Here is a 417,609-nt window from a genome sequence, read left to right on the forward strand (position 1 = left end):
GTATCCACAGGGCTTTGGCTTTCTCTCTGTATCTCTCTCCTTCTCTCTGTCTCTGTCCCCCTCTCTCTGTCTCTTCTCTCTCTTCCTCCCTCCTCTCCTTCTCCCCCCACCTTTGATCTCTCCTCTTTCCTCTCTCTGTCTCTCTCCCTCCCCCACCTCTCTTTCTCCCACCTCTGCCCCCCCAAAAACCTTTTGGTGATCTTATCAGTTCCCACAGATCTAAGGATTATCTTTGGTCAGATGATTTCCTGATATTTAGAATCTCCATTCCAATCCTATATCACCAACTCTACATTGGACATTTCTGCCTGGATGTCCCATGGACACCTAAAGTCACCTGTCCAAGAGAGAACGTATCTGTCCCTCAAAACATTCTTCCTAACTTCTCCTTTTCTATTGAGGGTGTGCACCATCCTCCTGGTCGTTCAGGTTGGAAATAATCCATGATATTCCATTTCCCTGCACCCCTTTCTCCCCACATCTAACCAGTCACCAACCTTATTTCTTATTCTATCTTCCTATTTTTTCTTATCTTTCTCTCTTATCATTCCAAAATCCCTCTAGAACTGGTCTTTATCCCCTTTCACCTGGACTTTATAAAAGCTTCCTTGCCCTCAGTCTCTGCCCTGAACAGTCCATTCTTGTACTAAAGCTGCCAAGAACGGAGCTCGCAACTCCCCACATGTTTTAACTTGTCTCTGAGTCTTTATTCTGGCGTTTCTTCGGCTATCTATAATCTATTCATCCATATTCCTCCAGCCTCCATTCTCCTTCTCAGGTCACCAGCCACAGGTTCATTATATAGGAACTGCAGGTAGTTCCTATACAACCCCTCTCTGACATATCTGTGCTGTGTGTGTGTGTGGTGGTGGTGGTAGTAGTAGTGGTGGTGGTAGTACTAGTAGTAGGTACACAGTTATTTGCATATTGCCTTCCCCATTAGAATTTGAAGACAGGGATCTTGTTTTTCTTTATATTCCTCATCTTAGCACAGTGCTTGGCACCTAGGAAGCAGTTAATAAATGCTTGTTGACTGATGGGTAAGTAGCTCAAGTAACTTTCTTAATTTCTCTGTAAATGACAAAGATGCTGGTCCTGACACATCTGGAAATACAGGTCTGATCAAAGAAAGCAAGAATCCCACGTCCTCCCTTCCCTCCCTCTAGGCCTCCTTAACCAGAAGGTGCTAGAGAGAAAAAGGAGGCTCATCTTGGGGCTGATCCTTCTCAGAGGATCTCTCCAATTCCTACATTTCTTTCTGAATCTTTCTGAATTCAAAAAGTCTCAGGTACAAACACTGAGATGTGAAGTGTGTCTACAGCATCTTCTCCCTCCTGCATGTCAGCATCTTCTCTCTTCTAACGCTCTCCTGGCCAGTGTGGCATTCGGTACCCTCAGAGAATCAGAGCATGATACAGCCGGAAAGGACATCCCAGACCCTTTCTTCTGTCCCCTCCTCACGAGGAGGACCCTAAAGCTGGAGAGTGGCAGGTCACAGAGTGGAGGGAGGACTCTGAACTCAAGCCCAGGCAAGCTGACTTCCAATCAGATGCTCTTTCTCAGATGCAGCGCTTGGATCGGGAGAGGACATCCTCTTACACACAAATGCAATTATTGAGACTCAGCCTAGAGCGCTACAGATTTAGGAGGAATATGATCGTTATCAGAGGGCTGCCATGTGGAAAAGAGATTAGATTTATTCTTCCTGGCTCCCATTTAATTCAGCAGATATTAATTCTGTCTTCTCCCTCTGGGGAACTAGGTGGTAAGTTGCCTTCTCCTCCCCCTGTTTGTTTGGTACCTGCGATTGGATCAATTCTCGGAAATGATCTGTTACTCATAATCTTTGTTGGCTGGGAGCAGAGAGGGCGTGACTTGCCAATGTCTATACTGTTGGTACCAGAGGCAGGATTTTAATCTAGGTCTTTGACTAAAGTCAGCTGTCTATATGCTCTGCCGCATGTGGTCTCATGTGGATGGGAGTTATAGGAAGGCAGTTGGGCTTAAATATAGATGTGCCCCTGGATAGGTCATTTAACCGTTTGCCTCAGTTTCCTAATCTGTAAAATGAGCTGGAGGACATGACAAACTACTCTAGTGTCTTTGGTAAGAAAACCCCAGATGGTGTCACAAAGTCAGACACAACTATTATTAACCACAATTAATCTAAAAGCTTCATTAAGGGTAGGAATTAATAGTTTATTTATTAAGTGCTTAGAAATAACCAAATAATGGGTGTTTAACGCGAGCTTCTCAAAACTAGAGGAGGGTAAGTGGAGGCTGGATAATTCTATCAGGGAAGTTTGCGAGGGACATTCTGGCCGAGGAAATAGTAGATGCTTAATATATAGTTATTGATTGGTTGTTGATGGATGACTTCCAAGATACCTTTCAATGCTATTAATTTCCCTTGTTTGCTATGCCCAAAAGGCTTTAAAAGACTGCCTGATTTTGATCCAGGTATACCACTGCTGGGTTTGTACCCCAAAGAGACCATAAGGAAAAAGACTTGTACCAAAATATTCATGGCTGTGCTCTTTGTGGTAGCAAAAAGATTGGAAAATGAGGGGACACCTTCAATTGGGGAATAGCTGAACAAATTGTGGTATCTGATGGTGATGGAATACTATTGTGCACAAAGGAATAATGAACTGGAGGGATTCCATCCAGGAATTGATGCAGAGTGAAAGGAGCAGAACCAGGAGAACATTTTACACAGAGATAGATACAATGTGGTATAATCAAATGTAATAGACTTCTCTACTAGCAGCAATGCCATTGATCCAGGACAATTTTGAGCGACTTATGAGAAAGATGATATTCACATCCAGAGGAAGAACTGTGGGGGCAGAAACCCAGAAGAAAAACAACTGCTTGATCACATGGTTTGATGGAGATATGATTGGGGATGTAGACTCTAAACAATCACCTTGGTGCAAATATTAATAATATGGAAATAGGTCTTGATCAATGACACACAGTGGAATTGTGTGCTGGCTACAGAGGTGGCAAGAGGGGAGGGAAAGAACATGAATCATGTAACCATGGGAAAATATTCTAAATTAATGAAATAAATTTAAAAAATTTCCCCTGTTCACTCTGATGGCAAGATTGGGTAGGGGCAGTTATTGTAATAACTGGTGTCCATTTGGACTCTAATAGGAAAAGACCAGAAAAAATCTCAGTGTGAGCCAACAGAAGGATGGACAATGTGAGAAAGTCAGTAACATCAGAGACACGGGAACAGTGAACCATGGGAACCATTAAAAGGTCAAGTGGAGAGATTTTAACTTGGTTTAGACTTGATTTTCATCTACTAAGCATTCTCCACTACAAAACAGAGCAAATGGGGATACATTGGTTGGTTTTCCACTAAGGAAGAGAAACAAAGCTAATCATATGGCAAAATTGACAAATATCACTATAAATTGGGAACTAAGGTGACTCACATCTCCGTGAGAATAATGATGTAGACATAGAGGCATGTAGAGACATAGGGCAGTTGTTTCATTTTCCTATACATTAGCCTCATGTATTGGATTAAGCATTAGATTTGGGAGTTTGAGGACAGGGGCTCAAATTTTGGTGCTGTATGACTGACTGGGCATAGTACAGTACTATATTGTTCCAATCTGGTCTCAGACACATTAGCTGTGGGACTCTGGGCAAATCACTTCTGTTTGCCTCAGTTTCCTCATCCATAAAAAGGAGCTGGAGAAGGAAATGGCAAATCCCAAGAAAATCCCAAATGGGATCATTAAGTCGGATAAGACTGAAAAACAGAACAGTATGACTGGAAAAGTAACTTAGACTCTTGGGACTTTAGTCACATGAATTTAAGCATGTACTATAGTTCTGTTGTCAAGAAGCTAATGGGAGAAGACAACTTGCAAGCAACTCTATACAAACAAGATAGAGACAAATACATTGGGGATAACCAAAGAGGAAAGGCACCAGGATATCAAGGAGGATCAAGAAAGACTTCTTGCAGAAGTGGGAATTTTAGTTGAGACTTGAATGCAACTAGGGAAGCCAGGAGGCAGAGATGAAGAGGGAGAGTCTTCTGGGAATGGGGGAAGAGCCAGGAAAACCTCACAAGCAGGAGCAGTTACTTCATTTGGGGTTTTCTTGGCTAAGATACTGGAGTGGTTTGCCATTTCCTTCTCCAGATCATTTTTACAGATGAAGAAAATGAGGCAAACAAGGTTCAATGACTTGCCCAGCCATAAAGCTAGTGCCAGAGACTGGATTTGAACTCAGCTCTTCCTGACACTCCATGCACTTCCCCATCTAGCTGCCCATCAGGAAGAGTACCATGAGATAAAAGAGTAGGATGCTGGCCATGTGGTAGTGAATGACCCTTTACTAAGGTGAGGAAGGGTTACAATCTTTCTTGGTGGAGACTTAACTGTCTGATCTTATTTCACATTTTTTTGCCTTCAGACGCTCCCTATCCCATATGCCAATTCCAGATATATACCCTTTCAATCCCTGCCTTTGTGCCATCAGTGGTTTTCCATGCCTGGAATGCACTTTCTCACCAGCCTCAGTCCCTGGCTTCCTTTAAGTCTACTGCTATCTTCTACACAAGGCAAAAGCCTGATTTGCCCTTTTGAAATTACTTTGTATTTACTGGTATCTGAGTGCTATCGTTGCGGACATTCAAATTCTTTGAAGTTTAATTGCACAGAGTAGGTGCTTCGTGAATATTTGGTGACTGAACTTGAACACAAAGTTTACTCATGACACACTTGCTTCTTTCAGGAGATACGGTCGTATTCTAAGATAAGTTAAATAAGAAGGTCGCTCTATCGCTCAGATTCCAGTAGGCTTTTCTATTACTGCTAAGATCGGATAGGCACTGTTTTGGCATTTAAAGCTCTTTACAATATGGCCCCTTCTAACTTTCTAGTCTTCTACAATACTCTTCTCTATACACTGTGTGGCCCGGCTAGTCCTCATGCTTGATTTTCTCTGACTCTTATTTCTGGGTCTCTAAGTAAACATTCTCCCTTCTCATCACCAGATCTAACTCTTCTCAGGTCAAGGCACCTTCTGCAAGAGAGGTTTCTTGGTCCTCCAAGCCACAAGGACAACATTGCCTCTAGGATTAATGGGTGCATCTTGTGTATATCTGGATATGTTTATGCTGCTTCCACTATTGGAATGTAAGCTCATGGAGGGGCAGGGGCTGTTTTTGTCTTTCTTTTTAATTACAGCACATAGAAAAATGCTTCACAAATGCTAGTTGATTTGTGGATTGACTTTGGGTACTTTCTAATGTTTCCAAGAAAAAAAAATCTTTATGGATAAAATTACTAAAAGTTGTTTGTATTTAAAGCCCCAATCTCTAGTTAAATTGGATTCTATTAAATGTGCTTGCATGCCGCAATAAAGTTTTCAAATTGCACCAATCATAGATTTGACCACAGATGTCTTTATTTGAGCCTCTTCTGACCCCCATTTTTCTGCTGTACAGATCACCAAGCTTTTATGACTATTGGGGGCACAGCGCCCAGCGCTGAGGTGCGTTTGACAAATTAACACGGTTTAGATTTGGCACATTTCCACACAGTAGTCATTTTGTACAAGATTCTGAAATGGTCCAAGACAATTCATTGTATGTACACTCAAATCTGGCATGGAACATATTCTCAACCAAAGCAGAGTTCCACTGCATCTGAAAATTCTAGCCTGTTAAATAAGCCCAGAGATCAGGTCAAAACTCACTGAGCTCAGTTAGTTCTAGGTGTCATCACACTTAGAAGAGAGCTAAAACTAGAGTGACAACTGAATAAATACAAACCAATATAACTTTACTTACACACCACTCGTATTTGTAAAATAATAACAGCAACAAATCTAAAGGAATACGAAAATAGCAGCGGGGGAGGGGTGGGAATTACCTATAAAGTGCTTTTTAATATCGAGCATTTTTTAAAATTCCAAAGTCATATAGGAACCACAACAAACTTTTGGGCTTTAGGTAAGCCTGTGTGCATGCAATTTCCAACAATAATCTTCATTTGTAAATAGGAAAAGTTAATAGCATTTTTTTCACCAAGTTCATTAGTACTTGGGGCCATATAAGTGCCTGTGGTACAGAATTGACACACCAAATTAACACACACTTCTAAATGTAATGTTACAGCCAGCCTGGCGAAGAAGTCGAACCTAGGGTAATAGGAAAGGTGTCATCTAGTTAGACTCAATGCCCTCCCCCACACACTGGATAGCTGCCACCCAATCAAGTTGCTGATAAGAAGGGGGAGAAGAAGAAATCAAATGCAAACTTAATGGCCCCATGCACGGTGCTCCTCCAGTCATGCTCGATCTTCACGTGTCTTTTTGCAGGAGTAAGCTGGGCCATGCAGTTGAGACAGCTGATTGCCTTCAGTTCAAAGACCGGCCACTTGCTGCCGAGTCGCCCTTCGAGGATCGTGCTGAACTCGATAACACTTCCCTGTCTCAGGTTCAGTAAGACGCTTTTGAACTCGCTGCTGGCCCTCAGGACGATGTCTTTGGTGATATCGTCTTCCTCGATGGTCTTGTTTCCAATGTTGCTGTAGGGCATGCCCACCGTTATTTCAAACTTGTACCTATCAAACTTTTTAATATGGCACTCGTGTTTGGCGAGATATTTGAGCCGGCAGAGCTCTTCTTCTGCGGTGCTGATGTTGCCAGGGAGGCAGCTGGGGTAGGCTTCGCCATACAGGCACCTCATCCAGTCTCCAATGAAGAATGGGAGCATGTTGATGGCGGACTCGGCACTGTTGTCGATATCTGTAACTCGGACGTACTTGAACCGCCCAGTCCACGTGACCCTGTGTCCCTCCAGGTGGCTGCACAAAATCTGGGTGCGTGCCATGTTAGTTTCCTTCCAGGCGCGGGGTCCACACAGGAAGCCATACTGTGGCCACGTCAAAGTGGAGTTGTAGACTTTCATGCCCTCTGAGCGGTACACATAGAACCAGCAGAAGAGCACGATGGCTGTGATCCACACGAGGATGAGCTTGACGATGGAGCTCTTGGTCAAAGACTTCACCATCTCCACCACAGAGAAGTTGTTTTTTGTCCACCAGCGTAGGAGCAAGGGGATGCTGCACAACACCGTGGTGACCACGATTTTGGTGAGCTCCAGGGAGACAAACCATCTAGAAAACTGGACGATGCACATCAAGACAATGCCAACGACCAGAATTGGGAGGGCAAAGAGGAAGAGAAAATAGCCGATGGAGGCTCGGATAAGACCAAGACCGGAGGACTCGAGCAGAATGACAACAGAAAGCTCACACCACATGAAACATACCAAGTACGGGACCAAGTAGCAGTAAGTGCCTTTGAAATTCCTCAGCTGTGCCATCCTGAAGAAGAGGTAAAAGAGGTACATAAACAGGAAACACGGGACACTCACATTCAGTGTGATGAAGTGACCTATGGGCACGGTATAAAACGTCTGGCCCAGGAACTTCAGGAAGTGCCAGTCGACAGGTAAAGTCCGCAGGACGGAGAGCAAGCCGGCCGTGACCTCGACCACCAGCGCCCGCCGCGTGTACGGCTCTGCCGAGGTGCTCAAGCTCATGTAACTGGTCACGGTGAAGAAGATGGAGATGACGGCCAGCTCCGAGCAAGGGATCCACTCTTTGCTGGCTATGGGGAAAGAGAAAATGACAAAGAACACGGACAAGAGGAAGTGGATGTAGGGCTCTAAGTGGTTCCAGCCGAAGTTCACCTCAGCCTGCTCGACGTCCAGGTTGGGTTCAAAGTGCAGCAGTAAGTCCGTGAGTGTCCGGAAGTTCTCCCAGGCCTTACTGTCTTGGAACACCTTCAACGTACAGATCACCATGGAAATGAAAGACAGGTAGAAGATGACTAACGGGATGAAGAACGCAAAGAAGTCGATAGTCAGGTTGCTGATGATAAAGAAAAAGATGAGGGCGTTGATGTGGTGGGTTGGGATGATGGTGGAGAGCCAGTGCATGCCCGCCTTAGAGGCCATGTCGATCAGGTACTCTTTGATTTCCATGATGGCATGAAGCGGGTATTTCACCACCTGGGGAGGAAGGGAATGAATGTTAAAGAGGATGGGGAGGCAACCAGCGTCTGAGGTGGGAAGAAGGTCACGAGAGCCGTCTCCTCCTCTTCCGCCTCTAAAGAAAAGCCAACATATCAAAACACGTTCAGACGTGTCAACAGGCAGACCCCAACCCACTGTGCTGGACTTTGCCAGGATTTCCAAAGCTTTCTGGAAAGTCAGACTGCTTGTCATCTCCTGAAAGCACGTCTGTGAAAGAGGGATCTACTTCCAGGCACCTGGAGGCCTTCCTTCCAGGTCCCCGGGCTTTGCCACTTGACCGGCTACTGCATCTAAAGGATGCTGGGGACGCTTCACGGGTCTGCCCCAAATGCTCAGGATCTCTACATCTTCCCCCTTGCCCGACGGGTGTTTTCTGGGTCTATTAGAATGTAAACTCTTTGGGGGGAGCGGAAAGGGGGTATCTCTGCACGTGTCTCTTTCTATTCCCAAAATCTAGTACAAGGCTTGGCACAGTAAACACTTAAAATCTTTGTGATGAAAGCACCAGAAGCCAGCTAGTCATCCCAAACCTTCTTAACAGGCAAAGAATGGGCCTGCAATGGTAGAATGGGCAAATGAATTCCTTCCAGAGACCCTGGTGGGGAGCAAGTCCCAAACTTGCATGGAAGATGTTCAGGGAGAAGGAGGCAGCCGGGCGCTTTTGTTATCTCTGTGACCCCAGACAGGTCATGGCTGCCTGCCTCAGTTTCATCTGTAAGAGGGGCATCATCCTAGTACCTGGATCTCAGGGTGGCTGTGAGGAGACAGAGAACACGAACAGCGTTTCGCCCCTTTTAGAGGCTGAGGTGTCCACGACTACTACTACTACTATTATTATTTTTGAGGTCAAGAGGGAAGAGGATGTGCCAGAGGAGCAAGCTGGGGTAGAGGAGATCAGCATTAGTTGAGGCCCTTAAAAGTTAGAGGCTCGCCCCAGCTGGAGAGGGGGCAGAACTGGTAGACTTCGGACAGTCCGATCACTGGGTATTGCTGAATGACACCTTAGACTAAACTCTGGCTGCAGCGTACAATGTTGAGGTAAAGGAGAATGTCCTTATCCAACAGGATGGGCGGCACTCCCGTGTTAAAGCATGTCCTCCGAGGGCCGGGATCTCATGAGCCTGGTGGGGCCCCTGCAAGCACCAGCCCACCCGGACCTCGGCCGGGAGAGGCCAGGCACACAGCGTGTTCCCCACACCCCGTCCTCCCCGCCTTCCTGACGAGGCCCAAGCTCCCAGGCACCTGGGGATCCAAAGGGCCCTGGAGTTGTGGAGCTCCCCAGGATCTGGATCGTTTGTGGATCGCTACGTCCTGCCCTGTGCCCACCCCAGCCCCTAGGCAGTGCCAGGCTGGCACCAGGGCCCCACGCGCCCAAGGGGCTGTGGGTGAGGGAGAGCAGAGGGGAACGAGGGACAAAGGGCAGCCCTGGACGAAGGACCCCGTCCTCCCCCCTCACCCACCTTGAGGCGCAAGGGCAGGTCCTCGGGGCTCTTCCCCGCCAGCTCTTCGTCGTCGTCGTCGTCCTGCAGCAGGAGGCTGCTCGGGATGATGCCTTTGGCGTACTTCTTGGTGATCTCCACAAAGTCGTCCAGGGCGATGTAGTTCTTAGCTGGGGGAGAGAAGCACATGCCGCTAAGTCCCTGGGGGACAGGCGAGGCTCTGAGTGACCGTCTGTGCCTGGGGCACGCTCCCCCCACCCTCATGTCCTTCTGGGATCCGGCAACAGTAAAGCAACGACATGAAGTATGGAAGGAGCGAATGGGTTTATTAAGCACGCAGGGCTGGGCAGGGCACTAAGCGCTCCTCATACAAATACCATCAGAGGGGACGTCTTCTGCCCTCAGAGAGGATGGCATTCTACCCTTCTGTCCTGGATTCAGTCCAAATGGCTGTCCCAAGGCAGAGGGTGGAGAGGGCTCGGCGGGGGGGGGAGAGGTTAAGGGACTTGTCCAGGGTCACTCAGTGGGTTAGGCTGCCCATGACTCCACACCAGTGACAGTATGGAGCACCAAAGCTGAATGGAACAACAGGAATTATCCATCTTCATGTCCACCGTCTCTCTCCAATTCTCTTGTCAGGGAAGACTCTTCCTTCCCTAAATGGCGTAGAGAAAGTATTCTCTCCTGAATGCCATTAGGAACCCGACACCAAAAAGGTTGGGGCTTTTTGTTTGCTATTTAAAATTCAATTTGAAATTGCTATCCAAAATATTCTCTAGCTTCTAGTCTTCCTAGGGTTTTTTTTCTTTCAATTTTTTTTTACAAAATCCCCTCCTCCTCCCCCCGGTCCTCCCTGTTTTGTAACAGGTGTTCAAGGCAAGGCCTGCCCACAGGAATGTCACAATTCATTTACTACTCTGTGACTTCAGTGGTTATTAAACATGCAAAGACAAATCCTGGCCAGTTCCTTCTGCCTCCTAAGAAGCTGGGCTACAGGGCCCCATCACACGCGTCCTGAAGAGCCAGTGCCTGGGAGAGAAAAGGTTTTCTGGGGCGAGGGGGTGGGGGGACCAAGACCAGGAGCGTCGTGGCCGGTGGAGGGCTCTGGAGAGGGAGCCTCGGGGCAAAGGTGCGGAGGGCATGTGGGGAGGCAGCCCGAGCTGGGGGGATCAGGGAGATCATCTGGCTGCTCAAGGAGACTTTTCATCCCTGACAGACTCTTTCTCCCCTTGCCAATAGTGCCCTCTGAAAAGAATGAAGTAGCATGGTATTCCTCGACATGGATTTAATTAATCCTCACTAATACTAATTAATCATGAGGATAAACGAATCAGACTAGTTAATCATGCCATTAATCATACTAATTAACCATTAGTATAAACCGAAGCATTTTTGTGCTGAGCTCCAATCAATGGCTCCTTTTCTGGGGGTTTCTGAACGTGTTGGAGGGCGACGACACTCTTCAAATAGGAACTTCACAGGGACGGCGTGGAGCTCCCATCGCAGGCCTGATTATCCATTGAGAGCCTCCAGGTCATTCAGTGCCATCCCCTGATTTTTTATTTGGTTTTTTAAAACTCTCACCTCCTGTCTTAGAAGACAGTTTAAGTCCTGGTTCCCAGGCAGAGAGCGGGGAGGCCTCCCACTGGACCCCGGCCCTCCTGCTCTATCCTCTGTGCTTCCTAACAAAACCTCCTCACTGCCCTCATTTTGTGAATGAAGAAACGGAGGCAGAGAATGGTTAATGGAAGGTCACAAAGCGCTGAAGTCTTGGAGGCAGGATTTGAACCCTGATATTCCTGATCATTAAGTCTACCACTCTGTGGTGCAGGAGTCAGAGCCACGGCCCCAGGGCTGAGGAGACTTCAAAGCCAGCCTCCCACACTTGCTATGTGACTTTGGCTAAATCAGTGACCCACTGCCTGCCTCAGTCTCCTCATCTGTAAAATAAGGATAACAGTAGCACCTCCCTCCCTCTCAGGGCCATTGTGAGGACCGAATGGGATCCTATTTGTAAAGCACTCTACCACCTCTAATGGGCTGAGAGTTCCTTCTATATCTTGAGGTTCCTTGTCATCGTGGCTCGGCCCCCAGCAGAGGCAGGGAATCTGGCCGTTACTGGCGAGGCCCTTTAGAGAATGCCAAAGGAGCGAGCGCCCTGAGGACCTCTTTCCCGTCTAAGTCCATAAGCATTAATGAAGCCCCTCCTGTGTGCCAGGACCTCACGACAACGGCGGCTCTTTCTACAGTCTCCTCTTTCTTATCTAGTTACAAAGATCATGAAAGCAGATGGGTTTTCATAAAAAATAATAGCTGGTCCTATTTCTTGAGGGCTTTGAGAGTGAGAAAGCACTCCCCTGATGACAGACTGCTGAGCAGTATTTTCTATAGATCTTCACCGATCAGATCTCATTTGACAGAGGCCAGAGAGATGCCGCCAGCTGCCCTGGGACACCCACAACTCCAGCCTAGGCAGCCTGGGCAGCATTCCCCATCGGCCAAAGGGGGACAGAAAGCTGAGTGTTTGCTCGGAGGCCTCTGCTCTCTCCTGGCCGGCTCAGACTGCACAGGGATACGGCACTCCGTTCTGGGAAGGTGAACGCTCTCGAGGTACCCACACGATAAGGACTTGGTCCAAGAATGGAGGCTCCGATGGGTCAAGAAGATTCCTCGGAAGGCCACAACACCTGCCGGTCTGTGGGGTGTCCTATGGAAGAGGGGTTTCCCTCGCCTGGCTTACCCAGGAGGGAAGGAGGAGGTGTGCCGGGCATAAGTCAGGATGGATGGGTGCAATGGGAACACGAAAAGCAGAGGACGAGGCGCTGACTGGGGAGGTTGGGTGCCTCTCAATGAGGGTTTTCGAGCATGTTGCACAGAGTACGGCTCGATCTGAGGTCCCTGCCCACGCTGGACTTGGGGGTCACATTTCCTGAGCTAGAATTCTCTCTCTAACCCTTCCTGGGCTTTGGGCTCCTGAGCAGTCGGGTTCATCTCTCTGGCCCTTAATTTCTTTATCTTTAAGATGAGAATAATCATACTGCCCATGTGTGACAGGGAAGAGTGTGATAGAATTAGGATTGGTTATTATTTTTATGAAAAATCCGTCGTAGCTTGAGAGGGTGACCTTTTTTTCCAGACCAGGCTCTAGCTCATGAATGCCATTTTTCTTTTAAATCACTCAAATGGGCCTCTATTCCAAAGGGCTTTAGGATTGCGGAATACCTCTTTTTAAAGGGAAGCATAACGTAAAGTGCCTTCATCAGTTTCAGGGACAAAAGACCTGACTTTGAGCTGGAAAAGGTTTTAGAATATGGAATGTCCCTGCTGGAAGGGACTTTAGACTGTCAGGGCAGAAGGAGCCTTTGAATTTTAGCCTTTTTCAAAGGAGTCAGATAATCCAAACAAGCTGGACGACTCCAAGTAGACAACACTAGGGATGCTGCAGTCATCTCTGGAGATAATTGGCATGGCTGAAGGGCCAAGGCCTTCCTCACAGGCACATAGATAAGAGAAGTCGGGTGGGAGGCGGGAAAGAGGTGCTTGAATTAAATGAGGGAGTATAAATGAGAAGCCTGTGCTTACATTCGCTGCTGACTAGCCGCTCCAGCATTCTCCTCTGCTTCTGGATTGATTTTGGAATGGGGCCAGGCTGCTTTCCTCCATCTGTAGGACACCAGTTGGATCAAAAATCAAAGTCAAGTCATGTAGTGAACACATATCTGCAATAGGAAGCAAAAATACTAGGGGCAAGCCTCAAATTCCCCACCTCAATGACCATGAAAATCTCCTTTATTCAAGGTCCAGCTAAATTCTTCACCTCCATGAAGACTTCCCTAAGCACCCACTTTGATTTTTTGTAAGCTCCTCTAACACTTAGAGAGGAAAAGTGAACCTCAGAGCTTTGGTGTTTTTAGAAGAATGGGGCTGATTCCACTTCCTTCAAAGTGAGGGCCAAATAAGATGATATAATGGAAGGTGCTCTATAGCTGTTAAAGTATTAGACAGATGTAATTAATTATCAATACCATAACACAGGAATACTTCTTGTTTAACCTCTTGCATTGTGGGATCCTGAGCATGCATTCTGTTGCAGAGGATTTATTGATCAGATATATTTAAGATTAGATAAATGTCTTATTCAACTCTATGCTTTAAGATTTCTCTCAGCTCCCAAATTCTATGTTCTAAGGAACCTTTGAGACCTGAAATCCATATTTTAAGGACAATCTCAACTCCAACATTCTATATTCTAAGGTCCTTCTTGGATCTGATATTCTATATTCTAAGATCCCATTCACTTTTAATATTATGTGGTCTAACATCCCTCCCAGCTCTGAAATTCTCATTCTAAGGACTCTCCTTATATTGATCTTCTATGATCTAATGGCCTCTTTTATCTCTGAATCCTGTGTTCTAAGGTTCCTCCCCAGCTACAGGGAAGTCTCCCTCAATCTATCTTAGAATATTCTTTGTTCTAAGATCCTTCCCAGCCCTGACATTCTATTCTATACAATTTAACCAAGCATTTCCCCATCAGTCATCCTATTTACATCCTATTCTAGAAAAATTCCCTGAAATAGGTAGTACAATCACCTCTATTTTATGCATGAGGAAATGGCTATCAAAAAGTCAACTCACTTGCCCAAAGCTGGAACTGAAATTCAGGTGTTTCTGCCTCAAAACTAGTACTTTTACCACTACTCTATACCATGCCAGTCTTTCTTAGGAAATCTTTTCCAGAACCGATTTACCTTGTTCATTGACTTGGCCAACGTTTTCTAGAAGCTCTGAAACAGCCACCTGTTTTTTCTTCTTTGGGTTGAGTTTCCAATACATGACTAATGCAGCTTTGCGCACAGCCCTCTCTAAGTCAGTCTCTGAGGACAACTTTTTTACTTCCTGCTCATTTTCCGAAGTGATACCTAAAAAAAGACAATGGAGAACATTAACCACCATTATCCCACATTGCCACATATGATTAGACAAGAGCTGACAATTTAATACTCTGTCAATTTAGTTTCAAGGTCCTTGGAAAGGGTGCTTCTGAGCAATGAGCTCCATCTCTCCCCCGACTCCAATACTTCACTCCCCTCCCACAAACCAGATGAACACTATTAAGAGACCATCCATGTTTTTGTTTAGCTTCAATAAGTATCAGGAAATACTGGGGAAAAAGAACTTCAACAAATCACGGACATCTGGTTGAAGTTTCTTTTCTAAAATTCAACAAAAAAAAATTGTCCAAGTCTCTATAATGCTGTTTAAATAAAATGCCCCAACATTTACCTCTTCTGTCTGCTAGGCAGCGACGCAGCAGCTTGACGGCCTCTCTCCGGCCTTGCTTCGCAGCAAGAATTAGCCAGTCAACAGCACTACAGTTGTTGAGCTCTTCATCAGCATCATCTGCTAATTTCAAGTAGTGTTTCCCCACCTGGAACCAAACCCAGGATAATGCACAATCCTCAAGTTAACATAATCTTCAATTGGCTTCTACCCCAAAATCATCATCTTCCATGATCTTTCTGGCCCACCACCTTCCCTTTCTTATACTTGATCGCCTTCCAAATCCTTGTCCCCATTCCTACTCCACCTATTCTAATCTCTTGTTCCTTCCCTCCTGCCCCTATTTCCCACTCAATCTCCTTTTAGCACACTGGATTCCCTACCCAAGTGTCCCTAGGCATTCTCCCATGCTTTCTTCCTGAAATGTCCAAATATCTATCTTGGCACTGGCTGAAAATTCAGGTAGTTCAGTTTGTCTATCTCCTGAAATCTTAAGGTCAGAGTCAGAGAAAGTTAGGAGAATCTCACAGAGTGAAAGGAACTTTGGAAACCATACATTGTTTGGAAACCATTGAGTCTCTTCATTTCAGGAAGAAGGAAATAAAGAAAGAAAAAAAGGAAAGATTCCGTTATAGCTTGCAGGAGAACCCCTTATTTCTTTAGAACATATAATTTTTAAGTTGAAAATTTCTAGGAACTTGAATTTTGACAAAATAAGATATACATTAAGGGTAAACAAATCTAATTTTATAAAATAGATGTTTCTCTATACAAACTATAAAGGAAATTTCTGATGCTGAATCCCTAATGACTTGAAAATGGGAATGTGTTTGTCTGGAAACATTTGGGTCACAAGGCTTTAAAAGCATGAAAAATGATCCTTGGAGAATTCCATACATGTAAGGAAAATTACAGTTTTAAAATTAAGACAATACAAATGCAAAATATCTAGACACAGAATCAGAGAATCAATAATCACAGGATCATATAAAGCTGGACAGAACCTTGTTAAATTTTTCACTTAACAGATAAGGAAACTAAGGACCAGAGAGAGCAAGTGATTTGCCAAAGATCATGCAATCACTATGTGTCAGAGGCAAGATTCAAACACAAATCTTCCTGTCCTTAAGGCCAAATCTCCATCCACTTTGCCATGCTATCATGGAAATATGACCTGATGTTGTTATAATAATAACATGATAATTAATATAAACATTAAAACTATATAAGTATGATAGAGTTTTACATTCTATTTTACATATTACAATCAAATATTTCACAAAAAAATGGGAACTCTGTTTATTTAATTCCCCTTTAAAGCTAAAAGTAAGTCCAGGCTTACAAAGTTGTGCTTTTGTTCTCATCAGCCTACCCCAAGTCACTACATTATATTCTCCCTTATGCAACATTTGCTTGTGCCCTATGAAAATAAGTAATGAAAGTCAGAGTGTGGGAGCTATTCTCTAAGTATTTATGCTTTCTTATAAGCAGGTTAACATCTTTCTTTCTTTTTTTTTTAATGATCAATCCCACCATCTGCTTTCATATAGTCCAGCTTGCTAGCCTACTCAAAATGTGTTTCTTGGACTTTTAAGGAGCCAAGCATGGCTTTTAATGAAGGTTTTGCAGTATTCTCACCACTGCTTCTCAGTACTGGGCCACTTATTACCCAGGTGCCTGATTTTAAATAAGTTTGCATCACCTTTGAAGGCAAGGTATGGTAAAAAGCACCAACTGTTTTAAATGACAGTCATTTATCTTGAAGGGCCCCCAGATCATGGGATTTAGAAGTGGAGAGGACCTTATGGACCAGCTTTCTAATCTAATCTGCTCATTTCATAGGCCCAGGCAAGAGAACTGACTGGTGTCCAAAGCCACAAGAGCAGGAAGTAGTAAGTTAGGAATGTGAAGCTTTCACATTTCACATTTCACCTTTCAACTCAATACTATAAATCCTTGTTATACAAATGAAATTAGAAAAAACAAACAACTGATTGCCTTTTGGTTACCTGGAAAATGGAGAAGAATCTACATGGGCAGAAACTATGTTTCATTTCATAAAGAATTCAGAATACCTCGTTCCTCTCCTTAAATGGAGTTTGTTTTCCCATTACTACCATTTCCTTTTCTTCTACCAGCAAATCATCTATGTCAATGACAGAGCCATAACTCCATCAAGGAAAAGAGATGGACGATGAGAACTGGGAGCCAGGATGGTATTACTACTCAGAAATGTCTGTGGTTACCCATCACAGGGGCCACGTACCAACACCAGTCTACAACTAAATGTAGATCACACAAATAAAAAGGAAAGTAGCTATGTTTACTGAAACTGTTTAGTGTCGAGGCAGCTAAATAGCACATTGGATTGAGAGCAAGGCCTAGAGATGGGAGTTCCTAGGTTCAAATCTGGCCTCAGACACTTCCTAGGTGTGTGACCCTGGACATGTCACTACCAATTGCCTACCTTTTGCTGCTTGTCTGACTTAGAATTGATATTAAGACAGAAAATAAGGGTTTAAAAAAAAAGAAAATGAAAGATAGCTTAGTCTGAAAGTATGCAACAGAAATGAACACAGTTCTATTAAAAAGATAATAAAACTGTTCCACAAACAAACAAAAAAATCCTTTATGCAAGTTCTAGGGTAGTGATGGCAAACCTTTTAGAGACCTTTAAGTGCCCAAACTGCAACCTTCATGCTGCATGCTAGTCATCCCCTTATCCCAGACGGGGAAGGAGGAAGCACTCCCATGAGGCTCAGGGGCACAGCCTCCTCTACCATGCATGCTATAGGTTCACCAACATGGTTCTAGGGCATTCTATTCTTGCTTTCCACAAAAACAAAACAAAACAAAAATCAACCAGGAAGGGGAAAAACAAATTTGAAAAATACTTCTTCACTTTATTGATAAATAAAGTAAATGAGGGGGCAGCTGGGTAGCTTAGTGGATTGACAGCCAGGCCTAGAGACGGGAGGTCCTAGGTTCAAATCTGGCCTCAGACACTTCCCAGCTGTGTGACCCTGAGCAAGTCACTTAACTCCCATTGCCTAGCCCTTACCACTCTTCTGCCTAGGAACCAATACACCGTATTGATTCCAAGACGGAAGGCAAGGGTTTTTAAAATAAACAAATAAATTAATTAATTAAAAAATAAAGTAAATGAAAACCATAAAACTAATCCCTAAAAAAATTCACAGCAGGGATTATCAGCTGGAAATGGTCTTAAGGTATCAAGACCATCCAGACCCCTGATACCACAAATGAGCAAACCAAGGCTTAGAGAGGGGGAATAGCTTACACAATGGCACAGCTTCTTGTAGGATTGCAGATAAAGAGCTAGAAGGGGCTTCAGAGGCCAGTCTCTACTGTCCTCGTTTTATAGCTGTGGAAATTGAGACTAAAAGGGTTAAAATGATTTGCCCAAGGTCATACAGGTAACAGGAATCAGGTAGGATTTGAAGTCAGGTCCTCTGACCCTCAGATTCAGTGCTCTTTCCACCTTATCCTGCTGTTGGAACCAGCACTAGAGCCCAGGCCATCTGACCCATAGTTTAGTGGTCTTTCATTATGATTCACTTTAAATCTCTCTGCAAAGTTCAGGGAACACTGGAAAAGAACAAGATGCTCAAAATTCAGTACCAGTCAAATAGCAGTGCCAGTCAATTAACATTCAGCCAATTTACAAAGAAACTTTAAGACTTGAGTTACTTGAAGTCAATGTGTCTTCTCTAGTTCTGCATTCCCCCCAAACCTAAGACAGTGTGCTATTGCATAGGGTAGGTGCTTAATAAATATTTGGTGAATGAATGAATGATATATAAGAAAAATGCCCCAAAGGTTGGTGGGCAGTTCACCAAACCACAGTTGAGAGTTAAGTAAAGCTTAGAAATCTCTGGTATACCTTTGACCCAGCCATAGCACTGCTGGGTCTGTACCCCAAAGAGATAATGGACACAAAGACTTGTACAAAAATATTCATAGCTGCGCTCTTTGTGGTGGCCCAAAACTGGAAAACGAGGGGATGCCCATCAATTGGGGAATGGCTGAACAAACTGTGGTATATGTTGGTGATGGAATACTATTGTGCTAAAAGGAATAATAAAGTGGAGAAGTTCCATGGAGACTGGAACAACCTCCAGGAAGTGATGCAGAGCGAGAGGAGCAGAACCAGGAGAACATTGTACACAGAGACTAATACACTGTGGTATAATCGAATGTAATGGACTTCTCCATTAGTGGCGGTGTAATGTCCCTGAACAACTTGCAGGGATCCAGGAGAAAAAAACACCATTCATAAGCAAAGGATAAACTATGGGAGTGGAAACACCGAGAAAAAGCAACTGCCTGAATACAGAGGTTGAGGGGACATGACAGAGGATAGACTCTAAATGAACACTCTAATGCAAATACTATCAACAAAGCAATGGGTTCAAATCAAGAAAACATCTAATGCCCAGTGGACTTACGCGTCGGCTATGGGGGGTGGAGGGGGGAGGAAAAGAAAATGATCTATGTCTTTAACGAATAATGCTTGGAAATGATCAAATAAAATATATTTAAAAAAAAAAATAAAGGGCTTAATATATGCCAAAAAAAAAAAAAGAAATCTCTGGTATACTCTAAGTTAAGAGTATAAACAGTGTAATTTACCTAATTCTAAATTAATCTGAGATAGCAATTTAGCTTCAATTCTATTACAGGTCGCGATTTTTGATGGCCAACATCTGTGGTCACCAATACCTAGTCTTACTCTGTTGGGACAATAGCATCACAAAGTGATAAGCTCTTGCCTACTTCAGGTGCCTTCTCTTCAAGATTCCCAAATCCTTATTCATCTTTCAACATGCTAGTCTCTTGTCTTTTCATCAACGTGGCAACATTGATGATTTAGCTTTTTATCTATGACCACTCTAATGGAATAATGAGATTCTCTCCCATATCTGGTATTGAGAGGAAAAATAGATTTATAAAAAAGAAGCTAGTGAAAATTTGTTATTAAAATTTTTTAAATAATTAAATTAAAAATAAGAAGTAAAAGGAACATTAGAAATGAATAAATTTTCTTTGTGTTGACATCACTTCAGATGGCATGTTTATGTCCATAAAATCACCAAACTTACTGCAAGAAGGGTAGCAAGCACCATCCTCCCAAAATAACAGAGTAAAGAGGGGGCCAACCCTTCCTGTACACAGAGGTGGGAAAGGGGCCCTTTGATTGGAAACTTGTGGTTTCTGATGGTGGGTTAAAAAAGTTAATTTTCTGAAAAACAGCTAAGCTCCCAGGGAAAATTAAACTGAGGCTGAATGTGATGGGCCCAACTGCAAGTCTAAGAGAATCCTGCTCATTCAGAGGGAAGCATTTTTAACTGGGAGAAGGAGAGAAAAGACCAAGTGATCTTGTTCTAAGTTTCATCCTTTTCTTTCTTTAAAGACAATTAAAATGTGAAAGATATAAACAAAATAGCACAAAACAACAACAACAGTTACCTCTGTCTGTGCCTTAGGGTCTCCTGCCTTGGCCTTTTCCAGAACATCTTCAAAGGATAGTTCAATATCTTCTTTCCTCATCTCTTCAAAAGGAAAAACCAGACACAAAGCATGGGTCAGAACTTTAGAAGTAAAACCAGTTTCTACTCAATGATTCATTCAACTAACATTTACCAAGGAATATACTGTTTATGTGGTAAAATTACTATTTTTGAAGCCCTGTGGTGGGGACTGTGGGTGGATGCTTTAAAGATGAAGGGGGATGTAGTCTTGCCCTCAGGAAGCTTATAGTCTAGTACAGCAGGATGAGATTTAAGCAAATAAACAAACTACAAAGTATAGAGTGAGAGTTATTATAAAGGCTACAAGAGTGAGCTGATCAAAGCATCTTCTAAAGAGATAAAAATCCTACTTTTTTTCTTTTCTTTCATAAAACCAGGCGGGATATTACAAGTACAGATACAATGGAAGCAAAAAAGTCAACTCATGGGGAGATAAGGTATATTATGTATGTGTATATGAATATGTATAATTATATGAATATATATTTGTTATTGCACATATGTATACAATTATAACAAAATGTTATAAATACATATATATGCATACATATATTTTTTTACTAAAGAAATATCTATACATACACATTTTTCTTCCTTATAAGCAGGTCTTTTTTTTTTAAGTTTTTACCTTCCATCTTAAAATGACTACTGTGGATTGGTTCCAAGGCAGAAGAGTAGTAAGGGCTAGGCAATGGAGGTTAAGTGACCTACCAAGGGTCACACAGCTAGAAAGTGTCTGAGGCCCGATTTGAACTTAGGACCTTCTGTCTCTGGGCCTGGCCCTCAATCCACTGAGCCACTAAGCTGTTCCCTTCAGCAAATCTTTAAGCCCTTGTTTTGTAACTAGGCTCCTTTCATGGGCCTGAGCCTGCCAGAGAAATGAGCAGAATCCCAAATATAAGTTACCAAGATTAAGAAACTGTAATGTAAAGGTCATTTCATCAGACTACGAGAATGACCTTTGGGAGTCTGGTCCATATTCATCTGGTTGGAAGCTTTGTTCCCAATAGAGGAAATACATAATGTGGAAGATTATAGCTGTTTACTACAAGGCCAATTAAAAATTTTTAACACTGAATAAAATGTCCAGAATGGAAAATAAATGTGGCACCATGGAAAGCATGCTGGATTTGGAGTTAGAGGACTTAATTTCAAATCCCTCTTCTGCTCCTTACTAACTGTGTGACCTTGGGGAAGACAAACAAAACAAACCCCAAACTCCTGGCCTCAGTTTCCTCACCTGTAAAATGAGAGTGCTGGCCTATATCAACATATATTAGATACTAAAAATACAGAGATGAAAGTGACACAGTTCATACCACCAAGAAAATGACAAAATTCTTTCATTTTATATAGGATGAAACTAAGACCCAGAGATGAGAAATGACAAAATGTTGCCAGAGAGAAGACTAGAATTCTATTTTGCATCCCATTCCCATCCTCCCCTGCCCCAGTTTCACTTAAATCATGGATGATGGACCCAAAGTGGCATAACAGAAAGAATCCTGGAGCTGGAGTCAGGAAAGACCTGGTTTCCTCTAGTGATAACAAGCTACATGCCAATGGACAAGTCCTAGGCTTGAAATTCAGGTTCTTCCTCTGTAAAATGGGGACAGTACCTAGCATGTCTGCCTCAAGAGGCTGTTGTGAGGATCAAAGAAGATAAGGTGTACTTCCTTACACATTGGAAGACAGAACTGGCCCCAGATATGATTTCACATTCTTGTCTTTTTTTTTTTAAAGGCATTAGATGATTTTTAAAAAGATCTAATAGCTGAAATAATGGTTTTAGCTCAAAATTTAAAAAGAAAAACAAATATTTCATTCCTTTAGTCTTAAAATTGATACCAAAAATCTATTACAAAATATAAGAGCAGTTAAGGCTAGGCTTTATTGGGGTAAAGTGACTTGCCCAGGTGACACAGGTAGGAAGTGTCTGGGGTCATATCTCTCATTTCCAGACTGGTATGATTAATTTTTAACAATTATTCATAGCACTGCAAAAACAAAACAAAACACATTTAAAATTATTTTGGCTTCAATCTGACAAGTTATAATGTTTCAGCAAATACACAAATGCCAAACTAATATTTGAGATCAATTCCAACTTTTTCCACTGAGGGAAAAGTTGTCTGAATTTACTGCTTTTCAACAAAAACAGGAATTTAGAACCACCGAATGTCATAGCAGAAAGAGAGTTTAAAGACGATCAGAACCAATTTCCTCTTTTTACAGTGGAGGTTAACTAAGGGACTTGTGGACAATATGGTTAAGTAATAAGGATACAAGCTGTGATATGGAAGTGGCACAGATTTAGAGCTACAAGGATCTTAAAAGGTCCTCTAGTCCTGTCCCTCTCATTTTAAAGATGAGGAAACTGAGGCATCCAGAGAAAAATATCTTGAGTTCATGGCCATACAAGTTAAAGTATGGCTGTGTTAGAATTAGAACCCTGGTCCATTGACCCTCAATGCAAAGATGGTCATTGCTAAACAGGAGGGTAAAAATAAATCAGGTTACTAGAAGAAATGACAACCAGTTAACACAAGTTTTAATTTCCAAATATTACATCAGGAAGGCTGGAAGGGATCACTTAGAAATTCAGCCAGAGCCATGGCATTCACTGACTTGAGAGCAGGAATGTCTTATGGGGTGGGAGATGTATTTAGGAGTGTCCCAGGAAAAACACAAGCACCAATCATGCAATGTTAGCAACTGGGCAAACCCAGCTGCAGTTAGAACAGCATCAAGAAACACGCTTAGGAAGATGACAGAATCAAGGGTTATAAGGGTCACCCAGGCAAAGTCAGAGCATTTGCTAACATGTTGGCTTTTGGTTAGGAAAAATCTTTTCTCTTTAAGTCTTCTCTAAGTTAAACATTCCCAATTTCTTTGACCAATCTTTTTATGAAGAAGTTCTGAGTCACTGTAACATCTTAATGCCAAGTACAGTACAGAAACTCACAAAAGCACCTATTGAATTCAATGGAAGATGGTGTTGATGTACTTTTTTAAAAATGGAGTTCAAAGAAAAAATTCATGGAATGGCTTTTTCCTTTAAACAGCATCATTGTTGGAATGGACCCTTGTGTTCCTAATAAGGGTCCCTTGATTTACAATCCATGACAACAGAGAGAGAAAGGGAGAGAGAGGGGAGAAGGGGAGAGAGAGAGAGAGAGAGAGACAGAGAGACAGAGACAGAGACAGAAAGCATGAAAACACATCTCTTAGGAGGGAATCTTACCTTTGGTACTTCTGACAAGCCTAATCTGGTGGCATTCTCACTGATCTGTTTTTAGTGCATTATTCAAATTCCAGTGCAGATGGCCAGGATACAGTAAGACATATTTTTTGTGTTGTTTCTTCATTAACATTATTGCTGCTGTCAATACATTTAAATTTCTTAATGTGTCGCTGGCCTCATGCCAAAGGCTTACAGCAAAAGCATGCAATTTTAAACTTCTAATAAACATGAAATGGTAGGCATTTCAAATTTCATCAGGAAGAAAAAAAGAACACAAACTTAGGTGTTAGGAGACCTGGGATCTCACTGTAGCTCTGCTACTTACTAGCTAACATACTATCTAGGGCTATAGCTCCTGGTCCCCAGGTTCCACATCTGTCAGCATGCCCCAGGCAGCTTTAATCTATTAGGGCTAGAGACAAAACAAGTTAAATGATTTCTTACATTATTATTTCCATGAGCTCAAAATTCCAAAGACCTAGTATAGTTCACAATGCTTTGTAATCTTCCTAGAAGCCTTTCTGACTGTCCCTCCTGGGTCTCTTAGGCTAGATTTTTATCCAGGTCACATCTAATCATAGTACCCCAAGGCTCTGTGCCCATTTCTCTTATGCCTCTATATTTCATCTGAAGATCTCATTAAGTGAATTCAACTGTCATCTCTATGTAGATAATTCTCACATCTACCTGTCCAGCCCAAATCTTTCCCTTGACCTCTAGTCTTACATCTCCAACTGGTTACTGGACATCTCAAACCAGATGTCCTCAAAACTCAACAAGCCCCAAATTCTATGCATTTGTCTTGCCACCAAATCCTTCCATCTTCCTAACTTCCCTATTACTGTACTAAAAGGGTACAAGCATTGTCCCTAGTTGCCCAAACTCAAAATTCAGGTGTCATCCTCGACTTATCACTCACTCTCCTACAGCCAATCATTTGCCAAGATCTGTCAATGTTACCTTTGTTACACCTCTCATTCATGCCACTTCTCTCCTCTAACATTGCCATCACATTGTTGCAGACTCTCCTCACCTCATACCTGGTCTATTGCCATACCCTGCCAGCAAGCCTCTCTCCATTCTAGACTATCTTCTACTTGGCTGTCAAAGTTATTTTCCTCAAGTACAGTCTAACTATGTTAACTCCTATCCTATTCAATCAACTTAAAGTTACCAGCAGGCTTCCAGGCACCCAGACTCACACACCAGGTGCCACCCTCGACTTCACACTCTTTCATCCATTCCCTGTTGTCCAACCTACATGACTATTGATTGCTGCCAAATCATGTTGATTCTACCCCTTTCATCCGCTTTCAGATATACCTCCTTCTCTTCTCTGGTTCAGGTTATCATCTCACTCCTGGACCACTACATAGCTTTCTGGCTGATTCCTTTACTTGATCTCAAGGACTTGAGTTAAAGCAAAATACCTCAGTTCAGGTTTTCTAGAAAAAGGATATTCAAGAAATGACATGATTATGAGCTTTATTGTTTGTTATGTGACTCAGTAAGCAGGCAAACAAAGCATATATTCATCCATTTATTCATTCATCCATCCATCTGCACATGTGCATATACACATTATATAGAAATATAATTAAAGTTTTTTCCCATATACAAGAAACTCACCCCAGTCTGAGAAGTAGAGAGATATGTTGGGAAGGGAAAATCTCTTAAGGTGGGATTCACATGGCAAGATGTATCTTAAAAATGGGCTTGGTTGAGAACAGGTAAATCAGTGCCAGATTCAGAAAGAGGGCATCTCAAATCAGACCCAGATCTAGTGGAAAGTTCTTGGGGTTCTTTATTAATATCAGGCTTGGGTGAAGCTCAGGAAGAAACACTTTCTTTATCAGGCCCACAGACCAATGGAAGGGGTTAATGCTAACTAAGGGAGAAGGAGGAAAATGACTCAAGGACCCTGCAGTAGGTCAAGAATTCATTTCATGAAAAACTGCAGGCCTTATCCACCTGACTCAGAGTTACTGGAAAAGTACAAACTCTCTGTTTTGACTCTATGCTTCTATGGGCATTAGGATCACTTAAGTGATTCAGTCTTGGCATTCTAACATTAAATATGACATCACATCATAATCCAATAATATAAAGTTTGAAATTATCACACTGGTCTCCCTGCCTTAGGTCTGTTCCCCCTCTAGTCCATTCAGCTATCAAAGTGATCTTTCTAAAATGCAGGTCTGACCACATCATCCCCCTATTCAGCAAATTTCAGTGATGCCATATTACCTCCAGGATCAAAGAGAAAAATACTCTAGCTTTTAAAGCCCTTCCTTCCCAGTTTCCTCCACCTTCCACTTCTCCATATGCTCTATAACCCAGTTATGAGGGTCCCTTAATGTTCCTTGGATAAGAACTTTCTCACTTGGCATTTTTACTGGCTATCCCTCATGCCCTGCTCTCCTTCCTCATTTCCTCCCGGCTTCCTTGGTTTCCTTCAAGTCACAGCTAAAGTCCCATTTTCTGTAAGTAGCATTTTCCCAGTTCTCTTAAATCTCTAAGCCTTCCTTCTGAGAAGATCTCCAAGTTATCCAATATCTATTTTGTTTGCACATTGTTGTTTGCATGTTTACTCTCTCATTAAACTGAAAGCTCCTTGAGGGCAGGGTGCTTTTTGGGCTTTCCTGATATCCCCAGGATTTAGCACAGAATGCTAGTAGGTATTTCATAGTAGGTATTTAAAAAAGCTTATGGACTTGTACATAATGCCATTTGCTAAAATACTTAGGATGCTAAACTCTCCAATCTGGCAATCTATACTGCTCAAATAGTCATTTTCAGGCTGGAATTACTTTTCTACGTTGAGATTCATTGAGTTGATTCTAGAAGCAAAATTGCTGAAGTTAGTTTCGACACTTTTAGGCAAAGAAGAAAGGGAATGTTTGAGTCCTGTACTCAAAGATGTCACTTAAAATTGCCATAATCATTACTTGAGTCATGCCAGAATGGAATAATGATTCTCTCAGGATAGGTAAAAGTTTGGCTTAAAAGTCTTTAATGAAGCTGGGTTCTCAGAAATAGGTAGTGGCTCCATCCTACAGAATTCCTGAGGTATCTTTTGGTATCTTTCTCATAGAAACAATAGGGAAAAGGTTACGGCTGAGTCTTAAATGTAAATTTAAATTCAGCCTTTATTAAGCACTAGACATAGCACTAGGAACTACAGGAATCAAATATGATCCAGTGCTTGCCCTCAAAGAATTCATAATCTAAGAAGGGTATGAAAGAGATATATACATGCAAGTAAAGCTGGTAAGCTTCAGTGAAGAAGGTGACACCTGATTTTGTTCTTAAAGAAGAAAGTGGCCCTCATAGAAGGAGGGGATGGGACCAAAGCATAGATAGTATGGTGGAGAGAGAAAGATTGAGTCCAATTTTTCTCCCCCAGAAGATGATCCTGACTGAGCAATCAACATTACACAAGTGTGATTCATATCAGTTTGCTTACAGATTAAACAGATTTCAACTGTGTATTCTTGGGCAAGTAAGTTATTTTTTCTCTATGGTCCTCAGTTTCTTTATAAGATGAAGGGGTTGAACTGCTTGACCTTTAAGGCTTCTTCTGTTCCATATCTCCTGATTTTATGATTCCTGGCTGCTCTCTCTTTCCTGTTTTATTTGTGAAGCCTTAAATTTGCTTACATACCATTCACTGCTAAGAATAGGGGTACTGAAGGCGAATGACTATTTTTTAAAAATTTTAATTAGTCAATTTAGAACATTATTCCTTGGTTACAAGAATCATATTATTTCCCTCACCTCCCTCACCCCTTCCCATAACCAACGCACAATCCCACTGTGTTTTACATGTGTCCTTGATCAGAACCTATTTCCATGTTGTTGATGTTTCCACTAGGATGATCATTTAGAGTCTACATCCCCAATCATATCCCCTTGACCCATGTAATCAAGCAGTTATTTTTCTACTTCCAATTTTTCCTCTGAATGTGGATAGTTTTTTCTCATAGATACCTCCAAGTTGTTCAGGATCACTGCATTGCCATTAATGGAGAAGTCCATTACATTTGATTGTACCACAGTGTATCAGTCTCTGTGTACAATGTTTTCCCGGTTCTGCTCCTCTCACTCTGCATCACTTCCTGCAGGTTGTTCCAGTTCCCATTGAATTCCTCCACTTTATTATTCCTTTGAGCACAATAGTATTCCATCACCAACATATACCACAATTTGGTCAGCCATTCCCCAATTGAAGGGCAACCCCTCATTTTCCAATTTTTTGCCACCACAAAGAGTGCAGCTATGAATATTCTTATACAAGTCTTTTTCCTTATTATCTCTTTGGGGTATAAACCCAGCAGTGCTATGGCTGGATCAAAGGGCAGACAGTCTTTTATTGCCCTTTGGGCATAGTTCCAAATTGCTCTCCAGAATGGCTAGATCAATTCACAACTCCACCAGCAATGCATTAATGTCCCAACTTTGCCACATCCCCTCCAACGTTCATTACTTTCCTTTGCTATCATGTTACCAATCTGCTAGGTGTGAAGTGATATCTCAGAATTGCTTTGATTTGCATCACTCTGATTATTAGAGATTTAGAACACTTTTTCATGTGCTTATTAATAGTTTTGATTTCTTCATCTGAAAATTGCCTATTCATGTCCCTTGCCCATTTATCAAGTGGCGAATAGCTTAATTTTTTGTACAATTGATTTAGCTCTTTATAAATTTAAGTAATTAGATCTTTCCCAGAGGTCTTTGTTATGAAGATTTTTTTCCCAATTTGTTGGTTCCCTTCTAATTTTGGTTACATTGGTTTTGTTTGTACAAAACCTTTTTAATTTAATGTAATCAAAATTATTTATTTTACATTTTGTGATTTTTTTGTAACTATTGCTTGGTCTTAAAATCTTTCCTTTCCCAAAGATCTGACATGTATACTCTTCTGTGCTCACCTAATTTACTTATAGTTTCCTTCTTTATATTCAGGTCATTCATCCATTCTGAGTTTATCTTGGTTTAGGGTGTGAGATGTTAATCCAACAATCTCTCCCATATTGTCTTCCAATTTTCCTAGAAGATTTTATTAGTGTATTTTTGTCCAAAAAGTGGGGATCTTTGGGTTTATCATAGACTGTCTTGCTGAGGTCATTTACCCCAAAGTCTATTCCACTGATCCTCCTTTCTCTTAGCCAGTATCAAATTGTTTTGATGACCACTGCTTTATAGTATAGTTTGAGATCTGAGACTGCAAGTCCTCCTTCCTTTGCATTTTTTTCATGATTTCCCTGCATATCCTTGACCTTTTGTTCTTCCAAATGAACTTTGTTATGGTTTTTTCTAATTCAGTAAAAAAGTTTTTGGTAGTTCAATGGATATGGCATTAAATAAGTAAATAAGTTTGGGTAGGATGGTCATTTTTATTATGTTAGCTCGTTCCACCCATGAGCAGTTAATGTTTTTCCAGTTGTTTAGATCTAGTTTTAATTGTGTGGAAAGTGTTTTGTAGTTGTATTCATATAGTTCCTGTTTGTCTTGGCAGATCGATTCCTAAGTATTTTATATTGTCTAGGGTGATTTTAAATGAAATTTCTCTTTCTAATTCTTGTTGCTGAGATGTGTTGGAGATATATAGAAATGCTGATGACTTAATGTGGGATTATTTTGTATCCTGCAACTTTCCTAAAGTTGTTGATTACTTCCACTAGCTTTTTAGTTGATTCTCTAGGATTCTTTAAATAGACCATCATATCATCGGCAAAGAGTGATAGCTTGGTCTCCTCATTGCCAATTTTAATACCTTCAATTTCTTTTTCTTCTCTAATTGCTACTGCTAGTGTTTCTAGTACAATGTTAAATAATAGAGGTGATAATGGGCATCCTTGTTTCACTCCTGATCTTATTGAGAAGGCTTCTAGTTTATCCCCATTGCAGATGATGTCTGTTGATGGTTTTATATAAATACTGTTTATTATTTTTAGGAAAGGCCCTTCTATTCCTATGGTTTCTCGTGTTTTCAATAGGAATTAGTGTTCTATTTTGTCAAAGGCTTTTTCTGCATCTATTGATATAATCACGTTATTTTTGTTGGTTTGCTTGTTGATATGGTCAGTTATGTGGATGGTTTTCCTAATATTGAACCATCCTTGCATTCCTGGTATAAATCCCACCTGATCATTATGAATAACCCTCATGATCACTTTCTTTAAGATTTTTGCATCTATGTTCATTAAGGAGATTGGTCTATAGTTTTCTTTTTCTGTTTTTGACCTGCCTGGCTTTGGAATCAGTACCATATTTGTGTCATAAAAGGAATTTGGTAGAACTCCTTCTTTGCTTATTATGTCAAATAGTTTATATAGCATTGGGATTAGTTGTTCTCTGAATGTTTGATAGAATTTACTTGTGAATCCATCAGGCCCTGGGGATTTTTTCTTAGGGAGTTCTTTGATGGTTTATTTAATTTCTTTTTCTGATATGGGATTATTTAAGAATTCTATTTCTTCTTCTGTTAAACTAGGCAATTTATATTTTTGTAAATATTCATCCATATCACCTAGATTGCCATATTTGTTGCCATATAATTGGGCAAAATAGTTTTTAATGAATGCCTTAATGTCCTCTTCATTAGAGGTAAGGTCTCCCTTTTAATCTATGATACTATCGATTTGGTTCTCTTCTTTCCTTTTTTAAATTAGATTGACCAGTACTTTGTTTATTTTATTTGTGTTTTCAAAGTACCAGCTTCTAGTCTTATCTATTACTTCAGTAGTTCTTTCACTTTCAATTTTGTTAATTTCTCCCTTAATTTTCAGGATCTCTATTTTAGTTTTCATCTGGAGGTTTTTAATTTGTTTGCTTTCAAGTTTCTTGATTTGCCCTCCTTCATTTGTTAATATATGAACTCAAGGACATACATTTTCCCCTTAGTACTGCTTTGGCTGCATCACATAGATTTTGAAAGGAGGTCTCATTATTGTCATTTTCTTCAATGAAATCACTGTTTCTATAATTTGTTCTTTAACCGATTTTGTAAAATCATATTATGTAATTTTCAAATAATTTTTTATTTTGCTTTCCATGTACCCTTACTGATTATTATTTCTTATTGCATTATGATCTGAAAAGTTTGCATTTATTATTTCTGCTTTTCTGCATTTGTTTGCCATGTTTTTATGCCCTAGTACATGGTCAATCTTTGTGAATATACCATGTGCTGCTGAAAAGGTATATTCCTTTTTGTCGCTATTTATTTTTCTCCACGTATCTACTAACTCTAATTTTTCTAAGATTTCATTCACATCTCTTACCTCTTTCTTATTTACTTTTTGGTTTGATTTATCTAGATTTGATAGTGCTAAATTCAGGTCTCCCACTAGTATTGTTTTACTATCTATTGCCTCCTTCAACTCCACTAGTTTCTACTTTATAAATTTGGATGCTATACCATTTGGTGCATATATGTTTTATTACTCATTGTCTGTTTTTCCTCATTGTCTATACTGCTTTTTATCAGGATGTAGTTAACTTCCCTATCACTTTTAATCAGATCTATTTTTACTTTGGTTTTGTCAGATATCATGATTGAAATTCCTGCCTTCTTTCTCTCAGTTGAGGCCCAATAGGTTTTGCTCCAACCTTTAATTCTCACCTTTTTAGTGTCTATCTGCCTCATGTGTTTTTCTTGTAGACAACATATGGTAGGATTTTGCTTTCTAATCCACTCTGCTATTTGTTTTCATTTTATGGGTGGATTCATCCCATTTACATTCAAAGTTATGATTGCTCCTTGTGCATTCCCCAGCATTTTGATATCCTCTCCTACTTCTGTCCTTTCTTCTTTTGCTACATCCTTTTAAAATAGTTGTTTGCTTTTATTCAGTCCCCCTAATCCCCACCCTTAATATGCTTCCCTTTCTGTCCCCTCCATTTTTGTTCCCTTCTTATTTTTTATTGGGTCTTTTAAGTTCCTCCCCCCTTCTCTTTCCCTCCCTTTTTGTACTCCCCGCTCCCCTCTCCCCCTTAATTTTCCCTACTCACTTTCCCTGTACGGTAAGATAGAATTCAATACCCCAATGGATCTAGATGTTCTTCCCTCTCCAAACTGATTTCACTGAAAGTAAGATTTAAATATTACCTGTTAGCATTCTCTTCCTCTCCTTCTTATAATAGTATTCTTCCCCTTCCCTTCCCTTCCCTTCCCATGTGTCTCTTTGTATAATAAAGATTCTCCTATTTATCTTATTTCTTCAAGTTTCTCTTGGTGCCATCTTCAATTCCCCCCTCCCTTTTTCTTTTTTTTTGCATATCATCTTATACCACTTATTATGCCAATATCCTACTGTGAATGATTCTTCTAATTACTATAATAGTGAATATAACTTCTGTGAGTTACAAATGCCATTTCCCCTATATATTACTATAAACAATTTGATCTTATTGAAGTCCTTAAAGAAGGACTCTCTCTTTCTTATTTACCTTTTCATGTTTCTCTTGATTTTTGTGTTTGGATATCAAACTTTCCACTTAGTTCTGGTCTTTTCTTTACAAATACTTGGAAGTCTTCTATTTTGTTGGATGCCCATACTTTCCCCTAAAAGTATATAGTCAGTTTTGATGGGTACGTAATCCTTGGTTGAAGACCCAATTCTCTTGCCTTTCTGAATATCATATTCCAAGCCTTGTGGTCCTTTATGGTGGAAGCTGCTAGATCTTGTGTAATCCTGATTGGTGCTCCTTGATACTGTCTCTTTTTGGCTTCTTGTGAAATTTTCTCCTTAGCTTGGAAGCTCTTGAATTTGGCAATTACATTCCTGGGAGTTGCCTTTTGAGCATTTAGTGTAGAAGGTGTTCTATGAACTCTTTCAATGTCCATTTTGCCTCCTTGTTCAAGAACATCAGGGCAGTTTTCTTGGATAATTTCTTGTATTATGATGTCAAGATTTCTGTTTATTTCTGGGTTTTCAGGTAGACCAATGATTCTCAAATTGTCTCTTTGTGATCGGTTTTCCTGATGTCATCTTGTCAGTGAGATATTTTATGTTTTCTTCTATTTTATCAGTCTTTTGACTTTGCTCTATTAATTCTTGCTGTTTTGCAAGATCATTGGCTTCCAATTGCCTAATTCTGATCTTTAAGGAGTGGTTTTCCTTTTCAGTTTGGTCTATCCTGCTTTTTTGGCTTCCAGCTGTTTCTCCAATTGGGAGTTCTTGTCCTTTAAACTATTATTTTCCTTTTGAAATATTTACCACTTTTCTTGCCAGAAGGCTTCCATCTTTTTGGTAAGCTCCAATTTAAATTCTTCAAGAGCTTGTGGCCAATTTCCATTTTTTGGGAAGGTTTTGGTGCATTTATTTGTATTTCCTCTTCTATTTCCTCTGTAGCCTGGGTTTTTCCTCCATAAAAATTACCCTAGGTCAACCCCTTCTTGTTTTTCTTGGTATTGGGAAGTTGTTCCTGGGCACTGTTTGCCATCACTATGGTGGTTTTTCCTTCCCTTTCCAATCAGAAATCTGAGATGGGCAGGCTCTGTGATCGGGGCTAAAGAGCAAGGATTTTTCCTGAGGCCAGCTCTTGAGTCTCTGCAGCTTCTGCTGTTTGCTGCCCTTCTCTCTGCTATCTCCCCACAGGAGCCCACGGTCTGCACTCTTCAGTCTGCTGGGGTGTCAGGGGTAGGTTTTTGGTGGTCATAGTCAGCTGCCAAGGACCTAGAGGTGCCCCTCACTCACTCACTTATTCTGGTGCACGATGGCTCTGGCTCTGGCTCTGTAGGTGGGATGGGGGAGGGTAGATCAGCTCATGTTTGGTGGAATCTTTTTCACCCCCTTATGGTGTGGAAATGCCCAAATCCCACATACCTTCAATGCTGTTCCATACTGTAGAGTCCCTTCGTTCACATGAATTTTTTTGGCCTTTTGAGGTAGTCAATATTGGTAGGGGCTGAGAAGAGGAAGAGTCCTGCATCTAGACTGCCACTATGTTTACCCAGAAGTCTTGACTATTGCTTTTTAGGACTTTTGAAACAAATTTTGTAGGTATATCCTGCAAGCTTCCTCAACTGCTGGTGATAATTTAGGGGAATATTTCTGAAAAAAAAAAAGAGAATTCTATGGTGTTGGCATGGTGTAGGACCTCACAGGAGCAAAGGTCTCCTTCAGCCATAATCCACTATCAATTTCCACATCAACTGCTGCAGAGAACTGTTGTGTTGATTGATAAATAGTCCATAGAGGAAAAGAGATGGAGAGATTCTTTTTTGGACTGAAAATATGTGTTTCATGTAGATCAGCAGGGGCTGTATTTCCAATTAAACAAGATACAGATAGTCTGACCCAGATAGAGGAGAGTAAGATTACTGTCTCTCTAGTCTTGGACATTATAATTCTCTCAATGTAGCCTAAGGTTGCACTAGCTACTATTTTGGCTACCATATCACAAACTTGATTCCTGAATTTGAAGCATATTAAATATTCTCAATCCATTTTTACAAGCTTTTATCCTAGTGTAAATTATGAGGCACAGCATCTGTGATTTCATATCAGTGCCACATTTCAGGAGAGATATTGACAAACAGTAGTACTTCCAAAGGAGTGCAACTGGGCAAGAGGTGGAAGATGTGCATCCCATGACATAAGAGCATCTACTGGCAGCCCTAGGAATATTTAATCTTGAGAAGAGAAGAGAGAGAAGACAGGATCGATGTAGTCAAGCATTTGGAGGGCCTTCATAATATTAGACTTAACCCCTTAAGGCCAGGGGTGGGGTGGGGGTGGGCAGAAATGAATAGCATCAGTGGGCAGAATTCAGCACAAAATGAGGGAGGTCTTTTCTAACACAAGAAGCTCCATAGTGGAATTAGCTGTTTCACTAAATGACAGACTCTCTATCACTGGAAGTTCTTTCAGAAATACTGAAAGTATTCAAGCAGAAAATGGTTAACTGTCTGGTAAGGCATTCTTGTACTGAGTGGAAAGTTTCTATATGACTAATGAGGTTCTATTATTATTTCCTACTTAATCTGGTTAAGCAACTGATCTGAACTACTTTAGCTGAACTGCTTTCATGGACTAATAGAGATTACAGATCATAACACAGGAGCACACAATGATAATCCATTTCATCCTGTGAGATTTAAAATGGTTGAGGTCTTAAACTGTAGTGATTAAAATAGTGGAAGATATAAATTGTGATAGATATAAGAGAGGGTGAGTAAATTTGACCACAGAAATATGTTTCACCACAGTGTCTTGGGTTTAAAATCAAATATAAGGTGGTCGCCAGGGAAATATTCCCAATTATTCAAATACCCAAGTCAATTGGGTTTTATAGAGATTTTAATTAACAATACAATGAGTAATCAAAGAAAGAGAGAGAGAGAGTAAGAAAGGAATAAGTATGAAGAGCCTCAAGCCAATATGGCCTAGACCTGAGTCTTAAAAGAGAAATCAGTCAGTTTTTTTAGCACTCACCACAAGGTCTGACTAAACAAGGATACTAGTGACACCAGGCCAGCGTCCTTCCTCAAAGAGTCTTCCAGCCAGAGATTGTTTCAAAGGGCCTCTCTCAAGAGCCTCCAGAGCTCCTACCCCAGAGGGACAGAGCCCCTCAGAGGAGCTCCTCAAGGAGCTCTCCTTCAGAATGAGAGTCAGAAATCAAGCCCCTTGCTCTTCTCTGAGCTCTTATTTTTAAGGGCAAAATCTCCTCTGTCACCTCCCCTAAGTCCTTACATCTACCAATCACTGTAGATGTTTCTAAAGGACTGCCCATTTTGAATACACAGCTGAGTAGTTTTAATCTCTTTAGTAAGTGAGGAAAAAATGCTTCTGTGTCGACAAATTTCATTAAGAAAAAACCTCCGAAAAAGTTATCACCCTTTTAGGTTTAAGTAGTTTACAAGTTGCCCCACCTTTATAGGTACTTAGTATCCCATTGTATCAATTCTAAAACAGTCATGACTCAAAGAACTTCCTGTCCCTTCCATAAGCATGGATCAAAGTACTTTCATTGTTTAGCAAGCAGTTTTCTGTCCTAAAGCAGTCTTAAGTAGGGTGGAGCAGGGACACTCCCATAGCTAGGAGCCCCCACACTCAAGTAGAGTTCTCACCATCTTCTAGGGAATTTTTTTAAGTAGAAGATTCCTCAAAATGGGCGAAATCCCTAACATTCATAAGTCTGAGAAATTTTGAGGTTTACAATCCAGAATCACTGGTGAGAGAGAGAGCTTCTTAAATTTCAGAAGATTAAAAGTTCGAATGGTCCTTGGGGGTCATTTTATCAATGAGGAAAGAGAGACCCTGACAAGGTAAAAATGACTTTCCCTGGGTCATACACTTAGTAGGAGGGCCAGACATTTAACAAAATGATTTTTAAAAGCATTTACAAAGAACTTTAATGATGAGAAAATGTTTCACATATGTTATCTTACCTGATCTACAATAACCCAAAGAGGTAGGTGCTATTATTATCTCCATTTTACAGATAAGGAAACTGAGGCTGGGACAGGTTAAGTGACAAGCCCAGGGCCACAGGGCTATAAAGTAGGGGAGCCAGAACTAGAATCCAGAGCTTCTAATCCCAAGTCTAGTGATTTTCTACTCTATTAAATTATGTGGTAGATTTTAGGACTAGATGAACAAAGGAAATTTTTTTGCATTGAATCTCAGAATTAGAAGGGTTAAAAAATGATTTCCTCTCTACAGGGCTGCTGACATGTAGTTGTCTAGCCTTTGCTTGAAATGTTCCTGTCAGGAGGAACCCATCATCTCCCAGGCCACCTATTCCAGGTTTGGACTGTTTTTATATGCTTTTGAAATTATTCTTTTCATTAAATCTAAAGTCTGCTTCTGGGCATTTGCCTCTGATTTTTCCCAGTTCTTTTTGTCTGCCTGCACCAAGCAGAACGATTCTAATCCCTTTGCCACAATGACAGCTCTTTGAGTACTCAAAGACAGCTATTTCACCTTTTTCCAAGTTTTCTATTCTATAGGTTTAGAGGCCCCCATTTCTCCCAGTCAATACATGTAACACATGGCTTCCATTTCTCTTGCCAATACCCTCTGGATATGGTCCAGTTGTAAATATTCTTTCTAAAAGTGACACCCAGAGCTCCATACTCTACTCTAGATGTTGGCTGACCAAAGCAAAGTATGGTAGGGCCTTCAGCTTCTGCTTCTGGACGCCACACTTCTCAATGCCATGTTGTTGATTCATTGGACCAGTAGTTTTCAAAAACAAAACAAAATGAAATCATAAACTGCTAGCCACACCGCCTCCATCTTGTACTTGTGAAGTTTATTTTTTGAATATTAAGTGCAAGACTTTATATTTATCTTCCATGGATTTCATCTTCTTAAATTTGATCCATCATTCTAGTCTGCTGAGATAATTTTTAAATTTGACAGCCAATGTACTGGCTAGTCCTCTTAGGCTTGTATCATCTGTACACATAATAAATATTTTATCTATGCCTTTGTCCAAGCCATTGATAAAAGTGTTGAAGATTACAGCAGCAAAGGCAGATTTCTAGGGCCACTTCATCCAAGCTGACATCAATGACTATCTTTGGGTCTAGTCATTCAATCTTTTCCAAATCCACCTAAATGTATTACTGTCTAGATCAAAGGTCCCAATGATTGCATGTGGCCCCCAACACTCCTGGGTGGACTAAACCAGATTACTTACTAAACCAAATACTTATTTGTTGTTGTTGCTGTTCAGTCATTCTGACATTTGATGACCACTTTTTGAGGTTTTCTTGGCAATGATATTGGAATGGTTTGCTTCTCCAGCTCAATTTATAGATGAGGAAACTGAGGCCCAAAGTCATACAGTTAGTAAGTGTCTAAGGATAGATTTGAACTAAGGAATATGAGTCTTCTTGACTCCAGGCACTTCATAACCTTCATCATAAAAATGAAACACAAACAGAAACTAACCCAGAGCCCATTCAATCAGTTATATAATATTACCTGGATCTGGAGTCATAGGAACTAGATTTGAATCTTAATTCTGTCCTATTTGTATGACCTTGGCCAAATTACTCAATCCCTTTAGGGGATTTGAGTACTCAAAGACAGCTATTTCACCTTTTTCCAAGTTTTCTATTCTATAGGTTTAGAGGCCCCCATTTCTCCCAGTCAATACATGTAACACATGGCTTCCATTTCTCTTGCCAATACCCTCTGGATATGGTCCAGTTGTAAATATTTGTTACAAAGTAACAGAACTGTGTTAAATGGCTTTCAAGATTTCTTCAAGCTATGAATCTAAACACCAATCAACTATAAAATTCTGCATTGATCTGAATAATATTCATCACTGGCTCCAGATGAAGAATACTGCAAATCACTTAGAAAGGAGGGGCATTTATTTTTATACTTGCAGTTAAGATGGCCCCCTTCCTTCCCCTCCTTTTAAAGTCACTCAAGTTTTCAAAACTTGAAGAAAAACAAGTCTTTAAAAAGCATGAAAGGAAAAGTGAGGCTTTCTCAGGAAAGATTTCAGGGTACAACATTAGAAAAAGGAACACCCACAGGTATTAGGAATCTGCTAGAAGCCTGGGTGGCATGTCCAAGCTCTGTGATCACGACTGTTGCTTCACGTGGGTAATGAAAAGGAGATGCTTAGGGGAAGGGAGGGGGAGGGGATAGTAGAAAGTAGGAGAGAAACTGAGAAGCTAAGGGAAAAGAATCATGAACATCCACAGTCGACAAAATAAAATGGAAAACTTCAATGAAGAAAAATTCCCAAGAGTTAAAAGCATGAGCCCGGGGATGGATAAAATTTAGAATCCGACTAGAATGGCCTGTTTTAAAGAAGGGGCATCTTAACTATAGCAACAGCACTACTCAGGAGTCAGATGATTTCGGTGCAAGGACTAGCCCTGCCCCTTTTACTTGGGGGAAGCCACACCAACTGGATCTTAGTTTTCTCATCTGTAAAATGGAGATGTTCAACCATATGACATCTGGTCCTTTCTGGCTGAGACCTACTATTCTGCTCCAGGTAGCAGGTTCTTTATCTATAAAATGGGGATAAATCTGATTTCCTGATTCATCTCCTGGAAAAAAGGTCTGTATAAACTGAAAAGTGCTAGGAAATTATGAATTGTTCTCATGGCAAGGTAGCTTGATAGTGGATAAGGAGTTGGCTTTAAAGCAAGGGAAGCCTGGATTCAAATCATGCTTCCACAAGTTAATACATTCTTTCCCCTTAGCAAGTCTAAACATTCTATATAAATGCTAGCTACTATTATTATTATTACATATTATTTTACATTATGTATTCCATAGGTTACTTTGTATAGCAATAATAATATCAGTAACAATACTGGTTTGTGATCCTGGGCAAATACCATAAGCTCTCAAGGTACTGAGGTAGGTACAGCCAGCCTTCATAGATCTTTAATTCTGCTAGGATACAACATATTCAGAGATAAAGCAAACATAGGATACATAATAAACGCATGAAGATTTAGGGGAGTGGTTATCGACAACTAAAGTCATCTGAAAAGATCTCTTGGAGGAGACAGCCTAGGAGCTTAACCTAGACCCTAAAAGGGACAGTTCCAAAAGGCAAAGGGGAGGTGATAACATTCCAAGCATGAAAAAAGCAACCCAGCTGGAGCAACATGGCAGGAGCATCTCGTTTGGCTGGAAGAAGAGTTTTTGATCTTCTGTCAGGGTCACTCAAGAGAAGAAAGATGTGCTGCCCACAGTCATGGAACTAAGAACTGGCCAAAGCAGGTCTCTGGGGAATGACTCTAATGCTGTGACATAACACAAACCCAGGCTCTAGCACAAGGTCACACCATAATGATTTCATTGAAACTCCAGGTCCAATTGCCATCAATGAACTCCTGCAATCGGGCACACTGACGTCCTGCTCATGGAGGGCAGAGGTCACTTTAGATGACTGAAGGGAATCAGAAACAAAAAAAGACAATAATGGACAAAATTGGAGCTGATGACAGCCTCTGCCCCTGAAGTCGATCGAGCTCTGTGAATGGAAGTACTTTTGGTTTTGAGTAAAAGGATAGCATCTGGGCACCTACTTTATATAAGGCAACTACAAATGGCAATACTACATGATAAATGCATTAGAGAGCTGCAAAATAGAAGTGCTGGATGAGGTCTCGGGGAGAAGGACCTGGGTGGGGATCAGAGCAGGCTTAAAGAAAAGGCAGTCTCTGAGCTTGCCTTTAAAAGATGGGTAGGGTCTCAAGAGGAATCAGTTTGATCAAGATGGTGAGGTGTGAGAAAACATAGGCTGTGATCTGGGGCACAGAAAACAGTCCAATTTGGCTAGCCAGTAACAAGATGGGCATGGAGAAGAGAAATGGGCAAGGAGTCCCGAAAGACAAGGGAGCATTGGGTTAAAGAAGGCCTTGAATGCCAGGCAGAAGAATTTGCATGTTCTTCAGAAAGCAATAGGAAAGCACTTGGGGTTTTTTGAGCAGAGAAAAGCCATGCTTGGATATAGCATATACTCAAATTTTTTAGACAGAGAAAGTTAGTTCCAGAAAGGACTTGAGGTCATATGCTCAAAAGAGCATTAAGAGAAATCCATTTTCTCTTTGTAGAACTCATAGCAGGAGAGGGAAACAGAGGATGAGAGTGGGATGGGGACAGAAAATAGAACAAAGCCAAGTGCCAAAGTCATCAGGGACTAGATTTGCTCCTGAGGAAGAGAGAAGAATTACTCAGAATTGATTCACAACATTTACCGTGGGACAACCTGAGCTGCCACACTAATGTACTTTAAAAAAAAAGAAAGAAAGGAACGCCTGATTATAGTCATTGTATAACAAAAAGAAATAGCATTCTAATAGCTTTAAAATGTCATTAGATTGTATTATTTTGCATTTGATTTTCTAAGGAACCAGTTTCAGCCTCCCAAGAGGAGCTCTCCTACTCTCATTCCAGAAGTTTCATAAATTCCATACCAGCAAAGTCCTGATTGGTATGAACAATGAATCCCCTAAAATGGTTGTATTTGAATTCACAATTTATAATTATGCCAGATATGGTGGATGGTTACAGTATAATGGAAATACGGACCCAAAACTCAAATAATGCGACCCCTTTAGGGTTTCACCTTTTGAAATAATCTGGGCCTAGCTGTAATTAGGCAAACATGTTTTATATGACTTTACTTGTGTATAATGGGTATTATACTGCTTGCCTTCTCAAGGAGTATGGTAGGGGTTTAAGGGATGGAGAGAACTTGGAACTCATCATTAAAAAAAAATAAATGTGAAAAATCAATTAATTTTTAAAAAGAACAACAGATCTTACAGCTAGAAGGGACATCAGAACCCATCTATTTCAACCCCTTCATTTTACAGAGAGGTAGCTAGATAGTAAAGTGGATAGTGGGTTAGACTTAGAATCAAGGAGACCTCAGTTCAAATCCTTCAGACAGGTACTACCTGTGTGATCCTGGGCAAATCACCTGACCTCTTGGTGCCTCAGTTTCCTCATCAGTAACATAAGGATATATATAATAGTATATATAATAATAATATCTATGTGAAATAGGGATATACTAAATCTCCCAAGGCTGTTTGGAGCATCAAATGAAAGAGTATAGGTAAGAAAAGCCCCTTGTAATTCATAAAGCACTGTACAAACACTACCAGGAGGACACCAAGACCCAGGAAGGGGAATCACAATGTGAGTCACAGACTAAAGTGGTGAAGGGGAACAGGAATGGGAAAACACCTAGGAAATGTCTTGATGCTCATTTGTAAAATGAGGGGGTTGGACAAGATCACTAAGGTTCCTTCCAGCTTTGCTGTTCTCTGCTCTAAGAACTGTTCCATCCTTTACATTTTCTGTCTCAGGGGCCTTTCCAGCTCTAACATGGGCTGGTTAAAGGATTCTAAGCAAACTCGATGATCTCAGGCCCATTCAAGGCTTTGCCACTCATGGCAACCTGGCTGTCGCTGGGTGCACATACTGAAGCGTATGAAATCCCTCCTCTCCCAAAGAGGAGGCTAAGTCATTACAGTGTAGGTGGGATGAGACTTGTGGAATTGCATCGACTGTTTAATAATGCTTTTTCTACACGTCCCAAGAAAGAATGGAGGAGGAATTTTTTAAAATGAGCATTTTGGCAGCAATCTGGACTTGGTCCCCATTGTGCTCAGTGCTACACAATGAGCATTTAAAAAGGCACCTGGGAGGTGGCAGCTGTCTTTCTGAAAACACGTTCACTGCGGTGGATTCTCAGAGCAGAGTCCTTTAGAGACTCCAGTGAAGCTCAGCACTGCCCTGCAGAGAGAGAAGCAGCCTGGCGTATTGGAAGGAGCAACCCATGAGCAATCAGGAGGCCTGGCTTCACAAGGTAGCCTCTGCAGAGGAAATTCAAAGTGAAGTGGGCAAGTCACACCCTACACGGAAGTGGGTTTTCTTGGCTTTAAAATGGGAGGGCTAGACTTGATGGTCTCTCAGGTCCCTTCTTACTCTGAAGTTCTTAAAGAAGGTTCATAGTTGACTGCGGTCTAACTCCTAGGTCATTTACCAATATGATTTGCCCTGTGGCTGGCAAAAAGGGTATTCATTATTCTGGGAGGCAGCCAACTGGCTCAATGGATAGGGCAACAGGCCTGAAGTCAGGAAGATCTGAGTTCAAATCTGACCTCAGCCACTTACTAGCTGTGTAACACTCGACAAGTCACTTAACCCTGTTTTTCCCAGTTTTCTCATCTGCAAAATTAGTTAAAGAAGAAAATGGCAAATCATTTTACTACCTTTGCCAAGAGAACTCCATGGACAGTATGGTCTGTGAGGTCCCAAGGAGTTGGACATGACTGAACTAGTGAACAACAGTTATTGTAGAGAAGTGAGAGCACTCTCTAGGGTCCTCCCTTCCCTTTGACACTACATTGCTCTGTGATTTTGTCCAAATTCCTGGGCCTCCATTTTCTCCTCTGTAAAATGAAGGGGATGGAAATTCCCACTAGATATAAAAATCAGTGACCAGGACTAGGAAGTTGATCCTCTGAGCTGGTCAGAACACACCTAGAATTCACTTGTGGATGCCATCAGCTTGGAGAACCAGGGGAGGGCAACAAGATTGCTGAAAGATCTGAATATGAAAAGTGGCTAAAGGAACTAGGGGTTATTTTTCCTAGAGAAAATAAACTCCTGAAAGGCAGGGGATGCTTTACTTTGGATCTCCATACATTGCCTCCTCTCCCTTGGCACAATGTCTTGTACACGAGAGACTCATAAATGTCCAGAGAGCAGAATGGCTAGACTTGAGATGTGGAGCAGTGAGCTTCTGGTGCAGAAATTCTACCAACACAAGATGACACTTCTGCTGCAATCAGGGTGTTAGAGAGTTCTCCAAGGGAGAATTAAGTGATTTGCCCAGGATCACAGAGGAAGTATGTCAGAGTTGAGACCCGAACCCAAGTCTTCTTAGCCTTGAGTTCAGCTCAATGCCAATCTGTGACTTGGTTCAATACATGTCAGTGCTGATCAAATTGCCTTGAAGGGAATGGGGTTCTGTCTTTAGTTCTTTGAAAGGTTATTGTATGGAATAAGGATTATATTTGTTCCTGGTTCCACAGGGCAGAAATAGGAGCACTGGGTAAGAGTTGAAAAAAAGCAAATTTAGATTTGAACAAAGGAAAAGCTTCCCAAAAATTAGTTATCAAAAGGAAGGGACGTCCCTGGAAGATTACAGGGGATCCCCCTTCCATGGAGCTAACTTCACACAAAGGGTGATGAGCACATCTCAGGTAGGTTGTAGAAAAGTGTTGTTCAAGTATAAGTTGGATGATATGGACTCAGAAGTTCCAACATTTCTGGCAGGAAAACTTTTCAACAATCCCTCTAAGCTGCTTCCTCTCTGATCTGTATGCATCTTGTACACAAATACCTCCTTATTTACAGGACTCTGTTTAGAATGTGATCTCCTTATGGGCAGGGTCCAATCTGTCCCTAATGCTTAGTGCCTGACACAAAGGAAGCTGATAATAAATGTTCGTTGTCTAACTTGCCTGTCACTTCCATCTGAGGCTCTATGAGTCTAATAAAGACCCACACCAAAGGGAAAGGAATTATAATTTATCTGGGCAATCTCATGAGTCTCTGACCACCAAGCCTATGTTGAGAAAATAGAAAATGGTCAAAAAAAATTTGAAGGCATGCTTGACTGTGGTCTAACTCCTAGGTCAATCAGCAATATGATTTGTCCTATGGCTGCCAAAAAGGGTACTAGTTGTATTGTGAAGTAGATAAATGACTTGGTAGATTGAGTAGGCTTGAAGTCAGGAAGACCTGAGTTCAAATCTGGCCTCAGTCATGTACTAGGTATGACTGGGCAAGTCACTTAACCTTGTTTGCCTCAATTTTCTCATCTGCAATATGAGTTAGAGAAGAAAATGGCAGTCTCCAATCTCAATCTCTCTCTCTTCCCCCTCCCCCAGCAGTTTGCCTAAGTTCTCTTGGATGTTCAATTTTTTTTTAATTGAATTCAGCAAAAAAGACTTCATTATATAGACAGCCTGTGTCAAAAACTCTATCTCAGAGAAGGGACAGCAAATAAATTTTGTATGCTATGAAGCTCTGTGATGGTAATTATAATAATTATAGCAGCAGAAGTAGTTCATCTTTTTGTAGCGTGGGCCTGTTTTTGCATGGAGTGCTGTGCTGTGGGGGCTCCAGAAAAGGTTAAGATTGACCAGGTAAAATGAACTACTATGATTACTTTTAATTATCCCACACCATCTGGAGAAGTCTGTCCCTAAAGTTGTCATGCTACCAGACAATGAAGTATCAGTTCCATCTGTTATATTTCAAAGAAGGTACTTTTTATTTCTCCTTCTATCTGTGCCCCACAAATACTTAGCACAGCTTATAACTGTTCTGTAGGAGGTTCAGAGAAAGAAATGGGGAGCCTAGCTGGAAGGGCCATAGAGACCCCTCTACCAGTCCATCTCATCATACAGAGGGGCAAAACAGGGAGTGAGGAAGGAGCACAAGTGATCTGTTTAAGAGCTCAGATCAAACACTAAGGCTTTAACCTTGGAAATGAAGTTATACATTTATTCAACAGGTCAACTCAAAAAGCATTTAGGGACCTGCTCTATACAAAGCCCTGTTCGTACACAGTAAGAGGCCATGTTGGTGGCTAGTGCTCTGAAATGCTATAAAACCCTGCCTTACACTTCAAGTCATCTGGCCGTACTGTCTGAGACTCTTCTGGGGCTTGGGAATCAGATGGCCAGGCCTCAAGTCTCAGTTCTCGTCCTCACTAGCTGCGTGACTGGGGGTCACTCCTTTCATCTCTCTGACTCTCAGTTTTCCTACTTGCCAGGATGGATGATTGCAAAGAAGGCACTGATGAAATGAAAAAAGAAAATTTCAACATTTTCTATCTTCCTCTACACCAAAGTACAAGTAGGCACTGAATAAAGAGAAGTTAATGATGATGATGATAAAATTGCTTCATAAACCTTAACGATTATATTAAATTACATATTAAATTACTGCCTTGGGTAGCTCTTTAGAGGTTTACAAAGCACCTTCATTTCTGTTATCAACATTAGCTAACGGGTCAAGATGCCACATTAACAACTCACGTGTACATGACACATTGACCATGTGCACACCTGGCTTCTATTCTTGGGTCACCAGTCTGCAGATGTTGTTAGCTCTGTTGGTGAATCAATAAATGGGGTCTAGCACCCATCTTCCTACCTGCTCCATAATCCCCTATAGGATAAACAGATGAGCATATTTTACTTTAACACATTCATCCATTTGAGTGGAAGCTTCTACATGATATTATAGGCATGCATTTATGTGTGTATACGTGTGTATGTGTGCATATATTTTTTTATTTTGCATATACATATTTCTCATGTATATGTTTAGTGTAAGGGCAAATAGTCCTACAATATATAACTAGCATTTCTTTACAGGATTTTAAGATTTACAAGATACTTTACTATATTATCTTATTTGATTTTCACAGTTGTATAATATTAGTGTCATGATGACCCTGATCTAACATTTGTGAAAACAGAGAATTTCATTTGATCTTCACAGCTCTGCAAGGTAGATGCTGCTCTTATCATTCTGATTTTACAGATGAGGAAATGGAGGCAGAGAGAACTTAAATGACTGACCCAGGGTTACACATTCAGTATGAGTCAGTGGTAGGACCTACATCAGAAGAGAAGCTCTTGCCTCACAAGCAGAAGGTCAATAATCAACTATGAAAGATTATTTATTTAGGAATTAACAAGAGGAGAATGTTTATCAGCTTCATCCAATAAAGTCAAAATTACTGGAGGGTGGAAGGCATTGTATGAGTCATCCAGGTCCCAAAGATCCTAAACCAGAAGGAAATTAATGGCTCCACACTGTTGAAATCTAAAGCTGGAGGTTATAATTGGACTTGTCAGAGATGTAGTCATACAACAGGAGGAAATAGGGCTTTCAGAGGCCAGAATTCTCAGTAAAATGGCAGTTGTAACAGATGTAGATCATGCCTACCGGCTTGCTCAATCACCATAATGTACACACTGAGGAATGAAATGCAAAGGGATTGACTGGATCCCCTCAAAAGGGCACTGCAAATAAAATGGGAAGACAGAAGTGATACCCACCCAGATTCCTATTTTAGGAAATTCAAAAAGTACTTTTACCATGTGGTCTAAAAAGAAAATTTCATTTCCCCCCTTAAAGTATCACTTTAGGATTTCAATGTAACCAGTTCATTCTTTTGCGAAAGAGAGTTACGTTTTTTGTTAGTGCTCCCTGAACAGAATACTCTTTTGATTACATTGTGGTTTATAAGGATGTGTTTATTATTTCTGCCATGTACCATTTATTTGCAATATCTCTTTGTCCTAAAACATGGACAATTTTTGGGAAAAATTCTACATGGTTCTAAGAAATATGTAGTTTTAAAGGCTGAGGTAGCTGATAAAAATAAAGGCTCATTTCCCAACCTTTCAGTATGAGGTATAAACATATCCCTTACAAACTGATGGGAGAGGGGCAGCTAGGTAGCACAGTGAATAAAACATCAGGCCTGAAGTTAGGAGGACTTGAGTTCAAATCTGTGAACTTCTTAGACATGCAACCCTGGGCAAGTCACTTTTCTCCATTTGCTTAGCCTTTGTCCTTCTGTCTTAGAATTGTTACTAAGCCAGAAAATAAGGGTTTAAAAAAAACAAATTGGTGGGGAATGATATAGAAGGTAAGGAAAGACCAAGGATTTGAATGTGTAAGGCTGACCACACAGCAATGAAAGATTTCCTTCCACAAACCACAAAGGAAACTAGTCTTATTACTTCACATTCAAAACAGAAACACGATGTTCCCTCTTCAATGGTTTACTTCTATTACATTTTTCTAGAGATTAAGGTGTCAGACATTGGTTCAGAGAGGTTCTGTCCTCAGAAAGAAATTTATTAGATAAACATTTTGATTCTAAAATCTTCCTTCATTGTGTCCTTTGATGACTATGAGCCTCTGTGAGTACACAAGCCTCTGCTTACCCTCTTCCAGAGTTCAACTGCCATGCCCATCCTTCTTCCTCCATTGCCTATTCTACCAGCTGAAGTCCTCTTATTTACCCTTTAAAAACCAAACAGGATGCTATCTCCTCCCAGAAGGCATTTTCAGTGTCCTTCCCCTACTCTCTGTTCCTGCTGTCACCACGCTGGTCCAGGTGCTCATTATGCCACCTCTGTAGATGACTACAATTGCCTCCCAACAGGTCTTCCCACCTCCACTCTCCCTGTTCCATCCCTCCTTGGCAGAAGAGTCTCTAATGCATATGTCTGCTCACATCACTTCTCTGCTCAACAATTTGTTTATCATTCCTGATTATGGCGCTCGCTGGATTTTGAGTCAAGAAGACCCTACTTCAAAATCTGTCTCAGAAACTTATTAGTTGTGTGACCCTGGGCAAGATACTTCACCTCGGTCAGCTTCAATTTCCTCATCTGTACAATGGGGATAATAGTAGCACCTGTAGCACAAGGTTGTTGTACATCTCAAATGAGTGAAAGGGTTTTGCAATTATTATCATTACCAAATAAAATTCCAAACTTCTTAGGCTGACATACAAAGGCTCCCTATCATCTAGCAGGAAGCTGAGGCCCAGAGAGGAAAAGGGAAGAGAGCACTGAATTTTAATTTTAAAGGTCTGAGGTCAAGCTCCAGCCCTGCTTTCTACCTACCTGTGTAAACCTGTATAAGAAGTCACATAACTGCTCTGACTTTGGTTTTATCATTTAAAAAAATGAAGACAATGGACTGTATGATCTCCAAGCTCTCTTATCTCATTCTAATTTCTTTGAGTCTACATCAAATGATCATCCTTTTCCAGTTGGGCTAACTTGTTTACCACATTTCAACACTGTGTTCCTCAAAGGCTCATCTCTAATCCATCAATAATGTCCTCTTGTCCCTGAAGAGTTCTGTCCCTTCTCTGAAACTGAAATAAAAAAAAAACTCACTGAAAATTACTGATGCAATAATGGGTAACGGAAGGGATCCAGTATCTCTTGTTCAGGGTTTCTGCCATAAAGCTTTTTCGGGTGAAGGAAGGAAAAAATATTCTCCAAGGTTCCTTTAAACTCTAAAAAATTTGATTCCCTGGTCTTGATCACAGTACACAGCTAGTTAAGAACAGAAGAATTTGCTTATGCAACTGCCAACAACATTGACTGAGGCTACAGAACTAAGCAGGATTTTAGGTATCTACATGAGTGCAAGAATTTTTAAAGGGGCACAACTGAATTCAATTGGCCAAGGCTTGCTTGAATCATTTTGATTTCAATCAATAAGAAGAGGTTACCATGACCAGAGGCTTTTAGCATCAAAGGATATGGCCTTCTTTTACCAAAATAAAAAGGTTCTTTTCCACATAACAACCCTGAGACAACAATTCATGAGAACCAGATGATAAAAAAAAGATACATAAAGAAGAATGGCCAAAATTCAATCTGATAATCTCCTTCCGAGAAAACCAAAATTTGAATTCATCTCAAAGGGAAAGAGACTATCTTTGGTGAGATTCTCATGCTAAAACCAGAGTGTTAGTTTCTTCTTATAGATAGTGGGCCCAAAGAGGAGGGAATTAATATGACCTTACTTTTTTTGCATAATGTTTACAAAGCTTTTTTTATTGATCATAAGTATATGAGGTGCTAGTGATACAAGTACAAAGATTAAAACAAACTGCTGATAATAAGTTTACAAAGGACTCTAATGAGGGAGACAACAAGTACATACCAAAATATATGCCATATAAATATAAAATTAATAAATATGAACTCAGTAGCTAAATACAAGGTAGCTCAGGAGGAAAGGTACTAGCAGTTGGGGGTGATGGTGGGGAGGGTCATGAAGAAGAAAGGGCTTAACTTGCATCAAAAAGGAAAAGAAGGGGGGCAGCTGGGTGGCTCAGTGGATTGAGAGCCAGGCCTACAGATGGGAGGTCCTAGGTTCAAATCTGGCCTCAGACACTTCCCAGCTGTGTGACCCTGGGCAAGTCACTTGACCCCCATTGCCTAGCCCTTACTACTCTTCTGCCTTGGAGCCAATACACAGTATTGACTCCAAGATGGAAGGTAAGGGTTTAAAAAAAAAGAAGGGGAGTCACATGGTCATTTCTGCATTTAAGGGAAATCCTTTGGCCAGCAGTGTAGAGGACAGACTGGCTTGGTGAGAGGACTCAAGGCAGGGAGGCCAGTTAGGAAAGTTCTGGAAAAATCAGGGAAATCACTAATGAGGACCTGATCTAAGCTATGTGAGTGGAAAGGAATTGGGTGCAAGAGCTGTTATTCATATTATCTAATTCCAGCCTCATGGTAACACAGAGAGGGAGGCAAACCATTTATTCTCACCATTAGATCACAGGTTTTAGACCTTAGGGATTTAACTGTGTGCCCAATAGGAAAGTCTGTTAAATTCTGATCTTCAGTTTCTCTATAAAATAGAACAGAGATCTGCAATAGCTCCTTACCAAAGTTGTGTGGCTCAGATAAAATCATGTATATGAGGTATTTTTCAAGTCTCTAAGTCCTTTGGAACTGTGGGTTATCACTATCATTCTCATCTAATCCACCCTTCATCAAATGGAAAAATGTTTTGCCCAAGGTAGCCTTGCTGGCAGAGAGACAGGTAGGATTCAGACTTGGCTCGCAGACTCCAAATTCAATATGCTTTCCATTTTTACAGATCATATCATGCCTCCCATAACTTAAGGCCATACAAGGCTCCCTTTCAATCATGCTCCACTAACATTCAGTGTATCTCAGAAGTAAGCTCACGTATCACAATTACTCTTCCAGAGAAAAGTAGGTCTTAAGTGCAAGGCAGTATGATCTGAAAGTTCCATAGCCTAAAAATCTCTATCTTCCAGCTCAAGTCAGCCCACCAGAGTCCTTGAACTTAACCACTCAAAGGGTTACTCCTTTGAATTAGAAGTAGATTTTCTGAGGCTCAAAGTCCATATTACAGAAGGTAAAGTTATCTTGCTGGCTTTGAAAGAGTACTTTCAAATATGTCAGCAGATCTGGGTCTGAATCCTAACCGCTATTTGTTACCTGTGGAACCTAAGACAAATCCCTGTCCTCCTGTAAGCCTCAGTTTTCCCATCTGTAAGATCATTTCTGTACTTCGTAATACTAGCATGGGCTAATTTATCAAATTAGCTAGCTATCACCTTACCACACAGAGAGGAGGGTTCATAAAATATATTTTCATAAAAGAAGGTTGGAAGAGAAAATTTCAAAGTAAAGGAACAAGCTTAAGAATTTAAGAAATAGCATAAAAGTTGTCTTTTTTTCTATCTCTTCTTACCATTTTTCACCACTCTCTCTTGGCTAGTTGGACGCTTAGCAGTAGCTGAAGGTGGTGAGGATGGGCCATCTCCTGACAGAGGTCCCTGCCTCTGATCTTTAGCCTCTTCACCTGGCTCTGAAGAGGCAGCTGCATTGAGCTGGGACCGTCCATGTTGTGGATGGAGGTGGGATGGACTTGGTGGAGAAGGGTCTGGCTCCATCCTACCTGAAACAAACAAACAGGTTTGTCAAGGCAGGACAAAACTACAGTCTTCCAATTCCCTATTCTATCCCCCTTTCTTAAAAAAAAAATACACATAAAGTATTTATGACAGTCAAATTAACTCATTTGTAAAAAAAGAAAGGCAACTGAATTTAGAATCACAGAATCTCAGAGTAAGTCAGTGAATCAGCAAGATTTTATTAAACATTTACTATGTGCTTAGCACTGTGCTAGGTGCTCGGGGTTCAAAGAAAAGCAAAACCATTCTCTAACCTCATGGATCTCCTATTTTAATGGAACAAACAAACAACCTTGTGTAGACAAGATAGGGACAGCTAGGTGGTTCAGTGGATAGAGTGCTAGGTCTGGAGTCAGAAAGACTCATATTCCTGAGCTGAAGACTGGCCTCAGACACTTATTAGCTGGGTAACCCTGGGCAAGTCACTTAACCCTGTTTGCCTCAGTTTCCTCATTTGTAAGATGAGCTAGAGAAAGAAACGGCAACCTCAAATGAGTTCACAAAGCTTGGACTTAACTAAAAAAACCAACTGAACAACAACTAAAAACAGATGGGCATCTCGGAAGGAAGACACTAAAGGAGAAAAGAGACTAAAACGGCTTCCTGAAGAAGGTGGAATTTGAGCTGAGTCTTGGTCTTGAAGGAAGACAAGAGGAAGAACATTCTAGAGAGGAGGGACAGACTGTGAAAAGACATGAAGTCTTGAGATAAGAAGGTCACGAACAAGAAGGCCAATATTGCTAGACTGTCAAATATATGAAGAGAAGTAAATGCTAAAGAGACTGGAAAGAGAGGAAGGATGCAGGTTGTGAAGCACTTGGAAAGACAAAGAGTGGATTTTATATTTAATTAGAGATTCGCTAGAGTTTATTGAATTGGAGTGGGGATCGGGATGACATGTATGCTTAACAAAGCTTTTTTCACTTTGGAAATTGAGTGGGAGGCAGGGTGAAGGGGAGATTTAAGGCAGGAAAATCAACTAGAAGGTGACTACAATAAATCAGAAGAGAGATGATGAGGATCTACACCAGGGTGGCTGGCAAGTGGGAGTAAAAAGGAGAGGACCCATGAGATATGTACTGACGAGAAATGACAAGATTCCACAGCAGATTGGAAATATGGGGTTGGCACAAGTGAGAGCAGAGGATGCCAACAAACTGCTCACTTATAGACAAGGAAGATGGTGGTACTCTCAACAGGGGACGGTTTGGGGGGGGGGGAATGAATTGCTTTAGATGCTATCCCTTTAATAACAGTAGCCTTCCTTAGGTTGATTTTTCTCCATTTTACCCATGTGACCCTATATGCTGTTTGCATGTTATCTTCCCCAGTAGACTGTGAGCTCCTTGAGGGCAGAGGATGGTTTTTTTGCTTTTTTTTTTTTAATCTTGAGGGTTTAGCACACTGTCTGCCAAGCACATAGTAGGTGCTTATTAAATTGCTTATTGACTGACTGGCATGTTGAGTTGGAAATGACTGCAGAGGACATCCAATTTGAGACATGCAAGAATCAAACCGAGGTCTTCTAAATCTAAAGTCAGTGCCCTTTATATCACAGCCTAATATAAAATCACACAGAAGGTAAGAACTCAAGCTAAGACTGGACACCAGGTCCTCTCTCTGATTCTAAGTCAATGGCACATTCTTCCACTCTATCAGCCATGATGTTCAGTCACCCAATAAGTTTCTACCACAATACAGGACTTTGATCTACTTCAATCAGTCTTTGAAACTTCCAAAAGGAATTACTCCCATTCAAATTTATTCCATTTTATGGAACCACCATGCAAATTAAATCATTTAAAGTTAGAAAATATTTCTACCACTATTACCACTACCTCTATCAACAACTATGGAAATAACTCATAGGGACAAAGTAATTTATTTTTATTTTTACCTTCTTCTTAGAATGGATACTAGATCTCAGTTCCAAAACAGAAGAGTGATAAAGGCTAGGCAATTGGGGTTAAGTGACTTGCTCAGGTTCACACTGCTAGAAAGTATCTAAGGCCAAATTTGAACAGGCCCAAAATTGAACAGGGTCTCCCATCTCCAGGTCTGGCTCTCAATCCACCAAACCACCTCACTGCCCCCTTTTTATTAATTCTAAGACACAAGAGCAATATGGGTTAGGCAACCAGAGTTAAGTGACTTGCTGAGGGTAAAACAGCTAGGAAGATGTCTGAGGTTGAATTTGAATGCAGGTCTTCCCAGCTCCAGGCTTGATGCTTTATCCACTGTACTGTGTATCTTGCCTCCATAATATTTTTTAAAAGAACCATTTGTAACATCAACCTTGAAGGTCAAACCTGGATGCTGAGGGAAGAAGCTATTCACAACCTTTAAATGGATTCAAATCCTGAAAGAATGTTGGCCACAAACAGAAGCAATTTCTGCAGAAACTGATGTTAAACTATATTTACTAACCAGAGGAATTCAGAAAACACGCACCCAGCTGTTTAGAAGATAAAAATAAGCAATGAGAATGCCTCAGTGGTATACTGTCACTGCCCACCCAGGCAAAGACAACTGGTGATGTTCATAAGAAATAGATCGTATCTGATTCCACATGAAATCAGAAGACATGGATCTCTCTGTTCCCTTCTCTTAATTGTGTGAACTTGTAGAACTGATTTCATCCCTCTCCATTGTAAAAGTAATAGTGCCATGGGTACAAGATTATCTTTGGAGGAAAGAAGATGCAAATCATTTCACATCAGTGTTGCATCCAACTCCAAGACTACAGTGGTGTATAAATTTCTTGTGTGACCCAGGAATTGAACCCAAGACCTCTGTTTCCAAATCCAACACTCTTTCCAGTGAAATACACTGTCTCTTGGGGATAGGAGATGGGCTGGGTAAATAGGAAGGGTGGAGACAGTGTTTCAAGTACAGGGAACAGTCTAATCTGGCTGAGATATTATTATGATGTTAAACAGTACATAACAGTCAGAAGAAACCGCTCAAAAATTATTTTTCTAAAGAGGCAGGAATCCTCAGAATGTTAATTTCACAAATAAAGAAGAATATTAAAGTTTTTAAATACCCCCAAGAATCTGGCATTCCTTAAATATATGCTCTAGGAAGGTTACGACTATGGTTTATTTTTGATATCTCCCTTGGCACATAACATGGCACAATACCATGTATTTTGTATTTTTAAAGAAATATATTTTGTATTTTGTTTAGAAATTTAAAAACCTAATTCTAAGAAGGGGTCACCAGTCTACCTTAAAGAGATCCATAACACACAGAAAATTAAGAATCCTTGGACTAATGGAATGGACTTTGCTACTAGAAGCAATGCAACAAGCCAGGACACTCCTGAAGGACTTATGAGAAAGAATGCTATCCATAAGAGAAAGAACTATGGGAGTAGAAATGCAAAAGCAAAATATATGATATCACCACATGTATATATGGGTATGTGATTTGGGGTTTAAGCTTTAAAAGATCTCTCTATAGCAAAAATGAATAATATGGGAATAGGTATCAAGTGACAACATTTGTACAACCCAATGGAATTGCTTGTCAGCTCTGGGAGGGGGGAGGGAAGAAGGGAGAGAAAGAAAATGAATCATGGAAGCATGGAAAACTATTTTAAAAATAAATAGTTATATTTTAAATTTTTTATTTTAAAATAAAAAAAAAAAGAATCTGTGGACTAAGTGACTTTCTGGTCTCTTTCAACTTTAAAATATCACAAACTTAAACCATTTACGGATAATTTTCCTAGTACCATGCTCTTACTCAGGCCAATTATATCAGACCCTTCTCTCAAGGAGGGTAAAGGGAATTACACACAGCAAAAGCTAGTGACTAATGGACATCCATAAGCATAATTCTTGACTCCAAAGGAATCTTAACAACCCCTGTATTTATGTTTTTTGACCTATTTGCATTCTAAGATTGTTTGAGTTTGGTCAACCTAAGCTGGAACACCCAGCTCTCTTTGTGTTTTCAGTATAACCGCACCTCAGCACCCACCCCCCACCCCCTAACATCTATGGGCCAACTGATACCACCTGGAAAACTGCAAATCATCCATACTCATGTGGGCTTCATTCTCCTGGAGGAGGTCAAAGGAGAGACTCAGGCTTGCCATAAGGCAGGAATGCATATAATCCTATATTAGTGAACATGTTTACATAGTCACACTAAAGATTTTTAAAAATCTCCCCAAAACACTAAACCTATTATAGTCCCGTACTCAAAAACCATGCAAAGTCCTTTTAATGACTAATGACTAAAAAGAAAACTCCTTAACCCTTCCAAAATCTGGCTCCAATCCATTTTTCTAAACTTACTGCATGTTTGTTATCTTAATAAATCTACTTCTGGTATAGTTAAGAACTTCTGATTTGGTCTAAACCCCTTATTTTACAAATGAAGAAAATGAGTCCAATAGAGGAACTACAACTTATTCAAGGTGTCAAAGAAGAACTAGAGAGGATCGAGAACAATAGTGCAAACAAAATAATAATGATGATAACTGATAATGATAATTAACATTTCCATATAGCTCTTATTCTGTGCCAGGCACAGTGCTAATTTTATTTTGTTATATTTTTACTTATAGAAATATAGAAGTAATATATATGCATAATATAATTAAGTATATTTTACATTATAATTTACAAAATTATGTTATTTGATTCTCACAATAACCCTGGGAAATTGATGCTATTACTATCCCTGTCTTACAAATGCGGAAAATGAAGCAAACAGAAGTTAAAGAACTTGTCCCAGATAGGCAAACTCAGAAGAAAAAAAGTGTGTTTATGTTAACCCTGAGTAAAGTAGAATACATTATCAGAGGTTTCTTATTATGCATCTTATTTATATTTTTATTACCATAAGACTTAGTATAATGTTTTAGATACATGGCATATACTTAAGTTTGTTTTCTTTTTAAATTGTTGAGTCATTGTGATACAGTGGAAAAAGCACAGGACTTGGAGTCTTAGTTGAGAGAAGTACCACATGTATACTTAAGTATGTTATTAGGTACAGTATGATGGGACAAAGAAGAGATCTGGCCCAATTCCTCTAGAAAATTCTGGAAAGAATAACATGACCTTCATTTAAGGTATCTGGGAAAAAAGAAGTGCTGGCACCCCAGTTAAGCCTTGAAAGAAATAACACATGTTCCTTTGGAAAGTGCCTTGGAGTCAGAAGGACCAGGTTCAAATCCTGCCTCTGACACTGACCAATTGTATGATCCCTGATAAATCATTTTTCCTGGGTTAAAGTTTCCTTATCTGCAAAAAAGAAGGAACTGGACTATAAGTTTCTAACTTCCCTTCCAATTCTAGAATTCTCTCAGAACAGGCAAGGAATATATTCCCAACATGGAGGCAAGTAGGTAGCTCAGAACATAGTACGGTGGATTCAGAGACTAGAAGACATGAGTACAAATACCACATCAAATACTTACTAATTGTATGATCCTAGCTGAGTCACTTAAACTCTCTCAAACAGCTTTCTCATCTATAAAGTGGAGATAATAATAGCACCTACATTTCAGGGTTACTGTGAGGATGAAGAGAAATATTTTGCTCTATTTTTATCTGATTCAGGAATATAAATATAGGAGTAGGAAACTGGGTTCAATGAATAAACATTTATGAAGCACCAATTATATACCAGGTACCATGCTAAGCTCTAGAGATATGAAAGTAGCAAGAGAAAGGCTCTGCCCTCTAAGTTGCTCAGAGGGAGAATGGCCACTTGCTTTCCCTTCAACTTGATTTTCTTTAAGTTCTGGTTTATGGTTAATTTCCTTGTGTTTAGTCTCTCTTAAAATAAGGAACATGAACAAAAAAAGTGAGTGAGGCTAACCACAGATTCAGGTGCTATGGGCAATTTATTCAGTCTAGAATATAATCTAGCAAGAGAGTTTATCTGAACACTTGGAAGATCTGTGATTTGGTTGGTGCTTGTATCCTCTCAATCAATGAAGTGTACCTCTCACCCTGCTTGCCTTACTAGATAAGACTTGAATTACCACAGAAATCTTGGCTGAAGATATATCCATGAGCCAACCTGGTGAGAAAGCTCTGTAAATTCACTGTCCTCAGAAGACAGAAATGCTGTCTATAACCTGGTCAGTATTAGAGATGCAAAGGAGTAAACATTTTTCTAGGAAACCAACAGATATACTTTCATCTGAATATGAAGAATAGCATTCCCCAGGATACTAGCTAAAGAAATTCATATATTCTCTAAGATTAAGTCTAGAATTTTATGTCCCCTTTTCCTTAGGGAGATATCACCTTGCTTTCAAATGTTTTTATGCAATTATCAGTTTCTCTGTTCTTTCAACATAGGGAATGCTCACAGACACAAATCTCATCATTAAGGGTCATGAAACAAGAAGGTTCATTTAGGAGAATCACTTGTATTAGCCCATTTTGTAAGTTCAGAGGGTCCTTCCAATTAATAGGACACTGGACTTGTATTCTGATCTCTGACTTGTTTCTCTATAAGAAAAGGTTACCCTGTCCTTCGTTGATCTGAGTACTTATTTTTGCCAAGTATTAAGAGCTTAGGCAAAGGACAAGACAGTAGTTACAGCAAATAGAACTCACTCACAGGGAACCAAAAATGAGACCCTTAGAATGCAAGAAAAGGAAAAAGTTTTCAAGGCCATCTAGTTCAATCTCTTCATTTTGCACAGGGTGAAACTATCTACCCTAACTTGGTAAAAGGCCAAGAATGCATGATGAAATAAGGGAGAGGTAGTGCAGAAGAAAGGACAAAATCTTACTGATTTGCAGTCCAAGGACCTGGTTTTAAACCCTGGCTCTGCTATGTAATAATTCTGTGGCTTTAGACAAGGTCCTTAAATTCTTCAGGTCTTGGTTTCCTCTTCTGTAAAGTTTATGATTCCATGAACTGCAGAAATAGTCTAAAAGGGGGGCATGTATTGACAAGAGGGTTTTCGGATCATAGAAACAGGTATTTATAGCTAGAAGGTACTGTGAGGATCATCTGAGAAACTGAGTCCCAAGGAGAGGTTACCCAAGGTAACATAGGTAGCCAGTGGCAGCAATTGGATATGAACCCAGTAAATCCTAAAACAGGGCTTTCCACTGCATCATGATGCCCTGTCACTCTCCCTCCCCCACCAAAGCAGAAGCTTTATCATGGAAAAAATCAACCCAATGAAACCCTAAACCATCACTGACAAAGCAGGAATAGACCAACTTGAGCATGTTTCTAACCCACATTTCTGTTGAGGTCCAATATATTAGTTTAGGTAGTAACACAAAACAGTTTAGCTTCAGGACAAAAAGAACATCCAGGAAAAAAAAATCTGAAAAGGAGACACAGACTGGGCAGGGGAGAAAGCTCTGGTAACACTTTATTTATTTGGTTAAGTTTAATGCTGGAGGAAAGGATAACTTAAAAACAAGGAGACTGAAGAGAAAATACAATATAACTTCCTCTGGTACGGTTTATAGGATTCAGAGCTGGTTAAATTTTGGTCACTGGGTCCCTCATTTTACAGATTCAGAAACTAACAATTTTTCTATTATTCTCCATTCTGGATAATTCAGCATCAATTTTCAATAACAATTTTTTGTGTTTACTATATGTCAGGTTCTGTGCTAAATGCTAGAGATACAAAAAGAGACAAAAGACAGTTCCCTCATGGAACTTACAACCTAAGAGGATAATAAATGCAAATAAAAACATATGAAGCAAGCTATATTTCAAGATAAATTGGAAATAATGAATAGAGGGGCCATCCCGGAATTAAGTTAATTTCTAAGAAGCTTGGTGAGGGGCAGGGAGATTATGTCTTTTGCCCAGAAGAGTTCTCTTGGGTCCCCTAAGGATCCACTGCGGTGATTTCCAGGCTCTAAATCAAAATTAAGATAGCTACTAGTTTTCTAAACCGGTTTCCCCCTTGTCCTTTACTAGGGCCAGCATTACTTACAAGACAAGGAGCAATCCCCTCCAGGACACTCTCTCATTTACTGAAAAGGGTGTGGAGGTCAAAGGGCTGAGAGACTCAAGGAAGGTATGGGAGAAAGCCCTTCCAACTTAAGTCTGCAAAAAATATGTCCTAAGGCTAACTTCACAGCTCTTACAACTGGAAAGAAATAAAGACTCAGGAATGTCCTGAGCACTAGAGACAGATAACTAGCGTGGAGAGAAGCAGCTTTGGTTTTGGAGAGGGGATGCACAGACCTGGGAGAAATTCCTGCTCCCTCTCCCACCCCATTAGCTGCCAGGAACACAAACGTGCATACCTTTGGCTTAGACACAGGCCAGAAACATTGGCGGGCTTTACCCGCAGAAAATGCCCTTAGTAGGAAAGGGTTACCCTGGCAGAACATCTGCAAGGGGTGCGATTCAAAAAGCATTTTATTAAGCACCTATTAGGTGTCAGGAAGGCACTGTGCTGGGTCCTGGGGATACAAAGTGATCTTTAATGTCGCTTCCAAATCTAATTCTAGGACCCTGGAAACATTCCTGGAAGGGGGCCGGGCTTGAGTCAAACTGTGCTGGACAGCCCAGGGTGAGTTCGAATTCTGGTCCCCGTACTTAACCAGCTGTGGCTGCCCGCACCTCTCCGAGCCTCAGTTTCCTCAACTGTAAAGCGCAAACATTAGTCCACTTCCTACCTTATGGGGTTATTGGGAGGAAAGAACCTTGTAAGTCATGAAAGCATTATCGAATTAGTAGTAACTGGTGCTACCTCAATAAGCCTGTACTACGAAGTGGTCCTCACGACCATTTTCTTCTTTTCTAGTGGGACGAAACTTACCCAACCCTGCAGGAGGAGTCAGTTCCCTAGCGAAACCCCGCTATCCTGCCGGCTGCGAGGATTTGGCCCTGGAGAGCTCCCGAGCTTGTACTGCGTGCGTCCGTTCGTCCGGTCGCACGCAGTCCGGGCCCGGGCCCACGGGAGTAGCAGGATCTGCAACTGGAGTAAAAGACGCGACAGCAGAATGCAGACTGGCTGGTGGACAGGCTGGCTGTACAATCTACCCTGGCGGTCCCGAGACCCCGCCCCTGCTCAGCTCAAAGCTCCATTCAGAGTTGGTCATTGGAACGCTGCAACAAGTGCCGCGTGCCGAGAGGCCCGATCCGTCCGTCCGTCACTGAAAGCCCCGCCCCCCGCCCACTGCCTCCACCACTCATCTGCCAGCGTTCCAGAAAGCTCAAGAAGCCGGCAGCGTTGTACAAAAGTTTCTGATTCGTTGCCCAGGTTCCTTTGTGGCTCCTCCCTCCACTTTGCTTCAGTGGCAGGGGTTGGCTGAGAGTTGGAGCTAGAAGATATCTTAGAGATTGTCTAGTCCTGCCTTATCAGTACCCAGAGGTCCAGTGGGCAAACTGGTGTCTTAATGACTTGCTCTGCCACGAGGTACCTAGGTTCTGTCTCCTTTACGTCTCCGGGTGCCATTTTTCTCTTCCGTAAGATAGGGGGTTTGAACAGCTGACTGCTAAGATCCCTTGCTGAAGCAGCTTGCTCTTGTACTCTAAATTTTATTGAACCGACGTTATTAACCTAGACTAAAGAATAGATGAAGGCTTCTTAATAGCTAGTCATTTCTTATTCATTGCAAAAATAGCTATAAGTCTTATGCTATTCCGTGAATCTCTCCTGTTTTCTTCTTATTAAACTCCTGAAAAGTACATAATCCTAGTCAGTTTAATTATTCAGAACTATGGACCCATCTCTGGCCACTCTGGTATTCTCTACCTAATGCCTCTCTTTCGTTGCCAGTATTTTCTGGATTCTTCCCCTTTATTCCCTTATCAGTTTATTGAGCCCTTCTTCCTCACTGTCTCAATCCCTTCCTTTTCACTCTTTATCCAACCTCTCCTTTCTTTCTCACATTCCTTCTTTTCCACTCCTTTATTATCCTTTCCATCTCTTCTTCCTCATTTTCCTCTCACTATCAGTCACAAACTGGATTTAAGTGAAGTAGAGTTACACAAAGTCATCAGTCACTCTCTCTCGGAGTTGTTGAAGTTCAATAGCAAATCAGAATAACTGACAATGACCCAGGATACTATGGATAACCTTGACATCTTCATCAAGTTTGGGTATCTTCTGAGGGGCAGCTGAGAGGCTCTGTGTGTGTTTAGAAAGTTAAGCTTGATTCCTTTGAGTTATTTGTTGTTTGTTTAGTCATGTCAAACTTTTTCTGACCCCTTTTGGGATTTTCTTGCCAAGGACACTGGAGTTGTTTGACATTTCATTTGCCAACTCATTTTACAGATGAGAAAATCAAGGCAAGAAGGATTAAGTAAGTTGCCCAAGCTGTCACACAGCTAAGTGTTTGAAACCAGTTTGAACTCAAATCTTTCTGACTCCAGGCCTGGTGCTCTATCCACTGGACCATATAGCTGTTCTTTATTGTTTAATGATTAGGGATTCTATATAGAAGATCCTGGAGGGTTCTAAAATTTATGCAGTCAACAGAGTTTGCTCTGAAAATATGAATTTTTATTTTCCATTTGGATTCTGTGTTGGACATCTCCCTGGCAGTGGCAAATACCTTTGATAAGCATTATCCTCCTCATATTATATCTCATTTGATATTAATAATCAATTGGTTATTAAAAGGAGTTATCTATTTTTACATTTGTCAAACATTATTGATTGATTTTGACACAGGAATAGTGGACACCTACACAAAGAACAAACAGATGGGGATTTCTAGTGAATTGACTGGTGAATTATTATCTCATTTGGATTTCTTTCACGAAATCTGAGACAGGTGTTGAAAGCAAGTTTAGTGCTGTCTTCATGATAGTTGTGGATAGTACCCGTAGAGTAAGTATCCATAAACTGATTAGCACAGTAGGAGGAGATTATGGCTGTCTCCCACCTGTGCTGGAATCCACAACATCTGTCCCCAGAATAAGCTGTGCTAGTTGAACTCTGGAATGTAGAGACAAATATGGCCTGATGCCTTTTACATATTATACTCAGGTGGATTTTTGTCTTTGTTACCTGAGGACACACAGGAAGAATAACATGTATCATAGACACTGGTAGAACTAGGGAAAGCACTCCAGCACTCTCCAAATTCCATCTGGGACCATTATGAGAAAGGAAGAAGATATAGTGCAGACTTAAGGCAATTTGGGGGTTCTCTTTGCCCATAGCTGGATTGATCTGGGACTCAGCTAGACCCAGCTCTTTTGGCAAGAAGGATACAAAAAGCAGTTTTCAGGGCTTTAGCAAAAGGAGATTTCCTTTTCCAACCACTTTTAATCTCTTTGTCAGTTATTTTTCCTGTGCTTTTATCTCTCTTAACTACTTTTAACTTGGGATGTTAGAATATGTTTTTTGTAAAAAGATCATTTATCTGAATCCTGAAATTCTGTTCCATTACCCCATAATAGGCAAAATATGATATGTTATCTTCTTCCTTCTTATAAATACATCAAGGATATTCTCAATACATATATATATATATATATATATATATATATATATATATATATATATATGGATTTGTGATCAGTCTTGTGGGTACTCCAGTAATGTGTCCATATTTGGCCATCCTGTGGGGCTCTTGCATATGATCCTTATAAAGATTTTGTATAAATGGGAAAATTGACACATGGATCAGTATTAATTGATAACTCCTGGTTGATTGTGTGTGCATGTGTGTGTGTAACACGTATTTGTGTATAAAGGTGATAATTTCAGAGATTTTTTCTCATGCCATCAATATCTTATCTTCTTTCCAATACCTTGAAAACTGATACTCCACTGCCCTTGTCTTCAGCATATAACAAACATATATTTGTTCTAGCTTATCACTTTGCCAATCTTCGTTTTCTTCAGTGTCATTCGTATATATTTCTGTGAACATCTAGGATTGTGAGATCATAGTCCAAATGTAGAAGCTTAACTGTTTTCAACAGTGTAAAGTTTTTGTTATGAAACTCTTTGTAGATCTTTTCCATTTTTGATATATATGTTGGCTTTCCAATTTCATCTTTAAATGAGCTTGAGAAATTTTTAATTATTTGGGTATCTTCTCAAGTTTTCTTCCTTCTCTGTTAGATTTTATAAATGAATTTATATTCTATATCAGTGTTGCCCTTGGCTACCATATTGCATTACTTGTCAAAGAAGTTAAGTCTTTGCTGTCTGTTAATTTGGTCTTTTGAGTTTGTAATAGTTATAATCCATGTTGTTATGTGTTCTTCCACCCATCTCCCATTTTTGGCTTCAACATCTAATTTAAATAGGTCACTTGGAATTGTCTCAATTATATACCATATTTTTTCACTTTTTCTCTTTATTATTGTTTGAAATTGATTTTGATAGTTGATCTAACAAGTCACTGGGCTAATTCATTTATAGAGTTGATTCATGAATGACTTCCATATTAATAATCATTTATTTCTTATAAAAATTGAATAAATTTTCAATTTTGTAGGTTATTTGCTGCTTGCTATGTCCAACCAACATCTTTTCATAAATAAAAGCTCTCCCTCTGTGTCTCTCCCTCTCTTTATCCTTCAATCTCTCCCCATTGATAAATTGATATGTTTAAGACTTCTCTTTAAGCTTCAGCAGTTTGGCCTCTCTTTTTTTTACATCTAAACTTTTTAAGCATTTATCATCACACTCCATTTTGCAATGAAGTCACCAAGTATCAAAATATACCTTGATTTAATTTGCAGAGTGTTCAAATTCTTCACAGAATTTCTCAATTTCTTCATCTTCTACAATAGATGTTGACATATAAATCTCAGTTATTTTTGCAAAAATACATCATAAATACTATAATGCAAACTATCCAAATAGCCAATGAAATATACCTCTTTTGCCTTTGATTTCATGATTAAATTAATTCTGTCAACTTCTTTATTTGCTTCTTCATTGAGAACCTATGAACATCCTTCTATTTAGCTGCAATTTTTTTTCTGGTTTCATTTATGGTGAGAATGTGAAGTGTCATGCAGCTTCCTTCCTTTGATAGTAAGCCTGTTTAAGGATCTTACAGTTGCAGTGTTGATTTTTTAATGTGATTATCCACATTCTGTCCCTTTATTTCCTCATCAATCTGCTACTCTCACTTAGAGGAGTGGAAATCACATAGGACTGAAGTCCATTCTATATTTTGTTTTAGAGACAAAGTCAAAGAATTTCCAAGTGATCAGTCTACTGGTGATGTGATCTTTTCTGCTTTCTTATGCTAGACCTTGGGAAACAGACTTTATTATTTCCAGGACAGTGCTTCAACTCCTTTCCAGTGTGGCAAACCTGAATTCCACTCCCATAGCCTTTGAGACCCCTAGGTTTCATGCTCATAGCATGATGAGTCATGGTAGGACTTTTTGTAGGGAAAAGGTAGGTATGATGAAATCATGAATTCTTGAAGTGTTTATTTAAAGTATTATCAAAATTCAACTAGATTGTAAGCTTTTGAGGCCAATATCATCATTACTTCTATTCGTTTATGTTTCCTATAATGGAATCTTTCACATAGCAGAAGCTCAATAAATGTCTTTTTTTATCAATGGACTACATTTTTTTAATTTATTTTTTCAACATTAGAAACTGGCATTGTTGACTTTACTCCCCCCATTATTTAAATTTTTTTAGAATATTTTCCATGGTTCCATGATTCATGTTGTCTCTATTCCCTCTTCCCTCCCCCTCCCAGAGCTGTTAAGCAATTCCACTGGTTTACACACACCTTATTACTCAAAACCTATTTCCATATTATTCATATTTATAATAGAGTAATATTTTTAAAACCACAACCCTAAATCATATACCCATATAACCAACTGATAAATCATATGTTTTCCTTCTGCATTTCTACTCCCACAGTTCTTTTTCATTGTTTAGCATTCTTTTTCATAAGTTCCATGGGATTGTTCTTGATCATTGCATTGCTTTTGGTAGCAGAGTCTATTACATTCAATCATCCCACAGTGTTTCAATTATTGTGTACAATGTTCTCCTGGTTCTTCTCATTTCATTCCATATCAATTCATGGAGGTCTTTTCAGTTCATATAGAAATCAAGCAGTTCAGCATTCCTTTCAGCATAATAGTATTATATCACCATCATATGCCACAATATGGTCAGCCATTCCCCAATTGAGATGCATCCCCTAATTGAGAGGCATCCCCTTGTTCTCCAATTTCTTGCCACCAAAAAAAAGCACAGCTATAAATATTTTTGTAAAAACATTTTTATCTCTTTGGGGTACAGACCCAGTAGTGGTATTGCTGGATCAAAAGGCAGACAATCTTTTAAAGCTCTTTGCACATAATTCCAAATTGCCTTCCAGAATGCTTGGATCAATTCACAACTCCACCAGCAGAGTATTAGTGTCCCAATTTTGCCACATCCCCTCCAACATTTATTATTTTCCTTTACTGTCATATTGGCCAGATTGACTACATTTAAAAGATAATCTCCCTGGATTAAGAATGATAATAATAATACCATCATCAGAAGAATTAGCATTTTATGGGATGTAAGAGATCAGCTCTCCTGGGTTCAAACCCAACTCTGTCACTATGTGTATAATCTTGACCAGACAAATTTCCTTGGAACTCTGATTTGTCTCTTTATAAAATGAGAGAATTGGATAGATTCTGAAGTTTCTTTCAACTTTGAATATATTATCCTAAGAGATATTTTCTAGTCCAGGACCCTCATTTTACAGATAAGTAAATGAAGATCTAAAGAGGAAGCATACTGTTTTGAGAAGAGTTGGGAGATCTTGGTTCTAATCCCAGTCCCAGCTCTGACTAGCTGTGTGACCAGAGGCAAGTCACTAAATTTATCTAAACCTCAATTTCCTCTTTCACTAACAGGACTAATAATTACCATTTACTTTCTAGATTTGTGGTGAGGAAAGTTCTTTATAAACCTTGAGGTTACAGAAATGTGAGTTATTAGTATTCTGTGAAGTGCCTAAAGCTGTTTAGCTAATCAGAGGCAGAGTTGGGAATTAAATCTAGGCCTTTATATACTTTAGCAACTGGTGCCATTTCATGGTAACAGGTTTGTAAGGTTATAGAGTATTGGGTTTTTATTCTTATTTCACTGCTAAGAAAACTATGACCTAGAGAAATTAAATTACTTGGTTTATGTCTCTTAGCTAGTGAGTCATAGACTTATGTGCAGAACTTTTGAAACCAAAGGCTTGATGATGAATGGTCACAGCTCATGGGACTGTGTATCAGCTTGGCTGGCTGCTATTTCAGGTATCCTTCTTCCCCAAATCAGATTTTTTTTCTGGATAATGTGAGGATGTCTTCATTTACTCATCAGTGTAGGCAGGAATGATGACATTTACCTGCCTAGAAAGATGATTCATTAAGTACTTACTAAGCTTTCAGTTGGGGGAAAAAAACCCTATAATTTGTACTAATGGAACTTGGGGTTGGCAAAAACAGAACCACATCCATAGAATAAAGGAGATTCTCCATAGAACCCTAATCATTTCCTAGACTGACTCTTAGCTTCTCATTGCTAGAATCTATGTGGATGGGTAGTTCCCTGAATAATATTTTACATTTTTCCATATATTATATTAAACCATATACATCCTATATTACCATATATAATATATATTCATTTGCATCCATTTATCTATCATCCTTCCATCTATCATCTATCTATCTATCTATCTATCTATCTATCTATCTATCTATCAAATATAAGGTTTCTGAAACTCAGTCCTCATCACAATCTTGTTTTAAAGCAGGTAGTACTTCTTTCATTATTCCTGTTTTGCCACTGTGGGCACTGAGGATCTGAAAGATTAAGTGATTTGTTCACTAAACATCTGAAAAAGAATTTGAACCTAGGTCTCCATACCCTTAGTCCAGAATGCTTTTCTGCTAGACCACAACTACTTCTTTAATGCTTAAATTATTCCTACTATTGTACATCTGAAAGTGGTCATTTGTCCTCTGCTTAAATATATTAATCAATTAAACAATCCACAAACATTTATTAAGCAGCCACCACTGTGTAACAGGTACTTTGCTAAGCCCTAATGACACAAAAAAAGAAGCAAAAATCATCTCTGTTCTTAAGAAGAGAGAATTTACTGCACAAAAATACCTTAGGTGGTACAGTTGATAGAATGCTAGGCCTGAAGCCAGGAAGACTCATCTTCTTGAGTTCAAATCTAGCCTCAGACACTTACTAGCTGTGCTAACCTGGGCATGTCAATTAACTTTCTTTGCATCAGGAAATGGTAAACCATGCTAGTATTCTAGTATGTTAGCCAAGGAAAACCCCAGAGAAGTTCATGAAAAATCAGACATGACTGAAATGACTGAAAAACAAATAATCTTCTTGGCATTTGGTCTGGTGATAGGGACCTAAAGTCAGCACTAAATTTCCCACCCCTACCCAATCTCCAACTTATTTGGGGAGAGATGTTATCAATTATTACCAATTATAGCTAGGCCTTCATTAGTGCAAATAATTCCCATGAAGTGGTCTCACAATTTGAAATCAAACTATCTATTTTCCTTTGGCTGGAACCAATCATTTTCTATATGTTATAACTTTGAATAGCATTATTTGGAATAATGTAGTCTTTTCTTTTCTTTTCTTTCTTTTTTTTTTATAAAACCTTACCTTCCGTCTTAGAATCAATACTGGGTATTGGTTCTAAGGCAGAAGAGTGGTAAGGGCTAGGCAATGGGTTAAGTGACTTGCCCAAGGTCACACAGCTGGAAAGTATCTGAGGCCAGATTTGAACCCAGGACCTCCTATCTCTGGGCCAGGTTCTCAATTCACTGAGCCACCCAGCTGCCCCTTAATGTAGTCTTTTCAAGAGATTCAGTGTTCACAGTAGTCACGATCTAATTATAAAAGTTTTGCATTCATTTTAGGATTGAAATGCTTTTAAGCACTGATAATTTAGTACATATAAATATTAATGATCATTTGACATTCCTATTAAGAAGTATTTGTTGAAGATACTATCAAAGTGGGTATATGATTTAGACATAAAGGGTGATATTATAAGTAAATCAGAGAAACATAGAACAGTTTAACCTATTAGATCCATGAAAACGTAAAAATTTATAACCAAACAAGAGATAGAGGACATTACAAGATATAAAATAAATAGTTTTGATTACATTACATTTAAAAGGTTTTGTATAAACAAAACCAATACAACCAAGAAGAGAGACAACAAACTTGGAAAATTTTTATAATAAATTTCTCTGATAAAGGTCTCATTTCTCAAATGTCTAAAGAATTAAATCAAATTTATAAGAATACACATCATTTTCCAATTGACAAATGGTCAAAGGATATGAAGAGGTAGTTTTCAGATAAAGAAATCAAAGCTATCAATAATCACATGAAAAAATGTTCTAAATCCCTCTTAAAGAGCAGAGAAATGCAAATTAAAACAACTCTGAGGTACCACCTCATACCTATCAGATCGGTCAATATGCCAATAAAAGAAAATGATAAATCTTGGAGGGGATGTGACAAAATTGGGACACCAATACATTGCTGGTAGAGCTATGAACTGAGTCCATTAAACTTTATTAGAGATAATAAAGATTAGAGTATTTGAATAGAATGAGAAGTCAACATGGACTAAAGTGAACAATGTTCATGGAGAAAATAGCTCTTGCAAATCAGAGAACTGAATACATTGTATAATGCATACATACATACACACATATATGTATATTTGTGATTGTGGTTTAGTCATGTCCTCATGGATCATAGCACACCAAGTGCTTCTAACCTCTTCTACCTCTCAAAGCATATTTAAGTACATGTTTGTCATTTCCATAACATCATCTATCCATCTCAGCCTCTAAGGATCCCTTTTCCTTTTGTCTTGCAACTTTCCCAACATCAGGGTCTTTCCCAACGAGTACTTCTTCTCATTATATGGCCAGATTATTTAAGATTCATGTGTAGTATTTGACCTTCCAGTAAATAGTTTGAATTCATTTATTTAAATACTTCCTAAAGTACATAAGATCAGCTTGATGTAGTAAAAAGTGTACTGGAATAGGAATCATACAGCCTGGGTTTTCATTTGAACTCAGCAAAAAAAAAAAAATCACAAACTTTCCTTGAGCTTCAGTTTCTTCATCACTAGAACAAGAAGTTGGTGATTCCTAGGGTATCTCCCAGCTTTAACATTATGTGTTCTGGGACCTGAGATCTTTTCCAGAACTAACATCCTTTATTCTATGATCTATAGTTCCTTGCAGCTAGAATCTAGCATTGTAAATACTCAGGTTTCTTCCCTTTCTATATAATTTTATTTTCTTATGTTCTAAGATCTCTTCCAGTTTTCACCTATATTCTATGTTCTTTGGTTGCTTTCAGCTCCAACACTCTATAGTCTAAGTGCATATAAAAGTTATTATAATGAATATTCAGAAAGCAAGAGGCTGACATTTCAGAATTGCAAAGTGGGTTTCATTTGTCCCCTAATGAAAATAATAAACACTTGTAATTGAAAGCCTGGTTTATGAAAGCTCCTAGAGTGTACAGTATCTTTATTATAAGGCTTGCAATTTTCTTAATGTTTTGTTTTTTTTCTGAAGTGGATCAAAATGACATGTGCCCCATGTCTTTTCAAAACTAAAAGAATAGGGGGAGGAAAAGGGAACTTGATGTTCAAACTAAAAAAAAAAAGACAATGGCATTAAATGTTACTCATTGTGAAACACTTGAAAAATGCCAAAAGGAACCCAAATTACCAAATTCAACATCCTCCCTAGAACTTCATGGACTTCATCTTGCTTTTATGTCTGAGATTAAAAATGACATAACTGTGTTTTGCTGCTGGAGACTGGCAGAAGCAATCTGATTTTTGTAGGTGCAATTTAGACTCTGAAGTATGTGATACTGTTTTTGACACAATCTGGGAATGTAAATTAGCCTGAAAGCTTAAATTGGTGATGCTGAATAATTGTTTTCTTGAAATTCAGATACAATTGAATATGTCAACTGCAATCTCAAATGTCTTTGCAAACTGTCACAGACTCCTTTTTTCTTTTCTTAACTTTCTTTTTTCTTCTTTAGTTTAGGTTAGTTTTCCCTTCATTGTTTCTTTCCTTTTCCTTCCTTCCTTCCTTCCTTCCTTCCTTCCTTCCTTCCTTCCTTCCTTCCTTCCTTCCTTCCTTCCTTCCTTCCTTCCTTCCTTCCTTCCTTCCTTCCTTCCTTCCTTCCTTCCTTCCTTCCTTCCTTCCCTCCCTACCTCCCTCCCTCCCTCCCTCCCTCCCTCCCTCTCTCTCTCTCTCTCTGTCTTCCTTCCTTCCTTCCTTCCTTCCTTCCTTCCTTCCTTCCTTCCTTCCTTCCTTCCTTCCTTCCTTCCTTCCCTTCCTTCCTTTCTTTCTTCTTTCTTCTCTTTCTTCTTCTTCTTTCTTTCTTTCTTTCTTTCTTTCTTTCTTTCTTCTTCTTTCTTTCTTTCTTTCTTTCTTTCTTTCTTTCTTTCTTTCTTTCTTCTTTCCTTTCCTTTCTTTCTTTCTTTCTTTCTTTCTTTCTTTCTCTCTCTTTCTTTTCCTTTATCCTACCTTCCTCTTTCTCTCCCTCCCATTCCTCTCTCTCTCTTCTTCCTTCCTTCCTTCCTTCCTTCTTCCTTCCTTCCTTCCTTCCTTCCTTCCTTCCTTCCTTCCTTCCTTCCTTCCTTCCTTCCTTCCTTCCTTCCTTCCCTTCTTCCTCCTTCCTTCCTTCCTTTCTCCCTCCTTCCTTCCTTCCTTCCTTCCTTCCTTCCTTCCTTCCTTCCTTCCTTCCTTCCTTCCTTCCTTCCTTCCTTCCTTCCTTCCTTCCCTTCTTCCCTCCTTCCTTCCTTCCTTTCTTCCCTCCTTCCTTCCTTCCTTCCTTCCTTCCTTCCTTCCTTCCTTCCTTCCTTCCTTCCTTCCTTCCTTCCTTCCTTCCTTCCTTCCTTCCTTCCTTCCTTCCTTCCTTCCTTCCTCCCTCCCTCCCTCCTCCCTCCCTCCCTCCCCTCCCTCCCTCCCTCCCTCCTTCCTTCCTTCCTTCCTTCCTTCCCTTCCTTCCTTCCTTCCTTCCTTCCTTCCTTCCTTCCTTCCTTCCTTCCTTCCTTCCTTCCTTCCTCCTTCCTTCCTTCCTTCTTCATAGAACCTCTCGTCAGGGATTCTTAATCTGGGGTTTATGAACCCTAAACCCCCATGGACATGTTTTTAGATTCAAGGAAATTTGTAAATTTGGATGTGAAAACATTATCTTTAATTTAAATTTAACGTTTATTAAAGATATGATTCTGAGAAGGGGCCTATAAGCTTCACTAGGCTCCCAAAGGAGCACATGCATTAAAAAATTGAGAACCCTTGATCTTCTCTAAGTCATTAATAAACAGAGAAATGCACATTAAAGCAAGTACCTTGCCTCAACCATCTGCGATACCACCTCATACCCATCAGACTGACTAATATGATAGAATAGGTAAATGGCAAATGCTGAAGGGGATGTGGAAAAATAGGTTAACCATTCTCAAGAGCCATATATACAAACATATTTATCATAGTTCTTTTGAAGTGGTAAGAAATTGTAAACTGAGGGAATGCATATCAATTATAGAATGGCTGAACAAGTTTTGGTATAGGATTGTGATGGTATACTACTGTGTTGTAAAAAAATGATAAGCAGGATAATTTCAGGAAAACCTGGGAAGATTTGTGTGGACTAAAGTAAAGTGAAATGAGCAGAACCAGGAGAACAATGCATATAGCAGTAGCAATGATTAACTATAAAAGACTTCTAATCAATACGATGAGCCACCAGAATTCTATAGTACTTATGAAAATATTATCCACCTTTTAATAGAAAAATGATGAACTTAGAATAAAGATTGAATCATATTTTCCTCTACTTCATTTTAGTTTTCAGATCATTGCTAATTCAGAAAAGTTTCCCATGACTTAAGATGTATAATAGATATATTTCTTGCCTTCTCAGTGGGAGGTGGAAAAGTTAGAAAAAAGGAGAGAATTTCTAATTGAAAATTAAAAAAAAAAGAATTCCTCCACTAATCAAACACTTATTTTACAGATGAGAAAAATGTGGTCCAGAGAGGGAAAATTGCCTTGCCTGAAGTTATGCAAGTAGCAAATGGATGTTGTGGGTTTTGAATACAGGTCTTCTAATCCAATGCTCTCTCTCCAGCATCATGTTGCATTTCATAGTCATTGAGAAGGATCAAGTGAACACTCAAAAAAGCACAGAGACTTGGAGTTGGACAGGGCCTAAAAAATTATCTAGTCTCATCAGGGGTACCCAAGAATTTCTTTTATGAATGTCCCTAATAAGTAGCTATCCAGCTTTTGCTTGGAGTCCCCTAAAGGCAGCCCGTGGCATTTTAAAACAGTTCTAATTATTATGAAGTTGTTTTTTTCTTTGTACTAATCTGAAATCTTTTTTTTTTAAACCCTTCCCTACTGGCTTGGAGTCAATACTATGCATTGGCTCCAAAGCAGAAGAGTGGTAAGGGCTAGGCAATGGGGGTCAAGTGACTTGCCCAGGGTCACCCAGCTGGGAAGTGTCTGAAGCCAAATTTGATCCTAGGACCTCCCGTCTCTAGACCTGGCTCTCAATCCACTGAGCTACCCAGCTGTCCCCTCTGAAATCTTTCTGTACAGATTACTCAAAATACAGGGTCCTTAACAAACCAGTGTGAGATAGAGGAAGGAGAACTAGACTTAGGCTCTAATTCTGCTTCTACATCTTAATAGATGCATGGATTTGGGCAAATGGACTTCAGTTTCTTTTTTTTTTTCATAAAATGAAGATTTAGATGAATAATAATAGCTAGGATGCATATAAATAGTAACATTTTCAGGTTTTTGAAGTGTTTTATGTGTAATATCTCATTTGATCCTCACAACGATCCTGTAAGAGGTGCTCTGATTGCCCACATTTTCCAGATGAGGAAACCAAGGCAACAAAGTGCTTTCATGACTTATCCAGGATCATATAGCCAATAAATATCTGAAACAGGAGTTGAAACCAGGTTTTCATGACCCAAGTCCATAGGGCTGCTCTAAAATATTTTGATATGGTGAAAAGAGCCATTCAGAGTTAAAAGACTTGAGTTCAAGTCCAGATTCTGTTGTTTACTAGCTTTGTGCCTGTGGGCAAGCTTCTGAGCTTCTGATTACTTAATAAATAATTCATGTCTTGAGCTTCACTTTATTTTACTGTAACATTGTGATAATAAATATTATTTGCAGTAGCTCCCTCACATGACTGTTACAAAATGCTATATAAATGTGAGTTGCATTATTATTATTATTCTAGTCTATGATATCTATTAGTCTAATATTTCTGAGGATGACGTTCATGTGAATTTCCTTAATTATCCCTTCTTGCTTCAACCTTAATTGGTGATTCTCCCTTTTATTGCAATGTTAAATGTTTTCTTTTCTTTCTTATTAATTTTACATTTCTTTCCTTTCCACTTCTAGCTTTTAACAGGTTGTGTTACTGTGATCTTCATGGTAATGGCTAAATTTCATCAGGGTAGTCTATAATCATAACAGTAGCTGACATTTAGATAGTACTTTAAAATTTACCCTGTACTTTCCCCACAACAACAATGTGATACAGACAGTGCCAGTATTATGATCTCCCATTTTACCGATGAAAAAAATGAGGCACAAAGCTAGTAAGTTTCACAGCCAAGATTAATTAGGTAATGCTTCCCCTCTGTTACAGGACAATGATAATGGGTGGTGACTGTTGTAGTCATGAAGTCCTCCAAGTGCCTTTTGAGTCATCAAAGAAAATTTGTAAATCATTCTTCATGATGGAGAGGAAATGTGGAGAACATATTCATCTCTTGTTTTACAAATATGGAAACTGAGGTCCAGAGAGATAAGGTAACTTGCCTAAAGTTATGATATAAGCAAGTGTTTTTGGCAGAACCAGGACCAGAATCCACATGCCCTAACCCCCAGCCCAGGGTACATTCTATTAAATATATCATACTACCTCTATTTAGTATGGTTTGAATACATTTTATTATATTCTAAGGCTTTGAAATTTGGTCACTCCTATAAGGGGTACATATTAGCTCCATAAAAAGAAAATTCCTCTGTCAAGTTAGATATTAAACTATGACTTGATTTGATTTTTCAAAGAACTAGAGTTCATAGATTCAATGAAACCTTTTGTAACAATAACTGGTCTTAAATAGTTATCAAAAGGCCCCCAAACAAAAACAAAAAGTAAAAAAAAAACCACAGTGGACATCAATCTTTGCCTGACCTGAAGATAGCCTCTCCAAACTTAGCTTGGTTGGCCCTTGGACAGCAAGTTACAACTATACTTGAAGTCTTTCCAGTTCGGTATGTTCTTCTAGAAGTTGTCCACTGTTAGCCTAGCCTGGAATAACCAATAAGTATATAACAATGAGGTATCAGAATGACTTTTGTGGGCATATACTCAGTGCACTTAACACAATGCCTGATATACCATAGGTGCTTAATAAATGTGTATTGACTGGAAAGTTCCTTATTCCAACATGATAATGTGATTGGAATGAGTAAACCTATATAATAACTGATAATTTGTTGCAGAGCAATATAAATTAACTAGATAAACATTGTAATCCTACTGGTTCCTGTTCCCCATTACGCGTATTTAGTTGTATCTATGGACAAAAGCATAGCATTAGGACAATCTACTAGCTTCTGAAATAACTATTTTCAACTACACCACTTTGATTAGATCATAGACCCATTAAAGTTTAAAGTATGTTCCAAATATACACATAGTAGTTACAAAATTGTTTATTTCTTGGGAGAGAGAGAGAGACAGAGACAGAGACAGAGAGAAACTTTTATCTAGGGAGACGGACAGACTTTCTATGGGAGATGACAATTGAGTAGTGTGTTCTGAAGGAAGCTAGACACTGTAAATGGTAGAGGCGAGAAAGGAAAACAACCCTGGCATGGGGAGCAAAGGAGAGTAAAAATTCCACATAATCCCAAGGTTGTGAACCTGGGAGACCCAAAGGATGGATCATAGAGACCTCTACCAAAATAAAGAAGATAGAAAAAAGGGATGTTTTAGAGGGAGATAGTGAATTGTTTCAGATATAATAGATTAGGGATGTTTGTGGAAAATCCAGGTAGACATCTCCAGGAGGCAATTGGTAATGTGGGTTTGGAGCTCTGGCGTATTGAAGTCTAGGTATTCTTTATACTTGAATCAGTGGTATCTGGCACAGTGGCTGGCATGATAGAAATACTTATTGATTGATTGAAGGGTCATTTTGCAGTAGGGCAACTCATAATGAGTGCTGTGATTGGGAAACTGTCTATATACCTATTTTGGACTTTCCTGTGTAGTTTGAAAAAAACAAGTGCTCTTTTTAACTGCCTCTCATTATTCCCCATCCCCAACTTTTAAAATAATGACAGAATCAATATAGGCAGATTAACTCATTTGCTACTTCTTTTCCTCCTTCATCCAGTGATTGCTAAAGTAATTAGATGAATATTCTCCCTTAGACATCTATTCTGGTGTAATGAAAGTGACAACTTAAAAGCATGTTCAAATAATTCTCCTTAGAGGTGGGGTGGTGGTGGTGGAAACTAGGCATAGCTCAGGTAACATACTGTTTAGAGTCTCTTTTACAGATGCTTTGTGTAAGCAGTAATGGGGAGAACTAGATAGAAATAAAATGAGGGGTAGGAAAGGTAGGCAGCCACCTATAGTGCAACATTCACAAGAATCAGATCAAGGGAGAAATTTTTTAAAAAAATATTTTCATGAACATGGTGAATATCAACAAACAGGAAAAAAAAAAACAAGAATTTGGACTGATACAATGTGAAATGAGTAGAACTAGGAGAATGATTATACATAACAACATCATATAGAAAAACAATATTGGGAATTCCATTTAAAATCTCCGTAGATAATATAAAATATTTAGGAATCTATCTGCCAAGAGAAACAGAGGAACTATATGAATATGAACAAAACACTTACCACATAATTAAAACTAGATTTAAATAATTGGAAAAACATTAATTGCTCATGTGTAAGACAAGCTAACATAATAAAAATGATAATCCTACCCAAAATAATTTGCTTATTCAGTGCTATACCTATCAAACTACAAAGAAACTTTTTTACTGAATTAGAAAAAATTATAACAAAGTTTATTTGGAAGAACAAAAGGTCAAGAATATCAAGGGAAATAATGAAAAAAAAGGAAGGATGGGGGCCTAGTACCAGATCTTAAACTGGTCATCAAAACAATATGGTAATGGCTAAGAGACAGAAGGGAGGATCAGTGGAATAGACTTGGGGTAAATGACCTCAGCAAGATAGTGTATGATAAACCCAGTGATCCCAGCTTTTGGGACAAAAACTCACTATTTGATAAAAACTGCTGGGAAAACTGGAAAACAGTATGGGAGAGATTAGGTTTAGATCAACATTTCATATCCTACACCAAGATAAATTCAAAATGGGTGAATGGATTAAACATAAAGAAGGAAACTATAAGTAAATTAGGTGAACATAGAATACTTTACCTGTCATATCCATGGGAAAGGAAAAATTTTAAGACTAAGCAAGAGATTATTCATTTTACATTCTGTAATATTCTCTATCCCTTTAATGTTGATAACATTAAATTAAAGAAATTTTGTACAAACAAAACCAATACAGCCAAAATTAGAAGGGAAGTAACAAATTGGAATTTTATAACAAAAACCTCTGACAAAGGTCTAATTATTCAAATTTATAAGGAGCTAAATCAATTATACAAAAAATCAAGCCATTCACCAATTGCTGGTGGGCAAGGGACATGAACAGGCAATTTTCAGATAAAGAAATCAAAACTATCAATAAGCACATGAAAAAGTGTTCTAAATCTCTTATAATTAGAAAAATGCAAATCAAAACAACTCTAAGATACCACCTCACACATAGAAGATTGGCTAACATGAAAGCAAAGGAAAATAATAAATGTTGAAGGGAATGTGGCAAAATTGGAACATTGATGCATTGCTGGTGTTGTGAACTGATTCAACCATTCTGGAAGGCAATTTGGAACTATGGCCAAAGGACGTTAAAAGACTGCCTGCCCTTTGATCCAGCCATACCACTGCTGGGCTTATACCCCAAGGAGATAATAAGGGAAAAGACTTGTACAAAAATATTTATAGCCCTACTCTTTGTGGTGCCAAAAAACTGGAAAATGAAAGGGTGTCTTTTGATTGGTGAATGGTTGAACAAATTGTGTTCAAATGGTGATGGCATACTATTGTGCTAAAAAGAATAATGAACTGGAGGAAGTCCATGTGAACTGGAATGACCTCCAGGAATTGATGCAGAGTGAACAGAACAGAACCAGGAGAACATTATACACAGAGACTGATTGATACACTGTGGCACACAATTGAATGTAATGGACTTCTCTACTAGCAGCAATGCAATGATCTAGGACAATTCTGAGGGACTTATGAGAAAGAATGTTGACCACATCCAGAGAAATAGCTGTGGGAGTAGAAACACAGATGAAAAACAACTGCTTGATCACTTGGTTCAATGGGAATATGACTGGGGAAATAGACTCCAAACCATCACTCTAGTGCAAATATCAATAACATGGAAATAGGTCTTGATCAATGATATGTGTAAAACCCAGTGGAATTGTTCATAGGCTATGGGAAGGGGGTCAGAATAGGGGAGGGAAGAACATGAATCATGTAACCATGGAAAAATATCCTTAATTAATCAATTAAATAAAATTTTAAAAAGAAAAACAATCTTGAAAGACTTAAACATTCTGATCAATGCAGTGACCTACTCCATTTCCACATGATTAGGGATAAAGCATGCCATCCACCTCTTGACAGAAGAATGATGGACCCAGGGTACGGAATTAGAGATACATTTTTGGATTTGGCAAATGGATTGATTTTACTTGAATATGCTTATCTGTTCCTCTTTTCATGGTGGTAGTGGTGAATTTGGGAGAAAAAAAAAGGAGTTAGAAATAATAATACAAAAAAAAGAAAGAAAAGGTCATTGAAGCACTTTAAAAAATACACAGAAGGGAACATAAGAAGGTTCAGAGAAATATAAATAAGCAAGACATTTTGAGTTTGGTCACTCAATTTATATGTGTGTATATGCACATGTGTATATATGAAAGCTGTATATAATAGACATTTGTGTTTTAACATAAAATAAATTTTTACTACTGTAGGGATTAAATTTATGGTTGGACTAAATATAAGAGAATGTGGTCACCAATTAAAAAAATAATATAGTTAATGTCAAAATTACTCTTTAGCAGCTTTATTTTCAAAAAAGTGAGGAAGAATGCAAGTAGGGAAATGTGAAAGAGGGTAGAGTAACCTAACATACTAAATATTTGCTCTGACCCCTGGCTCAACCCAGGCAAGGCTAATTAGCCCTCAGCTGAGTGTGAATACCCATGCAGCCTCCTCCAAGATGGGGAGGCCTCTCTGGAAACTAATCTCTCCAGAAGACAGGAAAGGAGTCAGCTTTTCACTCATGCAAGCAGTGGCACCAAAGGGGGAGGATCCAAGAGCAGTCTTACCAGAGTCTCTGATCCTCCTTGCTCCAGATTTAGCCTGAAGACCTGCTGACAGGAAGTTTTGACCTCTTTTAAAGATCTTTCTGCAGGTCACTTCCTGTCCCTTCCTCCACTTTACAGGGACCAATTGCAGTCCTTCAATTTGCTTAGCACTGCCCAGGAGGGCACTCAGTGGCCTCTTGAGTTGTAAACCACTTTAGTGGGTGGTTTGTGGACCTCCCCTACTTAATTTAAGTATGGGTGTCTTGCTTTTGGTTGAATGAATTTAAAAGTAAGAAGGGGAGAGTTAATCCTATCTTCACACTACTTTGAATATGGAAAGAATTTTTGGTATTTGTTAAGTTCAGAATTAAAATAATTTTAAAAATGAGATGACTATAAAGCCATGAATCTCTACCATATATAGCTTGGATTTGGGGGGGAGTGATACTTCAAACTTAATATGATATCTCCAACACTGCTTATCTTATCTTACCCTTTTTAAATTTCCTTATGCTCTTTTTGTATATTTTTGATCATTTATCAATGTTCTTTTCTTACCCCCTCTTTTTTTAGTATCACTACTAATAACCACCAATACCTCAACTTCCTCAAAAAATAAAAAAAAAATCCCTCTCTTGTAACAAATAAGTATAGTTAAGTTAAATACCAGGCTGGAAAATGCATATCTCATTTGGCACCTCTAGTCCATCATTTCCCTGCCAAGAGATGGGAAATATGATTATTATCAATTTTCTGAATTCCTGATTGGTCATTGTGTTTATTATAGCTCTTAAATCTTTCATGATTTTTTATCCTTCAAGGGACATTTGCAAATGACTTTTGGTGTCAATATTCCTATTGCCAGATAATTTCTGCTTGCCTTGGCCTACAGGGATTTATTTTATTTTATGTCAAACCACTTGTTTCATAGCAAGGTCTCATGGAGGGCATAATATTCAAACCTTTATAGGGCACAAAAATGCCTCATCATGATGCTGGAACAGATTTTACTTGGTTTGAGAATTTCTCTATCTTTTCATTACTCTGAAAGAGAAATTGGCATATAAACTGGGATTATTTTCATGGGAATCATTTTTGTAAATGCTTGTCAGGAACACTACAAAGTGAGATGCAAGGTAAGATGACTATGTGGCCTATGAAATGATACTTTTTATGGTCTTTAAACATTTGCCATTTCCTTTATCATGACTTTCTTGATTATCATTAGATCCTGGTGTTTTCCAGAAATTATAAAATAATGATTTGGGGTGTGTGTGAGATAATCTCTTCAATTTTATTTATCTCTGAAAGTATTAGGCATTCTCTTGCCCTACCAAGTAGAATCTAAGCTTTAGATAATAACATTTAGAATACACCTAGTTAGAATAATATTTGAAGATGTTTAAAAAATTATGGAATTCTTAACACTCCCTGTTCCCTTTTTAACTACTTTGCCATTATGACTGTGCAAGTAAAAAATAAAATAAAATAAAATAAACTGTACTTGGCTTGGGCCCATTTGGAATTTTTACCATTTTATGAGTTGCTGTAGATAAAAAAATTTATCACCAAATGGCCAGCCTAGTGCCCCATTTTCAGAGAAGATAACAATATTATTAGAAATATATTCAAAGTGTTTCCAGATTGATGAAGCTGTGTCCAATCTTTTACTCAATACTGATAGTATCTTTGAGAATCCAGGATCAGTTCCTTGCTACAATAAAGCAAAGAATGAGAACTTCTGTGTAGATTAACATATAAAACTCCTCCTCCCTATCAAAATTCTCCATTTAGGTATGTTATTATCCATTTTGATAGAATTTAGAACAAGCATGAAGATAACCCCACCATTAAAAAAAATTTAGTCAGGTTTCACCTTAAGTGTTGGGGCTTGGTTCCCGATACCACCTTTAAGGAAAGACATCGATAAGTTGGAGTTTGCTTCAAGAAGTATTCTAGAATGGTGAGAATTTTGTAGGAGTTGGGGGTTTGTTTGATGTGATTCCATAGAGCAGAATTAAATTTTGGTTTACTGTTGGAAGAACATTTTTACCAAGCTTTTCTAAAAAGGAAAAAGAATTTTTCACAAGGAATTTTTCAATTCCCTCAGGTGTTCATATGAAAGCTTACAACCACTTATTGGAGATATTGTAAAGAAGGTTCATGTTTCCACTAGAGAGTGGGACTAGTTGATTCTCTTGTTTATATCCTCCTCTGGTTCTTCTTTAAGTTATTATTATTATTACATACATAGCTGTGCTCTCTAATGTACTTACTGATTCTATCTAACCTATTTGCTTGAATCTTAAGGCTTGGAAAGATTTGAGGAAACTGGGAGCTAGAAAGGTAAATTGTTCTTTTCATACATAAACTTCTGATGCTGTCACATTTATTTCTCTCTTCCATGTATTTGTACCAGATAGGGGGCAGCTGGTATGGTATGTGTGTGTGTGCGTGCGTGTGCACGTGTGTACACGTGTGCGCACACGCGCGCATGTGTGTGTTGTCTCCTCAAGATGACAAGAAGCTTCTTGTGGGCATGGTATTTTGGGTACCATTTCCACAGAGCTGAGGACATAGGAGATATTCAAAAAACATTTGCTGAGTGAATTGAGCTGATTTGTATTGAATTATCTCTAACTGCCATTGATAGTTCTGATCATGGACAGGATGCAGTCACCTTGCCTATTGCCAGCTATTATAGAGAAGGTTTGAATACCTTCAAATATTAATCTAACAAGGCATATTCTAAATGTGAGGTCTTTGTCTTGGAACTAAGGAATTGATATAGTACTGGAGGAATTCAATCACACCAGTATTGGTTTTCTTGCAACAAATAGAAATAGAATATATAAAAAGTCAAAGCTAAATGAAAGAATGGCCCATCAGTTCTTCTTAAAGAGTCAACCATTTATCCACTCATTCGTTTGACAAACATTTATTCAGTACCTATTACCTATGGTAGGAAGAGGAAAGAGTGGAAAAAGGAACAAAAATTAACAGAAGTAGAGTGTTAAAGTGTTCCTCATTGGTGTTTGTCCCAAAAGAAGAGAACTCCCATATGTTTGCTCAGAATAACCAACAGAAGGAGAAAGAAGAGAAAGGGAAGCCAAGACTATAGGGGGTTAAATGTCTGTGAGTGGATTTCCATTAGAGCAAGGTGGAAAATTGGCTAGGTCATAATTGCCAGAGGCAGCAGGATTGTCTAGTTTTGACTTATATCACCTAATAGATTTTTCTACTCTCTCACTGACCTAAAACAAACAAACAAAAAACCCACTTGACTATTTATACAGGATGTAGAAGTAAGTTAACATGTTCAAGGATAACTTAGTGCCCTTCAGGGCAGGGTGCTATTCCACTGAATAATAGTTGAAAACCACAGCTTTCTTTGATGAGATTTAAGGCTACAAGACACTGACTGTAGACAGTAAACATATGTGTAACCAGAAGGAAGCTATCTAGCTTCAGGTCTTCTGCAGGGCAGAGGAAGTGAAGAAAGTTGAAATCTTTGGTCCTGGGAGGCTTCATTCCACATCCTCATGGGAACGGATGAAAGAAAAATGGTCTCTGATGCTTCTCTTGTCCTGTTTTAAACTTTGTAATAGTAGAGGTGTAGTGGGAAGAACTTTCTTTTACCATTGTAATTAGAGAAGCCTTAAGGAAATATAAGAAACACTTCAATTTGTTTGCCTCAGTTTCTTCATCTATAAAATGAACTGGATAAAGAAATGGCAAATCACTTCAGTATTTTTGCCAAGAAAACCTCAAATGAGGTCACAAAGAATCAGACACAACTAAAAACAACTGAACAACAGTAATTTGTTTTTTTATTGGCATTATATTTTTAATCATTATTGGCATTATAGGCAAAGACAATAATAATTATTATTATCTTTCTAAAGATGAGGAAACCAAGGCAAAGAGAAGTTATGTGACTTGCCTGAGTATCTGAGGCTGAATTGGAACTCAGGTCTTCTTGACTCTGGGCTTAGTGTTCTATTCACTGTACCACCTAGCAGCCAAGAGGAATAAGGGCTGATACAGTTTCTAGTTTATAATTGGACTGGCTGAAATCATTTGTAATTTAGAAAATGATAACCTCAGTGTGGGTTTCCTGGAAAATATCCTTGATAATGGAATGAATGTCTGTTTAGGTGTTTTTCCTGTATTGCCTAGAGGGAAACCATAATGGTGAGTGAGGTTTTTGTTTATGCTTTTTCCTGGGTGGTAAAACTTTTGATTTCATTCTTGACTTATCAGCATAGTGTTGTGTTCCAATAAGGACCAAACCTCTATTAAATGGGATGTTTTGACAAAACTATGATGGTACATTTCTCATATTGAGAGTGGCTTTTGAGGCTTTGCCCCATTTAAAGTGCTTGAGAGTCTCATGCTGGAGTTTGAATTTTGAGGTTTGGGTTTAAAAATCTAACTTTGCCACTTATCAGTAGAGAGGGTTACCCGCTGCATGACCATGGAAGCAAGGACATTCTCTCTCTGTACCTCAGTTTTCCAGTTTGTAAAATGGATATAAAGATGCCTGTAGTACCTATCTTATAGTGTTATTGTGGGGGAAAACTTTGCAAATGATGCAATTACATAAACATGTTATTATTATTGCTTTCTAGGTGAGATCAAGATTAATAGAGCATCTATGTAGTGCAGTGGATAGATTACTGGACTTGGAGTCAGGAAGACTCATCTTCCTGAACTCGAATCTGGCTTAGACACTTACTATCTGGTTGACCCTGGTCAAGTCACTTTACCCTTTTGGCCTCAGTTCCTCATCTGTAAAAAGTGTTGGAGAAGGAAATTATAAAGTACTCAAGTATCTTTGCAAACAAAACTCCAAACATGGTCCTAAAGAATTAGACACAATTAACACAACTGAACAACAAGGTGAGTAGAGATCAGAATCAAGCCCAGGGATAGCTTCTAATATCTGTAGTAGAGTTAAAATGATATTTTTCTTTTTTGTATCATTCTCCTTTCCAAAAATTTCCCTCTCTTTTCCCAATCTTGAAAAACCTATCTCTTATAAAAAAATAATAAAATTGAGGAAAAATGGATTTGGCAAAACCAATGCCTGTATTAACTACTAAGGGCAGTACCTCCCAACCCCCAAGAAGGGAAGTTGGTACATTAAAAAAAAAACAAAAAACATCTCTTCTCTAGGGTCAAAGTGTGCTAATTTACATAGTTCCATTTCTTTTTAAGTTTTCAATTTATGTTATTAAAATGCATACATCCTTTCTTGATTGTTTACTTCACAAAGCATCAGTTCCTATAAGTCTTCCTCATTTTCTCTGAATTCACCATTTTTAATAATACAGTAATATTCCCTAAAGTCTTTGTACTACAATTTGTTTAGCCAGTCAGTAAATCGTTGTTTCCAATTATTTTCTACCACAGAAGGTGCCATCAGTCATCCTTAAACTCAGAGATTCAGTCCTTAATTGCATTTTTATCCCCAGTTGAAGCATGTCCTAAGAACTGACCCCAGTCTAGCTCTGAGTTGACCCTTTGTATAATAAACTAACCTGAAAGGAGAGTTATTCAGGTCATCTGAATTCTCTTGGGAGGTCTTTGAAAACCATGCAATAAATAAAATAAATATTTATTGAGAGCTCAGCTCTTGCGGCAAGACTCTGTAGTGGGGAGAAAAATATAAGACTACCTTGAGTAGTTAATGGTCTGGTAAGGGAGAAGACAGTTAGTATGCAATAGATCAGAGGTATGGACTCGCTGACCCTGATGGTGAACCTATGGCATACATGCCAAAGATGGCACACAGAGACATCTCTGTAGGCACAGGCACCATTGCCCTCCAGAATTAGTTACTGGAAAGGCAGAGGGACTCAGGCAGAGATGCTTCCTTACCCCTCTCCACTGAGCCTCCCTGCCCAGCAGCCCAATGGAAACACTTCCTCCTTCTTCTGAGCAGAGTGCCTGGGCTACTCCCTCCCTTTCTCCTACCCCTGATTGGGATAAAGTGGTAGCAGGGGCACTTGGTCTTTAGGGGGGGCAGGATATGGCACATGGTAACTAAAAGGTTTGACATCACTGCTCTATGAGCTATAGATGTCATAGAAAGGGGACACCATTGTGGCCAGTGAACTGAGAAAACCTCATTGAGAGGGTAGAGTTCAAACTGGGGCTTGACATCAGCAGGGAAGAGTAGAGGATTTCAGGCTAAGGGCATGAGGATCAAAATTTAGAGAGAATTATGATCCATTCTAAATCCAGCAACTCACAGTTGGCAGATCTTCAGAATATCAGTTTGGGTATGGTTCCATCTAGTGGCAATCTTTGCAATAGTTACATTCAGTCTTCATCATCTCCATGGTCCTTTCCTCCAAGCTAGAAAAAGCTTACCTGGAGTTACAAGTGTTTGAAGAGTGCCGAATAATCTTAAAGATCTAGTTTAGTCAGATTTATCTCCTTTACATTGAAATTTAAGCTGGAAGAGAATTTAGGGAATAATTAGCCTAACTCCTTCATTTTGCAAATGAGAAAACTGAGGAAACAGGGCAACTAGGTGGCACAGTGGATAGAACTAATGACCCTGGAGTTAGGAAGACTTGAGTTTACACCTAGCCTCAGATTCTTAGTAGCTGTGTGATCCCAGGCAAGTTACTTAACCCTCCTTGCCTCTGAGCCTTATTTGGAAAATGAGCTGGAGAAGGAAATGGTAAATCAAATGGGGTCATGAAGAATCAGACGTGGCTGAAATAATTAAACAACAACAAACTGAGGTCCAGAGAGGGTTAGGGATTAGTTCTTCATTGCTTACCACAATGTTTTGAAAGAATCAAGTACTCAGAATGAGGCATGGAAAAAAGCCTTGGATTTGGAGCCAGGATGCTTGGACCCTAGTCCTGGCTCTGACATTTCCTGTTTAGGTGAGAGAGGGCAAATCAATAATTTTATTTCTTTGAAGTCTAAGTTTCCTCATTCATAAAATAGGGTTAAAGATTCTTACACCATCTATTTCATCAGTACTGTTTAGAGGAAAGCATTCTAAAAAATCTTAAAATGATACAGAAATGTGACTTATCATTAATAAATATTTTAATTGAAAATGGTAGTTTATATATATGTATGTATATATATATATATTCCTTACTACAAGAAACTAATATTCTAATAGAGAAAGTATTTATATACTTTCAAGGTTTTCAAATCTCCTGGCCTATTTTATTTTATATGGGTTTGGCCCTGTGAACTATTTGCTATTATTATCTTCAGATATTATAGAAAGGAAATGAAGGCTGGTTATTAAAAGAAGATAAGTGACTTTGCTTAGGGCTATATAAATTGTATTTGAGGCAGGATTTAAGCACAGGTGTTTCTGAATTCAAGGCCATCATGATATGTCACCTAGCTGCCTCATTTGAACTGACCAATGTTACAGAAGGAGTCATGACTAGAACCTAGGTCTTGTATTGGTCATCTCCTACTTTTCTTGGTCATCTCCTCTGGGCTATGCTGCCAACACTATAATCTAGCTATCAGCTTTACCTCCTCCTCACCAGAAAATTGGACTCTGGTTCTAGACCCCTAGGGCAGCTAGGTGGCATAGTAGTGGATAAAGTGTCTGGCAGGAAAATCTGAGTTCAAATCCCGCCTCAGATACCAGCTGTGTGACCCTAGTGAAGTCACTTCACTCTATTTGCTTCAGTTTCATTCTCTGTAAAATGATCAGGAGAAGGCAAACCACTCCAGTATCTTTGCCAAGAAAACTAAATGGGGTCATGACTGAAATGACTGAACAACAAATCCAGAAACTTGGAATCTTCATGGACTTTGAAAGGACAGCTTTGGCCTTATCTTGGCAAATTTGGGGCTTCCATAGCACTTCTCTGCCTCTTCCTTTATTTAATAAATTCTCCCTCTGCCTCTTTCTGTCTCCCTCTCCCTCCCTCCCCCTTTCTCTCTCTCTTTATCCATCTATCTCTGTCTCCCTCCCTTCCTCCTCCTCCTCCTCCTCCTCCTCCTCCTCCTCCTCCTCCTCCTCCTCCTCCTCCTCCTCCTCCTCCTCCTCCTCCTCCTCCTCCTCCTCCTCCTCCTTCTTCTTCTTCTTCTTCTTCTTCTTCTTCTTCTTCTTCTTCTTCTTCTTCTTCTTCTTCTCCTTCTCCTTCTCCTTCTCCTTCTCCTTCTCCTTCTCCTTCTCCTTCTCCTTCTCCTTCTCCTTCTCCTTCTCCTTCTCCTTCTCCTTCTCCTTCTCCTTCTCCTTCTCCTTCTCCTTCTCCTTCTCCTTCTCCTTCTCCTTCTCCTTCTCCTTCTCCTTCTCCTCCTCCTCCTTCTCCTCCTCCTCCTCCTCCTCCTCCTTCTCCTCCTCCTCCTTCTCCTTCTCCTCCTTCTTCTTCTCTTTCTCTCTGTCTCTTTCTCTCTCTCCTCCTTCCTGTCTGTCTGTCTCTTCCCTTTCTCTCTCCCAACTATCTATATCCATGTCTGTCTATCTCATTTATAAATACAGTACCTGTTCCAGTTGACCTCACCAAAATCAATGGAACTGCCGAAAAAGCATTTATTAAGAACTTGGGATATGCCAGGATACTATGCTAAGTATCGGGTTTACAAGAAAAGGCAAAAACAGTCCCTTATTACAAGGAACTAACATTCTAATGCAGAAAACAACATATAACTAACAAGATATATGCAAGATATATGCAGAGTAGGTGAGAGGTAATCTCAGAGAGGGAAGGCCTTTGCAGATAGAGAGAGAAGGAAAGGTCTGCAAAATGTAGGCTTTGAGCCGAGATCTGAAAGAATTGAAACCTTATTCAATGTTGGCTAATATGCCTGTTTGGGGAGACTTTGTTCTCTGTGGGTTGCTATAACTTTGCCAGAATCCCATTTGAAACATCCTAAAAGGAGATGACATTGACAGAATAGCAACCAACAGCTTTTAAATGTCATTGTTCCATAGAAAGGCCCTGGCTTATTTGCTGAAGACAGCGGCAAAGGGCAATAACTGCACCTGTTGGGTGTCCAGTTTCAGAGAAGGCTGTAATGGGTAAGGCAATATTTAATAACACTCCAGAAGGCACCATGTTAACAAGTTTTCCTTCCACAAATTATTACAATATCTACTTCATTCTAAGCAATTGCCAGTCTGATCAATTAAAATTATTTGAACATTAAATTATGCCCAGCAGATGGCGCCTGATTTTGTGTTGAAGGCGAAATGTCTTCTCATGGAATAAGAATTAAAGACAGGACAAAAAACTATTATTTCTATAGTCCCTTAAAGTTTACAACTGGTGTACATTGCTGTGGTTCCGACCTGGCATTCTCCTAACTCCATTCCTGTGGGTTTAAAAAAATTTTTCTCCGTGTTTTATTTTTTCCCAATTACAAGATAATTTTTTAACAGTTTTCTAAAATGTTTCAGATTTTCTCTCCTCTCCTCTAAGATTATTAGCAATTTTACATATGTCATATGTAGTATATATGTAATATAATTCAAGACACATCTCCATGTTGAACATATTGTGGAAGGAGACACATTAAAAAAAAGGAAAGAAAAACAAAAGCATGAAGAAAATGTAGTAGAAACCAGTAACCTTCAATATGCATTCACACTCCATTAATTCTTTCTCTGGAGGTATAAAGCATTTTTCATAAGTCCTTCAGAATTGTCTTGGATCATTGTATTGCTGAGAATAGCTGTCATTCACAATTGATCATTGTTCTGTATTACCCTAACTATGTACAATGTTCTCCTGTGTAAGGGGTAAATTTAGGGTTTTTTTGACTGAAATATAAATTTAGTTGGTCACCAGGGAATAATTCAAATCCCAATGAAAATACTCAAGTCAGTTGGGACATTTATGGTGATTTAATTAATATAGAGGGAAGGAATTAAGAAGAAGAGAGAGGGAAAAGGGTATAGGATTTCTCCAGCCTCGCCTGAGCCAAGGGGAGTTCAGAGACCTTCCAGCCACAAGGCCTCCTCTGAGATGAGGGGCCTCCTAGAAGGATGGCGTTTTTAGGAAAGGCAAAGGAAAAAAAAGGAATCTCAGCCAAAACTCTGAGAGAGCTCAGGGAAGACGCCTCACCTTAACTACACTACTAATCTCCCAGTATTTTATCAAGGATGCTCACCACCAAACCTGGACAATAGCTGCAGCCACGCCAAGATGCCAAGATGCCCAGCATGCAGCCACCTCTCCACAAAAAGAGCTTGGAGAGAGGAAGTGACTCAAAACATATAGACCGTTTTTTACATCACTTCCTGTGTCTCACATGTACCAGTGGTAGCTTAAGCTTGACTTAAGACAGCCCAGGGGTCTGTTCTTTCTGATTTGTCATTTGCTAGCACATGCCTGTCACAGGCCATCCTCCTAAATACTTAATCATTAAGTGGGGTGTAGACATTCCTGTTTTGTTAGACTAAGCAGGGTGGAGTAAATGTAAAATTCACACCTAGTTCTACTCACTTCACTTTGCATCAGTCCATACAAGTCTTTCCAGGTTTCTCCTAAATCCTCCTGCTCATCATTTCTTATAGTAGCTTCCTACCTTTGAACACTGCCCCCTTATCCAATGATTCCTGGAATCCTTAATTTCCTTCAATGCTCATACCTTCTGCTAGGGAAAGCATTTCTTGATCTCACTATCAAGTGATGTCCCTTCCCTCTTCAAATTACCTCAGATTTACTTATCTTTATATATTATATACTTCAGTAGAATGTAAGTTCCTGGAAGGCAGGAAATGTTCTCATTTTTGTCTGTACCTCTGGGATATAGAATTGCACCTAGCATATAGTAGGAGTTTAATAATTCTTTGTTGAATTGAATTGAACAGCTCTGTGAGGAAGATGATGAAAATATTCTGGTTCCTGGTTTACAGATGAGGAACTGAGATGCAGAGAGGTAAAACAGACTTGATTAGGGCCATGTAGCTATTAGGTTATGGAGGCAGGATTCAAATTGAGCTCTTTGTGACTCTGTATCTAGTGTTCCTTCCATAACATAATGTTGCCTTTAGGAGCATAGCTTTTAGAGCTGAAAAGGACTGTAGAAATATTTTAATTAAATCTATTTCTTTTAGAGGACATAGAAATTGAAGCCCAGAGTAGTAAAGTCGTTAGCCTGAATTTTCACAGGTGGTAAGTAGCAGAGCTAAAACCAATGTCTTTTGATTCCAATTCCAGTGCTTTTTCTACTATACCTATTTGTAAAAGAGGCTAACTTTGGTTGGAGATGAAGAAGGGAAGGGTATTATGGAGGGATTAAAATTCTTAACAATATTTTTATGCACAGATGGATCCATACCCTCATTAATCTGGACATTATCTTTCCTGGTACAGATGATAACCCACACATTCCTTTTTATCTCATATCTTTCTTATCTATGTCTTTATGTCAATTTTCCATATAGGATTCCATCCAAAGCACTGGAATTCTTTTTCTGGTAATTTAAGTAACTTAGAGCTACCAAAGCAACTTAATATAACTTGAAGCTACCAGCAGTAACTGAAGAATAGGACAGACTCAGTCATGTTAATAGTAGGACTGACTGCCATTATTATTAGTACAAAAGCTAACTTAATAGGACAAAAAAGGTAGTCTCTCCTCCCAAGTCAGTTGAGCAAATACATATAAAACACTGAGTAAGCTCTGTGGAAGGAGCTGAACTCTGAGGAAGGAAGAAAACAAGCATTCATGAAGTACTTTTATGTGTTAGCCATTGTACTAAGCACTTGATCCTCATTAAAGCTCTGTGAGGTAAATGTAATTATTCTCATTTTTCAGTTGTGACAATTTGTTTTTTTTCATATATTAATTCTAATATATTAGAGATAATTACTGTATATTGCTTCATCTGGGATCTGGGTTAGAGATGCCATCTAGTCTGCTACTTTCAGCATTTACTTTGTCCTTGGGGATGGTGTCTTCCTTTTTAACAGAATTTTGTTAATAAATAAAGGATACAGGAGTTCTTTTCCTTTCCTGGGGATGTGTAAAACCTCACCTGTCAGTTTGGGGAAGATCTGAGGGTGTGATGGAACACTTCTTAATTAACTCTCACCAATTAAAGATTTTTGAGATATTCAAGGGAGGGGCTGAATAATGAGCTCCCCAAAATGTATATATGTCCCTGGGTCAGGAGTTTCTGTTTTCTTATGAGGGTCAAGAGAGTCATTTGACCACAATTAGGTTATCTTGACTCATGATCATTTTAATCATAGCACAATTGAAGAAACTAGGACAAATAGTTAAGTCATTTGTCCAGAATTATACAGTAAGTGTCTAAGACTGGATATTGATCTCAAGTCTTCCTGACTCATGCCCAGTGTTTATCCATTGGGCCACTTGGTTGAAAAGAGTATATTGACTCAGATATAACAATTCACATTTTATAGCATTTAAGATTTACAAATTTATTTTCTTATAATGGTACTATGAGACAAGTGTTATGAAATATTATCATATTTATTTTATAGAGGAAGAAACTGAAGTTCATGTAGGTGAAGTAATTTGCCAGGGATCATGTAGCTTGTGATTAGCAGAATCAGTATTCAAACTTAAAACTTCTTCCTGAAAGACCAATATTACCCTTTTGACTACTCCATACTCTCACTGCATGATGGGAAGGGATGAGGTAACTTTTGTAGTTTGACCATGGAACATAAAATGCCAGACCTATATAGAAACTTAGAATAAAAAGTGGCACATAATCAGAAATTGAAGGGTCTCCAAAGACCATTTGTTCCATACTTTCATTTTGTAGAGGATGAAACTGAGCTGAGAAAAGCTAACTTGCTCAAATTCAAGGGAAGGATCAGCGCTAAAATCTAGGTCTTCTAACTCTAAACTTAGTGTTTTTTCCCTTCCACTAATCTATGTATATGAACTTCGAGTTTACAAATTTTCATGGTTGAATAAACATGAGATCTTTTCAAACACAGCAAGAATAAATAACTCCTTTGGCAATAAAAGGACCACAAAAGAGTGCAAAGTGGTGGCAAAGAATTGGAGACTAAAGGGATGTCCCTCAATTGGAGAATGGCAGAAAAATTGTGATATATGATGGTGATGAAATACTGTTAGGAATGATGAACAGGATAATTTCAGAAAGAATTGGAAAGACCTACTTGAAATGATACAGGGTGAAATAAGCAGAACCAGGAGATCATTATCACAGTAACTGCAATGTTATAGAATGATCAAATGTGATAGTCTTTGCCACTAATAGCAATACAATGATCTAGGACAATTATTAGAATCTTATGAAAAAGAATGCTATCCACCTTAAAAGAACAGTTGGAGTAAAAATGCAAATGAAAACATATGAATTATCATTTGTTTATTTGGGTATAAGTTTGGGGGTTTGGGTTCTATAAAATTATTTGTTTACAAAAATGGATAATATGGAAATATGTTTTGCATGATAATACATGTATAATCCAGATTAAGTTGATTTTCAGCTTTGGGAAGGGGAAGGGAAGAAAGGAGAGACAATATGAATCATATGACTGGAAAACTTATATGGAAACCTTTTATTGGAACCAAGATTTAATCAAAAAGAAAGAAAATTTTTTTAAAAAGAATAACTCCTTTGTAAAATCCAAATTCTAGTAGTACTGATAGAGATTGACTTAGAGGTTTCATAGTATGGAGGACTTGGAAATCACAGGATCACATATTTATATCTGGAAGGGATCTTAGAGGTCATTTAATCCAGTCCCCTTATTTTGATGTTTTTAACATCACATTTATTTTTTTAATTACCTTAAAGTTCCTAGGTCTCCCCCTCCCTCCCTTCTCTCCATGCACCAGAGAAGGAATCATTTGACCAAAAAATATACATGTAAAACTATGTCTTGCTTGTTTCTGTCAGTTTTCTCTGGAGGCGGACATACATAAGTCATTCTTCAAACAATATATCTATATCTGTTGCTATATATAATGTTCTCTGGCTTCTGCTTGGTTTGTTCTTATAATTTCATGTAGGTTTTTCCATGTTTCTTTTTAAAAAAATTAACCTACTTTCCATTTCTTATCAGGAAAGTGATGTTCATAAGATTCATAAAAATTACCTAGAATCACAAGTTGATAATGAAAATAGTGAATATTTTGATTTAAAGCTTGCTAAGCCCTTTATATCTTAAGTATTTGATTTTCACAACAAGCCTGTGAGATAAGGTAAGTGAGCTGAGAGTGGTTAATTAAGTTGCCCAGGGACCACAAAGCCAAAGGCAGGATTTAAATCTAGTCTTCTTGATTCCAGGTCAGACTTTTTCCCTGTCCCCTTTCCTTACCTTTCTCCCTTTCCTTTCTCTCACCTTCCCTCAGCAACAATGACTTGCCTTTTAAAGATTTGTTTACAAAATCTTTTTCTCACAACAACCTTGGGAAGTAGGTTGGATATTGTTATCCACATTTGAAAGATGAAAGTAAGAAACAAAAGGATTAAATGTCTTAACCTTAGTCACACAGCCCAAGGGTCATCTGAGAATCCCATGGGCCAGTCTTCTGGCCCTAAGACCTGAACACTCTCTTTTGCTCCATGATACTCCACTTTTCCTGGAATAGCTTCTCTTAAGTGTGCTGCACTACTTTTGTTTGGGCAAGTTTTCTTTGGTGTCTGAGGTCATTGCAATTTTTTGGCACTCCTTCAATATTGCTATCACCGTATGCTGCCATATTAACAAGAGCTGTGTCTTCAGGGCAATGTGATCTTTGTCCTTGTCGACATATTTGAAATATCATGTTCTGTTCTGAGTATCCCATTTGAAGATGGACACTGATCGAGTGTGACACATCTAGAGGAAGATATTAGGATGGTGTGAAGAGCTAGGATTGTTCAATAGAGAGAAGAAAAGATTTGGGGAATACCTGAATCCATGTGGAAGAGGGATTAGACTTGTTCTGTTTTTCCACAGAGACTTGAGCTAGGAGCATTGATGGAAGTTGCAGAAAGGAAGATGGCCACTTGATAGATGGATAGACTTCCTAATAATTAGAGCTATCCAGAATTAGGATCAGTGAGTTTGGGAGGTAATGGGTTCTTTATCTTTAGAGGTCTTCAAAATAGAGACTGAATGACCACTGGAGTGTCAAGTGCTTGGGAGCTTCAGGGCTGATAGGAAAGCAAAGATGGAGGGAGGAAATGTGGCACAGTAGGAAGAACATTAGAGTTAGAGGACTTAAGTTTGAAGTCTATCTCTGACCCTTAATACTTGCATGATCTTAGATAGGTCACATAATATCTCCAATTTCTCAATTTACTCATCTGTAAAATGGGAGGGTCAAACCTAGATATGAGATCATGTGGGAAGATTTCCTCCCTATCTTCTGCAGTTTGGGGGCTTATTTAAATGGAGAACAGTAATGGCAGTGAAGGGATTCAGATAATGTGTGACATACCTGGATCATATATCTTAAGATTAAGATAGATAATGATATACTGAAAAGACCAGTAGAGATACTCTATGACCAGATATGTGTTGTCCAGTTGTGTCAATTGTGTCTGACTCTTTGTGACCTCATTTGGTATTTTCTTGGTAGAGGTACTGATGTGGTTTGCCATTTCCTTCCCCAGCTCCTTTTACCGATGAGGAAACAGAGGCAAACAAGGTTAAGTGACTTGCCTAGAGTCACACAACTAGGGAATATTTGAAATCAGATTTGAACACAGGATGGGCACTCCTGACTTCAGACCTGGCATTCTGAGCCACCTAACTGATGTATGACTTTAAGCAAATAATTTCCCTTTCTGAGCCTCAGTTGCCTATTGTATAAAATAACCATAACCATTGCACTACCTACCCCACAGGGTGTTGGTAGCAATAACGTATCTTTGCCCTAAAGCATCATTTTAAAATATGATCAATTTTATGACAATGCTGAGGACTAGAATTCTAGTCTCCTAAATTTCAACTAAGCCTTCTTCCCACCATGCCCATTGTGTGGACTTCTTTTCTCCTCAATTGAATGTTGGATATAGACAGAGTCAATATGGAAGCAGCTATGTGGTATAGTAGATGGAGTGCTGAGCTATAGTCAGGAACACCTGAGTTCAAATCCAGCCTCAGACACTAACTATGGGACCCTGGACAAGTCACTTAACCTCTATTTGCTTTAATCTACTAGAGGAGGAAATGGAAAATGGCAAACCACTCCAATATCTTTGCCAAGAAAGCTTCATGGACAGCATGATCCACAGGGACTCACAAAGAATGATTGAACAATTGAGTTGATGTAGAGTCCCATACTGCTCTGTACTCCCCTCTCTTCCTAAAACTTGGGCAGGTACAATGTAGATGGTTAATATATACTTCTGGATAGAGGAAAGGAAAACAGTAGATGTGCAGCTTGGCTAAAATCAATAGGAATAAAAATGTAATGAGATATATATGTATATATATCTATAGTATAAAGGTGAAAGTTTATTTTGACTTTCAAGGTCTTCAAAAATCTGCTTCAACAAACCTTTTAGATTATTTATGAATAAATCTAAAAATTACATTTCAAGAAGTCATCTCTTTCTGTAATAAAATTGTAATGCCTATAAAATAATGGTGGCAGTGGCCATAAGCCTGTTCAAAAACAGAAATGTGAAAATAAAAATATTTGCCTAGGTAATAAGAAACCATAGAATGGCATTGTTTGAAAAACCCTATTCAGATTTTAACAGGATTCACAGAAAAACAAAATATTAAAGAAAAAAGCAAAAATAGTACTGACAGAAAAATGAAAATGTGTTCATTTAAGAATCTTTGGGAAGGGGGTGATGAAACCATTGGCTGGAGAAATTTTGACCATCCCTAAAAAGTTCTGCAATAGATGCAAAAAAGGTTTTTTTCCTTAACTGTATTTTCGGGGCATTTTTTTCTCAAAATAAGATTATAAATTATGAATTCAGAACTGAAAAGGCCTGAATTAGCCTTCTTAGAAAAATTCATACTTTTCCTCTCTGTTAGGCAGCTATGCCATCCAAAGTAGGCTTTAAAGTGGTATAAAAAATTATTCTGGGTTTTCATTATCATTGGATAATCATTGATTATCATTGGAACATAAGCTCTGGCAGGGTTCAACCAAGGTCCAAGGATATATTTTGAAGACTGGCTAGAATAACCTCTCTAAAAGAAACAAACTAACTAACATCTAGTTTGAACCTAAAGTTTAAGTCTGACCATGTTACTCTCCTACTCAATAAACTCAATGGCTCCCATTGCTTCCAGAGTCAAATAGAAAACCCTCTATTTGGACTTTTAAAGACCTTCAAAGCCTGGGTCTTCTTACATGTTACTACTTTCCTTGTTAATTGTAGGATTCAGCAACTCTGGACTCCTTGGTCTTCACACATAACACTGACTTTGTCTCCAGATTTTGTCTTTCTCCATTCCTGAAACACTCTTCCTTCTGCCTCCTCTACCCCACTCACTGCTAGTGCCTTTCTTCAGGGATTATCTCCAATTTATCTTGTATGTTCATAGTTGTTTATATAGTGTTCCCTTTAGAATGTAAGTTCCTTGAGGTTGGGCATCATGCTTTTGCCTTTCTTTCTGTTTTCAACCCTTAGCACAGGTCTTGGCATGTAATAAGTACCTAATAAATATCTGTTGACTAATTAACTTGCTAAATACAGAGAGTGCCATTACCTCTAGGTTAATCAAAAACTGATTAATTAAGGTAAGCAGTGTGGTATAGGGTAAATGAAGAGTGTAGGAGTTGGAATCAAGGGACCTGGGTTTGAGTTTTAACTTTTTCCACTTGATGACAATATCATTGTGGGTAAATCACTTAACTGCAATTTAGGACTCAGTTTCTTCATCCATTAAATTTGCAGGTTGAGTTAGATGGTCTCCAGGATCTCTTCCAATTCCAAATCTATATTTGTTTGAATCAAAACAGAATTCAAGAGGCCTTCAACTCAGTTGGTCCTTTTTTGCCTACTGTGGCAGGGGTAAAGGGGCAGAAAAGGAGTCAGGATTTGCCATGAATCACTGTTTTTTACACCATCTATTTAAATTCATTCACCTGGGTACCTCAAATATAAGATCTTTGCCCAGAGATTTTCTGCAGCATATTGTCTTCACAAAACTGACACGCTGATAACTGGCATTTGACTTTGTAGAGCAAACTTTCATGGCACTTCCAACAAGGGATTTCCCATGCACATATCAAGATCAGAAAAAGTTTCCTTGAGCTGTGTAGCCACAGACATCTGGATAACTGCAATTCCCCATCATTACAATTCTCATGCTCCTTTGACATATGTGGAATTTTTCCTTTTCCAGACTTCATTGAATTCCTGGCTTCTGCTCAGGTGGTCATGGGGGATTGTCCCTACAACCACAGTGTCTACCCTTTATTGTCCCACTCCCAAGGGCTCTTTACAACGTCTCTGAAGTTCTATTCCAACTTCTCTAAAGCTACTCCAATATTCCTACCCTAACAACTTTCTTTGATTCTTCTTTTACCATGGACATCCTGAATCCCTAATATATTTGCTTCTTTTTCATATTTAAATGTTTTCCTTGGTTCTTTTTGAATAAAATATATCCTTCTCTAAACAAATGTCAGTCGTTGGCCATATCCAATGGCCATATTGAACCTCAATAATATTAGAATAGGATATAGAATAGAAAATAAAATTTGTCTCCTTTCTAGACCTCTGGTGAAATCAGCTGTCTCCACAAAAAATCAGGAGTGTCCAGTGCTCACCTGGTGTGACAGTTCTCAAGAGAAGTGCTGAATTTAGAGTCGGAGATTCTGGGTTCAAATCTATACCCTGGTACCTCTGGGTAAACTTTAGCAAGTCATTTATCTTGCTGTATATATCTCAGTTTCTGATCTATAACCATATTGAACCTCAGTTTCCTCACTTGTAAAGTTACAGTTATGAGTTGTAAGGATAAAATAAGTTATTTATAAAGGGTTATATAAATGCTAGCTTTTATTTCATTATGAGGATTCTTGAAGCAGATCCAGCTTTTGCTGCTACTAAGCCATCATCTTTATTATTTCAGCCCTTATTATTTCATTTTTATGAAGAAACTAGAGACCAAAAAAATGTTTAATGGCAGATTAATATCACTCATGCTAGCCAGAGATAACTGGACAAATGTTGGGATGATGGGGTACACGTAGGACTTGGAGGAATGGATCAGGTAATGTTGTTAATACAAAGTAGACTGAATCCACAGAAGAAGCATTTCAGAGGGTGGCAAATCCTAACTCATCTTTTTCCTTTATTGTATTTAATCTATAAAAAGAAGAAAAATAGATAAAGTTCATATATTCTTTGCCCCTTTACTGTCCAGGCAAGTGTCTGAAGTCCTTGGAAGTGCCTAAATTCCACTGAAGTTTGGGTAATGATGGAAATAAGCTTGCTAATAGGCAATTCTATTATTTGCATCATCCATGCTGAATCCGAGTCATGTGATATGTAGATTAAATGAGCATTCAACTTGGAGTCAAATGGCTTGGATTTGAATCTGGGTTCATTGTGGTACAGTGAAAGGAATGCTTGATCTGGAATCTGACTTAGTTTAGGCTCTGACTGGCATTTCATTACTGTGTGACTTTATGCAAATTACTTAATCTGTGGGACTTAATGTAAAATATATAGAGTTGGGCTAGATCATCAATCCCTGAATATGGAATGCTACAAAACTTCTCTGAGCTCTAATTTCTTATCTGAAAAATGAAAATTGTAAAACATACTTTTTCTACTTTGTGTCCATGTATGTAGTTTCTGATGTATGATACTGGCCACTAGACTGACTTGCTAATTGTTTGGTAGATGCTGAATTTTTGTCACCTGCAGAGATATAATTGCACAATTTCTATTATTCCCTTTAATAATATTCATTTGATCAATTATGTGGCCTTCACAAGGATATATTTTCTCCAATTTCTAGCTGTGACGATTTCATCTTGAATAACCATTAATTCCAATTCTATAAACAAATGGGTACAGTAGCCATCATTTGAAATTTCTTTGTTGATATCTTATTGCTTGAGTTCAGTTTATTTTCATTCATGGAGGAAGAGTGGGCTTTTGATTACACTTGTGGAACCTAGCCATTTTGAAGACTCCCTCTAAAGGTAAACTAATAAATCACCAACCTTTACTTTAGCTCTGTGAAATGCTATTTGTTCTAGAAGTCTTTCTGCAAGTACTTAACCTTTCAAAAATTGCTGCATCCTATAACTGAATTTTTCTTTGTGTCCTTGTCCCCATTGTATATTTTATCATATTTCATATTTCAACAAAATTAGAGAAGCTGACAGTAAGAGATAGTAAATGGGATCATGAATTTAGAGATGGAGGGGACTTTAGAAGCCATCAGGCTCAGTTTCCTCATTATACAAAAGAGGAAATGGATGTCAAAAGAGGGGAAGAGACTTGCCTAAGGTCACACAGGTCGTAAGTAGTAGAGCTGACTTTCAAAATTGGGTCATTCTCTAATTCCAAATCTAACATTCTGTCCCTTATATCATGTTGCCCAACTTAGGTCATCTAGTTGAAGCGTAATGCTCCCTCACGATAGCTCTAACAAATGGTTATGTGGTCTCTTCTTAAATGGTCCCAGGACAACTCTGCCAAAATACCCTTTGCACTTGGTATTTCTGGTTTGGATTTAGATATGTAATAATTACCAGTGAGGCAGCTCAATGACAGAGCAGATGTAGCTCTGGATCTGGAATGAAGAAGACTTGGACTCAGACATTTGCTAGCTAGTGTGACTTTGGGCAAGTGACAGCCTTCCTATACTTCAATTTCCTCATTTATAAAATGGAGATAATAGTTCCTACCTCCTAGGGCTAGTGTGAGAACAAAATGAGATATATTTAAATTTGTAAATTTGTAAAAACCTTGAGGCATTATAAAATGATATAATTATCATTCCGCTCTAGCTGAACAGGGCTTCTGCTAATAAAGATTTTCCTCAGGGAGCCAATTCCTGTTCTTTTCTCAGTAGCCCAATTATTTTATCTCTTCCCTCATGTCAAAGTGGGGCTCTGTATTTCAGGGAGAGGGAGTCCATATTCCTGAGTCTAAATTGAATGGGAAGGACAAACTCAGTGATTCTAGGGCTATGTTTACAGCTGGATCCATCCACAAGGCAGAGATGCTAAAAGTTCATAGGAATCAAGGCATGAAGGAGATAGGAGGTTGGCTGGGTAAAATAATCTTTTCTTAACCATCAAATCAAGTTTCTATGTTTTTCTTTTTTAAAACCTTTACCTTCTGTTTTATAACTGATACTAAGTATTGGTTCCAAGGAAGAAGAATGGTAAAGGGTAGTCAATCAGGATTGAGGGACTTTCCCAGGGTCACAACAGCTAAGAAATTATTGAGACTACCAGATTTGAATCCAGAACTTCCCCTCACTAGGCCTGCTTCTGTATCCACTTAGACACCTAGCTGCCCTTTCTTTGTTTTTCTGTCAAACTCCTTTACCTACCAAATTAGCTCACCATGTCTCTGGTCAACTCTTGTCATTAAGCAGAAATCTCCCTTCCTGTAACTTTCACTCATGGATCCTATTTTTGTCACCTTGGAGCTATGAAAAATTAGTCTAATTTTTTCTTTTAATCAACACCATTTTCTTTGAACCTCTAGCACTTAGCATGGTGCCTGGCTCAAAGTAAGCATTTAATAAATGCTTGTTGATTTGATTTGACAACTATTATGAAGTGTCAGCATGGTCTAGTGGAATGAACATCAGAGTCAGATTTGTTTCTTTGCTACATATTAGTTCTGTGAACTTGTAGTCAAGTTACTTTACCTGTATAGAAGGAAAGAAACAAACATTTATAAAGTGACTGCTATTTGCCAGTCACTGTGCTAAGTACTTTACAAATATGATCTCATTTGATCTTCACACAATAGGTGCTTTTATTACTCTCATTTTACAGTTGAGGAAACTGAGGCAGGCAGAAGTGAAGTGACTTGCCCTGGGTCATCCAGCTAGTAAATGTCTGAGGTCACATTTGAATTCAGATCTTCTTGATTCCAGGCACATTCCTTTTCCCACTGACCCACCCAGCTGCCTCACAATGGGGCCAGTTTTTTTCATTTGTAAAAACAAATAGAAGAGGCATTTAGGTTGTTCAGTGGATTGAGAGCCAGGCCAGGAGTCAGGAGGACCTGTTTAAATCTGACCTCAAACATTTCTTAGCTATGTTATTCTGGGCAAGTCACTTAACCCCCATTGCCTAGCCCTTACCTCTCTTCTGTCTCAGAATTGATTCTAAGACAGAAGGTAAAAGTTTAAAAAAATAAATAGGAAGAGATGGAGAAGAAAAATTCTATGGTCCCTCGCAGCTTTTTATTCGATGTCCCCCTTATATTATGTCTCTTCCAGTCTAAGCATCCTCCATTCCTTTTATAGACTTTCATTCAGCATGTTTTCCATTCCTTTATCATCCTGGTCACCCTCCTTTGGTTGTATTCCAGTTTGTTGATGTCCTGTCTAAAAAACAAATATGACACACAAGAGAAAATAAAATTTCAACATAAGTTCAGACAATAATGCATAATTGAAAACCATGGAGTCTTCTACATTTAAAAGATTAGATGGTTTACCTTTCATCCCAAAGTATGAATTGCCAAAGATCAACTATGCCATTCAGTTTAGATAGCTGGCTACTCCAATACTGTATAACACAGATTTTTAGAAGCCATCTTTTGTCTGAAAATAAGGCTGAACCACACAACACCAAAGATATCAACCACACCACCTACAGGCTGCTTTCAAGCACAGACAGAAGATTAAAATGTAATTGGGAAATCTTTAGCAAGTTAAATAGAAATACCTTGGAACATAATGTTAATATGTGGTTTTGTAAGACCATATATGGCCCACAAGGACCCTTATGTATGATTTAGTGCTCCCTGTTCTAAATGAGTTCTGACACCATTGCTCTGCAAAACAGATACTTCAAAAGTTATGGAAGTTTATTGGTATTTTTCAATGGAGAATAATCCATCCTTGAAGTTACAGCTTTAATGTGTCTATTTTTGTTTTGTGCTTCAAATGTTATTAAAACAGCACAAAAGAAAACAAAAAAACTGCATCATCCTTTTCTATAGAAATGTTGCCCCCTCTTGGCCACTGGGTTCAACTTGTAACATTTACTTTCTTTTGATGTCAAGATATGGAAAAACTAAAGTGGCTACTAGTTGAATCAATTTGCTCATACAAAGGAAATCCTTCAAATCCATAAGTCTATATTTCAAAACACAGATATAAAACACATTCCTGGGAGTGTGTAACTATAGGCAAATTGGCACCTTTCAGAGATATTTTAAAGGGGATTTCCATTCAGGTATTGGTTTGGATTAGATTAGTATAAGGTATTATCCAATTCTTTTTTTTTGTGTGTGTGTGTTTTTAAAGAACTTATAATTTAATGAAGAAGACAATATGAAAGTAAGTAGGTACAAGCAAGGTATATACAGGGTAGACAGAAAGTAATCTTACAGGGGAAGGATTGAAGGTCACACTACTCATTGCATTACTCAGAAATACTCATCACTTAAAGAAGGAAACTTACTGTCTTACCATAGACTCAGTATCAGAGGAGAACAAGAAAGGAGATGATGCCTTAGTTACCTCAATCAGGAGACTGAATTCCACTAAAACATTACTTTGGTGTTCAGGGAAAACATGACAGAATGGACCAGAGGAGAGCCAACTTATATCACATATTTGAAATGCTGGGTAATCTGCCGAGCTACAAAATAGCCCCAAGGTCAGTTAAGATGTAAATATTATGTATCATAACCATCTATTGCCCACTGATATTCAAGAAGACAGGAGTGCTGGAAGAAGTGGGCTATGAGAAGGGCCCACAAGTTGCAGATCAATAACTGTCAACAAACAATGTCTCATGTAGAGACTCTATACCATTTTTTTTAATAATAAGGATATTACATGTTGATCCCCTTCTGAGTCAGAGATATCTATCACAACTGCCTGAAGAATTTGGACCGAAGAGGAAGACTGTATCCAGAAGTCACCCCTTTTAGCCAATTTGCATTTTAAAACACCTACTATATGCCAGGCAATGTACATCAACTGTGGATATCCCAGAGGAAATTAAGCCATTTATAGAATCTGCCTTACTTGAAGCTGGAGACAATGGTTTTCATCCTGGTCATGCAAAGGATACTTCAGGCCAGTGAATTTGGAGATAGTGACTCACAGAATACTGACTTCATACTAGGGGTGAAGTGGGTCACCTCAGATACAATAGGATTATCTGACCAGACTGACATACTGGGCATATACTTCATATTGATTGAGTTTTATGTCTGAGATTTTTCTTTACAGTTACTAATTCTACTCTCCAAGACCAAGCATAAGACGTTGGCTCTGCTATGATAGACCAGGGGTCACAAAATCCTGAACTTCTCAGAGACCAGGCTGGCAAGCCGGAGTCTCTCAACTTTAGAGGGAGGGGAAAAGATATTTTAGAAAGACAGGGATTTCCTTTACCCTCTTTCCTATAGATCAATCTTTCTTATCTTACCCCTAACAACAATTTGTTAAAGTTTTCAGTTATCCTAAATTGACTTCTTTGTCATATTGGAAGTGGGAGATATATGATTTCTCTCTTTCTTCAAGGGAAGAGGTTCACCCATTAAATCAGTTATTAAAGGGGAGTAAAGGCAGGGTTAGTGGAGAGACATATTTAAAGAAGACAGAAGGGGGAAATCCATCTCACTGTCCTTCTACCTTCTGAGCATTTATCATTAAGTCTTTTTCCATTATATCCAAACCAACCCTCTAATACAATTGGCACCCCAGGAAAAATATCCACCATTTTCAACTGTCACAAACTGACAGTTGGAACTCAAAGGGGAAGATAGCCATCTTAAGGAGCAGGACAAGAACAAACCCTCTAAGACAAGCCCAGAAGTCTGACAGCAGACATTTTCAACTGTCAACTGTCAACAGTTAGAACCCCTGGGTAGAGTAGCCATTGTCAATAAACATCTATAAAGAAATAAGCACTTAATATCTGACATATTGATAACTAAGTGAGGCCCAACAAGTAGAAACAACAGAAGGGATTACATGGAAAAGATGTTGCAGTTGTTATTCTGGGCAACTTTAATGGGGGTTTTGATGGTTTACTGGGGATATTGTGTAACATATAACACAATATCAGGAATAATTGACAATACTATAGGTACTGGGGTAAACATGACAAGTTCTTGGACCCATATACCTTTGGATATGTCCTTTCTCTGGAACACTCTCCCTCAATTATATGTAGTTTTTATGGCAGTGGTACAGGCAATGAATTACATCTCTGTTGGAGCTAATATCATCATGAAGAAGAAAGCTGTTTTAAAACAATGTCCTTGACAATAGATTGGAGGCATTATTTGAACAGATACCCATTCTAACTGAAATTTGTCAGGAATATATGATTAAAAAACAAGAAAACATGGGAAAGGGGAAGGACATGGTGATTGGGGAAGTGACTAAAGAAGATGTGACTGGGAATACTGACATGGACAACTAAAGGTACAGCATTAGGGGCAGTAGGGGTGAATACCACAGCAGGCACAACTGAAATTCAAGGCAATAATACATCTGATATCTGTGATTGGGGGCACACATGATCATGCCTCTCCAAGATGTGGCAAAGCTGACTGATAACTCTGGCATCTTACATAAAAAGATCCACAAGTCTTTTACTACCCAAGACTTGGATTCACTGTGTAAGAGAATGTCAAAATTCATTTCTGAACTCCATAAAACACTAAAAAACTAAAAAGAGTGTTTAGATTGTATGAGCCTGATTTTAGGAATGTTGAGATTTTTGGGGGGAGCTTTTTACCCCCCATGAAAACAAGAATTTTATTGCTAGGCCAAGACAGGATTCCTCTCTTACTAGCTGGCCTGAATCATATGAGGATTTTGGTTTTGCAACCCCCCTAACCCCAAGCATGAGTTATCTAAAGAAATGCCAGGAAGACTTGTTGCAAGCAATCAAACAGCTGTCTGAATGACCCAATGCCTGGGGGAAGTTTGACAGGCTGCAACAAGAAAAAAGAGAATATCCTTCAAGCTTATTGACAGATTATTAGAAAATTTCGAGGGATTAATGAGCTTTAATCCTGACTCCCAGGAGTCTTTGGCATTTGTTGGGAGACAATTTTACAGGGTTGTGATAAATGGTTGAAGGACTTCTTTCAGAATTACTTCCTGAAATATGATTCAATTTCTCTTAATGAACTAAGAGACATGGCCACATATCTGTATGAGAACCAATTGGAACAGGAAAGGGGAAAAGATGAGCTAAAAAGAAATTGCAGGATACCACTGAAATGCTCAAACAAAAAGAGATAGAGGAGGTGAAGAACTTGGCCACAATAAAAACATTTAACAGGCAGACCCCACAATACCAACAAAGGGGACAGAGGGACAGTAGGGAATGTGTTTAGTGCTTGAGAATAGGTCACATAATCAGAAACTGCCAACAAAAACAAAGATATGAACAAGGACAAAACAAAGGAGGGAGATACCAGAATACCTACTCACAGGGTAGAGTATATAATAACAGATCATATGGAAGGCAACAGACCAATGAGAAAGCATGTTGTAGTCACTGCAGGCTTAGGGAAGAAGAGACCCCAAATTTAAAATCTATACAAAATGCAATTTACCAAGGGGCTAAACTTCATTACTCTGACTTAGTATCAAAGGGCACTTACTCAGCATGAAGCCAGATAATTGCTATGATTAGCACACAGAGAGGAAAACAATGGGAAACTTTGGGAGGTACCTAAAAGAGGGAAACATGGAAACATAACTAAAGAATGGAGAAAAGGGGATGGAAAAGAGAGGGAGAAAAATTTAATGATGGGAGGACTATACATGAAGCAGAGTATGGGAAACAACATTAGTGCAAAGCAGAGGTCTATAATTGAAATGCAAGAAGAAATGAGAAACAGCATTGCAGAAATAAAACATGACATTTTTGATTCACAAGATGGCATACTAAACCGCATAGATAAAAAGCAAGGAAGAAATCAGATCACATTTAGAGAACTTTCTAGCATGCAGAATGGTTCTGGAGATTACAAAATCAAATAGGGATAGCAAATCCTTAAAACAGCATCATAACATAATTCATACAAAGGAAAAGCAACATCATAATTCTCGAGACTACTCTGACAAGGCAGAAGGAATGAACACTTTAGTAAGCAAACTGAAAGCTGACAAAGCTTGACAAGGACAAAGAAGCAACTTAGGGAATTCCTGTGCAGAACAGGTTCTCACCTCAATACATCTCAGGGTATTCACATATCTCCAAATTCCTCACAGATCTAATCAAGAATGAGGTTGAAGAGCCATTGAAGCTCACAAAAGAATATCTAAATGCTCTGTCCACCTTAAAGCAAGCTATCCTCACAGCCCCAGCCCTTGGCATACCAAATTACAACAAAGATTTTCATTTGTATGTCCATGAGGCACAAAGAATAGCTTTTGGAGTGTTAGCCCAATATCTAGGATTGAATTTAAGATCTATTGCATATTTCAGTGTAATTCTAGATCATGTCAAAAGAGACATGATGCATTGTTTGCATAGCATTGCTGCTACTGCCCTCATGGTTAAAAAAGCTAATGAATTAGGGCTGAGATGCAAGCTACATGTTTACTTGTACACCAGCTAGAAAAACAATTGAAGTCCCAGAGTAGACATGCATTTACATTGGCAAGGTTGTATGAAATCATTTTGCTGGCAAATGACAACTTGATTTTATATAGATATGCACCATTAAATCCAGATACATTAATCCATGATCTACCATTGGGAGAAAAGCCTCTACATGATTGTACCCAAATGGTAGAGACAGTACATAAAACCAGAGAAGATGTGAGGGATATACCACTCAATGATCCTGACCTTCAAATATTTTCAGATGGTTCTTCGTATATTTTCAAAGGGAAGAGGGTGACCGGGTCAGCGGCAGTGACACTTGACAAAACTCTCTGGCATGCTTCTCTGCCAAGTCATGTCATGCCATTTTTACATTTTTACATGCCAAGGTGCAGAGTTTAAAGGGCTTATAAAAGCACTCGAGCTGTCAAAAAGGCAAAATGGTTAATATATATAAAGATTCTGCTTAAGCATTTGGAATTTTATTTGCTAATGGACAAACATGGAAGAACAGGGGATTTGTCACAACAGCTGGAAGAAAGATAGCATATGAAAATCTCATATCACAATTCTTAGAAGCAGTAGACTTACCAAAGGAAGTTGCAGTGATCCAATGCAAGGCTCATTCCTTTGACAAGAATGAGATATCCCTAGGGAATTACAGGGCAGATGTGACAGCAAGATTTGCTGCCAGATTTGGTTCTATCCATGTTCTGAATTTCTCTCTGGTTGACAAGCATGATATCAAACAAGCTTACAGCCAAGAGGAAGTTGTCATAGAAAGAAAACCTAGGAGCCAGACTAGTCAAAGGAATCTGGATAGCAGAGGGAGGAAAGCCCATTTTGCCCAAGAATCTGTACCAATATCTTTGCAATGTGATTCACTCCAGATGATGGGTGGATGTGGAGATAAGTTCATGACTGTTCAGAAAGAGGAATTCACTTCACCCCATAGTCTCTCTTTAAAAAAAATTTAAACCCTTACCTTCCATCTTAGAATTAATACTGGGTATTGGTTCTAAGGCAGAAGAGCAGTAAGGGCTAGGCAATGGGGGTTAAGTGACTTGCCCAGGATCACACAGCTAGGAAGTGTCTGAACCCAGGACCTCCAGTCTCTGGGCCTGACTCTCAATCCACTGAGTCACCCAGCTGCCCCCCACCCCATAGTCTCTTGACTGTATAAGAGTCAGATGAATCCAATAGTTTTGTTAAAAGGAAATAACCCTCTTTGGGGAAATGTTCCAGACCAGTATTCCATGGAATGAGGCCTCTGTTGCTCCAGTATTGAGGACAAAAGCACTAAAGTACATAGAAAATGGCTCATTCTTAGGAATGATGAAAACTGAAGGTTGAGGTGGCTATTATCTACTTTTGGAGTAGAATAAGAGCAAATCATTTAATCTTAAAATAATAGTTTGATTGAGAATCTTTAGTGTTCAGATTTTTTAAATTAAATAAAAATATCCATTTCCCTATCCCTTGCTAGAAGTGATTCTGTTAAACATACTTCCCAATACTATCCCTTTGTAGTTTGCCTCCCAGATTTCCTGACTTCAAACTTGCTAAGAATCCTTTTCCAGCTCCTATGTAGCTTCTTTACATTTGATTACCCATGATCTCTAGTGTGACCCTACAAGACTTTTGGCTTAATGTTTTCTACCCTCTCTTCTGCAAGAGGTTTCTTTCTCTAACTCTGTTACATGCCATAATAATCCCTCATTCTCCTAGATGGGAGTGGTCTAAGGGACTACAAAAAACATTCTTCTCTACCTCCCTACTATGGTAATGAAATAAATGTATGATAATGCATTTGTGAAGTGTATCAATTATTATCCTACGCATGAGGATTACAAATAGAATAAGGGAGTGGTCTAGCTCTATTTGGCCCAAGGGAGCAGAACCTGGAGAAGGGGTTAGAAGATGCAATGCGGCATAATTAAGTTTGATATCAGGAAAAACAACAATTAGAGTTGTCTAAAAGTAGAGGGAGCTGACTTGAGAGGTTCCCTTTTGCAGATTTTGAGGAACAAACTGGACATCCATTTGTTGGGCTCATGATAGTAAGAATTCCTGTTTTTTAGGGGCCAAGCTAGATTCTAGGCTGTTGAGGATGCTTTCATCTCTCAGATTTGGTGATTCTGACTAGAATATCTCTTAGGTTCTTTCCAGTTATAAATCCTATGGACTTAATTTTATAGATGAAGAAAATGAGAAACACAGAGGATTTAATGAGGTGTCCATGACTGGGAATGCCATGTTTGTGGTAGACATAGGTATTCATCTTCTTGAATATACCAAGATGAATGATAGCAGGGCAAGATTTGGAATAACTAGTAATATACTTGCCTCAGTTTCTTCATCTATAAAATGATCTGGAGAAGGAAATGGCACACCATTCTAGTATCTTTGCTAAGAAAACCCCAAATGAGGGCATAAAAAGTCAGACATAACATAACAACTAAACAAAAATAGCATGAAATAAGGCTAGAAAGTTAAGTTGAAACCAGTGTATTGAGATTTTTAAATAGCAAGCTAAGGAGGTTTACTATATATACTATAGGGTAGTATGAAACCAATGGATTTTTTTTTTTTTTGCAGAAGAGGGAAATTATCAGACTTAAACATTAGCAAGGCTATAAGGCAACTGGAATTCCACAAGCAATTTAAGGATAAGATGATGCATAGTTTGTATAAGTATTATATTTACTGGATTTTCTTTTTTATAGAAATTAAGCATTTTATAGTAGCTAAAATATTTCTTTTTTTAAGAAAACTCATTTATTCCCTTTTATAGAAGTTAATATTAATCTTGCAAACTCCATTTCCCAGGTTTTCCTGCCCTGAAACCATCTAAATTATGACATCTTTATATTTTAAAAATATTGAGTAACCTATATGGCAATTAAGAGAACATTAATATTTTTTAACAAGCAAAATCATGTGAGATTTTTTTAAAGCAAAAAAAAACCCCAAAAAACATCGCTATCACAGAACATTGTAAGTGGGAAGATTCATTACAAGAAACTTGCTAGTATACATTACTTGAACATCAAAGTGGCAAAGCATGGACATTATGTTTAAGCTACCAGATTCATTTTTCGACCATTCTTCCATAGACCTTCAGTCCCACCAGATCTGTTTGTAGTTTTTCTGTCTGGATCTGGAAATCATACCTAAATATTTGAACCCTTGCTCCTGCTCAGAGTAATGTTATATGGATATGGAAAAGTAGGATTGTGATCATTTTAATAGTAAAATAATTAGTGGGGTTCAGTTCAGTAAGGAGAAGGGTCACTTCTTTATGTGAGACAGAAGTGAAAGAAGATATTGTGGGAGATGATATCTAGGTTATGTGAGAAGAAGGAGCTCTTGGAAAACCATAAACAATGGAAACAAGTTATTGGGAGCTTCCTCCTTTTCAGTTACTTACATTTCACCAGTAAAGAAAAAAAATTCCAAAGAAAAAAACCAGAGGTCAAGCAATGCAAAATTCTTTTGAAGATTTAGACCCTAAAAATGAAGCAAGTCAGATTTTATTTCTTCATATGATTCTTCTTTGTTCAAATTTTGATCTTCCTTTTTCTCTTGGGATAATTGGTGCTTGGAGGATGCTGCAGTATCTTTTTTGAATTCTCCTAAAAATAAATAGCACAAGAAAATACTCTATTTATTGCTCATATGAAACTTTTATACTTGGGTCTATAGCAAACAACTGACATCTTTTGACAGCACATTTTAGAAATAATTGATAATTCATGGTGCAAACAAAATTTGATCTTTTTAAAATTTTACTTTCCTGACATATATGAGTGTTGTTTGCATTGCCTGATGAGACAACCAATCAGTATTTAAATTCTAAGATGCTAGGAAAGATTTATTTACAGGAGAGTCCTAGAAGACTAGAGATATTTCATGAAGGATAAATAAAACCAAGTAGAAATCAGCAACCCTATGGTTCATTCTGATTTGTATTGAATTGGGAATTCAATTCAACATATCTAGGTCTGAGATTCAGTTTTCTGCCTCTGAGAAATACTTTTGGGCACTACTGATATCATATTGTATATTGGTATGGAGAAAGCTGAAACTCACTATGGAACTGACCTAACTAACTTTTCCTCTTTTAGAGGCTTTTATACCCCAAAGGAAGGCTGAATGGGAAAATTCTTTTTTAAAATAGATTTTTATTTCTTTCATTCAATATTTCTAAGTTATAAATAGAAATTTTTTAAAACATTGAGTTTCAAGTTCTCTGACTCCCACCCCTCCTGCATCCCTCGAGAAGGCAAGCAATATGACATCAATTATACATGTGAAGTAATGCAAAACATATTTCTGAATTAGCCACATTGCAAAGAAAACACACACAGACACACACATTCCAAGAAAAAGAATAAAGTAAGAAAAGTATGCTTCAAGTTGCACTCAGAGTATATTATTTTTTCCTCTGGAGGAAGATTTCATTTTCATCATGGGTCCCTTAGATTACTGTTTTGATCAGTCACTTAGTTTTTCACAGATGTGGACAGGAAACCTTAACCGTAACTTCATGAATTCTCCTGGAACAATTTTGTGCAAGAAACCTTAGGTGGAAAGCAAGGGACTAAGAGAAACTTGTGATATAAAGATTGTGATTTATCTTACCTCTGGAATGGGTTTGCAGGAGCTGAGTTTGCATAATATGTGCCTGTCACACCAGAGACTATGGACTCAAGCCTTTCAAATCTGTCCATTTGTTACTGATCTTCTGTAGTCCTCTACCATGTTCACTAGAATTGGTGAGTGGACAAAGGATTACAGGATTATCAAATATTTCACACCTGTATCTCTAAGATTAGAATCACCACTGAAGTGAATCAGAATATAAGAGCTAGAGGGAACCTTGGAACACAGAAGAAAAAAGACCAGAACTAGAAGAAACCTGGCAACATGGTAAAACAAAAGAAGCAACAGATATAGACTCAAAGGTTTTGGGTTTGAATCTTGACTCTGGTACTTACTACTAGCTTCTGTGATCTTGGTTAGGTTCCTTCACTTCTCTGCTTCTTGAGCTCCTCCTCTGTAAAACAAGAGGGTTGAACTGGATGCTCTGCCTAAGATCCCATCCAGTTCTGAATCCTTTGATCCTATGAATGTAGATCATAGAATGTCAGAGCTGGAAGGGACCTTAGAATATGGTGCGTTAGAGCTTCTTTCTCTTCTTATTTTACTGTAGATTAACTAATTGTACACATGATATATACCTGAGCTTCTCCTAACATCCTCCCCATCCCCTCTTTCCTCAGCTGTAGGATGTAAGCTCTTTGAGGGCAGCAACTGTTTCATCTTTGCTTCTATCTCCAGCATGTAGCACAGTGCCCTAGAGAACAAAGAGGTTTAATAAATGTTGAAACTAATTGAACCAGGATGCATTTTATACCTATCTCACTGGTACTATACACAACCAGTAATAACAGCAAAGAATGATTTTGTGTTGAGTTGAATAAGCAGAAACAAATATTTTCCAACTGTAAAATTCTATTATCAAATGTATTTTAGATGGAATTTGAGAAAGGAATGTTTGTAGAATTTGAATCTGAAATTTAAACTAATTTTAAAGAAAGTTGACTGAATTCAGATGACAGGTGTATATTTACAAGTATACCCCTCACAAGTCTACAAGGCATCAAAAATATTCAAAACAAACAATCTAGAAGTCATAGATTATGAAAATTAGGCTCCCTCCCACCGCAGTACTGCCATGCTTCAAAAGATCAATAACTTTGCCATTGTAGATGTAGTCTGAAGCAAATGGCAAACCTTCTAAGAAGGGGATCTTGGAAAACTAGAAATGCCTGAAAACAAGTTATTGGGAGCACCCTTCTATTTTGTTACTTATATTTCATCAGGATAAAGATAAGATCTTACAAAAAAGACAGAGATCAAACAATGGAAATTTCTTTTGAAGATTTAGACCCTAAAACTGAAGCAAGTCAGGGGATTATGTTTCTTCATTTGATTCTTTGTTCAAATTTTGATCTTCTTTCTCTTGGAATTATCAATATTTGGAGGATGCCACAATAACATTTTCAAATGCTCAAAAAAGAAAAAGCCTCTAAGCCAACCCACAATGCTAGTTTAAGTCACATAAACCCATATCAATCACATTTATTTTATGTGGACACTTCATAAAATATATTTAGCATCCATTGTTGAATAATCTATATAATATACTAGAAAAAAGAGTTGATTTTTCTTTGAATGAGTAATTAGAACAAAAAGTTAAAACCATGGTCAAATTTAGAAAGCAAATCTAGTACTACAATGGATTTTGAATATCATCTTTTTAAAAAAAATGATATGCTATTGGATGGGCTGCCCATGGAGTTAGTTTATTAGTTACAAATCTTAGAAAGGCACTTTAGATAGATAATAAATTGAGCATAGAGTTGAAAAGGAGGAGATAAGATTGGATCTCACTTGGTTGATTATGCAGGGCTTTCAGTGATGCTAAGCTGCTCTAAAACTTCTCTTCTTTAACATTAATATTCTGAAAGAATGGTGTGATGGTAGTGACCTGGATTCAGGTTCAGGAAGACTAGGTTTAAGTCCCATCTCTGACACTGATTGGCTGTAAAACCTTAAGTGAGTCACTTAGCCAGGTAGTCTCTATACTATAGAGTCTCTATAGAGCCAGGAAGCTCTATACAACTACCTGTTAAAAATGTAATGGAAGTTGCCTTCCATAGAGCATGCACTGAGTTGTGTTGGGATGACATAGCAAATCCTGATGGTTCTTTGTTGTAGTCGAGGAGGTGTTGAGAGTTGGTCTGTCAAAGCTTCATCAGATAGAATTGGCTGCCAAGCCCATTGATTGGGCTTAAAAAGAGACTTTCTCTTCACTCAGTCTCTCTATTTCTTTACCTCATTAGTGTGACATTAGACAAGGGAATGAAGGAGGAGCACCATTTGCTCCCGTGTGGTAGGTAGAAAAAGAGACCCAGCCAGGTAAGCTTGAACCTGGCTTCCTTTTATGTTCAATTCTTTACTGGTTGTAGGTGACAGAATATTAATCCCCAAATAGAAATATCCACTCTGAGTGACCCTCTTGACTTCCAAAGATCCTCAGTCCTCAGTTGGTACCATCTACACCACACGAAGTGCCTTCAACATCTATGGTAGTGCTTGTAGGAGGAGAGGCCCACCAGCCAGGAGGTAAGTCCCAGTCTTAGACTTGTTTGCCAGAAAATATGATCCTAGAGGAAATTGTTTGGATAGTGCAGAGCTGAGGAGAAATGTATCATGAAGATGTCATAGGTCTGAAAACTATGCCATATCTAATGCTTTACGTATCAGTCTCCCAGGAGAGGATAACAATAATTACATTATTGCAGCCTCTCATTAAATTTTCTGTCAACATTCAGGGTTGTGTGTGTGTGTGTGTGTGTGTGTGTGTGTGTGTGTGTGCGCGCGCGTGCGTGTGCTAGGTATTTCTTTTGGTTAAAGACAATGAATAGCTGTACTCTACATCATCTTTACATTTAGTGCCTTTCTATTTCCTGCTTTGGGAAGACTCCAGAAAGAAGCCCTAAAACTTTGCTCCTTTGTTGAGGTATGGTTGCAAAGGGCCCAAGACTGAGATAAGGACCTAATTCCTTTCTTCAGGGCCAGGCTCCCCCAAGACTGAATATGGTCTGCCTAGTTGTTTCTGTAAAATGCTGAATGGGCTATCTCTAAAAAGGAAGCGATATGGTGAAGTGTTCTAGTACCAACCCCACTCCCTCCCCAGGACCTAGTAGCAATAGTTTATTGTTCCACATAAATGGTGCCAATTAAAACTCATGGACTAGATGATATTAGAGGTAAAGGGAGTATTTATTTACCCATTTGGAAAGGGAATAAAAAAGATGGCCATTAATCAGTCTGCTTAAACACTATTAACCTCTTTTAAATGTTCTATAGGTGTCTGAATGAACTTTAAAAAGGTGAAGCCAAATAGGCCCTAGAGAAAAGAAGACAACCAAATATCTCCTTTTAAAAAGTTCCTTGATATTTCAAAAGTATATGCACATTTTTTATGACACAATGTGACAAGGAATGAAATAGGAAAAAGTCAATCTCAGTGCCAAAAGACACAGTTTTGAATCTGGGCATTCTGTTTTTGGGAAGTTGGGCAGCTAGGTGGCAAAGATAGAGTACTAGGCCTGGAGTCAGGAAGACTCATCTTCCTGAATTCAAATTTGGCCTCAAACACTTAGTAGCTGTGTGACCCTGGGCAAGTTTCTTGATCCTCTTTGTTTCAGTTTCCTCATCTGTAAAATGAGCTGGAGAAGGAAAGGGCAAACCACTTTAGTATCTCTGCCAAGAAAAATCCAAATGCAAACATGAAACATTGTATATGACTGAAAAAACTAAATAAAACCTTCCCATTTTTTTGTGCCATGATGCACTTTTGTTGTAAGGCCTCAAGCAAGTCACTCTGTGAGCCTTAGTTCTCTTATCTGTAAAATGGAGATAATAACTACCTCAATAAAGTTGTTATGAAAATCAAATGAAATATTATGTATGAGAGCTCTTAGGACACTGTAATGACTCTTTTAAACAGGAGCTGCTATTACTTATTTTTAGGTCATAGATTATAGAATTTAGACTTTTCCAAACCTTTCCATTTTATGGATGAGTTCAAGGTATAAAAGCATTAGGTGATTTATCTCCTCAAGGATATTTCACAATGAGCTGGCAATAGTCAGAACTAGAACCTTCATTGTTTGATTTAATGTTCTTAATGTCTCAATGATGCCATAGAATATTTCTGGATCACTGCCTGTCAAATCAGAGAATCTGGGTTCAAATCTCAGTTCTGTTACTTATTACCTGTGTGACCTTGGTCAAGTCATTTCACTCTTTGGAGTCTCTGATTTCTCCTTTGTAACATCAATGGGTAGAACTTGATTATTCCTGAGGTTCCTTCCAGCTCTAGATCCTGTGACACGCGAGGAAGGGCAAAGACTGAGAGTTCATTTCAAGCCCTTATTCTAGAAAGGATTTCATCATCACAAAACACAGTTTCTCTTTCATAAGAAACAACATCTCCAGAATTAAGATTTTATGACTCTGAAGTCAATTCAATTCACTCTTCATTTTCCAGTCATCTTTAAATGCTATTTTAAAGAGCTCAGTGCTTAGCTCGGATCCTGATATCATTTCTATAGATTATTACCTGTGTATTCATTCATCTTTGGACTAAGAGAAAAACTGACCAATTTTGGGCAACAGGCAAAGAATGATTCTGACTTCAGTACCTTTTAGATTCTGCAAATGCTACAGCTCCATCAACTGTCCTCTTGCTGTGAAGAGAACTGAAAAACTGTCTCCATATCCCACAGTATGGGTCATCATTTTGATCACACTGTTGCAAGAGAAGAATTTAATTAATACAATTTAATTTAATTAATATAATTACTAAGAATATTTAGTCTCTGATTAAACATGTATATATATATTATGCACATCTCTATGTATTTCAATATGTTCATTTATATAATAATCATAACTAGCATTTATAAAGTGTTTTAAAGTTTGAAGAGAACTTTAGAAATATCTCAATTTATTGTCACAGCAATCCTGGAACCAAGGTGCCATAGATATTCATTTTTTTATGAGGAATCTGAGGAATCAGAACATTAAATGACTTTTCCCAGGGTGATCTAGCAAGTATCTGAAGCCAGACTTGAACACAGATTTTTCTGCTTCTAAGACCAACATGCTAAACATTGTGTTCTCTCTCTCTCTCTCTCTCTCTCTCTCTCTCTCTCTCTCTCTCTCTCTCTCTCTCTCTCTCTCTCTCTCTCTCTCTCTCTCCCTCCTTTCCTTTCTTCCTTCCTTCTTTCCTCCCTCTCCTTACCCTTCCTCTCCCTCCTCTCCATTTCTTTCCTTTCTCTCTCTCCCACTTTTATCTTTCCCTATAACCAGACTTAGAGAAGCAGCCATGACTTTATGGATAGAGTTGACCTCAATTCAAGTCTCTCTTCTGACCTATTTGTATGCATGATCTTGAGTAAGTCACTCAACTTCTTAGTGGTCCAGGAGTGAACATTCTTCTCACAGTGTTAGCTCATTGGAGACACCAAAGAAGCAGGATTAATTGTACCCTTTTTTACCTTTTTTAACCCAACTGTCCCTGGATCCTTTGAGTTCAGTGAGAGATCACAACAAATTCTGTTCCTAAACTTGGAGTTTGCCATCGAGCTATTCCATCACAAACCTTCCATAGATCCTTGCCCTAGACTGTTGATTCCAACTCTATCTTGGGTCCTGTTGTTTCGCAAGACTGAACAATACTTAGAGGCACACCTTTTCTGCCCCTTGGCCTTTATACACACACATACACACACACACAAACACACACACATACATCATATATATATATATATATATATATATAGGAACTGAAATAGGGAAATAGTGTGTGTATATATATTATATATACTTAAATGAGGAAACAGGATCTATATCTATGTATAGATATATGTCCTATTTAATATAAATAATATAATTACACATTATATATTCATATAATAATTTCCAATAATAAATAAATATAAATTATATAAATATATATATTCTATGTCCTCATTTTAGTTACTAACCACATTTCTAGACCTTAATCCAGAGTGTCAAGCTCTCCAAGTTGTTGCCCAAGGAAGACTGGCTCCTTGTATCCTACTTAAACAGAGCTAAGTCAAATAGGATATAATCACACCCTTACCTCCTCTTAGTCTGTCAGCACATTTTCACATTCTTCCTAGCATGAATTGAGATACAATTTCCTTCTAGTAGTCTCTTCAGTGTTAGTTATATTTCCTAAGGTAAAGAAAGGCCCATGGGGGCAGCTAGGTGGCTCAGTGAATTGAAAGCCAGGCCTAGAGATGGGAGATCCTGGGTTCAAATACGGTCTTAGATACTTCCTAGCTGTGTGACCCTGGGCAAATTATTTAATCCCCATTGCGTAGCCCTTATGGATCTCCTGCCTTGGAACCAATACTCAGTATTGATTATAAGATGGAAGATAAAGGTTAAAAATAAAGGCCTCATTAATTTAATTAGATTGTAAATTATCTCAAATGGTGACTATTCATTTCAAATCTTCATTTTAGCCAAACTTTTACATGGATCACTAAAAAAGCAAGTATCTCACTTCTAAGATCAGAGAGCAATTAGAGCTAGACTTTAAAGACTGTGGTTGAAGCAGATAGATTTCTAGGTTCAAGGAAGAGATAAAGCAGAGGCATGAGTTAGGAATGAGATGATCATGTTTGTGGCACAGTGAATGAATGACTGGCTGGAGTAGAGTCAGGACATAGTAAAAGGAAAATCAAAAAGGATGTTAATGGTTAAATTGCAGAAGGTCTTAAATGCCCAGCAAAGGAGTACTTATACTTAGAAATAATGGGGAGTCACTAAAGTTTTCTCAACAGAAGAGTAACATAATGAAATGTGGCAGAAGTATGTGGGATGGATAACTAAGATTCCAGAGGAAAGTAAGCTATTTAGGACATTATTTCAATGACCAAAGTATGAGACCCAAGCCAAGGACTCAACTCTACCTTGACCATCTGTGTTTGTACATTCATGTGTACTTGTATATGTTTGTATGTACATGTATGTATTATATGTATATGAAATGAAAATGGATATTTCCGTAATTCCTTAAATAAGACAGGAAAATGTGGTAAACTCAATAAAAAATTCCAAGATTTTCCCTCAAAGAAGATTTTTAGTTTATTATTAAGAAATAAACTCTAATTCTAATTGGTGTATATTTATTTTAAATCTATATTTTCTCCAAATACTTACATCATTCACTGAAAAACCAAAGGTCTCACTCTCTAATTCACTTCCCAGGAACTCAGTTCCTGATGGAAAAATCAAATAGGCATTATTTCTTAATGGAGGTTATGGTAGAGCAAAATGATCATATCATTTTCAATTTTCACATAATTTATAGGTTCCAAGGTGATTTTTGAAGCTACAGAGTTATTCTAGATACCCCTACTCATGGTGTCTCTGTGATTTCTACAAAACTATATTCATTTAGATTGTTACTTAATTGACTTATATAATTTATTTTATCATTAGTGTTAATTATCTTATATTATTCTTTAGTTTAGCATATTATGCTTATATTAACAATTTGATTGGAAAAATCTCAATATATAGTACCTTTTTTTCTAGGAGAAAAAAATGTCCTTTCAAGATACACATTAGACTATCTAAAAATCAAAACAGTGACAACCTTATTGAGTAAAGTATCTATAAGTAGCATAATCTTTTGACTTGATTTTATTATTAGAAATAATTCAGTTCTTCCTCCACAAAGTCACTGATCATAGAATCCCAGAACAAAGAATCCTTGAGTAAGAAAGAACTTTGAAGTTCCATCTAGTTCAATCATTCCCTAAAATGTTATCTTTCTTTTGCTAGACTCACTTCCTTAGTCCTGGGGAACTCAACAAAAAATGTAATTGAAGCAACTATTTGTGAGGTCCTTACTATGTGAAATCATTAGATAGAGATGAGGAGACAAAGATTGAAAATTACATAGTTTCTTCCTTGAAGGTGCTTATGGTTTAACAAGGAAAGATAAAAGAGAAAATGTACAGTTATTATAGTAAAATGGAGAATTTTAAAGAGGAAAGGTGAAAATCTTTTTCATCAATTAGTGTATCTGGTATGAGGAATATTGTTCCTTCTACCAGGGGATACATGGTGGAAGTGGCATATTCCACAGACAAAGAACAAGAAGGGACTTGATTCTCAACACAAGGGACAGTATGAGCAACGACATGGAGTCAGGAAAGGGAAAGATAGAAAAAAGGATAAAAAATAAATCAATTTGGCTTCAACTGGGATGTAAAGGGAGATGGCATTTGAAGAGTCTCAATAATGAAATGCCAATAATGGCCAGAAACAAAGATTTTTTTCTAGCCCATTAAGTATGATGAGGGAATATCAATTTTGCTTTATTGAACAATGACATTTGAGGGAGAAGACAAAAAATAAGAACTGAATTTCAGGGTCTCTGGAAAATGATGATGGTGATGATGATGATGATGATGATGATGATAACCTTTTACACTTAAAATGACGCACCCTATCTGGAGACAGAAGACCCAAGTTTGAGTCTTGGTTCTATCATTTACTAGATGAGTAACTATGGGCAAAGCACAATATAGGATCCAATTTTGAATTTTGTGTCTGCCACTTACTGGCTTGTTTGGCTTTAGGTGAGTCACCATAACTTTCTGGACCTCAATTTCCTCATTTGTGTAAAGAATTAGATTTGATGACCTCTAATGACCCTTCCAAATACAGACATTCCATGTTCCATGTTTTAGACTCCTTCCAGTGCTGATATCCTATATTAGATGGTCTAAGGTTCTGTCTAGCTCTAATATTCTCTCTGTGTCCCTCTATAAACAATCTATATGTATATGAATATAGCTACATCAATAGATACCTACATATACATATAGGGTATTCCCAAAGACTCAATGCAAGTTTAGCCTATAATAGCTCTACACACATATACACATATACATATATACACATATGCTGAATGCAGAGTCCCTGGTATGGATTTATTCTTACTCTATATAAGTAATATACATGTAATAAACACATTATATACATAGATGTATGCATGCACATATATCCCACACACATACCCCAACATTTCAATTAACTATAGCACTGGAGAGAATGAGGATTCTAGTCAACTGAACTTTCTAGTAAAAAGATTAAACAGAAAACCCTTTTGCTTTCAACTGTCGGGAAAATTATTTGAAAACATCCACATCTAATTTGCTAGATCTGTGGGTATCCTCTAATGACTTCATAACCATTCTGAAGACCTTGCAATGTGACCACCATATCAGAATCTCAGAGTAAGGTTAGCTAGCCTTGCTTCCACCTGACTTATGATAACCCTTGTACTAGAGATGAAAACTTGGTGAACTATAGTGGGGGGAAATTTAGAGAAGTTGCACCAGGAAGTAAGCAAAATAAAGAGACTGAATCTTGAGCCCATCCCCTATACTACTTCCTATTTCTTCCTTCCCAACTGTTTAAATGAAGATTTTCTCACAGATGGTAAGTTGTAAAATTTCCGACTAATAACCAATCCTACAACTAGTACTTTAACTAAAGGATCTTTTATTCTTTGGGGAGAAGGGGGTAAGATGAGGTTGGGGAAAGATGGAAGTTAGGGTATCCCTACTTCTAAGTTATATTGTTGATTGAAGGCTTTGAAATAAAGTCAATTCAAAAAACAAAAAAAAAATATATCATCTCCCCCTAAGGGTAGATATTAACAGCATTGCTAACAAGTCTCTTCTGGGCAAGATCAAATATCTCTTCAGCTCACAGTATAAGTAGAAGGCAATGGCCAGAGAGGAGATGAAGGAGGTCTGTCCTCCATGTTCAGGCAGAAGCAGCCAAGTCAATTCCCAAACCCCTGGAGTCCTAACTGCCTTTCCTCCAAGCTTCAATTGGAACAATCTCTCCCCTCCTCTAATGATTTGAGTGTTCCAAAAGTTGAGCTCTCATTGCTTTTGCAGATCCAACTTTGTCTTTACCCATGCTTATTCACTCACACATCCTTTATCTTATTTCTGATAAGTGGCCATCTAACACCTACCTGCAGATCATCAGGGACAGGGAACATGCTATTCTCTGTGGTTGCCGGTGGCACTATTGAATACTTTAGAGATAATTGCTAGGAAGTTGTTCCTTATGTCCAGCCAAAATCTACGTCTCTCTAACTTCCACTCATTGCTTAGTTCTACCCTCTGGAGTCAAACAGAACAAGATAATTATCTTTCTACTTTATAGCAGTCTTCAAGTCTTTTTCCAGGCTACCCCTCCAGTTGTTTCAATGGCCTCTTTTATTTGGCAGGATCTCCAAATTATCTCATCAGTCTAGACCCTATGCTTTGCATATAATCCAGTAGGCCAATCTCTTTCTTAAAACATAGTGGCCTTGTACCTTGGCCTCTGTACAATACTCTGGATTTGGTCTGACCAGAGAAAAGACCAGTGAAAATATTAGTTGATATTGACTTCCTTGCTTTGGAGCAAGGTCCTATTGCCAAAACTCACTTTTAACTTTTTTTTTTTTGGTTGCTGCATAATAATTGTGGTTGCTAATATCAGATATTATTCCATGCAAGGATATGAACACTGAAAAGTAGGAGATTTTGATAAATATGTGCTAATCCTGGGGCATTATTACCTTTTCAAATGAAATATAAATGTGTACATATGTATACATACATACATGCAAACATATATTGGACTTGCCTCTTTGATGTGGAATGAAGAAGGAAAAGTTCAATTAATTGAGAGTTGGGTTTGTTTAACTGAGACTCATAGATTTTTAAAAGTTGGAAGGGACCTGAGACAACATCTGGTCCTTCTCTTCATATCACAGATGAGAAACATGAATGACCCAGGCAGTTTCAAACATTCAGTTACTTAATGCCTACTCTGTGCCAAATAGCAAAATTCTGCCAGAACTGGAACCCTAGATTTACTCTTCTGGTCCTCATCCTATTCTCCTTTTGGGTTTGACTGGTAGGATCCCGGTACAGGAAATATCTTTCTTGCTTTTCTTCTTGAGAGAGCTGAGCCCACGGAGCAGCCCAAATTCTTGTAATTTCCGTAAAAAGACAAATCGGGGTATTTAGACTTTACATCAATTCTTTGTTCATCTAAAAAAACACATACCTCTTCTGATAAAAAAAAAATCATGGTTTTCAGTAACAAATAATTACCCTATTTGTTAAGGTTGACAATGCAGTAGATATGAAAAACTAATTTAACTTTGATATCATAATAAAAATGAAGGATGTAAAGGTTATTTCATTCCCAAATAAACAAATTTGAACTGAGCATTTTTTCTTCGGTTTTAAATTCCCTGCCCTTATCCTTTTTCCTACACAATAAGAAAGCAAGAAAAACAAAGCCCATTATAAATATGTATAGTCAGGCAAAATAAAGTTTCACATTAGCTATATTAAAAATGCAAGAAAATGCTTCATTTTGTCTCTGCCTGAAAGTGCATTTTTCATCATGAGTCCTTTGGAAATGTGATAGGTCATTGTGTTGACCAGAGTTACTAAGACTTTCAGAGGTGATTATCTTTATAATATATATTTTTGTTAGTGTGTAGCCTCTTCACCCAAGAGTATGGATTGCAAAGAAGGTTGATCTGAAGTTTAAAAACAAGGGGCAGCTGGGTGACTCAGTGGATTGAGAGCCAGGTTTAGAGATGGGAGGTCCTGGGTTCAAATTTGACCTCAGATACTTCCTAGCTGTGTGACCCTTGGGCAAGTCACTTAACACCCATTGCCAAGCCCTTGCCACTCTTGAAACTAATACATAGTATTGATTCTAAGACAGAATGTAAGGGTTTAAAAAATTAAGTTTAAAAACAAATTCAATTCAATTCCTTGATCACTCTTTGCCTTTATCCCTATTATCTCTCATACTCAAATTTCCCAATCTCCCTTCCATTATATCTACTAAAATCTTGCCTTACCCTCAAGAATATACTCTCTAGAGTGCCACCTCATCCATTAATATTACCTGATTTCTTAGCCAACAGTAATCTTTCTTTACTGGAAACTTTAATGTCCATTTGTGCTTCTTTTACTATATAATACAAAGTAGTTTAAAAGTGTTAAAAGTTACTAAACTGTAAGCTTGATGAAGATGAGTACTCTGTTTTATATATCTTTGTTCATCTCCCACAGAAATTAGACTTGAATATAATGGGTACTTAATAAATTGAAATGAACATAAACCCACTCATCATTTTAATCTTACCCTGTTGTAGGTACTCAATGGACAGAAAAATACTTTGGTGGTTTCTTTTTCTTGCCTTTAGGTCAACCATCTTTCTTTTTTCTGAAATATAAGCATCAACAGTTCAGCAAATGAGAACCATATTCTCATTGGGAAATCCCATCATAATAATTTATGGCTCAACATATTCAAAAAAGTTCCATAATAGTATCTGAATTGGGGTCAGAGCTCTGGAACTCAAATCTGAGCTCTACTGCAATCTCTTAGTGTGTCTTTGAGTCCACATCCCCATCTCTTGTTTAGGCCTACATTTATTTTTCCCTTCATAAAAAGTAAGCAGCTGGGCTACATGATCTTGGAGGTCTCTTCCAGCTCTAATTCCTATAATGTTATGAAATTACTTTTTAAAAATAAGATAACAAGTTAGAGTTTGATCATTTCTACATGAATAACAAATCCTAAAATACTCTAGGAGCATGGAATGGCCTTAATCACTATTCTCTATTCTACAGACATGCAAGAACAAACCACTAATCACTGATATAAATGAATTTTGTCTTTCTGTTATGTATGTCTAGCTCTGTGAGTAGAACATTAAACTTTCCTACAACTACTTTGTAATTATCCATGTGGTTTTGCAATTCAGATAACTTTTTCTTTATGATTTGACATGGTATGTCATTTAATCGACATATGCTTAGTATTGTTATTGGTTCATTTCCTGTGGTTGCTTTAAGTAGATTGTAAACTTTATATTTATATCTCTTGATAGTGACATTTTTCATTTTTTTATTTTTCTGATATTAGAGTTTTAATTTCCACTTTTAGGGATTTAGTTGGTGTTACTTACTTGGTAAATTGTATTTCAACTTCTCATTTTAATTCTGTAAATGGTGTCTTTTTTCAAAGATATGTTTCTTATTATATATTATTTTTTAGATATACTGTATTTTGTTTTCTCATCTATTGCTACTTTAAAATTTTTTTAATTATTCAGTTTACCAACATTTAATATTATGATTATCAAGACTATATTCCCCATTTATTTTTTATTGTTTTTTAATGCCCTTCTTCTATTAAACCACTATGTATGTCATCCCCATGATTATTGCATAATTAGTTTTACTAATTATACTTTGATACAAATCTATTTTCCATAGGTTCTCTGCTATCCCAATTGCCTGCCCTATTTCAAAATGTTCTAATTCATGTACATAATCAGTTTTTCCTCTTAGTCTTTCTTTCATTTATCTACTCTCCTTTTCCTTTCTCTATTCACTTTGTTCATCAAGTCCAATAAATAGTTCAATTGCCTTTCTTCCCTTCAACCTTTTATTCTTAGTAACTGTCTTTTAATATGATTTTATCCAAGAAGTTTTCTTTTGCTTTGTTCCTTCATTATTTCTTTTTGCTTCCAATATATTCTGAATTTTATTTTCTAATTAATAGGTTGTATTCCTACTTATTCCTTATTTATTCTTTGTTCCTTATTGGAAGCAAATCTTCTGAAGTCAATAGTTTGAATTCTCTCTGTGCACATATTTTATGTCAATTTTGTATTATTCTCTTTGAAGACAATGCCCTGTTTCCTTTGTTCCAGTTGGTGTGTCAATCTCAGAAATATCAATTCACAAGAAAAGCAATGTTAGATAGAAATAGTGTTGTGTAGTAGAAGTCCTTATTACTCTTTGGAACTTACACTGAAGATGGAATGCTTTGGAGGGAAGGTACCATAGTTTTTCAAGAAGACATAGCCTTCTTTAATATAAAAAAATTAAAAAAAAATTAAAAAAACAATCCTTGTCTTCCATCATACAATCAATTCTGTGTATTGGTTCCAAGGCAGAAGAGTGGTAAGGGCTAGGCAAGGGGAGTTAATTGTCCAGGATTGTACAGGTAGGAAGTATCTGAGGTCAGTTCTGAATCCAGAACCTCCCATCTCTAGGTCTGGTCTCAATCTACTGAGCCACCTAGCTGCCCCAAAAATAGCTTACTTTATTTTTCCTGCTTTTTAAAAAAATTACTTCAATTAATTAATTAATTAATTTCTAGTTAATTAATTAATTTAGAATATTTTCCATGGTTACAGGATTTATGTTCTTTCCCTCCCTTCCTCCCTTCCCCCCTCCCGTACCCAACATGCAATTCAGCTAGATATTACAAGTATCATTGATCAAGGCCCATTTCCATATTGTTAATATTTGCAATAGAGTGATCATTTAGAGTCTACATCCCCAATCATATCCCCTTCCAACCATTTGATAAAGGAAATGTCTTCCTTTTTGGTTTCTACTCCCACAGTTTTTCCTCTGAATGTGGATAGTGTTCTTTCTCATAGATCCCTCCAAGTTGTTCAGGGTCATTGCATTGCCACTAATGGAGAAGTCCATTACATTCAATTGTACCATAGTGTGTCAGTCTCTGTGTACAATGTTCTCCTGGTTCTGCTCCTTTCACTCTGCATCAATTCCTGGAGGTGTTTCTTGTTTACATGGGATTCCTCCAGTTCATTATTCCTTTGAGCACAATAGTATTCCATCACCAACATATACCACAATTTGTTCAGCCATTCCCTAATCGAAGGACATCTCCTCATTTTCTGATTTCTTGCCATCACAAAAAGCGTGGCTATGAATATTTTTGTACAAGTCTTTTCCCTTATTATCTCTTTGGGGTATAAAACCAGCAGTGGTATGGCTGGATCAAAGGTCAGACAGTCATTTAAAGTCCTTTGGGCATAATTCCAAATTGCCTTACAGCATGTCAACCAAAGCTTTCTAATGAACACATTTTTCCCAGAACAAATCCATTATAAGAGCTCTTTCTACAGGAATTCTATACCTCTTCTATCATAGGAATGTTGCTATGCAATGGAAAACTTTCCTTATCCCTACTTGAATAGCTCCTTCTGCTTCCACTGTCTCATTCCCTCCACTTCATTGCTTCTCTTCCAGTACTACTTTGTTGAGAGTCTATAGGTATTCTTATTCTTTCTCAGTTCACCTATGGACTTATTAGGGATACATCATCTTTCTGGTTTTTTGCCCTTTACTTCATACATCCCATTCACACAATTTCCCATTTTGTTATCCCTTCCCATAAATGATACTTAATTTGGTTGATTTTTATATCAACTCTTTCACCTTCCATTTTCCTGATTCTAACATTTTTCCTTAAATACTTAGCCCTTTATATTCCTTTTAAACCTTGATGCTCCTTTTTTATTCTTTTAATTGATAGATCAATCTTTCTCTTAGGAAATAATTTATATACATAAGATAATTGTTTTATAATTCTGCTCATTTATTTTTCTTGTGCATTTGTTTGTATTTTAGAATTTAAAAATCTGTTCATCTATGGGCCTTTTGTCTTTTATAGAAATACTTTTATTTTGAAAATTTTACCATTGTTAAAAAACTGATAATTAGGATCAGGCTTTTTGAATATATATTATTTACAATGGATCATGCCCTTCCCCTTTTAGAATACACTATTCTATTTCCTTCAGTGTTTTTTTTGTGAGAGTGAAATAATCTTGTGCGATTTGAATTGCCTTTCATGACTGAAGGTATTTCTCTTTCCTCCTTGTGAAATTTTTTATTAAATAATTCAATTTAATCCCTATATACCTTTGAGTTTGAAGTATGTTGTTGTTTTTAATGATGGAACTCTCTGGACACTTTCAGAATCAAGATTTTGTACTCACAAGTCCTTAATAGTATTCTTGCAGTATGTCTTGAATTCTGATATCCAGGTTTTTTATTTTATTTGTTGTGTTCCTCTGGGAGACCTATAATCCTTAAACTATTGGTTTTTTTCTCTTCTGAAAAATTTTCCTCCAGTTTTATATTTTTGCATTTCAAATCTGTTATTCTCTATGAGACTCTACTTCTTTAGAAATATTCTCCATTATGTATTGAAATTTTATTGCTCTGCTCTTTGTTTTTAAATTTTGTATCGATAGCTCTGACATCTAGTTTATGATTGTTTTTCATTGATTCTTCAAATATTTTATTTTTTAAACAATTCTGAAATTTCTTACATGGCCCCATGATCTGTGCAGAGTTCACAGGATTCTCTTTTGCATGAGGTCATATAGTTTCATTTTTCTTCATATTATACCATTTGTTTAATGTACTTTTTTCTTTTGAAGTTGCATTAATTCTTCCTTTTGCCTTCATAATACTCTCTGTGGGTTAATCTGCTTGTGGCCTGAGTTTTTATTCAGGCTCATTCCTGATATTTTGGCTTTTCATCTTTTCTGATGATTCCCATATAATTAGTATTTGAGGATCCCCTACTTTTTCCAGTACCTCCCCCTTTCCCCAAGGCTGGTCTACTTGGCAGCTTCCCAAATGTAAGTGACCTGGAATGCAAGAGAAAAAGCCAAAAGAATGAAAGGTCATCAGAGAACCTGCATTTAAAAAAAGTCTACAGTAGATAAACTAATTGGGAAAATCATACAGATAAAAGGAAGACTAAAAAAGAAAACCAAGGCATACTCAATATATAATATGAAAGGAAATGAACCAGTATAACCAAATTAAAGATAAGATAATACTGTGGTCTTGACAGAGATCATAGATTAATAGCAAGAACATCTGCAATTGTTAGAAATAAACATAAAATCTCTTTAAAATAAGAAATTAGTGATTAATATGCACTTGTCTTTTTATGGGCAAAGAGATTGAACAGGCTTGGGTCCTTTTCTTGAGTGTCATCTGGCTTTCCATTCTCTTTTCTTAGTCCTAATTTATTTTCCTCAGGTCCAATGCTCTGCTTCTATTTAGCTTGTGGTGTATCTTCTGCTCTGCCCAATTCTTATTTCTCTCCTCCTCCTTTATATCACATGACTGGACTCAGAGTCAAGATTGGGAGGTTTGAGTACACTTATTATCCTGGAGGATCTCCATAGTCAGACCTTGAGTCACAAAGTTGTTTGTACTACATGCCATGGGTGCAAGAAATTGTCTCTGTACTCCATCATTTGAGATATGAAGGATATCAGACCCTGAATTAGTAAGTGACTTGCCTGAAGTCACAGAAGTAAGGAAGTAGTAATAGTAAAGCCACAATCTAAACACTTGTCTCCTAACACCAGATTTATTGTATTTTCCTCTACCTCATGCTTCCTCCTCTAGTGAACAAAGTTCAAAGAGGGCAGAAACAATAATAAGAATGAGATGTGGATCAGAGAGAACTTCAGTCAAAGCCAATCAGTACCTGGGATAGTTCCCTGGTAAAGTCCTGTTGATCAAACTCTACTAAGATCTGCTAAGGCCTTTTATATTCCAGTCCTAAGTCTACACAATTGCAGTTTTCCTTTAGAGGAACTCATCGATTCATGAAATTTTCAGCTAGAAGGAACAAGATCATCTAGTTGGTTTTTATTATCGTTTTATAGATGAAGAAATTTGAAGTAATCTAATACAAGTGGAAAATCAGGGTAATCTGCTTTGTCAAAAGGCATTGGTAAACTCTTAGTCGGATCCAGCTTTGTCCTGATCCATTTCTCTCGTCTTCTCTCTAATACAACTAAAGCCTAGAAAATAAGAATATTTGGAAAGAGCTTAAATGACAAATTCATTCAAATTCAACAAATATTCTAATCTATTTTTTTTGTTGTTGAGCACATTAGGTACTCAGCTTATATAAATATAGATTAGATAGGGACACCCTCTAATGAAGTTTAGGTATAATATGGGAAGAAAATGCCTATGTTATAAGGCTAAGCATGATAAACATTACACGAGGAAGCACGAACTATTTTAAGATCATGGGCTTTTGAGTTAGCAAGGGAGCTTATAGAATATCTAGCCCAATCCCTTTCTTTTGTAAATAAAGAAAATATAATATCTTTTCTTCTTTCTAAATATGAAGAATATTTTTTGTCAAATCACAAGCCAAAATAAATATCTTGATCCTGGCCCTTAAAATATTATTTAAAATAAATAAACCTCAATGTTGTCTTCAATTCTCTTAGTCTTATATAAGTCTCTTTGTTAACCAAAAAAAAAAAAGGAAAAAAACTCCACCCTCATTTTGTCTGTGTTTTTAACTTGCACAGAAACCATAGTTACTGAGACAAAGGGAGAGGAGAAGGCTACAGGGACATTTTTTCGCTGAGCCTTTTTGTTCTCAGTGAATTCCACAAGCTTGTAAGTATACATTAGGTTGTGTAAAGCACAAATTGCCCCCTAAATAGATCCACTTGTACAGTGAATTAATAATTGCCTTTTTTTTCTATTCACTCTATACTATACAGTACTTCAAAAAAAATCCACGTCAACAAAAGACTGTAGGCAGCCACAAGGAGAGGCAAAAACCTGGCTGAGTGGCAATTTTCTGCTCATAAATCAACTCAATTAGGATTCTCAGCTGCCATAATACTGTTATGCACAAGTTACAAGTGACATTTTTTTCAGTAATGTCCTTTTAAAAATCCATGGTGCTTCCTTCAAACAGCACTGAAGAAAATAAAATTCCAATTCATAAAGATGCTGAGCCATCAGTGAAATGACATTAAAATGATATAATAAATTTCACAAGAAATAAGATTTTAATAGCTGCATCTTGTCAGTATTTTATTCAAATAGTAATAGGACCAAAGCACCAATAAAAAAGATGATGATGATGAAGAAGGGAAGAAGAGAAGTTAATGGCTTCTGATCTCTATGACATTTTACAGTTATAAAAACCCACTCTACTAAACTAATTTTCCTGTGTATTTGAAAATTGCAGAAATAGTCTTTATTAAATTCCCATATATGGTACAGGGCAGGACATTGTATACATTAAAAAAAACAGCAAGAAATGTCTCTACTAACTAGACAATACAGTATAGACAGACATTTATATAGGGCATATTAGGGCATTTTAATTAATTTCCTTGAACAAAAAACAAAGAGTTAAACCACTGCCCCCTCTCCCCCATCTTCTTTCTTGGGTAAAGAGCCAGTGAAGGGAACTGGAATTCATTGTTAGTCTCTATCATTAGGTTGTATCCCTCATCTCTCAATTTTGACCAGCAAATCTGGGTATGGATAAAAAGCTGTCTAGTGAACAACATACAAATCTATGTGGCAAGGTGTCGGGGGGGGGGTCAAGGCTTTTGAATATGACTTATCAAAAAATGAATGTACATTCTGACTCCCCATGACACATAATGATTGATTTTGGAATAAAGTCAATTTCATGTGTTTTAGTGAAGACTCAGAATCTTCACTGGATAGTCATACACAAGAGGGACAATTTTCAAATCTTGTCTAAGAAACATCAGTGCTCTGCTGTAGTTCTGGATATGAATTCCTAATAAATTCTGTAAAGCAAAATTTCACCTATCGTTAATTATTTTTCCCATAAACAACAAATATTGGGTGAATAAATTCACAGCATAGAAAGGACCATTTTGACACACCTCTCACATGATTCATCTCTCTTCAGTAGATGCGATTGTGCCCAGACCTCAATCCACCTGCCTCCATCTCATTGTGGTGCTCTTGTTCCTCACAATGGAGTTTTCCCAATCACTATGGGTACCTTTCCTCAGTTCTTAGCATACTGAAAACAAATGTGGAAAAATGAATTCATTTGTGGTGCAGGGATATTGCCAGCAGCTAAAGGATGATGACTAGCTTCATCATCAGTTACAAAGATTTTGAATAAACATTCATTTTGGCCTTTGGTACCTCACTGTCTTGTACCTTTACGGCTAATTGTGCTTTCACTATAATATGATGCATAGATAGAGTGGCAAGTCTGACAGTGGATGGATTTTCCATGATGCACTCTCTAATGCCATATGGAGGACGGAGGAATTGGGTTAATAGTAAAATAACAAGAAATGTCACAAACAAGTTTAACCATTTCTCTGTCATAGAGGTTAGTAATCCTCTTCTATCAATACAGAAGAGTATGATTTCATCTACACAAATCATTCCTCCATCAAAAGTAGATGTCAGTCCTTCTGTGCCCTCATGAATTTTTGTGGCTAAAAATAAAATCATTTGTGGCCAACCCTTTATTGATGATTTTCTGTTCTCAGGACCCCCCCCACTGCATTATATAGGATATACATATATAATGCAATTATATATATATATGTATGATGCAATATGTAGTATGATGTAGACAATGACTTAAGTGACCCGATTATGTATTTCCTAAGATGCACATGGAGATGTAATCTAATGAAAGTACTTATCATGAAATGCCCAAATCATAAAACATGTCTAATATATTTCTTCCCTCCTATCCCTAAACTGTTGTAAACCGCTACTTGCCTGAGAGTAAGCAACAATTTATGTCAAGAACATAAAAGAGAATGATGGTTTCATTTTGTCTAAATGCTATGTGCCCCTGAAGGCAAGAATGGCTAGATGGCCTATGGCTAGAATCTGACTTTTGTGAGGTTTTGTCCCAAAGAACAGTTTAAGAAATATAACATCTGTTTAAAAAAATAAAGAAAAACATCTCATTCCAATATGTTTTGAGAAAGATTGTCTCCAGCATTGTCTGATCCTCTTGGCCCCCACTAAAGTTTCAATGTTTGTTTCATATTGTGTTGTGAAGGTGAGCTCTGTTCTTGAAAGGTGAGCCAGTCATTTTATAGGGTCTGCAGGTCATATCAGGTTGTCTATGTGTCTGTCCCCTGAAAGCTTAGCAAAATGGTGAAAGGCTCAAGTCCAGAAGGTTAACCACCAGGGAATTAATTTTCTTTTCTGACCACACAACTCATAAATGTCTACCTGCATGTGGGATGGCTTTCATCTCCATTAGTGGAATGAGTACCACCAAGATGAAATCATAGAAACTATTAGTTAGTATTTATATAATGCATTAATATTTGTAAAGTGCTTTACATATGTTATGTTATCTACTTAGATTATCAGGAAAACCTTAGGAGATAAGTACAATCATTAACCCCATTTTTCAGATAAGGAGTTAAATCTGACAGAGGTTAAGCAATTTGCCAAGCCAGTAAGTGTTGGCAGGATTCAAACTCAGGTCTTCCTGACTCTACATCTAACATACAATCCACTCTACTAACTAGGTTCTAAAGAACTGGAAAAAAATGCCTGATCTCTGATTTTGCTTGATTGTTAAAGGGGTTTGGAATAAAAAAAGAGGGTTTGGGTTGGGGAAGAGGATGGAAGCAATGAATATCTAGGGAAATAATTGTGACATAAAAGACACCAAAAACAATAACATAACTCTAAAAAGAAGGGCATTTGACCTTGTTTTCATAAGACATGATATTATGCAAATTAATTAATCTGAAATTGAAATTTTTGTTGCAGGTAAAGCATTTTTATTTTTTACTCTTTTGTTAGTGTATTTATTTTGATTTCAAAATGTGATTTCATCAGGGTGGGAAGCTCCCTGTTTAGAAATTTGCACACAAAATCATAACTCTAGGGTAGCAAGGAGCCTAAGAAGCTATCTCATCCATGCTGGATGAAATTGAATTGTGACTTGTCCAAAGCAAACATTTAGTAATTCCAGAACTGTACCATGATGTCCCCTTTTAAAACTCTTTTAGAACTAATGGCCTAAGGCACAGAGTTGGAAAACAACTTGGCCATGTTTGAAAAGCCAGATATTCTATATTAGAAGCAGCCCTAGAATCAAGGTCTTCCTGACTTCAAAGCCTGGTCATCAATCTACTTAGGCCAACTTTCCTGTTCTATGTGAAATCAAATTGCTTTTAAAAACAAAACAAGGGGCAGCTGGGTAGCTCAGTGGATTGAGAGCCAGGCACAGAGATGGGAAATCCTGGGTTCAAATATGACCTCAGACATTTCCCAGCTTTGTGACCCTGGGCAAGTAACTTAACCCCCATTCCCTAGCCCTTGCCACTCTTCTGCCTTGGAACTAATACACAGTATTGATTCTAAGATGGAAGGTAATGATTTAAAAAATTTCATAGAGGCTATGTATAATTTTCTCAAAAATAACAGATCTACTCAATAAACATTTTTAGTAGGCACTATGTTTATCAGTGAAGAAAAAAATATGTTGAATATCATTGTGTTTGATAAAATTCATTTTAAGGAAATTTACTTCTTATAATTATACACAAGAGACTTTTCCAAAACTTAGGGTGAGGTGGACGAGAAGGAATTTCATCTTTAAATTTGATAATATTTATTTGTAGATGGAAAAGTCAGGTCTCCCAATATGTAGATTACCTGTTTATTGCTACCATCACTCTCCAGGGGTATTTAATCCCCTTCCAATTTTCTCTCCCTCCAACCTACTTCCCTATTAAAAAGAGAAATATATATAACATATAATTAGTATATGTTATATATATAAAAGCTTGAGGTATTTTAATTTTAATCACTGTTTATTAGTGCTGTGTTGTGGGTATAGTAGGGAAAGTGAAAAGATGATTCATTTTATCCAATAGCCAAAATAGTTTTTGTCTGAAAAGAGTTTGTGAATCCTTATTATTATTAATTATAAAAACCCTAATTTCATTTTGCTACTACACAGTGGTAGTTTTGCTTCTCCATTTTATTCCCTTTTTGTGGTTGTTGTAAATTCAGCAAAGTAATTTTAGGTCATATGTCTGAGTGTAAAAACTGCCAGTAGATGCTAGCGTATATGGATTCCTGATTGAAAATAATTCTAACAAGAAAAAAAGAAAACAATGCTAGCCTCCCTGAAGCAAACTGTTATTAAAAAAGGTAGAGACTTTTAGAGCCAGATGTGCCAATAGAGACAATGTGTATACTTGAAATAGCCCTGGATTTGGCACCAGTAATCTTGCATTAAAATCATGCCTGGACCACTTACACCTGTTTGACTTTGTTAGCCTCACTTCCTTAATCTACAAAAGACCATGGAGAATGATTACCTTTAATATTCCTTCAGGATATAAATCACAAAAACTTAGTCTAATGTCCCCATCATACAAAAGGGAAGTTATTTATCCTAGGTTATACATGAGTAGTAAGTGGCAAAACTTAGATTCAAATCCAGGACTTTTTGACTAAATTCTGTGTCTTCTCTATTCTTGAACAGAAATCTCTTCTATAATATTTACCACAAGTAGCCTTTTGGCTTATAGTTGAAGGAAAAGTAGTAGTACTTCATAGAACTAATGATTCTTCCACATGACAACCCCCTGAATTCTTGAAATTAGGTATATTCTCTTAAAACTTGTCTTCTCTACACTAAACAAGCCTGTTCTTTCAATTGACCCTTGTTATTTAACATGACTTTGAATTGTCTTTCCATCCTTCTTTATATGTGCTCTTCCTTATCAATACCTCTTCTAAAAATATGGTACCCAGAAATGAACATGATGCTCTGGTTTTAATCTGACCAGGGAAGAGGAGAGATGGAAAAACTGCATGGTATAATAGAAAAGGTATGAGATTGGGGAGGAGGTGAGCTGAGTCCAACTCCAACTTCAGTATAACTGGCTTTGGCTAAGTCAAATAAGCTCTTTGGGTCTTAGTTTCTTCATAGGTTAAAAAAAAAAAGAGGATTGCATTTAATGACTATCAGGGTCCTTGGTCAGCTTTAAATTATGAGTCTATGAGACTTGATCTGACCTGGGAAGAAGAGAAGGTAAAGTGAGCAATAAGGTACAGAGGAAAGAGACTTGCATTTATAGCTAAAGGATCTAGGTTTGAGATTCAGCTAGCTCTTTTGCTTACCAAATATGTTAATCTACAACTAACCTCTTCTGGACTCAGTGTCCTTTTCTATAAAATAAGAAGGTTCCACAAGACTAATGATGAAGCCAATTCCCCACCTCCTGATGGGGAGGTCATGATTCAGGTGGCGAAATACACTTTTTGGACATGAACAATGTAGTAATTTGTTTTACTTGACTACATATTTGTTGCAAGGGTTTTGGTTTTCTTTTTTCTTGTTTTTTTTTTCTTTTTAATGGGGAAGTTGGGTGGAAGGAGAGAAAACTGCTTCTTTTTGATTTAAAGAATTTAATAAAAATAAGGGGGTTAGACTAAATCACCATTAAATCCATAATCTAATTTCCATCTTTTTTTTCTGGACAATTGGTTCCTCTCAATGCAGTTTAGGGGAGAATTAGCATTTTTGACTGCCACGTCACACCTTTGACTCATCTGCCACTTAACATCTACCATAATTTCCAGATTTTTTTTCCATACAAGGTGTTCTATGTCCTCTCCTTCCCCATATGAAAGACATTATATTTATCCTCATTATATTTGAATAAATTTCAGTCATAATTCTGTTATAATCTTTTAGGGCCTTCACTGACCAGAAATAACATGGAAAATGGCATGGTACTGGATACATATGATGATGAGGAAGCAATCCATCAGTTGAAGTAAACCCCTTACTGTTTCCCTTGGCTTAGAAAGCTAAAGTCCTCAGTGCCATAATAAAGAGAATGGTTCAACTTCCATTCATAACAAGTCAGTTATATATAAAAAACTCAAATCTAGTTATTCTTAGTATTGCTTGTATCTAAATTTAAGATGTCAAGGTTTTTATTAACCACTGAATCCAGCTAAAAGAATATTGCATTTGAAGTCAGATGACTGAGTTCAAATCTTGCCACTGATCTTGCGTGTGTGACCTTGGACAAATTGCTTACTACCTCTCAGCTAATTTCTTCATCTGTAAAAATGAGAAGAGTTGCACTAAATGACCTCTGAAGTCCCTTTCATCTCTAAATCGATGTTGATCATATAAGAATGATTCTCGAACCATAATTAGATTCCTGTATCATTGGGGCTGGAAGGTTTTTTGGAGATAATCAAATTGAACTCTCCTTTTACTCCCTACCATTTTTTTCCTCCAAAATTAATACCGATGTGGAAACTGAGGCCTGTAAAGGTAAATTGGCTTGGTTAGAACTAGGTCTCAACTCCCAGTTAGGTTTTTCTCCAATGATACCAACCAAACACTTGCCTCCTTTCATACACAGTAACTATAAACATAATTCCTAGATCTTATTTTCCATCAGCATATCATGTGCCAAGAAGGAAAAGAAACCAAATAGGAGAAAGATGTTACATTATTCATGTTGCCTGGAGGAGGACAAGGATGAGAAGGAATCCTCATCATCACAGACACAGAAAATACAGCTCCAAAGGGGCATAACAAGCAGGAAAAGGGCAAAGCCAAGCCCTAGACAAACACTTAAAAATAACTACCATGTCACTAGAGTCAGGAACTGGAAAGGTCAAAACCCAGTAACACCTATGGGGGTTGGATATTTACACCAAGTCATCACAAGGTCGATTCTTAAACCTGAAAGCAAAGCAAGAAACAACAGGACCTCCTCCTTCTCCTTTTCCTGTCTTCAACAGGGTTCCCCCCCTCCTTCCCCCAAGGCTCCCAAAGCTGCCTGGAATGTCTGCGGGGGTCCCTGGAGCCACCCAAGGCTAACGTCACTTCCCAAACCCAAGCCCACCCTGTCCCAGTGTCGCCCCCTCCCCTTCCTACTTTGCCCAAGTCCCAGAACCTGTCACCGGTGTGAAAGCGCAGAGGGAGAGGGAGCCGAGAAGGCCAACCACTGAAGCAGCAGAAGCGAGGGCAGGATTGTCGGAAGAGACGACACACAGAGCAGCTCTACCCACTGACCTACGCACTGTCCACTGTCACGCTGCATATCTACTGCACTGGCCCAGCAAAGTCCCGAGGTGGTGATGGCAGCTGCAGGGGTTCCTTCCTGCGACAGCCCGCCCACTGCAGCAGATGCGGCTCTCCGCCCACTCGGGCTTCTTCCCCAGATGTGCGTGCCCCTAGCTCTGCACACCCACGTCCTGCGTGCTCTTGGGGAGCAAGGAGAAAAACCCCAGATTCCTTTGGCAGAGAAGGCTAGAGGGGACTGGTTCTATTTTGGCCACTGACGTTGGCCCCCTACCTCAGCCGCAAAGCAATTTCCAGGGGCCTGGGAAGAGATTCCATGCTCCTTGCTCTTAGTAGTAGCAAGCAGGTGGATGGAAGGAGAGTGAGAATGAGAGTAGGAAGATAGCTCTGGGGCATCATTACCTTGTAAGGATCTGGAAGTCTTTCTTGCTCCTCCAGGCTGCAGACATATTCTAGAGGCAATTCTCCCCCAAGTGCCCAGGAAGGAGTTGATTCAGCGAATCCCCATTGATGACGCTGGCTTTACCGCTGAAGGGTCACAGTCTGCTCTGACGGAGTCTGACTTCAATGAAGCTTTGTAGAGTGACAACTATTAATGAGGCACTGCAGTTTTGCAGGAAGATACATTTTTAAAAGCATCTCCTTGTTTTTTTATGTTTCTCTTAAAATAACAACAAAAACTTCCCTTTTCCTCTAAGATGTGATGAAACACCTTCTGAATCATCATAGCGTTAATGTGTTTAAAGCTGGAAGATACCTTGGGGACAGCCTGCTCCCTCCAATACTCTTTATTTTAAAGATGATGAAACTGAGGGACATGAAATAACATGGAAAAGGCCACACAGGTAATGTCAGGGATATGAAATTAAACTGTACAAAATCAATTATTAAACATTTTACTGAGTAAGCTGGTACTGAGTGTTACTGTATTAAACATTTACCTGGCACTGTGCTAAGTGCTAGGGATACAGATACAAAGCATGAGACAATCTCTTCTTTCAAGGAACTTAAATTCTAAACATATGAAGACATTTTTCTCCCTGGTGGAGTGTGGAAGGTGGGGTAGGGTAGACATGTCATTTCATTGGTGTAGGGAACATTTCTTTGGTGAAATAAGGAACTCCAGTTGAGGAAATTCTTTCTACCAATACTGATAGCAACTCTGCAACTTTGAGTTCTGGAAAGCTGGGTGGGAGGCACTTGAGAGATTAATTTACCTAAAGTCAAAATATGTACCAGGGATAGGAAATGAAACCAGAACTTGTTTTTAAATTCAAAGATATTTTATTTTCCCAATTTAATGTAATAATTTTCAATATACATTTTCCAAATATAAGATACAAACCATCTCCCTTCCTCTTCTCTCCTCCCACTCAGAGATAGATGGTAAGCAATTTGATCTGGGCCATATATGAATTCTCATGCACAATATATTTCCATATTGGTCATTTTTATAAGAGTACCCATATAAAACCAAAATTCACAAATAAAACTGAATATACACTGATGTGAAATATAGTATACTTTAATCCATAGCCATTTGACTCCATCAGTTCTTTCTCTAGTGGTGGATAGTATTCCCCATCATAAGTCCTTTGTCCCAGATCATTGCATTACTGAAAGTTGTCAAGTTTTCGCAGTTGATCATTGTACAATGTTGCTGTTCATTTGTACAGTGTTCTCCAGGTTCTGCTTATTTCACTCTGCATAAGTTCATGTAGATCTTTTTAGATTTTTCTGGAATCATTTTGCTTATCACTTCTTATAGCACAACAGTATTTCATCACTAACATATTTAATTTGTTCAGCCATTCCTCAATTGATGGAGATTCCTTCAATTTCCAATTCTTTGCCAGCACAAAAAGAGCTTCTATAAATATTTTTGTACAGGTTGGTCTTTTTCCCTTTTTAACAATCTCTTTGGGATATAGACCCAGTAGTGGTATTAAGGATCAAAGGGTATGTACAATTTTATGGCCCTTTAGGCATAGTTCCAAATGACCTTCCAGGATTGTAGGATCAGTTCACACAATACTGTCCTAATTTTGCCACATGAGAGCAGTCAGTGTATATATATATATATATATATATATATATATATATATATATATATATATATAATCCCAAGCTCAGACTTGAGGTGAGTAATCTGATTCTAAGGCTAGTTGTCTTTCTATTTCACATTGTTAGGTAAGAATCTACTCACATCAGAAAAGGCAAGCAATAGTAAAGTCATCCATTTGGCCTCCCCATTCCTGACCTTGAGGTAATGCCATTCAACTCCAGGAAGAACAAAGTAAATAAGAATTTACTTAATGTCTTTGCCTTAACTTCAGATTTCTGGGGGTAGAATCTATAAAACTCAACATAAAAGTGATCATTACCATCAAGATCACAATCATAACTAATCAATCAATCATCATTGTCAGCACCATATTGGTTGTATTGGAAAGACTACAAAACTCCTAAGTTCCAGTTTTGACAGTCTAGCTGAGTAATCATGGGCAAACCATTTCATCTCTCTGAGCTTTTCTCCTTTATTCAATGGAAATAATAATACTTGCATTGTTTACCTCATAGAGTTGTTAGCAGCTGGTAAACTATAATGTCCTATATGAATGTTAGCAGTTATTACAATGAAATTGGGTTCAGTGAGCCCTGAAGTTCAAGGAATTATGTTAGGTACTTGGCCAGTGTCAAACAAAATACTTTGAAAAGTAAGTTCTTGGATATTACATTTGTGGGAAGTTAGACAATAATATTAATAATATATTATATTTACATGGAAGTTTGTTGTATAAACATTTCATAAAATAACTTGTCTTCAAATCCCAGCTTTGCCACTTGTCTGTAGTAGGTCATAAAACAAATCACTTAGGTTGAAGGGCCCTCAGTTTTCTCACCAGTACAATTAGGAGTCTGGTCTAGATATCTAGGTCCCTTCTAGCTCTGAATTTATGATCTTTTATTTCATTCAAGACTCAACAAATCCCATGAGGCATATGTGTGTTATTATCCCTATTCCAAAACAAAGGCAGGAATCGTGTGGGGGTTATGAGCTTATTGTCAACTTGAGTTCACTCAGTGCCTAATAGGAATATAGTGTGGCATTAGGTGACACTGGCACTTGACAAAATAGGAATCTTCTCCAGGAATTGGTCTTAAGATCTGAGAGGTGATAGAAAGACATAACTAAGAGCCAGAAAGGATGAAGTATTTGTACAATACCACAGATATCTTGCTATTTAGAATGATATTTTATATTTACATAGTACTTTATATGGTACAAAGTAACTTGTCCAAGATCATAGATCTCATGAGTGGTAGCTAGTTAGAGTTTGCATGTGGAACAGCACCATGGTGTAATGAACAGAGTGTTGGACCAGGAGTTAAGTTGCAAAATCTCTAATCAACTGTTTGATATTTGGCCATTCATAGGATTAGTTCATCAGGTTACTCTAGCCCTCCTTTTATTCTTGTCTGAAAGAAGAGAATTATAATATTCCTGAAATCCTTCAATGGTTAGTTTAGATGTTATTTTCTCCAAATCATGTTCCATTGTCTCCCAGGCAGAAATAGCTTTCCTTCTTCATATCTCTAATGGTAATTTGTACCCCTTCTGAGCCTCCTCACTTCTTCCCTCACTAGACCCATGATTTCATTGATATAGGGAACTCTAAATGAGGAAACTTAATCCATGCAGATCAGAACCTGCTGTGCACCTATAGTCTTAGAGAGTTGACTGAAGGCATTAAGAAGTAAAATAACTTACCCAGGGTCACTTAACAAGTATGTCTCAGAGGCAAGACTTGAACTTGAGTCTCTTCCTGACCAGCTCTCTATTTGCTATGCAGCAATTCCTTTCTTCTAGAATGTACCATATTCTGATTTTGTCATTATTTTTGTTGTTCAGGCATTTCAGTCATGGCTGTGACCCCATTTGGAGTTTTTTGTGACCCCATTCGGAGTTTTCTTGGCAAAGATACCAGAGTGTTTTGCCATTTCCTTCAGAAACTGAGGCAAACAGGACTAAATGATTTGCTCAGTGTCACAAAGCTAGTAAGTGCCTGAAGCTGGAGTTGAACTCAGGTCTTCCTAACTTCAAGCCTGTCATTCTATTCACAACATCACCTGGCTGCCCTTTATTCTAATTTATATAACAGTTATTTTGTATCCCTGTCTTATCTACCACAACATATTTTAAGCTCCTTGAGGACAGGTACTATGTCCTTTATACATCATTTTATCCATTTATTTTTCAGATACAATAGAGAATATTTGGATTATCTATTGGCAGGGTTGTTCTAAGCTTCAAACAATATAATATGTACAAAACACATCATAAACCATATAGTGCCATAACAATTTGAGCTAATATTCTTAGTGATAGAGTAGGGACTAGAGCCCAGGTGTTCTGGCTCCCTGAATAATGTATTTTCTCTGGATGCTGCTTCTCTAAATACAGCATTAGCATAGAAATTTCTTTTGAAAGGCTATATGCAAGAGCCAAAAATATGATCTATATACTCCCACATTGTTAGAAGACCAAAAGCAAAAAGTGCCTAAAATGCTTGGCTTACACAAATGGTACCATTTCAAGGCAGAGATAACATTACAGGGGAGAGTCACAATCCCAGGGAAAGAAATCTAGAATAGAGAACTATAAAGATGGTAAACATTTTCAGACCAGGTTGAATGGGGACTAGGAATAAGATACTTATATGGGATGTGACTAAGGGAAGGTTTCACAGCATGATTTCGTGGGGGAAAGGTTCAAGATCTAGCTTTCTTATTTACTAGGTGTTCAACTTATGGAAAAGTACTTTCACTTTCTGGGCCTCAGTTTCCTATTCATAAAATATACCAGAACTATATACCTTATAAGTTAGTCATGAGGAAGGTGCTTTAGTGAATCACAAAGCCTTATAAAAATGTGAGCTATTTTTATTAATAAAATGTCTTCTCATCTATCACCCTTCAGCAATGATGCTTTTTTTAAGGTAAAATTTACCTTAATTTCTCTTCAACTCCCTGGGTATAGATACTGTGTTTTTGACATCAGGGCCAAAAGTGAAATAGAGTTATATCATCTTGGAACTGGAAGGAGGCTTAAAGACCCAACATTTTACAGAGGAAGAATTTAATGTCCAGAAAATCAAAGTGACAGATCTCCCAAAATACACTATTACTAAACAGCAGTTAGGACTAGAACTTGAATCTCTTGACTTTCAGTCCATATATAATGGTTTAAAATCTCATTTGAAGGTAGACAGCTTTATGAAAATGACAAATTATTTGATGAATCTCAGTATATTCCTTTGATGCTCATGATCAAACAATATTGGCATAGCTATGATCTCTCAACCAACTGTCATGTTTTAGGTTCCTATTGTGTGTGTGCAAAGGACTGTTCTATGCAGAAACTCTTTTCTTTGGGTGCACTTGTGGCTGAGATGTGAATTAGCTTTTCATTACGAGGGATGGAAGGCAGTTAGGTGACACAGTGGATAGATGGACCAGGAGTCAGGAAAACTCATCTTTATGAGTCCAAATCTGGCCTCAGACACATACCAGCTGTGTAATCCTGGCCAAATCACTTAACCCTGTTTGCCTCAATTTTCTCATCTGTAAAATGAGCTAGAGAAAGAACTGTCAAAACCAATCTAGTATCTTTGCCAAGAAACCCCCAAATAAAGAGTCAGACACAAACGAAATGCCTAAACAACAATAACAAAAGAGCAATGGAGGGGATCTAGTAGACAGATTACTAGATAGAGTCAGGAAGCCCTGGTTTCAAATCCCATCTCCAAGGACACCAGCTAGGGGACCTTGAGCAATTCATTTAATCTCTCTGGGTTTCAGTTTTCTCATTTATTAAATGAGGGAGTTGGTCTAGACAATTTCTAAATTTCCTTCTAAGTATAAATCTATGATACTTTAATAGATAAAATAGAATCTGATTAAGTTCACGAGAAATATAGGAAACTTTATTTGAGTGATGTAGAACATGTGCAAAAGAATGAGAAAAAACAGTGTGGAATAGTTATAAGTATCAAGTAAGTGGTAACCATGTAGGACTCTGAAGTGTGCCAATCAGATAAATTTATCAACCCTAGCTTTGTCATTATAGCCTGTAAGAAGCTGATATTGCTCTGAGGGAATCAGCACTGGAACACTTAGTACACACATTTAGTCTTGAGATGGTCCCCAGCTAGCCACAGTATCCTTTCTTTCTATGTTTCTGGGGATTCACACATGCAACATACCCATAAATTCTCTGACAGACATATACACTATTTACACAGTTCTGGAGGGCTGACTGTTAAAATTTTCAGCCACAGTGTTTATGTCAGCAATCACTACCAATCAGAGCTTAATTTATTGTTTTGTTGATTTCCTAGGATTAAAAGCAGTGATGGAGAAAATGTCAATAGTGTAGATTTGTAGATTAAACTTAAAAGTGTGTCATGTGTACATCTTTTGTATTTTTCTTGGACAGTTGGTTGTTAAATATTCACTAGTATAGTTCTTGCTTAACACCTTACTAACACTATTTACAAATATCCAGGTGTCAACTTCAATCACAATTACAGAACCACAATTATCAGTAAAGAGGAAAGAATCTTTATGCTCTTAGAGCCCAAGGGAGTTATCAACCACTTTGGATAGCTATGACTGTTCTTTTAACTGACAGGCAGCTGCTACCTCTATCAACATTCTTCTTTCTACTACACCCCAAACTGTAATGGCCTCTGTGTTGTAATTCAAAGCATGATTTACAGTTTTTCCTTCATCCTGCCATAGTATTCTCTTTTACCTGGCCTGAAATTCATACCTTTGGGTGACAACAAAGGAGTTGTCTCCAGATGGCTCCTTTGCAAAAATACAAGGCATGTAAGTGTGACAGAAGGCTCCTGAAGATCTCTTCTAAACTTCTCTTGAGATTACATTCTTCCATTTAGCCACCCATCTTCTCAGTACCCTTGTACAAATCACATTAATTTCCATTTTTGCTACTTTATTCATTCTGCTTTCATTCTCTATAACACTATTTTCTGACCTCTTCATCCATAAAAAGTGTCTTTCCTATAAGTTCCATTTCAAGTCCCTCCTCTTCCATTGGGACTTCCCCAACTATTCTACCCCATACAGATTTTTCTGTTCTTGACCTTTCACTAACATTGAACACTCCAATCTTTGATTAAGACATAGTACATACTGTTTTTTAGTGTACTTTGGTACTTTCACACCCAGCAAAAGCTGTAATGTTAGGGAGAGAACAGTGAAAGGATTAGTGAAAAAACATTCTTTCTTCTTCTCAGTGGACAGATAGTTAGTAGATTGTAGGTAAAGACAGAATATAGATTTTAAAATGTCACATAGATGGATTCCTTTGTTTTAATTTCTTTAATAATATTTCTTTGTCAAAAAAAGGAAAAATTATGGGAGTCATTGAGGACAACAACAGTTTAAAAGGCATTTTTTTTATTATTAAAAGAACAATGACCTGAAGCTGAAGTTCTGAATCTTATTTCTAGCTTTGATATGAACTAAAATGAACCATGTCACTGGGAAGTGATAGTAACTTTTAAAAATCAGTTATATAAATGTATGTACATATTTGTGTATTAGAGAATTTTGACCTGGATCTGAAAGACCTGGATTCTACTTTTGGTTTTGGTGCAAACTCATCTTGAGCCTCAGTTTCCCTTTCTGTTCTAAGGAGAAGGTTGACCTAGATAATTTCTAAAGTCCCTTGCAGCTCTAATATTTTATGATACTCTTATTGAGAGACCATAAACTCTTTGATAGCAAGAACCATGAGCTTTGTGTTCCCCTGAAGCCCGGGTTTAGGGGCCTAATTTAATTGAATTAAATTGAAGGCTATGCGTGTGGTGGCTATTATGCTTGTGCTCCCAATAAATTTCAAAGACCTCAAAGGGATTTTTGATAATTTCCCCTGCTGAGAAGCTATGAAAGGCTTGAATCCCTTTAAAAGAGGAGAGGAGGATGGGGATTCTGAGAAATCCCGGACAAGTGGATTTCTTTCATTAAGGACAGCCTACCTACCTGGGTCACCAGCAGCTTCAACTGCGCACGCTCAAGGCTTATTTCTGCAAGTCGCTTCCAATTTAATGTCTGAGCCTGGGTTGCGGGTGGGGAGATGTGGAGGCGACACCGCCTACTCTCCGGTGACCGGCAGGGGAGTGGGCCAATGGGAGAGAGGCTTCGCATCTCCTGGTTCTGGTCCCCATCAAGAGCTGGAGAGAATGGGCGGTGTCCTGGGAGCCTAGAGCCTGGGCGACAGGCAGGCCGGCCGGTCTGAGGAGCTGGCGTGATGCACTAGCTGTGCCGAGGCTCCCAGGGAAAGCGCTGCTGCGGCAACTTTAATGGGAGTCTTCTGAAATCCTCTCGGCATCTCACTCCTCATCCTTTCTTTCTTCCTTTTTTCTCCCCAGCCCTTTGCGCAGCCTGTCTTTTATTTTATTTCGCTCTGTTAAAACTCAGGAGGAGAATGAATTGCGTTGACTGTGGCTGAAAAGAAGCTACTGGCTTCGGGAACGCGCGGGAGGCAGGATGCTGATGTGGGCTGCAGGCGTGGAGGTGACTACAGCCCTGACATTGTCGAAGTGCAAAGCTGGTGAGTAACAAGTGCATGGGCAGCCTCCAGGAAAGGACTGCGATTCATGGGGGTTGGGGGGAGAAAGGCGGCAGCGGAGGGAGTTCGCACCCTGTTCTGTGTTAGCACGTCCCATGCCTTGCCAGTTGGCAGGCGGAGAGGTTGAGCGAGTTCAAGTGGCAGCTCTGGAATTCGAGCCGGCGAGATGGGGGTTCGAATCCTTCTACTACCTCCTACCTATCTGACCTTGGACAAGTCATTTACCCCCAGTTTTGTCTTCTGTAAGAAGATGTGGGGGAGGGGAGCAGACTAGAGGATTGGGAAGGTCTCTTTCAAGATCTAGATTCTGGTATAAAAGCCCTCCAGGAATATTTGGACAAGGAGCTGTGCCGCTTCTTTAATAGCCACACCTTCCAGACTCCATTCTAGCGAGGTCCTCCCCTGGTCCTGTTGTAATGGCTCTTTCTTCCTCTCTCATCCTCAGACTGAGGTGAGGAAAAGGGAACCCCACCCTGCTTTCCTCAGAAGGGCTGGGGCTTCTCCACTGCGCTATGCAGGGAAGGGGACTCCTCGTGGGCAGGCGGGGCCAAAGTGAGGGTGGAGGAGGATCGGGGATGGAGGCGTGTCACTGGTGTACGGACTGACCACCAGGGTTATGAGCATCCTTTTCCAGATTGCCCTCGAGGTTCCTGAGGCGACTGTCCCAAGCATCCCCGGGAACAGTGTTAACCAGAGAGGATCCAGACCCCACCCAGGGAAGGACGATTTCTGCAGAGACCCATTTTTGGCTGGCTAGTGGTGGGGTGGATTGCAGCCCCATAGAGGGAGTGGGATAAATAGTATAAATGGAAAGATTAATGAATGTAGAGTCCCAGGGACCTGGGTTCTACTTTCACTACTTCTATGACCTTGGGCAAGTCACTTCCCTTCTTTGGGCCTCAGTTTCTTTTTCTGTAAGAGAGATCATCAGAACAATTATCTCCATGGTATCTTAAACATTTCTAAATCCTAATTTGCCTAATTTGTCTACTCGCCATGATCGCCTTCTCTTCCCCATTTTCCAGGACTTTTCTTTTCCCACCCTTGTGGAGGAAGCTGTAAGAGGAAAAAAAAAAATTTTTTTTTTTATAATCTAGTTTTTGGTCGGCTATCCCCAGCTTCTCATTGAGGAAAGAGAGGAGGAAATAGTAAAACATTCCCCTAGCCTTCAGTTAAAATTATTCTCCACAAAATGTGTTTTATTGGTTTAAAACAAACCTAGCAGCATGATTTTAAGGGCAATAATCTTTCCCCTAGGCCTCTTCCTTGGAATATGTTTCTGTCTATTACAGAAACATAAACTGTTTCTGGAAGAGCCTTTAGGATAAGATGTCACAGGTACAAGGAAGCTTAGATAATGTTTGATTTATCATTTTGAGGTGAGAGATCTGAGACACCAAGAGACTAAAGGACTTGTTTAAGGATAAACAGAAAGTGGCAAAATCTTCATCTCTTCTACCTTAAACTCCCCTCATAAATGTGAACCTTTTACATCTATGACATTGAGTCTTGTTAATAGACATGTCTCTTCCCTTCCTTGCGTGCCCCCTTCCCCAAGCTCCCTTCCCTTTTCTTCTTCCAGATTGTGTAAAGATAATTTAATACAGCATTGGTTGTGGGCGTGTTTCTACAAGACTGGTTGGGAATGGCTTTAGAAAAATCTATTTAGGTGTATTCTTTTATATCTTTGTATAAGAGATGGCTATAGTTGGCAGATCTTGGACCTTAGCCATAGAGCACTACTGATGACTGCTTGCTTGTCAACCTGGTTAACCTAAAAGCTTTATATTTTAGATAAATTATGCTACTTGTTTATTTGAAAGAACTATAAAATACATATTTGCTAAAGTTATGTACAGAAGTTACTGTGAAATGAAAAAAATGAACTTTTGAAATGTATAGCTTTTTGGAGTGTTTAGCAGTTTAGTGTTTAATTCAAATATGTAAACTATCTGAAGTAAAAGAGATCATAGAAGGCAGAATAAGCAACATATATTAATAACATATATGTTTATATCCATATCAATCTATCCTACACAAGGGAGAGGAAAGGGAAGAGGTGAAAGAGAGAGACAGAGACAGAAACAGAGAGAGAGAGAGAGAGAGAGAGAGAGAGAGAGAGAGAGAGAAGAGGGAGAGAGAGAGAGAGAGTGAAAGAGAGAGTGAGAGAGAGAGAGAGTGAGAGAGAGAGAGAGAAGGAGAGAGAGAGAAGAGAGAGAGAGAGAGAGAACAATAGAAACAAAACTTCAAAGCTATTGTTCCTTAAATTAAGCATTAGAGTTGGGAAATCAGATTAGATTCAATTCATCTTCTGTGTTTTCTCTCTAAATTTCAATTTCCTCAACTCTAAAATATAGCAATATCTATGAAATCCATATCCCAGGATTGTTGTGAGGAAAGTGAACTGTAAACTTTAAGGGTTCTTAGGCATATGAACTACATATGCCTAGTAATAACACTTTTACTTTCTACCTCATAGAGTGTTTTTTTTAAACCCTTACCTTCCATCTTAGAACCAATAATATTTATTGGTTCCGAGGCAGAAGAATAGTAAGGGCTAGGCAATGGGGGTTAAGTGACTTGATTTTAAGGAAACAGTAAAGTTTTATGTCCATAGTGTTTAGAGCAGAAATGAAGCTTAGAGATCAACTAGTTCAACTCACTCATTTTATTGAAGGGGAAACTGATAATAGGAAAGGAAAATTACTTGCCCAAAGTCATACAATATGTGAAAGTATTTTGTAACAATAATGAACTATATAAGAAACATGAAATTTGTGCATGTATATGTTATATATACATTTATATATACATACATATATATATACATATATATATATATATATATATATATATATATATATATATATATATATATATATATATATATATATATATATATATATATATCGTCTGGAGCTGTGATTGCATTTATATCATGAACTCCAGGTGAGGAAAGACCTTCTAATGCAAGTTGGCAACTTACAGATTTAAAGAGAAGCCCATGTCACTGAAAGTCTATTAAGAGAGCCAGTATGTGTAAGAGGCTGGACTTGAAACCAGGTCTTGGATTCAAGGCTTTTTCTCTGACCAGATGTCAAGATAATGCTTCTACATATATATCCATTCCTCTTTCTGTCTCTGTCTCTGTCTTTCTGTCTCTCTGTCTCTCTCTCACTTCTCTCCCCCACCATCTCTAGATACCAAGATATGTTGCTATCTATCATTTAGATATCTAGATATTATTTACCTGTTATCTTGTCAAAGAAGATTTGGAATTTCACTGGAATTGGATATTACCTCTTCCATTGTAAATGGCAGCATCTGGCTTCAATAGATGGTGTTCATGAGTCAATGTGTGAAAAAAAAAATCATTGCTTTGTGGATAAGATAGGCAAAGGCAAATTCATTCAACAAAATTTATTTAGCACCTTGACCAATATATGTTTCTGAATATATATTTATATTAGAAAAAATTACCAAGAACATCAAAAGGTAAGTTTTGGGGTTTCCAGTATTTAATATGGATTTTGGCAGTTTTTCTGTTTTTATTCCCTAAGCATAGAATCCAGAGGTGGGAAATGTAATTTTTGTTGTCAGTTGAAGGTAAATTTATTGTTAGTGCTGGCCATTAATCCATAAATCTTTAAGTACCTGTTATGTGCCAGGTACTGTGGTAGGTTCTGAAGAGGAGGAGAAGGAAGAGGAAGAAGGAGGAAGAAGAAGAGAAAAAGGAGGAGGAGAAGAAATGTCTGGCCTCAAAGGCTATGTTCCATAGTGGAAGATAATGTTCACATACAAATAGATATAGAGATACAAGATAATTTGGGGATGGAGGGACCCTGGAAGTCATAGTATTAGGAAAAATCTCATGTGAGCACAGAGAGATGAGATAGAATGTTGTGTGTGAAGGACAATAAATAGGCCAGTCTGTCTAGAATGTTTAGAGTGCATGAAGATGGGGAGGAGGAGAAGAGAAAGAAAGATGGAGGAGTAAGAGGCTGGAGCCAGATGGTAAAGGACATTGAATATCAAATAGAAGAGTTTCTTATTTGATTCACTGGAGATTCCTAAGCAAGGGGAAGGATACTTTGGCAGCTCTGTGAAGGGTAAATTGAAGAAGACAAAAGCAATCAGGTTTTCAAGATAGTACAGATGAGGGATGATGTGGACCAGACCTGGATGGTGGAAAAATGAGGACTGATGTGAAGAAGAATTGATAAGACTTATCAAACTGATTCGATATGTAGGGGAGGGAGGTACATACAATAGTTTAGGATGACTTTGTGATTGTTAACAAGAGGTTTATTTTATTAACATGTCAGGTCGTAAGAAAATTGAGGCCTTCAAGTGAAATTCCATTAACTACTATGGAGAGAAGTTTTCCTAGTTTACCTGGGTCAGCTTTTTGATGAGGTGAGGTGTTATTGACTTAAAAAAACCCAATTATTTAAAAAAACTTAAACATTTTTCACTTATTACACATAAAAACAATTTTAAAAATTTACTTTGTAAAAAGTTTTGAGTTCAAAATTTTTTCTCTTCTTCTGATTCTTTCTCCCTTCCTCCCTCCCTGCCTTCTCCTCTCCCTGAAATGGTAAACAATCTGACATATAGACTTTTCAATGTGCATAATCATGTAAAATAGTTTTCCATATTGGTCATTTTAAGCAAATCATTAAAGTTCATTTTTCTGGTTTATATCTGGTTTATTCTTTGATTTAATTGATTAACTAAATGCAGAGTAAGCTTCACTCATACATAAATGAGGAAACTGAGTTCAGAAAAAAAAAAGGCTTTCTTTTTACCCCTAAAGGACACATAGTGGCACTCAAGCCTAGAGTTTAGGTCTTTTGGCTCTCATTCAATACTCTGCATGGTATGGTAATAGGTTAGGCCATTCAGCAAAAATCTTTCCTGGGCCAGGAAAAGATGAATAGTTAGATGTTGATGTAGATGATGAGGATGATGTTAATAACGATGTTGATGATGATGTTATTGTTGATGATGATGTTATTGATATTGATGAGGTTGATGTTGATGGTGTTGATGATGATGGTGTTGATAGTGTTTTGTTGATGATGATGCTCATGATGTTGTTGATGATGATGTTGATGTTGATGATGATAGTGATTGAATTTGGAGTTGGAGGTTTTCCTTCCTTTGAACCTTTCTGAACTTTCCCACTGTAATGATTAAATGTTTCTTGAAGACTGTCTCCAACCTCTTTCACCCTTCCATTGTATTGGTCTTCTCCCCCCTCCCTCATGCACTTCTTTATGAAATATAAAATCACTCCATTTTATTTCTTTTCACATTTCTCTTAGTATTATCCTCTTTTTTTTTTTACCAATAGTTTATATATATGTATATTTTTTGACATTTCATCCTATACAGTTTGTCACTGTTCCCTCTAAGTATACTTCTTCTATACTAATTCTAGGTAGCTTCTAGTTATCCCTGATGATAATAACAATTTTTAAGAGTTACCAATATAATCTTTTTTTTTGTAGGAATACAAAGCATTTGAATTTATTAGGTCCCTTAAAAAAAGTTTTATTTCCCCTTTCTTAATTACCTTTTGGTTCTGGGCATCAAATTTTCTGTTTAAGTCTTGTATTTTCTCTATGAATGCTTGGAAGTATTCTGATTTATTAAATGACCATACTTTCCCCTGTAAGAATATAGTCAGTTTTGCTGGGTAGTTGATTCTTGGTTGTAGACCCAATTCCATTGTTTTCTGGAAAATCGTATTCCATGCCTTTCAGTCCTTCAGTGTAGATGCAGCCTGTGTTATCCTAACTGCGGTTCCATGGTATCTGAATGACTTCTTCTTAGAAGCTTGTAATATTTTTCCCTTGGTCTGATAGTTCTTGAATTTGGCTATAACATTAAGTATAGAAGGTGATATGTGGATTCCTTCAATCTCCACTTTTCCCTCTTGCTCTAGAATGTCAGGGCAGTTTTCTTGGATAATTTCCTGTAGAATGATATCCAGGTTTTTTCTTTTATCATGATCTTCCAGTAGTCCAATAATTTTTAAATTCTCTCTTCTGAATCTGTTTTCATGGTCTGACATTTTTGTCAATGAGATATTTCATATTTTCCTCAATTTTTTCATTCTTTTGATTTTGTTTTATAGATTCTTGCTGCTTTGTGAAGTCATTTGCTTCTAGTTGTTGGATCCTAATTTTTAAAGACAGAATTTCATTCCTGAATTTTTGGTCATCCTTCTTCTGGTCTGATTTTCTTTGTAAGTCATCTTTCATCATCTTTGCCTTGTTTTCAAGCTGGTCAATTCTAGCTTTCAAGACACTATTTTCCTCTTTTAGTTCATGTGTCTCTTTTTCCAGATGACTTATTTTGCTTTTTAATTTCCTTTCACAATTATCTTCAGCCTCTCTAAATTGTTTTTTTTTTTTGAATTGTGTTTTGAGTTCTTCCAAAGCCTGAGTCTAGTTTCCTGGAGTTTCTGCATTTTTGCCCATTGTTCTTTGCTTTTTGTTTGTTTGTTTGTTTCTGTTCCATTTGCTCTTTGTTCATTACCTGGATAAAAGCTTTTCTTTTTTCTTTTTCTGTTGTTTACTCATAGTTTTTCCTTCTTTCCTCCCTGTCATTGGCTGTAATCTTGCTCCTCTGATTATTTGCTGGATCTGTGGGTTTGAGCTATTCTGTCCTAAAGGGGCTTCTTTTATGCTCTCCTGATTGACTAGATTAAGCTTATGGAGTATTAATGAGCCCTGAGGTCAGATCTTTCCCAGATGGCAGCAGAAGCTGAAGGTATGGGTGAAGATGTGGAGGCTGAAGGGAGATGGGCTTCCCCACTCTGTTATCAAGGTATTCTGTGGCAGTTGCAGCCTTCACCCTAGGATCTGAGTCAGCAGGATTCTTACTGGGGTTCTCAGTGAGGGTGGTGGGGGAAGGGTCAAGTTGCAAAGTTTAGATATACCAAAGTCCTTGCCTTCATGACACATGCAGACTGGGGTAGGGGAACCATGAGAGAGGCAAAAGAATCTTTTAAACTAGGAGAAGAAATCATTTCCTATAATTTTAGGTATCTTTTGGGAAAGGTTAGATTCCTTTCCCCTTGATTTTCCTGTAGGGAGACTACAGAGCCACTAGAATTTGGACACTCTTTTACATTTTCTTCAGTTCTCACTCCCTTTTATTTTTTCACATCTGACCCTGTTAAGCTTATATTTATACATGCAGCACTTCCCATTAGCTGGTAAACTGTTTGAGGTTAGGGTCTCTGTTGTTGTCCTTCATTGTACCACCATTAACATTCAGTTTGTGTAGGATGTCTACTGGAATTAGATACCTGTGTGATTTTCTAGCTCTCCACAGCTGCCCCTTTATCTCTTCCTTCTCCTTCCTTATCTATAGCCAGGTGTTGGGAAAGGATAGAAGTGTGTATATCAGTGGTAGTTTGCTGGCACAAAGGGAACTGACCTGTACAGTGACAATTATTTCACCTTGCATTTTATTTCACATAGCTCTGTAATGGAGTAGTTTATTCCTTCTACTTGGTGGTGATTGATGATTTACTTCCTTTGTATGGATCAGCGAACAGAAAACTTGCTGGCCAGACCAATATATCCTCATTGATTATCTCTAAAAGATAGCTGTATAGTTAATTCAGATTCTAAAAAAATGATCACCTAAAGATTTTTATAGGAAGCATCATGAATTCATAGAGCTATGAAGGGATGTAATGTAAAGGACATAGGATGCAATGTAAAGGACAATGTAAAGGACAAAATACCTATCAACTACCATGTTAAAAAGATCAACCATATTTGAAGTCCATAGAAAAGAGTCTAGAAAGGGACATGGAACAAAAACAATGAGGAAAAAACATTTGTTTATAAATAGATATCTGTAGCATATAATTGGTATGTAATTTACTAAAATGAAAATAGTCAGGAATTTAAAATTTCATTTGGTATTTCTCCCCATTTTATTATTGGGATCCATTAAAAAAAACCAACTATACTATTCTTTTTTATTGTGTCTATTCAATTGTTTGTATCTTCATTTATTTCTTTATTTATTGAGACTAGGTTCATCTCTCTCAATGAGGAGAAATTCAAGGACTCCTCACTGATGCAATCCCACTACTGGCTTGATACAGGAATTTTGGCTTTCTTGATTTCTGACCTAGTATTGTTTGTCCCTTTTTGGCAGACTAGTCACTCCCCTTACTCTGGAGAGTTTATCCTATTGGTATCAAACTTGATGTGGACACCCAATTGGCTTAGCCCACAGCACTTTAAATAAGCCCCAGCCTCCTCAATAGCAAGTTTTACAGATATGTGCCCCCTACTTGGTAATATATATTTTAAATCCTTACCTTCTCTCTCAATATCAATTTTAAGACAATAGAGAGACAATAGGGATTAAGTGATTTGCCCAGAGTCACACAGCTAGGAAGTAGCTGAGGCTAGATTTAATACTAGGTTCTCAGGACTCTAGGCCTGATGTTCTACCCACTGTGGTACCTAGTTGCCCCTTTGGCAATATTCCTTTTTAAAAAATTTTTATTTAATTAATTAATTTAGAATATTTTTCCATTGTTAAAAGATTCATGTTCTTTCCCCGCCTTCCCCCAAACTCCCTTCTGTAGCCTATGCGTAATTCCTCTGGGTTTTATATGTGTCATTGATCAAGCCACATTTCCATACCATTAATATTTGGCAATATTCTTTTTAAAGAAAGATGCCTGTACTATGAAATATGGCACTGAGGGACTTTAGAGGCCTCCTGGTTCAAAACGCTAATGTAGGCATCTTTTTTACAATATCCTTGATAAATGATCATGTAGCCTTTCCTTATATACACTTCCAATAATAGGACTTTCACTATCTTATGTGGCAGCACCTTACATTGTTGAATAAACCTAGTTGCTTGTCATTCTCATACTGAGCTGTCTCCATCCCACTTAGTTCCTATACCTTTATCATTTCCTCCCCCCCCCATAATTCCTTCACAAAAGTGGAGAGGAACAATATTCATTTTTCTCAAATAAGCTGTTGGGTTTAGAATCTATCTCATCTTGTCTTGAGTGTTTTTTTTTTTTCTGTGATAGCCCCAAATTAGGAGGAAAGAAACATGGGCTTTGCATCTAGTTTTGTCAATAACTAGCTTTTTGGCATCCAGTAAGATACAGTAGAAAGAGGATGACTGGCATTAAAGGACTTGGGGTTCATCTGCTGCCCTTGCTGATTACCCTGAATGAGAATTTAGGCAAGTCCCTTAAACCTTGATGGGTTCAAGTTGCCTTGTTTATAAAATGAGAGGGTTTGGTCAGATGACTTCTGACCTATTGTTAGATGACTATTGTCCTGAGTGGAGATTTCATTCAATGTCCCCAATCTGGACGTTCATTTTTCAACAATAAAATAAAAGTTGTGGGGTAAGATAAACTTTAATATCCACTTGTTCCATCTCTAATGATCTATGATTTTATGACCTAGGGCAAAATAAATAAAGCTATTTATCCAGCCTTTCCCAAAGGAAGTCTAAATTTATTACTATTTTTGAGAAGAACATTGTTTATAGTAGGGGCATGCAGTCTATTCATATAGAATTGGTCAATCACATACTCTATGAGCCTCCACTCTATCTTTTATAGGGAGGCGTGTTCTCTTAATGATTGGCCTGGCAGTTCATCCTTTGGACCTGATTGATGGGTATTTTGAAAGAGGAGGTGGACTTAGAGATCTCAACTCCTCCCCCATTACTTCATTAACAGGGTGTGGGGTGGGGTGGGGGGGGGGAGGGATGGAAGGCAATTGATTCTTCAGATGGATAGATCCTGTAGCTTTACCCAGCTAGGGAAACATGAAAGACTTGCCTTTCTCTGGTATATGAAAAAATTGAATGTCAGAGAGCTTTGAAACCCAGCTTCTTATAGCAAAGAAAAATATGTTGTTTCAATTATGTTTTCAGTGGCTCTTTCCCCTATTGTGGACCTAGTCACCTCAAATCTAGATGATATGTTTAGCAAGGACAAAGAGAGCTTATGCTTTCAGATGCCTTAGGGAAGTGTTTTTGTTTATAGATGAAGGAAGTTGGAATTTATAGGAATAGAGTGAAGTAAAGAGTAGGAGAATATTTTCCCCATTATATCAATATTATAAAATTGAATGATTCTTAAGATTTAAGAGCTTTGATCAATGCAAAGATCAGTCATAACTTCAAAGGACCTACAGGGGAAATTGCTACCCACATCCTAACTCAGAGGTGAATGTACCAAAATGTGCAATGAGACACACATTTTTGGACCCAGCCAATAGAGGATTTATTTTGAGTGATTATGCTTATATGTCAGAAGAATTTTATATACATTTTTTCTGGTGGTAGGTAAATATGAAAGGGGAAAAAGTATTTGAAAATTGAAAAGAATAAATTAAAAATATACAAAGAAGACTAGAAAGTGTTTGTTCCGGACATTGAATTGGATTCAGTGATCTTTCAGGTCTCTTCTAGCTCTAAATTTATGAGTTGATAACTAGTTTACTCTATTAGCCTCAATTTATTTTTCTATAAAATGGGATCAATAATAGCATCGAACTTGTAAGATTATTGTATACTTTTGTGGCATATAAAACTCAAGCCAATATTTTGTTAGGTGGGTAAAAAGTCTATTGTATGGATTGCTATGTAATTTCTCCTTTGACTATCATCCTGGACCTTTTGTCAATGCTAGCGTAGGATTTTTTGTATTGAGAGCCAAGACAAAGCCTCGCCAAGCTGAGCAGCAGGCCAAGGCATAGCTTCAAAGGGGGTACAATGACGGATTTTTTTGATATGATTTTTTTAATAAATGCACATTTTGGAATGCCAACAAATCTGTTCCCTCTGGCACAGAGATCGATTTAGAGATAATCAAATTACACATACTGTGGCAAAAACTCAAAATTTTCCATTGATCGTAACATGCAGGAAATAAATTTTTTAGACTTTGTCTGTAACACGTTAGTGCCTTGTAAAGGAAGCATGCTATAATGGATAGAACCTTTTGATTGAGAATTGAGAAGATCTGAGTTCATATCCTGCCTCTGATAATATTCTAGCTCTCTGAACCCGTGGCATAGAAGAATGTATCAAATGTTGGAACTGGGTTCAAATCCTTCTTTGGACACCTACAAAATGTATGATCCTAAGCAAGTTGCTTAATGTAGCTCTTCCTCAATTTTTTATCTATAAAATAGGACAGTTAGACTCAGTGATATTTAAAATTCTTTCCAGTTCTAAATCTATGACTCTAGAAATCATTTACTCTTTCTCTGCCTCAGTTTATTTACCTGTAAAATGAGGCAATAATAGCATCTATCTTATAGAGTTCTGAGGACCAAAGGAAAAAAATATGTAAAGAAGGTTGCAAACTTTAAAAGCCTATGTAAATGTGACTTTATTGAGGCTTGCTTACCCTTCCTTCCTAGTTTTCCATTCAACAAAGAAGGAAACAATCAAGCATATTCTAGATCCTGTGCTAAGAGCTTTACAAATATTATGTTATTTTATTTTACATAGCTCCTCTGAGAGTTGGTGATATTATCCTCATTTTATAGTTGAAGAAAATGAGGTGAACAGAAGTTAAGTAACAAGCCTACCTAACCAGTGTCTGAAACCAAATTTGAACTCAAGTCTTTCTGACTCCAGGCCCACATTATCCACTGAACCATCTAGCTTCCTTAACAAACATTTATCAAGCACCTAATATTGAGCACTGCCAGATAGAGTGCCAGGATTGGAGTCAGGAAGACCTGAGCTCAAATCCAGCCTCAGATACTTACTAGCTGTGTGACCCTAAGCAAATCTTTAACCTTATCTGAGTCAATTTCCCTACATGTAAAAAGAAGGAAATGGCAAACCATTTTAGTATCTTTGCCAAGAAAACCCAAATGAGTTCCCAAAAGGTCAGATACAACTGAAACAACTGAACAGCAACAACATATACTGAGTACTGTACTGTGTATTAGGGAAGATATAGATGCTTAGGAAAGGTTACTTCCTGCCCTCATGGATCTTCCAGTCTAGTTAGGGGTTGAGGCACCATGCCAGATACCAGGAATGCCCATGATAAGGCCATCAGAGAGATACTAAACAAAACGTTAGGTGAAGTTAGTGGGGAAAAGTTATATTTTGGGTAGGGAAAGAGCAGTGTCTTTCCAACAATGCTTCCCTATATAGTTAATTTGTTTCTTAAATGAGTAACTTTTGCTGGTTTTATTTGTATGTTTTTAAAAAAATTCTATGTGGTGGTCATATTAATTTTTCCAAGAAGGGAAAAGGTAATGTGTAGCCATTTCTCCACACACCCCCACGCTTTTTTTTTTAGCACTTTGCCATTGATTAGCAACACACTTTTGATTTTAAGAACTTGAGGATGTTGGGAATTTATGGTTAGCTCCCTGTGTGTGATGTGAATGTTTTTTCTGGTCCTGAATTTGTCAGGTACCATGAAGGAAAAGCTGGATCATGGGCACTGTTTTTCTTTGTGGTTGTAAATGCTCCAGAAGGTACAGTGTGATGAATCCATCCAATGCACATAAATAAAATAAGATGACAGGTGGCTGCAAATTCAATTAACATTCATTCCAGCAAGGTTGTCGTGGGAGAAGATAAAAATGAATGTTGAACTGGTATGCCCTAAATGTGAAGTCACAGTATCTAGGCAGGCACTTTTGTGCTTTTATTTTTTGGGATTAGCTTTCTTTCTGTATAAGTGTAAAAGGTTCCTGTTTACAAGGCACTTTGTGGCACCAATAAAGTTGAGCAATAATGTGTAGCTGAGGTAGTTTCCTAGGCTTTGGAGGAGGTTGGGACCTTAGTGATCATTTAGTTCAATCCATTCATTTTACAGATAGCTACTTGTCCAAGGTCATTGTCCCCCTATTAGACATATTAAAACTGAGGCCCAGAAAAGGATCACAAGATGAATTAGTAGTAAAGTCCAGCTTTATTTACCCTTGCCAGGAGGATGCTTTTTCTCATTTAGAGAATTTTCTCTTTTTAGAGATTTGTCTTGGTAGGTTGTAAAATGGAGGAGCCATTTGCCAGGAAGGAAAGACTCTGAGTTATAGGTTAGGTTGAGACTAGCCAGAAGGGTCCTCATGAGCCAGCCTTTATTTTATAGATGCTGAAGAGACAGAAAGAAATACTTGATGTCACACAGGCAATAAAGATTCAGAGAAAACTAGTCAGGAATGTGATGGTAGATATTTAACAACTGGATTCCTGAAAAAAAAAAGAAATAATGTATGCATGACATATATTTAAGTTTAATCCACAGGACTAACATTTTCTTCAATACTTTATTAAGTCTAGACAATAAATGAAACAATAAATTTAACTCATGATTTCAAGCCAGTTTCTGAGGCTCCCACTGAAAATTTTAAAATGGGCTTTCCTTAATGAGTTTGAGCTGGTTCTGCCACCATATTGTTGTCTCCCACTATTGAAGAAATGTAGATATCACATGAGACCATTTTCAAAGGGTAGTTTCTATTACCAAGTTCATATCATATAAGAAGAGTGGTGTAAAAGAATATTATCATTGCTTTTATATATTTGTAAAATATTTTCCATGTTTACATGATTCATTTTCTTTCCCTCTCTTCTTCCCTCCCTGCTCCCAGAGCCAACAAGCAAGTGTAAAAGATATTATTAAGAACTTTTATCACTGGAAAAGGTGGTGATGGGTTGCTCATATAGAGAATAAGGGCAAACAGACACTGAATTGTATACTGGTATCCAAAGATTATTAAGAGGTTTGGATGAAGGTCTGCAGAACATTGTGGAAGATTTGTAGAAGGCTAAGGACAGGAGCCACCCAAGTTGCAAAGAAATGATTGAATTGTGATCTTTAGCTGTTCTCATGGAAGGAATCATAGCTCCCTTGCCATAAACTCAGTCATATATCAGAGGTAAAGAATTAACAAGGACTGAGAAACCCTGGAAGACAGACAGATCAAGGGTAATTTTTGGGGAAAATGAATAATAATTAGTGCTTAGCTTACTTTCAAGGGGGTAATTAACACTATTCTTCTAAGTACAAGCCAGAAACCAGGTGGAACAGATGGGACTTGGAGTTATGAAAAGATCCTGGGTTAGCTTTGAAAATGAGATAGCAAACTTCATGGTGCAAGGGAAAACAACTAATAGGAGTACTGGCAATGTAAACATTTAAGTAACTTAAATGTACCTGGCTTTTTTGTTGTTGTATTTGATCACACCCTTGCTCTAAATGGTACATTGCAATGGAATAGACTTGGGGTAAGTGACCTCAGCAAGACAGTCTATGATAAACCCAAAGATCCCAGCTTTTAGGACAATAATACATTAGTTGACAAAAACTGCTTGGAAAATTTGAAAATGGAATGGGAGAGATTAGGTTTAGATCAACATCTCACACCCTACACCAAGATAAACTCAGAATGGGTGAATGACTTGAATATAAAAAAGGAAACTGTAAATTAGGTGAACACAGAATAGTATACTTGTTAGATCTTTGGGAAAGGAAAGATTTTAAGACCAAGCAAGAGTTAGAAAAAATTACAAAATGTAAAATAAGTAATTTTGATTATATTAAATTAAAGTTTTTGTACAAACAATACCAATGCAACTAAAATTAGAAGGGAAGCAACAAATTGGGGAAAAAATCTTTACATCAGAAAACTCTGACAAAGGTCTAATTTCTCAAATTTATAAAGAGCTAAATCAATTATACAAAAAATCAAGCCAGTTCCCAATTGATAAATGATCAAGGGACATGAATAGGCTATTTTCAGATAAAGAAACCAAAACTATCAATAAGCACGTAAGAAATGTTCTAAATCTCTTATAATCAGAGAAATATAAATCAAAACAACTCTGAGGTATCACCTCACACCTAGCAGATTGGCTAACATGACAGCAAAAGAAAGTAATAAATGTTGGAGGGAATGTGGCAAAAATTGGGACATTAATGTATTGCTGGTGGAGTTGTGAATTGGTTCAACCATTCTGGAAGGCAATTTGGAACTATGCCCAAAGGGTGCTAAAATACTGCCTACCCTTTGATCCAGCTATAGTATTGCTGTGTTTGTACACCAAAGAGACAAGGAAAATGCTTGTACAAGAATATTCATAGCTGTGTTCTTTGTGGTGGCAAAAAATTGGAAAATGAAGGGATGCCCTTTGGTTGGGAAATGGCTGAACAAATTGTGGTATCTGTTGGTGATGGAATATTATTGTGCTCAAAGAAACAATGAACTGGAGGAATTCCATGTGAACTGGAAAGACCTCCAGGAATTGATGCAGAGTGAAAGGAAGAGAACCAGGAGAACATTGTACACAGAGATTGATAGACTGTGGTACAATCAAACATAATGGACTTCTCTACGAGTAGCAATGCAATGATCCAGGAAAATTCTGAAGGACTTATGAGAAAGAACACTATCTACATCCAGAGGAAGAACTGTGGGAGTAGAAACACAGAAGAAAGACAATTGCTTGATCACATTTTTCAATGAGGATATGATTGGGGATGTAGACTCTAAATGATCATCCTAGTGCAAATATCAATAATATGGAAATAGGTCTTGACCAATGACCCATGTAAAACCCAGTGGAATTGTGCGTCGGCTGTGGGAGGGGGCTGAGGGAGGGAAGGATAAACATGATTTTTGTAATCTTGGAAAAATACTCTAAATTAATCAATTAAATAAAATAAATTAAAAAATAAATGGTACATTGCACTGTCTGTAAGAAGAGCTTATAACAATTGTACATGACTGTTAATGATATCAACTTGCTCTTTGTTATGGAAGCTCATATATATTTTTAAATACCAGTATTTCCTGGTACTGTTATATAAAGATCAACCATGGGTCCTTATGATCTCAAAAGAATCAAAATTTCATGTATGGCAAAGGGCAAGGTAATATCATCCATGGTAGGTAGAAGGCAGCTGGAACACAATATCAGTGGTGGGAGAGGTGATGCAAAAAATCTTAACCTAGATATAGGTGACTGGAAGGGGAAAAAAAAGAATGAGACCAATTTTTGTACATAACCAATGTGAGAATTTATTTCTCTCAAATAGGCATATTTATTATAATTTGTTGCATATTTATAACAAGCCATATTTATAACAAATCGTATTATTGTTGTTACATATTATGTTATAGATAAAAATAAATGGTAACAAAAAAAGATATGTGACTTGAAAAATAATTAATCTGTTCCTATAGGGAGAAAGATCAGTGACAGTTGGAGATCTCTAATGCTGTCCCAATATCCGGGAAATATTAAAAGAAGAAGAAGAAAGCCTTCAACTGGTTGCATAGCTAGCTCATCTGTGGAGAGTTGATAGAAAGATGTGGACAGGAATCATATAAATTGGTGTGGATTGGTTTGCAATCTTTAGGGAATATCTCATATTGATGAAATAAGTTCCATTGAAACAAGACAGGAGAAAAATTGCTTAATAATAGTTTCCATATACATATTTATGTGTACATACATATATACCTATAGTACTGATTTCTTTAGTAGAGACTAAACTCCCTCTCTGAACACAGATGGATCATTATTACTATGCTACAGTTTTAGAAAGTTGCCTGGAGCAATGAGAGATTGACTTGCTCAGGGTTAAATAGTCCTCATGGGTCAGAGGTGGAACTAGACTTAGTCTAGGTTTTCCTAGATCAACTTTGGTGGAGTATTGGCACCAATGCAGAGCTGGCATTTTGGGACCTCCTCAGTTTCCCTTCTTCCCAGCTCCCAAGGACATTTTTTGCATGCTCATCCCTCTGTCCAGCCACTCAAAGCAAGCACTTCCTCTCTCCACTTTCTTGGGTAATGGGGGGCAGGACTCACAGACAGGTTGAATTTGTGCTCTAGGCATCCCAACTCGAAAAGGCTCTCCAACTCCATCCTAGGTTCTTTATTTATTAAAACTATGCCTTTAGTTTCTATAGCATATCATTATATAAATTTTTCTCATTTGATTCTTACAACTTTCCTTTGAAATTGGTAGTACATATGCTATCACCATTTTATGGAGATTCAGATGAAGTGATTTGTTCAGTCTCACAGGGAGAGGACCAGAAAGATTCTGCCTCCAAACTCATCAAACTGAGTGTTGGACAAAGCTACTTCTCATTCAATTTATTTCAACAAATATTTATTAAACACCTACTATGTGTTGGATGGTGGAGATTAAAAGAAAAAAGAAAGACTTAAACTGTACCCATGTGTCTATCCTGTAGATATACAAATGGAGCAAAAAATGCTAATCACCATTCATCCCTCATTTTTGCTATGAGCCTGGCCCTCTATTCTGGTCAGCACATTTCTCAGATGACATCTTTTCTTGTGTATTTCCTCAATTTGTAATATATATTCACTTGTATACCTCTCTGTTGTTCTTTGGGTGCTCCTTCATTTCAATTATTTGGAGATCTTAGGATTCTATAACTCATATCCATATGATATCACTGGAGGAGTATTGGTGTAAAAAGGTGGAGTCTTTGTTTTGGGGAGAAATTTGGGATAATTAAAAAATTGGGATAAAAAAATAAAAAATAAAGGAAAACTTATAATGCCAGTACTTTTCTCTTAATGTTTATATATATATATATATATATATATATATATATATATATATATATATAAAACATACAGGCGACTAAATCATCTGCTACATCATGGGTTTGTTACTCTTCCAGTAACTTACTGACAGCTTCCCAATGCGTAGTACAGTACCTAAGAAATTAAAATCACCTCCATTGGATTTACCTTGTGCAGATGACTTCCAATATCTTAAGGTTTCATTACTGGGTCTACACTCATTTTTGTTTTCAACTTAGGAGAACCTTCAAGGACCCATGCTTTACTGACACCATCTTTAAGAATTTAGGGGCCCTTCCATACCAAGATAGACATCAAAAGAGTCCAGTGGAGGATCAGGAAATGTCACAAATATAAGTCCTTATTTAAAATATATTGACTTAATTCACCAGGAGGGTAGTAAATAGACAGTCTACTTTAAATTTGTCCTGAAGAGACTCTTTAGGAATGGAAACAGTTTTGATGTTTAGCCAAGGAACTCCTGAGATTGCCAGGAAAGTATTGATTGAAATGATTTCTCTGCTTTTTGAGGAGAGAAAGACTGACCCAGCTCTCTGGTAGAAACCTTACTGACATGGGCTGCATTTTGATTTGTTAATAATGATTTGGCTTGTTCAGGGATGATTTTGGAGAAGAAGACATAGGACATTGAGTTAGGAAAGCTGGATTCTGGTCTCTTACCCACTCTGATCTAGGTGAGTGATCTTACTGTCCTGCTTCCATATTCAAAATGAGGATAAAACTCCTTTTCTACCTTTCTCAGCAATAAAAAAGATATGATATTGTGCTGCTTTAAGAGGGGCATAGCTTTCCCCATCCTCATCAGACTTCATCTAGAATATTGCATTTGGTTCTGAGTGTTACATTTTAAGAAAGACATTGTTAAGATAATAAGTGTCCAGAGGAGGACAACTGGAATGGTGAGGATTCTTGAGAGAATTAAAATAGATGACATAGGTAAAATCCTTTGCAATTGCAGAATGATATATAAAAATAAACATTTCTTTAGTAATATCGCTCCTTTGATTCCTTACTTCTTTTTACTTCCTTTTCCTTTCCAGTCATCAGACATGAGAGAGGCTTCAGAATTGAATACAGAAAGAAGGGATTAGACTTTGACTTGGCAATTTACTGTGTAGTCTTGGAAGAGTCATTTTCCTCCTCTTAGCATCTCTTTTCTCATCTTAGTTAGGATGAAAGAAATTGAGCAATAATCTTAAAGATTTCTTCCTGTGCTGAGATTGTATGCCCCTAGGCTTTAGGGTAATTTTCCACCCTTATATTTTGTTTTGGAATGTAAGGCCCTAACCTGCTCCAATACTCTGTGTATATTCTAATTTGTAGAGGTTTTTTTTTCCTTCTAATGCGGGCATTCTCTGTTCTAGATTGTAGAATCCCTTCTTGCTCTAACATTGTGTGTTCTATATAGAGTCTTTCCTTCTCTAATATTCTATAAGTGAGGGTGTTTGTTTTGTTTTGTTTTTCTTTTGGACAAGATTATTACTAAATTAGTAGGTAAGGGGAATATTGTGATGGTAATTTACCTGTATTTTAGGAAAGAAGAAAGAAAGGATGATGGGAAGGAATGAAAGAGAAAAAGAGGAAAGAAAAGAAAGGAGGAAGCAATCAAACATTTAATAAATACCTACAATGTGCCAGTCACTGGGTTAAACACATTACAAATATTATCTTATTTGATCCTCACAATAACTCTGGGAGTTATTTGTTATTGTTATAAATAATATTTGTTATTATTATCCCTATTTTGCAGTTAATCTCTATCTGCCTTAGTTTCTTTAAGTGACTTTCCCAGGATCACACTGCTAGCGAGTATCTCAGGTTAGATTTGAATTCATGTCATCCCCACTCCAGGCCCAGCACTCTATAAACTGGAAGTCTTAGCTACCTTTTTGAGCAAAGTTTTAGACAAAGTACCACATGCTATTGTGAAGAAGATGGAGATATTATAAATTGGACATCCAGATGGATTCATAGCTGATTGGAAGACTGGATGCATTAAGTAGTGGTTAATGGCTCAATGTCAAAATGGCAGGAGGGTCTTCAGTGGAGAATTCCTGAGATCTATGCTTGGCCCCTGTGATAGTTAACGGGTTTTTTTGTTTTTTTGTTTGTTTTTTTTTTTTAATCAGTGACTTGGATAAAGACCTGGATGGTCTGCTTAGCAAATTTTCAAATTGCATAGAGCTGAGAAGAATGGCTCCTATACTGGATGACAGAATCAGGAGCCAGAAGGAACTTGGCAGGCTAGAGCATTAGGTTGCATCTAATAGCATGAAATCTAATACGGATAAGTGTAAAGGCTTGCACTTAGGTCCAAAAATCAACTTCATAAGTCGGGAGAAGCATGGTTAGACAGCAATTATCTTGAAAAAGATCTGGGGTCTTAGTGAACTTGAGCAAACTCATTGTGAGTCAGCTATGTGTCAGCAATAAAAAAGATATGATATTGTGCTGCTTCAAGAGGGGCATAGCTTTCTCTGTCCTCATCAGACTTCATCTAGAGTATTGCATTTGGTTCCAAGTGTTACATTTTAAGAAAGACATTGCTAAGATAAAAAGTGTACAGAGGAGAACAAATGGAATGGTGAAGGGCCTTCAGTCTACACCATATGTATGTCGCCAAGGTTTTTAGTCTACAGATGGATGAATGGAAAGAACCAGGAACATTCAGTCTGGAAAGGAGAAGACTCTGGTTGTGTTCATGTATTTGAAAGGTTTGCATGGAGTGGAGGGATGAGATGTGTTCAGTTTGGTTTGGGAAAGCAGAACCAGGAACAATGGGTAAAAGTTGCAAAAAGGCCAATTTATGCTTGTTGTTAGGGAAAAACATCCTAACAATTAGAGTTATCCCAAATGACAGTGAACTGCCTTGGGAAGGATTAGTTTTTCTTTTCCTTGGAGGTCTTCAATGAGGGGGTTGGATCATTTGCTGGTTGTGTTGTAGTGGCCTAGGTTATGCTGATCCCATGAGGACTGTCCCATCTATCACCTTCTGTGATTGTGTGATCTTAAATCCTGAGAATCTTGCATTATCATCTTCCTTGAATCACCAATACTATTTTCCTTATTTAAAAAAAAAAACCAACTACAAACTGGAACATTTGCGTTCCCACTTTCTGATTTATTTAATTGATTCACACTTGGCATTTTCCACACTGGCAATTCCTGCCTTTTTTTTTACCTCTTTCTAGTTGTGCTGTCTTGATGTTCCATTTGTCTTAATCTAGCTTTGGCTGACTGGATCTTGTCCAAGGAATATTGTAGATGCCTGAGTGTGGAAGAAGCTATTTTTCCTCTTGACTCTTTCAGCCTCAGACTATTAGAATCAAAGGAATAACCCAGCAGTGCTTTGAATCCATATTGATCTCCATGAGTAAAGTTGATTTAATCTACCAGTGGGAATGATAGATTCATCAGAGATGAATACATTCAGCCCCTTTATCCATGATGATCCCCTTTATTAAGATGATGACCCCACTAGCTTTTTCAATCACAGATAGGGAAAATCAGTCAGATGTCTTCTATTCACAAAATCACAAACTTGGAAACCTAGAAAGGATCTCAATAGATAGATTCTAAGCTCTTCAAGGGCAAGGACTATTATTAATTTTTATTTAAATTTTAAATGAATTTATCTAAATTTATTTTACTTTTTTGAAGCCTCAGTGTCTAGTTACTGAAGCACAGCAATTAATTAATGTTTGTTCATTAACAGAATTTGCAAGTACAGTGTTGGACTGGCTGTTACTATTGGTGGCAGTGGATAAAAAGTTGCAGGAAACTCAGACAATTTTTTTGTTCTTAGACTATCATTTCCTTTTGGTGTAAGTTTTTCCCCCTAGACAGAATGCAGTCTACCTAACACAAACATATTTCCGCCATCAGCTGGGCATCCCTCTGTATTAGAAAGCATCTTGCTGAATCACAGATAGGGAAAGGAACTCAATAGTCAACTATCTATATAATCTCAAGACTTTGGAAATTGGAAGGGGTCTTAGCAGCAGCTAAATCCAATTTGTTCATGCAAATCTTTGCTCAAAGTCCTCCAAGGAGAGGTAGGGAAAACAAACTAACTTCTCTCCTAGCATGTCATTTCTCCTTTAGAAAGCACCAACTGTGTCATGGAGCCACATACTAGACTTGGGAGTCAGAAGAGTTATGTTTGAGCCTTCACCATATCACCTAAATGCAAACCTGTGAGCAAGTACACAAGTCAAGTTCATTTTCTGTACCTTCTTCTATAAAATGGAATCAATATTTGCCCTATTTTCTTCACTGGGCCTTTGGGAGAAAGGCACTTTGCAAACCTTAAAGCATCACTTAAATATGATCTGTTTGTTTCTGGAGACAGGGCTATAGGATTTCTTCTACATCTTTCCCCTGATTTTTATTGGTGGGAATTGACAGTTTACTTTTAAAATTGTTGAGAATACACATATGGACAATGCCATTTTCTCAAATGTTTTACATCTTTATTTGATAAAACTTTTTTTGAGGGTTCTGGACCTGTGGTTTCATCAGTATAGGGAATTCCCAGGATAGACACTCCAGATCTTGTGCTATACCCCGTTATACCACCTAGCTGCCTGATGTTGATCTGAATTGATAGAAGGAGAGTCAGGAAAACGAGTTCAAATATGCTTTCAGACACTGCTATCTACCTCAATTTCCTTATCTCTACAAATGAGGGTTCAAATATCTCTGTAATCACAAAAAACAGTTCAGATTAAAATTCTTTGGAGCCTGTATCTTAATTTATAATTATTTATTAAATAATAAAAAAGCAGGTCAGAGAAAGAAATGGTACCACCCACATGTGACTAGCTATTCTTTTCACACACCTTCTTCCTTAGCTAATCTGAATTCACATTCCCCAATGGTCCTGTCTCACCATCTTTTAGCACCAAAGAGAGGGACTTCCTTTCTCAACCCAAACTTCTACCAGTGATGATTACTTTCTTTGGTGTCTCTGTTTGGCTGGACTTGACCTCAGTCCAGGTCCAGAGGCTAGACTCCTGGATTCCAAGAGTCATGTGGGATGAGAGGCAAGCTTCTTATGGATTCTAGGGAGTCTTATGGTATCTTCCCAGAGTGTGCATGCTTCTCCCTTATACAGAGAAGCCTCAGCCTTGATCTTAATGCAATCAGAAGGTTGGGGTTGAATAGCAACCCCAAAAGAATAGGGGTTTTGAATAATAAATTCTCGAAAATCGGGATGATAATAGCGCCTACCTCTTAATGCTGTTGTGAGGATCAAATGAGGGAGGGAATATTTATAAAACATTTTGAAAATCTTAAAATACTATATAAATGCCACAGTTATCATTACTATTATTATCATCACATTATTATCATCATTTAGAGTCTCAGAAAATTTTCCTGATCACTAAGAAGTTGTCACTTGCCTCAAGTTACACATCTAGAATGGAATAGAGGCAGGACTTGAACGAATTTTTCCTTATTCCAAGGTTGGCCCTTAATAGTTAACTCTTCCATTTAAAGGAAGAGCAGAAGGTTATCATTTATTTTGCTTTAGTTTTTTTAAAGAGAAATTTAGCAATGATTACTTGGCAAGTGATTAAGTGAATATGGTAATTAGGATTATGTTGCTGTCTAGTAATGGTTAATTGGCACCTTTTTGAAAAAGGTATTATGTCACTAAAATTGTCCTATTGCATTCTGAAGAAGTTAAAGCATGAAAAAAAAGCATGGGTCCTTACTCTTCCCTTCTCCAATTTCTATTCCCAAGAGGTCCTGATTTTATATTCTGTAGGGTGATGTAGGCTGGAGAATTGAAAGCTTAGTGTGAATTGAGAGAAATTGCTCATGCTTGTGGAAGATGTTCTTTGGAAGATAACACAGAGCAATTTGGAGCTAGGAGTACCCTTGTAAGTTATATAGTTCAATTCAAATTTTTACAGATCAGCAAACTGAGGTCCAGAAAGTAGAAATAACTTAATTGAAATTGCCCACAGGTCCCACAGATAGTGGAGGAGCTAAGTGGCACAGTAGATATAGCATGGGGTCTGGATTCAGGAAGATCTGAATTCAAATTTGACCTCAGACACTTATTAGCTGTGTGACCTTGGACAAGTTCCTGAACCCTATTTGCCTCAGTTTCTTCATCTGTAAAATGACCTAGAGAAGGAATTGGTAAACTAGACTAGTATTTTGCTCAAGAAAATCCCAAACAAAGTCATGAAGAGTCAGGCAAAACTGAAATGACAAGGGGAGCAGCTGGGTGGCTCAATGGATTGAGAGCCAAGCCTAGAGATGGGAGGTCTTGGATTCAAATCTCGCCTCAGATACTTCCTAGCTGTGTGACCCTGGGCAAGTCACTTAACCCTCATTGCCTAGCCCTTTCCACTCTTCTGCCTTGGAACTAATACACAGTATTAATTCCAAGATGGAAGGTAAGTTTTTTTTTTAAAGACTGAAATGATTAAAGAATAACCCATAGTTAGTAAATGTTGTTGCTTGTAGCTGAACCTAGCAAGGCTTGACTCCTCTTCTCACCATATAGCACATTGCCTCCAAATTCATCCCTTAGTGATTTTACCATTACTAGATAACTACTAGTTACTGTACTCACTTAAACACTGCCAAGTAACCATTGCTAAATTTATTGTTATAAAACTGAAGCAAAATAAATTCATCACAACAAAATTTTGTATTGCTGCAGTTCAAGTTCATCTCGAGGTTGCGCTGAGATAGGAAAATATTAGTGGGTGCTTTCTCTACTGTGCCCTGCACCCAAACCAGCTTTTAGAATATAGTTACCTCCTTCCCCATGGCTTGAATGTTCTTCCTTCTCACTTCTATCTCTTTGAATCTCCCAAGTAAAGCTCAAATACTACTTCCTACACAAAGGTATTTCCTGATCCCTCTAGACCCCTCAATGTGTCTTGTTTCTACTTTGTATATGCTCACATGTATACATGTTGTCTCTTCCAGTAGACTGTAAGTTCTTCAAGGGAAGGGCCTACTTATTAATTTTTATTTAAATTTAAACTTAATTAATTATTTTTACATTTATTTATTTTATTAATTAATTTAAAAATTTCCCCATGATTCCATGATTCTTGTTCTTTCTCTCCCCTCCTCCCTCCCCCCTCCCATAGCCAAAGAGCAATTCCATTGGGTCTTACATGTATCATTGGTCATTTTCATATTATTAACATTTGCAGTAGAGTATTTAATTTTTTGAACCTAGCACCTAGTCCAGTCACTGAAGGACAGTAAGTGCATAATTCATTAATTGAGTTTGAAAATCAGCATTGGACTGGACGTAATGATTGGTGGTAGTGGATACAAGATGCAACAAACTCAGACAGTAATTGTTTTTTTCCATTGAGAAACCCTGGTGCCTTTCAGTCTCTGGCCCATTTTCTTCCAGTATACCAGATATCTTATTTATTTATTTTTTAAAGTATTAGATACTTCAGGGCTCTGACTAATCTATTGAAACCCTTGGGGGTAAATGCAGTATTATTGACACAAGGTACTTTTTTCCTCTAAAACCTTCCAGTTCCATGGTGTCAGTAGCTTTTGTGGGAGCTTATATATTTTGTGCCCTCCCTGATTTCCCAGTATTAAACTTTTAGGGACATAACAACATACTTCAAAAGAAGACCTAGAACTTTCCCCCTCTAGAGAATTCTTCTCAGACACATGAAAGGATCCTTGACTTCTTGGTGCCCTTTTCTCCCTTCACTGGTGTCCATCTAGTTTAGTAGGTGGTCTTCATGAGTTATGGTTGCCAATAACTAAACTAGTATTAAAAAACAAACAAACATTGTCTCAGAGCCAGTCTTGGAGTGATAAACACACATACACTTAGCTAGGTTAGTCCTTGGACGACAGATGCATAGTCTACTGAAATCTTTTCCAACTTGGTAGGGCCTGTTAGAACCTGTGTTCTAATAGTAGAGTCTTTAGGACTCTAGGATCACTTCCATGGCCAAAATGGGGAATCAGAGGAAGGCTTGAATAGACATTTACTTAGATTCCATTAAGTGTTCATTTGTGATGGTACCGCTGGGCTTGTGGTTTATATTTGCACAAAAAGCCTTTCTAACAGCATCAGAAAGGGGCTACTTAATCTCTGTAAGAGAATTAATCAACTCCAGTCACTTCCTATTGCCTCTAGGATAAATGTAAACCATTTCTGCATAGGTTTTAAAAATCTTCACATTCTGGTTGTCTTTAAGAGAAGATAGCATTTCCCAGAATACTGTGCTACTAATATCAATAAACAAGTATGTTTAAAACTTTTGGGATGTGGCTAGCAGCATGCTAGATTCTGGGGATATAAATTGTTGAATTGTTCTTCCTTCATTTTTCAAAGAGGAGTAATGACATCATGGGGTGATAGATTTAAATGATGCAGAGTTGCACAAAGTTTTCAGCTTCCCTCTCTTTTTCAGAGTCATCCAAGTACAGTGGCAAGACAAAAGTGGAGATGACTGGCAAAGGTCAGGGTGCAGTGGATAGTCCTGGAGTCTTCCATGTCTCTAAGCACTCTACAATACATGCTTCCACTGCTTCTGTGGCCATTGGAACAAATTGTTCGCATCTTCCCATTTAGCTGGGGGAGAAGTCTGCACGTTTTGGGGGTAGACGCCCTCCCCAACTCAACAACAGTTCTGAGACCTGCCATATTGCCCTCAGTCTGGGTTAGCTTGTCTGCTGATACAGTGGTTTCAGTGGTCCATGCATGTGTGATAGCTACTTGGAGCCACAGGTGACAGCAGACTAGTGGACACCAAAGGTGGATGAGCAGCTCTAATAAGGGCTCAGCAAGTTCTTGCATCAGAAGTACTAATCTTCCCTGAACATTCAAGTACAGAGAATGAAATTATTTGAGATTACATTCTAATGGGGGAAGACAAGTAAATATAATACCCAATGCCTCTCCCTATACATGGATATATAGATCTCTCTCTCTCTCTCTCTCTCTGTGTGTGTGTGTGTGTGTGTGTGTGTGTGTGTGTGTGTGTGTAGAGAAAAAGCATAAAGTAAATATACAAATATAAAAATAATTTTGGAGGGAGAAAACGACTAGTAGTCAGGGGAGAATCAGGCAAAATTTCATGTCCTTGTAAGATAGTGCTTTAGTGATGTCTTCAATGAAGGTAGATTGTACGAGATGAGTCTAAGGAGGGAGTGAATTTCAGGCATGGGAGATAGTTGGTGCAAAGACACTGAGCTTGGGAGGTAGATGGGTGAACCCATTGTTAAAGCAAGATATAAAGTGATGAAGTGCAGAAAGGGAAGCAATAATGTCTGTGGTGTCTGGAAAGATAGAGGTGAAAGTCAGATCATGGAGGGTTTTTTAAAGCTAAGCAGAAAGGTTTTTACTTTATCTTAGAGGCAATATGAAGGCACTAGAGTTGACTGAGATGGGGAAGTATGTGGCCAGATCTATGAATAAAGGAAATTACTTTGGAAGCAGTGTGTAGATGCTGGAGGAGTGAGAGACTCAAGGGCGGCAGAACATTTAGGAGGCCATTGTGACAATCTGGATGAGAGATAACGAGTATTTTAACTAAGGTGATGGAGTGGAGAGAAGAGGTAGAGTGTGAATGAGGTTGGGAAGGTTCAAATGGCAAGTTAGGCAACTGATTCGATAGTTGGGATGAAGAGAGTGAGAGGTGAGGATAATGCAAAGGCTTTGAGCTTGGGGGACTGGAAAGATTATGATGTCTTTGGCAGAAATATATGCTTAGAAGATGGGTGTTTTGAGGGAAACACAATGAAGGCTGCTCTGGATCTGTTGAGTTTTAGATCTTGGGATATACAAATTCAAATGTTCAACAGTTAATTGCAAGATTGAAGCTCAAGTGATAGACTAAATACACACATACATACTACACATATATCCTACCTATGGATATCCATATGCTTATCTATATATGAGTTGTTTGCATGGAGACACTAGTTCAATCCATAGGTGACGAATTAATGAAAAAAACTGTGCAGAGGGAGAAGAGGCTGAAGAGAGCACTTTGGAGACCCCCCACAAATAAGGGATATAATATGGATGAGTGAGGAAAGGAGAATGTGAAGGAACACTGTAGCAGGGAAACAGGGGAGAGGGTGGTCTACAATGTCAATAGTAGCAAATGGATTACAAAGAACGAGTAATGAAAAAAGGCCATCTGATTCGCAAATTAAACGATCATTGGTAACTTTGGAGAGAACATTTTCATCTGAGTAATGAAATCAGAATCAAGATTATTGAAGGTGGGGCTCAGTGCAAGTCTGAAGATGGGAGATCCTGGGTTCAAATCTTACCTCAGACACTTCCAGTGTGTGTGACCTTGAGCAAGTCACTTAACCTCAGTTACCTAGCCCTTACTGCTCTTCTGCCTTGGAACTGGTACTTAGTATAGATTCTAAGGTAGAATGTAAAGGCTCTTAAAAAAAAGATTAGAGAAGACTGGTGCGTGAGGGAGAGGAGAAGTAGAGGTAATGAGTGTTGATAGCTTTTTCAAAGTGTTTGACTGCTGAAGGAGAGGAATGATATTGGAAGATATCTTGAGGGGATGGTAGAGCCTAGTGAAGATTTCTTTGAAAAAAGTAAGATGAGCATGCTTTAAGAACTAGTAGATAAGAATTACTAAGGAAACTAAAAGATGGTAAAAATAAAGATGTATGTTTTTCTCCAGACAAATTCATATCCTTTCTTAATATCTCTCCCCAATCCACTTAGGGATTCCTGGACCCTGGGTTAAGAACATCTGCCCTAGGGAATCTCTGAGGCATTTTTTAATTCAGATTCTGAGTGTTGGGCCCAACCCTATTGAAATGACCACAAGCTGAAATTCAGAATGAGAAATTAATGATATTTCCTGTACATGACATCTAGTGAAGGCTTACTTAGTACTCAAAATGAAAGGAAGTATTGTTATATTGATCGAGTTGAATATGTTTATTCTAGGGGCTTAGATCCATTTTCAAATTCTTTTCCTGGGATTTAGAGCATAAGCAACCACCCAAATAAATCTAGCTATAGGGACAAATGCCTAGATCAAGCCTAACTTTTCAAAATCCTCATCCCCAGGGCTGAGGAGAATTTGGGGTAGACCAAAAGCTACCAAGATCATTGCCAACTGGATTTGCTGGATTGAGACCAGCTTTAGTCAAATAGCCAAGAAACTCATTATTTGTAAATATTGTCAATCAGTGATTCAGTGATGTAATAATAATAAAAACTAGCCTTCATATGCTGCTTTAAAGTTATCAAGATGTTTTCATCACAACACAATGAGGGAAGTATTGAAGATTTCCATTATCTACATTTTATAGTTAAGGAAATTGAGAAATGTCTATATATGAAATATTAATAAGGTAGAGACAATCAGTGCTTTTCCAGAGGGTATGGCATTTAGAGGGCCATAATTGTGTCCATACCATCTTTCTAGAAACAATAGAGCTTTGTTCTTTCTTAGCTAAAAGATGAAAACTACTAGAGGAGGGGTTTAGGGTAAAGCCTAATATAAACATATCCACGTAGCACAGTGGATAGAAAACTAAACCCAGAGTCAGGAAGACCTGAATTCAAATCCAACCTTAAACACTCACTAGCTGTATAACCCTGGGAAGTGATTTAGCCTCTCTTTTCTTTAATCCATTAATGAAGGATTTAGCAAATTAGTCTTTGTGAAGAAAGCCCCATTGGGTTCCATGATGAGTCAGACATGACTGAATAACAACAAGCTTGCATGAACCATGGACAAATCTACTTGATCTTTGCCTTAATTTCCTCATTTATAACATAGCACCTACATTCAAGGGTTTTTGGGAGGATTAAACAAGGCCATAGTTATACAGCTCTTTGCAAACCTAAGTATAAAATATGTTATCTTTGATCTCCCTTGTTTTTTTCTTATTTGACCACCCATTTGGAAGTACCCTAGCCCTTTACCGGTGTCTCTTGTCTCTTGTTTGGGGGGGGGTGATTTCCCCCTCCCCCATAAGTCATCCTGTCCCCTTTAGGTACCATTTATGGTACTTACTCTAAGCACCAAAGTTTCTAGATATAATTCTACCCATGAAAATACTATACTTTTGATATCTTTTTAGTAGGAAGATCACCAACCCATTTCTACCCATAATAGTTTTGGTATTCCTTTAAAGGACCCTGGAAAGAAGAAAAGAGTGGGCAAAAAGGACTCTTACCTTAAATCTCCATACACCGGTGCATACTGGAATCGACCATGGGCCCCCTCTGCCAGTTGTGCAAAAAGGATGTGGTCGAGATGAAGAGGAAATGTGACTGACTTGTCTGTGTTCTCATTTGTATAATTTTTGCTAGACTTCTATAATTCACTTTAATGCAGGACTTGGAGGCTTTTCAATGTGAACTTACGGTGCCCATGTACATAGATGAAGAGATATGAAATGTATGGGTAAGAGAAAAACATATTTTGTATATACACACATATATTGTTTGTTGTAATGGAACTGAAGTGTCTGGAAGGGACACAAGATTGCTGCCTATTTAGAGACAAGGTAGCATTGTGGAAAGAGAACCAAATTTGGAGTGAAGAATCCAGAGTTCACATCTAACTTCTGATACAACTTGTATGACCTTGGGTCAATAATTTTCTCTTTCTAGGTCTCAGTTTCCTCGTCTGTAAAATAAAGGGATTGGATTAGTTTCTAAGATCTCTTTCATTTCTAAAGTTCTCACCTATGAAATTCTGGACATCATTATGATAGAACAGTAACTTTATTTAAGAGAATTTTATCTACTGGGCTTCCTGTCAGTATTGGCTAAATTATTATAATCAGGAGTAAAGAATGAAAGCTGCACAGACCAAAATGTTTACTATGAAGCTTCATGATGTTACTTGGGGAAGCAATAAAATATGGATGATTTTGTGAGAAGATTTTGGTAGCAATCCTGTGTGTTTTGAAGAATGAATTTTTATTAGGAATCTCATTTTTCAAGAGAGGGATAGGAAGTAGTTAGGTGGTGTTTTGTGGTTGTTTTTCGTTTTTGCCTCTTTGTGAAAACTTTTTAAGAACTTAGAAACTGAATATATTTTATGTTTTGCTGAGGGGGTCACAAATTTAGGCAAGAAGCATTTCTTTAGTACCTTCTGAACATAGCATCATGTTAGGCTAAATCTGCTAGAGATTCTCAAAGAGGTGAGAGGATACAGCCATGGATTCCCTTATGTATATAAGTGACTCATACAAAAGAATAAAAAGAGAGATCCAGGGACCTATATTTGAGGAGAGAATGATGGGATTAATATGGATGGGAATGGCAATGGATATAGTGGGATTGGATAACTAGGTAGTGAAATTGATAGAACACTGTCCTTGAAGTCAGGAAGACCAGAGTTCAAGTCCAGCCTCAAACCTTGGGCAGGTCACTTAACCCTGTTTGCATCAATTTCCTCATCTGGAGATGAAGAGGGAAATGGTAAACCACTGCAATATATTTGCCAAGAAAATTGCGAAAGGGGTCACAAAGACACAAAAAGTCAGACATGACTGAAAATAACTAAACAACACAAAAATGTGGTGATGGATGTTTCATGGAGGAAGTGCCACTGATATTCGGTCCAGGAGGACAGAAGAGGCTTCAAAGTTTGTAGATGGCAGGGGAATCCAATCCAAGCACAGGATGAGGAGGTGGTGGTGGTGATTGTGATGATAGAGGAGGTAAGGAATAAATATAACCAAAGAAGCAAGAATGGGAGAGAACAGCATGAGGAACAGTTGATAGTTTGTTTGGGTGAATAAAATAAAACTAGGATAGTATATCAGAGCCTGATTAGAGAAGGTCTTTAATGCCAGGACAAAGAACTGATAATAGATTAAATAGGGTAATAGGGGATCACAGAAGGTGTTTGAGGAGCAGAGTACTCCTCTTCAGAGTAGTTATTAGGAAGATTACTTGTACAGCAGTGTATGGAGGATGACTTGGGAACCAGACATTTTACTGAGTTACCTGTTACAATCACTTTAGTTCTTCACCTAAATATTTATTGAACAAGGCTCCATAGCAAGAAGACAGGTGAAAAACATTGTCTCTGCTCTTGAGGTGCTTATTATTTAATAAAAATAGAATTGCATAAAAATAATCATAAAACAGGATAGTATCAAGAAGTGCACAGGAGGTATTTAAATAGAGTTGCCAAGATCTAAGGAAAGAAAGTTAGAATCTACCTGGGTGGATCAGGGGAAGATTCATGGAAGAGGTACCACCTAGAGTAGACAATGAAGGAAGAGAAGGAACCTAAAGAAGTATCAGTATTTCTGTGAAACTGGAAGGATCCAAGGATTCAAGGCCCTTTACTCCCTGGTTAAAAAAAAAAAAAGCATTCGAGCAGTTTCTACATTCAGAATCAGTTCTAAAACCGAGTCAGATAAACAGACATATGGGTCTGTCACTCATTTCTGACAATGCAGCAAGCAACACTTTAGAGGCCCTGAATGTCTAAACCAATGTGTGTTAGCTTCTCTTCTAATGCTGTCGCTGGGCAAGAGACAAAGGAAGTGGCATACCACTTGCAGAACTTTGATAAGCAAGGTCCAGGAAGGAGAATACAAGATGCTGCTTTTGGAGGAGGGAACCTTGCCAGGTAAACTGTTTAATTACTGTTTTTCTGAAGTAAGGAATGAAAAAGAATTATGAAATGCTTATACTGTGCCAAGCATTGTGCTAAATGCAAGGGGTGGTTGCAAGAAAAAAAGCAAGACAATCCCTGCTTGCAAGGAGCTAACACTCTTCATTGGGAGAGAAAAATACTTAAAACAGCTATAGGAGAGCTAGGTAGCACAGTTGATAGAGCACCAGGGCTGGAGTCAATTGGGTTCAAATCTGTTCTCAGATGTTTCTTCCCTGTATGACCCTGGGCAAGTCACTTAATCTCAGTTGCCTAGCCCTTGCCATTCTGACTTAGAGTTGTTACTAAGGCAGAAAATAAGGATTAAAAAAAAACAGCTTTAGGATGAATGGAAAGATTCTGAATTCTAAATGGTTTAGCTATTGGGCTGATGACAAAGGAACCATTGGTTATATCATTTGGTCAGAGGACAGTATCCAATACCCAGGGAGGGCTTCCTGGCAGGGCAGATGGTAAGCCTTAGAGGATGGAAAGCAAGACTGCATGTGCCTTTTATAAAAGTAAGGGCTTGGCATATAATTGCTGAATGAATGAATGAATGAATGAATAATTACTGAAGAAAAGTTAAGCTCAGCTTGAATAATAGGAGACTGAGCACATTGCTTATAAGAAATGAGACTCTACCCTAGGGATGCAATGGAATGTTAGATAGTTAGGCCTTGGAGTACTCCATCTCACAGGAAGGAATATCATCTCTCTGATATTATATTACTTTTTTATTTAATAAATTTTTATTAGTTCTGTTTGTCTACGAGTGAGGAGGAAGGCATTAATATCCCTTCAGAGTTTCCTTATTATGACTGACCATCTGGTAGGTGTTGGTAGTGAGTGGTAATAAGGGTTGCAGTCTCCTCCTGCCCCCAGACCCACCTCTACTGTTATTAATGTGCCTGTCATGTTAGGGGAAGGGGCACTCTCTGAAATATATGGAAGCAAGGTTTAAGTGGGCCAATGCCTGTCACTTCATGGAAGCGAATGGAGATGACCTCATTGGATAGGGCTAAAATCTATTCCCATAGAAGACATTACAGATTTTTAATAGTAATATTTTATTTTTCCCTATTACATGCAAATACAATTTTTAACATTCACTTTTAAAGTTTTGAGTTCTAAATTCGGTCCCTTCTTTTGACCTTCTTTCCATCCCTCTCTGCCCTCCCCTTGAGATGATAAACAATTTGATATAGATTTTATACGTGTAACCATATAAAATATTTTCTATATTATGAAAACATTATAAAGAAGTAAAATCTTCATGTGTAAAAAATTTAAATAGAATATATTTGGCATATTTGACATTTTTTATAATGTATTTTGGCCCTTACCGATAGAGCTATAATCCATTTATATAGAAGAAATGACAGAAAATCCATGATCATCAGGGTTGGGAATGTACATAAAGTGTATTTTACGTGCACTGTGTAATTTGCTTGCCATCTTCTCTGTGCCAATAAGCACCTGTGCTCTGTGGACACTATATTCACTCATTACTTTATGGTATCATAATTGGCTAGTCTTAGGTCAGATAGTCCAGACACATTGGTTGGACCACTTCTAGATAAAAGAGAAGCTTTTTTTCAGATACACTGGACAATGATTCAAGATCTTGGTCTGTGGACATGCTAGTTCTGGAGGGCTGTCTGTCTCTCTAAATACATAGTGTCCTATGTGATTTTGTATCTCTGAGACTTCTGAGGGTTGAGGTGGGATGGGGCTGGAGCGAGAGTGATGGGAGACATTGGGAAAGCAGTTCTCTCCAGGTTCAGGATCTCTACTCTGTCAAGACCATTACTTCTTCTTGAGGCAATGCAGGTGGAAGTCCACATTCCTTTAGTGCTGTACCTAGATATGATTCCATTTTCTTCTGAATTCTGGGTCAGGCTCATTCTACAATGGTTCCTTTATGGAGATAGCTACTAACCTGCAACCTGTGAATGGGGGGTCTTTCTTGAAGGTTTTCTGAGCATGCTCTATTAGGGACTGAATTCACTGGACACATAATTCCATGGGAATGGCAGCCTTTGAAATAAAGGGCTTTGGAAAGTATGGCTGGTTGGGTGAAGATCATAAAATTTGAAGGTAGGAGAGAGATCATCTAATAGGGCATAGAGTTAAGTTTAACTTTGGGTCTGTAAATTTGTCTTAAAATATTTTCAACTATATTTCAATACAACTGGTTTTCTCTGAGAGTCTACACATTTTGTTTTATGCATTTAAAAACATTATGAGAAGGAGTACATAGGCCTTTCCAGACAGCCAAAGGGGTCTGTGTCATACACAAAAGAGGTTAAAACTATATTCTAATCTAACCCCTTTTTTTTTGCAGATAAGGAGACTGATAACTGGGGAGGTAAGATTTCTTATTCACGGTCACAGAGTTAGTAAGGAGTAGAGCTGTGATTGGAACCTCCTATCTCTGATTTCTAAATATTTCCAGTATATCAAGATGAAAATTGTCAAATATCACTGAAAAAAAACAGATTTTGTTTATAATCATTTATATGGCATTAAATATCTCTATGACTGTTACCAACTAACTTGAACTCCAAGTCTTATTATACTCAGTTAAGAAATGGAGATGTTATTCCTGTACTGCCTGGATCTCAGGGTGGTAGTGAGGGAAAATTAAGTTATTATGTATATATAAGCCCCATGCCAATGAAGAGTTTTTCCATCACCTGCCCACAAATTTGCATGCTTGGTAGATTGTGTTTGGCCATCTAGTAGAGTTAGGATAAAGATGATATAATAGCAAGAAAGACCTCAGTGTTATTTCTGTTATCCCACTTCTTTGCCCTGTACTCCAACCAAATGTGTTTGACAAGCTGACGTTTTCCATTTTCCTCCCTTCTGCTATTTTCCATGAAATCCTTAAACTGGTATGTTTTCTTTTCTTTAGAACTTGGCATTCCAATTCTAAACTTTCTATCTTTCCACTAGCTATGCCATAGATCTAGAATAGGTCCCCTCCTCAGCTCCACTTCATAGAAGGCTCAGCTTTGTTATCTCCTTCAAGAAGCTCTTTCAGATCCCTCTATTGTGCTATCTCTTAAAAAACAAACAAACAAAAACAACCACATCTTACAATCAATATTGTGTATTGGTTCCAAGGCAAAAGAATACTAAGGTCTAGGCAATGGAGGTTTGGTGATTTGGCCAGGGTCACCTATCTAAGAAGTGTCTGAGGTCATATTTGAACTCAGGTCCTCCCATCTCTAGACCTGGTTCTCAATCCACTGAGTTGCCTAAATTGCTCCTTGTGCTATTTCTTTAAAAAAAGATCCTGCCTTTCTGTGGTTATATTGTATCCTTCAAGTAGGCTCTTTGAGGGCATGGATTAGTTTTGGTTTTGCCTTTTTTGCTTTAGTGCTGAATACTTGTTAAATTGAATTGAACTGGCTCCTTTCCCTTGGGTAGCTCAATGCAGACATGGAGACCTCTTGTCTACTTTCTCTTATCCCAGTGCCAATTATATATTCTTGCTTCTGAGTTCATAATAAATACCCTCATGCTTCCTTTGCATAAGATTTCCCTTCTAGCTCTAATATTCTATGTTCTAACCCTAATATTCTATGTTCTCATTCGAATTGTTCCAGTTTGTTCTAGCATTCAAAGTTCTAAAGCTCTTGGCATCTCTAGTATTTTATTTATACTTTTTTCAAACACTTTGGGAAAGATGCTTTAACCATTATAACGAAATGGAATGATTCGAATAATCCATTTACTCCTATGTTTGCTTGGTCCCTAAGCTGTTAATAACTTGTGGCCAAAATGGGGTCTGGGCAGGAATTGTAGTTGTGTTGTAGGGCAGAATTTATTTGCATAGCAGAAGCAGTGTGGGAAAACTTTCTGAATGTCTTAGTTCAATCCTTGGCTGAAATCAGGCTGTCATTTATATACACAACACACTGTGTCCTTTTCCCATTTCAAGAGATCCTTAATAGCCAAAATGTTACTAAATGAACTGCTTTTAGAATGCTTACAAGTAGCATAATGAATGGAAATCAAAAGATTAATAAATATTGATTTAAAATATAAATTAATAATAATTTTTAAAACTTTAATTAATTTAGAATATTTTTCCATAGTTACATGATTCATATTATTTTCATCCCCTCTTCCTTCCCTCCCCCCATCCCATAGCCTATGAGCAGTTCCACTGGGTTTTACATGTATCATTGATCAAGACCTATTTCCATATTATTAATGTTTACAATAGAGTGATTGTTTAGAGTCAACATCACCAATTATATCCCCATCGAACCATGTGCTCAAGCAGTTGTTTATCTTCTGTGTTTCCACTCCCATCACAGTTCTTTCTCTGGATGTGAATAGGTTCTCTCTCATAAGTCCCTCAAAATTGTCCTCTATCATTTCATTTCTACCAGTAGAGAAGTCCATTACAATTGTACCACAGTGTATCAGTCTCTGTGCATAATGTTCTCCTGGTTCTGCTCCCTTCACTCTGCATCAGTTCCTGGAAGTCATTCCAGTTTGCATGGAATTCCTCCAGTTCATTATTCCTTTCAGCACAAAGTATTCCATCAGCAACAGATACCACGATTTGTTTAGTCATTCCCCAATCAAAGATCATCCCCTCATTTTCCAATTTTTTGCCACCACAAAGAGCGCAGCTATGAATATGCTAGGATAAGGTTTTTTCCTTATTATCTCTTTGGGGTACAAACCCAGCAGTGATATGGCTGGATTCAAAGGGCAGGCAGTCATTTAAAGCCCTTTGATTTTAAACCAAAATTAGAAGGGAAGTAACAAATTGGGAAACAATCTTCATAACAAAAACCTCTGACAAAGGTCTAATTACTCAAATTTATAAGGAGCTAAATCAATTGTACAAAAAAATCAAGCCCTTCTCCAATTGATAAATGGGCGAGGAATTTGAATAGGCAATTTTCAGTTAAAGAAATCAAAACTATTAATAAGCACATGAAAAAGTGTTCTAAATCTCTTATAATCAGAGAGATACAAATCAAAACAACTCTGAGGTAGCACCTCACACCTAGCAGATTGGCTAACATGACAGCAAGGAAAGTAATGAATGCTGGAGGGGATGTGGCAAAGTAGGGACACTAATTCATTGCTGGTGGAGTTGTGAATTGATCCAGCCATTCTAGAGGGCAATTTGGAACTATGCCCAAAGGGTGATAAAAGACTGTCTGCCCTTTGATCCAGCCATAGCACTGCTGGGTTTGTACCCCAAAGAGATAATAAGGAAAAAGACTTGTACAAGAATATTCATAGCTGCACTCTCTTTGTGGTGTCAAAAAATTGGAAAATGAGGGGATGCCCTTCAATTGGGGAATGGTTGAACAAATTGTGGTATATGTTGGTGATGGAATACTATTGTGCTAAAAGGAATAATAAAGTGGAGGAATTCCATGGGAACTGGAACAACTTCCAGGAATTGATGCAGAGCAAAAGGAGCAGAACCAGGAGAACATTGTACACAGAGACTGATACATTGTGGTACAATCAAATGTAATGGACTTCTCCATTAGTGGCAATGCAGTGATCTGAACAACTTGGAGGGATCTAGGAGAAAAAAACCACTATCCACATTCAGAGGAAAAACTGTGGGAGTAGAAACACAGAAGAAAAACAGCTGCTGGAATACATGGGTCGAGGGGATATGATTGGGATGTAGACCCTAAATGAACATCCTAATGCAAACACCAACAACATGGAAATAGGTTTTGATCAAGGACACATGTAATACCCAGTAAAATTGTGTGCCAGTTATGGGAAGGGTGTGGGGAGGGGAAGGATTCTTGTAGCCAAGGAATAATGTTCTAAATTGACTAGATAAATTAATTTAAATTAAAAAAGCCATTTGGGCATTAAGTAATAATATTTTAAGAAAAAAGTTCTTTGAGGTATGTGAATAATAACCAGAAGCTAAATTGAGATAAAACCAATACTAATTTTGTTTAAATATATTAAACTACACAATAAAGCAACTAGCTATTTTTAATAGTATACCTTGAACTTTTCTGAGACAAAATGATTAAAGGACAAGTAGATATCAGAAATTTGTTATAAAAATAACTGCTTGTGTACATTTATCAGCTGAATATGTACTGACACAATTTTCTAAACTTTTCATGGAATCAAAGAATTTTTAGCTTTGTGAGGAAGCTCAACAGCTAACTAGTCCACTCACAACCAAAATGAATTCACATTTAAATATACTCAACATGTGTTCATCTAGCATCTTAATAGGATAGGAAAATCTACCACTTCTTGAGGTAGCCCATTTCTTTTGAACAGTTCTAATTTTTAGAAAATTTGCCTTAATGTCAAGCCAAAATTCATCTTTTTTGCAACTTCCACCAGTGCTTGTGGTTCTTTGGGACAAATGGAACAAGTTCAATTCCACTCTGACATGGTAGCCCTTTAAACACTTGGAGACAGCTATCATGTCTACTTTTGACTTTTCTTTTTTTAGGTTAAATTTCCTTGTTTGTCATAGTGTGAAACAAGACACATATTGTTTACACTAGAGAAAGATTCATGGAGGAAATGAAGTGATGAATGGTAGGGTTTAATCTGCATTTGGACTTTGTCCCTTCTATGATAGATAGCATTTTTTGTCATGAGTCCCTTGGAGTTGTCTTAGATCTTTGCCTTGATAGTAGTTGTCATTCAGTTGATCATCATACATTATTATTGTGACTATGTACACAATGTCTTCCTTGTTTTGTTTACTTTGTATCACTTCAGTTTTTTTATTGTTATCATCTTGTTTATAAGAAAATTTACTTCAAAAGTATAGCAAGAATAAATGTGATTGGGATTGAGGAGGGAGGAGAATCCTCTCCTCTGCATCACTTTAGTCTAAGAAAAGTAGGCGCAATTTAACTTCTTTGTATATGACATCATTTTTATCAAGTTCATGTCCAAGAGTAATATCACCTTAAGATGAACATTTTTCTCAGTCACCCCTGAAATTCACTCCTTGCTTCTTGGGGCATCAATGCTACACTGACTCCATACCTGAATTCTGGAAGGCCGGAATTCCTAACTATTAAAACTTGTTTTCCTCACTGGTCTCCATAAGAAGAATCACCAACTTTTCTCAGAGGGCTAAGGCAAGGATTGATGTCAGAAAATCTTTTGCATGACTCCATATGCAGTCAGAGGATCTCCCATTCAGCACATGATTGAGCTGGTTAGGATATTTGTAGATGGTTTTAGTCACATGTATATATGTTTTAATTCAACCAATATTTGAGACCCTACTATATGCAAGGAACCTGAGCTAGGGACCCAAGGAAAGGTAGTGATAAGCAAAAGCTTAAAGATTTCTAAGTATGCATATTTACAAGTAATCACAATTAAAAGTAGAGTGTGATACATGTATCAGAAGATAAATTTGAACAAAGGAGCTCAGAGGAGGCTATCATTTATCAACAGAGGATCAAGGTGAGGCAGAAAGAACCATTTGAGCTTCATAGAAAGCAAATAATTAGAGCTGTATAAAAATAGAATGGATTATCTTAGGAAGTGATGAGCTTCCTGCTCTGGATAAGTACTTGGAGGGATTTTAACAATGGATTTTAATCAGATGGACCCTGAACTCTTATAGTATATGTATTTTTGAGTCTAAGGTTTCATTATCAAAGTAGTTCTAGAGGCTAAAGGTGTAACTGTGATTTTTTTTTTGTCTAGGAAAAAAATGAATTAGGGGTGTGTAGTAACAAGCACAAAAGAAGACAGGAAGTGGGGTGGCAATGGAGTTCTGTATAATCATTAGGAGGCTTGCACTGGTAGAGGTGGTGACTTCTCCCACCCTTCTGACCAATGACCTTGCTCCCTTTCTCTTTTCTGTGGCCTGCCTCCCACAGGACTACTGACCAGTAGACTGTGTGGTTTGAAACACAAGGTTACAGTATTCTATAGAATGAAGAAGCTGTTGATTTTGAAGAGATTTTTTAAAAAGATCAAATGCAAAAAAAAAATTTCATTTTGTGTTGATCAAAGAAAGAAAAGAAAATACAAAGAGGGCGCTCTCTGGGAATGGTATTTATATATGGGACAGGTGGGAGAATAATCTAATTCACAATTATTTCTGTTGCACCCATTACCAGCAGACAGCCAAGACTGTTCCCTACCTTTCTCTCAACACCTCTGTTTTTTAAGGAGACAGAAAGCCTTTTTTTGTCTGTTTTTTTGTTTTTTCTTGAAGAGTCTCAGGGAACAATGAGTTCCCTGTATTGCCTACAAAAGAAGCTCTCTGTTTCTCTCCCTTTCTTGCCCTCTCCTTCATTTTTGAACTGAATTGACCAGAAATAATGATGATAATAACTAATGTTTTATGTATTGCTTTGAGAATTGCAAAGTGTTTTATATATATATAATCTTATTTCATAAAGCTTTCAAAAGGAAGATTCTGTAAAGGGATAATGGAAGGATGAAATTGTTTTAATAGTTTAAAATATACAAACTTAGACACAACCACAACCTTAAGTACAATATAAATCTAAGTTATCATAGGATCATAAGTCTAAAATTTGAAGGAATCTTTTATAGATCACCTAGTCCACCCTATCCCTCATTTTACAGATAGAGAAAATCAGTTTACAAAGGATATCTGACTTGCTAAATTTGTTGTTATCGTCTGTCTTTTTTCAAAGAGGACTTAGCTTACTTATAAATTGTATTTAAGTTAATGAGAGTTAAGTTAATAAAAAGTCATCAGCCTCATTCTCTTTTCCAGAGTCCTTGAAATCTAATGGCAAGAAAAAAAATTGGACAAATTGTGATATCCAAGGCTACAGAAATAGTAAATGTTAGAAGTAAGATTTGAACCTAGGTCATAGGATCATAGAGCTACAGTTATTAGGGACCTCAGAGATCATCTAATTCGATATCTATATTTTTTTAAATGAGGAAAGAGACCTAGACATGCAGAAGTGACTTGTACAAGATAATACAGATAGGGACAGAATTTGAAACTTGATATTATGACACTAAATCCAGCAATCTTCCCACTATAACACAAATTATTACAATAACATCTCTATCATTCTTGTAATGACTCTTTTCATAATACACAAGCTCTTTCTGGATTCAAATCTCATCTTAAGACACTTATTAGCTACATGAGCCAGGAAAAGACATGAAATCATTCTGGGCTTCAGTTTCCTTATTTGTAAAATGTGGATAGATAAATAATTGAATGAATAATCAATCAATAAAACAAGGATAAAAAATGGCACAGCTAGATGGTGCAGTGGAGGGTGCTAGACCTGGAGTCAAGAAGACTCATCTTCCCGAGTTCAAATATGGCCTCAGATATTTACTAGCTGTGTGACTTTGGGTAAGTCATATAACTGTGTTGGCCTCAGTTTTTTCATCTGTAAAATGAGCTAGGGAAGGAAATGACAAACTACTTCAGTATCTTTGCCAAGAAAACCCCCAATGGGGTCATTAAGAATTAGACAAGACTGAAAATGACTGAACAACAACAACAAAATGAGGATGTTGGACCAGATGGCCTTCTAGGTTCCTTTTGGATCTCAATCCATGATTCTGACATTTGTTGTATATACTTTACTTTTGCCCGTTGGCCCTTTACCTTGGCATTTCCTTTTTGTGTGTTTTGTAGTCGTGTTCATATAATTCCTGTGTTTGTCTTGGCAGATAGATTTCCAAATAATTGATAATGTCTAAAGTGATTTTAAATGGAATTTCTTTTTCTGACTCCTGCTGCAGAGTTTTGTTGTGACTTTATAGAAATGCTGTTGATTTATCTTGTACCCTACAACTTTGCTAAAGTTGCTAGTTATTTTCACTAGCCTTTTAGTTAGTTTACTGGGATTCTTTAAGTAGATCATCATATCATCTGCAAAGAGTGATAGTTTAGTTTCCTCATTGTTTACTTTGATCCCTTCACTTTCTTTTTCTTCTTTAATTGCTACTGCTAGTGTTTCTAGTACAATATTAAATAGTAGTGGTGGTAATGGGCATCCCTGCTTCACTCTAGATCTTCTTGGCAAGGCTTCTAACTTATCCTCATTGTAGGTGATGCTTCCTGATGGTTTTAAATATATACTGTTTATTATTTTGAGAAAACGTCCTTCTATTCCTTTACTTTCTAATGTTTTCAATAGGAATGAGTATTGTATTTTGTCAAAGGCCTTTTCTGCATCTTTTGAGATAATCATGTGATTTCTGATGGTTTGGTTGTTGATATGGTCAATTATATGGATAGTTTTCTTAATATTAAACCATCCTTGCATTCTTGGTATAAATTCCACTGGGTCATAGTGGATAATCCTTGTGATAACTTGTTGTAGTCTTTTAGCTAGCATTTTATTTAATGTTTTTGCATCTATATTCATTAAGGATATAGACTTATATCTAAAGATATAGATAAGGATACAGACTAAAAAGTCTGTAGTTTTCTTTCTGTTTTTGGTCTTCCTGGCTTGGGAATCAGTACCATATTTGTGTCATAAAAAGAATTTGGTAAGATTCCTTCTTTGTCTATTTTGTCAAATAGTTTGTAGAATATTGAGATTAATTGATCTTTAAACGTTTGATAGAATTCACTTGTGAATCCATCTGGCCCTTCTAAAGGTTAAAATTATGGTTGAGACTGAATGTAATAATTATATTTGGTCACCAAGGATTTTTTTAATAAAATCCTAATGAAACACCCAAACTCAGCTGGAAATTTTATGGTGATTTAATTGATATAGTGGAAGTGATTAAGAAGAAGGAAGAAGGAAGGGGTTAGTACTGGGAGGGAAGGTTAGGAGATCTAGCAAGTAAGGGTTTGAGTGTGAAGGAGGAAAGAATCAGCCTGACCTCCAAAGGGGCTTAGCTAAGATGCCCGAACCTGAATCAGCTTAAGGGCAAAATTCACCACCAACACTCCAAGATGTCGAAATGCCTAGCACACTCTCAGCCAGAGTCACCTCTCCTGGGAAAGAGGAAGAGAGAGGAAGTGATGTGCCTTATATGGACGGTTTTACATCACTTTCCTGCATCTCATCTGTACCAATGATCACTTAGCTTGACTTAGGACAGCCCAGGGATCTGTTTGAGTTTTTTTGCACATTTCTGTGGAAGGCCATTTCCTCAGATAATTAAATCTTGAGTTTGATGCAGACCTTCCTAATCTTGTTAAACTAAGAAGGGTGGAGAAATGTAGAGTTTCCAAGACCTGATTCTGTTATTCCAAGTATCTCCATTGTTACTGATCAGGAAATAGCTAAATCAGATCTTCTAAAGTACAGTCTGATTAGGGTGGACTAGTTTTAAAATTCACACCCTGGGGAATTTTTTCTTGGGGAGTTAGGATAGCTTGTTCAATTTATTTTTCTGAGATGGGATTATTTATATATTCTATTTCCTCTTTTGTTAATCTAAGCAATTTATATTTTAGTAAATATTCATCCATTTCACCTAGATTGCCATATTTATTTTCATATAATTGGGCAAAATAATTTAATAATTGCTTTAATTTTCTCTTCATTATAGGTGAGATTGGGGGCTATATTTTAAAATAATATTGGTGAGATAGAGGGGATCAAGAAGAAGGTTCTTAACTTTTGTGTGTGTCAAAAACTCTTATGGTGGGCTGGTAAAACCTATGGATCTCTTATCAGAATCCTTTTGTTAAATTCATGAAATAAAATATATAGGATTGCAAAGGAAATAAATTATATTGAAATATAGTGTTATATATCATATCATAATTGTCAGATACATTTATGGACCCTTGGTTAAGAAAGAGTAGTGGGGGACTCTAAAAACCTTGAGTATTAGGCTTGGTTGAAGAAACTTGAGATATTTATCCTAGACTAATGCATACTGAGCAGGGGTGAGGCAAGTATGAGAGTGGTGTTTAAGTGTTTGAAAGGCTTTTGTGGAGAATAATGATTAATTTTTCTGCTAGCTGTAATAGGACATGGGTAGACACTCAGTGACAGAGATACAAATTTTGACTTAGTTTGATGAAAAATTTGATGGCAGTCTACAACTGGCCCACTATCATTTGTCAGAGATATTGTAGGGATGAATTCTTGTTTATGTTGGAGGTTAAAATAGGTGACATTTGAGATTCTTCTCAACTCTTAAGTTTTGGGATTCTACAACTAATTCTTAGTTGTTAGTAAACCTAATCTTTTCCTTGGTTTGATGGAAAATTTTCTGACATGGAGACTTACTGTACATTCATAATGCAACTCCTTGTGACATTGACTAGGTAATTTTAAATACATGGCAACTTTACAAGTTTGGCAATATGTCTCCTGAGAAAGGATTGTGGAAGATTTTTTTTATTAATTATTGATAACTCACAATAAGACCAGATTTCTATCTAACATGTGGCTATTTTTAAAATATGATTGCAGACACTGCAGTATCCTGAATATTCCTGCTATTGACCCTCTGCATATGATATGTAGGAGAATGAGTGTAGGAATCTGAATGAATGACATGAATTTTAAAAGTATTAGTTAAGCTAATGCTAATTAGTTAATGTGTCATGCATTGTGCTAAATTTTGTGAATTGATACAAAAAGAATATAATTGTTACTTTCAAGGAAGGACTCTGCATTCTTACAGAAAAAGACATTTCAAGGGTAGTTTTGTTAAGGGAAGGGTGTTTTGGTTAAGGGAAGTCAATGGGATGGTGAATGGAGCCATGGTACTTCTTTGAAATACACTTCAGGAATGGTAGCATAGGTCTGATTACTTTCCTAAAGAAAGAGGTAGAAAAATTAAGGTGGGTGGGGATATATGTAGTGGTATGTTAGGAGGGAGCCAGGGAGCAGCAGCAGAGTGACTCGGTTTTAGGATAGTCATGGTAAATGCTTACCAACCAGAATCCCAGGGCCCTAGTTTAGAGTTGTAGTGCTAATGGGAACTGAAGGTCATAGAATGGAGGAGGACTTACTTCAGGAGAAGGCAGGAATGTAATAAAGTTGACAGAGTGCAACTGTGTGTGTGTGTGTGTGTGTGTGTGTGTGTGTGTTCCAGAGTTTGGGTCTTGTTAGGCTATTTAAGAATATAGCTGTGGGAATTCAGTACAGAAATCTTTACTCTACTCTACATACCTCTAATATTGTTAAATGAAAGTTCTGAGCAACCTTCATAACCTTTGGGTCAGCTGCCAAGGGAATGATGGAAATTGAAAGGAATTTACTCACCTGAACTAAAAAATCAGTTGTACTGGGGCAAAAAGATTATCAATCAAAAAAGGCAAATTAAACATGATTCTCAGATGTTGTTGACTGAAGCTAAGTATCTCATTCTCTCTCTCTCTCTCTCTCTCTCTCTCTCTCTCTCTCTCTCTCTCTCTCTCTCTCTCTCTCTCTCTCTTTCTCTTTCTTTCTCTCTCTCTCTCTCTCTCTCTCTCTCTCTCTCTCTCTCTCTCTCTCTCTCTCTCACACACACACACACACACACATACACACACAAGATGGTACTACTCCATTTGTGGAGAAGGTACTGTTGCTTTTTCAGAGTGAGACTAGAACTTTTAGATGGATAGTCCAGGGATGCATGGATAGCCATGAAATTTCAAGAACCTCCAGTATTTTGGGTAGATTTTTGTGAATACTTTATGGGAGAGCATTGGCATGAAGTGCACAGGATGAAAAAGCATAGATGGGTTGCATTCACTTTTGATAAAGGAATACCCACATTGATGAGGTCAGAAATCCTTTGAAGTTTCGACATATAATGATAGAAATACACAGTGTTATAAAAGCATGCTTCTCATCCACAAATCTAGCCACTCTATCAAATAAGGAAATTAGTTAAGTTTGACATGACTTTTTCTTTGTGGACTCTAGGATTAATTGCTACTTCTCTCAGTAGTTACTGCCTATACAACTTTTAAATATATATATTTTCTGGATTATATGTAGATATAATTTTAATTATTTTCTGATATTTTGTGATTCATATTCTCTTTCCTTTCCTTCCTACCTTCCCCATCCCTGAAATAGTAGCTAATATGGTTTATGTACACATGTATAAACATGTGGTGTGCAATACATGTTTTCATATTCATCATTCTGTAAAAGAAGATACATATTGCTTATACAAGAGAAATTAATGAAGGAAATAAAATGAAATCTATGCTTTCATCTGCATTCAGACTCCATCAATTCCTTCTATAGTGATGGATAGCCTTTTTTCATCATGAGTCACTTGGAGCTGGCTTGGATCCTTGCATTGTTGATAATAGTTTAGCCATGTACAGTTGAACATCCTATATTATTACCATTACTGTGTCCAATGTTCTTCTGGTTCTGCTCACTTCACTTTGCATCACTTCATAAGTCTTTATAAAATCCTTTTCATCATTTCTTATGGTACAATCATATCCCACAACTGTTTCAACCATTCCCCAATTGATAGTCATTCCCTCAATTTTCAATTCCTTGATACCATGAAAAAAGCTATAATAAACATTTTTTGTATATGTAGACCTTGCTCTCTCATCTTTAAGCTCTTTGGAATACAGGCATCGTAGTGGTATTATTGGGTCAATATGATAGGTATGCGGTGGTACCTCAGAGTTTTAATTTGCATTTCTCTGGTTAATGATTTGGAGCATTTTTTCATATGACTACATAGTTTTAATTTCTTTATCTGAGAATTTCGTGTTCATATCCTTTGACCATTTGTCAACTGGGGAATTAATTTATTATAAATTTGATCCAATTCTCTATATATTTGAGAAATGAGGTCTTTTTTTCAAAGACACTGGCAATAAAATTCTGCCCCCTCCCCAGTTTGTTGTTTCCCTTCCTGGTTGCATTGGTTTTATTGGTTCAAAAACTTTCTAAATTTGATGTAGTCAAAAGATATCTATTTTACACCTCATAATGTTTTCTATGTCTTATTTGGTCATAAAGTCTTCCCTTATCCATAAGTCTGAATGGTAAACTGTTTTATGCTCCTCTAATTTGTTTCTATCATTCTTTATTTCTAAATCATGTATCCGTTTTGACTTTACCTTGTTATATGATGAGTTGTTAACTGATGCCTAGTTTCTGCCATTTTCTTTTCCAATTTTCCCAGTAGTTTTTGTTGAATAGAGAGTTCTTTTTTTTATAGACTTGGATGAATCTTTTAAAACCTGGCATAAATAGAAGTCTCACCTTATCTCTATGGTCTTATCTGTCTACTCTAGTCTCTCAGTTCTCCTTTCTTTCTCTGAACTCTTATTTTTCTGAAGGACTTATTTCCCCTAGATGCATAGAGAAAGGGAGGGAAACATCTCTGTCCAGAGTCCCTCTGGCTTTCTAGCAAAAAAAATAAAAAAAAGAAAGAAAACAACTGCAGGCCTGCCCACAGAGAGGGCTCTGTGTGCCCTTTTGGGCACACATTCCATAGTTTCAATATCATGGCCCTTGAGTGTCTCATCATGGTAGGAAATTGAGGCTGGGTCTTTAAAGGATATGTCAGTGTTATTTAGGATCTGCAAGTACTAAAAGACTGGAATGACTGTAGGTATAGGTCTGGAGAAAGAAGGTCAGTGTACCTATCCTCACTGGGACCAGTCTAGTTTGGCTGCCTTTTGAGGAAAGTTCAACCACAGTATAAATACTTTTTTCCATGTGGTGAAAGGGAAGGATTGTGATCTCTATTTTTGGAGGAAAGTTCCATATCCTTGAATTTAGGAAACCTCAAAGTCTGAATCCATGTTCAAATATATAATATTCTTTATTATACTCTGAATCTTAATTTTCTATCTCTAACTAGAACCACATCTTCTTGAGGACAGAAACTTTTCCTTTTATTTCCTAGTTGGTGTGATAGAATGACAGGTTTGGAACCACAGGGCATAGTTTTGACCCTGCTTCTGCCACTTATTACATGTGTTTTCTTGGACAAATAACTAATTTCTCTTGGCTTCAGGCCCCTCATCTGTAAAAAGAAATGGTTAGACTAGATGGCTTCAGAGTTCCTGCCAGCTCTAAATCTGTGATACTATAATTACACCTAGCACCTAGCATAGGGCTAAGCCCAGAATAGATTGCAGGAATTTGGGTCCTCCCCTTGTCATGACCTTGGGGGTCCTGTTAGATTTAAAATAGTTTTGAGCGTTAAATAGTTGTAGATAAGAGAGTGGGAGCCATAAACTGTGATAATTAAAATGTTTGGGAGCAAGGGAAATATATAACAATTATGACCGCTGAAATATGTTTTCTACTGTGTCTTGGTTTTATATAAATATAAGATGGTCGCCAGGGAATATATTCCCAATTTATGAATATGCCCAAGCCTACTGGGTTTTATAGAGAAATTTAATTTATAATACACTGATTAATAAATAGAAAAAGAGAGAAAGAAAGAAAGGAATAAGAATGAAGGGCCTCAAGCCAATAAGGCCTAGACTTCAGTCCTAAGAGATAAATCAGTCAGTTGGTTTTATCACTCACCCAAGATCTCTCTAGGTAAGGCTTCTCATGCCAACCTCAGGCTCCACCTTCAAGAGAGCCTCCTTTCAAGAAATGTTTTCAGAGAATTCTCCTCCTGACTCCTCCTGAGTTCTCCTTCCACAGCCTCCTTCAAGACCTCTCCAGGAGCTCTCCCTCCAGGACCTCTCTCCTCTCAGCCCTCCTTCAGAGCAAAAAACTCCCTCCAGTCCTCAGACTCCACTATCTTTAAGCAAACAATCTAAGTTCCCTCCCCTCAGTTCTCACATCTACCAATCACTGTTGATGTCTCCCCTGTGCCAATGGTGGCTCTAGCTTAAACCAGGACCGCTCAGAGGTCTGCCCCCTTTGCACATGTCTGTTGAAGGTCATATTCTCAAATAATTAAATCTTGATCTTTGCTGCAGCCCTTCCTCAGTCCTGTTACTCTGAGTAGGGTGGAGATTGTAGTTTCCAAGACCTGGTTCTGTCATTCCAAGTATCTCTATTGTATCAATTCTAAAATCAATCATGACTCAAAGAACTTCCTGTTCTATGCTTAAGCATAGGTCAAAGCCCTTTCCATTGTTTAGCAAAAGGTTTCTGTCCTAAAGTAGTCTTAAGTAGGGAGGAGAAGGATCCTTCCATGCCAAGGAGTTTCACATTCCAATAGAGTTCTTACTATCAGTAGGAAATTTTTTTAAGTATGAAATTTCCCAGTGGGGAAATTTCCAACATTCATAAGTCTAAGAAATTTTAAGGTTTACAGTCCTCAGCCAGGTGTGGTGATGAAGGCATAAATGAATGATGGAATATGGTTAGGAGTGTCACCCTGAGTCAGGCTCTACACAGAACTACTTACCAGGCCCAGGGTTGGCTTTTATTTTTATACCCCAATGATTACATACTTTCTTGGCAAGCATCTACATTATTCAACATACATGTTCAAATGCAGATTATTGGAGAAGTGATACATTAACTTTTAACAAATTGCTTGATTAACATTCTGTGATCATTCTATATACTTATACTGTTACTATTGATTCTGACAACTCACACAAAGTTTTTGCAAAAGATAAATGATTTCATCACAGGCAGCATAGCTACAAGTCAGTTTTTTCATTAACTTATGAGATGCTTTGGACTTGTGGACAATCAAAGGAAATAATTTGTTACTTTTAAAGAAATAGATAATCAGAAGTTCTAGAAGACAATCAGCAAACACTGTGGCCAAGTTGAGGGATCAAAGGAGTAATAGAAATAGAATTCAGTTTTAATAATAGACTAATCATTTTTCAGTGTTTCATGGGGAGTTTCCAAGATGGATTTTAGTTGGTATATCAGGTCACTGAGGTATGATGTACTAGCCTCTCCCTAGGGTGATTGATGTACTGGCTTAGGAGAATTTGTTCTGTGCATAGGAGTGGGGAATTTCTGAGCACAACCTTGTTAGAAATTATATGCATAAGCAGAAGTTAACCCATGATAGTCTTTTAGGTTTGGTTTTGTAAGTATGATCTTTTGGTGGTATTCAGGGGAGATAATGTGGAGCATTAATATTAATCTTGCAAGTTTTTTGCTCTCATATTATTTTCCCTGAAGCTAGGGAGAGAACAATGATAATGGCAATTCTAATAGTAAGGGATGTTAGTGAGAGAAGTCACACAGAGAGGGGCTGAGTGGGTGTATCCATCCTTCCAAGGAGTCACGTTGTGATCTCCTGGTTTCCACGAGTGACCATGTCAAAACATTGTGGCTTGACGGCCCCCAGCAGTAGACCTTGGTGCTTGCTTCATTTTTGGAGATTATTTGGAAGTGTGATCCAGTTTTCAAAATGGTTTTAAATCATGATTTTATTAGTTTATAAAAGTCAAAGAACAAAAAACAATGGTTTTAAATCATGATTTTATTAGTTTATAAAAGTCAAAGAACAATAGAGTTAACACTGGATAGTATCTCAATAGTCTTGTGAATTAATCCCTTCAAGGTTAAGTGACTTGTCTAAGGCCACAAGGTACTAAGTGCCAAATGCAAGATTTGAATCCACCCACCCATTCCAAAGTTTATGCTCTTTCCACACTTCAAGAAGGATTTATTAAATGCAGACTATGTGCTAGGCACTGAACTAAGCATTGGAGATGAAGATAAAAATGAGAGTCTCTTCCTTTAAGGAGTTTGCTTACATGGAAACCACAGATGATATAAATTGTCCCTGAGAATTTGTAATTGGTAAATGTGGCAATCTTCTTTTGAGGTCATCTTGATGTCAGAATTATGCTCAAGTCTTTGGTAGATGTCAGGGGACAGATGCTCCTAATTCTGGTGAAGTAGTGATTAAGTTAAATGAGCTTAATTCTATTCCTCTCTGAAACAAAAGAATTGAAAAGATAGATTAAAGCAAGATAGATTAAAAATAGTCTTTTAAAACACGCAGAAAGCAAGGCTCTCTTTCCTTGATATATCTGATTTTAGGTGAGGCCATGATTGAAGATTTTTGGGGAAGGATTTTTAAAAGATCTTCAAAAAGGTATGAATTCTAAATGGGCAAGAGAAGAAGGTATATACATGAAGGGCTGGGAACTATGATTGCTGTTGTCTGGTGGGGGCAGGGGACTGGCTTTAATCCATAGATCCATCAATGGATCCCAAGACTAATGATTAAATCTTATTTGAATATTCCAAGGAGAGCACTACTGAATTCATGGATGCTTTAATGTGTGCTAGTGTTAATAAAAAAGCCTATGTTTAGTAAGATCTTGGCTTTCAATAGACTTGCACATTCATTCAATCCAAGAAATGTTTGTTAAGAGCTAACTCTGGCCCAGAGCTCATTAGTTTATTCAGTTCTTACAATGGTGCTAGGAGGTAGGAAGCTTAGATTTTTCATGAATTACATTCAAACTGAGCCATAACTTGAATTTTTTTTTTTTTTTGCAACTGGGACAAGAGGCAAAAATAATGCAATCAATTCATTAATTCATTTGAGAATAGTTGGTGTCACTTAGCCTTGTGATCTTAGATATTTATTTTCTCTGAACCTTTTTTGGGGGGTGTTGTTTAATATTAGAATAGGCCATCTCTAAGGTCTCTTAAAGTTGTGCATATTTTGAGGTAGTCTGATAAAAGAGAAAGAGCCCTGACTGGCTCTGCAGTCAGGGGTCCTATGTTCAAATTTGGCCTCTAATGTTTATTACTAGTGTGACCCTTGGGCAAGTCACCTCCATGGGCTTAGTATCCTTATCTGTTAAAATGGAAGGTTGGACTAAATGGCTTCTCCTATCCCTTTCATCTCTAGATCTATGATCACATAAGCCTGTGAGTGCTAAATTTGGAGACAGGTAGCCTGAGTTTAAATTCTAGTTTTTCTACATATTTGCCATTGGGCAAATTGATTACCTTCCCTGGGCCTCATTTTCCTCATTTGCACAATAAAAGAGTTGAACTAGAGAGGTGGTGTCAAGCTCAAATAGGAATAGATACCTGCAGAGGATATTGACTTAGAAACCACAAATTAACATAATCTAAATTGTGTTAAATTTTTATTTATTTTGTTAAACATTTCCTGATCACATTTTAATCTGGTTTCAGCAACACTTGGGAGTTCTGCTGTCCACTTTTGGCACTTGGCTGCCTCTTGACTAGAAGATCTCTAAAGTCCCTTACAACTTCAAGGCTATGATTATATACTAGTCAAAGTCCAATTCATATATAAAAATCTTTAATTATAAAACTATGAGTTCATTGAATAGGATTCCAGACCTAAAAATAGGAGGACCTGGATTTAAATCTGAAATTGGCTACTTCCTGGCTATATGACCTTGGGCAAGTCACTTAATCCCCATTGCCTAGTCCAGCAATGGCAAACCTTTTCTCAGTTCAAGGGCCCAAAGGGAAAATTCAAGCCATTGCTGAGCCCCTGCATTACCAGAGAGAGCTGAGGAAGAAAGTGCTTGCTTTGGGTGGTAGAGGGGTAGGGCATACAAAAAATGTCTTCTGGTACTAGGAAGCGGGAGTTTGGAACAGGTCTCGACTGCCAGTTTTGCACGTGTGCCATGTCTTTGCCAATGCTGGCCTAATCCTTAACATCCTTCTGCCTTGGAACCAATACACTGTACTGAGTCTAAGAGAGAAGATAAGTATTAAAAAAAAATAAGACTCTAAGAGAATCATAGGAAATGATTGTGTTTGTGAAGGCAGAGAAATGCCCAGAGAGGAAAAAGAACTATAAAGGCAACAAAGGATTGAGTCAGCTTCTTGTTAAAAGATTTTGAACTTTGAGAAGAACCTGTGAAGTCACAGCTTCCACCTGTAAAGATGATGACTATCAGCCAGAGTATTTTTTTTTAGTTTGATATGACTCTGACATTTGGGATCAATGTGCTTTAAGCTTTGGTCATCTGACTGTGAACAAGAAGTCTGGATTCCTGCAAAGGGCTTCCAGCTGGAATCCTGGCTGCCCCCTACAGACAACTTTTTGAATGATCTTTCTTAAATTCTTCTCTAAGGTGGCATTTCCCTATTTCAAAGATACCACAACTCTGTGTGCTGCTTTATTGTATTACTTCTGAACCCTGAAACTGGATATTTGAGGCTCTTCAAGAACTAGCTTCTTCACACTGATCACTATCAGCTTTTTGGTTCTCCTTAAGATCTTGCTTGTATATGATCCACTTAGACCAATTTTATGCTATTTTTTTGCAGAAATATAACTCAGAATTCTTTTACTTTGGAACAAAAGTGGTATCCAGCAAGTGTCAACAGAAGATAGTCTAATTTTGGCCATGGCCATGCCTGGAAAGAGAATAATTCATTCCATAGTGTGCTTGGCACTTAATGATTTTTTTTTCCTGCAACGCTTTCCTTCTCCATGAGAGTTAAAGAGGGAATCCTTAGAAGAGAAGTGCCAGGGTAATAGGATGCTGTGTAGAGTGGCCTATGGGATAGTGGAAGGCTATGAGATCAGACACAGAGATGATAATCACTACAGGGAGGAAATATGTGCCTTTTCATTATTCATTTCCTGAGACAAAGCCTCCTTTGCTTCAAATTAGTTACTGGTCTTTTTCTTTGCATATACTTACTTATAAAGTCCCCTATGTGCACCCTTCAGCTCTTCAGTACCTAGCCACTTCCCTCAAGAATAACTTGTATAAAATTACTATACCCTTTGATCCAGAAATACCACTAGATCTGTATCCCAAAGAGATCAGAAATGAGGGTAAGGGATGTACCTGTGCCAAAATATTCTAGCAACTCTTTTTGTAGTGGCAAAGAGTTGGAAATGGAGGTGTGGTCCATTACTTGGGGAATGGATGAACAAGTTACAGTATATAGTTGTAATGGAATACTATTGTGCTATAAGAAATGATGAACAGAATGAGTTCAGAAAAAACTGCGGATTTATATAAACTGATGCAAAGTGAAGTGAGCAGAACCAGAAGAACAATTTATACAGTAACAGAAATATACAATGTTCAGCTGTGAAGGACTAAACCATTATCAACAAAGCAAGACTCTCAGATAACCACAAGGGACTCATGATAAAAAGGCAAAAAAAAATCACACTCAAAGACCATTTGTTTGATGATAGGAGGAATATCACACACATATCATCCCAGCCAAAGACGGAACTCTTGGAGTCTGAGTGCATATTAAAGCATGCCATCTTCTACTATATTTCCTTCCTGAGATTTCTATTGTAAATATATGTGATATGTGACTTCTATCTTGACATGAGTATTATGAAAATATTAATTAGACATAACCTATATCAGACTATTCATCCCCTCAGGGAGGGTAGTAGGGGGAGGGCAGGAGGAAACTTGAATTCGAAAATGTCAAAAATAATTGTCAAAAATTGTTTCTATATGTAACTGAAAAAATAAAAAAAGAACAACTTGTCTAGCTAATCTACTAACCATGCACTATCTAGGAACCCTTTTAGTTTTCTCATTTCCTCATAATTCTTAGTATGGTGCTGAGCATACAAAAGGTACTTAAGGATTGTTTGGCTGGTTGGCAAATGCCCCTGGTTTCTCTTTCTCTGTGTGTGTGTGTGTATGTGTCTGTTTTTCCTTTTAGAGGGAGAATGCTTTTAAATATTTTTAGACCTTACTGTGCCAAGGAGAAGGCATGATGATGAACGAAGTAAGATGAAATCTCATGTATTTTGTTACTTGTTAGTGATTCTGATAATTTCTTTTTTTAAACCCTATCTTCTGTCTTAGAATCTATACTGTGTATTAGTTCCAAAGCAGAAGAGCAGCAAGGGCTTGACAATGGGAGTTAAGTGACTTGCCCAGGGTCACACAGCTAAGAAGTATCTGAGGTCAAATTTGAACCTAGGACTTCCCATCTCTAGGCCTGGCTCTCAATCCACTGAGTCATCCAGCTGCCCCAAAAATATTTACTTATTTATTGATTGATTGATTTGAACCTTTACCTTCCATCTTGTAACTAACATTGGTATTGGTACCAAGGCAGAAGAACAGTAAGGGTTAGGCAATGGAGGTTGTGACTTGCCCAGGGTCACCCAGCTAGGAAGTGTCTGAGGCCAGATTTGAACACAGGACCTCCCATCTCTGGGTCTGGCTCTCAATCTACTGAGCCACCTAGCTGCCCTCTGATAATTTCTTGATGGGGATGGAATCAATTCTCTGCCAAGGTGAATATTTCGGAACCCAAATGAGAACTTTTGAAATGTTCAATGGAATGAACATTGGGTTAGGAGCCAGAAGATCTGAGTTTGAATCATGCCCCTACTTTTTGTATTTTTCTCTTCTATTTTCCTTATCTGTAAAATGAAGTTGTTGACCTCAGTGATTTCCAAAGTCCCCTTCAGTTCTGTGATTCTTTGAGTATCTTCCTAATCATCATTCTTCTTTTCACTGGTCCTATTCCAATTAAACTAGCATTCTTTGACTTTCCTTTCCTTTTGCACTAATGTAGAAGTCCACACAGGACTCACTTTCAGTCAATGTTTTGCAAGAACCTGAATGATTGATAATTGAGTTAGAAATCCTGGGCTTTGCTCCTCCCTTCATGTCTGCTCATTGAAATCTTGCCTACTCTTAATAGCCCCAATTCAAATATTACTTTCTCCATTAATTCTGCCCTGAATTTTAAGCAAGAAGACTAGTTTCAAATTAATTTCAAACCAGAAGACTAGTGAGACTCTTTCTCCTATGATTGTACTTTAAACCTCTAATATACTTTCACACTACATGTTGTGGCCTAGTTGTGTGCCTGTTTTATTTCTCTAAATTATATTATAAACTACCTCTTTAAGTTCTCCTATGATGCTTCTTCATGAATTGGAAATAACTTTGGTTTTCAAAGGCTATGCCCAGGGGAGCACAAACTCTTGCAGTGTTGGAAGGCTTCTGGGCTCATCAGTGAACCAGTTGTCTTTCTGTAAACTAAAGACCAGACTTATCAAATTCAGAGAGGCCCCTCACCAGGTTGGCTTTGGGTAGGATGATTTTTGGGACACAGTCATACTCAAAGACCATTTGTTTGATGATAGGAGGAATATTGTCTGTCTAGGTACAGGGGAAGTTTCATAATGCTTAGATTCATGGAAGTATTGAAGATGAGAAACTGTATACTAGAGGCCTTGACATAGAGTCAAGAAAACCTAGGTTCAAGTCTCTCCTCTGACGTATATTAGCTATGATCATGGACAAGTTGCTAATTATCTAAGGTGATACATTGAGTTATTGTTCTGTATTAGTAAAGAGAATTTCCACACCAGGAGTTCATAATACTAATGAAATCAAATGTACTAAATAAGTAGTTAATTACCTGCAAAAGAAACAAAAGCATCTTGATATCTTCTATGGTGCAGGGAGGAGAGGAAGGGAGATACTTGGGAATTTTAATGTAACCAACAAACAAATAAATTAATAAAAAATTAAAAAATAAAGAGTAAGGAAAAAATTATAACCATTTTGAGGATAAAGCTTATGTTTATTCATCTCTGAATCTAGATAGCTCCTAACCTTGCACAAAGTAGACAATAAATGTTTGTCAAATTGAAATTTAAAATCATCTTATAATCCATATCATCTTGTCACTTTATGTTTACATGTTTCACTTCCTTAACAGTATCACATGTTCCTTGAAGGGCAAAGAATATGCTTCTGTGCTCCATATTCCCAATTTTATGCAGCTGAAATTGAGAGTTAGTCCATTGACCAAGATTTCTTTCTTCTGTCAATAATTTAGTTATTAAGAAAAACTTGAAAGATGAGTGTTTGGGATTTAGGATTTTGTTTTGCACATGTGGAGATCATAATTGTGTATGAAGATACTTTTTTCATTCTAGAATAATGATTGATAGAAAGAAATCATCTCAGTTCCAGTGGATAAACATTATTGTGCCTGTAGAATTGTTTTATACATTGAAGTAATGTATCCTAAGACTTTTCAGAGCAAAGGAGGTGATAGTTCCATTGTCTTCTCCCTTCATTAATCTAGCAGTCAGTGGTATAGTAGAAAGAGTATTAGTCATGCAGTAAGAAAACCTGGGTATTCATATCCTACCTTTGAAATATACTCCTTGCATGTGGCAGAGGTAGATGACATAAAGTAAATAGAGATGGCTAGTTTGAGTAAGAAAAGACATAAGAAATATTTCAATATCTTCAAATATTCAAAGGTCTTTTTTTTTTTAAAGAATAGACTGATTTTGTGTGGTTTTTAGAGTTTAAACTGGGGATCCATTACAAATTCCATGACAGAAACTATGCCTGTTCAATCTTTTTATGTCTCAGGATTTGTGACAGTACTACATACTAAGTAAGTTTCTGATGATTTGTTAAATCAAATGGAAGTTAAAAGGATGAGGATTTTTAGTTCCATGTATGGAAAAATTTTAATTATGGAAACTGTCCAAAAGTAGTATTGATCTCTTTATAAAGGAAAAAGCTCCCTGTCACAGGAAAATCCCAAAGAAAGACTATATAACTATTTATCTATTATGATGTAAAAAGGATTTCTGCAGTGAATATGGAAAGGATTGGATTAGACAATCTCAGAATTCCTTTCCAAATATAAGATATTAGAGAATTATATGATTTTATATGGGATGTAAGTCTGGAAGTGGCTCTGAAGGTAATTTGAGAGGGAGAGACAGAGAGACAGAGAGACAGAGAGAGAGACTTCATGTTATATAAATAATAGGAATACAAATAAATGGGAATTTTAACCCATGGCCTCTGACTTTTAGTTCATTGCTTTTTCTAGGGCACAATGGTGCCTATGATTCTCTAATGTAAAACTCTTTCCCCATTTTATTTAGTGAACATCTAATAAACTAATTATTAATAAGACTCTGAAGCTCAGCAATTATTAATAAGCACATTTGTTGTAGATCTCAAACCTCTTTCAAAGTTTGATCAATATTTAAAGATAGAATGCTTTTTATTTGAGCTGACCATTGACTTTTTCTAAGTAGAATTCCATTTTTATTTAAATGACTCCCAGACTTGAACTACAGTCCTTTTGTGTGGGACATAGGAAATAAAATAATTTTCTTACAGTTATAAGAGTTTGGAGACGAGAATGGGCAAGGCATATGGTATTGACAGGTATATCTTTGAATGGATAAACACAGGAAAACAAACTATAGAAAGCAGAGTGCTCAGAGAATTAGTGGAAGGCCTGTCCTGATGAATTTTCTAATTAACCCTTTTCCAAGTTGTTAACAATTTTTCTTGTTGTTTTAGTTCTGTATTAATAAGTATAGTCTAATGAACTCAACTGAATTTATCCTTAAGAATCTATAATACACCAGAAGACTGGTTTCTCACAATTTATTTCCTTCTAGGACTATGGAATAGGTGAAAAAAGTATAGGAGATTAGGTCTATTTTGGCCTCATTCTAAAACACAAGCAGAACAAACATTTTTCGTCCTATTGTATTTCTGACATAAGATTTCTGACTCTTGTGCCTCCACCTACCCCACCTTAAAGACAGTTAGGTGATGCAGTAGACAGAGCTGGTCCTGGAGTTGGGAAGACCTGATTTCATATGTGACCTCGTACATTAACTGTGTGACTCAAGGCTAGTAATTTAACCTTATTTACTTCAATTTTCTTATCTATAAAGTGACCTGGAGAAGGAAATATCAAACCACTTTAAGTGATTTTGCCAACAAAACCCCAAATGGGATCATGAATAGCTGGACATTAGTCAAACTACATAGTAGTATCAGCACCCCAAAGTAAGTATAGAAAACATAGTACAAAACTGTGGTTGTATATAATGCAAAGTGTCCTATTTAATTTGCTCTTTGTTAATAAAGTATTTTGTCTTTTCATTGACATAAAATAATTTACTTAAATTTTTTATTTATCTTTTGCCTTTTTTTATGCCCATTTCCTAACCTCTTCTCTCTACCATTCTCACAGAGCCATTATAACAAAGAATAAAATAAAGAGGGGGGAAAACAGTTCATCAAAATTACCCATCATATCGTCTAAATCTGATAGTAAATATGTTGTTTCATTCCCATAGTCCTCCATTTCTGTGAAGAAAGGAGGAAGGTGGATTCTCTTATCTCTCCTTTGGGATCAAATTTGGTCATTATAACTTCATAGTATTCTTTTGATTTGTTGTTGATATTTCCATTGACTTTAGTGTAGTCACCGTGTATAGTTTTCAAGCTTCTGTTAATTTCACTTCATATCAGTTCAGATGTCTTCCCATAATCCTAGGTCTAGAATTTTAATATCCACATAAAATGACAAGGATGCTAATGAACTGTTAAAAGCAGAAGCTCTCTAGTTAATTATGCAATAGTTTAGATATAAAGGATTCTCTAGACTTTGTTTTGTTCCCTTGAGGGAAGGAAAAATTAGTGAGTGATCTATTTTCCTTTGGTAACTTGTAGGCTAGTGTCAGAAATCAGCTACTATCTTTTGGGAATGGTTTTACTTCCTTGATCCTTACATCAAACACCACCCATCTCTTATGCACCTATCACTTTCCATATTGTATCATACTTAGTTAAGAGTTATATTCTCTTGGTATATTGGAATATCCACAATCACAAAGATATCTTTTTCATCTTTGTATCTTCTTCTGTGTCCTCCATCAATGCATTACTAATATTTAATAATCTTTATTCAGTTGATTGCCTGAACCCCCTGCCCCCCAAAATGCACAGGCAAGGGAGAGAATAAGCAAATATTCCTTATTTACTTTATTCATCTTTACAATAATTCCAAAAATTAGAAAATTATCCCAAATGTTACCTAAAATGTAAAACATCTCATCCTTCTCTTTTACTACTTTAAAAATGGAATACTAGTCTGAATAGACCAGTAAGGTATGTAAGAGACTCCATAGATGGCATTTTTCTCACCCTGAGGCTTCTTTTTCTCTTCTATAAATGATATATGTTAGAATCTAGAGATTTCAGAACACTTAAAAGATATAAATGGGCCTTTGCAAGCTTTTGAATATCCATGGGCTCTTTGAAAACCAATTATAGTGGATAGGATTTGTGGCATTAGAAATAATTTCCATTAAGTAGAAAGGTTTGAAAGAGGCTTTTAAAAAATGAGATTCTAAGAATTTCCCCCCATGGTTCTGCTCTATGACCTATGATTATCAGCTGTTTTCTCTGACCCAAAATGATAATGATTACCATGATTTTGATAGGACTGACTCTAACCTTTCCAAAGCAAAGTACACAACTCTTTGCCTTGTAAGGCAGGCATCATTACAGATATTTTACAGGTGCATTTCCTCTTTCCTATGACATCACTTTTATATTTTTGACAAAATGCTATCTGAATCACATTCAACCATTTTCCAGATATTTCTCAGTAATTGATGGCTGAGTTAGTTGCAGTGACACAAAGTGAAATTCAGATCTTTTAAAAGTAATATCAGATAAGATTCCCCTCTTTTCTTGAGTCTTGAAAAGTTTTAAATGTCAGGATGGGTCATCCAGCCTATGTTTGTTTAACAGTGTCCATAACAGACATTTCAGGAGTGTATGTTAGATAATCTGTGGAGTAATCAAATCAGAGGGAAAATTGACTCAGAAGTTTGGAGATCACTGGTTCTAACCTTTGCAGGCTATGTGACCTAGGGTGGATTATTTGCTCCTTTGAGGCTTCTGTTTCATCATCTTTCAAATTGGTTCACAGATTTGTTGTGAGGCAGGTCCTTTAAAAATGTTAAAGTGCTATAGAAATTGAGTACATCAGGCAATGTAGTGGCAAAAGAAGGGGGATATTCCCTGTATAATTAACTAATGTGGAGACTATAAAGGCTATGGCATGTAAATCTTGAAATTTCTCAGACTTGTGAATGTTAAAAATTTCCACATTGGGGAATTCTCCATTGGAACAATTCCCTACTGGGAACATTCCCCATTTTGACAGTGAGAACTCTACTTGGATCAGAAATGGGAGGACCTCTACTCCACCGGTACTTAAGACTACTTTAGGGGAGAAAACTCCTTGCTAAACAATGAGGGTACTTGGGCCCATACTTATAGTGAGGCAAAAAGTTCTTTAAGCCATGCCTATTTTTAGAATTTATACAATAGGGTGCTAAGTACCTATTAAAGGTCAGGCAACTTGTAAACTTGCCAGGAGCAAAGAGGTGAAAACTTATTCAGAAGTTTTTTCTGGTTCAAACTTACTAAAGGGATTAGTCAACCCAGCAGAGAATTCAGAATGGGTTGTCCTTTGGAAAACGTCTACTGTGATTGGTAGATGTAAGGACTTAGGGGAGGTGACATAGGAGAAAACCCCCTATACAAGAAAAAGCAGAATCTCTTGAAAAAAAATCCTTTTGGAGAATCTCTTGAGAGAGGCTCTGGAGAAGGGAAGCTCTTGGAAGACAATCTCTAAGGAGGTCTCGCTGGAGCTCCTCTGAGGGGACTCTGTCCCTCTGGAGGCTCTTGAGAGAGGCCCTTTGAAACAGTCTCTGGCTGGAAGGCTCTTTGAGGAGGACTCTGGCTGGAACTCTCTCTGAGGAGACTCTGTCACTAGAATCCTTGCTTAGACAGACCTTGTGGTGAGTGATAAAAGACTGACTGACTGATCTCTCTCCCTTAAGACTCAGGTCTAGGCCATGTTGGCTTAAGGCCCTTCATACTTATTTCCTTTTTCTCTCTTTCTCTCTTTTCTTTAATTCCTCATTGTATTATTAATTAAATTCTCTATAAAACCCAGTTGACTTGGGTATATTCATAATTGGGAATATTTCCCTGGCGACCACCTTATATTTAATTTAAAACCAAGACACTGTAGTGAAACATATTTTCTGCAGTCACAAATTTACTCACCCATTCTTATATCTACTATAATTTATATCTTCCACTATTTTACTCACTACAGTTTATGACCTCAACCATTTAAACTCACTACAGTTTAAGGCATCCACTCTTTTAACTGCCAGAATTTATGACCTTAACTATTTTAAATGTAACAGGCCACTATTCAACATTGGCATATGCCTTCTGTGTTCAGGAAGCTAGATGGCACAGTAGCTAAAGTACTGAGCTTGGAGTAAGAAGACCTGAGTTCAAATTTGGTCTCAGGTACTTTCTAATTGTCTGACCTTGGGCAAGTCACTTAATCTGTTTGCCTCAGTTTCCTCATCTGCAAAATGTAGATAATAATAATACCTGTCTCACACAGTTGTTGTGAGGTTCAAATGAGACAATAATTGTAAAATACCTGGCACATTTTATAGAAAGTACTATATAAATATTAACTACTATTGACTGAGAAAAAACATGGAACTATTAAATAGTCAAAATCACTCTTTAGTCAAGGACAAAAAGGGGTTCAGTGCTAGTCAGCCTTGACACAGAGCTGTGCACCACACAGGACTGCACAGAGTCCGAGGATTGAACTCTGACCTCTCTGGTCACTGACCCCTGGGAATGCCAAATGTAAGAGAATGACAATTCCAAAGAGCCATTAAAGTTGGGGAGCTTAAATACCTTTATATTTAAAACATGGGGGCTGAGGATGAGAGGGACAGTTGATTAACTTTATAATGGTAAGAAAGGAAAATGAGAAGTTCCAGACAGGAATAACAGTGAGGGGCTGATGCTTTACAATGGATACAAAAGGGAAAGACCCAGTCTAAGGCTGGGCCTCCTTGGTAAAGGACTTTATTTAGCCTAGGGGGAGAAACCTTTGGGACAAGAGATACTTAACCTCTAATGGGATTAGCTATTTCCACCCAAACTACCAGGATGTCTATTGTTAGCCTGAGACTGGTGAGTTAGGACCTTCCCTCAGGGAGAAAACTCTCCTGTGACAACAACAACAACAACTAAATAAACTGGGGACTTCTAGATTCCACATTGACACTACTATTGCTATTATTACTGTTGTTGTTATTATTATAATTATTTTTATTATATTCAGCACTCTTTCCATTGTGTCACAAATCCTATTGGTAATAAAGTATATGAATTCATAGGAAACAAACCCCTTCCCTGAGAGGAAGGGAAGACTAATCAGGGAAGGCTTCATGGAAGGAATGGCAGAAAGTGGAGGGAAGGTGAAACATGGGAGAAAGTCAGGAAATTTAATGACAAAAAAAGTTGCAGATTGTGCTGAACTATGTACAAACATAATTGAATTGTAGGCTCAGGTTGTAATATCAATCACTTTCTATCTCTTGACATATCCTCAATACATTTATAATTTGTTAATGGTAGTGCCTTTTCTTCTTCTTATCCTGTAAGTTTCATTTAGGTAAAAACTTGACTGTTATGTAAACTTTGTATCTCCCTAGAGCTTCATGCAATGTTCAATACACAGAAGGCACTTAATAATGGTTGCTGTGTATGATGATCTTAAAAGGTCTTTTTTACCTTTTAAATCTTACTGCTTTAGAGTAGAGATCATTTCTTCCATTTATGTCTTTCATTTAATTTTTATTATCAGTTTCAAAATTCTCTCCCTTTACAATCTTTTTCAACTACTAAGAAGGCAAGAAATGTAATAATTTTACAAAATGTTTTTCCCCATTACTTATGTTCAGAAAAAGAGTAAGAAAAATAAAGAGACAAAATAGGCTAATTATTCTGCACTTTGAACCTTTTAGGTCTCTTATCTGAAGGTAGATAGCATTTCAAATCATGAATCCTTTGGAGTTTTGATGGATCGATGGATGATTGTATTGATAAGTTGCTAAGTCTTACACAATTGATTATCTCTATAGTATTGATGTTACTGTGGAGATTATTCTCTTGGTTCTCCCTTACTTCATTTTGTATTTATTCATATAAGTCTTCTCAGATTTTTCTGAAACCTTCTCCTTCATTATTTCTTATAGCACAGATCTATATATCTATGTATAAATATATTAAATCATACACACATAGTTTCCATTGTAATTTTCCTCCTGGTGGTAAGAGTTTCAAGTATAAGTCTATAAAAATCATACCCCAAATTTGGTACAGGTGAAAGTCTGTGAACAAAATGGATGCTCCATGTATACATGCATCCATATATCCATATGTATGAAGACATGCATTGTACATATCTGTACATATATACCCAGATGTGTTTGTGCAAATACACAAAGGGATGCACACAGAAATATATATCCACCTTTTATATACATACATTACCACATATTAGCAGAAATGATTTATATACACCAAATAATACATATCATTTATATGTTCAAATAGGAATAGGAACTAGACCTGTTAATTCATTAATGTATAGAACTCTGAGACTAGGAAATTTCCTCTACTCATTCATGATGACATCTTCTGAGAGATTTACATACAGTCTTAGAATGTTGTCCAGAGGACCAAGAAGTTAAATGGCTGACTGGGATCACACAGCCAGTATACAATAGGGGATAGGACTTGAAGTCAGGTTTTCCTAGCCCCAGTTGGGGTCAACACTCTAGCTTTACTATTGATGAATAATGTTGCTTTTTAAAGTGCAAGTTTTACAGACTTTCATTGATTGGACAGTATAATTCTATGATCACAGTATAGTTACCCAACTCTTATTTTTAAGCAATGGAAAAAACAATTTTAAATATAGAAGAAATGGAATATATGAAATTAATTTCAAGGCAGGATGGTATAAGAGATAATTCTCAGCTCTGGTAAAACCACTAGCAATTTTATTAGTACATGCTGGCCAAACTTTTTGGACTTCTTTTCAGATTTTTCATTCAGTTCCCATCAATAGTATCTTCTCCCTCCCTCCACTCCTATTTGTGCACCTATTTTGTGTAAGGGGTTTTGTTAAGTGATGGGGCAAAAATATAAAAAAATGCCCAAGTCATGATGCCTGCTATCAATGAGCTTCCAGTTGAATCATAGAATAATAAAGAATCTTTGGTAGCATTTACATGGAACCCCCCAAAATGTAAAATCTTTTGACTAAAGTAACTCATTTATTCACTAAAACAGTCTCCCTTTCCTTTACATCAACTATTTTAATATTTGTGTTTTTTTCTTAATATTGGTAGGATATTTCACTTATTTTGGTCTATGCAGATACATACAATGTATGTTTTATTCTTTATTAGTGAAATCAAGACTCTAGCTTAGTGTAGTTGGTCAGTACTATTCCATATTGTCTTTCCTTGAGTCAAGCACTTGATAATAAGAGAATACCTAATCAATATTGTGCAGGGAACTCTTAATTCAGGAACTCTTAAATTCCCCACTTTGATAACTCTTATCTTTTTTTCCTGAGAAGCCCTTTCCTACCACTTATACCCTTTGCTATGAGTTTTGCCAGAACAGTGTCTACTTACTAGCATTATTCTTCTTCCCTTTCTTTCCCCCCTTGTCTCCTCTCTGGGAGCTGTCCAGACCCTGAAACCTCCATCCAAAGGAAGCATCCAATTCCTTTGACTGAAGGGAGCACAGATGTACTTTTTATGCTACTTCATGGATTGATAAAGAAATGACATCATGGATACTTTAAGACAGTTCTAACTAGAAGAGGAAATAGGTTGTTCACATAATTTCAATGAAAGATATTGGATGAACAATCAATAAACAATACCAGGATTCATGCCTAAGATGGTGTTTGAACTTCATGGCAAAAGAAAAGAGGTGTGGAGAGAGTATGTTCCAGGAATGTAGAATGACCAGGTCAGGGGCATGGAAATGGAGAATAGAGTATCATGTGTGAAAGATGGAGAGAATATATATGCATGTATAGGGTGCTCTCAGATTTCTGCTTAAGGAAAGCTGCTTTGGCAACAGTGTGTAGGAAGCATTAGAGGAGAGACTTGAAGCAGAGAGCCAAATATGAAGACTGATATAATAATTTAGGCAAGAAATAATGGGGGCCTGTATTTAGGTGGTAACTATGTGAATGGAGAGAAAGTGATATGATATGAGATATATTATTGTGAAGACTGGATTTAGCTATCTCCTGATTATAGCAATGAAGATACTTAGCTCTTTCTTTATTGTGAAGATAAAATTGTAATCTCCTGATTGTAACAAAGAAGGTACTTAGGTCTTCCTTTATAGTGAAGCTAGAATTATAAGCTACAATCTGTTTTTAGATTTTAACTACAAAAAGGTGTTAAGTATCTACAAAAGGTGAATTAACCACAAAAAGGTGTTAAGTAACTACAAAGGGTGAACTTAACAAAAGAGGATGTTAAGTAACCCAAAAAGATATAATCTAACCAGAGAAGGTGAAAACTAAAGAATGGGCAGTCCTGGAGAAAAGTGTCTGCTGTGATTGGTAGATGTGAAAATTTAGAGGAAGTGACACAAGAGAAAAAGGTCTTTAAATAGAGGGAAAAAAGACTGAAGGAAACAGTCAGTCACCCCGGGCTTGGAGTGAAGGATCAGTCACTCAGAACTGAAGGGAAGAGGGACATTCGGAGAGTCAGTCACCCAGGCTTGGAGTGTAGGACGGAGGAGCCACTGGAAGACTGACACTCAGACTTCTAAAAGACTGTCACTATTGGTGAGTGAAAAGCTGGCTTAGTGACCCCACCTTTCTGGAGGTGTGAAGCCTCCAGGAAAGACCCAACTTCTTGAGACTCTCTTTCTCTGGCTGGGACTTAGAATTTCTAACTGATATAAAAAGAAACCAGAGTTTTTCTTTTTCTCTCTCATTCCTTAATATTTTCCTTCTATTATAAATATTGTAAATAAACTACCATAAATTCCTTTTTCTTTAATAATTCATTTTGGGTTTTTGAAATTAAATCCCTGGAGACCATGTAAATAATATATGCAAAGTCCAACCCACAATTTAATTTTAACATTATGAAGGTTAAAATGACAAGATTTGGCAATTGATTGAATATATTGAATATATAAATGAGAGAGAATATGAAGTTGAAGTTAATGCTGGGATTATGAACCTGGGAACTAAAAAAATGGTTGATAGAAGTAGTGAAGTTTGGGACAGCAGGCTAAGGTGGGATACAGGCCATAGATTATTACCCAAACATGTACACATATACATGGAGTTCCAAAGTCTTCATGTATTCTGTGTAGTGATGAAAATTAAACCCAAGGAAGCTGGTGAGGTTACTCACAATAAAGACAATACAGAGGGAGAAGACAAGAGAGCTTACGACAGAACCTTAAGGAACATGATCCACATTGATAGGCAGAGCATCAATAAAATCAACAAATATGTTTCAAATACCTGCTATCAGCCAGGTACCGTGGTGTGCTAAGGATACAGAAAGAGGCAAAATATAGTACTTTCCCTCAAGGAATTTATAATCTAAAAGGATATTCTAATCTCATATTAAAAGAACTACACTAAATAAACTCGTTTTTACCTGTTGGAAAAATAGTATTAATGGAGACTATCAAGTTCATTGGCTATCATGGATTTCCAGGGTAAAAAAATATCAGTCAATTAACATTTATTCAGTTCTTACCATGTGTCAGATACTGAGCCAAAAGCTAATCCCTCCCTGCAAGGAGCTAATAATCCAAAAAGGGAGAAAACAAGAAAAAGATGTACACATTCAAGCTATATACATAATAAATAAAAATAATTAACAGATGGAAAGTCAAAGAACTCAGAGAGGTTAGGAAAGACTTCTTGTAGGAAGGATTTAACAAAATCTAACTTCAGAATCTCAGGTTTTGAGGAACAAGAATCCCGCATCATAGTTTCCTACAACCTCCACAAAACAACATACAAAAAGAATCTCTAAAATATATCAAACATGGTTGTCCATTCTTCCTTCCCACAAGTCCATTGTAAAACCTGTCTCATTCATAGTTCAGTGAAGTTAAGGTTCTAAATAAATCTATGTAAATTTAGACATAAATAAAATGTTTGAGTGTGAGATCTATATCTATGTATATTTTCTTTCCATAGGAAGCCTAATGTTTGAGGGTGAATTGATTCTACTCTACTTCTCTTCCTGGATTGAACATTCAACATTCCAGGATGCTCAAAAGTCTTGTGGGGATTATGTATACAGACACTCTGTGAAAAAGGAAGGTTTACATTGTTAAGAGTTTCTAAAATAAAAATACAATCCAATTTTCCATATACAATGGTTACACTAAAAAAAAGGAAGATTTTAATAATCAGGACTGCTGGTATCAGAAGGCAAATGTTTCGAACAGAAGGCATTTGGCTTATTTTTGCAAATCTTAGTCAGGAAAGGGAATGTAGAACAGTCTGCTAAAGCTGTGTCAGCATCTGATCTGAATAATCACAGCCAAGTATTAATTTTGCTCATCAGCTTTACTTTGGCTATAGATGGATAATTTGTAAACCCCCTCTCCCCTGAGATACCACAGAATCAGAGCTTAAAAGCAACTTGTAAATCTTCAGCTTTATATCTTTCATGGATCACAGGAGGAAGGTGAGGGCTAGAGAAAGGAGGTGGTTTACTCAAGGTCACACAAGTAGTAAATAACAGCAGAACCAACTTACTTCTGGTGGCATGCTATAGTGGACTCTGATTTGATGTGAAACCTGGACTTATCTTACCTGCCTTGTAACTCTAAGCAAGTCATTTACCTGTTGGACTTGGGAGGAAGCATGAAAGAGACCTGGATTTTGAAATCATGAGACCTGACCCTGACTTCACATTACTGTGACTCAATTTCTTCATTTGTAAAATAAAGGTACTATGCTAAAGGATCTCTGAGGTTCCTACCAGTTCTAAATTTATGATCTGACTGGGACAATTCTGAAAGACTTATGACAGGGAAATGCTATCTACCTCCAGAGAAAGAACTGTTGGAGTTGTCTTTCACATTAGTGTATTTATAGTTTTATTTTTTGGGTTTTGGTTATGTATGCACTTGTTCTTATAACAATGACCAATATGGAATTGTGTTTTGCATGACAATAAAAATGAAAAAAGTAAATTAAATTTAAAAAATACAAAAAAAGAAAATACACACTACAGTTTTTATTACCCCCCCCCAATAAATTTATGATCTGAGACTCAGTTTTCATAACTGGCTTGTTGTGGGGGCATAAAGGGATTCATGTGAGTTGCTTTTCTATTTCATGTATTGTCACTGTGGAAGGCCAGGCTAAAAAATAGCTAGGCTAGTGCATCAGTAACAAGGTTTTATGGGATAAGAAGCTATTCTTTTATGATAAATCTAATTTTTGCTTATTTCATTGTCTGTATAAAAAGAGAATATTACTGATTTCATTTTTTTCAAATATAAAGAATATTTTTAATGTTAAAAAGCAACTTTCAGAGACTCCTATGTGTTGCTCCACATATACATATATACATATATATGTATATATGTTTGTGTATTTGGAAGATAAAGTGATGAGTTCTGCTCCGTGGAAGGCTTCAAGTGAGTCTAGGCTGCCATGTGTTTTGTTTTTATTTTTAATTTAATTATTATTTTTTAAACCATTACCATCTTGCTTAGAATCAATACTAGATGTTGGTTCTAAGGCAGCAGAATGGTAAGAACTAGGCAATTGGAGTTCTTCTCCAGGGTCACACAGCTAGGAAGCATCTGAGGCTAGATTTGAATCCAGGATCCTCTGTCTCTAAGTTTGTGTTTCTATCCACTGAACCCCCAAACTGCCCCCATATTTTGTTTTTAAAATTTTAAAAGATTTGAACTTAAGCATCCCAAAATGTCCATTTTCACATATGAAATAGAAAATTAAAAAAAGAATCATATATAAACTGAATCTCTATTCTCTAATGCTTTCTTTAAAAATTACATCAATTCATTACTTCCAAACTTGTCTTTCCTGCATGTTTTTCTGAACTCCTTTGTGTATTAAAATTTAATCCAGGAGAAGTGGTACATGTCTATAGTATGAAGCTAGAGGGGCTGAGTTCTTGAGATCACTTGAGTTTGGGAGTTTGGGGCAAATTAGGGATAAAGTCTATTGGCTATATGCATTAGATTTAGAACCAATATGGTAAACCTCCATAAGCAGAGGGCAGCTAGGGTCTCTAAGGAGGAGGTGAACTGGCCCATGTTGGAAAAACGTGGTAGGTTAAAACTTCCATGCTGATTAATATTGGGATCAGATCTGTGAGTCCACACATCATTTCCAGGGTCTGGGCACTGGGCAATGTAGATAGTTTCCCTGAAAAAAAAAATATGCAATGATCCTCTTCTTAGAAAAAAACAAAACAACACCATTAATATACTACCTCCACTCAACCTTTCCCCCACTCAACTAAAAACAGCAAAAACTACCTTGCAACAAATAAATATACTCATAAAAAGAAAATCCACAAGTGGCTACATTAAAAAATGTCTCCTTCAGTACTTGAGTTGGATAAATACTCACCAAATGTGTTAGAGTTGTGATTTCTTTCTATGTTGACTTGATGGTTACCGAGGTTCCTTCTAACTCTCCAATTTTATGATCCTGCAATGAAAATCATAATGATGATGCTTTCATACACTTATTGATCTATACGTCCTTTAAAATGACTCCTCTGTTATCTAAGGGTCCATGAGTCTTGAGTCTGCTAATTTACATCTGATATTCCTTCAAGAAATGATTTTGGTATTAAATTTACTGCTTTTGCTGTGTCTGATGTGCAAATATCCTGGAGCAACTAGGAATTACATAGAATCAGGACTCTGTGCCTGGGATTTTGGCCTAGTCTCTGACCTTACTGCAGTGGAGAAGATGAAATTTCTTCACTTTAATATTCTTCTCCACCCCTACTTTCAGGATATCAGTCATCTCTAGAATTGTTTGGCCCTGAGCTCCCACTTTCTTCCCCCAGGGTCCTTTGGTCATCATGTCCCTGTCTTGTGTCAAGAACCTTATGTAGTGTGTGCTTGCATAAATTATTTATTTACATGTTCTCACTACTATTAAATCTAAGCTCATTGAAGGCAAGGGCTATTTTTTTAATAACCCCTTTCTCTATCTCCTGTGCTTAGTAATAAATGCTTAAGAATTTATGTTGATTGACTGACTAAGGCAGCTTTCTTATGAGAGTAGACTGCCTCATTGCCTTCAGATGAAAAACTCAGCTCTTCCCTGTACCCTCTGGAATATTCTTCTATTGTTAACAAACTCATGTGCACCCTAAGTTTCTTTTTTTCACATTCTTATTCGTATCTGCTGCTCCTGGAAACCTATATTTTCTCTTGAAGATATTTTATCTCTTGGCATACTCTCAGTGACCAGCTGCTTCTTTTTTATATCCCTGAAATACAAAGCCAGGAAAAAGAGTTGGACTTTCTGCTTCTTACTCCCTGCCACAGTCAGAAACTTCCTCTGGTCTCATCACCCAGACATTACCTTTCCTACTTTTCTTTTATCCTTGTGAAATCCTTGTTGTTGCCATCTATGACTCTCCTGATCATTCTCCTTTCCATTGTTTGGTATCGAACTCATATCTTCTTCTCTACTCCCATTCCTTTCAATACTGCAGCTTGTTAGTTCCTAAATCTTCCCATTTCCGTTGAGCTTTGTCTCCTTTTTATCTTAGCTCTCAGAGGAGAAATCATGACTTAGGTGGCTGGCCTCACTTCTATTTGAATTTATCCAAGATACTAGAATTCCTAATTACATTTCTGTTGAGTATGAGCGACTGAATGTATATGTATGTGTATATAAAATCCTGTATAAAGTGTATATAAAAGTGCTATAGAAATTTGAGTTGTTTTATTGTTATGTAATTAGCTGCTTAATTAATATGGCTGTGATGTTTGAGACATTTCATGGGGATGGAGTTAGGAGACAGTATGGGTTGTGGTGGAAAGAGCATGGGACTAATTCATTTATAGGTTTGAGTCCTGATATTGCCAATAACTGACTGCATCAGTTTGGGCAAATCTCTTTGAAACAAAGGGTTGGATTCAGTGATATCAAAAGACATTTCCATATTTAGGAACTTATGGGGCCACTAAAGCTATATAATAGGAGGTAGAGCCATGATAGGGGCAGGATTTTGAATCCAATAAAACAAAAAAAAATCGAAAGCAGGGGCATCATGCCAAGAGATAGAGCAGTAGTTGGAATATCAAAAGAGCAGACTGGATCAGCAACACATAGAAGCAGAAGCCAATAGCAGAAGCCAAGTTTGATATTCTCTGGAGTAGCCAAGGGGTTAAGGAAGCCAAGGAAAAGCAAACTAAGCAGGGAGTAGACTGACAGCTGATTGATGACTTTGATTCATGCAGTGCTCTGTCAGTGTGTTCTTCAAAGCTGGCTTTTTGCAAGTGCCAGCCAAACTTCCTTATGGTACTGAAAAGGGAAGTGCTGTCATGTACTAGAAGCCATACAGATTGCTATGTATATGATTTAATTCAATCCGTTTCAACATGTTCAAAGTAGTCACTGTGTGCCCTGAACTGAACATGCAGAGAAAGAAAATAACAATGTCAATCTTAGAGGAGCTTGCCTCATATCCCATTATGACTACTTACTAACTGTATAACCTTGAACAAAATGTTGGATCTTTCTGAACCTCAGCTTCCTAACCTGTAAAACAAAAGAGTTCATTTGGGGGAAGTTCTTTAAGACCATTTCAATTTCAAATACCATTTCTTTGAGATGGGAAAGTTGAATCAAGATGTTAAATTGATTGATTATTCAATGGTCTTGTAAGTTCTTATTGGCAGAGGTCTTACCCAAATCAGGACTCTTCACATTCCATAATGTTGGTCTTCCCTAGCTTACAAGAATCTTCCTTATAAGGCTCAGTCAGATAGGATGGCAATCTCTTTCCATGGATCTTGCTAATCCTAGAGCTAGAGATTCCGGGTGCAAATTCTGCCTCTGTGACTCCCTGCAGGACCATGGGCAAATAATTCCATCTCTCTGGACTTCAGTTCTCTCACCTATAAGATAGGACTTTTGTCAAGGATATATCAGCATGAAAGAGTCCAGTCAAGTCAAGATTTGAAAAATATTCTATGAAAGATGAAAAAAGGGTGCCAAGTGAAACAAAGATTCAACAAAACAAACAAAAAAGAATCACTAAATCTCTCTATTCATCCAAACTCAATCAAAACTTTCAGAAGCCTCTGAGCATTTTTGTCAGAGTCCCTCCAAGCAGTTCTAAAATCAGCATGATTTCTGTAGATAGGTCCTGAAGGCAATGTGATCTAGATCTTGACCTGTTGAAGGCATAGCAGGAGCAAAACAGATTTTAAGTATATGTGACTGACAAAGTAGATAAAAACTAAGGAGAATCAGTCAAGCTTCACATGTTGGGCCCTAAAGCTATCATTATTCCCAGTATCTATTCAGCCACTGTCAGAGCTGCACCAGTATTCAAAAATAATTCCCAGAGATGATTGTGCAAGAAAAGAAAAATGGCTGAGGGCAGAATGCACATTGTGCCACCAAAAGGTAGAGGCAGAATAAAAACCTTAGTCCCAGCTTCCTGTGCTAGTTCAGGGTTGCAGAAAGACAAGGTAGAAATTCCCCCCCCCCCCCAATGTCATCATATATTTTTTCCAATTGCCTAAAGACACAATTTTTAGCATTCATTTTTCAACATTTTTTGATCCAAATTCTTTCCTTCCCTCCTTTTCCTCTCTTATCCCTATTGTGGCAAGCAAGATGATTTAGATTATACATGTATTATCATGCAGTAAATATTTCCATATTCATTATATTGTGAAAGAAGACACATATCACATATATAAGAAAATTCTCATGAAGGAGATAAAATCAAACAGGCATTTTTTCAATCTAAATTAAGACTCTATCAGTTCCTTTTATAGTGGTAGATAGAATTTTTCATAGTAAATTCCTTGGAGTTGTCTTGGATCCCTGCATTGTTGATAGTAGTTGTCATTCACAATCGGACTACAATATTGAAAAAAAGTACTGTGTACAATGTTTTTTGGTTCTTCTTACTTCCCTCTGCATCAATTCATTCAAGTCCCAAGTCTTTCAAGATTTTTCTGAAATCATCCTACTTGCCATCTTTTATGGTACAGTAGTTTGTACTTGTATACCATAACCTGTTTAGCCATTCTCCAATGATGGATATCCCCTTAGTTTCCAGTTTTTTTGTCACCATAAAAAGATCTGCAATTTTTTTTTTTACAAGTAGGTCCTTTTCTCCTTTTTATCTCTTTGGGATAGAAACCTAGAAGTGATATTTCTGGGTCAAAGAGTACACACAACAATTTTAGCAAAGTAGCAAGATATAAAATAAAATAAAATGACATAAATCAGCATTTTTACATATTTCTAGCAAAGTCTTGCAAGAAGAGATAAAAAGAGATACTCTATTTAAAATAACCACATATAGGATAAAATACTCGCCAAAACAAACCCAGGAACTACATGAACATAATTATAAAACACTTTTTACACAAAGTCAGAACTAAATAATTGGATATTGTTAATGGAGAGAGCTAATATAACTAAAATGCCAGTCCTATATAAATACATCTAGTTATTCAATGCCATTCCAATTAAACTACCAAAAATTATTTCATTGACCTAGAAAAATGATAATAAAATTCATTTGGCAGAGCAAAAAGATCAAATATATCCAAAGAATTTATTAAAAATTGTAAAGGAAGAATGTCTAGCATTACTGGATTTTAAAATGTATAATAAAGCAGTAATTATCAAATTATCTGGTACTGGTTAAGAAATTGAAAGGTAGATCAGTGGAACAGGACAAAGAAATAACAAACACTAGTAAAAGATTATAGTAACCTTGTATTGGACAAAAGCATAGATCCAGATTTTTTGGACAAGAAATAAGTAGTTGATAAAAATTCCTGGGACAACTAGAAAGTAATTTGGCTGAAACTAGATATAAATGTCATATACCGTTTAGTAGGATATGATCAAAATGTATACATGATCTAGACATAAAAGGAGATATAAGTAAATTAGAAGAACTTAGAATATATTACTTAGATTTATAGATAGGAAGTAATTTACAAATCAACAAAAATAGAGAGCAGTATAATATATAAATAAATAATTTTGAGTACATTAAGTTAAAAAAAGGTTTACACAAATTAAATGTTGCCAAGATTAGAAGGAAAGCAGAAAATTTGGGAAAAAGTATAAATGGCCTCTCAGAAGTCTCATATCTAAAATATATAGAGAACTTTGTTAAATTTATAAGAACAAGAGCCATCCCCCAATTAAGAAATGGACAAAAGATATGGACAGACAATTTTCAGATGAAGAAATCAAAGCCTTATACAGCATATGAAAAAATGCTTTAAATCATTACTGATTAGAGAAATATAAACAAAAACAATTCTGAGATATCATCTCATACCCATCATATTTACTAAAATGACAAAAGTTGGAGGGGATGAGGAATAATGGGGACTCTAATGCACTGTTGGTAGAACTGTGAACCCATCCATCTATTTTGGAGAGGAATTTGGAATTATACCCAGAGTAATAAAATTGTATATACTCTTAGACCCAGAAATACATTTGCTAAGTTTACTTCCCAAAGATATCTGGGAAAAGGAAAGGAACTTATATGTCCAAAATATTTATAGCAGTTCTCTATATATTTGAGAAGTGAGGTCTTTTTCAGAGACATTTGCTATAAATTTTCTGCATTTTTTTCTCATCTAATCTTGATTGCATTGGTTTTTTTTCCCTATGAACTGCTTTACATTTAATGTACTCAGAATTATCCATTTTACATTTCATATTCTTCTCTATTTTTTGTTTGCTCATAAATTCTTCTCTTATCCATATGTCTGATGGGTAAATTATTCTATGCCCTTCTAATTTGATTGTTCTATATCATGTATCCATTTTGACTTTATTTTGATCTGTGGTATGAGATGTTGGTGTATGTCTAGCTTCTGCCATACTAGTTTTTGTCAATTAGTGAGTTAGTCTCCCTAGAACTTGGATCTTTGGGTTCATCAAACACTAGGCTACTATGGTCATTTGTTATGGTCTGTTGAGTACCTAATCTATTTTATTTACTCACTACTCTATTTCTTAGCTAGTACCAGAAGATTTCGATGATTAACACTTTATGATACAGTTTGAGATCTGGTATGCCTAGGCCCTTTTCCTTCATTTTTTTTCATTAATTCCTTTGATATTCTTGACCTCTTTTTCTTTCAGATGAATTTTATTTTATTTTTTATTTTTTAGTATTTTTTCTAGTTCTCTGAAATAACTTTTGGTAGTTTAATTGGTTTGTAAATGAATAGGTAAATTAATTTAGGAAGAATTAACATTTTAATTCTATATATATTCACGTATGTATATAGCTTAGCCTACCCATGAGCAACTAAAATTTTTCATTGTTTAGGTCTGATTTTATTTATGAAAAATAATTTATAATTGTGCTTATATAGTTCTTGGGTTTGTCTTAGCAGGTAAACCACCCAGCTTATTTTATATTCTTTACAGTTATTTTAAATGGGATTTCTCTTTCTGTGTCTTGATGTTGGGCTTTATTGGTTGTATATAGAAATGCTGATGATTTATGTGGGTTTATGTATATGTAAGGGAGTGTTCTATGACAGCCACTTGGTTCAGAACCATAGTACAGTAGCAGTACCATCATCTATAATATAGTATGGAAAATTACATAGCAGAGGTCTTTTGGTTTTTATTAAAAACCCTTTTAATTTAATGTATTGAGAATTATTCATTTTACATCTCATACTCTATTTTTCATTTGGTCACAAATTCTTCCCTTATCTATAAGTCTGATGGGTAAAGTCAATAGGTAAGTTCCATATTCCCTATTTGAGTTTTCCTACTCCTCTCAAATTTCCTTCCTTTTGGTAAATGAATATTATAAACCAGAACAACAAAATTTACATATTGTCCATGTTGAAAAATGCCACATCCAATCTTTGTTTTTAAAGTCACCCTTAAAGTCAGGATGACCTGGATTCATGCCCTCACTCTCCAACACAATGACTGGATGATCCTTAGGCACTAAGACTTTTACTGTCCCAGACAACTTTCTGAGACCATGAGTTTCAGAGATGGTGCTGATTTGAAATGAATCTGAAATTTCTTATTACGTGCACTCTTTGCCGATGATTTCACAGATCCTGACAACAATCAGATTTTCAGGCCTGACAAATTTGAATCCTGAGATTTTTATTCAGTTATTTAAAATATGATGAATCTTGGGCTTTCATGATTGTCTTGGTAAGAAGACAATTTTCCCAGTACTTTTGGGAAAGTGGGCAAAATATTACACCTGTTTTTGAGAAATAAAGGATATTATAAAGAATAATAATTCCCTTTCCTGGTGCATATTCTATACATACCTTCATAGCTTATGGCCATGTTGGCAAACCTATGGCTTGAACACCAGAAGGAGCTTCTCCCCTTCACCTATCCACCATGCCAGAGGACAATTTTCACATCACTTGCCCCTCTGCCCAGCAGCCCAATGGGACCACTTCCTCCCTCCCCTGTCTGAGGTAAAGGGGTGCCTCACATATGGTTTGAGGGTTGCAGTTTGGGCACCTGGTCTCTAAAAGGTTCGCCATCACTGGCTGATGGTATCTTTCTATAAGTCTTCCACAAAATATTTGCCCACCACTTTTGAGACCTTCCTCTGAGATAATAAATGTTTTATGGATACCAGTGTTATATCTGGGCTGCTCATCTATATCCCTAACTTATGGTTTATAACTGGCCCATTTTCTTTTCCACACATTAATTTATCTTTGACATTTTTTTTTGTCACTTCTCATGGATAAATCTTCCTTGGTAATATGCTGAAGTGTACCTACAGAGTGCTATTTGTCTCCCTAGCTCTTCAGATCATTTGCAATTCTGATTTTCTGAGACTTTGGTATTCAAGTTCAGGTCAATTGTAACAGTAGATGAGCAGAATATAGGTCCATGATTTGCCATCTGATCCCATAGAGGAAAAATTTTTGTTGTTATAATTTAATAATTTAAATAATTCAAAATCATCTAATGCCCTAATGTGCAAGAATTGGGACAGTTGTTTCTAAAAAGCAACCTATTTTCCTCACCTCTCTCATTACCAATTTGTCTTTCATAATCCATTCTCAGTGATTTTTTTTGGTAATGCTAATGCTTTTTATTAATCCCATTTTAAGACTATAAGACAAAGATTGTTTTGGAAAGAGTCTTTTAGCAATGACAAACAGGCTGCCAGAGGTGATTTTAAAAGATTAGGAGAGGAGGGTCATCTCATCTAAACAGTCATTTTGATGAATCAGCAAATGTTGACTCTATGTCTAACACTTTGCCAAGGTCTCTGCTGAGGGAACCCAACACCTGTTCTTGAGAGGCTTATTGTGTAAGAAGGCTGAGAATCATAAACTTGATGCAACGACAGGACAATGAAGTTTGAAAGTTTGAAATGTGTTCAGTTATTTGGAACAGATGAATACTGTAGAAGTTCAGAGAAGAGAAATAAAAGTGTGAATTAGAGTGGTTAAAATGACCTAGAGGCAGTTAGGTGATTTATTCGATAGAGAGCCAGGCATGGAGAGGAGGGAGGTGCTGGGTTTTAATGGGACCTCAGATAATTCCTTAACCAGTCACTTATACCAATTCTCTAACCCTTACCACTCTTCTGCCTTGGAACTGAAACTGTATTGATTCTAAGAAAGAAGGTAAGGATTTAAAAAAAAAAAGATTACCTTGAGATTTCTCTCCATAACGTACTTTAATACTTTCAAATGTTGAACCAGATCTTTTCTACAATTAAAGGAAGCTCCAGTCAAAAAGTAGAACATGTATAGTTACATCCTAGCATCTGAGTCATAAGGGTCCTCAGAGGTCATCTTGTGCAACTCATGAAATAATAAGGGCATCCTGCTCTTTGATGTCCACAGTTAGTGATCATTCAGTTTTTGATTGGAAACTTTCAGTGATGGAAAACTCCCTATCCTTATTTCATAAGACAAGAAAGGATCTGTTGATGAAAGGAATGCTTGGAAAAGAATGCCTGAGTGAGTGTGGCTGCCTGCTGCTAGTGCTGGAACCTGTCTGTTGGTAGGGTAGAAGTAGAGGACTGGCCTAAATAAGGCTGGTTTGGGTTGGTGGTGCTGAAACAAAACAATCATAAAATGTTAAAGCTGGAAAAGACATTAAAATATAGAGCTTAGAATTTTAAAACTGGAAGTTGTTTGGAAACCACTTTCAATCCTTCATTTTGCAGGTGAGGAGTCTGAAACTCAAGAACACAAGTGACTTGACTAGGGTCAGAAAACCAACTAGAGACAGAGCCTAGACTAGAATGGACATCTCATTCCCACTGTAGTCTTTTTTCAAGCCTGTATGCCATAAGGGGAAAAACGCTGGACCTACACTGAGGAAGGAGGTTTAAACCCCACCTCTTGTCCTTACTCTCTACTTATTCTCATGCTAGGAGAAGTTTTTACATGCTTGGTAGATACTTTCCTAAATTACCAATGGATTTGAGGGCTGTTGGCTACTCTCATTTGGAACAATTTGTTCAAATAACCATGAAGGAGGTTGAAATAGGTGCTTTGGATTGCTTAAAGCTTGCTTTATTTAAGAAACCAAGACCATCCACTTCATCCTAAGCCATTGTCAGTCATTCCGACTTTTGTCTTGCCACTGGACTGTGATGACTCTGAAAGAGAGTGAGACTGACAACTTTGTGCAACTCTGCTTTATTTAAATCTAAACTATGAGTGAGTCAAAAGACATTGCCCATAATATTTTACCATTCACCATTTTACTATGTTGTCATTCGGATCAGCCATAGTCACACTGTATATCAACTCTGACACAGCAATGTCATTTTGGTTCTCTTCAAGTATGAAGAAAACCAACCAATCTCTATTCAACTTTGGGCAAGTCTCTTTCCCTTGATGGACCTCAGTTACTCTGTAAAATGAAATAAGTGGACCAGGTAATCTCTGAGGTCCCTTCTGCCAATGAATGTTGCATATTAAACTATATCCCCTCAAAGGCTTATTATCTACAGGGTTGTATTTCTTGGATGCTGTCTTTGAGAGGGACCTGATATAATTAGTTTGGGATGGATCCTTATCCTTCAGGCTGATTTTTGGCTTTTAGCCAAATTTTTCAGATTTCTAGAAAACAAATCAATGAAGTTTCCCAGCATCTCTATTATCTATGAGATCACTCAGATTGAGAGAGCCCTGGCACAGTAAAATGGTGAAAGTCTGATGTCTGGAGTCATCCATGGGAAAGGTCAGGTGTTGAGATTAGTTGTAAATTATCTTTTTTTTTTTTGAGAGAGAATTAGTACAGAGCAAAGAGGTATTAAGCAGGGGTAAAATTTAATTCATTTAAGTGTCTACTGGCTACCCAGCAATGTGATAAGTAATAAAGAATTGTACCAGATCCAGGTGATGCCTCTGACTTAATGTCATTTATGATCCAAAGTATGTCTACTCTGACAATAAGTTCTGACTGTGGGACCAAGTAGGCTTGAATTTAAATCCTGGGGCAACCTGACTCCTAAAAGAAGGATTTTTTTCATATTCCATAGTTTATGTTCTCACTCTAGAATTATAAGTCAAAATCTCTGAACAAACCTTGGGTATGGCGTATAGGTAAGATTACCTCTAAAAGTGATTTTACACATTCATTCTAGAGAAAGAAAAAGCTTTGTATTCAAAGTTTCAAGAATTAAATATCTATTTCCTTCACCAAAAAAAAAGAAATGTTTAAAGCACAAAAGAATAATAATTATATATTAGCAAATATTTAAGACATAGCACAATAATTATAATCTTTTGACTGACTCTTGAGAGATAAGAACAACTTTAAAGGACTTCTGAACAGATATTCCACATTCATATCAAGGCTACACAGGCCAAGAAATTTACAAATTCCATATCTACTGGCTTACCAAACATGGTGCCAGCTGTAGCTTCTTTGATGGAGAATTCTTCTTATGGTGGTACTTTTCTTCTTTAAAAGCTATTTAAAAATCATTTCTTATTGGACAGCTGGGCATTGGCACAAGAATGCTCAGCTTCTCCAATTCCCAAGGTCATCACCAGGCTGGAAAGCACAGGTTTCTTTAGATTGCTTATCAGTTATAGTGCTCGGCAGATAACAAGTGCTTATTAAATTTATTTGGCCAGCTAACTGATATAAAGGAAAACAAAAACAAAAAAGAGAAGAGGTAACCAAGGGCTTGAAGTCCTAACCCAGATTTGCTTAGATAACATACTTGATCTCACTGCCACTTGCTAATTGTCATTATAATTGCTGTACAGGAAGAAGGAAGAGAAATCCGTAATTAATCTTCCTCCTAACTCTCCCACCTCATCCCTTCTGGTCATTCAAGGGAGACATGCATCTAGGCTGAACTTAAAAGGAAGAGGTGGAACTTTTGAACCAGTTAACAGTTGTCTTCAATATAATTGCTAATCAATGGGACACAGTTGGACCACTTAGCTGAGTCTGGTGACTCACTTCCTTTAGGAAAGTTCCATACCCTGTGGTCTAATGGAAGAGAGCAGAGCATATGCTCAATTGAAGAAGAGTGCTGGCCCAAATGATCTGGGGCATACCCCACTGATTGCCCTTGCTAGATTGTAAATTTGGGATGTTTAAATCTACTATTCTTTAATTTGCAACTATGCCCCCAAAGTAAGCAAACTGTGCATACTCATTGACCCAGTGATAATGTGGCTTGGTGTTTACCCAAATTGATTAAAGAAAGAGAAACCAGACTCATATATACAAAAATATTTATAGCACCTTTTTTGTAGTAGTCAAAAACAAACAAACTAGAAGTCAAGGGCATGTTCTCTTAAGGGAATGAATAAAATTAAGAATGGAATGGAATTTTATGGTTCCTTAAGAAATAATGAAATGGAAAATTTCAGAGAAAGCTGTGCAGGTCTCTGAGTTGATGCAGAGTAAAATGAGAACTAGCAGAAGAGGATATACAATAACAATATCATAAAGAAAACTTTGAAAGATATTAAGACTGATCAGCGCAAGATTTGTGAAGTCATTTACACATCAGCTCATTTGATCATAATGTTATGGGTAGGAAGGATACCCTTGGGGTTCTGGAAGGATACCTTTTGCAAGCATGCAAGACTCCAAAACTTAGCTTAAAAACAAAATAGAGATTTATTAATTTAGAAAGTAATGTTGAGAGTGGCCAGGAGGATAGCAAGGTGGAACAGCAAGCTGGGGAGCAGTTCCTTGGGAGGACAGCATGAAAGGAAAGGCTGTTCCTCCATGGGGACAGCATGGATGGAGAGGCTGTCCCCCAGAAGACATCAGTTCTGGAGTTTATATACTCTCTAGATGCTATGTCCTGGTGTGGACTTGGAGAGTGTTATTCCCTCAGGCATTTGGTGGGCTGAGGTGGTCATCTGACTGGGGTCTGTCTGGAGACATAAAGATTCATTTCTTTGTCCACCTTAAATCTAGAGGACAAAAGAGGGTAAACACCTCAGGACCCTGGGTGGGGTCATTGGGTGTTTCTAGGTTAAGAGTCACAAAGATGCAAGGGCAAGGGGAGTTTCCCTGATAATAGTTGGCCTGGGTTTCTGGGGGTACAGTGCCCATGTCATCTCCCCCCTCTCCTAATATGTAAGGGAAAAAGGGATGGCGGTCTGTCTTCTGTACCTTCTTCACAGCTGAGAATGGGCGTGGTAGAGATGTCCCTGCCTAACATTAGGAGAGAGAGGTATTGACCGTAGGCCATGTCCAGAGCATCAGGCTGAGATGTTTGCCGAGGTTATGGTGGCATCTGGCATCTGGGTGACTCCCATGAGTGCTTTTACCCCAGAAACAACTAGAGAGATGAATCAGTCCAACTGGCTGGGTGTGCATGATTTAAAACATAAGAGAAAACCCAAAATTTAAGGAAAGAAATAGTTATGGCCAGGTAGTTAAAGGCTAAAGTAAAAGGGGTTGAAGATAGCAGGGACAGAAAGGCTGTGGGCACAGGGTCTTAGGGACATGTCCTCAGTGAATGCCTGTGTCCTAGGTAGCTGGAAACCTGCTTGGAGATGTGAAGAGTGTCCAGCGACTGCTTTCCCTGATGGGTAGACAGGTCACAAGGGGAGATTCAGTCCCTAAGATAGAAGTGTAGAAACCAGGACTAGGGGCATAGAAACAAGGAAAATTAATACAATAACAATTGGCATTACACATTTGCATTTGGTTATCTTAGCCAACAGACTTCTTCAGAAATTATCTTCTGACAGGAATAGATGCCTTTAGGAAATCGGATTCCTGAGTTTTCTGCAGAGTTGGTATATGATGTTTCTGTTAAAGAATATCCTTTTGCAAAGTACACATTAACTATAACATCTATAAACACTTGAGTAACAATATTTTACAGATGAATTTCTTTACCCCAAATTCTGGGGAAAATTCAGGAGAGCTCTGAGTTATTCCAAGCTCAAGATCCAAACTTCAAGTAAGGCTGCAAATACAAGCCATCAATTAATAAACTTCACCTACTTCTCAAAGTATGTTCCTAACAATTTGAGAATGTTCAATTACTAACCTGATAGGTTGTCTGGAGAAATGGAAACTTTAATTTTCCAATTTTTAAGTATATGCCCCAAAGGGGAATCTCGGGGTACTCTCTGTCTCTGCCCCATTTAGATGCAGAATTGGCCAATTCCACACCGAGGGTCAACAGCTGTGCGTCCACAGACGTTGCCTGATCAAGAGCACTCAGCTGAACACCGAGGCGGCAAGACTTTCCCACACAACTAAAATGTCTTCTAGTATACGGGGATGCCGACAGACCCCAAACTCCAGCGTCCATCTTAACTTGGAATAAAACTTAACTTGGAATAAAGAACATTTGGGTTCAGATCCTACCTGAGAAATCCATTAGCTGTGTTGCCATAGGCAAGTCCCCTGTTTTCCTCTGTGAAGAACACTGGGTGTTGGAACTCCTGTCTATCAGTTGAGAAATTTCAACTCATATAAGTATAAAGAAGTTGTCTAAGGTACACTTGATTTGACCAGTCACACAGCTAATAAGGATCAGAGATACTACGTGAAAGAGTCAGCATTCACGCCTTGCCTTCTGACTCCAAGCGCAGTGCTCTTTCAACTGGTATTCTTGCTCTTACCTTTCTGGGATTTTAAAATATATTTTTGATGCCTTTTGTTTTGTGCCACAGTCATTGCTGAATGCAGGGTGTCTCAAAAGTTTTAGTGTAGTTTTAAGTTTATTAAAGCTTAAACTGCTCTAAGACCTTTGGGACACTCTGTATACTCCCTCCACCCCAACCTTACAACAAAGAAATGCAATTAAGCAAAACCAAATTGGACCCAGTGATGTCATCTGTCCATGTATGCAACCATTTGGCATCTGTAATCCATATTGACTTCCTAGCCTTCCCATGCCTCCCCTATCCAAGGAGGTAGGTATGCTTTTTTTTTTCATTTCATCTCTGCAACCAATGTTGATCATTACATTCAATTTGAATTTAATGGCCTTATAATGTGGTTTTCTCAAATAAACATGGACTCATGTCTATTTTTTCTCTTGACTCTATTTTATTTGTTTTGCATCTGTTTATATGGTCTCATGTTTCTTTGAATTCCATTTTGGCAAAAACATGACATCTATCAGCTTTTTAAAAATTATTTTAGATATCTAAGAAGAATATTATGTATTTTTCTCTATTCTTGGATTTAGAGCCTATCCTGGCCAAAAAACCACTGTATTTTAGCTTTATTCAGTGAACCAACAACCATTTATTAAATGTCATTCTAAGTGCATTAGGACATACAAGAGAAACGTGTTCCTTTTCTCTAAAAGAACTTACAGCCTAGTTTGGGAGAAATGATGCATGTGTACCCAAAAAGGGAAGTGATGATCATGATCACTATTACTCCTCTTCATTCTGATCATCTTTGACATGTGAAGACTTTTCTTTTTGAGAAGCTGCCTTTCCTTTTCATTGACTAGATTGAATTCAATAATTAGATTGACTTCAATAATATTTTTCCACCAATTAGATGTAAAAAAGATTTAAAAATATTTTTAGTCCTGAATTCTTTCATTCTATCTCTTCCCCCTTTCCTCTCTGCTACCTTCCTTATATGGTAAGGAATTGTAAGAATTGAATTACTATTTCTACCCAGATATATATTTTATAAAGTTTATTAGAAAGGGTAGACAATCAAGGTTTTAAATCTCATCATTCCTCTAAGTAACCTGACCACGAGGTACCTAGCCTGCAAGTCTCTTCCTCTTTCCCCTTACTTGCCTCCTCTTTTCCCCACGTCCCTTTTTTTCTCCTACCCAAAACCTAAAGCCTTAAGTTTTATTGACATACAGCATGTACAGGGATGCAAAACCTGGTAACTATGTTATGTGAGGAATGTTGATGGACAGGTCAAGTTACTCAGGAGGGGGAGGGAATGAACTTCCTTGACACAGAATTTATCATATTGATTTTGCTTTGCCTAACATTTTCCAATTACATTTTAATCTGGTGGGAATTGTGTTGGCAATTTAGAGTCTTCTCCCTCCAAATGAAACCTCTGTAAAAATTCCAATTAAAACTGAGAGAGGCAAGAAGACTTGCTTAGGATCCTACAACTAAAAAAGCAAAATTCAGATTCAGGAATTCTGATTCCAATTTTAATATTCTTTTCACTAGAATATATTGAGTCCAAGTGGGACTGATTATTAGGGAAAAGAGAAGGAAAACCTTTTCACTTCAAACATTACCAGTAGTTTCCACGCCATTTGATAAAAGAAATCTAGTAAAATCAAAGATAGTGATTTCTGCTGCCTATCAACCTTTATCAGAGAAGCTCAGGATTAGGGCTGTTGTTTTTCTAGTGAAATATTTCCGATTTTCTTCCACTTTTTGCATTCTTTTGAAATTTTTTTTAATTGTTCCCTGATGTCTTATGGAGTAATTAGTTTCCATTTGTCCAGTTCTGACTTTTAGGGGACCATCTTCTTTTTTTTAAGATTTTTGTACTTCCTTTTTTTAATGGAGTTATATGTTTTTTTGAGATGTCAAATTTCCTTTTTTTAGGAATCTTGTTTTCTTTAGTGAATTTTTGTTCTAAGCTGTTGTCTTTTTCCATCATTTTCTTTTCTATTTTTTCTTCTAAATATCTTATCATCTTTTTTTTTTATGTTCTTTTGGAGCTCTTCCAGGAGTTCATTTTGGTCCTGACATCCTTTCAATTTTAATTTGTGGATTCACACATTTTCACTTTTGTTTTGCTGTCATTTTCAGAGCTGGAATTTTGGTCATTTCTGTTTTTAAAAGAGTTTTCCATTGTCAGGCCTTTTCTTTGTTCATTTGGGGGGACTTTTTCATGACTTTAGCCATATGTCAAAACTCAGCTCCATTCCTGAGGTGGAGGCATTACCATCCCAAGCTTGTATTGTGATCTGATCTCTTTCAGTGTCTGGGGTCAGCTTGGCTACCTCTTGGGTCTTAGATTGAGCACTTTACAGAGGGGTCCTCTCTAGCCTGCCATGGGGAGGCTTCCATTTGTTCCAACCAGATGCCTTTTGAGCTGAATTGTGTTGGATTCTGTTCTTTCTCATTGCGCCTGATCCCATTGGGTTGAGTTTCCTCACAACAGCCCATAGCACTGGGCTCTGCTCCAGGTGGATTGTGCTGGGCCACACCAGTCCTCCCATTGTCCCCTGTTCTATATCACATTGATTTCTGCTTTCCCCCTTCTGAGGCTGGACTGAACCTACCTATGTTCCTTCCCCTGGTGCTTAGCTACATCACATCAGAGTTCCCCTCTGGCATGTTAGACTGTGTTCTCTTCTCCTACCTCAGCAAGATGTGATGTTCTTGCTGTCCCTTCATGCTGTTCTGAGTGAGAGCACTGCTTCATCTTGTCTTCTGTTTGTTTTATTACTCCAGGATTCATTTTGAGGCATTTTTGGCAAGGAGTTGGGGGAACTGTGAGCCTTCCTTATTCTGTGATCTTTGGGCCCAGGAGTGGAAGTCTATCATATTGACTTTAAAACAGATATAGAATGTATAAAGCTTTTAGATTATAATCATCACTCAATGTGTGGCACCCTGGTAGCCCAATGCTGATGACTGGGCTCTTTTGTGTAGTAGAGTCTTGAATACGAAAGACTTGAAGTTTTTTTCTTGAGATGATGAAGCTTTTGTTGTTGTTGTTGTTATTGTTGTTTGTTTGTTTTTTCTTTTTTTCTTTCCCTGCTGCTTCTCTGGACATGTGTTTCTTTTCAGCAAGACTTGGTATTCCTAGAATTGGGGTTTCTTCACCCCTTCTGTGCCTGACCTCAGTAATGAATGACCTTTGAAAAAAATTGACTACATTTCTGTTGTACTTAATGGGACTTATGAATACAAAGTCTTGTTACTTTTCTATACTCTGATGAATTTTTATCTCATCAATTTGGTTATTCCTTCCAGGGATACAACCATCCATCTGTGATTATTCACTGTGACTTTTAAATATGTTCTCTTACAAATCACTTACAGGAGATTCACCAAACATAGTAATGTTTTTCCCTGCCTCCTTTGGATATCCTGAGGATACCAATGTAATATGTAGATCATGCGATGTTTATATTTTGAACCCAAATAATCCATCACTTTCAAAAGCATTTATTTAGTACTTGTCATATAGAAAGCTCATGTTAGAACATAAAATCTTTTATGAAATAGAGAATATCACAGGGAGCTCTGGTGAAAAAAGAAACTTAGAAATTGGACATTTTTTCTTAGAAAAAATGATCTAAAAACCTTGTCCTCTCTTACCCTCTATCTAATCAAGCTTTCCAATAGACCAAATCTAAACCTGATGTGATAACAGTGTTTTATATGAAAAGCATCCTTCCTTTTTTTGGTTTCTGTTCTGATTGAAACAGAATATGTTATGTATGATGGGAAGAATAGGAGACCTGACTTCTAGCTGTGCCACTGAGGCTTTAGAGAAGCCACTTTACCCCTCTGGGATTCACCTTCTTAATTTATCAAATAAGATGAATTCTAAAGCCCCTTTTGACTTACAGTCAGAGAGACTGAGTTTAATTTGCATAAAATCATTTTAAACAGCCTCAGAGAGAGAGAGGGAGAGAGGGATAGGGAGGGAGAAGGGAGAAGGAAGGGAGAGAGGGAGAAGAGCATGATTTTAAGGTAACCTAGAAAGAAAGAAATGAATGCAGAGCCTTCCTGAGTAAATCTGATAGGTTTCAATTCCTACTGCAAGATAGTACAACCTTTTGTTGCACAGAATAATTTACATGAATTTTGCATCTTTCAGGGAACTATGGTTGACTTCCAACCAATGCATTTAGAGGCCACCAAAAATGACATGGTGGCTGATCAATTTGAAGTGAATCATTATAGCCATAACATTTACCATTGTAACGCTGTATAAATTTGAAGACACTCATGAAGCCTTTGTGGTATTAAAGAGAAAGGTTTTTTAAAGGTTTTTTTTTTTTTCAGGACAGCAGGGTTGCTGCACTTTAAAAAAAATCTTTTAGCTTATCTGACACAATCCTGAGTGTTTAGAATGACTGATCCAGTTAAGAACATCCATTAGCCTAAGATCTTTCTTTGATATTCACTCAGCCTGAAAACAGTTTATGTGTTATTTCATATAGCCCTTTTAGAAATAGATATGAAACAATATACTGGAGAGTGGATGTCATTCAAAGATGATTTTGTTTTTTAATATCTTTTCAAATTAAGATTTGAGTATGGAATCCTCTGAGGTCTCACCTAATTTCCTTTTTCCTTCCTTCCTTCCTTCCTTCCTTCCTTCCTTCCTTCCTTCCTTCCTTCCTTCCTTCCTTCCTTCCTTCCTTCCTTCCTTCCTTCCTTCCTTCCTTCCTTCCTTCCTTCCTTCCTTCCTTCCTTCCTTCCTTCCTTCCTTCTCTTCCTTCCTTCTTGTGTATATATATATATATATATATATATAATATATACACATGTACACCAAAGCTGTTTCAAAATATTTTATTAAAAGAGGTACAAATGAGTGTCAGGTCAGGAACATGCTTTGGTTGTAGGACAGGGTGAGATGACATACAAAAATATACAACTCATACTTGCTTATATGTTTTGTGTTTTTATAAAGTTCTTAAGCATACATGAATAATTTATTTTATAAAACCCTTACCTTCTGTCTTAGAATTAGTTCCAAAGCAGTATAGCAGTAAGGGCTAAGCAATGGGGCTTAAATGACTTGTTCAGGGTCACACAAGTAGGAAGTATCTGAAATCAGATTTGAACCTAGGACCTTCAATGTCTTTGCCTGGCTCTCAATTTGCAAAGCCACCTAACTGTCCCTCATGAATTTATGTTTCACAATACAATACCCCTGCAAGGTAGACAGGACCAGAATGATTTCCTTTTCATATATAAAGAAACAAGCCCCGAAAAAATTATCTGACTTCAATGCATTCATTTACCTAAGAAGGTAACAGAACTGAAATTTGAGTGCTAATCTTATTTCTTCCCCATTTTTTGCCTTCTCTATTGCTTTAGTCAATTCAATTCAATTCAATTCATGCAACATTTCTTAAGCTCTTACTCTGTGTTATGTTAGGTGCTAGAGAAAGATGAATGTGTTACTTATTTTGTATTATATTAACAGTTAAATAGTAGGGATTTGAGGGAAAATAGTTACAAAAATTGTGATACAAGGAAATAAATAGATGGAATGACAGTAGACAAAATGATAATATCATAGGAGATTATAAACTATCTATAAATTATAAGTAAAATAATGGAGACTATAAACAATATTGTTTGACCAGATCATAGGATGTGTTAATGGGAGCATTTATTATGAAACAAAACTTGACCCAGCAATACTACTATTACGTTTGTTTCCTAGGGTAAACAGGGAAAAAGGAAAAGAACCTCTATGTTCTAAGATATTTATAGCAGATCTCTTTGTGGTGGCAAAGAACTGGAAATCTAGGAGATGGCCACCATTTGGAAAATGGCTAAATAAGTAAATTGTGGTATAAGATTGTGATGGAATACCAATGCATCATAAGAAATGATGGACAGGTTAATTTAAGAAAACATTGAAAGACCTACATGAAATTATAAAGTGTGAAAATCAGAACCAAGACAACATTATATACAACAACTGAAATATTGTTTGACTTCTTTATGTATATCTACCTCTAGAGAAAGAACTGATAAATTGATAACAAGTAAGACATTGTTTTATATATATATTTTTTGATCAAATGGATGATTTCTCTAGGGCAAGGAGGGGAAGGAATGAGGGAGATACCTGGGAACTTTAATGTAACAAGCAAGCAAATAAAACTGATTAGTTCAAAATAAATATAAGAAAGAAATGAGACTTGAAGTATAGGTTAGAGCTAAGACTAGAAAAGGCATAAAATGCTCGGTATTATGGTGGGATTGGGAAGCCATGAAAGGCCCTTGAGTTGGGCAGGGTGATTGTATTGATGTGACTTTAGGAAGATGGACAATAATGTGAAGGATAGGTTGGACATGACAGATAGATGAGAAGTTGCTGATTAGGCTCTTATAGTAGTGTAGAGGAGAAGATTCTAAAGGTTTGAATGAGTCGTGATGCCAATGAAGAGTAGGGGACCAGGTGTGGGTGGTAGTAACTATTTGTTCTAGTAACTCATTAGATAAAGTAGATGAGGTAGAGGAAAGATCCAAAGATGGATTTGAGCTATATGACTTCATAGTGGTCCTGTGAGTACAAATAGAAAAATTGAGGGGAGGAGAAAGCTTAGGAAAGATGATTGTGTCTATGTTGTCTCTGGATTTCTTGGATCATATGTGATGGATGATCTACATTTTTGAAAGCACTCTTTTAGTGGTGCTTAGTGCTGGCTATAACATTCATGCCATAGAGGGGATCTTGCTGTTTTGCTTTTTGTGAATTTTCAAGACCTAGTAAACTTTGGAATTTTCCTTGCTTCTATTTTAAAGACAACAATTTCTCTTACTGTTATGAAATCTTTATTTTACAGTTTTTTTTTAAAAAGGAGTCTCTCATGATTTTTTTCTTCAATCCCATCTCTCTCCTTCTCCTTCCTACCTTCCCTCCCACACTAGGACAAAAATGGAAAACAAGAAAAGGATGTAGGCTTAAACTTGAATCTTGCTGTTTTTACTGTAGAGAATATGATCTCCTAATTGTCAGATTTTTGCAATTTAATTTGAATCTGCAGGAGATGGCTACTTGGAAATTGTCCTGGCTTTTATTTCCTTCTGTGCTTAGACAATTCCCAGTACATGATGCCTTTTATCAGGCCACAGAGACTCTGTTTAGATTGACTTGCAAGATTGAGGAAAGTTGTGAACATAAAACCAAAAGATAAGGTGCCTTACTATCATGTAATAGCAATATATCACATTAGTATAGTCATTTGACATATCACATTAGTATAGTCATTTGACATATAGGTAGTGGTTTCCTTACAATAAACCTTTGTGATAATATGTTGGTGCATTTTATAGATGAGGAAACTGAGGTACATAAAAAGAGTTAATTAAGTGCTTATTTAGTAACTGAGGCTCAAATGGTATAGTGGCATGATCAAGATGACACACCTATCTAGGATTTGAATTCAAGTCTTCTGATTTCAAGTTTTATTTCTTCTACTACACCACACTGAGTCCTTTTATACTGGCCCTTCTGGTGATCCTTTGCTTTTTCCTCTTCTTTCTACAATGGCTCAATGGTCAAGTATTTAGTCTGTTAGTAGTTCACATTCATTAATAAATTTCAGGTGTGAAGATTAAAATCGCTCTGAGTTTAGTAAGGGTTGATTTTTTTCTTATGGAAAACACTAGGTTCTGAGGTCATTTGCTTCTCATTTTCATTCTTATTTGCTATTTCTTATCTAATCTCATTAGTTTCTCTATCTTCTTACTTTTGTTTACACATTTTTCCCTGCTTATCTAAGTTGCATCCTAGGTTCAAAGTCCTTCATCAGGGTCCTATAGGAAATCTTTTAAAAGCATCCCCTCCCCTTCTTTAAACTCTATAGGACTACATTACATTTCTAGCTATGGCTAATTACCCACCATTATCATTACAAGTTCAAATTATTCTGCAATGAAGCCCTTCTCTGTTCCTATCCCTTAGAAATTATGCCCTTCTCTGAATTCTTGAGGAAGGTATTTTTTATTATTTACTTAATCATTCCATTCATTTGTACATTCATTTGAATAGTTCAAATATTTAAATACCTGATATGTGCAAAGACTCAAAGATGAATAACAACTATCTAGAAAGCACCTACTTTGTGCCAGGCACTGGACTAAACCCTTTACAAATATTATCTTATTTGAGCCTCAATCCTCCACTATTACAAACAAAAGAGTCAAGTCAACAAGCATTAAGTGCTTACTTGTACCAGGCTAAGAACTGGGCATATGGCAAAAAGAGCCCCTCCTCTGGCACCTGCAAATAACTAAATGTAAATAAGATATATATATATATATATAGACATATATATATAGATATATAAGATATATATATATACATATATATAATTAATTGAAGAAAAATTTTAAAGGAAGACACTAGCGTTAAAGAGGATCAGATGGAGAAAGGTTTCTTACAAGATATCTGTTTTGTTTTTGTTTTTGTTTTTTTGCATTAAAAGAGTGGCAAAGCCACAAAGTGATCTTGCTGAAGAATAAAATCTCTGGAAAAGCAATTAGGTGGATGATCCAAAAAAATAATCATTATGTGAAAGTCAGAAGGAATAAAAAATTCCTGTGTACCTATTCTCAATAAATCCAACATCATTAAATAATTCCAACTCCCTGACTATAAGTAATAGAACTATTTTCCCATTAACACCTGTCTACCTAGCACAGTAGTGTTTTTTTTTAAACCCTTACACCTTCCATCTTGGAGTCAATACTGTGTATTGGTTCCAAGGCAGAAGAGTGGTAAGGGCTAGGCAATGGGGGTTAAGTGACTTGCTCAGGGTCACACAGCTGGGAAGTGTCTGAGGCCGGATTTGAACCCAGGACCTCCTGTCTCTGGGCCTGAGTCTCAATGCACTGAGCTACCCAGCTGCCCCCACAGTAGTGTTATTTTCAAGGCCATTATTTTTTTTTTTTAAATCCATACTGTCTCTCTTAGAATCAACGTTGTGTATTGTTTCCAAGGCAGAAGAATGGTAAGGGCTAGACAGTTGGGGTTAGGGGTTAATTGACTTTCACAGGCTCACATAGCTAGGAAGTGATTAAGGACAAATTTGAACCCAAGATCTCACATTTCTACATCTGTTTTTCAATCCACTGAGTCACAGTTTCTGCTGAAGACTACTTTAGTTATTTTCTGTATTTGTGTGGAAGAGTTTTAAAAAATCTGTTCTGAGGGGTGTGTGTGTATGTGTGTGTGTATGTGTGTGTGTGCATCTATCTAGGTTAGAGCATGAACAATAAACAGAGCCATATTGGAGAAGAATCACCTCTGGAAAACATGCTTGTTGTTTCATGATGTATGTAAGCCATTCTTTAGCATGAATGCATTCATATTTTACAAAAATATATTTGAGCTAGTAAAGCTCAATAGTTTTATAGTATTTTGTTACAAAATGTAAGAAAAAGAAAAAAATCATTTTGGGGCACCAAACAGGAAAACTTGAACTTATATATATCAGGCTTTAATCTGCTTTTGGTTTTGACAGCAAGAGATGCTATGGTATTTAAGGAAAAGAGATTTGTTTCTTCTCCCTTCCAAGACCAGCTCCCCAGATTTGTTCCCCAGTTGTATCTTGCTTTGATATTTAAGAGAAAATCCTTACTAACCATTCACTGCCTCTGGTGAGAAATTTTATGGAGGTTGCCAGTAAGCATTCCACAGAGGGCTTGGAAGTCACGGATAAAGGAACTTGATGGAAGTTTATTGCTTAGTTGCATGAATAATCACATATAAAGACATCATGACATTGTGTACCAAGCAAAAGTAAATGTTCTATAACTTAAAAGCCCAGACTTATTGGTGATTATCTAATTTATCATGTTATGAATAGTTTGCCTCCTAAAAGAAGACTAATTAAACTAGTTAAGAATGATAGAGTGGGAGAGAGTTACATGCTCCTAGCAACCTACAGAGATGTTCTTTGGAATGTTGAAATAAAAATTCTCAAATTGACTCGTTCCCATAGCCCTACAAGTTTGTAGGAAAAAATCATAGCCCTGGGTGGAGCACCACTTATTAGCTTTGTGACCACTGGCTAAGCCATTTACTCTTTTGTGCTGCAATTGCTTAATCTGTAATAATCGGGAAGATGGTACATGTCCTGTTCACTGTTGAATGGTATTGAATATCAGGAAAATGATTTGTATACTTTAAAGTACTATGCAAATATGGGTGGAAAGAACCTGGCTTTGAGACCCATCTGTGTCACTCTGAGTAGAGTTGCTTAACTTGTTATGTTCCATTTCCTCATCTGTAAGGTGGAGAATGTATTGCTAATTTGTGATTGGGTGTTATTGGGTATGAATGCCCCCATGGGTTGTTTGTATGTAATTGACAAGGGGCATTGATAATTGTCTCTGGAATCTTATAAGATAATTTGAGGGGAGCTAGAGAAGAGCCACAAGGCTGCGGGCTCTTTTATTTTTATCAAGTCTCTGAGGAGGATTATATCTCTCTGTCCCCCAAAATTTGCAGGTCTAGGGGCATGATTATTTTATTATTATCTAATTTATGTTTATTTTCACAATCAAAGCCACTTGCATGATCACTAGCCCTCAAGAGGGGATGGTAGTCCTAAGTTTAAACTTCCTGACTTGATCACTTCCCACCAAACACTCATGACACAGCAGACTCAAAAACAGAGAATATGCATGTAAATCTAATTATCTAAGCAAAGTAGCAAAGAAAAATTGGAGAATTCTATTAGGTCTTCACATATCAGAAAATATACAAGAGTGAACAACTTTTCTGATGTGAATGAGCTAAGATATCATTTTGAATCAAGAATGACCCCTATATCACCCAATGAGATATACTCTCTCATGTGTCAAGGGAAGGAAGATGAGAATAAGGAATGTGTGGGTAACTGGGCTTTCCCTATGAGGCTATAGCTTCCAATATCATGATCTTTCCTGGAGGTTGTCCCAAACAGTACCTGTAGCTCTCCTTGCAAATGCCTATTTGCAAGGTCTGGTATCAATTCTTCCCATGACAAAACTCCACAGCCTTGAGTGAGCATCCTCTGCACCAGTTCCAAGTAAACAGCATGGAAAATCCTTCAGACTTGGTTGAAATGGTTGATTCATTAAGATGGAACAAAGATAGCACCTTTATATAACCATTGAAAACCCCTGTGATCCAGGGGTTTTCAATGGTTATATAAAGGAATTTGATAGCTAGGTAGCATATAGTCATTGGCTGAGAACTGCATACTTAAAATGAAGCATGCTTTCAAAGATATCTAGGGAGAGCTTAAACCTAGATATGTACCAGCTAGGGCACCGAGGCTCATGGAGCATAGAGTAAACCGTGGAATATGTAGGATAGGGCTCTTTGTAACACCACCAGTGAGTGCACTGTTGGTTTGGAATAAAAATTGTGGAAGAGTTTACAGTAGGGAGGGACCTTGGGCAAATCACCTTATATCCCTTAAACTCAGTTGCTTCATCTCTAAACTGAGGGGATTGGACTAAAAATCCTCAAAGATTCCTTCCAACTCTCAATCCATGATGATCTTTTGAGTAATTAACAATTCTTTAGGAAAGTAGTGGGCTTTTCTAGGTCATTGCTACGTTTGAATTATTACCATAGGATTTGTAGAAGGAGCATTGGAGATTCAGAGATGACAGCCTCTTACTTTGGGATGTGTCTATGCTTAGGTATGTGCCTATGGCAACAGATTATTATTCAGGTTTAAACAGAAAGAGTTCATATAACTGAAAGTGGGAGGATAATAGGTAGAAGAAAAAAGACCCTGTATCTTTGTGCTTGTGGGTGGTATCTTATGACACATAAAGGGTCAGAATAGCTGAGCTAGATGGAGAATGCATACACTTAGTGAACCATGTTGCAAATGAAGGGTGAATAAAAGCTATGTGAAAAGTTTCTTCTGCAAAGAGTTTATCTCATGTCTAAGCAGAGAGCACTGGATGTATGTGACTACTAGGAAGAAGAGCAGAGAATTAAAATCCTCTTTAACCAGCTCTTCCTCACTTGTGGGAATCAAGCAAAATAAAGAGAAACCCTTTGAATATACATTCAATAGAACATTCTGTTATCCTAATGGAAGGCTGTACTGTAATTATGAACATGAAATAACAATTTACAGTATAGGATAGCTTTGGCTTTCTTATCTCTATTTTTTAAAAACAAATATTGAGGCTTTTGCCCATCATTGTCTCATGCCTACTTGGGATCAGGAATCACATTTAGCTGGTTCTTTTCCAGTTTATGTCGATACTTTCTGCCTCTAACCAGGCAAAAGAACTTCAAGAATCAAACTTAGAGTCAGAAGACCTGAGTTTGAATATGACTGGAACTTAATGCCTTTGTGGCCTTGGTCAAATCCTTTCCTTTTTCTGAGTCTCAGGTTCTACTGATAGATCTGAGATCTAGAGAAAAACCAACATACACAATGATAATAATGGAAATGGAACAGCAAAAAGGAAATTGAATGCAATATAAGAAAGAACCAAATTTGATATCAAAAGAAGAGGAGAAAAATTACACCTTCCTTTCTTTACAAAGGTGAGAAGTATAGGTGTGAAATAGAATATATTGTTACTTTTGATGAGCTACTTTTTTCCCTCTCTTGCTTTAGAAAAAAATTGTTACCTGGGGTAGCTTGATGGGTAGTAGATGGGACATATTCAGGAGTTAAGTTGATATAAAAATAATAGATTTCAATAAACATTAAAAACTTCATAGGGCTGGATTTTAAAAGTTCCTTCCAGATTTAAATTTATGATCCTATCAGTCTATTCCATTTTGTTCCATCACATTATGATTTGTCTTTATGAGTACCCTGGGTCCTTTGTAACACCAACAATCCACTTTTCTCTTCATCTGCAACATTAAATTTGTTTTGTAACTGAGAAGTTCCTTTGCTATTAGGGGAACAGCTTCTTAGAAGGCGAATGCAAGATATCCTGGGGTGTTTGAGTCAAAGGATGAACCCTCACTAAAGTCTTTTAAATGACACATATTTTGGCCAGTGTAAAGGAACTAAATGCATAAAGAAATGTATGACCAGAAAAAATATGACAATAACAAATGGACAGCCTATAAGCTCCATTGGTATCTACCTCAGACCTACGGATACTTCAGAAATAACTACTGATGAGAAAGGAAAACTCTTGCACCCAAAGACCGTGACAATGTCACATGATTCAACATCAGAAACTGATAGGCTTTTTTTTTATCAGTGAAAATTACATTAAAGAAGAATAATTATCATCTGCTTTGCTGCTGAATTCTAAGGAACATGAGACTTTTCCAACTGATTCACTGCCAAAACTTTCCGTATTTGTTATCTCCCCTGTCAGAATTTAAACTTCTTGAGAAGAGAGGTAGTTTCACTTTTCTCTTTTGTATTTCCAAGTCTTAGGAGGATGGTTTGCACATATTAAATGCTTCACAAATGCTTTATTCCTATACGATGCTAAGGAAATGGAAGGATAACCTTTAATACATTGAGTTGGCCTTTGGAAGGACTTGGGATAGTCTCAAAGGAGGGGCAGGAAAGGATGGGTTGTGATTAACTTGGAAGGAGTACTCACACTGATGATGAGATCATAGATTTATTGGAATTCTTCAGAATTTTTGGTTACCTGTATCTTTCTGAGATTGCATGTGAGTAATCCCATCAACATGAAATGTTTGCTACCATAATATAAAAGATTTTTAAGACAAAAATGTTGTTATGTAATAAAACGGAGTCATCAGATAACAAGGTAGAATTGTAGAATGGAAAGAATCCAGCATTTGGAATCAGAGGAGTTGGATTCAAATCCTACCTTTGGTGTTCAAATTACATGGCTCATTCATTCTTTGCAAGTCTGTGGGTCATTTGTGACTTAGTCTTTCTAGGCTTTAGTTTCCTCATTGGCACAATGAGGGGGATGAACTAGACGATTCTATGATGATGGAAAATCCTTTGAATAGGGAATTGGTGGACCACTATCTCTTAACGAAATGACTAAGGCATTGCCTCAATTTCTAGATTTTCCTACTTGACATTGCAGTAGTCTAATTAAACACTTTTATCCTTAAACTTGCTTGATCCTCACAGTAACATTGTGAGGTAGAAGGGATAAATATTACATAAGGCAACTGAAGGTCATAGAGGGAAAGTGACTTACTTGGGGTCACAATGAGAGTAAAAGATAAAGCAAGGAGTAGATGGCCTGTAAGGTCTCTTTTGGCTTAAGAGTGATTCTGTGTAGATAAAACTGATTATGTGTTTTTATTTTCCATGTAAATATAGTAGTGATTGAATCTTGCATTTCATCTTTTCAGCAGCAATACAACCAGAGAACTTCAAAGAGGAGATGACTCTTGGACTGAGCTTTGAAGCAAACTAGAGATTCTAAGAGGGGAACAGGACAGAGTATATTCTAGGAATGAATGGGGGACAGACAGTCTGTGCAAAAACTTAGATAGGAGATGGAGTATTATATGTGAAGATAGCAAGAAGGCTTGTTTGGTTAGACCATATATAGAGTATAAAAGAGGGGAATGAATAATAAACCTGAAAAGACAGGTTGGACATTCATTGTAAAGGGCTTTAAATGCTCAAAGGTAGTTTTTATTTGCTTCTGGAGGTAATAGGACAGGTAGGTGGAACACTGGATAGAGAGCCAGATCTGGAATCAGGAAGACTTAAGCATAAATCTGATCTCAGACACTTTCTAGCTGTGTGACCCTGGGAAGTTCCCTTAACCCCATTTGATTCAGTTTCCTCCTGTATAAAATGATCTATAGAAGGAAATAGCAAATCGTCCAGCATCTTTGCCAAGAAAAATCCCAAATGGAGTCACGAAGAGTTGGATATCACTGAAATGATTGAATAACAACCAGAGGTAATGCCACAGAAGTTTGATTAGGAGAAAACTATGATCATATAAATGTAAAGTATTACATAGGTTCAAGAAATCGACTATACAAGTACAAGATTGGAGAAGTATTTTTTAGAAAATATGAAAAAGATCTGGGGACTTCAGTGGACTGTAAACCCATCCTGTTGTATTTAGGATGTGTATTATGGATGTCAAGAAGGTCAATGTAGTAGTCATGAGCTGCAATGGGAGACACCTAGTGTCTAGGCCTGAATTTAATGTGCATGGTCATATTACATCCAAAATATTGTTTTTGATTTGAGATGCCACATTCTAGGAAGGATACAGATAAGTAGGAGGGCTCAGAGAATGGAAAAGAGTCACTTTTGTACACCATGTGAAGAGCAGGAACTGTTTCATCTGGAAAAGAGAAGACAAGTTCAAGTGCATTGCTATTTTTAAATTCCTGAAGGATTGTCATGAAGAAAATTATTAAACTTGTTCTGTTTGGTCCAGAGGACAGAAGTAGAAAGGAGGAATGAAAGTTGCAGAGAGACAAATTTAGGTCTGATGTCAGTAAAATAATTTCTAAGAATTAGAGTTATCCAAAAGGATGATGGACTACCTGTGAAGATAGTAAGCAAAGGCTAGATCCCTACTTTCAGAGTAATACAGGATTGCCATGTTGTAGAAGAGATTCCCTTTAAAGAAGAGATTATATTAAATAGTTCCTTAAGATCTGTCTAATGATCCTGGAATCCTGTGTCCTAGTTCTATCTTTAAATAATTGTTACTTTAGATATGTTGTTGTATTTCTCTAAGCCTCAGTTTCCTTATTTGTGAATTGAAGAGGATAGACTAGCAAGCTTTAAAGTAATTGCCTCCATGTTTTAAAGGTTATCTGGTGTGACTCATTTTAAAGAGGGAGAAGGTGGCCAAGGGAAGTGAATTGTCTCTTTCAAGGTCACTAGAGTAGTAACTGGCATATTTCAATGAGAAGAACATGAGAAAAGCGACACATTCTTAGAGTGGGAAATTTTCATACTCAACAGTTTTTCTCTAGGAATTCATTCAAACTTTGCATACTTCTCTATCTTTCCAAATACAAAGAGATGTGATCTATATTTTAGATCATTTAAGGACACAGATTCTGATATATTTCACATGTAGACATGCATGCATGCCTACCACTTCCCATGCCTCTAATATAGTCCCTCCTTCTCTTTGATTGGGTGAAAGACTTCTCTCCAAAGTCTTAGTTCTGAAGCCACTCTCTTTATCAAGCCTATCCTGATCACCCCTCCCCACTAAATAAAATGCATCTTTTCCTCTCTCAGGTTTTTTAGAACACTTTTCTCAGTTTCCTCCTTTGCCATTATGCATTCCTCTCATCATATATTCCTTGTATATGTGTTCTATCCTACTTATTAGATTATAGTCTTCTTGAGGGCAGGTACTGTTATTTTTTCATCTTTTTATACCCAGTAGAGAATTTGAGACCTTGTACTTTTAGGTACTTACCAAATGTTGAATAGAGAAGGCATCAAATAAGAATCTCTTCAGCATGAGTTCATTTTTTTTTCCTTGTTAATTTTAGTGTTAGCATTGCTGAGCCCTGGACCCTGAAAGAATGATCTACTTGTTTGTTGAATGAATTAGTTTCCTTTAGATCTTATTCGAATAAGTTGTCATATTCTTTAAATTCTATTTTCTGTAATATCAGATTTGTGTTACAGGCATTAAACTAAGGAACTTCTTGATATCAAAATGTGGATTGCTTTACAAATTTTCAGGATAGAGAGAGAATCCAAAAGTATGGTGTGGGGGAAAGAACCCTAAATTTGAAGTTTTATGAAAATCAATTCAATTTTTTTGCCTCTGTCACTTATTAACTCTGGGACACTGGGCAATTCACCTTACCTCTGTGCCCTAGTTTCCTCATCTGTCAAATGTTGCAGTTGAATGAGATGATTTCTATATCTTTTCTTTTTGCTACAATGTGAGGTAATTCTTTTTATGTAATCTTGAATTATTTTATGTTGGTCTAGCTTTTGACCAGCAGCTTAAATTATTCAGGAACAGATGATCCTTTGTTATATTTGCAATTTTCCTTTGTGCTGAGTGCCCCTTTGCCTTTTTATTCTCTAAAAGTCAGCAAAGGCAAAAGGAATTGAATTGGGGTTTTTGAGTTCTTTAGTTGGTATAGTTTCCTTAAACCTGCTATAGAGCGTTTGAGTTACTTAGAAGAGTAATTTATTATCAGAAGTGTTTTTTTATTTGTGGAAACATGACTTTTTTGTGTGATTCTCTGTAGCAGATCATTCATTTTGTATCATAAATAGCTGTACCTATCTTATCTCCATCTAACCAAAAGGACTGAACAAAGTTGAGGATCAACCATGGACCTCAAACTCATCATTGAGTTAGGGGAATGTCTACCCCAAATATATGAAATTTCCCCTGGTGGAATGGATGGATGAGAACAATTTGTTCCAATAGCCAGGAAAGTGGCTGAAGCAGGCATTATGGAGTATGTAGAACTTGGTTAGACATTGAAGACACCACGATCATCCATTGCAACCCAAACCATTGCCTATTGCCCTGACTTTTGTCTTGCTATTGGACTTCAGTGACTCTGGCAGAGAATTCTGCATAACTGACTCACTTAAATCTAATTCACGAACAATTCAGGACATCACCATGTAATGTCATTGGCCCTCTTTGAAAACAGATGATGACATTTCTCCTCCTAGACAAAGAATATAGTATTAGAGGTGGAAGAGATTTCAGAGGCTGTCTTGTTCAATCTGTCTTTTTACAGTTGAAGAAACTGAGGCCCAGGGAGGGTTTTTTGTTTGTTTGCTTGCTTTTTTTTTTTTTACTAAGCTCACCTATAAGTGCCAAAGGCAGGATTTCTCAAAACTGAGGTCCAGGGAAATTTAATGACTTACCCAAAGCTATACAGTTTGTATGAATCCAGGTTTTTTTGGTAAATTTGAAGATGGGATATGAAACCAGTTTCTCAGACTCTAGGATTATAGGATCCCTGGACCATTGAGGATCTTGAGAGCAGGAACTCTTTCTTAATTGTTTGTTCCTTTTCTTTACTTTAAGAAAACTGGCAGCAATTTTGTGGGTGTTTTTACATCATATGGAGCCATTCAGTCTTGGCATTATCATCCAGATAATCGGCTTCATAAGTTAGGTACAAACTGATTGTGTGGATTTAGAGGAAAGTGAGAATATGTCTAGACATTTAAGAGACTAGAGGAGACTTCCTGAAGGAAGAGGTATATAAGCTGAGTCTTGAAGGATGGAGAGAGTTTTGACAGATAGAAGAGTGGGAAGCCAGTACAAATGTACTAAAATAAACTGTTGTAGCACAAGATTTATGGTAGTTTTGGCATTTACATGGTGTTTAAAGTTAGCACAGGGGACAGCTAGATGGCTCACTGGATAGAATGCCAGTAGTGGAATCAGGGGGACCTGGGTCCAAATCTGGTCTGAGACATTTCCTAGCTGTGAGACCAAGTCACTTAACTCTGACTGCCTAGTCCCTGCTGCTCTTTTGTCTTGGAACTGATACTAAGACAGAAATTAAGGGTTACAAAGAAATGTAATTAAGTAAGTTCAGTAAGTTGTTTGTTTGGCAGAGTAACATAATGGCCATAAGGCATATGCTTCAGATAAACATTTTACAGAGGAAAAATATTCTCTGAGGAATTCTGTGGAAATGAAAAAAAGCCTGGATTAGTCCAAGTGTAGGCAACCACGACTGACCTTTTTCTTAGATTTGTTCAAGCAAACAATATCCTCATTCATTTCTCCTTGGTGTGAAGTAGCCCATTCAATGACTAGATTGATTTCCTGCTAAAGGATGAATGTCCTATATGTTGATGATGTTAGTGGCCCACAGTTAGGCTTAAAACTAGAATTTTTTCTCCTGGAGCAAAAAAAAAATATGTTGGTAGTATGTATAGGAAGGTGGGGTAGAAAGTATGGTCCCAGTTTTAATCAGCTAAAAAGAGGGGAAAATCTTATTTGCACCTCTAGGGAAGTTGAGAGGAGTGGCCCAGGAAAAAGGCATCATAGCAATTGGACCCTGGAAGCTTTGTCTTCACATTGTATGGGTTAGTAATGGACCAGGAGACAAAGTACAGTGATAATAAATACTGTTAGAAGCTCCTTGGGGCAAAAAAAAGCCCTTTTCCCTTGGCTAATTGAGTTATGCTCAAAGTTTAATTAAAGGTTCTTTCTTTTGGTTCTTCCTCAGTTTTCCCCATTAAAATAGAATTTAAGATACAAACTCCTTATTTAGAAGGCAAATGAATTTTCAGACACCAGGTGTGGTGCTTTTTTTTGGAGTGAAAAAACTTGGGTTTTGAATTTCAGGTACCATCTATATCCTATATTATTCTGGGAGCCAAAGTCTGGGGGAACAGAATCAAGAATCATTCTAAGGTTTATCTGTAAAATGAGAGGGTTAGATTAGATGATCTCTCAGTTTTCTCTCACTTTAAATCCTATTAATTGGAGATTTCCTCCTGTAAGGACCACATTTCATTTTAAACATTTTTGTGAATCTTTCTAAAATGCACTTAGTATTTCCATAATTATAAAACAGAGGGTATTAAACGCGATTTAACTTATTTTTAATGATTGGGAGTCAATATACTTCTGTACTGTAATGCATTTGTACTTAGTGCTATCACACACAGAGAACTGTTTTTTCCCTTGTGCTACATACATATTCCCAGCCAATGTTCTTTTTGATTTATCATGTCTGTATTTCTTTTGTTTCCTCAGTTACTTTGTGGATGTCAACTCTTACTTCGTAAAACCATAGAATTTCGGTTCTGGAATATTAGGATCATTGGGACTCACTAGGTGTTTTGATAAATGCTTTTCCCCCCAAAAAATAATTAGAGATACATTTTTCCAACCCCATGTATGATGATCCTCATTTTACAGACGATCAAACTGATAGCACAAAAGTTTTAAGTAATTTGCCCAAGATCACATAATTAATAATTATTAGTTTCAAACCTGGGTCTTAGGAATCCCAAATTCTCTTCATTATATAGCATTTTGCCTCTCATTTTCTGAGGCACACAGATATGAAGTGGCTTCCTAAAGGTCTCTAAGGACCTCAATGAGAAACTCTAGGTTAGAAGGACTCAGAGGCTATTGTCTTGGCTTTTATGATATTGCTTTCTTGGTTCTCTTCCTCTGTGTTTGGCTATCCCTCATCAGGCTTGTTTTGACCCATCATCATCCATCTCCTGCCTACATGAATGGCCCCACCATCTCAAGCTTTCTTTTCTCTTTCCACTCCTTCCTTGGTGATATATACTAACATTGCTTCAGCTATGATCAGGAAACTAGGACTCCCAAATTTACATAACAAGTCCTAATCATTCTCTTGGATTTTTATCCTGCATCTCCAAATCTTTCCTGGACTTTTCTAAATAGTCCTTTGATACCTCAAAATTAACATGGCCAAAACTAAATTCAACCATTTCCCCTAAAAAAAAATCCATCTAATTTTCCAACTTCTTGATTTCTGTTAAGGCAGTATCATTCCCACCTTCCCCTCCTCCCTTCAGGTGGCTAGGTTCAACACATTAATCATTTTGACTCTTCTCTTTCCCTCTCTCACACATCTAATCAGTCCTGTTGATTATAGCTCTGAAACATCTCTGGCATCCATCTTCTTTTCTCTGTAGCCATGACATTTGTTAAGTTACTCTTCTTTTCCCTGGATTATTAAGAATCCCTGATTTGGTCATCCTGCTACCAATCTGGACCTTATAACTACCAACTCTTTAAACTGACCTGTACTTAGTAGCTCTTCTGAAGGCATAGGTCTGGCCATTCCACTCTCTTTCCAAAAATCTGGAAAGTGAAAACAAAACAAAGCAAAAACTTCAGAATAATTGCAGATTACTTCTAAAATAAAGTAGTAATTTCTTAACTGGACATTTACGATCTATAATCTGGATCTAACCTGTCTTTTCTTACATTATTCTTATGTATCAACTTTCTAGCCAAATGATGCTACCAGATCTTTGCCAAATTTGACATTATTCTCCATGCATTTTTATAAACTGCCTCCATTTCTGTAATGGCTCATCTCAAACGCTACATCCTTATTAAGGCTTGGCCTCCACAGTACTCAGTGCTTCCCTTTGCCTAAATTTTTCTAGAGCTGATTGCTCTCATTTTTGTTCTCTTTATTCCCTACCTTTTTCATCCCTTACTTATTTATCTCTTGTACCCACCTAATAAAAGTCAATTTTTTGAGGCAGGGAATTCTTGGTTTTATCTATAGAGCTCCAGTGTTTAGAATAATATTTTTAATCTAAAAACTATTTTATCATATACAGTGTACAAAACACATTCCCATTGCCTTAGGAATACAAGTAGAAAAATTAGACAGTCTCTAATCTCAAGATATCTCACAGAATAATGTTTTTCATATAGCAACTGCTTAAGAAAATTTTGTTGTCAGGGCAGCTAGGTAGCACAGGATAGAGCACTAGGCCTGGAGTCAGGAGGACCTGGGTTTGAATTTGACCTCAAACCTTTTCTAGTTGTGTTTCCTTAGGAAAATCTGATAATCTAGTTTTTGGCATTCTTCTGTCATAAAATTGATACTAAGACAGAAGGTAAGGGTTTAAAAAAAAAAAGAAAAGTTTGTTGGGGTATAGTAGAAAGAACTCTGGTTCCAGAGTCAAATATTGACTACTTGTGTGACACTGAAAAAGTCACAGACTCCTGGGACTTCAGTTTCTACATCTAAAAAGTGAATGTATTGAACCAAAATGGTTTCTGAGGTCTCTTCTAGATTTATCTATATCATGAGTTGATTAAGAGAATGTTGCTAGGATACTGGATAATTGCTATTAAATATTTAAAAGGCTTTCTTATAGAAAATGGAGCTGAATTGTTCTGTATCTCTATTTCAGGAAAGAAAAATCCCCTCTCTCACCCACTCCAGATTATTGAAGGTATTAAAGGAGAGGGTAAATCACCATGGATTAAGTCATCTTTAAAGATCCTTCTGAAACTGAAAGGGAATCTATAAGAATAGACTCCTATTAGGACTTTACAATGGGAGGATTGGAACAATATACTTTTCTGGTTATAGTTACAGACCCATTCATTTGAATGGAAGTTCCAACATTTTTATAGGATATAGTGACCAGATGGTAATAGATTGTCTTATAAATAAAAGAAGCTCCTGATACAGAATGGCAATAAAAATGTGAAGAGAAAGACCATAAAAAAAAACCTTGACCCCTTACGTAATTTTTTTTTTAAACTCTTACTTTCTGTTCTAGCAACAATTCTAAGACAAGAAGACAAGGGCTAAGTAAATGGAGTTAAGTGACTTGCCAAGGATCACACAGCTAGGTAATAACCTGAGGTTAGATTTGAACCCAAGACCTCTGGACTCCAGGCCTGGAACTCTATATAGTGTGCCACCTCCTTATCCCCTCCCTATGTAATTATAATGGCTGTTTGACCACAAAGAAGAGATGAAAAAAATACATCCTCTTCTCTTCAATGAAAATGTAGGGAAATATGAATGTGGAATGTTATATATGTTGTAAGAGAAGATTGTTGTATTAGTTTTACTAAGCTACTTTTTTGTCTTCTTTGAAAAAAATCTTTGTTATATGGAATGGCTTTCAGGGTAGGGGGAATTAGGAGTGTATTCAGAAATGAATATGTCATAACAATGACCAAAAAACTTAAAAATAGGTAATTGTTTAAATCTTTCTTGTTTATCTACATGCCTCAAATATTAAGAGGTTCCTATTGTAAGACTCTCTCTCTCTCTCTCTCTCTCTCTCTCTCTCTCTCTCTCTCTCTCTCTCTCTCTATCTCTCTCTCTCTGTCTCTGTCTCTCTCTCTCTCTCTCTATATATATTTGTGAGTGTGGACACACACACATATATATTAGGGAAAATGTAGGATCAGGATAGGCATTGACTGATCTCACTATTATAGAAAATTCCCAGATGAGGCTATTCTTTCTTTCGATGAAGGATGATGCTTTCTTTTTAATATATAGTCTTAGAGACTTAGAATGTTGTCTAGAGCCCTGAGAGGTTCAGGAATTTGCCCACAGTCACAGAGCCAATATTCATCAGTGCCAAGACTTGACCCAAGTCTTCCTGAATCAAAAGTTGGTTCTGTCTCTCCTCTATGTTCTAATGACCTGTCTTAGTCAGAATTAACACCCTAACTTGCCAAAAGGAATGAGAAGAAAGACAAAATATGTTATCTAGTTCCTTTCACAAACACAATATGGTCATTTTGATTTATATATATATATGTATATATATGTATACATATGAACGTATACAACAAGGGTGATGCTCTAGGTTTCTAGGGTGTCGGCACAGTTCTGTGGGGAATACCCTATAAATATTACCATGACAAAATAGGACAGGTATTTAATGTTACTCAGAATGTGTAGGCATGGGAAATAAACAGGTTAAAGGTAAAATTATAGCCAAGATAATTAATATGTATATTGAGCATATGAAGCATTTGCATATGAAGCATTTGAAGAACAAAGAGTTTTTCTGATGTGTGTTAAAGAAAATGATCTGAAGAAAAGAGACAAAAAACAAAAAGGTTCCTGGTTGAAAAAGAACATTCTACTGCTCCTCCCATAGAAGTGCTTTTTTGCCAGAAGCAGTGGCAGGGAACCCGAGTTATTAGCATCCATCCCTTCTGAATTCATGGCATCAAATAATCAGAAAATAATAAAAAAGTGGGAACTGAAAAAAGTAAATGGACCATTTTACTATCTATTTCTAGTAAGAACATCATCTAATCCCTTGTTGTGAACTGGAAGTGACTCTGGCTTCTTCAGTCTGGCAGGTCCAACCAAATTAAAAAGGTTTCATGTAGGGGAAGCAGAGAATAATGGGTTGAATACTAGATTTGGATTCAGGAAGATTAGAGTTTAAATTCTGTTTCAAAAACTTACTATTTGGACAAGGTACTTCTCTATGAATTTCAGTTTCCTCATCTGTAAAATGGGGATTGTAATTGTCATGTTTATCTACAGGGTTGCTGTGAGATTCAAATGACGTGATGTGTGTAAAGTACTATGCAAAACTTAAAGTGCTACATAAATGCCAACTATTCTTGTTATGGGTATTTTGATGCACTCTAGATTCATCATCTAAGAACCAATCTATCCAAGCTTCTACAAGGGCATGAACTGAACATAGAGTGTGTCCTAAGTTACAGAAGGGCTTGGATTGGTGAAGGGGTTCCCTGCATCGAAGAAATCCCAGATACCTAAGCCTAGAATACAGAAAATGCTTCCCATGACTTTGATTAATGTGTGGTGTCCAGAGAAGGAGAATCAACTTCCTCAAGTTGTCGTTGTTATTGCTTTGTCCACTCCATCACTTTGATAATTGGAAATGTGGCAAAAAAATGTAGGTCAGATGCAGCTTTGACGAAGATGGGATACAGATTCTGACCGCTTCTTCAGATGCCCTCTTATTTCATTTTCCCCGAGTTTCTTTAGAATCTCCATGAAATGAGATTGTATGCCTGTTAACTCCTACAATTTCCATTTGAACTCTTACATCTGAATCTTTGTGATTTTAAAACCCAGTTCAATATACCTTACCTGTTGCATACAGTACATTCTTGACTGGTTGTGGGCAAATTTCTGTTTTCCTGTTGTGCTATATAGGTGTTATGGACATCACATCTGTCCTATGCTGTCCTACATATGGTTGGCTATTGTTTCTCTCTGTCTGTCTGTCTGTCTCTGTCTCTCTCTCCCTTTCACTGTATAGCTTAGGAATCCTTTTCTCCATCTTTAATATGTTCTTTTTCATTTTATGAAGAGTAAGGAGGAAAGACAGTTAGTGGACAGTGGAATGAATACTGCCACATAACACCATGTTCTATCCAGTACCATGTAGCTCTAAAGTTAATCTTCAAGAATTCTTTCTTGCTCTGACATTTTATATTTTATATTAGAAGGTCCCTTCAAACTGTGACATTCTGTGTACTAAAGTCTTTTCCAGCTGATGTGCTAAATTCTAAGGCCTCTTTTAGCTCTAATTTCTCTGTTCTAAGGTCTTTTCCAGCTTTGACATCCTATGATTCTATTATTATTTTTATAAATTACAAAACCTTCATCTACATAAGGTGATATGTCTTCCTTCTTACATAGGAACAGTTGCTGCTATGCGATGATAGTTTTGAGAAATCTGGGAAACGACATCCTGTCTCCTAGAGACAAAATGAATTCCTTAGTCGTTTTTCTGCTTGCTTCATCATTTCCATTTCCTGCGAACATAGAAATGACTCTTCAGGTCAGCAGACACAGAGAAGCTGGCATTTACAAATAAGCCAATGTGTTTTTATTTCAGGAAAATGGGCTGAGTCACATGGGGATGAGTTCTCTGATCACATGTATTTTGCTGTCCCAATGGATCAATGAATCAAAGATGTCACAGGCTAATTACCTGGACATTCATTCAACTGACATTTGCTTCAGACAACAGACTCTATAAGCACATATCTAACCGTCGAATAATTTTTCTTAAGATCAAGTCAACTTTTGACATGTAGGAAGCCTAATTCTGCCACATATTATATTATCAATGTCCTTATAATTAACTAGATTTTTAAAAGGTAGGAAAACAGCTTTTTCAAGTGGGGTAACACTGTTTGTTAGGTTCATTTAACATCAACAAGCATTTAGTAATCTTCTATCTGTAGAATTTTATTCTATTTTCTTAGAAAGATATACATTCTAGGTGTTACAGTTTCTCCCTTTATGAGGTTTATAGTCTAGAAATATAGTCTAGTGGGGCACATGAGATCTGTTCCTATAACTGTGATTTATGATGGGTACATAAAAGGGGGGGAACTAAGGCTTTGTCTGTGGAAGGAAATAATGGTTAATTACTAGACATTGTAGGAAGAGACACTTGGGCCAGGTTTAAAGGTAGAAAGATCTTGAAATATCTTGGTAGGATTTCAATAAGTCAATTTTGAGGAGAAAGGGCAGTTTTTGAAAAAGAAAGACCAATGGTGTTGGAGCCATTTTTCTGTGTTAACTGAGGCTTATCACTCCACGTGTTGAAATACTTTTCAATAAAAGGAGATATAAGTTATGGCAGAAAAGTATTGCCTGCCTACTTCCCCAAATGACTGAGAAATGACCATTTTTGGACAGAAGTTTTTTTTCTGGTGGAGTAGTGAAAGAGCTATTGAACTTAGAAGCAGGGTTCAAGTTCTAGCTTTCTCCCATTAATGTCTTCCTTTGTAAAGTTGAGAGTTTAGACCAAATGACTGCTGTCATCTCTTCTAGTACCAAATCCCATGATTCTTGACCGTGGGCAAGTTAGTTAATCATTGTAATCCTGCATTTCCTTATATGTAACATAGGAGATAATAAGATGGACTAAGTGCTCTACTGAGTTGCTTTAAAAAATTTTAAAGTGTTCTGTAAAGTACAGAGTACTCTTAATTGTGATGTATTATTAGAAAATATACTATATGCATCTATCTCTTCATTGAAACATAGATGGTTTACTATTACATTTGACTTACATTTGATTACTGTTAGCTGTCCTACCTCCCTTCTCTTTTTTTTTTTTTTGGTACTGGCAAGCCAGATAAACATATTTAGTAGAATCTTATGTATAATAAAAATTATTAAGCTCTGACTGAGGTCCTAATGGGCTTATCTGATAAATAAATTACTTGGATTTTAGTAGTTATCCCTAAGAAAATTATTTTAGCTGCTGCTTATAGGTTTTCTCTTCTCATTTCTAGTTACCCAAACTTGATTCAGGGGATGGAATTGGACTCCTAATAAATGGAATATACATATATATGTGGGAAACTAGCAACTTTAGAAAGAGGGGAAGAAATGAAGGGTAACTAGGGCTACTGTGCTTTTCTTGAATATAGTGGATGACTCATAAATGGTGGGCTGAATAGAACAGTTTGATCAGGGTAGATGAAATGAAGTAAAAGAACTTAACTGAAAGCTGAGTGACTTAGCAAAACATTTTTAAAGGCTTTTAAACCTGAACCAGTTCTTTTCAAGAGATGATAGAAGAGAGTTATTGGTGGTCTTCAAATCATGTACAATGAATTCTGGTCCTGCACATTTGGGAACAGCACCTGCCATTCTCTTCCCCATAAATCTTGATTATTCAGAGCCATCACCGATAAAAGCCTGACACTAATTATTCAAAGAAACAGATCATTCCAAGCCAGAAGAGGCAAATAAGGCAACTCTTTCTTTCCTCCAAACCAAAATAACAATAATAGTCAGACAAAAAATCCACTGGAAAAACCTTGCAGATGATGCCTGCTTAAATAATAGGAAGTTGACTAGCTTTGGGCCAAATAAAAATATTTTCATTCATGGTTAGAAACCCCTCTCCCCCAACAATTTAGCACAATAAAACAGAGTGAAAACTGGTAATCAGTGAATCACCAGGTTAAGGCCATTTGGTTAATGAGTGCTTTGGGAAAGAAAACTAGTTGAGCTAGAACTAGCACAATATGGTAGAAAGAAGACTAGACTTAAGATCAAGATAGCAAATTGGTCCCTCTCTCCATTTTGGACATGTAAGATGGGCACTAACAGTAGTCAAATGTAATAGTTGACCCTCTATGTTTATATAGTATATATGCCTTCTCATACTGGGAAATGCTTTCTCCAGTTACAACTAAGCCCTTTTACACCATCAAAGCCTTATAGTCCAATACTGTTTTCCTTAACCTCAATCTTTTCTCTTATAATTTCTAGATACTGGTGTGGTTGATTTATTTTTGTTATTTCCCTGACACCTGCTGTCAGTTCTAACATTTTAGCACTTCCTAGGGACATTTTTTTTCCTCTTTGGTTTTAGATTTTAGCAACTTATTTTGTTCCCTGTTCTTTGTTCACAAACTTCTCATTGCCCAAAGTTATGATGTCTTCTTTCTCATCATGAGTACTTATATAAACAGATTAACAAATGAAAAAGAAATAGAATGTCAGAGCTAGAATAAACTTTGAGATCCCTGCCTGCCTTCGATTACATCATGAGATAAAACATGTGCAAACTTTTATTTAACAGAAGACAAAGTGAAAGCCCAAAAGGGAGTCATGATTTTTCCCAAGGTTGTCAATGGATTCTCAGAGCTGAACTGGGCCTTAGAGATCGTCTAGTCCAATTTCCTCATTTCATGGAGAAGGAAAGTGGAGATTAGAGAGGGTAAGCAAATGACCAAAATCATACATCCTAGAAGTGAGAGAGGTAGGATTTGAACCCAAGTTTTCTTAACTACAAATCCATCACTCTTTCCTTTACCTTTTTCTATCTCATACATAAAAGAGAAGCAAAGCAGTGTTTAGTGCGAGACCAGGTTCAAAACCAGAAAGCAAAAGTTATGTAGTCATCATGCTAACAAAGAGCAAAAATAGATGCCTGATTTAGTGTCTGGGAGCTGAAACCATAAATGTGGGGCAGGGAAAAGAAAGAACCAAGTGTCAAATTGAACCAAAGGAAAGTTAAAGATGCAGAATTAAACTGGAAATCCAAAACAGTCACTTATAACCTGTTGTCTGACAGAATCAGGATCTAGAAAGATCTGTATAAATTGGCATGTTTGTCTGAATCTGATAAAATGGAATTTAACAGGGATAAATGTAAGGGTCCATAGTAATAATGGTTCTAATAATAAATTGAATGAATAAGGGTGAGGAAGATATAGCCAGAAAATGGTGTTTGGGAGTTAAAAAAAAAACAAACAAGTCTGGGAGTTTTAATGACATCCAGCATCAAAATAAATCATCATATGATAGATGTCAATCAACAAAATCCAGAGTAGAGATGGTTTCATTTTTTTATCCTTGTATCCCTAGCACTGAAACTTGCAAATAGTAAGCATTTAATTGCTTTATGTTGAATGAATGAACAAATAGCTTGAATTTAAAAAAAAAGGTATAATATGAACATTTATGTCAGTGAAGTAGGAAATCAGTATTTACTCTAGCATTGCTTTCTGTGATTTTATCATTATTTTTATTAGGCAAACACTTAGTCAATACAAAGCTCCTTGTCATCAGTGTTTTAGTCTGATTGATTCTTTAGGGGGAAACTTATCTGGATTTTACTTTGGGAAGAAAAAAAGGGTTGAACTTAGAATCATGAAAAAAACAAATTTGACCTCTTCTTAGCTTAATGTGACTAAAATATCAGTTCTCTTATTTGTACATGTGGGCTAATAATGCCTAGATTCCCTCCTTCACAGGGATGAAGCTCAGAAGAAATTAGGTATAATATAGAGTTTTACAAAACCTTAAACCACGGTGAAAATGTCAGCTATTGTTATGGCTCCAGTCTGTGGATGAAAGCTGTCTTCCAATATTTGAAACGCCACCAAGTGGTGGAGGGAAAGGATTCATTCTGCATTTCTTTAGAGGACTGACCCAGGACCAAAGTGATGAAATTATAGGGACTAGTTTAAAAAGCCAACTAACTAACTTGTCAGAGACAAGCCAGAGGGGATTTCTGTTCAGTTATGGTTTGGACTATATGATACCTGAAGTTCCTTCCAATTCTGGTATTCATCAATTGGTGGGGCAGCCAAGTTTTCTTATTTCTAAAATGAAGTCTTTAACTTGGATGGACTGTAAGGTGCTGTCCAGCAGTTAATTTATGGTCTTCTAAATTTAGAACTGCCCATGTTCTTTTTGTGATACTGATATGAATACTCTTACTTTCATGGAAATCTGATGAATTCATATTGATTTCACAAAATTGCCTTTTTATATCAAGAATAGTGTTGGATATAAGAAAAAAATATGTTTTAAAAATACAAGATTACTAAAGGATGCTAAGTCTCCTTCCATAGTCTTCTTTTGGGGAAATCGACTTTCTTTTCCTTGGACTGCTTATTGAATTAAATCCCTTAGTAAAGCATTTCCAGTCATTATTTTCAAATAATCACATACTAGGTACCTAAGCATGAGGTAATGCATTTCTTTTTTTTTTTTTTAAACCTCTAACCTCTCTGTCTTAGACAAATCAAATATATTTCAATTCAATTTCAATCAAATCAAATTGATACTGAGTATTGATACCAAGAAAAAGGAGCAGTAAGGGCCAAGCAGTTGGGAGTAAACCACATGCCCAGGGTCACACTAGGAAGTGTCTGAGGTCAGGTTTGAACCCAGCACCTCCCATTTACAGGTCTGGTACTCTATATACTGAGCTATGTAGCTGCACCATAATGCATTTTTGATTATTTGATTTTTTTTACTTCCCACGTGTAATTTTATTTTTATGTTTCTTCCATTAACCCCTAGGCATTTTGTGAAGTGTCTGGAATTTTGAAATTGGAGAAGAGCCACACCACTTTTTTAGCTGCACAATTCAAAAGGCAGCATATAGAATTTAATTCAAGATGCATCCCTCCACTACTCAATGCCCTCCCGGTCTTGCTATGACCTTTAAGATCAAATACACATTTCTCTATTAGACTCTTCTTTATATGGTCCCAGACTACCTTTCCAGACTCATTACACATTATTCTCTCTCTCTCTCTCTCTCTCTCTCTCTCTCTCTCTCTCATCTCTCTCTCTCTCTCTCTCTCGCTCTCTCTCTTTCTCTCTCTTTTTCTCTCTCCCTCTCTCTCTTTCTCTCTTTCTTCTCTCTTTCTCTCTCTCTCTTTCTCTCTCTCTTCTCTCTTTCTCCCTCTCTCTCTTTTCTCTCTCTCTCTTCTCTCTCTCTCTCTCTCTCTCTCTCTCTCTCTCTCTCTCTCCTCTCTCTCTCTCTCTCCCCTCTCTCTCTCCTTCTCCCTCTCTCTCTCTTCTCTGTCTCTCTCTGTCTCTGTCTCTCTCTGTCTCTCTCTCTCTCTCTCTCTCTCTCTCTCTCTCTCTCTCTCTCTCTCTCTCTCTCTCTCTCTGCATTTGGCAATCCAGCTATACTAGCCTGTTCACTATATCTCACACAACATGTTTTGTCTCCTATTGCTGTACCATTCTACATACTGTTCCTCCATCTTTGAAATGCATTCTTTCTTCATATCTATTTCTTGGCACCCTTGGTTTCCTTCAAATTTCAGCATAAATAGCATCTACTATTATGAGACATTTCTTCGTTTGCCTCCCCTAGTTACTACCTCTTCCTAGATTCCCCAAATACTTATTTACATTCCTATTTTCTACTCTGAAAGAATGTAAATCCTTGAATAAGCAGATTATTCACTTTATTTTCTATTATTGCCTAGTAAGTTCCTGGAATACATAGGTGCTTACTAAATGCTTGTACATTGATTGTTTGAACATAGCCACATTGATATTGGTCAAGTGCTTAAAAGGAGATTAACCCATTATGAAACAATAGTTATACAAATCAATTGACATTTATTGAGTGCCCTACATTCCAAGCATTGTGGAATACTCAGCAGATTACATGACATAGCCTCTATCCTTTTGGAAACTTACAGAAAGGCAGCATAACATTGCGGATGGAGTGGACTTGGAGCCAGGAAGACCTGAAATCAAATCCTGCCTCTGAAACATAACTAGTTCAAAGACCCTGGGCAAATCATTTAACTACGTTGAGCCTCAGTTCCTTCATTTGAAAAAAAAGGTATGATAAAAACTCTAGAGCCCACATGAGGATTGCTTTAAAGCTTAAATGAGATAAAAATTCATAAAACACTTTGCAAGACATGGAGCACATTATATATGCCAGTTATTATTATAATCCAATTGGGGGAAAAGGCATATGATGTATGTATAGGAGGGAGTAATTATATTTTAATACTTTAAAGGATAAGTGATTTTATTATTGAGGCTGATTGCTTTACTTGTGGAAATTATAACATTTAAAATTCTTCTGTAGGTTGTTTTCTTAACATGATTTTTAATAAATAAAAACCAAAATATTACCAAAAATTATACAGCTAGTTTGATCTGGACCTCAAAAAGCAGCCAAACATATTGTCCAAAGTCATATTATACTTGTATATGTTAAGGCATGGGAACTGGAATTAAGAAGACCTGGGCACTAGCTGTGTAATCATGGGGAAATCACTTAATTGCTCTATGACTCAGTTTCCTCATATTTAAAATGCAGAAGTTGTACTTGATGACTTCTATTGTATCTTCTATCTCTAAATCTATAAGCCTATGAGAATTGACTTGGTAGGACTTTCCAGAACTTGTGTTCTCCTGGCTTATACTTCAGGAACCCAGGGTTACCTTCATGCATGATAAAAAGTTGGAAAAGAGCTCTGGAACTTTGGAGAAGTGCTGATAAAAGATTTATTACAGTAAGTTTCAGTTTATAGCAGGAAGGATTTCATGGACAGGGATATCACTCGCTGTGGAACAAGACAGTATGTGTGATTTCCTGTTAACATAAAAGAATAATTAGTACTTGTCCCATAACTATCTTTGGTGACCAGTGTGTTTTCTGTGAACCTATTTTTGATCAAAAGCAATATTACCCAGTAATAGTATAATTATTCATAGAATTCTACATAATATACAGATATTATACATAATACATAGTAATAATAATAATAATAATAGTATAATTACTACTAATAATATAATTACCCAGCAGTATCTGTGCTACATTCTATATTGATTGGTGTTTGTATTCTCCCTTGGGCAGTCCATCTTTTTTTTTTAAATTTTATTTGGTCAATTTCAAATATTATTCCTTGATTACAAAAATCATATTCTATTTCTCCCTCCCCTGCCCCCCATCCATCCCATTGCCTACACGTAATTCCACTGGGAATTACATGTGTCCTTGATCAGAACCTATTTCCATGCTATTGATGTTTGCACTAGGATGTTCATTTAGAGTCTATATCCCCAATCATATCCCCCTCAACCCATGTAATTAAGCAGTTATTTTTTTTCAGTGTTTCTCCTCCCACAGTTTTCCCTCTGAATGTGGTTAGTGTTCTTTCTCACTGGGTTGTTCAGGATCACTGCATTGCCACTAATGGAGAAGTCCATTACATTCGATTGTGCCACAGTGTATGAGTCTCTGTTTACAATGTTTTCCTGGTTCTGCTCCTTTCACTCTGCATCACTTCCTGGAGGTGGTTCCAATTCCCATGGAATTCCTCCAGTTCATTATTCCTTTGAGCACAATAGTATTCCATCACCAACATATACCACAATTTGTTCAGTCATTCCCCAATTGAAGGGCATCCCTTCATTTTCCAATTTTTTTGCCACCACAAAGAGCGCAGCTATGAATATTCTTATACATGTCTTTTTCCTTATTATCTCTTTGGGGTACAAACCCAGCAGTGCTATGGCTGGATCAAAGGGCAGACAGTTCTTTAGCCCTCTTTGGGCATAGTTCCAAATTGTTGGGCAGTCCATCTTGCTAGAGGCAGTGGGGTATATAACAAACCATGCTTAACTTTGATAACTCAATTTTCCATACTGGTTTGAGACACCTGGCAAGTATTTTAACATCTATCAAGCATCATTTTCATCATTTGTTAAGTGGGGATGATAATCCCATAGGATCAATCTTGTAGGGTTATTGTATGGAAAGCAATGAGTAAATCTTAAAATAGTACATGAATCTGTGCTATTCTTCATGTAGTTGCCAAAATAAACCTCATAATACATAGGCCTGATCTTGTTAATCACTCTCCAGTACAAAGGTCTTTAGTTTTCCTGGTGCTAACTGGTTAAATTAATATGTACTTACATGGCATTCAAAGTGATCTATCACCTACCTCCACCTGCTTTTTTAGTCTTATTTTACTTTATTCACCATGAAAAAACTAACTTTTAAAATTTTATTGATGAGGTTTGTTTCACATTACAAATATTTACAGATCACTACAATTTCATGAAAGATCTCTTATAACAAAATAAAATAGTTAAATTGAACTAATATCATAATGTACATGCAACATTTCAGAACTACAGCATCCACCTCCATTTAAAACATTTAAATAAATCTACTTTTCTCACTCTCAATCTCCCCTTTGGGACAAAAAAAGAAAAAGAAATTTCTTGGAAAATATGAATAATCAATAAAAAAATCCCTTAGTGGCTCAGGAAAAAAAATAGATATCAGTCACCCTTCTCTGATGGATAGCATATTTGTATCATATTAATCCCCTTGGATCAATGGATAGCATTGGTTCTCTCAGAGCCTGAATGGACATTGTATCGATCACTTTCAAAGTTGTTCATTTTTAAAGTTCATTTTTAAAGTTCTTTTCCTGGTTCTATGTACTTGATTCTACATTAGTTCATAAAAGTTTTTATATCTCTTTTGAAATTAACTATTTCCTCATTTCTTTTTTATTTTTAAAAAGTTTTAGCTTTATTTTATTTTAATAATGAATTTTCACATAAGTTTTCCAAAATTATATGAGTCATGTTGTTTCCCTCCCTTCTGTTTTGTTTCTTGATTTTATTCAGTCAATTTAGAACATTATTCCTTGGTTACAAGAATCATATTCTTTACCTCCCTCCTCTCCTCCCAACCCTTCCTGTAGCTGACAAACAATTCCATTGGGTATTACTTGTGTCCTTGATCAGAACCTATTTCCATGTTGTTGATGTTTGCACTAGGATGTTCATTTAGAGTCTACATTCCCAACGATATCCCTTTGAACCATGTATTCAAGGAGTTGTTTTTCTTCAGTGTTTCTACTCCCAAAGTGTTTCCTTTGGATGTGGATAGTGGTTTTTCTCATAGATTCCTCCAAGTTGTTCAGGGTCACTGCATTGCCACTAATGGAGAAGTCCATTACATTCAATTGTGCCACAGTGTGTCAGTCTTTGTGTACAATGTTCTCCTGGTTCTGCTCCTTTCGCTCTGCACCACTTCCTGGAGGTTGTTCCAGTTCCCATGGAATTCCTCCACTTCATTATTCCTTTGAGCACAATAGTATTCCATCACCAACAGATACTACAATTTGTTCAGCCATTCCCCAATTGAAGGGTATCCCCTCATTTTCCAAATTTTTGCCACCACAAAGAGCACAGCTATGAATATTCATGAACATCTTTTCCCTTATTATCTCTTTGGTGTACAAACCCAGCAATGCTATGGCTGGATCAAAGGGCAGACAGTCTTTTAGCACCCTTTGGGCATAGTTCCAAATTGCCCTCCTGAATGGTTGGATCAATTCACAACCCCACCAGCAATGCATAAATGTCCCGACTTTGCCACATCCCCTCTAGCATTCATTACTTTCCTTTGCTGTCATGTTAGCCAATCTGCTAGGTATGAGGTTATACCTCAGAGTTGTTTTGATTTGCATCTCTCTGATCATAAGATATTTAGAACACATTTTCATGTATTTATTAATAATTTTGATTTCTTTAACTGAAAATTTCCTATTCATGTCCCTTGCCCATTTATCAACTGGAAAATGGCTTGATTTTTTTGTACAATTGACTTAGCTCTTTATAAATTTGAGTAATTAGATCTTTGTCAGAGGTTTTTGTTATGAAAATCGTTTCCCAATTTATTACTTCCCTTCTAATTTTGGTTGCGTTGGTTTTTTTTGTACAAAACCTTTTTAATTTGATGTAATCAAAATTATTTCTTTTGCATTTTGTGATTTTTTAAAAGTCTTGCTTGGTTTTAAAATCTTTCATTTCCCAAAGATCTGACATGTATACTATTCTGTGTTCACCTAATTTACTTATAGTTTCCTTCTTATATTCAAGTCATTCACCCATTATGAATTTATCTTGGTGTAGGGTGTGAGATGTTGATCCAAACCTAATCTCCCTCATACTGTCTTCCAATTTTCCCAGCAGTCTTTATCAAATAGTGGATTTTGGTCTTAAAGCTTTGAGCTTATGATAGACTGTCTTGCTGAGGTCACTTACCCCAAGTCTATTCCACTGATCTTCTTAGCCAGTACCATATTGTTTTGATGACCACTACTTTATAGTATAGTTTGAGATCTGGGACTGCAAGGCCACCTTCCTTCATATATTTTTTTTTCATTATTTCCCTGGATATCCTTGATCTTTTGTTCTACAAAATGAACTTTATGTTTTTTTTTCTAATTCAGTAAAAAAGTGTTTTGGTAGTTCAATGGATATGACACTAAATAAGCAAATTAATTTGGGTAGGATTGTTATTTTTATTTTGTTAACTCATCCTACCCATGAGCAATCAATGTTTTTCCAATTATTTAGATCAAGTTTTATTGTGTGGAGAGTGTTTTGTACTTGTGTTCATATAGTTCCTGTGTTTGTCTCAGCAGATAAATTCCTAAGTATTTTATATTGTCTAGGGTGATTTTAAATGGAATTTCTCTATCTAATTCTTGCTGCTTAGCTGTTTTGGAAATATATAGAAATGCTGATGACTTATATGGGTTTATTTTGTATCCTGACACTTTGCTAAAGTTGTTATTTATTTTAGCTAGCTTTTTAGTTGATTCTCTAGGATCCTTTAAGAGACCATCATATCATCTGCAAAGAATGATAGTTTAGTCTCCTCATTGTCTATTTTAATACCTTCAATTTCTGTTTCTTCTCTAATTGCTACTGCTAGTGTTTCTAATACAATGTTAAATAATAGAGGTGATAATGGGCATTCTTGTTTCACTCCTATTTTATTGGGAAGGCAATTCTAGTTTATCCCCATTGCAGATGATGTTTGCTGATGGTTTTAGATATATACTGTTTATTATTTTTAGGAATGGTACTTATATTCCTATGCTTTCTAGTGTTTTCAATAGGAATAAGTGTTGTATTTTGTCAAAGGCTTTTTCTGCATTTATTGAAATAATCATGTGATTTTTATTGGTTTGCTTGTTAATATGGTCAATTATGTGGATGGTTTTCCTGATATTGAACCATCCTTGCATTCCTGGTATTAATCCTACCTGGTCATGATGAATAACCCTTGTGATCACTTGCTGGAGTTTTTTTGCTATTATCCTATTTAAGATTTTTGCATCTATGCTCATTAAGGAGATTGGTTTGTAGTTTTCTTTCTCTGTTTTTGACCTGCCTGGCTTTGGAATCAGTACCATAATAATGTTGTAAAAGGAATTTGGTAGAACTCCTTCTTTGCTTATTCTGTCAAATAGTTTATATAATATTGGGATTAGTTGTTCTAGTTATTCTTTGAATATTTGAAAGAATTCATTTGTGAATCCATCTGGTCCTGGGGATTTTTTCTTAGGGAGTTCTTTGATGGCTTTTTCAATTTCTTTTTCTGATATGGGGTTGTTTAGTTATTCTATATCTTCTGTTAGTCTAGGCAATTTATATTTTTGTAAATATTCATAAATATCACCTAGATTGGCATATTTATTTCCATGTAATTGGGCATAATAATTTTTAATTATTGCCTTAATTTCCTCTTCATTAAAGATGAGGGCTCCCTTTCCATCTTTGTTCCGGCTTATTTGGTTTTCTTTCCTTTATTTTATTAAATTGACCAGTACTTTGTCTATTTTATTTGACTTTTTCAAAATGCCAGCTTCTAGTCTTATTTATTAATTCAAAAATTCTTTGACTTTCAATTTTATTAATTTCTCCTTTGATTTTTAGGATCTCTAATTTAGTCTTCATCTGAGGATTTTTAATTTGTTCACTTTGTAGTTTTAAAATTTTAATGCCCAATTCATTGTCCTCTGCCCTCCCTAATTTATTAATATATGAACTCAAGGATATAAATTTCCCCCTGAGTATTGCTTTGTCTGCATCCCATAGATTTTGAAAGGATGTCTCGTCATTGTCATTTTCTTCAATGAAATTATTAATTGTTTCTGTCATTTGTTCTTTAACTAACTGGTTTTGGAGAATCACATTGTTTAATTTCCAATTAATTTTTGATTTGCCTCTCTATGTACCCTTACTAATTATTATTTTCATTGCATTGTGTTCTGAGAAAGTTGCATTCATTATTTCTACTCTTTTTCACTTGTTTGCCATGTTTTTATGCCCTAGTACATGGTCAATGTTTGTGAATGTACCATGTACTGCTAAAAAGGTGTTTTCCTTTTTGTCCCTATTTACTTTTCTCCACATATTTACTAACTCTAATTTTTCCAAGATTTCACTCACTTCTCTTATCTCTTTCTTATTTATTTATTTGGTTTGATTTATCTAGTTCTGATAGAGGAAGGTTCAGGTCTCCCACTAGAATAGTTTTTCTATCTATTGCATCCCCTAGTTTCTCCTTTAGAAATTTGAATGCTATTCCATTTGGTCATACATGTTGAGTACTGATATTTCCTCATTGTCTATACTGCCTTTTATCAGGATGTAATTACCTTTCCTATCTCTTGACTAGATCTATTTTTACTTTGGCTTTGTCAGATATCATGATGGAGACTCCTTTTTTTCAGTTGATGCCCAATAGATTTGACACCATCCTCTTACTTTTACGCTATGTGTGTCTACCTCCCTCATTTGTGTTTCTCATAGATAGCATATGGTAGGGTTTTGGTTTTTAATCCACTCTGCTATTTGCTTGTATTTTATGGGTGAGTTCATTCCATTCACATTCAGAGTTATGATAACCAGCTGTGTATTTCCCAGCATTTTGATTTCCACTCCTAGTCCTGCCCTTTCTTCTTTCAATATTTCCTTCTACACCAGTGTTTTGTATTTGATCAGTCCCCCTAATTCCCACCCTTATTTTACTTCCCTTTCTACCCCATCCCTTTTTATTCCCCTCTTATTTTCTTTATAGTCTTTTAAAATTACCCCCCACCTTCTCCCTTCCTTGTATTCTTCCCTCCCCATAGTCCGTTTGATACCCTTCTCCTTACCTATAAGGCACAAATCAATTCTCTGCCTCAATGTATTTTATTGTTCTTCCCTCTTTGAGTTAATTTCAATGCACGTAAGAATTGAGTATTTCCTATCTCCAACCTCTTTACTTCCAGTATATTGATGTTCTCCCTCCTCCTGCCATGCTCTTCTTTCTGACATATAAATTTACCCCATTTTGTTTTTATTCTCATTTCTCTTAGTATTAACCTCTTTTTAAAAACACTAGTTGGAGATATATGTATATATATATATATATATATATATTTATTTATACATACATATATCTATATACATATTCATGTCTTGGTATTTCATCCTATACAGTTTGTCACTGTTCCCTCTAAGTATAATTCTTCTAGCTACCCAGGTGATAATAACAATTTTTTTTATTTTTATTTTTATTATTTTTTTAATTTTAAACATTATTTTATTTGGTAATTTCCAAACATTATTCACTGGAAACAAAGATCATTTTCTTTTCCTCCCCACCCACCCTCCCACCACCTTTCCCTCTCCCATAGCCGACGCATGATTCCACTGGTTACATGTATTCTTGACTTGAACCCATTTCCCTGTTGTTGACTTGAACCCATTTCCCTGTTGTTGGTATTTGCATTAGAGTGTTCATTTAGACTCTCTCCTCAGTCATATCCCCTCAACCACTGTAGTCAAGTAGTTGCTTTTCATCAGTGTTTTTACTCCCACAGTTTATCCTCTGCTTGTGGATAGTATTTTTTAGATCCCTGCAGATTGTTCAGGGACATTGCATTGCCACTAATGGAGAAGTCCATCACCTTCGATTGTACCACAATGTATCAGTCTCTGTGTACAATGTTTTCCTGGTTTTGCTCCTTTCGTTCTGCATCACTTCCTGGAGGTTGTTCCAGTCTCCATGGAATTCCTCTATTTATTATTCCTTTTAGCACAATAGTATTCCATCACCAACAGATACCACAATTTGTTCAGCCATTCCCCAATTGATGAGCACCCCCTCGTTTTCCAATTTTTGGCCACCACAAAGAGTGCAGCTATGAATATTCTTGTACAAGTCTTTTTCCTTATTATCTCTTTGGGGTACAAACCCAGCAGTGCTATAGCTGGATCAAAGGGCAGACAGTCTTTTATCACCCTTTGGGCAGAGTTCCAAATTGCCCTCCAGAATGGCTGGATCAATTCACAACTCCACCAGCAATGAATCAGTGTCCCCACTTTGCCACATCCCCTCCAGCATTCATTACTTTCCTTGCTGTCATGTTAGCCAATCTGCTAGGTGTGAGGTGATACCTCAGAGTTGTTTTGATTTGCATCTCTCTGATTATAAGAGATGTAGAGCATTTTTTCATGTGCTTATTAATAGTTTTGATTTCTTTGGCTGAGAACTGCCTGTTCATGTCCCTTGCCCATTTATCAATTGGAGAATGGCTTGATTTTTTGTACAATTGATTTAGTTCTTTGTGATAATAATTTCTTAATTAACTTTTTGATGATTCTCTTGGGTTCTGTGTTTAGGCATCAGATTTTCTGTTCATGTTTGATCTTTTCTTTACAAATGCTTGGAATTATTCGATTTTATTAAATGACCATACATTCCCCTGTAAGAATATATAGTCAGTTTTGCTGGGTAGTTGATTCTTGGTTGTAGACCTAGTTCTCTTGCTTTCCAAAATATCATTTTCCATGCCTTTATGTCCTTCAGTGTAGATGTAGTCATATCCTGTGTTATCCTCACTGTAGTTACATGGTATATGAATGAGTTCTTCTTAGGAGCTTGTAATATTTTTTTCCTTGGTCTGATAGTTCTTGAATTTGGCTATAACAATCCTGAGTGTTGTCAGTTGGGGATTAAGTACAGGAAATGATCTTTCAATCTCCACTTTACCCTCTTGTTCTAGAATGTTGGGGATGTTTTCTTGGATAATTTCCTGTAGGATGATGTCCAGGCTTTTTCTTTTATCATGGTCTTCTGGTAGAGCAATGATTCTTAAGTTGTCTCTCCTGGAACAATTTTCTAAGTCTTCTGTTTTGTGAATGAGGTGTTTCATATTTTCCTCAATTTTTTGATTCTTTTGATTTTGATTTATAGTTTCCTTCTGCCTTGTGAAGTGGCGTGCTTCTAATTGTTGTATTCTGGTTTTTAAAGACTGAATTTCATCCCTGGCTTTTTGGTCATCCTTTTCCTTCTGGTCTGATTTTCTTTGGAGGTCATCTTTAATTTTCTTTGCCTCATCTTTCATCTTCTTTACCTCATATCTCATCTTCTTTGCCTCATTTTTAAGCTGATTTATTTTGGCTTTCAAGACACTATTTTCTGTTTCCAGATGATTTATTTTGTTTTTTTAATTTCTTTTCCCAGTTGTCTTCAGTCTCTCTTAATTTTATTTTGAGGTATTCCAAAGCCTGTGTCCAATTTGCTGGAGTTTCTGTGTTTTTGCTTGGTTTTTCTTGATCCTCCTCTGTTACATTTGCTCTTTGTTCATTGCTTGGATAGAAGCTGTCAATTGTAATGTCTTTTTTCTTTTTCTGTTGTTTGCTCATATTTGCCACTTCTTTCCCCCTGTAGTTTTCTGCACTCTTGCTCCTTTCATTATGTGTTAGATCTGTGAGTTTGGGCTTTTTTGTCAGCCTTCAACCCTGGAACTTAGCAAGGCACTCAGAGCAGTCTGTGGGGAAGGGGTGTTGGAGCTTGAGCTTCCCTGCCCTCTGAAGGCTTTATAAGATTAATCTCAGCATTTTTGAACTTGCAGAGCTGGATGTGCCTTGGGGCCAAAACCTTGGGAAAGGGGGGGCAATATGGTGTGTCTCCACTGTGATTAGGCTGTCTGCTCTGTTCTTCTCTAGTTGCTTCCCCACTGCCTGTGTTCTATGCTCTGAACCTGGCACAGCTTTGCCCGTAAGGTACTCCCTCTAGACTAGCATCCTTGCCTGCCCAGAGATTTTAGCCACTGCTGGAGGCTCAGTAATATAGGTGTGTGTGTGGGAGGTCCTAGGACACCCTTCTTCCTTCCCCTTAAACCTGAGTGTTCTCAAATTCAGGCTTTTTTGTGGGCATACCTTTTAAGTTGGGTCTAGCAGGAGGGTTCCCTAACTCTGTTCTGTTCTTAAATTTGGTTTTTGGTCCCCTAGGAGCATATGGTTTTTAATCAGTAAGGAAGGGTTTTTAGAGGTCTGAACTTTTGCTGCCTCTACACTACCCTCTTGACTCTACCTCCCTTCTTCTCCTCATTTCCTATAACAGTACTAAATCACATTCAAATGACTGGTTGCTTGTTATCCATTGTACTTAAAGAGGACTAACATGACATCACCATGTTGGAGTCATTTTACAATGTGTCTGACTATGGCTGATCAGACCAATACAAGCTTGTAAGACTCTTCCACAGGTAAGGCACAAATAGTCCTTATGAACTTCTGAGATGGAGACATCTCTAAGTTTGTGCATCTTAGATGTTATTTGTTTTACTGCAATTTTGCTTTGCCCATAAAGCCCAGCTCCTTCTTTGATATGAGTATACCATGCAGAATGGTTCTGTGCCATTACTTTCCATGCTTCACAATTGATACTAAAGTGTTTCAGAGAGGCATTAACAGTATCCTGGTATAGCTTCTTCTGGCCTCCTTTTTGGCCTACGTGGTGTGAGTTCTCCATAAAACAGTTCTTTGAGGCAAATGTACATTTGGCATTCAAACAATGTGGCCAGCTCATTTGTAGTTGTATTTTCTGCAATAGAGTTTGAATACTAACAGTTCAACTTGAGAAAGGACCTCAGTACCCAGTACTTGATCTTTCTGGGTGATCTTCAGAATCCTCCTAAGAAATTATTGACAGGTTTCACAGTCATATGACAATGAGATTAACAAAATAGCTGTGTAGATCTTCAATTTTGTAGGTAGCCTAATACCTCTTCTCTCCCTTAAATTCCTTTCGAGACTCCCCAATCCTGAGGTAGCTATGGTAATGCTCCAGTCAACCTCACCATCCATGTGGGCATCCCTAACATGTATGCTGCTAGATTAAGTGAATTTATCCACAGCATTCAAAATTTCTCCATTTGCTACATCTGATGACTCTACATATGGATGATGTGTTGTTGGCTGATAGACAACCTATTTTCTTTGTGTTAATTGTCAGTCCAATTTTCCATGCTTCGTTACATCTCAGTCTCAGAGGCTACATTGAGTGCAAAAATCATCTAAGAACAATGTTGTGCACCAGTGGTCCCTACATTTATGTTTTGGCTTCTAGCCTATTCAAGTTAAATAATTTATCATCAGTGCAGTAGCTGACCTTGATGCCATTTTCATCCTCATTAGGAATCCAAGAGCATTGCTGAAAATAACATGATAAAAAGCATGAAAACAAAAACAGAGCCCTGCTTCACTCCATTGGTGACTGGGAAAGCATGAGAGCATAGCTGATTTTCTAGAACCCATGTAAGCATGCTGTCATGGAGCTGTCATACAATACTGATGAACTTCTCTGGACAACCAAATTTTTCTGTTGTCTTCCATGAGCCCTCTTGACCAAGAGTATCAAAGACCTTGGGTAGATTGATGAATGATTTGTTCAGATATCTGTTCTGGTCCTGGAATTTCTCCTGGAGCTTTCAGAGGCAGCAAACACCACATCAACTGTTCTTTGGCTTTTTCTGAAACCACACTAGCTCTCAGAGAGGTGACTTGGACATCCCTAGAAAGTAAACTAAAAAATGAAGGACCAGCCTATTAATGAAGTCTCTGACAAGAATTTTACCAGCAATGACAAAGAGAGAGAGAGACCTTTTGATTGCCACAGGACAACCTATTTCTTTTTCCTTCATAGAGGTGGATGATGGAGACATCTGTGATTTCCAGGTAGAGGACCTTCTCTTGCTATATAACCCAGAAGATTTCAGTCAGCTTTTGTATGAGAAGTGGACTCCTTGCCTTCTAAATCTCTGCTGGAATAGAATAAGCATTAGGCACTTGGCCACATGAGAGGAGCCTATAGTCATTCTGAACCTTTTCTTCAGTTGGAAGTTCAGGAAGAGAGAACTGACTTCAACCTGAGGTATATGGTTAGTGGCTTCAGCACTGATTGATGATGATCTTTTGAGAACATCATGGAAGTTTTCAGCTTATCTCTCTAGGATTATATCCTTATCATTGATCAGTGTGGCTACATTAGTGCTGAGAAGCTGAGATACACCATGGGTCTTTGACTCATAAGTAGCCTTTAGGGGAACATAGGAGCAGTTTAGGTTATTACAATCAGTGTAAAACTGATTTTCATCTGCCTTCTTACTGAACTAAGAATCCTTCATTTCTTTGAGCTTCATTTGCACTTTACTTCTGATGGAGTTAAATGTTGCCTTCTTAGAGATGGATGAGCTATTGTGTTTGCAAATCCTGTCAAGTCCTTGTTTTTCATTTAGTAGCTTCTGAATTTCCCCATCATTTTCATCTAACTAATCCAGATGTTTGCAAGATTTCTCACCCAAATGAGTAAATGTAGTGCTGTACACTGAATCTCGGAAAGTACTCCATTCCTTTTCTGTGCCCTAATTGCCAATTGTATGTTCTAAGTCAGCAACAAACTGTTCTCACACTAAGAAGTTCTCCAATCTGTTGATACTAAGTCTTCTGATAGTTGTCTTGCCTTGGGGCCACAAATTTTGTTGAATGTAAATGTTTAGTTTGGGGAGGATAAGTCTATGATCAGTGTAGCACTTGTACTGCACATCTTCTTCATCACTCCCACATCATGTCTCTCTTCACCTTAGAGTGGTATAATCTACTAAATTCCAATGTTTGTTTTAAGGGTGCATTCAAGAAATATTATTGTGTTTAGGTAAATGGAAGTGTTGGTGATAAGGTCACAAGACACAAAAGTCTTCAGTAATAAGTGACCATTGCTATTGGGGTTTCTGATTCCATTACTTCCAAGGACTTCCTGACATGTTTAATAATCTGTGCCTACTCTGGTGTTAATTACCCAGAATTACAAGCTTCTCCTTTTTTTGGCACACTGTTAATGAGAGTCTCCAAGGCATCATCAATTTTTTTTTACTTCATCAGTGTTTGTCATGGTTGGTGTATAAACACTAATGATGGTGCAAGTAGCCATCACGTTGTCATGAGTCTGTCATTCACTCCATTAGGTAGGTATGCAAGCTTGTTGACTATATTAGATTTGATTGCAAAACCTGTGTGAACTTCATGGAGCTCCTCATCACAGTAAGCTCTCCAGAAACATGGGTATCTAGCTCAAACTTTGGTAAACTGGCCTTCATTTGCCAGCTTTTTTTTTTTTTTGCTTAGGGCTCCTACTTAAATGCATACTTGCTGAGTTCTCTCATAATAAAAACTATTCATCTTTCAAGGTCTATTGGATTTTATATTCTCCATAAGTGTACCCATATTCCACACCCCAATGGTGAGTGGAATCATCTTTGCAAAAGTTTTTATGTTTTTACTACAAGGTAGGATCCTCTCCTGCCACAGTAAACAGACCAGGGTAAGGTGAAGCTGACTTTTAGGGTACCTTTTCCAGCACTTTCCTTACTCTGGAAGGTGAGCAATGCATTCCTTAAAAATGATTGCTCAGTCACCCAGGAGGTTGCCAAATTCCTCTGTATCTTCTAGTGAGAAGATAATTATGTTCTCGGGGTCACCTGAATGCAGAGTTGTGACTACACTTCGCAGTGTGTCCACACCTGCTGCTTTGCCACTTATATCTATTGTCATAGGACTTTGAAAGCAGTATTAGAATAATAAAATAATGAGGTGATAAATAATAAAATGTAAAATAATAAAATGTATAGGTGATGTTTTTTGACTTGCCCATGAATTGGATTTAAGTGAGAGAGTTGCACAAACTCCGTGGTTTCACTCTTCCAGAGTAATTGAAATCCACTGAAATTCATTCAAGACAAAAGATAAGATGATTGGTGGTGGCTCAGGATGAAGAACCTTGGCTTCTTTGATGTCCAATAAACCCTTTTACTGATGGGCATCCTCTAATTTTCTAGTTTTTTTTCTGACACGGAAAGAGATATTATAAATAATTTTTGTACATAAAAAATCTTTTCCTCTTTCTTTAATTTCTTTTGAAGCAACTGTATGGTACAGTGAATGGAGCATTGGGCCTGGAATCAGGAGGACCTGAGTTCATATCCAACTTCAGACCCTTTCTGCGTGACCCTGGTCAAGTCACTTAATAAAATGAGGGTAATAATAATACCACCTAGCTCCCAGGGTTCTTGAGAAGACCAAATGAGATCATAGTTGTAAAGCACTTTATACAATCCTTGGAACATATATATTTAATAAGTGCTTTTTCCTTCCCTTTCTCCTTTCTCTATCTCCTTTCCTTACTTTTATTCTTTTTCAAGTGTCTGTGCATAGGATATTATTTTCTATTCTCAGCAAAAGGATTTTCAAATGGTTGAACAGGACCTTACTCAACAGAGAGGCTGGTAAACTGAATCAAAAGTGTGCTATATCCTAATATCTATCTTCTTTCTTCTCTTCCAGGAACAGAAGCAATGGTGGTCAGGGGTTGTTGGGAGGATGATGAAGATGACTGCTTTTTTGGTTAATGTTGCATAAAAACAAGTGCCTCTTGGTGCAGTTCAGACTATTAGGACCTTTCTATCACCAACACTACAGGAAACATGTCCAAAAAGAATCGTAACAAGGGTGAGAAGCCTGAAATGGAACTAGAAGCAGTGCAGGCGGCCAATGAAGAGCTTCGGGCTAAGTTGACCAACATTCAGATAGAGTTTCAACAGGAGAAGAGTAAGGTAAGAATGGTACTTAAGCATTTCAAGGGGAAAAATAGCTTTATTGATCTTTAAATGGCCTGTGGAAAATGAATTATCTTCCCAGGACATGGGGAACACATAGCCATAGACTTAAGCTCTAGGGGATAGTTCTTTGGGGTTCTGTTTTATTCTAGCCCAGTCTAAAACTATTCCTTTTCTTCCTGTTCTCCCTTCCCCTTAGCACCATAGATCAGTGGACTTTAGTTCTAGGTCTTAGAGGAAATTGAGCCCAATTCCTTCATTTAAGAGAAGAAACTGAGGCCCAAAGTGGTCAAGGGATTTCCCCCAAGGTTTTATAGGTAGTAAAGTGGTCATGCTGGAATGTGTGAAAGGCAATGTGGTCTTATGGATTTGGGGATCAGAGAATCAGGGTTCAAATCTTACTTCTGCCTCTTTTTACCTGAATAGCCTTGGGCAAATAACTTCTCTGGGCCTCAGTTACCTAAAAAAATGATGAGGTTTTTTTTTTCTAGATGACCTCTCAGGTTTATTTTTGTTCTAAATATGAATTTGGATCTCATGATTTCAGGTTGTGTTATCTATGCAGTGGATCATACTGTTTTTCCTATTCTCTCATTCTTTTTGTCTTATTCTGCTTATATTCAACACTACTTTCGTCTAATTTTATTCTATCCCCCTTAAGTACAAACTCTAAGTTCTATTGAATGCTTCCCAGGCAGAGGGAGCAAGAATCTAAAAATATCTCAAAGTTCAAGATTTTGGGACACCTTTTATTAACTTATGGACTCTCTCTTTGAATGGGAAATAGTGGCATTTCATTCTCTAGGTTGAGGTTTGGAAGGATGCCTTTTAATGAAATGATTAGTTCAGACCTGGCCTTGTAGGAGAATTCTAATTTCCTTTGTTTATTGACAGGTAATAAAAAACATAAATATCACTTTATCACTATCTATCACAGTTTATTAATAACAATTTGTCTGTTAATTCCTTAAAACTTTAATAATACCAAGTTAGTCTAACTCATAATATTTTACTGCTTGTTAATGTAAAACTCAGACAGCCAGACTTGATTGGTGACCTCATAAACACAAGGTGACAGCAATTATTTTATTATTAGCTCCTTGACTGAATTTTGTAGCACCAAAGAATGAATGTAGTTAAATATTTTATCTGTATTTAGAATGGCTAAGGGGTCTGTCATGAAAATTAATGACTCTTTTAAGCAGTAGACTGCTGTTTTATATAAATATAAATTCAAATACATTTGGAGAGAAAGAGGCTTTCAGGTATATTTATTGGAGTTTTTAGTGTGTTTGTATGTAAGGTGGTAGACAACAACATTATTATGCAATAAAAAGAAAAAAATTCATGCCCCAGTGATTTCATCACTATTAGAATCTGCCTCATACTGGTAAAGATCTTTTGTTTTAATGTGTTGCTGTGGCCAGAAAAAATCATCATTAGGTAGGCATTTTCCTCTTGCTGAGCTGCTTGAACCCAGTAGGGGTTGTCCTTGGATAACACAGATAAAATTTTAATAGCTTTGGACCATGTTCAAAGCCCTTAAAGTTTCGTAGATCACTTTGGAATTTGATAGTAATTTAGGGTTACTTCTGTCATCTGAGGCTTCCAATCAGGAAACTACTAGTAGGAGTAAGCAAAGCAAACGATTCTAATAATGATCATCCAGGTTTACTAAACATTTTGTTAAAGTACTTTCCATCCCTTAACTTTCTGAGCTAGGTATTAGAAATGTAAATGCTCTCTTTATAGAAAAAGAAAACCAAGAATTAGGGATTTAAAGTGACAGACAGGTCACATGGGAAGTACCAGAGTTGTCCCTTAAAGATATGTCTCCTGACCTCTGATTTGATGTTTTATTTACTGAACTTTGATGTACTTTCTACTATGCCATACTTCAGAACCACAAAGGAAATAGCACCTCTGCCGGTTTGCCATCATTTACCCATAAAATGATAAATTTTCCAGTTAAAAAGCTATGAAGTAGTAATGTGTGTTCTGCTTAACTGATCTGCTTGACATTTCCCTTTGATATCATTAATTCTCTTATAGTCCATTCTAATTTTATAAAGTGCAGGGAGATGATTTGAGAATCATGTCATTCTCCAAAGAAACCAAATATGTTTAAATATATTTAAATAAGTCATAAAGAAAATTGTCCAGAAGTATTGGAACCAGAAGGAAAAGAGCAATCATGACAAGTCACTACCAAAGTGAAACTATAAATATATCATATCCAGAGATGTGATTTCTAAGCTATGGAGCTGAGAGGTTACACATAATTCTAAAAAGCAAAGACTAGAATAATCACATGCCAGATAGTCACACAAATCTATGAAGTAACTATGACAAAGGAAAAGAGTAGTATGTAACAGACCCAGGGCTTAAACCAAGCTTCTCTGACTCCAGAACCAATGTGTTTTATTTAAATAATTAAAATATTTGTTGTTATATTTTGTTTTTACATACCTTCTCTTCTTTTAGCCAGTGACCCATCCCTACAACAAAAGATAACAGAAAAAGAAAAAGCATTTCAGCAAAACTAATCAACACATCAATTAAATCTGTCAGTATATCCAGTGGTTGATAACCTTAATTCCCTTCTTCTCCTATCCCCACAAAGCAACGAAGGATATGTATTTTCTCACATATAACTAGCAAGATTCAAAATTATACAGTGTTCAGTTATAGGTTTGGGGGGGGGTTCTTTCTCTTTGCATCCTTGTACTGATTATATTATTTTTCTGGTTCTGCTAACTTCAATCTGCATCAGTTCATAAGTCTCTCCATAATTTCATACATGGCAATAATATCCCACTGCAGTTATATGCTGTAGTTTATTTAAATATTCTCCAATCAGAGATCATCTCTTTTGTTTTGTGACTCTAGAGATAGCTGCTCTGAATATTTTTCTATATATGAGATCTGTTTTCCCATCTGTGACCTTCTTGGGACATGTGCCTAACAGTCTGTGGACATGGACATTTTAATCACTATATTACGAGAGTTCCAAATTATTTCCCCAAATGTTTGGACTATACAACTCCACAAATAATATATTTTTATTTTTGTCTTTTTATATTCTCTCCAACATATATTCCTTTTATTTTCTTTCTACTTTATAATTATCATTTTTATATAATTTATAATTTGTCATTTTATTTCATTTGATTAATTTCTGTTATTTAGTGTGACTTGGAGAAAGAGTTTAGAAAAAAAATTCCCTTTCTTGTCCTCCCAGGATAAAACAATATTGATGTGTTGTAAGATATGAGTAAAAATAGTTGGTGAGTCACCCACCATATGTCAGACTATTTGTATAAAGAATCAATGATACTGATAAGGAAAACATAATTTTACTAGTGAGATTTAAACCTGGACAGCACTGAAGAGACCACTTTTGTAGGCTCTTTAGCTTATCAGATAAGGAAACTGTTGCTGAGAGGTTAAATGACTTGTTTAGAATCACACTCTTGATATTATGTAGCATAATTATGATTCATCTCTAAGTTTGTCTTTCCCGTTTCGTGTTCTGTGCTTTGGTACTTCCATCTTTTATGTATGCAATTTAATAAGAAACTTTGCTATATTATATCATATGTAACTATGTTCATAGAAACATAGATTTAGGTATGGAAGGAACTTGTAGAAAAGGAAGCATAGAGTTCAAGTAATTCGCCCTGTGTCACAAAGCTGGCAAGAGACAGTACTTAAACCCAAATCTTCTTTCTTTTATAAACCCTTACCTTCCATCTTTGAATCAATACTGCGTATTGGTTCCAAGGCAGAAAAGCAGTAAGGGCTATGCAATGGGAGTCAAGTGACTTGCCCAGGGTCACACATCTGGGAAGTGTCTGAGGCCATATTTGAACCCAGGACCTCCCATCTCTAGGCCTGGATCTCAACCCACTGAGCGACCCAGCTGCCCCCAAACCCAAATCTTCTTGACTCCAATTCCAGTGTCCTGTCAGCCTCTCACTTTTCTTCTTTGATGACATCTTTAATTGATATTGTTACTTTATGCTACATTCAATGTTCTTTACAGAATATTATCACAATGCCCCATATCTTTGGAGGAGGGAAAGGGGAGAAGGAGAGAGAGAGAGAGAGAGAGAGAGAGAGAGAGAGAGAGAGAGAGAGAGAGAGAGAGAGAGAGAGAGAGAGAGAGAGAGAGACAGAGACACAGAGAGAGAGAGAGACAGAGAGAGAGACAGAGAGAGAGACAGAGAGACAGAGAGAGACAGAGAGAGACAGAGAGAGAGACAGAGAGACAGAGAGACAGAGAGACAGAGACAGAGAGACAGACACAGACAGAGACAGACAGAGACAGAGAAACAGAGAGAGACAGAGACAGAGAAAAACAGAGAGAGACAGAGAGAGGAGACAGAGACATAGACACAAAGAGACAGTCAGAGACACAGACAGACAGAGACAGAGAGACAAAGACAGAGACAGAGAGAGAAACAGAGAGATAGAGAGAGAGGAGGCAGAGAGAGACAGAGACACAGAGAGACAGAGGCAGAGACAGAGACACACAGAGAGATCATTGTCATCTATGACCTATTAATGAATGGTTAGACTCAAGTAGACCCAGGTTCAGACCTGAAGGTTTATATATCTGTATGGTCTGTACTGCTTTAGACAGTATCCTTTGTAGAAATATCTGAAGCTGGCTCATCTCAACATTTCATTCCAGTGTTTTCAATTCCTTTGAGGTATGAAGAAGAGTTTATTACAAATAAAAAAGGTATGAAGGTATGAAGAAGAGTTTATTACATATAACAAAGAATTTTGAAGGGACTCATAACTGAGCCCATAGAGATTTAATTATACATTCTTTTTGTGAATTTCACCTTTTCCAGGTACCTCTAGAGCCATTCTTAACTCATAAACTCAATACCATTCTGATGCTGAGCCCTGTCCATCCCCTGGCCCCATAAAGGTGAAATTTATGACTTATTTAAGGGTTGTCCAAAGTACACAGCTAGTATGTGGCAAAGCCTAGATTCCAATAAACTATTGTGACTCTAAAATGAGTGCTCCACATGTGAAAGGCATCAGCTGTCCACAGTTTTCTGAATATTCACTGTATAGGCATACTGTAAGTGCCTTAAGGTCCTGGTTGTACCTTCTAACTACTTTGTGTTTCCCTAATACTTAAGTAGGTGCTTAAAATAGAATTGATTTATAGCTTTTAGGAAGTATAATTCTGTAGACTTTTGGTCACTAAGAAAATTTTAAATCATCCAATCCATTTTGATTTGAGTAATACCAATGCATTCTGTTAAAAATAGAAAACAAAATTCTCATTTGGACAGAAATTTTGTCCATGTGGTATGTCTGTGAAGCCAGTTTGAATTTTTAACTAAAGTGTTTTATTTTAAAACAGAAAAATAAAACTGACTCACTCAGTTTCTTTGTAGTCATAAAAAGCTCATTTTAATTGAATTCTGTTTTTGACATTGAAAATGATCATGAAGTCACATGCTATGCCTGCCTGTGGCATCTTTTATCTGGTATTATTGTAATTGTCATTTCCCAGCATGTGTTTGTAATGATAATTCCATTTGGGAAATTTGGTGCTCAGCAGCAGGATACATTAAGATACAGAAAGGAAAATAACAATCCAATTCAAACATTTGTGGAAAGAGCCCTTAATATGAAATCAGAAAATTTGGGTACAAATCCTGTCTCTACGCCTTGTTATCAGTGTCAAGTTAGGAAGGGGGTTCTACTAATTTACTATATGAGACATGTCTTTTAACCTTTCTTAGCTTTTGTTCTTTCCTCTACAGAAAAACAGGAAGTTAAAGTAGATCTCAGGTTCTTATTTTATCTTCACTAACTTCCAATTGAAACATATTTTCTGCTGTAATTTTTTTTTCCTTTTAAACATTATTTTATTTGGTCATTTTCAAACATTATGCATTGGGAAAAAAAGATCATTTTCTTTTCCTCCCCCCTCCCACCATCCCTCCCATAGCTGATACGCAATTCCACTGGGTATTACAATATGTCTTTGATTCGAACCCATTTCTATGTTGTTGGTATTTGCAGTAGTGTTTATTTAGAGTCTCCTCAATCATATCCCCTCACCCCTGTAGTCATGCAATTGCTTTTCCTTGGTGTTTTTACTCACACAGTTTATCCTCTGCTTGTGGATAGTGTTTTTTCTCCATGATCCCTGCAGATTGTTCAGGGACATTGCATTGGCACTAATGGAGAAGTCCATTACGTTCAATTGTACCACAGTGTATCAGTCTCTGTGTATGTTTTCCTGGTTCTGTTCCTTTCGCTCTGCATCACTTCCTGGAGGTTGTTCCAGTCTCCATGGAATTCCTCCACTTTATTATTCCTTTTAGCACAATAGTATTCCATCACCAACATATACCACAATTTGCTCAGCCATTCTCCAATTGATGGGCATCCCCTCGTTTTCCAGCTTTTGGCCACCACAAAGAGCTCAGCTATGAATATTTTTGTACAAGTCTTTTCCCCTATTATCTCTTTGGGGTACAAACCCAGCAGTGCTATGGCTGGATCAAAGGGCAGACAGTCTTTTATTACTCTTGGGGCATAGTTCCAAATTGCCCTCCAGAATGGCTGGATCAATTCACAACTCCACCAACAATGAATTAATGTCCCCACATTGCCACCTCCCCTCCAACATTCATTACTTTCCTTTGCTGTCATGTTAGCCAATTTGCTAGGTGTGAGGTGATACTTCAGAGTTGTTTTGATTTGCATCTCTCTGATTATCAGAGATTTAGAACACTTTTTCATGTGCTTATTAATAGTTTTGATTTCTTTGGCTGAAAACTGCCTGTTCATGTCCCTTGCTCATTTATCAATTGGAGAATGGCTTGATTTTTTGTACAATTGCTTTAGCTCTTCATAAATTTGAGTAATTAGACCTTTGTCAGAGGTTTTTGTTATGAAGATTGTTTCCCAATTTGTTGCTTCCCTTCTAATTTTGGTTACATTGGTTTTGTTTGTACAAAAAATTTTAATTTGATGTAATCAACATTATTTATTTTACATTTTGTGACTCTTTCTATGTCTTGCTTGGTTTTAAAGTCTTTCCCTTCCCAAAGGTCTGACATGTATATTATTTTGTGTTCACCTAATTTACTTATAGTGTCCTTCTTTATATTCAGGTCATTCACCCATTCTGAGTTTATCTTGTTGTATGGTGTGAGGTGTTGATACAGACCTAATCTCTCCCACATTATCTTCCAGTTTTCCCAGCAGTTTTTGTCAAATAGTGTATTTTTATCCCAAAAACTGGGGTCTTTGGGTTTGTCATAGAATGTCTTGCTGAGGTCTTTTACCCCAAGTCTATTCCACTGATCCTCCTTTCTGTCTCTTAGCCAGTACCAAATTGTTTTGATGACCACTGCTTTATAGTATAGTTTGAGATCTGGGACTGCAAGGCCCCCTTCTTTTGTATTTTTTTTTTTCATTATTTCCCTGGATATCCTTGATCCTTTGTCTTTTCAAATGAATTTTGTTTTGTTTTTTTCTAATTCAGTAAAATTTTTTTTTTGGAAGTTCAGTGGGTATGGCACTAAATAAATAGATCAGTTTGGGTAGGATGGTCATTTTTATTATATTGGCTCATCCTACCCATGAGCAGTTAATGTTTTTCCAATTGCTCAAGTCTAGTTTCAATTGTGTGGAGAGTGTTTTGTAGTTGTGTTGTTCATATAGTTCCTGTGTTTGTCTCGGGAGATAGATTCCTAAGTATTTTATTTTGTCTAAGGTGATTTTGAATGGGATTTCTCTTTCTAGTTCTTGCTGCTGAGATGTGCTGGAAATATATAGGAATGCTGATGACTTATGTGGGTTTATTTTGTATCCTGCAACTTTGCTAAAGTTGTTGATTATTTCCACTAGCTTTTTGTTGATTCTCTAGGATTCTTTAAGTAGACCATCATGTCATCTGCAAAGAGCGATAATTTGGTCTCCTCCTTGCCTATTTTAATGCCTTCACTTTCTTTTTCTTCTCTAATTGCTACTGCTAGTGTTTCTAGTACAATGTTAAATAATAGAGGCGATAGTGGGCTTCCTTGTTTCATTCCTGATCTTATTGGGAATGCATCTAGTTTATCCCCATTGCAGATGATATTAGTTGGTGGTTTTAGATATATACTGTTTATTATTTTTAGGAATGACCCTTCTATTCCTATGCTTTCTAGTGTTTTTAATAGGAATAGGTGTTGTATTTTATCAAAGGCTTTTTCTGCGTCTATTGAGATAATCATGTGATTCTTGTTGGTTTGCTTGTTGATGGGGTCAATTATGTGGATGGTTTTCCTAATATTGAACCAGCCCTGCATTCCGGGTATGAATCCTACTTGATCATAGTGAATGACCCTCCTGATCACTTGCTGGAGTCTTTTTGCTGGTATCCTATTTAGGATTTTTGCATCTATATTCATTAGGGAGATTGGTCTATAGTTTTCTTTCTCCATTTTTGACCTGCCTGGCTTTGGAATCAGTACCATGTTTGTGTCATAAAAGGAATTTGGTAGAATTCCCTCTTTGCTTATTATGTCAAATAGTTTGTACATTATTGGGATTAGCTGTTCTTTGAATGTTTGATAGAATTAACTTGTGAATCCATCAGGCCCTGGGGATTTTTTCTTAGGGAGTTCTTTGATGGCCTGTTGGGTTTCTTTTTCTGATATGGCATTATTTAAGAATTCTATTTTTTCTTCTGTTAGTCTAGGTAATTTATATTTTTGTAAATATTCATCCATATCACCTAGATTGGTATATTTATTTCCATATAATTGGGCAAAGTAATTTTTAATGATTGCCTTAATTTCTTCTTCATTGGAGGTGATGTCCCCCTTTTCATCTTTGATGCTATTAATTTGCTTTTCTTCTTACCTTTTTTTAATTAGATTGACCAGTACTTTGTCTATTTTGTTTGTTTTCTCAACGTAGCAGCTTCTCGTCTTATTTATTAGTTCAATAGTTCTATCACTTTTGATTTTATTAATTTCTCCCTTAGTTTTTAGGATCTCTTGTTTGGTTTTCTTCTGGGGGTTTTTAATTGGTTTACTTTCAAGTTTTTTTATTTGCATTTCCAATTCATTGATCTCTGCCCTCCCTAATTTGTTAATATATGCACTCAGGGATATGAATTTTCCTCTGAGTACTGCTTTTGTTGAATCCCATAAGGTTTGAAAGGATGTCTCACCATTGTCATTTTCCTCGATGAAATTATTAATTGTTTGTATGATTTGTTCTCTAACTAACCAATTTTGGAGTATCATATTATTTAATTTCCAATTAATTTTTGATTTGGCTCTCCATGTACCATTACCGATCATTATTTTTATTGCCTTATGATCTGAAAAGGCTGCATTTATTATTTCTGCTTTTCTGCATTTGTATGCCATATTTCTGTGACCTAGTGTATTAAATCTAATTTTTCTAAAATTTCATTCACTTCTTTTACTTCTTTCTTATTAATTTTTTTATTTGATTTATCTTAATTTGATAGTGGTTGGTTCAGATCTCGCACTAATATGGTTTTACTATCTATTTCCTCCTTCAATTCTCCTAGTTTCTCCATTAGAAATTTGGGTGCTATGCCATTTGGTGCATACATGTCGATTAGAGATATTTCCTCATTGTCTATAGTCCCTTTTAAAAAATATGTTTACCTTCCCTATCTCTTTTAATCAGGTCTATTTTTGCTTTGGCTTTGTCAGATATCATGATTGCAACTCCTGCCTTCTTTCTATCAGTTGAGGCCCAGAAGGTCTTACTCCATCCTTTAATTCTGACCTTGTAAGTGTCTACCCACCTCATGTGTGTTTCTCGAAGACAACATATGGTAGGGTTTTTGATTCTAATCCATTCTGGTATTCGTCTACGTTTTATGGGTGAGTTCATCCCATTCACGTTCAAAGTTATGATTGTCACTTGTGGATTCCCTGGCATTTTGAAACCCTCCCCTAATTCTGGCCTTTCTTCTTTAGCTATAACCTTTTAAGCTAGTGATTTACTTTAAATCAGTCCCCCTAGTCCCCTCCCTTGATATGTTTCCCTTTCTAGCCCCTTCCTTTTTGTTCGCTTCCCCTCCCTTCTCCTTCCCTCCCTTTTTGTGTTCCCTCCCCCCCTTAGTTTTCCCTTCTCCGTTACCCTGTTGGATAAGATAAAATTCAAGATCTTAATGGATCTAGATGCTCTTCCCTCTCAGAGTTGATTTCACTGGGAATAAGTTTTAAGTAAAAACTCTCTTCCTATCCTTCTTATAGAAGAATTCTTCCCCTCCCCTTCCCATGTGTATCTTTGTGTGAAAAAGATTATTCTATTTAGTTTTTTTTTTTCTATTTCTTGGAGTATATCTTAGTATCATCAATGATTTCCCCCTCCCTTTTTCTTTCTATCCCCCCTTTCTCCATATCATCTTGATGCCCCAAACTTTCCCTATGTGTGATTCTTCTTACTACTCTAATGATGCATACAATTTTTGAGTTACACATTACATTTTCCCCACATATTAATAAATATATATATATATATATAATTTGATAGCAATGTAGTCCTTATAGAAGAGAGTTTGAATAAAAGGAAAACATTTTTCTTCTTTTCCCTTTCCTTCATATTTACCTTTTCATGTTTCTCTTGTTCTTTGTGTTTGGATTTCAAACTTTCCACAGAGCTCTGGTCTTTTCTTTACAAACACTTGGAAATCTTGTATTTTGTTGAATGCCCATACTTTCCCCTGGAAGAATATAGTCAGTTTTGATGGATAGCGGATTCTTTTTTGAAGACCCAGCTCTCTTGCTTTTCTGAATATCATGTTCCATGCCTTAAGGTCGTTCAGAATGGAAATTGCTAGATCCTGTGTGACCATGTTTGGTGTTCCTTTGTATCTAAATTGTCTTTTTCTGGCTTCTTGTAAGATTTTTTCTTTTGCTTGGAAGCTTTGGAATTTGGCAATTGCATTCCTGGGAGTTGTCTTTTGGGGATTTAGTGTAGAAGGTGTTCTGTGAATTCTTTCAATGCATATTTTGTCCCCTTGTTCTAGAATCTTTGGGCAGTTTTCTTTGATGATATCATGTATTATGATATCAAGATTACTATTTATTTCTTGCTTTTCTGGTAGACCAATGATTCTCAGATTGTCTCTTTCCTATGTTTTTCAGGTCTGTCACCTTGTCAGTGAGATATTTTATGTTGTCTTCTAATTCTTTAGTCTTTTGACTTTGCTTTATTAATTCTTGCTCTTTTGCAAGATCATTGTCTTTCAGTTGCCTGATTCTGACCTTTAAAGACTGGTTTTCCTTTTCAGTTTGGTCTGACCTGTTTTTTGAGGTTCAAGCTGTTTTTGCATTTTCATATTTTGGTCCCTCAGATTGCTGAGTTCCTTTTGCATTGTTTCCAATTTTTCCTGCCAGAAGACTTCCATCTTTTTGATAATTTCCAATTTAAATTCTTCAAGAGCTTGTGCAGAATTTCCATTTCTTATGGAAGATTTTGGAGCATTTGTTTGTGTTTCCTCTTCAATTTCCTCTGTATTTTGCATTTTTGCTCCATAATATGTGTCCAAAGTCACCCCCGTCTTCTTGCTTTTTTTTTGGTGTTTGGAGGCTGTTGCACCTCTGTACTGTTTTCCATCTCTATGGTTTTTACTCCCCTTTCTAGTCAGTAATCTGAGTGAGGAGGGCTGGCTCTCAGTGTATGCTTCTGATTATCCAAGCCTTTAGCCCTAGGCAAATTGTCTGTTCTCTGCAGCTGTGCTGTCTTCCCGGGGAAGCCCAGGGTCTGCCCTCCCCTGCCTCCTGGCGTTTTGGGTGTTACTGCTCTCAGTTCTTTCCAGCTGCTTCTCTGCTGCCTTACTTCCATGCTCTGAGCCTGGTACAGCACTGTCCCCAAGGTACTCTAGTGCCTTTGCCCACCCTGAAGTTCCTGTCCTTTCAGGAGGCCCTGCACTCTAGAGGGGGGAGGGGTCCTGGCCTCCATGAGCACCAAGGGCTCCTGATGGGATTAGGTTCAACTGGGTTGGTCTGGATGTGCCTTGAGGCAAAAACCTCTGGTGAGACTCTGATGAAAGGACCCAGCCATGGGGCTACAGGCTCCCCATCTCTTTCATACTGCTTCCCTGCCGGCTGTGTTGGAAGCCCCAAGCCTTGCCCAGGTTGTTTTCAATGTTCACCCTTCAGAACAGCACCTTTTCCTCCCCTGAAGTTCCTATTGCTACTGGGGGCTTAGTGCTCTGGGTTGGGGGGGGGAGGGGTCCTGGGACCTTCCTTCTGCCTTCTCCTTAGGCCTGAGTGTTCTAGGATTCCGGCTTTTGGGGGGACATACCTTTTGATTTGAGTCCAGAAGGAGGGTTCCCCAGCTCTCTCCTGTTGTTAAGTTTGATTTTCAGTCCCCTAGGAGCATTCAGTTTGTGATCAGTAAGGAAGGGTTTTCAGAGGTCTGAACTTTTGCTGCTTCTAAGCTGCTATCTTGACCAGAAGTCTCTGCCGTAATTTTTTTAAAGAAAGAGTAGTCTAAGAAGGAGTGCATGACATTAAAAAGATGAAGAAACATTAGTCTACATAATCACAGGGGTTTTCTTTCAAATCTAAAGCCTAGGCAAATATGTTAACTAAATGACTAAGTGCTCTGTCCTGGATGATGAAGGATTTGCAAATATGAATTTGCAAGATAAGACTTTTGCCTTCATAGGGCTGATAGTCTATTAGGGAGATAAGACATGAATATGAATTATATACAATATAAAAAATAAGTGCACATGGAAGGTACAAACCAAAATGTGAGAATTCTTAGGAAGTAAAGATAAATGGTAATTCAGTAGTCAGAGAAACCTTAAGTCAAATTTTATGGAATCTTAAGAATTGCAAGGACATTTTTTTCCTTTACCCCAGTTTGGATAAAAAGAAAAATACCCCTAAACCTTGACAAAGTCCATCCCTCTATTTCTACCTTTGATCTCATTTCCTTTGATTTCTTCCTTCAGATTGCTAATTATTCACTTTCCAGTCCTTAATAATTCCTATTTGATGACACATTGGAAGCCTGTAAACACACTCAGTTCTTACTCATCCTTTAAAGACTGTGTTAGTGTCTTAGTATTATCATCCCCTCAAACTGGCATCTAGATGTTTTCTTTCTTAGTTAAAATATTGGGGGAAAGTTCTCTATAATGGCTCCTTCCCCTTCTCTTCTGGCTTCTAAACTAGAATTCTGGATTAGTATTTCATTACTCATCAAAAATGGAACTTTTGGAAAGTTACTAAGGATTTCATAATTCCCAAACCTAATGGCTTGTTTTCATTCTTCTTTATCCCTATTCTTGAGGGATCAACTTCTACTGAAATATTCTTTTTCTTTCTTGGTTTTCATAGCAAATTCTTTCAATTCTCCTTCTGTTTATTTAGCCATTCTCTAGTCTCCTTTGCTAAATCATCATTCAGATCACAGGATCATAGATTTAGAGTTAGAAGAGCTCTCAGTGGTCATATAGACCAATCTATCATTCTACCACTAAGGAAACTGAGGTTTGGACAGAGAGAGTAAGTAGCTTTCTTGGTGTCATACAGGTAGTGACGGGACCAAGATTTGCTTCCCTGACTTTGTCTTACCTTCTGCACATTGTGTTATCCTTCCCTCTGAGTGTTTATACTGCAAAGTTCTGTCTTGAATCCTCCATTCTTTACTTCAAATACTTTCTCGATTAGTGACTTAATTAGCTTTACCCAACTCAGTTGTCATTTCTTTTCAAATGACTCCCTTCCACCTTTCCTCACCCCCTCTCTCTTCCTCTCCCCATCTCTCCATCCCCATATATATATATGTATATATATATATATATATATATATATATATATGCAAATGCATGAACAGGGAATACCAAAGCTCCTAATTCACTTTAAACTTTAATAAGTATGCAATTATGTGGCTTAGTGAAAAGCAAGCCAAAAGAGAAAGGAGGTTGCAAGTCATTTAATACCAATTGCCTAGCCCTCACTATTTTTCTTCCTTAAAACTGATACTTAGTATTGATTCAAAGATAGAAAGTAAGAGTTTTTAAATATATATATATACATATATATAAAAGTAAATATAATGTATTTACACAAATAATGTGTATTACATATATAATATAAAATAAGCATATACACATTCATTTTCTATAACTCTAGTTTCTCTTCCAGCTTCTGCTTCTGAATCAACAACTGTATTTAGGGCTTTTCGAACTGAGTATTCCAAAGGATATCTCAGAATCCACATATTAACCAAAACTCATCGTTCCTCTAAAATCATTTGAACCTTATTAGTATCGAGGTTATCATCAACCTTCCAGTTATGTAGATTCACAGTGGTGGGATCAGTCTTATTTCCTCATGCTCCCTGACTCTTAATCAGTTATAAAGTCCTGTCTATTCTATTTCCACAATACCTTTTACATTTGTCCCGTTATCTCCATTTATACCTCCACTGCAACCACCACCATGACTTTAATTCAGTCAGGCAATAGTCAGCACACATTTTTAAAGTTTCCAATTAAAAAGGTTAAATTTAATGGTTGGACTTAAATTATATTAAATAATGTGACTGCCAAAAATATTATATCTCAAGTTAGAAGTTTATTTACCAAAATAGAGGGGAAGCAATAAAGTAGAGAAATGTGAAAGAGGTTAGGAAAAATGCCTATACTAGTCCTCAGCCAAGAGGGCCAGTAGTGAGTAACCACTTGGCCTCCTCCAAAATGGAAACTAGTCTCTTTTAGGAAACTAGGGAAAGAGTCAGCCTTTTCACTCACCTAATGAAGTAGTACAGGAGTCAGAGTCCAAGTTGAAGCCACGATCCAAGCCACAGTCTCCAGTAAAGTTCCCTCCAAGACTATCTCCAGGAGACGCTTTCCTGGAGATTCAACTTCCTGAGAATGCCCCAGCTGAAGGATTTTGTGGCTTTTATGGTGGTTTCTTGTACCTGTCTCTCTTCACAGTTTCCAAATTGTCCAGCACTGCCCAGGGGCAGTGTCTGTGGCATTGACTTCTCTCCTCTAAAGGTGTTAACTCTCCTCCTAGGATTCACACATTTCTGAGTTATCACCCAGTTTGGAGGTGTAAACTCCTGTAGTAAGAATTTGTGGACTTCTACTTTAGGGTTAAGTATAGATGTATACTTATTTGTTGATTAATTCAAAAGTAGACAAAGGAGAGTTAATACTGTCCTCACAATCTAGTGAGTTACTAAGTAGGAGTACTTAAATTATTGTTAACCAAAGTTTTAACTTCAACTAGGCAAAGAGAAAAAAGGATTCCCTTTTCACAAGTGTAAACTCAGAATACACAAAGAAAACCAAGAATTTCCTTTCACACTATACATTGAAAGACAAAAAATATCCTCATTACCTCTTAGCAAAAATACTGGAGTAATATCCTAAATGAACTTCTCACCTCAAATCTCTCTTCAATCCATACTCCTTCCCTCTGCTAGTTCCTAAAGCCACTCATTTGATCATTGATGTCACTCTCTTGCTCAGTACATGTTTGTCTTTCTCTGTTAGCATTAGAAAAAATATGCAAGTTCTGCTAATTGACATTTAAAGCCTTCTACAAGTTGGCTCCAATCTATCTTTCTAAGTTTATTATACACAATATCCCATTACATATTTTAATCTAATAAAACTGACTTCAGATGATCTTAATTTCAGTGTCTTCTCTCTGCTAATTTCTTCTTATTTATTGAATCTGTACCTTCCCTATATATATATATATATATGCATAGGATGTCCTCTGTTAGACCAAAAGCTTGTGATGGTAGGGTAATAAACAAAAGATGAAATGACTGAGAAAACAAAAGTTTGATCTTCTTAGCCTATCAATTTATTAAGCAATGCACTTCAATTGCCTACTAACATATCAGGAACACCCTGCTTCCTTAGTTTATGGCTAGAACCAGAATATAGGAGAAAGCAAACTTTTATACAGGTAAAAACAATTAATCAAATAAGATCAATTAATTAATATTTAATTAAAATTAAAAGCAATTAATCAAATAAGACCAATCAATTAAAAGAAAATAATGCAATTTCTAATTGGATGAAAGATTAGGGTTTTTCAAATTTGGAAGGGGGAGAGAAAACAATGTCCTGAATTCAGGAAAAGAGGTATTCCACTCCTCATAAGTGTCTGTATATAACTGATTGATCAATATAGGGCCAATTATCAGATAATACATATGGGTTACTGAAGATACATAATTATGAGAAAACTCTTTACACAAATCTAAACATCTATTTGCATTTCTGATCAACATAATATAAGTACTTGGTTAAAGGTCTCTAAACATCAGGTAAAGGTGGTCCAGTTTCCCAGGTATACAGGGATAGGTTCAATAATGTAATAAAGTTTTCTTCCAGTTTCCAAAATTAAATAACTTTTCTCATAGGACAGAATTTGGACATAGACCCATAATTGAATAGAAAAGGGAACAAAGTTAGTTCTAGAATTAAATCACAAGATGGAGTGAGTATAGTTCACTCTCTTCCCAAAATTAACCATTTGCTGTGCTGATAGCCTCAACTCCCTTTCAGTAGGAACAATTTCATTTTTTATTTTGGTATCTCCAGTTACTGGAATGTAGTAGGTAATTAATAAACAATTATAAATTAAACAAATGTAGATTAAGAACAGCATAGTTATCTTGATACAGGAGTGAAGCGTTCAAGCATACAGTCTGCCTGCCTGTCTTTTCCCTGAGTAAATGGGCAGAGTATCTGTTCCCTGTGGGATCCTGTCTTCTATGAGGACCATGCACCTATCAGGACTAAACTCTTGTCTAAGTCACAACCTGAGTGGCAAGGAGCAGCTATTGCTTTAGCATTTATCTTATCATAACACATCACCTCAGTGAAAGGAATTTTCTTTATCTTAACTTAATCAAGTACTTAGAGAACTACAACCTTTTAACACAATAAGTCAGAAACTTTTGAATCCTTCTGATAAGAGTTTACACCCTCAAAGGATCCCACAGACTCTACCCTCCTTGGGCAGTGCTAGGCAATTTGGAAGCTGTGATAAGTTCCTGTGAAGTGGAGGAGAGACAGGAAGTGACATGGAAAAAGGACTATAAAAGATCACATCTTCCTGGATTCTTCTCTCTTCTGGCTTGGAGACATTCTTGCCTTGGCTTCTGGAGGTACTCTTTCCTTGGAGATTCCTTCCTCTGGTTGCTGAGAAACCCTGCTCAGGCCCTGGCAAGGGTTTCCTCAATTCCCAATCTCCACTTGAAAGTCTGGTACTCTCCAGCAAGCCAATGCAGAATCCAAAGAAATAGTCTCTGTGAGCCCCACCTCATTACCTGAGAGAGCAGAAGGAGGAACTGCTCTCTTTGAGCATTCGGACAGAGTGATGGGGAATGAAAAAAAAATGTCTTTGGGTGCTGGAAAGAGGGGGAACGGAAGAGTTCCTCCATGCTGGGACCAGCATGTGTGTCAATACTTTGCCAACACTTTCCTATAACATACTGGGTAAAATCTAGGTAATAAAAATGACCTTATTTGTGGGGTTTTTGTTCTATGAGATATAGCTTTAGGTTGGGTTTTATAGACATTCTTATTTGAAATGAGAGTAGAAATGAGGTTTTATTTTTTAATTAAAAATTAATTTATTTAGAATATTTTTAACGGTTATGGTTCATGTACTTTCCCTCCCTTCTCCCCTCCCCCTTCCTGGGGCTGATAAGCAATTCCACTGGGTTATACATATATCATTGTTCAAAACCTATTTCCATATTATTAATATTTGCAATAGAGTGATCATTTGGAGTTTATATCCCCAATCATATTCCCATCAAACCCCAAGATTGATCATATATTTTTCTTCTGCATTTTTACTCCCACAGTTCTTCTTCTGAACGTGGATAACATTCTTTCTCATAAGTCCCTCAGAATTGTCCTGGATTGTTGCATTGCTGCTAGTAGAGAAGTCCATTACATTCGATTGTGCCACAGTGTATCAGTCTCTGTGTACAATGTTCTCCTGGTTTTCTCTCGCTCTGCATCAATTCCTGGAGGTTGTTCCAGTTCACATGGAATTCCTCCACTTTATTATTCCTTTGAGCACAATAGTATTCCATCACCAACATATACCACAATTTGGTCAGCCATTCCCCAATTGAAGGGCAACCTCTCATTTTCCAATTTTTTGCCTCCACAAAGAGCTCCATTATTAATACTCTTGTACAAGTCTTTCTCCTTATGATCTCTTTGGGGTATACACTCAGCAGTGGTATGACTGAGTCAAAGGGTAGGCAGTCTTTTAAAGCCCTTTGGGCACAATTCCAAATCACACTCCAGAGTGGTTGGATCAATTAACAACTCCACCAGCATTGCATTAGTGTCCCAATTTTGTCACATCCCCTCCAACATTTATCACTTTCCTTTGCTATCATATTGGCCTATCTGCTAGGTGTGAGGTGATACCTCTAAATTGTTTTGATTTGCATTTCTCTAATCAGGAGGGATTTAGAACACTTTTTCATGTGCTTATTGATACTTTTGATTTCTTTATTTGAAAACTGCCTATTCATGACTCTTGCTCATTTATCAGTTGAGGAGTGGCTTGATTTTTGTGTGCAATTGATTTAGCTCTTCTTAAATTTGAGAAATTAGACCTTTATCGAAGGTTTTTGTTCTATTCCCCAATTTGTTGCTTCCCTTCTAATTTTGGTTACACTGATTTTGTTTGGACAAAACCTTTTTAATTGAATGCAATAAAAATTATTTATTTTACATTTTATAATATTCTCTAACTCTTGCTTGGTCTTAAATTCTTTCCTTTCCCATAGATCTGACAGGTATACTATTCTATGTTCACCTAATTTACTTATATTTTCCCTCTTTACATTTAAGTCATTTATCCATTCTTAATTTATTTTAGTGTAGGTTTGAGATGTTGATCTAAATCTAATCTCTTCCATACTGTGTTCTAATTTTCCAGCAGTTTTTGTCAAATAGTGAGTTCTTGTCCCAAAAGCTCATATTTTGGGATTTATTGAACACTATCTTTTGCTGAGGTCATTTACTGCAACTCTATTCCTTCTGTCTTTTAGCCAGTACTATATTGTTTTGATGACCACTGCTTTATAGTATAGTTTGAGATCTGGTACTGCTAGGCCATCTTCCTTCACATTTTTTTTCATTATTTCCTTTGGTATTCTTGATTTTTTGTTCTTCCAGATGAACTTTGTATAATTTTTTTCTAATTCTATTTTAAAAAGTTTTTTTTTTTTTTGTAGTTTGATGGGTATAGCACTGAATAAGTAAATTAATTTAGGTAGGATTGCCATTTTTATTATATTAGCTTATCCTACCCATGTGAAATTGATGTTTTTCCAATTGTTTAGTTCTAGTTTTATTTGTGTGAAAAGTGTTTTGTAGTTATGTTCATACAATTCCTGAATTTATCTTGGCAAGTATGTTTCCAGGTATTTTCTGTTGTCTAAGGTGATTTTAAATGGAGTTTCCTTTCTACTTTTGCTGCCAGGATGTGTTGGAAACATATAGAAATGCTGATAATTTATGTGGGTTTATTTTGTATCCTGCAACTTTGCTAGAGTTGTTGATTATTTCCACTAGTTTTTTAGTTGATTCTCTAGAATTATTTAAGTAGATCATCATATCATCTGCAAAGAGTGATAGTTTAGTCTCCTCATTGCCTAATTTAATCCCTTCAATTTCTTTTTCTTCTCCAATTGCTACTGCTAGTGTTTCTAATACAATATTAAATAATAGAGGTGATAATGGGCGTCCTTGCTTCACTCCTGATCTTATTGGAAAGGCTTCTCACTTGTCCCCATTGCAGATGATACTTGCTGATGGTTTTAAATATAAACTGTTTCTTATTTTTTGGAAAGGTCCATCTATTTCTTTACTTTCTAGTGTTTTTAATAGGAATGAGTGTTGTATTTTGGCAATGACTTTTTCTGTATTTTTTGAGATAAACATGTTTATTTTGTTGCTTTGCTTGTTGATATGGTCAATTATGTGGATGAATTTCCTAATATTAGACCATTGTTGCATTCCAGGTATAAATCCTACCCGATCATAGTGTATAACTTGTTGTAGCCTTTTAGCTAGTATCTAATTTAATATTTTTGCATTTATGCTCATTAATAATATTGGTCTGTAGTTTTCTTTCTCTGTTTTTTTATCTTACTGGCTTGAGAATCAGTATCATTTTTGTGTCATAAAAGAATTTGGTAAGTCTCCTTTGCCCATTTTGTCAAATAGTTTGTAGAGTATTGGGATTAATTAATCTTTAAAAGTTTGATAGAATTCACTTATGAATCCATTTGGCCCTGGGGATTTTTTCCTAAGGAGTGGAAATGAGGTTTTAAATGAATTTGAAATAAATTTCACAGAAGAGATACATTTTCAAAGGATATTTGAGAATATAGAAAACAATTGGGAGACTCAGGTTGAGGGGAAGGATTGGTATCTTTATTCTTTATTTCTACATTTAGTGGAGTAATTAGAAACTTGTTTGGTAACTCTTCCTTGGACTCTCAAGACTTCACCTATAGGATAACAATGCATCACACTTTTTCATTGGTCAGCTAGGTAGGTGGCTTAGTGGATAAGAGCCATACCTGTATGTGGGAGATCCTGGGTTCAAATCTGGCCTCAAATACTTCTTAGTTTTGTGACTCTGGGCAAGTCCCCTGACACCAATTGCCTAGCTCTTACCACTCTTGGAACTGATGTTCAATATAGATTCCAAGACAGAAAGAAAGAGTTAAAAAAGACCTCTTTTCCACAATATTCTTGCTGTGTTAAGGTAAGACCATGCCTGTTTACATGGTAAAAATACTTCCCAAGTAGTCTTATCTAATGGATACCTCTTTTAGTTAAGATTATCTGTGCCTTTCAGTTTAGCTAATGTTAAAGGGGTAGAGAGTTGCTGTACTGAACCAGTTTCTTGGGATTGCAGACATTTGATGGCTGCTATCTTGATCATGGTCATCCATTAACCCATGCTATCCTTTGTCACTGCAGGTGGGAAAGCTGAGGGAGAAAATTCAAGAAGTGAAGCAAGAGAGAGAACAGGAGCAGCACAAACACACAGCCTACATCTCTGAGCTGAAGGCAAAACTCCATGAAGAGAAGATGAAGGAACTCCAGGCTCTCCGGGAAGCTCTCATCCGGCAGCATGAGCAAGAAGTTGCCCGTATGGTCAAAATCAAAGATGGGGAGGTGCAGCGCCTGCAGACCACAGTGAACGTTTTGAGAGATGGTGCAGCTGACAAAGTGAAAACAGCTTTATTGAATGAGGTCCGAGAAGAAGCCAGGAAATCATTCGACGGGGAGCGTTTAAAGCTGCAACAGGAGATATTAGAGCTGAAATCGGGGAAGAAGCAGGTGGAAGAGGCTTTGAACAATTTTATGCAAGCAGATAAGATGAAGGCTGCTGACCTGCGCATGGCCTATCAGTCTCACCAGGATGAGATCAATCGAATAAAAAAGGAATGTGAGCGAGATATCCGCAGGCTGGTAAGTGATGTAGTGACAGTTGAGTTGGTTTCAGGTTCATGGAATCCTAGCACAATACCACTTGCTTTTCTAAGTCTGTCATAGTGGCCAAGAGATTAATTTCAATGAACACCTTCAGAGAGGCAGCATCAGGTAGAGGAGAAAGCATTGGATTTGAAGTTGGAAGGCCTGAGTTCAAGTCTTACTTCTTCTTCTCTTGTGTCTGTGTGACCATATGTAAGTGAGCTCTGACCCTCAGTTTTATATATAAAACAAGACGTTATTCTAGATTAATTCTCCTTTCCACCTCCAAATTCCAGAATCAGTTTTAATTTCCTTAGTGACACTCCATCCCTTGTTTTATTTTTTAACTTGCTCTTTTTTGTTCAACAAAGAGTCTTTACTCTCCTTTTAAATATCTGAAAACCAACCAAGCAGCTCATCTTATATCATGCCACTACGTTATCTATTCAAGTCAGGATGCATTCCCTGAAGAGCATAAAATAAATTTTATCAGTAGTTCAAGTTCCCATCACCTCTTGCCTGGACTATGTCAACAGACTGTCTTAATTGGATTCTTGATTTCAATTCTCCCTCTTCTCTAGTCGATCCTTGAAACTGATGCCAAGATAATCCCCGAGCACAAGTCCAACTGTGCCATTCCTCTCTCAACTAACCTTTAGTGATTCATTGCCACCTCCAGGATGAAATACAAATTCCTGTTTGACTTTTAAAGCCTTGTATGCTTTTTCTATAATCTTCCCTTGCCAGACTTCTTATAATCCCCCTCCCCCGTCACACACACTGAATTCTATTTGCACTTGCTGTTTCCCAGACTCAGCATTCTTGTCTTCCTGTGTATTTGAATAAGATATTCCCCTTCTTCCTGGAAGGCACTCACTCCTTTATCATCTCTACCTCTCACATTCATTCAAGATTCAGTTTCATGTGCCACCATCAGAGGGGAGCCTTTCCTCATCCCCTTAGTTTTTTTTAAACCCTTTCCTTCTGTCTTAGAATCAATACTGTGTATTGGTTCCAAGGCAGAAGAGCAATCAGGGCAGGCAATGGGAGTTAAATGACTTGCCCAGGGTCACATAGCTAGGAAGTGTCTGAGACCAGATTTGAACCTCAGGATTTCCTGTCTCCAATCCTGGCTCTCCATCCACTGAGTCACCCAGCTGCCCCCACTTCTGCTTAGTTCTTAGTGTACTCCCTTCTTAAAATATATATCAAGCACATGTATATTATATGAAATACATGTTCTAATGACACAATATGTTTAGTATGTATGTAGTTGTATTCATATGTTGATAGAGTACAGGGCTTGGAGTGAGAAAGACTGTTGTTCCAGAGTTCAAATCCAGCCTCAGACACTTCCTCATTTTTGCCTCAGTTCCTCATTTTTAAAATAAGCTGGAGTAGGAAAGGGGAAACTGCTCCTGTATCTTTGCCAAGAAAACCCTAAATGAGGTCTTGTAAAATGAGGTACATGTAAAACCCAGTTGAATTGCTTGTTGGCTCCAGGAGGGGGAAGGAGGAGGGGAGGGATAGAATATGAATCATGCAACCATGGAAAAATATTCTAAATTAATTAAACAAATACATTAAAAAAACCTACATGAGATTACAAAGAGCTAGATACAACTGAAATAAATAATAACAAAATACATGTACATATATAAATATATATATATATACATATATACACACATATATGTATATATGTATATACAAACACAGATATCAAAACAGGTAAAAACATAGTGATTTGATGAGGGCACTAACAAACCTTCCTGGACCCCATTTCCTTCATTTGCAAAATGAGAGGGGATTGCACTAAATGGCATTTGAAGGACCTTCTATCTAGCTCTAGGTCTATAGGAAATCAGGACTGGTCCTTTGAAGGGAGAACGGTAGAGGGAACTGAGTTGTGAGAGTATGGGAAAGCATGCCATTCTCAGAAGCACTTTATTAACCAAAGGACCTTGCTTAGTCAATACATAAAGGAACCTGTTTCCCCAAAATAATTAGGCATAGAAATCTACTTCTCAGGGAGTTCCACTTGCATCATCTAATAGTGGTCTCAAACTCAGATTTTTATTTTTTTAAATGTTTATGGCACAGATATAGTTGGACTATTTGTATAAAGACATTTTAATCCAATTACATATTCATCTGAACAAGGGGACACAAGACTGCTGTGCTATGCCATCAGAGTGTTCTGAGTAGCTCATTGTAGGTTTGAGATCAAATTCTAGGACTGTTCTTCACTTTACTCTCCAATCTGCCCCAGTGGCCCAAAATATGACCTTATATCCCTTTTTCAGATGACCCATTATTCACTTTTTTTAGTCTTGAATCTGACTTTGGTTTTAAATGTTGCACCTCCTGTTATGTAGAAACAGTTGATTCTGGTCTCTATGGTTTGCCTCTCTTCAAGGGCCCCTTTCCAGATAATTTATAGAGAAAGAAAAGTGAGAGTGGGGAAGAAATAGTGATGAAAAGAACTGATTATCTTCCTCAAGTAACCATAATTATGGTTGAGACCTTTTCATTTATAATTGCAAAGCAAAGTCAAATTCTGTACTATTCTTCATGACTTCTCCAAAAGGTGACTCTTATGAAGTCTTTGAGATAGGTTTTAGGATCATTGTGCCCCATTTTATAGGTTAAAGCAGTTTGAAAATCTTCTTTTTATCCTAGGCTACTGACTCATTGAGGGGGAAAAGAAAGGAAAAAATACTCCAAATTGAAGCCTACAAACAAGATATGAAAATTGCTGGTTTCCACGACAGTGCAAATACTCTATTCTTCTATTACCATTCCACCATTTAAAAAAATTCATATATTTTTTGAATGAGAAGGGAACTTAGAGATCTAATCCAACCCTTACCAAAAATGTGAATTTCTCAACCTTAATATGCTAACAAACAACTGTACCATGTTTTCTGATTTCAAATGCTAAAGTAGATATGCATCATAATTATTATTATACTTCTGGAGCATAGTCTTGTAGGAATTGGAATTGGACATGTGATCTCATCGGAATGGAGAGGAAACTCCAAACTCCCTTTACCAATGCAGATTAGTAAACTTTTCTGTAACTTGCAGTCTCAGGGAGTTGCATAGAGCCATTAGTTGACATTTACAAGCACTTGCTAAAACATTTACTACATACAAGGCATTGTGCTAAGCAATGGAGATTCAAAGAAAGGCAAAAACACAGTCCCTGCCCTCAAAGACAGCATGTAAAGATTTGTGCATATAATATACATTAACCAGGGTAATCTTATGAAGTCACTGGGGAGAGGAGGAAGAGGAGTATGAACAAGAGGGGAGAGAAAGGGATTGGGCCTTTGTTGTTGGCATGGGGGTTAGTCTGCAACACAGCCATAAAAAGTACATACACTTGTGCCAAGACTTGCCAGAGTACCCATTCATGTTGAAATGGCAGCTGAAAAACAGCTATTGTAATGTTGCCTACGTGTCTAGTTTGCTATATAAAATATGATATACCCCAAAGCAGGTAATCGCTGCCACAATCACAACTCCAAAAACCATTTGTCTGAACATTTTGAAGGATTGTGGGGTTCGAGTCAAACTCGAGGTGCCAAATGTATTAATAAGTAATTTGTGTTGCTATTTGTTGTTGAACTAACAAATTGGAATGTACTCGGACTTGACTGTGACTGGAGAACTGCTACTAGTATGGAGATAGAAATACTTTCTTCAGAGATACTGAGAGATACAGAGACATGTTGAGAGAGATGCTGGTACAGGGGAATGCACAGGGGTCTGCCTACTGATCTCTATTGATGGCTGATGGGTCAATCTATTTCCTACCCTCTTCCTCCCTCCCTCCCTCCCTTAACCACCCGCTTCTGGAAGCCTTTTGGTTTCCTCCCTTCCCCCTGAGTGGACTATAAAATACTCTGTTTTTCTTTCTCAGGTAAGGGGTTTCTTGGAAAACAACAGGATGGGAAACTGAAGAAAGAGGGATGAGGGTTTCCCTAATCTATAATAAGAATTTAGAAGGGTTATGGAAATATTCAGTCTTGTCTCAACTGTGACTCAGAGGGACAGTTAGAGAGATGGATGGAGGACAACTGTTTAAAATCTTCTTTCTTCTTCATAAAGCCATCAAGGTCTCTCAGCCTAATTTCAGAAGCCCTCCCTCCCAAGGGTCCTTTAGCCTGGGACAAAGCTAGCAAGATTAGTTCAGGGCTTCTCTCCTTCAGCCAGCCACCAAGAAAAGTCTCTCCTTCAGCCTGGCATACCTCCAACTCTTGGTCAGTCAAATCTCAGAGAGAGAGAGAGAGAGAGAGAGAGAGAGAGAGAGAGAGAGAGAGAGAGAGAGAGAGAGAAACAAATTCCGCTGGCCAGCTTCAGCTCCCAGAGCCAGAGCCAGAATCAGTTCCTCCTTTGGTGAGAGAGCCCAAAAAAGCCAAGCCTCCTCAGTTCAATAACCCCCAGAGAGAGAGTGAGTCCCAAGGTCCCAATTCCTCTCCTCTGGTCAGGCTCCCCCAACTGCCTCTCCTGGGAACATTCCATTTGGAACCTTCTTCTTGATTGACAGGCAGGTCAGGTCCCCAGCCTTGTTTCTTGCATCTTGGCTTGTCCTGCAAAACCTCTCTCTCTTCAAGTCTCTACCACAGTGGGCAGTAACCATTTCTCATTCTCACTTAGCAACCAAGGTTCAGGGAAGAGGAAACCAGGTAGCTCTGTGAATAGAGAGCCAGGTCTGGAGTTGGGAGATCCTAGATTCAGACACTTCCTAGCTATGTGATGTTGGATAAGTCACTTAACCCCAATTTTCTGCCAATTATGCTTAATATTGATTCTTAGAAGAAGATAAGGGTTTTTAGAAGAAGAAAAGAGCCAGCTGTGTGACCCTGGGCAAGTCACTTGACCCTCATTGCCTAGCCCTTACCACTCTTCTGCCTTGGAGCCAATACATAATATTGACTCCAGGATGGAAGGTAAGGGTTTAAAAAAAAAAGAAGACAAGAGAAAGAAGAAGACATGGGAATCAGTGGTGGTTTTCTTGAAAAGGGGTCTCCTGTTCTTCCATAAAGAGTTCTACCAAGCTCCACTCCTAGCTGATGGATCAGTTGCCCATGCTCCCTTTCCCTCTCAGCTCATCCTACTCCTCTTTTGTGGTCATGGTTTTGTAATGAAGATGGGGAGCCATTCCTACTTATCCCTTTGCCTCAAATATCACAAATGAAGAAACTATCCAGGGGTCATTAAGTGTGATTTTACAAGCAAGAGACTATTTCTTTCGTCATCTTCTTTCTTTTTTAAAAATTTCTTTAGAATATTTTTCCATGGTTAAATGATTCATTATCCTCTCCTTTTCTTCCCCCCACCTCCCAAAAGCCAAGAAGCAGTTCTACTGGGTTATACATGTATCATTGTTCAAAACCTATTTTCATGTTATTCATATCTGCAGTAGAGTGATCCTTTAATATCAAAACCCTAATCACATCCTTGTCACACTACGTGGTCGAGCATATATTTGTCTAATGCATATCTGCTCCCACAGTTCTTTCTCTGGATGTGGATAGCATTCTTTCTCCTAATTTCCTCTGGATTTTCCTAGGTCATTGCATTGCTGCTGGTAGAAAAGTCCATTACAATCAATTGTGCCATAATTTATCAGTCTCTGTGTACAATGTTCCAAGAGACTGTTTCTAAGATTAATATAAATAATATAAATTGCTGAATGATGTAGAACATCAATATAGCATGGATTATAGATTGTTCATACCTTGCACAGGTCAAAATAGTGGGTAGAGAAAGGGGGGGAATATTTGAGAAGTTTTGCTATTGAGGAATGCTAGCAACATTTTGTCAAGTTAATTCAACAAGTTTTGACTAGGGTTGACACTGTTAGTCCTGAAGATATAAAGAAAGCAAAAAAAAACAAACAAAAAAACCCTCCACTTTCAAAGGGTACATGATCTAATGAAGGAGAACATCATATAAACATCTATGTACAAACATATTATGTATGAGATGAATTAGAGATTATAGGAAGGTCCTGGCACTAAAAGACACTGGGAACAGCTTCCTGCAGAAGGTGGGATTTTGACTGAAATTTGAAGTAAGCCAGAAGGCAGAGATAGGGAAGGAGGTCATTCCAGTCATGGGAAAAATAATGTGTGGAGCCAAGAGATGGAGTGTCTTGTGGCAAGGCCATTGTCATTGGAGAATAGAGACTACCCTCCATAAGTGTGAAATATAAATGGAAATAAACGAATTAATAACAATTACATTAAAAGAATTTACATTTCACTGGACTATGGTTTTATCAGATAATGAATCAAATCAAATAAATTTTAAAAATAAAATTATAAAAAATCATAACTCAAGTATTTGTCTTTGTACCTCAGATGCCACTCAGGGCTAAATTCTGTGCTTAGCTGCAGGGATGAGCTCATTCCATGCACCTAGTACCATCTATTTCTCTGCTCTTTTTAACCTTTCTGTTCTGTTAATCTTAATTGGCCTGTTATTCTTTTGTCTGCCACTGAAAGTCTTTTTGGGGAGCAGGAAAGGGTAGAAATCCTTGACAAACGAATCAAACTTTCATCTCTTTGTCTATAGAAACTGCTGGGGACCTACGGACCATTAGGCTCTGTAATTGCTGATACAGCTTTTCACATTCCTGAAACAAAAACCTCCTAGAAGGTACAGATTTAGGGAGTTTGTAGCATAAGCACAACATGTGGAAAATTGGAGGGGGTTTGCCACTTCCAAATATTTATTTTCTCCTTCGGGAAATTGCCCTCTTCAAAGAGTTTTAAAAGTATCATTGAAGGCTAAATTCTAAAAGAAAGAAAACTCAGAACTGATGTGAATGGAAACGGGAAAGGGTTAAACATTTATTAAGCACCTACTATGTACTAGACTCTAGATTAAGTGCCCAAATTATGACAAATATTATCTCATTCATTCTAATAAGAAATAATGAATGAATCATTTTGATTTTCCTAGGTTTTTTATTTTTATTTTTTAGATTCTTCTTTGTTTATGTGGCTATTGTCAAGGTCCTCACTAGAAGACAGTTCTGGGGTTCAAACAAAATAATGTTTTAATCATTTTTAGGCTGAATGATATGAATAAGTTTTGAGTAGTGAAGAGATAATGAAGATTCCAGAAGCCCTAACCTCATTTCTAACAATATGACAATGATTACCTTCTATAACTTAGATGATAAAACTCTGAGAGTTTCCTAAAACTCAAATATTTCAGGGTCATACATTTGTAAATTGTCAGAGGTGGGATTTCAACCTAGATTTTTCTGATTTCAAATGTATCCCTAGATTCAATATAGAGTATATTACCTTTTGAGCAATAACAGGTTTTTACATATTTAGGGATAGTTTTATAAAAAAGTTGCATGTTAAATAGTCCTAGTTTTATTAGTCATTGGGGGCAATTTACTTTATCTGCGTTTAAAAATGACATCCATTGTGTCTAATATGTTGTTCCGTTTTTCCTAAGTATAATTATTTGTTGCAAGAGAGGACTTTCACTTGGGGGTAGACAGAAAAGGGAACATTGAACATGGCAGGGGAGGGGAATAAGTTTGTGGGTAGTAATAGAGAAAGAGAGAAAGAAAGAGAAAAGGGTAGAAAGAAAAGATAGAAAAAAGATAGAAAGAAGAAGAAAGAACATTTTAAAAACGCAGAAGACACACACATATATATGAGAATACAAACAGAATAATTTTCCTTCTTCCTTGTCAAATTTAATATTTCTCTAAAATTTTATAAATACTATAGGCAATTTTACATATAATACTCTTTTTGTTTTTTAATATTGATGTGTTCATCTTTTTTGATGATTCTTAAATTCATGGACTTTTAAAAATGAGAAATTATATAATTTATAGTCAGGAATAACCATATCTATTGATTTTCTTTCTGTACATGTAAAGTAAAAATTGCCTTCATAAAAAATAAAAACTACATTTCATTTATTCATTTCTTTTCATTTAATGACATTCCAATTTTATAGGAACAAAATTAGCCAAAATCTAATAATCTTACTCATTTTAATAGATCAGTTATGCAATAATATATTAGCTGAAATATAAATAATAATATTATGTATCTGCAGGAAATCAATTTGTTTCCTAGTCACATTGTTTAAGAATAGATTGAATTTAAGAGGACTCTCTCAAGATGCCATTTTATAAAATTTGAATTTTTCTTATTTTAATATTTCTTATTCAACTTGAAGTTATTTTACCATTAGGTTTGAAATAAGTCTAGGAATCTCTTTGAATGGATTTCTAGAGTGATATTGTGGAAAGAGCACGTTGAACCAAGAGACTTCAATTCAAATCCTCTTTTTGATTTTGTTGTAGCTGGAGTTTCCTCCAATGTAAAATGAGGAGAAAGATACTGGTACTGCTACCTATCTCACAGCCTTATGAAAGTTTTATAAACTTCATAGCACTGTGGAAATGACAATTATTTATTTAAATACCCAAAGACTTCATCAAATAATGACAATAATAACCAATTTATAACTGAAACTTATTTTTATCAGTATTCTTGCAAGCTACTTGGAAGATGAGGAAGGAGAAAATTAAAAATTAAAAGGAAGTTTATAATTTTATTTCACGAGGAAGCACATGAGAGATATCCATTGAGTTTTGATTGTGTGTGCATTCTATTCCTAAAGAATCCTAGAATGCAAATGTTAGCAGGGAACTTAGAGATCACTTAAGTGGAAAAACTGAAGTCTAGAGAAGAGACATGATTTGCCTAAAGGGACACAGTGAGTCAATAGAAATATATTAGTTGCCATTCTAAACATACATTGCTCTAAAGGCAGAGTAATGGTCAGGTTTCACATTCCACTGACTAGATGATTTAAGTAAATTTCAGTGCCAATTTTTCTGTACCTTTTTCTTTATCTTTTTCTTTAGTTTATATCAAATATCTATATTTTTTCACCTCATATTTATATAATGGATTATATTTGTAAAATGCATATGTAAAAACTGTCTTTTCCCTAGTAAAGTTCAGTGGATTTTCTATAAACTTAAGTTGTATTTATTTAATCATCAAGATTTCCTTTTTTTTCTTTCCTCCCACCTTCTTCCTCCTTCTGGAAAAAAGGAGAAAAAATAAAACCTTTGCAAAAACACATGCATAGTTAAGCAAAATCAATTCTCATATTGGTTATATCTAGAAATGTTCAACATAATTTTAGAATACCAAGTCTATATTTTCACAGATGAATCAATGATAGTAAGCTTCAAAAATACATTTGGATTTTAATCTCATAGCCTCTACTGTGTTATAAGAGAAAGTAGAAATCACACCAAGAAAAAAAAATCTCATTCAACCATCCACAGGGACATCTGGATCTCCTCAGAATGGATATATTTACATCTGTCTTAGCATTATTTCCAGTTAACAGATGAGTAAGCTGAAGCTCGGAGGGTAAATCATTTAAGCACCATTAAATAGACTTTAAGTAGTAAAGCCTGAGCATAAACTCATGTCTTCAAAGTCCAACACTGCTTTCTCTAAATCACAATGTCCCTTTGCAAAGAACTTTTCACACAGTGACCTAGTTAAAATATGCTGTAAAGAATTACAAATGAAGAAACTGAAGCTGAAAAAGTTGGAGTGATTTGTTTTCCTGTAATAGAAAATAGACTAGATGAGCTAGATGTAACAAAGAAGTGATCCCCTACCCTCATCGTTTATAAAGGCTTGGCATCAGTTCTGTTCCTACAGAAGAAGTTTTTGAGGAGGAATATATATGCATAATTTTATTTTATTATATATATGTATATATATATATATATATATATATGTGTGTGTGTGTTTCACTAATGCATGTTAAAAATGAAAATGTTCCTAAATCTGATTTCCTTAATAATGCCCCCTGAAGAAAAGGAAATTTTATTTCCTAATTATATCCCCTTTAAATAAAGACCTGTTTCTTTTATAGCAATGGTAGCCCATGGCAACATGGTGTCCCGGGTGAATTCTCAGTTGCTAGACCACTCTTTTCTTTTTCTGACAGTTTGGATTAGCTTAGGAAGACAAGGACAAATTCAAACTTTCTCTAAAATATTTAATGTACCTCTTTTAAGGGGAAATGAACAAGTATGATGAAGTGAAACCATGGTAAGCTAGAAATTCACATATTTTGTGAACTGACTTTTATTGGAGCCAGTATGGTATGGTGCAGAGACTATTGAATTGGGAGACAGAGGACTTGGGTTCAAATTCCACTTCTGACACTACCTGTTTGATCCTGGCCATGTTACTCAATTTCTCTGGACTTTACTTTCTCTATAATAATCATCATTCAACTAGTTAGTGACAGATGGTCCACTTGAACTCAATTCTCCTGAGCCCTAGACCAAGTAGTCTTTTCATTGATCCCAGAAGCCAAACTTCATATCAGGCAGCACAGTGGACAGAGAATTAAGCCTGAAGTCAGGAAGACCTCAGACCAGCTCTTTGACCCTGGGCAAGTCACTTAACCTATGTTTACTTCAGTTTTCTCAACTGTAAAATGGGGTATAATTACTGTATCCCAGGAATTTTGTGAGGATCGGATGAGATAATATTCACAAAGTATATAGAAATAACGTTCTTCCTTCCACAAATATAGACTTAAAAAATAAAGTAGAAGGTATTTAAAAGAAAAGTGAAATAGGTTGAATTGTTCCTTTATGTCTAGATGCCTGGATGGTTTAGGGATGGTGTTAAAGAAGCCAAGGTTATGGGTTCAGACTCTTCATGAGCCTTTTAGTTTATGCTACTTTGTAGCCCATAAGTCTGTGGCAGTTACTGTTGGCATAAATCAAAATGGTAGATATGCAGATTGTTCACCACAAGAGGGTAGTGGTGAGAGTATGAAATCCATCCTACTCCAGGAGATTCCAGGGTCATATATTTATTAATGGCAGTTCTGTACCATTCTCTTGACCATAAGCAAAAAGAAATTGGGGGTGGTGGCAGCTGGGTGGTTCAGTGGATTGAGAGTCAGGCCCAGAGATGGGAGGTCCTGGGTTCAAATTTAACCGCAGACACTTCCTAGCTATGTGACCCCGGGCAAGCCACTTAACCCTCATTGCCTAGAACTTATCACTCTTCTGCCTTAAAACTAATACACAATATTGATTTTAAGACAGAAGGTGAGTGTTTAATAAAAGAAATGGGGGGGGCTGTTTGTCCTTGTGATTTCATTTGTGGGAGAAATCTATTTCCAACCAGAGACTCATAATAATAGTATTAGTAATAATATTATTGTTATCATTTATATCTTGTTTACTATGTGCTTTACAGTCTTATAGAGTTGTCTGGGGTAGTAAGAGGTGAGAAAACTTGCCCAAATGGCTACACACTGTAATATCCATTAATTCAAGCCTTCTATGCCTTACACTGCCTCTCATACAAAAAATAACAAAGAATGGGTGTAATAAAGGGATAGATAAAGCATATAATAATATTAGATGTATTAGACTTTCTAGCAATTCTTCAATTTTTAAAAAGGAATTATAGGTAGTTTAGTAGACTTGTCCACAAAATTGCTACCAATCAAACATAGGAATGTTTTATCTAATAGCTCCTTGGTGTGTGGTGTTGATCCTGGGTTCTGGAAAATAACTCCTATGGAATGTAATCTTTTCCATCCTGCTAATCTGACCATTCTTCACTTGTGGGCATGGCTTCATGTGTCGTGTTCAAGGACCAATCTATGAGAAATGAGTCTCATATTCAGAAGTTTAGTATCTAGAATAATAGCAGGTACTTTGACATTCTCTCAACTTTTCTTTTTTCTTTTTAAAAATTTTAACTTTAATTTACACGCTTTCCAAAGTTACATGATTCATGCTAAATTCCTCACCTCTTCCTTCTCCCCTCACAGCCTTGACAAGCAATTGCCCTGGGTTATACATAATATTATTACTCAAGACACATTTCCCTATTCATTTTTGTAAAAGAATAATCTTACAAAACCCAAACCCCAAATCATATACCCAAATAAGCAAGTGATAAATTTTTTTCTGCATTTCTATTCCAACAGTTCTTTCTCTGGAGGTGGATAGCATTCTTTATCATTAGTCCCTCAGAATTGTCCTGGATCATTGTATTGTTGTTAGTAGCAGAGTCTGTCACATTTGATCATTTCCACAATATTTCAGTTACTGTGTACAATGTTCTCCTGGTTCTGCTTATTTCACTTTGCATCAGTTTGTGTAGGTCTTTCCAGCTCTTTCTGAAATCATCCTGTTCATCCTTCTTTATAGCAAAAGAGTATTCCATTGTCATCATCAGATACAACAAATTTGTTCAGCTGTTCACCAATTATTCACCCTTTAGTTTCCAATTATATGCCACCACAAAACGCACAATTATAAATATTTTTTTAACAAACGGGTCCTTTCCCATTTAAAATAATCTCTTTGGCTACAGACCCAGTAGTGGTATTGCTGGATCAAAAGGTATGCATTCTTTTAAAACCTTTTGGATATAATTCCAAATTGCCTTCCAGGGCTCTCACTTTTTCCTGTAGACCACAGGTAGCTCTTCTAACAACAGTTTGTTCTCCTGAATGCCCAATTATCAGCCCCAGTTATGGGGTCCCCATGAGAGAAGGTCCATGTATACTCTCAACAAGAGATTAGGTAGGGTCAGTTTCAATTTGATGATAAGTATCCCTTTTCAGGAAAGATCTATGCTCTATAACCCCTTCAACTTGACTGAAAGGGAATTACTAAATGATCAGGCGTCCCTTGAAAAATCTGTGCCCCACAGTGGCTAAGATGCTTGACCTGGAATCAGGAAGATCTGAATTCAAATCTGGACTCAGACAATAGTAGTCTGTATGCCTCAGTTTATTCATCTATAAAATAAAAATAATAGTACCTATTTCATATGGGTTATTTTGAGGATAAAATGAGATAATATTTGGAAAGCACTTTGGAAATCTTGAAGTGACCTGTAAATGCTATCATGGTTATCATCATCATCATTTTTATTTCAAGGTTCAGAGAAAGATAATTCCCTAAATTCCACTGTATTAAAGTTTTATACTTTTCATGAATGCTAATTAATAGTGTCTTGAAATTATAATATCATCTACCTTCAATGCATTTATAATAATCAAAATGTCCTTTTCTCTAAGACCATTTAACTGTTGAGTGGAGGAGTTCAAGTTCTTCTCAGAACACCAGGGCAACTACCATGGCTTCATGTTCTAAGAGCTCAAAAATATTAACTTATTCAGTTCACTGTAGTCAATTTTGCCCACATCTGAGGCACCAACCAAGAATTAAAATGTCTTCGTGATAACAACTAAAATCTGGTTTTCTTTCTTCCATAGATGGATGAGATAAAAGGCAAAGAGAGAGTGATCGTGGCATTGGAAAAAGATCTGGGTGTGCAGGCAGGTCACACCCAAAAATTACTTCTTCAGAAGGAAGCATTAGATGAGCAGCTTGTACAAGTCAGAGAAGCTGAGCGTTACCATAGCAGTCCAAAGAAAGAGCTTCCAGGGGGAATTGGAGACATTTCTGAGTTAATGGGCTTCTCGGTAAGGTTGTGTGGTATGGTGTGACTTGTATCCTTCATCTAAAAGTTTTTTGTCAGACACTTGTTATGGTCAAGGTCCTCGTTCTATGTATATGCATGTGTGTATGTGCGTTTAGCAAATTACTAGTAGATCTTTGGGAGGTGGGCATTTCTATAGCACCTACTATGTGCCAGACACTGTCCATTACATTTATTGTCAGTCTTCAAATTCTTTCATTCATTTTCACATTCATCCTACAAATATTTACTGAGCACCCAATAAGTCCAAAGCACTATATTATATGGTTCTGGGGAAGATATAAAGAGGAAGAAGATTTGGCCCCTGCCCTCAATAAGCATACAGTTTATTTGGAGAAATAAAGACAGGTATAAAAATAACTATAAAAGAGATTCGAAATAGTGTGGTAGTGGTAGTAATAACTCACAGTTGTATGGCATTTTACTTCTACAAAATTATTGATATAATGAAGTCTTTTGATCCTTATAATTTCTCTGAAGCAACTAGGTGGCATAGTCAATAATCTCATATTAGACTGTGATAATTTCATTAGAGAAGCTCAAAGTTCCTTGAGAGATCTGAGGAGGTAAAGATCCGTTTAGCTGGGAGCATAAAGAAGGCTTCATGGAAAAAGGTTCCCTTGAATTGAACCTTAAAAACAGGGATAAGATGTCAGCAGGCAGAGAAGGAAAGACTATTTTATGAATACATAAAGGAATGAGCAAAAGGTCACAGATAAGAAATGAAGAGATACTTTAAAGGAATGAAGAAAAGTCCATTTTTTTAAGAAGCAAAGTCTAAAATGAACCTGAATAGGCAAGCCAGATTGTAGAAGGAAATTTTTCATTTTATTCTTTAGGGTTTATTGAAGAGTTTTAAACAGGACATGGAGTTGTGCTTTAGGAAAAATAGTAATGCTATATAGAATATCTTAGAGTAGGAGCATTAGATGTAGGGAAATCAGAAGACTAAACTAAAAGGGTCTTTTATTCCCTTTGAAATTTAGGGATTTTTCAGTATTTTTTTCCCTTTAAGAATCTGTTACTTTTTTTTTTCTTTCAAGGAGCAGCATATGGATGAACGAGATGTGCGGAGGTTTCAACTAAAAATTGCTGAGCTCAATGCAGTCATTCGGAAGCTAGAAGACAGAAATACTCTGTTAGCAGATGAGAGAAATGAACTGGTAAACCAATCCCTGCCAACACAGATGGCATATTACTGGGAAGAAATTAAGGGTACTTAGGGGTAGTCAACTTTTCCTGGAAAACAGTTCAATGAAAATGGTTTATTTTTAGAACAATAGATTATTAGAATGGTAAGTGATCTGGGAACATGATCAAAGCAAGACTATATGACCACTTGTTAAGCAGTAATGGAAAGGGGATTCTCGATCTGGTACAGGGTGTGCATTAATGTCCTCTGAGGACCATTTCAACTCTAAGATTCTTTGAATAGTGAAAGGAGTTTGGGAACATAATACTGTTGTCCAGACATTTCAATCATGTCTGACTCTTCTTGACCCTGTTCAGGGTATTGTTGGCAAAGATATTGTGCTGATTTGCCATTTTCTCCTATAGATCATTTTAGAGATAAGGAAATAAAGGCAAAAAGGATTAAGTGATTTGCCTAAGGTCATGGAGCTAATAAGTGTTTGAGGCCAGATTTTAACTCAGAGAGATGAGGTTCAGACCCAACACTCCATCCACTACATGACTGGGTTGCCTTTGGAAAATAGTATTTAACATGATAAACTAGGAGGGATCTTAAAAATACAATCTATTCCACAGATTCTTAATCTTTTTTTGTATCATGAACTGCTTTGGCAGACTAGAGAAGCCTTTGGACCCCCTATTCTGAATAACATTTTCAAATGTATAAAATAAAATATAGAGGATAACAAAGGAAACCAACTATGTTGAAATGTATTTAGTGAAATATTATTTTTTTTAAAAGACCAAGGTCACAGATTCCAGTTTAAAAATATACATATGGGAAGCTAAAACTGAAATTAGTTTGGTGTCTTTTAGGATCTATGGCTTATGCTTAACTCCCTCACTTCATAGACTTAATTTATCTTCTCTGTTTCACTGAAGAACAGTTAACAAATTTATGAGAAAATAGTGAGGCTAAAACTTTATATACATCTTTATAAGAATTATAGAATTAATTTTTGTGAAAATCAATTAGAAACATCAACTTTCTATAGATTTAGAATTGTCTGAGAAATCTGTTTCCTCAAGGTTGTAGATGAAGAAATATTATTTGATAAATAAAACATTTATTAGGTATTTACTATAGGCCTGGAACTCTACCAAGTACTGAGAATACAAATATCAGGACAAAGAATGACAATCTTTACCATGAAGGGGATTACATTTTAATGACATGTAAAAACAGCATGTATAAAGCATTATTACTCTGTCTTTTTCATTGATGTGGAAACTGAAACTTAGAATTACCCAAATTATGTTTATGACCAAATATATTACTGATACTTAAACTAAAAAGAGCAAAACCAAAAAGAAAATTACATGCCAATTTCCTTAATGAATATTGATACAAAAACTTTAAATAAAATACAAGCAAAGAGACAACAGACATATGTTATAAGGATCATTCACTATACCACATGAGATTTATATTTGTGGTTTAACATTGGGAAAACTATCAGCATAATTGATTATATCAGTAATAAAATAACAAAAATCATAAAAGTATCTCAATAGATGAAGAAAAAGCCTTTGAAAAAATACAACACCTAGTCCTATTAAAAACAGTAGAATGCATAAGAATAAATGAGGCATTTCCTTAAAATTATTAGTATCTGTCTAAAACCATTAGCAAATGTAAACAGCAATGGGGATAAGTTAAAAACCTTTTCAATAAGGTAAATAAGGGGAACACAGAATAGTTTACCAGTCAGATTTATGACCAGACCAGAGATAAAGAACTTTACAAGATATAAAATGAATAATTTGACTACATTAAATTTAAAAGGTTTTTTATAAACAAAAAGTAACTAAGAATAGGAAGGAAAAAAGCAACTGGGGAAAATTTTACAACACATTTCCCTGATAAAGGTTTCATTTCTCAAATATATAGAAAACTAAATCAAAATTATAAAAATATAAGCCATTCCCAAATTAAGAAATGGTTGAAGGATATGAACAAGAAGTTTTCAGATGAAGAAATTAAAACTATCAATAATTACACAAAAAGTTCAAAATCTTTCTAGATTAGAGCAATGTAAATCAAAACAATGCTGAGGTACCACTTCACACCTATCAGATTAGCCAGTGTGTTGGCAAAGGAAAGTGATAAATGTTGGAGAGGATGTGGCAAAATTGGGACACTAAAATTATTGGTGGAGTTGTGAACTGATCCAATTATTCCAGAGGACAATTTGGAACTATGCCTAAAGGACTATAAAACTGTGCATACCCTTTGATCCAATAATACCACTATTGCTTTCCTAAGAGATTTTTTTAAAGGGGGAGAAAGGATCTACTTGTGCAAAAATATTAATAATACCTCTTTTTGTGGTACCAAAGAACTGGACATTGAATTAATTGGGGAATGGCTGAACAAATTATGATATATGATGTGAGGAAATTCTATTATGTTGTAAGAAATGATGAAAAGAATGATTTCAGAAAGAGTGGGGAAGACCTACATGAACTGATGCAGAAGTGGAATCAGTAGAACATTGTACATAGTAACAGTAATATCGTATGATGAATAACTCTTGTTGTAGCAATGCTGATTGCTACTGTCAGCAATACTGTGATCCAGGGTAATTTTCAAGGACTTATGACAAAGAATGCTATATATCCCCTGAGAAAGAACTCTTGGAATTGGAATGCAGGTCAAAGCATATTATTTATAACTTTAATTTATTTGTGTTTTTATTAAGGGTTTTGGTTTGATATGAGAATCTCTTACAAAAATGAACAATATGGAAATATATTTTACATGACAGTAAATGTATAACCCAGATCAAGTTGCTTATCATCCCTGGGAGGGGGGATGAAATGGAAGGAAGGAGACAATTTTGGATCTTAAAACTTCAGAAAATTTTTGTGAACAATTATTATTATTTGTAATTGGGAAAATAAAATACCTAAAAACTGAAAGATTCTTTTTAAGGGAAAGACTGCTTTAAACAGAACTGGGAGATTTTGAGGGAGAGAAAGGGTATAGTAGATGTGCATAAAGGTCAAAATGGAATGGTAAATGTATGATTTCCTTTCCTCTTGACCAGATCACATCTGGGTATCTGAGTTTATTTCTAGTTTGAGACTTAAGCATCTTTGATCCAAAAAGAAGACTGGGAAACTGTTGCAAACCAGATTCATAGCCTTAGGTTTCCATCAAAGTGGGAGGTGAATTATCTCTACCCCTTTAGGTAAAGGAAGTTAGGAATGAAGCAGGGAAAAAGGAACATGGGGGTATGAGAGATTGATGGACTCGCATTAGAAAGTAGAAATATTTCTGTAATTTATGGTTTCTACAGATGATTCAAACCATTATTGGAATGGATCATTGGTACTCTTCAATAACAACTGAAAAATAGAAAGTGGATTTCATTTCATCATCTTCAGTTGCTTTCTAATTTAGGTCTTCTAAATAATCAGATAGAGATAAGTGATATAGTGTGGATAAAGGACTAGCCTTTAGAATCATAGCAAACTAAGGTCAAGTCTTATCTCTGATGCATACTAGCAATTTGGACTGATCATTTAACCTTAAATGTCCCCATAAAACTTTTTAGGGATCAGAACTTTTAGATGAGTTACTTATCTTGAGGGAAGGAGTTTCTGCACTAAGATTCCCCAATACTGAGGAAATCACAGATTTAGATATAGGAGCAAGAGATGCTCTACCCCACTATATGACAAATAATGAAAGTAATCAGAAGTATTGACTCCTAGGTTTTAGGAAAAATAATATTTTTCAGATTTTCTTTGCTGGTAGAATAAAAAAACAACAACAACCCTGGGATAAAAGATTCAAGAAGAATTACATGTGGCAAAATATCAAAGACTTTGTTTTGCCACACAACAATTTTGATTTGCTGTTCCTGCCTGGTTAACTCAAATGTTTAGACATGATGCTAATGGAATATAAGTCACTGGTTCAGCTACTGTCTGGGTCATTTGTGTATGGTCATGGACTAGCTAATTCACTGTCTCTGGGCCCCAATTTCATTCTCCATAAAATGAGTCTCTAGCGAGAGATATTCCGCAAGGCTCCTTGTAGATATCAAATAGTATGATTCTCTTTTAAATCTAAAAACATCTTCTCAGTGTATATCTTTAGTACTTAAATTGATTTAGTCATTTCTCTCAATATTTTTAAAACCCTAGTTGAAACGCTCGCGTGAAACAGAAGTTCAGCTGAAGCCTCTTGTCGAAAAAAACAAGAGAATGATGAAGAAAAATGATGACTTGTTGCAAAGTATACAAAGGATGGAAGAAAAAATAAAGAATCTAACAAGGGAAAATGTAGAGATGGTAAGTTTTTAAAACCATGCTCCATTTCAACAAATATTTATTATGCAACTTCCAGCTTTGGAGTGCTAAGTGTTCTATATAGGAATTATTTTGTTTCCTTCTCTTCACATATTGAATCTTTCAGGGCCTAAACTACTTTCCTCTTTGTTCTTGAAAACTATCATGAATATTTTTTACTTATGAGAACTTCTTCCTTCTCTTAAGGTAGATGTAATCTCCTTTTGCCATACAATTTGGCCATTGGTTGCATATGACTGTATTGTTCTCTAATCCTTTCATACATGTACGACTTTTATCCCTACACAGTCTTAAGATCATCTGTGTATAAAACATATATTTTACTTCCCTTGTGTCATTTTCTGAATTGAACTCATATAGAAGGTGTAACAAGTGCTGAGAGAACACATAAGATATAAATATGTAATAAAAATAAACTTGTTTTCTTACAAAACACTATCTTCCATTAAGAAACTATACAAATATTAAAATAAGTAAATTTACTATTATTACAGAGAAGTAATCTGGCTTGATAGAAGGAATTTAGGAATTTGAGCTAGGAGAACTTGGCTTCAAGCTCTGTGGTCAATAATTAGGAACTGTGTGAATGTACATGTTGCTTTAAAATGGAGATAATAATATTTAACACTACTTGCTTCACGTAATTGTTGTGATGATAGAGTTTTATAAACTACAGGATGCCATTTATATAATGTAATGTAGATTTTAAAATTAATATCCAAAATACTCCAAGTATTATATTTATAATGTATATTAAAATTAACTTGAAGTAAAAGGCCTGAGTAAAACCAGCCTTCCCAGCCACCTATGCGAAGAAAGAGAGAGCAAGAGGGAGGAGTTACCAAAACTTATATAAAAATGTGAACAGACAATGTGGTGGAGAAGGGAATGGAATTCTGGGAAATACAAAAGGAATTCTGGGGAACATAGTTCAAAGGTAGAAAATTTCCACATACACAGTAAGGAAAAAATTGGATGGAGTGATAGACATGGAGTCATGTCCTGACCCATACTTAAAAAAATATTTATTCAATTAATTAATTTAGAATATTTTTCCATGGTTACATGATTCATTTTCTTTTCCTCCCCTCCTTCACCCCATCTCCCATAGCCAACAGTTTCACTGTATTTTACTTGTGTCATTGATCAAAATATTTCCATATAATTATTATTTGTAATAGTATTATTAATATTTGCAATAGTTACTTTTTTCTTTGCCTAACCACGGTAAAGTTTCTCAGCTCCTCTGAGCTTTTGGTAGTTCTCTGGAGAGTGTAATTTATCAGCATGTTGTGTTTGTCCTGAGTGAAAAGAATTTGTACTTGAATAGAATACAGATCCTTAATGTATTGACATGCTATGATATACAAAATGGCAGCTATCATTATGCATTCCTCATCTACCATTAATTTAGCAGTTTACATTAAGTGATATTGCTTCCCCGAAGCCATAATCCACAAATGCAAAATATATTTTATGGCACAAATAGTGACTTACTGAATGAACCTCAACAATAAGACTTGTAGTAGTAACTATAGAACCTGTGTAATGAAAAGTGGCATCAGTGTCTAAAAATTAAATCTGGTTCAATTTCTAGTTTCTCTATTTTTTTTTCCAGAAAGAAAAATTGACTGCCCAGGCTTCTTTGAAACGTCACACTTCCTTGACTGACCTCAGTCTTACCCGAGATGAACAAGAAATTGAATTCTTGAGGCTACAGGTCATGGAACAGCAGCTAGTGATTGATGATCTCTCCATGGTACTAACCATATTGCTGTTTCTTTGTAAAGTGGTCCAAAAGCTTTTGAATTTGGAATAGAATGTGACTATTCTTAAACTTTTTGGTTTTAGAATTTTTGTTTATGTAGGTTATATACATTGATATTTACTGTATTAGGAAATGAAATATTTTTCTAAAAATAATTTTGACCTTTTATATTTCCTTAAAGGGTCTTGAGGATGACCTGGGAACTCTGAACACACTTTGAGAACTTCTATGCTAGTAGAAAGTGGCAGAATAATACTAGTCTCAGTGTTACATCCTGTTCTTAGGAACTAAGGAAATCACACCATTTGAGTGCACATTCTTTGCTTTTTCATAAAAGTAACACTAAATTCAACATAATAATGAATAATTTCTATGACTAAGTGATAGAGACATTGTGACTTTGAAGACATGAAAACATGAAGATTTTGGCTATCTTTGTCATTTGCTGAATAGCAAGACCCTAGGCAAGTCACTTCACCTCTCAAAGCCCTAAGCAATTATTTTTGTCACAGGTTCTTACTATAAAATCTATTAAAATTTTTCTCTACACTTGATATCTATATTTTAATATGTCTGGGCTTTTTATAATCCAATGCATTTTGATTTGTACATTCAGAAACATTATTCTGTGAATCCTGTGTAGAATTCTTTAAAAACATTATTATGAGACCATCTATTTCATCGGATGGCCAAAGGGGTTTGTGACACCAAAAAGGTTGAGAACTTTGTTATCTGGAATTTTAAGTTTCAGTACTCATGCTGATCTGCATTAGTAAAGGGTGTTTCTTCTCACAGTTCCCTTCATCCCTGAAAGCACAGGTCCCTATGACTTAATGATATCTAGCCCACAATAGGAAAAACATCTTGTTTTCATATTTCTCTAAAATTCTTTCTAAAATGGCATCATTCCTCTGATTGCAAATGAGACTCTTTCAAGGCTATCAGGTGTAATGAAAAGAGAACCGGATTTAGAATTAGAACACCTGGGTTCAAATCCTGAACCTGACATTGATGGAACAATGGATAATCACTCCAATTTTCTAAGTCTCCATGAACTGTAAAAATTGAGATATTTATTCTATCTGCCTTAAAGAGTTGTTGCAAGGAGAGTGCTATGTGAAGCTGAAGCTTATTGCTGCTCCTGAACATAGTCTTGCCTGATGGGATAGTGTGCTGAATTTAGAGTTAGGGAGAGCTGAATTCAACCCTTCCTCAGACACAGGCTAGATATGTGATTCAAGGCAAGTTATTTAACTTATTTCAGCCTCATTTTCTTCAATCATAAAATGAGGATAATAATAATGCCCAACTTGCAGGCTTGTTCTAATGATAACAAGAAGTAATACATGTCAAATGTTTAGCAAACCTTAAAGCACTATCCAAGTGCTAGCTATTATGGTTAAAATAGAAATGTCAGAAATTATTATGTATATTTTACTTAGCCTTTAAAATATGTTATATATGCTCCTAAGGCCCTCATATTGCTTTTTAATCTTGAATATTTCAGACTCCTACTTGATAGCCAGCATTTTAAATCTTAAAAAATTTTCAGGCAGTTTTAGACATTTATTAAGTATGTGTTGGTGTGAGTGTCTTATTTTGCTTTGCTGCTGCACTGATAGGGCCCTGCATATTTCTGGCTTCACATAAAATAAACCTGAGTCCACTCAGAAGAACATTTATCTTCAAGACATATCTATGTTTACCTTCAAGCTAATATTACTATAACATTATTGTTTCACTATTAGGGGTCAACATTTAGATGAGAGTTGTTTCAGAAATGAATATTTGAAGAGCTTGTGGAAAGGATAAACAATCCACTAGCTTCCAAAAATTTAGACAAGCCTATGTGGCAAAGTCTCAATATGACTTTATTGCCTATTCTGAGAAAAAAAGGAAATCACTTCCGTTTGTTCGGTAAGATATTAAATGAGATACATTTAGAAAACCTAATGGGCAGTTGCCTCAAGGCAAAATCAGCTTGATTTTTCTTTTTTTTAGCCAATCAACAAACATTTATTTTGCATTCATTATGTCCTAGAAAAGAAAGTGAATTGATGATTTTTATGAGACAGAGGGAGAATAGATAACCAGCATCCTGTACTGACACTAATTATTTTTTAAAATCATTTTTTGATTATTTTATATCAGTATCATTTCCTAATGATCACACCAACCCACCATAGTAGAAATCTCTCTTACAAAAATTGTCATTGTTATTGTTCAATTATTTATAGTCTTGTCTGATACTTTGTGATTTCATCTATGGTTCTTTTTTATGAATCAATGAATTAATTAATTTAGAATATTTTTCCACATTACATGATTCATGATTTCCCCCCCCCCCACCTCCCCTCCACCCCCCCAAAGATGATAAGCAATAATAACAATACAAGTAGACCTGGGTTATACATATATCATTGTTCAAAATCTGTTTCCTTTTTATTCTTATTTGCAATAGAGTGATTTTTTAATGCCAAAACCCCAATCATATCCCCATTAAACCACATGATCAATCACATGTTTTTCTTTTGTGCTGATTTTTCTATTATTAAATGCAAACTAAAAATGACATCACCTTTATTTCCTTCTAGGAAAGAGAACGTTTATTGCGCTTGAAGAGACACAAAAGACTACCAAAGCTGCCAAAGGTAAGATATACCATATCTTGACTATCATCTAGTATGAGTCACTCCTAAAATGGTAGTCACTAGCTGCTGGCTGAAGCTGTGCTCATGTCCCACCTCCAGACTGATGTAGGCAAAAAGCAATTGGAAATTGGTATATAGAGACACTTCTGGCAATGGGAAGGGCAGAAAAGAACAAGAAGAAAGACTTGGAGTATGGTTGGATCTGTTCTCTAAAATAGGAGACCAAATATCCCTCTAAGATTGGAGCAAAGACAAATTCACTACACTAAGACAGCCACATTGGAGGGGTGCACAGAGAACCACAAAACCAAGTTCAGGGCAGCAGCTCTGAAGCTGGGGGTGGTGGAGTAGGGGATGGGAAAGGAGGATGGAGAGGTAGCATGTGGTAGCATGGGGAGGTGACAGAGAAGGGAACATTCTAGCTAGAGTAAGTTTAGGAAAGAAACATGGAGCAAGTAGAATCACTCTGTCCTCAGATTATAATCTGCCTGGCACATAATCTCCATCAGACTGCTTCCTTTTGAGGGTTGGGGTGGGGAAAGGTGTTTTCAGAAAATGGTGGTGTTGAAGTTGGCGATTCCATCCACACTCCCTCCTCACTCAGCTATATCTGTGCCACTATAGATCCAGATTCGTACATTCTCATGAGAGAGTAAATAATGCAATTTGTCTACTTCATGGTTTTTGAATTGAGATTTACTATCTTGTTGCACTAATGAAATATTACATAGTTATCCTCATGGTCTTTTTTTTTAAGTTGAATAGATTCGTCTCATGTTGGGACTTGTATGCTTGCTGCCTTCAGGTTTATAATAGGAAACAAATTAATGTGTTTTTACACTAAGAAAGAAATGAAATAGTCTTAGAATTATATTAAGTGCCTAAATAAGCAAATCGCTGAATTTGTGTTAAAGAATTTTGGAGCTCCAAAGATGTCAGAGGTGTCAGAAATAAGAAAGAATTATTTTGCCATATTATGTGACCCAATTATTATTTGCTAATGGAAATAGTACTTAAATGTTAAGTCTTTGTGTCTTAGGGTAGCTAAACCCAAATTCAAAAATGAAATTATTGATATTTGAAAGTAATTACAATTTTATTCATTTAATTTTATTTCATGAAATAGGATGGCTAGAATGAGTCCCACTCTCCCTTGAAAATAAAAGATAGATATTTTTAGACTGGATTGAGATAGAATTCTTCTGGAAAATACCACCCTTCTATTTTCCTGAAGCTATCTCTTAGCAACAGAGCCTCCACTGATAGAACACCTTGAGACAGAGGTGTTCAAGGCATTCTGCCTTCCAGTCTCTTATCTTACAGGGCTTTCTAGATAGGCTGAAGTTAGTACCTTGAAGCTCCTAAGCTAACAAAATGCTAGTGTAAAGTCCCAAAGAAACACAAACACTATACTCTGTCTCCTTATCCTCTTTTTCTGGATAGGATGCTTATTTCAGAGTTGCCCACTGAAGTTTTTGGTACATGTTCTTGGAACACCTGATAGAGATCCTTCTAGAGCAGGAATTCTCAATCTTGTTTCTGTCCTGGATGCCTTTGTCAGCCTGATGAACCTAAGGGCCCCTTCACAGTATGGCATTTTTAAATGTATAATATAAAACACAGATTATTACAAAGGAAATCGATGATGCTGAAATACCATTATTCATGTAAAAATGGAAACAAGTTCATGTATACAAGGTCAAGAACCTCTTTGCCTAGGCTATTTATAAAATCTATTTCATTGAGATAAATTAAAGGTTCAAGAAAAAAATTGCTTTAAGGCAATGTTTCTAGTTGTATGAGAAATATTTTTATGACCATTGTTTTGTGCTCATCATCTGAAGCATTAGACAGTCAGCTGAAGGCTGCTGTTAGAGTCAGATACAAATATATCTTATTTAACCTTAACCAGACCCTCATTACTGTACAACACTGATTGTAGTCATCTCTTATTGACTCTCTGACATATTTTCAAGTTGTCTCTTTTATATTCCACTTAAATCCCCAGCCTTGCCTTCAAACCCTTCTCTTGCAGTCTACTAGTGAGCTTCCTAATTTTCTAGCAAGATTCCGACCATTATGGATGAGGTCTGTCATTAATCTATCTTCATTGCTCTGAAATTGTGAGCTCCTTTTGCCCAGGGGCTCCATTGCTTTTTATCTTTGTAGCCCTGAACCTAGGAAAGTGTTTTGCTTATTGTAGTCAGCTGATCCATTTTAATTGAACATGAATTTGATTACTATGTGTCATTGATGGATACTGATGAAACCAATAAGTCTTTCTCAGAATATATCTGTCTGCTGTATTGGAGACCTGCCTGTTGATCTCTGAATACTTTGTGACCATTGTAATCCTTGGATTGGACATTTATTATCATCTTTCAAAATTTCTACATGATTAGCCCTCTTTATTTTCTGATTGAATATCCTGAAGGTCATTTTGTTAATGTCACCATTAGTAACATGTTATGACATACATAGTTTTGTCCACTATAATGGGGGAGTTACCACTGAACAGAGGGGGTACTATACTATCATGTGTCTCTTAATTGTCTTTGGGCAATGCAGAAATTTGATTTTTTAAAAAATTTTGTTATCCTCTGATTGACAACTATTTTGAATCACCAGAAAATATTGATCTTGCAAAAATATTTGTAATGGGAATCATTGAAAGACCTTTATAATTTCCTTTTATGTTGAACTATTTTTTCCATTTTTAATTTCTCCCCAACATAGGACCTTACTTGTCTCCCCAATTTAAAATAAAATATTGTTTTAACAAATAAACATTATCAAGCCAAGCAAATTCCAACATTAGCCACATCCAAAAACATGTTTCATTCTGAATATGTTTCTCTTGCCTCTTTGTCAGGAGGTAAATAGTTTTTTCTATGGCCCCCTGAAATTGTTTTACAATTTTATTAATCCAAATTTTTGAGGTTTTCAAAACTGTTTTGCTTTATAATGTCATTATAATATAAATTGTTTTCTCTTGGTTCTATTCATTTCACTGTTTATCAGTTCATTAGCTCTCTGTTTTTTCTGAAACCTGTTATTTCATCATTTCTCATGATGCAATAATATTCAATTGCATTCAAATAGCATGAATTTTTTAACCATTACCAATAGATAGATGTGTTCACAGTTTCCAGTTTTGGTTACTTATAAAAAGGGCTTCTATGTTTTACATAAATAATAATATAACATGTAAATGCATATTTATATATGAAACCTGTAGCATTCCCTAAGATAGCATTGGCAAAGTATTGACACACATGCCCAGCCAGAACATGAGGAGCTGCTTCGTCCCCCCTCTTTCTAGTGCTCAAGAACATTTTTTGCATGCCTCATCCCTCTGTCCAACAACCCAAAGCAAGCCTTTCTTCCCTCCTCTCTCTCAGGTAATGGGGGAGGGTGCTCACAGACAGCTTGAATCTGGGCACTTGAACTCGAAAACCCAACACTGCCCTGAGAAAAGCTCCCACCCCACCCCAAACCTCAAAAGACAAAAAACCCAACCCAGAACACATTACTCTTCAGATCAGAATTGCTCTCTGACACCCTGAAGAAGACCAAGGTTATCAATAAGACTGAGAAACTCAGCAGTGCAGCCAACCCTCTTCCTTGTTGATAAAGAGCTGAAATCTAATTGTGAATCATGCTTCTCTCTCAATTCAGCAGACATTTATTGAACATATATTCTGTCCAGTTTTGTGTTAAGCTTCTTGGAGATTGCAAAAAATATCTCCATCCAAATTAAAATATTTAGGAGATAAGAAAGATAATGATACTATTACTGCTGTAGCTGATAACATTTTTGAACCCTCACCTTCTGCCTTAGAATCAACATTAAGTAGGAGTTGAAGGCACAGGAATGGGAAGGGGCACACCATTAGGGTTAAGTTACTTGCCCTAGATCATAGTGCTAGGAAGTGTTTAAGGTCAAATTTGAAACCAGGACTTCCCATTTCTAGACCTGGCTCTCTATCCACAGATTAGAGGCTCCCTGACTCACTTCTTAAATCACAACACACATATTTACTCTGGTTAAATATACAGAGCCCTATAAAATTGTGATGAAAACATCACTGTTATCATCATATTGTATCTAAATCATTCATTCATGTATTCATTTATTCTTTTAATATTGATGCAACAAACACTTTGATGTAGCAGACACTCCCCCCCCCCCAAAAAAAACACTGAAAAATCCACTTTTATAGTATTGCACACACACACATATTTGGAGACATACTCTCTGAATTTCAGTTTGAACCACTTCAAAGAGCATTTCTTATGCATCTACTGTATGTCAGATACTATGTTAGGGCTGGACTACAAATTGGTTCATAAATCAATAAGCATCTATTAAGGTTTTGCTAAGGACTAGGCACCAAACTGAGCCCCTGAATCCAAAAGTGAAAATGAATTAATCTGGGAAGCTAGGTAGCTCAGTAAATAGAACTCCAGGCTTGCAGATGGGAGGTTGGGTACTCAGATAGTAGTTGTGTGACCCTGAGCAAGTCACTTAACCCCATCTGCCTAACCCTTACTTCTCTTCTACTTTGGGACCTATACTTAATATCAATTCTAAGGCAAAAGGGCAAGGTTTAAAAAAAAGAAAATGAATGAATTTCTGATCAGGAGGTGCTTGTATTCTGACATGGGATAAATAAATGCAAAGGGTATACAATGTGAGCCAAAATAATTGGAATAGTGAGGTTGTGGAGACAACCCCCATAGTTTATTGATGGTTACAAGAAAGTAACTCTGTACTCTTTCCTTACCTTTGGCAATATGGTGCCAACACTAATGATTATCTGGCCAACTTTGTTTCCCTTCCATGGTGGTGGCTCTGATTATATTGTGGTACTCAGTGTGTATATGCTTGTTCTGTTCATTCTTATAGTGTGTCATAGGAATCTTCTTCATTTCTCTGAATTCTTCATGTTCATCATTCTTTATGATGGAGTAATGGTTATATTCCACCTGAGTCATGGATTTAGAGCTGAGAGGAACCTTAGAAGTCAAGTTGTCCAATCCTCTTATTTATTAAAAAATGTTATTGATCTAATAGTTCATATGAAATATTTATTTTAATACATTATCTATTTCATCAAGTATTTCCAAAGCGATTTTAAAAATGTTAGCATTCATTTTTATTTATTTTATTTTTTAAAATAAATTTAAATAATATTTATTAATTTATTTTTTAATGTAAAAAAAGACATTTAATGACATATCAATTCATGCTTACGTTGTTTAGAGAAGATTCCTGTCCAAGTACGAATTAGAATGATGTCTAAGTCCTCCATTCCATTTTGAGTTTCTATGATTTCTAATTCATAATAGACTTTTCTGAGCTGGCTGGGAAATCTACACAAAAAAGTTAATGCTTAGGCTGCATTAATAGAAATACAATGTCCTGAACAAGAGGTCTGATCATTTTGCTATATTCTACCTTAACCATATGACATCTGAACTAGCATTCATTTTTAGAAACTTTGAGTTGCACATTCTCTCCCACCTCATGAGAAAGTAAAGAACATGGTATTGATTATGCCTATGAAGTCATGCATCGCATATTTCCCGATTAGCCATGTTGTAAAACAAACACACACAAACAAGAAAAATAAAGTTAAAAAAGGGTAATTCAATCTTCACTCAGAGTTCATCAATTCTTCTTCTGGAGGGAGATAGTTCAATTAATCCTTTATCTCGCAAGTGAGGAAGCTGAAGTCCAGAGGGGGCAAAGTCATTTGCCTAATTTCACACAGGCAGTAAGTGGCAACCAAAGACCACTAGGTACAATTTCATAAGAGAAAAACGCAGCTCCATCTAGGGAAGAACTTGCTAACAATTAGAATAGTCTGAAAGTGAGGTTGATTGCCTCATGCAATAGTTATTTGCCTGTAACTGGAAGAATTAAAACCCAAGTTAAAGAATACTCTTCAGAGAATGACTCTGGAATCAAAAGATCTAGGTTAAAATCCCAGACCCTACCAATTGCTAGCTGCATGACCTTAGAAAGTCATTTCCCTCTTTTGACCTCAGGGTCCTCTTCTTTGCCTGTAGGGATGGCCACTGAGATCCTTTCCAACATGCTCCTAAGACCTTTAAGTTCCTTTCTAAATCAAATTCTCCACTTCTCCTTAATGGAGTTTGGCTATGACTCCTTTCACTAGAGTTTTTGTTTGTTTGTTTGTTTTCTTTTGCTTTGTGTGGTATGGGGATTTTATTGTTGTAAAAAATTCCTTGGAGAGCTCACTCCCTCTTTAAATGCAGGGCTGCACTTGTTCTTCCCCTAAAACTCATAATGAGGTGCCTGGGTCCCTGAGAGACTGTGACTTGCCCTGGGTCACACATACAGAATGTGTCAAAGATGGCACTTGAATCCAGGTTATCGTGACTCCAAATCCAGCTCCCTATATATTACTCCTCACTGCCTTTTAGGGTTCTTTTAGAATACTTAATTTCTTTTCTAAAATGTATTTGCCTAAGAATCTGCCTGAAGTTAAATGGACCCAAAACCTCTTAGTTAGGTCAGTTGCATAGACTCAAAAAGGCTTATATGGAAATGATATTCTGAAATCTCCTTGAAAATCTCCACACACCTCCTTTTGCTTTCTTCTATTCTGGTACAAACAAACAAAGCCCCTCATTTTTTTCCTCTACCTAACGGAGACAGAGCACCCTAAGCAGGTTACCGTTGCTAGAGCTATTCCCTGTGGCACCCATCTGCAGTCTCCACTGGGAGGTTTCAGAGTATGGAGCATTTTTGCTGACGACCTGCTTAAGTCTTTGTGAGATGAAGACTGGGGAAGAGCTCAGAGCCCTCCATGTGAAAAAGCACCTAGCAGAGGAAAGCCTTCACAAGGGACAAGCCTGGGGATTCTTCTCTATGATAAATCCTGCCAGCAGCAAGATCATGCAAATTGACTAATTACATACCATTCTGGACTCCTTGTATACCAGACATTCCATGAGCAGGCATCTTTTCTGATTCCAGTGTGCCTTCAGCCATTTGCGTCAGTTCACAGAACTTCACGGCAGACCACTGAGGAAGCAATGTTGCAAGGGATGCCTATTATATAATAAATAGATGATGATAAGGAGTTGGGAGAGGGATTGAAAATTTTAAATTGTTTTTTTCTAAATTGATCATGAATGAATTGAAAGGAGATTCAATCCAATGAGGTGGCTTTTAGGAAAGAGCAGATGCTAAATTAACAAGTGCTTCGCAAACATCTTTGCACTATGGAATATATCCTATTTGTATTATACTTCTCGTTTTTCCTTTGTCTATGTGCCCTGGTATGTCTGTATTTTTCTGGCTGCCAAGAAATGACCTATAAACACGAAGGTAAGGAGCCATACATAGATGGTTGGGGGTTGGGGGAGTACTTTTTGTGTTTCAGTGAAATGGGATTAATTTGATGTGGCAGATTTTCCCATTAAGACAGACTTGGTTGATATAGGATGCATAAAAGAAGAGGGGACACAAATGAGCTTGATGGAGATGAAGAATTTTTATTATTCATGTGCTGTAAGCCTCCTTTCTTTGTCCATTTGACGTGCTAAAATTTTTACATGTGCCAGGCATAGATAGTGAGGAAAAATAGCCTCATCAGCCCTCTTCTTTTCCTAATATGGATTTTTTAAAATGGGGACAAAGCTAGTGATTTGTGACCTTAAATGTTTAGAGGAAATGAAAGTTCAAGTGACAATATTCTTAATACTATAGGAAAGATCTAATAGTCTGTTTGCAAAGGTCAGAGGATGAATACCTATTAAATGTTCCAAGAATGAGTCTAAGATTCAAATTATATAAGCATAACTTGGATTGTCTGACATATTTTAAGACAGTCTCTTCTGCAAAGTTGTTTACCCCTTTAAAGAGAAATTTTTTTTCTCCTTAGGAGAGCTTTATTTTCAACCAGCATTTGCAAATCTTAATAGACATGATTTTTATTTGGAAAATCAAGGTTGGCAAAAGTTACTTTGCATTTAAGGGCATTCAAATATGCCCAATTCACATGTGTGGCCAAAGGAAATTGCTTAATTTTTATTTCAGCTTTCTTCACAGGAAGAGTACTGAATTTTGAGTCAGAGGAGAAGAGTTCATATCCTGCCTCTGCTTTTTAATAACTGCATGATCTTAGACACATTTCTTAGCCTCTCTGATTCTCATTTTCCACACCTATAAAAGTAGGATGTTGGACTAGATGGTCCCTGAGATTCCTTTAAGATGTAAATGCCATGAACCAGTGTGTTGGTTGCCAAGTCAATTAGATTTGGTTCTTTTCCCTTTCCTATAAAATGAGGTAGGGGGTCCCTTCTAGCTCTTATTCCTACAAGCCTCTATGGAGCTTTCTGGTGACTTGAGGTTTACTGTATGGAAAGAGACAATTGAAAATATTCATGTTATATTAATACCTAAATCTCATTTATGAAAGTGATTATTAACATATAACTTTTGTTAAAAGTTTATATATATATATCACATACATTGATTTAATAGAGCACCTAGAGAGTGAGTTGATTTTTGTTAAGGCTATGGTTTTATCTTTGATGACATTATTTTAATTAACATAACATGATTTTTAAAATGTGAGTTTCTGCTGAGTATTTGTGTTTAACTTTGTTTCATTTTATTGTATAGTTGTGTTGTTTTGATGATGTATAAACACATGCACATATATATGTGTGTGCACATATACATACAGATATACACATGTATGTACCCACATATAAATATCTATGTTTAAATGGGTGTATGTACACATGCGTACATACTTAAATCCCCATGTCTTCATCCTAGAAGTCAAAAACAGTAGCTGTTACTTCTTGGTAATTGAGTACTTAACCTTTAACACCCGGCATGGTTGATAGAGGTGTAATTGATGGTTATGTGGAGAGCCAACATACAATAATGGGTTGCAAAGTATGTTCCTTGACAATGATTCATAACGTTGTCATTAATGAATGTAGCCATCTTCCTGCAGCCTGACAACCAGTCAGAGGAACAACAAACAAGGAAATGGTCCTTTGAGACAAGGCAATTAGTGGTGTTTACAAGAAATAAAATGCCCAGAGCACTTCAGTGTCAAAAAAAATGATTCCGCATTCCAAGCTCATGCAGTTTTGAGTAAAAATATTGCTTTTATTAGCATATAATTACAGAATTCCCAATTTTCTTCTATAGAATAGTCCTATTTTGGATTCATACTCACTTCAATTTGTTATTGCATTTTGCAACCTTAGGAGAAAGATCTTGTTTTTCTTATTTTGTAATTGTTGATAAATAAACTTCTATTCATTAAAAAATCTATTTACGCTATAAAATCCATACATTTTCAGGGTTTGGAAATATTTTAAGCTAATCTAATTTTTTTATTTTCATATAAAGCTTACATTGTGTACCTTCATAGCCACAACTTTTCCTTCAATTTCTAAAGAGATTAAAAAATTTGCAACATATAATTTATTACATCAACCGAACCTCTTTTTTCTTATTATTCATTTTATATCTTGCAAATGGAGTGGGAGGGAGTGAATTATTAATATATTTGTAGATGGAAGAATTACCTTGACATCAAGCCCATCAGCAGAAGACATTTTTAAGAATGAAATACTCATTAGCTAAAGTCAAATTAAAATGCTTTGATTCCCTGGCATTGCCTAAGAACATGGTAGAGGCTGTGCTATCTGCAGATTATATGATCCCAGCTAGCTTCTACTTTTTGTGTGAATTTTCTCCCTTGTTGCAGGGAATGTATTCAATTCATTTTAATTTGTGACTGTTTTGTTCAATTCAAATCTGCAACCTGGTACACCAAAACCCACAAAAATGTAGTTCCACAACTTATTTTAAGGCAAAAGAAAGCCTTTTTTTTTTTTACATGTAGTGAAGGTGGAATGAAATTTTGGTCTTAAGATAACAATACATTTATTGAATGCCACTCATATAGATACAAGCAGGGACACATTTTAATGGAGAATACTTGACATGGAATCCATAGGTTCAAATTATGTCTTATGATAAATTGTTCATATTACTATTGCGTGACTCTAAGGAAGTTGTCTAATGTAACTAGGCCTCCACAAAATGAAAGGATCAGACTTGATGGCCTCCATGATCTCTTCTAGCTTTAAATCTGTGATCCTATAACATTGTGCTAAGTACTAGAGATACAAAGGGAAAAAATGAAATGTTTCTACCCTTGAGGAATATGCATTCTATTGTGAGAAATAACAAATTCATATATTAAGTATATACATTATAAACACAAAATGAACACAAGGCATTTTATAGAGGGAGGGTTTTGGCAACTGTGGGAGTAGGAAAGACTATCCATAGAAGATTATGTTTGTTTTGAGACAAAGATTTTGTTAGTAGGGAGTGAAGAGATCATATTTTCTTGGCATGAGAGAGAGCTGGCATTTTCCATAGTACTGTTGGTCTTAAGCCAAAATTACCTAATGTTAACACTGGAAGAAATCTCAGGACATAGAATGTTAGAGGAAGAATTGAATGATGCATATGGCACTTGGAATGGACCATATATTTGAGAATGTTAAAACTGAGGAGGAATGTCCAACAGTCTTTGAGAAACAGAAGGAATCTTACAACATAGAATGGCAGATCTGGTATAAACCTGAGAACAGAGTCATTGTCTTGGAAGGGTCATCAGAGGCTATCTGGTATGATATTCTCATTTTCCAGAAGAAAATGAAGATCGGAGAGAAGCAGTAACTGAATAAGGTCTTATAACAAACTAGTGGCTTTTCTAGAGTGAGAACTCAGACCTCTTTATTTCCAAGTTAGTGCATTTTCAGTAATACCTTTTGGATTCTCATCTAGTGTCTTATCTCTTCAACAACAGAAGCTTCCCCACTGAGTTGTAGAATAGTCAATTATGTTTACAAAAATTATAAAAGGCTCAGAATTTATTTATCAAACATTTCCATTCAAGGCAAATGCTACCTACCATATGAAACCTAATATTAGATTTAATTCTTGAATTCAAAAGATACAGGATGGAAATACAGAGAGTCCTTGACAAGAAGGGTTCTGTTTCTTTGTGGTTTTGAGGAACGTCAGATGGTTCAAGATGGGCCTCTTGGAAGGAGGAGTGAGATTGAGTATGCTGAAGAGGATTTTGAAGGAGATAAAAAAGATATTGGCTTAGAAGGATGATCAGATGTACTTGATGGATTTAGAAAACAGAGTGAGAAAAGATGATGGCAGAGAGGTTAAAAAAGTCTTACCCTTAAACCTGGATATCACTCACCATGATATCATAGGACAAGGTCACAATCAATCATAGTTGCATCAGGGACTGATTCATCTAGTCCAAACTCTTCATTTTTTCAGAGAAGAAAGTTATGGTTCAGGGACATTGAGTGATTTGTCTAAATCACACACATGTAAACATCAGAAGGAGGATTTGAACTGAGAACCCAGTGCCTGGATGGCTACTTGTCTGGAACAGCATGTTCTGGTATAAGTTGATCTCTGAGGTTCCTTCCAATTCAAATTCTGTGATTTTGTGAATGTCATTCATCAAATATTTATTTTTCTATAGCTTGTACTTAAATCACAGAAGGTTTAAATGAAGCTGGAGGCAGAAGAAAATAATCTTTGAGAACTTAGCAGCTACCTGAAAGCATCTTTATAGCAAACTTTCTGAATATTTTAGACTTTGAGGAAGTCACTTAAATCTCATGTCTTAATTGTCTGTAAATCAGACTAATAATGCTGGTCATTAATATCATTGATGAAATGCACTTTTTGTTGGATGAGATGGGGGAGTACCACTAGATCTAAGTGTTTTTCTTTGTATTTAGGCAGCCATCAGGCTATCTTTTTACATGTAAATTGGTTGGTAAGTGTAAGTGTTATAGAGCCTTGAAACATTGCTATTTCAAAAATATTTTAATAATAATACTACCAGTATTTGCATAATATTTAAAATTTTGCAACCTGGCTGAGTAGATCATCTTATTTGAGCCTCCCTAAACTCCAATGAGGAAATTGCCAAGATTTTCTCCATTTTGCTGATGAGGGATCTGAGATTAAGAGAGATAAAGTGACTTGTCTAGTGAACAAGTTAGAGGCAGGATGTGAATGATGGTCTTTATGGTTCTCTATTTAACACTTAGGCAATTAGATGCTATAGAAAGGTTGACCCGAGGCTTGGCAGGACCTGGAAGGATCAGTGATAGGTTATCAATCAGATGAGGAAATTGGATAACTAGAATATGTTGAGCAAATAAAAATTTTTATTTCAATATTGGAAATTTTCCTGTTGGAAAACAAGAAAAATATTGTATACAGATTGTAACTAGGTGGTACAGTAGGTAGAACACTGAACCTGGGATCAAAAAGACCTGAGTTCAAATCTAGCTTCAGATACTTATTAGTTGTAGGACTTCAGAAAATCACTTGACCTTTGTGTGCCTTAGTTTCCTCATGAATAAAATGGGAATACTACTAATAGCACTTATCTCTTCAGGTCCTTGTGATGGTCAAGTGAGATAATGTTCCAAATGAGAGGTGCTTGAGATAACAGCTTTAGATCCTACAGTGAAATCTTTATAGTGCTTGGCAACTTTTTATTATGGTAATAGAAAGTGGCATTGGGCTTGGGATTGTTTTAGTGTTAGGAAATCTCTGGACCAAACTCAAAGAAAGTGAGCACCTTCTCTAACACAGTCAGCCTGTGCTGGAGGTGAGCCTTGAATACAGATCTTCAGAACTTCAAGCTAGCTTTCTACTCTCAATGCCAGAACTCTACTCTTTTACGTAATGCTTTAAAACTTGCAAAAGGCTCCTTCTTGCAATATGCAATATCCTTTGGCTTATCCATCTCCAAGATGACATTTGAACCCCTGTTTTAAGATTGTCAAGCCAGCGCGGCTAATCTTTGCCACCTCTCTTTTATGTGCAATGCTTTGTTAATAATGAAGTAAATTTTTTAATTTGCAGAAGCATGTTGTGGAGACATTTTTTGGATTTGATGAAGAATCTATTGACTCAGAAACATTATCTGAAACCTCCTATAATACAGACAGGACAGATAGGACCCCAGCAACACCAGAGGAAGATTTGGATGATGTAAGCATTCTCATTCAATCTGTCTCTCTTTCTCTGTCTCTGTCTCTGTCTCTCTGTCTCTGTCTCTCTATTTCTCTCTCTCCCTCTTTCACTCTCTTTCTCTCTCTCCCTCCTTCCCTCCCTCCATTCATGTCATTGAATCAGGGGAAAGACTCATTCCCATTTCTCATTGTTGGCATTGCAAGGAAAATGTCTTTCTTTTCCTGTTGAAATAAACACACAAAAGCTACCTTCCAGTTTACTTTATTGAAAGTTCTTACTGCTTGTCGGGGAGAATTAAAAAAAAAAAACACCAAACACTTAATATTTTAAAATAAAGCATTTCCATACTGTAGACTATTAAATAACCCAGATCATTTTTGCAGTGAGGGCAATGTCTGGAAAGTGTGGAATATTTATTTTGGTGTAGTAGCTTATGCCAATAATATTTGCTGTTGAGATAAGGCTGTTACGATTTGGGAGTTCTGAGATATAGTCCACATTTAGTCTAGGATCAATTTATGGAGCATCCCTGGGAATGTATGTTATAACACATATGCTTTATAATATGATATAACATATAATATAGTATGATATGATAGAAACAATACAATAGCACCATATTTATAATTAATATATAATAATATATAATATAAAATATAACACATAACATATTAAAATATCAGTTATGATATATATCTGCCAGGCTGCCTAAGGAGTGATGAACTAGTGCAGAACAGAAAAACATAACAATTTAAAGCTTCCATGCCAATCAGCAGCAGCATTGGACCCCATGAACATCAACTTAATTTCTAGTCTAGGTGAGATAGAAAGACTCAGCCTTTATAAAAGAAAATATAAAGGAATATCTTGTGATTCATGAATTACATTTATTTCCAAAACTTTTGGAAGCTATAGTAGATCAAATTAAATTTTCCTGTTCATTTTCAGTTTTCGCTTTTATTTTGTTATTTAACATTAAGGTAATCATCTCCTTCCCCAATTCTGACACAATAACTACAGTCATTGACAAACAGTAATAATTGACATTTGAGAGTCCATTATCCACAAAAGAGTTATGAACTTAATAACAACAACCGCTGTTATTATTATTGTTGTTGTTTTTGAGTAATATCTGAGACATTAATACCAAATAACAACTTCTTCCTCCTTTCCCTTTTTATTTCATTTTAAGACAACAACAAGAGAAGAAGCAGATTTAAGGTTTTGTCAGCTGACTAGAGAATATCAAGCATTGCAGAGAGCATATGCTTTGCTTCAAGAACAAGTGGGTGGAACACTGGATGCGGAGAGAGAAGCTAGGGTAAGTGGAGAAATGTTTTGTGACAGTTGGATCATGGGTAAATATATGAAGGCAAATAGGGATTTGGGGGTGAGGAGGATGTCCTGCCATCAGTGGCTTTCAACAGTCACTCAACAAGTATTAAAAAAAGAAAGACTTGGTGGTGGCAATGGTTAAATAAAACATAGACCCAATTCTAATGGAATTTAAATTCTAATAACTGCATTATCTTGGATGGTGGTTAGAAAGAAGACATGGAAAGGTTTTAGCATTTTTAAACTGGGGTCCCTTAAAGGTGCTCTCATTTTACAGATGAAGAAACTTTAAAGTCCAGGGAGAAGTGATTTGAAAGAGATCTTGATCTGTAAAACAATGCATATAAAATGTGTAAAAGCAATTGATGATTTATTCATCATTAGGTATTTAGACTTCAGGATTAGTATTCCTTCTACCAGAAGACCTATGTCACAAGGTGGACTTTAACCTATAACTCATCTAAAATGCTTTGCAGATCTTAAGCATTATATAAATAAATGCTGGCTATTGTTTTTTTACTATCATCACTTAACCAGGAAATAATAGAGAATATACAGAACTGATTGAAAAATTTCTCTACCAGAGAGTAACACAAGAATCTAAATGCATATAACTGGCAAATAAAAATTGATCTTTTAGATGCCTATTACATGGAGGAATCCCTCTATGATGTTTATTTGTTAAAAAACAAGATCCAGAATTGAAAAAGAAAAATGATCATATGAAATAAAGTGAAATCTTAGCATTGAAAGGGATATTATAGCACATCTAGTCTCAAATCCTATCGAATTTTAAAATGCTTTCTATAATATTTTTGAAAGATGTTCATTGACTCTCTGATCGAGTGTCTTAAGTCATGGGGGTTTCTCTACATAGCACATTTTGTTATTCGATGATTCATTTCATTTTGATAACCATTAAGTAGCATTGTTGAAAGTTCTTCTTGATATTGGTACCCACTTAATCTCCAAGTCACTTCCATCCATTGATCCCAGGTCTATTCTCAAAAGCAAGCAAAATCAAGTCTACTCCCTCCAATGGTCCTTCATATATCTGAGGTCCCATCAGAGATCACGTGTGCCCAAACACTTTTTTTTCTTTTAGGACAAATTATCTCAGTTCTTAATATGCCCTGTTTTTCATATTCTTCTTCATCTTGATGTCCCTTATCTGGACATATATGAATTTATCAATATTCCTTTTAATGTGGGGCCCATAATTAATTGTCTTTCCAAATCTGCATACCGCAGACTGCCAGAGACATAGAGATCACCCAGACCAGGATTCATTATGTGTCTATGGAACTCTTGTAAGATAATTGAAAAAAATGTTGAATTTCAGTTGGAAGTTAGTGAAAATGTATACATGTATTTCCCCCCCAAACCAAGATAGAGTGCATCCTGAATTCAAATCCTGCCTCAGACACTTAATAGCTGTGTGACCCAGAAAAGCTACTTTGCTTCTGTTTGACTCCCTTTTCTTAATTGTAAAATGGAGATAATAATAATATGCACATGCTAGGGTTGTTGTGAAGTTCAAATGAGATAATATCTGTTAAATGCTTACCTTGGTGCCTGGCACATAGCACTATATAAGTGTTAGTTGTTGTTGTCATTATTATATACCTATTTTATAAATAATCAGGAGAAATCGTAAGATGAAAAACCTATGATGATAGTGGTAATATCTGGCATTTAATTGCTGCTTAAGGTTTGTAAATCATTTTGCAACAACTCATTTGACTTTTATAACTCAGATGGGAGTCAAATGCAATGCGCTTTATGAAACTTAAAACACATGAATGTTAGCTATTACTATTATTCCCATTTTTTAATACAATAACACTGAGGTTCAGAGAACCTTAGTGACTTTTAGGGGATGGGCGTGTCATATGGCCACAGAAGTACTAAGGGCCCAAAGCAGGATTTCAACTTTGGTTGTACTGATTCCAAGTTCACCATCAAGGCAGTCCCTTTCTTAATGGAATTTATAGTCTAGTAATTAATGAATTATCTTTATGAAGGATCTGGGATGCTTCAAGGCAGTACTTTACTTTTTACAAAACACATTTCTCAAAATGCCTGGTACGTAAATATCACAGATAGTGTCATTTCCATTTTCAAAGTGAGGTCATTGAAGCTTGAAAGTTTGCGATGTGTCCAAAAGCCACAGAGTCAAGAATGGAATTGAAGTCTCCATGCCCATGGCTCTGTGCCCACGGGGGTTTAAACTAAAAAGCAAAAAAGCATTTGGAACTGATAAAAAATGAAAAGAATCAATCATCTATATATAGGCTGGCTGGTGATTTTTCTCCCTGCTAAAGATCATGTATTCTTTAACCATGTTGAATGTACCTGGAAGCCTTTGGCGAGCATTGCCATTTGGAACTTTGCTGTGACACAGCCTCATCTATTTAATGATTTTGCCCCTTCAGTCGTGAAATTTCTTCTAATGGAGTTCATGATGGATCTGCTTTGTATTGAGTTCTCTCCTTTTTCATATGGTTCTATAGAGAAGTAGAAGTATCTGTTAATATGACTTGAAAATCCAGGTTTCATTCAACTAAGCCTATATGAAGATTTTCATAGCATAGACACCTCCAACATCATCAAGTCTAGCCCATATGAAACGAGGAATCTCTTTTACAACATTCCTGATAAGTTTTGGATGGTCCCTGCCCTCATAGAGCTTGTAGTCTAACAGGAGGAAGACACTAACAGACATTTCTAATTAATGGTATTCTGTGATTAGTGCATTTAAGGAGTGCTTTCACCAGATGAAGGAACAGATTTCATATACACTATGTTCATTAGTCACTGTCATCCTACATAGAGATTAACCCCCAGAGGAAAGTTGAGAGTTAAATAGAGACTCATTATTAAATACTTTCTAAAACTGTGCTAAGTACTAGGAATCTAAATATAAGCAAGCAAGATTTCCCCTGTGCTCAAAGAGTTTACATTCTAAAAGGAGAAAAAATACATCAAGGGAGAGACTGCATAAGGATGGGGGGGAGAGAGGGTATATCGTGGGTGTGTATGTGTGTAGGAACATGGAGCCTTGCTAGGAACTTCAGCAAAGGGGTGTCCTTCAGGATAGGGGTGAAATGTTATTGTCAGAAGAAGGGGACCCACAAGTGGGAGGCTGTTTAAAAATACAAATCAAAACGATCTTACATATGTGAGAAGATGAATAATAGATATATAGCAAATAGAGCAAAAAATGAGTCAGAAGGCATTATAGAGCACCATTTGAACTTTAATCATCATTGTGGGAGTGCAAAAGTGTGATACTCATTTGTAAGAATGATTTGGATTCCTTTATGCTCTAAGACATGAGCTACTCTCTTATTTGAGTTATTCAGAATGGAGGACAAAAGGAAATGTTACATACCGGCAAAGATATAAATATAGGCTATAAATGGTTTATAACAATATTTTTAAAACCATAACTACATTTAAGAAAACCATCATCACATTCTTATTTTTTCATTCAGTCTTCCTATTCTCCTTTGTTTCATGTTAATGGAATTACTCATGATCTGTTTCATTACTCCAGACTCGTGAGCAGCTACAAGCTGATCTAATTAGGTGCCAAGCCAAAATTGAAGATTTGGAAAAGTCATTAATTGAGAAAGGACAGGTAAAATTTGTGTATGTGTGTGTGTTTTTCTTTGTTGTTCTTTTTCTTTTATATCTAAAAATACTCATACCTTCCTGACAGAATGATATCATTGATGGAGTTTAATATTCATTTAATATACAGAATCACAGAATTTGAAAGTTGGAAGGGATCATAGCAGTTATCTAATCTAATCCTTGATGAATAGGTTCTAAATATGTGGAATAATTTTAAGAACTATGATAGCTAGATTGTGTTCCAGAGCTCACCCTATGGCCAGATGTGATACCTCAGATTGCTGCCTTGAAAATCATTGCTTTTGGTCAAATCTCATTCCTAAAGATCACCTTCAAAACACAGGCTCTCAGAGATGTGGCAAGAAATGGGTAGGGATTAATATCCAGTTTTCAACTAAAGGGGAAAAGTATCCTGAGGGAATAGGACATTGGTTGGGTAAGTATTTTTTCCTTTGGAAAGCTATAGGATAGAGGCTATTGTTCCAGAAATTTAATCTCAGTTATCAGGTAAAAGATTTTGTGTAATAGGCTCTAGGAAGCTAGGGAACAAGAACTGAGACAATTAATGAGTGATCCAAGATTTTAATTCATCCTTTACCCAAAGTTAGCATCTTCCAATCATCATCCACCTTCCATAGTTCTTTCCATCTTTAATCCTCTCACCCCAAATCCCTGCTCAAATTTACCTGCAACTTGTCCCCTTTCTAAATCATCTGAGAGAAAGCCTAGTAGTAGTCTGGGCCAACCATGGTAGAGGTATTGTGCATTTTTGCAGTGTAATTTTTTAAAGCAAAGAATTTGAAAAAAAAATTCTCATATTGTTCTAAGAACAAGATGGAAGGCTAGATAACCTGACAGCTGGATGGAACCCAACGTGGTTGAAAAACCAAATCAAAAGTGTGTAATAGGAAAGGCAGTGAGCCATTCATAAGGCAAGAATGAAGGATACTAGAAGGACAGTGTGAGTGCTGTGTGTACCCAACGAACATTGAATGAGCCAGAAGACCTACACACACATGGGATAGTTCTTCAGTGAAAGGTTATGGATCAGAATCTCCTGAGATAGAAGATATAAATGGATGTCGATTTACATTTTCAAAAGAGGGAATGCTTACACTGTTGGATCATACATGTGCCAAAGCTAAGAGATGAAAGGAAGGTCAGTAAAGTGAACTCTCCTGTATATAGGATTTTGGGGACTTGAACCCCATTTAGCTGCTCTTCAGTTTGTCAGTTTGTATGTATAATGTGTTTTGGTGCATACATTTGATTTCATTCATTATTGTCTTGGACTCCTTAGAGAGAAAACTCCCTTTACAAAAGCAGGTTAGCACCTCTTCTGTGACTTCTTGTCTTAAAAATGTACCTGGTACATTGAGAGTTAAGTGGATTTGCTCAGTCACATAGTCATTACATCAGAATTAACACTTGAACTTTGCTCTTCCCTAAACTGAGGCTCTCTGGAACTACTACATCCTATTGTCTCTTACTGTTCTCCCTATAAAATATAATGGATTTTGAATAGTTTGTTTAAACAAGTGTGATTATATTTAATCATTTTTCCCTTTTAGGATTCAAAATGGGTTGAAGAAAAGCAACTGTTAATCAGGACAAACCAAGATCTATTAGAAAAGGTATATGTTCAGAATTCTAAATCCATGGAATCAGCTTTATTATTTATTTATTTTTTTCCTTTTAAACATTATTTTATTTGGTCATTTTCAAACATTCTTCATTAGAAACAAAGATAATTTTCTTCCCCCCCCCTCCCATCACCCCTCCCGTTGCAATGCGTTTCCTCTGGGTATCACATGTGTCCTTGATCTGAACTCATTTCCATGTTGTTGTTATTTGCATTAGGGTGTTCATTTAGAGTATTTCCTCAATCATATCCCCTCCACCCTTGTAGTCAAGCTGTTGCCTTTCCTTAGTGTTTTTACTCCCACCGTTTGTCCTCTGCTTGAGGATAGTGTTTTTTTCTCTTTGATCCCTGCAGGTTGTTCAGGGACATTGCATTGACACTAATGGAAAAGTCTATTACGTTCGATTGTACCAGAGGGTATCAGTCTCTGTGTACAATGTTCTCCTGGCTCTGCTCCTTTCAAAGCTCTGCATCACTTCCTGAAGGTTGTTCCAGTCTCCATGGAATTCCTCCACGTTATTATTCCTTTTAGCACAATAGTATTCCATCACCAACAGATACCACAATTTGTTCAGCCATTCCCCAATTGAAGGGCATTCCCTCATTTTCCAGTATTTTTGCCATCACAAAGAGTGCAGCTATGAATATTCTTGTACAAGTCTTTTTCCTTATTATCTCTTTGGGGTACAAACCTAGCAGTGCTATGGCTGGATCAAAGGGCAGACAGTCTTTTATTGCCCTCTGGACATAGTTCCAAATTGCCCTCCAGAATGGTTGGATAAATTCACAACTCCACCAGCAATGAATTAATGTCCCCACTTTGCCACATCCCCTCCAGCATTCATTACTTTCCTTTGCTGTCATGTTAGCCAATCTGCTAGGTGTGAGCTGATACCTCAGAGTTATTTTGATTTGCATCTCTCTGATTATCAGAGATTTAGAGCACTTTTTCATGTGCCTATTAATAGTTTTTTATTTCTTTATCTGAAAACTGCCTATTCATGTCCCTTGCCCATTTATCAATTGGAGAATGGCTTGATTTTTTTGTGCAATTGATTTAGCTCTTTATAAATTTGAGTAATTAGACCTTTGTCAGAGGTTTTTGTTATGAAGATTGTTTCCCAATTTGTTGCTTTACTTCTCATTTTGGTTGCGTTGGTTTTGTTTGTACAAAACCTTTTTAATTTGATGTAATCAAAATTATTTATTTTACATTTTGTGACACTTTTTATGTCTTGCTTGGTTTTAAAGTCTTTCCCTTCCCATGTCCCAATAGACATGGATACTATTCTGAGTTCACCTAATTTACTTATAGTTTCCTTCTTTATGTTCAAGTTATTCACCCATTCTGAGTTTATCTAGGTGTAGGGTAGAGATGTTGATCCAAATCTAATCTCTCCCACATTGTCTTCCAGTTTTCCAGCACTTTTTGTCAAATAGTGGATTTTTGTCCCAAAAGCTGGAGTCTTTGGCTTTGTCATAGACTGTCTTGCTGAGGTCACTTACCCCAAGTCTATTCCACTGATCCTCCTTTCTGTCTCTTAGCCAGTACCAAATTGTTTTGATGACCACTGCTTTGTAATATAGTTTGAAATATGGGACTGCTAGGCCACCTTCCTTTGTATTTTTTCCATTATTTCCCTGGATATCCTGGATCCTTTGTTCTTCCAAATGAACTTTGTCATGGTTTTTTCTAATTCAGTAAAAAAATTTTTTGGAAGTTCAATGGGTATGGCACTAAATAGATAGATCAGTTTGGGTAGTATGGTCATTTTTATTATATTGGCTCATCCTACCCATGAGCAGTTAATGTTTTTCCAATTGCTCAAGTCTAGTTTTAGTTGAACTTTATTATTTTTAAAGGGTTTATTTCTGATCTATAGTAACTAAGGAAACACAGAAGAAGTATAGAAAAATGCAAGGGAGAGAAGTAATCCTTAGGCATAAACTGAAAGAAGTCAGTGACACCAGTTTCTACAGCTGGGAAAGAGGGAGTACTGAGCTGGGATTCAGAATACCTGCCTGCTGCTCTCTGGCTCTGCTCCTTTTTCTAGTTGGGCAAGTCATTTCCTCTCTGTGGATCACATTTTCCTCATTTCTAAAATAATGGGTAGAGTTAAGTGGCCAGGATGATATCTCTAAGATCTAAAATCTACAGGTTTATCAACTTATTATGCCTGTCTTCCTTTCCAAGGACCCCCAGCCAGGGGCAGCTAGGTGGCTTAGTAGGTAGAGAGCTGGGAGGATATGGGAGGTCCTGATAAGTACTGATTCTAAAACAGAAGGTAAAGGTTTAATAACAGACAAACAGACAACGACATCAAAACCAAAGAGCCCCAGCCTACTTTGCTCCTTCTTTGTTCTTTGATCTGGCAGATTGTTGCTATCTCTACTACCAGTCAGCTCACATTTGCTAAACACTCTCTACCCATCACTATGCTAAGAGCTACAGCTTTGACCACTCCATAGGAATAATTTCCACCACAATTATACTTAAGCTGTTGATGAGCTGGAATACCTCCAACAGAGTACAACCAGCCAGGTAAAATTGGGGGCTGAAGGAGACTGAAATATGCACATATGTCAGTTATTTGAAGGAACATGGAAATGTTTAGCCCAGAGAAGAGAAGACTCAGAGGGAACAGAATAGATCAGTCTTAAAGTATTTGAAAGACTGTTATATGGGAGAAAGTTTAGGCTCATTCTGCTTGGCCCCAGAAGGCAGAAGTAGACACTATGAATTAAAGTTACAGAAAAGAATATTTTACTTTTAAATTAAAGAAAACATTTTTTTAACAATTAGAACTTTTCCCAAACTGAAAGGTATTGGCTTGGGAGCTCCCCCATGCCTGAGGATCTTCAGTGACTCATACTGATTGATTAAATATTATCAAAGACTATCTTAGACTGATAATCTGAATGAGGCTATAAGGATGATATAGTAGGGATTTTCATTCAGATACATGTTGTTAAGCGAACTTCAGAAGGGTCTATGGTTCTACAATCATAGAAGAAGTAGGGATGAAATTGAGGCCAGCAAAAGATCCAATTTAGAGATGGATGTGGACTGCCTTAAAATCTTCTAGTTTGACTCCCTCATTCTACATCTGAAAATATATTTTCTTACTCCCTTAAAATTGCTGGAAGAATAACTATTTTCTGCAAATGATAAACTCAGTTTTCTCAGGAAAGACATGAAATAAGAACTATGGCAATATATTAGCTGTTTGAGGTGACCCTATTTAATACAGATCGATAATGTCCTTGAAGAAGCATATACTTTCTATAGCTCATAACTTACTCTTTAAAAAAAACCCTTACTTACATATTATAATCAATACTTAGTATTGGATCTAAGGCAAAAAGAAGAGTCATAAGGGCTAGGCAGTGAAGGTTAAGAGGCTTGTCTTAACTAGGAAATAGATGAGGTCAAGTTTGGACCCAAGACTTCCCATCTTTAGAGCTGGCTCTTTCTCCACTGAAACACCTAGCTTCCCCTTCATAACTTATTCTTAGGTAATCACTTAGGTCTTAGAAAAGAAAGTGTCCGTCTTTATGCCACATATGAAATAACACAGCCTTGCAACTTTTTACAGAGTGGTATTTTATCTCATAAATAAACCATGATGCTCAATAAGAGCTACAACTGACATGACTGGGATTCCTTAAAGGATACGGAGAAAAGATGATTTGGAGATTTAATGATTTTTTTTAAAGATGGTTTTCATTGAGATTGAAGGATTCACAACAAATCTTCCCATTTTTATATAGGTGTGTGGATGCTCCTATTTCAGTACCTCACAAGAACTGTGACTTCATTTTTGTTGTGTTTTCTCTATTACCACAATTTTCAGATCCTCTGGACCTTTAGTAAAAAGCATTTTTGAATAGTTGTTGCCCCCATTCTACCTTTCAAAGTTATCATTAAATGTCCAACCCTCTGGTGATGAGACTTAACTATATTTAGTACAAATCCTTGGACAATGGACACATAGTAGTGTCTTCATCTTTTTAATTCTAGATTATAGAATCATGAGTTATAAATAAAACAAGAAAGAAACCTTGTCTAGTAATTAAGTTGGTCTTTGAGTATATAGTTTTGAACATATCCAACTCAAAACTAAGAGAAGGGGGAGATCTATTTCAGTTACAGGCTTTACCAACTATTCATCTGCTTTCATTGGTAAAAGGTTAAAACATGGCATAAGAGAATAATAATAATAATAATAATAATAATAATAATAATAATAACTCCCATATCCCAATGTTACTTTGAAGATCAAATTCGGAAATATTTAGGAACTGATTAACAAAGTGCCTGGCACATAGTAGGTATTAGATGAATGCTAATACCTTTCTCTTATTTCCTTCTCTTTAGCATATATTGAGGGTTTTAATGGTTGTACAATTGTAGATTTTTAAATTTTAATTTGGAAGGTTATAAATCACAATTGATAAAACTGTGACCCCAAAGTTAATGACTTGTCCAAAACCAAAGATAACAGTGACAGAGATGGGATTTGAAACCAAGTCACTAGACTCCAAATTCGGTATTCTTTGTACCAAAAAGGTGCTTCTCGGGCTAGCTCCTATGGTCCAACCAGTGTGAGTTTCTGTTCCTGTGTACTGCCTTCTCTTCCTGTGCAAATACACATGAACATTATTTTCCATGAATTAGTCAGAAATACATTTGAGGTTTCTTAGTGGCAATAATTTCCCTCATCAAAGCTTGAAGAATCCCTAAACCCCTATGGTGTATCTTGGGGCTTTCCATCTCAGTTATGCCGACTTTCCTCTTCTGCCTTATTTGATTCTCTGGATCTCCCAATTCCCAACTTAACAAAGGCAGTGAACTAACTGATGCTTCCCATCTGTGGCCTGTGCCCATTTTATCAGAAATTGTTATTACCTCGGGATTTCAATGGATCTCAAGGGAGAAGATACTCAGTGTGCTTCACTGATTGTGATGCTCATTAAAACTAACATCTCATATTTTCCTTCAGATTTACAGGATGGAAATGGAGACGAGTCAGCTGAAGAATGAGATGCAGGATGCAAAAGACCAGAATGAGCTGTTAGAATTCAGAGTACTAGAACTGGAAGTAAGAGATTCTATCTGTTGTAAACTCTCAAACGGAGCAGAAATTCTGTTTGAACCCAAACTGAAATTCATGTAAAATTCTCTGCTGTCTAAAGCATGTGTAAAGGGGAAATGGTATACTTTTTTTTCTTTCCTCTGTATGTTCAGAATAATTTCACTGCCTTAATATGTTTTGGAGAGAATGCTCATAGAAGTATCTGAGGATGTAAAAGAGCTAATCTATTTATTGCGTATAGCTTGTTTTGCACTTAATAAAATAATTTGTTTTTGCAATATTTTGCCTTTTTTATTTGTGTTTCATTTCCATAACTACTCCTTTCCTGCATGTATGATCACCTGGTATGCAAACTACAGAGTTGGAGAGTACTACTTTTTCAATTAATAACACACTCTTGGAAGTGATCTTGCATGCAGCGAATATCACATTTTGCAGTGGTAGACTATGACACCAGCCAGCACCTGAATCTATACTGTGTTTAATATCAATTACAGCCAGTTTTCTTTTTGTCATCACTAATGCAAGGTAAGTAGAGATGCATTAAAAAGGGCTGATTTGCATAGTTAGTTCTTCCAAATTGCTGCTGCTTTAGTCAAGCAAATAGAGACCTTGATGGATTGAAAATTGTTGGTTACACCTAAAGCTACACATGTGCTCATACAAGTGGAGAGGGATGGAATGTGCAGAATACTAAGCATGGAAGCCATGTTTCTCCTAGATTTTCCCAACAGCCTTGAGAAACACTGTTTGTTTTATCCAGCGTAATAAATGCCCTTTCTGTTGAATTATATCTGGATGTTCCCTCAGGCTGTGTTGCTTTGTGGTACATTGGCACATTCGTGTTCACCAGCTTTCATTGATACTCATGAAAATTAGCTGGAATGATCCCCTTTTCTCTCTGAAAACATCATTTCATCTCTATTACCATTTCTATGTGTCTGCATATTTTCTAAAGTACTCATAGTGATGCTGTCTCATGGACTCTTCTCTAACATCTTTCAATCAAACCCTTCCTTTTTATCTACTGTCCACCATATTACTGGTTGTCATCTTGTCATTCTTCCTGCTTCCACTCTATAGCTTGGATTCCTGTTGCAGTTATGGTTTTTTCTATCCTTTAACATCTTTTATTTTTTGTGGCCATGGAATGTGTCCCAATCTTATTGTTGAGTATCAACTTTTAATGTGTCACTTGGCTACTTTGGACACAGATTAAATTATGCGCTTAATTTAAGAAAACCTCCACTGAAAATCAAAACAGGATAACATTTACTACTTGTACAATTGCTAAGCAGCTATTCATAAGAAGGTTTACTTGGAGATTATTTCCCAAGCTTAAAAAATATACCTTAATAACTATGGTTATAAAACCTATCAGTATCCAGGTTTTAATCTTTCCCTTCTGTCTTTTAAAGTTTTTGGAAGCTGGCCCAAATTACTTTTTAATTTTGTTTGTACAAAATGTGTTCATTCTTTTGTCATACTGTTTTTCTCTATAGTTGATCATTTCAGTGGGATGTCAGATGAGAATGGAAGAGTCAAAAGTCTTTGTTCTTCATGGTAACAGGGACATTCCTTGCCCCCTCTTAATTAGATGTTAAAATTCAGATTGATCCATTTTGGACTTCTTTAAAATGAAATAATGATGCTTCTTTCTAAGCTACCACAGGTTTTTGAACTTGACTTCCAAATGTATGATTTGTTCTGGATAAATTTATTCATTTGCCAGATTTCTGAAGGTTTTCCACTGATTTCTTGGCTTGATTCAATTGGAGAGGACAAAAGCAGTAATTCTAACATTAGAATATTATTCTTCCATTAATCAACACTTGTTTTCAAGGCAATTTTAAGAACTTGTCTTTGTTGATGCTGACTTCAATATCACATTCATCAGATCCACCTATGATGATGCTATCAAATGCAGTCATACAAAGTGCCAAGTATTTTCCCTGAGGTGATCAGATAGCATAATTTAACCTCCAAAACTAATGCTCTAATCTGATCCTGCGTCTTGTTTGCTTATTTTTGGTTTTTTACCTTCCACCACTTGTATGTAGGATTGAAAAGCACTTCTTGGAGTATAAGTTCTGAATTTCCAAAATTAACAAAATGTAGTTATGCCACTATTGTGTTGTTAGCAACAGGTTTATTTATGGCAGTGTGGTTGAAAATGTTATTGAAATTGAAATGAGTAGTAGTTCCTGATGTTTTCATCATCCATCCATTCATTCATCAACCATTTATAAAGCACCTACTATGTATTGAGCAATGAACCGGGCATTGGGAGAAGTACAAAGAAAAATAAGACACAGTCCCTGACTGTAAGGACCTTCCACTAAAAACAATATAACAACAAATTTTAAATGTCAATGAGTAATATTAAATCAATGATTAATATTTAATACTATGATTACTATTTCTTCCTAGTTAAATGGGTGAAACTGGAGGCACTTGAGAGGTGAATAAATTTTCAAAAGAACATTTAATGGATTGGAGAGGCATGAAAACACCATGGTTTTTAAGGGGCAAGAATGCAACAGTATGAATGTATTTGCTTTTGTTAGACACTTCATCAACTAGAATTCATGGCTTTTATTTTAAATGAATGTCAAAAAATGGAAAACAATCCATAATCAAATAAAGTTGTTTTTAAACAAAATCTTTTTCCCAGGAGAGAGAACGAAGGTCGCCAGCATTTAATCTTCACATAACCACCTTCCCGGAAAACAGTGGAAGTGCCCTTCAGCTGTTCTGTCACCAAGAAGGAATAAAGGTAGATGTGACTTTGTTGGTTCATCTGATGGTATGAAGGCAATGAGATTGGTTAAATGTTAAGTTCTTCTCTGAGGATTTTTGAGAGTCAGTGATCCTAGGACTATTCTCATGGGAGAAGTCATAGTACTTAAATTATATTTTGGTATAGAGCAGAAAGAGTCAGAGGTACTGGATTCAAATCTTTTCTCCTTCACTCCCCCCCCCCCTTATGTTATCACAATCAAGGCACTGCCCCTCCTTAGACTTTAATTTCTTCCTTTGTAAAGTGAAAGGACTGGACTAGATGATTTCTAACTTCTCTTCCCATTCTAAATTTTCTGATTTTCCTTTATGAGGAAAAAAAAGTATAGAGTTCCTTACCAAAGACCTTAGATTCCTCCAGTGCTACAGTGTCTGGTGATGCCATGATTCTGATGTCAGAGTAGTGGTTCTTCAGACAAAGAAGCTCTGCCCAACAAGGTCTTTCTTTTATGAAACGTGATATGAAAACTCTTGGTGCATGAGAGAGGAAGAAGGCTTAGGGAAAGGAATAGAGTCAGATCAACCTGCTGTTCATTCACAGCTTCAGGACTAAACTGTTGAAGCCAGGGCAGGTCACTTGACCTGATTGTTCCACCTCGATTAAACTAACTGTAATATGAGACTAATAGTGTTTCCACGCTCTACCTCACAGAGCCACTGAGTGGCAAGTACTTGATAGATCCATAAAGTGATCAAAAATAGGTATTATTATTATTCTATTTACAGGTAGTAGTTTGTCTCCTCTTTATTGAAAACATTGCTCATTTTAATCAGAATTTACCTATTGATGAATACTAAGTTGATAAATAAGGGGATAATAGAATTGCATTTTATAAGGCAGCTGGGGAAACAGAAGTCTTGAGATCAAACCCTGACTGAGACACTTATTAGCTGTATGACCCTGAACAAGTCACTAAATCTTTTGTTCTTGGTTTCCATCTCTGAAATGGAGTTAATAGCGCCTACTTCATAGGGTTGTTGTGAGAATCAAATGAGATAGCAAATGGAAAGTGCTTTACAGCCCTCAGAGTATTACCTAATGCTAGCTATTGTTACTATTACTATTATCATTATGTGCTTCCGTTATGATGCTTGTATCAATGTAAACAGAATGCACTTCACTTATTTAGTAACATTCGAAGTGCATTTTAATATGCTGGGATAAATATTATATTTTTAGTCTTTCAAGAAGAGAATATACAATCCTATAGGGATTACATTAGTAGTTACTTGTATCAGGGCAGCTAGGTGACTCAGTGGATAGAAAGAGGAAGATCTGGAGACGGGTGGCCCTGGGTTCAAATTTGATCTCAGATACTTCTTTACTGTGTGACCCTGGGCAAGTCACTTGACCCCCATTGCCTAGCCCTTACTGCTCTTCTGCCTTGGAACCAATACACAGTACTGATCCAAAGACAGAAGGTGAGGGTTTTAAAAAAAGGTTATCTATCATTTTTCCTCATATGTACTTGTGCCTCATTTTATAATCCAACTAGTTTGGGGAAGTGGAAAGAACATTGGATTTGGAGTTCCCAAATATGCCTCTGTTCCTGGCAAGTCTTCAATTATCTGTACCTTCACTGTTTTGTCCCATGTGAAGTGGTGATTTGGACTAAATGGTCTCTTCTAGCTAGAAATCCTATGAACCTCTTCTATGATGCCAATTCAGTGTGGAGGAGCCAGTGGTATTCTATGCACATTACTCCTGGTTGCTCACCTTGGCAAGTAAAATCCTCACGACAAAGGAAGGGTTTTCTTTTCCTCATATTATATATAGTGACCACCTTGGTCTCCAGCTATTATGGGATGCTAAATTTTGTCCTAATAATAGAATTGGCTATTCATACTTACTCTCTTGAATAGAGGAAATGATAGCATTTCATTTTTTAATAAAGGATACAGCTGGGATTCTCCAGATGACTTAGAAATAATTTAGTCATTTAGTGTGTTTTCTTCTATATATTCACCATGTAAAGAGGCAAACATGGTGTAGTAGATAGAGCTTGCCTCAGAGTCTGAAACCACTTGGGCTTAAATTCTTACCTAACCGTCTTAGTGTCCCAAGTAATTTTTTAAGTTCCTAAATTGAAGAACAGTTGCCAATCGGTGTTGGTAGAGAAATTTGCCTCACTGGGGACTGTCTAACCCAGTATCATTCTAGAATGGTCTAAAAGGGAAACACAAGTATGATTAAACCTACATTTGATATACAGAACATGGTACAGTATTGGGTACAAGAACTCGACTGATATGATCTTTAATAAATCCCTTCACCTCTTCACATCTAAATATTTTGTTTGCCAGATGAGGTGGAGCTGTATTAAATGACTGGATTTCCCTTTCACCTCTTAATGTATGGCTGTGAACTTTTAACTGTATGCCATATTCACACAATAATTGGAATATCTAAACTATCACATGCAATAAAAAGTGATTGATGTTGGTGGGGGGGAGCAAATATCAAATTTTCTACAAGTGGGGATCTCTAAGTCATGATAACATGTATAACACCTTAATTGACTTGTTTTTTGTCATTTGAGAGTTCCACTGAAAAGTGAAAGTATATGGCTCATAAGTCTTGATGTATACTATGTAGCTCACAAAATATGTATGTTGGAAATCTTTTCTAGGATGTGAATATTTCTGATCTTATGAAGAGATTAGATATCCTTGGAGATAATGGGGTAACTATGAATGATCCCTTTTTGGTTTTGTATTCTTGTTTTAAACAGGGTGTCTGATGTGGTTTATTTTCCTATTAGAACTAGTTTAATATACACAATGTAAGACTTTTGTATGGCCATGTCTCTGAATAGCCTTCCATGTCAACATTCATCCTTAAATTCAGGAAGGATAAGTTTCAGCCTTGCCATCCTTTTGTTTTTAAAAGAAATAGGAAAACTAGAGATGAAAATGAATTCCCAGGAATCGCAGTATTTCTGGGCTCCACTAATCTGTCCCAAAATATATTATATCTTTTGATGACATTAATGTTTTTTGTTGTTTTGCACTTTAAATATATATATATATATATATTTATATTTGTCTTGATAGAGGCTTCATTAAGTGAGAGTCTTGATAAGCACAAAGTAAATGTTCAAAACTTTGGGACTAATATTTCAGCAATTTGTTCTGAATTCGTTTTTGAATTTTTAAATATTTAGAGAAATATGTTTCATGATGCAGCCTGATGAGATCCTTTTTTGCTTGTTTAACAATAACTGTGTGCGTATGGATCTGGAATCCAGTGTAAAATGTGATTGCCCATTTTTGTGTTTTAGAATTTGAGAAATGAAGAACAGGTTGCAATAATCCAAGCTGGAACTGTCCTTTCTCTGTGTGAAAAGGTAGAATTCAATCAAATTTTTGTCCATCTATCCATCAAGCATTCACAGTACCATACAAGAAACTCTACATTGAGTTTGTATTTGTTCATTTCAAAAGCATGCAGTTCTGTTGTTCTGTCTATATGGGCATGTGCATGTGTATATTTTCTTTTTTGATTTTGTGATGTGTAGCTTCAAACCATCTTGTTTCAGGTCCTCATCAAAATGTCACTGGATTCTTTCCTGAGAGTTTAGGGTCATTTGCAAAATGGAAATTATGTTAATCAGTGTTCATACTTGCACATAGTAGGTGCTAAATATATGGTTGTTGACTAGAATTAAAACATAACTAGTCCTTAAAATGATATCATCTGTACCTTTCTCTGAATATCTATATATTGCCACTCTATCCAATTTGCTGTCATATGAAAATCCTGCTCTAGATCCATGCTCTCACTGATGTGGTGACCCCATCCAGTGATGTTGAACATAACCCATCCCTGACTGCTCATCCCCATATGTTTGTTACCTACCCATGTCCCTCTGTAAAGCTTTTTAGGCTTTGAAAATTTTAGTAAGGAAACTATGTGATTAATTATGTCATATGTGGAGAGATACATATTGTTACAAAGCATTTTATGTAAATATTCAATTATAGATCTTTATTACTTCTCAGATTTGAAATATGACCTTTTTCTTGCTCATCATTTTGTTGAAAGACAATGTGATGATAATCAACATGAATTGCAAGGAAAGCATTTTGTAAAACGTAAATTTATGAGAATTGGGAATTATATTTCCTACCAATTTGTCAGTGTAAATAACTTTTAATGAATGGAATAGCATGTGTTCATTATGAAGGACGAGTCATTTCATTACTGCCTTTCTATACCCTGCCTTAACACAATGGCCAGGCAATTAGAAAGGGCTAAATGATAGTTGATTGTTTATTTTTATATGTGCAAAACAATGAGTAGATCTTGAAACTGCTGTTTTGCTTTCCCTTCCTTCTTTTGGCAAATATTTCAAAAAATACTTTGCACAAATACTTAATTAAATCAGTTTCACTTTGTTTTATTGGTAACAGTTTTTTATCCAAAGTCACTACTAGGTTAGAAGTGACAATTATTCAGGTTTGCAGAGCTTTATTCATTCCTTTGCTGAGAAAACAAATAGTATGGGAGATATGTGAAGCAATGTCTTCACTAAAGACCTCCTCAAATGTCTCATTGTTCTATGAAAGTGATCCTGGACTCCTGAAAGCTATGTTAGTGAAGTACCATTTGGGGCAGGCTTTTATCAAGCCTGGAAGGATGTTGATAGAAGATGGGTCACATAATCTATTTGCTTATCCTGGAACTAGTATAGCTAAGTGTGAATAGGTTCCTCACCAGAAAGTGGCCTACCAAGAAAAGGAAGTAGAATATTGCTGAAAAAGTATTGGAGTTGGAGACAGAGAACCTGAGTTCAAATGCTGATTCTTCCACTTACTGACTATATGAGTTTGAACATATCAGTTGTCTGGAACTCAGACTCTTCTTCTGAAAAACAGGTATTTGACAAGGTGATGATTGTAGTCCTTTCCAGCTCTAGGTCCTTTGATGACCTTTTTTTTGTTGTTTGTGGTGGCCATTATATTCTGATAATGAGTTTGAGGACTAGGAAAGTGTAGAGAATGCCCATAACCAATGGAATCAACCGATCTTTAAAACTAGGGTTTCAAAAATGTTTTTGTGTTATGGACTCCTATGGAACTTTGATGAAGCCTATGACGAGGGTTTAATGAACCTCCATCATAATGAGTTTTTTAAATGGAAAAACAAAAACATGGGATTACAGAAGGAATCAATTGCATTGAAATAATGGTTATCAAAATATATTTTAATGAATTTCAAACACGCTACATTAAGATCTCCTACATTAAATAATTGAAGCTGAAATAACTAAAGGTTGACTCCTCTTTACCTAAATGTTTATTTCTTGTTCTTGACTATAAGTCTTTCCAGAGAAGGTACAGTGTCTTACAATAAACATCTGTGGATTAATTTTTGCAGATGCATACAAAATGTGACTCTCTAAAATAAGGGGTGGGGGAAGCATATCCTCACTCTTCCTGGACTCTCTTGTATTCTTGCTGATTATGGTCAGCTTGATTCTCCTGTTCCTTGAAACTACAAGTGAGGCAGCCACAATATATCAAGGCTAATAATGGTTCAACAGTCACGTGGCTTTTTAACTTACAAAGCATTTTCTCCCTAAAGCCTTCTAAAATAGGAAGTGCAAATGTTGTTGTCCTCATTTTGACAAACCAGTAGTAACTGGACAGAGTTCAACATGATGATGATGAGGATGATGACATCTAGTACTTACACAGCACTTTAAGTTTTGCAAAGATCTTTATATTAAATATGATTTTCCTGACTTCAAGTTTAGAGTTTTTCCTATGATATTGCTCTTCCTTATTTGATATAAGAAGTCCTCTTGAGCCCAGTATCAACTCTGTCAGTTCCCAACTGAGGATGATTGGACAAGTTACTTAACTGCTCAGGCCTTTAGTTTTCTTTTCTGAAGAAAATTGGGAAATTTGGAGGAAATGGGAAAATTATGTTTTTACTACCTATTTACCTCTTATTATGAGGATATAATTCACATGAAATTCTTTGAAAACCTTAAGATGCTATTTAAAACACCAAATCTTCTTGCCATACTCCCCCACTGCTTATATTGAATTTTGGCTGCCTCCCTGCCAAACAAGGAAAGTATTCATACTTTCATTACAATGGATTTTTCCCCTACCGGTATCTAGACATAGCCAATGTCATGTTCAGCTTAAGTGAATAATGTCATCTTTTACTGAATAATGATGTCCAGAGAGTAGTTAATTGTAAACAGAAGAGCCATATTAGGTTTCATTAAATTAGAATGGTAATCTGACATTTGTTTTATCTTCTTTTGGTTTACAACATAAAAAGCAACTTAAGCTTATTTAGCTCCTGTTGTGCACAAACAGCTTAAGTAGGATTCATTTTTAAATGCTTTATTCAATATAAAGGGAGACTAAAATGGAAAATTAGCCAGCCACTGGCAATAAATATGTTGCATCTCAGAATATTGTTTTTTTCTTTTCATGTATTTACTAGATCTTTACCAAAAGTTTTCCTTACAGCGCCGTCATGGCAGGGAGCTTATACTGTGTTCTTGAAGGCCATATGAATAGAATGTGAGCTCTGCTCATCCCTACCAAGATGGCACTCCCCCATACAAGAAATTTCAGTAAATGAGTCTTGATTCTCAGATACAATATAAATTCTTTAGCTTGGCATTTAGGGTCTTTCATGATCTATCTCTAGTTCATATTTCTATTATATTAAACCCCTTGCTTAAGTCTGTATATTCTGGCTAAATTGTCATTCTTCCCATTCCTTTAGCACAGCCCAATTCTGTCCTTCTGGAGAGGTCACATCCCCATACCTTGTAATTCTTGCCTTCCTCACCTTTGTCTTTTAAAAGCAGGGAGGTGGTGCAATGGATAGAGCATTGAACAGTCAGGAAGGCTTGAATCAAAATCCAAACTCCAGTACTTACCAGTAGTGTGATGTCAGGAAAATCCCTTTGCATCTGTTTGCCTGAATTTTTTCTTCTAAAAACTAGAGATAACAATAGCACCTACATTCCTGAATTAAGAAAATAAAATTAGACAATATTTGCAAATTACTTTGAAAAACTTGAAGCATCATATAAATTCTTATTCATATTATCCTTCATTCACTTCTTATTCATATTATCCTTCATTCACTTGAAGACAGCCCAGGACTAATACACTCTGCATTAATACAAAGCCTTACCTGATCCTCATTGTTTTGAGTGTGTTCTCATTTCTTAATTTGTAGTGTATTTACTTCTCTGTTTACATATTTCTCCCCCCAATTAGGGTATAAATTCCTTGAGTAGAGAGATTGTTCTTCCCTTCTGCATTTGTTACCCCCTAAACTAGCACAGAGCTTTATACTTCATAAGTACTTAATAATTTTGCAGAGGAAACAGAAAGAAAAAGGGTGCCTATTTTTGCCTTCTCTCCAGTATCTATTCTCATCATCTCATCCATGCTATGCACTAGCCCTCACTTTCCTTTCATTTTCTTTCTACCTTTGTAGAATTAAATACCAGTTTTAGCTCACTTAGTCCTTTAGGCATTAGTCTGATGGGATCATACTACTTGCCTTTATTCATTTTTTTTCATCTTTCTTCCATCTCTGACACATCCTTTGTTTTTTGTCCTTGTCCAGCCACAGTGATTTGCTTAAGCCACTCCATCTATATCTCCTCATTAGAATTATTATCTTTATGGTATCATATTTTTGTTTTTGATACCAATCCATCCATATGAAAGTTGTTAGCTTTGCTTATCCAGTCTTATGCTTGTGAATCCTTTTTACCCTTCCCCTGAGCTCTCTGAAATCTAAGATAATTAGAACATCAGAGCTCCAGTCGGGAGGATCTAGGTTCAAACACAACTTCAGACACTTCTTAGTTGTGCCCTGGGCAAATCACTTAATCCCAGTTGCCTTAAGAAAAGGAAATCTAAGATGATGAACTCTAGATGATTTTCTTCAGAGGTTTCTATAATTTCTGCCTCAAATGCTTGTTCTTTTTTACTGGTCATAGTTGAGCACAGAACAATTGTCATCTTCATTCCTGGCCATTTCTAAACCATTCCACCTATACTTTGTCCAATTTCCTCATCCTCTGACCCAGGACCCTAAGCATAGGTGAGCTTTTGCCTTATCTTACCTAGATTCAGGCTTCCATATCAATTCTTGGTCATTTCCAAACCATGTACAACTCAGTTTATTTTGTTACCACATCATAGGATTGATTCATATTGACTCTGCAATCTCTTAAGAATAGTTTGTTGCTCTTTCTTTATGCCCTTTATGCACACACCACTATTTGCTGTTTTGGAAACCACTCCGCTATAACTTGAGTGATCTTGACCATGTCATATAACATCACTTTATCCAATTTCCTCATTTAAAAAATGAAAATGTTGATTTCTAAGGTGTTTCCTAGCACTAATATTATATGTGAACTCTATTATTTGATATTTCATATTTAAAGATTCCTTCCAAGTTAACTGAAGAAATTATAAATGTATATACACATATATGTATGTTAATGTGTAAATAAAAATATATAAACATACATATATATACCCATACATGAGAGGAGAATCTGGCCAATCAGCAAATATTTATTGGACCAGATGTCATGATCTTTGTTTAAACTATTGTGGAACTCAAAAGTAAACTCCCATTTATGAGTTATGATGCGATTGGATTCCTTCAAACTCAGTTGCTACACATGAGGGTTTTTCTTCTGTGTGGATCTTCTTCAGAAAATTGTTTTAATGTATATTTGGCTTAAATTCTTCTCATTGTTGCCTTTCTTCATTGCTATGTCTCTTCTATTTAATCTTGATGCTCTCTAGTGGTTGAAACAAATTGAAGGAACAGAAGCAGCGCTAACCCAGAAGATGATAGACCTGGAAAATGAAAAGGTAAAGGACCTAAAAATCTAAGGGTGATTTGTGAAAGAGATAAGAATACATTTCTAAGGAAAGTCTTTTAATATATTTTTGAAACTTTGTTCCTTTATTAGTGATGGTCTTGGTTTGTTTGAAGCAACTAGGTAGAATAGTGGATAGAGTGCCAATCCTGAGTTAAAATCTAGCCTCGGAAACTTACTAGCTCTGGGACCTTGGGCAAGGTATTTCACCCTGTTTACCTCAGTTTCTTCATCGCCAAAATGTTCTGGAGAAAGAAATGGCCAACTACTCTACTATGTTTGCTAAAAAACCTCCAAATGGGGTCACAAAGAGACAGACACAACCAGAAATTACCTGAACAACAACCAACACTGAAATTAATTAACTTTGCACATAACAATATAGTCTCAGATTTCTATAGTACTTGATAATCTATTTACAAAGTTGTTTTTATTTTGCAGCAGGTAGTGAAAGTATTGTTATTTTATTTTTATAAAATAAAAAACTGAGCCTCAGAGACAGGACATGATTTGCCCAACATGATACAGGGGAAACTAAATTGAATCGCTGGTCTTCTAAATTCAGTGCACCTTTACATGAAGCTATGAAGAGGAAAATGAACAGAACTGAGAGAACTTACATATAGCTACAGAAATATTATTTGAGGAATGACTTGTGTATGTCCACCTCAGAGAAAGAACTGATAACAAAGAAAGAAGCAAGACATAGGCTTTAATATATACATATATTTGTATATATAAAACTAGCTCATTTGAGAGATGAAGAAAATGAGGCAAATAAGAAACTGACTTACCCGTAGTCACATTGCTAGTATTTGTCCAAGCAAAAGTATATTTGATGATGTTTTTTCAGGTGCAGGGAGGTGAGGGAGGGAGATTCCTGGGGACTTTGATGTAACAAACAAAGAAAATAAATAAATTCAATGTATATAAATAATGGACTGATCAGCTGCTTTGAAAGTATACTGATTGTATGGTGCAAGAAAAAATTATGCCTTGGCATTTAAAAGCTGCAATTCAATGCATAGTTACAATTAAGAGACCAAGGTTAAGTTCTTACCTCTACTATGAGCTTATGTGATCTTGGGCAAATTATTTCCCATAGCTAAGATTATTTTTCTTGTCTTTAAAATAAAAGGATTAAAGGATCTCTTAAGAGACTTCCAGGTCTGTTATTTGAATATATTGACCATTCAATTCAAGGAAAAAGTCTTTGATTTTAAACATTCTCATTGATTCTCTATTGCCTAAAGTAATTCTTTATAAGTGCATTATTCTTGACTAATATTTAATTCTGAAAAATGTCTTCTTTTGCATGGAAATTTCAGAGAATTATAATGATCCCTAATCTAGGGACTAGGATTGTTTTACTATTCTGTATCCCCAGCATTTAGCTTAGTGCCTTGTACATGATAGTATTTAATAAATATATAAAATAAGTATATAAAAATAAAAATAAAAAACACAGCTTTAAAAGCTGTGTAAATCATCTATTAAGTGCCCCTTTTCAAATAGTCTTCGCCAATTTCTTTGGCTCAAATGTTCAGTCCTTGAAGATGAACCTTCATCTATTGCTGTACTTATCAATTAGCCAGACTGATCTTTGCATGAATAGCTCAATGACAAGACTGTTTTTTAAAGCCTTTCTGCCTTTGTTGAATCTGCCAGAGGTAGTGATCTGCTTTTCTATTTATGCTGAGAACAGGTCCCACCTTTGCATCCAGATGACATGATTTCATGTAGGATTGTTGGTATTAGCTCCCCTTCCATTAGAATATAAGCTTCTTGACCATGAAAATGAGAACCATTTCTCCAAAATGCTGTGGTTTTAATAACTATTATTTGTTTTATTACTGAATTACTTCTCATTCTTACTATTTCCAGGACCTTTTCAGTAAACAGAAGGGTTACCTAGAAGAAGAACTTGATTATAGAAAACAAGCCTTGGATCAAGCTTACATGGTAATGTAAAAAATAGCCCCAGTACTTGTTCTTTACCTAGTTAGTATACACTATTGTTTCTTAGCTTAGGATTCAAGTAGAAAGATAAATATTCCATTCAATCTTTGGCTGGAGTAAAAATTCCAAAAAACATTCCATTCAACTCTCTATAGGGAATAGTCAATATTTATGTATCTTTGAATGTAGCAAAAATTATATAAATATTCAATGCAACAATTTATATGGAGTAGTAAATATTCTATGCAAATCTTTATGGAGCAAAAATTCCACAAATATTCCATTCAACTCTATGTTTGAGTAGTATAAATCGAAAAAATTGGAAAGAAACTTTTTTCTTTTTTTATTCTAATTATGAGTTTCTGAAGAACTCTGGGTAATTTTAGCATTTTTATACATCTATGAATTTGCAACATTCTGACAGAAGTAAATGCTATTTAGTAACCAAGAAAATCAGTGTTTTAGCTGAATAATATATGTGTATATTTAATTTCTACATATTCTTTTTCATTGAATGTAGAACCTTCTATAAGTTGTTTTGATGAATATGAAAAATACAGTATCAGTTATTTTAAAAAAATTTTGCAATCTCAATTAAGACAGGAAGAATATAGAAAATAGTTATATGCCTATATTTGGCATATAGTTGTCTAATCAATATGATTTCCATCTTACTCTGTGCCTTCATAGACTTGTCCAACTCTTAGTGTCATGAAACAAGAGGCAGGGAAAAGGTGGCCTAAAGTGCATTTCTAGGGATGATATAAACCTTCCAGAGATGAACAGAAATGGTGGACTTAATTCTTTCAGTGTTCAAACTTGACATGACTTTATGGGAGTGGCTAAAGTGCCTGTTGATTAATCTGAGTCTTTGGGATGTAAAAAACACTTTACTCTCTTGGATCCTTTTAGAGTATTTATATATATATATATATATATATATATATATATATATATATAATGAGAGAGAAGGAGGGAGACAGAGAGAGAAAGAGAGAGAGACAGAGAGAGACAGAGAGAGAGACAGAGAGAGAGACAGAGAGAGAGAGAAAGAGAGAGAGAGGGAGGGAGGGAGGGAAGGAGGGAGGTTGAAGTAGTGGCCAGAGAGCTGGTCTCAAAATCAAGCAAGTCTTGATTCTGACAAGTCAGTCATGTTATTTTGGACAAGCTAATTTCTCTCTTATTGGTCTAGGCAACTCTTTAAGATTATAAGTTGCATTGGAAGAGGGAGCTTCTTCACCCCAAGTTCCTTAGACCAGCAAAGTCATGACTAGTCTTTAGGTCCTATATAGGGTTCTAATATACTTTTTATGTGGCTTACGAAATGTGGCACAGGAACTCATGAAGTGAAACCCAAACTCAGGTATTTTTGGAAAAGACCTTTTGTTTATCCTCTATAAATTTCTGGAACAGACTAGTGTCGAGTGGCCATGGGTTTATGCTAAGAAGTTATGTAGAGTCTGGTCTTGATAGGGGCATTTAAAAGTTCATTCTGAGGCCCTACCCATCATAGAGATGGTCAAATTCTAAGACTGAATGGCAATGCTAGAGTCAATATGTGAGATGGAAGAAAAATAAACAGTACTCTGGCTGGAGCCTTATAAAATAGTAACCTTCCTAGTTTGTCTCTCTTAACTATATAACATAGAAGATAAAACTGGGGAGGGAGGTTTGGGAACAATTTGATCTAAAAAGAACACAAGATTTTGGAGTCAGGGCATCTGGACTCAAATAATAGTTTTACTTTACCTCAGCTATGTGACTTTGGAAAAATCATTTCCAATCTTAGCCTCAGTTTGTAAAATAGCCTTATTTGTAAAATAAGATGGCTGAATGTCCATGATCAAATCTTAGTAAATATCACAGGTACAGAAAGTAAACTTATTGATTTCCATTTCTTAGTGGTAATCAAGTGGGTTCAGTGGATAATTGTTTATTTGTGAGTGAATAAGATGCTATCCATGCTTCTGAGATAATGTTGGTAGATAAAAGGGTTAAAACTTACCTATATATTTCTTTTTAATAACATTCATTTTCTCAGGAGTAATTTATCATTTTTACATTGGTTGTTAGGAGTTTTTTTTTTTTATATTATGTTCCTAAGTAAAACCAATTTGGAAAGTTGCGTCTTCATTTTAAGAATCACTTTTTCTGCCATTAAACTTCCTCTGATACTGTCTTTAAAAACAAACAAACCTCTTGGTGGAAGTTTCACTTGAAAACGGAGCTATATTTTTAGTTTTGAAAATTTTTTAGGACAGTGAAGCAGAGGAAATGAAGAACATGCTTTTTATTCTTGAAATTTCTTTCAAATGACAATATTTAAATATTTATTTCTTAAATATCTATAGATATTCTCATATCTATTCTTGAGTTTATTTCAAGTGATGATACTTAAATATTTCTTAAATGTCTATAGATATTCTTATATTTATTTTTGAAATTTCTTTCAAATGAAAATATTTAAATATTTATTTCTTAAATACCTATATTCTCATATCTATTCTTAAAATTTCTTTCATATGACAATATTTAAACATTTATTTCTTAAATATCTATAGATATTCTCCTATCTATTCTTGAATTTGTTTCAAGTGATGATACTTAAATATTTATTTCTTAAATATCTATAGATATTCTTATATCTATTCTTGATATTTCTTTCAAGTGACAATTCTTATTTACATTTCTTGTTTTTTTTAACCAACCAGTAGTTATTGTTTTAAAACTAGAGGGAACCTCTAGATGGGGGCTTGCTCATCTCTCCTTCCAAGTTGCTAACGTAGGCTCAATCCCTTGTCCTTTTAGCAAAGGGAACAAGCGCTGCTTCTCCCAGCACTCATCTGTTGCCTAAAGCCTGAGTCTCATGGGGCAAGGAGTGACAGGGCTCCTTACCCAGGGGACTTGTGTATGAGAGGCTATGGTGCTTCCCCACGGCTACCCCTCACCCTGCCTCTGGCTGCTTGTTCCTAAGCTTAATCTCCATCACACCTTTGCGTCCTCTCTCCTGACTCCCTCCACTTTGCTTGCCCCAGAGCCTGCTGGGTTGGTCCTTCTCCTCTTGTTTCCAATGTGCAACTGTCTGTATGATTTGGGTTGCTCAGAAAATCCAGGACCTGGAAGCTACACTGTACAGCGCTCTGCAGCAGGAGCCCGGCAGGCGGGCCAGCGAGGCGCTGAGCGAAGCCCAACGGGAGGACCTACGAGCGGCCGTGGAGAAGGTTCGGAGACAGATCCTGAGGCAGAGCCGGGAGTTTGACAGCCAGATCTTGCATGAGAGGATGGAGCTGCTGCAGCAGGCCCAGCAGGTAATGGGCAAGGGGTCTTCCCTTTGTGCGCACCCCTAATGGGATAAGCCCTAAATGACCCAGGTCATCGCTGTCACCATGCCACACTCCACAGCCTGCTCTGTAGCCCACCTCGCCACTGTTGCTTACCCCAAATTTGATTAGAATACAGGTGTACCTCACGTTGTGGACTAGATGCATCCTTGACAAGTTATCCATTAAGCAGATTGCTCCAAGTCAAATCATCTCTCCCTGTTGCCTTCTATTATAAAGAAGAAGTTCTCTTCCCTTTGGTTGGTTAAAAAAATAAGGGAGGGGGGAAGGGAACTACAATCTGGATGTGATAAAAAGGATAGATAACAAACTTTTCCTTAAATTACATATTTAAAGGAAAAAGGAAACAAAAGAAAGAAATTAAAGAAAAATAAAACAAAAATTGCAATAATCTAGAAATACATAAAAATACTCAAAATATTGAAAAACTCAAATCCTTATTGAAATTTGAATTTACTTAGGATAGTCTATTCATTAGCTCTCCCTCTATCCAAAACATGGGTTTACAATTTATTTTTTTGAACATCAAAATTCTCATCTAATAATCAAAATGCTAGTGTTTAGTATTTTAAAAATGCTTTTAAACCCTTACCTTCTCTCTTAGAATCAGGACTGTGCATTGGTTTCAAGTAAGAAGAGTGATAAGGGCTAAGCAGTGGGGGTTAAGTGACTTGCCCAGGGTCACACAGCAAAGAAGTGTCTGAGGTCAAATTTGAACCTGGGATCTCTTGTCTCTAGGTCTGGTTCTCATTCCACTGAGCCACCTAACTGCCCCAATATTATAGTAGAGTAGAGTAGAGTAGAGTACAGTAGTGTATGGTATGATATGATATATGATAGAATATGATAATTAATATAATATAATTATATAATATGTTATAATATGCCATATTATAATGTAATATATGTAATAGATGATACAATACAATGTAATATAATAATATAATAAAATAAAATATAATAATGTAATACATAATGTAGTATAATATAGTACAATGTAATATAATACAATAGCACTGTACAATGTAATACAATGCTATACAATGCAAAACAAAATAATACAATATAATATAATATTTTGTTTTAAAAATATGAATAGGATCAATTAAAAGACTTTTATTGTTGCCCAGTATAAGCAGTTCACACATTAAAATTGTTCACTGCTGATTCAGGTACTTAAAAAAAATTGAACCTGAATATTCTATGAACTGCTAACTTGTATTTTGAACCTACCAAAAGCTTTAAAATGGTCTTTTATATAAGCAGATTTTTTGACAAAGTGGATAGGGTATTAGAAATAGTTAGAACTTAGAGTGAAGAGTCTTGGGTTCAAATCATAGTTTTTCTATAGTTTTATTCATAAAATTGTTTAGATATTTATTTAACCCTTGAACAATAGGGATGATACTCAGTCTATCAAAAGCATTTATAAAATGCTTTCTATGTGTCAGATCCTGTGTGAACCTCTGAGAACACAGAGAATGGGAAAAATAGGCTTGAGGAACTTTATTGAGGAACTATTCTGATAGAATAGATAATAAATAAATAGCTAGAAAGAGTCAAGATATATATAAATACCAAAATCTTAGTAAGTTTTAATAGCTTTAAAACAAAAAAGAAGTGCTAAGACTTTCAGGTCACTGGTTATCTACAAAAAGAAATAGAAGGCAATCTTAGAGGAAGGCATTAGCACTTGTGTTTCTTGACTCACAGGGCTTTATTAAAAAATTACAATATTTTCAAACCTAAAAAGTGCCATCAAAATGAGGATTATCATTGCTTTTATTCCTTTAAGTGGGGTTACACCTGTAGTCATAAAATCAAATAATCAGTGCTTGCTAGATTAAAACACTTGATGGGGAGGTAATTGTTTAAATGAAGAAAGTCAGGAATGGAGAATCTTCTTTGGATTGTTCACATGAGAGACCTTTCAGTCAAGACTGCTGAAATGTTGGAAATGGTATAAAGGAAATTCTCTTTGAATAAAAGTTAAACTATATTCTTGGGCTCTGAGGCCTCCTCTATTTTGGAGATAATGTGATATTGTGTGATGTTAAGTGATCAGTCTTTAGAACATTCCTCATCTCCTCCAGTATGTCATCAGAGATTCCCTTTGTGCCTGAAGGCCAAGAATATACATGATCATATTGAGATCACAATGATCTACTGAAAACTTTAATATATGTATATTTATTTTTAATTATATATCTATGTATATATAAATGCATATCTGGACCAAGTAGATTTTTTCCCCTTCTACCTTACACACCCTTCTCACAACTCTTTTTTTAGATATAAGACAATGTCTCTTGGAAACCATCTGTGAGCCTAGAGGTCCATTTTGTTTGATAGTATATTGGTAGGCTCACGTTGCCTGACTTTTCTTCTACATAACAATTTGTAAGACTTTTGGTATTACACATTTCAGTCCTCTCCTAACCAAATTTGTTTTTTCCCTTCTCCATTAGATGGTAAGTGCCAGTGGAGTTAATATATCAAATGAAAAAAACGTATATTAAAGTATCTTACAAACCTTGGAGTGCCATATAAATTCCAGCTGCTATTATTATTAATAATGAAAATAACCATTTAGATCTATTTATCTGGTGCTTTGAATATGATAGGCACCTAATAAAAGCTAATTGAAATGAAATGAACATAGACACATAATGAAAATAGAAACTCTGATTTTGCAAAAAGGAATGTTGGATGGACAAAAACAATCGTCAAAACAAATGGGAAGCCAAAATTTTAAGAGAGACAATTTTCTTGATAGTGGGCGGGACACATAACTCCAGAAATAATGTTATCAATATCCTCACCAAGCCAGCCTATCATTTTTATATCTATCTATATCTATCTGTCTATCTATCTATCTATCTATCTATCTATTCATCTATCAATCTCTCTACCTATCCCTTTTTATCTCTCAATCCATCTATCAATCCATCCATATACACATAAATATACACATATACACATATGTGTGTACATACACATTATATAATATATAATTAATATTTTATATATTATACATAATATTAAATGGTCACATAGTAGATGGAATACTGTATTCTAATTCAGAAAGATCCAAGTTCACATCCTTTCTTTCAGATATTTACTATCTGAAACTACATTTCCTTCTCACTAAGATGGAAATAATAATAGAACTTACCTCCCAAGTTGGCATGAGGATTGAATAGGATAGCATGGAAAATGCTTTGCAAATCCTAAAATGCTAGCTATTCTTATTCTTGTTATTGATATTAATATACTTTTATTGTGAGCCAAACAATCATGACCAGATGTAAATATTGCAATGTATGGAGAAGATCAATAATTGTTTTTATAGGAAATTGAACTTCTATTAGGTATAGTTTTCTTGTTTTTTTAGTAAAGAAATTATTTTCACACAAACACCTTCTACTCCAACACCCTTGAAACTTTGGTTATTTTGAGAGATGTATTCCACTGATGTCATTCACTCTCTCCACTGATGAAATAATAAAATCAATTTGATTCAGCACTTAATATGTAAAGATTTTGGTCTAGAAAGTAAAGGAGATATATAAGGTTTAGAAAATACTTAATCTCTGTCCTTCTAGTTACAAGCCATTCATGGGATGGCAAATACATTGAAAACCAAAGTATAAATGAATTTATAAAAATAGAGGACTAGAGAGGTACAAGAAATGGACTCTAGAAGAAATATGACTTATAGGATGTCAGAGCTCTAGGGACCTGAAAGATCACCTAATCCAGCTCCCTTATTTTAGAGGTAAATAAGCTAGAACAAATGAGATTGCCCAGGACACATTGAGGCCAAAGAAGAGAAAATTATTGCTACCTTGAGAGGATTATATGGGCAGTCATGGGGCACAGTGGATAGAAAGCTTGGCCTCAAATCAGAAAGACTTATCTTCCTAAATTCAAATTTGGCAACAGATACTTACTAGCTGTGTGACCCTGAGCAAGTCAGTTTACTCTGTTTGCTTCAGTTTCCCCATCTCAAAATTGAGCTGGAGAAGGAAATGATAAACCACTCCAATATTTTTTCCAAGAAAATCCCAATTGGCCTCATGAAGACCCACAACTAAAATGATTGGACCATAACAACAAAGGGAATATTAAAGGGTATTAGCATAGAGAATGTGTTATAGAGAAATTACAACCTAAAGAATAATTAGAATTCCTCATTTTGGTCTTTATTTCCACCATTTTCCCATGCTTGAGTTAGTCTGAAAACTTTTTTCAACCTTGTGTTTTAGCTATTATAAATGCACACTCAGATGGTACCATATATGGATGAAGACTCTTGCATAAAGGGAGAGACTTTCTGCTCTTGGTCAAAGGCAAGGTTTATAACCCTAAATTTCACACAGTACGTGAATTTGATAAGGCGATGACACATTTACATTCAGATTCTATTACCTGTTCTTGTTACTGTTATCTTTTTAAAAACAGGAGTTGATTGATGAGTTCCCAGTGCATCCACACCAATTGCTTAGGCATCTCCTCTTTTTTCATCTCTATTAAAATAATTTTTGTATCTTCAGAATTTCATTCTTGAGAGCTTTCCATCTTTCCAGAACTGACTTCCCCTAGAGTATTTTAGTTCATAGGATCCTATTCATCTTTATCTGAACTTTTACATTCTCCTCTTCTAAAATCTAGGGTTTTCTGTCCAATTGTGCCTGGCTTTTCCTTCCTTATCTATCACATTCAGAAATGGAGAAGACACTTTTCTTCAGAGTTATCAATGTCACTATCCCAAAATCCAGTTCTTCCAGGTTGTGAACAATGACATCTAGATTAGAAGGTCTCCTTATTGGTTTCTACAATTTTTGAAAAATGAATACCATTTTACCTCCAAGTTCTTGTATCTTGGAAACTAAATTGCTATATTCAATAATGAGAGTGTATTATTACATACAAATTTGGTGAAGGAACATCTGGGCTAACCCTCATTGTCTTGAATTTGGGAATTTGAATGCCCTTTTTCTGGAAGGAAAGATTTCCTGCAGAATAGTTTTGAAATAACAATGATCCAGAAGTGGAGATAAAATGGACAATCAATCAGCATGATTTTATGGCAATAGCTGGAAGGATCTAATTTTATCTGAATGTATGAAGAATTACATAATGTTACTTCCTACTAGGAGCTAATTGCAGTTGTTTGTATTATTTCCTTATGCCTCTAGATAAAAAGAAATTATTGTGCAACCACATAAGAAAGAACAGGTTTGAGTGTCTTGAAGTAGGGTGCTTGTATTACATTTCAAAGTGTAAAACCAAAATGCCTTCAAGGTATAAACTGAAGATATCATGACTTTCCCCATTGTGATTTCTATCTATTGTAATAGATTGGCAAAAGAAAATAAATGAAACTTTTTGGTGAGTTTTGTGGAAGCTGCAGTCAACAAGTAAAGGTCAGCAGACAACACAGAGAGTTTAGAAACTATGTAACCTATGACCAAATACATAAAATACATTTTATACTGAAGTACATAAGCACCCCATAAATGAAAACAAAAATTTCAGACTACTTCTCTGCTACTAAGGGAAGGACACAAATTTTTACACTGAATTTACAGATCACAGGGGGCATCTCACCTCTAGCTCCTGCACTGTGGAAGGGATACCTGTATATGGTGATTTCAGGATATTTACTTTCAAATGCAGCATGGTATGGGGAAAAAGGCCATTCTTCAAGCCAAGCAAATAAACTGTTGCATAACCCAGAAAATGTTCTTTAAATTCTTGATGCCCTATAAGCAGTAAAGAAGGTGCTGACCTCCCTTGGTAGAGGAAGGGTACTTTTCTGAGAGTTCTCTCTTCCAGTTAAATCACTGGTCTAGACCTTATGCCAATATTTCAGAGGATCTATGAGATAATTAAAGGGAAGATTCCTGCCCATTGTCCACCCATAACTTTCCATTCGTGGCAATTCTTTTTCACGTCTTTCTACATATCCTTTTTCTTCTAGTAATATTTTATTTTTCCCAATTATGTGTAAAACACTTTTTAATATTTGTTTTCTAACTATGTATTCTTCATTAAGGATACACATAAAGGATTTGTTTTCCTCTGCTCTGAATAATTCTCACATCTCGGTACTGTATCTAGGGTATTACCCTTCATTCTTTCACTATGACAAACCTACCTTCTCTCTTCCAAACAGAGAGGTTATCAAAAGTGTCTTTTATGCTACTTCTTATGCACAAATCCCCATTGGTAATACGCTACAGATTGTGTACAGCGATTGTGCATTAGGTAATCAATCTATTAACCAATATTAAGTGCTTATTATATGCTAGGGATGCAAAGAAAGGCAAAACCATGATCTCTGACCTCAAGAGGCTCACATGCTAATGATGTGATGGGACAATGTGCTAACAATCACAGATATACCAGATACCTGCAGTGTAAAGAGGTGGTAACCTCAGAAAGGAGGTGCTGGAAATTTGTCTTGCATGATGACTTATATACAACCTATATCATATTTCCTGACATCTTGGGGAGGGGGAAGGGGTAAGAGAAAGGGAGAGAATATGGTTCACAAAATTTACGAAAATTATTATTAAAATGGTATCTACATATAATTTGGAGAAAATATAAAATAAAAAGGCAAGGCAAAGTCAAAAAAAGAGGGTGCTAGGGTTTGGAGGGGGAGAACCTTTTCAAAGTGTGGGATTTGTACTGAATCTTAAAGAAGCTGAGCAGCCAGAAGATGGAGAGGAGGAGGGAGGGACAGGCAGTAAAATGACATGAAGTTGGAATAGGGAGTGCTATGTACTTGTATTGGCAGCAGGCATCTATGTTGTTGCCCTTCTTTTGATATTGTATTACTCCATGATTTGTGATCATGTTTTATTGCTAAGAGACTACTGATATTTAAAAGATGGGTACTGGTAGCAGGCAACAGCATGGGATTGGAATGACTCATCAAACTGATGGCACGATTAAGACATGAGTAATACTCCTATTTTGGAGTATTTCAAGGAGCAGGATAACCACAAGCGAAATGCAGGCATTTATTGACCTGTAAGACTAGAGAAGCTTCTTGGTGAAGTGACAAGAACGCTAGTCTTATGGTCAAAGATTTGAGATCATAATCTGGCAGCAACATTTTCTGTGTGTTTCACCATGGTTAATTTGCACCTTCTTTGACCCTTCAGTTTGCAAATCTGTAACATGAAAATAATAATTCTTTGGCCACGTCCCTCATTGGTTTGTGGTCGTTAATCCTTTTGGAAACATTAAAGAACTATGCATAAAGGAAGTGTGATATGGAAATCACTTTAAAAGACTGACATATATTAATTTAAGGTCACCAAGGAATTCAGCTATGTAATTCCTAAATGAAAACTCAAGTAAGCAGTCAACCTTTTATGGAGTTTTTAATTACAAACAGGAAGGAGAAAGGTATTAGAGAGAGAGAGAGAGAGAGAGAGAGAGAGAGAGAGAGAGAGAGAGAGAGAGACAGAGAGAGACAGAGACAGAGACAGAGACAGAGAGACAGAGAGAGAGACAGACAGAGAGACAGACAGACAGAGAGAGAGAGAGAGAGAGAGAGAGAGAGAGAGAGAGAGAGAGAGAGAGAGAGAGTGGAGAGAAGGGAATAGGGCTTAAATACCCCCTCTGCTTAGGCTGAGCCAAAGGCCTAAGGCCTTGGATAGCCGAGGCAAAGAAAAGAGATCAGTCCCTATCACTCACGTGACCAAAATGGGGAAACAGTCTCAGGGCCTCCACTCCAAGAATCAGGCTCCAACAACCTCCTCTCCTTCACACAGGAAGTTCCCAGACTCCTCAGCTGTCCTCTACCTCACTTCCTGTGTCTCACCTGTGCCAATGGTGGCTCTAGCTTAACCCAGGACCGGCCAGGGGTCTGTCCCCTTTGCACATGTCTGTTGAAGGTCGTATTCTCAAATAATTAAATCTTGAGCTTTGCTGCAGCCCTTCCTAAATCCTGTTACTCTGAGTAGGGTGGAGATAGTAGTTTCCAAGACCTGATTTTGTTATTCCAAGTATCTCTATTATTATTGATCAGGAAATAACCAAATCCCATCCTCTAAAGAATGGTTTGAACAGGGTTGAGTAGTTTTGAAATTCACAGAAGTAAGGAATTCTAACATGAAGAGGAGTTTGAAGGGCAGCTCATATATGTAAAGGAAACCCCATTTTAACATATGCAATAACTAGTCAACCAAGGAGGAAGAGCACATCACCTCTTGAAGGAACCCATTTCATTTTTGGATAGCCATCATTGTTAGGATATTTTTCATGGCACATTGCCCCATTTGCCTCTATGTAATTTATAGCCTTTGCTCTTGAATCTGTCCTCTTGGGGTCAGTAAAAAGCATCAGTCCAACTTCCCTTTCACAATGCAGTTCTTCAGATACCCAAGGAAACTTATCACTCTCAAATCTGCTTTCTTCAAGGTTAAATCTCTCCAGCTCTTTTAAAAAAATTTACATGTTGATATAATTTATAATACTCATTTTCTGACACTTTGCAATTCACATTATCTCCTTCCCTCCCACCAATCCCCTCCCCAAGATGGCAGGTAATGGGATTTAGGTTGTACATGTGTTATTATACAATATATATTTCCATGTTCATGATGTTGTGAAAGAATACATATACCACTTACATGAAAGAAAAATTCATGGAGGAAATAAAGTGAAGAATAGTATTCTTCAGTCTGAATTCAGACTCCCTCAGTTCCTTCTCTAATAGTGAATGGCCTTTTTCATCACTAGTCCCTTGGCATCTTCCTGGATCCATGCATTGCTGATATTCCCCAGCTATTTAAAATGAGTTCAAGTGGGTGGCTGTTGCTAAAATATTGATGACTGGTTTGAGGATAAATTCATGAACTATTTAGAGGCTACATTACTCTGGAGCTAAACTGTGTTTTGTTTAGTTTAATGTAGAGTGGTAAATAAAATCAGTGAAACATGTAATTATCTTGAATAGTGGCTAACACTTCCCCTGTAACTATTGAAAAAAAAAACAATTTCACTAAATTGCTTCTTGACAAAAACACTCATTCATACTGGTTGGAAAATTATGTAGATTACTAATGGTATATTTGCTGGTTATGGAACTGATTTACCTGCTTTAGAAATGAAAAAAACAACCTTTCAACATCAAAAATCTCAACTTTCAGAATTAAACAAGGTCCAGTTGAAATATCAGTGGACATAAGCATCATGGAATAGGACCTAAGCTCAGTTCTCCTCTCATCTCTAACATTAGCTGTATGACCATAGGCAAGTTACTTGATTTCTCTAGGCTTTAGTTTTTCCAATAACAAAATGAATGAGTTGAAACAGGATGCTAGCTGCATCCTAATATTCAGTGATTACATGAGTTTTCTTTAAAGAAGTCATAATCAAAAAAGAAAGAGAACTTCAACCTAGTTAACAAGATAAAATACATTGGAAAAAACATAAATAAGACAATTCACATTAATATAACAGTTAATATTTTTTAATCTTGGAAACAATACTATGTATTGGTCCAAAGGCAGAGAAGAATGGTAAAGACTGGACAATGAGTGTTAAATGACTTGCTAAGGGTCACACAGCTAGGAAGTGTCTAAGGCCAAATTTGAACCAAGGACCTCCAGTTCCAAGTCTGGCTCTCCATCCACTGAACCACCTAGCTTCCCCCTCAGCTAGTATTTATATAGATTTAGAAGACACCTTATGAATGTTATATCATTTGACACATTTTAAGTAGAAGCTGCCATTATCAACAATTTACAAATGAAGAAACTGAGGCTGAGGGAGGTTAAATAACTTACCTATGGCCAGACAACTAAGTAAACATCCAAAGCAGGATTGGAACTTAGCACTTCCTGACTCCAAGTCCAGCACAGTATTCACTGCATCATCTTATTGTGTCTTTATAATTCACACAATACTTGAAATTCAGTCAGTGCTTTAACATTTGTGAAGCACCTCCTGACAAAAATCCTATAAGACCCATGAATAGCAGAAAAATTCCCCTTTTTATAGATAAGAAAATTGAGGCTCAGAGAGGTGAGTTGATCAGTTCATGATCACAAATCCTATAAATTCCAGAGATGTGATCCCAACTCCAGGCTCTTGATTTTAGTTCCAGCATTCTTCCTTTAGAAAACTATCTTTGGTTTTGTTCTTATAGTTTGTAAAGTCCTCTCTTCTTAACACCCTTATGAAATTGATGATACACACACTATCATCTACATTTTATTTTAACTTATTTTATTATGAGATTGGGTCTTTCTGTCTTGCTTATGCTGGAAATGCAATGGCCTCCTGTTGGCTCAATGCCTATACTGATCATCAGAGGGAATTTTGTCTTGCTCTATTTATGATCTAATCCAATTCAGCCCACTTTAAGCAGACTGGTAGCCTCTGAGTTCAGGCTTTTTTATTTTGGTGTCAGATTTAATGGGTTCCAACTATTGACTTACCCCACTGTAAATTACAACACTTCATGATATCCCATCCCATTTTATAGATAAGGAAACTGAGATCAAGAAAGACAAAATCACTTTGAAAATGTCCCATAGCTATTTTAAAATTTAAGCTGGAATTCTAGTTTAGTGTTTTGTTTGTTTTGTTTTGTTTTTTTATCTTGAGACCAATTATTCTACTCCCCATAAGGCCTCTTGCATTGCCTTGCGCCAAAGAAGAGGAAGCCTGCATGGCACTAAACTGAAAAATAGACTAATAGTAAAGAATATACATTGGTTACCAACCCCCAGTTCTTTTAGTTCACTTAGGCTTCATAGATATACTTAATTTCTTGGATTCCTCCAAGTTTATTCATCAAGTAGGTAACCATGATCCACATGATAGCAGACTGGTACATGACACATTAATGGATCATGCTTTAAAAAATAACAATAACAACAACAACAATAATAGAAGCCCTTTACCTTCTGTCTTAGTATCAATACTAAAAATTGGTTCCAAGGCAGAAGAGTAGTAAGGACTAGGCGATAGGGTTGAAGTGATTTGTCCAGTGTTACACAGTGAGGAAGTTTGTGAGACCAAATTTCAACTCCAAACCTCTTGTCAACAGGCTTGGCTTTCTATACATAGAGTCACTTATCTGTCCCAAAAGATTATTCTCTTAAGAAGTCAAGTATAAACCAAAAATAATTTCTTTTGATCTGAACAAAATATAATATAGAACATAATAGAGAGAAATCCTGAATATTCTATGCCAGAAAGTCAAAATATGGCCATCTGATAAAAAGCCAATTAAGATTATACAAAGTTTGTACTGGAAAACATACCTAATTTTTTAACCTAAAACATTAATTTAATCAACATTTATGGAGCATACAGAGATGAATAAGACATTGTCCATTTTTAAAATAGCTAAGTCCCAAAATGTATCCTAGTTAAAATTGTTACCTACAGATGAAAATCTTACAAAATGAGTTGTCCCAACTCTAGATTGCAGATTCTTCTTCCAGGATAATCTTTCTTATCCATATATATCTGACTATCATGTTACCTTTTTGCTCAAAAATCTTTAGTGTCTGCCTGTGGTCATCTGAAAAAAAGTTCAAAATTTCTTGCTTGGCAAAAAGGTCCTTTAAAATCCAGTGTGATGGTACTTTCCCAGTCTTATCTCATTCCATTTTCTCAAAAATCTAAAGAGCACATCTGGGAGAGTAGATAGATTAGGGCCAATCATTACAACCTAACAGGAGAAAATTATATTTTATTTTCTTTTTAGTTTATATTTTCTGGTGAATTACTGATGCTAATTGAGCAAGCTAATGACGTGGTCAGACATACTTTTAAGGAAATTCTTTTGGCAGCAGTGTAGAGTATAGACTGGAAAAGGAAGAAATTTGAGGAAAGGAGAAAAGTCTTAAGACTGTTGGAATAATTCAGGCAAGAGATTTGTGAGGACCTGAACTAAGATGGTAGCTCTGTGAGTGGAGAGCAGGGGTGATATTTGAGAGAAGACTTGTCCACTGACTAAATATGTAGTAGGAGGAGTCAAAGATAATGTCAAGGATATGAAACTGGGAGATAGGAAAGATGGTGATATCTTTGACAGAAAAACAAAGAGTTTGGAAGAGAGGAAGGTTTGGGGAGATATCAAAAGTTTTGTCTTCCTTTTACCCAGTTTGATGTCTCCAGGACATCTAATTTGAAATGTTTAAAAGGTCTTTTGCTGTGTAAGATTAAAGCTTAGTGGAGAAATTGAGACTGAATAATATAGATCCAAGAGTATGGGCCATAGTGGTAATAATAACCCTCATTGATGAGGAGGAGGAGGAAGAGGAGGATAAAGAGAAGAGGGATCCTAGGAAAGGGAAGCAATTGGAGAGAAAGGGTATGAAATGGATGATGAATTAGAAAAGGAGATGGAGAAGAAGCAATTAGACAGGTAGGAAGAGTACAAAACACATTAGAACAAATCTGATGAATTTAATAAATACTTTATGCTAGAACTATAAACAGCAACTTTGGCAATGTATCTCCAGCCAAATGTTTTAAATTCTCTTATGAATAAAAGTACAAAAGATATTCATTTTATGGAGAAAACGAGGATATAAAATTTCTTATGAGAGAACTCTCAGGATACCACCAGGCTAGTAATAATAATATTAACAATAAATAATTATAATATGTATTTCTCATATATTATTTTAAAAATATTTTGTGTTATTTAAATAATGTTATAATTATATAAAATGTAAAATAAATATAAATAAATAATACATATGTATAATAAACAAAATAATTTATATAGAATTTTAAGATTTGCAGAGCACTTTACAGTTATTATTTCATTTGATACAACAACCCTGTGATGTAGGTGTTATCTTTAGCCCCATTTTGTAGATAAGAAAACTGAGGCACATAGTTTTAAGCAACTTGCTCAAGGTCACACAATTATTAAATATCTAAGGCAAGATTTAAATGCAGTTTTCTAACTCCAAGTCCAGTATTCTATCCACTGAGACAAACTAGCTTGGTAAAGGTGGAGATAGGAAAGGGGAAAGAGAGAGGAAGGATGAAAAGAAGAATACCTTAGACAGGTGTGAATGAAGAAATTTGGGCACAGACAGAAGACACAGGGAAGGGAGAAGAAGCAAACTATTCCTATTTTAACTAATTATTCATATTAATTAATAACTAAGTTCAGCTCTGTGAGACAAAGATCTAGTTACCCCACCCTGGTTGTGGCTCTGCTCATCCATTATACTCTTTATCTCAAATAGCCCTTTATAAAACCTCAGCAGGGTCTCAAGAACCCAAGAATATATATAGCTTTAAGAAATACATTATTTAACTCTAGACCTCTTCTATAAAAAGTAAATACCAAAACATTGGGGGAAATATGTATTGTCTTATGCAACGATGCACCCATTTTTATCTGGACCAGTCCATCTGCAAATTATCAGGTAGAGGATATTCAAATGTAGAGAAGTTTGGTTTAGGCCATAAAAAACAAAACCAATGTTATCTAGTAAGTCTGAAATCAAAGTTTTCTACGTGTTTGGTAAGATTCAGTCTCTCCATTTGGAAGACAGATAAAGCTGTTTTCAAGTGTGCAGATTCTGTTATATGGACCTGAATTTTTATACCTAACTGAATAGAGAATCATCTGCTATGAAGATAAAATAAAGCACCAGATGGTGAGAAAAAAGAATATGATAAAAAATTAATTAGGGAATCAAATGTCACACATGAATGATTTTTGTATCCCTGTGAAGCCTAAAGGTTAAAACCATTTAAGTAAATCTCATTCTTTATAATCCTCTCCAATCAATAACATTCCAATTGATTATGCTGACAGTTCCCCATATAAATTGACTTGGGGAGATATCTTCTGGGAATACCAGAGACTTGAACAATAGGAGTCCTTTATTTGGTTTATGCATATGGGTGAATGCATGCATGTGTTCTCTGTCCACCCCCACCAACTATTTAGTTGAAAGGCAGCTGGAAAATAAAGTTAAAAGCACATTGGTCGTCATGAGATTAGGGCTTAAGACCTAGCGCCCTACATATTAGACCTAGCGCCATGGCTAAGTCATTTCAACTCCCCAAACCTTGGTTTCTTCATCCATAAAATTAGGATGATAGTATTTTCCTTGAGCACGACATAATGGTGAATAGAAAACTGGGTAAGAAAGAACTTGGTTCTAGTCTCATGACTGTATTTGCAGTCCTAGGCAAGCAAGTGCTTATGCCTTACAGTAGCTGTGAGGGATGATTCTCCAGAAGTCACAAAAATCACTACCGATCTATCTACATTGCTAGACAGAGCTCCCCATACTACTGAAATCTCACAAGCAGTGAAATCTACACTGTATATTATATTACGCTGTCCTATGCTATGTGTCATGTTATAGTATTCTATTTCTTTATAGCTAATATAATTCTATACATATGATGTAGTCCACCTCCTTCATAAGGATGTTGTAAAGAAAGCACTTTATTAATCTTAAAGTCCTTCAGGAAGCCTTTCCTAGTCCTTCTTAATCTTAGAGCTTTCCCTTTGAGATGATCTCCCCTTTATTCTATCTGTACTTTATGCGTACATAGCTCTTTGCTTGTTGTCTTTCTCCTTACATGGTGAGCCCATGGAGGGCAGAGACTATTTTCTCTTTTTTTTTCTCTATTTTTCTTAGGAGGCTTTAAATAAATGTTAGTTTGCCAACTGACAAATTCTTTTGAAATGGGAATATTTTCTATTAGTTTATGAAAAACTCATATCTGTTTAGAACTTAGCCCTTCTTTTCTGAGAAATCACAATCATATTGGCACATGAAATGTTATATGGATTACAATTTGGTTTGTAAGGAGATACGCTTTTTTAAAAAATCATTAGCTGGGTGGACCAGTGGATAGTGTTGGACTTAGAGTCAGGAAGGTGTGAGTTGAAATCCAGCATCAAACACTTACTCTTTGACCCTGGATCTTAGCACTGTTTGCTTCAATTTCTTTGTCTGTAAAGTAATCTAGAAAAGGAAATCACAAACCAGTTCAGGGCCTTTGCCAGGAAAGCCCCAAATAAGGTCATGAAGAGTCAGATATGACTGAACAATAATTCCTATTTTAATGTTTAATCATAGGAAAACATAGAACTTTTCTTCAAATTTATACTCAGATTTGATGAAAGGAATAAAATGTTGATGTTTACCAGAATTCCTATAGGATGACTCTATGAGTTCATTGATGTAGATATTCTTTCCAATGATGTGGGAAGAAAGGATAGAAAAAAAAGAAAAGATGGAAGGAAAGAAGGAAGGTAGCAAGGAAGCAAGGAAAGAAGGAGGGAAGGAAGACAAGTATTTATTATATGTCAGGCAATGAACTAAGTGCTTTACAAATATTATCTTATCTATTGCTCACAACAGCCATGGGAGGGAAGTACTATTATTATCCCCATTTTACAGTTATGAAAACTTAAGAAAACAGAGGTTACGTGATTTATTCAGGGTTTTCCAGCTAGTAAATGTCTGAAACAAGATTTAGACCAGGCTTTCCATATTGCAAGACCAACACCCACCCACAACACCAACCTATCCATGCCTGTCCAGTTGGTGTGACTCTTGTCTGTATCTCCCTTGAATTTCTCATATCCAACCTACCTGAGACCTTCCTTACATATCCCTGACATTGCAGTGATAATAGTAGATCCATGGGCTATTGTTGAGTAGAAAGAAAGGGAGATGTGGAGTGAAGTTAAATAAATTGAAGGTAGAAAGATAAAGGAAGATTTCATATTTGTTGTCTTCATCTTTTCTTCCTCTACTTTTTCTTCCAAAATTGCTTTCTGGGTCATGAGGTGGAACCCCTCTAGGCTTCAGAGGCTTAGACAGTTAAACTCACAGAGGAGTTTCTGAATCTAAAGTGATTCTTGTACTCTTACAAAAATGATCAATATGGAAATATATTTTACATGATAATATATGTACAACCCAGATTGAATTGCTTTCCAGCTCTGGGAGAGGGGAATGGAAGGGAGGGAGGGATAGAAGCAATTTGGATCATATAACTTTGGAAAACTTCTGTGAAAATATTTTAGTACATGTAATTGGTAAAATAAAATATCTTTATAATAAAAATAAAAAGAAATAAAATTATTCCTGTTGTCCAAGAAGGTCAGTCAATCAGTATGCTTTCCCTTGAGCACCTCCTTGACTTGGTGCTATCTACTGCAAAGAGGGTATGAAACACAAGGAACTAACAGTAACAGTATACTTGGAGTACTTAATGGGCATATGCACATCAACAGTTTAATGTCAACCTAAGGCAACAGAAGGTATTGGATAAGGGAACTTGCTGCTTGCTCTTTGTGTGGCTCTGGACAAATCAGTCTCCACTCTACTAGGTGAAAGCTTTCTGTATCATTCGCTTACTGATTCTTCAACTTTATCTATGTGACCTTTGTCAAGTTATTTAACTTTTCTAGACATAATTGACCTTGTGAGATTATTAAATTTATGGTTGGGCTGAATATATTTAATTGGTTACCAAGGATTTAACTACTAAATCCCCAAAATGAACTATTAAAGTCAGAATGGAATTTATGATAGTTTATTTTACAATAGAGGGAAGATATTAAGGAAGAGAGCAAGATAAAAAAGGAGAGAGAGAGAGAGAGAGAGAGAGAGAGAGAGAGAGAGAGAGAGAGAGAGAGAGTGAGTTCCGACTTCCTTGGAGCCAGGTAGGAATTAAAAGGCCCCAGCCAGGGGAAAAGAGCCTCAAGACAATGGGCCTTTCTGGAGGCCAAGAAAAGGAAGTCAGACTTTACACTCACCATGTCAGTTCAATCAGCAATCAGCAGATTCTTTACCAACCTTAACTCCAGTAGAACTGCTTCTTACAGGAGGTTCCACTCCAAGTGTGTCTCTTCACTCAAGTGTCTCTGTGTGTCTCTGTTTCCACCTTTAAAGACCTTTTTCTCTTGTGTCACTTCCCCTAAATTTTTATATCTACTAATAACAGCTGACACTCTACTCCAGGACTGCCCACTCTTTCACACATGGGTCACAGACCTCCCACTCAATGTATGAAATGGATGTTCATACCTTTTTGTGGTTAAAAGAAAAAAATGGGTAGATTTCCATACTCAACTTTAAGTACTGTGCTTACATTTTTGGGGATTAAAATCTAAAAATAGATAGGGGATTACAATTTAATCTTCACAATCAAGGAAGAGCTAAGTACCTTCATTGTAACAATCCGGGGAGAGCCAAATCCAATCTTCACATATGTAAAGTGAGGATAATAATGCCTTGACTGTTTACCTCAGTATTGTTATGAACAATGATGCTCCAAGGTTCTCAAAGCACCTAGCAAATGTTATCTAATTTGTTCCTCACAACTGTGGAAAGGTGGTGCTCTTATTATCCCTATTTTACAGATGAGGAAACTGACAGGATTTGAACAAGGGTCTTCATAATGCCAAGTCCTGTGCCACTCTATTACCTAGTTGTCAACATGTTTGCAAGCCTTATAGGAAATATGAGCTATTATTATTCAACTGTGGTTGATTATGTATAGGACATGCACATTGAGAGAATGAAATGAGAAGAAAGAAAAAGAAGGAGAAATAGAGGGGACAGGAAGTAAGGAAAAGAACTAGAGAAGATGGCATGCAAGACTTTCTAGTGTATGGTTCTAATTAACTCCTTTCATTTTTCAGTCTTATCTCTTGCTCTTCTTCAATAGTCTTAAGTTTCTTCAGGATAGGGATTGTATCTTCAGCTTTGCATCAGACACAGTGCTTCGTATTTATAAAATGCTCAACAAAGTATATTGAATTGAAATGAACTAGCTTTCTAATTGATGCATCATTAAACATTTATTGTGTCTATGTGCCAGGGTTATAAAGACATAAAATTACACAGTCCTTGCCCTAAGAAACTTATCCCTAATAATTTACTGTTCTAAAATGAAATGGATTACCCCAGGATGATGTCTTTTCACTGAAAGACTCCAAGAAGCAGCTGGATGGTTACTCACTTGCAGTCTTAGGAAAAAGAAAGTATTCTTGTCCAGAGATGAGTTATTCCCTGGGATGATCCCTTGTCCTTGATATTCCTCCCATCTGCAAGATTCTGTAATTGTCTTTTCCTGGACATGAAACTGACACAGAAGACCCCAGCTGTCTATGGCCAGTGATGAAGTGTGGAGTTTTTCTTTACTTATCTTGTTTATCTATGTCCTGTGCCTCTTCCCCACCCCAAATGTATAGATTCCTCTGGTTGTTTATAAAGGAAGTTTTGCTTTTTTCATCCTATACCCATCAGTTGCAGGGTGTGCTGTACCCTGTTTAGGTTCTTTTTCTCTGAGATAAATATTTTTAGAAGGAATCAATCAGTCTTATTTTGGATTTTCCCAGCACAGCTGGAAGCAATGAATTATTGAAAAAGAAATGATGTCATTTTAAAAGTCTCATTTTTGAAACTGTCAACAAATCACTTTCCATACTGCTGATGACCAGAAAATAGGAGAGAATTACCAAAATATCAGTCATCTGAGCTTTAGCTATGACAGCTTAAACCTGAACTAAGGTTTTCAGATACCTGGAATTTAACAAGTGACTCCAATAGCTTTTAAAGGATAAAAGGCTATCTCTTGGCCTCTTCATTTCCCTTAACTCCCATTTCCAATCAGATGAGAAGTTGGATTTTTACCTACCTCCATAACATTTCTCACAAATGTGCCATTCTCTATAATATCCAGAGGTAGCTAGATGGTGCAGTGGATAGACTGCTAGTACTGAAGTCAGAAAGACTCATCTTCCTGAGTTTAAATCTGGCCTCAGACATTTACTAGCTGTGTCACTCTAGGGAAGTCACTTAATCCTGTTTGCCTCAGTTTCCTCATCTGTCCAATAAGCTGGAGAAAGAAATTGCAAGCTATTTCAGTATCTTTGCTAAGAAAACTCCAAATTGGGTCATGGAGAGTTGGGCACAACTAAAATGACTGAACAACAATAAGCTGTGTGATTCTGGTCAAGTCACTTAACCTCTGTCTACTTCAATTTCCTCAGTGTAAAATGAAGATAATACTAGCACATATTTCCCAGGATTTTTGTGAAAAAAATTATAAGAAAATATTTATAAGCTACTTAGCACAATGCCTGGAAGAAAGTGGGAACTTAATAAATGTTCTCTTCCTCCTTTGCTTCCTCCTTCCCTACCTCTACCAAATTAATGTCCACTAAAATAGTTTACGGACTCATCATTTCTTGCCTGGACTACCACAGTAATCTCCTAATTAGTATGCCTTATACTTCTTCTCTTTCCAATATGTCCACCACATAGCTGCCAAAATGATTTTTCTAAAGCTGTATTACCCCACTATTTAATCAACTTCAATTATTATACAAGTTAGCAATTTTTCTTATCTCTGCCTGCATAGAAGAATGCTTAAATTTCTGTGTTTAGCCTCACTATCGATTGCTTTATTTAAACTATATTCATAATTTACTTAGCCCAAAGTAGATTTTGCATTTGATAAAAGTATAAGGAACTTCATGGAGGACAATTTGAGTCTGTTCTCATGTATATGATTTTTGTTGTTCAGTCATTTTACAGTTGTGTCTGACTCTTTGTGATTCCATTTGGAATTTTCTTGGCAAAGATACCGAGTAGTTTGCCATTTCCTCCCCCAACTCATATATATGATAGAATTAGAATAATATGGCTTATTAATTTTCCTCTCAATTTGCACTGATTAGTCGATACAGAGAGTATAAGGCTTTAATGGCAGTGTTAATAATGACTAGAAGTATAAGAGAAAGAATTGCTCATAAAGAGGAGAAGATAAGCATAAATTCACCTTTGAAATTATTCATAGGGGTAAATTCTAGGTTGGCCATGTTGGCTAGTAACCATCGTTTATCAGTGATAAAAAATTACCTAGGTGTCACATGTTAATAGTATAGTGTGACTGTAAAATTCTTTGTAATTAATATCAGTGAGACATCATAAGAGGGAAGTGGTTATTCCTTGGACCTATAAAGCTTCATGTAGTTTGGATGAGTGAAGTAACCCAATGAGACTGGTTAAAGAGCAAGCAATTACAGCTTTATGGTCTGGTGGTCATAAGCATAAAGAACTAGTTACCATTAGACCTCCTAGCAATAGGATGATAAAAGGGAAGGAGGGTACAGAGTTGGTATATGGCTCTAGGATTATTGTGATATGCAACACTCAGTATCCCTGTTCAATGACAGAATCACAGAACCTGCAATAAGGGCTTCATTGTGAGCTTTGGTAGTGATGGAGTCCTTGTGAAAGTATTTTTACTGTAAAGGCTACTATTGTATGTGTTCATATAATATGTTTTTAGAGCACAAAAAGTTAGGTGAAACAATAAAAATATTTATAGTGTTAAGATATAAAGGAAGCCAAACAAATTATGTGCATACATATAGGCTGCTATTTAGAAAAGAAAACCAAATAGGGCACAAAATAAGAAGTAAATTCCTCCATTTAATCCTTCATTTTGATAACATCACCAATGAATGCTCATTCACAAAGTGTTTATAAAGGTCTGTATTGTGCCAGGCACTGTGCTGAGTGGTAGGGATAAAAATACAAAGAGTGATCCTTTCCAAAAGGAGCTTATGACTGAATAGAGGAGAAAAGCCAATATATTAGTACAGAAGAATAACTATAGATAGAATATGAATAAATACAAGGTATGGTAGTTTATTTTATTTTATTTTTAAACCACCTTGGAAACAATACTGTGTATTGGTTTCAAGGCAGAAGAGTGGTAAGGGCTATGCAATGGAGATTAAGTGACTTGCCCAGGTTCACAGAGCTGGGCAGTGTCTGAGGCCAGATTTGAACCTAGGACCTCCCATCTTTAGGCCTGACTCTCAATCCACTGAGCTACCCAGCTTCCCCAAGGTATGTTAGATTTAAAATAGTTTTGAGCATTAAATAGTTGTAGATAAGAGAGTGGGAGCCATAAAATGTGATAATTAAAATGTTTGGGAGCAAGGGAAATATATAACAATTATGACCGCTGAAATATGTTTTCTACTGTGTCTTGGTTTTATATAAATATAAGATAGTCGCCAGGGAATATATTCCCAATTTATGAATATGCCCAAGCCAACTGGGTTTTACAGAGAAATTTAATTTATAATACACTGATTAATCAATAGAAAAAGAGAGAAAGAAAGGAATAAGAATGAAGGGCCTCAAGCCAATAAGGCCTAGACCTCAGTCCTAAGAGATAAATCAGTCAGTTGGTTTTATCACTCACCCAAGATCTCTCTAGGTAAGGCTTCTCAGGCCAACCTCAGGCTCCACCTTCAAGAGAGCCTCCTTTCAAGAAATTTTTCCAGAGAATTCTCCTCCTGACTCCTCCTGAGTTCACCTTCCACAGCCTCCTTCAAAACCTCTCTAGGCTCTCTCTCTAGGACCTCTCCTCTCAGACTTCCTTCAGAACAAAAACTCCCCCTAGTCCTCAGACCCCGCTATCTTTAAGCCCACAATCTAAGTTCCCTCCCCTCAGTTCTCACATCTACCAATCACTGTCAATGTCTCCCCTGTGCCAATGGTGGCTCTAGCTTAACCCAGGACCACCCAGAGGTCTGTCCCCTTTGCACATGTCTATTGAAGGTCATATTCTCAAATAATTAAATCTTGATCTTTGCTGCAGCCATTCCTAAATTCTGTTACTCTGAGTAGGGTGGAGATTGTAGTTTCCAAGACCTGGTTCTGTCATTCCAAGTATCTCTATTGTATCAATTCTAAAATCAATCATGACTCAAAGAACTTCCTGTTCTATGCTTAAGCATAGGTCAAAGCCCTCTCCATTGTTTAGCAAAAGATTTCTGTCCTAAAGTAGTCTTAAGTAGGGAGGAGAAGGATCCTCCCATGCCAAGGAGTTTCACATTCCAATAGAGTTCTTACTATCAGTAGGAGATTTTTTAAAGTATGAAATTTCCCAATGGGGAAATTTCCAACATTCATAAGTCTAAGAAATTTTAAGGTTTACAGGTATGGTAGTTTAGGAGGGAGGGAACTAGTTGCTGATGGGATTAAAAAATTCATATGGAAGGTAGAGAATGAATTACATTTTGGTGGATGAGAGTGATTCTAAAAGAAAGAAATGGGGAGGCAATACATTCCAGGAATGAGTAATTGCTAATGCAAAGGCAAGGATATGGGAAATGTAGCATCATATTCTAGGAAAAGAGAAAAAGTCAATTGGCTAGATTGTAGATTGTAGAAGGTATAATAGTATACATTGATGATGGAAAATAGATCAGAACAAGGTTGTGAGGGGTTTAGAGGTTATATTTTTTTCTATGGGTGATAGGGAGCTACTGGAGATGGCTGAGCAGGGGAAGCATATGATCACATCTGCCCTTGAGGAAAATTATTTTGGCAGTAAGATGAAGTGAAGTGAAGAGATTTAAATGCCAGATACCAAAAAGGAGATCATTGCAACAATCCTTGAGAAGCAATGAGGGCATGAAATAAGATGGAGTGAGTGGGTGAGTAGACATAAAGGGTATTATGTGAGAGATGTTGGAGAGGCAGAAATGGCAAGATTTGGAAACCGATTAGATGTGTGACATGAGACAAAGTGAGGATTTGAGGATAATAGCAAGTTCATGGATCTGAGGGACTGAAAAGATGATGATACCTTTGACAGAAACAGGAGATGTATAGAATAAGGATCTGGTGGGTCTTTTGGTTTGTTTGTTTTGTCAGGGAGTAGGGAGAAAGACTGACTTTTATTTTGTGCATGCTGAATTTGAGATGTCTCCTGGATATCCAGTTTGCAATGTCCAAAAGACAACTGGTATTGAAGCTCAGTGGAGAGACAAAGAAATGCATAGCTTTAATTCACTTCTTCAGAGATAATTATTATTATATCCTTTCAGAGTTAATTATATCCACAGTTTATTACTAACCATAAGGAGAAAGATATGGAGACATAAAAGTAAGGTATCTGGAATAGAATCTTGGGTAAAACCCACAGTTAGAAAGTAGGATATAGATAATGAATCAGCAAAGGAGACTGAAACATAGTAGTCATCTTGTAATTACAATGAATTTGTGTATAAAGATAGTCTTAAACAGAAGCATCATAAATTCTTGCAGGATAATTTTTTTCTATCAAATGTGGTTTTTATTCAACTGACCAGCGGTTTTTCTCTAGCTGCACTTGTGAATTATCACATTGAAAGAACAAGGGTTTTCTAGACTTTTTTCTCCCCTTTTCAATCATATTAAAATGAGACTGACACTAAACTGTAGAAAGAAAGAAATTTGAATTCACAAAAAACTGTACATTATCAAAAAGTCACTAAAATACCACATTTGGTTACATAAAAATTAGTTCCTTTCTGCCACAAAGGGAACATGAGAATAACCTTTGTTGATGTGGTTTCTACCTGTTAGATTGATGTGGTGGAGGAAGAGAGAAAATCTTTTTCTTTGAGTGGAAAGAAATTGATCAATAAGCCTGTCCCCAAATACTTGAAATTGCAACAAATGAAGGCAGAAGGTAAAGTAGGAAGTTGATCTCTTTACTCTCAATCAAATAGGTGCCCCAATTTCAAGCCTGCCCACTGCCTCAAAGTATCTGATCCCTGGGGATTTGGGAAGAGGAAAGAGAGAACAAAGTGAAACATATAAAAATTTAGAGCATCATTTTCTTCACCTCACTTCCTACCCCTCCCAGGGTAATTGTTTTATGGTTGTCTCATTTCTGACTCTTTGATCTATTAAAGTTATTCACTTCATGTCATGTCCATTCTAGTCATGTGTATTTTGTAGATAATTATTTCTTATACATTTTCCAATTGATAAGCTAGCTCTACACACATTTTTAAAAGCAAAGTGATAAAATATAGAGGAAAGAATACAGCATTTCTGCTCAACCTGTGATTGTCAGCATGTTTCACTTATCTGTGGCATTGTATCTTAATCTATAGAATAAGGATACTAATCTTTATCTTTTCTAAATTACAGGACTGTTACAATAGTTATATAAAATGACATGTGTGAAAGTGTCCCTTCAATTGCAAAGAATATGCATTTTATTATTTCTACTGGAGCTATTGTAGACTTAAGAGGCATCTGGGTGTCTGATCGAATACTGCTGGATCCAGAGTCAAGAAGACCTGAGATCAAATCAAGTCTCAGATGTTTACTAGCTATGTGACCCTGGGCAAGTTATTTAATCTTGTTTGCCTCAATTTCCTAATTTGTAAAATGAGCTAGAGAAGAAAATGGTAAACCACTCCAGTATCTTTGCTAAGAAAGCTCCAAATAGGGTCCCAAAGAGTTCAGACAGGACTAAAATAATTGGACAACAATATCATATGAGTTGTTATTAGTTCTGTTGAGCAATTTATGTAGTGAATAATGTATACCGAAGTTATAATCATATTGTAATGGTAGTCTCTCGGTGATCGAGAATGACGATTGTCTTTGTGCAGTTTCATCTACGATGTACCCTCATGTGGCTTTGGAGTCCAAAGGCTGAGGCGCACAGTTTGTGGCACAAGGGGCATGGGACGCCAGTTGTTACGGGAGGTGCGGTTGTGGCCTGGTGTCGGCGTTCACGCGCAGCGGCAAGACGTCGATGTCGCTCATCTTCAAAGGTGGTGGCGGCATGGTGAATGTGGGTTCGCCAGCTGCTTCTGTCAGAGGCAGAGAGTTCTAGTGGCTTTGGTGTCATGCCAGCCCACTTCAAGTTGGACTTTAGCTGATCCTTGAATCTTTTCTTTGGTCGGCCTTGTTTCCTGAGTCCAGCTGACAGTTCACCGTAGAATGCCTGTCTTGGTATTCGCTGTGGGTCCATGTGGATGACGTGTCCAGACCATCGTAGCTGGGTTTTGAGGACCAGGACTTCGATGCTGGTGGAGTTGGCTCTGTCGAGGACTTCCTGATTGGTGATTCGGTCCTGCCATCGGATCCTCATGATTGACCGGAGGGAGCGTTGGTGGAATTGCTCCAGCTGTTTCATGTGCTTCCGGTACAGTGTCCACGTCTCACAACCGTACAGGAGCGAGCTGAGGACCGCTGCGTTATACACTTTGAGCTTCGTCGCAGTGCTTACACCGCTGTGTTGGAGGACTTTGGAGCGCAGCCGCCCGAGTGCCTGGCTGGCCTTTTGGATCCTGGCATTAATCTCGTGTTCTAGGGACCCGTCGTTGGCGATGGTGCTGCCCAGGTACTTGAAAGTGTTGACGTTAGAAAGCTGCGTGCCGTCGATTGTAATGTACGGCTGGTTTGTTGGCCTCCCTGGTGCAGGTTGGAAGAGCACCTCTGTTTTGCTGAGACTGATCGTCAGGCCAAACAGTTTTGTTGCGGTGGAGAATCCGTCCACAATGGTTTGGAGATGATTTTCTTGGTGGGCCATGAGAGCACAGTCATCTGCAAAGAGAGCTTCCAGGATGAGTCTCTCTGTTGTCTTTGTTTTTGCAGTCAGGTGGCGAAGGTCGAATAGTGAGCCATCCAGTTGGTATTTGATGTAGACGCCCAGGTCTAGATCCATCACAGCATGTCGTAATACTTGGGTGAAGGATAGGTTGAATAGTACCGGAGCAAGGACACAGCCTTGTTTCATGCCATTGGAGATGTTGAAGCGATCGGAAGTCTCTCCACCAGATAGGACTTCCCCTGTCATGTTGACATGAAAGAGCTGAATCAGTTTGACGAATTTTGCTGGGCAACTGAGCTTGCTAAGGATCACCCACAATGCGTCCCTGTTCACTGTGTCGAATGCCTTTGTCAGGTCTATGAAGACAATGTAGAGACTCAGGTTCTGCTCAAGGCATTTTTCCTGCATTTACCTCACCGTGAAGACCATGTCGATGGTGCTGCGATCTGGTCGGAAAGCCACATTGTGATTCAGGCAGGTTCTGCTCTGAAACAGATGACAGGAGTCTGTTGAGTATAACATGGGTGAGGATCTTTCCAGCAGTGGAGAGTAGTGAGATGCCTCTGTAGTTGTCACAGGCTGCTCGTGAGCCTTTGTTCTTGTATAGGGCTACAATGGAGGCATCTCTGAGTTCTGGGGGCATGTCTTCCTCTTCCCATATGCTGGTCAGCACTATGTGGAATGCCTGGAGCGCCTTTCCATCTAAGGCCTTGTATACCTCGGTTAGGATCCCGTCTTTACTGGGTGCCTTGCCTGCACTCATTTGTTTAATGGCTTTTTGGACTTCCTCTATTGAAGGAGAGACGTCAAGTTGTTCAATGGAGCAGTTTTGGGGGATCTGGTCAAGGGCGCTTTGGTCGACTGAAGAGGGTCGGTTGAGAAGCTGACTGAAGTGTTCTTTCCACCTCATATTTTGCTTGGAATGACTCAGTTCAAAACAGCACCAGCTGTGGAATCAAAGGATATGTGTTCAAATTCTACCTTTGACAGTTTTAACCCATGTGACTGGAGAGATCAATCAACTACCATGAGCTTCAGTTTCTGCATCTGAAAAATGAGGGAATTAAACTAAATGCTCCCTTCTATCTCTAGAGTTAAATGTTCCTACAGTCTGAACCAGTTAGCTCAGCATGTAGGATCTGAAATTTCTATCCTTCTTTTATATTAAATAGCTTGGCTGGCATTAATACCAAGATTTTGGAATTTGCCAATATAGAAAATTTTTTAAAAGACCAATTTACTATGTCCCACATGTTATGCTTTAGCACAAGAATAAGATATGGCCATAATATAAATTTTGTCTTCTGTCATCAAGCTCTTGAGTAACTACTATGTACTTTCTCCTGTGTTGCCCTCTCATCTCCTAACATAAAGCCAAGGTTCTTGCCCTCAAGTGGTTTTCAGCCTGGAAATGGAGATGACAACCATTTGACAATGGTAAAACATTGGAAATCCTCACCCTTCAAGACCCTGCCTGTTCACTACTTCCTCCATGGATCTCTTCCTGGAAACCTCTCCCTCTAGTTTTCTTGGAGCATTTTCACTGGATTCTTTCTTTACTCCCATCACATTCTCTGCCTTTTGTCTTAGTTCTTTGCATCCATGCTATATGCCAATTTCTTCCTCTTCCACCCTATAACCTTTTAAGGTATAGATGAATTAATCTCTTTTGCAAAAACCTCAGGTTACTGCCTCTAGGCACCAGATCACTCCTCTTCTCCCCAATTTGGCTTCTACTTTCCTTTCCATTCTTAATTTATATATTTCCCCATTTGTGTACTCTACACGGCAGTCAGATGAGGTTATTAAGTATTTTATAGGCTTTTCCCCAATCCTAGAATATCATTATTTTTATTTTTGTCTCTCACAATCTTTATCAACATTCTCTACTTTCAAAGCCCATCTCAGGTATCTTTCGTGAGGGTATCCCTCTCTAAATTGCTATAGTTTTCCTCCTCAAATTATTTATTTATGTGTGTATATGTTGTATTGCTTTTCAAGAGAATGTAAGCTCCTTGAGAGCAGGGACTGTTTTGTTATTGTCTCTGTGTAGCCATTGACCAGTTCATTACTCATACATTGTATACATTTAGCAAATATTTGTTGAATTGAAGCAAACTGTTGGCTGAGGACTTCACCATACTGAGTTTGAGCCCTATATATTATGAATCCAATCTTTCATCTGAAGTACTGGGACTTGGGAATCTAATGGGAGTCAGTCTCTAAGCTTATGTTTAATGAAGGCTAGGAGTGTATCTAAATGAAACTTTAAATGCTTATTCTGTACTTAGCCCAGTGTTCGGTACAGAGTAGGCACTTAATAAATGTTTGTTGAAAGAACAAGTCATTTATAGGGAGATTAGGCTTGTTCTGGTGCAGAGGATTGAGTATAGAGCCATAGTCAGGGAAGCCCGAATACAAATTCAGCCTTTGACATTAACTGCACTGAACTACCTTTTCTGCCTCAGTTTTCCCATTGGTAAAATGGGGATAATAATAGTGACTTACTCCCAGAATTATTATGAAGATCAAACAAAATAATAAGTATAAGGAGTTTATATGGTGCCTGGCACAGAGTAAGCATTCTATAAATTTTAGTCATCATCATCATCATCATTATTATTATTATCATCATCATCATCATTCTGTTTGACTGTAGATGGACAGAACAGAAATAATGGGTGGAAGTCATAAGGAATAATTTTTCATTCAACATGGGGGGGATGTCCTCATACATATTCAGCAGTGGAATGGGTTGCCTTATTAGATAATGTGCTTCTCTTCACTGTGAAAAATTGAAAAATACTGGGAAGCAATTATCTGAGCCAAACTGACATTAATTGTAGAAAGTTGGAAAATGTCAGGGTCTAAGCCATCCCAGCTTGGCCAAAGATCTAGGATTTGTTTGTCAATTTATATGTTTATATAATATATAAATAATTTATATATATATATATATATATATATATATGTATGTTACATATACATATATAGTCAATTACCCAGACACTCCCCCAAAAGGGGAGTGGTCTTCTAAATACCTCTTCTCAGGAGGGTCGACCAGAGAAGATTCCTCTTTCTAAAAAGTATGAAGTAATGATCAATTCCATATATAATAAAAAGCCAAGGTCACTCTTACAGCTTCAAAGCACCTGTAGGTATGAGAATGTCTGGATACATTCCAGAATGTTGGATGTAATCTTTGTTTCTTTTTTTTTAAACCCTTACCTTCCCTCTTGGAATCAATACTGTGTATTGGTTCCAAGACAGAAGAGCGGTAAGGGCTAGGCAATGGGGGTTAAGTGACTTGCCCAGGGTCACACAGTGAACATGCCCTTTGGCAGTGTTTCTTGTCAGGCATTTCTGAGAATTTTACTCACAATATGATTATTGATTATTGATTCTCATACACAATCATCCAATCACTTAATACTTTGTATTATCCCTTATAAATTATCACTAAAATACTGATTATTTAATAGGATTATATACAGGGAATATATGTGCAGGGAATTATTTGGAGGCATAAAATAGTGAATATAGACTGTTGTTGCTTAATTAGATTATCTTTTACAACTGGAAATGTTTAAGCAGTGACTGTATTATGCACATACTGGGGATGTTTAGAGGGAATTTTAGGCAAGGGGATGTGTTGGTTGAACTCAATGATAACTTTTTTTAATTTTAGGATTATTCAAGCCAAAGTAATGAGATGTATTGATTCAGCTTTGCAATTTAATTGATGGCATTTGGAGTTTTTGAAAGGAAGCAGATAGAGTGGTAGATCCTTAAATTCTTCCTCTGACACTTAGTAGTTGTATAATCATTTGCATGTTACTCTGATAGCCTCAGTTTCTTTATCTGTAAAATGGAATCATGATCCCTGTGGCACCTGTTACTTAGGCTGGTTGGGAAGTCCATAGGAAAGAGAATGCATTGTAGATCCTAAAGTAAGAAAGAAATGTTTGCTTTTACAGGAAGCTACAAGAACAATAGAACAATGGAAATAGGAGACAAATGTAGCTTTCTTAAGATTAGCAGGCATTTGTTATAATGAGTATGATGTAGAGATGATTTCTTTGGATGCATGAGTTGTACTAGATGGTGGGTGAATTATCTTCTATCCTTGAATACCCCTCATTTTGTGATTTCCTGGATCAGAATATGGGACCTGGAACTATTTTATTTTATCCTTCCAAGCCATCTATAAAGTTGCCAAGAGCTACCAATCATTTTGTAGATGAGAAAATGTAGGTGGCACAGTGGGCAGAATACAGGGCTTGGAATCAGGAAAACGATTTCAAATCCAGATAGAAATACCCAATAGCTGTGTGATCCTGGGCAGATTAGTTTCCTTACCTATAAAATGAGAATAATAAGAGCATCTACCTCCCAGGGTGATTGTCAAAATAAATGAGACAATATTTATAAAGTGCTTTGAAAATTTCAAGTCCATGTGTAAAATATTAGCTATTATTTATTTAGTCACTTATTAATATATGCGCTTCTATGTTTCAGAGAATTCGGGACCTGGAGGATAAAATAGAACTTCAAAAACGACAACTGAAAGAAATAGAGGAAAAGGTAAGTGAAATGTTCGCTAGTTACCTCTTCATAATCCTTCTCTTTTATTTTGGTCATAGGCTATTGGTGTCAAATAAAAACCACTCATGGGCTGCGATTGTTCACCAGCCACCAACATGTAATCATGACTTAGGATTTCTGTGAAAATTATACCAGGTTGTAGTCAACCCTTATCACTGGCCAATGAAAGCCTTCAGATAGAATAGTTGAGAGAAGAAAACACACACAGAATTCGTACCAATCAGTCTGAAGATCTAAATTTTATATATATTTCTGTATATATTATATACCACATATATTATATACATTATATTTATGTATATCATATATTATATTTATTATATATTAAGTATTATATGTTATATTAATTATATCACAGATATAATTAATATATTATATATAAGACATATTACATGTTTGTAGCATTTTATGGCATTACACATATTATATTCATACATATGTTGTTTTTAAAAGACCTTTTGCAAATTCCTTGCTATCACTTGCAGGAAAATTGTATAGCTTTCAATAAACTTATTTTGGAGGATTAGGTAATGCAGTCACAATCAGCCAGATGACTGAAGTTGGGCTTTGGAAGCCCCAATGTCAGAGTAGGTTCTGTCCCTGTTGACTTTCTTATCCCAACCTAATAATCCTTGCTGGTTTATTACATTTTACTGTTTTACTGGTTTACTGTTTTACTGGTTTAGTACATTTTAGAACGTCTTCTTAATTTAGGGTCTATGAATTTACTATTTTTTAAAATTATATTTCAGTGTAATCAGTTTCCTTTGTAATTCTCTGAAATTGATTTTATGCATTTAAAAATCTTATTCTACCTAACCGTGTGACTCTGAACAAGTCACTTAACCCCCATTACCTAGTCCAGATTGTAAGGAGTCAAGGTTTTTAATATCAAAACAAAACAAAACAATGATAACCTTATTCTTAAAAGAGCTTCAGTACTAGCCTTCCATAGCAATTCACAATGTACAGGAGGTTAAGAACTTTAGCTTACGAGGGTATTAGTGCTTAATAGAGACTATTAACACAGCAAAAAGGGAGGAAAGGGGGGAGAGAATAAGCATCTGCATAATGCCTATTATGTGTCTAGGAACTGTGCCAAGCACTTTACCAATTTGATCTTCACAAAAGACCTGGGAGGTACCTGCTCTTGTTGTCTCTATTTTAGGTTGGAAGGAACCAAGAAAAAGAATTTAAGTCACTTGGCTAGAGTCACACAGCTAACAAGCATCTGAGGCTGGACTTGAACTAAGGTCTTCCTGATCCTTGGTCTAGCTCTCAACTCACTGTACCACCAGCTGCCAAATGCTATGTGCCCATCAGCAATTGTGTTTAAACTCTTTTCTTCCTGAATCAGATTATTTACTGATTCATCCTTTTGCTGTCTTAGCATCTGCTAATGAAATTGAATATCTCCTGATGTTCAGTATTTCCAGGAAGAAATCACCAATTTGAACAAATAAGGTCAACATAGCGAGAACTCCAGAAACTTTCAGAAGAAGACAGGCAGTGTGGTTCCAAGCAGAATCTCTTTTTTAATGGAAGTTATTATGAAACAAACATCACATGAACTTTGCAGGAGACTTTGTAAATTCAGTTAGTTCTTCTTTCTTTAACTCATAGTTACCAATAGATAGTACCAGTTATTACTAAGTATCCCAAATATCTTAGTGAAGTTTGAAACTTTAAGATTGAAGCTTAAACTATTAAATTTTTTGAGACATTCCCTATTTGTATACAAGATTAAAGTCTAGGAGGAATCTTAACTGTCATAAAGTCCAACCCCTCAGTTGACAGATGTGAAAACTAAAACATGAGAAATGACATCCATGATTACTTAAATGACAGATAGCAAAGCTGGATTTTGAAAAAAAAGTCCTTTAATTCCAATTCGGTGTATTACTCACTATTCCATTGGAATTTTTTTTATCCCAACTGCTTATAACAAACAATCTTTAGCACCCCCTTCACTCAGAAGTAAGCAATTTGTTATAGATTAAACATCTTATAGTCATGTGAAATATATTTCCATATTAGTTATGTTGTGATAGAAAATGAAGACCAAAAAAAAAACCCCACTGAAAATAAAGTAGGATATAATATTTCTCAATCTGCATTCAGATTTCATCATTTATCTCTCTGGAAGTGGATAGCATTTTTAAAAATCACAGGTCATTTGGAATTGTCTTGGATCTTTGTATTGATAAGAATATATTGCTAAGTCATTCATAGTTGATTACTGTACGATATTGCTCTTCCTGTGTAAAGGATTCTCCTGACTCTGCTTACTTCATTTTGTGCCAATTCATGTAAATATTTCCAGATTTTTTTGAAAGTATATTGTTCATTATTTCTTATAGAAAATATCATATGCCACAACTTGTTCATCTATTCTCCTATTGATGGGCATCCCCCTTCAATTTCCATTTTTTTTTTGCCACCAGATAATGAGCTTCTATAAATAATTAGGTCCTTTCCCTTTTTGAGGATATCTCTTGATTAGAGACAGAATCACAGAATAGCTGGTCATGCAAAATTTTATACTCCTTTGAGGACAGTTTGAAATTGTTTTCCAGAACGGTTGGATCATTTGATAACTCCATCAACAGTGTATTATTCCCCCAATTTTTCCACACCCCCTCCAACTTTTATCATTTTCCTTTTCTGCCATATTAGCCAATCTGAAAGGTGTGATATGGTATCTCAGTGTTTTTTAATTTGCATTTCTCTAATCAGTAATGATTTAGAGGATTTGTTTATATGACTATAGATAGTTTTGGTTTCTTCATTGGAAAATTACTTATTTCTATTCTTTGACCATTTACCAATTTAGGAGTGACTTATAGTCTTATAAATTTGACTTAATTCTCCACAGATTTGATAATTAAGGCCTTTATCAGAGAAACTTGGTGTAATTTCCCCCCCTCTATTTTCTGCTTTCCTTCTAATCTTGGCTGCATTGAATTTGTTTATGCCATTTAAAAATTAATGTCATCAGAATTATCCATTTAATCCCATAATGCCTTCCATCTTGTGTTTGGTTACAAAATCTTCCCTCATCTTGAGATCTGAGAAACTATTCCATGCTCCCCTAATATGCTTATGTTATCACCTTTTATGTCTAAATTATATACTCTTTGTTATTTTAGTATAAGGTGGGTTTTTTTAAAAGACCTTATCTTCCATCTTAGGATCAATACTGTGTCTTGCTTCCAAGGCAGAAGAATGGTAAGGGCTAGGCAGTGGGGGTCAAGTGACTTGCCCAGGGTCACACAGCTGCTAAGTGTCTGAGGTCAAATTTGAACCTAGGACCTCCCGTCTCTAGGCCTGACTCTCAATCCACTGAGCTACCCAGCTGCCCCTATAACTAGTTTCTGACAACATGCTTTCCTATTTTCCTAGCAGCTTTTGCCAGATAAGTTCTTGTCCCAAAAGCTTGAATCTTTGGGTTAAACACTATATTATGGTCATTACCTACTGTTTATTGTGTACCCAACTGATTCCACTGATCTACCACTATATTTCTGAGCCAATACAAGATTGTTTAGATAATCTGAGTTCTGATATGATGAGACTACCTTCCTTCACTTTTTTTTCATAAATTCCCTTGTTATTTTTGACTTTTTGTTCTTCCAAATGAATTTTGTTATTATATATTTTCTAGCTCTATAGAATAATTTTTGATTGATTGGTAAGGTAATGAATAAATAAATTAATTTAGGTAGAATTGTCATTTTTATTCTATTGGCTTGACCTACCCATGAGCAACAAACATTTCCCCAATTGTTTAGAGTTGACTTTATTTGGGGAAAAGTGCTGTTAATTGTGTTCATATAATTTCTGGGTGTGTCTGGACAGATAAACTTTCAAGTATTTTATGTAGTCTACAGTTAGGCAGGTAGGTGGAACAATGGATAGGTGGCTGTGTCTGGAGTCAGGAAGACTTTTCTTAGGTATTCATTAGTATTCCTAACTTAAGATCTATAATAAGGACCAATAAAAATTCACATTACCGGTAAAATATAAGTTATTTAGAAACACAAAATATAATGTTTAGAAAACTGGATTGAATGTGAGAAGACTTGAGTTCTAATAAAGCCTGGCTATTTTACTAAGTAGCTGAGTATACTTGAACAAGTAATTTCTCCTCTTCTAATTATTAGTTTCTTTTTTTTAAGCCCTCACCTTCTGCCCAAGTATGAATTCCAAGACAGAAGACAGGAAAGGGCCAGGCTATCAAGGTTAAGTGACTTGCTTAGGCTCACATAGCTAAGAAATATCTGAGGTCATATTTGAATCCAGGTCCTCCTGACTCCAGGTCTGTCATTCTTTCTACTGTGCTCCCTACCTAATCTCATTTGGTTGCTCATCTGTAAAACCCAACCATCTTCCTTCTAGCTCTAAAATTCTGTGACTCATATTCACTTTAATTTAGTTATAATTAAATCCTTGATGATCATTTAGAACAAAAGTAAAACAAACATGAAGCCAACAGAAAATCTCATTTAAAATTTTCATAAAAATTTTGGCAGTATTTAACAGATTTATCAATACTATTCAGTTTAATTGAACAAATATTTATTAGCCACCTATTATATTCAAGGCATTTGGATTATAAAGATAAGAATGGAGCAGACGTTGACTTTAAGAGTCTTCTGTTTTATTAAAAGAATAGAACATATACAAAGATATATATAATATATATGTATGTATATATATAGATATAATTTGTAAAGATAAAGACCATTAGTAACTTGGGAGCCCAAAAAAGTATTCTTGGAGAATTTGACATTGAACTGAGCCTTGTAAGGAGCAAGTTAAAAATAAGGAAGTCAATTTCAAGCATTTCAGGTCAAGGTGAAGGCATATAGATGGGAGATGGAATGCTGAGATGTGGGAAGTCAAATAGTCAAGTATAACTAGAATACAGAGTTTATTATGGTGAGTAATATGAAACAAAGGGCAGATAGGTGAAGAAGTAGATATAATAGTGGGCTTAGAGTTAGAAAGACATCTTCCTGAGTTAAAATCTGACCTCAGATATTTACTAGTTGGGTAATCCTGGCAAATCAATTAATTTTACCTTAGTTTCCTCACCTGAAAAATGAGCTGGAGAAGGGAATGGCAAACCATTCCAATATCTTTGCCAAAGGGAGTCACAAAGAGTTGGACATTATTCAAAAATGACTGAACAATAGTCATTCCTCTGCTTAGAAGACTTCATTGGGTCTCCATTCCTTACCACTTAAGATTTTTTTTTTACATTTAAGACCCTTACCTTTCATTTCAAATACCTTTCAAGCCCTATCTCAGGTAGTCAAGAAGGTCCCTTCCAGATTTGAATTATGATCCTTCAAACCTGCATTTAGTCAAGTTCATGAAAGCCCAATTGAGAGCTATCATGACTCAAGTGGATAAAGTGTTGGGGTTAGAATCAAGAAGACCTGAGTTGAAATCCTAACTCCCAAACTTTGTCTACATTGTCATGGGGAAATAACTTAATCACTCCATTCCTCAATTTACGCATATGTAAAATGAGTCTATCAAACTTGTAGTTCTATTTCCCAGAGTTGTGATTTTTAAATGACAAGCATATAGGTAAAGTGTTTTATAAGCATTCAGGCACTCCAAATAGAAACATCAGTTGGTATTCCTCTCATTGCCTTCCATGTATCTGAGTCTCCTACAACCCAACTATGGCTTGGGGGATGGGGTCTTGTAATCAAAGCTTCCAGCAACTGGCACAAATCATCTCCTCTTAATTTCACCTAGGCAATGTTGGCCAGCTGTAGATTTGGCTGAATGCCAAAATAAGGGGCTCAGATTGGAGGTGCACAGGGAAGGTTTCCAGGAAGGAGGATGGATAGGAAAGGATAGTGTTTCAAACTGGCTGACATACCTGCCAGGCTTATGGATTCATAGAGGTTGGAAATCTGCAGCTCAAACAACATAAAATATTGTCTCTGGCAATGCACTTTTTGGTTTAAGCACTATTGCTCTTGACATACCAACACAATTCCTCCAATATTAACATGGATTCCTAGTGATCTCTGAGTAAACCAAGCGTGTGTTGGAAGAGTTTACATGGTTATAAAGAACTAGCTCTTTCAATTATTTTCTAGATCCTACATAGGAAGAAAGATCCTGATCTGTGGGGATAACCCCAGATATAAGAATTTTCAACTTTGTTTTAGGTAGGACCTAAAAGCAGAAAGCCTTAAGTTCTCTTCTTATCTCAGACTCTTCCTATCTGAGTATGTTGGGAAAGTCACTTATTTTTCTCCGACTTATTTTCCTCATTTCTAAAAGATTGCAAGTAATAGCACTTATTACTATCTAATAACAGGGTTGTTGTGATGACCAAATGAAATGAACAAATGTAAAGTGCCCTGCTAACAGTAAAGGATTATATAAATTCTAACAATGTAAATACTAGTTATTAGGAGGAAGATTCTCCTTTTTTTTCCTGAACTTCCTATCTTCACCCCACCTTATACCCCAATTCTGTGAAGATGGACTTTAGCAATAATAAAACAGTTTCCAATGTCCTGTGCTCTTAACTTCTTTAATAAAATTTAATTTTGGCAGAATGGAGCCTAAACTAAGTGCAAGGGAGAGAGCCCTTTTATGGGGAGCCAAGAGATAAGTTCCAGGTTCCTGTCTATATCACTAGATGGTATCATCCTGACTTTATAATTCTCTTCATCTCTTTAAACCTTAGTCTCCTCCATATATAAATTAAGGATGTTGGACTAGATCATCTGTATTTTCAACTACAGAAAGCATCTTGTGCTCCTGGTATTGGTACTTGTTAAGCACCTACCAGTTACTCAGCTCTGGTGGGATATTAGACTTGTCCCTAGTCTCTAAGCCCACTGCTATCAGCCAAGGGTACCAAGATCATCAGCTTAGAGTTAGAAGGGAGCTCAGAGGCCACCGTGTCCAGTGTTCTTCCCATTTTACAAATGAAGAAATATGCAAGGAAGTTCAGTGACTTGGTCAAGATGATACAGCTAGTGAACATCAAAGAATGATTTAAAAGCCAGTGTGCTCTCTTTACCATACCAAGATGACTTGTAGTATAGGGTCACATCACTATTTCCCCACAATTATTACAATAATAGACCTCCTGGATTCTAATATCTTCTCCTTCCATTTCACCCTTTATCACAATGCTAAGTTAATCTTAGGGTAAAGTGTTTGTTGAATTTACAGAAGTGGTCACATCTCTGCTCCTCTCAAAAATCCTCAGTGACTTTCTGTGGCCCTGGGCATCAAATCTCAGCTCATTGAGTGCTGTATTCAAGGGCTTCCATGGTTTGGTTCCTCTCTACATTTCCAATCTTGGATTATATTACTTTTTACATCCTCTATATTTCAGCTAAAGTAGATTGCTTCTTACCCCCCAAATATACCCTGCTTCCTAGTAGTTGCTCCTAGTCTTTCCCATGAATATAATTTTCCTTTTCCTGTTTTGCCTCCTTTATTCTTACTAATATTTTGAAGACAAGCAATGCACCAAATTTTTGAAACCCTCTTTTATAACCCAGTTTTCCCACTTGGACTTCAAAGAACTCTATTTTATAGTTCTATAGTGTAGTTGTTATATTTATGTTTGTATCTGATCTGCTCACTAAAATATAAACCCCCAGAGATAAAGCAGTCTTAATTTTTATCTCCCCGAGTACCTAACATAATCAGTACATAATCAGTGTTCATTCAAAAAAATATACAAACAAGTAAAAATTGACATCCAGAAACATGTCTTTGGTAAACTAACATTTGCATTGTACAGATCTCTTAACTTATTAGTAAGAAATGCATTTTCCTTTCAAATGCTGTGATTAAAATTGTGTGCTCAGTTAAAATAAAAAAAACATCAGTTTTCAGTTTGTGATATGTATATTGTAATGTTTATTTCTGTTACGTTCAAACACTGGGACAATCTAGTAAAAGTTTCATTTTTTACATAATCTAATGGAAAACATTTGGATAATTTATATTCTTGACTAAAATAGTTGAATTAACTTGCAAGTTAAAATGGGGGTGGGGACAACCTAGATTTGGAGTGAGGAGACTTGAACCCAGTCCTAGCCCTGACATTTGCTAACTATGACTGGGCCACCCTGGGCAAGTTATTGAGCTTCAGATTCATCGATAACATGGTGCTAATAATTTTTAGAGTAGTAAAATGTAGTGTCATCTTGAAGTCAAGAAAATCAAGGTTCAAGTATTACCTCTTAACAGTACCTTTTGTGTGACCCAGGATAAGCCACAATATCTTAGTGCCCCTGGCAGATTTTTATATGTTTCATAGTAGGTGCTAATCTTTTGTGGAATTTTCTTCAGGGTGTTTTCTACACCTATAAGATCATAGGTTGTATACAAGCAAAAGAAAACAAAATAAAAATGTTTAAAAAGTTAAAAAAAGAAAACAAAATAACAAAACAACAAACCCAAAGGGTCTTATTTGTAGGCTTGTTGTAAGAAAAAATTTAAAACTAAATTTTTATTAAAATATTATTGATAATATAATTATTAAGAAAAATTATTTTTAATTATGTTTAGCCACTATATTTTATTTATAAGATTCTCTGCCTGGAATAGAGTAGATATCTAACAAATGTTTGTTGACTTGTGAGAGGAGATTTGAAGAACAAGCACTTTTCTCTTTATGGAAATCAATTCCAATGTCACAAATCTTGTATGATGACGTCATTGAATTCCATGTTACATCTCTTACATTTTTCTTTTCTTTTTTTCTCTCTCATTTTCTTTTGATCTTATTTTATAGTTTTTGTTCCTTTTTTTGTTTTTCTCTCTAGCATTCATTCTGTGGCCTTGATGACTCCAGTGAGCCAAGAAATCGGGTTGGTATCCTCCTGTTTGTAGAAAATCTTTTTAATTAGGCATTAAAATTCACTTTGCATCTTCCTATTTCTGGTTATGTTACAAGTATTAAGAAAGTGTCTATATCATGTAAGGAGATGTTACAGAGAGATTATGAAAATACTTGGAATAGAAGCATTGTGAGATGATAGGGGAATTTCTTCAATTGGAATGGGGTATCAATAGGAAGATTTGCTGGATCATGATGTCTTGTATGACATTTCACTCTCAAAATTTGATGTTTGGTCTGGTGTATTATTTTCTTTACATCAATGGTAAGATTAGGTCCATAGAACCAGAATATTCTCATTTACTAGTTGCATATCCAAAATTCCATTTTCCTTTCTGCATGACTTTTAAAAAGTTACTTTGCTTCTTTGTTCCTTAATATCCTTATCTATAAAATGAGAACAATAACAGCCACTACTTTTGGGGAAAGCATTTTGGAAAATGGCAAAATTCCATTGCAAATGAGTTTTTTATTATTTATTATGCTTATTATGTTTTATATTTACTTAATAAATGTTTAATATATTATTATACATTATACTTCAGTGAATCTCCAGCAGTACAGACCTCATTCCAGCCATGACTGTTCATTCTGTAAAACTCCTGGTCATGTCCTCCCACAAATGTACCTTAGAGCAGCATGCCCTAGTTATTTTGATATTGTCTAGATACCAATGGAACACAAAGGTTTTCCATCAGTTAACAATCATTCTCTCAATATGTCAGATTTGTCTTTCTTTTCTGATCGTACTTTTATACCACTTCTGAGAAATTTTGATACTGTTCATGGCCACCCAATGGAGGTACCACTTCATTTTGGCTATTACTACCAGTAGGTACATCATGTTTTTGATGTTTCTGCCTTTTAATATCACAAATGAACCAAATCCTTGGTCTTTACCCCCTGGGTTATTATATGAAACCAACATTGTTCTTTTTATCCTACAGGATCGAAAAAGAGCTTATGGAGTGAACGCCTAAGTGTTACTGCAGTCCAACCCCCCATCCAAAGACAAAGTCCTTCAAAGTCAACCCCCTCAAGCAGTGAATGAATGTTGATTGGACACAGCTTTAAACTGATGCATTATGGTGATGAAACTGTACATGACACATTTCAAACTGTAAGATGTTGGAAATGACAAGTGGGAATTTTAAAATGATAAGCAACATTTTTGTACCAGACTACATTACATTTCAGATAAGGATGTGCTGTTCATAAACACACAAAAAATGAACTGAATAAAGAAAAATCAAGTGCAATTACAAGGGATGAAGGGAATGCACAATGGTCTACCATGAGAAGTCCCTGCATTGGTCTCTATCCTGCATGCTTCTGACCAATGTACTTTGCGGTTTCATCACTGGACACAAACTCTCTGAAATTTGTATATATTTATCAGTGACTAGCTAAATGTTAACACTGAATTCTGGAGGAATTCTTTGAAGAGGACTCCAGGAATCAAAATTGGAATTTATATTTCAGAACCCTTAGTTAACAAATTTTCAATCACACAGGTGCCTCTGGATCTAGTTCCCGGAAAGCCAAGACAAGACTCTGGTAGAAACAGAGAGAGTGGTAAGCCAGTTGGTCTTGCTGCTTTCAAGAGCAGCCAACCACAGGGAAAGAACTTGGGCCCCTGATCTCCATAAGCATTGTCGATCAGAGCTTGGCATGACTATACAAAGCTTATCAGTGTTCAAGGGGAAGTCTCTTCAGAGCTAGGGAAAATGTCCAAGAAGGCATGACTAGAGCATTGTGATAGAAGAAGGAGATAGAAAGGAGAAAACATATTAAAGTGTTAAATCACAGCTATGTCTCTCTCAGGATTCAAGTTAAAATTGAAAAGAGCTGGGGGAATATTTGCACCAGAGGTTGAGCTCCAGAATAAAAAGGTCAGGTGAAGAGATGGGGCAAACAATATTTAACTAAATATTTATTAGAAAAAAAAACAGCCTTCAGGCTGCAGTGCAATTCATTTTATCACAATTGAACTCAAATAAATAAACTATTAATTAAAGCAATTGAAGTTCAAGCATGAAAAAATGAAACCATTCTTGTCCTCAAGGAGCTTACAGTCCAATAGTATGGATATGATGTATACATGGTGTCAAATGTAAAAAAGAGGAGGGATGAAAGCCAAGGATAAAACATTAAAAGATACTCACATTTAGGGGAGGAAGAAAATCACAGACCTGTGGAAATTATGCCTCATGCCTCACTGAAGCTTAGAAAGTAGCCCCAAGACTAACTAGGAAGCATAGTTGGGTGTCTCAAAGTAATCAGAAGCTTCAGAAGAAAGATTGTGTTGTGGATGAGTAGAAGAAAGTAGAAAAAGAATGCAGAAAAAGTCCAGTACATGAGAGCTTTCTCAGAGAAAAGAGAATATTTTTCTAGCACTACGAGTGAGGGTGGGGAAGGCAGTGAAAGCAAAGGAAACAAATGAGACAATGGTAAACATTTTCCGAGTAAAGAGTTAGCTAAGAGTCAGGTATGATCAAGTTCAGGGAACAGTCGCTGATAGGGATCAAACACATAGGAACCTTGGCTCTGTTTTATGTGATGTTGGGCACATCATTTCTCCATTCTGGGCATCGACTTCCTCTTTTATAAAATGCTGGTGGTGGAAGAACACAGGATTATCTCCAATATCCATTAAACAGTTGGAGAAAAAAAAAGAAAAAGGAAAAAGCTCAAGGCAAAAAGGAGAGATGTTTTGTGATCATAAGGGAGAAAGAAAGCAATACAGAAATCTTCAAAGGTAAAGAATGTGACCTCATTTGAAAAACAGCTTTCTGGAAGACCACAGGAGGCCAATATTTGTGCCATAAAGAGTCAAGAAAGGAAAAATTCAATGATTATTGAAAACTTACAATTCAGACTGACAGAAGCAACATCGGTACCCAGATGGGAAAGGGTTGAAACAAGACCAGGCAATGATGTACGCTAGTGGTTTCTAAGTTAATTTTTATAAATGAAACTAGAGAAAATAGACACACACATAATAAAAACACACAAACATATACACACACAGAGATCCCAACATAAGTGCACTTTTTGATCACAGACCTCAATAGGGGAACTGGGGGAAACCAGTGTTTTTGTTGGAAAATCAGACCCATGAAGCCCGAAGAAATACTGGGCAAAAGAATGAGTGGAAATAAACTTTGACTGTATTTCTGAAGCTGGGGGATCAAAAGGGCTTTATTGATTCAAACTCTATCAGTAAACCTTAGGGAGGAAAAAAGCACAATTGTACACAGAAACTGATTTTCTCTAATATCTCAACACCACACATGTACTGCCATTGTACATGATGACCTCCTGGGGGAAAAGGCAGAAAACAGGAAGCAGGTTTGTAATCATCTTTTTTTTTGTTCTTCCTAATAACAAGTGGATTTGAGGAAAATGTATCTGGCCTTGTGATTGAGTGGCATGGATGATAATTCCCTGCAGTTTATTGGATCAAGTCTGAACTCCTGGTTTTCCAGGCTTTGGTGTCTGGCCTCTACCCTCTTGTCTCACTTCTTCTTTCTCATTTTTCATCATTCACTCATGAAGCCTTTCAGTGAACCAGCTGAAAATAACACACTGTTCTTATTCAGTGCTGGGGGATGGGGGAGATGCTGAGTTTAGTTGAATTCTGCTCTCACTACTCTCCCTACCATCATCAACATGGATCAAGGAGGATGTATATGTGTATGTGCATATGTGTGTATGTATACACATACCTTCCTCTAACTATGGTGACATACTCACTATTTCCACTATGTGTGTGTGTTTATATATGTATGTGTGTATAGAGAGAGAGACAGAGAAAGGGTACAGTGAGAGACAGAGAGAAAGAGAGACAGACAAAGACAGAGAGAGAAAGAAAAGGAGAGAGAGTCAAAGAGAGAGGCAGGGAGAGACAGACAGACAGAGACAGAAAAAGTCTGAGAGAGACAGAGTCAGAGAGAGAATGAAAAAGAGAGAGAGTCAGACAGACAAAGAGAGAGAGAGAAGAAGGAAAGAGAGACAGAGAGAGAGAGAGAGAGAGAGAGAGAGAGAGAGAGAGAGAGAAGAATGGTAAAATTGAGTAGACCTTGATGGCTAGAGAAGGAGGCACATGCCTAGGGAGAGAAGATTTTAGGTTGTGGAAGTTGCAGGTTAGGGAGACTCATAAATGCCCTACCAAGCAATTTGGACTTTATTTAGATTTTAGAGAGAAGCAATTAAGCAGGGGAAGCAATGTACATTCCAAAAGCTTCATTTTATGTATTTAAGCAAGTTATATATTCATAATTTTACCAAAATCTGTAATACACAATGTCAGAAGTTTAACTTGAACTTTTCTTCATGCACTTAGGTTTTCTAGGGCAATTAAAAGCTTCCCTTGCAATCTGAAACCTTAGGTAAATTAGCCAGAATTGCTTAATTCCATCTGGTGGTGTGCTTGTTCAGGGGATGGAATGAAAGTCTGGCATGCTGAACTCACATCAGGTCAATTCTCCTTTTACATGAGAAATTTCTGTTCTCAGCTCTCAATGTGATTAATAATCAGGAGACTTTAACTTGTCCCAAGCCCCTCCAGAGTAGAAAAACCTGACTTTGTGCCCATGAAAGTACTAATCTGCCTGTAGTGAGCAATATAAAAGAGCTAACAAAGTCTCACAATGAATGATGATTCAAATACTGCCATAGGATAAAAAACAGTAAGAAGGAGAACTGAGAAACTGATGCCATTGTGTTTTTGAGTCTGTATTAATTAGCATTATTATTTAATGAGTAATTTGAATTATTAATTTTGTTGTGATTATGAATTATCATTATTAATTTAAGTATGTGTTTTTTCGTCAATAAATTATGTGCTGAGGAAATTGGGTAGTGGTGCAGAAAAAGCAATTGGCTAAAAGGAGAGAGATGGAATCTAGTCATGGTTATGCTGCTACTGACTGGGGGACTTGGGGCAGCTGAATTCTCTACTTTGGTCCAGAATTTCTCACCTGTGAAATGGTGGTTTTAGGTGAACTCTAATTGAACTCTAAGAAATATTCTAGGTCTAGGAGTCCATCACTTAAAACATTTTAAAGTGGCATGAAAATTTAACGATGCATGTTGAGTTTTCTGAGATTCAGAATAGCAGAGTGGATAGAAAGTTGGCTTCTGAGCCTTTTGAAATATATTGGCTGGGTGATCCTGGGCAAGGGCCAATCATTCAACCTCTTAGTACTTTAGGCAATTCTCTAAGACCCCAAGTCATGGGAAAATACCAACCTACATTAATAAAGGGAGTTTCCTCATCCTAGAGGACCGAATATCAATGAAATCACAGAAGCAGGACTCAGTCTCTTGCACAAATCCCCCAAAGTTCTAAATAATTTTGACTATGAATAAATGATATTTCCTTATACTTAAATATTTTTAAGGACTTATATTCTCCTTGATATGTTCATTCTCCCTGGTAATGTAGATCTCATCCCATTCTAAGTCCTCTCCATATGGTTTTGTCCCAGTTCTTCCTCAGAGCATCATAAAAAAAAAACAACAACAACCAACAAGCTAGATGTGCTTTCTGAGACTTTTCACCTTTTTTTTTAAGGAATCAGCATAACTTTCAACTATCCATCTGTTGTTTCCTTCCATATGGCCCAGCTCTTTTTTTTATCTTACATTTCTTTAGTTAAATTTATTAATCTAATGTTATTCTTTATATGGTACTGAAATGCTAAAGTTTCATAGATAATTGATACTTAGGTGATATAATTTATGAATTTATCAGTGTGACTTGTGGTAAATAGTATTCTCTACAAATAGCAGTTATTTATGATGCATCATAATAAATAAAAACCATAGAATCTCAAGTGAAGAAAGAGCTTAGCATCCATCTATTCCAAACTGAGTCTGAATAAGAATCATGTCCATAGCATAATTGCCAGATATTTATGTGGTCTTTCTTTGAAGACTTTTTTAAAATTCATTTTTGTTTTATTTTTAGATCCATATTGTTCCCCTTCCAACTCCCCAATGTAATCAAGCAATAAAAATGTCTACATTGGCCATGTCAAAAAGTCCCAATCTGTATTTTGATTATCTGACCTCTCTCTCTGTCTCTGTCTCTGTCTCTCTGTCTCTGCCTCTGTCTCTGCCTCTGTCTCTGTCTCTCTCTCTGTAGCATGTTTTATTATGAGTATGCTGGAATTGTGATTGATCATTGTGTTGATCACAGTTCAATTGCTCAAAGTTGTTTGAAAACTTTTAGTGATATAGAAACTACTATGTCCTGAGGTTCTAATTTGTAGGAAGGTTTTTTTTCCCCTTATGTTAAGCCTAGATTTTTTTTCTTTGTAAATGCCACCCCCACCATTTTTCTAATTTTGCCTTCTAGGACTGAGTGGAACAAATCTAATTTTTCTTCCACATGATATGCCTTCAAATTCTTGAAGATATATAATCATATTATTCCCCATCCCTAAGTCTTCTCTAGTTAAAACATCCCGAATTCCTTTATTCATTCCTTCTATGGGATGACGCTGAGGCCTTTCACCAACCTAAAATGTGGTGCCTAGAGCTAAACATATTACTCTAGATATGATTTGGTTGGGAAAGAACACAGTAGACCATCAATTCATCTGTTCTAAATATTAGATCTTTTTTATGACTCCTACAGACCTTTAATCTATTAAGATCCCTTAGATTGTTTTTAAGATATTCTACTACCTAGCCAAATCTCCATATTTTGAATTTGTGAAGATTATTTTTTTCAACTTAAGTGTTTATGTTCATCCCTATTAAATTTACCTTATATCCTTTTAAATTAATCTCAATATTTTAACTGGTCTTTTGGGATTCTCATTCAGTGCATTTATTCTACCTCCCACTTTTGTATTATCTATAAGTTTGATCAAAATTCTATCTATGTCCTTATCCAAGTCACATTACATATTACAAAGCTAAATATAGTCTCTAACACTTTGCACTAAGGCCTTTTTTCTAAATTTTCATTGAACCATTAGTTCATTATCTATGTGACTATGTGACTGTCTATTACAAAGCCATCTAAATGTATTGTCTTCTGGCCATACATCTCCACATTATGAAAGACTTTGCAAAATTCTTTGGTAGACCATATGCTCCTAACTTACTATTCTTAGATTCATATTCAAAAAAGATTACTATATTGATTAAAATATAGATTCTTTTCTTCCCTATATCATGTTTGGTAAAAAGCATCAATGTGGAATGTGATGACTTGAGGATTTGACCTGGGGATGTTGAACCTGAGGAATAGAATGCTCTTTCCCTTGGGGTTTTTTGAAGAGCTGAGAAAACAGGGCAAGAATGTGATTTCTGATGATATATTAGGAGCATTTAGAACTTCGGGAGTTTTCCTGAAAGGATGCCCTGCCAATATCCATAGGTGTCTCCAAGTGCTTCATGGTTGTTCATTGTGAGACAAGTTCAAAATTTGCTTAGATTGTAAATTTGTGAGTAACTGCATTAGCAAAAAAAGTCAAGGACTCAATTTTCTCAGTGAAGAGTTGAGACTCAATGAAGGTATGACTTTAGAAAGAGCAGTCATTAATATTTCCCCAAAAAGCAAATTATAGGGAGTAAGGGTAGTGTTGGTACAATGTTGGGACAAAAAAGATGTGTTGTAGAGAACAGACAAAGTAAAAAATGGAAAAAAGACTAAGAAGAATAAAGCATCTCTATTTTATTAAAAATCTGTGAAAAATACTTTCTTCAGTGAATATATTTCTATTTACATGTTAATTTTTGAAATTATTATTTATTGTATATGTATATACAATTCTTCTTTAAAAGAGATCTTCTTTTCAGGGGTGCAGCAGTCAATATGCTTGAATGGCATAATTGAAACAATATAACATGAAGAGATTATAAGTTGACAAAGAACTAGAGACCAGAATTATTGGACAATATTCTCAATGCCACAATGTGTATTCATTAAAGTTGACTCTGTTGGTGGTTTATCTTCCCATTATACTGTGAGTTCCTTGAGAGCTGGGACCTTTTCTTATTTAAACTTTGTACCCTGTCTCCTACATTCTCCTTCCTCTCATCAGTGAGTCTAGTGGTCTGTACTCAGAAAGCAATAAATGGTTTTCATCACTTTGCTATGCTAACATGACTAACCCTGCATTATTTTGTTATTATTGAATTTTTATGGATGCCTTTAATTTTTCATGTCATAATAGTTTCCTAAATATATTCCTTCTTTTTCCATTACCCAGCTATACCTCTTAAGACATAGAATCTAACAATGAGAACATATATATGTATATACACATATATATATGCAAAACGACAACACATTGGCTATGTCTAACAGTATATTCAATATTTCACACCAATAATTCCTTACCTGTATAATTAAGAGATTGTAGGTTTATGAATTTAAAGCTGGAAAAGGCCTCCAATGTCATCTAGTTTAACTCCTTGATTTTAATGGTAAAGAAACTGGACACTAGGGAGAGAATCACTTGTCCAAGGGCACCCGTGTAGGAAACATCAGAGATGGGAAATGAACCTGGGCTTTGAAAAGCATTTTATCACTTCATCTATTGCTCTTGCCCTATTTATTGCTGTGATCATTATTTAGATTGGGTTTTTCTGATTCCTTTTCATTCTTTCTATATTAGACCATAAAATATCGTGTTCCTCTGAATTCATATTTGTCATTTTTTATGATTTAGTAACACTCCATGACATTTATGTGCCACTTGTTTAGCCATTCCCTACTTAATTGGTACCTGCTTTATTTCTGTCTCATTACTACCACAAAAATTACTACCCCCAAATGTGTTGCAGTTAGTATTTTGCTATGTGTTGTAACCTTGAGTTATATACATACATACTTACATATATATGGAGGGCACAATTTAACCACTAATGTCTATTGATCCATGTATTTTAAAATCACGGTTTAAGCAACTTCTTTGTGCAATTCACCAAATTACTAGTGTCAAGGGAGAGAAAAAGACAAAAGAGAAGTCCCCTCATTATCTGGATTATGAAGTTTACAGCCTCATTAGGACACTGGGGTGATATATACAAATTAAAACAGTAACCAGAATCTTGGGAATTACAGGATTTGAGAGTTGTAAGTGTCCTCAGCAGTTATGTAATCCAATCCAAATGTGAAAGGAATCCCTACTTTGACAAAGCATATAATGTGCATTCAAGGAATAGAAAGGGCAGACAAAATGTATTCTCTTGTGAGTAATCAAGCAAAGATGAATGAAGGAAATAGCATTTGAGCTGGTTCTTGAAAGATAGCAGGGGGATGGACATATGTGGTGGAGCAGTTCAGGCATGGAAAACTAGGAATTAAGGTGAGAAGACAGAATAATTCAGGATACATTTTGGGACAACACGTGGTCTTATTTGGGTGGATTGAAAAGTACAAGTAGGTAAGTGATATGATTCTTCATGGTGGTTTTTAGTGCGAGAACTGTTCCAACTCTTAGAACTATGTTCTAATATATTTGAATAGGTACCCATCTCCAAGACTGATATCTCAGGCTCTCCCTGAATAGAACTGTGGGGCAGATAAGGTGCTCTTTTGTTCTCTTACATGCCCTGACATACCCATTTGATTCTTCCTGGGGTCTGTTCCAGAACTTCTTCCATCTTTTGTAGAGAAGAAGAGAAACAAGGGAAGAGATGGACCTCACCATAAACAGAACTCCAGGTGATCATTTTGATTCCTATCCCTGCTCTTAACTTTCTGTCCTTTGGTCTTTACTAAGAGAGCACTGGATGTGGAATTGGAGGACTTAGGTTCCAAGTGTGACTCTACCTTTTATGACCTCTGTAACTTTGGACAATTTACATCTTTGTATCTCAATTTCCTCATCTGTAAAATGGGTTACCTCAAAGGTTTCTTCCAACTCTGGCACTTTATGTTTAAAATTTCCTATCAGGTCAAATATTGTATGCTATGGATTCTAAGTGTAGCAACTAGTAGTCTAAAAACCATCATTGGTTTGGATCCCCTTCACTTTTCTGAGGTTTAGTGTGGTCATTTTGTGTAATCACTTAAGCAAATCATGGCTCAAGTGTCTATCCTATACATTTTTTCTATTATTACATGTGAGGGGTACCAGTCTAACAAAAAAAGCCAATTAGGACATTATATATATATATATATATATACATATATATATATATATATATATATATATAAGATAGAATGCATTAGGAGAACCATTTCTACTACCCACACTCAAGTGAATAAAAGTCCTTTTGGCTCCAGGATAAGCCCACAATGTGCTCCAATATCCCTCCCAACATTCAGTATTCATTACCCCCAGTAGTAAAAATTTAGTGGTGTCTAATTCATGGAATGCTGTGGATGACTTTTAGGGAAGCAATAGAGTCTGCTGACCTCCCATGGCACTATAAAATTCATCAAAGCTTCTCAGGTCGGCCCTAGGATTATCATGATTTTTGTGACATTCTGGAGATCAGGAACACTAAGAATTATGGACATTATCCTATTCCATGGGTTTCCCCTTCTGAATCCCAATTCCAGCTTCAGCCTGTATATTGTATGTCTATTTATATTTTCTCAGCACTCTGGCAACCTCAGTTTTCTTATTTTTGTCCCTTTTTAGTGCACCTTAGCCTTCTTTTTCTCTCCTCTAAATTCAAGGTGCATGAGACAAATCTCAAAATTAGACAAAAGTCCCCATGACATTCTGATTTCCTGCAGATTCTCTCAGTGAATAACATTGTCTTTGCCTTGTTATTTTGGGTCCTTAAAGATGTACAGGAGAGGATATCTTATGGGTAATCTGCTTTTTATATAGCAGTTCCCACTAGCCCTAAGTCTTAGGGTCACAATCTGAAGAGGTGACCCACTCTCCCAGGAGTGTTTGTATTTGAAAGACTCTCGAAGGCATAAGAAACTGTATGACCCTGCTCTGTCACTTACTATTGCCACCCACACTCTTGTGCGTGCCATTTTTTTTCTACTGTAAAACAAAGGTATTGAAGTAGATGACCACCAAGGCCCCTTCTAGCTCTAAATCTAGGACACCATGACCTATAGGAAAGGGGTTCATAGAGAAGAAATAAGAAATGGTGGTATTTTGGGGGATGGCCATGTAGTTCCATACCTCTCAAGTCTTTCCAAATAGGAAGCAAGTATTTGTTCCACTCAAAAGTTTAAAATGAAGACATCTTAGTAAGAGGTCTGTTCCTGATTTCATTAGAAGAAAATTCATGGTATTTTACCCTAGAGAGTCAGTCAGAATTGGAACCCAAGTCCTTTAGCCTCTCTGAGGTTCAACTTCTCTAATCTGTAAAATGGGGTCATAGTTACACTACCAATCTCACTCACCAATATTCACTCACAGGTTTAAAAATTATTATTGCTCAGTTGTGTTCAGTTGTGTCTGACTCTCTGTGACACTAGTAGGACATTCTTGGTAAAGATACTGGAGTGATTTGTCATTTCCTTCTCCAGCTCATTTTATAAATGAGGAACTAAGACAAACAGGGTTAAGTGACTTGCCCAGGGTCACACAAATAGGTGCCTGAGGTTGGATTTGAATTCATGAATATGAGTCTTTCTGACTCTTGGCTCTGAATTCTATCCATTGTGGTCCCTAGCTGCCCCAGATGAAAAAATACTTGGCATGAAAAAGGCAAAGGTCACATTCTTCTAACTCTTACTAATTCTTATAAGTTTGAATGGTTTCTCTTTAATTCTTCCTTATCTATAGATCAAGAAACAGTCTGCCATTCTCTTTTAGACTTAAGTATTAAAAAAATCTTAGAGAGCATGAGAACTTATTGATTTCAGTAGAAAAATGAAGTCTTAGGGCTTAAAGGCACTGTGGTGTATTTAAAAGTGCACCTGGCACTGGAATTGATGGATAAGTCACTTTCAGTAAGTCTCAATTTATTCATCTATAAAATGGGACTATTACTTTCAAGACCTACCTCAAAAGGCTCTTATGAGGAAAGTCCCTTGTAACATTTAAGTCCATCTATAAATTTGAGATGGGATTCTTCCTGTTACAAAGTATAAAGCACTCAATGAATGTGATTTATGTTTATGTTTATTGCAAACTGCAAAATTCTATACCACCATGGGATAGTATTGCTTTCTGTTCAGAGATTTTAAAAACCTATACGGTATAAACTGAAAATGGTGAGGTTTTCTTCTTCCTTCTGTATTTACTAGCCTATTCAATTTGCAATCTAAAGTGTCATTCCCTCTGAAGGTTGCTTTTAGTGACTTTGCTGTAAACAATTGTGCTGTAAAGTGAGAGGCCTTCATTCATATTTTATGGCTTTTGCTTGATGAAACGTAAGTTCACTCATAAATATTCAACATGCTATTTCAGTCAACAAAGAGTCAACCAAGAACTAACTGAGAGTTTGAGGAAGATACCAAGCAGTCTATAAGGGGGAAAAATGTCGAGAGTTCCCTGGATGTTGCACTGAATTTGGACCCAAGAATCTTTACTGGTATGGATGCTTCAGCTCAAAGAGGGAAGGAAAGGAAGTTCTGTTATCATGTCAAAGCCCCAGCTGAAGAAAAAATTGACAGTATGAATCTTAATGTAAAAATTGACACTTCCTGGGTCTTCCAGGATATAGAAGATGCCGATGACATGCTTGGGGGTCTTTCCGAAGAAGGAGCAAAAAGTAGTGAAGATGATGCTGGGAATCTTAGAAAACAGCTAGAAACATCAGAGCAAAGGCTGAGAACAGCTGTTGAGAAGCATGTGAGGTCAGAGTCTCGACTTAGAAACAGGTAAGCATACGGTATGAACTTATGTTTAGGAATTTCATCAAAAAGCATCAGCTTCATGATATTTTGAATTGCCCAGCAAATCAAGTGGGATAAGTGTTCAGGGTGTGACTGACAATTTCATGGTGCCCATACAAGCAGAGAAGATACGAGTACTTTCATATATTTTAGAGAAGAACTTTGTAGAGAAGAATTTCAAAATAAGGATGCCATACAATGAGCATCAGATGCTTGGGATAGAGAGATCTGTAGATTTTTAAAGCAATAGTGAATATAGAATTTCAGAACTTAAAAAGTTAGGGCTGGAAGGGACCTTGGTACATTGGGCATAAAACACTAGAGTCAAAAAGGCCCTTATGTTGTTAGAGCTGGAAGGGACCTTGGAATATTGAACATAGATTGCCTAAGCCAAAAAGGATACGAGAACATAAAATGTTAGAACAAATAGGGATTTTGGAACATAGCAAGTAGAATCTAAGAGTTGGAAAGGACAGTAAAACAAAGACTGCTAGAATTAAAAAGTACTTTAGAGATCACCTAATTTTCCTATTATACAGATAAGTAAACTGAGACTAAGACAGAAGAAATTACTTATTGCCAGGCAAACAATGAGTTAATGGCACATTAATTTAGGTTATCTGATTCTGATCTCATGCTATTTGTAATATGCCATTTTGTATCTCTACATCATTAGGAGGAGGCAATGTCATGTGGTAGAAAGAAGGAAAGGAAAAGAAAATAAGAATTTACTGTATATAGCATTTCCTAAGCACTGAACTAACCATTTTTAAAAATAAATAGTAGCTCACTTGGTGCTCACAACAATCCTGTGAAGTTAGTGTTATTATTATCCTTATTTTACAATTCAGGAAACTGAGGCATAGAGAGAGAGGCATAGGCTCACAACAATCCTGTGAAGTTAGTGTTATTATTATCCTTATTTTACAATTCAGGAAACTGAGGCATAGAGAGAGAGAGGCATAGGCTCACAACAATCCTGTGAAGTTAGTGTTATTATTATCCTTATTTTACAATTCAGGAAACTGAGGCATAAGTGGCTTGCCCTGGGTCATACAAGTTTATAAGTGTCTGCATCTGGATTTGAATTCAGTTTGACTCCAGGGCCAGTATCCATTGTGCCACCAGTTACCTCCAGACTTGGAGAACACTGAGTTTGAAGTTAGGAGGATTGAGTCCAATCTTCCCTCTCTCACTTTATGTCTGGGCAAATCATTTAACTTCTCTGAATCCAGCTCTGTTGTGAGGATCAAATGAGATAACATCTCCAAGACTTTGCAAAGTGTATTATAAGCCAACTGCAATGATGAAAACAGTGGTCATGATGGTGGTGGTGACCCACAAAATAGTTTGGTCTAAAAAAATGGAACTAGATGGTCTTTCTTTTTTAGGGAAAATGCCACACAGACTAAAAAGTCTTCCTGCCTGATTCTCTGGCTCACAAATGAGTGCCTGGGATAGTAGCACCAACCAAAGAGGAACAGTCTCAGTAGGTTTAGGGAATGGAGGGTTTGGCTCCATTTACTGTCACTTCTCTAGGTCCAGAAAGCCTATTGTTCTGTAGGGCCAGACTAAGAAAGTGGGACCTAGCCTTTAGACTAAACAGAAGGGCTTCATGCAGGACAGTGACATAACCAAAGGAAAATAGGAGAAATGTGTGAGTTGAGTTTGGGAAGAGTAAGATTCTTGCAGAGGGATTTGAGATAACCTTGAGAGATAAATTGGCACCAGGGAAAGAAAATGGCAGCATCAGAGAATGGAGCAGTTCCAGATCTGTGAAAGGCTACATTACAAAACCTGAATAAAAACAATGGATAAAATATTCATCACTTCAAATGCTATAGGATTGAAGAATTGGAGCTGTCAGAGCAGAAGCTTCTTCAAAGGGTGGGTCAGCTGAATGCCCAAGTGTACCAGGAGGAAAATGCCTTTCTTCAAGCAAAAGAGAAACTTGAGGAGATTCAGGAAGAACTGACAGATCTGGTAACTCCTTATCCTTTTTGTCTCTGAGTTTATGTTACCTAGAAATTTAACAGACGACATTTTTAAGAGATATAGCTTGGTATAGTAGAAAAAAAGCACTGACCCGAAAGTCAAGAGACCTGGGCTTCTTTTTCAGTTCTGTTTATGTGATCTTAAACCTATTATTTCATAGACTATAGCATCAAGGATTCAGAGCTGGAAGGGATTAGGGACTCTGGTCCAATTCTCCTTGTGCTTCACATGAGGAAAATGAGGACTATATTTGGTGAAATGACTTAGTCAAGTTCATACAGGCAGTATGTGGTAGAATAAAGATTTAAACTGAAGTTATTTGATAACAAATGTGCCTGTGTAGTCCATCCTTTTTGGAACTATAAAATGAAGGGCTAAGAATAGATAATTATTCTTTCCTGATCCAACATTTTATGTTAGATGAAAGAAAGCATGGTTAATAGAAAGAGAATAAGATTTGGAATCAGAGAAAGTAATTTTAACCTGTATGACTGTAAACAAATGTTCTTAGGGATCTTTGAGTTCTATTTATTATTCAATAGTCTGTCTCCTAAATTCTCTTCCAAATTGGAAATTATATGATTGAAAAATTCTCCCAACTCTAGAAGCCTATGTACTGATATTTTTGGATCTGACATTCTAAGACTCCTACCAATTCAGTAGTTTTAGTAATCATTTTATAAAATGAAAACTCCTGTGATTAATGAAGGAAGGCAGTTGTGGTTGTGTGGTTTGTGAGTTTTTTGTGATTATTATTATAATAATAATTATAATAATGTGTGATATTATTATTATTCTTTTTATTATCCTTTATGTATTAAATTTAAAATTTCTCAAAAGATGATTAGAGAAAAAATGATCTGGAATGAGTCTCTGTACTTCCTAAAGGAGATGAATCTTAAGTTGTATATATATATATATATATATTGCTTTAAAAAAAGAGAGAAAAAGATTGCTCCCCTCCCCTTCTGTACCTTTACCCTTTCCACCTTCAGATAGTTGAGTTACTTTTGTTCCCTTTCTTTGCTAAATTTCCATAGTTCAGTTGATTTAACTTGAGTAATTCATGCTTAGAAGGAAAAAAATTGTTTCAACTCCTTCAGCAAATAAAAAAATAAGAAAATATAGAAAAAGGAAAAAATGGAGAAAAAAGAAAAAAAAAGACATTCTGTGTTTTGAGATTTCTTCCAGGTTCTAATTTCCACATTCTTCTTTTTTGAAAAAAATCTTACTTTATGTCCTAGAAACTCTAAGACAGAAGGGCAAGAGCTAGGCAAATGGAGTTGAATGACTTGCTTGAGGTCATGCAGATAAGAAGTGTCTAATGCCCAGTTCCTCCACTTCTAGAGCTCTATCCACTGTGCTATCTAGCTGACCCTAATGTTCTTCATTCTAAAGTCTTTTCCAGCTCTAACATTATATATTTGATCTCAAGGACTCTTGACAGTCTAACATTCTATATTCTAGGG

The 417,609-nt window shown here is 36.9% G+C and overlaps 3 protein-coding genes and 2 non-coding genes across 10 annotated transcripts; 3 read left to right on the forward strand and 2 right to left on the reverse strand.

Moving 5' to 3' along the window:
• Positions 1 to 5,417: 5,417 nt before the first annotated feature.
• Positions 5,418 to 59,675, reverse strand: WFS1 (wolframin ER transmembrane glycoprotein). Of its 2 annotated transcripts, none has more exons than XM_001371937.4 (8): positions 59,414 to 59,675; positions 50,412 to 50,614; positions 20,290 to 20,372; positions 14,803 to 14,947; positions 14,268 to 14,438; positions 13,099 to 13,179; positions 9,538 to 9,686; positions 5,418 to 8,053 (listed from the first exon to the last, which is right to left on the reverse strand). In XM_001371937.4, the coding sequence occupies exons 2-8, from the start codon at positions 50,611 to 50,613 to the stop codon at positions 6,248 to 6,250; spliced, it is 2,637 nt and encodes an 878-aa protein (XP_001371974.1). In that variant the 5' UTR covers position 50,614; positions 59,414 to 59,675; the 3' UTR covers positions 5,418 to 6,247. The 2 variants fall into 2 exon arrangements, with proteins under 2 accessions (XP_001371974.1, XP_007496818.1); XM_007496756.3 differs by having other exon boundaries at positions 50,412 to 50,618; positions 59,414 to 59,657.
• A 51,257-nt stretch (positions 59,676 to 110,932) lies between these two features.
• Positions 110,933 to 110,991, reverse strand: MIR12366A (microRNA mir-12366a). The gene has a single exon (NR_162930.1). It is a non-coding gene; the product is annotated as a microRNA mir-12366a (primary transcript).
• Positions 110,992 to 138,917: 27,926 nt separating this feature from the next.
• On the forward strand, positions 138,918 to 405,349 carry JAKMIP1 (janus kinase and microtubule interacting protein 1). Of its 5 annotated transcripts, XM_007496752.3 has the most exons (22): positions 144,546 to 144,915; positions 275,327 to 275,595; positions 296,636 to 297,130; positions 310,484 to 310,693; positions 311,754 to 311,873; positions 316,057 to 316,203; positions 317,840 to 317,980; positions 320,584 to 320,640; positions 333,632 to 333,760; positions 334,935 to 335,063; positions 338,637 to 338,720; positions 340,288 to 340,350; positions 345,362 to 345,460; positions 348,129 to 348,230; positions 350,884 to 350,937; positions 351,535 to 351,600; positions 357,068 to 357,136; positions 359,029 to 359,106; positions 362,208 to 362,411; positions 392,376 to 392,441; positions 401,257 to 401,332; positions 402,309 to 405,349. In XM_007496752.3, the coding sequence occupies exons 2-21, from the start codon at positions 275,467 to 275,469 to the stop codon at positions 401,305 to 401,307; spliced, it is 2,493 nt and encodes an 830-aa protein (XP_007496814.1). In that variant the 5' UTR covers positions 144,546 to 144,915; positions 275,327 to 275,466; the 3' UTR covers positions 401,308 to 401,332; positions 402,309 to 405,349. The 5 variants fall into 5 exon arrangements, with proteins under 5 accessions (XP_056658388.1, XP_056658387.1, XP_056658386.1 ...); XM_056802410.1 differs by lacking the exons at positions 348,129 to 348,230; positions 350,884 to 350,937; positions 351,535 to 351,600; ... (4 more) ...; positions 401,257 to 401,332; positions 402,309 to 405,349 and adding an exon at positions 138,918 to 138,991 and having other exon boundaries at positions 144,783 to 144,915; positions 345,362 to 345,734; XM_056802409.1 differs by lacking the exons at positions 348,129 to 348,230; positions 350,884 to 350,937; positions 351,535 to 351,600; ... (4 more) ...; positions 401,257 to 401,332; positions 402,309 to 405,349 and adding an exon at positions 138,953 to 138,991 and having other exon boundaries at positions 144,734 to 144,915; positions 345,362 to 345,734.
• On the forward strand, positions 229,164 to 229,221 carry MIR7262L (microRNA mir-7262l). The gene has a single exon (NR_162929.1). It is a non-coding gene; the product is annotated as a microRNA mir-7262l (primary transcript).
• On the forward strand, positions 327,341 to 333,760 carry LOC130455036 (uncharacterized). The gene is made up of 2 exons (XM_056802412.1): positions 327,341 to 328,003; positions 333,632 to 333,760. Exons 1-2 carry the CDS (start codon positions 327,898 to 327,900, stop codon positions 333,661 to 333,663), a joined length of 138 nt encoding a protein of 45 aa, XP_056658390.1. The 5' UTR covers positions 327,341 to 327,897; the 3' UTR covers positions 333,664 to 333,760.
• Positions 405,350 to 417,609: the final 12,260 nt, after the last annotated feature.

Source organism: Monodelphis domestica, chromosome 6 (assembly GCF_027887165.1).
Source record: "Monodelphis domestica isolate mMonDom1 chromosome 6, mMonDom1.pri, whole genome shotgun sequence".
In the NCBI taxonomy this organism is placed as follows: Eukaryota; Metazoa; Chordata; class Mammalia; order Didelphimorphia; family Didelphidae; genus Monodelphis; species Monodelphis domestica.

Coding starts and splice junctions, on each gene's coding strand:
- JAKMIP1 (XM_007496752.3), top strand. CDS start 275,467: ATGTCCAAAAAGAATCGTAACAAGGGTGAGAAGCCTGAAATGGAACTA. Junction 275,596..296,635: donor TTCAACAGGAGAAGAGTAAG/GTAAGAATGGTA, acceptor TTGTCACTGCAG/GTGGGAAAGCTGAGGGAGAA. Junction 310,694..311,753: donor CTGAGTTAATGGGCTTCTCG/GTAAGGTTGTGT, acceptor TTTTCTTTCAAG/GAGCAGCATATGGATGAACG.
- LOC130455036 (XM_056802412.1), top strand. CDS start 327,898: ATGGAATATATCCTATTTGTATTATACTTCTCGTTTTTCCTTTGTCTA. Junction 328,004..333,631: donor AATGACCTATAAACACGAAG/GTAAGGAGCCAT, acceptor TTTAATTTGCAG/AAGCATGTTGTGGAGACATT.
- WFS1 (XM_001371937.4), bottom strand. CDS start 50,613: ATGGAGCCAGACCCTTCTCCACCAAGTCCATCCCACCTCCATCCACAA. Junction 20,373..50,411: donor AGAGAGAGTGGTGAAAAATG/GTAAGAAGAGAT, acceptor TTCCTTTTGAAG/AGATGAGGAAAGAAGATATT. Junction 13,180..14,267: donor TGGCCAAGTCAATGAACAAG/GTAAATCGGTTC, acceptor GGTGTCCTACAG/ATGGAGGAAAGCAGCCTGGC.